The 492,500-nt window shown below is 46.8% G+C and overlaps 4 protein-coding genes and 1 long non-coding RNA gene across 22 annotated transcripts; 4 read left to right on the top strand and 1 right to left on the bottom strand.

Annotated features, from left to right (window-relative positions):
• Positions 1-47,842: 47,842 nt before the first annotated feature.
• Positions 47,843-49,871, bottom strand: LOC108348827 (uncharacterized). The gene is made up of 4 exons (XM_087593712.1): positions 49,800-49,871; positions 48,997-49,608; positions 48,614-48,745; positions 47,843-48,154 (listed from the first exon to the last, which is right to left on the bottom strand). The coding sequence occupies exons 1-3, from the start codon at positions 49,869-49,871 to the stop codon at positions 48,626-48,628; spliced, it is 804 nt and encodes a 267-aa protein (XP_087449838.1). The 3' UTR covers positions 47,843-48,154; positions 48,614-48,625.
• Positions 49,385-69,301, top strand: Sall3 (spalt-like transcription factor 3). 2 transcript variants are annotated; one of them, NM_001415703.1, is given in 4 exon segments: positions 49,385-49,951; positions 61,559-64,456; positions 64,673-65,013; positions 66,402-69,301. In NM_001415703.1, coding segments are annotated over 4 exon segments (3,753 nt in total). In that variant the 5' UTR covers positions 49,385-49,869; the 3' UTR covers positions 66,834-69,301.
• A 36,946-nt stretch (positions 69,302-106,247) lies between these two features.
• Positions 106,248-299,627, top strand: Atp9b (ATPase phospholipid transporting 9B). 11 transcript variants are annotated; one of them, NM_001106130.1, is given in 30 exon segments: positions 106,266-106,466; positions 120,987-121,160; positions 126,021-126,171; positions 128,780-128,893; positions 152,075-152,183; positions 157,370-157,428; positions 164,555-164,606; positions 175,536-175,630; positions 191,346-191,426; positions 194,089-194,164; positions 200,899-200,975; positions 228,244-228,404; positions 240,072-240,214; positions 257,946-258,058; positions 259,849-260,097; positions 269,706-269,867; positions 270,498-270,590; positions 272,535-272,618; positions 274,556-274,726; positions 278,640-278,738; positions 280,421-280,510; positions 282,752-282,896; positions 283,135-283,199; positions 283,950-284,105; positions 284,268-284,332; positions 286,810-286,918; positions 294,064-294,121; positions 295,012-295,215; positions 297,132-297,164; positions 297,915-299,627. In NM_001106130.1, coding segments are annotated over 30 exon segments (3,444 nt in total). In that variant the 5' UTR covers positions 106,266-106,347; the 3' UTR covers positions 298,052-299,627.
• A 20,848-nt stretch (positions 299,628-320,475) lies between these two features.
• Nfatc1 (nuclear factor of activated T-cells 1) lies at positions 320,476-430,247 on the top strand. 6 transcript variants are annotated; one of them, XM_087591993.1, is made up of 11 exons: positions 320,476-320,907; positions 334,677-335,778; positions 352,116-352,275; positions 368,235-368,437; positions 369,950-370,122; positions 371,991-372,131; positions 382,520-382,575; positions 386,126-386,258; positions 399,369-399,754; positions 399,866-400,043; positions 428,403-430,243. In XM_087591993.1, exons 1-11 carry the CDS (start codon positions 320,781-320,783, stop codon positions 428,450-428,452), a joined length of 2,709 nt encoding a protein of 902 aa, XP_087448119.1. In that variant the 5' UTR covers positions 320,476-320,780; the 3' UTR covers positions 428,453-430,243.
• Positions 430,248-448,003: 17,756 nt separating this feature from the next.
• Positions 448,004-457,560, top strand: LOC147999890 (uncharacterized). 2 transcript variants are annotated; one of them, XR_015643096.1, is made up of 6 exons: positions 448,004-448,437; positions 448,866-448,905; positions 451,956-453,044; positions 453,127-453,254; positions 453,397-453,530; positions 454,846-457,560. It is a non-coding gene; the product is annotated as an uncharacterized LOC147999890 (long non-coding RNA). The 2 variants fall into 2 exon arrangements; XR_015643097.1 differs by having other exon boundaries at positions 448,041-448,437; positions 451,956-452,126.
• Positions 457,561-492,500: the final 34,940 nt, after the last annotated feature.

Raw genomic sequence — 492,500 nt, 5'->3', positions numbered from 1 at the left:
CAATAATACAGAGCAGTAGATAATTATCTATTCATAGATAATTCACAAGGCAGACAGAGCACTCAGGTATCATTTTTGTCCTCTGCTAGGAGAACATCCCAGACAAGCTCTGATGCTTCCGCTCCCCTGGGAACTTTCCTAGCTGCGTCCCACCTGACCCTCCATCTACTCTGCCTCGACTTCTCCTGGTAACAATGTTTCCTTTCCTTACATTTTAAACCTTTTGTTTCTTTGTCTAAACTCCTAACCCCTTTATAGAAGAAACCATGGTCTAAACATGCAGTTTACTTTAAAAGCTCATTTATTTGTCTTGACTACAAACATAAAATCTACCGGATTGCTACATTTATTTTTTTTTTTTGGTTCTTTTTTTTTTTCCGGAGCTGGGGACCGAACCCAGGGCCTTGCGCTTCCTAGGCAAGCGCTCTACCACTGAGCTAAATCCCCAACCCGGGATTGCTACATTTATAAACTGGACATGCCAGATATTTCTTCCCACCTCTCAAAGTATACAAAACCTAATTAATCAATATTTAGTTAAAAGTCTATAAAATATAATATCATCCACTTCATTAATTGCTCAATGGGTTATTTGTCAAACTTCCATCATTCATGAAAACAACTTATCTATGGGTTAGACTCTCACTGGACCAAGAATTCCTGAATGTGCATGGGCATTGCCAAGAAAGCCAGTCAATTACAACAAGAGCTGTTGTTCCATTTTGTAAAGTGGTGGGTCCCTTACATATTCACAAATAAAAATATCCTCTTTTCCAGGAACAAGAGCCAACATGTAAAACAAACCACTTGTCAGTGAAACACAACACCCGCAAAATCAGCAAATCAGGCATAAAATATTTACAGGCTTCCAGTCACCCAGGGTGAGCTACCTGGAGAGTTGTGCCTCACTCCTGAATCCCACACTTCCTGCCACTGTGCAGTCCTCCTGGTACCAACCCAGGCCTCCTGGCACTGCCCCAGGGCCCCCACTGTTGCCCTGTTCTAATTTCATTTCTGTTGCAGTAGGAAAATAACCTGACAAAAAGAAATTTAGGGGGAGGAAAGTTTTTTTTTTCAGAATATAATTCCAAATTGCAGTCTATCAAGACAGAAACTTAAACTCACATCACAGCCATGGTTTAAAAGACAGAGAATTGCAAACATGATTACTTGCTTGCCCAGTCCTCAGCTTGATCTCCCCACTCTCCCCTATTAGAATCTCTGCCTAGGGAATAGTGTTGCCCACGTTGGGCTGACTCTTTCTATATCAATTAGCTTAATTATGAAAAACCCCAAAGACACACCCACAAGCCAACCCATTGAAACTCTCTTCCCAGGTGATCCTAGGTTTTATCTAATTAACACACATCCCCCAAGCCTCCTCTAGCTGCCAAGCATTCTTGGTATTACTCTAGGCTTCCCTATCCTACAGTCAAGCATCTTGCTACTCCCCCAAGTCTCTGTTCATCCCTCCCAGGCTTCTTCTTCTCTTCCAGGCCTCCCAGCCCCACCTGGATTTGGATCCAGTAGAGAAGCAGCTCCTCTTTAACAATGATTTAGCTGCTCAAAATTGTGCTCAAAAACATGTTAATTTTTTTAAAATTTCATAAAATTTTATTTCCAAAACAAATCCACGGTTTCAAAAGTTACATCAGATAGCAACACACCTGACAGAAAAATTCTTGATGAGCTCAAATATGCAGCATCCGGGTTTTCTTTTTGCTTTAAGGAGGCTCCGCCCATCCTCCTTTATGGTGGTTCTTGCCCTTCATTCGAAAGGAAGTGGCCAGGGATGTGGGGATGCTCTTCTGCATGAGTGATCATGTCTGAAGCTCTACACACACATCCTTCCAAGGTCTGGCCACCCCCATATGTACCTGGAGCAGCCATCAGGATGTGGAGATGGCCAGATGTGGAAGGGGCTCTCACAAAGGCTACTGTGACCTCCCAAATTCTTCCACAGATGATTCCAGGCACTAAGCACAACTCTTCACAGAGTGGCTGCTCTTCACACAGAATCAGGTCCTGGGGTCTTAGCAAAGATGGACAGAAGGACTTGGAAGAAAGAGGAGAAGGAGGGTGTAAGAGGAATAGTGTGGGCTGCCAGGGTGAGGCCACCTGACCCCACCAATGACACAGTTAACATCAAGTCTCTGGAAGTTTTGTTTTTTTGTTTTGTTTTGTTTTGTTTGTTTTTTGTTTTTGTTTTTGTTTTTTTTTGTTTTTTTTTTTTGTTTTTTTTTTGCCTATATGCTGTCTTCATCCCAGAGATACTGATATGCCTAAGCTGGATTAGAACCTGGACCTTAGGCCTATAGTTAGCTGGCTCAAGTTCCTTCATCATTAAGTGACAGGCGCTATCCCCACCAGCGCCCTGGCACAGTTTTTATGAGGCCTGCAGAATGCTGTGTCCCATTTCTCCTGTGTCAGAGAACTTAGTCTGGAATGCACAGGGTTAAGTAAGGCAGATCATGAATGTGGCCAGCATGTGTCAGGGAAACCACTTGCCGCTCTGCTGGGCAGAAGCAGGTAGAGGAAGTTTTCTGAGCATTTAGGGGTGATCACTTGGAACTCCCCAGGGTACACTGGCTCTGGGCTACCTCCAGCCTGTGGCAGAAATGAGCCACCTTGTCCAAACACTTGGTTCTGGAGTCTCTTATCTGGAACCCTCATCTCAGGCCCCTCCTCTGCCTTGTCTCCCCTCCCTCCCTACAGTCCATGCTCCCTCCCCTCTTCTCTTTTCACAGTTTCTTAGACACCCAATAAAGCTTTCCATGTCTTTTTCCCAGGTTAACTGAATGACATGAGCTGAGAAAAACCATCTTCATTTTAGGGAACCTCAAACTGAGATGGGGCGTGTGTGTGTGTGTGTGTGTGTGTGTGTGTGTACGTGTGCACACATGCATGTATCCGTGCCTATGTGATATATGTGACTATGCATGTGTGTGTGATGTATGTGACTATGCATGCGTGTGTGATGTATGTGGGTATGTGCATATATGCATGCTTGGGAGCACTCATGGAGGCCAGAGGAGGTCTGGTATCCTGCTCTATCAATTTTTACCTTATTCTTGGGAGACAGAGTCTCTCTCTAAACCAGAAGCTTGCCATTTCTGCTAGGCTGCCTGGCCAGAGGCCTTGGGATCCACCTGTCTCCACCCATCAGTCCTCCATGGCTACACACAGCCATGACTGGCTTTACATGGGTACCAGACATTCAAACATAGGCCCTTGTGCTTATAGAGTAAGCACTAAGTACTAGAGTAAGTACCCACTAAGCCATCTAGTCAGCCTTTCAAGTGCCCTTTAACCTGGACTATTGCCAGAGGTCCTATAGATGATGCTGAGACACCAGAAATAAGAACCACAACCCTCACCTGATACATGCTTCCTGTCGGCACGTACTGCAGAACCCCTGCCTTCAACAGCCAGAAACACACCACTGGAGCTTGTTGCATTACTGACTTGTTAACGCACACATAGGGTGTATTATCTTCTTTTAATGTTTGGTGATGGCAGTTCATTATAGTTGGAGTCCTTTGCAGCAGAGATCGGCAATTCTGCCATGAAAACAGGTTTCTATAGTACGGCCATGGCTGTTGTTCTTCAATTGCTGTCTACATTGTGTTTTGAGGTAGGGTCTTTATTTGACTTGGAACTCGCCAAGTAGTCTCAGTTGACTGGCCAATGAGTCCCAGGGACCCTCCACCTCCCCAGAACTGGGATCATATATGTGTGAGGGACACCACACCTGTGTGTTTTTATGTGGGTTCTAGGGAATTGAACTTGGGTCCTCATATTTGTAAGGCAAACACTTTACTGACTGAGTTTTCTCCCCAGCCCTGCTGTGCATGCAGGCTCTTGACCTTCCCAGAGCTGTGGCAATTTCACGGAAACCTGTCACATTCATTTGTACACAGAAAACTTCCAACTGCGTAAAAGGGACTGGATAGATTGCCTTCTGACCTAAACACACACAAACACACACACACACACACACACACACACACACACACACACACAGAGAGAGAGAGAGAGAGAGAGAGAGAGAGAGAGAGAGAGAGAAGAACCTCACTCCTACTAGCCATGGGTACTACACAAACTAGCCAAGACTCCGCAAAGGCCTTCAAGCTTTCTAAAATGGATTCTACAGGAGAACAAGGGCAAGAAATCAAGAGTTCTTCCTCTTATGTACTCTTTTGGAGCCCACACGCAAAGGTACAACAGAATTCTCTTGATGCCTGTCCTCTGCTCTGAAAGACATAGAAACCCCTTTCTCCTGGCACTCTGACATCCCTGGTGGTGCAGAATATTACATCCATGGCAGGGTTCCTGCTATGACTAGCAGCAGTGAGCATTGGGTCCAGGGTTTCCTGTCATGTTCACCTAAGGTCATCATTCTTCAACTCATAGGAAGCAGTTGTATTTTTTTCCTGCAGTTCACCAGAATTCTTTGGCAGGAGAAAGCCATGTTCCCATCAAATTGACCTCATGAAAAACACTGTTGGCTCCATTTCTGCTTGGCCTTTATCCCCAGGCATAGCTCACAGGCTCCAACACCAACCCCCATGACAGGACAGTGATGCTTAAGGCACTTCACTCCCTTACTAGTGCCACCTACAGCTGTTACATGTCACCAACAGAGAGCACAGACTGCAAGAGACGTTCTCAACTACCCAGCATTTTCCAGCTCCTGTGAATATATAAAGCACACACTGAGCCTGCCTCCTTCTGCCTGACATTGAAGAATAGTATTCCTTATCCAAGGTTGAGTGTAGACTGCACTGGTCCTAGAACCCCCTGGTGTGTCCTCTCTGTCCTGCATCGCAGGCAGGGTGGCTCCAGATGACCACCTATGGCACCTTGTTCTTCGTTCTGCTCCAACATGATGCTTTGGAGTTTCTCAACTCCAGTGGAATAGCATCACTCAGCCTAAGTGACTACTGTGACGTCAGGCAGCCATATGGCAGACAAACAATCCTTGGTCCTCATTCATCAGAAATTCCAAAGCTAATACATGGAGGAAGGACAGACATAGACTCCATGGTCTTGCTTCTGTCCCAGCCTAAAAGCACTATGTAAAGAATGATGAGTCCTGTGTTACACACATGCAATGACTGTGTACCTGAGAGAGCTCTGCCAGCATGGGGTAGGTTTGTACATAAGGTGTGAGGAAGCTGCCTCCCCATACCATATTCTGCGGTCTTCGAATTGCTATGCTTGTGGAGTTTGAGGAGCAAAGTGCTCCAGCCTTCAGGGAAGATGGAGAAGGTTCATGGAAGACTATGATGACCTCAGTCTCTGTCAGCACCTTACAGCTCCAAACTGTGCCCTTTGCAATCCGAAATCACAACTCAGGCCCAGCCTCAGGTCTCGCGGTCACACTGCCTTGGTGACCACTCCTCAGCAGCGGGAACCTGATATGGCGAGTTCCTTGGGATAATGATCCCTTCCTGAGATTAGAATCCATGCTGTAGCCATCAGACTTGTCAGCTAGGAAAGGACAGTAAGAGTGACAGACACCGTCCTTCACCAGTTATTTACTTGGGGCTGGCTTACAGGTTCAGAGGGTCAATCCATTATCATCAAGGAAGGAACATGGCAGCATCCAGGCAGGCATGGTGCAGGCAGACCTGAGAGTTCAACATCGTCATCTGAAGGCTGCTAGTGCAATGATGGCTTCCAGACAGCTGGGATGAGGGTATTAAAGCCCACACCAACAGTGACACACCTACTCCAACAGGGCACACCTTCTAATAGTACCACTTCCTGGGCCGAGCATATACAAACCATCACACGCTCTACCAGGTTAGAGCCAACCTAGAGTCTCTAGGTTAGACATTCACACTGCCCTGGCCTCAACATACCCTCACCCCTCTGCTTTACATAGCCAATTCCTTGCTCCTGACAGGATGATGGCTGTAGAAGAGGGCTGATGTCTTTCTTTAACATCAGGGTGCCACTGTGGTGGTAAAATCCTAGTATCAAAGATGTACCTGACTCCAATAATGATGCCTTTGCCTGCTTTGTTGAGCATCTGTGAGTTAGGTGCACCATAAAAGTTGTGGACATTGTTTAAAAGGAACTACAGGACAAGAGCTGCTGTTTCGTGGATGAGGAAATGGAGGTCTGAAGAGATGCAGGGGAAGCCCAAATAGATATATGAGGTTAGCAGCAGAGCCAACACTTGAACAAGATGTGCCCAGGCTCAGCGCTCTTCACCATCTTCAGCCCACACTCAGGTTCAGCTGGTGAGGACAAATGGAAGTGAAGAAGTTACCATGTAGCTGATGAGCTAGCAGAGCATGCAGCTCAAAGTGTAGAACTTCCTAGGAGATGATAGAAAGGCAGATAAGTAGATAAAATATAGCTAGGTAGGCAAATAGATGATACATAGTTGGAAAAACATGATAGATAGATAGATAGATAGATAGATAGATAGATAGATAGATAGATAGATAATAGATTGACAATAAGTAGCAGAGAATAGATTGTGAATAAATGAGTGCATGGATGGATGGATGGATAAATGAATAGATAGATAGATAGATAGATAGATAGATAGATAGATAGATAGATAGATAGATGATAGGAAAATAGTAGGGTAGACAAAATATTTGTATGATAGATGATAGAAGATATAAATGAATAAATAGATGAATGATAGATATAGATAGATGACAGATGAGCAGTAGAATAGATCAATGGATAGATAGATGATAAATAGATAGTAGGATGCATATATACATATACATACATACATACATACATACATACAGTTAGGAGCATTTTGAAGCTAATGTCAAAATCTGTCTCTCGTATTTGCTTCCAGACTGTTACACAACTCCTAAGTCCCAAAGAAATCATAGATGGATAGATAAGCATCAACATCATGCAATAAGCAATCGTCCAATGAGGTATATGTCTGAGTGTTGCTTAGAGCTGGCATTTCTCTAATAAAATATGCTTGATGCCTCGTAACAAGCCATGAAAGTGAGTGGACAATGGCCAAGCCATTTGCACTGCTTAATAATCCTGCCAAAGAGTAAAACCTCTTCCAAGCCACTCAGATGTCCCTCGAGGAGATCAATCCAGACTCCCGAGCTCTCTCCAGGAAGAGGTAAAGCCTCACCTCACCTGAGCAGAGAACCATCAAATAGGGAGGTACACTCAGTTCCACACCCACACCCATCTTGAAAATCAGACTGCACTGCCCATCAATGGTGAGAACTTCAATGTGCCCTCCTTCTAAGTGATGTGTAAACATCATGGCCTTTTAGTTCCAACGTCCAAAACTTCACACAGAACCTCATCTACCTTTTCTAAAGCTATGCTGAGGATGGTACACAGCCCAGACTACACTACTCAGGAAACCCCCACCAGTGAGTAGATGAATGTTCCTGAAACTAGACTAAAGATGTGTGTCCCTAGACTGCCACTGAATGACAGCTATCCCTGTCCACCAAAAGGAAGAGGTCCCCAGGAAGTTAGCCAATAGACAAAGGAATTCTGGTGTCAACTTGCTTAATTATGAAAGTAAAAAAAACTACTTGAGATGCTGCCCTTGAATGATCCTGGTTAATGAATAACCCTGCTTTATAAAAGGATCCTGGTTAATGAATGATTATGGCTTAATTTCAGCTCTTTCACCAATCACTATCTTTACTGTTAAGTTTTCAAAAAAAAATTACCTAAGTGAAGTAAATAGATTATGTGTGTATGAACTGAATTCATAGAAGTTTACATTCACCATGCACATACATATGCACACATATACTCCCTTGCACACACATGGGATTTACCTCACCATGCACATGTGTATGCACACATCTATGTACTTGCATACCCTTGTGACTTACGCACATAGCGCCCGCGCACCCGCACGCACACACACACACACATGCACGCACGCACACACGCACACACACACACATGGAAAAGCAGATAGTCACTAGGTAGGATGGGTAAGATTTTAATACTTAAACTTAACACCTACCCTTTCCAATCACATCCAAGTGGGAAGGTTGAGCCTGTCATCATACCACCTGGTCATTTGAGCCTTGGTTAGGGTTCATACTTATCCCCTTCCCTCAACTTTGAACTCTACAAAGACAACTGTGTATCTTGGTAGTTCTTGTGTATGGTCTCAAACCCACAGGAGCTGTGCGTGGGTCATTTGGAAAAGAAAATGGGGGAAGAAATAGAGGAGGATAAATTATGGGTATGTAAAGATGATTTGAAAAAAAACTGTTTTGGGGGAGGACTGAATTAAATTCTTTCCCTGACCTTGGGTTTCTCTTCCAGGGCTGAATCATGGGGATGGAAATGTACCTACTTCAAGAACACACAGCACAGTTAAAATGCTTGATTGACAACTTGGTTGGGTCTCGGTTTTGGTTCAATTAACAGGTAATTATGGTCTTGTTTTGACTAAAGACAAGCAGTTAGTTAAAGACCCCACTAAGGAGCTTCTCTGACAATGCTACACTGAGCATGTGATGCTACAGCCATAAGGTTCATAGGGTTCACCTGTGCTATCATTGCTCAGGAAGCAGACGGCCTAAGGCCTCTAGATGCCTCTTCTGTAAGACCAGCTCTCATCACGATATTGGCCAGTGTGGGCTTAATATCTAGAGCCTGTCCTAAAACAAACTTCTACTCTCACAAAAGACCATGCCTGTTTGTTCAAGATTCTTCCTTGCCCTGTGCTTGATGCCCTGGGTCTAAAAGCACCATGGCAATTAAGCAATTTGCTACCGAATTTACAAACAAGAGGCTCGAGGATAGATAAGGAATCTGAAAATTGATGATGTCCAACTTGGCACTTATCATTTTGAAGGAGGACTCATGACCAATTATGATGGTTCACCAGGTGGTTGCTGGCAGAAATATTGCCTGTCGTTGGCACAACCTATGTTCCCTCCGTGTCTGTTAGCTCACGTTAGCAAACATGTAGAAAAACAGAAGTAGGGTTGAGGATTTAGCTCAGTGGTAGAGCGCTTGCCTAGCAAGCGCAAGGCCCTGGGTTCGGTCCCCAGCTCCAAAAAAAAAAAAAAGAAAAGAAAAAAAAAGAAAAAGTAAAAGAAAAAGAAAAGGAAAAACAGAAGTAGATTTGAGATTGGAGGACTACTCCACCCTAGCAATGAGTGATCATTATACACAAATATTCAACCAAAGGGGGAACCGATCCACTTCCTCAATCAACAGGTTTCTAGTTACTGTCCTTTCCTCATGCAGGACTAAGTAAGATGATGCATCAAAAATGTGTGTGAGTGTGTGTGTGTGTGTGTGTGTGTGTGTGTGTGTGTGTGTGCGTGTGTGCGCGCGTGCGCACGCGCGCGCGCACATGCACATGCGTGCAAACACTAGGAGAATACATATTATTGTGTATATTAGGAGAAATTCCCACCAGGCAAAGAAACTGAAATTCAAACCTATGGAAAAAAAGAAATAATATTAAATTTTCAACACCACTGTTTGTTTTGCTTTGTTTTTCAAGAAAGGGTTTTTCTGTGTAGCCCTGGCTGTCCTAGAACTCAATCTGTAAACCAGGCTGGCCTCAAACTCAGAGATCAACCTCCCTCTGCCTCCCGAGTGCTGGGATTAAAGGCATGAACCATTACTGCCAGGTTAAACTTCCAACTTTTGAAGAGCCTGTTTATATGGTTTTTGTTTTCTCTTGTCTTTCACTATTTTTTTTTTTTACTGTGAAATCCCAGCTGGCCTGGAACTCACTATGTAGATGATGTTGGATTCAAACTCACCGAGATCCACCTGCCTTTGCCCCCTGAATGCTGATATTATATGCTGATACTTGCTCTGAAACAGTCTTGCTCTGTGGTATAAGCTGGTCTTGAACTTGTAGCACTCATGCCTTGATGTAGTGGGATTGCAGGAATATACTAGCACACCAGACTTAAGTATTTTTAAATAGAAATAGCACAAATTAAATTACTATTATATCTATACTCCATATAAAACACTCTAGGAGAATTGTAAAAGATTGACACATTGTATCAATATAAAGGAAAAAATTCTTTGCAGTTATTTAAACTTATGAGGAGAAAAACAGGTGTCAGCATAAAGCTGTGTCAAGTCCCATGATGTTAAAACTTGGGTGCATATGTGGTGTGACTTTTCCTACAGAAAGAAATCTCTATTCACTTCAGATAGAGAGAGTGTGGACTTCTAAAGCAAGGCTGCCATCCGAGTTCAGCTCAATGAACCGGTGAGTTTGTTGCAGTTACAGGACCAGGGGAGAGTCACAGTCAGTTTACACCACCAAGAAGTTTCACCGCAGTCCATTTCCTTGTTCTTACCCCTGGGCTTTCCATACCCTGTGTAGGATAAAGACTATCACTACGGTCTGGATGTTGCTTTGCCCCTCCCATTCACGGACTGTAATTGGATGCCAATATGAAGCTGTTCAGAGATAGGTGTTTGGAAAGCAGTTGAATCCTAAGGGCTATGCCTTTGAAGGTGATGGGAGTGTCCCTGTGGGAGGAGTTAGTGAGCTGCTCCTGCACTTTAAAGACACGGAGAAGGCTCATTCGTGAAGTACAGCTGACTGCCTCAACTTCCCCAAAAGGTTTCTCCCTGATGTCTGCAAACCACTGATTTGATATGTTCTACGTCTTTCTGCTGTTTCTATCGCTACCTACTATCTATATTTTTACTTTTGCTTGCTACACACTTACTAAGCTTACCCATCCAAGACCAGGAATGCAGCTCTGATAAATCCTTCTCTAGCCATACAGTGCACATGCTCATTGCTCTGACGTTTAGGGGTCACGTGGCTTTCACGCAGGAGCCCTGTGGAGTATGAAGCTTACATGCTACTCACTATCTGTGGTGGTCCATGCTTGTCGGCCATGGTGAGTCTTGGCTGAACTGTCCATGTAAACCTTTCCCCCACGTTCCTAAGACCTCTTTGTGTATCCTACTGCCTTTCCACTCATTAAACCAGACCTTGTTTCCAGAAAGCGGGATGCCATAGAAGAAACAGGGGAAAATGTAAACCAATACATTGAAAAGAAGCAAGCACATAACCTCGGCTGACTGTCAAAGTGACACAGGACACAAAAAAACCACAGCTCTTCTGTGAGGATGGAGGACAGACCAGGTCAAACTTTAAGACACAAACACAATGACTTCATCTTACTTTTGTCTGAATCACTTTTTTCCTTTAATAAAACAATGCAATTAACACCCAGATTTCTAACTTTGTTTATGTTGAAATGGGCTCAAGATGTGCATCCTAGACTGGCCAGTATCATCAGAACCTCCTGCCTCAGCCTTCCACATGCTTCATGTGCAGCATCACAAATGACTTTGGTTTATTTAAAACCTTGTCCAGTTTATTAAAACCACAACATGACTCTCTCAGGTGTTATTAATTTCATCTCTGGCTTTCTGTGTTTTGATTTGGTTGGATTGAATGGGGCTTTTGAGACACATTCTTACTATGTAGCCTAGGCTGGCCTTGAACTACCAATCATCCTACCTCAAAAGTGTTTGCCACCACCTGTGGCTATATTCCTGGTTTTTGTGGTTGGTTGGTTGGTTGGTTGTTGGTTGGTTAGTTGGTTAGTTAGTTGGTTGTTTGGTTGATTGTTGGTTAGTTAGTTGTTTGTTTGTTTGGTTGGTTGGTTAGTTGTTTGGTTGGTTGGTTGGTTGGTTGGCTGGTTAGTTAGTTGGTTGTTTGTTGGTTAGTTAGTTGTTTGGTTGGTTGGTTGGTTGGTTAGTTTGTTAGTTAGTTGGTTGTTTGTTGGTTAGTTAGTTGTTTGGTTGGTTGGTTGGTTGGTTGGTTGGTTAGTTGGTTGTTTGTTTGTTTGGTTGGTTGGTTAGTTGGTTGGTTGGTTGGTTAGTTGGTTGGTTGGTTGTCTATGTTTGGGCTCTTTTTGTTGTTCTGTTTTGTTTTGTTTGTTTCTTAATCATAGATAGAATAAACATTTATATTCTACCTGCAAAGACCAGACTGAGATAGCAAACTTACTGCTCAAACTGTGACAGACTTTCTCTGTGAGAATGGAAGGCCAAGAAAGCAACAACTGGAATCCCCACAAAAGTCATAAGATTGATGATACGTTACAGAGAAAGTTAAGTGAGACCCACGACTCTCAGCTGAGCTGGGCATTGTGAGGGTCAGGCTCCCAAAGATGATCTCAGTCTATGTAAGGTCTCCTAGTTCTACAGGGAGGGGTGGAAGCAGAGGTGGAGACGTGGGTGAGATGGGTTTTATTACATCCGATGTAGATTAGCTACGAATAGAGATGTGGGTGCTTAGCCGTCCTGCTAAACTTCACGCTCACTGCATCGTGTGCTATAAAAGACTTCTTTCCTCTTTATGTGATTCATGTGTGAATAGCAAACGCCCCTGTGCTCGCCAAAAGTCCCAAGAATTATCTAATGCGATTAAAAGGAAGAAGTCAAGAACCGCTGGAACACCCCACCTGCCGTCCTGTGAGTTATTGGCCTCTTAAACGTCCATAACCCAGCCCGTCAGTGAGAGCCTTTATTTACCCTTAAGGCACTTGGCAGCTGCTAAATGGCTGTCTATGGCAGTTTGGTGGAGACAATAATAATACATTATAAATCAATGAAAATGAAGTTTTTGCTGTGATAATCTCATAGAGATTTGCCGGCGTTTGTATGAAATTCAATTCTGTTTGATTGCATCAGCATATGCTTCATAGCTCTCCCTGCACTATTGATTTTGAAGGTTCTTATCCATATGTCTAAATTATTTCTATTACATCACTGCATTACCGTTTAGGAATAACCTAGGTAAGCGGAAGCCATTTATTCTATTTTCAGTTGCATTTTCTCCCAGTTCACTCTAGTTCAATGCTCAGGTTGGATTTGCGATGGAAAGAAACATCTTTCTTAAAAAGTCCCCCTTTCTATAACGGCCACAGCTAATATCACCCTTTAATTGCGACACGCCGATTTCCCGTTATAAGGCATTTGCCGTTGTCATGGTTGTTATTATTTTCATTGTTAGCCTTTCCCAAGTGCCTATGGCTGTTAGGAAGGGGTCATATTTCCAAATGCTGCTGTAAGTTATTTCAGATCTTACCCCTCCATACTCAGCTTCTTAAGAAACCATGACAACTGAGGACAATATGTACATGAAAATACGGATTTCCATCATGGTCAGGAGAGGGAAAGAAGGGAAGGGAAGTCATGCCTGGGGACCCTAGGCAACTCTAGCCACTTCTGCTCTGCTGAGGCGACCTCTCTGAGTAGAGAGTGCAAGCTCAGTGGTGCCCACCTTGGAGCACGGTGGCAGAGCCCTGTCTCATGAGGCTGGTGTTGGTCTCTCAGAAGCCCCAACTTCTCCATAAGGAGCGTCAAGTCCACGCAATCCTGTGAGGTGGTAACATGTGGAGAAAAGGAAAGTTAATAGAGACACTTAATGAGGCTTTCCTGCTTCTGAATGAAATTGATTTCTTTTTTAAAAAAATGTTCCAAGAGTTAGCCTGCCATCTGGCCTGTAATATCTCAGAACCTTCTCTGTAGCCAGAGGACATGATGATCACTTGCCCGCATGAGAACACGGTCCCCCAAAGTAGCTGGTCGTTCCTTAGAAAGCATGTTACCTGATACAAGGAAAGCAATGGCTATCTCTTTTTAAAAGAGAAGAAACTGTGATATTTTTTAAATGTGCCCAGGCCTGCTTTGACTCCCAGTCTGAGGCCACTGCCTGCCCCCAGAGCAGATCTCAGCTTCTCGGCCACACTTTACACTTGCAAAAAGAAAAAACTAGCATCGTGTAAATTGACCTGAAACAGACTTTATTATCTTCCCTGAGATAATTCTACCTAGAAATGAGACTAGGTAGAGCCCATCGTCATTTTTAAACATATCCAATATAAAAGTTAATTTGTTTTTATTCCTTATTGCATAACCTCTTTCTTTTTTTTCACCATGACCCTTCATCTTTAAATAAGTACTCGAACCGGAATAAACAACCATGAGCGTGACCATTAGGTGGACATGTGTCCTCCTGCCTCTGCGGGGTAGAAATGTGGTCAGAACCAGGTCTCTGTGAAGGGACGCCAGATAAAAGAAAGGCAGAGGTTGGCAAACAATGGACAGAGCCCCCAAGAGGCCTGCGTCTAGCAAGGCCTCTGAGCAATTCAACAGAGGCAACAGCGGCAGATGGTTCTCTTCTGTTTCTGCACATCCCGGGGGGACAGGCAAATAAGGTCCCTTAGGACTGTGTGGTGCGTTGAGGAAGCTTTCCCCCTGAGCACCTCTGAGCTCCGTGGCTAAGGGGGAAGCATCAGAAGGCACACAAATATCTAAGCACACACCACTGTGAGGCCAGTCCTTCCTCAGCAGCTAGGATATGAATTGAAATAGTTGGGCTGGGATGACGCCCTTTAGTGTCACTTGAGGATCAGCGTCAGTTTCTCAGTAAAGCAAGTAGATTTGGTGACCACGCCCTTAAAGCGAGGCATTAAACTTATCCGAGTGAAGTGTCATCTAAATCAAGCCCAGTAAAATCCATTAAGCATGCACCACTGTCCCGTCCTCACCAAGAGCAAACTACCCAGCAAACTACCCATGGTCCTTTCCGTTGACTAATTAAAGCAGGAGGTCTGGCTGTAAGACTACAGATATCTGTTTAAAAAAGCAAGAGCATCAAATTCCAGCAGAGGGGGTCATGTTTCCAGCGTGTATCCCGTGACAGACAATAGCTGCGTAGTGAAGTCTTACTATGCAGGTTTAACACAATCCGAGTTTTGAGTCCAACTCGTGCCACTTCTGCCTCAGCTTGATGCTTTACCAAAACCTTTTCAAGGAGTTTCACGCAGCGATTCTGCAAGTTACGCCCGCACTTAACTCTGCACTCAATTTGTTCCTGGGATATGTGTTTGCCAAAGAGCCACCCTGGGATGTTACAGGGATGCTAAAGATGACAGGAGGGGGGCAAATGAGGATCCGTGCACAAAGGCCAGTGTCCTGCATGCTACGTTTCATGCTCCTTTACGTTCCTACGTATAGAAAAGTCAGCGATCTGGCAGACATCAATGCTTTTTGTTCCCTGAACCCACCCAGACTTGGTCCTTTGTTGACAAATGATATACTTTTGTCCTCCAGAATTAACCGTAGCGTTTTGGTCATGTATGAACACATGCAGCATCTTTGGCAGTGACACTGGAGACAAAGATGTCATCTGGATGTTCTGAAGAAAGGACCATCTTATAGCTAGACCCTTCCTGAGTTTCCCTAATCTCCAAAGTTAGCTGAGCACTCTCCCAGGGAGCTAGGACCCTTGGAGCCAGCCTTGGGGTTTTAACTCGTGTTTGGGTCACTATCAAAATATTTAAAAGTGAGGGAGGGGTACGTCTTTGCATGTGTCTCTGTGTGTATGTCTGTCTGTGTGTGTGTGTGTGTGTGTGTGTGTGTGTGTGTGCATCTGTATATGTGGTGTGGGTGGGTATGCATCTGTGTGTTTATATGTATATATATGTATGTATATCTGTGTGTGCATGGTGTATGTTGTATGTGTCTGGTATACGTGTGTGATGTGTGTATGTGTGTCTAGGTGTGTGGTTTATGTGTATGTGTATGTATATGTTTGTGTGTTGTGTATGTATATATCTGTATACGGTGTGTGTCTGTGTATATATGTATGTGTGTAGTATATGTGAGTGTATGATGTATGTGTGTGTGAGTCTGTATGTATGTGTGTGTATGTGAGTCTGTGTGTGTGTGTGTGTGTGTGCGTGTGGTGTTTGTGTGTATGGCTTATGTATATGTGTGTGGTATGTGTGTGATGTATGTGTGTGAGTGTGTGATGTATGTGTGGAGTGTATGTGTATGTGAGTGTGAGTGATTGAGTATGTGTGTGTGTGAGTGATAGAACTATGGTTAGTGTTACCCACTCCCCGACCTTGTCTCACTCCTTTGTAGCAGCCAGAATATGGCAGGCTTGTGAAGATTGCACTGTTGACTTCTGTACCAGAATCTCTCCCAGAATGAGGCCCTACTATCTAAGGCCTTCGTTTGTTCAAGGAGCATTTAACATCATATAGGAAGTGCTCCTTAGGGAGCCCATGTCTAACAAACATCGAGTCCCCCTCATTCTGTTCTCAGTACTGGCCTGGCTGAAAGCCTGCCCCTTCCTGTCCACTGACTTCTGCCTTCCGTCTGCAGAAACAGACTTTGAGTTTTCTGTTGTCTGGTGTCCGGAGGCTGCTTTCTGGGAAGCCATTTGAATGTGGTCTATTTCCCATTTGTGGTTTCCTGGTGCTTTCCAGCGCACACTGGACCACTGAGCTGTGAGGGGAAACTGAGAACATGTGCCCAGAAGGTGGTGCCGACTTCCAGACATCTTCCTCAAAGCCACGGTACAGTGTGGTATGACAGAGCCCACGTCTGGGCTTCGCTTCTCTCTGAGCCCAGAGGACAGCCCTCGCCCGCAAACGTGTATGAGGACACGGAGACAAAAGTGTGCACCTCCCACTAAGGGACCCAAGAGGGCTTGCTGCAAAAAGCAGAGCGATAAAACCCCATTTCCGCCGAAAGGGAAATCATGAAAATGGCATTTCTGTACTTCAGTGTTTCATCCGGTCTTGCTGCACCTTTGAGAACATGCAACAGTGATTGGGGGAGGCTTGCGAGTAGCAGGTAATAGTCAGCCCTGCCCTTCAGCCTGCAGGTACTGAGGAGGATTCAGTCTCCATCTTTAGGGTCCTAGAGAAGTCCCTGAGACTGACTACATATGCATCCCCCGGAGCGTGAGCAGGGCTGGGGCCAGCTCCTGTATGCACATCCAGAAGTCTCTGGGGCAATAAGGCGGAGAGGCCTGGGGTCCACTGCTGAGTATGGGGGCTGTCACTGAACATAAGAACCGGTTTGCATTGAGGAAGGGGACGGCAGGACAAAGGTCTGGGTTCTCACTTTGTGGATTCCGCTCCCACCCTTGCAACAGTAAAAGGAGGTGCTGTGTTCTCCAGCCTCCCGCGCTTTCTCTTCAACCTGGGCTCTTTCCCGTTTTCCACGTGTGCTCCCTCTCTTGGAGCTGCCTCTTTCTCCTTTTTTCAATCTTTCTCCTCTCGACCTTCCATTGTTATTCACCCTGCCGATTGCTTCAAGCAAGCCTGACATAGTGGGCGTCATCTGAAACCACAAACGACAGGATGCAATAAGCTGGGAGAATAGCACAATCTGGGGAAAGTTCTTCATTCACTCTTGCGCCTAACTCTCTGTCTTCTTATCCTACATAGAAAATAAAAAAATCAATACCACCTCACAGGGCTTGATAAAAGCACTGGCCGAGGACAGCAGGCATGCTGGATATAGTAAATTAAAGTGATCAAAATTTTCCAGTCGACTCTGCCTGTAGCCTACATAAACTAACAGCCCTGTCTGCCCGGTGTCCATCAGCTGGAAGCTTTATTTTATCTGGGCCTCTGATTATCTGGGGAATGAATACATATACCTGCCTGGCTCTGGGAGTCTCAATCTCTGTGGGTGAGTACGTGTGGCCTGAGATGGATTGCCCGGGCGAGGGGAAGGGGGCCAGCACCCGTCTTCATAGACAAGCAAACGCACTCACAAGCCATATGTAGGTGGGAATCGTGTATGCTTAAGCTTAGAACGTGGGACACACTAGGGGAAAGGGCATGGGTTTGCCAGATAGCCCCCGGCTCTGACCCCTTAAGTAAGTGCCTGACTCAATCAGCCAAGAGTTCCCACCTTCAAAACAGTAATAACCGTTACTGTCAGCACAAAGAGAGATGCTGAAAACCTTAGCCTGAGGATTTCAGACCTGTCTATAAAGCCACCTTTGCAAACACAACTGACAACAACGGAGTTACTTTTCTTCAGACCTGTGAACAGTCAAACATAAAATGCTCTCCCACATATGCACGCCATAAGAAACTAAAATATTGCTGTTTTCGCCTCAGAGGGAGATCATTTTCCATCTAATTAAACAGGCATTAGGGGTGCACGTTCCTGATAGACTAAATTATGAAAAAGAAAGTTCCATTTTTAACAGCAGCCCTTTGCACACAACTTGCTAATACAGAAGTATTTCACTTACCTTAGAGCACGATTCATACCAGCTCGGCTAAAACCCACCAGACTGCTTGCAGGAAGAGATGGGGACAGCTCTCCCATCGTCCATGACAGCTGAGAAATCACGGACATCTCCAGCAGAAGCCCCAGTCCTCCTGTCAGACCCGGGACCCTTGCTAGGTAACTGACATTTGTCCAGCATCGGAAATGAACTACAGCTTCCCATCAACCATCACAGAAATGAAGAAGCAATTGAACCCAGAGCCAATCAGCTTACCTGGCTGGCCATGGAGCAGTCAGGGGTGCAAGTAGATAGCTGGGGGCCAGGCACTGACCCCGGCAAAGCCTGTTTGTGAACATACAAACATGCTCTTGGGTATAGAAACATCCCAAAGTGTCTCTGAGATAAAGAACGAAACCTGAGGGATGGAGAGGTGGCTCAGTCAGTAAAGGATTTGCCTTGCAAGCATGAGGACCTGAGTTCATGAGTTCTAGACCCATATGCAGAAAGGCCAGTCATAGTTGCTTATAGTCCCAGCTCTGGGAAAGAGAGCTAGGCAGGTTCCTGTGACTTTCTGGCCATCCAGCCTAGCCTACTTGGTGAGTCTTAGGCCGGTAAGAGACCCTGCCACAAAAGGCAAGACAAACCACTCTAGAGAAGTGACAACCAAGGCTGTCTTCTGACCTGCACCTGCATAGGCACACACTATATCTCCGCCCACTCACACATTCACACAAAAAGAACTAAATTCAATACCTTGTCAACCTCCTCACCTGAGTGGGGCTGTTAGTCCATTAGGAATTCCACGTAACAGAGCGTAGCTGTGTCCAGTGACCTTGAGTGTCTGCCCAGGTAGCACTCAGGGTTAGAAATATTCTGAGGAAGCTGGGGGCCAGACGGTATAGGCAAGAATAAGGCCAGAGTGAAGCTTTTGTCTAGCTCTTCAGCAATCCAGAAGAACAAACAGTCTTTAAACTTTGGCCTTCTCATGGGTAATCTCAGGATGATCAAAGTACCCAAGTGGTCAGACCACAGGCTGGAGAAAGATGGGAAGACACTCAGAAAATAGCAGAGGGAAGGGATGTTCAAGACTCTTCCTGAGGAACATTGTAGCTTCCAGGGTCAGGTAGACGTGCAGAGAAATGAGAAAAGTACCCCCCGGGCAAGGTCATGGCTGACACTGTGGGTGGCGGTGAGCTTTAAGCACATACATTTTATTCTGAATATCTTCAAGCCCTAATCGAGGTAGACAGATTAAGATGACACCGTAAACATGGGCATCACCTAACCTTGACATTTGTCAGCATACACGACAGGTGTGTGTCCTACACCTCACCGTATCTTCTTGGAGCAAATCTCAACTGAAAACCTCTCCTGAAAAATCGTATCATCATTGCCCACCTAGAGTTATTCCTATTACAAAGCCATTTTGATTGTCTGATAGGTATCTTGTTTAGTCTCAGCTATGAAAGCCATTGGGGCCTTTTAAAGGACAACGCCCAGAGAGTCGGCAAAGCTGAGCCTACTCACCGAGAAGAGAGGTGGCCATTCACTTCGTGACTTGCATTTTGCTACAAAGGCTTATCTGCCACTGAAATGTCTCTTCTTGAAATCTATGACCATGCCTGTGTCTCTGTCCTCTGGAGTGTCCCTTCTTATTGGACAACATTATCAGGGGTCCCTGCCCTTGCCGTGGTTCTGCTAAGGATTGGGTACTGGAAGTCATTGGTGGTTATGCAGAGGTTTCCAACAGTGTTTTATTTTTATTTACAGCTTCCCTCAAAACCCCAGACTACACAGCAGAATGTTGGCCTCCAGAGATGATGCCCTTGTCATCTTCAAGTGGCCTTGATACCACAAACAGCCATCTCTTCATTCTGAACAGAGACAGAAAACAAGCTATGTACTTCCCGCCTATTGGACAAGTCTGGCCAGCACAGCTCTGTCCTGTCCCTGGTCTGACCAACCTTGTCTACCTTTACAGCTCTTCTTAAGTAGGGAAACAAAACACAAAACACACACACACACACACACACACACACACACACAAAACAGATTCTGGATTAGAAAAGGCTGGAACATGTCTGCTGGCTGTACCCAGAAGTAAGGTACAATCAGCAGTTCATCTCTCTCTCTCTCTCACACACACACACACACACACACACACACACACACACATACACACACACACACATACATTCACACACACATATACACATACACACACTCACACACACATACACACACATACACACATACACACACATATAACATACACACACACTCACACACACTCACACACACACACACACACACACACACACACGCACGCGCACATACACACACCACTATAGTTGCCAGTTTTCGTGGAATATCTGCAAATCTGAAAGGGGTAACCCGTGCTTGTGTTTGTTGGTCTTTCCCTCCCAATCAGCTTACAGTTGGCTTTGTGACAGAGACCATAAACAGCTCAATCTACCAATACTTGCACAATCTACGTGTACAATACCATGAGGGGTATTGGGTGTCCCGCCTAGGTCTCAAGACCCCGTGATTTCAGAGCCTGTCTCCCCTATGACTGCTCAAACCTCTTGATTGTGATTCTGACTGCATCTGTCCCAAGTCAATGGAAATGAGGGGTCGCCTCCCAGTTGACATCATCACACACCTTCCTGGCTTAGACAATGGGCCCAGCAGTTCTGGAGAAGTGAGAGACAGCTGCTTCTCCGTGCACAAGGAGTATCTCTCCCTGCTTTACACAGACAGAATAAGTCTCATTGTAATTGTAATCTGAGTGTTGAAAACATAAAATAAAATAAAATCTCCCTTTAAATCAAGCAAAAGGTCACTCCTTCCACTCTGACACACAGATATCTGAAGACCTTGGTTTCCAATCACCCTCTCATTTAGCACTGTCTGGGGCACTTAAGAAAAAGAAAGCCCATTTGAGGTGGAGTGGTCCAGTCCACAGCTACTTAATGATGGGATGAAGACAATTCTCATCAGCCTTAATTCTCTGAATGAAATAAAATCCTTGGCTCGAGAAATTTCTGTCTACTGATTTATAGGACTAGAGGAGACCAATCCCTAAATATCTTAGGGAGAAGGCACTTTGTGGTGACAATTGACACCAACAAGAGAATGCTGCTAAATGCTCTGAGTCAGCACAAGAGAGTCAGGGGCATCTGGTATGAAAAGAGGAGATGGACCCCCAAGGAGCCCCATTTCATCTTCCCAGGCTGCGGCTACAAGTGTGCCCTGAAAAACCGTGTTAGACATGGTTATGTATTCCTGCAATGCCTTCGCAGGAAGCTTAAGCAGGAGGATCGCTTCTTGTTTGAGGCCAGTCTAAGATATAGAGTGAGTTTAAAAATATCCAGAGCTATATAGGCAGGCCTTGTCTCAAAGCTACTAAATAATAATAATAACAACAACAACAATAATAATAATAGACATGATAGATATAAATAGGTGAGGTAAAAGATGATAGATAGATAGATAGATAGATAGATAGAACATAGATACATAGATACATACATAGATACATACATAGATACATACATAGATACATACATAGATACATACATAGATACATACATTGATTGATTGATAGATAGATAGATAGATAGATAGATAGATAGATAGATAGATAGATAAATGGATAGATAGAGCTAGCCAGGAATACTAATGAAAGGCTCAAAGGCTCAGAGAACCTACTCTAACCACCTCCTGCAAAGCCTCCCCTTTTTAAATAAAAGATTATAGCACATCTAGGAAAAGCATGTAGCTAAAACCTTTCTTATTATTTCAGGTGGGTTTGGTTTTTTTGTTTTGTTTTGGTGTTTGGGTTTTTTGGGGGGTTGGGGGGGTTGGCCCCTCCTTTTTGCCTAGGGGCAGAGTCTCCTGTAACAAAGGCTAACCTTGAACTCACTAAGTAGCCAAGAAAATTCTTCACCATCCCCTCCTCTACCTCCAGTGTGCTGGGTTTGCAGCCATGAGCCAGCAGGCCCAGTGTTTCGTCCTCTCCCTTTGAACAACACTGAGGCCATTCCTATGTCACTTAGTACCCTGTGAACAGGTTCATCTTGGCAACAGCGTGTCATGGAGTTCCTTCCCCTCCTCAGCCTCAGTTGTGACAAGCTGACTGCTGGTTCTCTCATGGGACACCTTGACATGGACCCTCTGCTCACTTGATTATTTTCTTAGGATAAAATTTCAATAGAATTATTGCATCAAAATCCAAGACTCCATATCAGTTTCGGATTCCTTGTGGGATGGAAATTCTCAGTGTCATCTACTGCTTCGGTCAGATTTCCCAGCCGAGAACTTTCCACTTAGAACAGGCAAGCAAGCTGGAAGATCCAAAATCCACTGAATGGTGCCCAAGGACCCACATTCCACCATAAGTGACAGCCTGGAACTTAGCTTCTCCTCCCAGAGACTCGAATTTGTTCCTCCCTTCGCAGCTATTGACTCCCAGAAATTCCCAAGGAGACAATGAGCGTCAGAAGTGAACTGAAGCTCAAGCTAGTGTCCTGGATTCCCCAGAAGCTATAAGCCGTCCCTCCCGTTCCTTTGCCACATTTGATTATCCAAACCATGCCTTGAAGCAAGCTCCACTGGAAACAAGCCACTCTCTTGGCCTTTGAGCTTCTGCCTTGCAAAGATCTTCAGCTGACACCTTTACAAATATCACTGTCCATGGATGTCCCAGAAACCAAGATCCCTCAGTGCCTCCCTTCCTCTAGATACAAGTCCCCAAATACTTCACCCTCTGCCTTTTGACACCAAAGCCAGAAGCTGAGGTTTTTGATGTGTCCTCCTATTGACCCCAGCTGGCCCCATATTTAAAACCCATGAGATGTGAATTCTGAAAAAACAAAAAAAAGAGGATCCCTGACCCATATGGCCAGCAGGCTCCCCCCTGATGCCTGGAGACACAAACAGCTGACTCTGCTTACAAGACTCAACCTGGTGTTGCCCAAGTCTTGATTAGCTGGCTAGGGAGTGAAGCTTGCTGAATCAACACTTTCTCAGTGGTGGTGGCCCTACAGGGCTTGCATGCAAAGGGAGAAGGGACTTCAGCTGGAGAGTAAACAAAGAGGAGGTGGCCCAGGAAGGGGAGTGGCTGGAGCGCTCAGCTCTGCCTACTTTCTATTCAACCCAGAAGCAAGGCACTTTCTCTTAGTTTCCCCAAAGCCTCCAAACGTAAACAGCCCATCTTTCCTGCTTACTTCTGATTGGCTAGACTGAAGGGCTAGAAGAGGGAAACTTTCTTACTTAAATGCCTGGCAAGTGTCAGGATGGAGACACCAAGAGAGTAGTCGTTTTCTCTTGGGCCTGTTTGTAAACTTGTGGTTCACAGGACAACTGTAGGAGGCAAGACATCTAGGGGCAGTGTGGGGTGCTGGCCATCACCCAGTCATGAGGAGAAAGTCTGTGAGCAGAAGATGGGTGACAGATCTCTCCCATTCAGAGGTCTGGAGATGGGAATCCCCAACCATTTTATTTATAACTTTAGATTTAGTAGCCCACACCTATGTCAAAGGAATTGCTGGAAATTAAAATGATTCTGGAAGTCAACATAGACACCCTGCCCCCTCCAACATTACATTTTAAAACATGTTCTTCTCATCTCGGGAGGATTCCATCCCAAACTACAACTAGCAAGGCTGGAGAATGTGGCGGCAGTAACTAGAGATGCACGTTCACGGTCTCCTGGTTCCCACCCAGCAGCAAAGAGCCCAGTCTGTTTCCGCAAGCTACCAAGTCCCCCATGGGTCTGCCTGAGCCAGCATCTGGGCTGGAAGGCTGCAGCCTCCGTGCAACCTCCCTCCCTGCAAACAGCCCACAACGGGTCTCTTCTTGGCCCAATCTGTTTCTTCCTCTTGTCTGATATTTTCAAGGGTTTTAATCACAACTCGAGCAGATTGATCAATGACAGATCTGAGCAGCGACTTTTGCATGCTAACGGCACCGGATTTTTTTTTTTTTATCTGAGAAAATATTTCTCTCCTAAAAAGCCTCTGCAGGGCTGTGTATTAATTAAAATCTAAATACTAAATATTGATTGATGCGTTATCAGGCCATAGCAGTTGGGCCCTGCCACATTGATTTTTTGCTGTGATTTATTATCATATTTAAGAAAAATCATTTTGTGTGATTATACGAGGAAATAGACTTTAGTGAGGGTGTAATTCTTTTGTATCACTTTTGTTGTGTGGAGGACGGGCCAATTCCTCAATCGTGGCTGAGATCGCTGATATCCTTCACCGCCTCCTCACTATGGCTTGTGCGTTAAGCCTGCTTGGTCTTGTCATTAGGAATAATGGGTAGTAGTATTAGCCCCTTAATCACAGCTCAGATTAGCAGATGGATGAGCCTAAGTTCTTAAAATTATCTAGTTATTAACAAGTATTTCTTTTTATCACATTAATGACATTGTTGCAGGGGACTTTTCTTCTTTAGTACGAGAATTGAAGCAAAGCCAGGAACAATGTCCTGGCTGGTCCCATGTGTGACAATTAGTTAATCTTCTCTCTCAGGGCGAATGTCCCTATGGTGCTACAGTGCCAAGCATCTAGCTGTGAGGACAGACTGTCTATAGACACAGACTAGGATTGTATGCCGAGGAACCCACCTGACTTTATATAAATTATACAGCTCGTAGATGATCAACTTGGGCCGTTCCAGGAAGAAAGGGGGGACTGGTTACCTGAGATGTTAGCATTTCCCTCACACCCCCCGAACAGGGGAGAGGCTGGTTCTTGTTGGAGTAATAATGTACCAGATGTTTCGAGTCTAAATGGTCCTTACATTTTGTTTTCTTTCCCATTTGGTTCATATAATATTGAGACATTAAATTTATTTTATACTGAATATTCAAATATTCAGTATATTTAAATTATACTGAATTCCAGTGTATTTTCGGCTACCATATTTGTCACACACACATAAAAAAATTCAAACAAAGATGTTATCTGTTTTACTCCTTATCTGTGTGGGATTTGTATAGTAAGATGATGATGGTTATGATGATGATGCGTGTGTGTGTGTATGTTTGCCTGTGTGTGTATGTTCATATTTGTGTGTGTTATATGTATGCTCATGTTTATGTGTACAAGTATGTGTGTACACATGTATGAGAATACCCATGAAGGTCAGAAATAAATGTCAGATGTACCCTTGAAGGGATCTCCATGCTAGTTTTGAGACGGGGCCTGTCATTGAACCCAGAACTTACTGTGGGAAACACTGACTAGCTCTGAAGATCCACCCGTCTCTGCTCACTACAGTCCTAGTATTACAACTGTCTGCCTCCACTCCTGTCCTTTTACACGGGTGCTAGGGATCTGAATTCTGACCTCATGATCACATGACAGGCATCTTACCGACTGTGCGTTTCCGCAGCCCTCAGTGTGTGGTTCCTTGAGGAACTGTACTGAGTGTGCACAGTGGTCCTTCCACATCCACTGAAGTATGTGTTCATCCCTGACCTCCTCTGCACCCGAACGTGGGTGCGGAGTGCCCCTGCTCACGGCTGGCAGCACCTCACCGCCTCACGAACAGCCATCAACTCCATCACAGACACGCTGCTGTGCCCGACGCAGAAGCCTCAGACACTAGGGCTGTCCTGGATTTCAGGACCACTTCTTAAAGAATAAAAGTGGATCGCTCCATTAGCATTAAATTTAAATTAAATTTAAAAAGTGTATTTTGGGGAAGGACAAATTAAAAGACATATACACATACTCTGATCTTGGATATAATGCTTATTTTACTATTGATCAGTTCTCATAGTGGCTTCAAGGAAATAGGGGAAAAAAGGAAGGGGGAGGGAGGGAAGGAGGGAAGGAGAGGAGGGAGAGGAGGGAAGATGTGAGGGAGGGGAGGGAAGAAGGGAAGGAGATGAGGGAGGGAGGGACTGAGGAAGGGGGAGGGAGGGAAGGAGGGAAGGAGAGGAGGGAGGGGAGGGAAGAAGGGAAGGAGATGAGGGAGGGACTGAGGAAGGGAGAGGAGGGAGAGGAAAGACAGGGGTAAAGGAGAAAGAAGAGGACAGGAAAAGCAGGAGGGAGCAGGCAGATGGCTCTGGAAAGAGAGGTAGCTCTGTGACATGAACAACTGAGCTGGGGGTTGGTGGCCACAGGGTTGTGCATTTTATAGATTCTCAAAAAAATGGCCTCTAAGTCATGGCTCCTATATCAGACAGAGAAGGAGAGCCTGAAGCCAAATTTGTGGAAATTATTTTATAGGAAAAACACTAAACCCAACCCCACCTATAAAAGCCCTTTCCATTCCTTGCTGTATGAGGTCAGATCATGAAACCAAACAATCACCGATGATCCTGCACGGGTCCAGCAACCCCACATTCTCCAGGTGACGGTAAGGGACAGCGGGAAAGTGGGGGGACCTCTTCTGTGGGCCTCCAGCCAGCTCCTCTACTTTTGTGTGTTCCTAAATACAACCACCATGAGGAAAAAAATCTTGATCTCACTACTTCAAGATTCTTGACCCAAAAGGGCGTCTTCTAAAACACAGCACATTTAGCCACTGTTGGCTGTAAGGCTCAGTGCCATTCACCTTGTACCTTGTACCTTGCAGCTTATTGCCGAAATTTCTGAGCTCTCTTCTGGTGGTTGTCTCCTAAACTGCTCACTTGGCATAAAGACCAGAAGCATGAATTTGTTCCAATCTTTTGTCCATTATAGTCTGGGGCTGTGACAAGCAAATGTCAAAGTTAGTATCTTAGTTAGGGTTTTACTGCTGTGAACAGACACCATGACCAATGCAAGTCTTAAAAGGACAGCATTTAATTGGGACTGGCTTACAGGTTCAGAGGTTCAGTCCATTATCATCAAGGCAGGGACATGGCAGCATCCAGGCAAACATGGTGCAGGAGGAGTTGAGAGTTCTACATCTTCATCCAAAGGCTGCTAGTGGAAAACTCACTTCCAGGCAGCTAGGATGAGGGTCTTAAGGCCATGCCTACAATGACACACCTACTCTAACAAGGCCACATCTCCTAATAGTGCCACTCCCTGGGCTGAACTGTCATGGTGGGAGCCTCGGGGTTAAAGTGCATGAGCAGAAGGCAGCTGAGCACAGTGGGAGAGAAGGACCAAAGCAGAGCAGCCCTTTCTCCACAGCTCTCACACTGCATGTCCTGTAAGACGGGGCCAGGGGGAAACCGACTCAGCGGAGGACACCTCAAGTGCTGGGGCCAGGGGGAAACCGACTCAGCGGAGGACACCTCAAGTGCTGTGGCCAGATGTCACCTCTCATAAGCCACCCTGCACACACTCCCACCCCCTCTTGCCACCATGTTTGCTTCAGGCTTTGCCACAAAGAGTTACTACTCGGTTACAGCCTTGTCTATTCACCATCATGGGTGTGGGGGTCAACAGGCCATGTTTTATCACTAGCACGTGCTGCCTGTGTTCTGGCCCCGGGTGCAGAAGTTTCTGAAAGGAGGTCTGGGAGACTAGAGCTGAGTAAAATCGACTCTCTGTGGAAATGGCCTTCAATGAGGACTGTCCCTCAGGTGTCTGCTCTCTAAGGTGCTGGCCCACTCCAGAGGAAGTCCTATGACAGTGGCGATGCTGCTCAAAGGGGAGTTGGCACTCAGCCCTGCCCACAGCTAACTCATCAGGTCACAAAGCTGAGCAAGAGCTGCAAGGTATTGCCCCTTCTGAGAAAAGACCAAGGACAAGCTGGTATCAGCATACCGTGCACACAGGAGGGAAACTCAGGGTAGCCTATACACCGAGGTCCTGAAGAAGGAGAGACTGAACACGTGGACCCAGGGTCCTCTGATGGCAGTGTCCTTCCAAAAGAAAAAGTCCTGGTGAATAATGAACAAACTGGTAAACAAAAAGACGAGACCACTGTCAGCATGAGAGAATGCACACACACACACACACACACACACACACACTCGCACACACACATTCACACACATACACACACACTCGCACACACACATACACACACTCACACACACATACACATACACACACTCACACACACACACACACTCACACACACACTCACACACACACACACACACAAGCACACACCTCCCAACCACCCAAGACTGCCAAGCAAGGTCCCCTTACCCGAGAAGCAGCATCTCCGGGAATTTGCCGCAGGTGCCACCCTCTCTGTACCCCTCCCCCTGCCCACCTGCCTTCCTTGCAGACAGAGCCTGGCTCCCTGAGGAGGCCTCACCTCTCACCACCTTGGCTAGAACAAGTGGGACCAAGGGCTTTTCTTGTCACTCTAGCTCCTTATCAGACATGTTCTGGGGATCACAGCCCTTCATCTGATGCATGTCACCCCAACACCCCATGTTTATCCTGACTGTCTACGGCTGGAGGACAGTGTCCATGAAACGGGAATTCAGCTAAAGCAGAAAGGTGAAGCCAAACCTTCAGCCACTGGCAGCCACTGCTAGCACATGGAATGTTATTTTATAATGTTAAAATAAACATTCCCATTTGGAACCAAATGTGGACAAAACTTAGGTGGAAAGAGACATTTCTTTCCCTGTCAGTGATGGCCTTAGTACCATGCAAGTTGGTCTAACACATTCCCTTAAGTGTTAGGGACCATAAGGAGTTGCCGGTTTCTTGGGGTGTCCAGTTGCACCCCAATGGGGTGCAGAAACAGGTTCCATTGCCTCCCATGGATCCTCTCTACTCTGCATTGGAGTGCAAGGGCCAAGGCAGGAAGTCAAGTTGTCCAGAGGGAAACATATTTGCAGCACAGTCACACAGCCATTCAAAACACACAGCCATTCGAGATGCAAATTCAGTTTAGGTTTGACCCATCCTACAGTGGAATTTCCATGAAGTGACTTCCTGTTTGTAGGCGCCTGGCTCACCTTTCCCAGTATCCTCGGGATAAGTGTGGGGTCAAGTCAGTGGTCAAGGCTACCTCAGCAGGAGCTATGAGCGCCAACACTCCTCTTGTCACCAGTAGCACATCAAGACTACGGACTGTCTGAAGGACCACACACTCTGCTCAGTTTTTATGCTTAGGATGTCAAAATGGAGGATGGACCCCATGGTACCTTTGCACAATGAGGTGTGCCCAGTGTGTGTGTGGGGGGCGGGTATCATTTATGAGCAATGAAAACAGGCCTGTCACGTCATGAGTCCTGACTGTGGGGGATGCCTCAGAGGACAGTCTATCAAATACGGTGTTTTTCCAAGTGAAGACATACAGGCCAAAGGACTTGGAAGGACCTAGGAAAGATGCTGGGCTTCTTGCTTTCCTTGTTCCCTGCCTGGGTGAGGCCAAGCTCCCCAGAAAAACTCCAAAGAGATAACAGTGCTCAGAGAGGCTGTGAGAAAGATGGACAGCCCTCCCCAGTCACCCCAAGCGGTGAGAAGTTCTTCCAAGGACCCCTGCAGAATGGATTTTGGTTCATGGTGATTGAGTCAGCTGAGACGTCACGGGGCGGGGGATTTCTGATCTTTTTTTTTTTTTTTTTTTTTTTTTTGGTTCTTTTTTTCGGAGCTGGGGACCGAACCCAGGGCCTTGCGGGATTTCTGATCTTATAGTGGATTAAAGAGACAAACACTGGGCACTTGAGGTCCTTGAGGCTTTGTGGGGCCATGCGGAGAAAGAGTTCCTTCTAATTCAGTATATATTCCCAGGTCAAGACTGAACGACAGGGCTCCCTTGAAAATGCAGAACCTGAGAGTATCATCCTGAGTGAGGTAACCCAGTGCCAAAGGGACATGCATGGCCTGTACCCAGCCAGCCTTGCTGGGAGCATGCTCTCACCACCACAGAGGCGGGTATGAGAGAGACCACGCATGCTAAATGCCTTGGTGCAGCCTTTTCACGGTGTCAAGATGTCATGGCCGCCTCTGGCACATCTCACATATGCCTAAGTTTTACTGTCCAGTTTAAGAGTATGTTTTAAGTAAAATACACTTTTTTTCTTGCTGGGCCTCCTTGGGTCACATTTTGTCAAATGCAGTAATGTGCCTGTTAGCCTTCCCTGATAATCCCCAAAGAAATACATTGACTCTCTGACACCACCAAGAATAAATGCCCTGGAAGGCCTGAAACTAGAGGCTCCAGAATGTTAAGAGGGTTTGCCCAGTTATCCACATATAAATCACCGGTTTGTGTTCAAATCTCTACTGCCGCTTCTTCTTTACATAATGGAGGACATTGTTTCTTTCACCACCGAGCCGTTGTGGCCCTAAAATCTATGGGGGTTGCCCTCTCCCTCCACAGACATCCTGAGATGGCGGGCTGCTTCTCACAGCCAGGAAGACGGGGCCAATGCCGGTGCCAAACACCCGGATTATGTGTAAGCGGTACTGAGGAAGCCGCGTTTCCAGAAAGTAAAGTGCTCCCTCGCATAAGCAGTGTCTTTCTTTCAGGATTTAAACAGTTCCCCCCCTCCCTCCCCCCCCCCCAAGAAAGTATTTTGTGAGGTACACAAAGAAGGAAACCCAAGCCACGTCCCTTCAGCCAGGGTACTTTGGTGAGAAGTGACCACCACTCTTGGCTCCCTGGCACAGGCTGAGCTCACTGGGCTGCTTCTAGAATTACTCAATGGGAACCCCAGGTATTCAACCCCCAGGCCCTCTGCCAAGGTTTCCAGGGACACCCTAGACCGCAGCTCCCAGCACTCACTGAAAGGCAGGTGTGGCAGCAGGCCCAAACATGAGCTGAACTCCGGTTGACTCAGACCTCTGAGCAAGTCCAAAGGAAGAGCCAAGCTGAGCCTATGTGTGCTCTCTCGTAAACACTGCAAGGTGCACCAAGCCCACTGACATTTAACCTAATGTTACATACGGGGGTGGGGGGGGGGGTGCGGCAGGCGCTTGGCTGGCATCCTGACAACCATCCGTGGAACCTGAAACGAGGGGAGACGCGAGAGAAAACCGGAAATGTCTATGCGGAGAAGACAAGTAGAGGTACAAACCGAGGCTTAAGAAATTCCTGGCGGTTCTTACTAGAACTACATTTAAGATTCACTGGAATTTAAAAAAAAAAAATCACCATGTGATGTTATTTTAATTCCCTTTGAAATTGGTGCATTGTGACAAAATAATAGTAAATTATGTCTCCGCATCGATATAACTAAAATGCGTGTCCGGCATAGAATAAGAGCAAAATCCGAGCATCACGTGACCGGGGGAAAACAATCCCCGCTAATTCCAATATGAATTATAATGACAGCGCTCAGCAAGCAGCATGGATGCGGTGGGGCAAGGTACAGTGGGCACAATTAACAGGTAACAATGAAGAGGGGTCTACCTGGAGGGGCCCCAGCACAGGGCCCAGCAATTAGCGATCGCTCCAATTATTTTTAAAGTAATTACCCAAATACAAGTTTTTGTGACAGCTCAATTCCTACCAAGCGCAGACATGCAGAGAGCATCCAGAAAGCAGGTTTCTGCATTCAAGTGTCTATCATATGTATTGTATAGCATAGGTTCTGGACTATAGTCCGTGCTTTATTACATGTTTCTATGCAAAGCCAGATACTAGAAAGGGAAGTCACACATACATACCACATACAGACACACACACCACACATATACACCACACTCACATAACATACTACACAGACACCACATACACACACACACACATACCACATATATACCACATACACATAACATACCACACATACACCACACATACACACACACACCACATATATACCACATACACATAATAGACTACACAGACACCACACATACACACACACACACATACCACATATATACCACATACACATAACATACCACACAGGCACCACACATACACACACACCACCTATATACCACATACACATAACATACCACACAGACACCACACATACACACACACCACCTATATACCACACACACATAACATACCACACAGACACTACACATACACACCACACACACACTTATACCACAAATATACCACACACACAACACACATATATGCAACACACACATAACATACCACAGACACCACACACACACCACACATATGTACCACACTTACCTAACATACTACACAGACACGATACACACATATATGCCACACACACATGCACACACACAAAACACACCACATAGAAACCACACATACACACCACACACCACACACACCACATACATAACACACCATATAGACACCATACACATATATATACCACACACACATGCACACACACTACACACACCACATACACACACTACACACATATACACCATACACACCACACACACACACACTACACACATATACACCACATACACACCACACACACACACACTACACACATATACACCACATACACACCACACACATATATACCACACACACACATGCACACATACATAACATACCACACATACACCACACACATATATACCACATACATCACACACACACACACACACACACACACACACACACGCACACACCAGTCACAGAGTACATGTAGCAGGACAAGTAGGAAGAACTGGTTACATCATTGATGTAGAAACCGGAGCAAAACGGACCCTGCTTTGCTTGCTCTTGTCATTAATGTGGTGTGTGCACCCTGTCCTAAGCTGCTTCCTTACACCTCTGCCAGTACATGCACAGGTGATCTCTCCACTTTGAAGAAACGACAGCTTGCCGCTACACTGAGAGGCAAACGTTGGGATTGAGGTAGACCTGGGTATCCATCAGTTAGCAATCCTTCATCCATCTGCTTCAGCATCTTCCTTTGGGTAATGGCTAATTACATGCCTTTCAAAAGTTCAAAGGCTGAAGAAATTGACCAAAAAGTGAATTACAAGAGTCTATACCCTATGGAAAATACTGGTGTTGAAATTTGCTTCTCATAAAGACGCGCCAAATTGGCCTCCTTGTCAAATATTGTTATTCAAATATGTTATTTTAAAGGCAGTTGGATCAGCTAAAGAAGGTGTTGGTAAACTAGCCATGAGTTTTATTTTATTGGGTACCCCTCCATTTTCATCTGTTCTTATTGTGATGGTTTTAATAAAGCATTCTTCCTTTCCTACTCCCCTGTCCCTCTTAAACACAAATACCTTAAACAGTTTCAACCATCCTACTGGGAGGTTGGGAGATTAAGACAGGGCTGCCATGAATTTGATGGCAGTCTAAGCTATGTAGTGAGTTCCAAGGTAGCATATACTACAATGTGAGATGCTGTTCACAAAAGAAAACAAGCCAGGGATGGGAGAGAGAGAGAGAGAGAGAGAGAGAGAGAGAGAGAGAGAGAGAGAGAGAGAGAGAGAAAGGGCACATGTTTGAGTGGGTGGATTTCCTTGAACATGAGCCACAGAATGTAAGTCAGCTGCTGTCTGGGTCAGGCTGTGGCCTTTCTCATAGGCTTCATTTTCTGGGTGTTGCCCAATAACTAAAGGCCCTGAGGATGGCTGTCAATGCAGTGAGACCTGCTCCCATCGGCTAAAACACTGCAGCCTGCAGCAGCAAGTGCAAGTGGTGTATGTTTAACCAAGATCGGAGTAGGCTAGAAGAAGTTAAACAGAATGAATCTCATTTTTCAATCAGAAAAATGAAGCTGAGGGTTAAATATAAACACAGAACTTACACTGGCGATAAAACGTGGTTTTAAATTGCTGGACCTTGACCTCAACAACAACAGCAAAAAATCACACTACACTTTCCATAGGGTGGCTGAGAGAGCCCATTCAGTAAGGCCTTGTCCAAGACCAGGATTCACAAGGTAGAGAAAGAAAACCAACTCCTCTGCCTGTCCTCTGACCTCTACACACTCACAGATCATGCCATGGGCCTGCTACCCTCCTCCCCCTATAAATGGAACTGAAGAAACATGTGAGCTCGAACACACATACACACACACACACACACACACACACCACACCACACACACACACACCACACCACACATACTCACACTCACACACATGCACATACACTCACACCCATACACATGCACACCCACACATGCACACATACTCACACCTATACACATGCATACACACACCACATATACTCACACACACATGCACACACACTCACACCCACACACATATACACACACATGCACACATACTCACACCCACACACATGCATACACACACCACATACACTGACACACACATGCACACACACTCACACCCACACATATGTACACACACATGCACACACACACATGCACACACACACACACACACACACACACACACACGAAGACCAGTGTTTCTTGTAGGGTGATCCTGCAGGAGAATCCTCTGGTCTGTGGGTCTGTTCACTCAAAGTAATTTCTTTTTTAAATATCAGACATTGGTACAGGGAGCTTGAGAAAGGACCCGAGTTTTGTGCATTTTATTTCTTCTAAACTCCTGGAAAAGGCAGCCATGCTGCAGGGTGATTCGCCCATGCAGGCACTCCAAAGGAATTTCACCTGACAACCTGCTGAAGCCATACCAAAACCCCTTCAATGGCACTCACTTGCAGGGGAAACGATCGTTCTACTCTTCCCTCCTCCACACTGCTTGCTCTCAGGAAAACTGGCTGCAGAAACACCATGAACAAAAGACAATTATTTATACCAGCCTTATTTATACCAGCAGCATCAGGTTTATATAAAGCAAGATCCTGCCCACAGAGTTCACGTGTCCAGCTTTTCCCTGGCCAGAAAATGGTTAAAGGGATGAAAATGTGCAGACGCACCCTACTGACTCAGTACAGCCCCTGCACTGTAGTAAGTGACTGACTCTCATGGAAGAATGAAAATGAACGCTCCCAAGTTTACACAACTCACTCCAAAAGAAAAGCTGAGGGAAAGGCCCACAAGTGCCCACCCAGCAGCCTGACCCAGTGAGCAGCCACCACTCCACAAGCCCAGCTAATAAGCAAGCAGGCTTCCTCTCTGGGTGCCCCATGGTTAGTAAGGGAAAGGCCACCAGAGAAGACTTCTATTCAAAGTGTTTTCCGTGGAGCTGCTGAGCAGTGTGGTGACCTATCTCAATTCTAGTGGATGCCTGACCTCAGGTGGTAAGATCTCAGCTATCATACCATTGGTACCACACACACACACACACACACACACACACACACACACACATATGTGGGTGCACACACGTACTCAGTCACACACACACTCACATGTCTCATGCACATGTGTTCCCTCACATCTTCCTAGTCACACACTATACTCATGTTCAGTCACATATAAGTGCATGTACTCACACATGCACATTCACACCCTCACCCATGCTCATGTGCTCACATTCATACCACTACTCCTGCACACACATGCTCACACTCACACACTCACTCAGGCTGAGGCTAGTACACACACACACACACACACATTCACATGCTCTCACACATTTCCATACATACCTCTACACACACACACACACACACACTCACACATTCCCATTCATACCTACACACACACACTCACATACTCTCACACATTTCCATTCATACCTACACACACACACACATTCACATACTCTCACACATTCCCATTCATACCTACACACACACACACTCACATACTCTCACACATTCCCATACATACCTACACACACACACACACTCACATACTCTCACACATTCCCATTCATACCTACACACACACACACACACTCTCTCTCTCTCTCACATACTCTCACACATTCCCATACATACCTACATACACACACACACTTACATACTCTCACACATTCTCATTCATACCTACACACACACACACACTCACATACTCTCACACATTCCCATACATACCTACACACACACACACACACACACACACACTTACATACTCTCTCACATGCTCACACTTCCACACATGCTCCCGCGCACTCACAACTTTTCTACAGGCTCAGGCTCAGATCCATACACCCAAATGCTTTCACACTCAAATGCATGTGTTCAGACGCTCACAACAACCACACCCTCTGCCACATGTTCTCACACATACTCACACCCTTACACACACATTCACACACTCACACTTCTGCACAGTCACGGGTATTTCTATACATACACATGTGTACACACTCCTTTGTCTTGGTGAAGTCACGGTGTTTGCTGTCACTGGAGTTTACAGTTAATCAAAGAGCTTGTTACTAAAATGGAGTTACGGTGTGTTAATATCACCCTGCTGCTGCCCTAACTCCCATCACCCCACACCTCTCGCTAGATTCCCATGAGATGTCCATCCTCCAGGGAGCTCTGGCTGATCCATTCCAACAGGCAGATGACTAAGAAGGCCCTCGTCCCCATTCCCAGCTCCCTCTCTCTGCCTGCCTTCCTGAAGTCTACTGACTTCTCATCTCCCCAAAAATGCTCTGAGTAAACACCTCTTACCCAGAACCCGAATTCCTAGCAGATGATCCTGTTTCCTCCCAGCCCCAATCCCTGTGCTGCAAACATCCCAGAACTCAGTATTGCCCTCCCAGGCAGTGACCCACATACCTCAAGTGCCTCAGCCAGTAAGAGGAGGCTGCCATAGCTCCTGTGGAGATGCACTGCAGTGGCCTCCAGACATAGGAGGTCATGTTCTTCACAAAGCCCAACCTTTTCATTGCCACAGAGCAGTCCCAGCATATATTCCTACCAGCGCACACGTGGCAACACCCAGGTCGCCTGCCTGCAAGCCTTCTTCATAGACAAGGAGTTTGAGGCACACCAACCTGATTCTTTCATAGTAGGAAATGCCAGGGTGCTTGCATACTCAGGAAAGCATATGGACAGCCCAGGAGGGCAGGTACATCTCTAACCTGCCCTGGCCATAGGTACCCCTTCCCATAGTGGTCAGGGTGCACTGTTCTTCTCAGCTCTCAGGGAGAGCAACTTACCCAGAAATACAACACTAAGCACATCTCCAGCCCCTGCTAATGCATAGTTTCACTTTCTGCCATTTTTTTTCTCCATCTTTATTAACTTGGGTATTTCTAATTTACATTTCAATTGTCATTACCTTTCCCAGTTTCTGGGCCAACATCCCCCTAACCCCTCACCATTAAATTTGTGGTTGTCCAGGCTGGGGAGATGGCTCAGGGGTTAAGAGCAGAGGTCCTGAGTTCAAATCCCAGCAACTACCTGGTGGCTCACAACCATCTGTAATGGGCTCTGATGCCCTCTTCTGTGTGTCTGAAGACAGCTACATTGTACTTAATATATAATAAATGAATCTTTTAAAAAATTGTAGTTATCATATATTTATGTGACAACATAAAGTAATTCCTATTTTAAAAAATCCAAACAAACCATGGTCACTATACATTAGTTGCCCACTGTCTTAGTCAGGGTTTCTATTCCTACACAAAGCAGCATGACCAAGAAGCAAGTTGGGGAGGAAAGGGTTTATTCAGCTTACACTTCCACATTGCTGTTCATCACCAAAGGATGTCAGGACTGGAACTCAGGCAGACAAAAGGAAGGAGCTGATGCAGAGACCATGAAGGGATGTTTCTTACTGGATTGCTTCCCCTGGCTTGCTCAGCTTGCTTTCTTATAGAACCCAAGACCACCAGCCCAGAGACGGCACCACCCACAATGGGCCCTCCCCTCCTTGATCACTAATTGAGAAAATGCCTTACAGCTGAGTCTCATGGAGGCATTTCCTCAAGGGAGGCTTTCTCTGTGATAACTCCAGTTTGTGTCAAGTTGACACACAAAACCAGCCAGTACACCCTCATTTCCTGTAAATACCCATAATTTAATAACTATATCAGAACATAAGAAATATTTGTATCTGGATAAAGAATATTTAAATATATGGCTAAATGGTACATGGATAAAGGCACTAAGCAGAACTTCCCAGAAGTAGATAAGCCATGTATTTCATAAAACCCTGCGTATTTTCTACCCACACACAGTGGGCACAATGGGCAAAGAAGACATTACCGAGAGAAACCTCCACTTCCTTACTGCAAAGCAGCTGATATGTCTCTTTCCCCCGGTTGTAGCTTCTCTATAAACAGACACAAAATGCTTGGCTAATTCCCTGATTTTGATCAACACTGTGGCAAAGACACTGTTATAACAATAAATTCCACAACCTTGGGATATCTACAGATACTGACAATCAGAAAGTCAGACATGTCCAAGTGTCTAAGGAGAGGCAGTGTCTTCCCCTCCTGGCAGGAAGCAGAAGGTCGATATGAGCGCTGCCATCTTGTCTCACCCTGAGTGAAAGGCTGTCCAGAGGCATTAGAGAAAAACAGGAGTGCATGCCGAAGGTTTCCTCAGGCCCACCCCACAGCACCGCAGCATGGAGATTTCTCATCATGCACTGGGCATGGGGATTTCCCACAGTGCACTGCTGTTTTCCCTCTTGCTCCGGTCAAGTCTGACAACTCGGATATTCCTGAGATCTGTGGATGGCCGTTTTCATGTTTGCACAAACCCCAAAGCCCAAAAAGATCTATGTGGACCTCGAAGAAGGATATGGTCATATGTGAGGAATGTAATGTTACCCAGGTGTCCCTAACTTCCAGGCATGACTCCTCTGGGAGGTACTTGATCACCAAGGAGACTCAGCTGAGGAAATGGTCAACAGGATACATCCAGCCTCAGTTCTCTGGTGAGCACTTGTCCCTGACCAATCTCCCATCTTGTGAGAACTTCTGTAACTGATCACGGTGCCAACACAAGGCAAGACTAGGTTTGCACTAGTGCTCGCTGTGGCTCTGCCACATTTCAGAGCCCCAAATAAATCACTTTTATGCAATCTTTTCCTCTTCTCTGACTTGACATCAAGAAATCGAAGCCTGCAGGTGTGCCTTGCACAAGACCCTGGGTTGAACCCAGTACAAAGCAAGCAAGCAAGCAAAACACACACACACACACTCACATGCACACACTCACATGCACACACGCACACACAGGGGCTGGATTGGCATGTTCCTAATACTGAGGCAAGCATCCCAAACCTAGCTGAAGGCACAGATATAACATCTCCAGCAGCCAAACCACCCATCCATGTAAGTCAGAGGTTCGCTTTCCCCTTTCTTTTTTTTTTTTTTTTTTTTTTTTTTTTTCGGAGCTGGGGACCGAACCCAGGGCCTTGTGCTTCCTAGGTAAGCGCTCTACCACTGAGCTAAATCCCCAGCCCGCTTTCCCCTTTCTTAAAGGTCTGGCAATATCCTGTGAGCATCAAAGTGGAAACTCCCTCAAAACAGTGCTCTAGAGCAGAAATAGTAAAAACTAAGCTAAGGAAACGAAGGAGACTCGTAAAGATATTGTGATGGGCAGAAGTGGTATTGTGAGGCTTCACTTTCCATGACAGCGTCAGACACCCACGGCAGGGACACGGAGACAGAGAGAGCTGAGACAGCCATCAAGACGGCAAGTGCAGGTGCGTGCGTGCGAGCGTGTGTGCGTGTGAACGTGCATGTGTGTGATTGTGTGTGGGTGTGTGTGCATGTGCGTGTATGAGTGTGCATGTGTGTGTGAAGTGAGTGTGTGTGTTTGAGTGTGTGTGTGAAGTGTGTGTGTTTGAGTGTGTGTGTGCATGTGCATGTGTGTGAGTGTGTGCGGGTGTGCATGTGTGTGATTGTGTGTGTGTGTGCATGTGCATGTATGAGTGTGCATGTGTGTGAGTGAGTGTGAGTGTTTGAGTGTGTGTGAAGTGAGTGTGTGTGAGTGTATGTGTGTGAAGTGTGTGTGTGAGTGTTTGAGTGTGTGTGCGCATGTGCATGTGCGTGTATGAGTGTGCATGTTTGAGTGTGTGTGTGCATGTGTGTGTGGGTGTGTGTGAAATGAGTGTGTGTTTGTGTGTGTGAAGTGAGTGTGTGTGAGTGTTTGAGTGTGTGTGTGTGCGCATGTGCATGTGTGTGAGTGTGTGCGGGTGTGCATGTGTGTGTATGAGTGTGCGTGTGTGAGTGTGTGTGCATGTGTATGTGCATGCATGTGTGTATGAGAATTTACTTTAAAAACAATTTCATGACAGTTTTGAAGTGTGAAAGATTCTCTTTTATTTATTTATTTATTTATTTATTTATTTTGGTTCTTTTTTCCAGAGCTGGGGACCGAACCCAGGGCCTTGCGCTTCCTAGGCAAGTGCTCTACCACTGAGCTAAATCCCCAACCCCGAAAGATTCTCTTTTAAAATTCAGCTTTAAGTGCATTCATGATCCCCAACAATAACAACAAAGGGAAGAACAGAACCCCAAGAATGAAGTAGGAATAATCTTGGGGAGCTTCCTCAAAGAAAATATCAGAAGATCCATGCCAGTTTGACGGCACGTTGCCTGTCATCCCGCCTTTGGGAGGCAGAGGCAGGGAGATGTGGGTTTCTAGGGTATGTAGTAAGATACTGTCTCAAAAGAAAAACAAACAACCAAAAACAACAAAACAAACAAACAAACCAAGAGGCTGAAGAACTGGCTTATCAGTTAAACACGTGCACTGTTCATCCTCACAACCCAGGTTTGGTTCCTATGGCTTCCGTGGGCACTAGGCACGTGCGTAGTACACGTGCACACTTGTGAGCAAGACAGTCCCACCTCTGAAAACAATTCTTGAAAAATAACGACAAGAAGCAACAAGAACAAAGGAAGCACTAGGCAAGACGGAGGTCAGGGGTGAAAGCCCACGGTTTCAGGTAGGTTTGATGATCCACAGAGAAGACGTAAGTAGCCATCCAAGAGCGACGGGCTCAGAAGGTACAGCCAGGCCAGAGCGGCAAGGGTAAGAAATGAGATCGTGTGGGCGAGCCCTTCTACAGAAGAAAATGCCCTCCTCCGCCTCAGTCGCCACAAAGTAACAGCCATACTGGGATGCTCCTCTGGATCGCAGCTTTTGAAGAAGGCAGTGGCACCATTGTATGAGAAGCAAAAGGGAAAACCGTGTGCAGAAACTTCACACACAACCTCATCAAGAGTATTTCCAGGGACAGACAGATGGACTAAGGCGGACAATGGTCTCTTTCCCTGTTCCTTCCAGTGCAGGTTCCTTCACTAACAAGCTTTGACCATGTCACTAATACCTCGAGATCTACCCCAATGCGTTTGTCAGAGGGTGAGTACCCAAAGCAGAAAGACTGCAGAAGTTACAGAGTGCACCTGGAAGCCCTGGCATGGTGCCTAGGGATGCCATGGACTTAGAAGACAAACTAAGCTTCAGGAAAATCCACCCACACCAGCAGCAGCAGCAGGAGTCTCCAACACTGCCTCCAGATTAGCTGCAGGGGGCAGCATCGAGGAATTCAGCCAGGGCCTATATATTTAACATATGTTCCTGTACGTTCATGTACACTGGTATAGCCATTCTCTTGAATTGTCAGGCATCCATTCAGTCCTGCACATGGTGATGATGACCGAGGAAGTCTTTCTGGAACCTCCTCCTGGTTCTGAAGTCTTCTACAGGAGACTCAGCCTGTGCGCCTTTAGTATGGGTACATCAGAACTGCAAAGGAGAACCAACCAGGGAAGATGGCGGCTGCAGGAGCGGGTGGGGAGGTGGAGGGTAAGATGGGGGAGGGTAGAGGGTGGGGACTAGATCGCCAATCCTCCGACTGTGTGGGGAAAGAAGATTACTTTGTATCCTCGGACTGTGTGGGGAAAGAAGATTACTTTGTCTCAGCTTTGCCTGAAATGGTTTCCTCAGCAGTCTACTTTAGCAAAGGAACTCAGAGAAACCTGCTCCCTAGGTGGTCTCTCCATGCCAGGGAGGTGTTCACAGCCGGTACTAAGGGCTGCTGGCTGAACTTCAGCCTAGAATGTGCAGTCAGAGAGATGCCCTTGTTATCTGTGGGATGCACAGCTCCCAGCTCTGTGCTTCCCTAGAGGGGAACCCTTCTCACCTTCAGAGCCCCACCAGCCGTTCTGAGCCTCGGCTTCAGAGCCCTTCTCTCTTCTCTCTTACCTTCCACACTCGGCTGTTTCTCAGACTCCCATGACTACCGTCCTTCTCTGATGGGCTTTCTTTACTCTGTCATGAAGCTCTGACAGGAAAATAAAGGGCTGCTGCTTGACCACAGTGGCAGGTATACTCTCAAGACCCTTCCTTCCTCACATTCCGCCTACAGAGGCTGCCTCCCCTTAAGAGAAGGCCACATGCTAATAACTCACAGTCACCGAGCAGAAGAATAAACTAGTCCTTTCTTGGTAAGACATCTATAATAAAACAAAACCACAACCTTTCAGTGGCTCACTGATGGACACCGGAGACTTCCTTGCTCCTGAAAATGCACAATAAACTCCGGCAGTGTGGGAAGCCCAGCTTTCTGAGTTTATAGCGCTGGTGGATGTTCTAGTGTGTTGCTGAAATGGCCACTTAAATTGTCCTTTCTTGTGGCTGATATTCGCCCCTCATACATAATGGCTGTCCTACAATCCTCCCTTTTTCGGTGGAGGGAGCTGGGATGGATGCTGGGGAATCATACCCACTAACCAAGTGTTCTGTCACCAAGCTACCTCTCAGCTAAACATTTTATTTTACGCAGAAAAGTCCTGATGCATCCAGCATTCATGCTTCAGAGCACAGAATGCATTTAGCCAGGCTTCCCTGAAGTGGCCAGCATCCTGAAGGACATGAAGACACAGAAGGGTGCTGGTGGGCATCCTGTTAATCTCTGGCACTTTAGTTCTGAAAACAGCTTGGTTTTCCCTAAACCTGGTTCCTCTGCTCGGAGAGAAACTCCTCCATCCACTTTAATAAGCAGGTCCAACTCATTTTGCCCAGGTCTCAAAAGTGGCTCTACCTTGATGTCATCATGTCTTGTTCCTATAGACTGAGCAGATTCTGACAGGACAATCTTAACCTGGCTGCCTGGCTGCCCCACCACAGGGCTGTTTCCCTCACAATCTGGCATTAGGTCACCAGGAGCCCCACCCAGAACCGGCTGTCCTGTAAGGAGGTAGTCCTGGCCTTATGGTAAACACCTTCCTCTCCCTTCTGCAGAATTGCATCTCTGAACTTAGACAAATGACTTCTGAGACAATGAGAAGGCCAAGAACCAAGAAGGCAAAGAGTCAACTTCACAGCAAACTTACCTGAGCCTGTTGTTATGAAGAGTGCTGTTCTGTCTCCTGTGTGAATCCTAACATATCCCTTATTAACAGGGATATTTGGAGACTAGGGTCTCCATAGAGCCTTAGACCAGTCCTGTGCAATCGCCAAGCTCTTGGCTGTGTGTTTCACTCCACGATGTGTTCCAGCAGCAATGGGCTGATTGGTCCCCACGTGGTGGAATCCTTCAGGACCCAGTGACCTCTAAGGGACCGAGACCCAGAGCTGTAGGAGAGGTGGTTCTTGGCTAAAGAGGCATGCGATCCTGACAACTGGTCTGGGAACTAAAACCATCTACCGGCACCGCCCACATGGGAGTGTTAGAAATTATAGTCCGTGCTCCCAAGGACCGGCACAGGAACTCAAGACCTCTAAGGAGGCTGCCCAGTGAGAGACTTAGTCCTCCCAGCCTGGGGCAGAACTCCAGAGAGACGCCCTGTGCTGCCCCAGCCCCTACCGCTGTGCTAATTAGGAAACTGCAGGGGGTGGTCCCCTGGCCTTGGCCCCAGCAGCCCAACATTCTTGCATCCATTTCATCTGTCCCCAACCCCCACAGGGTTGGCTCTTGACATCTGAAGGTTACAGAAATGCGTGTGGGAAGGGATCAAAGTCAGTGGTGTGTTAAATGGAGGGGCCTCTTGAGAATCTTGCACTTGGGGTCCATAAAGAGCCACTGGCGGAGGCCAGAAGTAAAGCCTCTAAGGTTGGGCTGTGGGGCCTAGAATGCTCCAGGAGGCAGGAGTACTTTCTCTTCACCTTCACCCTGCCCTCCACTTAACACCTCCCCAAATGTGCCTGAAACTCGGCCACTATAGACCTTCGGTGGACCTCCTCCGGCGCCCACGCGCGTACACGCGTCCTCACGCACGTTCCTGGGGGAATCGACTACAAATCTCTGGTCCCCCCGGCGTGCCCTTAGACCAGGCTGGTGTGGAGGGTGGGGGTGGGGGTGGGCGGGGCGAGCGGAGAAGCAGAGAGGACAGGAAATGCCCTTAATTGAGGGAAATGCACACGAATTGCAGGGGCAGCCTTTGATGTCGCCTCTAGGCTGAAGGGCCCCTCGCTGCTGGCCAGCCCACCCGGCGAGCCCCATCTCCTCTCGGGAGCCAGGGCTTCAGGCTGGTCAGAGCACCCAGGAAGAGGATGTTTTCCGGCTGAGCAGAAGGCTCTGGGCCACTCCTATCTCCAGTGCAAGGCAGCTAGCCAGGAGCCTTTGAGCCCCTTTAGTCCCCCCCCCCCAGACCCAAGACTCCAGGGGACAGCTCCAAGGACAGGCCTAGCAGGCCTGAGCACATCAGCCTGCCATGAAGCACTCCCCGGAAGAAACAGGCCTGCTTTGACCTAGGATGTGTAAGAGTGTTCGTCCAAATGACATTACACACACACACACACACACACACACACACACACACACACACACACACATTTTCCCCCTTTTCATCATCAGCAAATAAAGATTAGCCAGGGAGATTACAGAAAGCGTTTTCAGGCTGCAGCTGATCTTTATTCCGAAGGCTTTGTGATGATATTGATGATGATGATGGTCAAGAGGACAGTTTGATTTTTGTGTTTGGAGCTAGTTATAAAGAATCAATATTATATCAAGGGGTAACTTTCGTGATAAAGGACTTTAGCCACTCCGGCTATTCATCATAAGTCTGTAGCAAGCAGATAGGTCAAAAGAAATTATATTGCACTAAAGAGTGAGTCTTCTTATCTCTCCCATACCAGGGGAATAAGGGGCCAGGCGATCGATACAGTAGCTGCCTTATACTTCTTGCAATTATCAATAGCTGATTTCGCCTTTTGAGGCCTGCATCTATTAGTGCAAGCTAATAATAATCACTTGAGCCTCCCCCACAGGCAGGGGAGTCAAAGTTTTCAGCCCTGACATCATTTATATAATCATATATATATATATATATATATATATATATATATATGCTTAAAGCACCTGATTCCCAGCCATATGCAGCCCAGATTCAAAGTTTGGTGGTCAGGGGAGGAGGACTTCCATAACATTTGTAGCCCACGGCATGCAGATGACTGTGGTGTGTGTGTGTGTGTGTGTGTTAAGTCCTGGACTGCTTCACCGTGATGCCTCTAGTGAAGCTGCATGGTACCCTGTAGGGACGATGCAGCAAGGCTCCAAGGCACAGGGAGCAAGGCGGATTTAAATATGAAGCACATGGCTCCCTCCTATTAAAAGAATCTGGGCGCATTTATTTCAATGACTTTGAATGCAAAAAGCAATCAGAGCTGAGGCTGAGCTGAATCTGGGGTGGGCAGGGCTATGCCCGGATTTAACTAGTTAACTTCAAGTGGAAGAGCTTCAAGCTCAAATAAAACACCCCCCCCCAATCCCCGACAAGGATAATTCTTGACTACATGCTTTCTGGTACACACACACACACACACACACACACACACACACACACACACACCCTGTAATAGGAAAACAACATCTCAATAATTGGCACTTGACATGCTGTTTGCGTTGGGCTGTGGTACACCAAGCACAGATTTCCTGTTGATGGAAACATTTATCATTGTGATTGCCCCAGAGTGGCAGGTGGTGTTATCAATTACCTCTTCTTACCAATAATAATATTAGTATGGTAATATCTTTGCTCTGGTGAGAACCAATTAGCGGTCACTTGTCACAGCATTGAAGACGGGCAAACACCATGCTGAATCTAACCCAAAGGACTTAAAACAAAAGTTGGGGGTGGGGGGTGGGGAAGGAACCCGAGGGGAAGGGAGTGACGGCGAGGGAGAAGGGAAGACAGAAAACAAAAGCCCTAATATTTGAATACCTATTCTGTGTGAAGGAACTGGAGAAATAACCACGCTGTAAAGAAAATGTCAAGTCCAGCTATGTAAAACTGTCTCGTGTGGATCCAGAGTCAGGTATCTTCAGGGACCAGTGAAGTCAGAAATCAACTAGTCACCTCTCCTTGTCAGGTCAATCTTGCAGACAGGCTTTCTGTTTCATGTGAAGAAATGATACAAATTAATTCAAACACCTAATTATATGTTCCATTAATGTAAAATATACAGTATTAATTTGTAAATAATATCATTAAGCAGACGAAATAATAACGTGTCACCTCTTAAGACGAAAACAGCATCGCAGGGGGAGAGACAATTAACAAATTAGATTTAATTACAGGGAAGAAAAGCAACTTTTGTTTTTGCAATGGTGCTTAGGTATTGCAATGTCTTAATAGACAGTGGTCATGCCGTAAGCGTGCATGCTCCGTGTGCACACTGTACTACTGTGTGCTCCTCTAACTACAGTGGAGCGTGCACTTCTTCTGGGCACAGCCCGAGAGCCTGCTTCCTGCCTCATTGGGGGAAATACCCCCACGACACCCTGTCACTTTGCAATAGACTGTTTTGATTAAGGCTTCAGATGCAAACTCTTTTCATTGAAATTTACCACACTGCATAAGAACAATGAAAGCTTTACCATAGAAGCATAAGAAAGGGAGGGAGGGAGAGGCTAGGTAAGCAGGAAGTTAGGTTTTCCAATTTTCCCTTAAAAGAAAAAAAAAAAAAAAACCCTCTTCTTTGGTCTCTGCCTTTGGGATCCACTTGAGTGTGGCCCTTCTGCAGTGGAGGGGATCTACATAGGCTTCTGTCACACACAGGGCTTCGTTCTTCCCTCAGCGCCCTTGACATCTTCTCAACGAAATTCCAGCGAAGTCGGCCTCAAGGGAGTGGGGTAGCCTGCAATCTCAACCACACAGCTCAGCCAGGTTTCACCTCGACCCTGCCATGGCAAACCACCCTGGCCAGGTCCCACATGGAGACCTCAGCATCCGGCATCCTTACACACTCGCTGAAGAGATGGGTTAGCAATGTCCACTTCTGCCTGAGCCCCACCCACCTTCTTCACCCTTCTATTCCCATCAGTCCAGCCACACCTCTGGAATCGGAGGGCTAGCTCCTTTTACAAGGGCCAGACCTGGATTCGCCTTCATTGGAGGGACTAGAATGGTCCTCCCAGAACCACACCTCATAGAAAATGCAAAGCAAGTCTTCCAATTAAACAGTTACACTGGGAAGAAAGACCTGGGGCGAGCATGCCGGCTTGCTACAGATCAGGAGGGGTGGGCTCGAGAAGAGGATGGAAGAGGGCCTCAAGCAACAAGGAAAGGGTTGAGAGTGGCTTAACATGACCTAAATGAAGAGTCCATAGGGACCAGGCGGTTATGGGATCCAGTGGGATCCATCTTCCTTGAAAGACTTCAGACTTTGTGGGAACCCGCTTTTGATTCTCCCTTGAAGTGTGCCAGAAAAAGGAAGAAAGGGAGAGGGGGAAGAGGGAGGGAGATAGAGAGGGAGGGAGAGAAAAGCAAACCATAAAAATCGGTGCACTTTTAGCCAGCTGCGGGACACAGATGACATGTGACAATCTCGCCAAGTCACTGCAACTTCTGTCAAACTCTTATTGGCCTTATACATTTTTGCAAAATCTTTCATTTCACACATTATACCTTCTCCCATCACAACACTTCCATCTCTCCCCCCCCCCCCGTATTGCATTGCTTTTCTCTGTTCATTTTTCTATAGTAAAAGTCCTGCCCCGGTCGCCCCAAAGTCCTTCCTAGACGGAAACTTTGTGTCGCCAAACGCCTCTGAACCAGGCACGTGTGACCCCCCCCCCCCATACTCTGCAACCATTCAGAACTTCACCGCGTGGTTACAGCGACAGTGAGCCATTTCATCCCTGTAACTTAACTGCGAACGTGCCATCCGTGTGCGTAAGTGTATACGTGTGTTAAAACAGAATTCACGGTTTCGAAAATCTTTTATTTGCTTTTAATTTTTTTCACTTAAGTAAGTACACCCTCCACCGAAAGGAAAAACAAACCAACCTTAAGGAATTTTTTTTTTTCGTAAGTGGCTCTTGGGGCTGTTTGGAGGCGACTCCAACCTGTGCGCGTTCTTCCTCAGCACAATTCTCTTGCGCTCTTCCCGGAGCCCAAAGCTGTTGCTTCGTGGAACTTAGGCTTAGATGCGGGGCGGGAGAATGCAGTGTGGGAAAACCCAAGCGTAGAGCCGAAAGACAGCTTTCCAAGAGCCTGAATAGTCAGATAAGTTGGGATACTGTGGAGGGGTAGGAGAGTCCATCAGTAGGCGGTTCGTTCCCTCAGCCCTGCGGGAAGCTCGCAAGTCGCTGCATTGGGGCTGAGGGTCAGCTTACTTTCCCACCCTCCACCCACAGAACGAACCAGGGTAAACTCCGGGAGGCCATCTGAGCCAAGCTCCGCAATTTAGCTACTTGCACAGGCAAAAATAAGAAATTTAAGAAGGGAAAAAAATAACATATGCTGGGGAGAAGGGCATTGGAGCGGCTGCGGCGAGGCCTGGGGCACATCCTGGTGGCAGCTCTGGGATGGAGGACGCACGCGGGCGCGTGCGCTCGGTGTAGGAGAGCGCGCGAGTGTGCGCGCCGGAGCGAGGCCGCGTTCGCGTGACCGCGGGAGTGGGGGGGCGGGGCGGGGAGCGCGCCTCGCCAGCTGTCCAAGGGTGCCCGTCTGGCATAGACATGCGTGACCCCCTCACCTGGCCCCCACGTTATCCCCGAAATCCCGACAACACGCGGCAGGCTCGCTGGACTTTCGTGGACTTGGAACTTTGAGTCGCATTCGTTGCCCACTCCGTAGGCCTGGATAGTAGGCACTGGGGCCACGGAGCCTGCGGGAACGGAAAGGGGGGAGCAATACCTAGGCCCCGCTGTCCCCTCCCTCCCCTGGACTTAAGAAGCCGTCCGCGGTGGGGAGGCCCTGGCAGGCGGGCGCGGAGCCGTGAAGCCCTGGTGGTGGCAGCGGGCGGGGCAGGCGCTCCGGAGTCGGTGGGGACCGGGGGTGGGGGGGGAGGCGGGGGACAGCAGAGGGGAGGAGAACGCAGGGAGGGGAGGAGCCGCGCGGCCGGCGCCGCTTCCGAACCGGAAAGTTGCTCTTGCCGAAGTCCCGCCACCCCACCGTGCGCACTCCGCTCCGGCCGCGAGCCTCCGAGCCTGGCAGGTCGCCGGAGGACCCCGCGAAGTGGACAGGAGCTGGGAAAGAAAGTCCAGAGACAGGGACACCTGAGCCGGAGCGGGCTGGGCAAGCGGAGCGGGGAGGCGAGTCGCTTCCCGAGGACCAGAAGCGGTCGGCCGACCCGGAGCGCAGGCAGTGCGGCGCCCGAGCGGCCCGGGCGAGACAAAGGCGCCGGGCCGGAGCCCTGCCCGCGGCCGCTCGCTCCGGGAGGGGCGGCCCGGCGGCGGCGGGGGGGTGTGCGCGGCGCGGGCGGCGGCGCAGACACTCTATAAAGGGGCGAGCCCGGCGCGCCGGCGGAGACGGCGCCGCGCGGACGCCACCAAAGTTTTCAGCTTGAGCGGCACGGAGGGGCCGCCGCCACGGCCCGCGCCACACCCCGGCCCGCCGGAGCCGCACCTGGGCGACGGAGGAGCGTAGCGCCTGAGCTCGGGCGAGCGGTGGAACCCGCGATGTGAGCGGCGTGGGGCGGCGCGCACCCCGGTCCGCAGGCGCCGCGGCCCCTCCTCGCCAGCGCGGCCGCTAATTGCGAGAGCGGCCTCATTTGCATAGGCCGCCGGAGTCCGCTGGAGGCCGGCCAATCGGCGCGGCCCTCCGCTAATGGCCATGCATTATTCACCAGCCTAATTGCTCAGCCCCATGCGCGGCCCGCGCAGCCGCCGCCACCGCCCCGCGCCCCGCTCCCCGCGCCCGCCCGGCCGCCCCGCGCCCACCCCGCGCTGTCCCCGCCGGCCACCCCGCTGATGCCGCTGCCCCGCACGGGGCCGGAGCGCCGCTAGCAGCATGTCTCGGCGCAAGCAGGCCAAGCCCCAGCACCTCAAGTCGGACGAGGAGCTACCGCCGCAGGACGGGGCTTCGGAGCACGGTGAGGGCCGCGGACCTCAGGGTGGCCCAGAGTTCTGGGGCGCCCACCCAGGTTGGGAAGCGCGGGCGGTGGGAGCGACTGCGGGCGTCTTGGAGTGGGAAAAAGTTCCCCTGTTCTCGTGAGCCAGAGCTAGCTCTGAGTCCGGCCCCTCGGCCAGGCTGGCCAACCCGGACTGGTACTCCCTCGAAGCGCGCGGGAGCGGAAAAGAGTTGCGGGCCAAGTAAACTTGGCTCCGCTACTCATACTTGGGGAGCTGCGCGCGAAGGGCGCTGAGGCCGGGCTGCTCCAGGACGGATCCGAGTCGGCTGGGCTGGAGGCAGAGGCCGACTGGAGGCGAGCGGGCGGGAGGGGGGTCTGCGCTGCGGCTTCCAAGCGGCTCTGGCTCTCTGAGCCCACACGCTGCTTTGGGGGGCCGGGAGCCTCCAGAACGCGCCAGGACCCCTGGTCTAGCTCAGAACTGACCCCAAAGAGGGTGCAGCAGCGGGGAACGCGTCCGGGGCTCACCTACCGCTGGACGCGGGCCCTGGAAGCTGCCTCCTGGCCAGCTTTGTTCGGCGCCGCGCGCCTTGGTGTTCAGCCGGTGCTCGCCTGGAGCCTACCCGGGGGCCCAACGCCACCTCGGTGATCCCAGTCTCTGTTGCTTGTCCCTGATACCGCCAGCAGGCCGCCTCGGGTGACCCTCAGGCCGCGAACCCCGCGGTGTCCCAGAGCGTTGACAAATCCAATCATCCCTTTCGGAAGCAAGTGGGGAAGTAAATGTCTCTTGGCCTTTCGTTAATGGCCGACTAGGGAATTGTGGGGCGCGAGCACAGCTGTTTCTTTTGGGGGCTAGTGCGTGTGTGCGGTAGGACCTCAGCACGTTTCTGGCGGATTCCAAGTTTTTCCCTTCGGCCTTTTCATACTCTTTTGGACGTACCGAAATCGGGCTCTCGAGGCACCTTCGCAGTTACTTCGATGGTAGGAACTTCCTCCTAGTACCATCCAAAAGTGCAGGATGGGCGATGTGGAAGTTAAACACTAGAGAGGATGCGAATTTAGTGTAGTTGAACTTTGGCACCCTTAAGTTTATGGCACCCTGAATGGTGAGCCCTGGGCGCCAGTTTTGGCCCGCCTTGCTAGGGTCCTCAGGGCACCAGCAAGGAGGCCGAGGAGGGGCGGCTGCGTATGACAGAGTCCCCCAACTAGTTCGAATAATTTATTCCTTAAAAGCCAACTTTTATGATGAACCTAGTCTATTGTAAATTGCCTAGAGGCAGATACTAAATAATCTTTTTAGCTATGAAAATAATAGCATCTCTTTAAAAAACAAACCTCAAAAACCCTAATAGACGGAATTTAAGTTTTTCACACACAGCGGTAAAGTTTGACAAAGCATGCACGTCGCAGTCGAAAGTGAGAAAATGCCCATAGCAGCCCTGGAATGAATTAAATCAAATGGGACTCGTTGGGTCTTTTTGTTGCCGTGAGGTGAGGGACCCGCATCTCTGCAGCCAAGTCAGCCAAGATTAGAACGGGCGATATGCTAAAAAGAAACGCTTGCATATGTTGGGTAGATTAGGGACAAAGAATCTTTTTGTCATGGAAATGGATTTTTTTGTTTTGTTTACTTCTTCACATAGAATTTCTCACACTTGGGTTGTTTTGTATTACCCTCAATGACTACATGATCAAATGAATGGATTTATTTCTGCCGAATGAGAAAGACAGTCTTTCCCTCAAAAGAACTACACTGCATCCCAGTGAGGAATTTTAAAGCTTCATTATTGCGGCTCCTGAATAGCTCAAAATCCGCTTTCACAGCCGCTCTAAAATGCAACAGTGTAAATACTTCTCCGCTTTGTAGGGTCGTTATCAAAATGTGCAATGTCGCCTTTTATTAAAGCATATTTTAATTAATAGAGTAAAACCTCGTGTATTTAACAATTAGCAAGCCGAGGCACTGTTGTTCATTTTTAATTTCGCTTCAGAAATGTGAGTGTGGTAAAGTTAATCGTGTAAACATGTCAGAGGATATATAACCCCGACCGTGTTGAAAACCCCAGATAGTCAATTATTTACGAGTTCTCTTTTGAATTCTGCTCGCTGCTCGAATTTATTTCGAGACTCTTCCATATACAGGCTTTCTCTCCCTTCAGTAGCAGTGTTTCTATCCAGGCTGTGTTTTCTACAGTCATTCGGACTTCTGAGCCTGAGGTTACCACAGTTCCTCATCATATTTTGCAACAGGCCAAAAATAGCCCGTCTGAGGCTGAGCCCTAGTAAAGCTGCATGTGCTGTTCGGGTTTGAAGGGTAGTTCAGGCAAACTATTAAAATAAGTTCTTTCTGATTTAATTGTTCTGAAGCAGATTGTTCCTGGAGCATAAAAAATAGTCTGTTTCCATGAAGTCAAGGAATGCTCATGCTCTCTTAACTCTAACATAGCCAAGAGAGGTAGTTTGTTTTTTTTTTTTAAGGTAAATGGTTGTGTAAACTAAATTACTCCATTGTCATTTCAAATTCTTAAATTGTTTTGCATGCAGAGGAGGCAAACGTGTGCTGCTGCGTGAAGTTACCAGCGAGCCAAGTCTACAGTGTTTTAGAAATGAAGTAAATGGTTCCTTTGTATCAGTTTGGGTGTGACAAGTTAATTAAAGCGCCAGGTCCACCTCTGCAGAGGAATTGAAGGCTTTTGTTAATACCATACAGAACAGATACCTTATGAGAGAGAGAGAGAGAGAGAGAGAGAGAGAGAGAGAGAGAGAGAGAGAGAGAGAGAGAGAATATGAATATAGAGGCCAAAGATGCCTAGTCATGTTGATTTCCAGTGGAAACCGAATATTTTAAGGTTTGGGTTTTTTTTTTTTTGTTGTTGTTGTTGTTGTTGTTGTTGTCGTCCCCCCCCCCCCAGGATTTGGTTTTTAGACAAGCAATAAGAAAAAGTCAGCAATAGCTTTGGTCCTCTCCACCTTTTAGACTGAAGGAATGAATGACAAATCTACATGAAAGCAAGCAACCCTACCTTATGGAGAGTTCTGGAGTTACCCTGGGATATTATTTTAAGTTACTGAGACTCAACTCCCTGCTAGAAACTGTCACTTAAAATTGTTTATTCGTGACTATTCCCCATCCTAGGAATAGATGTGATTCAGCTCTGGGATTCAGTTAGATCTCTGCCACCCAAGAGCCAGCTGAAGATTTTCGTTTCTAAGAAAAACTAATTAAAACTTGCACTGACAGTGCCACCCTCAAGTCCTACCAAGAACTTTAAAGACATTGCAACCGTGTGCGGCAAAAAGAAAAATAAAGACAGTTACTAAAGATGCATTTCTCAGTCCTGGGAAAGTCTGTGTTTAAGGAAGAACAAAAGAATGTTGTAATTTAAAACGGTTCTGAGGATGCATCTTTTTGTGGTCACTAATGACCTCGAGGTGTTCTTATTTTCTACCAGTTTACAGTATGTGGCTATCCTGAAATTTCTTTCAAATGTGGTAAGCTTCGACCTAAGAGCTAAGCAGTGGAATTCACAGACTGCTTAAGTTCAGGGATAGAAAGCCACCAGAGCTCAGTGAGGAGACCTTTTTTCTTTTATCTGTATATGCAGGGTCTGCCTCCCCCTCCCCCAGTACTCGCATTTACAATTCAGCATACCAAAAGGGACAATACAGAAGCCACTTTCTTACAACCACTGGCAGATTGTTTTCTCTGAAACACGAAAGGTAAAAAAGGGGGGGAAAAAGTAAGTGGAGGAGGGAAGGGGGAGAAAGAATTTGCAAACATTTCTTTTTAAAATCGAGTTCAAAAAAAAAAAAAAACTTAACCCGTTTAAAAATGCGCACTGTTAAAATGGGCGCCAATGAATTCCACCTTAAAGAGAGCTGATTATGAGACAAGAGTTAAGGCATTTAAGTAGAGTGTATTCTAAACTTTTCAAAGCTGTGCATAATCCAGGTTCTTCAGATGTGTCCAGACAGAGCAAGAGGGGAAGGTACAGAGGGGGAAACAGCAGGAATTACTTAGCAAGCCGATTATTTCTTTGTATCTAGAATGATGTCGAAAACAGACAAAAAGTAGGTCAGATTTCATTTTCAGCCCCACCGTCCACCTCCTGGTGGCCTTCAGAGCATTTTCTTTGGGGATGGGGAATGCAGTAAACAGAGCCAAGATTTCTGTTCTTGTGAACTGACCATCAGTTGGAATTTAGCATCCTCATGTGTAAGTCTTGGCACAAGGTCTTGTGTAAGTAAGTTAAACGTCTTAAAGCTGCTAATGCGATTTTCACCATCTTTTAATACAGCAACCTAGTTTTGAGTGTCATTTAAAAAAAATACGAAAAAGAAGGGTTTCCTTTTTCTCTCTTTCCCTTTACTGTCTCGCTCACTTTTGTTTTTGTCCACTATTTCTTGACTAGTTGCCAGTATAGGAGAGGCCAGTGGATCTTAGACATTCTCGTGAACATGTGGAACATGTGAGGAAATTCTGCTACTGCAGTGAGGTGCGTGTTGAGTTGCGCTTTTCACACGCAATCTATGTGAAAAATCGGATTTTAGTGTTTTAGGTAAACTGTTTTTTTTTTAATTATCTTGGATTTTTTTCTGTTGTAATTTCAACACGGTTATGATTTAAGGTATTGGGTTAACTGTGTGGCTGCCAGACAGACAAAGCTAGTAATGCCCCCAGAAAGTGAAAAATACAGTTTTTTAACAAAATAATGGAATGACCTTTATGCTCAAGACCAAGATTGATCTGTTTCTTAATTAAAGGCAAGGGGTTCTGGCCGCCAAAGGGGGCAGATGGTTCCTGAGTGTTCTCCCCTCGGAGGGGGGACCTTTCCCCTCACCTCTAACTGAGTGGGGTGTACTCTAGGAGGCGCAGCCCCCTGTGCGTTCTTCACAGTGAGGCATGGAACTGGTTTTTTTTTTTTTTTTTTTTTTTTAAGTGTGGTCCTAGGGAAGGTGGGTGGCAGAACGCTGGCCAACTCGTGTCTCCTCTCCCTAAAGGTGAGTCCTTAGGACTGTGGTGACAAGCCTTGCTGATTTAACCTTTGCCTGCTTTGCCCTGCCAGGGGTGACCGCTAGATGTCAAGCTCATAATACAATTAGTGCTTCTGTGCCGTTGACCTTGGCCACAGAACTCCACACACCGTTCTGTTAAGAGTGAACTCCCGAGTCCTGAGTGTTAACCAGAGATCCCACGAGTTTGTTCCGTGCGGTGCAAGCTTATCAAATGCCATCCAGCTCAGCACAAGTGTTTATAGCTCTTGGAAGAAGAGAAACTAGCTTGGCTTTTGTGTAGCCATTACGTCTTGAACGGTTTAATTAACCCTGCAGGTGCCAGGGCACTTTGTCCTCCCTCCTCAGCCTTGTGGGGTCCTCAGAGTGGCCTCAGGCTGAGCTGTTTGATAATAGTCTTGTGTCGTTTGTACACATGCAGAGTCACTGGCGTCGTGGGGGTGGGTGGTGGCTTTTTCGGGATGACTTTCTGCTTGTATGCAGATTTCTCCCGTAGAAAGGAGTAGAAAGGAAGCAGTACCTCGACGTGATGGTCAGCGGTGGAAATGATTTAATCGCCTGGCCCGGTTGCCTAAAGCCTTAGACTTACAGGTGATTTCAGTCTCTTTCCTAGTTGTGGTGCTAGTGTGAGAGCTAGTTCAATGTAGACGTCTCTGCCGGCAATCCATTTTGCTCGGTCACTCTATTTCCCAACCCCTCGTCAAGAGAGTTAGGGACTGGGAGGGTTTCTATGAGCTCTGATAGCGGATTTCAGTCAAATGGACACTTGGTAGAAGGGATGTCATGAAAAGATGTTCTTGCCTCAGATCGTGGAGATTTCTGTGTTTAAGCCACCCTCAGCCAATTACGACCAGAGTCACTGGGTTCTAACACGTCTCAGGTCTGTGAGGATCTTGTTGTTGATACTGGGTTTTCTTTGTTTTGTTTTGTTTTTTTTTATGAAGCTCGGGGAGTCAAGCCTGGAAAACGCCTTGAAGCGCTACAAACATCTTTCTATCAAAGTAACTGTGTTCGATGCTACCTCAACTTTGTGTCCCATAAAGGGACAGTGTCTCAGTCCCCGGTGAGGAGCCTCACCGCACAGATTAGAACTGAACCAGTTTAAACAGAAGACGCCTGGGGCCTGTGCCACAGGTGGTCGTGACTTAACAAATTTGTGATGTGGGCCACTGAGTAAGAGGGATCCTGTGGGTCAGTACCGCCCTGAGCATAGCAAGACTGCCCTCCACTGTTCAACTCTGTGAGCACAGGCTTCCGGGTCTGGGGGAAAGGACAGAAATTTTTCTTTTGCGCCTGGAATTTCTTCTACATTGTTAAACCCAGTGGGGGTCTCTATTTGTCTCCTCCTGTGACACAGCTTGGGCTCAGCATGGCGATAATTCATCTTTCTTTATGGGATTCAAGGCTATCATAAGGAGTTAAAAAAGAATTAATTTGCAAGAAAATAAGTGTCTCCAAAGACTTTGAGAAAACTTGAGAAATGCTTGCTACATTTTTTGAGAGACAGAAAGACAAAGGAAAAAGTAGGGTTTCCTGTCGGGAAGACCTACCTGGCGTTTTAAAGTTTAAGAGGGGAAGTTTAACACGCCTCTCTCTGTACTAAACAAGTTTGCCTTCTCCCTCTGTTAATTGCAGTGGATTGAAAATATGTAGCAAAGGAAAGGAAGCCATAAATCATCAATTTTACTGCTGCTTTATAATGAGTGAAATTCTTTACACTTCTGAAAAGAAAAACTAAAATTAAGCCTCGCTGAGAGCTGAGCATGAATCTTTGTATAGAGAAAGCGTGGAGTCTCATCTGTATACGTTGCCACGTTTTTTTCACTTGGGGCTTGAGACAGATCATCATGCTCTAGAAGACAGAGAGAGAGAGAGAGAGAGAGAGAGAGAGAGAGAGAGAGAGAGAGAGAGAGAGAATGAATGAGAATGGTGTCATTTTCCAAAACTAACCAGAAGTGAAAGCAAGAGACTCACTGGGAATCTCGGTAGGTGAGGAAGACTGAGAGGTTTTCATTAAACACGAGAATACAAAAATACTTTTAGAACCAGTGCTGTGCAGCTGCCTTGTGGCTTCCTCTGAGGGACTGCGGGCCTTCCCCTTCTCCAGTCACAAACGTGACTGTTGCAAGGTGGAGTTAGGAATCCCAAGTGCTGGGAGGGCTACAAACCAACCCCAGATTTATTTCTTTTGCCTCCCCCAGTGCAGATGACTGGTTTCCCAGAATAGTGAGGGCTGCGTGGGCTTTTTGATGGGTATCATGACCTGGTAGCCACTGTCACTAACCAACTGGTCTGCTAACTAGGAAGAAGGCCCTATCCAACACCCAGATGGATTAGTTGGTCAACTGGTTAGCATTTTCTCTCCCCTTAGCGTATAAGTGTATGTAACCTTTAGAGTGAAGTGCTATAAAATGCCTGCTTAATCCCTGCCTAGTGAGTTTCAAATCTTAGCTGTTGAACAACCACCAGGCAAAAAATATATATATATATAAATTGCTTTGACACAGATGAGACCAATTAGAATGCTTGATTTTAAGTCCTCTCTTCAAAGAGAAAGGAAAAGAAAGGAAGGGAGGAAGAAAGAAAGGAAGAAAGAAAGAGTAAAAACTTGAATTGCCAATACATTTCCTAAAGATTTCTTTTTGCTGTCCTTTTGAAGAGTGTCTCTCTGACTCCGGTTACCCATAAATAAAAACTTTAGCAATATTAACTAGTGAGTTAATAACTTTTACTTTTTTAGCACGGTGGCCAGTTCAGAATGTACGCTTAAATGAGACACGGTTCGTGGTTGGGTAATATAACCTGGGCTTACAAGATGGCAGTTAAAGGCCAGTGGCAGCGGTGACGTGATAAAATATAAAGCAGCCAGGGCACCCACCTGGGTTCTCTCTTGCAGAAACAAATAACACCGTCAATTTCGTACATCGACACTGTTATGCGTGCCTGGGCTCAAAAGCAGGTTCTCATGTAATTTCTCTCCCTCTCTGTAGGATTTCATCAGAAGTCAACACTCACGATCTGTGAGGCAGTAAAACCTCTCGATGTTCCAGAGAGTCTTGTCCTTAGGAAAGCACACCACATTCAGTTATTCCCGATCATCCGTCAGTCCAGCTAAAGAGTATCTTGTGACTTAAAAACATTTCAAATAGAGGGAGGCAAGTTCAGTTTCACAGAGGGAACATTAGTCTTTGATTTGTATCTGTGCCTATCATAATAAATTTCTGCCTGTCTCCAACTTTTTTATAAAGGAGGTCTGGTTGCATTCACATTTGGAGAGCCTAGCCCTAGCTTTGGGCATGGAAGACACTGAAGTGTCTGTGTTACTGGCATTTTTAAACAGACCCCAGCAGAAATGTTAAGTGGGTCATTCTAATTTATTTGCCCCAGATAAGAAATGCTAATCATACTGAAGAATTTTCCCCCTCACTGACTGTAGTTTTTAAGATCACTCTTTGGCCAAAAGTGAAATTCATGATGAAGCTTCGCTTCCTTGTTGGGCTCATTAACATAAAGAACTGTTAAGGATTCCAGAGGGTCAGAACGCCTTTTCCCTACAATTCCCTCCTTCAGTCTGTGAGGAATATAGGTGGAGGATCACTGTACTTTGAACAAAGTATCTTATGTCGGGATAATTGTCACTTAACATTGTGTTAAACAAAATGACATTATTTGGTAGAATGTGCTTAAATATTCCGGGCACACTCTGTAGAGCTAAGAAACACTTATAATTTAGCAGCCCTTGCAGTGGGGAAAAAAAAAAAAAGAAAGAGAAAAAGAAATTACCTGAGGGTTCCCTTCTCAGCTTCAGTCAGTGCATCTGGATGTGAACCCTAAAAGCACTTTAACACAATGAAAAAAAAATACTAATGGGAATGTAAAAATGCAAATCTTTAAGGTAAATAGAGAATTGTTTGGGCCTGAAAAGCACCCGTGTTCTGGGTCACAATGCTACACTATGTTATAAGGAAAATCTGGGAAATGCTCATATTTGAAGGTATAACTTACTTACAGTTATGCAGATTAATTCTGTCTACACTGAATGTACTTTAAATGATCTCAAAGTCAGCCCACCCTGAAGCATCTTCTGAATGAATTTTTTCTAAACACACACTAAATGTAAAGCATTCTTTTGATGGGATATTGTCTGATACTGTAAATTTAAATTTTAAACTTTCAATTTTTGTGCATTTTTTGTACTGTACATTTCTATCTCCTTAAAGGAAACTCGTGTAGACAGTATTTCAAGGCCTTAGCAATTTTTGACTAGTACCAAGATTATACCTTTTATATCATGGCTTTGCACATTGGAAAGGAACTTTTTAAAGTCAGTCTCCTGCTTTGCTACTTCTGTGCATTTATTTTACTGCTTAATGCAAATAAGCTTTTTAACGTCCGTATATAATATATAATATGATATATGATATATGGTATGTGATACATGATAAATGATATAATGTATGATATGTGCGGTTTTGAAGAACATTATACAATTAATTAAAGAGAAATCATAAGTTAAAGAACTGGCATGTTGTTAAAACTTTCGAAATTAAGTTACTGGAATTTTGAGGAGCTCAAAGTTTGTTTTTATTCAATGATTAAAAAAAAATTCTGCACCACCCCCCACCCCCAACCCCGTTCCATAACCTTAAGCAGGTTTACAATTAGTTTTGCATATATTGAGCAAAGTTGAGCACGGAGTATTTGTTTTGCTAATGTGCCTATCTGTGGTATAAATCGGCTGTGTCTTTGCTCCTAGCTACCCTCAACCTCATTACAGATACCTATTACGTTCCTTCCCCCACGCAGTAATGAGAGCGCTTGCTGCAGCCTGATCTTCGCACTGAGCCTAGTTTAAAAGTCTATGGGGTTTATGGGTTGCAGCTCTAAGTTCTTTCCCCTTCAAATGGCTTAGCCAGTTAAGAAAATGCTAATTGAATGCTGCTAATAATTTTTAAAGGCATGTATAAATTACCTGGAAATAATGGCCTCGTGGAAAGCGACAGACCAGCCTCAAAAATATTTTTATTTCATTTTCCAGGCAAGGAGCACTGGGAGTTTCTGGAACAAAATTTAAAAAACAACCAACCAACCAAACAAACAAACAGACAAAACCAACAAGTAGATTTCTCTCCTTAGTATGGTGCTGAATTAACCTCTCCCCTGGAAAAAAGAAAGAAAGAGACCTTAAAAGAAAACTGTTAGAGACTTTTTAGCAAGTCCATGTACTAGCATTGGAACACCAGTGCCTTTTCAGGAGGGACTGGGGCTGGTTTGCTCTCCACCTCAAGCTGACTGGCCTGTGACACTTGCTTCTGTTCAGACGATCTGTTGCTGTCCAACTCCATCTGCAAGCCGATAAAACAAAAACAAAAACCCTTCAAGTCAATGGCACCCAAGCCAAGCTGGCACACCAAACCAGGCAGAGGTGGGCACCACACCCCATGGTGACCCAAAAAGCAAGCACCGGAAGTGTCACCGAGGGTCGATCTCCCCGCCCCCGCCCCCCACGGCTATTTATTTGATCAGGTGTGAATTAGAGTTGTTCATTAAACACGGTTGTTATTCGGCACAAGAGGGTTAGGGGAGACAGAGGAAGTGGCTGCCTACAACAGTAATTAAACATGTGTAACCAATTAAGGGCTTTTCCACGATGGTGCAAGCATATAATTTGCTAAGTCTTTCTATGAGAATAGATGAAAATAGGTACAGAAAGTGTGTCTGACTACAACATTCTCATGTTAAACATGTCAACATCAATGAACTTTAAATATATAATTCCTAGTTTGTTAGCAAACCACCAAACTCCATTGGCTAGTCACGATAACATGTAATTTTAAGTTCATTTCGCCAAAGAATATTGCATCTGACAGAGCCGATTAATTGGTACTAAACATGATTCCTTTTAGACATGGTGTATATTGATAGTCACTTGGCGGGTTCTCTGAAAGAGGGAAGAGAAGGACAGAAGGACGGCACCACCATTAGGATCTGGAGAAGCGCTTACAGTTTCTTTGTTAGGCTCACAGATCGTGGTATTTGGCCTAAATTCCCTACGTGAAATAAAAGCCTATTGACTCAGAAGGTTCTGGTAGGATCATGTTAGATCAGCACCACCTCAGCTGGGTTTAGAGATACTAAATCCACGAGCCCAGACCGCACCACACTGGCTTCCTGTCAGGTGCTGGTGTGTGGGAAAGGTTACGGATTAGCTCGGCAATGTTAAGTGAACTGGCAGAGACGTCTCTAATTTTGTTGGAAATGAGGAAGCCCGATGGTAAAGGGGAATCCTAATGAGCCCGTCGAAGGCTGGCTTTGTACCCAACAGACAGGGTGGCTGAGGATTGTATGAAGATATTGGAAATCGATGCCTTCTATGGAATTTCATTAAGAAGCAGTATCCACAATTGATAGAGCCTCATAATTTGATGGATTGTGCTAAGAAAATGATTAGCTAGCTAGAAAGAGTCATAGAACACACACGCTGGGATGTCAGAAATGTTGAAGTGGGGTAATTTGTACAAAATAAAAAATATTGATTTTACTGATGTGCAAAATTTTGAAATGGAGGGTGGCTGTCTGGCGGAGCCTGGCTGATGTAATCTCTTCTTGGTTTCCTAGGCGTCCCGGGGGACGGTGCAGAGGACGCCGACAGCAGCAGTGAGAGCAGGAGCGGCAGCGAGGAAACCAGCGTGTGTGAGAAGTGCTGTGCGGAGTTCTTCAAGTGGGCGGACTTCCTGCAGCACAAGAAGACCTGCACCAAGAACCCACTGGTGCTGATCGTGCATGATGATGAGCCGGCGCCGCCCTCCGAGGACTTTCCAGAACCTTCTCCTGCCAGCTCGCCCAGTGACCGCACTGAGAGTGAGGTGGCTGAGGAGGTGGCGCCCCCAGAGGGCAGCGAGGTGAAGGCTGTTGCAAAGGAAGTGGAGCCCATGGATGTGGAGGCTTCTGCGGACCAGGGCCCTCCAGGCCCAAGTGTGCCCCCACCGCCACCTGCACTGCCACCACAGCCAGAGCCTGCGGCCTTCAGCATGCCTAGTACCAATGTGACCCTGGAGACGCTGCTGAGCACCAAGGTGGCCGTGGCACAGTTCTCACAGGGTGCGCGTGCAGGCGGCACCACAGGCGCTGGTGGCAGCGTGGGTGCTGTGGCCATCCCCATGATCCTAGAGCAGCTGGTGGCACTGCAGCAGCAGCAGATCCACCAGCTTCAGCTCATCGAGCAGATCCGCAGCCAGGTGGCCCTAATGAGCCGGCAGCCTGGGCCTCCGCTGAAGCCCTCAGCCAGTGCCCCTGGAGCAGCCTCAGTACAGCTTCCGGGCCTGACTCCGCATGCGTCCCTCCAGCTTTCCGCTGGACCAGCCACTGCCTCTGCTGGCTCAGGCTCCACCCTGTCGGCAGCCTTCGATGGCCCCCAGCACCTGTCGCAGCCGCAGCCCGCTTCCGGCACAAGCACCCCCTGTAGCACTAGTGCTGGCCCCACAGATTCTGGGGCACACCCAGCCTGTAGCACTGGCCCAGCTCCAGGAGCTGTGGCCGCAGCATCCAGCACTGTAGGTAACACGGTGCAGCCCCAAAATGCATCTACGCCCCCTGCCCTGGGTCCCGGACCCCTCCTCAGCTCAGCCTCCAGTCTGCCAAGCCCTCTGCTACCTCAGACTTCATCCAGCAGTGTCATCTTCCCCAACCCGCTGGTTAGCATTGCTGCCACAGCCAATGCCCTGGACCCCCTCTCGGCTCTTATGAAGCACCGCAAGGGCAAGCCCCCTAACGTTTCAGTGTTCGAACCCAAGGCCAGTGCTGAGGACCCTTTCTTTAAGCACAAGTGCAGGTTCTGTGCCAAGGTCTTCGGCAGTGACAGCGCGTTGCAGATCCACCTGCGATCCCACACAGGGGAACGGCCCTTCAAATGTAACATCTGCGGGAACCGCTTTTCCACCAAGGGCAACCTGAAGGTCCACTTCCAGAGGCACAAGGAGAAGTACCCCCACATTCAGATGAACCCCTACCCTGTCCCAGAATACCTCGACAATGTGCCCACCTGCTCTGGGATTCCCTACGGCATGTCCCTACCCCCAGAAAAGCCGGTGACCACCTGGCTGGACAGCAAGCCAGTGCTGCCCACTGTACCAACATCAGTAGGGCTTCAGCTGCCCCCTACTGTCCCTGGCACCCACAATTACACTGACTCCCCTAGCATCACTCCTATTAGCCGGTCCCCACAGAGGCCCTCTCCAGCATCCAGTGAATGCACCTCTCTGTCTCCAGGCCTCAACAATACAGAATCTGGTATCACAGTGAGGCCTGAGTCACCCCAGCCACTGCTGGGTGGGCCTCCGCTTACTAAAGCTGAGCCAGTCAGCCTGCCTTGCACGAGTACAAGGACAGGAGACGCTCCAGTGGTGGGTGGGCAGGTCAGCGGGTTGCCCACTCCGGCTGCCACCACTGTCACAGACAGCGCCTGCACAAGCCTCGGGAGCCCCGGTCTTCCAGCTGTCTCCGACCAGTTCAAGGCCCAGTTTCCTTTCGGAGGGCTGCTTGACTCTATGCAAACGTCAGAGACCTCGAAACTGCAGCAGCTGGTGGAGAACATCGACAAGAAGATGACTGACCCGAACCAGTGTGTCATCTGCCACCGCGTGCTGAGCTGCCAGAGCGCACTGAAGATGCACTACAGGACGCACACAGGGGAACGGCCCTTCAAGTGTAAGATCTGTGGCCGCGCCTTCACCACCAAAGGCAACCTGAAGACTCACTTCGGGGTGCACCGTGCCAAGCCCCCGCTCCGAGTGCAGCATTCCTGCCCCATCTGCCAGAAGAAGTTCACAAACGCTGTGGTGTTGCAACAGCACATCCGTATGCACATGGGGGGACAGATCCCGAACACGCCACTGCCTGAGGGCCTGCAGGAGGCCATGGATGCCGAACTGCCCTTTGATGAGAAGAATGCAGAGACCCTCAGCAGCTTTGACGACGATGTCGACGAGAACTCCATGGAGGAGGACTCAGAGCTGAAGGACACAGCCAGCGACTCCTCCAAACCGCTCTTGTCTTACTCGGGCTCCTGTCCACCCTCACCCCCGTCGGTCATCTCCAGCATCGCCGCCCTGGAGAATCAGATGAAAATGATCGACTCGGTCATGAACTGCCAGCAACTGGCCAGCCTGAAGTCGGTGGAAAATGGGTCTGGGGAAAGCGACCGCTTGAGCAACGACTCCTCCTCTGCAGTGGGAGACCTGGAGAGCCGCAGCGCAGGCAGCCCTGCCCTGTCTGAGTCCTCGTCCTCCCAGGCTCTGTCACCTGCTCACAGTAATGGTGAGAGCTTCCGTTCCAAGTCGCCAGGGCTTAGCCACCAGGAGGATCCGCAGGAGATCCCACTGAAGACTGAAAGACTGGACAGCCCACCCCCCGGCCCAGGAAATGGAGGTGCCCTGGACCTGACAGCGGGCCACCCTGGTCGGCCACTCATCAAGGAGGAGGCCCCTTTCAGCCTGCTGTTCCTGAGCAGAGAACGGGGTAAGTGTGCGAGCACTGTGTGTGGTGTCTGTGGCAAGCCCTTTGCTTGCAAAAGTGCGTTGGAAATCCACTACCGCAGCCATACCAAGGAGCGGCCGTTTGTCTGCACAGTCTGCAGGCGAGGCTGCTCCACTATGGGTAACTTAAAGCAGCACTTACTGACACACAAGTTGAAAGAGCTGCCTTCTCAGGTGTTTGACCCCAACTTTACTCTAGGTCCCAGCCACAGCACGCCTAGCCTGGCCTCCAGCCCTGCGCCCACCATGATCAAAATGGAAGTAAACGGTCACAGCAAGGCCATCGCACTGGGTGAGGGCCCAGCCCTACCAGCCGGGGTCCAGGTACCTACTGGGCCCCAGACAGTGATGAGCCCTGGCCTGGCGCCCATGCTGGCACCCCCGCCACGCCGGACACCCAAGCAGCACAACTGTCAGTCATGTGGGAAGACCTTCTCCTCAGCCAGTGCCCTGCAGATCCATGAGCGCACCCACACTGGGGAGAAGCCCTTCGGCTGCACCATCTGTGGCAGGGCCTTCACTACCAAGGGCAATCTCAAGGTGAGAGGACCACAGCCTGAGGCTATGCCCAAGCCACGGGGCACCCATGGGTGGTGCCATGCACCCTTACTCTAGGCTGCCTGGCAGAGAGGGTTCTGTCCTTGCCTTTGTGTGTATGTATGCACATGTGCAGAGTGGGTGGTTTGTACATAGACCGTATGAGTGTACATAGTGTGTGCATGTGTGTGTGCATGTGTATATGAGTAGCACATGTGTGCTCATACTCAAAAGATATGCAGCCTGTTGAACAGTAGGACGAGAATCGGGAGTCCATGTTCCACTTGAGGTGGGGGGTCGGGGGGTGTCTGCCTGCTTTCTCCGATGGTGTCGGTTCTGCTCCAGGCCTAGGATCATCATAGATACGTGGTGAGCGGGCCCAGGACACAAACCTCTAATCTGAAAACAAAATAAATATAACCCTCAAACCTTAGCATGTGATACAAAGACAGGACCTGCTCTGTGAGGTCTAGAATGTTCCATCATCTGCGCGGCTGCAGACAGGGCCCCTGGGAGGGACACTGGATGAGAAGTTCCCCAGCTCCTGGACCCTAGAGGAAATGTGTTGTGTCTGTCCCTGCTTAAGCCCAAGCTCAGCTGAGTGCTGTCTGGAGACTGACTTCTGACAGATGCTCTAGGTTGCAGGCTAGGCTGCTGGCCTCAGCTAAACAGACACCACCTGTCTAGGCCTCAGAAGCCTCTCCAGGGAGTGCCAGTGGTCAAGACCTGTGGCTTCTGTGCTGAGCCAGCACTGAACTGAACAGGAGCCTCCTAAAGACCCTGCGGCTCTGGGTGGCCAGGAGGGTCTTAGCACTCATTCTCCTGTCTGAGGGGAAGCAAGAGAGGAGGCCTTCAAGTTCAAGGCCTTGTAAAAGCTTGAACGTGAGCTGAGAAGATACCTGAGCCTAGTCTACTTGGCGAGTTCCAGGGACGGAAGAGACCCTATCTGGAAAGGGGGTGGGGGGATGTTTGAAGGATAACACCAGAGGTTGTCTTCTGACCACCACGTGCACACACTAAGCTGGAGAACGGAAGAGGCAACAGACAAGGGCCTTTATTCTCTACAGTCTTGTGGGATTGTTTTTGTCCTGTTGGGGTGTGTGTGTGTGTGTGTGTGTGTGTGTGTGTGTGTGTGTGTGTGTGTGTGTATGTTGATATCTAGCAGGTTTGTCCTCTTAACAAGCCAGTTTCACTTTTTATATCCACAGAATGAAATACTGTGTGTCTAATACAAGGTGCTCGGGGAAGCTCCCCTAACTGCATTCTGCCGACCCCCCCCCCGGGTGCTAATGCTTAGAATGTGGACCCCTGAAACATTGAGATCAAGCCATAGCCGCCTCTGAGTTCTCGACTTGCTTACTTGTGGCTTGTCTCTCTGTACCCCCTCACAGGTACACATGGGCACCCACATGTGGAACAACGCGCCTGCGAGGCGTGGCCGCCGTCTGTCTGTGGAAAACCCCATGGCCCTGCTGGGTGGCGACGCTCTCAAGTTCTCTGAAATGTTCCAGAAGGACCTGGCGGCTCGGGCGATGAATGTCGACCCCAGCTTTTGGAACCAGTATGCCGCTGCCATCACCAATGGGCTCGCCATGAAGAACAATGAGATCTCAGTCATTCAGAATGGAGGCATCCCTCAGCTCCCAGTAAGTCTAGGCGGAGGTGCCATCCCGCCTCTGGGTGCCATGGCTGGTGGGGTGGACAAGACGCGCACTGGCAGTAGTCCACCTATCGTCAGCTTGGACAAAGCAAGCCCGGAGACGGGAGCCAGCCGGCCGTTCACAAGGTTCATTGAGGATAACAAGGAGATTGGAATAAACTAGCAGGACACACATAAGACTCCACCCTCCTCTTCTGTCCCGAGTCCACTCTGCAGACTTGGAGCTTCAGGCTTTGGACCCCACATGCCTAGGCTCTCGTTCACACTTTACCCACGACAGAAAATCCCTGTACCATGTGGCTGCTGTAAGGCGGCCTGGAGAGTGAGGCACAGTACTGCAGTGGGTTTGACTGTTCTTAAGAACTCTGCAACCGTTTAAGTAAATTTCACACAAGAGCTTATGTGCTTGAAAAAAAAATGGCCTTAGGAACAGAAAGAGCTCAGACCATATCTACTTCATTTCTCCTAAAACCTAGTGACCCCCCTCTGTGTGGGGGAACGGGGTCCCCTGCGGTTACCCCATGAGCTGCATTCAATGGTTTCGTTCAAACTCTGTAGACACTTGAACTCTGTTTTAGGGACTCTTCGTCTTGAAGAAGCAGTTTAGTGCTCCAAACGCCGTGTATAATGACAGTCTCTTCGTCTATAGTATTTATGTTAAGATTATGCGGGTAACAGACAAGAAAATAGCCCAACCCTAAATGACGATTTTGTATCACAGAATACATCTGGCTATGTGATTTTTTTTTTTTAAAGAGCAAGATTTGCTTCATTATAAATAAGTGGATTAATTCAATGCAGGCAAAATCGTGACGTTCTATTGGGAAAGATAGCATGCTTTTTTGTGTGCAAGTACCTGTCAGTAACACCCCCTCCCCCTTTAATTTAAACGTTTGTAGCTGCTATGTGAACGATTGTTCTCTAGTGTGGTCTGTAGCCCCTCGGCCGATCGGGAGCAGGTTACAGACAAGCATCACCGTGAAATGATTCACAGCTTCATAGGCAGTCGTGTGAGTAAATATTTCACATTATCAAAGCTGTATGATAAAGAGGTAATGTTTGTATCACGTGGTTGCAAATCTTAATTTATACAATTGCACTTTTAGAATTTTGTATTAGGGAAGTTTGTCTATAATTTGAAAATTTAAAAAAAAAGATGTAAAGTATTTTATAAATAGTACTTCGGTTTAAAGAAAATGGAGGGGGGAAAAAAACCCATGTCACAGTTTATTGGTTTTTTTTTTTCTCTTAAAAGTCAAACATGAGAAGTCTATGCTGTTTAAGCAGAAAAAAAAAAAAAAAAAAAAAGAAGCCACCGGGATTTGTCAGCACCTCAATAAAATAAGGTCTGCCGTTTCTTAAATTAACATGATTTATTTAACTTCTCTACAGAACCTCTTGAGAAACTGTGAGCACCATAACAAAACTTTGACAAATCATGCTCAGTCCCCTGACCCCAGGAAGGCAGGGGGACAGCGAGGTGCGCATTGCGCAAGCGCGATCTTACTGTAGGCTCCCCCCTCTGTCTCTCTCATACACAATACGGGGCTGCCTCGTAGCATTGGTCAGGGCGCGGATGAGACTGGGATACCGAGTGTCTGGCAGTATAATCCGTCATAACCTTGACATTTCCTAAGTCCGTGATTCATTGTCTTCTCGAGTGCAAACACGGTGTGTCGTCCCGATTATTCGAACCCCGATCTCTTTTGCTGACGACCTGTATAAACTGCATCCATTGAGCAAAGAAGCCAGATGCTGGGAGGCGGGGCTGACTGGAAACTTGAACGTCAGTGTTGTGTGTACTACCTCATTTTTGTGCACTGCAAGCATGCTGGGAAGTGACGCGATGGACTCCCAACAAAAATCGCTCAAGACATACTGTAGGTAGCTGGGTACCTCAGCAGGGAGCTGTCTGCGCCTGAAGGCTAAACCAGACAGTGTGAAACAGAAGGATAGAGCAGTCACCTCAAACTGAACCGACCGGGGAAAGCGTCGCAGGCGAATGGCTACCACTGGCCTGTGTCCGAGCAGAGAGCTTCTGGGCTCGTTAGCTGTTCCTGTCTGTGGAAATGAACACTGACCTCTCTGGCTCTGTTTTCCATGTAGTGAGGTGGAGCATCTTCAGGCCGTCCCCTCTCTCGCTGGGGGATGGGAGCAGGCGCTTCGGCTCTGGGAAGAGGGGACAGGTGGCTTAACGTTGCTGTGCTTTCGCAGTTGAATGTCTTGTTATTTATCCGTGTCCTCTTGGTGTGTTTTCTTCCCCCTTGTCTTGGTTGGTATTTGGTACCACGTTAGTGTTCTTTCTTCTCTCAAAAGGATGTGTATATAACTTAAGAAAAGAGAAATGTAAAGTGTTATAAACGAGACAGCTGATGAAGGCGCAGAGACCACCCCCATTCTGCGTTCAGGGCTGGCTGTCCCTCTGCGTGGTGAAGAGAGACACTATTTTTATACCGCAAAAACCACGCGGGGGTGAGGGCCTCCCAGAACCAGCCAGGGTGTTTGGTAGACCTGGATATATTTTATGATCAAATCTTGTGGCTTGACACATCTACTGACTGAAATGGATGTTGTAGACTAGGTTACTATTTTTGTCATACAGAACTGAATAAAATGCAGGATGTCCTATTATCTCTGAATCGTGTTCCCTGATTCTTCTCGGTGGAGTTCGCAGTGCCGGTCGTTTGTGGTGGATGCATGTCTGTGCTGTCTTCCAAGGGGAACATCCAACAAGGATCGGCAGGTCATATTTAAGTATTAACTACAAGTACATTGATCTTGAATTATTTTTTCAGTGCTGGGCACAGAACCCAGGCTCCTGTAAGTGCATGCCAGACAAGAACCTTGCCACTGGTCCGGATCTCTCCGCTTTGGTTTTTTTTCTTAAGTTAAATAGACATTTATCTGCTATGGAAGGTACTAGGCATAGATGCTTGCCAGAGAATCTGCAGTGTCCAAAGGCGGCCATGCTCAGGATTCCCTTCTATCCTCTGCACTGGGTGAACACAGCAGCTTTCGGGTCACCACAACACACAGGTGTTCTCAGATCCGTGTAGGAGCAAGCCTGTGCTCACAGACTGTACGCTCGGCAGATGTCACGTGGGCTGTCTGACGTCAGCCTCTGTCCACTCCCACTGGAGACGTCATTTGTTTTTAAATTAGTCACAGATAACATTGCTACAGATCATAACTTTAAGAACTCTTGGATAGTATCCTTTTCTTCTTCGTTTTAGACACTAAGTAACTATTGATACCCAGAGGCTAACGTGACTTGTATCAGGAGCAATGTGGGGAGAAGAGTTCCTTTAGGAATGAGGAAGGCACCAACCACTAATCCAGCCGACCATGCCTCCCTTCCTTAGGAATTAAACCATGTTTTTGATCCTTCCGAATTAAACAGTACCAACGTGTTTGAACTATTCAGATAGTAAATTCAATCTCTTTTTTTTTTTTCAAAAAGAAAAATAGCAAAAAATTCCACCACTATTTAGAACCCTCAATAAAAATTTTAAATCCAAGAGAAAAAGAACATTATCTCTTCGGAAAATCACACTTGCAGGTAGCCAGCCAGAGATCTATGGGCTTAGCAACTATGGGTTCTACTTCCAACACGAGCTCTGGTTGCTCAAAGAGTCATCGTAAGTGACAACAGTCCCTAAAAATTATTTGACGACATTTCTATTCTAAGTTCATTTCAGGAGTCACTAACGTTTAAGTCCACATCGAAGCAGCACTACAGGGCCAACCTTGAAGCCGTGGATGAGGGTAGTCTGCACATCCCCCGAGCGTCTCCCTGACAGGCAGACAATACCAAATACCAAATGTCAGGGGCATTTCTTTATTCCCAAGCAGTGTCTGTGCTTCCACCCCACCGACTTCACACCACTGCCGTCCCTGAGCTGCATGGCTCTAGCTGCGGACACCTTAGCCCTTTATTTCATTCTCCCACCACGTGCTTGAGGCAAAGCAGTGATGCCATGTGACTGTGGCTCCTTGTCCAGCCTGTCCCCACCACGTACCCTGACCAGCCTAACTCGTTCACCGAACACCAGGGCTAAGGAAGGGTGGACACACTTGCTTGTCTACCACCAGAGCGTCTTGTGACTGAACAGTTCACTGGAGGATGACGGGACATCTTTGTGTCTCTTGGCTGATTTGGGCATGACCACGCTAGCCATTAAAATTTGACCTGAGAAAATACCTCTTACGGTAATAGGGAAAATTCTTTGCCTTTTTACTTGAAAGAGAAATGGCTGCTATTAGCTGAGCATTCTTCACAAAGAGGGAGCCATAAGAGCCAGTCACAATGCAGTCATCTCCCGTAGTGTGTGGTGCTGAGTGGGAGGGCATGTGACCGGTCTTCACTCACCCTTGTGATATGCTCCGTAGAAGGTTAAGGTAGGAGCTGAAGTGAACACTGTATCTGCCAGAGGTGGGGCCTCTCCCCTCCCATCACCCAGCCTCCTTATCTATAAAGAGCTCAGAAGTTGATGATGAATCTGAATCTACTTCTCGAACTCCTGTTTTTGTTTTTTTGTTTTTTGTTTTTTTGGTTCTTTTTTTCGGAGCTGGGGACCGAACCCAGGGCCTTGCACTTCCTAGGCAAGCGCTCTACCACTGAGCTAAATCCCCAACCCGAACTCCTGTTTTTTTTTAAAGCCACTAATACTTATTTCCCTGTCGTGATTCAGTACACGGAGTAATTGACAGCATTTATATAGAGATATGCGATGTATCTATATAGATGTAGACAGAATGTGGACAGTTGTCTAAGATATTGTGATATAGAAAGTTTATCTCAAATAATTGCTGAAAGGTCCCTATGGAATCATTTTTGGACCAGGAAAATGTGTTTCTATCTTTAAATATGAAAGCAGCAAGAAGACATTCAGCTCATTGGCCTTCTTTCCAGGGCTTCAGTACCGGTGGTAAGATAAAAACACATTCTAATGAAAATTATGTTGACTTTATTTTCAGTTAGAAAACAGATTTTTAAAGCAATCTGACTTTTTTGTGTACATTACACACAAGGATGCACATACACATACATACACATATGCACACACATGTACACTACACACACTCATCACACACACACATACACACACGCCACATAATACACACACATTCACATACACATACACACACATACACACACATACACACACACTCACCATATACATACACACAAATTCACATACACACACATTCACCACATACACACACTTACTCAACACATACACACACACTCACATATACATACACTCACCACATACATATACGCACGCACACACACACACACACACACACACGCCCCTGAGGAAGAAGTGAATGTTCAGATTAGCATGATGGTTTTTTCCCTGATCTTTAAAAATTAGAGGAGCCAGATCGTTAGTTTGCTCACTCTCTGGTTTACATCTCAGTCCGTCCGCATCTGCCCTTTTTCTTCGGGCATCTCAGGTTATAATTTAGACAAGGCAGACGTAAGCGCACCCACGTGAGGCAGGCAGCATGTGCAGCATAAGTAAGGCATTCACCAGGCTCAGGGGGGCCTGGCGGGCGAGTCAGGAGGGGCATCGGGACAGAAGAGAGACTGCCACTGGTGTCAGCATGTGTAAACGGAAAACAAGTGGCCCCTGGGTCCAGTCTATAGGCTGAAAGGGTGAACCTATGTACATCAGTGTGACCACGCCCTGTCCGGGATTCGACCATGGAAGCAACGGTTGGATTAGAACTTTCCAAATGGGTTTATTTATGAACAAGGAGATTCTATGGCTGCCCCAACACACACACACACACACCACACACACACACACACACACACACACACACACACGTTCTAAATTGGTATGATGTGTTTTTCAAAAGATCTGCAAGCTAGAACTTTTACAGAGGAACCTGAATCATTCTCTTTCAGCCATGTTGCATTTTGATTCCTCAATGGCTCTGTTTACTTCCAATCTTCCTGTGCTAACTTAAAAGACACAGATTTTAATGTGAGCAGAGGTGAATTTTGTTTCTTAGGGATTTCTTGTTTTGTTTTACTTTGTTTTGTTCATTTTTCTTTTTCTTGTTGTTGTTGAGGTAGTTTCTTTCTTGCACTGTCCTGGAACTCACTACGTGACCAGGCTGGCCTCAGTCTCATAAATATTCGTCCAAATGCTGCAAGACCGATTAAAGGCATGTGCCACTATACCCCTGAGATGAGAATTTTTAAGTGACAAAGGTCACCACATTTTTTTTTAGAACCAGCAGATCTTTTGATTAAGATCTAAAATGGTTCTGTTTTCTTTTTTTTTTCCCTATTTGTTATGTCAAGAACAGTTTAGAAACAACTGCCCTTGTGATCTTAATTTACCTACAAGAAGTGTGTGCCGACACCATTGAAAAAAGAAAATGGGGCTGGAAAACATTAATTTGCACTGCAAAGGACCAAACTTTTAGAAATATTAAAAACTGCTTAAGGCCTCCCTCCCTACAATTCCAAATAACTCTCAAATAAATTAGATTTTTGACAGAAATTCATCCCAGCTTTTTTTATTTCTGTGACTTTTAGTCCTGTACACACAGTTAGTTCCCCATGAAGGCATCTTGGGAGCTGTGCCCTTCACCGATCTCTGCCATGAAATCTGGAATCTTCCACGAGGCAAGTGTAATAGCCAGGTTGTTTGTTTGTTTTTTATCTAAAGCTTTAAAAAATATACTCAAATCCCAAGGACAGAGGCATCAAGACACAGTTCTATTATGTGTCACCAGTGTATAGATAACTTCTCCAGTAATGAGTTGAAACAGTTATAATTTCAGGCCAAAAGTGCCTGGGTCGTTATTACTAAGGAAAGGACGATATCGGGTGGATTCAGGCAGGATTCCTACAGTTGGTACAAGTGAGCCTCATTGGTAAATCCTTATGAACAGCTCTCCTAGGCTGAGCTCCAAGCATGCTCTAAATGATCTCGGGGTGTTCTGTAGAATCTGGAGCCCAGCCAGGCAGGTAAGTACAACTCTCTGTCACCCATGCATGCTGCCACCATCCCTTACTCAGGGTTTAGCTCCTGGCTTGTTGGCGTCTTTCCTTTCTGTTTGTCCCTGTTGCTGTGTTCTCCCCCATCTATTCTGGAAGAAGGTGGGGGGGGGATATCAGTTTAGTCATAATAATAATCTGGTTCTGTCAGGATGTCCTTTAAGCCAAGCTGTGACCCATGGCATCTTTTTCTCCTGGCCTGGATTAGATTCTCGGTTTTAGAAATGCAGGCTCAGGGGTCTTAGGGAAAATTAAGATCACAGATGGATCCTGCAGTCCGTGACTTATGTCGCAAGCCATGGGAAGTCCACTGCTGCTGAGTGCCTGGACACCATTCCTGGATCGTGGCTGTGTTCAGCCCAGTCCTTCCTGGTACCTGTGGGTCAAGGGATCTGTGGACGGGCCTAAGGCAAGCTATGCTCCATGGGTGTGTTGTCTGCCACCAGTGAGCAAACTGCCTGCCATGGGGTCACTCCGGGATTGGTCACGTAGTAAAGACAACCATAGGACCTGACTGGGACTCCTTTGCACATAGTATGCACGGGATAGAGCCATCTTGATACACATCAAGAGCATGAAGGCTCTAGGCCATGGGCTATGTAAACAAGCACATTGGAAGAGCATTATAGTCACAGACAAGGAAAAAGGGGGGTCACCACCCCCAAGTATTCTGTTGGGCAATGCAAGGTGAAACCTACATGGAGGAGCTTGGGGCGGGACCTTTTGATTTAAAACAGCCTTTTGAAAATTTCACTTTTAAAAATCTCGAACCCAGGTTTTTAATCTTAACAGCTTTTTTTTTTTTTTTCCAGTAAGAACAGACTCAGGTTGTTTGCGTCTGCGTTTTAGCATTTAGTAAAAGCGGCCTTTGCTGGCAGGCAATGAGTCTGACCAAGATGGACACATTCAAAGTGAGGCTCGGCTTTGCTGAAAGAGGCGGGCTGCTTCGGGTCAGCGCATCTGCCTTTGCAGGGTGACAAGTTCGGTGTTGGCTAGGAAACAGGTTAAGCTCAGGTACTTCAAGTCATTGTTCTAAAGGGACAGCAACAGTTCCTCCACTCTGTAGACACGGAGCAAACAGCCAGCCTGTGTTTGCAAAGCTGGCCTAGTAGGAATCTCCCCAGCCCGGCTCAGTATCACTTGTATCTTCTCGGGCTTCTTAATGGAGGAGACCGGGGCCTCTCCTCCTCTGGTAACAATGTTCCTATAACTTAGTGGAAGCACTTCATGGGCCCAGGAGCCCAGGCCCCTCAAAGAGTGTCGCATCTCACTTGCTAGTTTTTTCTAGAAGCTTCTGAGGGACCTCCCCGAAGTGTAAAACCCAACATAAAAGAGATGTGACTTTTCTGAACATTTTGAGTGCCTTTTGGAATTATAAGCAAAATGGGTTCATTTTGTCGCCAGGCTACGCGGACACCCGGAAATTCACATGAGGCTCCCCGTGCTCGGTGTGCCTTTGGTGGGGCCTGGCTTGAACTCCTCTGTAACCCATCAGATATTGAGGGCTGACTTCTGAACTGAAGGTCTACAGGTGATAAGAGCTTATTTCTGACAGCAGCGTCCTGGACAGCGACCCCAGTCACATGCCATGTTGTTCATTTAAGGGTTTATTCATGTCTGCACATGTCCATTTCCACATACCTGAGTCAGGCAAACACTCCCGAGGCCTGGCCCTGGACTTTGAGGGTAGGGCAGCAACTCTGTCAAGGGGAGAATGCCCCAGTCCCCACCCAGACCCCTGGAGCCTGCACCCAATAATGGGTGCAGTTAGACAGTGAGGGGAACCCACAGAACAACCTAAGGATTTGGGTATAGAGGACAGATGGATATGGGGACTGAAAGGCTTTAATGATCAGCTAGAACAGTGTGGGGGCTCTGCAGCCCTGGGTGTACAGTGCGCTTATCCAGGCCCCTTATAGCTCCTATCAACAAGACTCGGCCAAGCAGAATGAGCAGGGAACACTAGACACTCTGGAACTACAGCAGGCAGAATGGCTGCTCAGGACCCCGTGGTTCTCCTGGCTTCAGGAGATCCTGCAGCCTTGTGAGAGGGACCAAGGCTCAACCAGGCTGAGCTAGAGCAGCACAAGCAGGCACTCTGTCCACAGAGCTTGCTGTCCATGTCCTTCTAAAATGCAAGGTGAGCTGGAGGCAGATGGCGCACCAAGCGGGTACAGCACCGGGACGTCCTCTGTCACCTAGAGCGGTGTACACCTTAGCTCAGCCCTCACCAAGGACAAGTTACTCCAAACCATCAGAGTTTCTGCTGGTCTCCATAGGAGCCACTGGCTTCCTGAGGTATCACTCAGGACGAGAATAATGTCGTTTCCTTGTAAACCCCAAATGTTCCCTCTCACAGCTTTCTATCTTGTTTATGTTTTGAGATGGACTTATTTTGTAGTTCAGATTGTCCTAGAGCTTACTATATAACGGAGACTTGCCTTGAATTCACAGCAATCCCCCTGTCTTAAGTGCTGGGATTACAGCTGTGAGCTACTATCTCCATTCAACTATGTTATTTTAAATATTGGCTCTCCTACACCCCAACTACCCAGCATGGCTAGGCCCACAGGGCCAATGACCACTAAATCATCTCTTCTAGGATCAGAGGGTAGAGCCACTCCAGTTGGGAGGGCTGATTAGCCATGCAGGCTCCTGTGGGGAGAGCAGAAGGACAGGAGCAGTTGGTTCAACTGTAGAACTCACTGAAAAACCCAGGGATTGACATCACAGTCCTTTACAGTTAGAGGAAAGGGTTCTGTTGGCTCATGACGTCCTTCCGTTCCCTCCCTCACTGTTCACTGATGTGGGTGACAGGCGCGTGGCAGGGTGGGGGTGATAGGTTGATAATCACAGGCACTGCACTCCTGCTGGGTGGGGCCCTGATTAGTGGGAAGTGACACTGGAGGGAGAAGGTGAGAGCTCAGGAAGCCATTAGAACAGGGTCACAATCGATGTCTTTGGTGTGTGCACTCTCTGAAGTTCGCTCCCAGCTGTCTTTCTGGTAGTTGTTCCTGGTCTTTCCTGTACCACTCCCATACCTGATCAGACATGTAAATGTTGAGCTGGTTAAACCCAAGACTCCTGGCCCTTCCCAGGAGACCACTGCTGATGCCCAGAGCTGCTCTGGCCTCCTAGGGCCCATCAGTCTGAAGCTCAGCCTCAGGACCATGCCAGTCAGATAACTAGGAGTGCATCCAGGGCGTTGGTCAACTTAAGGCCAGGATTTAAAGCCTCCATCCTAGGGCTCTTTGAACCATAGGGTCTGAGTGGGCCCTGTGAAGAGCCTGATAAGCCAGGGCTCCATCTCTGGAATGGGGGACCTGGGAGAACCCCCTCTGTCCCTACAACCATTTTAGCAAGATCTTGATGATGCTGATCCAGATGCAGATGCTACTGCTGCCGCTGCTGGCCCTGAAACATACTGTGTGCAGATAGAAGAGGAAATAAGCTTCAACACAGACCTGCCCCTCAGCTGACATCTGACCGATGTGCCTTTCACACCTCCTGCGGGCACGCAATGTCCTGCTATCCTTCTCAAGGTTTGGGTCCTGCCAAGCACCCTTGCCTGAGCCTCCAGCCAGATCTTCCTAGTACCTGGCCAGTGGCATCTTCTAGGCTCTCACCATTCAACCTGATACACAGTGTGGTCTGCAAGCCACACAGTTGAGAGATTGTCTCAATGTTCCCTGATGTGCATGGGCTTTGGCCAGACCCCTGCAGATTCCAGCCCTCACAGTGGTCACTTTGTAACCACAAGGTACTGGCTGACTCTTAAATTCTGGATCTGTGAGGTGGGGCCCTAGAGACAGGGGCTTGGTTGGGATGAGTCTGTGACTTACCAGTGTGATACACCCCTTCACCATTGCTGGGCGTGTCCAAGACCCCAGATTGTTCCTGTCACCCGCGTCCTCAATAAGCAAGAGCATCAGTGGCACCAGGTGGTCTGGTGGTGTTGCTCCAGAAGCCCTGCAAAAGGCTGGTGGAGAAACAGACAGCGGGCTACGTCAGAAGACCAAACTTAGTCTCTCTATTGAGGTCTAGCGAGACAAGTTAAGAGTAGGTATGGCCAACATGAGAGGACAGGCAAGGTCAGACCTATGCAGAGGAGCGTTCAGGGGGAGACAGCCCTTCAATTGGACAGTGAACACAAGAGTGGTTGGTAGGGGTTAAGTCTAAGAATAGGCAGCTGAGAAGGGTTTTGCAACCAATACCAATACAACAACAATACCAACCAACCAAGAGCTCCCAGGGACTGAACCACCATCCAAAGACTACACATGGACAGACCCATGGCCCCAGCTGCATATGTAGCAGAGGATGGCCTTATTGGGCACCAATGGGAGGAGAAACCCTTGGTCCTGCCAAGGCTTGACCCCCCCCCCCAGTGTAGGGGAATATCTGGGCGGGGAGGTGGAAATGGGTGGGTGGGGGAACACCGTCATAGAAGAAGGGGAGGATGGGATAGGGGGTTTATGGACGGGAAACCGGGAAAGGGGATAACATTTGAAATGTAAATAAATAAATAAAAAGGTTTAAACATTTAAAACAAAAGAATAGGCAGCTGAACGTGTTGGCACGTGCCCTCAATCCCAGTACTCGGAAAGCAGAAGCAGGTGGATCTCTGTGAATTTGTGGCCAGCCTGGTCTACAGAGTGAGTTCCAGGACAGACAGACCTACATCCAGAGTAAGACCCTGTCTCAAAAAAAAAACCAACCAACCAAACAAACAAACAAAAAAAAAAAAAAAACAAAATCAAAACACAGAATCAGGCGGGCTGCGTTGGTAAGAGCAGAATGAGTGCGGCCCCCAGGTGCACACGTGACCATCCATTACCAGAAGGCAACTGGTACCTGTGTCTCAGACCACATCATGGTTTCCTGGGCCCCAGCCCGAGCCCCAGCCCTAGCTACGACGTTACCAGAGCTAGCAACCCTGTTTGCTGTTTTGGCACATTTCAGGGACCCCCCCATCAGAGAAATATTTGCCTGTCCACTGCTCATGATGCCCACTGACACTCGGATTGGGAGAGACCCCGGGGACCCAGGCCCTGCAGGCAGTTGCCTTACTGTGGGGTGGTTAATGTGACCTCCAGTGTGAACTTCGTTTGCCTGAAGGTGGCGCTGGTGGATGCTGACTCTTCAGGGAGCTGTGGCCCGAGCCTCCACACTTGGGTGTGCCCTGAGTACCTCGGACAGCTGAGGTAAGTGTCATGCAGGCACAAGTGTTCTCAGAACCTGAAGAAGTCTGATGACCAGAAAGAAGGCAGTCCTCCCAAGAAACTCGATCGTGTCCACCCTCACCTTTCCTTTGTTTTAATAGCAGCCGCTGGCTGGGAAGGCACAGTGGCTCTTTCCTCTTGCAGTCACATCGCTGTGTTTGTTTTAATGACACGGGCAACGGCAGATGGAGGTGAGGATAACTGGAGAAGAAAAGGGTATTATTGGTAAATGCGCTGGAAGCCCTTGCAAATTTGAGAGGATAAATTGAAATTTTACAGGGCTAATGAGTTTTTGAAAACTGTTAGCCAGCCTTGTCCAAATCGTTCTCTCCCTATTTAAGATCGTCTAAATTAGAAACTCAGAAATTTCAGGAGCCGTTTTGGTCCTGGAATGAATAAGCAGGCTGGGGTAGATGACGTGTTCCCATTTATTAAACTTACGTCGTGTCTTGCTTTCATTGTAATCATCGTGCAATATTCTTATTAGAATTGATGGTCTGTTCAGAGCTCTCGCTTTGTTGACCTAAGATCTCGAAACGTGGGGACCATCATTGGAATTCAGCCGGCAAAAGGAATGAAATTCTGGGCGCCTCCTCATATGTTTTATATGTAGTAAGGTGTGATGGCATAGTTTCATGCAAACCAGAAGGCGAACTTAGAGGGAAATTCACTCTATTTCTGCAGGCATGCTCTGTTCAGAGTTTATAACCCTGGATTATGGTTATGAAACCCTGGATTTCACGATTGGATTTAGCTATGTTAGGATCAAGTTTGAACTTGCGGCCATTATGGAAAACTGTGAAGTTTAGAGCCGCTCTTAAATTCTCTGGTCCCCAGTAGTGCAACCTTTCAACACAGAAGCTGCAGAAGGAATACTCATTCATTCATTTGTTCATTCATTCATTCACTTGTGTGTGCAGGTGTAGATATTGCATACATGCACATGTGGAGACCAGAAGTCAATGTTCAGTAGCTTTCTCAATCACTCCTGTCTTAGTTAATGATGCTCTTTTGATGTGGAGAGACGCCATAGCCACAACAATTCTTCTAAATGAAAAGCATCTTATCGGGGCTGGCTTACAGTTTAAGAGACTTAGTCCATGGTCATCATGGCGGGAAGCACGGCGGCAAGCAGGCAGACATGGTGCTGCAGAAGTAGCTGAGAGTTCTATATCCAGATATGCAGGATACTGGCTGGGAGAGCCACTGGGCCTAGCTTGAGCATTTGAAACTCAACAGCCCTTCCCCCATGACACAAGTTCACACCCACTCCAATAAGGCCACTTCGCCTAATAGTGCCACACCCTGGTGACCAAGTGTTCAATTATAGGAACCTATGGGGGCCATTCTTATTCAAGCTTATTTTCGCACATTATTTTGAGACATAGTCTCTCACAGACCCTGGAAGCAAGCACAAGCGACCTTCGGTTTCTATCCCAACCCTCTTGCCCAGTGCCGAGGTTACAGGTACAGTGCTGTGCTGGGATTCTGGACTTGGGTTAATGCCTGTGTCACACGTAGACACTTTACCAACTGAGCTGTTGCCTCACACTCTTGTATTTCTGTCACAGTTGGCAGCTGTGTCATTTGATGCCACTGAGGATTGGTCTAGTATTATTTTCCTTGCTTGCCCGGGGAATCATCATTACTAATCAGGATGGCATTGGCCATTGGCCACTGGGCTTCCATCATCCTGAAGTTGGATGGTCAGAATATGCTGTTCTGAGATGCTTCTCCTGAGCAGATCATGTGAAATTGTCATTTTTAAATAAACAAAGTGTGACTGAAGTACGTTACATCTGTTCCTTATAAACGTTTTTCTAAACTTCATTCATTTATTCATTCATTCACTCATTCATTTATTGAAACCAGGTCTCATTGTGTTCCGGTGCCGGTCTGGAACTCCTGAACTCAAGTGATCTTTGTGCTTCTGCCTCTTGAGTGTCTGGGATTTAGCAACAATTTGAGAAATAGTTACAAGTTGTAGCTTCCGGTTGTTAGTATGTTTCGTTGTTGCTCATATAACAGACCTTTTTTATGTAGGAATCTCTCAGATATCACTGAGTTCTGGCCCTCTGCTAATGAATCCTGTGGGTTTCCCTGCCATCCTTGGCTGGGTAACTGTACAAGTTGTCTCCCTTTTAGAAAACACAAAGTTCTGGGGGTTTTGTTTTCGTTGTTGTTGTTGTTGTTGTTGTTGTTGTTGTTGTTGTTTTTCATGAGACAACATTCTCTCCTAAGTTGTGTTCTCATGGTTGCATCGGGGTTAAGAGAGGGTTATGGCATTCCAAAGGAGCAGTACTTTTCAGACAGTCAGCAGTAGCCCTTGAGGATCACAAAATCGTTTGCCCTCTTAGGAAGCAAGAGTGGCGCTTCAGAAAACACGGGTGGATCTGCGAAGCTGAGGCACCGCCTCCATTTCCGAGGCTAATCAATACTGTAGGCACCTTGGGGTTGGGGATTTAGCTCAGTGGTAGAGCGCTTGCCTAGGAAGCGCAAGGCCCTGGGTTCGGTCCCCAGCTCTGAAAAAAAAGAACCAAAAAAAAAAAAAAAAAAAAAGACTGTAGGCACCTCACTTCCGACCCCCTGAGACATATCCACTCTGAGCGCTAAATCGTGCTCACCCAGTACCTCACCAGCTTCCTCTCCTCCCTTGGGGTTTGCAACTGTACCCCCACAGTGAGTAGAAACCACTTGGCCAGGTGACAGCACTGGTCTTCAGCAAAGCGGGCTGGATTGGAGAAGATCCTGGGAAATGGTTTCTGTGTGCCTACTGTCGCTGTGTCCTTCTCACAGAGCACTGAAGATAATGTCATATGTGTGATTTCCTGGGGATAAGGCCAAACGTATTGAAGGAAGGTAGGCAGGGCTTGGCTGGGACAGAGTCTCCAGTGACAGCCACTAAAAGGTCTATTTTCACAGCAACAGAGACCTTGAGCAAAGGTTGTGGCCCAAAGGCCACCCTGTACCCTGGGATCTATGCTGCAAGGCCTGGTCATCCCCCACACCCAGGAAGGATGCCCAGGGCAGCAGTGTCTCCCCGCTTCATTAGCACTTCAGACATGGCTGGTCCTATGCTCTTCCCTACACTCCATCACATAGATTCCTAATACTTTACACCTCGGATTCTGAATTGATCCAGCTTCCTGTAAACCCGACTGTCTTAGGGTTTTATTGCTGTGGACAGACACCATGACCGATACAAGTTTTATAAAGAACAACATTTCATTGAGGCTGGCTTACAGTTTCAGAGGTTCAGTCCATTATCATCAAGGCAGGAGCACGACAGCATCCAGGCAAGCATGGTGCAAGAGAAGCTGAGTTCTACATCTTCACCCGAAGAAAGCCAGGAACAGACTCAGCATCCTAGGAGGAGTTAGGAGGAGGTTCCCCAAGCTCACCCCATAGTGATACACTTCCTCCAACAAGGCCACACCTTCTAATAGTGCCACTCCCTGGGCCAAGCATATGCAAATCATGACACTGACCCAGAGTACATCTGTTCTCTCCAGTAGAAGAGAGGAAAATAATTCTTCTGGGATTCAGAAAAGACTGCTACAACGTGTGTGCTGGAAGTTTATACCACAGAAGGTTATAGCTCAGAGCCAGCATCAGAAAAAATGCAGCTCTGGGCAGGATAATTGGGCTTCAGTGTCCTTTCCCCAGCACAACTGCAAGGACTGAGGAGTTCTCTAGAAACCATCTGGATGACACCTGTCAATGGTGGCCACCTAGAAAGGTTCATTTGTCTGTAACATACAGGACTGGATCCCTTCCACGGGCGTGGAACACACACACACACAAGACTGACCCCAGTACCCCCAGGGTCAAGTTGAAGGCATCCACACCAGGCAGTCATTATAGCTGACATGATTTGTCACGTGGTCACGCCTTGGGCGAGACACTTCTACCAAGCATGCTGAAGCAAGGTCTGTGCCAGATGCACCACAGCTTCACCACAGCTAGCTCTGCAGATCCTTGAGCAAACAGTTTGAGCAGGTTAGCCCTGGCCGCTGGCACTTCCGGTGAAGCCTTTTAACTGGCTCTTTGCTTTGTTTCTTACCTATTTCTGTCTAAACTGTCTTCCTGCTTTCCCACTCATTTAATAGTCAAAGTCAGGTTAGGGGCTCTTGGACTCAGATTAAAACATCATTGTGTCCCCAGCTCCGAAAAAAAGAACCAAAAAAAAAAAAAAAAAAACCAAAAAAAAAAAAAATCATTGTGTCACCTAAGCCCCCGTTTTTCAGGAAATGGGCCTCAGGAGAGCCTGTTATTTTTTTGACTTAGTATTTGGGAGAAAAAGCTTGGTATTTTTAGATATACAGACTCACTTTGTAGCCCAAGCTGGCCTGGAACCTGCCATCTTCCACCTCAGCCTCGCGAGTGGCACGCACCATCACGCCACACCCACTTTGGCTGAAACAAGTTTTAGGAAGACCACTCTGGCCACTGACCCCCATATCTACCCAACTAGCCTACTGGAGAGAGAATAGGCAGCCAGATTAGCCTGGTTACCTTCATAGGTCTTCTTCCAGGTGGCTGCTATGGGGTACCTTAGAAGAGTGACCCCCAGCAAGGAAAAGAGATGCGCAGAAGCTGTGGTGGGTCTGGAAGCTGCAAAGTAAATGCTCCACTCTGCTTGGACCATCTGCTCCTTTGGGCCTGGAGAGTGTGGCTGATGACGTTTCCAGCTGTTAGTGTCACTCTCACCCTGAGCAAGACTCAAATGTCAACCTTCTCTTCTCCAAGGACCTGGTGAGGTGGGAACTACATTGGAACCCTCACTCTTCTGGAACCGCAACTCTAAGGTGTTTTATCGGGGCCAAGTAGTTGAGACTAAAATGACTCAGAAATCACCCTCTGCAGGTGAGGAAAGCTAGGCAGAGACATCAAGCTGTGCCAAGCCTGGCCACGTTAGGTTCCAGAGATGCTCGCTTCAGTGTCACCAGTTGCAAAGTGCACAGTGCTGTGCGGATCTTCCCACTGGTATGGTGTGTGGTTATTCTGATCCATGGTGGGGACACTTAAGCAGTTCTATAGTTCCTTAGTTTCCTCTAACAACCATACCCTGCGCTGAAGTCCACATAGATCTTCGTGTGCTTTGGGGTTTGTGCAAACATGAAAACGGTCATCCACAGATCTCAGGAATATCCGAGTTGTCAGACTTGACCGGAGCAAGAGGGAAAACAGCAGTGCACTGTGGGAAATCCCCATGCCCAGTGCATGATGGGAAATCTCCATGCTGCGGTGCTGTGGGGTGGGCCTGAGGAAACCTTCGGCATGCACTCTTGTTTTTCTCTAATGCCTCTGGACAGCCTTTCACTCAGGGTGAGACAAGATGGCAGCGCTCATATCGACCTTCTGCTTCCTGCCAGGAGGGGAAGACGCTGCCTCTCCTTAGACACTTGGACATGTCTGACTTTCTGATTGTCAGCATCTGCCTAGATATCCCAAGGTTGTGGAATTTACTGTTATAACAGTGTCTTTGCCACAGTGTTGATCAAAATCAGGGAATTAGCCAAGCATTTTGTGTCTGTTTATAGAGAAGCTACAACCGGGGGAAAGAAACATATCAGCCGCTTTGCAGAAAGGAAGTGGAGGTTTCTCTCTGTAATGTCTTCTTTGCCCATTGTGCCCACTGTGTGTGAGTAGAAAATACGCAGGGTTTTATGAAATACACGGCTTATCTACTTCTTGGAAATGCAATCTTCTTTTACTTCTTAAAAAGAATTTAAGATTAAATAGCAACGTTTTGGAATCAAGCTATATCCAACAACAGGCAGATGGACACGGAAAAGGAATTTTATACACAGGGCAAATTTTCTTCAGCCATAAAGAAGAACAAAATTACGTGCTTTACAGGAAAATGGATGTAATTTATGCAAATTAAGCCAGTCTCAAAAGGACAAATACCACAGGTCTTTTCCCTTTTGCAGTTTCTAGATTTTACATAAATAATAAAATCACATCTGTATATATTTATGAAATTCTAATTAGATTTTCTAGACTATGATTGGTGTTGACAGAAAGTAGAGGTGTCCTTTGATTTAAGGTCAGTGGTACAGAGTAGTAATCAGGGCAGAAGATGTGCTAGTAGGTTTAACTAGAGCATTTCATCAACTCGTTTGGATATTTTCAGTCCGAAATGACTCACTCATGTGACTCACACAGGGGCCCCTTTGGTGATCTCTAAAGTGACAGAACTTCATCCCAACCCAGCAGGTAAAGGGAGGAAAGGAATGTCCACAGGTTCATTCTCCTTGTGACCAATCACTTGATGCCACTGTACCCATCCATAGTCTCTTGGTTCCATTCACAGGAAGGACCTGTGGTTTGTGACCTGGGGTTGGCAACCTCTAAAATATATCCCTGTTTCCTTGTTGTGTGATGTTAGTGTTTCCAGAGAGGTCTACCAGTGTATCCCTGCACATAGTGTGTCCACTGTCATATCCCTGCATGTGGTGTGTCCACTGTCATATCCCTGCACATAGTGTGTCCACTGGCATATCCCTGCACATAGTGTGTCCATCATCATATCCTTGCATATGGTATAAGGTGCTGATCCCCTTGCTTTTTGTTCAGTTTAAAACGTAAATTTATGATTAAATAGAAAGTTGTATTAGGGAAGGTTTTGGCTGAGGACAGTTGCTGTGATGGTAGACCAGTTCCACACATTCCACAGCCATGTTCTCTCCTTCCTCCTTCCCATCCCTCTGGATGGTGTGCTGCATCTGCTGAAATGAGTCACTCTCAATACTGAATAAAGTCCATATCTTTCTCAGTTCCCCAATGGCCATTAAGCATCAGCAACTTAGGAACACTCCTGCATATTCCAGAAGTGGCCCTGGGAAGCGAGAATTGGTCCTGTGTACCCTACAGCTGTAACGGTACCTTCTCCGATCTCGGGTGTCAGCAGAGCCTTGTGGGAGGCCATCCATGCCACCTGCAGGTGTCGCTTCCTCCTCTGCTGCTGCTGCAGGGTGTCAGATGAGGTAGAAGCACCGCGCTCCATCTTGGAATTGCAGAATGCTTCCCCTGCAGGCGCACCAGGTGGGGCAGAAGAGGAAGGAGGCATTCTGGGCAGCGCTAGGCATCAACTGTCCATCACCCTCCTCCTACATGCTGTTCCTGAGATCAGAAGTGTCAGCAGCACACCTCAGCAAAGCCTAAGACCCTAAGGGAGGCCTTGGGTCAAGTGGGTGTATAGGTTCCTGCAGCTAAAGAGGTGGGCTCTATGGGAGGCCTCATTCTCTACTCTGACCCTGACCACCCCAAAGGAAGTACCCGTGGCTGCTTCGTCTTGTTTTATGAGACAGGGTCATTCGCTTAGGCCTGGAACTTGCTGATTAGGCCCAGCAGCCTAGCTAAGTGAGCCTTTGATCTACTGATTCCCATCCCCCCACCTCTGGGACTATAAGGGCACACACCACCACACCTGACTTTTTATGTGGGTTCTTGGAATCAAACTCAGTTCTTCATGCTGGTAGGCCAAGCACTTTACAGACTGACCTATCTCGCCAGCCCCCTTGCTGGTCTTTTTCAAATGTTCTTTTTAAACGGCTTATTTATTCCAGAATCTAGATTGGCCACGCGTTGATTGTACTCACCAAGGTTAAGAATAATAGTTTCCCTAGTTTGAAAAACTTATTGAGAACTATTTCATCTTTGCGGCTTGGCGTAAGATAACACGGCAATGGAACAGAAATCTCTTAGAATTGTGAATAAAATTGGTGAAGCGTAATGAGAGCGATCAATAAATGCAGAAAGTGCATGGCAAAAGGCTAATGCTAGAATTTCCAGGTCTGTCTTAGGAGTTGCTTATAAAGTCCAAGACACGTGCTTCATTTTCTTGGCACATTAATGAATGATGAGAAATTCAAAATTAACGAACGAGAGGGAAATCAAAAACAAAAACAAAAGCAAGATGGAAACTGACCCAGGTCCTCACCTCCAGGGAAAAGCCATGGACCCAGGTCCTCACCTCCAGGGAAAAGCCATGGACCCAGGTCCTCACCTCCAGGGAAAAGCCATGGACCCAGGTCCTCACCTCCAGGGAAAAGCCATGGACCCAGGTCCTCACCTCCAGGGGAAAGCCATGGACCCAGGTCCTCACCTCCAGGGAAAAGCCATGGACCCAGGTCCTCACCTCCAGGGGAAAGCCATGGACCCAGGTCCTCACCTCCAGGGGAAAGCCATGGACCCAGGTCCTCACCTCCAGGGGAAAGCCATGGACCTAGGTTCTCGCCTCCAGGGGAAAGCCATGGACCCAGGTCCTCACCTCCAGGGAAAAGCCATGGACCCAGGTCCTCACCTCCAGGGGAAAGCCATGGACCCAGGCCCTCACCTCCAGGGGAAAGCCATGGACCCAGGCCCTCACCTCCAGGGGAAAACCATGGACCCAGGTCCTCGCCTCCAGGGGAAAGCCATGGACCCAGGTCCTTACCTCCAGGGGAAAGCCATGGACCCAGGCCCTCACCTCCAGGGGAAAGCCATGGACCCAGGTCCTTACCTCCAGGGGAAAGCCATGCCACCAGGTTCCCGTCTGGACAACTTGCCATGCAGGAACCTCAGACCCATAAAATGATGGAAAGGTCGATCAACAGGGTCAAAACAAGGTAAGGTCTTCTTATCTGACAAAGATTTTAAAATATCCATGCCAAAAAGACTTCAAACAGCATTTATGAATATCTGAAATGGAAGGGGAGGGGGAGGCCTTCCAAGAAAGTAGAAAGGATGGAGGGAAATCCTAGAGATGAGAAAGGTTAAGTGTCGTAAAAAAGCTGACAGTAGGGTTGGGGATTTAGCTCAGTGGTAGAGCGCTTGCCAAGCAAGCGCAAGGCCCTGGGTTCGGTCCCCAGCTCCGAAAAAAAGAAAAAGAAAAAAAAAAAAGCTGACAGTATACACAGGAAGGAGGGGGCTGAGGGATCAGTGAGCTGGAAGACAGAATACCAGAAATCAGCCGGACTGAGCAAGGGACAAGAGAGACCACAAAACAAAACAACCTGGAGACCTGTGAGACTTCAGTAAAAGACTGTCAAGAGGATTCCAGAAGAACTAAGGTGGTGTCAAACTCTCCTCAAAATTTGTCTGTCTATACTCATAGCTTAGTGCACTTCCCCACCATCATCAGAGAAGGTTCTTTGGGCACTGGACAGAAGTTAATACAGAATGAGTGAATTAATACAGTGGGCAGCCACAAATGGAACATCTGTCATTCAGCTTCCTCCAAGGCTCATTGAACATCACTGAAGAGGGGGCAGGAGGAAGGTAAGAACTAGAGGTCCGGGGGTGGTGGTCTGCACTGAAGCAGTGTTTTCTGGACATGACCTCTGTATTGATAAGCTTGGCACATTCAAGGCAGTCAACAGCACAGCACAAAGCGGGTGGTTCCTGAGCCCCCACTCACAGGTGAGGAGCTATTGGCAGATTACGGTTGCTAGGAGATGACGGAGAGTCAGTTTTTCTTCAGGGTGTGATCCCTGGTAGGTTGACAATGTTTCAGGAGATGTCTGCACAGAAGGTATATGTGAACATCACAAATTGGACTGGATGATATATATATATATATATATATATGTATATATGTGTGTGTATGTATATATGTAAATATATGTATGTATATATATACACATTAGATAGATAGACAGACAGACAGATAGATTTTAAAAAGAGGAAACAGTGCTGATAGGAAGTAGGGTAAGGATGAATCTGAGAAGGGTCAGGGGTGCAGTGGCAGACAGAGGTGAATAAAATCAAAACACGCCGTATGAATGCACGAAATTCTCAGATAATTAAGAAGTCACATTAAGAAAGAGAGAGCTGGGGCTGGAGAGATGGCTCAGTGGTTGAGAGCACTGGCTGCCCTTCCAGAGGTCCTGAGTTCAAATCCCCAACGACATTGTGGCTCACAACCATCTGTAATGCCCTTTCTGGTGTGTCTGAAGACAACTACAGTACACTCATATATAATAGAGAGAGAGAGAGAGAGAGAGAGAGAGAGAGAGAGAGAGAGAGAGAGAGAGAGAGAGAGAGAGAGAGAAGAACTGAAAGAACATGGGGCTGGAATGCTATCGGATGCCAGAGGAGAAGCCTGGGACTCCCCTCCCTGGCTCCCACCTTATTTCCTTAAGGCAAGATGGCAGCTAGAGGGTCAAGGCAACAAAACCCAGCAGCCCTCCTCTTTCTATGCCCCTCCCATCACTCGCAGCATCAGCTGGCGTAGCCACACCGGGCTAATTAGTGGGTGCTGGGGATCAAACCCAGGTTCTCAGGGTTTCCGCGCAGCAAGTACTCTTACTGGACCTCCTCCCCAGCCTCAACAAAACGCCTCTTTAAGCTGCTGGGGGTAAGTTCTACTTACTTCTTACACCGACCCGAGTCACGGCAGATTTCTTACCCCCAACACCAAAAGAGCGGCACAGTGTTTTCAAGTACCGAGAAAAGAGCCTGCAACTCCAGATCCAACCCTCAGCAAGCGGTGTCATTCGGGAAACGTGGGGAAATCGATATTCTCAAGGTGGGCCGGCGAGGAGAGTGCTGCAAATGGACTTTCCTGGGAAGAAAGTGGGTTCATGAAGTTCTGGAAAAAAAAAATACAAACCCGAGCAAAGAAAGGACCAGAGCAGAAGAAATAAAAGAGCAAACAAAATATGAGCGAATGTAATGGCCTCTCCATCTCCTCTTGAATCGACTCGATTATATTTGATAATTGAAGTAAATTATAACATTGTCTTATGCGGCTGTAACTACGCAGAGAGGAATATTTAAGACAATTAGAAGTGGCAGATGTTAAAGGGACGTGGAACTGGGAGTTAAGATCGTGCTGCTGAAGTTGAACTGCTGAAATGGCGACAGGCTGCCGTAGTTATGCATATATAATGTAATAAGAGGAGTAATTGCCAAAAAGCTATGTGAAGAGATCTGCTCAAACACAGATAAATCAAGAGAACTCTGCAAAACCTCCAGCCCTAAGCAAGTGCTAATCTGCTTGCTTTGTGTGGCTTCCCCTGGTCTAGATAACCCACCCAGATCAAACCGCCCTGATGTGACCTTTGGTGACTGGTTCCTTCAAGAGGCACGCACTCATCTTTGTGGTGAAGGGCAGATTTTTTTTCTTTTTTATGGCTGAATACTATTTCTTTATGTGGAAAACCACATGAAAAGACACAAAGTACCTTCAGACTATCTAAAGACTTTGTGGTGCCCCTAGGATCTAGAACTGTAAAATTTTAGAGCTGTTTACACGAAGTGTGTTTCCTCACAGGGTATCTAAACTTAAATTATATTCTTTTTTAGATTTATTTTATTTATATAAGTACACTGTAGCTGTCCTCAGACACACCAGAAGAGGGCATCAGATCCCATTACAGATGGTTGTGAGCCACCATGTGGTTGCTGGGAATTGAACTCAGGACCTCTGGAAGAGCAGGCAGTGCTCTTAACCACTGAGCCATCTCTCTAGCCCTAAATTATATTTCTAATTTAGGAGATTAAAATGAAAATAAATGTCCTTGAAAACACTTTATTTACGATTTCTCCTTTGCTGACCGTGAAGTTATTTACATTCATTATAAGAAATGTGGCAAGTAATTCAACAGAAAATGGGAAAAAACACTCCCAATCTCAGGACTGCTGACAACCCCCCTCCCAGTTTCTACAGCACACATCCATATGAACAGACCCCCTCAGAGCAAGAACAGAGCTCTCACACTGCTCTCTTTCTTCATGATTTATTTTTAAAACTGTGGTTTCTGCTTCTGTGGCACTTTTGACTTTTTGAACTGCAGTAATTGCTTTTGTCATTGCTGTCACCAAATATCCAGTGAGAAGCAACTGAGGTAAAAGGCTCAATCTGATTCCCAGTTTAACAGGCAGTCCAACGGGATAGGGAGGGCAGCAAGGCAGAAGCCACTCTAGTCTGTGGCAACAGAAGCATGAGCTTCTGGGCAGATCATTCTGGACCAGTGACTCTCAACCTTCCTAACTCTGAGACCCTTTAGTGCACTTCTTCCTGTTCTGGTGATTCTGACCATAAAATTATTTTCATTGCTACTTCATAACTATAATTTTGCTACTGTTATGAATGGTAATATAAATAAATATCTGATATGCAGAATATCTTATATGTGACCCCTAAAGGGGTCACGACTCACAGGTTGAGAATGGCTGGTCCAGAAAATAAAGAGTGGGAGAAATATTGGTGTTGGGTTGGCTTCTTTACTTTTTCTGTTTCTATGTAGTCTAAATACCAGATCATTGGATGGTGTCAACCACATTCAGGGCAGGCCTTCCTGGCTTAGTTAATATTCCCTAGAAATGCCTTCACAGACAGCATCCAATGGCTCACTTTAATCCAACCAAGCTGACAACGGAAGTTAACTTTCACAGTAAGATGTTTCTCAGGTACCCCACCACACATGGGCCTGGTGACTATCTGTGGTCACAACTAGGAAAAATAAAAATAAAAAATAAAGGCAGGAAAGAGAGAGAGAGAGAGAGAGAGAGAGAGAGAGAGAGAGAGAGAGAGAGGGAGAGAGGAGAGAGAGGAGAGAGAGAGGGAGAGAGGAGAGAGAGGAGAGAGAGAGGAGAGAGAGGAGAGAGAGAGAGAGAGAGAGGAGAGAGAGAGAGAGGAGAGAGAGAGAGAGAGAGAGAGAGAGAGAGAGAGAGAGAGGAGAGAGAGAGAGAGGAGAGAGAGAGAGAGGAGAGAGAGAGAGAGGAGAGAGAGAGAGAGAGAGAGAGAGAGAGAGAGAGAGAGAGAGAGAGAGAGAGCAAACCAGCAGGTAGGAAGGAGGAAAGCAAAATGGTTTCCTTGTATTTCTTTAGTGGCAACTATGTCTAAAGGTGCCTGTGTCGGTATCAGCAGACACAGCACTCACATCTAACCTGTGTTGCTCATTTTATATCAAGTTGACACAGGCTAGCATCATTTGGGAAGAAGAAATCTCAATTGAGAGGTTGCCCTACCGGTCTTACTGTTGGCAAGTCTGTGGAGTATTTTCTTGACTAACGATGGATGTGGAAGGGCCCAGCGCTTTGTGGGGTGGAACCACCCCTAGGTAGGTGGTCCTTGGTGTAATAAGAGAGACAGCTCATGAGGCTTGCTCAGCCCTTATAAGAAAGCAGGCTAAGTCAGGAAGAGCATGTCAGCATATAGCTCTCCTCGGTTCCTGCCTCCAGATTCCCGCCCTGCATGAGTTCCTGCCTTGACTTCACTGGCTTTACAGTGAAATAAACCACTCCTCTGCAGTTGGCTTAGGTCAGTGTTTTATCACAACAATAGAAACCCAAGCTAAGGCAGAATTGCTGTGCATTTTCATTGTGTGATTCAGAGTCATTTGAAATCACAGTGCCTTGCCAGCTCTCCAGGTGTCTTCGATGACATCCTCCTTTCTCTTGGGGAGGGAGACTTGTTAGCATGCACTTTTGTGTTTCACTGGAAGATAACTTTGGTGCCACTCCCCACCACTCAGTTCTCTGGCTACAGGCTGAGGACAGATGAACACCTCACCTGAGGCTGGCCTGAAGTAACGAGCCAGGGGGAAAAAGGCCAGGCTGGGAGCCGGAACCCCATTCTGATCCACACCACCTCTGTTGAGTGCAGCTGTCATTTGTACGTTTCAGTGGACAGAATCAAAGGGTGATCTGAATTTATTCCAGACAATTTCTCCTTTTGTTTTTCTTAATCCATGAGTATTAATATTCTTTAATGAGGATTTTTTTTTTATTTTGAGGTTTTGTTGCCGTTGAGAGGAGGGAGCTCTCCTTCCCCCTTCCAGAAGTGTTGAGCATTAGTGAGAAGCTCGGAGCGATGAAATATTCAGAGTGTATTAGGAACTTTTGACAAAAGGAAGAGGAGGAGGGACTGGGTGCACACTCTAATCACAGTGGGTATTGCTATAATTCTAAGGTTCTGGGGGAACATCAATGCAGTCCACTGACTGTAATGTCAGTCTGACACCCTATCTTGCCGTCTATTGTTTCTCGAAAGGGAGGCTTGATGTGTGACATGATTCCTTGCATCTCAGCTCTCTCAGCTGAAGAAATCAGAGAGGAGGCACAGTCCTGCAGATGACTCAGTGCGTTCTGCTAACCAACACTGCTCATAATCCATGTGCTAGTGAGTCAGCACCAGGCTGAATGCTGCATACGTGCGTACCCTTATTTTAACTCTCACACAAATCTTCCGAGGTCTCTGCTACAATCAGCCCCACTTTCTGTGCAGGAAAATAATCATAGAGCTAGAGAGGTGGCTCAGTGGTTAAGACACTGGCTACTGGTCTTCCAGAGGACCTGGGTTTGAGTCTCAGTATCCACATGATAGACAGCTCACATGCATCTATTAACTTCAGTCTTAGGAGATCTGATACCTTCTTTTTGGTTCATCTGGCCCCAAGCTTACATGCATGCAGGCCAACACACAGGCACATACATTTTAAAAAGAAGGATAAAAAGGGAGGAAAGTGGATACACAGGCTGTCGAGGCAATTTGGTGGATAAGCCTAACTTCTGAGTTTGATTCCAGGGTTCTACATGGTGAACTCACTCCTAAGCATTGTTCTCTGGCTTCCACACACATGCCATGGCACATGCCCATCGTACACATACACATACCTGTGCACACATGCACACACACGCAGTAAATAAGCAAATATAATCTTAAAAGGAGAAAGGAGATTGTTACTCAGAGCTAAAACAGGCTTGAAATCCCACTGTGGGCAAGTGGGACCCAGAAGAACAAACTTTGGTGTCCTATTCCACAATGTTCTCACACATGCCAAACCATGCTAGCCCTCCTAACATGACACTGGTAGCAGCACTCCTTGAACGATGTCAGAAAATAACATTTCATACCTCCGGGGTCTCATGTTTCTATTGTTAGAAGTGTTTCTCAAACAGGGAGAAGACTCTCTAGGTAAAGTGTTGCCCATGGAAACCTAAGGACCTGAGCTTTGATCTCCAGCATTCATGTGTTGGAAGCGATGCCCTTGAAGCCCTCCATTGTTGATGTTATTATTATGGTTAGAATTAAGTATAACTGGGTTCATGGAAAATCCCCAGCCAGCTGCAGAAGACTAATACAAATCTGGTAGTCAAGATAAATAATAATATAATAAAGTTCTCCTGCTGACTAATAATATGACAAACCTGTGACCTTTCTAACATCCTGTCAACATCAGTCGATTCCCTGACCACACATTTACTGTGTCCTTGGCCTGTTTCACACTACCCCCCTCCCTCTGTTACCCATGTTATGGTATAAATTCAGCATTGGGAAAAAATAAAATTGTCGCCTTGATCAGACTCTTGTCTTGGCGTCCTTCTTTGTGTCCCTTGTCCCCCATTCTCTTCCAGGTACCCCCCAACACCCTTTGAGTACAAATGGCGCCCAACGTGGGGCTGTCTGGAGGTCTCCTGGAGGAGAATGTCGTCCCCTGTGAATAGGCAGGCCTGTCTTCCTTGTTTGTCGGAGCCTTTGCTCCCCCTCGGAGCCTTTGCTCTCCCGCTTCTGGCAACCATGGACTGCCCGACCTTGGTTCAGAGGCTTGGTGTGTGTTTCTCCCCGGACGATGCAGATCTCAGTGTTGAGTGATGGGACAAGCATTCTACAGTCACCTTTTGTGACAGGACTCAGGGAGTCACTCAGGAAGCGAAGAATAGGGTTAAAGAAAAAAAATTTAAATAAATTCTTAGATTTTGTAGGAAATATTTGTCCATAGTTCCCCCAGGAGGGAACAATTGATACAAAAGATAGTGCAGAGTTAGTGACTGTTTAATGGATCAGCTAACCCTGTTGCTGAAGTCTGCCCTCTGTAATGAATAAAAGTTGTGTGCTTTTTGGGTTCAAGGTTGCCTCTCCCTGTGTGGATGAGCAACCCCACATATGTGGATTAAAAACCTTACACCCTCATGCTATTGCAGTGGTCAATTTGTCAATCTGTGCTCTGTGGGTGGCGCTCCTGAGGTAAGGCCACTATGGGGTCTTACAACATTTTGGTGCATCAGCCAGGAACTGCACTCCCCCCAGAACACAACTGGTGAGGAGATCGGAGGTCGAGCAAATCTGAGTTTTGTGTTCTGTGTTACTTTCTGTCTTGTCTCTGTGTCATGTCTTATCTTTGTTTCATGTTGTCTTGTGTTGTCTGCGTCTGCTGTCTGAAGGGTTTGAGTCCCCCCAATCCCCAGAGAGGGGTTAGAGTCCCCTCGGTGGTTGCTGTGGGTCCCATGAAGTGCTGTGAAAGGCAGACGTGCTAGTTGTCACAGGCCACAGGCCCTAAAGGATGCTCTAGGAGGAGAAAGTAATCTAGAGGACATGCTAGAATCAGGTTGGGAAGTGGGATCACATGGTCCTCCTCATCCTAGAAGCAGCTAGGGTTAAACTGCAGTTTGGGCCAGGTACTAAAGGTATCAAGCATCTGTGGAAATTGGTTCTACACGGGTACTGTGCTCCTGTAGCCCTAGCTCTGGTAAGGCAGAGGCAGACAGACAAACTCCTGAAGCTCCAATGCTAACCAGCCCCACCTACTCGAAGACCTCCATGACTCTACTTCAGAAGCTCAGACTGGCATTGGAGGCAGGATACTTGAAATCGAGCTCTGGTCTCCAAAGGCATACATCTGAACCTGAGCATACGCAAACACACACGCTCAAAACGGTTTCGGTACAGAGAGTAGACGTTCGGAGGATTGCCCAGGCAGAGCATTGCCTAGTCTCGTGAGAGCCTGGCTTGCTAGCTTGCTAGGTGAGCTGCCCGTGTGTGCTTCCCAGGACTGTGGGATCCCAGAGATGAAGGGCAGAAGGGAGGTAGGTGCCAGGGTCTGTGACAGCTGGCGAGTTAAGATATGAATTTTGGAGAGAAGCCGCTGCTTAGAGAGAACATAGAAGCTGACGTTAAGATTCCATGCTGCACCTTTACAGGTTGTTATGAATGTTCTTAAGGGATGGATGTGTACAGGGCTTTGTATGTCTAGGTGGACAATTATGTCTTACCAATTGGATCAAACAAACAACAACAACAACAACAACAACAACAACAACAACAAAAACCCCGATATGAATTCTGGGCGGTTTCCCAAGCCCAGGGGATCATGAGATGGACCTGAAATTGGGAATTAAATGCTCAAATATTCTCTCTAGAAAGACCACGTGATCTACAGATGCCGCCAAAGGAAGACAAGGGATCATCCACTCTGACTTCTGGACCCCAGCACTTCCAGAGCTGCACACAAGCTCGTCTTAGCCACAGTTTGACTGTGCCGTACCCTCACTACCTCCAGCTGCCTTCGGTTTTATTTCAAACCTAAACATTTGAAACAAACATAAACAAGAAAAAATGGGTTCTGAAACTACAGGTTGAGAACATTTACAATTAGCCAGCTAAAGGTAGGAGCGAAGCAATCTACTGACTTGACAAATAGAATTCCAGAGTGTAGCCTGGCTTTGGGCTTTTCATACTGATATTGTAGGAGCAGACAATATCTGGTATAAGTAAGTATTACATCTCCTGTTCTAAACTCTCTGAAATCAACATACCAAGCCTTTTACTTAAAAAAAAAGTTGATAGAAAAATTTTAAATTCTGACATAAAGGAAACTGCTAATACCAGCATACTTTCTTTTGTAAAATTAACATGAATTTTTGAAATTTGCCCTATATAAACTTGCCCATTGTAAGTGAATAAGAGATAATAGGGCTCAGATCAAACACCAAACTAAAGATAAGTAAGATGGCTTGGGGGGAGAAGGCACTTGTTGCCCAGCCTGACAACATAAGCTCTGACCCCAGGACGCACATGGTAGGAGAGAGCTGACGTCCAAGAGTTGTCCTGTGAGACAGACAGACAGACAGACAGACACACCACACACACACACACAAACATACACACACACACACACCACACACACACACTCATACCACACAACATACACATACACCACACACATACACACCACACACACATACACATATACCACACACACATACACACCACACACATTTACATACATATACACACACATAAACACACACAGAGAGAAAGAGAGAGAGAGAGAGAGGGGCAGGCTCAGTTAGATGCCCTGGCTTTCCCTTTTAGTAACCATGTATCTGCTAAAGTGCTACATGGACTTTTGCACTGGTTTTATTTTGGAAATAGTGGGTAAAATTATGTCAATAACATGTTTTCTTAAGCTTCTGTGATTAAGTTACAAAGATTGCTCCAATTAACATTTTGATATCACTTCCTGCTTTCCAGTGGGAGTAGGAGAGAGATCAGCCAGCTGGAGCTTTGCCCAGTGTTTAGGAAGATGCGGGTATGAACAGGTATGTCCCTGTATGCAGGACTACACAGTCCTAGATCCAGACAAGGATTGGCGACTGGAGTTTGGAACCATGCAGCAAATTGAAAGGCACAGGAGGCTGATTTATTCTGGGACCATCCCTGGAAAGAGCCTGGCTTCTCTATTCACTTCTTTCAGTCTTCAACTTAAACTAAGATTTTCACAATATGAAATTTTCATGGAAATTGCCTCCAGCATAATAGGTCCAGGTAATTTATCTGATAAAAGAATGTCAACATCAAGTACAGTATAATTTGTGTAGTGACAAATTGTAGCCATCCTTCAAGGCAGAGAAAGGACACTGCTGTGCGTGGAATGAATCAGGGCAGGGTCAAGTATAAGCCCTTGGATTTAATATACAGCTCCCAGAAGCATCGCTCTGTCCTTTCAGAAGATAAATGCAAATTATAGCTAATAAAGTTATCATGGGTAATTGCCGCCCCTCCCCCCCCCCAAGCACGGCTGGTGGGTTTGAAGTGGGGAAGAAGCAGTTATGAATGAGACACCTATAAATTATGAATTAGGAGGCATCTGATGGGGTGCTCCTCATTTTAAAAGGTGAGCGGGACCAACTGTGAACGTGAGGTTGGACTGACCGAGAGAGGGACAAGATAGGCCATGTGCATCCCTGAGACCTCCGTCTCTGACTGTGAAGGTGTGAGGGTATCAGAGTGAAGAAGACAGACATGTTTGTTTTTCACAGGATAATGGCTGGACAAAGTAAGAGATGGGAGCTATTAATATGGAAAGCAGGCGTCCACCCAATATCAAGGACAGATAAAGTTATTTGTCCCTATGGCGTTTGCTAAAGTCAGACCCTGGCAGCTGTGGGCCAAGTAAGAGAGGTGTAATAGGCACCAGATACACAAACTCCAGCACTTTCTACCTACCATTATGGCAAACAGGCAACAGAAAGTAGTGGGGAATCTGAGGATCAGCCTCTAACCCCGCCCCCGATTTACCTCCGAAATCCCACCCCCGATTTCCTCCGGATGCTTAGGGAACTACAGGAGGGAAGAGAGGCTTGGAGTACCCATTTGCCCCAGTAACTAGAGTAGGACATGTGATAGTGGGACCACCTGTCTTAAAACCCGATGGCCAAATACTCAGCCTAGGGATGGTTGAGATCATGGAGTATTTCCCCAAACAGGGGAACACTTTTTTATCTGTAGTAATAAAAATTAATAATCCCAGCCCAGGGCTTCTTCTCCACCTTAGACCATTTATGCTCCCAGATGAAAGACACACACACACACACACACACACACACACACACACACACACACACACAGCCTTTATATTTTTACTAAGTCTTAGGCGGCACACTAGCTGGGCATCTGCCTACCCTCCATGCTGTTAGAATCTTTCGCATTGATAACCCCAAGTCATCACTTACTGGTTAATGTTGCATATGGGCAGCTCTTATCTCCCTAGGGGTCACGTTCTCTTAGCCCTTAGCCGTGCCGTCTTCTTCTCCCTCCTGCTCCTTTTCCCCTTATTCCATGGTGGCTTCCTTCCCCTTTCCCTCCTCAAGGTCCTGTGTCTCCAAGTTCATGAAACCACAAGCCCACCTATGTCTCTTCTGCCCAACTACTGGCTGTCGGCATTTTTACTCACCACTCAGAATTAACTTGTGGGGGGAGAGGGTCCCATGGGCAGATTCCAGGTCTCCTGGGCCAGCACACAGCATTACAATAGATAGTAAAAGGCAAGACCTCAACACTTATCAGCCTTCATCATTTCTGTGGGGACGCGCAGGCAGAGGCTTGGGTAAGTTAGTAGACACTGGTTCTCCTTCTCTGTCTCTGTCTCTGTCTACCCACCCCAGTGTCACTTACTATGGAGTGAGATGGCTCTTCTGCTACATGCTCTTTCCAAGTGTTTTGCCTCTACTTTCATGTTGTAAAAATATAAAAATAAAAAAGATATTGTTGGTTCTTTTACTCTGCTAGCTCTGGCACCGCAGTGCCCCAAGATATCTGCTAGATATCTTGGCAGAAACACATCCCAGCCACACACTTTCCTACACTCAAACCCTCACATAAAAGAACACACAATACAATAATCTTTGACCCAATTGATAAGATATAATTGCCCACTTAAACATACAAAGCCCGGTACCATCCATCCCTTAGGAACATTGATAACAACCTATAAGTACACAGAGCAGAACCTTAACATCACCTGCCATGGCTTCTCCCCTCTCTCTCTCCTGTCCTCCCTTTCTCTTCTAGTCTCCTCCTCTTCCTTCAAACTTCTCTCCCACCCATCCTTCCTTCTCCAATGACAGGCCTCCTTCTATCCTGTACCTGCCCCTCACCTGTACTTTACAAATTTAATGGAGAGATGGTTCTGGTGAAGTCACCTGAGTTCTGAGTCCTTGACTAGGCAGCTGTCCTTGGCAGTGGAATTAGCATCAAAATACAGATAACCTCAGGGCAAACCACAACACTTTCCCCCAAAGTGATGGAACCCGTTCACCACAGACTGGAAGTCTAAAAACTTCCACGAGCCAAAATGAATTCTTTCCTTCTCTGGGTTTTGCTTTGCTTTAATACCCGATTGAACACGGTGTTGGGTTGGGTCCTCTAGTCTCATCCATTCATTTACTCCTGAGATGAGTATAAAGAAGTGGTTTGATGAGAAGAAATCTACCAGAGGAAAGAGAATGGACCAGAGAGCTTGATTTGAAAAAGCAAAGGACAGGTCATGAGTGAGGTGACCCTGAGGAGGGGAGCTTCAAGCTAGTGGGGAGCAGAGCTGAGAAACAAGACAGTACACACCACAGCCCCCCTCGAAGTGTCATCAACTGGTGACAGACACGATCCTGTAGAGACATTTAACATTCAAAACAGAATTTATGGAAGCATTTTCTTAGTTAGGTTCCCTCCTCTCAAATAACTTTAGTTTGTGACAAGTTGACATAAAAGTGATGGAAATTGTTCCACTAAATATCAAACCAAAATTGGGAGCTTTCACAAAGGCTGTTTTAGAGAAATAGGGACAAAGGAAGACTCGAGCTGGACCAGTTCAGCAGGAGTGAACTGATGGGTGACAGCAAGCAGGACATCCCGAGACAGCCTGAGAGGAAGTTACGCTAAGAGTTTGTGAAGCAGTCCAACAGGCCTTGGGTACACTTGACGGTCCTTGATTAAAGAAGACAATGCAAAGTTTGGTGACATCCCCAAAGCCCTGTTCAGAGTTAGGGACAGAAGGTGGTTGTGTGGTTGACTGTTTCAGAACGAATGGTGTTTGTCATTTCTGTGGTTTGTTGTTTTTGTTCGGTTGGCTTGTTTTGCTTTTGACATGTGATCTGAGGACTGGATTTATGTGTACAACAAAGCCATGGGCACACCAGTGTGTAAGGGTTAAATTTGATTGTCAACTTGATTGGATTAAGGAGAGCCTGAGAGAGTAATAAATCACAGCCGGACGTGCACCTTTGAGGGCATTTCTAGAGATTAACTAGATGCTTTGAATGTGGATGCCAGCGTTCTCCAGGTAGGGGTCCCTGATGATATCAAAGGGGGGGATTTCATGTTAGTGAAAACATTTTCTCTCGGTACCTGTCTACCATGATGTGTTACTTCCTGCGCCTCCTCACTGTTTGGTGAACTGAATCTCTGCCGCTGTGAGTCAAAATAAATCCTTCTCCTAGGTTGTTTTGCTCAGATATTTTTAGTCTTTCCTCTGACTAATACGCATAGATATCTGGCAAACACTATTCCTCCTTTTCTGAAGTTGCCCCCCCCTGGAGAAGATGGGTATTTAACTCTGTGGATTGAGTCAAGCAGATGGCCTTCTCCAAGGTGGGCGGGCATCATCTGATACACCACTGAATACCTAAAAACAAAAGGCCAAGGAAGGTTGAATTCACTCTATATGAGCTGGATATCGGGTCTACTTCATCTGTGGAATTCCTGGTTTTCAAGGCTTCAGGTACAGCCTGGAACCTACTCCCCAAGCCTTGGGTGATCTTATTGGCCTTTTGGTGTTTCTAGCTGGTGGCCTCACAGATCCTGCTATTTGTCCACCTTAATAATCCTGTGAGTCAGCATTTTATCACACATAGCTCTTCATATACCTATCCACAGGATCACCTATGGTCCTATTTCTCTAGAGAACAGTGTAGCATGTAGTTCCTACAACCCCTGTTTAAGCTACAGGTGGACTGAGCTACCAGCCCCACCCAGGTTCTCTTGGATCTGAGGATGAAACACACACACACACACACACACACACACGCACGCACGCACGCACGCATACACACTACTAGCTTATTTCTGATATGCTTTAGCTCAATGGTCGGGCTCTTCTAAGCCTTCCTCAGCCATCACGCCCTTCATTTCCCTCCCAGCTCAGCACTGAGCTCAGTTGGCCTCTAATCTCCCACCTTCTATCCCAGGCCCAGTTGAGGAAGCGTCCAATGGCCACTCCACCCTAGATCTCACATAGCTGGTTACTCTCTCCCTCCAATGCATGGCAAATCTTTCTCTCGTCCCTTGCCTCTGCTAGCCTGCCTGCAGGTGGAAAGCTGGAAGTCCTGCCTATTCTACCCAGCTCAGTGGCTGCTAGCATCTTTATTGATCTATCAAGAGCCAACTGGGGAACAGGACCTTCAAGGTTCGCAGGCAGATTCCTGATCAGAGCAGCAGAACCACCCCCTGTAGCAGGGATTCCTAACTTTTTTTGCCAGTTCTGACCATTTTGCCCTGACTTTTTCTCATGACTCCCGCATACATAGATGTGATGGTTAATACTGATAGCTCATTTGCTTGGATCTGGAGTCAACTGAGACAGACCTCTGGGCATGTCTGTATTCCCAGTTCTAGAAAGGATTAACTGAGGCAGCAGATCCTTTTCCTGAGTAGGTGGCTCCGCCCAGAAATAAAAAGGTATGAGGAGGCCATGCTAGACCCATCTTTACCTTCATTTCTGGAATCTGTACCTCTGTTGCCACCTTGCTATCTTCACTGACAGGTGTCCAGCTTCTTTGAGTTACAATGCAGACTAAAGCCCAGTGACCTTTCAGGAATCTTCTAGGTCTTTGGTGCCATATTGGGACTGTGGATGCACAGAGTTTCAGGCACTGAGCAGCTGTAGGGTTCTAGGCTCTGTAGTGTGCAGATGACCAGATTACCCAGTCCCAACTGTGTAAGCAGAGCCAATAAATTCTCTTTATAATATAGAGCAGTGTGGTTCTCAACCTGTGGGCCACAGGCATCACCTAAGATCATTGGAAATCATAGATATATTTCCATTTTGATTCATAATGGTAGTAGAAAAATTATAGTCATGAAATAGCAACAAAAATAGTTTTATGGTTAGGGGTCACCACAACATGAGGAACTGTATTAAAGAGTTCAGTATTAAGACTACTAGGAAGGTTGGAGACCACTACAAGAAAATCCTAACATAACAGGTAAATAAGGTAGGTATCCTAGCGAGACAATTACTGCTGGCAAGTCATAATTCTTCAAAACAGTTCTTACTCATGAATAAAAATGAACAACTGTTCAATACGGAAGAAAATTTATACACTAGCAGGAGATTCTGCTCAGTTTCCTATGAAGAATTAAATACTGTTGGGAGATTTGATATTGCAGGACTCAAGGAGTCTTCAAAAATTTCCAGAGCTGATCAATAGTTTGATTTTATAATCATCAATACTGATAATGTTTCTAATTAAACCACTGTGCTCCCACAGGAACAGACAACTTTGTATGTAAAATAAAAAACGCTGCAGTTCCGACCTGAGGAGCTTTAGACGGTGCTCACCGGCACTGCTTGGTGTGACAGTCTGCACAGCACAAAGGGCACATGATGTGTGTTCAGACACTAGGTCACACTGAAGTCACACAGTACAACACAGTCGAGGACTGCCCAAAACGTCTCAGATTCACTGTTTGATTTTGAATTAATTTTTGTGTGTCAAACAGTCAGAAAGCTATTACTGGTATCCAAAATTCTATGACTTTAACCTTATGTTAAGCCATGTGGAGTCAGGGCCCATAATCTTAAGAAGCTAGACACTAGAGAGTCCTATCAGTGTCTTGTAAGAAGTGTGGGTCACTACATTCAATGTCTGAGAACATCTCAGGTTCTGCTGGTGTGCTCCCTGGACCACACTACTTACTGATATAAGACTATCCCAGCATTCTTCATCTTTGGATATAAAGCCCACCCAGTTAGTATGTAGAGCTTTGGAGACATGACAATATTTGCTCAGAAAGTAAATCGTATTTTCAGAAAGCAAAGAATAATCAACAAACCAGCAAACACAATTCAGAGTTCTCTGGAGATTTAATTGTTCAGCCACAGTATTGAAAACCCACATCTTTGAAATGAGAGTGAAATCTCAACATGTTTCAATGTGGAAAAGAAGATTGAGGAAGACATGAAACAGTGTTACCAGCTGCACTATGTCAGAAACCTAGATGTACGCCCTCAGGTCTTCCTCAGTGTCAAAATTTAGCAGACACTGGATTCACAAGGCAGGCCAGTCTCACTGGCTGCAGTTTACCATGTCACCTACATCTTACTCGCAGGATGGCCACTGGAAACCAGATTCTTTTATTCCCATTTGTATTAATTAACTTTTCTTGCTGTGACAAAAGTACCTGAAAAAATGTAACTTAAGGCTTGACTTTGTCTCATGGTGAGAGCAATTTGAGCTATGGTGGCCATAGCAAGAAGGAACACACACACTCGTGCACACACACACACACACACACACACACACACACAAATCATCACACACAATACACACAATAACAATCACACACACATACACACACATACATACATACACACACACACACACACACACACACAGAGAGAGAGAGAGAGATATTAACGCTAACCCTCTACTCATATTCTCCTTCCCTTCACCCTGGGCCCCCATATTCTGTGTGGGCTTTCTCAGCTCACTTAAACTTCTCTATGAAGACGCTCACAGAGAAAATGTGAATAGTCCAGAGGACTATCCTTCAGGTGGTTTTCAAGATCAATCAGACAATCAAAATGAAACACCATCTTAATTCATTAATATTAACTCTCAAAGCACAGATTACAGGTCACACTCATTCATATGCACTTTTCCTCTCTTCATGGCAATAGAAGGGTTAAAGGATGCAGAGTTCAGAAAAACTGTCTTAACTGGGAGACTGAGCCTCTGGAGGGACTACATAAGAAGGCACATGCGACAAAGAAGTGTTCAAAATGGCACAGTTCTTTGATGGAGGTCTGTGTAGCAGGGCATTTCTAGTGACACTATGGAATGCTCTGGGAGTTACAATCAGGAGAACTGTCTTGGAGCCTCTGGAGCTGGGGGCAGAGGGGCAGAAAGAGGCAGAGGAGCAGAGGGGCAGCAGGGCAGAGGGGCAGAGGGACAGAGGAGAAGAGGGACAGAGAGAGGCAGAGGGGCAGAGGGGCAGAGGGGCAGAGGGGCAGAGGCAGAGGCAGAGGCAGAGGCAGAGGCAGAGGCAGAGGCAGAGGCAGAGGCAGAGGCAGAGGCAGGGGCAGAGGGGCAGAGGGGCAGAAGGGCAGAGGCAGAGGCAGAGGCAGAGGCAGAGAGGGGTGTCCTTTGAAATGGAAGTTTCCTAGATGAGCTTCCTTAAGCTATGCCTGCCATACTTTGGTCTTGAGGTATTCCTTTTATAGTCCCAGGTGGAGGCTTAGGTGTGGCCGATAAGTGCATGAGCCTGGTGTTCCTGATTTGGTACTTTTAAAGGTGTCATTATTTATTGGCATAAGATAGTTGACCAGTTGTGCATCCTGCTGTGCTGGAAGATGGTGGGTGCTTACCTGTATAAACAAGATACAGAATCACTCATGTCAAGGGCCTTGATTTGTCACATGCAGTTGCTCAGGGCTAGACAGAACCTGAAAGTGACTATTCTATACAACACAGTGACTCAGAGCAGGCAAAGATAATCAACAACATAAAGGGGGAGTATGGGGGAGAAGACTGATCACAGGAGAGGAATTAACCCTGCTGCAGAGGCAGGTGGGAGACTGCTGTCAGTCCCACAACTCTTGAAGGTCTGCTTTAGGTCAGCGAGGGAAATGACTTTTATGATGTACCATCAAAAATAAAGCAAGACCTTAGGTACCTGGATGTGTTCAGATCTGCAGTGGGCCAAGGCAGGGGTTTCCTCATGTATGGATCTTGCCTGATCTGAAATTGTGGGCTGCATGCACCTTCACTCCTGTAGCCATGCTTTTGAGAAATGGAGTTGTGTCCCCTGAACAATGTAGAACAGCTGGGCTAGAGTGTTCAGGTGAGGAGGGCCCAGTTGCAATGTCTTTTTGTGAGTTGTGAGGAGGATGAAGAGAGGGAGAAAGAAGAGGAGTGTCTCTGTGTGTGTGTGTGTGTGGGGGGGATGGGGTTGGGGGGAGGGGAGGGGGAGAGAGGAGAGAAAGAACAACTAGTTTTTGAGATTTGTATTCTTTTCTTCTATGTATTAAGGGTTGTTTCTTCAATACCTCTACAACAAAATTAAAATTTGGTAACTACAACGTAAATATTTAAAACTTCCTTTTATAAAGCATAGTATTACCTTCTTTGGGTGAGAAACTTTATGAGTGTGGGACTTCCACTTAAAGTCAGGTCGGAACATTTTAATTGCATTGCTAAACTAAACAGTTTTATTTCTCTAAATCTTCATTCTACCCTACAAAACATATGTCAACACAATATTGTGTAAAGTTCTGACCACACTATCAAAAATTGGAAACAAGGGGTTGGGGATTTAGCTTACTGGTAGAGCGCTTGCCTAGGAAGCGCAAGGCCCTGGGTTCAGTCCCCAGCTCCGAAAAAAAGAACCAAAAAAAAAAAAAAAATTGGAAACAAGATAGGAGCGGGGATTAAGGGAACCAAAGCGCCTTGCTTTTCAAAATCATCATCAGGCAACGCCAATGGAGGTGGGGCCTATCCTAGCCACGCCTCCGGAACGCTCCTCTGCTGTTCTGTGACGCCATCAGAGGGCGCCGCGCGGGGCGGGGCGCCGCCCTGATATGCTTCGGCCCTGACTGGAAACTGAGTGGACTCGGCTCCGAGATTACGCCGAGTTGAGGATAGTGGGGAGGGCAGGCCGGAGCATGGCGGACCAGATTCCTCTGTACCCCGTGCGCAGCGCGGCGGCCGCGGCAGCCAGCCACAGACGTGCGGCCTACTACAGCGCCGTCGGGCCCGGGCCGGGTGCCGACCGGCGCGGCAGGTAACGGCGGGCCCGACGTTTCCCGGCGCTGAGGGTCTTCCCTGCCAGCCCGTAGTCCGCACGGAGCCATAGAGCCGGGCGCGGGCGTGCGGCGGATTCCTGAGCCCAGGGCCTCGGGCCGAGCCGCGCCCAGGAATTCGGAGACGCCGCCCGCCTCTCTTGTCGCTCCGGGAGCTCCAAAACTTACTGTGTGGGCGAGCAGGCCGGGGTGACAGGTGCAACTCAGAGTGTGACAAACACGCCTTGCAGAGTCTCACTGATTTTTTTCAGACGTGGAGAGCTCATTAGGCCCACTTTATACTTAGCCACGAGTGTACACAATACTTTCTGTTGACAGGAGATGTTTTGGAAGAGTACAGTGAAGATTTAGCGAGGTTAAATTGTTTAGTGGGGCCATAGTTTACCAATGCAATGAAATGACCAGACCTTGCTTTAAGTGGAAGTCTCATATAGTTTCTTACCCAAAGAAAATAATACCGTGCTTTATGAAAGAAACTTTAAAAAAGAAGAAAAAATTTACAGAGCTCACTGAATAGTTTGTTCCGAAGGAGAACTTTTAAATACTTTTGAGGTTAAACATTATTTAGAGACAAGGTCTCACTGTGTATCCTTGGCTGGCCTGGAACTTGCTCTGCAGACCAAAGTATGTATAGATCCTCAAAATAAGAAAACCAGCATTATAAAAATCTGTATTATATCTACTAAGAAACACTAATTTTTGCAGATAATGAGACAACACTCATCTGTTCTCAGAATGAGTTTCTTTTTAAACAACAAAATTTAGCTGTTATAATATGGCAAGTGGGGGTTGGGGATTTAGCTCAGTGGTAGAGCGCTTGCCTAGCAAGCTTCAAGGCCCCAGGTTTGGTCCCCAGCTCCAGGAAAAAAAAAAAAAGTCGTAGAGATCCGCCTGCCTTTGCCTCCCACAGTGCTAGGATTAAAGGCTTGGGTCACCTAGCCCAGCCATATATCTTTTTCTGAAAAGCGGGTACTGAGTATGCTTCAAGGATCATCAGGATGGGCGGTAAGAGAACTGTTGGAAGTCTGGCTTTTGGCTGTTTTGAGAGACTTATAGGGCAAGTGTTGGAATATGTTAGAGAACTGAATTGGATCTTGGCCCTTGTACTTAATAGTAGTTTGAGTTGGGCTTGTTTCTTTCTCTACACCCTCGTTTCCTCATCTTTAAACTGGCGATTCATATTTTTGTCTCATGGGAACATTGACTGAGGATTACAGAACCTCTCTGTAAGGTTCCCCTTTTTGGAGTGCTTGCCCAGAGGTGTATGCTGGAAGCCGCCATTTTCCTGTTCTTGATGGTACCTGAAGAGTAATTGCATAGGAGTTGTGTGATTAATCTTAGGGGTTTATTTGGATATGTGCTGCCGTGTAAAAATTTCATTTTTGTCATATTATTCTTGTTTTATATATTCAGAAGCTCTACTGCTTGATGGCTGCATATTCAGGATCCAGTGTCTTAAGTGGTGGGTCGCTGCCTTTATTGTTTTTCCCGTTTCTGATTATTCATGGTTTTTTTTTTTTTGTTGTTGTTTTGTTATTTTTGTTATTTTTCCCCGAGACAAGGTTTCACTGTGCAGAATTGGCTGTCCTGGACTTGCTCTGTAGTCCATAGGCTATTCTTGAATTTAAAGACATCCACCTGCCTCTGCCTCTGCCTCTGCCTCTGCCTCTGATTCCATGACCTAGGTGTTGGGATTGCAAGCATAAACCAGTTTTTGTTTTTTAATTGGTTTATTAAGATCATTTATATTCGAGCTGATTTTCCATAATCAGAACCTATGTGTTTCATTTTATTTTGTTTCTTCTGATTTTCATCCTAAAACTTCTTGAGTTATTTTGGGCTATTGAGTAAACTTTTCTTTTTTCTTTTGAGATAGTTTCACTTTGTAGACCAGGCTGACCAGGAACTCAGCACATAGCCAGACTAGTCTTTAACACCCATAGTCCTATTTTGACTCAATGTCTTTGTATAGCTATTACTTAGAGTAGCTCTAGGCATTACAGTGTATATACACAGTAAAAGTATGTAAATGTTTCATTTATGTATTATTGGAAGCTCACATCTGACAGTGTTATAGCTTCTAGTTTTTCTCTTAATTTAGAAGTCTCAAGAAGAGAAATTCTTGGATTATATCTTTTGCCTTTTCTCTTGCCTGCTTATTTTCTGCTATTCTAGAATTTCTTTTTTCTGTTCCATTTAAACATGCTGTAGCCATTCTTTTGGTTTTCCTTCATCTGAGGGTGTTTCTGTTTTCCCACCATTTCTGAAGAATGATTTCACAGTTGCTAAGCTGTCTCACTCACGGTTTTATTTTCTGTGCTTGCAGGTCTATGGTTATAGGCAGCAATGGTTTGAAAATATTAAATGGGAATTTACAGAAGCAAACAATTCAGATATTTGAAGTCATGTGCTGCTCTGAATATTTATGATGTCTAGTGGTCTTACTGCCTCCTGTCTGAGAAATGAGCCATCTCTCTGTGCTCTCTACATCGACCAATGATCTGCCACTTGAAGTTTTCCCAACTGTTGTGGTGTTGACTGTTCTGGAAGCTCAGTGTTTAAATGATTCCCATTTTACCTGGTAATATTCCCCAGTACACAAGGCATGACACCTGACGGAGACATTCCTGGAGGAAAAGAGAAAAGAACAGCATAGCGGTTGAGAATGACGGTCCAGCCAGCATTTGGAAAGGTTACCACGCTTTGAGCTTTCGTGACTTTTGATGAGACATCTGTTGTCAGCTGAATTGTTTGACCCATCACTACAGCCTTTAAAGAAAAACTCAGGAGTTTATGGGATCAGCTCTGCATGTGTTTCTTTTGGCATAGCCTTTTTTCCCCCTTTCTTTTCTTTTCTTTTCTTTTTTCTTTTCTTTTCTTCTCTTTTCTGTTCTGTTCTGTTCTGTTCTTTCTTTCTTTCTTTTCTCTGATCCTTTCCAGTAGGACTTCAGAAGTCTTTTCTTGAGGTTTTCCCCAGGTCCTGAGTGTGTCATTTGCTTGTAGTGCATTTTCTGTTCAAATTGTGCAGTTCCTGTTCTGTCTTCACGTTAACCAAATCTTCTTCTGTTTTGCTCTTGAGCCCGCCTTTTCCAGTTTCAGTTTTCAATTGGTTATCCTTCATGTTAGCACTCCTCTTTAGATGAGCTTTTCCATTCTTTACTCATGTGCTCAGGATTGCCCACTGAAGCATGAGCGTATGTGTAATGCCTTTCTCAGGGTCTCTAATATGGAACTCTCTATGTAGCCCTAGTTGCCTTAAACTCAGGGATGCACCTGGCTCTGCCTCTCTTCCCGAGTGCTGTGCTTAGTCTTTCCTTATTTTGTGAGGCAGGGTCTCGCTGAATCTGGGTGCACTAGTTGTCTGGATAATGATCTCCAATGTTGTGTGGTCTTCATATCCTCATCTTGGGTTATAGACAGTGCTCCTGGCTGTTATGTGGATGTGGGATTCAAACTCAAATCCTCACGCTTGAATGGCAGGCAGTTTCCCACTGAGCCATCTGCGGGGCACTTTTAAAAACGTGATAGCTTTCTAAAACACATGTCAGAATATTTTGTTATCTGTAATTTTGAGGCTAACATCTCTGGATTCTCTTTTTCTGATTCAAGTTGAGGTTTTCCTTTTATTCCATTTTCATTGCATAAACATTTTGAGTATTATGTGATAAGATGAGATTTATTTAATTCTATAGTTTTACCAGACTTCTGTGATACCATGTTAGTAGTAGGAGGGGAATGTGGAAGACACTGTCTTGAAAGGCTGGTTCCCTGCATAGCTTTGATAAGGTTGCCCTATTTGCTCCAGTGAGATGACCACTAGTCTTGGGTTGTTTGGGAGAGGAGTATCTGGTTACTGAAGCCTGAAGGCCCAGGGACCTGACCTGAAAAGTTCTTTATATCCTAAAAGCGCTGGGGATTCTTCATATCCTAGTCTTTTCCTTCCTCCTCTCACCCCTCCACTCTGTGTGTGTGTGTGTGTGTGTGTGAGAGAGAGAGAGAGAGAGAGAGAGTGTATGTGTGTGTGTGTGTGTGTGTGTGAGAGAGAGAGAGAGAGAGTGTGTGTGTGTGTGTGAGAGAGAGAGAGAGAGAGAGAGAGTGTGTGTGTGTGTGTGTGTGTGTGTGTGTGTGTGTGTGCTCCTGTTTGTCAGTGCTTTTTCTTTTGAGTTTTCTAAACTCAAAGTGGTGGAGTTACTGGCCTTGCATAGAGGCACTTGCCTTTTTTTTTTTTTTTTTTTTTTTTTTGAGCTGAGGACTGAACCAAGCGCTCTACCACTGAGCTAAATCCCCAACCCCCACTTGCCATATTATAACAGCTAAATTTTGTTGTTTAAAAAGAAACTCATTCTGAGAACAGATGAGTGTTGTCTCATTATCTGCAAAAATTAGTGTTTCTTAGTAGATATAACACAGATTTTTATAATGCTGGTTTTCTTATTTTGAGGATCTATACATAATTTCTTTTGACTCTTAAAAGTTTTATAACTATGATCTAATATTTTAGTAATTATTAAGATTTCTGTGATAATTACAGCTGAAAAGTCTGTCTTGTTTGTGGTGTTGGGGATTGAGTCTAGAACTCTGTGTTAGGAGTACTCAGCCTCACAGTGAGTGCTAAGACGATGCTATTCTACTTGTTCAGGCCCAGGATATTCTTTGGGCTTTCAGAAATTATAAAAGTCAATGCAGTGGGGTTGGGGATTTAGCTCAGTAAGGCCCTGGGTTTGGTCCCCAGCTCCTAAAAAAAAGAAAAGGAAAACAAAAACAAAACAAAACAAAAGTTAATGCAGAATTTCACTGCAAAGGAACTCTGGATCCCTATCCACAGTTCACCTTGAGAATAAGGACTTCTTTACACTTGTCAGAATAGGTGTGTCTCATTAGTTCTCTCTGTGGAGGTAGAATTGATAATAGGGTCCATAATAATTACAGGCTACTAGAACTTACGTCCTGAGCTTAGGCCTTAACATTTTTGTATTGTGTTTATTTAATATTGGGTATTATTAATTCTAGTTCAAAACTTTCTATGTATAGTATTGGTATAATTTCTTATTCCAATTTTTTTTTTTTTTTGGTTTCTTATAGAATGTTTTGAAATCACTAATTTGTTGGGGCTGGACAGATGACTCAGTGGTTAGGAACACTGGCTTCTCTTCCAGAGGATCTGGGTCCTATTCTCAGCATCCCATAGCAGTTTACAGTCATCTGTTACTACAGCCCCAGGGAATCCAGTGGCCACATCTGGCCTTTATGAGCACTAACCATACATGTGGTACAGAGGCGTACATGGCAGACAAAACACCCATACACATAAGAAATAAATAAAAAATTTAAAAGACAAGAAGGAGGTGGGAGGGAGGGGGAGGGAGGAAGAGGAGAGAGAAAGAACTAGTTCAAGATTATAGTCACTTCTCAGCTTAAGGAGCTGGCTAGCCTTCCTCATTGTTTCTTGCTTTTTCCACTATGACTGTGGCATGTTTTCTGATGCCCTTTCCTTCATTAGTTTGGTGATGATGGTGCTGGTCATTGCTGCCTTAGTTTTAGTTTTGGTCTGTTTTGTGCAACAAAACCAGACTGTTTGAGCATAGGTAATGTATGAAGGGCAGCAGTTGCTTTCTTACAGTTCTAGAGGCTGTGTGGTTTAGTATTAAGGCAGATCAATCCAAGCACATCTTCTTGCTGTTCTTTCTATGTGGCAGAAGACTCTAAGAGAGCTAGTCCTCTTTCTGGTGGCATTCACCCTTTTTGAAGGGGACCTTATGACAGAAATGTCTTTGGTTATGGTCCCATCGCCTGACACTGAGGCATATACATTAAGCTGCTGTCACACGTTTGGAGAGTATAGAGACAAAATAAAAACCAAGTATGCACATGTTAATAGTCACGCCTGATCTCTAGTGACCCATGGGATCTTACGAAGACATGTGGGCCCCCTTACCGAGAAGACCAGACTCAGAAACAACTTATATGAGATGCTTTCCACATCTATATGTACATCCCACTTAAATGGCCCATGATTCTGAGACCAAGCAACTTCTCTTTAACAGTAGCACCCTCAGTGTCTTGATAACCTCTGGAGACTCTCCTGTTGTTTGGTGTCATTGTGTTTCTATAAATTTGCTCTTTGTTTTCTCGTTTGGTGAGTTCTTTGTACCCATTGTGCCACTGCCTTCCATAAGCTGTCTTCATGGCAGGCCCAGGGGACAGAGCATTCCAGCTCCAGTACCTTTTTCACTTTCTGCGTTAGAGGCGGGGAAGCCGGGCTTCTCATCAGCCTTGGTAATGACTCATAGCTGACACCATTGAGCTCCATTCTTTGGAGGACATAGGCACAGTTCCCTACACAGCATCTATGGCTAAGGTGTCTCTCTTCTTTGTTAGTGTGCAGGCAGAAGAGATTATGTTATTTATTCTAAAAATTTGAACATTAGATGCATTTTAGATTAATGTACTTTAACAAATTCTCAATATTTTCATTCAGGTAGAAACAATAGAGCTGTCAGATACTTAAGGTATAAGATGCCCACTCCTTGACCTTCGTCTGCTTGCAGGCGTGGAAGCCCTGTGCCGTACAGTCCTTGAGCAGTCTATTGAAAGCCTGTGGCAGCGGCTGAGGTGGTGTGTCTTCCTCCTTGAATGAGCAATACACTTGGGTCCATGTCATTGCTTCTGTTTTCTTTGTTCACATTGTTTTTACTCATTTAAAAATGTTCCCAGAATTATACTTAATTGCTGGAAACGCTGATTTCTCTTGAGTGACAAACCAATTAAGTGTGTATGACACCAGGCAACAAAGACATTTAGGATTCTATGCTTATCCTGTGTCTGGGAAAAAATCCATTATTCATCATCTTATTGTTTTTAAATACTGAAGTAAAATTTTAAGTACAATAGGAAAATTGCTTTGGAGGGGGAATAAAGTGCTTGCCAGTTCAAAGGCTACATTTCTGAAGTCGCGGTCGGTAAACTTGGTGCTGCTCATATGCTCAGCCTCCGAGCTCCCCATGTTGCTTCTCCAGCATTCAAGCTGGTGAGACTGAGATTTTTCAACAGGATCATTGAGAGAGCCTCAGTGAGGAAAAAAGCCCAAACCCAAACCTTATTTATATATATTAACTGGTGTTCTGAAGTTTGACTACATTTTGGATAAATACTCTTTTTTTCTAGTTTATGTAAAAACTTCACTGAAATACATAATCTTATGCAGGAAAGAACAAGGACTTTTTCAGGGAAAATACTTTCTTCAGGCCCCTTATGGATTCCCCCCTAAATCACCTGAAGTGTCATTTGTAGAAGATTATATGGAGCCAGTGAAATAGCTGGCAGTTTGGTTGGCTGAGGGAGTGTTTAAAGAGGTGAGGATCAGTGCCAGGTCTCCCGGTGCATTTGTGCTTACATCAGCATTCTTGGTGGCAGTGAGAGCTGGGAGATGGATCCCCACAGTGTTGCCTGTAGCCTCAGCAGCCCCTCACAGAGACCACTCTGTAGAAGTCAGGATGCTCCACTTCTGCTGCAGAAGAGAACTTCAGGCCAAGTCAGTGTGAAGTAGAAATACAGATTGAAGCTAGGCATTTGGAAAGAAAGACAGGCCTGAACAAGCTTACTTAGTGTCAGGCACTCCCAGGACAAAGGAAGTGGAGGCCGACTGATCCCTGAGTTCCAGGTCAGCCTGGCCTACAGAATGAGACTGTCACACATAGACACATGCATGCATGCATGCATGCATGCACGCACAAGTAAGTAAGTAAATAAATGAAACCGTAGAACAGCATTGGGTTTCTCAGGTCAAGGCACTTGCTATGCAAGCCTGAGGAGATGGAAGGACAAAACCAGTTCCTCAAGGTTGCCCTCTGACCTCTAGATATATACAGACATGTCTATACATGTATAATAAAATAATTAAAGAAAAGGATAGTATTACATGCCCTTAAATGGTCTTGGGTTTCTCAAAACAGTCTCATTTAAATTTCTCAATAAAAGCTATCTACATGATTTTTGTGGCTTTTGAAATTATTGTGAGAAATTAAAAGGTTTAGTAAAAAGCAAGTTTTAGTAAATTTTGTTTAATGAATCTTCTTTAGGAAATGAGATCATGGGTTGGGATGTGTTTTAGTTGGTAGAGTGCTTACCTAGCTCTGTGAAACTGAAGCTGGGGTTTCTATCCCCAGCCCAGCTAAAAAAATGGTGGTGACACAGGTGGTGCACACTGGTAATCCTTGTAGTTAGGATATGGAGACAAGATCAGGAGTTTAAGAGTCAGAGGTCAGTTTGGGCTACATTAGACCCTGTCTTAAAACCACCACCCTTCCCCATTTAAAACCCCCAACAAATAAAAAAAATGAGATCATAAGGTGGTTTCTGAAGTGCATTGAGTTTATAGGCTCATAAGATAAATGCATGACTCACAAAGTTCAAAGGACTACCTTATTGTATAAGCAGATCACAAACCAAGACATGTTTTCACTGAAAACAAGGCTCATAGTCCTGTGAGCCCTTCTTGATTCCCGTCAGCAGAGTTAGGAGCCCCTTTCCTTCTCCAGGATTAGTTTTCCCTGTTTTCCTGCCCTGTACCAGCCCATTATATGTGTGTGAGTTATTTTGTGTATGAGTACTTTGTGTTGGGGTGCCTGTGGGAGCCAGAAGAGGGTGTCAGATTCCCTGGAACTGGAGTTATGGACAGTTGGGAGCCCCATTTGAGTGCTGGGAACTGAACCTGGGTCCTCTCTTCAAGAACAGCAAGTGCTCTTAACTATTGGCCATCACTTCAGCCCCCCAGTCCCCATACTTTGAATCATTCTTTGGTCATGGGTATTATAACCTTTTCCATTTCTTTGGTTCCTCTTTTAAACAGCTCAGTGTAGTTATGGTTGTCTTTTTAGGTAAAACTGTATACATGTTTAATTTCATGGGTAAGATCCTGCTCTTTAGTAGCTGTGTATTAATGTATAGGAACATAAAGACTTGTAATAAATCTTCATGAATAGTTCACTATTCCTGCCAGCAGTGAAGACTGCTGAGGGTGTTAAATGTAAGACTTACTTTTCACAATGATAGGTAGTGGTGCATGTCTGTCATTGCACCACTCGGGAGGCTGGGGCAGTAAGGTCTCAAGCTTCATTTAGGCCACCTGAGCTGTATAGTGAACCCCTATCTCACACAATAACAGAGGAATTACTTTATCCACTTGACAAACAAGGCAAAGCCTGTTTTTAGAAACAAATTATTCTCAAGCTTAGAGTGTGTCTAATGAACAGTAATCATTTGACGTGAGACTAAAACTCCTTCTGATGCTTCCCTGGTGCTGTGTGTCTTGTCCATGGCACCCCATCGTCCCTAGCATTTGCACATGGCTGCTCTATAGGGCCTCATCTCCTTCTAGAACCTTCATTAGTCGACTGCTTTCTAGTGTATAGGGAAGTACATCCTTACTGCTGTGATGATACCTGATAAAAACAAATTAAGGAAGGGGTTGTTTGGTTCTTGACAGCATGTCTGTCCTCACTGGGAGAGAGGGGCCTGTGAGACTCCTGGCCACATTGTATCCAGTCAGGAAGCACCCAGCTTGTCTTCTGGATATCACATGTAGGATCTCAGTCTATGGGATGGATCCACACACACTGAGAATGGGTTTTCCCTCTTCAGCCAAACCTCCCTTGGAGCGTTCTCATGGATATAGGCAGACAGTGAAGACTGCCATCACAGGAAGGCTCCTGGATTTGTTTTCTTTCTAGGTCTCCCTTTGTGAGTGAGCTGTTAGTTTACTTGTTTTGTCCTGTGTGTCTGAGAGCCTAATGTGAGTTGGGCATCTGCACTGCCTTAATGCGTTGTGCTCACTGCCTAGGACAGGCAGAGCATATGCGGGCACTGAAGTGTCTAGTGCTAAAGTATAGTGTGGTAAACACAGTTTTGTGAGTTTGCTGTATTTCTTTATGAATTGCCTTTGCTCATTTGTCATCTGAAGTATGCTTTTATATATTTCTATAAGAGCTATTTATAAAGATGACCCCACCCGCACCCCATTTTTTTTTTTTTTTTTTTTTTTTGGTTCTTTTTTTTCCGGAGCTGGGGACCGAACCCAGGGCCTTGCGCTTCCTAGGTAAGCGCTCTACCACTGAGCTAAATCCCCAGCCCCCACCCACACCCCATTCTTAAGTGCTACAGACACCTGCAGAGCCTTCCTGGTGCCTGGTGGAAGTCAGCCCTTAGTTTAGCCATTGTCATCAGGTCACGTAGTCTTTATGGAGTTACATTTTCCTCTTTGTCTTATTGGTGACTGGTTTGTGCCTCAACAAAGTGTATATAGATTTTAAGATATCTTTCTGTTACTGTTTAAAAAAAAAACCTGACGAGAATATATGTGGTATGATTTTATTTATTTTAAAGTTTACAAGTTGGTGCTGTGGCCCAGGATGTGGTCTGCGTGTGAACTAAGGAGACTGCTCTTTTGTTGTTGGGTAGTGGTTTTGGGTAAATAGTGTTTAGGTCACAATTGGTATTAAGTGTGTCTTTATCTCTTTTTTGATTCACCTTTTCTATAAACAGAGAAGAGTTGGGGCACAGAGTGACTTTGTTAATTTCACATTTGATTTCTATCTGTTTTGTTGCATGTACTTTGAAGATCCGGTGCTAGGTACATGTGTGTTTAAGATTATTAGATTTTTATTGGTGAATTAAGCCCTTTAAATTACAGTAGTCCTGGCTGATTAAAAAAATCCTTCTGGGGGCTGGAGAGAGATGACTCACCTGAATTCAGTTCATAGCACATGTTAGGCAGATACTAACCTTGTGTAACTCTAGCTCCCAGTGATCCGAGGCCTCTTATGGCCTCCCACACTAAGTGGCATATGCTCACATACATATACACTTAAATAAAAATACATCTTTAAAAATGTCTTAGTCATCTTAGTTAATAACAGCTATGTAGCTTTCTTTCGAGAAGTCTTCACACCATACCATTTCCATTCTTTTATTTTTAATTTTTCCACCCTTTGTATCCCTTTATTTAAGGCACCTCCTTGAGGTAGTGATTTTTGTACTCCAGTGGCTGTCTGATACTGTGCAAAGACACTGTTTTGAGTCTTTTCTTGTCCCACAAGGGTGATGCTGTTGGTCTTTAGTACCTAGAACTGAGGTCCTTTTGAACTTTCTGTGTGCACAGGACAGCACTCCACTGTAAGGATATGTGGTCAAGATGTAGATTGTGCTCTGTTGGGAAAGCCCGCTTTGAAGGTCACAGTATCCAAAGCTAATTTAGCAGTGCACTCTGAGCACTGTCCTCTTCCCACCTCAGGTAAAGCAGACAACCCGACACTGCCTACTGTAGTGTTGTTGTCTTTGCAGTTACTGACTGGAGCTTACCAACCCAGAGCTGTCATTTTACTCTGCGTAGCCCTACATATGTTAAAGAACTTTTGTCGCTGTTTTTGGCTCTTAAAATTCTTAATTTTCTCCGGATACTGTTTTTATCTTGAAACTTGCTTAGCATTCTTAAAGGCAGAGCTGCTGATAAAACTTTCTCCTGGTTTTCTTTCATATAGATATTGTGGGTCGTTGGACATGATGTTCTGTTTGGTATAAACTAAAGCTTCCAGAAAAAAAGTCACATCTGTGTAAAGATGCTACAGAACCAAATGACCAGCTAGAACTTAGTGGTTATGGAGGGTCGCAGTGCTGCGGCCAGTTATGGAGGTGTCATCACAGGAGGCCCAGAGCCATGGTGTCTACCTGCTTCAGTTCCTCCATAGCCATTTATTTCCCACTGAGGCTGACCCAACAGCCTCTAACATAATCTTCCCCCTTTGATGTCTCCTGTTGCCGCCTCCTCCTTGAACACCCTTCTCCTCTCGCGGTCTACTTTCTAGTATTGAAGCCTTCATAAATAAGATTTTCCGTGGGAGAGAGAACATAGGATGTCTATGAGTTAGCTCAGGTGATGGACTACATCCCCATTTGCTGCATTTTCCAGCAAAGCTCCTGGTCTTTTGCAGCTGTACTAATCCCATTGTGGTATATGCCCATAGTGCATTCTACCCCTCCCAGCCATGAATACAACTTCCATTTTCCTATATCCTTCAACATTTGTTGTATCTTTTCTTGGTGCCATTCTCACTGGGCATCTTGAAGTAATTTTGAATGGCTTACAAAGTTGAACACTTCTAAACACATTCATAGGCCATTTACGCTTCTGTTTTTGAGGACTATCTGTCGTGCAGACCCCGCCCCCCCCAGGTGTGTGTGTGTGGTGTGTGATTTTGCAGTTCTTTTGCATACACACACACACACACACACACACACACACACACACACACAAATATTTATTTTCTGGATAATCCTGTCTCTGTAGTACATGTGGCTCAAGTTTTGCTGGCAAAAATTAATTCTTTTAGGCTATGTGCTAACTCTGTTGACAGTTTCCCCTTTGTGAACAGAAGCTTTTAAAATGTCATGTTGTCTTATTTGTCATTCTTGGGGCCATTTCCTGTATCATTAAAGTCCTGTTCAGAGAGAACTTGTCTGCCTCCGTATTGAATTGTATTCACCATCACCTCACTTGCTTTGTGTCAGGGTAAACTTGTACAATGTATACTTTGCAGACCACTAGTTTCTACTGTTGTAAACACTAAGTAAGCATCGAATAGCATCTGATCCTACAGCAGATTCTTTCTCCTGCTTTGCTATAAACTGCCAACCTGTGGTATCCACAAATGTTTGGTAAGTGACGTAGATAATGACTTTCTTTGTTTCATAAGAATAAGATCTTAGTTATTGACCTGTGTGGTGGAATGTATCTTTATGGGCAGCTAAAATCCATGCTGATCACCTACTGGATTCAGAACAAAGCATCTCTTCTTACCTTTGGAGTGAGAGCTGTATTTGGGGTCAATACAATTCTTTTCCTTTTTTAAACTTAAACGTCCTCTCTCCCGGGGCTTCCATTTTCTTCTGGAGAAGCCTGTAAGTGCTCCTGTACATCCACCAGCCATGCTAGTTTGGAATACTTCTCTTTATGTGGAGAGTAAATTTAAGTGCTCTCTCTTTCTTGTGGATTCTAACTGGTTCTGTTTGCCTTTTGTATGAATCTGGGATGAAGGAGTTGGGGTTCAGGACGCTTGAACGATTTCCATTTGGCTGCAGAAACTCAGAGGTCTGGTTCATTATTTTTCAGTCTGAGATGATGCCTTCCATAGAAGCCCATTGTAAAATTCAATGAAATAGCAGTTGATAAATCATTATAGTTTCTGAAAAAACCGTTATCAAAAGGTGAATCTTTTTAGTGTCAGATTGTGATTGTGATTGAGGACAGTGTTGATGGTAGGCTGCTCTTTCATTGCTGTAAGAGTACTGTTTGGATGATAGTTCAGTGGTAGAGCACTTTCTAGTGTGTGAGGCCCTAGGTCAGCCTCCAGTAACACATGCACACATAGGTGTACATGCATGTACACCTGCATGCACTCAGGTACACACACATACATGCACCCCATGTATACATGTGTACACACAAACACATGCACACATACAAACGCACAGACTATTGAGCTTGAAAAAGTATGCCAATTGAGTTTTTTCCATTGAATATAAGTTAAGCATAGATAACAGAGCATAGATGGCAGAGATGCTAAATAAATGGGTCTACCATGATTGTTGTATCTGACTACAAAACCAGGACAGTGCTTAGAACATTCTTTATATAGACAACTATGCTTTCCCAAAAGTCACCTTCTAGAACTTTGGTGACTGTATAGTTGTGTGATATATCTTAGAGATGTAGCTTTTTGACTAAGAATGCAGTGAGTGGGTTTTAGATAGCCTTGGTCATTTAGTCACTCAACTGCATCTCTCAGAGGTCACTCTGAGATTATAGCATGAGGATTATTAGCTGTTTCAGCTAGCACAGGCTTCTTTGCACAACCTTTTCCTCGTCTGTTTACTATGGAGCGTTAATCCCCCACCCCAAAGGGAAGTAATATCATTATGTAGTAGGTTTCTGTTTTTAAACAATGGTTTGCCTCAGATGAAGGCAGCTTAGTTTAAGAGAAACAAAAGATGTCTTAGTTACATTTCTGTTGCTGTGAGACAGCATGACCAAGGCAACTTATAAAAGAAAGCATTTAATCGGAGGCTTGATTACAGTTTCAGAGTGTGATCCAATATCACTGTGACCGGGAGCTTGCTAGTAGGCATGCAGGCAGGCATGGGACTGTAGTAGAAGCTGAGAGATTGTATCTGATCTGTAAGTTGGAGGTTTAGAGAAAGGTTGGGCCTGGTATGGGCTTTTGAAACCTCAAAGCCCACTCCCAGTGACACACCACCTCCAAGGCCACACCTCCTAATCCTTCCCAAAACAGTTCAACCAACAAGGGACCAAGCATTCAAACATGAGGTTTTGGAGGCCATTCTCAATTCAAACCACTACAGGTGATTAGCAAAATTTGGCCTGATGTTTTCGTAGATGAAATACACTGTCACAGGACACTGCTTAGCTCTCTGTTCTTACCTTTAACTAGGTACCAGCTGGAGGATGAGTCTGCCCATTTGGATGAAATGCCACTGATGATGTCTGAAGAAGGCTTTGAGAATGACGAAAGTGATTACCACACATTACCTCGAGCTAGGATAACACGGAGAGAGAGAGGGCTGGAGTGGTTTGTCTGCGGAGGATGGAAGTTCCTCTGTACAAGGTTGGTGCACAGAGATCACATGTGTCATCTAGCCGTTAGCTCACCTGTGAGGTGGCGTCTATTACGTTGGTGTGAAAGCTAAAGAAGTTGCCTTCATCGTGGAGAGTGCTGACAACATTAATCCACATCAGAGGATGCTGTTCTGAAAGGGAACAGCAATTTATTATTTTATGAGACATTTTAATGATTAAAACCTGGGGAAAATTAGTAATTTTGTTCTGATGCATAGCAGAATTTTATTTGGTATATCAATTTAAATGACGTTTTTTCCATTATCAAAAGTGTTAATATGAACTTTAAAAATGTAATTTAATAACAATGTAATTATGTACATTATTCAGCAGTAATGATTTGATTTGGAATGACATTCTTCTGTTTAATCAAGTTATTAAAAGTTCTTCAGATTTTAAGGCATTTCCATGGTATTAAGCTAAACTGGTCTGATTGCCTTTGACTAGATCCTGGTAGGGTGCAACTGTTTGCCTCAGATGCCGTGCCCTGGAGTCACCCGTCCATTAGACCGACTCTTAAGTGATGAGCCGAGGCCATTTGCATCTAAGGTTCTTATAGAGCAGGGGTTTGGTATTGTCTGTATGTTTTTGGTGATGTTCTCTGTTGTTGGATATTGGGATCTCTTTTCCTTTTCCTGAATTAGCTTTGAGGGCTTATTGAGTTGCTGTTTTGGACATGGTTTATTTATCTGGAGTTCCATGATTCTTCCTCTTGCACACTGTAGAGTATTTCACTAAGAACTCCTGTGTGCGCCTTGGTTATGCCATGGACCACCTTTCTTCAAACCCCTTTATCACTCTATCAGTGTTGAAATGCAGCTGTGCAAGAGGTCAGTGTTGGGTCACAGTAGTTTACTTTCAGAGCATGGGATATTTCACTCTGAGCTCTTCTGGCTTTTCTGGTAGCTCTAAAGCGTCTGGTAATGATGATATTCTGCCTCTATGAAAATTGTGTTACTCAGACTGCTTTTAGGATTGTCTTTTTGCTTTGTATTTCTGACATCCTGACTATGTCACAGAGTCTCTTCGCTGTTACGTTTATTTGGTGTTCTGTTACCCTTTTTGTTAAGAAGCCTTCTTTCTGGAGATTTGGGAAGTTTTCTGCTATACTGTATTAAATACCCTGTCTATTCCATTCAACTTTACTTCTGCTCTTTCTTTAGCTCCATGAATTCTCAGGTGTGGCTTGTTGAATGCATCAGACTTCGTGGAAGTAGTGTTCCTGCTCCTTACTTTTCCTTATACCTTGTCTCAGTATTGCTTTTGTGACTTTGTCCTCACTCTCTGAAATGTGTTACTGCAGATGTCTGCTGTGGACTTTATTTGGCTGACCATTTCTTTTATGTCAGTTATTTCTGTTTGATTGTTTTTCAGTGTTTCAGTCTTGTTAATATTTTCCTCCATATTTTGAACATATTTATTGTTATGTTTATTTTGGAGATTTTCTTATTAATTCATGTATGTTTGATTTGATCATTAATTGGTCTGAACAATAAGACTAAATTCTTTCTTAGACATTTCAGCAGCTCTCTAATTTTGGACTCCCTTCTATGGGAGTTGGTTGGTTGGTGATAGGTCTGGGTGGTGGATATGCCATATTTTTTGTTTAACTTTGTCTTGTTTTGTGACTGTTGGAGTGAGTTTATTTTGATGTCTTCTTCCAAGCCTTTGGGATATTCTCTTTCCTATGAGTCTTCCTAGAGGAATATATGCATGAAGTTCATCTAAGGGGACTGATGACACTTGGTGTTGATTATAGGATGGGTTGCTGAAGTGATCTTCTCTTGGCTGTGTGCCAATAGGACCATGTGGACACCTAATACCATGGTGACCAGATAGGATGAAAACCTGGGTCACCCTACGCATTCTATGTGCAAAGATACATATGTGCTCAATACAAGCTATAGAGCTTCTGGTCCAAGTGACATCTGTCTTCTCTCTGAGCATGATGGTTAGAGGCAGAGTCATAAAGTAACCTCTGGGGCCATAGTAGTACAGATAGTAGTTCCTTCAGTGGCCACTGGCACCTCAGAGATGAGAATCTCATACCCATAGTGACCTCAGAGACTCCCTGGAGCCAATGCTCCAGACGCCCAGGGGACCCTGAGCACACTGGAGCCAAAGCCCTGATCCTACACTGATCTCTGAAACCACTGGACTGAATTCCTGGTTGCAGGATAGTGTTTGGCCTAGGCCTGAGCACTGGTTTTCTCTGATTCCACTAAGGCTACATACATTAGTAAACAAATTTTCTCATTTTTCCTCTTTGACAACTTTTGTTTTTAAGTGGAATATATAGCCGTTTTACATTTTATATTTATATGGCGCTTTCTCCTTGGAAAATACAAAGAATATATTTGAAAATGTATATGTCAACAGCAAAAGGACCCAGGTTTAAGAATATTGAAACAGCTCAATAAAATCTGTAGATGTACTTATAAAGTACTTTATGTGAATAGATTGTGATCCTACAGAAATAGCTACTAGAACCATCTGTGCTAGGTTGATAATCAGTGGATATGGCATTAATGCATGTTTCATTGCCTTATGGGATGTGTACATTCTTGTTTGCTGGGGGATCCTATAACAGTCATGTATTTAGCATCATCTTGGACCAAATTCTTTATTGCTTGTATATTTTCAGTTTTAAATGTTTGTTACTTAGTTTGCAAAAATCAGACATTCTTATATTTGGAATTATTGCAGCTACTTATGGTGGTTCTCACAGCAAGTGTATAAAATTTAATTGCAGGAAGAAGTTTTTAATGATTATTTCAATACAATTAGATTGTTAGAATTATTCCTGGTTCTCAAAGGCCTCTGCACATTGAGTAAAACCTTTGGGTGCTGTAGCATGGGGAATTTCTCATCTTGTATGATGACATGAATATTACGTTGTTTTGGTCATAGGTAATCAAAGATACTTGCTATTAGGTACAATAGTCTAACTTGTAGGAGATAATGTGATAGATGGTCTATATTTTGGTGACTAATTATAAATAAGAATTTAGAAGATAGATTCTTGACATGTAAATATAGTTTATTTAATGCTAGAACAGTGCTTTGATTGTAGACAAATTTGTGAAAAGCACTGTGTATGTCTAAAAGCGTTGTTAGGATACTAGAATTGTTATTAAAGAAATACCCAGTTTTTCTTCTAGAGACTTCTCTTTCATTGTTCCTTTTATTTTTAGTGTTTTCTGATCTTTTGGTTACATAACTTTGTCCTAAAAACCTCCCCATAGTTTTTGGATTTCTGCTTTTCTTCTAACCTCTGCAAGTCAGTAGGGTTCACGCACACAGGTTTTGTGGTGAGACTCAGGGTCTCACATTGTGGCACACATTGGCTGGAAGCTCACTGTGCTGCACAGTCTTCCTGTCTCAGCCTCCAAACTGCTAGGGTTACAAGTGTCACTCACCACACCCAGCTCCTAGAGTAGTTTTTTAAAATTTTATTTATTTTTAGTTTATGCGCATTGGTGTTTTGCCTGCGTGTATGTCTATGTGAGGTGTCAGATCCTCTGGAACTGAAATTACAGAGTTGTGAGCTGCAATGTGGGTGCTAGAAATTAAATCTGGGTCTTCTGGAAAACCATCCATTGCTCTTAACTGCTGGGCCATCTCCCCAGCCCTATTAGAGTATTTTTTTTTTTTTTTTGAGGTTTATTCTTTTTCCTCTGAGCATTGGACTCACCTAACTCTTCTGGTGGAATTTATGGTTGATATGAATAGGTGGGATTTGAGGAGGTTTCAGTCTTTGCACACCTCCAGCCTGCTAGGAGCGTGTTTGTTCAGTTCTATGCAGTAGTGTGGGACTTGACACTTGCTCTCTAACACCTACTTAATTTTGTCTGTGCACAATGACAAAACTAGCAATAACACATTTCCTAAATTTGCAATGTCTTTTTTAAATGCTCAGCTTTGTATATTTACTGTTTTAACTAAATCTGTCTTTGTTTATTTATATATCAGATTAATTATTTGTAGCACATCAAAATTTTGTAATACAATGCATTCCTGAGGAATTACTGTTGAATTATGAAAGTGGGAAAGAAGCATTTTGTATAAGTAGCTGTATTCACTTTGAGGTTCCTGACCCATAGTTAGTTTGTCCTGTTGGTGGTATTCTATAGGACTCACTATAATAATGGGAGCTTTTAGATCTTTTATGTCCCATGGAAGCTAGCTGAAGATCTGAGTTGTCAATTTTAATTATTTAAAATTAACATACCTGTCTGTGGCTACTGGATTGTGTATTGGATAGTGTCAGCGTGGGGTCTTATTGTATCAGAGTCAATGTTCAAGAATGGTGACTTTCCAAGGACACCATCAGAAGACCTACAGAGTCAGCTAACCTGGGCCACCAGCCAGGGAACATGCAGGTGCTGGGCCTAGGTCCTCAAATGTTTGTAGCAGATGTGCAGCTTGGTCTTTATGGGGTCCCCTAACAAGTGGACTGCAAGGTTGGGCCTCAGTGGCAGAGGATGTGCCTAGTCTTGTTGGGACTAGATGTCCCAGGATAGGGTGGTACCCAAGGGGGGCTCCCCCTTCTGTGAGGAAAAGAGGAGGGGGCTATGGGAGGAGGGATTTGTATGGGTGGGACTGGGAGGAGAGTACTGAGGGGTGCTGTGATTGACATGTAAAGTGAATAAAAAAATTGGGATTAAAAAAGGATGGTGACTTTGTAATAGAATGTTCAAAGGCATAGGGTAATGAATGATAGGTCAGCATTAGACAGATTAATGTTCAGGGAATATAGACAATATTAACAATCATATTCTAAATATGTAAACTTAGTTTAGACCTTTCAAAAAGCATAGAGTATATGTATATCTTTTGTTTTATGCAGTTGCTGTGATTGGCTGATAAATGTTTGTCAAAGGAAGAAAGAACTAAAAGCTCGAACAGTATGGCTTGGATGTCCAGAGAAGTGTGAAGAAAAACATCCTAGGAACTCTATCAAAAATCAGAAATACAATGTATTTACCTTTATACCTGGGGTAAGATGATTGCATCTTCAATATCAGTTGATGTCCCAGCCTTTTGCTTCTGAAAACACTATAGAAACTGCTTGTTGATATCACTGTTTGACGGTTTCACACCTTTCCATTTCAAATACTTTGTATTTTCTTGGTTTGGTCAATACTTAAGAAAATGCATAATGTTATTATTGCTTTCAGTTCTTGATAAACATTTACGTTTATAAAACATTTGCGAATATAAAAGTATAGAAATAGTAAAGAACAGGTAAACCAGTTTTAATCCTGAGGACACTTGAAATTTGTTTGGAGGGAAAATTAGAATAAATGTTGAAGTTTGCCAAGGAATTTCACAAAGGAAGTATACAATTTGTTCGTAGTAACTACACATGTCTCTGGATTTATTTATAGACACCTTTTTATATTAAACTGTTAACCTCATGCCTTATTACATTGCTAACTCATTAGTTACCTGTAGTTGATATATTGTTAAATACTGAGGGTTAAATATCTTGTTTTTATCTTGTTTCTAATACTTTTAATTAAATTATAAAATGGTTTATCATGAGTTTGGAATGATGGATTAATTTTTGCTTTCTATATATCATTTTCTATTTTAATAAGTTCATACTTTATGAGTATAAAGGTAGCCGATATGGATTATCAGTCTTTTTATTTTACAGGAATTTGTTTTCTTTCTAATCAATGATTCTTAGAAATTAACATGGCTGATCTGTACAAAAGAATTCAATCATGTATCTTACATTTCCATAACAAAAATGTTGGCATAGTTTAGCTGTTAGTTCTTACTCTATTTTGTAAGAAGAGCTCTTTATTATGTAGAATAAAAGTTTCTTTACCTTTTATGTTAATAAACTAATTACAGTGAATTTCTTTTGGATCATAATGATCCTCCCAACTCCTGGCCCCTAACCACTCACTAATAGGCTTGATCTCCATAATCAACAGAGCAGTCTTTTATTAGTACAACAAAATGTAAACTGTCTTTCAGTGAGATATTCCCATCTCTTTTTGAACAAAGTCACTGCCTCTCCTAAAGTGTAAATTATTGAATACAAGTGTCTAAGAATGCATTGTCCTAAAGGCCACTCAAGGTCAGTGAGTGTAAAGTATCCGTCATAGTTAAGGCCGGGAGCGGAACTCAGCTTTGCTGAGTGTGAGTTCCAGCCGTTGGCTGCATTCTGAGGACACCTGTTGATGGCTCTGCACAGTGCCTGGTCACTGTGTGCACGGCTTCCTTCCTCATCACGTCTCTGAAATTAGTCTTGTCATCTAAAACGGAGTATTTCAGAAACATTTAGTAATTACACAGTAGGAATTCTATGCCATTTTTAGCACAAATGGCAATTTCTGAATTGCTAATAGATATAATTTGTGCTGAGATTTTATAGAAATTGCTGAAGAAAAAGAGCTTTCTTTCCTGCTGAGATTAATTTATGAAATAATTCAAAACATTTTTAGACAGCAATTGAGCATGATTATGGATATAAACATATTGAGTGTAACTGTTTTGTTACACACAGAATTGTGTGATGATGCAGGTACTTCAGTCTCTGCAAACTGGTACTAGTCTTTAAGCCAACAGAAACCATTTAACCCATCGATCTCTTGTTGAAATTGCTGTTTGTCACCTCGCACAAGGAGTGACTCCAAGGAGCTTTTGATTTACAGCTTACAACTCTGTAAGCCTAACTGAAAGCAGACTGCTTTGAGTTACTTCTTCTTTTCTGTTTTCTTTTTTATGTTGGCTTGTTGTTGTTGTTGTTGTTGTTTCTTGTTTGTTTTTTGTTTTTGATAGTCTCTTTATGTAGTCCTGTCTGTCCTAGAACTTACTATGTAGGCCCGACTGGCCTTGAGATCCTCCTGCCTCTGCCTCCCCAGAACTCGGATTAAAGGCACATAATGTTATTGCTTGTTCTTAACTCCAATAGATTATTTTTAATTTTTTTTCTTTTTTGCAATGGTGTGATTAAACCTAGGGCCTCATGTATGCTGGCCTGGGCCAGTGTTCTATCACTGAGCTGTTATCTTTAGCTGTTACCTTCTGGAGAAGACTCTATGTGAGTAAACAAGCAAACAAACCTTTCTAGTTTTAACAATCTTAAAATTATTAAATGATGAAATTTATTTCCTATTTGGAAATATTGTGAAAAATCAAGCACTGAAAGACACTATAAAGAGTGCATGTATCCTTTTTCCCCCTGAAAACTGGTCTGTTTACATAGTTTCTTGGTAGTGGGTTCTATTTTGAGAGCTAAATCAGTCAAGTATCATGTAGTCATACTTGAATCCATTAACTCGTTTAATACATATTTGTAAAGCTTGGTGTAAGCTTGGTGTTTGTACTAAAAAAGCTCACTATTACATCCTAGGTGTATGTATGTTTGTATCTACACACACACACACACACACACACACACACACACACACACACACACACACACACACAAACGCGCGCGCGTATATATATGTCAGAATTAATTTACTTAATATGATTAATCATATTTTTACTGATGGAAATGTGTTTGCATGTTGTGCTGAGTTTAGTTGATTAAAGTGTTAATATATTTTTTGAAGGGGTTGTACTAATTTCTTTATTCCCTTTTAGGTTTTGTATGAACAATTCAAGTTTTTCTTGAATCTCTATTTTCTGGTAGTGTCCTGCTCACAGTTTGTACCAGCATTGAAAATTGGCTACCTCTACACCTACTGGGCTCCTCTGGTAAAGTACTTCTATAGCTCTGTTGCATTTTAATACTTAGTATATAACTTTAATATTGAGGTGTTTGGGGTTAGTTGGCTGGCTTTGACATTGGTTAAAGCACATGCTGAGTTTAGTGACTGAGCTCCCAAGTCCTGTGGGCGTTGTCCGTGCACTACCTGCAGAGCTGCAGCTGCGCATGGCCCTCCTGCCTGGCGCCTCTGCATCCTGACCGGGGTAGCAGTAGCCTGCTTGTGACTGCTGGGAATGGCGCTGGTTGGATCTGTCAAGTTACTCTCCTGCCATTTGCCTGATGGTGACTTCTGAGGTATTTGACTGCAGGATTTGCCAACCATATGATGTTTTTTTAAAGGCTGGTAATGGTACACCTCTGTTACATACATTCTGTCTTTGTAGTTTTATGGTTTGTTGGTTATTTTGGTTGCTCTTTTTTGCTGTTAGACCAGTGGTTCTTAACCTGTGGGTCATGACCCCTTTGGTGTCAAATGACCCTTTCACAGGGGTTGCCTAAGACCATTGGAAAACATATTTACATTTTGATTCATAACAGTAGCAAAATTGCAGTTATAAAGTAGCAACAAAAATGATTTTATGTCTGGGTCATCACAACATGAGGAATGTATTTAAGGGTTGCAGCACTAGGGAGGCTGAGAACTACTAGGTTAGGTAACTAGAGGCAGTACAGCAGGTAAGGTTCCCTCTGCGTGAGTGCTCACACCTCCCTAGCGTGACCTTCAGGATTGAAGGTCCAAGGGTTTGTTCTTGAGCTGGTCCATGCTGCCTCATGTATGTCCCTTTCTTAACCAGAGACTTCCTAGTAAGGCATAGACCTGAAACGACAGTGGGACCTTTGTTCCAGGTCAGGCTTAGCGCTCATCATTAGTAGAGTCATACTGAGGTGTTGTTAATGACTGCTAGCCCATAAAGCCATAAGCATAGGGTAGACTCAAGGAGTGCCGGTAACATTCCATAATTGTATGAAATATAAACACAAAGTTCCTGAATCAATGCATGCACATTTCCCTTGATGGAAGTTAGGCTCAAGGAGACATTGGCATAGATCTGGGAGCAGAAGTGACATACGACACACCTCCACTGTAACATGGCAGTCTGTCTGGGCCAGCATTTGCTGGGTTGTCAGTGTATATGGAAGACTTTTAAAATGAGTTTACTGTGTTGAAGGGATTTAGTCTTTAGAGGTGTGGTAATTGGTAAGACAAAAGAATGCTTAGTATTATTTTTGAGTAAGTTTTAAAATAGAACTACAGAGACTATGAAACTAGAAAGGAGCCCACAAGAGGGAGCAGAGAGGTGTTTAGGAATATGGGGAGAACAGTGGGACACACACATAAGGCATGAGAGCAGAAAGGAAGCATAGAGGTGTACAGGGCAGCATAGAAGATGATGAGAGCCCTGGAGGAAAAGAAGAAGACTGCTAATGAACAATTTGAAGTGTGTAGGATGAACATACAGCCCTTCTACCAGGTCCTCTGTATCCAGCACTACTGTAGGCAATGCGATGCAGCGGGGAGCAGCACTAGTGTAGGCAATGCGATGCAGCGGGGAGCAGTGCTAGACAAAGCCTGCCTAATAGACCTTTAGTTGTCAGGGAGAGGACGGCCAGGAGACAGATACACAGGGCTAGGTTTCCTAGTCATGGCTGAAAGGAAGAAACTAGAAAGCAGAGTCAAGGGTAGAGGAAGATAGGGTAGGTTTAGGTAAGATGGGTCAGGGAAGGTGTTTCGGAGGGAGTGGCAATTATATACAAGATAGTTGGCCTTATACAGAACAGAAAAAGCGTTTCAGGCAGGAGGAACAGCAGTTGTGTGAGTGACACACTCCAGGGCATGAGCATGCCATCCTGCAGGAGAGTGTGGGTGGGAGGACACAGTGGTTGGAAAGACTTTGGGGGTAGTCTAGTGCCTGACCATGTGACTTACTACAGGGGAACACTATGGATAAGGAGACAGTACTTGAGATGGGAGAGAACATCCGCGAGTAGAATGGGGGTGGGGTGGGGTGGATTTTACTGTGGATGAATGTGAACCAGTGTGCATGCTTACGCAGAAAGTAGAAGAGTAGCTTCAGGTAAGTGGCTGTGATGGTTGAATGTTGATTGGCAACTTGGTTGGATTGCTGTATGCCCGGGAGGTCAGGAAAACACATGCACTTGTGAATAATTAGACTTAGATCAAGGAGGCTCTGGTCTAGAGTTGCTCTGCTTTCTCTGCTGTGATGGACTGACACCATGAGCTAAAATACAGAAGCAAACAAGTCTTTCCCTGAGTTGTGCTGAGGGGATGTGCTCACAGAGGTGTGAAGAGAGGTACTGTTCTTCCACTCTCTAGAGGTGTCTTTAGAACTGAATGTAAGGTTGCAATTTTCTGCATTTCTTAGTAACTTTAAGGACTCAGGGACATATCATTAAAATAGTATGCACTATTTATTGTCTTGCATTTTTAAAAACCATTTGATAAAAGCTACCTTATTTTGCAACACGTTTTTCTGACCAACACAGGCCTATGGAATAGGGCATGTTTGCACGTGTGTGTGTGTGTCTGTCCCATCTTTCATTTCTCTAGTCTTTTAGAATAAGAGTACACCATATCCATGTCTTTTCTCTTGCTAACTTGTTTCTAAATTTTGTGAGGAGAGATTGTTGTAAGTAATAATGTGTTTATTCATAACTCCTTATGTGCATTTGGAAAACAGCATATATGCTACACACTTATAAGGAGTTTATTTTAGAAGTTTTATTGATTTATTTTTGAGACAGGTCTCCCTATGTAGGGCTATGTGTCCTGTCACTTATTATGTAGACTGGTCTCAAACTCACAGAGCTCTGCCTGCCTTGCTCTCCCAGTGCTAAGAGTAAAGGTACACTACCATGTCCCATGTCGGGGTTTGTTTGTTTTTTGTTTTTTGTTTTTTGTTTTTTTTTTTTTACTTTTTGAAGGCAGTATAACATTAAAGAAAATTTTACAACAGGAAAAGTATTTGCTAATACTAAAAACAACTATATTTATGATTTTAATGTGTTTATTTCTTGCTTCTTTTTCTATAGTTTTGCTTACCATTTAAATATTATTTGTAGTTTGAGTTAAATTTTCTTTTAATTTAAGCAATGGTAGTCTGAGAATACAAATTCTTAAAAATCTGAAGCAAGGTATATTCAGTTATATTTTGATTTTGCTCTTTGCTTTTTTTATTAACTCTGGTTTCACTATTTTTTTAAACATTAATTTATTTTTTGTTGACTAAGTTTCATTTTGTATCCTTGGCTCTTCTGGGACTCCCTACACACTACGTTGGCCTCAACTCATAGAGATCTGTCTGCATCTGTCTTACAGTGGTTTCCTCCAGGTTTTAAGCAAAAAGGAAATAACCTTTTATTTGGATACTTAATGAAGAATTCTATTTGATATTTTCTAAAGTTGGTTACTTTAGCCATGGTTGGAATGAATGTATGTGTGTGCGCGCGCGATACTTTTATTATTATTATACTGAATTCACAAATAAAGACCTTGCACAGCTAGACTAAGGAAGTTAATCACTCAAGCAGATGTCTAGTCCCAAACTCTACATCTCAGTGGAATATAGAGTGGACATTCTAAAACCATGGGACTTGGCTAGGGTTTTGCATTTTAATTAGAATTTTATGCACTTACTCATTGACCTAGACCAAACAGTCTATTCTTCAGTGACAACTAAGGGTCATAGCTAGGAGATCAGAAGATACAAAAGGTAGAAAAGCTAGGGTCAGAAGGTCTTACACAAGTCTTACACAAGCTATGTCTTAGGCAAAACAAGTTTATTAGGAGTCACACATACACAATTTGCAAGAGAAAAATGGAACACAGAAGAAAGCTGTCATACGATGAGATGAAGTTCGTAGGAAGCTAATCAGACAGTGTTGCACAAAGGTAGCACAGGTTATCTCAAGAACATTTACAGACTTAGCACAGCTCTCAAGACTGATAACCAGAGCGCCTTAGAGTTGTAAGAGTTAGAGTCTCAGGATTTAGAGTCTCGGTTAGCTTTGAACTCAGTGCAGTACTGGTTGTGCCAGGTATATTCCTGGTTTTAGAGAGCAATCTGTTCTTTTTCAGTACCCAGGGACTCAGGGAAAGCCCAATGCTCAACATCACCACAAAAACAAACACCCCCCCCCCAATCTATGGCAGTTGAAATAGAAAACCATAAACTTTGACTTCTTGTGAGATACTGCTGCTGCTGCTGCTGCTGCTGCTGCTGCTGCTGCTGCTGCTGCTGCTGCTTCCTCCTCCTCCTCTTCTTCTTCCCTCCTCTTCTTCCTCCTCCTCCCTCTTCCTCTTCCTCCTCCTTCTCTGCCCTCCTCCTCCTTCTCTTCCCTCCTCTCCTCCTTCTTTTCCCTCCTCTCCTCCATTGACTTCTTGTGCAGTTCCTGTGTCCTTTGACTCCATTTTGTCCTTTATCACCTGGTTTTACCTCCTTTTGGTCTTTCTAAGTGTTCTGCTCTACCCACACTCACATCTGTTCCTGTGTGTGTGTGTGTGTGTGTGTGTGTGTGTGTGTGTGTGTGTGTGTGTACACATACACATTACAGGTTTGGATCTACATATAAGAGAGAACATGATTTTTTTCTGAATGTGGGTTACCTTGCTTAATACTATACAAGTCTGTTCATTTTCTGTTAATTTTATGGTTTCTTTTTTTTTTTTTTTACAGCTGAGTAACTATTTTTTAAAATGTCCACCATCCCTATTTATTAGGGAAATGCTCTTAAAACTACTTTGAGATACCACCTCTCTTGAAAAAGGATGGTTATAATCAAGAAATATGTCAACAAATATTGGAGAGGCTATGGGGAAAGACACCCTTACTCACTGCTGTTCGAAGTGCAAATTAATGCATGTGACCATTATGGAAATCATTTTGGAGGTTCCTAGAAAATGATAAATAGAACTATAATGGGACCCAACTATTTCACTCCTGGACATATAGTCATAGAAGTCCATAGCCTATCATAGAGGTATTTGCACATCCATGTTTATTGCTGTTTTATTTATGATAGCAATGAAATGGAACCAGTCAAGGTGCTTGTCAACAGGTGAATTTATAGAAAATATGGAACATAGAAAATGGAGTAATAATCAACTGTAAAACTTAATTAAAAAGATTGAATCCACAGATATTTGTAGATCTTTTTATTAAAATAAAATTTAAAAATCTTAACCAGAAAACTGAAATATAGTCTACAATCTGTATATACATCTTTTAAAACTACAATGTCCAGGGCACATTCTCTTTATACACATATTTACATTTTGATATCTTTTCTCTGCTTGCTCTCATGATTGGTGATGTTGCTCAGAGAAAGATGTCAATTAGCATTTCTAGATTTCTCTTATCTGAAAGCCACTAAAACATAAAACCATCTTATAGCTGCTGCTCATAGAACTGAGTCTGTTGTCACTGCTTCATAGTAAGTGAATCACTGCGAGTGTAATATCCCTCTGCTCTGTGACTAACTTGGGAAGTTTTAGTTTTATTTATGAATACTGGTGTTTTGCCTGCATGTGTAGCTATAGATCAGAAGAGGGCATTGGATCCCCTTTTGCCATCTATGTGCTGTGCGTCAAACCCATGTCCTCTGAAAGAACAACTGGTGCTCTTAATTGCTTGGTCCATCTCTCTTGTACCCTGCAAACTGCAGTACTCTCAAAACTAGGATTATTCTCATTGATGCTGTTCATTAGCTTGATCTCTTGTGTTCCCATATGCTCAGAAACATGAAATGAAAATAAAGTGATTTTTTTTTAAACATTCTGGGTCAGAGTAAAAATTATTTTTAGTTAATGAGGGGGACCAGATCTATACTTACAGAAGAATTATGTATTTGTATACATAAGTTTATATGTATGTGTTGTATGTATTTGTGTGCATGTATGTGGAAACCAGAGGTCAGATTTGGGTGTTTTTCTCTTCTGATTCTGGTCCTCATGGAGTCTTTGGTGAGCAAAGTACATCTGTCATGGTTGACTAGGCTTCCTTGGAGTGGATACACAGCAATGCAATAGCTGAGCATGTGGTAGGTTACTTTACACCCCTTGGGCTGCTTTTGCAGTAGCTGGGCTAGTTAGGTTAGCAGTATATGAGGATCCCTTTTGTCCACATCTTTACCAGCATTTGTTTTTGTTTTTTGTTCTCCTCTTTGAGAGTAGATGTTTTTCCCCCTACATAATGTATCCTGATTATGATTTCCTTTCCTTCTACAACACCCAGCTCTTTCCCACCTGCCCTCCCATCAAGATTCACCCACTTTCTGCCTCTCATTTGAAAACTCACTGGGAGATGGCGGTTGCACACCTTTAATCCCAGCACTCAGGAGGCAGAGGCAGAGAGGTAATGGATCTCTGAGTTCAAGGCCAGCTTGGTCTACAGAGCAAGTTCTAGAACAGCTAGAGTTACAAAGAGAAATCCTATTTCAAAAAACAAAAAATGAGGGAGGGAGGGAATAAGACAAGGAAGGAAGGAAGGAAGGAAAGAAGGAAGGAAGGAAACAAACAAACAAACAGGTGTCTATGAAATGGTAATAAAATATAATAAGATAAAACAAAAACTAACATGCTAGTTTGGACCACACAGACAGAAGGGAAAGAACCTAGAAGGAGGCACAAGAAACTCAGATTTCTTCATATGCATTCTTCATCTCTTACAAACAGTAACACACACACACACACACACACACACACACACACACACACACACACACACACCCCACACTCCCCCACAGACACCCTGAAAATAAAAAATAACCTCCAGGGACACCCTTGAGTTTGTTTTTCCTTGGCCACCCACTGCTGGGCAGGCTGCTACCTGTAAGAGTACTTTGTTTCCCCATCGAGACTCAGTGGGAGGGAACTAAATTTTCATTTGTAAGTGGTTCTCAGTTGGGATGGGGGCATGTGTCCACAGCTCCTTTCAGCTCTAGAACTACAACTGGGTCAGGCTCAGTGGCTGATGCCTCAGCATATGAGTTCATATGTGCATTGTGCCTGTTCATGTAGAGGGTCTTACTTCCTTTGGTGTCCTCCTCCCCTCTGGTACTTACACTCTTTCTGCCTTTTCTTCTTGGTACTCCCTGAGCCCTTGGGGGAGGAAGGAGGTTGGGAATTTGGTGGAGACATCCTGTTTAGGGCTGAGTGTTCCAAGATTTCTCACTGCATAAACGTCTGCTTGTGGGTCTCTGATTTGTGCTTCTCTGATGATGACTTTCGGTAGGCGCTAATCTGTGAGTGCAGCAGCAGAATGTTTGTTTGTTCAGAACAGTAGTATTTGGTTTCATGCTAGGTCTGTGGGCTGTATAGACACTGGTTTTTGGTCATCCAAGCACTGTCGGATATGGGCTCCATCTTGTGGAGTGGTCCTTAAGACAAAGCAGAAATTGGTTGGCTACTCTCACAGACTTTGTGCCACCATTGTGCTAGCAAACCCCGCAGGCAGGGTGCTATCATTGATCAGAGGGTTTGTAGCTGGATTGATGTTCAGATTTCTCTTTTGATAGCCTGAGGAATACTTTCTTTACCAAGCACACTAGCACAGCGAGGAGAAGACTATGTAGGTAGGTACCAGCAATGGGGACTTGGTATCAGGTTGTGTAAAACAACCTATAATTTTGGCAGCAGCCTGGGTTGTTTGGGGATTCCCAGGAGATTCATTTGGCCAACAATTCAATTAGATGTAACCTAGTCCCAGTATTGAAAGGATGTCCAGTTGGGGTTTGGTCTCCCCCATTATTTGGTGATTTCATTTAGATTGCCTGTGTCTGTGTGCATATTGTAGGAAGTGTCTACTGTATTAGGCGTTCATACTCCTCCTCAAATGGCTCTTTAGTTTAGCTGTATTCCAGCCCTTGTTCTCGTCCTTCCTCCTCTCTGCTTGATTATCCTGTCCCTCCCCTTCCATTCATGTTTATCTATTTTATCTCCCTTGTCTAGGGGATCTGTGTCACCACACCCCAGTCCTTTATACCTAGCGTCTGTGGTTCTATGGATGACAGCTTGGTTGTCATTGACTTAACAGCTCATAACCACATGGAAGTGAATACATACCTGGGTTAGGGTATCTTGCCTTTTTTTCTTGTTTCATTCATTTACCTGCAAATTCTATTCTTTTAAACAGCTGAATAATACTCCATTTCATAAATATGTCACTTTTAAAAACTCCATTCTAATCTTAAGGGACGTCTAGGTGGTTTCCGGTTTCTGGCTGTTATGAATGAAGCTGATGTAAACATAGATGAGCAGGTGTCCTTGTGACACTCGACTGTCACATCCTTTGCTGAAGCATCTTTGAGTATCTGCCCAAGAGTGGTGTATCTGGGTCCATTCCCATCTTCCCGAGGAACTGCCACACTGATTTCCATGGTTTCCATACTGGCTGTACAAGTTTACACTCCGAGCATTAGTGAATGAGTGTCCCTCTTACTCCACCCTCACCAGCGTGAGCTGTCATGTTACTTTATAAGTTCAACTCTTCTGACAGGTGTGAGATGATCAAAGTAGTTTTGATTTGCATTTCCCTGATGGTTCCAGATGTTGAACATTTCTTTAAGTGTTTCTCAGCCTTTGTGTTTCACCTGTTGAAAACTCTGTTTAGACTGTACCCCATATTTTAATTGAGTTATTTGTTTTCTTGATACCTGGTTTCTTAAGTGTTTTATTTATTTTGGATTTCAGTCCTCTACTGGACTTGTCGTTGGTATTTTTTCTCTCATCTGTACACTGCTCTACTGAACCTTTTCAGTTTCATGAGGTCCGATTTACTACTTGTTGATCTTAGTGCCTGTGCTAACAGTGTCTGCTCAGAAAGCCCTTTCCTGTGAGTTCCTCACTTTCTCTTCTGTCAGGCTCAGTGTATCTGATTTTATGTGGAAGCCTTTGATCGATTTGGATCAAATATGGATCTATTTGCATTCTTCTGTATGCAGCGGCCAGTTTGAGCAGCACCATATGCTTGAAGATACTGTCTTTTTTTCAGTGTGTATTTCTGGCTTATCAAGTCAGGTGTCCATAGGTGTGTGGATTATGTCTACATCTTCAACTTGAATCTTTTTTTTGTGCCAATACCATGGTGTTTTTTATTACTATAGATCGATAGTACAACTTGAAATCTGGGATAGCAGTACCTCCCACAGCTGTTTATTATTTAAGATTGTTTCAGCTGTCCTGTTTTTTTTCCTGTAAAAGAGAGAGAGAGAGAGAGAGAGAGAGAGAGAGAGAGAGAGAGAGAGAGAGAGAGTGTGTGTGTGTGTTTCTGTGTTTCTATATGAAGCTGAAAATTGTCCTCTCAAGACCTGTGAAGAATTTTGTTGGATTTTTGGTGGGAATTGCATTGAATCTGCAGATTTGATAGGGTGGCTCATTTTACTATGTTAGTCTTACTGATCTATGAGCATGGGAGATCTTTTTGTCTTCTGTTATCTTCTCCATTTTCTTTCTTCAGCATCTTGAAGTTTTTATACAAGTCTGTCACTTGCTTGGTTAGAGTTACCCAGGATATCTATATTACTTGAGGCTATTGTGAAAGGTGGTGTTTCCCCCACTTCTTTCTCTGTTCATTTTTCATTTGTATGTAGGAAGGCTGCTGATTTTTGTGTGTTAATTTTGTATCCTGCTAAGTTTGCTAAAAGTGTTTTTCAGATATAGGAGTTTCCTAGTAGAATTTTTGAGTCACTTAGGTATCTTATCCTATCATCTGCCAATATGGATATTTTGACTTCTTCTCTTCTAATCTTTATCTCCTTGATCTCCTGAGTTCTCTTACTGCTCTATTTAAGACTTCAATTACTATATTGAGTAAATGTAGAGAGAGTGAACAACCTTGTGTTGTTTTTGACTTCAATGGAACTGCTTTGAGTTTCTCTCCATTTAACTTGCTGTTGGCTATGGGCTTGCTATAAACTGCCTTTATTTTGGTTAGGTGTGCCCTTCACATCCCAAATCTCTTCAGGACTCAGGCGTGTCAGAAAGGGGTGTTGGGTCTTGTCAGAGGTCCTTGTTTGCTGATGGGATGAGTGTGCACTGTTGCGTCCAGTTTGTTTGTGTGTGGGTTATATGTATCAGCTTACGCATGCCGAGCCATTTCCGCATCTCCCAGATGAAGCCTAGTGGTCATGATGGTGATCTTTGTGCTGGTTTGCAAGAATTTTACTGAGAAGTTTGTGCATCTATGTTCATAAGGGAAATTCATCTGTAGTTCTTTTCTTTGTTAGGTCTTTATGTGGTTTAGGTGTCAGGGCAAGTGTGGCCTGGTTAAAAGAATTGGGCAGTGTTTCTATTTTGCGGAATAATTTGAGGAGTATTGATGTTAACTCATGTGATAGAAATGAGTGCTAAGACCAGCTGCCTCTTGTTGTTGTTGTTGTTAGGAAACTATTCATGACTGCTTCTGTTTGACGAGGTGTGATAGGTCTGTTTAAGTGTTTATCTGAACTTGATCGAACTTTAGTAAGTGGTATCTATTGAGAAAATCATCCATTTCTTTTAGACTTTCCAGTCTGGTTGAGTACAGGTTTTATTATATATGATTCTCTGGATTTCCTGGGTTTCTGTTGCTATGTTCCTCATTTCTTTTCTCATTTTGTTAATTTGGATATTCATCCTCTGCTTCCTAGTTAATCTGGATAAGGGTCTGTCCAGTCATACTGGTTTCCACCAATTATTTGTCTCATTGATTCTTTGTTTTTCATCTTTTTATCTTTTTTTTTTAAATGGATTTTGTTCCTAAGCTTATTTCTTGCTGTTTTCTCTTTGTGGATGTGACTTCTTTTTGTTCTAAAGTGTTTATGTGTTGTTTAGTTACTAGTATGGATTGCTCCAAATTTCTTTTTGTAGGCATATAGTGCTATGAATTTGCCTGCTAGAACTTCCTTCTTTGGGTTCCATAAATTTGGGTATGATGTGTAGTTTCATTCAATTCCATAAGGTCTTTAATTTCTTTCTTGATCTTTTTTTTTTATTCAATAGTTCGTTTTATTTGAATTTATAAGCTTTCTATTCTGGTTTTTGTTGGTATTCATTTTTCCAGTAACTTATTTACTTTAAATCGCCCCCAGCCCCCTCCTCCTCCAGTCTCCCTTTTCCTGCATCAACTCACTGTAGGCCTCGGCTCATCCTCTGCCACTGAGACCAGACAAAGCAGCCCAGTTAGGGGAACAGGATTCACAGGTAGGCAACAGAGTCATGGACAGCCCTAGGTCCAGTTGTTGGGGGATCCAAGGGAAGGGGAAGACTAAGCTGCTCATCTGCTCTGTATGTACACGGAGACCTAGATCCAGCCCATGCATGGTCTTTGGTTGGTGGTTCAGTCTCTGAGAGTCCCCAAGGGTCCATGTTAGTTGACTCTGCTTGTCTTCTTGTGGTGTCCCTATCCCCTCTGGATCCCTTGATCCTCCCCCCAATTCTTTCTCCGGATTCCTTGAGCTCTGTCTAATGTTTGGCAGTGGGTCTGTCTCTGCATCTGTTTCCATTGGCTGCTAGGTAGAGCTCTCAGAGTTATGCAAGTATAACAGCGTTCATTAGTAATTGGTTCTTGCCAATGGGATGGGCTGGGACAGTCATGGCTGGCCATTCCCTCAGTCTCTGCTCCATCTTTAGCACTGCTCTTCTTGTAAGTAGGACAGAGTTTGGGTCAGTGGTTTTGTGCATGGGTTGGTTTCCTCATCCCTCTACTGAGAGTCCTGCCTGACTACAGGAGGTGGCCACTTCAGGCTCCATATTCCCCACTGCTAGGAGCCTCGGCTAGAGTCATCCCCATAGACTCCCTGGAGACTCCCCCATCTGTACTGGCTGGTTCTGTGTGTCAGCTTGACACAAGCTGAAGTTATCACAGAGAAAGGAGCCTCCCTTGAGGATATGCCTCCATGAGACTCAGCAATTAGTGATCAATGGGGGAGGAACCAGCCCAGTGTGGGTGATGCCGTCCCTGGGCTGTTAGTCTATAGGAGAGCAAGCTGAGCAAGGCAGGGGAAGCAAGCCAGTAAGAAACATCCCTCCATGGCCTCTGCATCAGCTCCTGCTTCCTGCCCTGTGTGAGTTCCAGTCTTAACTTCCTTTGGTGATGAACAGCAATGTGGAAGTGTGAGCTGAATAAACCCTTTCCTCCCTACCTTGCTTCTTGGTCATGATGTTTGTGCAGGAATAGAAACCCTGGCTAAGACACCCATCCCAGGTCTCTTGGCAAGTCCTAAAGATACCCGCCCCCCACCCCCACCAACACACACATGCACACACTAATTTCCATTCACTCTGCTGGCCCTCTCTCCCCAGCTCTCCCTATACCCGATCCCACCCCCTTCCCTTCCCCTCCCTATCTCCTCTCCCACCCCATTTCAGTTTTAATCCATGGTGGTGAAATAGGGTGCGTGATGTTTTTAGTTTTCTTTTATCTGTTGAGCCTTGTTGCTTTGTGAGTATGTGGTCAGTTTTAGGAAAGTTCCATGAGCTGCTGAGAAGGTATATTGATTTGTATTTGGGTACAGTGTTCTATAGACAAATGTTAGGGACATTTGTTTATAACGTCTGCAGGCTTGAGCACTTCTCTGTCTAGTTTTCATCTGGATGACCTGTATTGTAAGAGTAGGGCGTTGGTGTCTCCTACTATCGGTGTGGGTAGGTGAGTATGTGATTTATGCTGTAACCATGTTTCGCTTATGAACTCCGGGGCTCTTGTGTTTTGTGTATGCATTTTAGAATTGCAATCTTCTTGAATTTTTTTCCTTAGTGAGTATGTAGTATTCTTTATTAGTGTTGAAGTCTGTTTTTTCACATGACTATACCTGCTTAGAATGTCTTTTTCAGTCCTTTTACCCTGAGGTAATATCTGTCCTTGACGTTGTGTTTCTTGGATGAAGCAGAAGGGTGGATCCTGTTTTTGCATCCATTCTGTTTGTCAGTAACATTTTATTGAGGAATTGAGACCATAGATGTGGAGGAATATCAGTGAGCAGTCTTTGTTGGTTCCTGTTATTTTGTTGTGGTGTTGGTAGTGGTATATATGAGGGTTTCCCCCCTTGATTTGCTTCTCTGGGATCATTTATTCCTGTGTTTTGTTGGGTGTGATTAGCCTCTTTAAGTTGGAATTTTCTATCTGATGCCTTTAATAGGTTTGTGACACCTAATTTGGTTTTATCATGGAATGTCTGTTTTCTCCATCTAATGCAATTGAAGGTTTTGCTGGGTATAGTCTGGGCCAGCATCTGTGGTCTCTGAGTCTGTAGAACATTTCCAGGCCCTAAAGTCTTCATGGAGAAGTCAGTTGTGATTCTAATTAGTCTGTTTTGTATTTTACTTGTTTTTTCCTCTTTCAGTTTTTAATATTCTTTCTTGTTTCGTACATTTTATGTTTTGATAGTTATGTGCTGTGGGGATTTTCCCCCTCATCTAGTCTATTTGATGTTCTGTGTGTTTCTTATATATTTCCTTCTTTAGGTTAGGACAGATTTCTTATGTGATTTTCTCCTTCTTTAGGTTAGGACAAATTTCTTATGTGATTTTCTTAAAAATATTTTCTTGCCTTTAACCTGGGTTTCTTTTTCTTTTATTTCTATTATTATTAGATTTGTTTCTTTCATGGTGTGAGGATTTTTTTTTTTGTGTAAATTTAACATTTTTTTGACTGAAGTATACCTATTTTTTCTACTGTGTTTTCAGTACCCAAGATTATCTCTTCTATTTCTTGTATTCCAATGGTGAGGTTTACCTGCAAGGTTCCTATGTGAATTCCTAAAGTTTTCATTTCCAGATTTTCCTCAGTTTGTTTTTTTCTTCATTCTTTTTCCACTTCTAGGTCTTGATTTGTTTTATTTAATTGTCTTAGACTGTTTGTTTATTTTGCATAGATTTCTGTATTTAAATGAGACTAATGCTTTTTTCTTTAAGTTTTTAAGAAATACAATTTTAGTTTGCATAGATTTCTTAGAGACATTTATTCATTTCCTTTTAAGGAGTTCTATTGTATTTATAAGGGCTATTTTAGGCATTGCCTTGTGCTTTATTAGCGCTGCAGCAATGCCCAGGGCCTGCTGGCATAGGGTTGCTGGACTCTGGTGGAGGTGTGCTGTCCCCACCGTTAGTCAGCATGGTTTTTACACCGATGTTTAGGCATCTGGGTTTGGGAATGATCGTGCTTCTAGGTGCTGATAATTGGTTTTGTCTTTGTTGGGTAGGTGTTTGTTACTTGGGTTTCATTGCCCTCTCTGGTTCTTAGGTCAGTGTGGTGCCTGCGTGCTGCCTGGTAGATAATTCTTTTGGGATCCTGGGGCCACTGGGGGTTCTAGGTAAAATGTGTTCCTTAGTGTTGGGACCTGACAATTAGGAATAGGAATGTTCTGATTGCCGGGGTGCCAAGGGGGTACACAGGGCACAAGGGGGTAAGCAGGGTGTTCCACCAAGATCTGCTTAGGCCCATGTGACTGGGGACAGAGCTGTGAGGAGAGGTCACATATATAGTCTTCTACAGAACTGGAGATCTGATTGGGGACTTGGTTTAGATCCATGGAGTGAGATGTTCGCCATCTGCAGTTAGCCTTCCTGCTTCTTGGGCTGGAGTCTGTTAACAGTCTTCTTCATGACTGACATTCTCACTAGGATTAGGTGGGGCCTCACTGTAGGTTTAATATGCATTTCTCTGGTGGCTGGTGCGGGTGAGCATTTCTCCAGATGCTTCTTGCCCATTTGTGTTTTGTTTTTGAGACCTGTTTTTATTTTACTGGCCCATTTATCATTTGTGTTGTTTGACTTTTTTGTTTTGTTTCTTTTCTTTGTATATTTTGAATTTACTGTATTTCTTCCATATAGAATACCTTTTTTTTTTTTTTTTTTGTCAAGCAGGTAGTCAATGTGGATGAGAATCAGCTTAAGAAGTATCATTTTGTTTTCTTTTTTCAGTCTCTCTTTTTTTTTTATATTTTGTGTGTATGGACGTTTAGAACTGGAGTTACAGGGTGCTATAAGACACAACGTGAGAATAGAATCTTGGTCCTGGAATATTAATATGTGGTCTTAACTCCTGAGTCTTCTCTCCAGCCTCTGATTTTTTTTTGTAGATTATATTTTTTTTAATGAAATTTAAGTCCTTAAGCCTTCCATTCATTTTTCAACTTTTTGCATTAGAAAGTTTAAATATATACAATGAGAGCTAGCAAAAGATGAAAGGTATCAAGATCAAAATAAAAATGAGATTCACAGGAAATTGTTAAGTATGTAGAAATTTACAAAAACAGAATACCACAACATTTTCAGTAGAATTACTAATCAAGAGGAAATACACAAGGTAGGGAATTTAAGTTATTCCTAAGAACATAATTTAAAATATTTTCATATTTTGATCAGCTGCTAATAGAATCAATCACGACATTTTAGGTTTTAAATATAGCATAGATAACATTTACTGTGATTTAATTATAGGGTAATTTTCTGTTGAAAGTAATTTTCCCTCGTCACAGGCCCCCTTTCCAGCTTCCTGGCATTTACCCTCCTCACTCCCACGTAGTTTCGCTTATGTAAAGACTGAAAAGCTCAGCTACACATGAGATTGAGAGAGAGAGAGAGAGAGAGAGAGAGAGAGAGAGAGAGAGAGAACGAGAACGCACGCGTGTGCGCGCTCGAGCGCTCATGCTTTTTGTCCTTGTAAGCCTGGGTCACCTCACTTAATGTAATGTTTTCCAATTCTATGAGTTATCTAGCAGGTTGCATAATTTTATTTTTCTCTGACTGAACAGCATGCACTGTGCTCATGTGGCCACATTTCCCTTGTGCATTCATCTGTTGATGGACATCTAGACTGATTCCACTTCCGGTTATTTGAATAGAACAGTATTCAGCATGGATGTGGAGGTGTCTGCTGTAGGGTACAGGGCCTTTGGAAGATGCCTGGGAGTTGTGTTTCTAATTTACTGAGAACCTCCAAACTAATTTCTACATGGCCTTACTGGTCATATCACCAACAGTGGTGAGCGAGTGTTCTGTGCTCACACCCTCTCCAGCATCTGTTGCTGTATATGTTCTTGAGATAGCTGTTCTGACTGGGATGAGAGAGAATCTTGGAGTGGTTTTAATTAGTATTTTTCTGATGTATAAGGATGTTGAACATTTTAAAACTATTTATTGGCTATTTTAGTTTCTCCTCCTGAGAGCTCTCTGTTCAGCGCATCCTATTTTTTATTGGGTTGTTTTGTCGTTTAGTTCTCTGAGTTCCTCCTGTGTTCACCAATAAGAGCCCTCTACCCCTTCTTTGGAGAAGGAGGTACCGCTTCTTGTGATTAGCGGGTTATTCTGCTCTACAGAGACATTTTGATTTCACGAGGTCCCATTTGTTAATATTTGGCCTTATTTTCTACTACTGGAGCCCTATGAAGTCCTGTGCCCATATTTTGAAGTGTTTTCTCTATAGTTTCAGAGATTCAGATTGGATGGTAAAGTTTTTGATCCATTTGATCGGTGTTGATTTTTGGCAGAGTGAAAGATGCAGGTCTCCTTTCAGTCTTCTACACGTCTCTGTCCAGTTTTCCACTGAGAGTTTTTGGCGTCTTTGTTGATGATCAGGTAGCTGTAGCTGCGTGAATATATGTCTGGGATGTCTGTTCCCTTGACCTGTGTGTCTGCTTTTTGCCAGCACTATGATGTTTTTATCACTATGTCTCACAGTACAATTTAAATCAGGCATAGTAGTATCTACTGGTGTGTGTGTGTGTGTGTGTGTGTGTGTGTGTGTGTGTGTGTGTGTGTGTGTGGTTTTGTGTGGTTGTGTGTTGTATGCATTAGTCCATGTGCCATGTGTATGCATGGAGGCCAGAGGAGAATGGTGTCTGTGTTTAGTGCTGTTGCCTTGAGACAGGTTCTCTGAACCAGGAGCAGGTTTGTGGTGAGGGTGGTCAGCCAGCATGCTCACAGAATGTGCCTATTTCTGCTTCCCAGTGCTGGGGTTATAGGGGCCCTGTAGCCATGCCTGGCATTTTACATGGATGCCTGGGATTCAAACCCAGGTCCTCAGGCTTGCAGAAGCAGTGCCAGTGCCTCTGGAGCCACCTCTACCTACTGAGCAGCCTCTACCCACTGAGCCATCACTCAGCTGGATTTAGCTCTCTGATGTACTTCTGGTGCTTCCAAGTGAATTTTGAGATTATTTTCTCTTATCTGTGGAGAATAATGTTCATTGTACTGAGTCTATAGATTGCTTTTGGCAAGATGATCATTTTTACAAAATCGATTCTCCCAAATCAGATTTTAAAACTCATTTTTTTTTTTTTTTTTTGTGAGTGTCTACATTAGATTTGTTGGTGGAAAATGTGCTAGGAACCTTATCATCCAGACATACCAATACCACATACATTGTTAGTGAGGGGTGGGTTTATTCTTATTCTTTTTTGATTCTGAATATCTTTATCTGTACATTAAAGGTAAAGGGGACATAGATCAGGCTTATCTATGACATTTACTAGAGGCAACTCATTTAGAGAACTTGGAGGATGGGCTGACACATGATAAGGCCTTGAAGAAAAGCCAGTGCTGTTGAGACACATGATTGCCCTCTTTATGAGGAAGACTGCAACCCCTTCCTCTCACCCCCAAAGGAAGAAAGAAAGAGAAAGAAAAAGAAAGGCAACAGGCAGGCAGGCCATTGTGACCCAGCCAGTGTCCAGGTTTGTTGGCAGGCTCATGCTGCTGTTTCAGGGTGACCTTATTTCCTAATAGCTGTTGAGTGTGTGCTTTAGGCTTTCATAGGAAACGGTCCTGAAGCCAGCATCTCTGCCTGGTCTCAGTAGAGAATGGGAAAGAGGGAAGACCCAGCTACTCTTCTGTTGACTTGTTTCTCTAGATCTCTCATCCTTGGTTAGTCTGTCATGATCAACCCAGGACTCAGAACAGACACATGGAGAGGCACATTGATTGGAGACCCTTGGGAGCGAGGAAGGAGACAGTGGAACCTGCCCATGTTTTGTAGCATCATTTCTGCCCGTGGCAGGCATGAGGTATTTGTAAGGCTCCCTGGCTAACCTCACTGCTAGATATGAAATACCGATTGATGCTCTTGGCTTTTGCTGACCCATACGTTACTCAGTTCACCCTTCTTTTAGAACTGTGTTATGAAGCACAGTTCCAGCATTCCTTGCCTATGACAGGTTCACTCTCCTCTTTGATTCTTGTTTTCAGAAATTGGCCCTGCCCTCCTAATCCCACTCCTTTAACAATCCTCCATTAGAAGGCCACTGACTTCAGTTTTTAGAAGCACTGGGAAGTAGCACGTTTTGTTTTTCTTCTAGTTTATAATTATGATTCACTTGTTAAAATTAGAGTAAATTTTGTTGTCTTTAAGACAGAGATTTAGAAGTTTGAAAGAGTCACCTGGGAAATTCAGACCCATGCTGGGAACCTGCTGTGTGGAGATCAAAAGTAGCAGAATGCACTTTGGGTAGGACCTGAGCAAGGCTACCGTGTAGAACCTTTTCAGGTGACTTTAATATGTCCTCCTTTAAAGTACTGTCTACAGTGTGAGATATGTGCTTTTATCCTGCTGCCTTTCAAAGTGAGCCAGCTATGAGTAGAACTCCAAGAAATCACCCTATACCATGGCCTGTGTATTCACAGGTACATGATAGTGAATGTTGCCCTACCTGGGAATAGCTGCACAGAAGTGCATTCTCCGGATTCAGAGATGTGTAAAGTTCATGTTATACACATGTAACTGTGAATGAGCATAGATGTCCTTGCTGTGGTATTGTCCCACCATCCGTAATATGCTAAAATAATACTGGTATGTGCTAACCACTGATGTCATTGAATTAAAAAAATTCATTTTCATATATACTGGGATTCCTGATTCTTTCCCCTTTGGGATACTGTTCTAGATTAAGTGTGTGTTGGGGTGGGGTGGGGGGTGGGGGGGCTCTATTGGAGTAAATAAGAAAAATTTTTAGACAAAAATCTCATACCATTTCCCATACCAGAATCACATGATAAAACTCATTTTATAGTCCAGGCTGTCCCCAGGATCCTGGCAATTGTCCTGCTTCAACATTCTGAGTATTGAGAGTACAAGCATAAGCTGCCAATCCTTCAGCAATTTTCTTAAAGTTGTTTTTTTCTTCTTTGGTTGGGAGGAGCAGGTTATTCTGTTCCTTTGGTGGTTCATACTTTTTGTTGCTCTAGGCCTAATGAAGTTATGAACCCAGGCTTCTTGTCTCTCATAGGTTCATTAGTGTTTCCTTTTCTTTCTCTGCCATGGAGGTGTCATGGTAGCATGCAAGGTGACCTTGTTTCTAAAATTTTGTATTTCACATAATTCACATGAGTTGTTCCTGTTATTTTTCCTAGGCACTTCCTTTTTAAGTGTGAGATCGCACACTTAACAGTGTTGAAGTAAAATGAACAGGGTAGCAAGATAAGCAACCAAAGACATTTAGATTTAATTATTTTTCATATTACCCAGACGACATTCTGAACAAAACAGTTTAAGGAAGGCAGGGACTGACATGGCTCACGGTTTGAGGGTACAGACATCATGGCAGGGAGTTCATGTAGCAGGAACTCAAGGGGGTTGTTCTCTTCATTCCATATTCAGGAGTCAGAGAGGAACGCTCAGCCTCTAATACAGCCCTCAGAAGCACACTGCCTTCTTCAGATCCATACCCAGAGGACTTTTGATTCTAGAGCCTGTCATTTTACCTGCCATTGTTAACCATTGCAGCCGTCCGATTCTGTATACAGAAGGCATCCTTGTGTATGTAGGAAGAATCCAAGGAGCCCGTGCACAGAGGAATATGGGAATGAAAAGAGAGTTAGCAAGGATATGGAATACAAGATGTGAAAACCATTTGTATTTTTATATATTAGCTATAACCATCTGAAGTGAAATTAGGATAGCACCTTCACTTGGAATAATATCAAAAAGAAGAGTTATTTAGGACAAACTTAGTGAAGATGTGAAAGTACTGAAAACTACAAACATGGAGATTTGGCTGAATGCACAGTGAGTCCAGACTGTGGACCAGTGTTATGGTGGCAGCATCCTTCCAGTAGACTGTGGGTGTAATCCATGTTCTATCAAAAATCCCATGTGGCTTCCTTCCTCTTTTTTTTTTTGACCCAATTGGTAAGATATAATTGCCCACTTAAACATATAAAGCCCGGTACCATCCATCCCTTGAGAACATTAATAACAACCTGTAAATACATAGAGCAGAATCTTAACATCACCTGCCATGGCTTCTCTGGCTTCCTTCCTCTTGTCTCCTTCTCCTACTTCCCTCTAGAAAATTACTAGCTGATTGTAAGAATTGTTTTGAAAATGCCAGGGACTCAGAGTAGCCAGTGTATCCTAAAATGTAAATACAAATGGGAAACTGTCATAGTCTGATAGACAGGAGCTACTAATGTAAAGTAATCAATCGTATAGACGAGAGAATATGATTGGCAGTCCAGAAATAAGCCTTTGTATCTACGGCTAGTTGGTTTCCAGTATAAGAACTCACTGATGGTGGAAGAGTGGTCTTATCAGAATTAGTAGCAGAACAATGGGAAAGCCGCACAGACAGCAAAGATAAATTCTCTCATGACACAGGCTGACCAGGCTGGACAGGTGTGTTGAGGGCAGGCAGGCAGGCAGGCAGGCAGGCAGGCAGGCAGGCAGGCAGGCAGGCAGGCAGGCAGGCAGGTGCAGTTGGAGAAAGCAGCAGCACTGCTTTTGGGGATGGCAGTGGGGTTTGTGGGTGGCTGTGCCAGTGTGGCCCACAACGTGCAGATAAGAAAGCTTCAGCAGTACAGCAGACAGGGACCTAAGGTCAAGGGGATATTGAACAGTGGTCAGCACAGAAGTTTGTACTGTGTATTCAGCTGAATACCTTGCCCCAGACTGAATTGTAACCAGTGTGCTGTAAAGAATACTCCCCATTAATTCCTGATTGGTCAGTAAGTGGCTGGGGCTTATGACTGGGCAAAAAGGATAGGAAGGCCGGGCTTAGAACCAAGTGAGGGGTCTGGAGAGATCTCATAGGGAGGAGAGAGAAATGTGAGAGAGAGGAGGCTGCCATCAGACAGGGTAGACCCAGAGCACATAGCCAAAAGATCACCCTGAGCACAGCCTGATGGAGTGCCAGCAGCCCAGGAGACACCGGATTGGCAACTGACTAACATTTGTGTGGGTTTTAACAGGTTGATGGCTCAAAACCTGCCCAGTAGTGCCTGCAGCTTATTAATAAACTGTAGTGTTCCTGCTTCGTTATTCAGGATCTATACAACCAAGAGTGGGGTAGAAGCCCTTAGTCCACTAGGGATAAAGGGACTGTAGCAACTCTCCACGAGACGCTCATTTCATACCATCAGTCAGGTCAGTCCACACACTGCTGTATGGCAGTTTGAGTTCAACTGTGGGGAGTCAGGCAATAGCGGGGGTGTGAGACGGTTTCAGTGATAATACACTAAAGAGGTTACTCCTCACTGTTTTTATGGCTAGACAGCTGTTAAGCCTGGATGTCATAGGGCCATTGAAATGTAACAAGTTTACAATTAGGAAGAATACATGGGTTTGTAGCTACAGTGAGGTAACTGGGGATGAGGGACATAAGACTGTCAGATTAATTTAGACAGTCTCTGTCTGTCTGTCTGTCTGTCTGTCTGTCTCTGTCTGTCTCCCTGTCTCCCTCTCTCTCTCTCTCTCTCTCTCTCTCTCTCTCTCTCTCTCCCCCCCCCCTCTCTCTGTGTTCCAGAGGACAGTCTTGAATGTCATTCCTCAGGTGTTGCACACCTTCCATATGAGCCTTTCATTGGCCTGGAACTCTCCAAGTAGGTTAGATTAAATAGAAAGCAAGCCCTAGAGATCTCAGTGCTGGGATTACAAGCACTTGCCTTGTGTTAAAATGTGGGTTACAGAGGTCAAATTCACATTGTCAGGATTGTGTAGTAAGCACTTTACCTGCTGAGTCTATCTTCCTAGGCTGTCTTGGACGACTGTACTGTACGAGTCTTTTAGTTGCATATGTATTTGTTCACCACTAGCTTGGCTGTTGCCCATGGAGGCCAGAAGAGGGCATTGTATCTCTTGTAACTGGAGTTAAAAGTGGTTGTGAGCTGCCCTGTGGGGAAAAATCTAAGGAATCCGTACACAGAGGAACGTTGGAATGGAAGAGTGAGCTAGTAAGGCTGTAGGATACAAGATAACAAAACCATTTGTGTTCTCATATTGTAGTCCTAACCTCCTCTGGAGGAGTTGCCAGTGCTCCTAACTGCTGAGCCATCTCTCCACCCCATCCACTCCTTGCCCTGACATTTTAAGTTGTGTTTATACACAGTGCTTTGTAACAGGGTATTTAGAGAAATGCTTTGTCAATGGCTGTAGGGCCTATTCTTTCCAGTGACCTCTTTAATACAACCCTTTGGTTTTATGCAGGAAACACTGGAATAAACAATTACTACCCTCTGAGTGGAATTCATTCAGTGCTCTGTTTACAATGTGCTGAATCTAAGTCATCAGAACAAGACTATGGCTGTTGAAGAAGGATCTTTGCTTTATCATGGGCAAAGTGACCTGAATACCACTCTTTTTCCACTTATTTATTTACTTACTTACTTATTGATATGTTAGAATCTCACTTTATAGATTAGGCTGGTCTTGAACTCACTATGTAGCTAGTCCATGTTGGCCGCACATTCTTGATAGGACCCCAGCTTCACTAGCACTAGAGTTATAGGGGTAAGCCACTCTGCCCATCTTGGAAGAATTTCCCTGTAGCTTATCAGGAAATGCATATGTAGCCTTTAAAAATGACAGATACTATCTGCGTCAGGTTTCACAGTAGATTATAAGTGTGTTGAAGCTTCGTTTAGATAGCATGCAAGCTACCAGTTGACAGTTTACTTAAAAAGCAAAATGAAATCGTTCTCATCTCTACAGTCCAGTCGGTATAACAGTGTGTGAGCTGTCTCCTTCGTCTGAGGGTTGTCTAACTGGGTGTGAGCTGTCTCCTTAGTCTGAGGGTTGTCAGGTTTTACTACACATTGTATGCATTTTTATAGTTTTTATTTTCATGTATTTTGTGTTTCAGGGAGGAGTAATATAAATTGAAGGGGGAAGTAAGACTAAATAATAAAGCATTTTCCTCTGCTTTATTTGTTCTGCTTTCTAAAATACTTTTTTGTTTTATAGGGATTTGTCATGGCCGTTACTATTGCACGTGAAGCAATTGATGAATTTCGACGTTTTCAGCGAGACAAGGAAATGAATTCACAGTTATATAGCAAGCTTACAGTAAGAGGTTAGCAAGAGACTTGATTTTTCTAGCATTTGCTTAGCAGAAGCATGTTAGAGCTAACACAGAAAGGGAAGCATGTTCATCCTGTTCTTGAAAGCACACACAATTGTATATGGCTCCGATTTCTTACTGTACATAGTGCTAGAATCTCAGTTAGATTGATCTTTTGCCATGTATGTTTGTATGTATATGCATAAGTATAGTTTCATGTTATATACAAACACACATGTATGTATACATTGACATAAAGCTATGTGAAGTGCTGTTAGAATGCTGTAATAGATTTAAAGGAAACCCAGCTGCACGTGTCCTGTGATGCACAGTAACACTGTGAAGGGTGTCTTACTGTTCATCACACCCATAAAGGTCAGTTACCATGGCGTTAAGCCTCTGAAGTCAGTGCTGTCATTGGATGTGGCCAGAGGTGCATACCTAGCGCTCCTTGCCCCATTCGGGCATTAGCTCCCCTCCTAACAAATGCTTACAGAGCTCATTTTCCTCACTGTTTAGTGTGTAGTTGACAAAGGAGCAGTTTCTCAGGAAGAGAATGGGGCAGCCTGTTACAGGCTCTGTGACAGTAGAAGAACAGGATTGAACAGGATGGGGCACACTGAACTCTAAAATGTGACTTTCCTGGAAAGAAACAAAACAAAACCAAAGTTCATTGGGCTCCTTCTTCACTTTTGTCTCCTTTTCTTCCACCAAAGACCTGGGTGACATGCTTGATTTTGTAATCTAGCAGGTAGGCTTCTTATTTCATAGTTCTGTGACTGGTGCTGTGTTCTCTGTGATTTAGTCTCTCACTGTTTTCTCCACGACTTAACCTCACATATGTTCAGGCATTTATTCTCATATTCCCTCTCCCTCTCCCTCTCCCTCTCCCTCTCCCTCTCCCTCTCCCTCTCCCTCTCCCTCTCCCTCTCCCTCTCCCTCTCCCTCTCCCCCTCCCCTCCCTCTCCCTCTCCCTCTCCCTCTCCCCCTTCTGTCTCCATTCACTCATTCATTTATTTTCTCTTTTCCTGTCCCTCTCTCCTTTTCTCTTCCTTCTTTGTCTCTCTCTTCCTCCCTTCCCTGTCTTCCTGTCTCCCTTTCTCCTCTCCATCTCTCTCTCCTCTTCATCTCTCTCCCCATCTATCTTTCTTTCTCTTTTTCTGTTCCCTTTCCCTCCCTTCCTCTTCCCCTCCCCCTTCTTCAAATTACAATTTACCTATAGGTGATGAAGCATGGAAGGAGTGGCCTCTCAGAATTGAGTTAAGTGGTATTTATGAAATAGAAAAGGGTACTTAAAGTGTACTGTAAGTGGTAGTATGGTCTATGGGTGATATTTTGGGTCCTCTGACATTGAAAGGGCACTCAGCAGACATCTCTGTAGGACAAAGTAAAATGGTTTAACACATCAGCCTTGAAGCTCTAGAAAGCAGCCTGGGCAGCATTAGTGACCTAGCCTATCTGCCTTTCAGAAGTGTGGCCTCCAGCAAAGTTAGTGGGGAGAATTCTTGCCTTCCAGAACTATGATTTCTCATTTAGTTCAAATCAGGTAGCCAAGGAAGACTATATCATCCCACAGCCAGAGAAATAGAAGGCATCAACGGTTGGCTAGGGTGAATGAGACTGGCCAGCCTGTGTGCTGTTTGCTAATTATCAAGTTGGAATTCTGTCCTCCCATGGATAACTGAACACACAAATCTTCATTCGTTTGTTTGTTTGTTTGTTTGTTTGTTTGTTTGTTGTGAGACAGGGTTTTATTATGTAGACTAGATGATCTAGAACTTGCTGTATAGACAATACTGGCCTTGAACTCACAGTGATAAGCCTTCCTCTGCCTTCCAAGTTTTAGAAATAAAGACATAGACTACCACGAGGCCAGAAGTCTTCATTTTTTTGATAGTAACATTCTCAGTTGTAAGAAAGCTTCTGAGCTATAAAAGATGTATATTTAGAATTGAAAATAATTTTTCCAGACAGGGTAAATACCATGTAGCCCAGGGTCCCCTTCACCCCAGGCATGCACTATGCTGCTATAAGACCTTTTGTACATCATCTTTGGGTTTTAGGACATAGGTCCTATCCTTTGGTTTGGCTTAGGTGCCTGCTCTTTCCTGGTGTTTTCTTGCTACTGTTTTGGTAATATAGGGAATTGGACCCAGGCTCTGTGTACAGGCTCTACCACTGAGCTATACTATCAGTCTGATTTAAACTTTGAGGCAGGGTCTGCTCTAACTCTCTTCACATCCACTCTTCCACTAGCATCTCAGAGCCTTGTGTTCTGCTCATGTTATGGCTTTCTGTCATTCTAGCCACTTTCCAATATCACATCCGACCTTTTAGATTGTTGATGTTTGTCATATGTCTAAGATAGGTCCCTAGGCCAGGGCTGGAGCAGGGGAAGCGCTGCATTATGTCTTCATAGCCCACTTGGGCTTTGTCGCACTTCCCTCTTAACAACTGATAAAAGCCAACTGTGCTCTACCCAACCCTGTGGGCTGATGTCCCGTGACCAGCGTGTGCACAACCCTGTGGGCTGATGTCCCGTGACCAGCGTCTGCACAACCCTGTGGGCTGATGTCCCGTGACCAGCGTCTGCACAACCCTGTGGGCTGATGTCCCGTGACCAGCGTCTGCACAACCCTGTGGGCTGATGTCCCGTGACCAGCGTCTGCACAACCCTGTGGGGTTTCAGTATGCAGTTGTCACCTCTCATGAGTACCTGGCTCTTCCCAGATTTTGGCCATTCTGAGTAAAACTTCTATGGATGTTTTCATTTACGTTTCAGTTTCTGTAGGAGAAATTGTTTGTTTGTAGGTGAAGCAGGCCTGTCACAATACGCCATCATATTCTGAAGTTTAATGGCTACTCAGATACATATATAGCATTTTAAAGTTAGGCATTTAAGCATTAGAGATGTGTAAAAAAATAGGACTGGTGTTGATTGAGCTACTACTACAAGGTTACAGAGACCCTGTTGCTTTGTGCTTAAGAGTTCTGGGATAGAGGGCTTTACTAATGGGACAAGTGCCAGAAGTGTGTCAGAGTGAGCAAGGACTAGTATGCCGTTGTCAGATGTGAGTTGTAGGCGGATACAGAGAGTAGGAGAGTTCATTAAGGAAAGACAGAAAACTGAGTTGTCATTGTACAAATCTTAAATATCTTTACAGAATTGTTAAATATTGGAAGTTTTGGTATGGAGATAAACCTAATCTTTAGGTTTTTCATTGAGTTCCCTTGGAGTTCCAGTTGAACTAGAGAAATTACAGTGGAGGCTATTTTATGCTATGTTCTGCATACAAAATTTAAAAATAAGGACTGGCATTGAAAGACTGGGTCTGTTTGCAAGGAACATCAGAGGGAGGACAAAGTCTTGGTTCCTGGGGTTAAGCCACAGCGATACTTTTCTTCCGGCAGGGCCCACTTAGCCATTCTGCCTCTTCAGGACAGTGGCAGGTCCTGAAGATGCTATCCTCAGTAGACAGGTTGTGCAGAGTCCCAAGGTCTGCTCAGGGCCGAGGGTTCCCTGCAGAGACTAGAGTGAGGCTACTGAGGCTGTGCAGTGACAAGAGCAAGCGGCCTCTCGAGTGTGAGGTTAAACTGTTCAGGAAATCAGGTGCTGTTAAAACAGTGTACCAAGTCTTGAAAGTGTGAAAAGGGAACTTTAACTGCAGAGAGTTTGGGGCAGATGCTGTATGGACTGGTGTTTAGACCTCTCTAGTTTGGTTTTTAAAGGTTAGCCTTTCCCTTATCTCATACTTATCTCAAACCTCTGTGGTCAAGTGGACCTCCTGCCTCAGTGTTGTTCCCCGCAGCGTGATGACCACAGTAGATCTATACCACTGTGACCAGTTTAGCCTTCTGATTCATAGTGTAGGATTATTAATGTCTGAGAAGTCTTGACACCTTACTGTAGATTTTCCCTTGACCATGTAATTATGACTCCACAGAAGTGAAGAGCAGTCAGTGCAGCAGGCAGCAGTGACCGTGTGTGGCCTTTATCATGTCTGTTACCATGCAGTAAAGTAACCGACCTTTTGGGGGATTTTAGGGCTTTATAAAAGAATAAAAATGGGGTGTCTCCTGTATTTTAAAATGTTTTTGACATTTTAGTATATTACATAATTTAATTACAGTTTTTTTTTTAATGAGTGTATTAATCCAGATACAAAAAGGCAGAAGGCGGCAAAGTGAATTGGCTGGCTAGGAGAAAAAGTGGAATTGAAAGACAGCACAGGGATTCTGTAGAGAGGGGCCAAGAAGTCAATGGCAATCTTTACTCTCTCATACTATAAGGCTTTGTGAGAAATTGTGAGGAGTGAAGTTCAGTATAAAACCTGGTTGTTTTGGTAAAGCTCTGACTCTGGCTAGACAAGAGGGAAGTGAATGTAAAAGTTGCAGTCAAACCTGTTAGTCTGATACAGATTAAACTATGGAAACAGATTCACTTGGTGGTCCCTTGTCCTAAAATGCAGAGGGAGGCTAAGATGGGAGGAGGGAGTGATTTGATTAAGTTTTCATATTATCTGCTTGACATCATTTTGTAGATAATATTTATAGCTACGTAAGTATAATATATGCACCTTTATAAATAGCTATTTCATGTGTGTATATAGATATTAAGGATTTACTCACTATGTACATAGAAAAATTACTTGGAGCAGTAAAACTATCAGTTTTCAGTTCTGTCATACTCGTGACAACAGTGCTCATGGGTGATGACTTCATTCATGGATTCCTTTACCCGTTCTGTGTGTCCTTGTCAGTCAGTGTGACTCACAGTCCTAAGGACTTGTGCATCTCCATGGCACTCAGCTTCAGACACCAGATTATTTTATTTCTCAACGTTCCTGATCACTGCCTACTTTACTGAGAACTGAAACACTAAAAAACCACATGGCGAGCCTTCCATGTGTAATCCTTACTAAATTACCACAAGAAAACCCTTGCTCTGTTGTTATTATTATTAATCGGTAGTTATTTATGTGTGTTTGGTAGTTTACTAATAAGTTTAATTATGTATGACTATGTATATCCAAAATGTAACTTGAAAATATGAGGAGAGATTTCTGCTTTTAATTTTTTAATTTTTATTTATTTATTGTTTTTTCCTAAAAATGTTTTAAAATCATTACTTATTAATAGTTACTCTCTGGTACACTTTTGTTTGCCTGGGTTGATTGTACTTTTTTTTTTTTTTTAAGGTAAAGTTCAAGTTAAGAGTTCAGACATACAAGTTGGAGACCTCATCATAGTGGAAAAGGTTGATGTGATTTTTAATATATTTTAGATCTATATGTACAACAGTCATTAAAATTAGCCTAATTACAAGTAATGTTGACTTCAAATGAACTATTGAGTTAGTTATTTTAATTCTTAATGTGTTTGTGTAAGATTTGATGTATTTTAATTACAATTAGATATTTATATTATTCTATTTTGCTACCTTATATTTCAATGTCTGTAGGTAAAGCCATACTTTTAAAAGTCAGACCTATGTTAATTGTTTAGTGTATCTCATTTGACCTCAGAATTGTGTTCAAAATGTTAATAATTCTACATTAGTGTTCAGAATTTACTTGTCCAGATGGTTATATACAATTATTGACTCCAAATCTTATGGTTTAAATTTTAAAGAGAGAATGAGTGAAAGTTAAGGAGCACTAGAAAATAGTTTAGGCCATGATGAGAAGAAGCCCTGTTCTAAAAAGAGGTCATGAGGCATGGAGACAGTCAGGCTTGCTGTGGTCTGGACAGTGAATGGATGGGGAGTATACAGGCGAGGGTTTTCCTCTGGAATGCTGTCCTTGTCTCATCCTCTGACATGTAAGGGCCCATACATATATGTGTCTCTCTCTGTAAGAGATTCTTCCTGGTGTGCTGTCTCTGCCTCATTCTGTTCTGTGTAAGCACCATGCACACCACCCAGGTACATGATGTCAGTGCTGTGGACATATCTTCTCTGAGAATATTCTTACTTTATGATCTGAATTCTCATGAAATTCCTTGTTGACTTTTAAAAGTCTCCAAGATAGATTCCCACTTGGGCTGATAGAACTGTTCAGTTTGCTATTGGCTGGCAGCTTCTCTGCCTGGATTCATGGTATCTTCTTCACATAGAAATGATCTTCTTGTTACTTTATTCTGTATACAGGGGATGTGGTGTGATTTTCTAAAGTGGAGCAGTGCTTAGCATGCAGACTACTGAAACAGACATCTGTAGTGTTTCCGTGTATAAATGCCAGAAAGTCCTAGCCTTGTATCCATCATGGTTTTCAAAGTTTTCTCCTCTGTTTTTGTCTTTGCACATTTCTGAAGGGTAGATTCTGACCAAGTGCATGACTTAGTAGATCTTAATTTTGTTAAGGTGTTTCTTTCTGTCATAGGCTGTATTCTTTCTGTATTGATTAATATGCAATTTCATCTTTTGCCTTGTATGTTGATAATGGGTAGTGAACTATGGGCCTCCTTTCTGCCGAGAATGCGTTCTACCGCTGAGCTTTTGTTATACTGTATATGACATCTGAAGAGGGAAGGAAGTTGTGACAAGTAAGGGAACCAGCCGAAAGTGTGCTGACTGTACAGACGTAGGCCTGGTGGGGAAGTGTAAGCTATTTTATGTTTATGAGCAGAATAAGTACAATATTTCTATGTCATGCCTTTTGTTAAATATTGTGTCTTAGGACTAGGGATGTGGCATTTGTATACAACACTTTGCTTGGAACTTGTAGTACCACACTTCACCACCACCCACACCCACTGCTAACACCACCACCAAAAAATAGCTTAAGGCTTAGTCCATACACAAATTTAAGGTCATAGTATGAATTCCCTTTGCTGTTTAATTCTAATTACTTGATTTAAGTATTTTCTTATACTAATGGCCTAGCAGCACATTTTTCTTTGTAATTCAGAATGTCTGGTGCTGTTACTAACACGGAATCTGCTGCTTTATGTACTTGCAGAATGAATTAGCTTAGCACTGGGGACCTTCCCTGCACATGCTGGGTAGCCACTGCTCCACCTTAGACTTCGTCAGAGTATCGTGGCCTGTGTTGCTTTGGTGACAGTATTGAGCAGCACAGCCATCCCCACAATTCCCTTCAGTGAATTAACTCATAGCCTGACATATTGCAGTGTATGTGTTTTGGGTGGAAACTGGAAGTTCTAACTTTTCTTCTAAGTTATGCCCTAATATTAAAGGTGTAACTTTCTAGGGAAACCATTTACAAGAGTTTTCTGGTTTTGTTTTTTCTAACCTGCCCCAAAGGAAGCCATCTTTGTTAAAACAAATAAGCATGGTACGAATGCAACTTTGTAAACGTGCAGAACGCCGCAGTGTTTTGATTGTTTTAGACTTGATATAACTGAGATAAAGACACAAACTATTTGTGTAAGCAAAACAATCCCATGTACCCAGAGTCGAAAATACCTTTATTTAGATGAAGAAAAAAAGCCATAGTTTGCTGTCTTTACACATATCAAGTTAGTCACCTGTGTAGAGGCAAAGTCACTCAGAAGTTACATGCATGTATGTGACATATATTCAGTCCCTGAAGATCTGGGGTTTAGGAAAAAGGCTTAGAACACTCCCAGCAGGCAGGACTGAGAGTGGAGTTGATAATGTTCCTTTACTAGTCTTCAGAACTAGCTTAAGGAAGAAGAACAATTGTTTTTTCCAGAAGCAAGAAGAAAAACACATTTTTTCTTCATTTTCTATTATACTTCAATTTGATGAGTTAGTATATGGTGTATATCATAGTGCCCAGAACAGAACGGTGTATGATAGAAAGTCTATGAGTAGAAGAAGCATCCTGGGATACTTTAAGGCAGCAAAGATGGATTCCTGAAAAGGATCCAGATGACACACTCTGGAGGACAAGATGAGAGCCAGTGGGCACTAGTGAAATTAATGAAAGTGCTTCATTATTTTCATGTCAGTTCTCTAAACACAGCAATCAAGACATGAGCTTTCTGTCATTGACCAGCAAAGTACCTCAACTTCACTACTTGAGCTGGGTGAAGAAAATATGTAGAAAAATATACCGTATAAAATTAATTAAACAAAGGTATATGGAATAGGGGGTTGCTTTGTTGGTGTCAAGGAAAATGTCCAGTAGAATAATGAAAAGTAAAAGCAACCAAGAAGTTGCATTAGTAATGTAGAGCATTTGAAAAGGAAACATCCAGGTAGAGGTTTATTCCTGGGCCTTTAAAGAGGATCTGACGTTTGTTTTGTGTAGAAACATTTGTCAGAAAATAGGGTAGAGCACACACTTTTGTCTTATAAGTCCAAAATTTTTGGTGTTCTAACACCAAAGGGAGGATAGTCACAGCAAAAGACAACCTTGAAAAAGCATTTTCCAGTTGCAGCCAATCTTACAGGTCTTGTCAAAGCCACAGGAAGATTCTGTCCCTTCTTCCACCATCTTTCCCCCTCCTTTCTCTCTTCTTTCTCCTTCCTCCCCATTCTTTTCCTGTCCTCTTTTTCTCCCTTTTCTCCCTCCATCCTTCTCTTTTTTCAGTTAAAAAAAAAAAACCAATTTGGAAAGGTTCTGTAACAGCCAAGGCAGTCCTGACAAGCACAGACAGTGGGAAGACTCCTGCCATGCCAAGACCTGTGTTCCACCACTACATTAATCAGTGCAAGTAGGAGAGAGATGGAAACCACGCTCATGAAACCTTAGGAAGAACCCAGAAATAGGCCCACCCAGATAGGCACAAGTCACTTTTGAAAAAGGTGAAGGGTATAGAAGCAATAGAAATAAAAGGAGACGATGGAAGATTGAAGCAGTGCACCACAGGGAAAGAAGCCCCTGAGCTTACTGTTAGCTGTAACCCTGTGAGGAAAACACCACAGGGGAAATGGTCCGAGTCTAGGCATATAAATGCAGTTCTTAGATTATATACTAAGGAATAATGCGTGCTACAAAAATATAATTTCACCTTATTAAAATTCAAGTGCCTTTTGAAAGAATATAACGAAACTATATCAATAATAAATAAAGAAGAGGTCATGCATTTGAGAGGGATTGAAAGAGAAATTTGAGGCAGAAATTAAAGAGAGAGGGTTATACAAATTATGTAAATACAGTACTTATGTATGAAATGCTAAAAAAAATAATAGTTTAAATGAGATAGATGAGGCCAGCAGGATGGCTCAATAGTAAAGGTAATTATTGACAAGCCAGGGACACACACGGTGGAAGAAGAAAGCCTACTATCGCAAATAAAATAGTAACAGAAAAATACTGCAGTTGTCACTGGGTGCAAACATCTGAGTACTATAAATCTAATAAAGATTGTATAAAATTTCCTAAATCTGAGAAGTAAAAGATTTTCACCTGAGAGAATGGATGGAAGACTTAAGAAAACATTTTACCAAAGAGTTTCAGATGAAAATAAACACCAAAAACCCTTTTCAATAGTTATCAGGAAGATGTATGAACTGGAAGAGGTACTTTCTAAAAATGTTCATGTCACTAAATATTGACATCGCCAAGATGGTACAGTTATTCTGGAAAATCACTTGACAGTTTCTAAAACAAAGACCAAACCAGCCAACAGAAACTCAGTGTGAACAGGCAGTGACCCCACAGTTAACTCCTGGATCTGGGGCTAGAGAGAGGCTGCAGAGATAAAAGAGGCCTGGGGCCAAGCCTGATGACCCGAGTGTGATCCCTGGACCTACTTGCTTGCACTCTGGCCTCACATGAGTGCTATGGCTCATGCATGCATACGCATGTATGCACACATACACAATACATAAGTATTACTCCTGTGTCTTCAACACAAAGAAATATTAATTTATGTTGGTACAGAATCCTCCGCAAGAATATTTGCATTTGCATTCAAGATAGCTATACGTCAGAAGTAGTTGAGCAGTCCTGAGCGGACAACTGGTCTGGGATACTGTGTGTAAGCACATCATGGTACAGCATGGTAAGGAAATACCAAGACTGCATTTAGGAAGTGAATAATCTGAAAACCCCATTTACATTAGCATCCAAAGGATAAAAGACTTAAAACAAATCTAACAGAGGAGCTCCTAAACTCGTAACTTGCAAAGTTTTAAATGTGATTGGAACATGTTAAGGAAATAACCCCCATGGATACATATGTTCCTATTGTCAAGGTAGCAGTACTTCTGAAAATGTCCTATAGATCCATGCTAGGTCACCTTAAAAACCTCAGCTGACTTCTTGGTAGCAATGAGCACTGCTTTAGAGAATGCCGCATAGCAATCCGGGGACCCAGAACAGCTGAAACAATCTTGGGGAGAATTTTGCAAATGTTGCATACTCATGCTTCTCTCTTTCAGATTACAAAGCTACAGTAGTCTTTACACTGGAGACCTAATGGAAGTATAGTGACGAGACTATTAGAAAACCTGGCATTTATGGCTTCTTGGTCCCTGGTAGGTCCAGTGGACTAGCAACGTCTTTGGAGAGCCACCATTCATGCATTCTACCATTGGTGTCTATTTAGGTTGCTCCTTTTACTTCTGTGACATTTGCCATTGTCACTTGTGCACACATGCTGCTACATAAGTACCAGGGAGGAAAATGGATTTTAAGCATGAATATGTTTCCTGTAGACCAAGCAAATGACTGTGGGAAATGCAGTGTTTTTATGTTTGCCGACCTTGGCATTCTTAGCATTTTCAATGTGCCTTTCTGATATGTGTGCTTTAAGTGTGGTTTTAATATAAATACATTTCTCCACTATCTAATAACTCTGTAACTTCTGTTATGGCTTAAGTGTCTTGCTGTAGTGTTTGGGTAAGAGCTTGAGGAAATCTCTTGTGTTTTCTTCTGAGTGGCCCTTCTTTTGCTTGTGAGTTTTCAGGCCTTTCTGTCTTGTGCTCAGCACCCACTGATGTATATGTTGCAGGCTTCAGCTTCTTTCCAGACAGGCATACTTGAATAGAAGTTCGTTGTTTTCGGGAAGTCTAATGTAGTAATCTTTTCATTTAAAGTTAGAAGTTTTGGGTTTTTTTTTTTTCCAAAATAATTTAGTAGTGGTGATATTGGTGATGAAGCTTTTCCTCATAAAAGTCATAATGTCATTTGCTGATGTTTGATCTGCATCAACTTTTCGAATTCTGTTGTTTTGACTTTTAACACTTTAACTGTGATGTGATCCCATTCTTGTGTAGGCATCACCTCCACTCATGCCTGTATCTCCTTTTCTTAGGACTGTTTCTTGTAAGACTGTTTTTCTTATTGCCCACAGGGCTAGTTTTCTCATGAGTCTGGTGTCCTTATGTGAATGGGTCTACTTCTGTATTTTCTTGTTTGGCATTGGCACACTTGGCTGTCTTGGCGTGTCACTGTGCTCTGATGTTCTTTTCCTAGGTTATAGTTACTCCTTGTGCATGTCCTGTTCAATTCTTGGCCGTCACAGTTCCCCAAATGCCTGAGGAAGACATTGTTAATCCTAAAGCCCTTAAACGTTGTTCGTTTTAGCCCCTCACCCCCATGTTTCCATCTCTGGTGGAGTTACTGTGTTCCATGCGCTCATATAGTTTCCTCCTAACGTTTTCCCAGCTTTTCTTGTCAGATAATTATTACTTTCCTTTAAAAATTCTATTTAGTTTTCACTCAGATTTTTTCTTTGACCTGAGGATCTGTAGATCTTATGTAATTACCTTTATTCTTAGTGTTAGAAAGGAACAGCTGTATCTCATGTCTCCTTTTAGCCTAACATGCATTTGTTTCATTATTCATGGATTTGAGAGTAAGGCACTTGTCTATGGTATATATGCTAATTTGTAAAATTATATGAAGTATTATTTTATTTTCCTTTAGGTTGACTTTATTTCTTTAGTATTTTTAATTCATAGAATTATTAATAATAAATGCTTGAATAGTGACTTGTGAAAGTTTAAATATGTCATAGAATTTTTAGTTACATCCTATTCAGCTTCATTAGAGAATAAATAATTCCTCAAATTGTGGACATTTTCTATATTTGCTTATTGTCATTTATTTATTTATCCAAGGTAATGAGTGATCTTACTGCTGGTGTACTCCTTGCTGTTGGCCACGGGTCAGCCATGTCTATTTTCCCGGGCATTTTGGAATGAGTAGAATGCAGTTCCTGTGTGCATACTGTGGTGTGTGTATGGTTAAGATGCTATGGAAATAACAACATCTAACTTTTTCCAGACAAGAGCTGTGTAAATGCCCTGTATATGGCTTGCTTTTATTTTACAAACACCTAAATCGTAAATTAAAATGTTAGTTTTTTATATGAAAATTAGAAATAATAACTATTTCAGTACAATTTTACTTTAAACATTTTAATTGTCTTTGTTAATTATTTCTACTATTTAATGGGATTATGGCAATCTTTATCTTTAATTAGCATATTACTTCTTTTTGCAGAACCAAAGAATTCCATCAGATATGGTATTTCTTAGAACTTCAGAGAAAGCAGGTAATTTTAATTGATTCTTTAGTAGATTTTTTTAGTGTATTGTTTATTTGGTTGGTTGGCTTGTTTTTGTTTTGGACAGGGCATTTCTGTTTAACTGTGTCTGACTTGGAGACAAGCTGGCCTTGAACTCACAGAGGTATGCTTGCCTCTGCTTTCCATGTGCTAGGATAAAAGACAGAGACCACCCTGCTTAGCTTGTTTTTTGTTTTTTGTTTTTTGTTTTTTGTTTTTTCCGTTTTAGGTGAAAGCAAGTTCTCTGCCTACAATTTTTCTTAATATTTTAAAATTGTTTCTAAATGACATTTAACTACTGATATTTTAAAAGATGTCTTAGTATTTATAACTACTTGAAAAGTTATGAGTGAAATTTCATTCATAAAAATTTTGAGACCCTAATTATTTCAATAAGTGTTACTTAACATCTGATTGCTATTTTACATTTCCAGTTTTATTTATTTAGCAAAGTTATTTTCCACTGGTTTTATACACAGAAATATATCAAGGAGTGCATATAGCTCGTTTCTGAATTACTATTTTGATTTGTAAAACTAGCTGTTGTTATTTTCTTTTCTTTTTTTTTCTTTTTTCTATTTTTCGGAGCTGGGGACCGAACCCAGGGCCTCGCGTTTGCTAGGCAAGCGCTCTACCACTGAGCTAAATCCCCAACCCTTATTTTCTTTTCTATCCTTAGCATATATCTTACTTGTAAAGAATGGGGTTGGATTTGGAGTTGATTTGTTAATTTGTCTACGAGTGAGCAGCGTATTTTAAAAATAAGACTTTGATTATGTGTACACGTCTGTGTGTTTGTGCATGTGAGTACAGTGCCTGTGTGCGAGCACAGTGCCTGTGTGCGAGCACAGTGCCTGTGGAGGCTGCAGCTAAAGACAGCCGTGGGCCGTCCCGTGTGGATGCCAGGACTGGAACTCAGATCCTCTCTCCTAGAGCAGGGGCATACTCTTGGCTCTTGACCAGTCTTTCCATCCCGAGGCAGCACACTCTTATGCTAAAGAGCTACTTTCTCTCCAGCACTACAGAGTACTGTGGTTGCTTACCTTGCTGGGTCATTGCCCTCAGGAAAAAATTTATCCATGGTAACCAAAAGACTTGTAAGTTGTTATTTATTTTGTTTTGTTTAGTGTGAGTTTCTGTTTTACTTTATCATTTTCTTTATTACTATTCTTTTATCTTATTTTACAGTCCAGTCGTTATCCCTCTCCCAGTCAGCCCTCCAACAGTTACTCATCCCATCCCCACACCCATCTCCAAGGTGTTCCCACCCTCTACCCCCACCTCACCAGACCTCCCCACTCCTTGAGGCCTCAAGTCTCTTGCGGGTTAGGCCATCTTCTCCCTGTGAGGCCAGACTGGGCAGTCCTCTGCTGTGTATGTGTCAGGGGCTTTGCACCAGTAGGTGCGTGCTGCCTGGTCGATAGCTCAGTGCCTGAGAGATCTCAGGGGTCCTGGTCAGCTGAGACTGCTGGTCTTCCTATGGGGTCACTCTCCTCCTCTCCTTCTTACCTTTCCCTAATTCAACTACAGGGGTCCCCAACTTGACTCCATTGGTCGGGTGTAAGTATCTGTTCTGTTCTTTAGCTGTTGCAGAGATTGGTAGGTGTCAAGTGCTCAAATGACGTTTTCCCTTTACTGTGTCTGGAGACCCCAGCAGTTATCTACTCCCAGTTACTTAACACTAGACGGTGGAGTACTTAGGTTTATCAAGAGAACTTTCCTTTTTAAAACGTTTCTACTTCTGTTTTGCAAGTACCATTTGGCAATATTAGGATAGTTTCCCAAGCATTTCTATCAAACATGTGTCATGTGGCCTCCTGTGTAGCAGTCCAGTGTGCGCTTTGTTCCTGACGTGACACCTTTCCAGTGGCAGCGCTGTGCAGGGCGGGAGTCCTGGAGCGGCCGAGGTGCTGAGGTGAGGGCGTGTATGGAGCTTCCAGCTTCACGTTCTCTTCATTCTGCTTGGCTTCTTTTCCCGTGGTCTAACCTGATCTTTACCTCTCTAGTCATAAAAGCCGTTGGAATTCCATAATGCCTTTGGGTTTTCTGTGAGACCTTTATTTTGATATCAGAGTAGTACTGGCCTTAGCATCCACTAGGGATTATTCTGTCCCATCCTATTTTTTGGAAGAATCTTTGAAGAGTTTTTTCTTTAAATGTTTGGTTCAGTTCATCTGTGAAGTGATTTGGGTCTAGCCTTTGAAGGTCTTTGTTTTTTTTTTTAATTTCTAATCCCTTGCTAAAGTTCTACTCTGATTGTCGTTTTCTTGAATCCATTTTTATGGTGTGTGTGTGTTATGTTTTTTTAACAACTTGTCTGATTTGTGGTATGCTATACTTATTCCCTCAGGATCTTTTCTAAGAGTTTCGTAACAATAGTAGCCATGTCCCATCCTTCCTCCTTCTTTTTCCTTTGTTACTCTGTAAAAGGTTGTCAATGTCATTGATCTGTTGAAAGAACTAACTTTGAGTTTTGATGATTTTCTCAATTGTTTGCCTGTCTTTATTTCATTTATTGGCATCTATCATTGTTTTTGGTTAAGGTTCATTCTGTGCCTGTGGCTTCCTAAGGAAGAAAGTTAGATTGCTGGTTTGGATGTGTTTAATGTGTGTGTTTACAGTCATAAATTTTCATAAAATTTTCACACGGTCATAAATTGCTCTCTTGTGGGTTGTGCTCGTGAGGACACAGTGCTGAGGTTTATGTCTGTACCTCCTACAGTATTCTCTCCAGTCCTTTGTCATTTCACCATTGAAATTACATCTCTGTTTTGTGATTCCTATGTTGCTTCATTCCACATTTGTGAATTTCCCAGGTTTGCTTTTGTCATGATTTCTAGGTGATTGTGCTGTGGTCTCAGTCTGACTCCGCCAACTCTAGGTCACACCTTGGCATAGTGTCTGCGAGCGCTTCATGTGCTGTGCGCAGCTGCAGTCTTCCCTGCTCCTCTGCAGTTGGTCAGCTCTCGTCAGTTTGCAGCGTTGGCCCTCTAACTGTGCTGCTCAGATGAAGGCGAAGCTCGTAGCTGTTTGCAAGTGTACCCCTGTGTTGTGACTGTCACCCTCCTCACATGCTCTTTGTCCTGCTGTCATACTTGCATGGCCCTCGGGTCCTTCTGCATTTCCTTTGCCCGTTGGAGAGCTGTGCAGCAGAGACCCGTAGTTGCTGTTCTGCGACCTAATCGGCCTGTCAGAGCTTTGCTTGATGCTTTCATGGCTCCTGTCTCCACCTCCTGTCCATTCACTTCCCGTCAGAGACTCAATCCCCGTAATTACTGAGGAGGACACAGAAGCCCTCACTCAGCCAGTTTCATCCATGTTTTTCTTTTGTTGAGACCCAGTTTCTTCTTTACCTTGGACCCTGTCTTCCAAGAGGACCTCCCTCACAGGTTGATTGCTCTGCATTCTCCAGCTCCATTTCTTTTTTGCTCTATTCTTTTTTTTTTTTTTTTGCTCTATTCGTTTTTTGTGCCTCTAGGCCTACTCTGACCTTTACTTGTACCCCACTTCCACCGCAGCCCTCCTCTGGGAGCCACTATAGTCAGTTGCTCTCCCATTTGTCTTGAGGGGAAGCCTTGTACTTTTCTACTGCTGTGATAAAGCACCATGGCCAAGGCAGCTTTTAGCAGGAAGAGTTTATTTGGGTTCATACTTTTCCAGGGCAAGTAGTGTCCCATGGTAGGAGGCATGGCAGCAAACGGGTATGGTGGCCGGAGCAGAAGCTGAGGACTTATATCTTGAACAAATTGGGAAGCAAAGAGAGAAAAGGGGCTAAATGAGAAGAGCCTTTGAAACCTCAAAGCCTACCTCTAGTGACAAATGTCCACCAGTAAGGGCAGACTTCCAAAACATCACTATGAAGTGGGAACCAGTGTCTAAATGCATGAGCAGCCTACAGGGTTCCCTGAGGGCCTAAGGGATAACATGAAGGCTGCCTTCGTGGCCTCCTGCATGAGTTTTTCACAAGGCTCTGTTGCAGATGTGCCTACTATGTGCTCTGTATTTTTGTAGGGGGTGAGGGGAGATGATGTGCACATATGTCTTTAATAATCATTGTCTACTGGTAGGAATGCCACGGCTGATAACTTAAAGAATATAATGAAATAGAATTTGGTTAATCTCTGCATTTTGTTAGAGCCTTTAATCCATTTCTATATAGTATAATTATTGAAAAGGTAATATACATCTGTCACTTATAACTAGTATTTTTATTGTCAGTATAGAGAAACAGGGTTTCAAAGGTTTGTTTGTTCCACCATTCCTGTTTGAGAGGTCCAAAAACCTTGGGGATAAAATTTCAATTCCCCTGGAAGCATACTGGGGAATTATGGGGAAGCCCTGACAATGAGCCTTTAGTGCCCTGACTTAGGGGGGCTAAGTCTAGAGCTGAGTCAGCTCTTGGGGCACCTATTGGAGGAGATAAACAAAGCCGTATCAAACTAACATAGCAACCAATAAGAATTATGCTTATGTCATCGCTTTGCCCCTTACCACTCATATTAGGTTTTACCTAACCCGTCTGGAAAATTCCCTTAGCCCTCCATGAAACAGATACAGGCCCCTCAAGTCATTGCCATTTTGATGAATGGTTGACCCCTGCATGTCCTAATTTCTGCAGTTACCTTTGTCTTTGCATACTATTTGAGTCTGGGGTCTTCTTCAGCGACTCTTGGACCCTAACAGTATTGACTTTACCTGCTAGGCTCTATGGCTAGTAGCATATTCAGTGTAATTTGTCAGTGTGGTCGTCTGAATGAAAATTGCCCCACCCGGACCCCCACAGGCTTGTGTGTCTGGATGTTTGGATGCTTGTTCTGCAGTTGACAGAATGTTATGTTTGGAAGACATTGCCTTGTTGAAAGAGATATGTCATTGGGAGTGGGCGTTTGAACTTTGAAAGCCCATGCCTCCTGTCCCTGGTGACCCACACCTTTAATCCCAGTACTGTGGAGGCAGAGGCAGGCAGATCTTTGAGAGGTTGAGGGCTGTATCATCTACAGAACTAGTTACAAGACGGTCATGGCTACACAAAGAAACCCTGTCATTACAAAAACAAAAACAAAAATGAAAAACAACCCAAATAGACAAACAAAAAGCTTATGCCACTCCAGTTAACACCCCTCCCCCCAGCCTTACCCCACCCCACCCCACCCCCGACCCCGACCCCTGACCCCCAGGACATTTCCTGGCTAATATCTCAACATGTAAGTCCTCAGCTATTTCTCCAGCACCATGCTTCCCTGACTGCTGGCACATTTCCTGCCATGATGGTCATGGTCTCACCCTCTCAAACTGTAGGCCAGCTTCGAATTAGCACTTGGTTTATAAGATGCTTTGGCATGGTGTTTTGTCATGGCAGTAGAAAAGTATCTAAGACAGTAAACAAAATATTTGCATTTGAAAGGTACTTTTACACATTATACATTATATTATTAAAGGTTTTTTTGTTTGTTTTTTTTTTTTTGTTTTTTTTGAGGAGGAATCTAAGGGCTGGAGACTGAGAACACCATTTTTAAAAAATTATGCAGTTCCTAATTATTTCCTCATCTTTCACTGCACCTTTGCATGGCCTTGGGACTAAACAGAGGATGAGTGGAGCATTAGCAGATGAGATATTTTGTGTTTACCTCAGATAGGGAGCAGCCCAATTGATGATTCCTTCTCCAGTCTTGCCCTGTGTCCCATGATGCTGTGAAGGTTGCTGTCTGTGGACAAGTGATACTCAGTATTTGGATGGTCATGAATTCACTTGAGAAACTTAATTTCTTTGCTTTAGAAAAAATACACAGTATATATGGTTACTAAATTTGTATTATTTATATAAATAATTTTCTCTGTCTATATATATTTGTATATATAGCATGAGTACTAGTGAATTTGACTTTAGGATCTCTGTGTAGTTGTAGTCTGACTTAACCTATTATGGTCTTTTTACAGACTTCTGTTTGTGAAATTCAAATGAAGAAGTCAGATTGCTTTCTACTGTGCCTTTCTTTTACAAAATGACTAAATAACTTCCAAATTTGATAAAATTTGTGTCATAGTTCCTTCCTTGTGAATTCTCAGTTGCAGAAACTCTGGGGTGATTTACTGCTCTGTGAACTGTAAGTGACGCCAGAATTGAAAGAGAGCAGTTGCGCGCACTTCCAGCTCCTCTTGTTCTAAGCTTACGGCTGCACCTTACCTCCAGATGACCGGCTTCCGATTCAGAGTTACTCCTCTTTGCTTTCCACTATCCCAACTCTTGATTGCAGGTCTTCATTTTGAGATTGTCACTGGGTTTCTGTATACTCACAGGTTTTCTCCAATTATAGCATTCTTGACTATCACTTCTTCCTCTGGATTAGATCTTATTCATACAATTGTATGTCATACTGTCTTGTAGCTCATCTCCCTGGGGTACAGAGGGACATTTTACATGAAGGTCAGCAAAACTTTTTATGTCTTAGTAATTTATTCATGGTTCACTATTGTCTAGTTATTTTCAGAAAATAAGTATTCTGCTTTTTTTGTTTTATTTACTGAGTTTGTTGCGTTTCAATTTTAGTTAAGAAATCTCTGTGGCATATTTTTTTTTATCATAAAATTCTAAACTTTTGTCAGTGTAGGAGTCCTAAGTATAACACCTGGTCTAGACCTACACAACAGCATCTGGGTGCTTGTCAGTACAGCATGGAAGTCAGTGCATGGCGGCATATGGACTAAGTAGTAATGAGAGCATTCCAGTGAGCCACGGCTGGATTGCTTAGAATGTAAATGACGCTGCTGATGGATCTGGTGACGGATGACTTAAATTCCAATTAATCAATTGCTCCATCAGTTTCTTAATTCAGATCAAATATCTCCTGAGTGCACACAGCTCTTTTAGTGGTATTAGCAGAAATGAATGCTTTAGAACCAATTTTCATCAATCTCTTATAAATGCCAATATCCTTTTCACTTGTATCTAAGTGATAACATTATAGCCTGAGTGTTTGGAACATAGTACAGTACCTCACTGTTCTTTACAGTGGGGTGAGGAGAGATCAGCGACACTGTTCTCACCCACATTATCTCTGTAGAAAGATTTATCTCGCCATCAGTTTAAAATTTTCATGCAGTCATTAAGTCATATAAATGATTTAAAAATCAAGTTTAATGACCGAAGATCTGATATTATAACTTCACAGTCAATGGCCGTTTCTCTTTTCTAGGACAGACACTGTAGCTCATCTCTCTCAGAGCTATTGGATATGGGAGCTGTTGCAGGTTGCCTGCTGGTGCTACAGGGTGACTTGTTATGCTGTGACAGCCTCAGCTTCCTCAGAGTCCCCTCACTTTATCATCCCGTGATATGGCTCTCAATGTGTCACATACACTAGCTGATCTTAATTCGATGTCATTAAATCTGTCCTTTCCTGTCAACTCTTGTCAATTATACAAAATAAAATCAAGTATTCATAAGAAGTCTGTAATAGGATATAAGCAGACCAGTTTAATAATTCATTTTTACTGAGGTTTAACTAGTATCAGTTATAGCTAGTGCTTTCTGTTTTTTAAAAAAAAATTACCTTCTTGGTGTTGGTAAGACAAGCTGCCCTGGGTACACTTAAGCGTTTGCTGTAGCCCTTTTCTCTAGCACACGAGTGACTGGAAGCTAGTAATCCTCACCCACCTTAGTCTGCACTCATCTAACAGGACACATCCTTTCTCCTCAGAGGTCTTAGATTGCAGTGGGATTGTGCTTATAATGGTCAGTGTGCTGGTTTCACTTTCACGTTAGAAGTAGAAGACATTTTAGAGCATCTCACCTGCTCTCATTTGCAGAAACTAGAATCTAGTACATTGAGTTTCGCTTACTCTTTCATCAGAATATATACTCACATTGAAGACAGGAAAAATTCAACCTTGAGTAAACGTTTGACTTTAGAGTCACCTGATGCACATTTTTTCTTTTATTTTTCTTTAGTTTTTCTTATCAGCACGTGAAGAATGTCTTCCTTTACATAATCCTTTTGACAGTGGACAGCAGTTTGTTTACTCGATTATGCATGCATATAATTTTTCAAAGTGCATTTACTCTGGGGACGGTCCCTTAATTTAACATCCTAAACTGATAAAGCACTCGGTTATTAAAAAAACCCTTACAGCTGTTGATATACAGCTGTGCGTCAGAGTAGTTTGACAGCGATAATGCCCATGCTAAGATAATTAAAGGGATTAAAGAAAAGTAATGATGTGACTTTGGATAAGAGCAGGGCAAAGTTCATACCTAATAGGGGTATTGTGGGAAATCCTAGAGAGCCTGGAAGCATTTAAAGGTGGCAACAACCCAGCCAGAAACTCCTAAGAAAGTTCCTGGGTCAGGCGCACCCTGTGGTGAGAAGCTGTGTTTTTGCTAGGTTCTTAGGAGTCACAAGAAGGGATTGGGACACACTCCAAAGTATTTCCCAGAAACAAACAGCCCTTCCCAAGGCCCAAATCAAATGTAGACTACTTTGAGATCTTATACCAACAATGGTGACATTCTGCTGAAACCTATAGTGCTTAGCTCCTCCCCCTCTTCCCACACTCAAGCTTCTTGTCTTGAAACATTGTAAGTAATGTACAAACCACCCTTTCTTAGGGAGATACTCCAAGGTCAGTTGAGTGAGTCCTAAGCGCAGAAGTCTCTATTTGGATTTTACTGCAAGTGAGCAGGGAAGGTAGACCTCACTGTAACCTGCTGCCGCAGCACTGGGTGTTGGCTGAGTGAGTGGCTGCAGCCTTCATGCAGAGCAGAGGCTATCCTTGGTGCCTCTGGACTGAAGGCTGGCAGGCTGGCAGGGTAAGATGGGCCGGGATCTGGTGAGTGAGGTCAGCAGAGCAGAGACCCAGGCCTTCCGGCAGGTAGTTTACAAGAGAGGGGGTGGAAGGACCCTGGAAATAGTACTGACTTTGTGAGCATGCGGGCATCTGGGAGGGGCAGGTGTCAGTGGTACTCCTTAAGGAAAGAGGGAAGGGCAGCTGTGGGGATGAGGGGGATGGAGAGTTTCTATGGGACTTGGGAGTTGTTTGCAAGGTGTTTGTCATTCTATAATTAATTCATAGAGTATAACAAGGATTGTGGGTTTTGTAACTATTTTATAATTAAAGTCTAAAAGTAACTTAAAAGAATTCTCTGTGATTTAGCTGTAACTTTGATGATTATTTGTTTTCACTTTATTTTGCTTTCTGTGGTGTTGGGGATTGAATGAAAGGTGGGAAGGCCTTTGCATGTACTTGGCAACTGCAGTGCCATAGGCTACATCGCTGTCTTTGAATTTGTTATGCTTTTCATGATTAATGTACTTCTCCTTTTATTGTTTAAGAATTGCTTTACTACAGGCTGTTGTTGTTTGTATTTACATTATGGAAAGAATGCACAATTTCCAAATGAACAGTATAAGGTCTGAGCGGGAAGGTTCTAGTTCCTTTGTCTGTTCTCTTCTTCCTTGTATAGCTGCATCTTATGCATCTGTGCTTGTACATGTGCGTAACAGTGCATAAGCATGGATCTAGGTGTGCTTGTACACAGAGCACAGAAACTCATGTATGAACACATAGGTATTTATGGATGCACAGGACTGCATTGCATACATATAAAAAATACATGCACACAGAAACAGGTATAAAAGTTTGCAGATGTGCATATTTGTGGTTCTATAACCTCACAGACATGTGAACTCCTTTTTCCTCTCCCTTCTTTTCGTCCCTGCTCCTCATGTCAGTGTTTATCAACCCCCTTTGAAGCAAGCAGTTGCTGCTGCAAGAGCCCCGCACTCTGAAAACGCTGATTGCAAACGCATGGCCCCTCTTATTCTTAAACAGACTCTCTCCATCTGCCACCTCAGTATGGCCACCTGCAGCCCAGAGTGTCCTCACACGCTCTATGTAGTGGACGAAGTCCTGAATTCCAGATCTCTTGCCTCTGCCTCTCAACTGCTGACATTGCAAGTGCATGCCACCATGCCTCAGACATCAGTTTCTCTCTCTCTTTTCATCTCCCTCTCCTCCCTCCCTCAGTGTGTTTGTACCCCACTTTCTCCATTTGACAATATCTCCTAGGGATCTTTTCATAACGCTGAGGTCTTTGCTCTTTTGTCCTTTTAAAATTGCCACCTCTGCTATTTTATTTAGCTATCTCTCCAGTCCCCGCACAACCCTCTGTCATCACAAACTGCAGCGATGAGTAGTTCTGTGTGTGTCATTTGGTTCATGTGTTTGCTGTTATCTCTAGGATCAATTCTCAGAAGAGGGATGATGAGTATGGTTTGGGGTAATTAGATTGCTGTGATTCAGATTTTTCCCCTTCTGAAACTTGATGGGTTTGTTATTATGCAGTAGCACTTACCTGGATATTAGCATTTTAGCTGTGCTTGTATCACTGAACATTTTATGGTGGTCAATTAACATTTTATTAGCAAGGTAATGTCAGATTCAGAGATTTTTTGTATGTATCTTATTATCTTATCATCAAAACATAGATTAAAAGTAGAAATGACCTAGATAGCTTTGAGTAGTTGATATTAAACATTAATAGGCATGGGCTGGCGTTGTAGCTTAGTGATAGGGCACTGGTCTAGCATGCTCAAGGGCCTGGTTTTGAGCCATAGCATCATGTAACACACACAGAGATGCTGTCACCACCATTACAACTGCAACAAAAGCAAGGGCACCAAACAAGACATAAGCGATTAAAAAATAGATTAGTGACTATCTTTTTACAGATTTATTCTCTGAGCCAAATGACGTCATCTAAAACCAAGGCTTTTTAAAGCTGTTTGTTCTTGGCACTGTTTAGATGAATCATTTTCCAGGTCCCAATGTGCCTAAATCTGCTTTGAAAATACTTATGACTCAGGAGAAACTTCCTTCAGTGCAGTTACAGATGGTCACATTTTCTCCTCTACCTCCAAGGTTCATGTTTTATTCGAACGGACCAGCTAGATGGTGAGACCGACTGGAAGCTGAAGGTGGCGGTGAGCTGCACACAACGGCTGCCAGCCCTAGGGGTGAGCACCACTGGGACACTGTACTCCTTGTTTTTTAGCAGTAGTACCGGGGTGGTGAGGAAGTTTCCATTGATATTAGTGGACGAATTTGAACACATTAAGCCTGTGATCTGTCAGTTTCTTACTCCTCGAGGCCATTAAAATGAAGTGGTTTCTGGTGCACAGCCTATTTTAGGTAGTTTGAAATGTTCCTACTGATCTGACACTTAGGCTGTCTATATTTTTATCTGTCTTAAAATCTCTCAGTTGAGTAATCTGTAAAGTTGGGACAGACAAGAGAGTCTGTTGCTGGGAATTGTTGTTCACTTGGTAGCAGGTTAAAGTATTCTGGGAGAATAGAGCTCAGACCTTGACTGAGCCTAGTCCTTGAGCTAAGTCTTTTGCCCGCAGCTCTACCTTCTGAGGACAGGGACATCGAGTAAGAGGAAGTGGGTGCTGCTGTGTTTCTTATGCTGAGGGGAGGGGGAGAGAGTGAGACCACAGCTTCACAATTGTTGAGCGGGTCCCCTTGCACTGTCCAGGACGCTGCAAGGAGAAACTAGAGACCACAGGGGTGTAGGTGTTTGTGGATTGCGTAACTTCTAAAGCAGCTTCCATAGAGGTCAAGAATCTCTTTTGCTAGTACACCTGATTTTTCCCTTCCTCCCTTCTCTTCCCAACGTCCTTCTTACTTAAAAAATAAAGCCCTACAGTTATAATAGTTGTTGTCTATGTGTTGTTTATATTTTTGTTTTTATTTATGTATAGCACCAACCTGAACACAGGCAGCTTTGTCTCCTTCCATGGTTTGCTCTCCTTCTGTGGACAGAAGGATTGAAATTGTCGTGAGAAGAAAGGCTTCTTGGGGAAGAATAGCTGCTTACTACATAGCTTAGAATCTTCACAGTACACCATATCTTTGGTGGCAGGTGCTTTCTTCTCTGTGTGTTGGACTGTGGAAGTTAAATGGCTGAGACTTGGACAAATTTTGCTTTCTTGGGTATTTTGGTGTTGCCTGTATTTAAGGTAATTTCTAAACTGGGATTTGTTCCTTTTATATTTCCTTTATATCTTTGCCAGAACCAGTTGGACCTTAGCCAGGCTTTCTTATTCCTTCCTATATGATAGATTGTCCCATAGTCACTGGCATGCTCTCCTCCTCCATGATTTTTACCCCAGCATGTTAAAACTGGAAAACACATTTTTACCTCTGGTGCCAGAAAAATGAGCCTGGCCCATGTGAGGTGCACGCAACTCCCATGTGAGGCACACTTGGCTCCTGGCCTTGAGTTGGAGCCGCCCTTTGCAGTTAATTCGCCAGCCGCTTCTGCTGGTCTGGCGCAGTGGGGAGAAGGGAAACTTTACATTTTTAACTTAGTTGTAAAATGTAAACATTGAGAGAAGGCAGGTAAATAATGTCTTCCTCCCTTAAACAAAGCCTTAGATAGAATTATGGGGTAATATAATCTTAATGATTTTGTATTTACATCTTAAGCCATCAGAACGTTCTGGCCAGACATATAAAATTAGACATATAGAATCAGTGGGAATTTTCTTTTAGAAGATCTATCATGAGATGCAGAAGAAAAGATGTTGACTGGGTAGAGAATATGGATAGTTCATTGTTTGAATCTTGATTATATAACGACTAGACTTCCATCCTTTGTGTACTAGACGTCTATATTTCTTACTTAGTCATCTGGTCTTCCTCACCTTTGCCATTTCTTGTTGGTATGTGTGTCATTGAAAGCATGTGATGCTTGTGTGTACAGTGTCCTCTACTGAGAGGGCGGATGAACAGAACGTTCATCCTGAGAGATCATTTCTGTTCTGTTTTTATATAGCATATAGTCATCCACCATTCCCAAAAGTTTATGTTAAGTTTTTCCATACAATATCTTTTGATTTGTCCCTTTTCTTAATTCCTTGTAGATGCTCCCAACCTCTCTACCCTCCCAACTGCATGTTCCTCCTCTTTCTCTCTCAAAACAAAAACAAACCCAAAATTAAAATTAAGCAAAAAAACTAATAAGAAAAATAAAAACCAATCACCAAAACTAAAATCCTACAGATAACAAGCAACCACCCAAGGAGAAAAAAGCAAAACAACAACAACAGCAACAACAACAACAACAACAACAACAGTAACAACAGCAACAGTAACAACAGCAACAGCAACAACAGCACATGCAGTGTATTTTGTTTGCCAACTGCTTCCGGGCCCAGTGACACTGCATTGAAGAAAGCTGATTTTTCCCACTTTGCTACTGGGATGAAAACATCTGATTTAAGATTGAGTGCTCACAGATTTTTTATCCTCTGCACATTGTCCAGTTGTCGGTCTCCGTGTTCTGCAAGGAGTTCACATCAGATGTGAACTCAACCAGCCAATGTCTGTGGGTCTGTCTGTCAGTATGTCATTAAGAGTCTTCCTTTTTTTTTTTATTTATTTATTTATTTTTTCTTAACTTGAGTATTTCTTATATACATTTCAAGTGTTATTCCCTTTCCCGGTTTCCGGGCAAACACCCCCCTCCCCCCTCCCCTTCCTTATGGGTGTCCCCCTCCCAACCCTCCCCCCATTGCCGCCCTCCGCCCATAGTCTAGTTCACTGGGGGTTCAGTCTTAGCAGGACCCAGGGCTTCCCCTTCCACTGGTGCTCTTACTAGGATATTCATTGCTACCTATGGGGTCAGAGTCCAGGGTCAGTCCATGTATAGTCTTTAGGTAGTGGCTTAGTCCCTGGAAGCTCTGGTTGGTTGGCATTGTTGTACTTTTGGGGTCTCGAGCCCCTTCAAGCTCTTCCAGTTCTTTCTCTGATTCCTTCAACGGGGGACCTATTCTCAGTTCAGTGGTTTGCTGCTGGCATTCGCCTCTGTATTTGCTGTATTCTGGCTGTGTCTCTCAGGAGCGATCTACATCCGGCTCCTGTCGGTCTGCACTTCTTTGCTTCATCCATCTTGTCTAATTGGATGGCTGTATATGCATGGGCCACATGTGGGGCAGGCTCTGAATGGGTGTTCTTTCAGTCTCTGTTTTAATCTTTGCCTCTCCCTTCCCAGCCAAGGGTATTCTTTTTCCTCATTTAAAGAAGGAGTGAAGCATTCACATTTTGATCATCCGTCTTGAGTTTCATTTGTTCTAGGGATCTAGGGTAATTCAAGCATTTGGGCTAATAGCCACTTATCAATGAGTGCATACCATGTATGTCTTTCTGTGATTGGGTTAGCTCACTCAGGATGATATTTTCCATTTCCAACCATTTGCCTACGAATTTCATAAACTCGTTGTTTTTGATAGCTGAGTAATATTCCATTGTGTAGATGTACCACATTTTCTGTATCCATTCCTCTGTTGAAGGGCATCTGGGTTCTTTCCATTTTCTGGCTATTATAAATAAGGCTGCGATGAACATAGTGGAGCACGTGTCTCTTTTATATGTTGGGGCATCTTTTGGGTATATGCCCAAGAGAGGTATAGCTGGATCCTCAGGCAGTTCAATGTCCAATTTTCTGAGGAACCTCCAGACTGATTTCCAGAATGGTTTTACCAGTCTGCAATCCCACCAACAATGGAGGAGTGTTCCTCTTTCTCCACATCCTCGCCAGCATCTGCTGTCACCTGAGTTTTTGATCTTAGCCATTCTCACTGGTGTGAGGTGAAATCTCAGGGTTGTTTTGATTTGCATTTCCCTTATGACTAAAGATGTTGAACATTTCTTTAGGTGTTTCTCAGCCATTCGGCATTCCTCAGCTGTGAATTCTTTGTTTAGCTCTGAACCCCATTTTTTAATAGGGTTATTTGTTTCCCTGCGGTCTAACTTCTTGAGTTCTTTGTATATTTTGGATATAAGGCCTCTATCTGTTGTAGGATTGGTAAAGATCTTTTCCCAATCTGTTGGTTGCCGTTTTGTCCTAACCACAGTGTCCTTTGCCTTACAGAAGCTTTGCAGTTTTATGAGATCCCATTTGCCGATTCTTGATCTTAGAGCATAAGCCATTGGTGTTTCATTCAGGAAATTTTTTCCAGTGCCCATGTGTTCCAGATGCTTCCCTAGTTTTTCTTCTATTAGTTTGAGTGTGTCTGGTTTGATGTGGAGGTCCTTGATCCACTTGGACTTAAGCTTTGTACAGGGTGATAAGCATGGATCGATCTGCATTCTTCTACATGTTGACCTCCAGTTGAACCAGCACCATTTGCTGAAAATGCTATCTTTTTTCCATTGGATGGTTTTGGCTCCTTTGTCAAAAATCAAGTGACCATAGGTGTGTGGGTTCATTTCTGGGTCTTCAATTCTATTCCATTGGTCTATCTGTCTGTCTCTGTACCAATACCATGCAGTTTTTATCACTATTGCTCTGTAATACTGCTTGAGTTCAGGGATAGTGATTCCCCCTGAAGTCCTTTTATTGTTGAGGATAGTTTTAGCTATCCTGGGTTTTTTGTTATTCCAGATGAATTTGCAAATTGTTCTGTCTAACTCTTTGAAGAATTGGATTGGTATTTTGATGGGGATTGCATTGAATCTGTAGATTGCTTTTGGTAAAATGGCCATTTTTACTAAATTAATCCTGCCAATCCATGAGCATGGGAGATCTTTCCATCTTCTGAGGTCTTCTTCAATTTCTTTCCTCAGTGTCTTGAAGTTCTTATTGTACAGATCTTTTACTTGCTTGGTTAAAGTCACACCGAGGTACTTTATATTATTTGGGTCTATTATGAAGGGTGTCGTTTCCCTAATTTCTTTCTCGGCTTGTTTCTCTTTTGTATAGAGGAAGGCAACTGATTTATTTGAGTTAATTTTATACCCAGCCACTTTGCTGAAGTAGTTTATCAGCTTTAGTAGTTCTCTGGTGGAACTTTTGGGATCACTTAAATATACTATCGTGTCATCTGCAAATAGTGATATTTTGACCTCTTCTTTTCCGATCTGTATCCCCTTGATCTCCTTTTGTTGTCTGATTGCTCTGGCTAGAACTTCAAGAACTATATTGAATAAGTAGGGAGAGAGTGGGCAGCCTTGTCTAGTCCCTGATTTTAGTGGGATTGCTTCAAGTTTCTCTCCATTTAGTTTAATGTTAGCAACTGGTTTGCTGTATATGGCTTTTACTATGTTTAGGTATGGGCCTTGAATTCCTATTCTTTCCAGGACTTTTATCATGAAGGGGTGTTGAATTTTGTCAAATGCTTTCTCAGCATCTAATGAAATGATCATGTGGTTCTGTTCTTTCAGTTTGTTTATATAATGGATCACGTTGATGGTTTTCCGTATATTAAACCATCCCTGCATGCCTGGGATGAAGCCTACTTGATCATGGTGGATGATTGTTTTGATGTGCTCTTGAATTCGGTTTGCCAGAATTTTATTGAGTATTTTTGCGTCGATATTCATAAGGGAAATTGGTCTGAAGTTCTCTTTCTTTGTTGTGTCTTTGTGTGGTTTAGGTATAAGAGTAATTGTGGCTTCGTAGAAGGAATTCGGTAGGGCTCCATCTGTTTCAATTTTGTGGAATAGTTTGGATAATATTGGTATGAGGTCTTCTATGAAGGTTTGATAGAATTCTGCACTAAACCCGTCTGGACCTGGGCTCTTTTTGGTTGGGAGACCTTTAATGACTGCTTCTATTTCCTTAGGAGTTATGGGGTTGTTTAACTGGTTTATCTGTTCCTGATTTACCTTCGATACCTGGTATCTGTCTAGGAAATTGTCCATTTCCTGAAGATTTTCAAGTTTTGTTGAATATAGGTTTTTATAGTAAGATCTGATGATTTTTTGAATTTCCTCTGAATCTGTAGTTATGTCTCCCTTTTCATTTCTGATTTTGTTAATTTGGACGCACTCTCTGTGTCCTCTCGTTAGTCTGGCTAAGGGTTTATCTATCTTGTTGATTTTCTCAAAGAACCAACTTTTGGTTCTGTTGATTCTTTCTATGGTCCTTTTTGTTTCTACTTGGTTGATTTCAGCTCTGAGTTTGATTATTTCCTGCCTTCTACTCCTCCTGGGTGTATTTGCTTCTTTTTGTTCTTGAGCTTTTAGGTGTGCTGTCAAGCTGCTGACATATGCTCTTTCCTGTTTCTTTCTGCAGGCACTCAGCGCTATGAGTTTTCCTCTTAGCACAGCTTTCATTGTGTCCCATAAGTTTGGGTATGTTGTATCTTCATTTTCATTAAATTCTAAAAAGTTTTTAATTTCTTTCTTTATTTCTTCCTTGACCAGGTTATCATTGAGTAGAGCATTGTTCAATTTCCACGTATATGTGGGCATTCTTCCCTTATTGTTATTGAAGACCAGTTTTAGGCCGTGGTGGTCCGATAGCACGCATGGGATTATTTCTATCTTTCTGTACCTGTTGAGGCCCGTTTTTTGACCAATTATATGGTCAATTTTGGAGAAAGTACCATGAGGAGCTGAGAAGAAGGTATATCCTTTTGCTTTAGGATAGAATGTTCTATAAATATCCGTTAAGTCCATTTGGCTCATGACTTCTCTTAGTCTGTCGACATCACTGTTTAATTTCTGTTTCCATGATCTGTCCATTGATGAGAGTGGTGTGTTGAAATCTCCCACTATTATTGTGTGAGGTGCAATGTGTGCTTTGAGCTTTAGTAAGGTTTCTTTTACGTATGTAGGTGCCCTTGTATTTGGGGCATAGATATTTAGGATTGAGAGTCCATCTTGGTGGATTTTTCCTTTGATGAATATGAAGTGTCCTTCCTTATCTTTTTTGATGACTTTTAGTTGGAAATTGATTTTATTTGATATTAGAATGGCTACTCCAGCTTGCTTCTTCTGACCATTTGCTTGGAAAGTTGTTTCCCAGCCTTTCACTCTGAGGTAGTGTCTGTCTTTGTCTCTGAGGTGTGTTTCCTGTAGGCAGCAGAATGCAGGGTCCTCGTTGTGTATCCAGTTTGTTAATCTATGTCTTTTTATTGGGGAGTTGAGGCCATTGATATTGAGAGATATTAAGGAATAGTGATTATTGCTTCCCGTTATATTCATATTTGGATGTGAGGTTATGTTTGTGTGCTTTCATTCTCTTTGTTTTGTTGCCAAGACGATTAGTTTCTTACTTCTTCTAGGGTATAGCTTGCCTCCTTATGTTGGGCTTTACCATTTATTATCCTTTGTAGTGCTGGATTTGTGGAAAGATATTGTGTAAATTTGGTTTTGTCATGGAATATCTTGGTTTCTCCATCAATGTTAATTGAGAGTTTTGCTGGATACAGTAACCTGGGCTGGCATTTGTGTTCTCTTAGGGTCTGTATGACATCAGTCCAGGATCTTCTGGCCTTCATAGTTTCTGGCGAGAAGTCTGGTGTGATTCTGATAGGTCTCCCTTTATATGTTACTTGACCTTTTTCCCTTACTGCTTTTAATATTCTTTCTTTATTTTGTGCGTTTGGTGTTTTGACAATTATGTGACGGGAGGTGTTTCTTTTCTGGTCCAATCTATTTGGAGTTCTGTAGGCTTCTTGTATGTCTATGGGTATCTCTTTTTTTAGGTTAGGGAAGTTTTTTTCTATGATTTTGTTGAAGATATTTACTGGTCCTTTGAGCTGGGAGTCTTCACTCTCTTCTATACCTATTATCCTTAGGTTTGATCTTCTCATTGAGTCCTGGATTTCCTGTATGTTTTGGACCAGTAGCTTTTTCCGCTTTATATTATCTTTGACAGTTGAGTCAATGATTTCTATGGAATCTTCTGCTCCTGAGATTCTCTCTTCCATCTCTTGTATTCTGTTGGTGAAGCTTGTATCTACAGCTCCTTGTCTCTTCTTTTGGTTTTCTATATCCAGGGTTGTTTCCATGTGTTCTTTCTTGATTGCTTCTATTTCCATTTTTAATTCCTTCAACTGTTTGATTGTGTTTTCCTGGAATTCTTTCAGGGATTTTTGTGTCTCCTCTCTATGGGCTTCTACTTGTTTATTTATGTTTTCCTGGAATTCTTTCAGGGATTTTTGTGTCTCCTCTCTATGGGCTTCTACTTGTTTATTTATGTTTTCCTGGAATTCTTTCAGGGATTTTTGCGATTCTTTCAGGCATTTTTGCGATTCCTCTCTGTAGGCTTCTACTTGTTCTCTAAGGGAGTTCTTCACGTCTTTCTTGAAGTCCTCCAGCATCATGATCAAAAATGATTTTGGAACTAGATCTTGCTTTTCTGGTGTGTTTGGATATTCCATGTTTGTTTTGATGGGAGAATTGGGCTCCGATGGTGCCATGTAGTCTTGGTTTCTGTTGCTTGGGTTCCTGCGCTTGCCTCTCGCCATCAGATTATCTCTAGTGTTACTTTGTTCTGCTATTTCTGACAGTGGCTAGACTGTCCTATAAGCCTGTGTGTCAGGAGTGCTGTAGACCTGTTTTCCTCTCTTTCAGTCAGTTATGGGGACAGAGTGTTCTGCTTTCCGGCGTGTGGTTTTTCCTCTCTACAGGTCTTCAGCTGTTCCTGTGGGCCTGTGTCTTGAGTTCACCAGGCAGCTTTCTTGCAGCAGAACAGTTGGTCTTACCTGTGGTCCCGGGGCTCAAGTTCGCTCGTGGGGTGCTGCCCACGGGCTCTCTGCAGCGGCAGCAACCAGGAAGACCTGTGCCGCCGTTTCCGGGAGCTTCAGTGCACCAGGGTTCCAGATGGTCTTTGGCTTTTTCCTCTGGCGTCCGAGATGTGTTTGCAGAGAGCAGTCTCTTCTGGTTTCCCAGGCTTGTCTGCCTCTCTGAAGGTTCAGCTCTCCCTCCCACGGGATTTGGGTGCAGAGAACTGTTTATCCGGTCTGTTTCCTTCTGGTTCTGGTGGTGTCTCAGGCACAGGGGTCCTGCCGCTCCTGGGCCCTCCCCCACGGGAGCCCAGAGGCCTTATACAGTTTCCTCTTGGGCCAGAGATGTGGGCAGGGGTGAGCAGTGTTGGTGGCCTCTTCCGCTCTGCAGCCTCAGGAGTGCCCACCTGACCAGGCGGTTGGGTCTCTCTCTCACAGGGTCTGGGGGCAGGGAGCTGCTGCGGGCCGGGATCCGCGGGAGTGGAAGAGTCTTCCTTTAACATAGTAGCTGCTTTCCCTGTGACCTGTCTCATCTCAGTTCTTTGACCACTTTCACGGTGTCAGGTATGGGTTCATCTACGGAGTAGGCTCCAAATCCAATAGGAAAGTGGTTAGTTACTCCCAGAACATTTATGCCACTAGTGTACAAGTGTGTCTGGCTGTCGGGTTGCTATTCTGTTAAGGGTTAAGAGTCACTAAAGAATGATTCCCCAGACTCACATAGTGTGCAGAAGCCACGAGCCTCTATTCAGCTGAATTCCCTGCATGCGGGGTCTCCCCATTTGGGAATGGAGACCCCTAGTGTGTTCTCAGACGCAGCTTTTATTGTCAGTCAGGGGAATTCCAGGGAGGGCTGTGTGCCCTTTCAGTTTGGCTGGTTAGTTCTATCTCTAGGATTCTGATGGATTATACAATTGGTTAGACTCTGGAGACTTCCCGGGGTGGGGGGTGGGGTGTCACATACTCATTCTAGCTACCTATTCTTATCTCAGGTCAGATGACAAGGTGTCCTCAGATTGGCTGCCTGTGGCTATGGTTGATTGACCACAGGTTCCTGGATCTGGGTTCTCATTTCTGGAAAACAGAAACTTAGGCCTAGTCTCCCAAACTGCCCTTTGTAGCCTGTCATGGAGTCAGCCTGGCTCTGGCTAAGTCCTCTCAGTTTAGTCACAGGGTTTGTAGATGGGAGACACTGGTGATTAATTTTCACCTCCAGTAGCATGCAGGGTACCTTGCAGCCCCAGGGAATGTTAGTAGGAGTGAAGTTTCTCGTTGGACATTAGTTAAATTCCTCCATGTTTGATGACATAGATAAGTGGTGTGTTCAGTAGGTGGGTTTTACTATCAGGTTGTAGACAGGAACCAGTAACCAGTGTTTTTAAACCTGTTGATCTTTGACACCCGTGTAAAAAGACAGGCCTGCACTTATAGTCTATGTGCCAGGAAGACAGAGGCAGGCAGAGCCCTTGAGCTCAACTGAGACACTCTTTCCAAAAACGGGAAACTAAGCTACTAAGGAACAACATTAAATCTTGACCTCTAACCTCCAAATGTGTATCTTCTCCCCCCCTTATTCAGAACCAAACATGTGATGTAACACTTCATCCTCACCTGCAGTTGAGGACCAGAGATGCATTTTAGTTTCTGTCTGGTGTATCTTTCTTTTGTTTTCTTTCTTTTTTTTTTTTTTTTTTTCGGAGCTGGGGATTGAACCCAGGGCCTTGTGCTTGCTCGGCAAGCACTCTACCAGTGAGCTAAATCCCCAACTGGTGTATCTTTCATTCTCCTGATGTAACTGTCATCTCCCAGTTTCACTCCCTGTCTGCTAACCTAGGCCTAGTCCTGGAAGCTTCTAGCCTCTGTACAATCTAGTCTAGTCCTCGAATGTTTACAGCCTCTGAGACTTACTACTGAATAAGCCCACCCCTTCCTGGTTCTTTCTAATCTCTGCCTGGCTGGCTTAGCACAGCTGTTCTGGTTCAGACTGATTCAATCTGCCTTTTCTCTCTCAGCCTCACTTGAGTTGTCTGCTTGGCCTCATGGCTGACTTTGGCAATTTGTTCTAATCTTCTGGCTCCTTCTCATTCTCTCGTTTATTCTGTTTTCACTGGTGTCTAGCTTGTTCTCTCTTCATCCTATCTCTGGAAAACTCTTAGTAAAATTGCCTCCTCTGTCTTTCTGCATTGCTCCCTCATTGCTTTTCCTCCGTGTTCCCATGAGATTGGGTGTATCTTATTCTGTCAAATCTTTCTCTGATCCATCACTGTGTCTACTACTCAATCAGATATCTCATGGGAGCTTTCTTCTCCAAACTTTACCTTCATTGTTTGGGATTGTTTGTGTACTAAGGGTGTGTTTGTATCCCAGCCAAAGGGATCAAAGGTATGCGCTAAGGTTGGGCCACACCACAACTAGAAACTATTCTTTTCAGTAAATAACACAGTCTCAGGGTTGACAGTATGACCAAATATCCTGCAGCAGTCTGCTATAGTCTTTCATTATTCATGGATGCTGTTGATCAGGGTGAGAAAGTTTTTCCCAGTCTGTTTTGCTCAGAGACTTGAGAAACTGCTGACAAGACTGCACTGTATAATGGGTAAAACCAGAGGCCTCTAGCATAGTCAGGAGCAGAGAGAGAAAGTAATAGACCGGATATGGCCAGGGCCAGGGAAGCAGGAGAGAGGGGGAGAACAGTGGGGATGGCAGGATAGCAAGAGATGGAGATAGAGCATAGCAGGGGAGAATAGTACTTGCAAATGAGAGACCAGTAAGAACTGCCAGCTTCTAAGAAGGATGGTAGCTGCAAGAAGAGAAGCCCAGGATCTGGAGTGAGTTTAAGGTAGGGGACAAGGTGAGCCTCTGAATAGTTCCCGTGATAGACACTGAGGGAGTCTGGAGGCCAGCATGAGCTTTGATATGCAACAACAGGAGACCCTTTTGCCAAAGCTAAGGGAAGTGACTTGCTTTTGAAGCTGGGAACATGTTTCACGAGTTCCTGAAGAGTGCTGCTTTTATCGTCTGTCCATAAAGCCTCCTACAGTTCAGTTTTAGCTCCTTTCTAAATAGTTGGGCAGACTGAGGCCTACAGTAACAAATGGGCATTATATTCTTTTGAGGCTTTTCTGTATCTTTCCATGATCCTGTGTTTTTCCCTTATTAGCATATTAATACATAATGTTGCCTTTTTTTTTTTTTTTACTGGCTTTGTTATCATACCACCCATAAAATGGGATAAATCTCATTTTCTCCTTTTTCATACATTATAGCACTTGATATCTATTTATTTGCCTGGGAGTGGGGGGAGACTGTGTATATGCACACATATATCAAAGGACATTGGTTCATACTAGTTTTATTTAATGTCTTTTATTTCATAGTAAGGGATCAGCTGCCCATAAACTATTTTATAGAGTCTCTTTGCCTCATGTAATATTAAAATAGTTGGCATCAGATAAACACTACTGCTTTTTATGTGTTTGAACAGATTTACCTTTGAAACTATCTGGTCCTAGAGTTTAGCTCTCTGGAAAGTATTTAATTAAGAATTGAGTTTCTTTACTAGCTATAGAGCTGATTGGATCTTTCATCAGTGCCTGATAATTCTGAAACTAGTAATTTCATTATTTGTGTCATTTTTGGGTATGTCTCTATTTGAAAAATTTAGTCCTTGTCACAGGTCACACTTGACTGCTTTGCATGTCTAGTGGGATTTATTTATTTGTAATGCTGGATATTATAAAAGTTATAGTCAATGCTCAGAAATTTTTTCCTTCAGTGCCTCTTAACACTCTTGGTTCATTTAGTACATTCTTGGTTTAAAAACTTGTAGATCAACATAGTATTGTAAGGGCTTGTTCTGAAATGTCTTAGGATGGCTCCTTTGAGCTGCCATGATGGTTTAATCCCAGGCTAAGACAAGCTCACTCTGGGGTCTACTAATTTCCTTCTTTGCTTGAAGGTACCTCCCTCAAAACCTGACCTCTTGTGAGCTCTGCAGCTTCTAAAGAGGGTGATTTTGGGGGTTAACAAGTGCCTGGTCAGTTGCTTTCTACTGTGTGTACTTACTGTCACTGTGGGTGACAGACAGACTCCAGTGAGTCCTCTGCAGACTTGTACAGTTCTTTGTCTCCCCCTCCTCCCAGCTACTGCAGGCTTCCTTATCATAGTTTTCCTGAGCTCAGTCTTGCATCAGCTGTGCCCCTCCTGCTGGGCAGCCTCTCCTGGCTGTGAACTGCTGCTTCATGACAAAGGACTGGGCACATAGCTGTATGTCTGTCCTCCCCATTGTGTCCCTGTATGAATATGAATATGGCTGCTTCCTATTTTTAATCCATTTGTACAGTTGTTTTTCACTGAGAAAGCAGGTCTCATATTAGTCGACTCAACACAGCTTAGAAAAGTCCATTAATTTTTTACCAGAAGCAAGTGGACTACACAGGATACATACTACTGCTCATTATATCTAAGTTGAAAACAGGCCTTTGTTTCTTGAGGCTTGGCTTGTTGTAAGGGGTTCCTGGAAGAATACTGTACTTGCCCAGGCCAGGCAGTCTCTCTGTGTCAGAGGCGTCATCTCTAGTCTCTCCTCTGCCGTCTTTCTTAGGGACCATTCCTTCAGAAAATAGATCAGGGTCATTTTCCCTTGACTTTAATAGCAGTTTATCCATTGAACATGCTGTGCGTAATAACATAGGAGAAACTGCCTCCTGGTTCTGCTCGGCACCTCACAGTTAGGAGAGTGGCACAAATACCCTTTCCCATAGGGACAGTTAAGTACGTGTGTTTTGGGTCATTTTTTAATGTAAGATTTAATATAATGTAATGTAATGTAATGTAATGGTAGTTTGCTGTATGGTCTACCAGCCTCTTAACATTTTTCTAAAAAGTGAATACTGTTCTTTATTTCGTGCCTAGACTATACCTACTTCTATAGTCTACATTATTTTGAAGTAATTTCTATCTTCCATACTAAACATCTACTCTAACTAGTGTCTGTACAAAACACAACTCTCACCTCAGTGGTAATAAGAGATGGGTTATTTTCTGGAGCTGAAATTGTGTGGTTATGGCCTAGGAGCAGAGAATCAGACTGATAAATTTTATGGCCCATGCTGACGTACCAGCCATAGGACAGGTCTAGTATAAAATAAGTTTATTTTGGGGGCATGATAAAGGAGTAGAGGCAGAGAGAGAGGGGATAGGGGAGGGGGGAGGAAGGGCAGGAAACATATGGAGAGACAGAGGGGGAAAAGGGGGAGGAGAGAGAGAGAAAGGTGGGAGTGGGGGGGAAGGGGGACAGAGAGGGAGGGAGAGATGGGGGTGTCAGGGAGACCTAGCTAGAGGCCAGTTTGTTGAGTTTTTTGGTTTGTTTGTTTGTTTGTTTGTTTTAAATAACAAACCAGGCTCTGACCTGGCTGTTGCTAGGTAACTGTTAGGCAGAGCCTAGAAGAAATGCTCACACAGGCTATGTAAATTCTATGTTCTACTGTGGTGAGAGTTTCATGAATTAAAACAGCCATTTCTTTTGGTGTTATTGTTTTAATGTTGATGGTCTGGTCTAGAGACACACTGCTGCCGGTCCTGTGAGGTGGGAGTGGGTGAGGGGAGAATGGAGCTGGAAAGATGCAGAGGCCGAGGCGGGTAGGGTACGGGGAGGGGAGCAGAGCTGAAGGATGTTGAGCTGGAGGACGGAGGTAGAGGTGCAGGACGGACGTAGAGGAAAATGAGTTAGGGTGGAGGGAGACAACAGTGGGGTGCAGTGCTGTACTCTTGTGATGGGAAGCATAGGTGGATATATAAATCAAAACATGGAGCTTTATATGTTAATTATGTGTAGTGCATACATATGAAGATAGTTCAAAAAATCAGTATACCATTTCCTGTCTAGCTTTGACTTCTCTTTTCACCACCTTAGGAAGTCATGCTTTAATATATTCAGTGTTAGAAGGACGTTCTCTTCATGGACAATATGTTTATTAATGGAAAATATATGTGATAATTTATATTTAAAAGTCTTTAAAGGTACATATAGTGCCATATTTAAAGAGGTATACCTTTCATAGAATATTTTCAAATTTTATGTCTAATATGATTTGATAGGAAGTATGAATCATTATTTTGAGTGAAACAATTGTGTAATTCATGAACTGACTTTAATTTTTTATTTGGTTGTCCACTAACAATATTTCCTGGGAAAGAACTGACCTTCCTGTGTGGACCTTGATAAAACAGGACTCATTTTCTGTTCCATAGGAAAGAAGTTCTGCTCTTACTGTGGGTGGGCAGTTTAGGCTGTCATCGTTTCCTAGCTTACAGTGGCACAGCGGTCACGTGTTTCAACTCCTGTGTAGGAGTGATGAGGTTGGAGATCTTTGTGTGGGTAACACTGCCAGCAGTGCTCCTCCAGGCTCTCAGCAGTGTGGTGCAGTGAGCTGCTTGAGCTGCAGCTCTTTCCTTTGTTTTGTTTTCTTTCTTTTCTCTGAGCCACTGATGTGGCCAGAGCCTGGGGCTTGGAGTCCTGTGGCTGAGGCTGCACTGCTGCACTGCAGTCCTGTGGCTGAGGCTGCACTGCTGCACTGCAGTCCTATTGGCTGAGGCTGCACTGCTGCACTGCAGTCGCAGCTGTGGTTCTGCACAGCAGTTCCCAGACACTGCAGACATTTGGGAAATACGCTTCTGGCTTTTGTGATCAAGCAAATTTATTAACAACCATGAGGCCCAGCAATTTTCAATAAATCATGACTTGCTGATTTATTTCAAAAGATCTATATAGCAGTAAACAATACCATTTACATTTAATTAGTTTTATTGAACAAGAGGCAATTTTATTTGTAATGAAACACATGTTATGATTAAGGATGTATTTTAATGACCTTTAAGTAATGCGAACAAATGTTGCCCTTGACCTAATAGCAGAGGCTTTCCTACATTATTGAGAACTTTGGAATGATTTTTAAATTATCATGAAACGCTTCGAATGACACTCTCATTATTGTGTCATTATTCAGTCATTTGATGTCTGATATAGTAAATGAAGCACACTCTTGTAAATGCTCGTGTGCGTGTGGAAATGAAGATTGTTGCTAGCGTGCTTTTCATTTCCGTGTATCAGACGGTGGGGTGTGGTGTGGAGGCTTCATGTGTTGACAGTTATTGTGACGTGTTCGTTCAGTTGTCAGATCGATGTTCATTTTTCTTTTCTATATTCCAGGACCTTTTTTCTATCAGTGCCTATGTTTATGCTCAGAAGCCACAACTGGATATTCATAGTTTTGAAGGAACATTTACCAGGGTAAGGTAAATAGTTGGTTAATATAAGATTTTCATTATTTGTAGAAGTTAAGGGTGATGGCCCTTGGTTTAGAGACGACAATTCAGTCGAGTCCATTCACACAGAGGCTCTAACGGAGGAAGCAGGAGCTGCAGAGTGTGTCACAGTCTTCGCTCTCTCGTGCAGCACCTACCTGTGCTGGTGGGCTGGTCTGTGCAAGCTCCCATGCCTATGGCAGGTCAGCTAGAGCTGATAAGCCCCTGCTCCAGAAGGAATAACGCAGTGTGGCTAACTCAGCCTTGGCCTAGGAAAATTGTGACAACTGTGGGGTGCTGCCAGGCATTTCTAGCTCCTTCACCTAGAAGGGTAAATACTTATTCATATGCATATACATTCATTTACACATTTCTTTACTTCTGTATTTTGATCCATGTATTTGTTACTACAAAAACTTGGTAAAGTAAACCTTGAAGCTTCCCCCCACTGCCCCACTTGCTCATGCCTGTTGGGCGCAGAAGAACTGAATACTCGATGTAACAACTTGGAACCATTAGATTCTTAGTAAAGGTTTAGTTATACTGGAGCATGGCTGGCCACGTTCCTGTCCTTTGTCATCACTTCCAAACCTACCTGCAGGTAGAGAATTATTTGACAGTTAATCTACAGGTGTGGGCATGCAAGTGGAGAACTCCTGTGAGGCATTCAGCACCCACAGGGGACAGGGGTATCATGTTGCAGCTACATATTTACATGTGTGCTGCAGAGCTACATGCCAAGATGTACATGGCCAAGAAGCATGTGCACATGATGCTTTATGGTCTTTCTGTGCTCTTTCAAAATTATTATGAAAAACTCACATTCTTGTAAAAAACATTTTAGCATATAAGGAAAACTGCCACTTTAGGTGTCACTTAATATAAAAAATTAGTCAAACCTTCATTACAGATCTTGGATACTATTTGCATTCTTCTTTCTTTTTTTGCATCTCTCTCTGTCTTCTCTAGTCTGCATTGTCTGTTTGTGGCTTCCTAAATGTTGGGAGTGACTGCGAGACAGTTTTTACGCCCTTGGTGTAGCAGAGTAAAGTGGTTACAGCAGCATGCTTATAGCTCTGCCAGCCTAAAAAACAATAATAAACTCTTGACTTAATGTGAGCATTTATATGGGGTTGAACTAAGCCCCAGCTTTCCTACATACAGAGGCATTATAGGTTCTCTAGGTTTGTGGTGGGACAGTTGTCTCTCGTGTGTGAAGCCCTGTATTCTATTCCCATATTTATGAATACTGTATCTAGGCATATGTAAAACCACTCTGTGTTTTTGGACAAGTTCAAGCTTTACCCTCCCCCTCCCCTGACACACACATATTCATGAGGATACACATATTTTTAAAGCATACTTATGTTTTAAACACTTACTGATACGATAGCCTTTAGTCACAACCCCAGACTCAGGGCCAGTCTTTGGGTTAGGGATCACATGATCCTAAGACACAAGCCTAAACTCAGTTGCAGGAGGCAGGAGCCTTCAGATTGCTGTCTTGTTAGATGCATACAAGGCACCTCTAGGACAAACAAAACCTTTCCCTTTGTAAATGTGGACAGTACTGGAAATGTTTTGAAGTAATGACTTTGTGTTCTGTACCTTACATATAGATAAGAGAATTGTGAACCAAGTGTATTCAGTAGCTACCAAGAAAGATATCATTTGAAGATGGCTTGAAAAATTAATGGAGAATACAAACCTGTAGCTTAAAATTCTATTTTCTTTGCACATTTCATTTATTATTTTGAAAGTTATGTCGATTTCAAACTATTAAGTTATAATAAAGATCCTGTGGAAATTATTGTTTTAAGGACTAATTCCAACATTTGAGACACTGAGGTGTTTTTGCCCTGTGCGGACATCCAAGCCATCTGCCGCAGTGTGTGCTTTCTTCCCTGAGTCACTGCCAGGTGCAGGCTTCTGGTTTCTGTGACTCTGGACTCCAGCAAGGCACCCATAACCACAAGGTAGACAGTGGCATTACATTAAGATGAGATCCTCAGCTCATGTGTTTTGTCTCTGAGTATCAGCATGAAACTATGTACAACTACTATTGTGGTGTTATCATTTTGGTGGCCGTATATATAATTAGCAACAAATAGCTTGTTTTTGAATTCTGCTTAATGAAAACTATCTAGTATCATATTTTAAAGGTGGATTTAAGGGAAGTTATGTTTCTCCCATGTGCATTACTAATAGTCACAGCAGCCTTTTCCCTGCCCACGAGCATATTTGTGTTTTAAGGAACAGCCTTTTCCTTGACAAAGTACTGGAGAGGACACTTACCATGTTGTGACAGGCAGGCTGGTGTGTCCATGCCAGGTCCTGCTTTAACTTTCCCAGAAAGGGAGCCTGTGGAAAGATACTTCAGTCCATGCTCTAAAAATAACCAGCACACCATGAGTACATCTATGAAAAGTTAAATTATCTATTGCAGGTTTAAACATTCAAAGTAAGTGTTTATATTTGCATCAATCAAGTTATAATTTTTAGGTTTTTATGTTCACCCTTGAAATTTGCATTTCTAGTCAGTTGGGTACAGAAGAGGGACCTGTTTGTTTTCTAATGCTGTAGATACCCGAAATGTAAATAGAGTGTGACTCGTTTCCCAGTTTTGTTTGTCTTTTCTCCCTGAACAGGATGACAGTGATCCTCCCATTCATGAGAGTCTCAGCATAGAAAACACACTGTGGGCAAGCACCATTGTTGCCTCAGGTAAGGAGAAAGAAGTTCCTTTTAAGCATGAATCTCACATACAAAGGATGTTAGTGTTGTTTAGGTACTCTACAATAGCTTTCTGAAACTTCCCTGAGGTATGTAGCATCTGCTGATTGAGAAACCAGGAGACAGAGAGATTGTGAGGATGCCTGGGCTACTGTTCACCCATGGCAGAGCAAGACCAGAAGCATGAGGGTGTGGTACAGCCACTGTGCTGGAGCAAGGGCCATTTTTCTGTGTTTGACATTGTTGCTTGGTGCACAACAGAGTGCTTTGCTGAGGGGCGTCACAGGAGTGCTGGGGAGACTAGTAATAATTTTTTAATGGTTCTTACCTACTTTTTGTCCAGCTGACAAGACCTAGAAGAGACTGGCTGGGGTAGCTATAGGAGAGAAAAGGGTAAAATGGAGACAGACAAGCCAGGAGAAAGAACTGGCCAGGTCTTCAGAAGTATAGAAGATTCTGAGTGTTTTTTGAGATAAATTAGAAGATGGTGGAATATACCTTGTGGTTAAAGAGGAAGTTGCATAAGTTCACAGTTCTGCAAATAAATTTCTATGGAGTGTATTAGAAATGCAGTTTTCTTCCAGGTCAGAAGCCGGTTAATGATAACATTAGAAGGGAGTCTCAGAAGAAGCCAGTTGATCTCAAGGAAGTTACTGGACATGAAGCTCAGTGTCCAGATTGTCTCTTTCCTGGTAATGGCACAGTGGTTCTACCCCTTCTTTTCTAGAACCTGCCTATTCACTCAGCAGTTTTGAATAGGGTCTCAGTTTCCCCATACTGCTGAGACAGTCTGGAACGAGGCAATAATGAAACATCAGTTGGTGGCTAAGGTGGGTAGAAAAGGCACAGAGATGGTAGCATGGGCATCATACTGTCTGTCCTTTAGCACTGGTGTCGATTGGTACTTGATCCTCTCAGGGATGTTCTAGAGTAGTGGTTCCCAGCCCTCCAACATGGAAACCCTGTGATGCAGTTCTGCATGTGTAGTGGTCCCCAACCATAAAATTATTTTCATTGCTACTTCACAACTATAATTTTGCTACTGTTATAAATCGTAATGTAAATAGTTTTGGAGACAGGCTTGCCAAAGGGTTGTAAACCATGGGCTGAGAACTGCTGTTTTCGACAACCCATTTAGAAAAGAATATCAATATGCCTTTCATGTTCACATATGTCTGGACATTTAAAGATATAAGCTTTTTCTTTCATTTTAAATATTTTAAAGGATGTTTTATCTTTATTTAAGAACTTTATTTGAAACTTTAGGAGTATTGCAAGTCTAACATTGCCAGGAATAACCTGAGGGTTCTTACCTCTTCTGTAACTGATTACAAGCTTAGAACTCTTTTTAGCTAAAGTGAGGATGGTACCTTTAAAAAACAGATTATAATTACATAACTTCCGTCTTTCCTTTCTTCCCTTTAAGCCCTTCCATGCGTTTATCTCTCTTCACCTTTCAAATCCACGTCTTTCTTTCCTTTGTTGTTGTTGTACATATATGTATCTGTGTTAAACATGCATACATAATATATGTGTGTTCCTAAATATAAACACTCCCTGCTGATATTACCCATATAGCATTGCTCATGTGGATATAAGTACCCCCTGCTGATATTACCCATATAGCATTGCTCATGTGGATATAAGTACCCACTGCTGATATTACCCATATAGCATTGCTCATGTGGATATAAGTACCCACTGCTGATATTACCCATACAATATTGCTTGTATTGGGTATGTTTTCAGGGCTGACCTTTGGTGTTGGGTAAAACTTGGTGTACTCTCTCCTGAGTAGGACTCATTTCTGCTCTTAGCTTTCCTTAATTGCCTACTGTTCTTTGTCTAAGGTTTAGGCCTTGTGAACCTTCCTACTACTGTGTCTGTTGTTGGTGTCATCCTGTTTACTCTTGTTTAGGCAGCCATGTTAGTGTGACTTCATGGCATTTTTTTTTCTTTTTTTCGGAGCTGGGGACCGAACCCAGGGCCTTGTGCTTCCTAGGCAAGCGCTCTACCACTGAGCTAAATCCCCAACCCCCTTCATGGCATTTTTTTAAGCTGCACTGTCTTTATTGTCTCCCATGGCCTAGCACATAATAGGAGTTGTGCCACTGCGCTCCATTTCTAGGTATGGAGTAGCTCTTAGAATGAAAACAGTTCTGACCTTCTTTCCTGTCATCAAGTTTTACAAGTGTGTGATTCAGTTTAGTGTGCAGACTCCATTAAAAAGTAGGTCAGGCCCTCCAGCACATGGAGTTGCCCTAAACCTAAAAGCAAACCTTTTGAAGCAGTATGTGAGAATGTATGTGTACAGACTGGCTTGTCCATGGTCTCTGTCCTCTAGAGCATGGTGTAGCATGTATGCAGATGGGGCTTTCAGAAGTGGTCGAAGCATTATGGAAGATGCATTAACTGACAATATTTGGAGACATTTATAGGCATTTGGTACAGTTTACTAAGACTTTTTTTTAAAATGAGGGCATATTTTCTTTTGCTTGTCCTTTAGTTGTTTTTCTAGTACCACATTTTTATTGTATAAGTAGCAGTTATGTGATCAAATTTTCAAAATAAAGTCTGGCTATTTTCTGTGTATGGTTTGATATATTCCTACTCTAGCTATGCATAGGTCATTAAGAATTAGTATTTGAGTACAAAGAGTCCAGTGGGAAATCAATCAAATACCAACCACAGAAGGCTATTAGCTGCTTAGTAATGTTTACAGGTATGAGACGTAGCCAGGAAGAGGCTGCAACCCAAGATCCAGAACGTAGGTGAGCACTCCTGCTCCAGGTGAGCCTGTCTCCTGCAGTGTTCTGTGTAAGTAGCAGAGTGAGCATCAGAATCTCGTGCAGAGCTTGCTGTGGGCCTGATGATTGCTAATGGCCATGACTTGTGTGCCTCTGACAGTAGGTGTAGGTCTCCTTAGCCATGTGGGCGCTGTTCCTGGTATAGATCTCTTGTGTCTTTCTCCCTTTGTCTCTGGCCACATGGAATCTATACATAGATGTGTGTGTGTGTGTGTGTGTGTGTGTGTGTGTGTGTGTGTGTGTGTGTGTGTGTGTGTGTTGAGTTCTTCAGCTCTGCTGTTGACTTTTCCAGGCCAAGTCTGTTGTCTGCTCTAGTCAGTACCCTGTCCCTGGTACTTTCCTGTTTCGCCTGGTTGTCAAGCTCCTTATCAGGGAGCATCTGTAAAGATTGTATCAGAGAACTTCTGTCAACATAGTTGGGTTCTGGCTGGTTCTAATGACTTGTCTTTATACTATTTCCCAGGTTCTGGAAGCATTACCAATATTCGACATATACTTTGCTTGCCAGATCTTTTATACATACACAGAATGCACACTACATCTTTTGCTTTTTACTGTGTTTTTGTTTTATTTTATTTGAATAAGCACCCCACTGTCTGTTAGTTTAAAGCCAGTAATCAGTCTGTTTAAGGGTCTAGGCTTATTACTTTACATCTATACGTAATTTTCTCTAGATCATCTAAAGTAATTCTCAATTTATAAGCATTGGTTGTTGAGTAAATTCCACATGCTGTCACCTCTGGTTAAAAGGTGACAACTAGGGGCTGGGGATTTAGCTCAGTGGTAGAGCGCTTACGTAGGAAGCACAAGGCCCTGGGTTCGGTCCCCAGCTCCGAAAAAAAAAGAACCAAAAAAAAAAAAAAAGGTGACAACTAAAATTTTTGTAAGAGGCTGATTATTTAAAATAAAGACAATAGTCAACTCGATTTACTGGATTATATTTTGTGGTCATGCATGTTAAATATTTACTTGAAGAATACTTTTCCCCTAAAATTGATGCTGTTAGCATTTTTAGATTTCATAGAAAAGTTATTTGCTTTAAAATATAGCACAACTATTTATTAGAATTGGTAGGGTATTTTATGAAATCTAGATACATGGATAGCAGGGAGGCTGCAGTATAGCCAGAGTGTTAATAACTGACCCCCTCAAATGCAGGTGTAATGGATGTGAAATTTGAAGTTCTATAGATGGACTACAAAGTGACCTTTAGACTCACCCCAAGAGACCAGCCAGTGTAGGCTAGGTGTCATGCTTATGCTAACACTGCTTGGGAAAGTTGGCATCTGAATCTTTCTATATTTTTTTTAATGACTTTAGTCAAATCTAAGGTGTAGATTTCAACCAGATGAGTATAACATTGGCTTTTAGGATTGAGTGTTCCTGAGACTTTTAAAGTATTTTCTTTCTGAAGACTGAACTAAAATTCGGTTTACTTCTAGATAGTATGTGTCATTGCTCTTAGGGATTTTGTTTTGTAGTATATACCTGATAGGGATTTCTTTGTGGCTCTGGGTTTAACATGCAAATATATTTAAGAATTATAGAGGTTTCTCAGTTTGGAGACAAAATGAGAGCTTAATTTTAGACTAAAAAAATATGGACTAAAATTCTTGCTTATAAATGCCCTTACCCCAGAGAACTCTGAACACACGTTCTGCCTCTGTCCTAATGTATCTGCTGCAGTAGTATCCAGGAGTGTGCCACGCCTTGTCCTAGAGGCTCATTTTAAGTCTAGCATCTTTTCCCTTTCTCTGTGTCTTTCTACAGGGACCTACGTCTGTCTATAAATACAAACCCTTTGTCTGAGAGAGTGAGAAGTCCTGTATAGTACTCAACTAATTTAAGCAATTTAAAGTAATTAAAAAGCATGAGACTCTGAATGACAGTGCATTTAAACTAGCTTCACTGAGTTGTCATTTTTTAGCAACCGTCAAATGAGAGAAGAGAGCGAGAGCCTCTCCAGTGTTAATATGTTCCACAGCTGTAGCATCAGGGATTGTGTCAGCACGCCATATTTCTTGTTAGGCTTGCATTCCTCTCCTTCGGTACTGTAAATTATACCAGCCGAGAATCCACAGTCTTTACAGTCTGCCTTGGTTTTTAGGATAGAGCTTTTAAGTATGATAAATCATTCTGAAGGCTTCCCTGACACTTGTTTGTTCTGCTCACCTTAAGAGTAAATCTCGTTGGAAGTTGCATTTGTTCTGAGAATATGATTTCTTCAACATTAATGGCAATTCTATATTCCAAATAAATGAGATTGGCAAAATAGGAAGAAGATGTTGATGAGGTTATATTTAACATTTAACTTGTCCTTTAATAGTGAAACAGTTCTGTGATGTGAGCAGGTTACCTCACCAAGTGTTAAAGTTCTCTGCCCTAAAGGCAGTCATCGTGTGCAGGAGTTTGAATGGATCATAACATGGAGAGACAACACTTGGGTAGGCAGGTGAGCTTCGTGCCCCTCATTGGCCAATCACACCTTCCTAGAACTTGCTTCAGTTCCAGACAGTGGTGCTCAGGTAGAACTACAAGACGAGCCTCTGTAGCTGCACGCCACCGCCGAGGACTAGCTTGTGAAGCAGAAACTTGAGTTCCAGGATGTGGGACATGTGGCTCTCCCTGCTCAGATGGGTACATGACAGTTCATATTTATCTCATGGGTCCTAACTTACGCTTTGCTCAATGTCACATGTTAATGCCACATCTAGGGTCATGTGCATTTTGGGGTTTTGTTTTTGTTTTGGTTCTCACTGTGTATCCCAGGCTGACCTTAAGCAGAATAGTTTATATAATTTTTATGGTTAAATTTGTTAGAATTGTTAATTTCAGTAGTTTATATGCATATATATATATATTCTTTCTACTTTGTAATTTCAGTTTTTTGGTTTTAAGGACAAAACTAGGACTACAAATGATGCATGCAGGTGTTATGTATAGGTTCCATGGTTTTAGTTTTGGCAGTTTATAGATAAATGTTTGAACCTTTATAGCATTCAGGTTAGTTATAATTTCCTTAAGTTTAAAAAATACTACACATTCCTGATCCATCATTTTTTTTTAAAGATTTATTCATTTATTATATATAAGTACACGGTAGCTGTCTTCAGATACACCAGAAGAGGGCATTGGATCTCCTTACAGATGGTTATGAGCCACCATGTGGTTGCTGGGAATTGAACTCAGGACCTCTGGAAGAGTAGTCGGGTGCTCTTAACCGCTGAGCCATCTCTCCAGCCCGATCCATCATTTTAATAGACCAAACTTTAGAGATATCCATTAAGGAAGTGAGCAGCTTCTAAATGTAAAATCAAGTATTTTAAAATTATGTTTCTGGTGGGTTTTTGTTTGCTCAGTGACATGATTTTTGTGATGCTAAGGGTGGGTCCCAGGGCCTAGCACATGCTGGCCATGTGCTGCACTGAGTAATGTCCTGTCCTCTGATGCTGTTTCCTGATGAGCATGTGAAACAGCCACAAAGGGTCCCCTGGTCTCTTGTGCACAGCGCCACCATCAGGTAGAAGAACTGATTCCTATCTCGTCCTGATTTGGAGACTCTGCAGTGAGGTCCTCAGGAATATAGCCTTCGATGCCATCCTAACAGTGGACTGCACACCATTTCAGTAGATAGTTAGGAAAAACCCACGCCGCTCTCATTGTCAGGAAAAAGAAGATTACCACATTTTTTGCTGTTATGTAGAGGCAAATTTGTATTGTTTAAACAAATGGTATCACTTCTAACTCGCTTTTATAAGTTAAGGTTAAATTTTGTTGAACTAACCAAATCAATTAGACTGTTGGATGAATGTATATGTGCTCAAACAGTATAATATATTTTCCATCAAGACAATTAATTAGAAAGTGTTATCTATGCTTTCAAGTATTGCTATAAGGACCACTTTCATGTTTTTGCAGGTACTGTAATAGGTGTTGTCATTTATACTGGAAAAGAGACTCGAAGTGTAATGAACACATCCAATCCAAAAAATAAGGTAGGCTAGATTAAGGAGCAACTGCTTTAATGAACTCACTGTTTCCTCCAGTAGGAAAGTCTACGTAGAGCTGACTAGCCCATCTCTACAGCATGATATATAACATGAAAAACAGATTTGATTGCTGGCAGATTGTAGTACGTCCCTCTGTCTGCTGTATCTACTCTCTCAGTCATGGCCCTTCTCCTTACCTGTGTTTCCACTATGCCTTCTCCTTACCTGTGTTTCCACTATGCCTTCTCCTTACCTGTGTTTCCACTATGCCTTCTCCTTACCTGTGTTTCCACTATGCCTTCTCCTTACCTGTGTTTCCACTATGCCTTTTCCTTACCTGTGTTTCCACTATGCCTTCTCCTTACCTGTGTTTCCACTATGCCTTCTATCTGGCAGTCAGTGCTGGGTTTCTCATCTTAGTTTACTTTATAGTTTGTGTTCTTTATGTTGATTGTTTATTTTTAAAACGACCCATTAGTGCTTTGTATTATTTATCTTGATATTATTGTTATATATAGGTTATTTCTTTCATTTCAGAAACACAGGAAAAGCATAGAGACTCCTGGTAATACTCCTGAAATTATCACTTACGCAATCAAAATGTGTTTATACATTAAATCACAACAAAAAGTTAGTGTGAATTCTCAGTATTTCTGTGTGGCTGATTCATTATTCATAATGAACTCTGTGTCAGTGTTTGAAAGTACAATTTAATGAGAAACGTTCTTACTGTTCACCTCATGCTTGTTTGAAATTATATATATAATATATATAACTATGTATAAACAAAATTCTATATTAAATATTATAAATTATATATATAAAATAATTAAATAGAGCAAATAGTTTTCACAGATCCATGTCTTACTCTGTAGCTTACTAAAAGTAAAGGTTGTATTTTTGCTGGAAAATTTTCTACTAAGCAGTAGAAATGAAATATACCCCTATCAATACATGTATATGTCTGGTATGATATAATCCATTTCTTCAGCTAAGAATTAATTTTAAAATAGTCTTTCAAAAAGTATGCCAAATGTAGTGGCTTATAGCATAAGTTCAAGGCCATCCCTGAAGTGTCTGTATCAAAAAAAACAAAACAAAACAAAATAACAAACTAAACAGAAAAACATCATCAGCCCCATATATGGCCCAACTCCACTACAGTGGATTAACCCTCTTGCTTGCTGATGTGAGTGGGGCCTGCTAGCAAGTCTCCCACAAAGCAGCTGTCAGTTATGAGTGGATAGATGGATGGATGGATGGATGGGTGGGTGGATGGATGGGTGGGTGGATGGGTGGATGGGTGGGTGGATGGATGGGAGCAAGGAAGGAAGGGAGAAAGACAGACAGACAGCAGACAGTATCCAACAGAAAATGAATGGTGAAAGTTTGCGTATATGATGAAATTGTGCCAAATGTTTAGTATCCGTTTCACCAGATTAAATAGTTAAATTAAATTAAATTCAGATAGATCAGGTTTGTGCATATATATCCTACTGTAATTTCTATATGAACTTTAACTGTGATGATGAGAAATGTCCCTTTAGATTTATTTAGCAAACTCTATTCTGGCTATCAAATAGACCTTAGTCACTACTCTAACACTAGAACTAAAGTTATGTTAAAACAATTTTGTAGTTAATTATAGAGTGATGTTCATATTTATACATATTTTCAAACAAGTGTGACAATTGTTTCCTCCAGGGAACAGGTAGAGTATTCTAGTGCACATGCACCATCAAGACTTCTCTTACTGTTTTCACTCATGTGTTTATGGTGATATTGGGGATAATTTAATTTTAAGCAATAAGTTTAACATTTTAAAAGCTACTTTTTAATTATACTTTTGAATTCCTCCTTACTCTCCAGTTGCACTTACATCCTGCTGTTTTTCATTGTCTCACAACTTCACAGCTTTAGTCTCTGTTCACGTTTCATGTTGGCTCACTGTGCTTCAGATGCGTTTATCATCATAGTTGAGGATCCTCACATTTGCTTTGTCACTGGGGAACAATCTAGGCTTTGCCATTGACCAGGTTCTAGACTTTGAACAAATGTTTTAACTCTGCATCTTCATGTTCACATCTGTAAAATAGAGATGGTACCAACATGTGGTTGAGAATCAGCTGCTTCACGTGTTGCTTTAAAAAAAAAAAAACTTGATACCTAACAAGTGCTCAGTAGATGCTAATGTTGTAATTATTATTATAACTATTATTTTATTGTTGTTGTTTTGTACTTTGACTGGCCTGGAACTCATAGGTACCTTCCTGCCTCAACAGAATTTTGGAATGTGCATCACCACACTCAAGCTACATCACAGTTCCTAATACTGTTTTGTGACGTGAAATATTATCAGTCTCAGTTCTTATTTCCAATTTAAAATTAGAAACAAACTTGCTGATTCGTATGTAGTAATCCTAAGAAGCTGGGGCTGGGGCAGTGCACAGTGGGCACTCTTCTTTCCAGCACCCACAATCTGTAACTCTAGTCACAGGGCATCTGACCCCTTCTTCTGGCCTCTGTGGGCACAATGGCTCCCCTAGAACAGAGGATACAGAGGGTTGTAAGCTGCCATGTGGATGCTGGCCAATAAGCCCCAGTCCCTGCCAAACATCAAGTGTTTTTAGTCAGTGAAGGGAGCCTTCTCTCCAGCACCTCTTCTCTTGTGCTATTTGAAATATCCTCGTTTCCTTGGTGTTAGTGAGGATAGGATATTGTTGGAGTTTTACAGGCTTATAGTACAGCTTTGGCTCTGCCATTACTAGCCTTCACAGATAGATATAAAAGTCTCATCAGTTGGCCCCACGCTGGGCCTTACTTGGTACTTAGTCTCCTCCCTTTTTAGCCATACTCATATAAATGACAGCTGAGGTCTATAGACTTACTACACCATGGGTCATTCTTAGAATCTTTTCTGAAAACCATTAATCTTACATTTTTAAAGCTATCTAAAATCTAATCTTAAAGTAATTTTTATATTCGTTCCTCAAGTTTGTCATTTCTGTGTGCTCACGTCCGTCTCTTTTCCTCCTCTGGTTCTTCATTGGCCCATGTCCCTTCAACTGACGCCTCAGAGCTCAGGGGCACTCTGTCTGCAGCCGAGCCTGCCTAGAGTGGGGCTCCTTGGGAGGCGTTCCTACAGGCTTGATATTCAGACCCTTTTGTAACTTGAGACTTAACCCAAAGGATAAATGAATTATATGTGTTTACTGTGTAAGCAGTGGAGTCTCTCCAAGTGTTCAATGCTGGTTTTAGATTAGTAAAGTTCAAGGAAGGACTTCAGCCAGGCTGCTGTGGACCAGACAGCTAGGACTTTGCAGGCAATTACTGGTTTTGCTCTATTAAATGAAAAAGAATGTGATGTTGACTGTAACTCCAGAAGAGAAGAGACAGAAATGGATGTTTGCTGTTTGCATGGCATTTTTCTGAAAGTTATATCCTAGCGTGGTGTAGTGTTTAGACTTCAGAGGTGACTAGTGCAAGCAAAACTAAGCATTTCAGAGGGAAAGAGGATTAATTTTCCTTAGCTCTGCTGGGTTTCCACTAGCAAATATGTCTTGACCTCTTAATTCTGACAGTGATCCTAAGCAGGGGAGCTTGATTGACATGGTGCTTAATTGGAATTTAACTGTGGAGCTCACTGCTGGCAGAGTAGGTATTGCTTGAAATATCTATAATTCTGAATGAGTGGGTAGTGGCTACCAGTCAGGATGAGCTGATAATATACTATACAGACCACGGTGGCCTCTGCAGCATTCTCACACATATTTTGTGCCAGACTCTATGCGACTTGCTCATCATGAGGCCATGATGATCTACATTGGTAACCGAGTCCCATGACCACTAGGATAGGCCAGCATCTCACATGCTGGCTTTAATGGCTTTTACTAATGAGTGCACAGGGTCGGTATCATTGGCCAAAGCAATTAGATGACCTCATATAAGTTCAGGGTATCAGGAAAGTACAGCCCTCCCTGTGATCCAGCAGTGTGAGAGTTGGAAATATCTATGGAGCAGTATTGGCACACTTACAGTGTGCTTACAGAAGATATTCTCCTAGAGTCTTCTGGCTGATAAGGAAAAAAAAGTGGAATTCCAAAGAATGTTTGTTTCAAAAGTTGAACAGGGGAAACAGGAAAAGTAACCAGGACAAAAGACAGCTGAGTGAAGAGGTCATTGGATCTGCAGGAGGGAGGAATAGAGATGGATACAGATTGCAGGGGTCACTGATTTAGAAGTCTGAAAAATACTGGCATAATTTAGAAGTTGCCTTAGGTTTTCAAGACACAAATTCAGGTTAGTGTTCTTAGTGTCAGAGAAGCGTAAGGGGTACCTCAGGATGGGGGTGGGTATCATGTTGCAGGAACTGAGCTCAGGGTTAAGGGAAGGGAAGACTAACGTATTTTATGATCAGGATCCCAGACCAGGAAGAAGTAATATTAATTAAAGGAGCAAGGAGCTGAAGGAAGAGGAAAATGAGAGGAAGAGAGAGGAACGTGTAGAGGGAGGAAGCAAGAGAGAATTTAGGAAAGAAAGATTGTACTATAAGACAAAGGATTTTTTTTTTTGATATGATTGTGTTTTTCCTGGTGAGAAAATTCAGTATCACAGTAACAGTTCCAGGAAAGAATAAAGGGCATTGATCATCTTCCACAAGACATCTATTTGTCTTCCACAAGAGCAAGTTTAGTGTAGGCATCCAAGGGTCCCTAAAACACATTGTTAAGTACTTAGAAAAAAATCTCATGGTGTTACCTGGCCACTCTTCCCCGGTGGTTTACATCCTGCCTTCACTTTGATGTACACATGTGAGAACTGTGCAAACTTGCAGAACTCCTTTAGGCTCCTAAGATTAAAAATGGTTCAGGAAAACCTATTGACTTAATGATAAATAATGAATCCTGGTCCAGTAGCAGAGTTGACAGGGAACTTGGTCAGGGATTAACACAGTTCCCAAAAGGGCCAGGGATGAAAGCCTAGCCATTCAGCTTTGACACTGTTGAACAGCTCCAAAGATACAGCTCTTCTTGAAATTATATGTCAGTGATGTACTTAGTGACAAACCAAGGTCTTTTATTATCCATGTTGCAAGAGTCTCTACTCACACCAACAGATAGGTCCTGGGTTTATCTAGAGCTGTGACAGGTGTCAGAGAGCAGAACTACAACCTAGAGAAGGACCATCCTGGTCTGGGGCCAGGAAACTGTCCAGATGTGACCCAGAGGCCTCCCGTGCTGGAAAGTAGACAAACTCTAAAGAGGAGGGATCTGAAAATGATTATCCAGAGGCATGTCTGCCAAAGGAAGTAAGGCTGTCTGTCCTTGGTGACAAAGTGGAGTGAGTACAGCTGGGGAAAGCAATTGTAGAGTGGAGGTATGGCTGTGTCAGGCTGCAAACCTATGGCTGTTTTGAGGAGCCATCTTGCCTTTTTATCTCAAAATAAATGTGTTTTCCAGCTACATATTGACAGAGGCAAGGACTAGCATTGCATGAGTTTGTGATAGTACCGTTTTGTTATTCAAGGAGGCCTTTAAGTCTTGCCCTCCACGCTGGCTTGGAGACTGTTACAGCATATGGGTCTTGTTGACTAACAGAGAGATGCAGTTCCCTTTCATGAAACATTCAGTACCCAGGCTCCACATCTGTCACCTCTATGCTTCTACTTCTGTTCATGCTGTTCATGCACTTTATTGACCTGCAGTATCATTTCCCTGTATCTTCTGCTCTGGGTGTGGCTCTCCATCAGCTTTCTGTCTGTCACTTGCTGTGAGTGCACTGGAATCCATCTTAGTTAAGTTTCAGTTGCTGTGATAAAATACCCTAACAAAGGCAGCCTAAGGTAGAAAGGGTGTTGTCTCCCAGGTCAAGGTGGCAGAGAAGTGCTAGTGTCACAGCCTGAGGCTGCTGATTATGTCATATCCAAGTCAGAAGGCAGAGGGAACTGCTTCTCAGCACTCATTCGTTACCGAGACCTTGTGCTCGGGTCTTCCCATCCCAGTTAAGTCAGTCAAGGTATCCCCCACAAGCATTCTCGGAGGCCTATCTTTCAGGTGGCTCCAGATTCTGTGAAGCTCAAAACTCGTAGTCATTGCCACAAAACATGGTTTGTAGCAGAGACATAATGCACACCCACCAGGACCCAGCAAAGGTTATCCCTGCTGACCTTCCTTGGAGCTTTTCTACTCAGACCTCCCCTCTCACCATCAGTTCCCAAAGGCATGTTATTCTGCCAGGCTCTGGTCTTGGTGAGGCTGTTCCAGTAGACCCCTCTTCCACACCTAGGAAGGCACCAACTCCCACCAGCCCCATTTCTCTCTGGATTCCTGACAGAATGTCAACTTTCCCACTTATGCTGGAGAATCCATAAGGCCCTGTTTGTGCCTATTTTATCTTATTGGCTCTCTCGAGGCAGCATTTCTCTGTGTAGCCTTGACTGTCCTGGAACTCAATCTGTAGACCAGGCTGGCCTCAGACTTAGATCCACCTGCCTTTGTCTGCTTCCTGAGTGCTGGGATTAAAGGCATCTCCACCACAAGCAGGCAACTGTTTTGTGCCTTTTAAAACGTCTGCAGAGCTAAGCAGATGGACAAGTGAACATTGAATATTCACCCAATTTTATAGGTAGCTAGCTTCATAAATAGACTTTTAATCTTGCTGTTTTGCCTGCCTTAGCTAATATCTCTTGTCTTTGGCATATTTCCCTTATTTCTTTGCTTCGTTACCTTGTTTTTTGTTTGTTCTTTTCTAGTTGATTAAAAATAAAAAGCCAATCCTTCAACCTGGTATGACTTGTGAGAATTAGGGAGAATGGCCTGGCCTCTCTGATACCCAGGCTTGTGCCAGGTACTCTCCAGCTCCTTTCTCTTCTCTGTGGTTGTGGCTATCATGCACTTAGGCCCTAGATACAGATTTTTATTGGAGTTGAAATATACAGAAAGCATGTCTGGCTGCCAGCCTTGCTCCTCCTCCTGTGGCATGGCTATACTGCTTCTTCATGCCAGCAACTGTACTGCCTGCCCCAGTGCTATGCCCGTGAGACATGGAAATGCAAACCCCTGACTTCCAGATTCTAGCATAGTGCAGTCTAGAGATAGTCTCTGCTCTGATGTCTGCCCTAGACTGTCCTGGGTGAGTTAGGGGTCTGTAAGTGGAGCGACTGACTGATGCAACACTCTGACTGACTGTTTTGGATTCCTTGTTAATTTCGTTCCTGCTCTCTAACAGCAAGGAAGCATAGCTGTATGCTAAAAGTGCAGTGTTAGCATCCAGATGCAGGGATAGCTCTCTGACTTTTCTAGTTCTTATCCTGTGACTTACTGGAGAGAGAGATGGACTGTACTCCTATTTGGAAGTTTTAAAACTTTGAACAAATAAGAAGTTTTTATTACTAGGCAACTTACAATGAAATTTGGTGAAAGTTTAAATTACAAGGACTACCACTTCAGTAATGGACTGCTTTATAAAACCTAGCCTTAGATGTATTTAATAAGATGATACTTGATTACATTTAAGAGGGAAAATTCTTAGAGAAGGTTAAGGAAAATCAATCGTGACAGGTTGCCATTTTCATGCCGCTCATAATAATAAGTTGCTCAGAGCAGAAACATCAAGGATGAAATGATAATACAAATTGCTTCAAGCAGTTATTGTAATCCCTCGGGCATATTGATTTGTGTTTCTAATAAAAAGATGCTTTCAGATGTCTCATTGACAGAGACAGGTGACAGGTGCCATTATGGGAATTAGAGCTGCCTTGCGCTGTCTGGATTGTTGCAAGGCGTTTTCAGACAATAGAACCAAATAGAGTCAACCGTGGGGTACATTCCCAGTTGAAATCAAGGCAGTTTTGGAAAATGGCCTTTTTATTTTTAAAAGGACCATTTATTAATATTTTAAGAGTCCTCTTGATCTATAGTAAGATGTCACACTAGACCAGCTGGCTTTTGCCTTTTCTATGGCTCCATGCCATCAGAGGACCCCTTGTTTCTCTAGTAGCTGCCTTTTTGAGAATATGGTTTCAATAATGTGTGCATGTTCTCATGGGGAGAACATGGTGGTGTGCTCAGCCTCCTGGATAGAGACTCATGCCTTTCTCACAACTGTTATTAATATCAACAAATCATAGTGTTTTCAAGTCTCATCAGGAAAATATCAGCCACCATCAAGCCAACCATGAAGCTTTCTAATAGCACAGATGAGATGGAGCACATCTGCTTGAGCCACCATCACTGTGTCCAGCACTGGCCTCACAGCCACACACAGCTCTGCATGGTGAGCACACGTGGCCTTAGGACTTTAGGAGACAGGAAAGACGCTATCCTGATGATAACTGAGACCTGCTCTACAAACACGGAAACCTCTAAAGTACAAATGTCAGCTTTGTCCCTGAATTCCTTTAAATTTGACTATAAATCTAATGCCCTGAATAGGAAATGAGTTATTTAAATGCTTATTTCTTCATTACATTCTGCATAAGCAATGCTTATTGTATTTTTGTCTGTATTAGGTAAGAATACATTTGGTAGTGTCTCCTTATGTGTTAGTACAGTAATCTCAACTCAGCAGAGATTTTACTGTGAGTTGGCGATTTCATTATTATGTTCATTGTATTTATTAAACTCCTTGATTCCTTACCTTGAGGCCTTGAAAACTGTTAGGAACTTGTGATAATACTTAATTTTTCATATTTCTGGCATTAGTAAGATCCTCTTCTCCCATATCATTTGACACAGTTCTGATGATGTGTCCTGTGAGTAAGCTAGGACAGTCCCCAGACTTGTGTGTAGAGTGTAGCACGGTGGGCAGAGAGAGCGTGTTAGAGAAGAGTGGAGGTAACAGCTTCTGTCACTCAAGGTCTCAGACAGCTATATGATGTCAGAAGATTTCTAGCAACTTACCCCTACCTGTCCGTCTGTCCGTTCCTGTGCAGATGGAAGCCTCCGTGGCCGTCCTCTGTATCTGCAGGTCACACTGCTGCTGTAGAGTCAGAGGCAGACTTCACTGGGGACGAGTTTAAGCCAGCAGTCAGCTCAAAAGTAGAGCCCTTAGGCTGTCATGGTTCCCTGCCAAAGTCCACTGCAGTGGATGGGGATGGGCTCTGTGGAGCATGCTCACCTCTCTCCCTTCATTCGGCTGCCTCCCTCCTCCATCCCTCACTCCCTGTGCTGTACTCTTTCAGCAGGAAGTGGGGGTGATAAGGTTCACTCCTTATTGCACCAGCTTGTTCAAATGTTTGCCGTTGCTCTGATGATAAACAGTAGCCTCTCTGCTGTGTGCCACAAACCCTTCTTTATTCTTCCGTCCCTCCTCTCTCCATTCAGTGCTGCTGTCCTAGGAGGGCTTGCTTTGTCTGTCTCAAGCTTGTAGGGCCATCTGGCCACACACTGTGTAGACCAATGATTATTCTGCCTTATCAATCACAGTTTCTTGGCTTGGACTGTCCATTTATCTTGGTGTTTCTGGCACTCTGTACATGCTAGTTTCTCAGTAAATGCTCTGTGAAGATAGGAGTCAGCCGAGACAACTACTTAGTTACTTATCCCTGTCTTCCGTAAGTTTTAAATAGCATAGAGGCAGGACTTGGATTGTATACATTCTTTTTTTTTTTTTTTTTCCTTTTCTTTTTTTCGGAGCTGGGAACTGAACCCAGGGCCTTGCGCTTGCTAGGCAAGTGCTCTACTACTGAGCTAAATCCCCAACCCCGATTGTTTACATTCTTATATCCCATGTTCCTCACACAGCCAATAGCTGCAGGGAAACCAAACGAAGAGTTAAAAAAGAACTAAAAATGACTCTTTTGAACATGATTTCTAATAGTTGCGCCACCTTACCTCTAAGCAGGGGACTGCCTGTTGTATTTCTAGTAAGGACTGAAAACAGCACTGCTTTAGTGAGAGGTTAATTCAAAGAGTGGCTTTGCCTTCAGCCTCTTCTCCTGTACATTGCACTTGGTGAATAGACTGTACTAATGTGCTTGAGGTGTGACTTACTGTGATAGGGTCACATCCACACAACCAGATCACTGTCCCCACGCTTTGGTACTGCTGTGGAATAGATGTTGTGCATCACACTAATGTTGATGACCACCATCAAGTGTGCTACACAGCCATGCCATTGCTAAACTGCATCGTGGGCACTTTTGCTTAACTCCCAAATAAAGACTTAAAAATAGAAATGAAAGACAAACACGAACACAGCATAGCTACAGAGAGTTCATTAACCTGTGGAAATGAGCGAGTTGTATATGACACAATTGAGGGAGAGATTTGTTTTGTTTTGGTTGAATATTTAGTCATTCAAGCAACAATTTTCTTAACTTAAAGTCAATAATTTGTTTTGTTATTACAATTACAAAAATTGTTTCATAGCCTTAAGATATAGACATGGTCTGAATCACACAGTGTAGAGAATAGAATTTTCATAATGGATCAATTTAATACGTTTTTAATTCCAAACAATATAAAGAAAAATGACTACTCTGAGTTTAATCTTGGTCTCAGATGATACATTTGCCTCTTGTATGGGTGAAGGCAGATCATGAGGTACTCTGCCTCTTCCCAATGGACAGAGAACACAGCATCACCATCAGAGAGTGATGCTGAATGGCAGAAGGCTAGGCTCAAGTCTCTTTGCAGTCCTAGATCAGTGGTCCAACCTCTTCTGATGTACATCCCTGAATGGTGATCTTCTAGATAGTAAATCATAGCAATTTTAGTGGTGGTTTATATATCTAATTTACCCAAAAAAAAGAGGCCAGGCATGGTGGTGTACACCTTTGATTCCAGTTTTCTGCTGGCACATCTCTGTGTGTTTTAGACCAGCCATAGCTGCTGACGTGTGTATCTGTATATGTGTGTACTTAACGTGTCTTGAGGCAGGGTCTTATGTGACCCACGCTGACTTCCAACTTGCTTTCTTAGCCCAAGCTGGCCGTGGCCTCTCTTTATGCTTTCACCTCCTTAGTTGCTGGCATTTTAAGACAGAGAAGTTTGGTTTTGAGGAACTGGATACTGTTGAGATCCAAGAGACAGTTCTTAAGGGGAATTGCTGTGAAGTTTAGGGATTAAGTGACAGTGATGTAGAAGCAAGGCCCTCAGATGTACTCATGTGGCCTGCCATAAGTTGGGGAGCTGGTAGAGAGTCAGGTCCTGAGGGATATAGGCTCCTTTCCTCTTGCTGCACTCCTGGGGCTGAGGTGTGGAAACTATATAGTAGCAATTTTTGCCTGTGTCTCTGCATGATGGGCATCCCCGTGGGAGAGTTACAGTCCTTACCAGCCAACCTCAGTTGGCTGCCTAATCCCATGGAAAACCCCACAGGCTCTTAAGAATCATGCAAGCAAGAGTATCAAGCTTCTGTGCCCTGGGAAGGAGCTAATTGGAGAGGAAAGCTAGCAACTTTCCTCTATGGTACTGTGGCTGTGAAGAAGTGATAAGGCCTGTGGCAGGACTGTAGCACTGACAGTGGTGTCACATGCATTGGTACGAGCATCAAAGATGCCCTTCTCCTTAGATGCCACAGGAGTCTCCACACCATCTCCTAGAACTTAGATGTGGAGTAAAGAAGCAGTCGCAAAGACCTGAATGTGAGTTCATATAAATGAAGAAATTTAATGTGTTTGCCTAGACTATAAGCCCATCCTATAAGATAGTGTCCACTGCCCTAAAACTTCTCAAGCTTTGTCTCAAGATAGAGAATTCCACAGGCCATTAGAGAAGATCCTGGATCTCCTCTTTGAGATGTTTGTGTGTGTGTGTGGGGGGGGTACTAATGATGTTGAAGTCTTGGGATAGGTACTTTTTGTGTTGGGCCAAGGACAGTCATGTCAGGAAACCTTTAGAACTATCACATTGCAACAGAAAGCAGAAGCTGCCTTTAAGGAGCATGGATTTTCAAGTGTCACATCCTAGAGTCTGATTGGAGCTTGACTTTCATGGGCTAAATGGATGTGGGACTCACTGTTTGGAGGGCTCCAGTGACCTTAGATCAGTAGGATTACAAAACTAGAAGTTACATATTGGGATATAAAAAGATGATAGTTCTGAGGTCTGGGGCCAAGAGAGAACTGTTTAAACTTAGCCCAGAGATAGAGGTGTCCACACTGATAGGGAATGTTAGTATCAGGGAGGATGTATAGAAGAATCCATAAAGAAAAAAGATGGCTGATTAGCTAGACCCAAAGGAGGCAAGTTCATAGTCTTCAGAACATATGATAGCTGACTGCAGGGAAGGTGCAAGTGAGTATATTTGTATGGCCCTGACGTAGGAAGTATGTTTGCCTCAGTGAAGTAGGTGAGACCTGTGGCCTTAGGGAAATCTTAGGAATTTGGACGAGGAGACTGGGAGAAAAAGCCTGCAGAGGAGGTCTGAGAAGACTGAGCACAGTGCTAAGTGCAGGTGAAGGCTTGTCTTATACTGCAGTGAGATTTTTGTCAGCCAGACTTTGTTCAGGTGTAGAGGCAGTGATAAGGAGTTGACTTTGCTGTAAGGGGTGTCTGGGAAGCAACTTAGAATAAGCTGAAGTCCAGAAACAGAACCTGGAATGTTCTGCATCTGGGGTCAGGCACAGCACCTGTAGGTCTCTTCTGGAGAAGTGGCCCTGTAGTGACCCTAGGCACAGCACCTGTAGGTCTCTTCTGGAGAAGTGGCCCTGTAGTGACCCTAGGCACAGCACCTGTAGGTCTCTTCTGGAGAAGTGGCCCTGTAGTGACCCTAGGCACAGCACCTGTAGGTCTCTTCTGGAGAAGTGGCCCTGTAGTGACCCTAGGCACAGCACCTGTAGATCTCTTCTGGAGAAGTGGCCCTGTAGTGACCCTAGGCACAGCACCTGTAGATCTCTTCTGGAGAAGTGGCCCTGTAGTGACCCTAGGCACAGCACCTGTAGATCTCTTCTGGAGAAGTGGCCCTGTAGTGACCCTAGGCACAGCACCTGTAGATCTCTTCTGGAGAAGTGGCCCTGTAGTGACCCTAGGCACAGCACCTGTAGATCTCTTCTGGAGAAGTGGCCCTGTAGTGACCCTAGGCACAGCACCTGTAGATCTCTTCTGGAGAAGTGGCCCTGTAGTGACCCTAGGCACAGCACCTGTAGATCTCTTCTGGAGAAGTGGCCCTGTAGTGACCCTAGGCACAGCACCTGTAGATCTCTTCTGGAGAAGTGGCCCTGTAGTGACCCTAGGCACAGCACCTGTAGATCTCTTCTGGAGAAGTGGCCCTGTAGTGACCCTAGGACTAGAGGGACTGCTCTACAGCATGCCTCCTCTGCAGCTTAGGACCGCTTTGTACTGAGGTAACAGGGTTTTGAGAAAGAGAAAAGAAAATAGGCTGAAAATCAAGGTAAGCATCAGAGTCACAATGAGGTATGATACACTTTGTGTTATGAGCAGAGGAGGGGTTGAAAATCCCTTTTGCTGAAAGTAAGGGTTCTGTAGAAAAGTCACCCTTGTGCCCTGGTAGATGATTAGTCTATTTAGGAGATGGAAAATCAGAAAGGTCAGGGTGCTAAGAATGCTGTTGACAGACTTCTTAGTAGGTTAGTAGGCACTCATGCATGCTAGGAATGTGCTTAAGCACTGAGCTAAACCCACAATCTAGAACCCAAAAGTTAACATATGTGCTTGGAGATGGTGGGGGACTAGGAAGACAGCTCAGCTGGTAAAGTGCTTATCTCACAAACCTGGAGACCAGGGTTCTGTCCCAGCACTGGGGTAGTAGAGAAAGGCAAGATCCCCAGGAGCTCTCAGGCCAGCCAGCCTTGCCTACTAGGTGAGCCCCAGGACTGTCCCAGAGGAACCAGAGATAGCTCTGAAGAAAGGCCTGAGGCTGACTCTGGCTTTCGAAGGTACATGCGTGTAGAACACCAAGAGGCCTGTATTTCATTGTTTTATCTGCTTTCTCTGCATGTTCGCGCATACTGCCTTTGTGCCTGGTGCCCACAGAGGCCAGGAGGGTCAGAATTCCTAGAACTGGAGTTACAGATGGTTTTGAGCTGGTTGCTGAGAACCAAACCACGTCCTTTACAAGAGCAGCCAGTGCTTTTGACCACAAGCGATCTCTCTCTTTCCCCAAGGTTCTATATGATAAAAGCAAAAATTTTCATAATTATAAATGTACTCACATCTTATTACCAGAAGTTATGTTCTCTCCAACTGTGATTTCCCTGCTACTGGCATCCCTGACTTTCTTTCTTAGTTTCCTATTTTTAGTCATTTAACTTTTACTGTCATCTCCACCATTACATGGTAACCTGTCTTCTGAGCTTCTGCAGCTTGGGCATGGCAATAAAATGGACAATGTAAGGTTCGTTGTCATCTTTTGACCATATAGAGCTGTGTGTATAAAGTGTCCATTCAAATTCTGTAGAAGTAACTGATATAACCTTATATTTCATAAATTATAGAACAGGAACCTGGAGGCAGGAACTGATGCAGAGGCCATGGAGCGGTGCTGCTAACTAGCTTGCTCTTCATGGCTTGCTGGGTCTACCTTCTTATAGAAACCGGGATGATCAGCCCAGGGAGGGCACCACCCACCATGGACTGGGCCCTCCCACCCTTGATCACTAATTGAGAAGATGCCTTACAGCTGGCTCTCATGGAGTTATTTCCTTATGGGAGGTTCCTTCCTCTGTGATAACTCCAGCTTGCATCAAGTTGACACACAAAACCAGCCAGCATACTAGAAAACTTCTGACTGACATTTGAATTTTGCTAGCAAGAAAGATCAATATATCTTGGTTTAATTTTTTAATTTTTTTTATTGACAACACAGATAATGCAAAAATACTACTTCAATGCACTTAAAATAACCATCAGTTCAGTGACTCTTCACAGTAGGCCGTCTGAAGGTCCTGAAGACACTCCCTTCCCTTTCTTAAATGACACGCTCAGTTAGATCTCTGTCCACCTGGCATTGTTTTGAGTGTGTATGGACAAGGCCCAAGCTTCTACTTTTCAATGTGTTGATGTAGCAGAGACCAGATTACCCCTGTGCAGTGGCTGCTGTCTGCCTCAGTACATTTCCTGCCTCTTCAGCCCGGAAGAGCGGTGCCTGGTCTGGTCTGTCTTTATCCTGTCATCTCCACAGCATGACTATACATGCCACTCAGGGCCTCCTCGTGCTTTGGGCTATTATGTATTCAAAAACATTTTGAGACTGTAAACAAGTCAGTTATAACTGCATCTCATCACTGCAGAGTTTTTCAAGACAATTGATTTTATAATTTAGTCTTTAATTAGTATTTTGTAACCCTTTAAATATTTTTGTAATTTTCTAAAAGTTTCATACAATTTTATTGTTACTTGAAATTTTTATGCTGCTTTAGGCATTATCTTTAAATTTTTTATTATGTTTGCTGCAATATAAAAATAAAACCCTAGGCTGAGGGTGGAGCTCACTTGGTAGAGTGCTTGCCCAGCATGCACAAAGCCCAGGGTTTGATCTGCAGCGCCACAGAAAGCCAGACATGGTAGTGCACTGCTGTAACCTTAGTCCTCAGCTACACATGGGGGTTTGAGGCTAACTTGAGCTGTGTGTGTGTGTGTCCAGCTATTGTAATTAGAATGTGTATGAACACTTGGTACCCACTTGGTGGCACTGTTGGGGATACTGGAGACTTTTGGGACATGGGGCCTAACTGGTCAGCTTCAGCAAGTAGGGGCCAAGGAGGAAGAGACTGAAGGAGGAGAAGAAAAGGGTTACCAGGCACCCGTCTCTTTGTTTGATACGTGCCCCATTTAGGAGTCAGGCAGGAATGATAAAATGGGTTGAAGTCAGGCAGGCTAAATAACAGACTGTACAAAGGAGTGTTCTAAGCTAGAGATGGCCGCTAGCTTATAAGTTGTTGGAGATCATAGAGGATAAAGAAATTATTAGTTTTATTTGTAAAGCAATGTAAACCAAAAATGAAGCTTATGTGTGTTAGTTATTAGTTATCTACATGGAGTTATCCTTGTCAGAGGAAATCGTTTATCCATTTAAGCAATTTCATCTTCATTTTTCTCCGTGGAACATTAACAAATGAACACCAGTAGCGACCTAGTCCACCCACACTCCCTATAGGAAAGCCTTGGGCTCCCTACTTGCTGACTCTCCTCTCTTGTGTTCCCAACTACTTAACGTAGCAACACATTTTTCTTCTGAGCAGGAAGCCTCTGCCAACTGCCTCTAGGATTTGAAGGTCTTCCCTATCCTTCAGACCTTGAAATGCTGTGTCTGGTCTGTCTGTCCTTCATCCTGGTCAGCATTAGTGCTTGTTGCTGTCCTGACCTTTGTTCTCAGCAGAAATGCTGAGGGCTCAGGAGATTCTACTCAGAACTGGGCTGTTTCTGGTTCAGCCATGAACAGCATTCATCCAGAATTAGAACCTGTTGACTCTATTTTGCCATAAGACAATTCACTAATTACTAGAATTTTAGCTCTTTGAGTTTAGGGCAACCTTTTCGTCATTATGTGGCATGCTTGTTTTTAACAGCTAATATGTGTAATTACATTTAAAGTAAATGCGCTCCAAGTGCTTTAGCAGCGTTTTGATATTGGTGCTGTGACCTAGCAGTGTCTTCTGCTGGTTGAATAATTAATTTGTTTCTAAGAGCTTTTGAGTTTGATAGTTGCCTAACACAAGGGTTTCCTTGTGGACGGTTTGCTGGCTTCCAGTGACCCTTTGCTGCCATCTGGTACAGATTCAAAGTGCTTCTGTCATCTGCTGCTAATTGCTGTCACCTGCACATTGCAGTCCCTCATAACTGAGACTCTAGAAACAAGACACACTGCTTTTTGGAGGGCGGCTCCTGGTACACTTGCAGATGCACCCCTGAAAGGGGAGATGGACTCAAACTAGCAGACGCATTTTAGGACAATTTGTATTTTAATACCTAAGGTATGAGAAATGGTGACAATTTTCTGAAAGTGATTAATTCACTATGTCCAAGTGATTTTTCTCTGCTTTATGATTTGCTTTAAATGGCTCTGGTGCTTAGTAGCCTTTTTAGCCTGTGATGTTGTCTCTGCGCAGTTTTCAGCAGACTTCTTTAGCCCTCTTTGCACAGCCGATGAGCTTGCGTCCGTGCACTAGCCTGTAGCACCATATTATATTAATGTATTTTACGTGTAATTTAGAGAACAAGAAGAATATCCTGATTTGAAGTCTAAACTGTCCCCTGTGGCACTGGCACAGCTGATAATCGTGAACGAGAAAGATGTGTATATCAAATAGTTTACAAAATGAAGCCAGCTGTGTTTCCCTACATACTGTGGCTTCCTGACATGCATCATTAAACCTTATTAGCTACTTCCTTTTACAAAGATTCTTGTAGTCTTGAGCATTGCATATTAACATTTTCTGCCCCTCCAACTGGAAATTATTCGCTTTATTGTAGAGTGTCAACTTGCTCTAGTTTCTGATGCGTTCTAATTGGTACTTTAGAGTATAATCATCGTGAGATACCACGCCATGCATTTCTTTATTTGGAAATTAATACAGACCTTTTCACTTTATCTGTCAATCTGAGCAACTTTTCACACAATTCCCAACTCTTGAGATTGCTTACAAGCCATTAAGTATGAAATGGTTCATAAAATGTCTGTAAAGACAGAAAGTAACACAAAAATTTTAGATGGTTTAAAATAGTGTTAAATTTGCCAAGATACCAGCAATAAAGCTTTCTACAGTTTTAATAATAAAAGAGTGATTAAGGAAGATGAAAAGTTTATTTAACCATATTACCATTATCATTTAAATGCTTCAGCAAATCTTCTGAACTATATTTTCATTTCAAAACAAAAAAATGCAAAACATGAGGTCTATGGATTTTGGGAACTAAAGAACTGATTTGGAGTTGAATGTTAGATATAACTTCCCTTCATATTCATTCTCTCTCATTCTCTCTCTCTCTCTCTCTCTCTCTCTCTCTCTCTCTCTCACACACACACACACACACACACACACACACACACACACACATATTCTCTTTCTCTCTGGTGTTTTTGGTTTGTTTTTTTTTTTCTGTGACTGCCATTCTGCTGTGCTATCCTAAAAATTAAAATGTTTACCTCTTATTAACTTGTACTTAATAGCTACTTAAGCTGATGTGTGGGTGGAACAACAATGGCAGAACCTAGTTGTTCGAGATGATAGTAATTCTGAGGTGCTTCACACACTGGCCAGCATTTTATGTCCTCACATGTGTTTTTAGTGTTATTATAAATAGGTGATACGCATCTAATCTTTAGTAAATCTAATGAATAGACTGGAAGTGTGCTCCTAGGTTTGGTTCCAGTAATAATTTCAGCAATAGACCCTTTGAGTCAGTGAATGGCTCTTGAGTTAAAAGCACTCTTGCTTTTTGTTTTGTTTTGTTTGTAGTGATAGATGTCCTGGTGAATGGGGAGGGAACTTTCAGAGTAGGAGGGTTCCTTCTTCATTGGTCCACATATCACATGTATTCAGTCATCCAAGGAGCAGTAGAGGAGAGCCAGACCCGAGCTTTGGCAGTAGCAGCAGTAGAACCTGTCCTGTCCGTTACAGCCCAGCCATTCCTTTCTTCTTAGCTTCGTGCCACAGACTGGCTCCGGCAGGGCTGTGTGAAGGTTCCTCAGCTGTGACGCTTGCACAGTTAAACTCTCCCACCTGCCACTGTGGGGCTAGACACTCAGGAGCTTTCTGTCATCCTCTGGTTATTCCGAAGATGCTGTGTCTCAGAGTTAGCAAAGACCACCAGAGAGAACAGACATTCTGCAAACTCAGTGTGCAGGCATTCACTGGACTAGATATTTAGTGATTTCCTCAACAAGGCTTGAATGGAGTCCAGAATTTTAGTACTATTGTCAAAGTATTTAAAAATACAAGAATTTTTTTATAGAGTAATATATTTTACAAGCCATCATCTTCAAATGAATGTTTAGGAGCAACTTTGAAGGATGTTCTAACAGTTTCTCCCTCCACGGGTACTTAAAGTAAGGGACCACATAAGGAATTAGACACACACTTGCACATACACCTTCAGAATAAAAACGTGTCAAATAATATCTTCTCTTCAGCTAGAACTGTTAAAAATAGTGAGAGGAAGAACGAAGGAAGGTAGTGGTTTGCCTGATGAGCATCGGACCTCCCAGGTGTTCTCATTCCCGTGAGAGCTTTGCTGACCCCAGCTCAGCTCACTGCGCAGAGAGTAAAGGTCAGGCTTGCCTTCCACTTTAGTAAATTCAAAAGGTAGATATTGTCTATAAAAGCACATACAATATTGCCAAAATAAATTGAAGTGTCTGCTGCATGGATGCAGATAGTTAAGACTTCATAGTTTATATCTTGAAATAAAAAATAAACTTAAGATGGAAAAACCCTACCATATATTTTATCACACAGAGAGGGGGGGAGGGGAGAGGGAAAGAAAGAGGAGGAGAGGAGAGGGAGAGGAAGAGAAAGAGAGGAGAGGGAGAGGAAGAGAGGAGAGGAGAGGAGAGGAGAGGGAGAGAAAGAGAGGAGAGGAGAAGAGGATCGGATCAGATCATGGATGAGCCAAGCCAAAGAAGGCACTGGTTTCCAGGGATGACCTCATGTGACCATAGAACCCTGAACAGTGAACTGGGCTCCTAGAGAAAGTGTCCTAAGACAGGGCCATCTGAGTTGAGTAAAGCTGTGTATCTTCTCAAGGATATGCAGACACTCATTTGTATGTTATATATGACACATTGTAAAGTTAAAAATGAATGATGCTGTTCATCACAATTATTCAGCCCATTCAGTCTTTAAATGGAAGGCTACACTCTGTTCTTTGATTCCTGGAGTGTGTGAAGGGAATTTATAGCTCTGCCTCACTGGCTTGGTCAATGAAATGCTAGCATCGGATTTTTGGTTTGTATTTTGTTTTTGTTTTGCTACTCCACACATATTTTTAAAAGACTGCCAAAGCATTCACTCCAGAGTAAATAGTAATTTTTACCAAGTAGGTGCATATGTAACTACAAAATCTTTGAATAGTTCAAAAAGACTCTAGGTGTAGCTTGCAAGTTTCATTTAGTTAAACTAAATTGCTAACCAAACGACTGACCTCAGATAGCAGTTACATGAAGGGTTTGAGAACTGAGGTGAGTGGGTAACATAAGCTGTTGAAGTAATTGTAAATTGGTGGATGATTTGGTTAAACTGTTTAAAACTGAAAGTTTTTTTGTATTGTTACCACAAAAATCAGTGTATTCAGAGCACTCTGCAAGCTCTAGCTGCCATTCCGTACACTTGGCTTACACTTTGTCTAGATAGCATTTGAGTGTGAGCTGGGGCAGAGGCTTCAGATCTTTAATAGGATTTCTTCCTTATATGGGTAGATTTTCATGCAGGAACCTCTCGGCCCTATACTCCGGAGTGTTAGAGCCTACCAATTCTTCCCTGAATTCTGCACGATAAGACGAGATTTAGGTCAAAATAAGTTGTCAAAAATAAGGAATCCATGTGGTTAATAAACCGTGCTGTTGACTTGGAGATGAAGCCGTAGTTGCTAAGAACGGACTCCAGAAGACTCTGTGGCAGCCTGGAGCACCCTCTGCTGGTAAAGCCGTAGCATGCTGCACACTCGGTCTCTGTTTCCCTGGTGGAAAGAAGCAGTGAGTGATACCAACACAGGGCTATGGGCTAAGGACAGCGATGAGAGTGAGCCCTAGCACTAGGGTTAGTCTTCTCTAACCACCAACCTTAGAAAGAACGGCACTGTGGCATGGTACGGTCCTAAGTACCTAAGGAAGGTGGTAGGAGGTGACGGCTTCTCTTCAAACCATGCTACATTGCAATTGCCTGTGTATATGTGAAGTAAAAACAAAGACGCCAGATAGATCTTTTACATGCTTCCCTTATTTATTTTTGTTTTAAACACAATTTTGATGTTTCACTGTTGAAAATTTTGAAATCTATAGTTATTTAAAATAAAATTTTTGCACATCAACATGTTAAAACCATTCCATTATATTTGCTGGCTTCTATTGATTACATTTCAATAAAGGTTTTAATGTTAATAAGGGCTGCTCGCCAGCAATCAGGACAGGGTGATCCCTCTTGAACATGAAGAATCACACAAGCTTTTCAGAAGTAGACCTGAGATTTGATGCATGCGTGGACACATGTGCTGTGCTATTTTCTGGCATTACTGCAAATTATTGAGGAATGTCTCGGTGAATGAAATATGTCCCAGTAAAGGCCAGAGCCACTGTGTGAACGGCAGCATTTTGAGAAGATGAGTATCACAGTGTTCTTCAGGCCAGCAGTGAGGGTACCTGCAGATGCCAGCAGATTGTTGGTTCACTGTGACAAAGCCATGTCACAGTGTGCATGGTTCTCATTAAGAAGGAAATGAGGCCTACCTTGTATGAGAGCCACTTGAAGGCCTTTGTCTGCTGATTACCTCCTCAAGTGTTGAAAGGAGCTTCCCTCTTTTGTTTGGTACATGATAATTGTATGGGCACACATATGATGACTCTGTGTGTGTGTGTGTGTGTGTGCGTGTGCGCGCGCACGCGCGCGCACACGCATGCTTATACAGTGAGTAAACATGTTGAGGCCGAAGTTGATGTTGAGTCTTCTCAATCACTTCTGCACCTTTGTAGTTGAGGCAAGTTCTCTTCAACCCGGAACACACTGATTCTTCTGGTCTGCTGACCAACAAGCCCCAAAGATTCCCCTGCCTCTCCCTTTCATCAGGGAAATGACAGATATGGGCTGACACACCCAGCTTTTCCATGCTTCAGAGATTGAATTCAGGTACTCATGGCTATACTGTAAGCCCCTCACCAACTGGTCAGTCCCCTCAGGGCACCTGCCATTTTCGGTATAAATGTAAATAACCAAGGAAAAAACACATTGTTTAATAAATTTAGTAAGCCAAGCAGGAACCCTCAACTCTAACGGAAAATAGTCAAATTTATATGTAAATAAGAACGTGGGTTATGAATTATTGTTTCACTGTAGACCTGAAGGGCTTACACAGAGTTTATATTTTAAGGTAAATATACTATAATATTAGGCATTGTCACACTAATACATACTTAGAGAGCTTTTAAAGCACAGATTATTGAGCCAATAGACAATAATGGCCCAAAGAAGCAATTCTTATTTCGCAGATCACTGGGGCGGCAACAGTAATGGTCAGATATATCGTCAATGCGTGGCCAGCTGCATGGCTGCAAACAGTTAAGACTTAGTAGTTCATATCCCAAAATGAGTAAGTAAACAAACTTGAGGTGGCAAAAAGCTACCTCATTTTATCATTGTTTGAAGTGATAACTTTAAAAATTTTTGCTAATAATTTAAGCTCCATGACAGGAAGAGTTAGGGGTTAGATGTAATGTACAACTTTCATTTTATTTAAATAAATACAGATCTTAAAATTACTTTTTTTTAAATGTTGGATTAAATGTGGTAGTACAGACTGATTTCTTTCAAAGATACTGAAGTTAAGTAGTGCTTTCATAGGAACCCAGTTAGGTTCATGGCAGCTCTCCATCAGTGTTGTACTAAATCCAAATGAAGAGACAAGAGTTGATCCACAGTAGCTGGTAAGAACAGTTACTGTTTCCTTCTTATGCATCTTGTCTAAAGATATATGTTCATGGAGTCTCAGATTAATTAGACATTTTACCAGGGCTCTTTCAAATAACACTGTATGTACAAGGAAAATACAGGGCAGTTTAAAATGTAGTTTTCTTCAGGGCTGTACATTGACTCTGAAATTTTGTGATTCTGAAATACTTCTATGTAAGGAATGAGCACATGTAAACCAGAGGACTGGTAAAAGCGCTCTGTTAGTTCCATTTTTGAATCTACCAGCGATGTGGCCAGCGGGAACTTCAGAGCTGGACGTTTAAGGAATGCGTAGGATGTAAGGCTTTGTAACGTACTGTTGTTGCTGTACTTTGGTATGCACATTGATCTCTTAGGAACTTAGTCTATGCGGGTACTTTTAACTCTGAGATGGATGGGAGTGGTGCTGTTCTGTAGAGATAAGGTCCAATTCCCATTCGTCCATACGTTCATTAAAAAAAAGCAACTGACTGATCTTTTCTTGATTAAGCAGGAGAACACCGTATTTACCCTTTATTGTTGGTATAAACCATTATTTTACTGAGAACCATTAGCTATTTAAAACTTGGTACATAAATTAAAGAGGAGCTAAATGGATTTGTGATCGCTGCCATTAGTAGCATTTTAGATTATACAGGCAATTATTGTGTTCATTATCCTAGAACAACCCCTTTGCAGAGCCATTGTGGTTGTCTTAGGCATTATGCACAAATTTTCCCGTGGAGATTAAAATTTCCAGTAGCGTATTTAATTTTGTTATCACAGTTGTTTCAAATAAAACAAATATTATGACAAGTAGAAGAAAATTTGCTTTACTAATATAAGAACTTAGTAGTAAATGTTGGAGATTACTTCGTAGAGTATTTAATTTACCTTTTTTCATATAGTCATAATTACTTCAAGTGATTAATAATATACCTTAAAATTAAAAAGATTTTACAGTCGTAGCAGGAAGTTCTGGCCTGTTTAAATGTTTAAGAAACTCTTTAGTAATACCGAAGACACATCAAAGCTGAAGGTGACACTTTATAGAATCTGTGACTGTTTTTGTAGTACTTTTTAAGTTTTAATCTTAGCTTTTAGATGAAGTACTTTTAAAAGTTTTACAGAAAACTTGAATATAAAAAGTTTGTTGGATGAAATATTTCATTTTTTAAAACAATCTAGTATTAAAAACCTCTTTTCCTACTGCTGCCCTTTCTTGGAGTTAACACAGTCAGGCTTGCCGTTCAGTCAAGGAAGGTGAGGAAAGGCTTCCTGAAAGAGTGTGAGGGGTAACTCTGCCCAGTGCGGAGAGTGGGTCCGACCTGCTGAGCCACCAGTTGTCAGCTCCTCCTGTCCCTGGGATGGAGTGGGAGAAGGGAGCATTCGCTTGACTTCAGAATTGATATTCACTGGTTGGCAGTCAACTGCATCTGTCTTGGTCAATTAGAAAGGTATTAATGTCTTGAATTATCTGCATAACCTACATATGGGCAACTTTTAGTGTTTTCAGCCTCTATGTGGCATTTGTTTCTTGGAGGTTTTATGCAACCTTTTGGTCTTTCACTGCTCTTATGCAGGGGGAAGTGTGAGACAGTGGTTATGCATTTTGCAAGACAGTAATTCTTTATTTTATTACAAAAAAAAAAGGCCAACTCTGGAAGGCCAGATTAAATCATTCCTTTCACTTTTTAATGGGATTTGGATGAATAGAGTAAAATATGCACTTTGCATTCATTGATAGCATCTTTAGGTTGAGGTAATTGAGTCTTTTTTCCCTGACTGAATGAATAATGACTTCATCTGATCCTCAGTGAGGCCTGAAACTTAGACCGCCTTTGTCACAGCAGAAAGATCTGGGCTTTGAAACATGCTCTACTTCCCTGGCTTAATTTTTCTTCATTTTAATCCAAAACCCTATTTTTCTCAATAATTCAAGCATAAACTACGTAGTAGTGAGGTAGCGGAAATCGCATGGTATTTGTCCTCCTTGTGCTGCTTTTTAAATGGAGCTGATAAATCAGCCACTGAGGTCTGAGCTGCCTCATTCTCAGGAGGAAAGCAAGGCTGGGGAATTGTCAGGACTCTTGAATTCCGGCCCTTTCACAGAGCTCACGCTCCAGGGAAGTTGTCACTTTACTGTTCTGGTGCAAGACCTGAAGATGGGAAGGGCTAAGCCGGGTTGGGGGTAGCCTTCCATGATTTACTGGGCTCTGAGGCAGTCCATCTGCTGCTGAGAACTAGAGCACATGTTCTTAGGGGCGCTTAAACCTGAGAGTCTTCAGTCTCCACAGAGACCGTTGACACAAGCTGTTGTGTGCTGTGCAGCATGCCGTGCCCATTTGTCACCATCAAAGTGAGGTGATGCTCTGCGTGAGGCGGCCGCGTAGTATAGTTTGGAACTTCTTGTTTAGGCCTCTTACGTAGTCATGGCAGGGCCAGAGCCCTAGAGTGAGAACATGCTGCGGATGCGCTTGGCTCTGCTCCACACGCGTGCACAGAGGAGCCTAGAGGGCCTCTGCTCCCTGCCCTCTGCAGCCTGGTCACTGGGATGGATGCAGACGGCAGTTGTTCTTCCGGGGACTGGTCAGTGCTTCTGGCTTCTGTAGTGCTTTCAGTGGTCATGATGTATTTACCCACATAGTTCAGACATGAATCTGGACAGAGGAGAACACTGTGTTTGGATATTTCTCTTTCATAAGAAATGTAGTACTAGTGATCATTTTTGTTTTCTTAGTAGACTCTTGAAGGTAAAAAGGAGGTTCTCATAATTAACTCATTTTCATAACCTTAGAGTCTAGCACACAAGGTGTAGGAGGGATGTAATTACTTGTTTAATTAGTTTTCTTTACAATGAACTTAATGAACTTTCTGAGAAACTTGGCTTTTTTTTTTCTTTCTAGCAATAGCTTCTCATGGTCTCATAAGAGTTTGTGGCAAATATTAATCAAAACTAGATTTAAACTAAATTATGAACTATGGGAAAAGCTAATTTTCTGAGGCACTATGAAACAAACCAGAGTACTCCAGCCAATTCTCGGTTATTTACATTTAAGTGCTAGTGTTTTGTTTTATTTTTTTTAATTCGGATTTTGTCAGTTGTACTCTCTTTCCCTCTCCGTTTTTCTCTTCCTTTTTCTTTTCCTCTTCTTTCTTCTTTCCCTGTCACAACTCTATTGCCCTGCTTTCTTTTTTTAAAAACTGCCAGATCCAGGGTGGCAGGGAGATACTTAGCCTGAAAACTCGGTCTGCTCTTGGCAGCACCTGAGTCAGACGTCCCAGTGGCCATGGCCTCGTCCAGTCCTGTGTGTGCAACAGCCTAGCTCCTCCAGCCACCGCTCCTCAGAGGGGAAGGGAGGGTTTGGCGCTGGGCCAGATGTAATGGCTCATGCCTATTTTTAATATTTTGGAGGTAGAGGCAGGAGGATCAATGTAAGTTAGGGGCCAGCCTGTCTATATAGGGAGTTCCAGGTCAAGCAGGGCTACATAGCAAGATCCTGATTTTTCAAAAAACAATAAATTAAAATATTTTTGAGGCTAATCCCTAAAGCCACAGTTTTTCTGAAGAGTAAACAGTGAAGATAGTACGCCTGCCTGACTCACAGCTGTGACACTGTGTCACCTCCTTCCCTGCTAGACTCAGGGAGCTGTGCCATAGGATGCTGTGTACAGGCAGTGTCGCTTCCTCCCAGAGCCTTGTCAAGAAGCTGCTGATGGGTCCTTATTGTACAGTAAGGAGCTGAGGGCCCTGGGTTCCATGCGCCCTCGGGAGGTAGAGTACAAGTCCAAGTGAGCAGGTTTTGGCTCATAGCCTTGGCCACTGTGTGCCTTCTCTTCTCCCTCTCCTGCTGCAGCTCCTGCTGCAGCTTCTCTGTGTTAACTTAAGACACCGCCACTCCCTGCCCCCACACAGAACTGTGCTTTGCTCTTTATGGGTGTAGTGGGAAAAGCCATCACGAAGTTGCTGGAACTCAGAATGGAGCTGCACAGTTCAGAAGAGCCAGGTTGTGTTCTCTTTACTGTTGAGGGCGGGGCTATTCGGATATCAGTGCTCCCTGTTTCCAAAGTCAAGGAGAAACGATTGCGCTCTTTGGTATAATTTCCCTTATATTTCTGTGCTCAGCTAGCAATCAGTCCACAGGATGCATTTCAGTGTAGTATGTCATATTGGAGAAATCAGAAGTGTGGGACTTGCACAAAGTTCCAATTCTAAACTGACCCCAGTGCTTGATCTTTCTTTGCAAGCTTTTGAAGAAACTTGCAGAATGACTGACACAAACTGTCCTGCAATTGGGGGACTCTGGGTCTGAGTGGAGGGTGTCCAGAGGATACCTGAGAGTAACAACAGGGGTGACCTCAGCTGGCATGCCACAGAGCATGACGTTGTGCTCACAGAGTTGTGATGCAGCCCTGCTCTTGCGATTCTCGGTCTCGTCCTACTGGCATCTCCCTGTCAGCACACGGCGGGTTAAGCTGTGGTTGGTTGTTCACTCTGCTGTTGGCCAGCAGTTCTCCCTGAGAACTCTGTACAGCTTACAGTACATTTTCAGAAATCCTACCTAACCGTGAGAGGTGTGTGAAGAGAAAATGAATAGTTTTGTGTTGAATTATTATAAAGACTATTAAAATCTTACATTTTCTCAAGTCATTTTCATGTATTCTGATCAGGACACTAGGGATGGGTGCCAGCCTGAGCATGTATTAATGCTACACTTTTTTTTTTTTTTTTAGGTTGGTTTATTGGACCTCGAACTCAATCAGCTGACAAAGGCGCTATTTCTGGCTTTAGTTGTTCTTTCTGTTGTTATGGTAACCTTACAGGGATTTGCAGGCCCATGGTACCGTAATCTTTTTCGGTTCCTCCTCCTCTTTTCCTACATCATTCCCATAAGGTATGTTTAAAATCAGAAGAACACAGATGTCTCATTTTATAATGTATGATTTTGCTGAAATTGTCTTACCATACTGTGAAAGAGGTTACCCAGTCAAAACTGTAGAGGAAGGGCTTGGGAACCAGATGAATAGAGCAAGTTATCTGTAAGTGGAATTTAGAACATGATTTGCTTTGCTAGGGTAACTTAGAGAAAAGTGCCACTGTTCCTGGTTTTAACAGTGTTGTCTGAGCAGTTGGAAAATGCTTCGAGTTCAAACATAAATATGAACCTATGAAAAAATTTTGCAAATTGCTGGTTGCTGTCTTATTTCCAGTGCTCTAGGGCCTGTGTGCATTGTTGACATTTGAAATTACCTATTTTTAAAAGCCAAGCCTAGTAGTGTTCACTTATAATCCTTAGCCATGGCCAGGATGCCAAGGCCTGGGACATAGCAAGGGCCTATCTCAGGAAACAAACAAAAAGGAAGGTCACCACTGTTTAAGGAGGATCTGATCGATGGCTCATATTAGATGAGATGCTGACCAAGGCTTCTTCAGAAGGAACTAGTTTTCAAAATGATAAGCAGTGCAGCTAGAGATCGGCGTATAAAGCAGTTACTCTCCAGTCCCTATTTAAAGACTCAAACAACCTCAAAATGATATCTTCAGAGAAATATCCTTAAGTGTCTGCGTGTATTATGCGTACATAGATAAAAGACTGAGATTTTTCCTATGAGTAAACCTTGTGACTCATGAATGAAGCCTGAACCTAGACTCATTTGTAATGTCAGTTAAGGGGACAGAGATCCAGGCAACAAGGCTCTTGTATGTAGCTGCCATTGCTGTTCCCACCGCACCTCTCATGTGGATATTCCTCACCTTTTAACACAGCCTCAAAGCCAGCTAACTCCACAACCTTATCCTTGGGAAGCCTTGTCTCAGACATAGACTGGGCTTGCTTTCTCTCTCCCATCCTCACGTATAATGCAAGACTGCACACTAAGCTCTTCACACCTAGCTGTGGTGTCTACTGGTATCCACATTAGTTCTTTGTCAGTCAGACATCACCCAAGTACACCCCCAGGTGTGAGGAAGGTTGCACCCAGCCATCCCAATGCACTTGTTTTCTGTCAGTGGCTGCCATTCTGTGTGGCTCTGTCTTCTTTGTTGGCCACCACTCTTGACCACCAAACTCTGTAAGGGATGCAGACTGTTTGAAGAATCAGTTTGGTATCCAGTGTCAGAGACAGGTGACACAGTGGGCAGGAAGGGCTCCTGGCATACTGCTTTGGAAAGTTACATATGTACAAACCATCATAGATTCCAGGTATGCTTGTATTGAATACCATAAGTGAGTTCAAGGACAGACATATGTGTCCCCAAAGAGTATATAACTGTGAAGTCACATGTCTGTTTTGTTGAACAGTTACGATGGAGTTTACCCAGATTTGCAGATTCTTTGGGGAGCTATTTGTTGGTACGCTTTCAGCCTGCAGATGCATGGCTCGCTGTGATCCCAGCCTCCTGTGTCTTAGCATCATCCATGGCCTTCTGCCTTGTGTCCTTCTCCCCACTGTTTCCCTGCACTCCTGTGTATACACTGATCTTCCTGTACATTACCCACTCCCACTGGACATCAGCCCAGGAGGAGACTCACTTGTTTATTGTAAAAAGAAGAATGTGTCCCCTGCTTAGGGACTCTAGCTAGGCCAGTCCCACATACTAGCTCTTCCTGAACCAGGCAGCACACCTCCCAGGCAGAGGCTGAGACTTCTTAGTGCCTGGGCGGAGAATTGCAGTCTCTTTCCTGTGGGAACAATGATACCGACTTCTAGACTTGTCAGTAGACACTGTGAAATAGAATCTCTCGGGTTATATTAGGTTATACATTCGTTTTTAATCTGCGTTTAATGGCAAACTATTTTAGGGCTGCTTCTGGAACTTACCTCCAGATCCTCATTGCACTTTTATTTCTGCATGGTGTAGTCAATCATAAACCTTTCATGTGTGCTTAGAAATTTTTTTATTCTATGGAGTGAGTTTTTGTACAAATGTTACTAGATGGATCTTGTGGGTTTTTTAAATCATCTATATGCTTCCTTTTAAAGGAACTCTCCCTAACTTTATAAGCAAACTATCTCTCATCGTAATTATGGTTTTATTCATTTCCCATGGTGTATTTGTGTGTTTTAAAGCTATGTTATTAAAAACTTACAGGTTTAGAATTGCTATTTTGTGTGAATGAGAGGGTTTTAGAACTAGCGTGTGGCGGAGAGTGTTGGTTTTCAGTCCTTTATGATCTCCTCATTCACTACAGTTAATGACTTGTCTGCATTTATTTTTACTTTCTTTGTTCTACTTCTATATTTTTGTGCCCTTTGAATGTTTTAAAGCCCTTTCTATCCTTGTATTTCTTTGTATTCTATCCTATTATTCCCGTATAAGTGTACATATTAAACAAAACAAAACAAAACATTTCTTTAAAGTGACTCAAGGACCTGAAAATATTTGGACTCTAGCACCCGTATTTCATCATTAAGTGCCTCCCTGCGACAGACACACAGTGTATTTACTTGTATTTAGGCTTCTGTTCTTCATATCTCTCTGTCGTCCTTCCTCATACTCAAGACTGGCATGCAACCTCTATGGCCTGACCTGCACACTGGCCTGGTGGTGCACGGTCCTAACAGTGAGGCATCCTGCTTATCCAGGGCAGACAGAAGGATGGGCTCTGAGCAGTGCTGATGCCATTTACAGATACCCTTAGGGATGGTATTTGAAATAAGACTTGTATGTTTTTTATTACTTATATCCTTTTCTGTTTATAATTAAAACAACTGAAAAGCAACTCTAGGTGGTGATGTAGGCCACACTCAATGCATCAGGCTCATTTGGACACTCGGAATGCCCAAACAAGTCAGTATCCTGCCACCTTAATGTCCTTTCCCCATTATGTAGCCAACTTCTGGTCAGTTTAATGTGAGCTGACACAAGATTAGGGTCACCTGGGAAAGATGGACTCTAGTTGAGAAAAATGTCCTCATCAGATTGGCCTATAGGCAAGTCTATGGGACATTTTCTTGATTAATTAATATGTAAGGGTTCCAACAGTTATGGGTGGGGCCACCCTGAGCAGGTGACCCTGGGCTGAGTGATTAAACAAGCTAAGTGAGCCGGTGAGCAGGGTTTCTCCATGGATGAGGTTACAGTCTCTACCTCCAGGTTCCTGCTTGAGGTCCTGCCCCGACTTCCCTCATTGGTGGATTGTGGTGTAGACACGTAAGCCAAATACACAAAAATCAAGCTGCTTTTGGCTGTGGTGTTTATCAGAAAGCATTCCCGGACAGCATTGTTGACACTCTCCATCTGTGGCGAGGGTGATGACAGGCACCAAAGCAGACAGAGAGGGAGAAAAGATACTGCCTGCCTGCTCTGACTACCCACCACCTGTTCTCCATGTTTGCCTGTGCACGGAACCCGCTTTCACCTGCTGAAGGAGTAGCAGTTTCCCATCTTCTGACAAGATTCTCTTTCTTTTTTTTTTTTTTTTTTATTAACTTGAGTATTTCTTATATACATTTCGAGTGTTATTCCCTTTCCCGGTTTCCGGGCAAACATCCCCCTCCCCCCTCCCCTTCCTTATGGGTGTTCCCCTCCCAACCCTCCCCCCATTGCCGCCCTTCCCCCATAGACTAGTTCACTGGGGGTTCAGTCTTAGCAGGACCCAGGGCTTCCCCTTCCACTGGTGCTCTTACTAGGATATTCATTGCTACCTATGGGGTCAGAGTCCAGGGTCAGTCCATGTATAGTCTTTAGGTAGTGGCTTAGTCCCTGGAAGAAGATTCTCTTTCTTGTGTTCTTCCTTTGAGTTGATTTTTTTTTAAAGCCCAGCTAGAATCTTCTGTGGTGATACATTGACAACTGCTTCTGTTCACTAGTGGAAGAAGGCTAAAGGAGCCTTTTCCTTAGATCTGAGGCACTTCTGTGAGATCTGGACTCAAATTTATAGACTATCTGCCTTGTTTCGGTCTTTTGGGAAAAAAAAACATAAAAGTACTCGCCCCTCTTTTCTTTTATTTATTTAATAAAGTTATCATAACAAAATTATGCCTTAGGACTGTTGGAACTAAAAATGGTTTCTGTTATTTTTATATTTGAATAGTTGGAAAATGGAAAATATCTAATAAGAAAATAAATATAATTATCAATATATAACTATATAAAACCTTTCATGTGTTTAGAACTGGGAAAACGGCCTAGTGGGTTAAGGAAGTGACTTAGGCATGGCACTACACACCTATAACCCCAGTGATGGACAGTAGAGTAAGGAGACTCCTCACGCTTGCTGGTCACTCAGCCTTTCCAAACTCATGTGCTTGAAGTTCAATGAGAAATGTAAATAAAATTTTCAGAAATTTTATTTCCGAAAATAAAATGGAAAGTAATAAAGGGGGACATTAAGTGTTGACCCTTTCCCCCTACAAGCACATACACACTTGCATGCACACATACTCACACTCTTACCTTTTCATATGTTTAGATAAACATATAAATATCAATGTGCCTTTATGCTTATTATCTTTGTGAACATGTGTTTGCACATACATAAACACATGTATCTGCATACACCCCTATTTTTATCTCTATGGCCGTTTAAAATACTTGCTAAAAAATAGCGGTAATACCAGACTGCCTACAATCTCTTAGGCTCTGGCTTTTCAGAGAGTATTTTAGCATGTTCATCTAGGTGTGCGAGCCTGACTAGACAGTTTCTCGGCCTTCCTTTGCTTTAGCTTACCATGAGCATGCTCACTTTAACACAACACGCTACTGGTGTTTGCACACCTGGACCTGAGAGGCTTATTTAGAGAATTAAGGATTATCTTTAAAGAAAACAAATTTGTTTTCCTGTTGCCAAGTTTTCATAAAATAAGGACACCAATTCATTTTAGGGTTTAAATGTGCTTTTGGACTTTTAAATATATATTTTGCAAAATATGCAAATCTAGGAAGTAATTTTTTCTTTAGTGTTCTAAGAATCAGAAATCTTTTCAAGTTTACAAAAGTATTTTATTAAAATTATTCAGTATAATGAAATAAATTTTAAGGCATAATTTTTATACCTTTTAAAAATAATTTTTAAGGTACTTGATAAAATTTATGTTGTCTTTTTTGTTTGTTTTGTGGGGTTTTTTGAGATCACAATTTAATTACAATATTTTTGTCATCCAAAGAGAAATATTGCATGATGTAGCTTTTTTGTTTGTTTGTTTGTTTTTGTTTGTTTTTTTTTTTTTTTTGGTTCTTTTTTTCGGAGCTGGGGACCGAACCCAGGGCCTTGCGCTTCCTAGGTAAGCGCTCTACCACTGAGCTAAATCCCCAGCCCCATGATGTAGCTTTTATTGTAATTCTAAAATGAACATAAGTCCTTTTAGTCCTGTGCGTGTCTCCTAACAGGAAGATACCAGTGGAATTGTTAGCACATCAGCAGATCCAGGGTCACGTGTTTGCTGTCCCTCCTCTGATTTCTTGAGATGCTTTAGAATGCCTGTGTTTTAATTGATAACCTAAAAACCAAGGTCTCGGTGCTGGGTCAGAGAGACTTGCTTCTGCATAGGCATATATAAGCAAGAGAGGCAAAAATGCTGTTAGACAAAGAGATAATTATATCCCTTCTGAGGCACACTTAAGAACCTCTTTGTCAGGCAGTGTCTTTTGTGGAGCACTGAGCTGCAAGGGCTGTCTGTGTGTTGTGGAGACATAGTTTCCCTTTCCTTTTGCCTGTGTCACAGTCAGAGCAATTCCTAGGACCTGGGGACTGAAGATGAGATGGCAGCATCTGCACCCAGAAGGGCCACATCAAATGCCTGCCAGGGGATAGCGGTGCAGCGCCGCCCCAGGGTTAGCAATGGACTCTTCCTTCCAAAGGAAACGTCTTAACAGTGTCTGCGAGTATCGCTAGTTCTGGATCGTTTTACAGTTGTTTGATTTGTTTTCTTATCCAACTACTCTTCTACCTGAGAAGGGAGGAGTTCTTACATTGGAGCAGGTGACTGACCCTTAGACACTGAGTGGGTGAGTTCTCTCTCACACTGCAGCATACAGCTGACCCTTAGACACTCTGAGCAGCTCTGATAGAGTACTGCACTCAGATGCAGCCACTCACATCTGGGGGTGACGTGTCCTCATGTGCATCAGCATATGCTATTGCAGTTCTTATGGTCGTTTAAAGTACTTGCTCATGAAATGATTGTAATACCATCATTGTTATATACCGTCAGCGTGTTCCAGCAACCTGCTGAGCATTAACACTGGCTTCTACTGTCAATGGAGTATTTCAGTTTTCTTTTAGTTTATAGTAATCCTGTATGTTTATGGGGTACAGTAGAATGCTATATAGCATACGCTACATGGCTGAATGTTTTTCCTCAAGAACATTGCATGTCTGTTTGCTTATGAAAACGTGTGAAGGTTTTATTGCTTTATATAGTTGAAATCATTGAAGCGTATCCTTTTACATTACAGTGTTGCATCTTATGTTTAACATGGCTTTATAGAGTCATCCATTCCTTATACCTTGCCATCCTTATTTATGACTGCACCACTGAACATGGGACACACGTTGGGGTGTTGTAATGTCATTGTACACACTGATCAGTAAATACGTGTATAGCTGGTAGCAGAGTCTAGGAACGGGAGTGCCTGGCTCGGCGCTTGTCTGTGGCTGTGCTGTGCTGTGCTTGTCTGTGGCTCTGCTGTGCTGTGCTGTGCTGTGCTTGTCTGTGGCTCTGCTGTGCTGTGCTTGTCTGTGGCTCTGCTGTGCTGTGCTTGTCTGTGACTGTGCTGTGTGTGCTGTGCTTGTCTGTGGCTGTGCTGTGCTGTGCTTGTCTGTGGCTGTGCTGTGTGTGCTGTGCTTGTCTGTGGCTGTGCTGTGTGTGCTGAGCTTGTCTGTGGCTGTGCTGTGCTGTGCATGTCTGTGGCTGTGCTGTGCTGTGCTGTACTTGTCTGTGGCTGTGCTGTGTGTGCTGTGCTTGTCTGTGGCTGTGCTGTGCTGTGCTTGTCTGTGACTGTGCTGTGTGTGCTGTGCTTGTCTGTGGCTGTGCTGTGCTGTGCTGTGCTGTGCTGTGCTTGTCTGTGGCTGTGCTGTGCTGTGCTGTGCTTGTCTGTGGCTGTGCTGTGCTGTGCTGTGCTTGTCTGTGGCTGTGCTGTGCTGTGCTGTGCATGTCTGTGGCTGTGCTGTGCTGTGCTGTGCTGTGCTGTGCATGTCTGTGGCTGTGCTGTGCTGTGCTGTGCTGTGCTGTGCTGTGCTGGTCTGTGGCTGTGCTATGCTTGCTGACACTGCCAGTGTGTGTCTGAGTGGTGATTCCGAGTCAGCACCCTGTCTTCAACAGAGACCAGTGCCTCTCGGCCTCCCGATGCTGTAGACCTTTAACAGTTCCTCATGTGCTGACTCCCAACCATAGATCATTTTAGTTGCCGCTTCATAACTGATTTTGCTATGGTTATGCATGGTAATCTCCCATGGTCTTAGGCTACCCCTGTGAAAGGGGCATTGACCACCCCTCCCACAAGGGGTTATGACCCCACAAGTCGAGAACCAGTGATGTAGAGTTTCTCTTTTGCAAACTTTTAAAAGTCCTTTGTTGTGGTCTTTCTGGGCAGTTTGTTATGTTTTTATTCCTGTTTTTCTGACATCTTTCTCTATAGCTTGACATTTTTTTACTGAGAAAAATAGATTCTCATTTTACCTTGTTAAATATACATAAATCAGTTTCCCAACAACCAACTTAAAACTGGTAGGTTTTTGTAAATGCATACTTCTGAGTTTTCCTACTGTATGCTATTTTCTGTTTCATACTATTACTTTATTTCTACTTTGATTTAGTATTTTTCTAAATGATATGGAAGTTTAACTGGTTAATTTGGAGCTTCTCCTCCCCTTTTGAATACATGTATTTAAGTAATTCATTTCTCTGTTAATATTATGTTGGTTGCATCTCTAAAATTTTTATGCATAGTGTTTTTATTATTATCAAACAATGGGTTGTGGTTTATTTTTTGCTTTTTTAGACAGGATCTCATGATTTTTGTAACCCAAGCTTGCCATGAAGTTAACTATATAACCAAGAATGGCCTCAAATTACTAGTTCTCCCACCCCCATCCCACCTCACCTCCTGTCACTGCCCTCTTCCTCATCCAAGCTTTGGATTATAGAAAAAGACAAAGACAGAAGCCATTTAACACATAGCAAGTGCCATGTTGAGTTTAAAAGCTCAAACTATGTAAAACCAAAAGCTATATATACAGCCGTGATTAGTTCATATCATCTCAAAATTGAAATGATGTCAGGGGTTCTGAGTTCGGAGGGAGGCATAGAGGGTCTGACTACTGAGGCCCCGCAGGTGCTTCCAGGCCGGCAGCGTCTTGGCCTTACACATCTATTGGATCGGGATGTATAAAATGTAACTGTTTATAAAACTCGCAAAGCTCCGCTCAAGTCTGCGTACTTGATTTGCCAGTCAGTCCTCTGCTTTGAAGATGTTACAAAAAGAAGAAACAAAGCCACAGTGTAACAGCAGAATAAGAGGTGCAGGGAGATTTCAGGTCAAACCTCTGTGTCCTTCAACCATCTAAGGGTCTAATGGTTTTGATTACCTCTGGTAAAAGTTCTGATGAAAGTATCTTCTGGGTTCTTTGGTTTTTGTTTTTTTTTTTTTTTTCTCAGATTAGAATTGGCATGTGAATTATTTCAGGTAGATTCGTTCCCCAGTGAGAATTGTGCGTATTTCTCAGGCGGGCCAGGGCCTGGGCTCACCTGGCAGTGATAAGTGCTAAGGTTTAATTGTAACAAATTAGAGCTTAAATATAGCAAGCATCCTGGGGCCTAAATGGATTGCATTGTGTATTTTTGGGAAAAAGCACTTGAAATTTATTCAGACTCTGAGTTTCTTCTTCAAGTATTTGTAGCTGTGAGATTAGACTGGACAAAAATAAACTATCATGAAGGCAGTCTTACATCTTGAAATACATCTCATATTTATAGGTATTGCAAAAGTAAACATTTTCTTATGTATTCCTATTACAACATCCCTGAAAGACTACTTACTCAAGACAGTCAGTTTTTCATCGTGCATGGTAGTAAATGTCATAACTGTGTCCTGGCTCGGTGAACTGTCTGAAGTCAATGGCTTTCCACTGGAACAGGTCTGTGGGAAGGAGTGTCACGGGTGGTTACTCAGCAGTAGCCTGGACTTGCCGTGCATCTGGTATCCGCTACTGTCTAATCATGTGCTTCATGGATTACAGAGCATGTCAGAGTTGGCATGTTCCTGGATAAAGGTCTGTTTAGAAACTATAAAGGCAGGGCATTACTAAGAAGTCAATTCAGTGCAATTCTTACTTTGCTGCCATAGAGTTTGGACGTCTTACAGACTTGCAAGTAAAGCAAATTATCCTTTAGCATTTGACCAAATTCACAGCGTGAATCATGGCCCAGGCAGACCCGTGGTTCCTGGTGTAGGAGTGGTTCTTGGTTGACTTATTTTCAGTGCTGAGCTTCTGCTCCTGCTCCTCCCTCCTTTCTGTTCTCTCTCTGCCACTAGCAACCACTGACAAGTGTGTTCTCTGTGTCCCTTGGTATTCAACCTAGAATGGCCCCAGAGGTTTTATTTATAAGGCAGTATCCTCCGAACTAATACATTCTTGTAATTCTCTAACAACATAAGTTGCTCCTGGTTCGAAAAGAACTATGCAAAACAAGTTTGGTGCTGCTTCTTTGGTTCTTCCACCCCGAGCCTGGTAAGGGCCGTAAGCTGGAGCCCAGTGCAGGGTGACATTTTCAGAACACCTTGGCCAAAATCTGAAAGAACCCAACACATAGGCAAGTGTATGAGCCAAGTGATGGGAGGTGTGGAAAACCTAGATGAAAGTCAGATCTCATGGCGTGTGCTCACCTCACCTGCTCTATTCCCTCCCAACTTCTGTGTTTGTTTCAACAAGGGCTGTGGTCTTCATTACCTCTCTTGTTCATAAGGAATCTGTTTTTCAGCCCAAATCAAATCAGAACCCAAAGGGAATGTTTTGCATTTTCTCTTCAAATCCCCCCTTCATCCCAGGCATGCCTAGAAGGTACAGGATGTCACACCTGTTGACAAAGACATCCCTCACACTTAACACATGCAGACTTACCCACTTCTCACAGATTCTAGTAGAGGTAGAGCCATTGTGGCACAGAGACTTGGGGAAAATGTGTGTGAGGTGGTTCTGATTGGTAGACTGCACTGTGTGGCCACTGGTCCTTCCTAGAACGACATTTTCTATCCCTCCAGCTTAAGGGCTGATGTCATTTATTAGTTAGCTTCACTCTTAACAAAAGATAGGTACAGGATGGAGAGATGTGCACAGGTGACTGCAAGGTAACTGTTTCCTGCCAATTAGTGTAATTCCTATGATTTTTAAGGTGTGAATTTTATGTACAGATTAATAAAGTTATGCTTCTTAGACACTTGCCACTGACTGATTCCTCAAGATTGTTTATTCAAAGTTATATTTATTAAAAGGTTATGTAACAGAGGACTGCCTTATCTGGCCTCAGTGGGAGAGATGCACTTAATCCTGTAGAAACTTGATGCCCCAGAGAAGGGGGATGCGAATGGATGTGGAGGGCTTGGGGGTTAAGTACCCTCTAAGAAAAAAAGGGATGAGAGGGCAGGAAGCAGGGGACAACATCTAGAATGTAAATAAAGTATTTTAATAAAAAAGGTTGAACCTCCTGAATGACCATGTTGATAGGTAGTAAATGGTTGGTGAATAGCAGTGTCATTCTCCATGGTTTTCATGGGAAGTTCTCAACCTTCCCAATGCTGTCACTCAGTACACCACTCCTCATGAGTGGTGAGTCCACCGTAGCACTATCTTTGTTGCTACTGTTATAATCATACCATAAATATCTGATATGCAGAATATCTGATACGTGACTCTTGTTATAGAGTTGTTCAACTCCCCAAAGGGTTCTCAACCTGCAAGTTGAGAACTACTGGTTTATACAGTCTTGTCCACTGAGCTTCTGTAGATTAATTGGGTAAACTGACACAGATCGGTGTGCTGTGACTGTTTTCTCCAGTGGCCCGTTTTAGAGTACTTTCTCATATAGCCACCCTTTAATTAAAGCCTGGAAGGCCCTCCAGAGTCCATCTGTTGTAGTCCTGTACTTTATGATGTGATGGGAGTATCTACCTGGGACAGGTGGAATGACTCCATACATGTTTTAGCCTTACAGATAGAAACATGTGATAACTGAAGACTCAGTAAGGAGCGTGTGCCTGCCCCAGAGGCTTCTGGACCCACTTCACATATTTCCACACAGTAATCTTTTCATGATGGCCTAAGCATATGCATTTACCTCTATAAACCCACAGTCCTCTGGGTGTTAATTGGATATTGAGAACCAGTTGCCTGCTTCTCTTCTAGCTCATACTGTAAAGGAATTGTCTACCCAACAATCACCTGTAAACATCTACAGTATAAAAGCATTGTTGACTTAAATCTACACGGATCTGTTAAAGTCTGAAATCTAATATTCCTATAAAAGTTAAAGTTACATACAAGTACATTAGGTGAAATCATGGCCGTGGACCTGTTAGATAGCTGTGGAAACATTGACCGTTGTGATGTTTTACTTGGCAGTCTGCGAGTGAACTTGGACATGGGCAAAGCAGCATATGGATGGATGATTATGAAAGATGAGAATATTCCTGGTACAGTTGTTCGGACCAGCACTATACCAGAGGAACTTGGACGCCTGGTGTACTTACTGACAGACAAAACAGGTACTGTTCACGTCTGTTAACTCTCAACGGACCAGGTCACATCGCAAATATTGTTTGCACATAAGCATATGTATGTGTTGGATTTATAGATTTCTACACTCAACTTTTGAAAACTGTTTCTATGATTGAATCGCCATTCTTTCATATGTTCAATATATTCACAATCAGCAAAATGTAATTTTGCTATAGCTTTAAATCACTTATTTTTTGTATTTAGAATCTTTAGAATTTTATATAATTTTTTTTCTTGCTGCTACTTCATATTTCTCTAGTGGCTTAAGAGCAAAACTGTATTTCTTTATTGTAGAGTGATCCTTGGGTTGTTGGAAGGGTTGGCAATTCAGTCTTTTAACAACAGCACCTTCCTACATAGATCACCACACCTGTCTGTCTCACTCTATACTCCATTTTTATTTTGTCCTTATTTTGTGTTTTTTATTAAAGAATTCTTAATCTATAATGTACTAAATAAAAAAATAATGATTTAAATTTGTTAAATTAATCGTTACTGAACTAGAAATAACAGCTTATATAGGCTAGCATAATTACATGCATAGCATAATTAAATAAAACATGTTCCAAACACAATTTAGCATCACCTTTAATTAATGTTAGTAGTTAACTATAACATCACATTTAATTAATGTTAGTAGTTAAACTACAAAGAATACAGATGTACTTACAGCAGGACGACATTGTTATAAAACTCAATTTGCAAAAAAGTAAAAATAGAAGTAGGTATATAATCAGTAAAGAACACATATTTATAGGTGTGAGAACCAAGGCAGTCAACTAATGACTCTAAAATACATGAACCCAGCAAAATGGCAAGTTACAGGTTCAAATATTTCACTCACAGATATCCCACTTACAAGGGTGTAAGTGAAAGTACACTGGAAAATAAAGCTCCCATAACATGCAGTTATCCAACATGTGGTTGTGAACTTGAGGACCTGGGTGGGTGGGTGTGGAAAAAAAAAACAACAACTGGACATTGCTGATAAATGTAACTGAATTCAGTATTCTGCTGTGTCAGCTCCTTTGGGGAATTTGGAAGTTTAGTGTAACCGAGGGTCCAGTTTGGGGATTTTTATTCCGATGTCAGTACAGCCCCTGATGAAGACCATCAGAAACGGGATGCTCCTAAGTGCAAGTGGTTCCTTCATAAATCAGAGGTCTCTGCTTCAAGAGTAGACTGAGGGAGTGCACTGGAGTTTCCTGACAGGACGTTTGCAGAAGACAATGCAGTGCTAGCAAAGTATCCACCATTCCAAAACCGAAAAGAGCAGGAGGAAGGAGGAAGTCAATACAAAGTATCCTGAAGCTCAAGATGGCTGCTAGGATGAGTCACTCAGAGGGAAGAATTCTCCAGACCCGAGTCCTGGAGAGAGGGGCTACTGCATAGCCAGTATGCCTATGCAGGCAGGTGGCCATCAGAATCAGCCCCTGAACATGCGTGCACTTCTGTACCAGGTAAAAGTGCCCCATTGCTGTGAGCCTTTTCTCCAGAATCTCTAGAGTCAAATCAGAATAACAGTATGCGCCAAAGAGCACAGAGCTGGGGAGAATCTTCTGGAGAAATTTTACTCCTTAACAGAGTTTAATGTATCCTAGTATCCTGTGTCACAACAGCATTTAGTGGGGGGGAAAAAAACCAATCAGAATGCCACAGATAGTATAATGTAGTCAGGATTAAGTTCAAACAAAGTTTGCAAGATCCAAGTATATAATTTTGAAACCTGAAACCCTTAAAGAAGACCTAGTTCAGTTAATAGATAATGATGCCTGTGAAAGGGTTTCTCAGTTTAATAAGCACAAGATAAAGTGGAAGTCCCTAGCTGTTTGGGCTGGGACGGTGTGCACCACATTATGAATGGATTTTGGCTCTATGATCAAAAAGTCTGTGTTGCACTTCTCAGTAGTAGCTCTACTTTTACCCCCAGAAGAAAGGCCTGCAGGTCTGTAAGGGGTGGGGAGTATAAGAAAGGCTGATGATGTTGCGTCCCTTAACAGAAGCAACGCTATCTACTTAGAGTACACACAAACTAACCTTTGTCAAAGTAGAATCTAGGGCCACCTGGTGCTGCACTCCAGGAACCAATGAGGCAGCCAGAAGAGATGTGAGTTGAAGGCCAGCCTGGGCTACAAAGTGAAACACTGTTTCAAAAAAAACCTAATTTTTAATACTAGGTAAGTGTGGGGTGTTCTGCTGCCCAGAGCCACAGCCAGCAGTGAGAAGGATAGATGTGGGTGTGTGGGGAGATTTTAAATCACAGTGGTGAGAGACTAAGAGACACAGAGGAAAAACAAAGTCCGTGGTGTTTGTTGGTTCTGAGAGTGTTAAAGCAAACAAACCACTTAACACTTAAAGAAAAATAACCAATCATGCTTTAAAACAAAGACAAAACACGAAAGCAAAAATTATCATGGAAGTAACTAGGAATCGAAAGAAAAGTGGCTTCTACCTGAGTATCAAACAAGATAGACTCTAAGAAGCACGATTTGAGAGTGCGGGACATGTGACGAATAGAAGGTTGAAGTTTAGATACATTTACGCTTTAAAGGCCTCAGTCTACAAGAACAAAGTGATGAATGCAGGGGAAATTACAGCAGCTACTGTCACAGAAGAAAGCGTTTAGCATCACCTTAAGTAGTTGATCATCCAAGCAGTTATCCAAGTGGTCAGCCAAATGAAGGTCCGAATAGCCCTGATCTCATGGGATAGACTGGCTTCTGTGTCTGCCACCCAGAGAACACGTTTTCATGTGGTGTGTGGGGAACTGAACGTAATCTCAGTGAACTCCAGGCAGTGTGTGTTCCTACTCAGAGTAAAACAGCAGAAATGGTGGAAGTTAGGAACACAGAGTAATGAATTAGCAGATAGAATCATTGCTATCTTCGCCTTGTGGATGTTCAAAGAGCTTGGTGAGTTTTGTTTTGTTTTGTTTTGGTTTGGTTTGTTTTGGTTTGGTTTGGTTTGGTTTTTGTTTTCCCAGTAAAGGACCTGACTGGGCATTGTAATGCATGCCTTTAGTTCCAGCACTTTGAGGCAGAGCTAGGCCATGCTGATCTACACATCAATACCCAGACATCTAGGGCTACATAGAAAAACCCCAAAGAGGAGAGAGTAAAGATTAATCTTAAGAGCAGTGAAAATCAAAGACATAGAAGGAAACCCTAAAGATAAGAACAGAAGTCAGGCATGGTCTCCAGAGCCAATGGAGTGGTACATCTGTAGTCCCAGCTGCTTGGACAGCTAAGGAGGAGAGTCCCTTGAGTCTTGAGTTCAAAGCCAGCCTGGACAGCACAGCAAGACCCTGTCTGAAAACATAACTACAGTTGTAAAGATAAAACAGGGAGCATAGTACAACTGGACAGTCTTTTGAAAAGATTTTATGAAATAAGTGTAACTTGAAAATAAAACTGGAAAAAAGGCAAAAATAGAGAAGCATATTGAGCAAAGCTACAATCATGGTATTTAAAGTAAATCATAAGAGAACATTGATTATTGTCACCAGCTTAAAATGAAACCAAGAGAACAATTCTCAAGGAAATATAAGCCATTAAATTAGACCATAAAAATGGTTCTAGCACCTGAAAACGTTTACTTTTCCCATTTATTTATCTTGTGTGGGTAGATACTGCATGTACATGCCACCATACATCATGGGGTGCGAGCGATCATGGACAACTTGAAGGAGTCATTTTCTCCTTCTGCTCTTGTGGCTTCTGGGGATTGAACTCGGGCCCTGGGTTTGGCAGCAATTGCTTCTTCCTGCTGAGCCATCTCACCTACCCCATGCTAAAACTATGAAAACTTATTTCCAAAAGCTCTCCTAACACCAGCCCCAAATAGTTCTATGGGTGTTCTTAACATCCTTTCAAGGCATACTTTGTATAATTTAAACTCACTCATTTGGAGAAGAAAAAGTAAACGGGATAATTTATTGATTGAAATTTGAAGTCACGTCAAGGTAAGGAGGGAGCAAAACCAGAAAAGTTAAAGTGTTGGCATGCCAATCTAAAAATTCTAAATAAAGTGCCAAAGCTAGTTATGTTTAATATTTAAAACTCTATGCACAAGTTAGGGAGAAAACCACAGTGAAGTATAGGTGAGTTATAACAGGTGAAAGGCATGTGTTAGAAGTCGTTGCCCAGCTATGAGCTCATACTAAGGCTTGAGTGCATTGGGATGCCCTAACTGTGCTGTTTGAAGCCCTGTAATCAATGAAAATGTAATGTAACGCTCTAGATAGATGTGCTCCAGGACCTCAGGCTTGTTTAAATTTAGAAGCTCATTGCTAGAAATCACAGCATTGCCATGAGGAAAACCTCAGGCCTCAGTCCAGGGAAGCGTTTGGTGAGTTTCAGTTTAGGGCCTATTCATGTGGAGTTCATTAGCAAACTGGGGCGGGGGAAGGGAGTGATGAACTGTTTTCATTCTAGAAAAGAATATTCCCAATATACAATGTCACTTAGCAGTCACATGTTAAAGCTTTCCCCCAAGACTAGGAACAAGGAAAAGATAGCATAGTCAGTATCATATTTGAGTTACTAGCTAATGCCCGAAAGCAAGGACAGAGCAGATACAAAGCCAGCATTGAGCATCTTAGTAAGACTCTGCCTTAAGAGAAAATTCAAGTGTGGCTGGAGCCATAGCTCAGTGGCAGGGGCTTGTCTAGCATAGGCAAGGCCCTAGGTTTAGTCCCTAGTACTACCAAAGGTTGTGGGAAGGACAGTGAAGTACATACACAGAAAATCTAATAAGTTTATAGACTGATATTAGAATTGTAGGTCATTTTAGCAAAACCAATGTAGAAAAATCTATTGTGCTTACAAATAACAAAACCTGAAAACTTCACAGAGTGATGTTCACTGACATAAAGTTGAGGTAATAATAGACTGTACTCCTTGTGATCAGAGAGTGCGCTTTCTATAGCGTTTGACCTTTACCTTCCAGAGGCTTGTCCTTGGACAAAGTATGCCAGAGCTTAGTACAAGGCAGAGGGCACTTCTTTCTGCAGTGTTCCAGCTGCCAGCCACGGGTCGTCCCTGACTGCTCTTCTTTCCCGCCAGCTTTTCCTTGGACCCCATGGGTCCATGGGAAGCTTCTCACTTGATGGGTAGGGGAGTGCAGGTCTTCTGCTTCCTCAACACTTCCCTTCCTGATTGCTTTCCAAAAGTCACTTGACACCCCCAGTGATGGCAGACTCCATGGAAGCTAGCGGGAAGGTTGGAGAGATTGGCCAGGTCTCAGGTACTCCATAGGGTAGGATTTGGGAGGCTCTGTGCTGTATGGGTCCAGAGGCCCATACACCAGCCAGCCACCTTCCCAAGCAAGTTCTTCCAATGTATGTCTTTGGCCACAATGTGTAAATGTTTTGTGACAACAATCTTTAAAATGCTGGTTTCCTTTTTTAAAAATCAAGGATAAGATTCTTACTTATAGCTCCTCATTTCCATTATGAAATTTCAAGTCATCGGGGTGAAATGTCAGAAGGAGGATCCTGGGACTCTAAGCTCCTTCCACTTGGTGGTTTTGTTGTTGTTGTTGTTGTTGTTGTTGTTGTTTAGCTAAATCAGGGCTTTTCAGACACAAGCAGTCTAAAAGACTAGAGAATGGGCAGCAGTGTTGAATATATAATTTGACCTGGCAGTAGACAGTGGCTTCAAATGTACTACCACCACCCCTCGGCCCAGCTCACACAGGCTGAGGGCACAAATCCTCCTCTCTCAGTGAACAGTTTGGGGCCTGAGACTCCTGCTATCCCCTTTTCTCATCCGAGGGCAGCTCCCAGCTCACACACTGTCTTCACATTGAAAATGGTCCATGACAGTCCTATTTTTTACATTGGCATGAGATTAAGAATCCCAGCAGAACTGTGTAGAATGTACTGAGGAGCTTAGCATGGCTTCTCACTTTGCTTATTTGTTGAGAAAGATTCTTCCTCTGCTCCCTAAGCTGACCTGAAATTCACTGTGTATTGTAGGCTGACTTTGATTCCTCCTCTTCCTCTTCCTCCTCCTCTTCCGCTTCCTCCTCCTCCTCCTCTTCCTCCTCCTCTTTTTCCTCTTCTTCTTCCTCTTCCTCCTCCTCTTCCTCCTCCTCTTCCTCCTCCTCTTCTTCCTCTTCTTCCTCCTCCTCCTCCTCCTCCTCCTCCTCTTCCTCCTCCTCCTCCTCCTCCTCCTCCTCCTCCCAAGTTCGGGGACTATAGATGAGCTGCCATGCCTGCTCACCCCTGCTTCTCTAAAAAGTCTGTCAGTGTAAGAGCTACCAAAGAAAATGCTGTCTTTGGCTGAGTCTTTCAGTTGTCTGGCCATTTGTTTAGGAATGTAATGTTCCTACTGTACCTCGACCTGCAGTCTTCTCCCTGAAGTTGTCTCCCCGGAACTCTAGCACATCACCCATTCTCAGGATCTTGACCTGTCTTGCTGGGAGCTGAGGTGGCGGCGGTGGTCTCTGCATCCCTGCTTCCTGAGTGTTCCAGGGTTCTTGGAGGTGTAGATGTGCCTTGGCCTCTCAGGAAGGCCACACTGACTAAACCGTAGGCTGATAGATAACAGAGAGCCACTGTTTTCAGCAGCTAAGTGGCACTTCAGTACCCACCCCACCTCAGTCTTACAAACGCATGCGCGTTCCACACAGTCAGGTGAAGAGAGTGGAGACTGAGAGGTGGCCACCCCTCTAATTGTGATCTCAGACACATCTCACCTCTGCTGAGAGTTGTCAGCCAAGCAAGCTCAGAGGCTGCTCGTTGGACAGCTCTAAGACAGTACGAAAGTACAACTAGAAGTCTGTGTAAGTCTAGCAGGGCCCACCATCCCCCTTGCCCTGATTGTGCCTGTCGAGACAGTGCACACTCGACATTGACTAGCATTATGTTCAGGGTGTAACTTCTAGTTCTGTCTCATCTTCTCTGTTTCAGTCACAAAAGCAAAGGCCCTGTATTCTCCTGCGAGTGAGTATGTGTGTTCCCTGAAGCACGTGTGCCGGGAGCTGATCAGTGTGAGCTCCTGATACCGCACGTCCTCTGCAGTGCATGATTGTTGGCATGCACAGCTCTGGTTCTGGAGAACAGAGGCACAGCACAGGGCCAGGCACTTCTCGGACATCTTACAGGGGCTAATTCCTGCTGAGATGGTCCAGTATGAGCTGGCACCCGAGGAGCCTTACATTACTAACATAATTGTAAGGTGGTCCTTCCTATGATTGTAAATTGGGTTTGTGCTTCATCAATAAGCTTTTTGACAAGAAGCGTCCATCACAGTGGCTCTCTCATTTGCCACAGCAGAACAGAAAATGAAGTGTCCCAATAATTGCATTATAGTTTCCTTCTTGTGGACAAGAAAGCAATGTGGTATAATTAGGTTTGATTGGAGTGCACGTTTCCGGTAAGATCTGAAATTAATGATGTTGCTATAGTGACACATCTGCGGCCAGCAGCGCGTGAAACATAAAGTAATTCATTCGACAAGAGTCGACATCTGTTAGCTGCAAGGATGCAGAGCATATTGACACTGACCAGGAACACTAGACACTATGTGATAAATGAACAAATGATGCTGAAACAGGAGGACGGATAATTTGTACTTAATCTGCCGGGAGAACTTTAATCTTCTCACTGGTTGCATCTGACAATGCCATTGTTTAAAGAACAATGCTGCAGTGAACTCATAAATTTTAAAACTTAACTCACAGTGCAGCCTATTAAAGCAATACATTAATTCCTTTGGTAGGAAGTTTTTGTCTTCATGTAGAACAAAACCATTACTAGAAATACCCAGTAAAACAACAGGATTTCTTTTGGACCTATATTTAATTATAGCATCTATTACCCCAAATGTCGTGTTGTTCAGATTTGAATGTTGTTTCATAGGACAGCATCAGGAGGGGAATGCTGTTTTCATCGTTTTTAAAACCAGCAAAAAAATGGTGTGTGTGCTAGTTAGTGTTAGAGGGTAGGCAGATCTAAAGTAAGATTTAGAGTACATTTTTAATGTCCTCTCAACCAGAAGGCCATAAGGTCTTTCCATCACGATGACAGTAACTACAGTCTTCCTTTACAGCAAACATTTGCTGTCTTCTGAGGACAGTCACTCATTAAAGTCAGCACTTGGATATGAGCTGTATCATTAACATTCCGGGAGTTTGGACTGATTGAGACACTTAACACAAGTGCTAGGAATCAGAATCTTTGGAAAAGGCCTGATTTACAGGGGAAATGTCTGATTGTACATTGAATAGTGTGTGTGTGTGATTGATTTGTATATACATGTGTATATGTGTATGAATATGTGTGTGTATGTGTGATTGATTTGTATATGTGTGTGCATAGATGTGTGTGTGCGTGCGTGTGTGTGTATGTGTGTGCATAGATGTGTGTGTGTGAGATTGATGTGTATATGTGTGTGCATAGATGTGTGTGTGTGCGTGTATGTGATTGATTTGTATATGTGTGTGCATAGCTGTGTATATGTGTGTGATTGATTTGTATATGTGTGTGCATAGATGTGCGTGTGTGTGTGTGTGTGTGTGTGTGTGTGTGTGTGTGTGTGTTAGCCAGAGACAAGCATAGGTGTTGTTCTTCAGATGCTTTCTACTTTGTGTTTTGAGTCAGGGTCTCTCACTCACCAGGAATTTCAGATAAGCCGGCCTGGTTGGCCACCGAACCCCAGGATCTGCCTGTCTCCAGCTCTTCATCATGGGGTTACAAGTGCACGTGCATCACCATGCCCAATTTGGTTTGGTTTGGTTTGGTTTGGTTTGGTTTGGTTTGGTTTGGTTTGGTTTTGAGACAGTGGATCACTATGTCAACCTGACTAGAAATTCTCTATGCAGACCTAGCTGGCTTCAAACTCACAGACACCTGCCTGCCTCTGCTACTGAGTGTTGGGATTAAAGGCCTATACCACCGGGGTTGGGGATTTAGCTCAGTGGTAGAGCGCTTGCCTAGGAAGCGCAAGGCCCTGGGTTCGGTCCCCAGCTCCGAAAAAAAGAACCAAAAAAAAAAAAAAAAAAAAAAAGGCCTATACCACCATGCCTAGCCAAATATTTAAAGAAAGGGGGGCGGGGGGATGGCAGATTCTAGAGATCAGACTTCATGCTTGTAACGTACTTTACCAACTGAGCTTTCTCCAGTTCTGTTAGTTTTTGAGACAACTCTGTTTAACCGAGGCTAGCCTTGATCTCATACCCCTGCCCCAGCCTCCTGAGTGTTGGGATTGTGTGTGTGCCATCACACCCAGCCCTACAGTATTTTACTGACCAGTGCTGACGCTCAAGTTTAGTGACTCACTCATCATTTGAGAGCTTCGTTTTCATTTACTCATTTGTTTTGCTACAAACCAGTCATGGTCATGCCTTTGCCTTGCCCCGCTTTTCACAAGAAACCCTGCTGTCCTGGGATGAGCTTATCTCCGTGCCCTGCAGGTGGTTTCTTCTGTTTGTCTGTGTAAAGCACCTGTCTGTCCATGTATTACGGCTCAGCACAATCCTGATGTGCCGGCAACTTGCAGCCCAGTGGCTCTGATCAGGGGCTTCACATCTGCTTCCCAGCGTGGACTGCATCTGCTGCCACCGTGAAAATGATGCCCACAGGACATTTTTCCTAAAAATCAATTTCCTCCTTGCCTGCCTTGCTCACTGCAGTCCAGAAAGCCTGCTTTATAAAAGACTACTACATTCTTTTAGTCTTAGAAATCACAAGAAAGCCTGTTGTCACAGGACCTGAGTATCATAAATAACTCAACGTCACTCTCTTTGCTGCAGTGGCAGCCTTACCGTCTGGTTTCAAGCCAGCATCTCCTTGTTGACAGTTTCCAGTTTGGAGCCCATTGGTTTCCAACATATTAAGATGAGAAGGGCCTAGAAATCACCGTGTGACTGGATTGTGAGAAACTCTAGTGGTGAGACAGGAACTGCGCACCGCTGTGCTCACCTGAGACTGACAGTGTAAAGAGACGTGGATGGGTAGGAAGGAGACACAGTGCAACTCTGAAACCTTCAACAAACATTCTCCAGATCCTGCTTGCTGTGTGAAGACTGCATTCACTTGAAGGAATGAACCGCTGTCTACACACACATCCCAGATCCTGGGACCCAGCCAGAGACGATGTACTTATATAGGACACTGGAATATCAGAGACACTGCAGGTTTTGATCTGGTGGGCAATACGAGTCAGTGGTTTGGGTATATCATTGTTGAACTGATTCAAACATTGTTATAGCGTAGAAACTTTAGATATACCATTATTACATTATAGCTTGAGTTAAATGAAAAAAACTTAGGCTTGATCTATCTTGCACAGCATTTTGTGTAATTATTATATAGTGCATATCATAGTTCCGGTTTAGAAATTTCTCATTACTCACTCCCACCCCCCAAGGCAAGTGCTTACAAGCACTGACAGTCACTCCTCACTCGGTACCTTCTCCACTCCTAGTCCCAGGAAACCCTGACCCTGTGGATTTGCCTGGTGGACATCACATGGATGGGCTGTGTGTATTGAGCCTCATTTAGTAGAATTATTTTCAAAATTTATCTACAGTGTATGGTGAGTGCTTCACTTTTTTTCTGATAAATACTATTCCACTGTATGTACATGCTACATTTAATTTATCTACCTATTAATAAATGGGCATTTGGGTTGCTTCTCCCTTTTTGCTTATTATAGATAATTCTGCAAAAAAGTATTCAGACATTTAGCCAAGGCAAAGTAGACATGGAAAAGAAATGGCATTCGTCTGTCTGTAGCAGCAGTAAATGTATCTGCTTACGTATGACTCAGACTTACATAGAGGAATCCGCATGGATCCCTTAGAAACCCAACAGCCAAAGTACATAAAACCAAGTCATAAAAACCAATTGTACTTTTTATATACTAGCATTAAACTGTCCCAAAGTTGAATTACAAAGCAATTTCATTTAGAATGGTATAAAAAATGAATATACTTATTGTAAGTATGCCAACTAAATTCCTTAAATTAATTTATAAATTCTAACTATTTAAATCCCAGCTACTTATCTTTTCCAATACTTGATAGTTCATCTAAAAGTCCATGTGGATATATTGGGAGGGACCAGAAAACTAAAAGAAGGAAATTAGAAAGACTGGAACAGCCTCATTTCATAACTGACCACAGGACTGCCCTCAGTAGGGCTGAGTGGCAGAACAAAGAACTGAAACACGGTGTGCCAGGTTAAGCAGAAGGTGGAGTCAGCCTCCTGTCAACAAGGGTATCCAGATGGTGCTCTAGAAAAGAACCAGACTGCCCCAGAACTAGGATGGGAGAGGTGGATATCTATATGCACAGTGATGGTGAACCCTGCCTCATGATGAAGTTCACTCACAAGGGATGCTATTCCTAAATAGAATGTCATCTTAAACCACGGAATGAAAGTCTTTTAGTGATGTGAACACTGAGACAGGTGTAATGACACATATACACTCAAAAGGCACAGGCAGGAAGCTTACAAGTGAGGATAGCTGGGCTACGAGACAGGGAAAGACATCTGAACCCAGAGCTCGATCTAGGAGAGGAGATGACAGCTGTAACCCAGGCTTCAGTTACCTTTTACGTCATTTTGACTGAACATGCTGTGCAACGCTGTGCTTGATATTTTCATGTCTTCTGCATTCTCTTGTTCACAGGCTTTGCACATGTGTAGACTTACTCTTGAGATTTCTCCAAAATGCTCAGAAGCAAAATGCAGTTGATATTGTTGAACTTAGGAAACTTAGATTGGAAATGTGATATCATAGGCAATGGATGACTAAAGTGATGTATTAAAATAGGAACCACATTCAAACCCTAAATTTACTATCCAGAAATAGTCTGAATGGAATGATGGTAATGATATGTCTTTGTTTTGGAAAGCAGCTGATATCATTGTGCACCTGTTGGATTTGAAATGCTAGGTTTTTCTTTGCCAGAAATCTCTGGAAGGAAAAAAAGGTGACTGACACACGATTCAAGTGTATGGAGAGTTGTCTGCTTCTCCATGGCTTGTTAATCCTCCAGCTTTGCTGGGGAGCTTCGTTTTGTTTTCAGTTTTTTTTTGGGGGGGTTGGTTTTGGTTTTTGAGACAGGGTCTTACTAGGTATCACTGACTGCTTAGAACTCTGTAGACTAGCATAGCCTGGAATTCAGAGATCTGCCTGGCTCTACAGCTTGAATGCTGGAACTAAAGTTGTGGGCCGCAGCATACCTGTCAGTTTTCAGTTTTAATTGAACTTTTACGTTCCTTACTTCACTGCAGGGTAAGAGCTGGACTGTGGATGACATTGAGGTAGATGCAGAGACTCTGTGCTGCACGTAGAATTGGGGGATACAGTGCTCCTTACACGCTCAAGGCCCAGCCGAGGTCTGATCCCCAGCAACTTGGTGGACAGCATGAGCAAGGGACAGTGGTATATAGGTGTGTGTAATCCCAGCATTTCAAAGGCTGAGGCAAAAGGATCAAGAGTTGGAGACTAGCGTGTCAGACACCCGTGTGCATGTGTGCATGCGTGGGCATGTGCATGTAACCGGTGCCTGTGCCTATGCCTGCCTGCCTGAATGCATGCATGTGTGCTTATATAATTAGTAAGTGTAATTTTAAAAGTCTTATCACTTGAGGGTCTCTTGTTTTTTTTTTTTAACATTTATTAAATAGCTCATGCTGTCATGCAATATTTAAACTAATCCTGACATGTGATTTTGTGACTAGGAAGGAATTGTCGTTGACCTGGGCAGCATGGACACTGAGTTGAAAAGCAACAAGAGAAACACAAGTCAGAGGCTCTGCAGGGTGGAGTTACACAAGTAGTCTTGCGTTTCTGAACCCTAGGTGCACCACACCCTCTCCTCATGGGCACGGCTGCACTTTGCACATAGGTGGCATGTCAGCACCTGGTTCCTCATCTGATGCATGAGTTAGCCAGTGGGAGAGGGTACGTGAGGTATACCCTGTAAGAGACCATGAGAGGACATGTGTCACAAGAGGAGGGTACTCTGAGAAGGAGAATCTTGTCAGGGGAATCTGGTTCATCTGTGTCACCCTGATGGAAAGAGGTTTTCCTCTTTACAGTGTCCTCCACACCTGACCCAAAAACCCTAACGTGACACAGGCTCTCCTCTTCATAGTGTCCTTGTGACAGAACACAGACTTTCCTCCTCACCTCGTCCTCCTCTTTAGTGTCCTCTTGACATGACGTACTCGCCCATTACCCTCTTGGCCTCTCATAGGCCCCGTCCTTTCACTCTGCCTTCAAGGAGCATCAGTGTGCCTACAGTTCTCGACATGCCTCATGTTCACCCCTGAGGGCTCCTCTCCACATCACACTGGTGGTCTTTCTGCCTTGCCTTGCCTTCCCTGAACTTGGGACCTCTGGAAATAAGGTTGTTTCCTGCCTTTCTTTTTAGCTACAGAATTTTTAGGGACGAAATCCACACTACCGTGCTTTATGTTTTGGTGACTTTGTACATTATCCTACAGGACATTTTACACACACGCACGCGCATACGCACACACATGCACACACACACACACGTGCACACACGCATACACACACTGCTAAAGACAAAGATTTGGAGTGCTGAAAGCAGCTGGCGTACAGGGTACAGGCATTTGGACCTAAGCTGTCTACTACATTAACCCCTGGGTTTGCTGATGCCTTGTAATGAGTGTTTGCCAGATAAGCAGTTCCCAAGTCCTCTGACGTCTGTGGGATGTGGGCAGTGAGGGGCTGAGGAAGGTAACAGTTGGGACTGTGAAGCCGGGTGAAGAAAGTAGCTCTGGACTGCACAGGAGATCTCGGTTCCTGTCCCGAGCAGCATGTGTTGAAACGCATGAACCAGATTAAGTTACTGCTTACCTTAATCATGAGAGTGATGTGAAGAGATTTTCATTTCTGAAATACAGCACAGGTGGGAAATGTGTTAGAAAGTATTAGACCTTGAGTTTAAGAATACCTGCAAGAGGTTCTCAAATTAGCATGAGAGGTGAAGGGGGACGTGCCAAGGCTTTCCTAAGTAGAGATCAGAGAAGGAAGAGTTGTGCTGTATGTTGTTCTTGAGGTAGAACTGAGAGGTTTCAGGATTACTCAACACAAAGAGTAAAGAAGAAGAGTGTGTGTGTGTGTGTGTGTGTGTGTGTGTGTGTGTGTGTGTGTGTGTGCGTGTGTGCGCACGCACATGTGTATACGAGCACATGCTCATAGCGATGTGTAGAGGTTGTATTGGCACCTCTTTCTGCCTGTTTGGGACTTTGTACATCCATGTGCCACCTTTGGTGGCATTACACTGTGAAGAGGCAGTGGTGGGGACCTGCATATCAGCCAAGGCTCCTGAGAGTGACCACTGTGTCTCTATAATACAGTTAATAGAGATCTGAGGTAAGAGTTCATTATGATTACAGGGCAGTTTGTAAAGGAAACGTCGTCCCTCCCTGTATCAATCTTGCTGGCTCTTGACGGAAAGAAGGCTGACGGGGATGCCAAGCCGCACAGCAGCAGCACATCTGGGCTCCACTGTGGACCCAGGGAGGCTTGCAGGAGCAGGAGGTGCTGCCCACACCCACTGACGCTCTGAGCAAAGCACCTCAGCGCCACGTCGGGGCAGCAAGAGCTCCTCACAGATCTTTTAGTGCCTGCGTACAGTTGTGGAAAATTTACGGTCTAGGAGTTGGGCACGAAGTCCCACCCTCACTGGAGGTGTTATTGGCAGTTCTTGGCTTCTGGAATAAATCAACCACATTCCAGTGGAAGGCTACACATCTAAAAATGCTTGGTCCTCCAATTTGGCCTTCATGCTGCCCAGGGTGGGTGGAGTGAAGGAGGGGCAGGCAAAGGGACACGAGTCGGGTGAGAAGGGACGTGGATTGTGCTGGAAAGATTTGGGGAGGATGAATGAATATAATCAAATCTATAAATTTCTATTTTTAAACAAAGAACTCACTGTCTGTCTAATGTATATCAGTGTTTGCTGTAGTATTCTTTTAACTTTACATATAAAATTGCTCATAATCAAAAGTTGACCTCCTTGGCCCGCTGTAAGTTAACAAGGAGAGAAGTCTATAGAAATCTGTCATTTATGTCAAGCGATCTGAAACAGATAGCGTTCATATGGAATACATTTAGAATATTGCAGATTTCAGGAACACGTACTTTGTGGTGGTTTGTGAACATCGTGTTTACCAAGCCGTGTATTATTTCACTGCCTTCCTCTATACAGCACTAGAATTCTGATTGTCCAACTTTGTTAAATGCCGCTACAGAGCTCCTCACTTTTTTGGGAAGCTGGGTTGCTGCTGACTTTAATATTTAATGTAGCCATGTATTTTAAGTTAATTCCACTTTGAGACTGGCATAGATTGAGTCTCACATAACTGGTTTCATTTCCACTTCTCTGAAGTTGAAGCCATGTACTCAAGATGTATGGACTCATGGTCAGTGCACAGGGCTACAACCACTGTTGCTCCTGAGGAGTTTGTAAAGCTCTAATAAAGTATGTTCATTAACAGAATGCTTGGCAAAACAGCGTCTAAAAACAAAAAGACAAAAGCTGCTCTTCTGTAAAGAAGACCCTGTGCTCTTCAGGAACGCTCCAAGTCAATAACCTATTTTACTCTGAATGTAAATCCTGACTGTCAATGATGGGTATTGTCAATTTCATGTGTGCCAACGGAAATTAAAGGTGTAGAGATGTGGGGAAAGCCCAAGTTTCATTGGAAATGGTTATGCCATTGCTTGTCATGCCTCTCACTTCTTGTGTCTGTTGGTCAGGAACCCTGCGGCATGCTCTTTAAGTCCAGTGCTGAGGCCCCGGTGGCGACCAGACGCAAGCGCCTGAGGCAGCGGCACCTTTGTTCCTGTCTAAGAGAGCATCCCTTTGTTGTTGATGTCTGTGAAACCCGCACTGCTTGAGTATTACATTAAGTGAGACGTGTGTCTCCGCTTTATTGACAGTCCTGGGCATAGTCACTTTAAAGCTTCTGCTCTGGTTTGAGGAGACAGTATTAAGTAGCACATCCCAATGGCTCTCTCAGAAACTCACCTATGAAAATTGTCTCCCATTTCATAAACCTCCTTGTCATTTCAGGTGACATAAATGTATCAGGAATCATCAGGAAAGGCTAAGGCTAGCAGGTAGCCTTCCTGGAGGTGGCCCACCTGTTTGCATGGACTGATGGGAGGCAAGGCCCTGAGAGACTTCAATCTAAGGAAGGCTTCTAGCAGCCGATATGCCTTTCCTGACATTAAATTAATATAAGAACCCCTGGGCATTAGCCTACCCTTTGGATCCAGTTTCCTGCAGATCAATGTAAAGATGAACTTTCATGAATTAATACTGTTTAGATGAATTAATAAACCTATAGAATTCCTGATTTGATTCAGATAATTTTAGGAAGAAAGTTTTAAGAGATGGCCTTAGTTGCTTTGCTAAAAAGATATAATTAAGTTAGAATCAAGAACAGACTGTGCCCACTCCTCATAATAGTAAATAAAGGCTGCATAATAAGAAGCACAATGCACTTTCATAATTACATTAAAAGAGATACAAACTTGGGACAAATTTGTGTTCAAGGAAAAGAGTTTAAGTCAAAGATAAAGCTACATGATGATAAGGCCAGGCCATGTAAAACGTTGTTGCTTTGATCTTACAATGAGCATTTAGAGTGAAACACTGCTTTGAACGTACTTTTCTAAACAACTTTTTATATGAGAAGGTATGAAAAGGCCAGAGAAAAGAAACAAAATTGTTAGTAGGATGCTATCCATCCATCCATCCATCCATCCATCCATCCATCCATCCATCCATCCAAATGTATATTTTGTCTGGACTCACCTATGTAGGCATATGTGTATGTATATAAATATGCATGAGTACTTGTGGAATTGATTGAGACAGATAGTTGGCCCCAACCAGTGTGGGGATGTACGAATATATATGTGTCTGCATATTTGCCTGTATAAAGCACTTTAATTCTTTTTCTTTCCTTCCGAACTCTTCACAAAGAGTTAACCAGCCTAGCCAGAGAGGCTTCTGGCTGCCTGGACAGAGAAGGGAGCTATAGCAATACATTTTTTACTTAATTCCCCACTGCTAGGCAACAGGTCTTAATCATTTTAACAACAGAGTAAACAAGAACACTTTTAAGATACTTTTTAGAAGTTATCAGCAAACATTCAGTATGGTTAGAGTGCTAGAAGGCCAGAGGCCATCAATCTTTAAAGCTGCCTCTACCTCCAACGCTGTGTCCCACTTCAACCATTCCGGGCCAGGCTGGCTCCTGGCAGTATACGAAGGGTTAAACATCTGGAGTATTACCTTTCTCCAATAATGATTGCTTTTCAGAAGTAGGTCTTAAGGCTACTAAAGTGTGCTGATTTGGGGCTAGGTAGTGTCATTCTCCAGCCCGGTACTGTGGCTTAGCTTCCTAGTTTATCTCATATTTAGAAGAGCAGAAGTTGCTGTTATACCAATTAACAGATCTGACCCAGGCACAGAGACTTAGATTTTCTTTTTTCTAGAGCCCCTTCCCTTGTTAAAGACTATTAACATGATACATTTGGAGAGAAACTTTGAAGCCTCCCTGTCAGAGTGACCATTCTGCAGGCACTTTGTGGTGCCTACCTAACGGATGTCCCAGGGCACAGTGACGGATGTGACCAGCCCTCTTTATGGCACTGCACACAGAGCTGCTTCACTCTGCCTCTGCTCACTGTGCTCCTCTTCCCTCCCACACAGGAACGCTCACTCAGAACGAAATGGTGTTTAAGCGGCTCCATCTGGGTACTGTCTCCTATGGGACAGACACTATGGACGAAATCCAAAGCCACGTCCTGAATTCCTACTTGCAGGTATCGGAATGGACTTCTGAATGCTGTCTTCTCTCACTGTACCCACATTGGTGAACTAAATATGTTAATTCAATTATTTCACTTTTTATTATTACCTCTCTATCAATTCAATCAAGAAACCAAGACTAGCATATCTGTATCAGCAGATTCCTGGCAAATATAATGAGCTCAAATTATTCATTTGTTTTTTTAATGGATTATTTATATAAATAGTAAACAGTATTTTAAAGGGTAATAGAATACTGGCTTTGCTGTTTCCTAATAGCCCCTTTGTTTTTCTTTATACTTAATACTTTCTCACATTAAAACCAAGCAGGCCATTCTGTTCTCCATCTTTCCGGTGACTAAGGTAGGTACCTCAGCACTGTGCTCCCTGGGCAGCTCACAGAGTGCTTTCTGTCACTGGAGGCTGCGCTACAGGAAGGGAGCTTTCCCGTTAAATCCAACTCCAGTGCACTCTCAGGTCCTAAGTATGCAGTGTGTTCAGTAATAGGGGCCCGCCTGCAGCCTCAGGGAGGTGTCCGCGGGCGATGACCATACCCTGTACATTTTAAGGAGGCATTTGGACACCCTGTATCCATGGCATGATTATTGTTATAACATTTTATCAGGATCATATTATAAGCAGAAGAGTTGAAGAATCATTATCTAAATATAGCAGCTCTTTAATGTTTACTTATATCTGAGAGCATTTGGGGATTTTTTCACTAAGGATGTCTGTGGGCTTTTTTCTGGTAAGACTGTAGAACTCGCGTTAGCCCGTACTTAGGTGGTTGTTGTAATGATGGCTGTCTGTAGCCCACTTTAATGTAGCACAGATCTTTCCTAACTTGATTATCTTTGTCCACTGGAAGCACTGGCTGGGTGAGAGCTTATTCTTTAATGGAATTTGTGTGAAATTAAATTGTACAAGCATCAGTGAGCATTATATAATTCAGAAGGGGAAGGAAGGGCTGAGCTCCTCCATGGCTGAAGCAACTCGTCGTCATTTGGCACGGATGGGGGCTGCCATGCAGCTGTGGGTAGCACAGTTAGGCACCGAGCAGATCCCCTGCATGCAGCCCTTAGCGTAGTGGGAAGGGACTTGTAGTCAATGACTCTCAGTTGCTCTACCCTAGTCTCTTCTGAGTACTGTCCCGAATCCCTGAGGTTAACAGGAAAATGTGTCTCTTTCCTGTGGGGTTGGTAGGAGGTGAGCGATAGAAACCCATCCCTGCATGGTGACGGCTCACTCACTCATTCCTGACCTGCTGGGAGTTACACAGACACACAGTGCTGTGGGCAGGCACTTCCTGTGAGCAGGACTGAGCTCTGACGTTTGCTTTCCCTGACACCATTACTGTATTAATCTGTGTTAGCTACAAAGCAGACAGTCACAGTGGGTTTATTAATGTTATTCAGAGAAGGTCTTAAGGGCTCTGTCTGCTTTGTTTGGCGTTGTTTCATGTGTAGTGTACACACCATTCCGCCTGTTCTTCATCTTGCTGTCTCAAAGAGTGAAGTAAAAGTTAATTGAACTTAGGAAAAGGGAATGAACATGTCGGCTTTAAATATCATAGCAAATACATATATGGTGTGTTTGACAGTCTCAAAAGGACCAAGCATTTTGCATCACTGATAAAAAATAATTTATATTCCTCTGTACAGTGTATATTCCTCTGTACAGTGTAAGAGAAAGAATCCATCACTGTTCTTGTCTCAAACAGCTTGTTTTCTTTAGTTCATGAAACATGACAGTAATTCTATGTGGATCACTGTTTTCTGTCTGCCCGTGTCACTCTGTTTTAAAGGTACACTCCCAAACAAGTGGGCACAACCCAAGTTCTGCTCCACTTAGAAGAAGCCAGTCCTCAACGCCTAAAGTTAAGAAGAGTGTCAGCAGTAGAATCCATGAAGCAGTGAAAGCCATCGCCCTTTGTCATAATGTCACTCCTGTGTATGAGGCTCGGACTGGCATCACTGGAGAGACTGAGTTCGCTGAAGCAGACCAAGACTTTAGTGATGAGAACCGCACCTACCAGGCCTCCAGCCCCGATGAGGTCAGTTGCTTCTTTAGAGCATCTTGCTTGGGGAGGACAGTCTTCACAGTGCAAACCTGTATGATCTGTTTCCACCTGGAGTCTACAGGCTTGCTTGAAGGTTACTTCAAAGGCAAGGACACTCAACTGTGTCCTGGATTCTGACATTAACCTAAGTATGTGTGACCCTCTGGGCATATAGTCCAAACCTTTCAGGGCTCCCTTTTGACCTTTCCATGTTAATACCTAAGGGTTCATCTGCATGATCCTTGTTAGCCACAGACCAGGCCTCTGAAATTCATACTATTACAGGCTAGATTTACTTATGACATTAAGGGAAGAGTTGTAAAGACTTTGGTCTTGTAGTTTTACACCAGTACATTCCACAGTTTTTAACTGGAAATAACTTGAGACAAGTCAGCTGGCTTTATCCTGTTGTACTTCATTGTCTACTATGTCCTTATGTTGCAATGAGTCACTGGGCTTATATATTAGATTTCTAGTTGTTATGTAGAACATACAGACATGCATACATACATACAGTATAAATATTCTTTTAAAAGATTTGGAGTATAAATAATTGAGAAACCTACAGAAATGATTTAAAAAAAAACTTAGATGTGTTAACGTAGTCCTTTCCAGCTTTGCTCCATTGGGAGTTGGTAAAAGTCACTAAAATTTCCACTTCTTATGCAGCCATTCTGAGTGTTTACACAGCTTTGTCTAATCTGTCCCCGCAGAGTACTTTAGACAGTTTTGTAATATAATCAAACCAACGTTAGAGACAGTGTTAACAAGTTAGAGTTTTCAATACCCTGCAAAATGAGATCATATAAGTACATAATCACCATGGGTAGGGAGGCTATTAAATTCTGGTTCTGGAAGTAATAGAGAGGTAGGCCTAGACCCCCAGTGTTGCTGATGAGCAGTGGACAGACCTAAGAGGTAGTTGTGCTGTAAGATCAGAGATGGAAATACCAAATGGTGTGTGGCTCATGAGCCAGGTTCCAAGGACTCCTGTGAGAGCAGGGATCTTGCCGGAAACTAAAGACATTCACGTCACATTCTGGAGAAACAAACAAGCAAGCAAAACTGTGTCTTTTGGCTGTGTTCCGAGACTTTGAGTATGGATACATTTAAAAGTAATATTCTAATTAATGTATTAGAGAATTTCTAGACATTTTGGCATGTGTATTGATGGCTGTTCTTATGGAGGTTGTAGTAAGGATTAGAAACATAAAGCAGAGCAAAGGAGAGCGTGAACTGTTTGCAGGTTGGCCTAGAGCTCCTAGCAATCTTTAGACAAATATGGTATGGTTGTTTAAGAGCTAGCATTGTTAAAGGCAGCCAAGGACTACGCACTGGACAGTGGAAAGACGCTGTGAGGGAACCTCAGGAATTAGATCCCACCCCCCACAGGACCTAGGGCTTCACGCTGTAAACTCACCCCAAGAGTTTCCCTGGAGAACCATGGTGACTTGCTCTTACAGGCCGCCCACCACACTGCTCCCAGGGTTCAGCTATAGAGACTTAGAAGGTTCAATAGGCTGTGGTCTGAGGTTCTGTTTGAGTTGGCAAGTAGGCCTTGGTATTGTCTGCTTGGGACTGACTTTGCCTGCATGTAGAATGTGACAGTTACAGAGTCATGGAGATTGCCTCTGAGACTCCAAAGAAAACCTGTCAGGCCAGGCAATAGGTGGCAAAGTTAGGATTCCTGCGAAGGGCTACAGAGAAAGCAAGGCACAGCATTCAGGGACAAATTAAAGATTCAGTAGAAACCCCAGGTAAATTGTAGATGGCCAGAATGTAGAATTCTTGTGGAGGAAAGAAGCCAGGACAAACTTAAGGTAGGAGGAGGAAACAGAAGAACAAGTGGTTTAAACCCTTAGAGTTCACGTGGGGTCTAATTTCTATGGATTGGCAAGGCTACATTTCACGCTCTCAAGTGTTTGCCTATTTAGGCATAATAAAACAGTGACAAGGAACTTAAGATTCTAATCACAGCACAACTCTGTTTTAGAAACACTGAGTATCTGGGCTGGTGGTACACATTCTTAATCCAGCTCTCAAGAGGTAGTGGCTGGGAAATCTCTGAGTTTTGAGTCTAGCCTGATGTACATAGCAAGTTTAAGGCCAACCATAGCTACAAAGTGATAAATCCCATCTCACAAAAGGTAAACTCCCAGGGACTAGACCACGAACCAGAGAGTACACATGGAGGGACTCATGGCTCTAGTCATATATGTAGCAGAAGATGGTCTTGTCGGACATCAATGGGAGGAGAGGCCCTTGGTCCTCTGAAGGCTTCATGCCCCAGTGTAGGGGAGTGCCAGGGTGGTGAGGTGGGAGTGGTTGGGTGGGAGGGGGCACCCTCATAGAAGCAGGGGGAGGAGGGGTGGGATAAAGGGGTTCAGAAAGGGGAAACCAGGAAAGGGGATAACATTTGAAATGTAAATACATAAAATGTCCAATAAAAATATTGACATAATGGGAAAATCAGAATTAGCTGAACAATAGTTCATAAATGATATGTAAAAAGTATCAGAATAAAATCCTGTTTTGGTAGAATGGGACAAGCTGGGAAATGAGCTCCATCGTTGCCTACCTGGTCCTGTAGTACATCCATACTCTTCTGCTCAGTGCCCCTACACTATTGCCCTACTGTCTAGGGACTAGGCTGATCAGCTCTTAACTACATCTTTTGAAGCCATTACAGTGTGTCAAACTAGTGTGCATACATGCGTGTACGTGTATGTGCATGCTGATAGAGAGTCTGGATGTACAGTTCAACAGTCCTAACTAAACCATTTGGAAATTTTAGGTATGTAGGTCATATCTGTATGACATATAAATTTCTGACGTCTTAGCTTTCGAGACATATATAGGACAGCCAGACTGCTTAACGAAAGGAGAAAAGGGCTACTGTTCCCTTCCTCAGCTAGGCCTAAACACTGGTTCTTGCCACTGTAGCATTCCTGAACTCTTCAGCAACTCTATACAATTACATATTGAGAAGGAATTTCTTTATCCTTATTTTTTGAAAGCCTAAACCAGAGTTTTTCCAAAGAAATTGTTATTCAAAGTTCAAAAATATACTATCTTACATATTCACTTTATTCCCTGCCAAACGAAGTGTAAATTTTTTGAAATTCTTACAAAATCATAAATTGTTACATGTCTTAGTGATAAAATATTAGGAATTTGCCATAGAAAGACATTGCATTGATTTGAAGTCTTAAGAGCTTAGAGAAATTATAACAAAGAAACTGCTAACCTTACACTTAAGTTTTTTGACTTGCATGGAAAATTTACAGTGATTAAAGACAGAATGAGTAATATGTAAAAAGATCTGTAACTCCTATTTTAAATCTAAAAATGAAAAGTGAGCTTCATCGTGATTTTAAAGTGTGGTATTGATGTGGTTGGTGTGCGCAGACCCAGAGCCGCAGGAAAGGCATCCAAATAGCCTGTTGTTGGCATATTGAACTCACTGCCGTTAGCTTGACAGATGACAGCAATGTTTCCCAATCACCAAAGTACCATGGTAAAAGCATTTTTTATTGAATAAAGTGCTCAGAATATTGTACCCTGGAGCTTTATTTAGGGAAATGGTTCAATTGATGTTTTCTGTTTAACCTCAGTGTTGACCTATCACAATATCTATGGTTAATAAGCAGTGTTATCATTTAAGAGACTTAACTAGTTTTATAGTCGTATCAGCACTACATTCGTACCAGGCCATTTCGTCGTGGCTCTAGCAGTTATTCCTACAGAGAACTGTTGCCACGTTTTGTGTCTCACACTGCCCTATGCTAACCCCCATCAGCTCACAGCAGCGTCACCACACACTTAGGATGAGTGCTCCTGGTTTTGAGATTTTGAGCCAGTGCTGTTCTTTGTAGTATAAGCCACTTTGATATTTATTTTTCTGAACAAAAGAAGGATCTTTTCTATACCAGTACTTTTAATGTAGTTGAACAATTTTAACCTACAAATAGTAGAAGTCTTGGGGGAGTCATTTGTAATTCATGAAGGTCCTCTTAGGCACAGATCGTAAGTAGTGTGTCGTCTGCCGCATGCTTATGTCTACTCGGAGGTCTAACAGATAGTGATGTCAGAGCGTCAACCACTGACTTTGTGTGTGTGAGGCAGAACCTATTTACGCCCTGGTCATTGGTTCTTATGATAAGTGATCAATATTTCATTTTCTCTAAGACAGAAGGAAGTTCTGCTTGCCTGTAATTTGTGTCTACAGGCTTAGCATAGCAAACTCAAGCTGAACAATGTTAACTGCTCCACAGAAATCCTTCACAGAGTGAAAATCCCGCTGAGCTGCAGGAAGCCAGCACTGCACTCAAGTCAGGACTGACTCACAAGAGAGCGTAAGCTCAGGCTCAGTGCAGAGGTCATCAACACAAGTGATCAAGGCCTAGCATGACCTCTGCTGACTGCAGACCAGAGGATCGATTGCTGGGGCTCTGTGATGAGTGCTTATTCCTGTAACCTAGCTGTTTAGCAGTAGCATTCCTTCCCCATATGGCTACATTAATTCACATTAGTGAGTTCTCTGTTTAAATATTATTTCAAGATGCAGCTGTCTTTGCCTTGCTCAGCCATTTATATGCAAGAACCATCTAGAATTATTGACAAATCACAAGTAATATTTTATTATTCTAAATGAAGGAACAATATGTCCTTACTAGCGTTGCGTTTGGATTTACCGAAGAACTAATGTCTGTGGAGTGTTGTATTTTTTTAATTCATTTTATTGTGTGCGCCTATTGAAGCAAGACTAATTGTGGTGTTTTGTCAATATATTTGTGAGGAGCAAATCATTGTCAGTGACACAAAGCCTTCACTCTGTGACCTTCAAGACCAATAGAGAATAAATACTGCATAGCCTGTCTGTGAATATTGATTAGCACTTTTCCCAGATGATCAAATTGCATCTTAAGTTAATAATTCTATTAAATTATAACAATGATTGTAATAACCACAATCAAAAATGATGAGATGTCAATGATTAAATTATGATTTATAAAGTACATGGTAAAATATGTTCTCTGAGGGTTACGGCTGGCATCTGTGTGCATAATTGCTAATAGAATAAAAGAAATTTCTGCCAAGCGTTTCAGGAATAGTGGCACAGAAATTTCTAGATAATGGAGTTATAGAGAAGGAGGTTGATAAAATGCTGCCGTAGCCCTGGGACGCACTGGCCTACTCCGTTCCTTAGCTGGGGGATGGGCGTGTGCAGAGGAGGTGCCTGTGACAGCTGTTTAGTGACTGCTAAGTGGCCGGACAGGATCCCACGGGCGCACACTGATAGGTTTTTTTGTACATTCTCATTTTAATTATTCTTGCCTTTGAATTATTATCAATAGTCACATTATGAATTAGAAATTTCAGAAAGCTCAGTAGTCATAAAAATAGTCATTTGAAATATATGAAGCCTTTTACCTCTAGATTATCATTTTATATCTCAGAGAAAAATATCCCAGAGGTTATTTCTTGTTATAATGCCAGGCAGCAATTAATCCCATTTAATATAGATACACACAAGGAGTATTTGATACCCTACTCATAAGTTATTTCATTACCTACGAAATTGCCTTGTAAAATAGACCCAACCGACAGCCTTGGGTGCACAGAAGCAGACAGCAGTGCTGGTTGAGAAATGCATTCTTTTGCCTCTACATTCATGACAGCATCTAAGGGAAATAGGGAAAGGGGGTGCAGGGGCCACAATAGTAAAGCACTTGAACATGATCCCCAGGGCCCTCACCTAGTTTTACAACAAAGTGTTAAAGAAAACTCACATTTTGAGCTCTAGGTATTGGTGATGTTTGATGACCCTGGTGCCCTTTACATAAGAGAATTTAGAATCAAATACTAGGTGTCCAGCACTCCATTAGAGAAGCACGTAAGTCATGACTGTAGAGTGACTATGGAAAAGGACGACGTCCTTTGTAAACACTGAACTGTCACTTGGTAGTCTGCATCAGGGCAAGCACAGTGTGACTTTGGATTCCTTGGGGAAATGGGCAAACAGCACACCCCTGCTTTTACACGAGTCCTCTGTGCTTGCCTGAGGTCTTCTTTTTTTGTTTTGAATCTGGGGAGGCCGCCCTTGGTCACATGGCCTGTGTGTGTTTGTCAGGTGTCTCCACTGAAGGTTTCCATTTCATTTCTTCATTTAACAGGCTTTGATGGTGCACACCTTTAATCCCAGCACCTGGGGAGCAGAGGCGGGAGGATCTCTGTGAGTTTGAAGCCAGCTTGGTCCACATATTGAATTCCAGGAAATAAAGAGAGACCCTGCCTTTTAAAACAAACAAACAAACAAACAAAAAACCCATATTCTTGGTCTGGAAGCTCCATGGACACACCCTCCCACTCCACACACTCTCTGTGATTTATTTAATCAACCATTTACTTCTCACAGTGGATTTCTGGATACTTGTTTTATACCAGTTTAATTCCCATGCTGCTTTCCATGTCTAAGCATTGCCTTGTTTTCTGTGTGCACAGAGATGCTCCAGGCACATCTTTTGTCTAGTTTTGCTCTAGTCTTAGAATCAGTACTCTCTCTAAGGGTGCAAGGTGAAGAGGACCACAGCCCCTCAAGCTCGCACACACGTTTGATAGTGTTATCCATTTCTTAGGTGCCTGCTGGCATGCTCTCCTCAGGCATCCTTTTCTAAAGGATGCTTTATTTTATTGGTGTGGGACATATATTCTATAACCGAGGCTCATCCCCAGCCCCCAGAGTGTGTGCTTTCAATTGTTGGTGTCTGTGGAGGAAGGTAGAGCCTAGCTGCCAGTCTGTGGAGGAAGGTAGAGCCTAGCTGCCAGTGCTGCTGAAAGCTGCTTTGCTTTCGTCTCAGTATTTAATGTCGTCAGATACCAGTCCTAAAAGAACACCTCAGTTTATTTCACATATACAGAGGAAGGTCACTGGAACTCTCCTCTGCTACACGCTTCTCTAGTAACTGCACCAGGCTCCAAGCTCAGCCTGGAGCTGGAGATATACTGAGGATGGGCTTTCTGCCCTGGGAGTCGGCTGCCGGATTTGTCTGTTAAGGAGTAGATCAGCCTAGGTGACAGCAGGCACCAAGGCTCTGCTACGGCTGCTCCCTCTGCACTCACTTGCTCAACTTTACATTATCAAAAGAATTCTGCCCAGTCCCAAGTGCTTAACTGGACAGTAATTAAGGTTTCTGTGTTGTGGAAAATGTAAGCCCTTTGTTTGCTTGGCTGGATATGGCTATGTCATCCTGGGGGTGACTAAACCTTTTGAGTGTAGTAGTGCTGGGCTAGGTGTCAGGAGCTAAACTTAATTTTGTTATAAGCTCCTAACTCAAAGGAACTGTGAAGCCAGGCATAAACTAAATAATACACAGATGTGAGTCACCAAATATAGAAAGCCTGGTCCTGACTGCAGCGGGGCACTGTGAGATGATAGGGTATTCACGGAAAGATGCAATTTACGGGTCACAGTGTAATAGTAACCTTTCACTGTAAATTGAAAATTAACCTTGGCATATTAGATCATTTGCAACTTACGGAGTCATTGTCTTGGGTAGGAAGAGACACTGTGGTCAGGTGCCAGGCTCGCTGTAGCGGGATTGTTAACATCCACCTGCCGCCTCTGATGCTGTAGCTTGGAGCAGGTTTGCTGATGTTCTTGGTTACAGCGTCAGATCACCGTCAGGTGCAGGGCCGCAGAGTAGTCCTGACTCCAGCTTTACGGTAGCACACTGCTGAGCGTGGCGTGTGACCTCTTAGCCAGCAAACAGCACCAGTGCTGAGGGGACAGGTGCTGGTGCTGTTGCTGTGCAGCAAAACACCCGAGACCTGGGCCTAGAAAGCCATTTGACTTCCACAGACACATCCTCTTACAGTCTTGCAGGTCCACATACAGTCTTCTGATGCTTACACCCCTGCCCTCAGGAAAGGTGTCAGGCCACAAAGGTGCAGGGACTTGGCCGCCTTGTCAGAGGCATCCTTAGAAGATAGTCTTTAGCTGTTTCCTCACAAACAGGAAATGACAAAGCAAATAATTTCTAGATGGCAGTTTCTCATAGTACTTGACAGGCACTAAGCATTCTGTTACTGTTCGTGTGATTTGTCTTCTAGGACAAGGGCACAGAGCTCTAAGACTAGCAAATGTACAGAAGTTGTGATTCACTGATTCTATGCTTATTTACAAAAGAGAAAGGCTATCAATCGTGTGTAGAAAGGGGAAAGGAGGACTCAAATTAAGGAGGCAAATTTCTCTGTGTATACAAAAGAGAAATCCAGGGAATTTCTCAAAATCTCTCAAAATCCAGGGGATGGAGCACAATGCCTCTGATGAGGGATGGCCAGGTCAGAGCATAGAAGGTCAGGGCTTGAGCTTACTCTAGCTCCCTGATCTGTCTTCTTTTCTAGTCTAGCCTGCTGAGTCTATTTTGTAACTTGATCATGGTTTCACTTAATGTATCATAGGCTAATAACTCTACTATTCACATTTTAAAAGTATCAAAACATTGTAAAGAAGATAGTTATTTTTCCTAGTGCAATTAACTGCATTTAATTTGTATGACTGGTAACTGCCTAAATCTGTGTGTTTGTCATCTAAAGCAACCCCCATACTTGTGAAGTTCACACTGGTAGGAAGTGTACGGAAGAGCATGCAGACCCCAGGACCGTGTGCATGACGCCTGCAGTGCGGCTGTAGGCCTGTTGTCCATGCCGTACCCCAACAACCCACGGGAAGCATCCCATCTGCCTCAGTAGGGGGCGCCAGACACTGCGGCTGCACTGCTTTCCTCTGTCCCACGTCCCTTTGTGCAAAGATCTTCTGTCTTAAAGCGTGTGCCGCTGTGCGCCCTGGGAGCTCAGCACTGAGGGAAAGGAAACAGAATTTTTCCCAGGTTCTTGGGGGGAAAACTTTTTTGAAAGTATTTTCCAACTGGGTTTCTGGAAATTACCTAGAAACCCTGACTTTCAAATGATTTCTGAGCTTCCCACAAAATGAAAACAGCTTCTGAAGCAAAGGACCGAGGGTCAGCCGTTGTCTGGTAACCACACATGCATCCTGTTGGGGGACCCTCTGCTGCGAAAGTGTCATCCTCACCAGTTTTCCAGGAGGCCACCATTTGCATACACTTTTGATCTTTTACTGGAAGTGTTACTACTAAGTTGTTTCTTAGGGGTGGGCATAGCATCCTGTGACCTTCACAAGACACTAAGATTGAATTCGTGATACCTGGCATAACACAAAATTAAGTTTTCTTGATATTTCTTAAGTTCTCACAGCCTAAGATAAATATTGGCTATACAATGGTAGTAAACTGAAAACAGAGAGTCTCATGGTCTGCAAGAGCTATGCGTGTTCCTGACAGTTTGCGAAGCTGTACCTTCAAGACAGAAGCAAAGGGGACACCCAGAGAGCACCGCAGGAAGCTGTGGCCTTGCTGGGCTGTGCTCATGTTTCTTTGGTTGCTGATAAGGTTATGTACTGTTTGAACTGTCTTTAAATGAGATTGCTTTTAAAGATAACCCCTTTTCTTGAAAAACAGCCATAAAAAACTGCATGTAGTTGTCCCCGGGTGGTTGCTCCTCATACATTCTGGTCTCCTCAGGTGGCACTGGTGCGATGGACAGAGAGTGTGGGCCTCACTCTGGTCAGCAGGGACCTTGCTTCCATGCAGCTGAAGACCCCCAGTGGCCAGGTCTTGACCTACTGCATTCTACAGATGTTCCCCTTCACCTCGGAGAGCAAGCGGATGGGCATCATAGTCAGGGTACGTCATGGCTTACGGCAACTCCCACACATCAGTTACCCAGTCATCTCCAGGCTTTCTACGTAAATACAGAAACTACCCCCAGAAAATTTCAAAGTCAAATATTTACTCAAATACTTTGTGCTTTATTATTTTCTTAAAAACAAACAAAAAACACAGCTGAGAAGCTGATGTGACTCCAATTAATAAAGTCACTCTCCTGGAAATACTGAAGCAGAACAAGTAAAAGACAGTAGTAATTTTTTAATTAAAATTGTTTTGTCCTCAACATAAATTGCATAGCATGATTTATGTCCACAAAGTTACTAATACATACCTTTATTAAAGTTATCTACTCAGTACCAGAATTGTATTTTGGAATTGCACTTGTTAAGCAGTGTTCTGTCACACTGGAGAAACTGAAGAGAATCACTGCTTATGCCAGGCCAGACTGTTTCAAGGGTTACAGTGCTCACTCAGCTCAGGCATTTGCCGACTTTGGGTCTCTCTGCACTGCTGTCTTAGAGCAGTTTCTATAAAGAAAGCCCATGATACATTCTCTAAGACCTGCTTCCTCCAGAGCTGCGTCTTCAGTCCAGTGGCTTCACAAGAAGCAGTGCCGCCCAACTGTCTCTGTTTACTCTACTGCAGGATGAAGCCACAGCCGAGATCACATTCTATATGAAAGGTGCTAATGTCGCAATGTCCACCATTGTGCAGTACAATGATTGGCTAGAAGAGGAGGTAAGCAAGCTATTCTCAGCACCATACAGATGTCTTCGTGAAGTTTAGTAAGGCAGCGACAGAGAAGTAGTCCCTTTCCCACACCTGTAACACTGCCATCACCATTTCAAACCAGAATCCATAGCCAAGGAGCGTATTTCTTTCCCCTAAATTTATTCAAAATGCTTATAGTTCCTTGTAGGTACATATAAAGAAAGACTTAAGAACCCTGGTTAATTATAAAAACTCTGCTTCCTATAGAAATAATTGCTATTTGTATTTATGTATGAAGTGTACAAATATATAAAAGTAGGTCTAAAATAGTGTTGGCTGTATGTAACAAATTAGACTTAATATTGCTAATTTGTCCTCTTAAAAAAAAAAACAGAAGAAAAGATACAGACAAGCAGTCCTATACTATTATTGCTAAACAGATAGATGGTACTCAGCTTTGTGAGGATATAATCGTCACTGTTAAGGCTGGGTATTGATTAGTAATTGGGTTCCGAAGTGAGACTGAGGTAGCTAGGGCTGTGCCTGACTCCGCCCTCCTCTGCACTACTGCAGCTGCCTTAGTCCTTGTTCCTGTTCCACGTAGACCTCACAGACGGTCTGCCAGCACAGCAGCCACACCCGATATGCACGGTGGGCTTAGCAATATGAATCAATAACTCCTTCAGGCCACTTTGATTTCATCAGAGACATGAATAAATTAAACTCCCCGAAGACCTAGTAAAATGCCATAAAAATTACTTTTGGTCATAATGACATGCAATTAATTGTAAAATACTTGTTTAATTTATTTAGCTTTATGAGGTCAAATCAATAAATGTCTTGCCACAGACAGACAATGTCAGATTGCTGTTCAGAAAGATAACTTCATTAAAACCCTATGCACATTTATGTGCTCAACATTGTATTTTCTTTCCATAGATAAATCTTTTACCTCTTCTTCACCAGAATGTGTGTTGTAATTCTGTTGTAGCCCCAAAGCCTTTCACTTTATCAAGCACAAAACAAAATGAAATGATGGTTTAGCAAAATTCCTGGGGGTGTTTCCCGATACGCATATGGATTCAGGCTCCTTCAACCTGACCCCTACCTGTAGTGTGGCAGTGACCCCTTTGTTTGGAAGCCACAGCTTGTTTACAAGTATAGGTGGCATGTCTAGCAGTGGGATTGATGCTGCTGGAGCAGTTTAGATTTTGAAATGGGTCACCAGCTGCCTTCAAACAGGTGCACCTAGAATACAAGCAGCCCTGTACCCCAAGCCTCTTTCTTTACCTTCGCCCCAGCACTCCACTTGTAGTGGATACAGTGTCTTAATCATCATGGTATTATGACATGGTAAATAGGCTAGCATGTTTTATACACCTACCTATTGGATGTATTTCCATTGCCCACTAATTACATCCATAGAATAATGACTTATCTAAGGCCTCCTCCTTCCTTGTCCAGTTTAGACCTGAGCCCCAAACCTGGTGCGTGGGGTTGGTTATCCTGTGTGATCACCCCTGTGCATGTGTGTGGTGCTGTATTTCTGTCAGACACTGGCATGTGACTATACCAGTGGACTAATATCACAGAGTAGCCCTGTTGAAGCAATTTCTATGATGAAACGGAAGCAGTCCCTCTTTGCCCAGGAGCACAGATTGCTGTGGTTGTCCAGCCCACCCATCTTAGGCCTCTGTCTAGTCTGTCTGTCACCCCGTCAGTGGCTCAGTTATGGTAGAGACCTCCTGAGATTGGACAAAGTTGGATAACTTGAAGACACATCCCACATGTCTTCCTAGGCTTTGCTGCAGTCTGTGGCCCTTGATGGTGCCCTGCTTCCTTGTAGCTACCTACAGGGAAGTGAGGACCAGACTGCAGCGCTGCCTGTGAGTGCTCTTGAGGGGACCCCAAGACCTCAGTGCATCAGTTCAGATTCTCTGGGAGCCACAATTAAGAGCCCTTTCCTTACAGTGTGGAAACATGGCACGAGAGGGCCTGAGGACCCTTGTGGTGGCAAAGAGGACTCTGACAGAAGAGCAATACCAGGACTTTGAGGTGAGCTACATCTGTCCTTGCCGTGAAAGTCTCTTCCTCCTTTATGAAAACCGTTTTCTTGATGAAGGCCAACCTTCCTGTACAGGTACAAGGCCAGTGTTTCTGAAGTTTGGGGGCATGGACTATCTTAGTGATTGAGGGCCCTGCGATCATCCCTTCTCTTAATCTGAGTGAAGTTTAGAAACTTCACGAAAGACAGTAGTTCCATTTCCTCAGCAGAAGCTGAGTGTACCTCATCCCTCACTGCTGGTTTTGGAAACAAAGGTGCTGCAGGCCTGTAGCTATATGGATTATGGAATATTTGCACAAAGACAGGTTTAACTATCCAAGCTCCCCAAATCCAAAATGTCCCAGAATCTGAAACTCTTTTAACATGATGTCATTGCTCAAGATGTATCTGACTTGCGAATACTTCAGGTTTCCATATTAGGGAAAATGAAACCAGAGTTCATGTAGTAGTAATTATTAAATACTCGGAGCATGTATACAAAGCATGAACATAGCAGATCACCTGACCCCAAGACCTGATGCACTCCACACAGTGTCTACATGCATGTTTACCTGCCTCCTGTGCCCTCAGAGCTGATATGGTGCAACTCTGAGTCAAACCATGGAAGATGCACATACCATATCCCGTCCCCCTGTCCTCAGATGCGTATACTGTATCCCATCCCCTCTGTCCTCAGATGTGTATACCGTATCCCATCCCCTCTGTCCTCAGATGTGTATACTGTATCCCGTCCCCCGTCCTAAGATGTGTATACCATATCCCATCCCCTCTGTCCTCAGATGTGTATACCGTATCCCATCCCCTCTGTCCTCAGATGTGTATACCGTATCCCATCCCCTCTGTCCTCAGATGTGTATACCGTATCCCGTCCCCTCTGTCCTCAGATGTGTATACCGTATCCCATCCCCTCTGTCCTCAGATGTGTATATCGTATCCCGTCCCCCTGTCCTCAGATGTATATACCGTATCCCATCCCCTCTGTCCTCAGATGTGTATACTGTATCCCATCCCCTCTGTCCTCAGATGTGTATACCGTATCCCATCCCCTCTGTCCTCAGATGTGTATACCGTATCCCATCCCCTCTGTCCTCAGATGTGTATACCGTATCCCATCCCCTCTGTCCTCAGATGTGTATACCGTATCCCATCCCCTCTGTCCTCAGATGTGTATACCGTATCCCATCCCCTCTGTCCTCAGATGTGTATACCGTATCCCATCCCCTCTGTCCTCAGATGTGTATATCGTATCCCGTCCCCCTGTCCTCAGATGTATATACCGTATCCCATCCCCTCTGTCCTCAGATGTGTATACTGTATCCCATCCCCTCTGTCCTCAGATGCGTATACCGTATCCCATCCCCTCTGTCCTCAGATGTGTATACCGTATCCCATCCCCCTGTCCTCAGATGTGTATACTGTATCCCATCCCCTCTGTCCTCAGATGTGTATACCGTATCCCATCCCCCTGTCCTCAGATGTGTATACCGTATCCCATCCCCTCTGTCCTCAGATGTGTATACCGTATCCCGTCCCCCTGTCCTCAGATGTGTATACCGTATCCCATCCCCTCTGTCCTCAGATGTGTATACCGTATCCCGTCCCCCTGTCCTCAGATGTGTATACCGTATCCCATCCCCTCTGTCCTCAGATGTGTATACTGTATCCCATCCCCTCTGTCCTCAGATGTGTATACTGTATCCCATCCCCTCTGTCCTCAGATGTGTATACCGTATCCCATCCCCTCTGTCCTCAGATGTGTATACCGTATCCCATCCCCTCTGTCCTCAGATGTGTATACCGTATCCCATCCCCTCTGTCCTCAGATGTGTATACCGTATCCCATCCCCTCTGTCCTCAGATGTGTATACCGTATCCCGTCCCCCTGTCCTCAGATGTGTATACCGTATCCCATCCCCTCTGTCCTCAGAGCCGATACAGTCAAGCCAAATTGAGCATCCATGACCGGACTCTGAAAGTAGCTGCGGTTGTAGAAAGCCTGGAGAGAGAGATGGAGCTATTGTGCCTCACTGGGGTGGAGGACCAGCTGCAAGCGGATGTGAGGCCCACACTAGAGATGCTGCGGAATGCAGGGATCAAGGTACAGCATGCAGTCTCTGACTGCCAAAACGCTTTCTTACTGAATCAAACTAACACAATGCCCCTTCTCTCTGGCTCTCTTTCCATGTTCAAGACAGCATAGCCTTCCTGAAGCAGAGCTCTGATCTGTCCTCCCTGAAGCAGAGCTCTGATCTGTCCTTCCTGAAGCAGAGCTCTGATCTGTCCTCCCTGAAGCAGAGCTCTGATCTGTCCTTCCTGAAGCAGAGCTCTGATCTGTCCTCCCTGAAGCAGAGCTCTGATCTGTCCTCCCTGAAGCAGAGCTCTGATCTGTCCTTCCTGAAGCAGAGCTCTGATCTGTCCTTCCTGAAGCAGAGCTCTGATCTGTCCTCCCTGAAGCAGAGCTCTGATCTGTCCTTCCGCATAACACATGTACTTCCTGAGAGTCGTCTAGGGCCTGTCAGCTTCTGGCAGGTCTGCACAGCCTTCGGTTCAGCACTTGCCTTGGTGATTGTTTCCTCACCTTCTGTTCAATGTCAACATCCTGCACAGTCAGAACCTGTCCAGAAGCATCTTGTATACTCCCCATAAGAAATCCCCTAGTAAGCATCGGTGGGCCTTGAGTAGATTCAAGTGTCATACTGCATTGCAAGTGGCACTAGTTATGGAGGAGTTCTGTGCAGGAGACACCCAGTGCAGTCTTTGAGCTTCACTTGCTACTGACCACTCACACACTGAGTCTCTATCTGCTCTAGACCTGAGGTAGACAGTTGTTAGGCAGGGTCATTCAGAAGCTATTATCTGCCCAGCTCCCCTATGCTTCTGAAGTAATGTGTGTCCATTCCCAGAGTTAGAAGGAAGGGACTACAGTGAAAAGCTACCCTTGCCCTTCTGCCCAGCCACGAGTGAAGCACTGTCTTTGCTACAGGAATGCCCAAGAATGCCATTCAGGTGCAGAAGTGCTTCTCTCCCTGCACTCCTTGTCACTGCACATGAGTATGTGGCCACTACACAGCTCTCAGGTCCTCTCCTTCTGTCCGAGGTCCTCCCTTTCAGTGCCCAGCTTCCCAGATGCTCTGTGTGCAAACTGGCAGTTGGAATACAGTGTCTGCAAGAGTCCAGTTAACTGGCATGCGTGTCGTGAGTTGTGAGGGCCAGTCCTTTTCCCAGTGGAGTTGGTCTCCAGGGTAGCACTGTCCCTGGAGACATCCTCCCTACCTGCTGCACTGCAGTCCTCTTCCTCGGCAGCTCTTATGGCTAAGTCTAGCACTCAGAGAGTAAATTGTACTTTGTGGGAACTGTCGTCCTGGGTTTAGGGTTAGGACCAGGGTTAGGGATAGGGGTTAGGTGCTGTTAGCCGCTTTCTTAGTTGGTATGAGAAATGTACCACTTGGCTTTGAAAGAGAAACACTCCAGCTGGATGAGGAAGAGAGAGTAAAGGAAGGCCAGAGGCACCGTGGTACCCGGCTCTACTTGGATTGACTACCTGTTCTGAGCACTGAGCAGAGGCCTGGCAAGAGGGGTAGAGCGTCAGCCTTAGTGGTAGCAGAGGCACAGGAGGCTGCACTCAGGACAGCGCCACAAGCAGAGCTCATGCTGGAAAGCCACTCACACTCAGCATCAGCTCACACTCAGCACCTCAGGCGTCTGCGCTCAGCTTTCCTTGCAGCCAACACACTAGGGAAAGAAGTGGTTAGTTAGAAGAGATGACCTGACTGTTTTAAATACCTATAGTCTGCTTTATGACTGTACATGCTAGATTATCAGTTCTAAAGTAGTAAAGTTCCTTGGTATAGAAACGTCATGTATTTGCAGTAATTCTGGGCTCATGACCTGTCTCTACAGCCTTGCCCTCTTAACTCTTCTCTGTCACCACTGACTAGATCCCACTCTGAGGTGTAGTGATTATCAGCCACAGCTCACTGTCCTGAGTGACAGGGATCACTCAGCAGTGGCAGTGCAGACTGTGCTTCCCCGGCTTATGATAGTAATACTTTATCACTGGGGGTGCAGCAAAGCGAATGAGAGTCCGCTGATTAAGCAGAAGAGCACAGGATTACACCACTAGGGTGATCAGTGTGCCACCCCGTCATCTCTATTTCCTGTTTCCACAAGTACATCTTTCTGCATGATAAAGAATCCAAGAGACTCGGATGACGGCGAATTAGTGTGCATGGCTGTCTTGTCCTCTGTATAAATGCCCTGATCGTTCTACTGCTTTATAGTCCTGGCCTTTGAAAACTTTTTCCACTCACGATCCCTTTTTGCCTGAGAGAACTGTTTTTACATGACCCTAAGTCAGTGGTTCTCAACCTGCGGGTGGCAACCCCTTTGAAGATCATGTATCAGATAAGTACACTTCAAGTCATAACAGTATCAAAATTACAGTTACGAAGTAGCAATGAAAGAAATTTAAATTGGGGTTCACTACAACATAAATAACTGTATTAGGGGGTCTCAGCATTAGGGAAGTTGAGAACCATTACCCTAAGTAGAATTAAAAACCAAATATTTACTGATGATAAATGATAAATTTATTTTAAAATAATTCTTTAGTCATATGATTTTACCATTAAAGACAAGTAAATTTGCATACTGATGAGACCAATGTCCTTATTTTATACAGTTAAGCCTTGGCTGACTGTTTGGTAGAGCAGTGCGTACACAGTTACTCTGCAAATACCACTTTACGATAAGTACATTGTGAAGGAGCAGAGGTTTATTTAGGATGATTTCAAAAATTGGGAATTCTGTCCCAAATTTAAGCCAAAATTGAACAGTTTTTTTGTGTGTGTGTGAAACTCACACCAACAATTCAAACAATTTTTAAAATAAAACATTGTTAGCACAGTACAATCCAAACATATACCAAATACTTACATACTGAGGAATGACAGTCATATTGTATTGGCAGTCTTTATTTTCACAATTATTTCACATGTTTTTGAAATAAAAAGTTTGTACAGCAAGCCGCGTACTTCATAACGTTCAGTAGTCTAGAGCCCAGGCCACAGAAGTCGTGGACGTTGCATAGCATGGGGTGTGCACAGTGCAGAGTGTGTATTGTGTGGTCAGAACCGAGGCTGCAGGGCATCCCAGCCGGCACTGCCAGAAGCACTGCAGCTTCCTTATGCATTTGACTCTAAATTACTTTTTGGTCATTGCATGTTCAGAGACTTCTTTGTTAACCTTTTTTTTTTTTTTTTAAACAACCCTTACCAGTGGTCATGTGACTGCATACACAATGCTAACCCACAGTTCAGCAGCTGGAGTCCGAGTGTGTGCCTTCACAGTGTGTCTGCATGTGTGTGCAGTTTAATGTTGAAGGAGCACTTTGATGCCTTAGTTGATAAAAGTCCATTTCGTCTCGTGCATGGCCCACTGCCTGCTTGAACTTCACTTCCCAGCTGAAGAGCGATGTTGAAACAAAGGTCTGTGTGGTCTCTGGCTCTGTGCTGCTTCCTGACATCCTCAGGCTTCTGCCTTAGTCTCAGCTGTTTGTCTGAGCACCGCTTTCTGATGACTTCTCCCTACACAAGTCAGTACCAAACACAAGCACAGTGGCTTTCAGCCACTTTTAGGTGCACAGTTGAGTTCATTTTCCGTTCCGCAGCCATTGCTATCATCATCTGCGTAATTCTTCATTTTCCCAACCTGAAACTTCCCTGCTCACGCTCCCACTCCTTGTCCCTACGAATATGGTTTCTCTGGACACCTCATATATGTGGAATTACATAGTATTTGTCCTTTTGTGTCTAGTATAATATCCCCAAGGACCTGTCAGAATTTGTCTCCATTTTAAGGATCAGTAAAGTGACATTTCATTTCTCCATAGACTCATCTTATCCCTGTTGAGAAAATCCTGTAAATGTGGTGTGCAAACATCTGTGCACAGGGACACTTTAAAGAACTAGAAATGCAGTACTGAGGTTCACAAGCTTTGCTTTATTTCTCAGATTTGGATGCTAACTGGCGATAAACTGGAAACAGCTACTTGCATTGCCAAAAGCTCACACTTGGTGTCCAGAACACAAGACATTCATATTTTCAGACCAGTAAGTAGATTCCTAAATCACTTTGAATTACTAAATGATTTTTTTTTTTGGTTTGAAGGGTTGAAGTTTATTTTGTTTTATGATCCCCCCACCTCCGTACAAGGTTTCTCTGTGTAGCTCTGGCTGTCCTGGAACTCCCTGTGTAGACCAGGCTGGCCTTGTACTCAGAGATTCACCTGACTCTCCTCCTAAGTACTGAAATTAAGTAATGGTGGACACACCACATGGAGCTGAGTCATAGAGTGTTTTCTCTTACAGTTAAATGTACTTACAGTAGCTGCTGGACGTCTCTTAAGTCCATGTTGGAGATGCTTTCTTACTCTATAAATGCGTGTTGAATGACTGAGATTTTTTGGTGGTAAATAGGTTGCAAGTTAGGAAGCATTTTTCTACTGCATGAATCATTTTTGTTACTCCCTATTGTAGTAGTCATACTGAATAATTTTCTCCTCAACTTAAAGAATGTATGTTGCTTTTTAAGCATATGTTCCTTGCTAGCTTTACCACTAGTACAGAGGCAGCTCCCGTGCAGGGAGGCTGGACCCAGAGCAGAAGCCCCTCAAGCCCACTGCCATTTCAGATTAGAAGCTCTTCTGTGATTGAACAGGGAAAGTGATGGAAGGGAGCTGAATGCATGTGTTTACTGTACATACTAAGAATAATGAGTTTAATTCAAACAAGAAGTAGAAGTTCCTTGGGTCATGATTGATGGTGGGCAGGCAGACACCATGTGTCTCTAGCTGTCTGAATAAAGTGCTTGCACCTACAGAAATGGTTATTTCAGTATCATTTACATGTAAATGTATTTTATTTTGAAACATCAGAATCACAAATTATGCCCTGCAGACTACTATTTGCAATTAAATTATTAATGCTTCTGATAAAACTTCCGATCAATTTTTGTTGACTTTTCAGAGTTATGGCCCCACAAATTAAAATTTTCACAATAAAACCTACCTACTTAGGGATGAGTCGGAGATTAACTTGGATCATGTGAAACTTTTAATTTATTTCACTCCTATATCATTTCTTTTATGCCCCATAAAATCTTCACAGAATGCATGTGCAAAGCCAGCGCATTGATTCCTGGCATATCTTCACTCTAAAATTAGTATTTCCAAATAGCAGTTTAAGCAAAACATGGATGGGGTGAGTTGAAGCTCATGGCAGAGAACATAGAAGCAACTTCACGGATTATTTTGTATCACTCCACTTGTTATGAAGAAACGTGTTTAAATGGTACCCCAGTTTATATAATTTCTTGTCTTTTACTTGATGTATGAGAAAGGGAAGCTCAACTTCCATGGGCCCTGGTATTCCGATTTATAATTCTCTACAGCTATGTTTGTGATGTTATAAACCAATAATTTTCAGCACTGCTCCCAATACCCACTTATCCCAACACCAGTTTAATAAATCATCTTATAGAAAGTGTAGGAAATGCATGGTCATTACTTTCTTCTGAGAATGTTTTTTGACAGTAGTATCCTTCACGTGCTTTTGTGACCACGATTCCGAAACCAGTCCCTGTGAGAGGTGCGTGCATGTTACAGGACTTCTGTTCAGAGCTTTAGCCCCTGTAGGCTCTAAAGAGTTCCTAAAGGATCCTACTGCGATTCCTGGAAAATGTCTTGTTTATTACCTGCATTTTTAATTCATGATTTTTTTTTCCTCCAATGAAGGTAACCAATCGGGGAGAGGCCCATTTGGAGCTGAATGCATTTAGAAGGAAGCATGACTGTGCACTGGTTATATCTGGGGACTCTCTGGAGGTAAGCCTTAGTGTGTATATAGGTACTAACCCTGTACATGCATGTGCATGTACTAACTGTGTACATGCACCTCTGTCTCCAGAGGTCAGACTAGTCTATAATAGTGTGTATCTTAATTCTAAGATAGGACTGGTCAGAAGTACCATATTCTATTGGCCATCTGTCACTTAAGACTGATCTCTGATTAAGTGTGTGTCTGCCTGTCTTTCCAGGCCAGTGAACCAGGGGTCTTGGATGACCTACTCCTCAGCAGCCTAACCAGCCACTCCTGTCGTGGCAGTTGTGAGGGTTTTTTTCTTGTACCTATGTAGAATATGAGACTGCTGGACACTCAGTCCTAGTCCTAAGGACATGTGGCAGCCATCCCTGATGCATCTTCTGTCCCTTCCTGTTTAGAAGCTGCTTAAGTTAAGCAGTTCAAGGCCCTGTTCTGGTTCTGGGTCCACTGGTCATTGTTAATAGCATCAGCCTCCAGTGGTCACGACATTTACCCACATACATATTCTGTGTTTGTCCAAACCACTGTTTCTGTGCGTGTGGGACAGATGCTACCTAAGAAGAGGTAGTGGCCTCCAGTTAGTTTCCTGTGTTGTTAGTCCCTATTGTAAGTAGGCATGCTACATAATTTTCTACTCAACTTACTAAAACCGTATGTTGCTTTTTAAACATACATTTCTTATTAGCTGCACCCGTGGTACAGAGGTTGCCTGTGGCATTATTCAGATTCTCACAACACTTCAGAGTGTAGGGCCCTACGGGAGACTGCAGGAAAACCCATGTGGGAGAGGCCACTGGGCAGTTGTTATTTGTCCTTAACCATGGTTTTCAGCCCCATGGACACATGGCTGAGACACATGCCAGCTTCTCCTGTGCTACCTGCTGCCATCCTCCTCTTAACACACTTAGGACCCTGGGCCTCATACTGTAGCATATTGTACCAGTGTCCTCAGAGCTACCCTGCAGTTCTTTCAAGGTTTGGTAAGGGCTGACAGCTCCATCCCCTCCTTGCTGACACCTCCCAGCATAGCTAACTGTGACTCTGGTGCATCGGTGCCTCAGGATCGGAAGATGCCATTCACTTTGTGTTTTTTATATTTTAATATGTTTCAAATAGTCTTTTCTATTTATCAATTTCTTTAATTTGCTTTTCTTATATTCTATGTGTTCTGAAACACCGTTTAAGTAGCTAACAGAAAGCACACCTCTTACAGGAAAGGGAAAGCTGTAGAAGAAGTCACACCAAAGGCACAGGTTAAGACAGGTGTAAGTGTGTGAAAATGAGTGCTGGGAGGCTCCCAAGGCAATCCTTGAATGTGACCGCAGGCACCTTCATCCTCTGAGCAGAGAGAAACAGGAGAACAGAGTGGCTACAGGCTCCGCTCAGGCACACAGGGAGAAGCAGGGTGCATGAATCCTGGCTACAATTGGAGGAGTTTTCCACAGCTCCTGGCAGAGTGTACACCTTCTGCCCACCACGGATCTGGCAGTTAGGTCTCTGGGTCTCTCTTCTGTTGATAGCCTTCAGGGCCACAGGACCTGAAGACCCACTCTTCCAGTACCTGTCCCTTCATGACAAGAAGATGCTAGAGTTCCTGGAGAATGAATAAGACTTTGTCCCTGTAAGACAGGACTGTGGGATTTTGGATTTTCGGTTTCTCAAAGAACTTAGTTCTCAAAGACAGAGAACTAAGAACTAGAACTGTCACTTTGAAAGGCCTTGAGTATCTGATGTCATGGGTCAAACCAAGATCTTTATCAGCCGCATGCATGCCTGGGAAACACCGAAACCAAGTACAGGCAGAATTTGTTGTATACTGGTTCCAGGGGAGTACACACATTTTTTTTTTCCAGATCTGGGGACCGAACCCAGGGCCTTACACTTGTTAGGCAAGCACTCTACTACTGAGCTAAATCCCCAACCCCAAGTACACACATTTTTCAATCACATCTGCCTGGCGAATGTCCTGAAGCCACTGAGCCTGTCCTCTGAGCTGTCTCCACCCACAATGCAGTACCTTTAGGAGACTTTGCACTCTTTCCTACTAGCGGCCTGGCCACCCCTGCTCATCTTCCCGTCTTGCCCTCCTGAGCAACTGAACCCTCTGCCCCAGGACAGGTTATGCTGTAGGGTTAGGCGGCACAGTGTGTTCACTGGAGGGGCTGAGGCTTTCCTGCAATTCTGCTTACTTCCGCTTGAGCCCAGGGGTGTGCAGACAATAGAGTCACAGCACTGTCCCCTAGGTCTGCCTGAGGTACTACGAGCATGAACTTGTGGAGCTGGCCTGCCAGTGCCCTGCTGTGGTCTGCTGCCGCTGTTCACCCACGCAGAAGGCCCACATCGTGACCCTGTTACGCCAGCACACCAGAAAGCGCACCTGTGCCATCGGTGAGCTCACCCAGCTTCAGCCAGGCCGGGACCCGGGGCGGGTGGTGGGATGGGTTCCATCTTCCGGTCAGCAGTGGAATGTGAAAATAGCCAACTCTTTAGCATTTACAGGTCAATTGTTATGTCCCTAAAATTGATTTCATCTGTGTTACAGGAAATTGTTAATAGTCCCTAACAGTAGTACATAATACAAAACAGAAAGACATTTATTTACTCTCCACCCCTTGACACCTCTCAGGTGACGGAGGGAATGACGTGAGCATGATCCAGGCAGCTGACTGTGGGATTGGAATTGAAGGGAAGGTAGGTCTGTGCTCTGTCCTCACGTCCTGCCATGTGATGCTGGCAGACAGTAGGACACTAGCAGCCTTCCCAGCTGCCTGGGCGTCTCTTAGGAACTCTGTCAGGTCCTCTGCACCTAGACCCAGGTCCGTGTCACCACTGCCCTCTCTGCCTGTTTTGGCCTCCTCCCTCTTCCCTGCTCACATGCTTCACTCTCTGGAGGCGTCCCTCTCTCCTGCCAATTAAGCCACAGATGACGACATTTGTGTTTGTGTCAACTTTGGTTGTTCCTGAATAGTCACCCAAACACAAATACACACGGCAAGACCTAGAAAACTTGTACAACTTGACTTTGGCTTTTCCCTTGACTGGTCTGTTCTACTCTCCTTGATAGCTTTGAAAAATCAGAGGTAGATTTTTTTTTTTAGATTACGGTTTAGAGAATTGTCTTGATGTAGCCTGGGACCATGTGATAGGGTAAGGTGACCCCATAGCCAGTGCTAACCTCTCCCTTCCTATTTTCTATGTGGCTAATAGATCAAAGCCCCTTTCTTGTGAGCAGCCGATGTCTATGTGTGTGCACAGGCTGTAGTACAGCGTCCTCTACCTCACCCACACTGTCCGTACAGACAGACGGATGCCATCCTGGGTGATGCTCTGGGTGTCAAGCAGACACTGCCCCTAGCGTCTTAGTTCATATGAGCTCTAAAACTCAGCTTCATGTGGTTCTCAGTATGTGATGTTTCTCAGAGGCTCTTTGTGTTTCTTCAGGAAGGGAAACAGGCTTCACTGGCAGCGGACTTCTCCATCACACAGTTCAGACACATCGGCCGGCTGCTCATGGTGCATGGGCGGAACAGCTACAAGCGGTCTGCAGCACTCGGCCAGTTTGTCATGCACAGGGGCCTCATCATTTCCACCATGCAGGTATCAAGCCTGTGCGCCGTCCTGCAGCAGGCAGTGGCTTCTCTGAGGGCTGTGGCAATGTCGTGGGAGGTCCACTGGATGTCATCGTGCTGTAGTGAGATCCCTCTGTAAAGATGGTACGAGTGTAGCGCTGGTGTCACTTACCATGTTCTGTCTTTTAAGGCTGTGTTCTCCTCGGTCTTCTACTTTGCATCTGTCCCGCTGTACCAGGGATTCCTTATGGTAGGGTAAGTGAAACAGATGTTCTCAGTGCCTCTCAGCCTCGTGTATGTGAGAACTTTTATTTAAAAAAGATGTGGAGCGTATTGAGTAGTACTTTAGGTGTTCGGGGTAATTCTTTGCATATAGACATTTAAGGTGACTTAACTGCTATGAAATTTTATGTTAAGTTTGAAGAAACTTGAAAAACACCTGTACGCATATGCCTTTGAAGACTGTGCTAAGTTTCTCATTAGACTTTGTATTCTTGGGGAAGCCATAATTTGTGTCAAGGACCACGGCAGATCTGAGGTTTTATAAAAGGGCCCCGTAGCATAATGAGAGGGGCAGAACCAAGGGACGGGTACATGCCAACACTGCCATCAGCAGGGGTTGGAGCTGCAGGCCACAGCTGTAGGCCTCCTGAGCCTGCCCTGTCCTAGTGGGAATATGACTTTACCATGAGGGAATGGGACCAGCCACCATCCAGGAAACGAGATAGAAAGCAATGGGAGAGACATGACTAGTCTGTCCTAGCAGCGACAAAGCCCTGCATTCAAAGGCAGCCACTGAGAAGAAACCTTGGACAAGTTCTTCAAAAGCATAGTGGTGCACGTGCCAAGATGATACTGTCAACCAAGTGTGAAAAGGAAAACTCCCTCTAAGTAAAGAAATAGTAACTTCTCCCATCTTCTTCCTCAGCTGTTACACCTAGAAATCATAGAAGTATTAGTGTTTCTGTGTGACCACAGAATAAAGCTCTCCCTGCCACTTTCTGTGCCCATTAAGACTAATAATGCATCTCAAACCAGGGCTCCAGCTTATGGTCAGAAAGCACCTGAAAAGTAGCCCTGACCATAGTGTTGCCCCCACTTGCGGCCATCCTGCTGTCCCTGTGAGCCTTGTGAGATTTGGGCTCCTGCTGGGTCAGATGGAGGGCTGGCATGGGTGCTGTCCTCCACTGCAGTCACACCAGCCCCTTTTTCTACGGTATTCTGCTACTCTCCTGCCCAGTAAAGGGCAGACAAAGCCAGACCTCCCACCTGCCAGCTGGTCCAAGTACATCCTGAGTACATGTGACCCCCTCCCAGAATTCTCAGTAACTTTAGCCAAAACAGGCGAGTTATGTCTTTGTTAAGGGCCTGTGAGTCACCCATCCTCTGTCAGAATCTGCTCTCTGTGGTGAGTGCTCTGTCTCTCTGGGCTTCCTGCCGTCTTCCATCTCACCGCATCATCAAAGCAGAACTACTTCTGGGACTGTGTCTGCACAGCAGCATGTCTTTTCCCACAGCACAGACACCCTCTTTGAAGGATCTGTGTGGGCTTCTGGGAAACCAGTGTGTTTCTGACCACATTAAGTGACCTCACATCTCAGCGCAGATGTGTTGGTTTCCTCCCACCATTAGTAGCTATGGCCCTGTCAAGTGTTCATGCTCTCCTGAACCTGTCGGATCCAACAGGATTATAAGGAGCTTCAGGTAGGATTGTACAGATAGGCTGTTTGCAAGTGCTTGGCACAGAGTGCAACACATCACAGACATGCAAAAGAAGCTAAAATGAGCAAGCCTTTGCTGTGTGACCAGAACCTATTGTCGTGACACTGCATCCCAAAGGAGTGACAGATCATCTGCACAAAAATGGAGACAGACTGATGAGAGTGGTGCGTGTCTGTAAATAATCCCAGCACTTACTAGACTGAATCAGGACAAATGGAGGCCAGCCTGGGCTATGTAGTAAGTTTCAGTCTAACCTTGGCAACAGAGTATGACCCTGTATCAAAAAGGAAGGGGAAGGAGTGGATGTTTATACCAGTTTTATTTTAATAACCCAAGTTGGGAATGACCAATATATATTTACACAAATGAAGACGTGGTTCAGCAACTGTGGCTTGTCCACCATGAGACACCATTAAATTGTAAGAAAGGCCCTGTGTAGGCCCACAGCATAGATCTCCAAGGCATGGAATCTGGAAAGCCACCCATAAAACTTACTTTCTACCTAAGTCTCCACAGTAGACCTATAATCTAGAGAGGTGAGGGGGTCGGGGGGGGGAGGAGAGAGAGAAAGAGACACATTTGAGTGCTAGTGTGAAGAAGTTAAGATTTCTCTGTATTAGATGGTTGCCTGTGAGTCTGCGGGGATCATCCAAAATTTAACAAGAAAACTGGATATGATGGTACAGCACCATGTAATCCCAGCTGAAGGAGGCTGAAGCAGGAGGATCACAAGGCCTGCCTTCCTTCTAGGAAGTTACTCTGTGTCCTTGGCTGTAAGAACCCTGTTTAAAAAGCAAAGGTTAATGAGAAAACGTTGATCTTAAATGGATGCTTTTCTCTGTGTTTGTGGTTTATACAGCAGGCTGTGCTGCGTTTGGTACCTAAGCTCCAGAGTAAGATTTTGTTTTCTGTTTTTTTGAGAGTTTGACTTCCCTGTGACCCTAGAAACACGGTCAGAGTTGTGTCACAAGCATCTATTAGGTTAAACTCACTCGGTCTTGGTTTTCTAGGTATGCAACTATCTACACCATGTTCCCGGTGTTCTCCTTAGTGTTGGACCAAGATGTAAAGCCAGAAATGGCAATTCTCTACCCAGAGCTGTACAAGGACCTCACCAAGGTAGGACCCCAGTGCTAGTCTTGTCCAGTGAGAGCACACCAGAGCTGGTCTTTTGTGTGTTCCAGCAAAGCAGAGACAGAAGCCTCAGATAACATACACCCTGACATTTGGCAAGCTTAGGAAAACATATTTTAAAATATCCTTTTTTAAAAAAAAAGTTTTCTACTCTTGTAATAGTCATGTGATATTATACATAAGAATTTAACAGAGTTTTGAACCATTTATGGAACTTTTGTGAATTTAGCAAAGACATCCAGGCCTGTGTTTGGATTCTTTTAAAGGACCCTCCATAGCTATGGCTCTGCCTGCCTAGCCTAGTATCGCCTTTAACCCAGTGCATAATTAGCGCTCTCCAGAGTCCTAGAGTTCCTGGCTGGGGTGGCCTGGCATCCCTAGGTCTCTAGTTGTGGGTTTCAGAATTACACTTGAAAGTGCTTCTCACTCCTGACCCGGGAACATGCGCTCTTCTGTGGGGACAGTGCAAAGCATGCTCTGCCCAGCAAAGACTGCAGCTCCCGTCCCGTGAGAGGCCACGCTGACTTGGAACTGTTAAGCTGTTCCTAAGGGGGTTGAAGTTGGATGTGTGACATGAACGCATATTTTTAAAGCCAGAAACAATGAGGGCAAGGGTAGTAGAGTAGCTGAGCCCTGCACGTATAAATTATTGTAACTTCAGAATTTTCTGCATAGCTAGCTTTTCCTAAACTGGCACAGAAGGAAAAAAAACAGCAACTTTCAATTAAATTTAGGTTTTCAGTTGATAACCAGAAATTTTCAACTCTGATTTTAAAGCAGTAGCAATATGGTACCGTGAGAAGGAATTAGTTGCTTCCCAGCTGACCGTTAGCACATTAGATGTAACCTTGCTAACTGCTAACAAGCCAGACTGTAACCCAGCAGGCTGCTAGCCAGCAGGCCAGACTGTAGTCATCCGACCATCAGCTCACCGGATAGGTGTGGGGTAAATCACATTACTTTGGGGGTTTCATGATATTAGTATAAAGACCAAATTTGTAAAACTTAAAGCCTCTTAAAAGAGCTATAAAGTATCCAAATAATTCTATTTTCATATTAAATAAATCTTCACTGTGATCCCATAAGTAAGTTATAAATGTGAGCTATTGTCCTAGTGATAACATAGTTGTAGCTTCCATGATTTATACATATTACAGCGAGAAGGAACATTTGAGTCTAGAATCCTAAAAGAGACCATTGTCATAGGGATCATGGGGAGGTCATAGAAACAAAAACTGTAGGAGGTTACTGCAAATAATTAAGAGTTTTAGTAACTCATGCATTTCCTTATCTCCAGAAATACTGCAAATGCTTGGTTAACAAAAGGTTGGTAGAAGCCAGCTTTTGATACAAGTTTAAATACCCCAGTCTCCTGCCCTACCCTCTCTATATCCAGACAGTCTGCATCCCATTGGAGTTAGGACACCTTGATTCATGTTCTCAGAGTGATGGTGCAGGCTCCTGGGCATTAGCGTGCCTTCATCACTTGTGAAGACCTAGACCTTGTAAGGACCAGCCCACATCAGTACAGGCGTCTAACTCTTGTCACTAGTGACAAGAATAGGTAACTCAGTCTCAAGCTGTATACTCAAGCTCACACTGGGTAAGCACAAGGAGTTTCATGTGCAGTCTGAACTGTGTTACATCCCAGTCAAGTTTCCGGTTCTGTAAAGGTCAACAAAGTAGAATGTTTCAATATCCCAGACTGATCCCTGCCTTACTTTAGCAATTCAGCCCCCATTGTCTCTAAGTCCTCTTGTTCCATGATCCAGAAATCTGTCAGTTTTATCTTTGTACTATCTGTTTTGTTAAGATGTGATGATCTACTTCAAATTCTTGTCCTCATTGTTTCTGGCTTTAAAATTATGCTTTGACATCACACACATCCAACTTCCAACCTCCTTAGGAACAGCTTATTCTTTTTTTTTTCGGAGCTGGGGACCGAACCCAGGGCCTTGCGCTTCCTAGGTAAGTGCTCTACCACTGAGCTAAATCCCCAGCCCCATGGAACAGCTTATTCTTAAGAGCACAGTTCCCAGTCAGTGTGGCCTCTCACAAGGATGGCAGCTGCAGTTGCTGGGCAGAACACAAGACCGGGCCTGGTATGGGCTTTGTAAACCTTGAAACCCATGCATGTCCTCCAACAAGGCCATACTTTCTAACCTTTTACAAAGAGAAACTCCATACTAAGTGTTCAAATTTGAGCCTATGGGACATTTTGTTTGAAGCCACCACATCCTGTCTTCTATGTGTACTTGATGACTTAGTCATTTAGTCAAGAATGTAAACAGTACAAGCATTTTAGATCCATCTTACTGCTCTGGTCGGATTGAGCTCTACCTGCCCCTTCTTATGTGTCGCCACGCATGTTTTAGGCCTTGAAGATGTAACTGTATCTATCTGCTCACTAGATAGTTGATGAATGAATGAAGGAGTAAATATAAGTCAACTACATAAAAAAGCAACATTTCCTTCATTAAAAAAAAAAAATACCAGCTTGCTCTCCTTACAAAAAATAATGTATTTGTAACTGAAGTACTTCTTGTCTGTTTTTGAAGCCCAGTCACGCTCTGAGATATTAAGCTTTGGTTATTGTGAGTTCACTCAATCTTGGGATACCCGTCAAACAGAAAATCGACATGCCCATGCCTCTCCTAGCACTTCAAGCTTCTCCACGTGTCCTGGATGGACGGACAAACAGTGAGGGAGCTAGCGAGTCCGAGAACAGGGACAGTGGCATGGCTCACAGCTCACAGGGTGCCTCACTGCTAATGGCAGACTTAGTTTGGTTTTAACCATTTGCAAGGAGACCCAGTAAGTAATTGCGGCTGGCCCTTCTTATGAACCTTGCAGCTGTCACTTCTTCTCTTCTGTAAAATATTCCCAACGTGATTCTGTCTTTTAAAATGTGTGATTTTTAAAATAATGCTTTCTTTTTTAGACAGGGTTTCTCTGAATGACCCTGGTTCTCCTGGAACTCACTCTGTAGACCAGGTTAGCCTCAGACTCAGTCATGCCTGTGCCTCAGTGTGCACCACCCCCTGGCAAAGGCACAATTTTAATTTCCATAATTATTTTGAAATCTCAAAAGTAAAATCTATTATGTTATGTGATTTCTAATTCTTAAATTCTAGCAAGAGTTAGATATAAAAATAATACCAATATTAGCATTATTAAACAAGCAAATCACTCTAGTGTAATTCTGATAAGACATTGCAAAAAGCATACATGGGAACTGTGACACACTTTTGGAAGAACTTTGATTTAGAGACTGGACTTCATTGAAAATTGACAAACCGGCTCTAAGATTTTGATGAACAGCAAGGAAACTGGTTTTTGTCAGAACCACTCAGGAAAGAGCACGGTTGGTTGGCTCACTTTTCTATTCCGGCACTTGGTCTGTAATAACAGTAAAGACAACTGACAGGACAGACACAGGAGTGTGGGAAGAGAATGCAGAAGTAAAGCCACACACACTGCTGAGCTCTGACAGACACAGAGCTCAGGTGGAAGAGGGCTGTCAGGAGCATGACTTCACCAAGAAACATACACATCTCAGCCAACTCCTGATAAGCCCTAGAACCAGTGACCAGGAGTGCATCTGGGGCTACAGTGTTCTCCAGCCAGTGGGATTGAGCAATGATGGAGAAGTAAATTCCAGGTCAGGCACAGAAAATGAAGGCCAGCCTGGCGCACCATGTGACACCAGGAAGCAAGCATGGCCGCAGAGCCGTTGATGGTGATGTTGGCCTAGCGTGTGCCTCAACCAGAAGGAGCTCCCTTCCAGGAGAGACCAATACATAGTAGTCTTACCAGATTTACACCAGTGTGGAAAGGAGACTTCTCCTGATGTGAAGGAACACCAGGAACCGCTCTGAGTAGCCCCCAGGTGTGCCTGATAAAACAGGTGAAGACACTACGTGGGTATTTCTGTCTGAACGTGTGTTCCCAAGATGCTTGGTTGGTCACAGACAGCAGCGCTTTAGCAGTAAAGCCCCAGTAGATACAGCCTCAGTAAGCCCATCCTGTCCATATGACCAGTGACAGCCAGGGGATGCCACAGCCTCCTGATCCTAAACTCTTTTGAGTACAAATGTCCCCTGGTACTGTCCTCACCATTTCAAGTCACTGTTAGATGGACACAATGGCCAATGCCTGTGATCCTAACACGTGGGAGGCGGGATAGGAGGCTTGCCCTGCCTTTAAGGACAGACAGCCTGTGCTATACAGTAAGTACTGGCCCAGCCAGGCTCCTTAACAAGACCCTAAGAAAAGAGGGGAAGGAAGGAAGGAAGGGAAGGAAGGAAGGAAGGAAGGGAAGGAGGGAGGGAGGGAGAGAGGGAGGGAGGGAGGGAGAGAGGGAGGGAGGGAGGGAGGGAGGGAGGGAAGGAAGAAAAAAAGGAAGGAAAAAAGCCAGGTTTTAATGTTGCTTTGTTTTGTTTTTAAAGAATCTTTCTCTCACACCTGGCTAGTGCTTTTGAGGAGAATTAAGGTTCTTGAAGGCAAAGAAACCCTGGAATGCTGGCCAGATGGCAGTTGAGACTAGTATATGGAATGTCTGTGATAGCAAGGGGTCCTAATGATTTCCAATTCATTAATGGAAAACTAGTGATATCCAACTAGGATAGCCAAGGTGATACCCCTGTTCAATTTTTAGTACCAATTGTTGCTGAGTGTCTGTGGGTGTAGCAAGTGCTGCCCAGGCTGGTGAGTGTGGCAACTGTCCTCGGCTATCACAGCTCCCCTGGGAGCACTGAGTGATCTTTTGAACTGTGTGTGTCAGCCCTGACTCTGGCGCAGATGCAGATTGACTGAGGGCAGTAAGCCATCTATCAGATTGCACAGTCTAGAGCAGTGGCAAAGTGACCAGCTAGCTTAACAGGTTTCTGTGACATCACTTTGTACATCAACCAACCTGTGGTTTGCTCTTTGTGAGTTTCTATCCCATTCTCTTTCATTTCATAGTTGACTCTGCCATATATTTGTACTACAGTTGTGTTGTCCCTCCCACCCCCGCACCCCTCGTTCCCATTTCAACCTTGGGAATATGAGAGAAAAGGAATCCTTCGTTGTGCCTCTGTTAAGAAACAAAGTAAGTTGAGATGGGCTGGAAGAATACTGTAATGAAAGAGGGAGTCCTGAAACATCTGAGAAACCAAGAATGTCCCTCTGCTGGCACACAGAGGACAGATCTGCTCATGTGTGCACAGTAGTATACACACATATAGCTTGCACATAACCACAGCATGGTTCCAGTCCACTTCTGTGTGTCATAAACACATGTCACTTGTGAGCTGCACATGCATTCTATACCAGTGACACTTTGTGCTTTCATATTAATGATTTTTTATTCATCTTGAGGTTAATAAACCCTTTTGTAGAATTCATTTTTTTTTTTTGGTTCTTTTTTTCGGAGCTGGGGACCGAACCCAGGGCCTTGTGCTTCCTAGGCAAGCGCTCTACCACTTAGCTAAATCCCCAACCCCTGTATTTTTTATCTACAGTCAAATATTTAATTGGAGACACATCGGTGGTGACACCCATTGAATGTGCTGTCATTCTGAGTCTCTGTGTGTTCATTGTATGGCTTATGGAGGTGCATGCTATTCTCTGTCTTTCATAGAAGAGAAAAACTGAGGCCTGCAAGGACAAAACAGGAGGTGTATGTTGGACACAGATGTCTCTCCTGAGCTGTGTGCTCATACTGTGCCATGGGCAGAGACGTGTGTGAGTGACATTTTGTCACTGAACAGTGACATTGAACAGAGCAGTGTCATTGAATGGAGCAGACATTCTATATCAGGAAAAGCAGTTTCATAATCAGCTTGAAGTCCACAGTAAATGGATTGCTTCTGTGGCTGATATATTTTACCACAGAGATCTCTCAACAGATCCATTTGTAAGCAACCAAGGAAAATATTTAATAAAGGTGTAGCTGTTGTTTACAGTTAAAATACAACTTGAATTGTAGTCTGCACCTGTACATACATACATACATACATACATACATACATACGTGCCCAGCATGTGTGCAGGGGTCCAGAGGCCACAGAATGTCTTCATCCCCTGGAACTGGAGCTGTACGTGGCAAGTTGGAAGGGCATTAAGTTCCCTCAACTCCTGAGCTGTCTCTTCAGCCAGTAACAACATCCTCCCATTGCATATGTTCATCATTAAAGTTCCCAACAGTCACCAGTTCAGTGGGCTCTAGCTTTGGTGTGTGACTGTTGTCTTGCATACCTGATGTGTCTTCTGGGCCCCACAGCAGTCAGCCTTTCCTTGTAGGCACATATGCCCGAATTCGCTACAAGAAAGGCTCCCAGGAGAGTGAGGCTGAGGAAAGGGAAACATTAAATATAGAACTTTGGACTCTGATTCACTCACATCACAGTGTGCCGGGAGGGAGGCACACAAGTAGAAGCAGAAGCTGAGGGCTGACCAGGCTCCCCCATTCTGGACCATGTGTGCAAGAGCTCCATAGACGAGAGGCACACCTTCCCTCCTTCAGGCATGCATCCCGGCAGCTCTCTAGCACGGAGAGTGGGACTGAGCCTACGACTGTGTTTGCTTTATTGCACTGTCTTAAGCTGAAAGACTCGGTGGGGATGAGTGCATAGGCAGTGTGTCTTATCCCTGGCTCACCCTGGTAGCCTGTGCTCAGGTCAAATGGTGAAGCAGAGTCCATGAGAGTCCATTCCATCTCTCTATGCTGGGTTTACTACTGTGGCAGATTTTCCTGAAATGATTAACAAGTCAGAAAATTTTACTTCAGCTAGGATGTCATAACTGAAGTATCATCATCATTTTCATTTGGGGGAGTGGGGTCCAGAGGAAACTGAGAAATAAACATTATTTCCAAAAAGTAGCAAAGGAGAGAGAAAAACATTTTGTCAGTCTTTATCTCCTAGTTCAATGAAGCGTTTGTCTGTAGGCACCCATTTCTTGGTTACTAGGAATCCACAGATGAGATGAGAGGGCACATGAAAGCCCCGCCATCCACGGGCATTCAGTACACACCCACGGTGCCCAGCAAGGCAGCTAGACAGAGTGGAGGTAGGCCCAGGACCCTTGGGGACGTAGTCGGGCATACTGTCCTGCTGTCCTAACAGACTCTTCCACTGTTCCCCCAGGGAAGATCTCTTTCCTTCAAGACCTTCCTCATCTGGGTTTTGATCAGTATTTACCAAGGTAAGATGGACCCTGACTTTACCAGGCATGTCCTGTAACACGCATCTTCCCATTCATGTCCGTTCATCACTGAACGTCCCCAACAACGTGGGGATTTGTCTGTCTGTCTGTGTTGTCTTAGCAATATTGTCTTCACCTGCAAATTAAATAGCAACAGCTTAAAATACCTCTAATAGTTAAATACAGTCCTGTGTCTCTCTTGTAGACTGGCCTTCCAGCATATGGATGTATGGATTGATTGATAGTCTGGGGAGAGTTTTGTTGGGGGTTTTGAACTTTAGAGATGGGGTCTCATGTAGCCCAGGGTGGGTTTGGTCAAACTCATTATGTAACTGAGCTGTTGTTGACCTCCTGACCCTTTCATGCCCTCCTTCCAAGTGCTGGGCTCCAGGGGTGTCACTGCCCAGTTTGTGTGATGCCAGGATTCTGCCTACTCGGCTGCATTCTCCAGCCCAAACTGGTACTGTTAACTGTTGTGTGTCAGCTGGTCAGAACACCTTAATAAGCACAGTGGTCTTCATAGAGCGATGAGAGTGAGGCTTTGAGACATCTGTCATGAAATGGGAAACCGTTGCCCTCTGCTAGAGTTCCAGTGAGGGACAGATTATCCTAGCATGACTGACTGGCCGGCCGATGAGAGGGCTCATGTGAGACATACTGCGAAGTCAGCCAAAGGGGAAGTTGGCTTCCTCTAGATCTTTAAAGTCTGTGAGTCTCTGCAAATACCACAGTTCAGTTTCCATCCCCGTGAAGACTGTCTGTGTCCCTGGTCCCCATTTCTGTGTTTGAGCCAGCTGTTATTATGCTCCCCTTTCTAGCTAGGTCACATGACAGTGCAATTTCCAGGCCAGCAAGGACGCTGCCCTGAGAAAGGCCACTCTTTCCTCCAGGAGGCATCCTCATGTACGGGGCCCTGCTGCTCTTCGAGGCCGAGTTTGTCCATGTTGTGGCCATCTCCTTCACAGCACTGATCCTGACCGAGCTGCTCATGGTGGCCCTGACTATCAGGACTTGGCACTGGCTGATGGTGGTGGCGGAGTTCCTCAGCCTGGGCTGCTATGTTGCCTCCCTTGCTTTTCTCAATGAGTATTTTGGTAAGTGCTCGAGGCTTTGATTCATTATCTGTGAGTGATCCTAACCCTTGGCCGTCATCGCCTCCACCGTCTCTTATGGACAAATGCCATAGCAGAAAGCTTTACCACACAGGCTATTTTTATGGAAAGATAAAAATCTGGTAGTGATTTATAAAATGAAGATCTTCAGCACCGTACTGATGCCTGCTTCACTCATGTTCCCTATAGAGCTGCACTGTTTATGTTTTCATGGTGGAGACACTGACTGCTTCAAGGCTTGAGACACATGTGTCCCACTTCCTTCCGATGTCTGCAGAAGTTACAGCAGCCCGAGCAGCCCAGTCAGGCTCTCGATGGCAGCCTTAGGCTCCTCACCATGTAAAGAGGGTGTCTTCACCAGTGCCTCCTTAGCGTGGAGCCCAGAGCCTGACGCTTCCATCCCGTTCCTGACCTTTCCCCAGCCCAGCTCATTGAGATTTACTTGCCAGGAGGCCTGGGGACTATGGTGCTTCCCTAAGCTCAGGTTCCTAAGAAAAAAGATGCTACGTGATGTGTGCTGGGTTTCCTCAGGAGTCCCTATCTGAGAACCTACACTCCTCTGTCCTCCCATGCCCCTTAGCACTGGTCTGCCCGCTCCTGGCCCACTCTGTCACGAACAACTAGGTTTCATCACTCTTCTTCCCAGCCAGAGGCTCCAAATGGAAGAAGCCAGATCATGTCAACCTGGTCTGCGTGGCTGGGCAGAGAGGATGATGTACTCATCTGCATCTTGCTAAGCGTGGGGCCTCACTGGGCTCCTGGAGTGTGGGAAGTCCCAGCTTCCTGGAGTTGAAAGCAGAGTGGGGAAATGGTATGGATATGGTCAGTGCACCCATGATTCTAGCTGCCTGAAAGCCAGGCAGGATACTTCTTGATATAAAAGGAAAGGCCCCAGGCTTCCAAAAGGAGAAACCTTTACATGGTCCTCTTGTGATCTTCACACGCATGACAGCAGCAAGTTTTCATCTTGGCAGGTCCACACACGTTAGTCACATTCCTGCGGACCCTGCACATCAACATGGGGACACTGTGACTTTGGGTGATGAGTGTGAAGTTTGCACACTGATGAATACAAACCCGCTCCAGGTCCTAAATCACAGCCACAGTGACTGAGTCCAGTTGCTACAGGGCCATCTCTTTACAGCGGGCAAGGAATGATACGAATGGGAAGTGGAAAGTTAGCTGGACACTAAAGGAAGCATGGTGTATCTGGCATGTAAGAAAGGGCTGCAAATGAGAACATCACCATCACTCCTCTTTGGAGCGTGGTGTGAACCACACTCTCCTTTAGGGAAAGGTTTGCTTTTATAGCATTCATTTCAGCATGTCTATCACTGTGCACAGACAGTCAAAGCACTAGGGCGGAAGACAGATGGTCATTCTGTAGTTCACTGCTGTAACAGGCACACGCACAGTGGAGTCTGTACATGGAAGTGACACACATGACACAAAACAGCCTGTCACAGGACCCTAGGCGGGGCTGTTGCCTCTGTGCCCCATGCTCCTCCTGCAGATTGATGCTGTCTGCCCCCTGTCAGGCCAGACTGCACAGAACAGGTCTCATGCATGGGGCAGACATTAGAGGCCTGAAACCCGCTCAGGTGGGGCAGAGTTGTACAGTGGGCACTCCTAGACACTGACGCAGATCAGGGAGTGTGTGGGTGTTTCCTTCCAAGCTAGTGACATGATTGTTACATTGTCATCTGCTTAAAGGAGGATGTGGCAGCAGGCAATGGAAGGAAGGGTTAAAATCCCAACTAAGTGCATTCCATGCTAACATAACATTCTACTGCTTTTTAATGCATTTCTCTAATCAGCAGCTAACTAACCACGTAAAATGTCTGAGCCTCTTTTAATCTGTCCTTCACCTGCCTTGTTCATGTGTTCTCTCGGCACAGGTATAGGCAGAGTGTCTTTTGGCGCTTTCTTAGGTAGGTAAAGTTGTTATTCCCTTCCAGAGTATAGAAATCTAGCAAAAAATAACATTGATAAGCATGCTAAACTAATTCTTTAAATTTTTAAATAAAAACCAGTCTTCCACTAACTTGGCATTGTTATCTCAGGGAAGCCCCATGAATGTACCTGAGCCCCTGCTCTACACGTGTGCTCCTAGGAGCTGTCTAGCTAGATGAGGGAAGTCTGGGGTCTAGCCTGTGGTCCTTCCCTAAGACAGACTTGCTGGAGGCTCCCTCCAGCTGGACGTGAGCACAGCCTGGGCTCCAGTTCCTGATATGAGAGTGTGACTGGGAGCAGGGCCTCTCAGTGCGGCTGCTCACAGCAGTCTGAGGTCTCTGCAGCTTGTAGTTTCTGCAGCTTGCATGAGGCTTGCACATGAGGGCACCCATGGCCTGGTTAACAGAAAGGGAACCTGTGTCCTCAGAGCAGCAAGGCGCATGGCCTATAAGTCATACTGCAGGTACTGGCTGCCTGTTGGTCGTGTCCAAGCCCTTCCCAGTGCCAGCTGTGCTCACTGTTGAGAGAAGCACACACTGGACAGGTGTACGGATTAAACCACTGTGCAGTAAGACAGCTGAGGTCAAGGACAAACCTGTTCTGCACAGCCATGATGCAGCCAATGGCTCTGGGGATCCTGAGGGGGCTCAGTCTGGGCTGTGGCTACAATCTTAGGGACCGGGAGCTCCCGTAGTTGGCACTCATTCTCCTCTACCTCCTCCTGACAGATGTTGCCTTCATCACAACTGTGACCTTCTTGTGGAAAGTATCAGCTATCACTGTGGTCAGCTGCCTCCCACTCTACGTACTCAAGTACTTGAAGAGAAAGTTGTCCCCTCCCAGCTACTCCAAGCTGTCCTCCTGAGTATGACTCATGCGGTGGGCAGCATGAGGGACTGGCACTGCTGGTGGGCTGAGGGCTGAGCTCACCTGGCCCCACTCACTCGCTAGTGTCTCTACTGAAGCAGTGCACAGCTGCTGACAGCCTCAGCAGAGCTGGGCAGGCTTGCTCCTGAGCACCAGATGCATAATTCCTGCTAAGACTGGAGATGCCATGCCTGCACATGCCACTGCACCTCAGGAGACACCCTCTGCCACAGGCACTCCTCCTCAGATGCAGTCTTGCTTTTCAGTGGACACCACACACACACAAGCCCAGGCGGCCAAGCAGTGACACTTCTGCTGTCCTGATTCCGTTGCAGCTATGAATGTAAACCACCCCTCAAGGCATTGCTGTTAGCTGATGCGTTTTTATACCTGTAAACCATACTCAGACTGTTTACATAGAGCTCGGCTGTCCTGTGCTGCCACAGCACCAACCACAGTGCTTTGCTTCCCAAGTAGGAGAACCTAGTCCATGTGTTACACGCTCAGCACCCCTCTGAGCCTGCAACAGATGGCAGAGCCTCTGTCCAGGGCTGCACTGAGGGCTGATGGAGCTCTTTAGAGTTAGCCCCAGGCACTGTGAGTGCAGCTCTACACTGTACGGTGTGTGCCTGACACAGTGGACCTCTTGGCCTCGGCTCTTCGTGCTTGAAAGCAGGCTGTGGGAGTCTCCTCTGCACTAGTCTTTTGTGTATGCCTGTGCTCTTCAGCTCGACTTCCCCTCAAATGTGGGCCCCTAAGGTCCTGATCCCTGGGGAAGCACAAGCTGTGGGTGGAGCCCTGAGGAGATCACCCTAGCCTAGCAGGTTGTGAGTGTGTGCAGGACCTCCTGTGAGTACCGCTTTCCAGAGGAGAGACTGTGGCCACAAATAAAGCTGCTTCCATCCCATAGTGCCCTCTGACTGGAGTGTCTTTGTTGTTAGTTAGGAACCTTCTGGGTGTTCGAGCACATTCTCTTTCCAGACACAATTGCAACCAGAAAAGCTCTTTCTTATATTCTCCACAAGGTGTCACTGTTTGTCGTCAGTTCACAGGCAGGTTTTCTCCCTGCTGAAAGAGGGAGCCCAGAGGTCACTGACCAGCATGTATGACCTGACTTTGTGATATCCCCATCTCCTCATTGATACAGCGTCAGTTAAGAAAATGCTGGAAAGCCATGAACTGAGGCCACGATGCTTGGGTCAGGGCATAGACAGATCACTCACCCAACCAGCATGCTTGTCAAGAGTTGCAGAAAGCCTCAGAAAACTGCCAGGACCCTCCGAGGTTCAGCCGCTTTGATGCCCAGGCCTTCTTCCCACGGTGATGGATACAGAGCAGGAGTTGGGCTTTAAGACTTCAGAAGTCAAGATGCATGAAGTCCTAGTTAGAGGCTGTGGGAAGCCAGTATGGTTTCTCATCCATGACGTGAATATCACCTCCCCTTCAGGATGCCGCTGTTCAGGTCAAATGTGACAAGGACAAGAGGAAGCCCTGGGCAGACACCTGGCACACAGTGACTCGGACTGAAGAAAACAGCTGCTTAATGAAGGATCATTACCCAATCTACCTTAGTCCTATAAAGTAGCTTGTCAAGTGTCGGGGGAGAAGCCATGTTGAGGGGCAGCATTGCATTCCTGCTGGCTTCTGAGACAACCTTGTTGGGTGTAGTTTTCAACTCCGAAGCTATCTTGGCTCCAGAGATTCTCGTGGACAGGCCTGCCTGCTGGTGAGCACTGCTTCTGTGTCTTCTGCGGGCCTCCTCCCTCCTCTGCTGTAAAGAAGGGTCCTGACCTTGGTCCCAACCTTCCTCCCCTTTGGAAACTCCGAGGCAGGAAACTTTCCCAAGTTCCTCCAGTACATGTATGATATGACACATATGACCTTGTTCATTATACATAAAAATGTGTATGCAGGGAAACTGGCAGGACAGATAGCGAGTGGAGAAACTCCCCGGAGGTGGAGCTGAGCCAAGACCAGAAAAGATCCATTCATGCCAAGAAGTAAGCAGCACTGGGACAGAGGAGCTGATGAGCGGAGGCAGCGTGCGGAACAGTGGAGCAGAGCTGCAACAGTGCTACAGGAAGGCCAGGGAGGCAGGCATGGTGGTACAAGGAAGAATGAGGAAGCTGTAGCCAGGTGGCCAGATGCATGGGTAGGTAGCTAGACAGAGAGATGGACAGGCAGGCAGATAGATGAGTGGATAGATTAATGGGTGAAGAGGCAGATCAGTGGATGGGTGGATGGGTGGATGGATGGATGGATGGATGGGTGGATGGATGGGTGGATGGATGGATGGGTGGGTGGCCGGCCAGCCCAGTAGGTGAGTAAAAAGCAGATAGGCAGGTAAATAGATGTGTAGCTAAACAGATGGGTATAGATGCTGGGTGGTTGGGTGAGTGGATGAACTTTTCATGACCTCATAACATTTCAGCCTAGGACCCACTATGCTTTTTTTTTCTGACACTTTGTGAAGCCTGCGAGTCCCATAGAACCATAACAGATAGTTTAAGTACCCATTGGTTCCTTCCTGTGGTGCTCAGAGCCCTGCAGAGACACTAGTAGAAAGACCAGGTGCTCCTCCACCTCTGAGGGAGGCCTAGGGACCATCCTCCTGTGCAGCGTTCAAGCATATCTACATTTCCATCCTTGCAAAGAGGGGTGTGGGGTGCTCCATGTGAAGGTGACTTCCATGCGTGTACTAGAGGTCTTACTCAAAAGACAGGTGACCCAACTGCAAGCAAGCAGACTACATACTGGACAAAGGCACAGTGGACCGGAAGCAAACTGATGGAGCAATGACAGTGTGCCAACATGAAGCCAGGTGTCTACAACATTGCCATTCACAGCAGACTGCATAATACAAACTCACTCAGGACAAAGAGAACCCTTGATGGAAATTCTGTTAAGTAGATGAATAACAACACTCTAGGCTAGGTTTTGAAGATTTCCCTTTGTATTTATAAGGTGTGTGTGGTGTGTGCATGTGTATATGTAGGTGTTCTCACATATGCGTATGTGGAGACCAGATAGGGATATTAGATGGCCCACTCTGTCACTCCCTGACTTACCCCTTTAAGACGAAATCCCTCAATCTGGTAGCCAACATTTCCCCAGTGATCCTTCATCTGCCTCACCAGCTTGCAAACAACCACACCTAGATTTTTATGTGTTAGGGACTTGAATTAAGTTCACACTTGCATAGCAAGTGCTGGTACCCACTAAAGCAGCTCCCCACCTCTGTGACTGGCATCTTTACCACCATCAGTAGTGGCAAACCTGGAAGGATGGAGGAGTTAAAGTGACACTGTCAAGACTGCTGGCAGTACGAGGTTCTGTGCACCCAGCCTCTGCAGAAAACACCAGCAGAGCCCCAAGAGAGGCCCAAATAGCCAGGACAGAGAGGTCTACATAACAAGACCCTGTTTCACAAAACAAAAGAGCCAGATGGTTTACTTCTAAAGTAGGCAAAACAATTTTGAACTTAATGTCAAAATTTGACAGTCAATGCCAATCAAATGAGGGATTTGATTTATAGATTTAAATGCTTATACACTTATAGACTTCACTTTTGGGAAGGTAGGGAGAGAAATAGCAAAGCAAGCTAAAACTAGAAGCAAAAAATGTATCAGCAGAGAAAGGTTCACACTGTGGCCAATAATCCCAGAAGCCAGACGGTCATCAGACCCTGCTGCCAAGGCTGCTGAGGAAAAGAGACTAAATTCCCACCAGTGGTTGCATTGACCAAACACAGCAGCAGGTGGTCTCCAGGGTCAGTGCAGAGCAGACCCAGGGAAGTCAGAAAAGCATACAGGTTCATTTAGTTCCCAGTTTCTGGGGCATCAGGGAGTGCGTGCTAGGATCACAGCTGTACTCTTCAAGTAGACAGGAAGCAGAGAGGCAGAGGAAGGGGTTAGGGTTCCTGAAACCCCTTCAAGGCACAACCCCAGTGACCTAGAACCTCCCACTAGGCTCCACCTCTGACTAGGACCCACACTTGTCCACAACACTTGTCTGGAAATGCCTCCCACCCCCAGCCTTTGGTAACATTCTTGGGGCTTGCAGAACATCCTGTGACAGGCAGGCAACAGTAGCACTGCAGCCTACTCCTGGTCCTTAGCTCAGAGACAGGGGCAGGGGTCTTTCCCACAACTCATTGTTTTAACTTTTTTTGTAAAGTTCTAAAGATAATGCAGACCTACCGGGAACTGAGAGCTCAGGTGAGTGAACACCTACTGAGTGGCCAGGTCATACATGTCAGACCTGGGCAGCAGCGCTTAGGATTACTGATTTCTTTCTGAAAGGAAAGCCGGTTGGTAGACCCAGTCGACTGTGAGTATATTTGTCTGTGACTCCAAGTCATGACCTATGGACGGCCCCTGTGTGGGCCAGTACTTATGAACCAGCCCAGGTGGGAAGGACCTGCCTGAACCAGGGATCAAAAAGCTCAGGTCCCGTGCCCTAGGAAATGCTTGCCTGCCAAAGCTTGGAGCCTTGTGTTGCCAAAGGACAGGACACCTTGGGGTCAGAGAGGGTGCTGTAGATCCAGGAGGGAAGGCTGCAACCTGTCACTCTCACCACCCAGTGGCCACTTTGGCTAGGGTCAGTCCCACAGCTCTGTTGCATGCTATTCTTCCTCATGCATCTTCTTGCCCCACCGCATTTGGAGTCTTGCACCTGCACTGGCATTCTTGACTGGCCTAGCAAGACTTCATTCCTCCTGAGAACAGCATAGTACCACAGATGTGCTTAGAGAGTGCAGTAGCAATAAGTAAGGGCTGGAGAAACTGAGGCACAGAAGTTTAACAGGTTTCTCAGAGTGCAGAGAGCTGAACTGGCCTTGCATTCAGAGCAGTACGTGTGTGGACCTGGCTATGCGGCTTCTCAAACTATAGGGCCACACTCATGCAAGTCCCTAAATTGTCCTTGCTAGTACATCCCGGCTACCATACAAGACCTGAAGGGATTGAATGGGCTGAGGTCATAGAGCTGGACAATGACAAGCACCTTTGTCCACCCAGCTGGACCTGTACCTCTTCCTTATCCCCAAGTACCCCAACCAGGGACTCCACAGGGTACCAGTCTCAACCTTAGCCACACCTCCCTCCTCATCCAAGACTGGCTGACCTTCACATCCCTCTATCAAAGCTGCCCAGCTAGGACCATAACTTGCATGCCAAGCCACTCATCCTCCCCCTGCTCCTTGCAGGTGTCCTCAGGATTCGGCCGGGTATGTGTTCATCTCTCCATTCCCCTCTAGCCTGCCTTTGGGCATTGGTCAGAGACTTGACAGACCAGGATGTCCATCTGAAAAGGGCCCTAGGGGAAAAGTGTCTAGTTCTGGCTCCTACCCATGCACATGACACCAACCTGTGTCAGTTTATAAAAATGCCCTCCACTGGGAGAAATGCCCCTGTGCCCCTCACAGCCTGTGGCAGGTAGGTGAGCTAGTCCCGAGGTCACAAGAATGGGAGAGCTAGCTCCACCTTTCTCTGGCTGCAGCACTCAGAATCCCTGCACCTCACCTGGGCAGCAGCACGGCAGGGCTGGCCTTCGTGGCAAAGGCGTGGGTAAGCCAACCCTGAGGACCTGAGAACAGAATAGCTGACCCTGAACCTTACTCCTACAGGATTGGGTGAGTTAGCTGAGAGGCACTGCTGGAGAGCTCATCCTGGTGGTGTGAGAGCAGGAGAACTGGTGGACTGACCAACTCAGCTAGCTCCCAGTCTTAGCTCCAAAGCTCTGAGTTGGCCCACCCCAACATCTACCCTATCTACAATCTATTGGAGTGTGTGAAAGGGTTGATCTTGCAGGTCCAAAGCTATAGGATCTCCATGACACAGGGCTACAACAGGATACCCAAGACAAGTCCTCTTGAGAATCCAGTGTAGTGTAGCAGAAGCCAGAGGCCTCCAAACAGATCAAAGGACTCCTCGCAATGAGCATTTGTAGGTAAAGATGTGTGGACGAAAGGGTATGCTGTGTGACACCGTGACATGCTACAGCTTCCGCGGAAAGACTTTTCTAATATTCTTTTGGCAGGGAGGGTACAAGGGCGGAAGCTGTATACAAATGTATGAGTATATGTGTGGAATTGGGGTGCATGGTGTGAAATTCATCAAGAATCAATACAAAGTTCTAAAAAGAACTGCCCTGCATCCCTGTCCCTCCCTCCCTCAGTTTGCTTTGGTGCCTGAGTGTGGGTGCAATTCCAGATCATCCCAGGAGGGGGCAGTAGAAACCAAGAAACGGTGCTTCCAAGCTGCTCTGGATGCCTCTGGACAGAATGAGCAGTCCCTGAATGCCACATCTTCATGGAGTCCGATGAGAAATCTTGGCTTTATTCTAACAGAGGGACGTGCTGCTGCTCACAGGTGCTTGTGTACAGATGGTATCTGGTTTTGCCTAAGTGGGGAGCTCATTTCCCTCTGCAATGGAGCCCCAGTGTCCGACTTCCAAGTGAGACTGGCTCCAGGACTACAACCCAGGGCCAGGGACTGAGTTCACAAGCTGCCGCTCACAGGAGACATCCTGTATACCTGAGGAGCCAGGGGTCTCTGGGGGCTGAGACCTTCCCATCCATTCTGCTGATCCCGAACTCGCTAGCAACTGGTTTGCTCCCTCCAGGCCCTGGACAACCTCCTGTGAACTGTGGGCTCAGCCTAGATGCCTCTTCCTCCTGGGTGCACATCCAGACATAGGTGGGCAGCTTTGCAAGTGTAGGGTTCAGCGGCAAATGTTCTGCTGTCTTTGAAAGCCCATCCCCAAGGGGAATGTACTGGGACATTCCCAAAGGTGCCATGGGTCAAGTGCTACTTCTCTCTGGAGGAGGACGAGGCCTTAAAACTCGAACATCAGTGCAAGTTGGAAATCTGGGGTTTTATGTGAAAATGGGGTTGAAGCATTAAGAAGCCTCAGGACTGCTAACATCCCAGCCAGGGTGTCATCCATAAGCCATAGAGCCCTCCAGCATAGAGTCCCAAACAGCAGCCCTCTTCTTGACCTAAATGCTGAGTGGCCCTGACTCAGTTTCTCCCTGAGAAGAACAGCCTGTATTTGAAGACAAAAGGGCAGTATTAGAGCAACCCTGGGCTCTCCTGGAAAAGAGGCTGTGCTTCTCATTATATCCTTAACCTGGAAACAGAGGTACCCTGCCAGGACCTGCTGTCCCCAGCATTCTTCTTTTTTATTTTTCCTTTTGGCCATTTGTTGAATAAGGTGCTCACCACACTAGGAACTCTCCACCTCACTCCATAAGCCTGGAGATGCTTGTGCCCCACCCCACCCCCCAAGCTTGGAGTGGGCAGGTGAAGTGCAAAGAAGACAAAAGCATAGGTCCTACCTTACCTGGCCTGACCCCTCTCCACGCAGCAGCTCAGGTTCCTGCATGTAGGTCAAGTCCTACACAGGAGATTAACCTGGGCCTCAAGAAAGATGTGGACCATTTCCTTCAATTATGCATCTAACTCCCGTGTCCTCCGGGTGCTGTTAATTGTTGGTGTCTCTCTCTCTGTGTGTGTGTAAAGAATCCTTTGTACTTCCTCCTGGTTGTGAAGCTAACATTACCTGCTGTGGGTCCATGGGAGAATGCGCTGCTGGGTATCTTAGTTTTGTAACTAATGGTGTGTTCATGTCACTCGTGTCAGGGCTTCCCAGGTTAACCACCTTCACATGCATGCCCTACATGCAGAGTTTCCCAGGATGAGCCCCTTCATGTCCATGACATATCTATGGGGTTCCACAGATGGCCACCACCATGGAGCAGCCCTCAGCAGGAGCTCTCCAGCAGCAGCTTCAGGACAGCCACGTGCATCCCATTCCAGGGTGTCCTCCATGAGGGGAGAATGAGGAAACCCAGTGGCTGTTCTCACTGCAGGGGGTCATGGAATGGGGACATGGAATGGCTTCCAGGGATGGGTACAGAGCTTCTGGACTTTGATCCTATGGTCATTCCGCCACAAATGACCTTGACTCCAAGCTATATCAGCTCCAGATGCTATGTGAAGAATGTGTCTGACTGGGGACCATACATCCCTGCCTCAAGCTGGCTGGGGACCTCCAGGAAGGAAGGTGGGGCACGTCTTAGACTAGAAACTGAAAGTCCAGGGAGGGCAGGAAGAAGCCTAGAGGCTTCTGGAGCAAGGCTCTGGAAGCTCTGGGGATCCCCTGGCTGCCACCATCTTCTGGTGCCTCATGCATCCAGACTCCACCCCACCCCCCATCTGAGGTGAGGACCTCTCTTGGGACAGCCTGAGTGGCTGTCACCCTCCATTTGTGACAAAACAAAAAGGGAGGAAAATGGGAACAGTAGGTCAGCAAGCCAGCCTGGATGAGAGGCCTGGGTGTCTCCTATCAGAGTTCTCAGTTCTGGGTCAAGGAGCCAAAACACCAGCATGGAGATGGTTGGAGTGTTAGAGACAAGGGGTGTTCCAGAGATGGGTCATGATTTGATCTTTAGCTAGGAATTGGAAGGCTATGCTTAGGGAAAGTCACAACACTGTAAAATACCCAGGCATGATGGAGCGAGCCACCGGGGGCTGCCAAGGAGCCCGGGATCCAGAAATGGAGAGAGCCACATTCTGGGACCTGGAGGGCATGATGGGTCTCCTGGTAACAGCATACTTGAACCGTCAAGAACATGCCTGATATGGCATGGCATGTTAAGAACCGCTTTCCAGGGCTACCTGCTGATATCCTGCCCCTTGAGCCACTTGATCTCTTAATACATACTAGCGCTGTTGTACTCCCCATCTCCTGCTGCCCCTTTGGGTTCTCCCTGCTCCCCATTCCCCTTCACTGACCACCCATAGGCTGACTCTCACCCTTGCCATGCACCAGCCGGGGAATACCATCGGCTCTGGGAAGGAGGCTCCTATAGAGCCCATTTCCGGAGCCTGCACCTCAGATACCCACACGTGTTGTTTGAAAACTGATGGGCATCACCGTCATGAGAGAGGCAGTGTGCCCTTCGGGGCAGCCTGCCCACCCAATAGCCAAGACCTCTAGCGGGCTTCCACCCCCTACCAGTTAGCAAGCAAATCAGAGCCCTCACTGTGACCTGCTGCTGTCGCTGGCCCTGTCGTGGCTTCATACCCCAGAGTCCCAGAAAGAAACCTGTCTCAACCCTGTGTCCTCCTTCATGCTGAGCATTGATACTGAAACTGTAGAGTAACACACTGCCTGTTCCCAGGCCTCCTCTGGAGGCCAGTGTGAGCTTAATGACATAATGGTCAGGTGCTCAGTAGGTGCTTAAGAAGATAGGTACAGGGTGTTGACTGATGGGGTACAGGGCGCTGACTGATGGGGTACAGGGCGCTGACTGATGGGGTACAGGGCACTGACTGATGGGATACAGGGCACTGACTGATGGGGTACAGGGCGCTGACTGATGGGATACAGGGCGCTGACTTATGGGGTACAGGATGCTGACTGATGGGGTACAGGGTGCTGACTGATGGGGTACAGGGCACTGACTGATGGGGTACAGGGCGCTGACTGATGGGGTACAGGGCACTGACTGATGGGATACAGGGCGCTGACTGATGGGATACAGGGCGCTGACTGATGGGATACAGGGCGCTGACTGATGGGGTACAGGGCACTGACTGATGGGGTACAGGGCGCTGACTGATGGGGTACAGGGCACTGACTGATGGGATACAGGGCACTGACTGATGGGATACAGGGCACTGACTGATGGGATACAGGGCGCTGACTGATGGGATACAGGGCACTGACTGATGGGGTACCAGGGCGCTGACTGATGGGGTACAGGGTGCTGACTGATGGGAACAGGGTGCTGACTGATGGGGTACCAGGGCGCTGACTGATGGGGTACAGGGCACTGACTGATGGGATACAGGGCACTGACTGATGGGAACAGGGTGCTGACTGATGGGGTACAGGGTGCTGACTGATGGGATACAGGGCGCTGACTGATGGGGTACAGGGTACTGACTGATGGGGCACAGGGTACTGACTGATGGGGCACAGGGTGCTGACTGATGGGATACAGGGCGCTGACTGATGGGATACAGGGCGCTGACTTATGGGGTACAGGGCGCTGACTGATGGGGTACAGGGTACTGACTGATGGGGTACAGGGCGCTGACTGATGGGATACAGGGCACTAAGAGTCTGCATAGGAGAGGGAAGGGGGAGGACAAAGCATATGGCAGGGAGATGCACAGGAACTAAAAGGTTGGCTGGTCACCGTGGCATGTGTCAATTGTTACTGCTGCTCAAGAGGCTGAGGCAGGAGGATCATTTGAGTCCAAGAGTTCAAGGACAGCCTGGCCAATGAGATTAGAGATAGTCTCAGAATGGAAATGAAAGAAAAAGAGGAGGAAAAGAGAAAGGGCACAAGGAAAGAGAAGGGAGGTAGGGAAAGGTGGGATGGAGAGAGAGAAGGTAAAAGGAGGGAGGAAGTGGGTAGAGAGGGAAGGGCTGGGGGGGCAGGGAGGGAGGGAGGGAGGCAGGGAGGAGATGAAAGCATCAACCCCACATTCTATTCAGCCTTCAGAAAAGAGGGACTGCCCTGGTGCATGCCCGGTACAGTAAAACTCAAGGGCATTTGCTGTTAAGCCTGACAGGGTGTAGCAGTGCTCCATTAATAACTTTCATTTTATGTATATGAATGTTTGCCTGCGTTAATCCGTGTGTCCTGTGGGTGCCTGGTGCCCACAAAGGTCAGAAGAGGGCACTAGATCCCCTGAAACGGAAGTCAAGGATGTGTTAGCTACCATGTGTACTGAGAACAGAATCCGGATGAACTGAGTCCCCACACCGGTGTGGGGCCACCTGTCCAGCCCCCAGGGTTCCTATGGAGCCTGGGAGTGTCAGATCCAGTAGACAGTAGAGTGCTTGGAGTCCAGCAGAGACACAGTGGGAACAGGCTCCATTTAGAAAAGTTCCAGAATGGAAGTGGAACTGTCACACAGCATAGAATAGGCACCAGATGGGCAACACGAGGCTGCAGAGAAGACCCAGTGGGAAGGCTGTCGCCGTGTAAACCTGAGGACCTGAGTTCAGATTCCCACAACCCATAGTTGAGCACACCGGTACCTCTGTAACACAGCACTCCCTCACGAAGCAGATGAGTGGTGGACAGGAGAACCCCAAGAAAGTTGAGGGCCAGCCCCTGAGGTTGTTCTGTTACCTACACACACACACACACACACACACACACACACACACACACTCACATACACACACACTCACACACACATACACACACCCACATACCCACATACACACACACTCACACACTCACACTCACATACACACACACTCACACACACATTCACATACACACACACTCACACACACACTCACACACACTCACACACGCACACACTCACATACTCACGCACACACATACACATACACACACACCCCACATGGCATGGGGATACCCACATGTGTTCACACACAAAATATCCTTTAAATAGGTCAAGATGGTCAATTTCATGTGATGTTTACTTAACAGTTTTGGAAAAGTAAACTACCTTTAAAATAGACTCTCTGTCTGGATAGAGCCAGAGCCCTGGGGAAAGCCCCCAGGCTCGGTGGGGACAGCCTGGGCAAGCTACACTGGTAACTTGAAGCCTTGCTTTGCAGAGGCTCACGTTCATTTACACTTTGGCATGATGCCACTTCCTGTTTCTAAGAAGAAATAAGGGGCTGAGTAGACTTTTAAAAAGCCCCACCTCTTCTTGGACATCAAACGCCCCCATACAACCTCTTGATGGGTTGAGGGTAAGGGAAGTGGAGACACATGGATTAAATTCCCCTCGCGATTTACTCCAGTTTAAAAATTAATGGAAAAAGTGCCTGGCAAAACTTGTTTAGAGCTTTATTGAACCAAAACAGTTTAAAAATAGTTTGGGAAGCTGGGCCTGCTCTGGGTGGCTGAAGCTGTGTCTCGCCAGGGCTGAGGGGCTCCTGGGGCAGCCAGAGCTGCATGCTCTGCAGTGGAGAAAACTACCACCCATGAGAAATGACGGCAGTCATCTGATATCAGAGGAGGAAAAGAAGAAGCATTGCCTCGTTACCTAGGGCTGGGGGCAAAGTGGCTCACTGCGGGTTACAGCTTCATTAAAGTAGTCCAAGAAACGGAATGTTTGCAGAAGGTTACAATGTTGCCATCAAAAAACTGTTGAACTGTTGTTTCTCCTTACAAGCTTTTTGCCATAAAACAAACAAGCAAACGGAAATCTCTAAGTTAGAAAGGGACAGACCTGAAAGCAAAGGACAGTCATGTCTTGTGGCAACTTCTTGTCCTATAGAATGGAGCAAAGAAGCCCAGAAGACTGGGGTGACAAACTGCTTACCAACACAGCTCCCCTTGCTGACCTGGCCAGCAGGAATTCCAAGTGCAGTCACAATCTGTTCTCAGCCTACCAGGGGATTGAACCAACCTGCACCCACAGCCAGAAGCCCTACCGAGCACGCCCTTGCACACCAGTTTTCCAAAAGACTTCATTCATCGTGAGAGGTTCTCCTGCCCCGCATGGCATGTCATTGAGGTCTAGGGGCCATGGCTGGCTGAGACAGTATCTCTCTCCCTCACTACCTTCTTCCTGGTTGGAGGGTGTTTGCTTTCCGATACCTTCCAAAACCACTCTTTTCATCAAGGAGAAGGAAGACAAGATACTGGCCAGCCACATCTAGTGGCCATTGTCACCCAAGCAATAGCTTTGGGGCTTTGTAGATTCTTGCTAGATATGAGAAGGATGATCTCAAATCAGCCTGGTTTCAGCCCAAAAGGGGAGTGATTGTGCTTCACAGCTGAGAAGTTAGGGGCAGGTTCCCCGGGATAGTGGGCTTAGACTAGTCTCAGATTCTGACCCCGGACTGGGTCCCATATTGAGTGACTTCCTCAGGATGGAGTAGACAGCTCAGAGCTTGAGTCTCTGTAGCCTCTGTTAGGGAAGAGCACTGAGTGGCTAGTGTCTGTCAGGTGCCCATCTTGGGTCAGGGCAGGTAGTGAGCAGTGATCAGCCAATGGCCCGCACAGAATTGAGACTTTCCTCCAGCAAACATCATAGGATGGGTCAAGCTACACACTGGGCAGGAATGGCCTGGCTGTGCTATACCCGTTGGGGTACTGGCCCAGAGGGGATGTCATCCCATTCTCTCCATGGTAGCTCCTTTGGAAAAGACTAAAAGGGATAACACCTCACCCCCAAGAAAAGGAAACTAGCATTCCAGGACATGGCCATGTGGTGTGATAAGACACTGAGTTCAAATACTTGACCCTGATGGCAATTCTTGTTGTTAACTTGACTATGTCTGGGATTAATTTATACCCAGGGAGCTGGGAACGCCTGTGATTTTTTTCTTAATTAATTAAATCATTTGAAGTGGGAACCTGAGTAATATATATTTTGGTGGGGTCTCTAGAACTGAACTTGGGAAGAGGGGATTTATTAGAATGGCTGTGGTCCAGCTAGTCCAACAATAGCTGCCCACCTATACGAGGTCCAAGAATCTAGCAGCTGTTCAATCCATGAGGCTGACTGTCCCAGCTGGTCTCCCATATGTGCCAGAATCCTGAGGACGTAGGCTCTAATGCCCATGAAGGGTTGGATTTGCCAGCGAGAGCAAGCAGGCAGAGAGCAAGTTTCCTTCTTCTGTGCTCTTTTTGTAGGCTGCCAGCAGAAGGTGTGACCCAGATTAGAGGTGAATTTTCCTATTTCAGAAGATCTAGATTAAAAAATGGGTCTTCCCTAACAGGCATAATAGCTCATGCCTTTAATCCCAGCACTCAGGAGGCAAAGGCAGGAGGAGCTTTGAGTTTGAGAGCAAGCTGTTTTACATTGTGAGTTCCAGGACATCCAAAGTGACATAATGATACCCTCTCTCAAGTACAGGGACAGCGTGCGCAAGCGCACGCGCGCACACGCACACACACACACACACACACACACTCACCCACTCATGCACACACACACTCACGCACAAACTCACGAACATGTGTATCTTTCCACTTCAAATGATTTAATTAAGAAAAATAATCCCTCACAGGTGTGCCCAACCACTTGGGTTTTAGTTAATTCCAGGTGAAGTCACTTGACTACCAAGAATAGCCATTATGCTGGGGCAGGCCACATAAAAGAAAAGAAAGGGGGGGAGGAAGGGATGGAGGGAGAGAGGGAGGGAGGAAGGAGGGGAGGGAAAGAGGAAGGAAACAAGGAAAGAAGGTTGTTTCTGCTCACAGTTCTGGAAGTCCATGGTGCTGAGTGATAGCTTCTTACCAGTACAATTCCAAGGCAGCTAAGGGCAATGAGGAGAAACAGAAAAGAAGATGTGTCTGTTCTGGTGTCTCACACAGTCTCCAGAGTTCATGTGTGGGTGTGTGTTCAACCCAACAACCTTAGCTGATTACCCCTAGAGGTCTTATCTCTAAACACCATAGCCAAATGCACTTTTCCCACCCTAGTAATGCCACAGAAGGGGGCGATGTTTCAACACTAATCCCTTGGAAGCATTCAGACCATGATCAAGCCACAACACCTTACATTCTGGAGAGACAATACCAGGAACCACTAACTAGCTTTGAATGGATAGAAAGTTAAAGTTATTTGCATACGCCAGAAGTTCAAAATCAACATGTCAGCAAGCCCAAGCTCCCTGAGACCTGGGGAGGGCACAAGAGTCCTACCTCTTCCAGTCCAGGGTGGTCTGTCTTTGCCCTCTGCACCCTTTGGCTGGCAGAACATCCCTGCAGTTCTGCCACTGTCCTCACTTGGTATTCACCTTGTGCCTGTCTTGCTCTCCTCTGTGGGAAATTCTTCTGGGTTGAGAGCTCCAGTGGTTTCAGTTTAGCCAGTTCCGTGTGACTGACCCATATCTAAGCCAGCTCACATACACAGGTGCTAGGTGTCAACCCACAACTAAAACCGATTGATCCCTCAAAGGTGCCAGGCCATGCATCCTTCACAGCTGCCCTGCGAGGGCGGAGTCTGTCAGCATGGCACTACAGGTAGATGAGGAACTGAACCTCAAACGCAGTCTGTGGGAGACCAGCTCCCAGCAGGAAGGCTGATGAGTCGTGCTAACCCATCCCCAAGGGGGTTGGTGAAATTACTTTTAAACCCCCATTTAAAGTCTCTGGAAAGGAACTGACACCCCAAAGTCTGTAAAACGGGCCCAGGGGCAAACAGCAAGTGAAGAAGCATCTGTGGAGAAAACCCGTTGGGGATTTAATGAGAGACTGGGCATCTGTGGCATCCAAACAGCCCCTCCCCCTCACCTCTCTCTCTCTCTCTCTCTCTCTCTCTCTCTCTCTCTCTCTCTCTCTCTCAGCTTTTGGTTTGGAAGAGTGGTCCACTGTGCTTGAATGCCTGCTCTGCTCTGCCAAGATGGGGACCGTTTCTGCTCAAGCCAACAGCAGGCTGCACCACCCTGTGGAATACTAAGAAGATGGCTTGGTCATTTCAGCCCACGATGCAGTGGACCAAGGAGAGGGGCATCAAGGTGAGAGGATTGAGGAAAGGTCGCCATACATTCACCAAGTGCCTAGCTCCAAGAGAGGGATATGATCTAGACCAAGTGTATCCCCATCCCCATCCCTGGCTCTAGTCCCCTGGTTCATCTACGCCTTGGAAGAGACAGCTGCTGCCTTCTCCCGAAGGAACCAATGTCACCGGCAGAGAACATGGTGAAGCTCACACATAAGGGTGCTCTGGAGAGGGCCACGGAGTCATGGGGTAGAAATATACAGCCTACAGTGCAGAATGCCTGGTTGTCAGAAGAGGAGCTGGGAAAGCCACCGCTGAGCGAGCCTCCCTGAGGTCAGAGCAGCAGCAAGCATGACCCCAGGACAAAGGCACATCATTAAAGGTCATTTGTGGGACAACATTGCTGACAGTGACACACCAGTCCACCAAAAGGGGAGGATGGGTTCTCTAATCAGACTGGTCAGGTAGGTGACTATGAGAGTCCCAAGAAGCAATAGCCTATGCTGCTGGGAGAGGCCACAGACCTCACTAATGGTGGTCCCAAGGGCACTGACCACAAGCTAGTGGCAATAACAAGCTGGACATGAGGTCGCAGGCATGTGTGGAAACCAGGATCTAGAGATTCTGTAATATATTGTCTAAACTGGCTCGTTCCCAACTCAAACTCCTGAGATGTGCAAAGAAAGACAAGCCACGCATATCAAAACAATGAATTTAGAAATTGCCCGGCAGAATTAACAGGCGCCGGATCCAACCAAAGCAATAATGCTTGGCCTCTAGATTCTCCTCTGTAAAAGTGTCCCTGGATCTGAAGTGAGGCTTAGCTGACGAAGAGCTCACATGAAGAAAATCCCAGCAAACTCCAAGGAAGGTAAACTTCAAGAGACCAGCAACAAACTGACCCTCCCCAAAGGAGATATATCAAAAACAGAAGGGGGGGGGCGTTAGCTCTTGCAAAGGAACCCAGTAAGGTTAACTTCTGCCTCTAGAAGCAGCCACTTGAGACTTGAAGACAGCATGTCCGAAAGGCACTAAGAAAAACTTGCGACAGACCCCCTGTGCTCAACAAAAGCTTCTTTCTAACTTTTAGATGAATTAAATGCTTTGCCACAGAAACGGGAACCAAGAATATGCTGCTAGCACAAAGAACCTCCTTGCAAGAAATCCTAGGCAAAGGCGGGAATGCTGGGACAGTAACCTGCACCTACAGGAAGCAGCAGAGCCCGGGAGGCAGTCACGTGATTTTACAAGACAATATACACGCATGTTTTCTTTTCTTCTGACAACTCACTTAAAAAACAATCGTATGAAAACAATGTGTGCGTACTGTAGTGTTCTGCCCATAGCTTACAGAAACATAACCCAGGTATAATATGTTTGCCAATAACAACACATAGGGTCTTAAGGGACTGCAGATGGTAAAGGAACAATTCCCACAATGCACTGTGAGTCTTGTCTATATCGCTCTCTGTAGTGCTGTAGAACATCACAGCACTGGGCAATGGGAGAACCGTGTGGAAGTAAAGCTTCTGTGTGTCACTGAAATGGACTCAGGATAAACCTAAGGCCCATCGTGAAGTTACGTGTAGCTGACAAACACGAGAGACAGGCCTCTCAGGGATGCTGCAAACCAGGGAAGCACATCCTCACCAAACACATCCCATAACGCAAAGAAAGACATAAAGAGACCGAAGGAAAGGGACATGGAGAATGTAGGGGAAAAATGTAAAGTTCATCTTCACTGCCTGAAATGTGAACTGTGAAGAGATTGGGCATCCCAGTCATGGGGCAGCAACAGTCAGACTGGAGAGTGAAACGTTGCACAATGTCATTTTGTCTTCTGGAGACAGAGCTGTAGGAGGAAAAGCATACATTCACTACCCAGATGGAAAACATACATCGTGCAAAAGGGAACTTCACAAAAGCTGGAATGGCTGTGCCAGTGTTGTGGAAAAGAGACAAAAGAGAAACAACATGGTCAAAGGTTGCTGAATTGGATTCTGAATTCCCTTCAAGTCTTTTCAATTGAGACTTGGTCTCTAGAGAGGGATGGGAGCCATGAAGAAATGAGTGGGACCTTTGGGCAGTGAGGCTACTGGTAGGAGCCTCACATTTCTGGATGCAGGCCCTTCAAGACGTTGATGCCCCCCTCCCCCACCTTCCTTTTTCTTCTCTGCTGAGATGAGGTTGTCTTGGTCTAGCCCGTGATCCTGCTGTGATGAGTTGTACTGTCGTAGGTCCAAAAGTAATGAGGCCATTCAATAATGGACTGAACAGGCCCAAACTGTAAACTAAAAAACCCTTTTTCTTCATATGTTGTCTTTGGCATTTTGTTACAGTAATGGAAAGCTGACCCATACAGATTAAGAGCGCTGCTTCAAAGTAACAAAAGAACCAATCACTGTAAAAGAGGAACACAGTTCCCCAACAGACCAAGGAAAAAACACAAAACAACAAAGAGAAACAGAGAACTCATGCTCTCCCTAAGCAGCCATTATCTAGGATAAATTATACTAGGCAATAAAGCAAGTTCCAGCTCGTGCTAGAGGCCTCTCCTTTAGCCATTAGGCAGGCAGGCAGGCAGGCAGGCAGGCAGGCAGGCAGGCAGGCAGGCAGGCAGGGCAGGCAGGCAGGCAGGGCAGGCAGGCAGGGCAGACAGGCAGGCAGGCAGGGCAGGCAGGCAGGCAGGCAGGGCAGGGCAGGTCCCCCAGACAGAGGCAGGGAGACAGTGTGTACCTGCCTTCAAAGGTGGAGCAGGTTGACTCTAGTATCAGGGGGTGAGTGTGACTCAGAATGGCTTCAGTGAGGAATTCCCTTGTGGCTACTTTAGGCAAAAGATAAGGAAAGTGAACTCTGGGTGTCAAAGGAGGCATTTGGTCTTTATCCTGATTTCTTGGATATATGCCCTGGGGGAAAGTGACTGACTGAGTGATTGACGGATTGATTGTGGTATTTGTTTTGTTTTGATGTTTTTTGGGCTGTGTCAGTTTCTCATCATGAGACAAAATGCCAGAGAAAGTCAACCTAAAAGGATGAAAGCCTGCGTTCAACTGTTGCTTTCACAGGCTCTTGGCTCCACTGCCTTCGGACCTGTGGCAAAGCAAAACATTCTGGCAACAGAGCACATTGGGGCAGAGCTGGTGACCTCATGACCTTGGGTAACAGAGTGGGGTGCCTGGTCTCAGTATGCCAGTGCCTCCTCCCATGAGGTTCTGCCCCCTACAACCCCACCACGTGACAACGCCCCACCAAACTGGAAGACCGGTCTTTCACTATGGCCTTCAAGACATTTTTTGACCCAAACCATTAGGTGTCGTAGTGAAATTGGTGTTGCTCTGGTTAAAGCAGTTCATAGACGGTTTCGTCACTTGTCCGGGGAAGAGGGGGAGATTAAACAGATGCTTCACAAGTAAAACTGAAGGGTTGAGCTCTCTGAATCCCAAATCTGTGGTCCTCCAAAGTACACCAGCATCTGGGAGGGAGTGGCTGAAGTTGCTGTGACTAACTCAAGGGCAACCGTGAGGCTTACTTGACTAGCTTTTTTTTTTTTTAAGCACTTTAAAAGTAACCTGTTTGGGCACCAATCAGTGTGCAGCATGTCAGGAGAGGTCTTTGGCACCAATGACTAACCAACCAACTCAAACCATCCAGGTGTGGTGCACGCCTGTCACCCTAGGACTTGGAAGATGGATGCAAGAGGACCGGGAGGCCAGCCTGGGCTACATGAGACCATCTTTTTAAAAAGGATGTCGCTGGATCATTTCACCCTCCTATTCAGGCTCTGGAGGAAGACCCAGTTCCCCAGCCTTCCCACTGCCCCACAGTCTTGGGCCTCCTCCCTGAAGCCCCAGGTGCAGTAGTGGGAGTTTTAAAGTCCGCTGTTGTGGTTCAGACTGCAGATGCAGTGAGAAGATGGGTATTTAAGCTACAGGTGTTTTACATGGTTTATGCAAGCAAGATGTGCATGGGTTTGTGGCTCCACGGTACTAAGAAGCCCTCCCTAGCCTGGTGCTCCACACCTGCCCACAGTGCAGTGGGTACAGCTCTTGGGTAGGCCAAGAAAGGCTCCAAGTTGCAGGACTGAGAATCGGTGCCCCTGGCAGCACAGGTCCCCCTGCTCTTGCCTAAGAAGCCCGCCCCGTTCTTGTTGATATTGTGGGTGTTTTCACACCAAGTTAGAATCAACAGTTGTCTGGCTTTTGGAAACTTTGAGCGTTGGGTGGATACCCAAATGTGCCCCAGAAGGAAGGATTTAGCACCCAAAGACACCTTTTAGATTGCAAGCTTCTGGGGTGTACTTGCCCCAATGATCCACAGAAGCAACAGTAATCTAAAAATAGTCTTGTTTTCTGTCCTAAGCTCCTTTTAACTCTGTTAGTCATCGCCAACCCTTAAAATAAAACCCGTGTAACGTCTCTCCTAGTAGCAGCTGTAAACAAACCTCCTGTCGAGGAGGCCGAAGGAAGAGGAAAGAAGGCGGTAGGGACGCGCAGGGAGCGCGGCCGCGGGACCAGGCTTGAGCCCGAGGTGGCCGCAGGGCCTGGCGGACAGCTCGGAGCTGGCTGCACTCCTGCGCCGCTGCCTCCGGAACTCCCTGCGCCTGGCGTGCGGCCACCGTGGTCCCGGCAACGGCATTAAACAGAGGGAAACAGGCCCGGGATTCCGTCACCCGCGGGGGATAAGGAGGGCATTGAGACAGACAGGAAAGGGCTTTTCTGGATGGGGTGAAAAGTTATTTATTGGAGAGGGAGGGGGAGGAGCAGACAGGAGGAAGAGGAGGAGCGGGAGGAAGAGGAGGGAGGAGAGGAAATGAAGGGAGGGGAGACCAAGGGTCAGAGCAGAAAGGAAAAGAGATCAAGAGGAACCGGGGAAGGAAGAGGATATAAAGGAAAAGGAAGGAGAGGGGATAAAGGAAGAGCCTGGAAGAGTCCTCCAGCTTCCTCCAGCTTTGCACAGCTCGGCAAGTCCAAGAGTGCGGACAGGTCAGCGTCTCTGACGCGAGGTGTGGGAACTCCTCTGCCCTCCGGAGTCCCCAAGGTCTCGAGTGGGCCTTAGTCTTCTCACCACGCCTCGCCGCTGATGCCTCCGCCCAGCCCCGCCCCGCCCCGCCCGGTCCCGGACAGGGGAGGGCGGGGACGGAAACTCTTCAGGCAAAATCTTGGCATCCCGGTCTGGCGACACCGGGACTCACTGAAGAATAGATTTTTTGGGGAGGGAGGAGGGGGGTTCTTGGGCAATGGGGTCTTGGCACCCCCTAGCGGCAGCCTCTTTCAAGGAGTGCAGGGAGACTTCTGCGCATCCCTGAAGGGTTTGAACATCCCAACATCTTCTTTGAGCCTTCAGTTTAATAGATCATGCCCCACACCCCCAGCCTCGCTATCCTCTCGACCACCTATAGTAGTGGCTCTCTCCTCTCAACGCCAGAGGTAGAGAGGTGCGCGCCTCGCCCAGCTCTCTACGTGAGTAGCAGCGGGCCAGCAGGGTTTGAGACATGCTGGGCACTACCTGTGGCTATGCAGCCCCCACGGCCGCGCTTCTCTGCCGCGGTAGAAGAAAAAAAGGTGGCTTTTAGTTCTGTGGCGCTGAGGCCACTGGAAAGAGCCGCTGGATGCTGCCGGTGGAGTGGATGGGTTTTAGCCAAGTTTTCCTATTATTTAACGAGCCCAGTAGGCCAGTCCCACTTGCTGGTTCTTGCTGGTTAGATCAGATTTCCCTAAGTCTTGAGGTGTGAAGTACTTTGGAGCACCCACTGGCTCAGTACACGCCCCGCGCGCCCCACAGTCTCGCCGCCCCACAGCAGACACGCTTTTTTTTTTTGCTTTGGGGTTTATTTTAAAGCATATGAGGTGTAGGCCAATAGATTTATGATTTCTATACACCAGACGCTCTAACTGCCCAACCCTCCAATCCGTTCCATCCAAAGCCAACAAGAAAATATGGTCGGGTTTGGCAGCAGAGTTGCGCCCTAGGAGATGCGGGGAGATTTGAAAGAGAAAAAGTGTGAAGCGAGGCGGGACAGAATCCTCAGAAGTTCCCCTGCTCTAGCCTCCGGTGCCAGAAACCTCGTGGTCGCGCCTACAAAGCACCCTGTGGTCCCTGCATGAGTCTGCCCACACCGGGGCAAAGACCCAGAGGAGGAGCTGCGCAGGTGGGCGCGCTCTTAGGCGCGCTGTCCCTCCCCTTCTCGTACAGCAAGCAATCCAGTTCGCTCAGATATTTACAGAGTAAAAATGACAATATCTGGCTGTCCCGGGACGCCCATGCAATCTGTTAGTAATTTAGCGGGATGGGAATTTCCTTACTCCTGCCTGCCAGTGGAAGCGCTTTTCCAAATTTCCACAGCAGGGGAAGCCTGCGATTTTACATAATGACTTCAGCATGCAAGGCGTCTCGGCACCCTTCCCCCGCCTCTCGTACCCCCAGCCCCTCATTAAAAGGGAGAGTAGCCTTCTTAGGGCACCCTCCTGAAGCCGCCACCATCCTGGCTTGGCGCGTTCACTGATCGCTCCCTGACAAGCCCTTTCCTTCCCACTCGTCCCCGCCTGTTTCTAAGTCCCCCAACTCTTCCCCATGAGCCCTCTCCCTCCTAGTGTCCCTTCGCTCCCCATCCTCCCTCTTGTACACCTTTGCCGTCCTCCAGGTGCCTCTCCGCACCTCTGGGAGCTCCCTCCGGTCCCTTAAGTCCTCGTTACCCCCCGCTGCGTCCCTTCTCTCCCTTTGCGCCCGGCTGGTCCACCCCAGGGTACCCCTGTCCAAACCAGGGCGCCCCGCTTGCCCAGCGATCGGCAGCCGCTGCACACAGAGGGCGGCGCTCCGCGACTTGTCCCCCGGGCCCCGCGCCGGCTCGGGCGGGCAGGGGCGTGATGTCACTGCAGGGAGGGGGCGCGGGAGCGGCGGGGCGGGCGGGAGCCGGGGGAGGTGTTTTCCAGCTTTAAAAAGGCAGAAGGCAGAGCCCGGCCCTGCGTCAGAGTGAGACCGAGAGGCTCCGAACTGGGCGACAGAGTCGCCTCGCGGATCCGAGCGGCGGGGCACGAGCTCCCCGGCGCCGCACACACCTCCTCCCCTGGGGCGAGTCCCGGGCCGCAAGCAGGCCTGCCACGCGCGCACACACCCCGCATGTCACCTCCCTGCGGCGCGCGGCGCTGAACCCGGCCCGGCGCGTGTCGGCGAAGGAGAGGTCGGACTCGGGAGCCGGCCCGGAGCTGCTCCCGGCGCCAGCTCCCGCTCCTCCTCCTGCTGCTCGCCGCTGCCGCCACCGCCGCGTGGATGCCAAGTACCAGCTTTCCAGTCCCTTCCAAGTTTCCACTCGGCCCTCCGGCCGCAGTCTGCGGGAGCGGAGAAACTTTGCGGCCCGCGCCGCTCGCCGGCGGCACCATGAAGGCGGCCGAGGAAGGTAAGCCCCGCGCCCCTCCCTTCGTCCCGGAGTGCCCTGGCCCTTCGTGCCCGCTCCCCGCGCCCCACACCCATCTCGAGTCCTCCTCCTCGGCCAGGCTGCCGGGGCTGGTCTGCGCGTCCAGGGAGGGGCGCGGGCGTCCAGCCGGACAGCGTGGCACACACTGTGAAGGGTGTCCCCCTGGTGTTTCCCCGGCGCAGCCCAGATTTCTAGCGCGCTTTCTTGCCAATAGGTGTCTCCTCTTCTCTAGCGCGGAGTACTCAAACAGCTTCGGCTGGGGTCTCAGAGATCTCAGCTGGGGAAACTAGATTCACACGGGTGAGATTTGAGGATGGGGTGCGGTAGGGGCGGGGGTCGTCAGAACCAAAAACAAACAAACAAACAAACAAACAAACAAAAAACCCACCCTGGGATGAAGTGAGGCGGCTTTGGAGAGGAAAGTTGACCCTGCCTCTACCTCAGGAAGGCAAGCAAATCCATGACCAGAAGTATTAAGAGTCCTGCATCCTCCCAAGTGAGTCTTAGATGCCTCTCACTAAAAGTAAGGGTTTGGCCAAGTGGTCCCAAGTGGTCCAGGCTTCTAAATGTTTCTCAAGCTTGTGGCCAAATGTTGCATTCAGACAAGAGTTCTGCCTTGGAAAATGCCTTGGGAAAGCTTGAAGAAGGACTGCCGGGTTTGAAGTTGCATATTCTTCCAAGTAAAGAATATGCGCTGGAATCTGCCTTAACCTGGCAGGGCCACAAGAATGGCATGGCCCAGACCTTCTGTCAGGGGCCTTCAAGTCTTCTCAAAAGAGCTAGCAAAATAACTTCTAAAACATTTAGGCTCCTGCAGGTGTCTTTGAAACACCCTGTAAAAGGTGGCTGGCTTTTCAGCAGGGGATAACTTGACCTGTGTAGCATGGACCCAGGGAACCATGTCTCCTAATTCCTTTTTGGCACCAAAGAAGTTACCTAAAATTACTGAAGGCCAGCTGGACCCCTGCTGGGGCTGGGGCACTCTGATTTACAAGGGCGGCCATCCTTTAGCACTTGGAAGGAAACCTTAGCTTCCTGTGAGCGTCTGATGAGTGGGTCAGGCGGAGGAAGCAGTTCCCAGAGAGTCAGCCCTGGACACCTTTTTTATCATTAGACCCAAGAGCCATCAGCTCAACACAAACGGATCCAGATTCTCAGAGCCCAGGTGTCCTGGGAGGAAAGCATTGTGTGAACTTTGAATTAAAGGGGGAAGATATTGTCTCATGCTGCTAACCTCAATTTTTAAAGAGGTCTAAATATTACTAAGTGTTCTCAGGATGAGCTCTTGCTACAAGGAAGGCTACAGTGTTTTTGTTGTGGTCTGGGCTGCGAATTTCTTGACATTTATTTCCACACACATCTGTCAGTCACTTTTCTTCTTCTTCTTCTTCCTCCAGACCTTTAAAGCTTACATTCTTTACTTGCGGGGTTACTGTTCCATTAGTGAAAAAAAAATCTTCTAAGTTAGGCTTGATGGTGCACCCCTGTAACCCTAGGTGTGATCTCAGCACCTGAGCATGAGTTTGAAGCCAGCCTGGGTAGCAAAATAAGAACCAGGCCTGCCTTGGGCTACAGTGTAAGACCCAGTGTCACAAAACAAAACAAAACTTTTTTTTTTTTAACAAAGGGAAAAGCTATTGAGTGGAGGGTAGTGGTCATTTCTTGTGTGTAACCTACCTGGAAAAGGACGTTTGACATTGTCCCCGGCGAAGCAGTGGACTGGAGGCATTAATGCCCTTTGACCAAACAATAATGGTCATGTTTTGTAGAGAGTGTGTAGATGTAACTGAGCTAACTAGAAACTGTGGCCCAGCCTTGAGACAGCCAGACCCAGGCAGGGAAAAGAACTGTACGCTGCAGGTCGGTATCTGCCATTGCTGCGGGCCATGGGGGAAACACCCTGTCCTTCTTGAGCAGGCCTTGATGGGGACACCAGCTGCTCTCTGAGGCCTTCTTCCAGTTTGGTGGGCATTTGGATGGAAGCTTATGGGCCTGGCCATATTCGAAGGCCTTGTGCTGCTCTGCTCTGAAGAACTCCAAGAAACACAAGCCTGTAGGTAGCCACGGCAGGCGTCAGAGTTGCCTCACACAATGCCCCATGGGGCTCTGCGGGAGCTGAACAAAGCTTGCCCTGTTCTCCAGTTAGTTAGCTTCATGGCATTGTTTCCTAATCCAGATTAGAAAATGCTGCGGCCTGCTTCATCACACCCAGCTCTGGGGCTGGCCCATTAGCATCTTGCACAGTTGGGAGGATGTGGTCCAAGCTAAACACTTCTATCAAGACTGGAGAGTCTGCCGAAGAAGTGGCAGACCAAGCTTCACGCTGTAGAGAGGGCTGGCAAGGGGGCTGGCCGAGGCACAGGCTAGCATTTTAGAAGTAGTTGTGTTGACTGACTCCTGTGTTAGGGAGAAGACAAGGAGGGAGCCAGGCCAGCCTCTAAGAGAAAGGCCCTGTGACTTCCTTCCTGTTGTTCCAACAACTGGGGGCATATGACCAGGGGAAGCCAGGTGCTTTGTAACTTTAGAAAAAAGAAAAAAACAAGCTTTCCTCAAAAAGTAGACAAGAAGGTCTGTTTGTGTGTGTAAACTGTAGGAAAGGTGGATAAAGAGAGATGGAGGTTTTGCCACAGAAAACAGAACTTCCATTTCCCCAAAGGTCAGCAAAAAAAAGAAAACTAAAACAAAACAACCCTCCAACTTGCATCTCAAAGTGAGAACTATTATTAGAAACTAAATCAGGCCAGACCGAACTATAGTTTATCACGGGAGAAAAGCAGCCATTGAAACAGGGTCCTGGGAGAAGTGGTAGCCCACGTGACGCTCAAGTTAGCCTCCGGAAAAAAGCCACCCCCCCAGAGCCAGGGCTGCAGGGCAGGAGGACACAGGGGACACTTGCATCTGGTGGCAGACACTAATCTCCCTCCTCCTTTCCTTCCTGCCTCCTTCTAGGGCTGGGTTCTGATACTGGCCTCTCCTACCCTGGCCACCATTTTCCTGATATTCCAGATGTTGGTTTATGTGGTGCCAAGACACCAGGAAAGTTAGAACAAAAAGCTGGGAGAAACAGGAAAAGATGGACGGGGCTCTCCAGGCCCAGCCTCTTCCTTCTGGTTGCTGTGTGCCTGGTACCCTGTCTGAATGGGTAACACCCAGCGCCCACTCAGTCTTTGGGAATTTTGAAATTACCCCTACTAAAACAGGAGTGTCTGGTGTTTTAGGAGCTGAAAGATTAATGAGGTCGTTAGTGCATGAAAACAAGATTTACTTTGAGTTAGATGCCCACAGAGAGAGATGGCCACCATGGGTAAACTTGAATGGTTCCGAAGCAACTGTGTGCTCTGGAGAGGACAGCCCCCAGGAAACCCCACTCTCATGTTCCTGTCACTTTCAGATCATTTCTTTAGTAAAAGCAGGGCTAGAAATTGACAGCCCCAGAGTTTACTGCTTGAAGTTGCAAAGCTCTGAGGTGGGCTCTGGGATGCTTTCCTGAAGGTGGGTGTCCTCTAGTCATTCTGCTCGGGCAGCAACTTGGAAGAAGCCTTAGATGGAGCAAGAAAGGCCATGTTTTGTGGGGGGAAAGAATATATATATATATATATATATATATATATATATATATATATATATTCCTTTTCCTTTCTTTTCGAACTTTTGAACTAATTCAGTAGCTTTGGTCTTTTTCCTGGTGCAGGGGAACAGCAAGACCCAGGGCACCTCCTTCGGCTGTGGACCGCGCACCACGCTGAACAGGAACCGGGGGACCAGCTGCGACAGGCGGCGGCGGGTCCAGGACGCAGCTCCAGCCCCCGCGTCGGCCCTTCGCTGGGTCCGGAGCGACGGCGCGGCCCGGCCTAGGCTGTTGCGCTTGCCTGGCAGCGGCCAACTGCGCCTAGGTTGGGGCGCGACGCTCCGGCTGCTGGCAGGGGGCTGGGTTCCTGCGTGGCGGCGGTATCCTAAGGGAGACCAAGTCCCACGGGAGGCGGGGGCACGGGGGAGCTGCGCGGGGTCCTGCGGGAGAGCGAGCATGTTGCCGAAGGCCGGGGGTGGACCCCGGACCGCGCGGTCCTGCGGGCGCGAGTGGAGCCCAGGCTGCGCTCGGGCTCGCGCGCGGAGTTTATTTAAAACTAGGAAGCAGGCGGCCGCGAGCCGCTTGTTTATGTAAACCCGGAAACACCCGGGGGGACAGGGGCGGGACCGGGGCGGGAGGCCGGGGAGGGGACAGGGGAGGGGACAGGAGGCGGGGGCCGCGTCACGCCGGGGACGCGCGCGAGCGCCGGGCGCACCAGTGCCGCGCGACCCCGACATGACGGGGCTGGAGCAGGACCCGGAGTTCGACTTCGATTTCCTCTTCGAGTTCGATCAGAGCGGCGGGGGCGCCGCGGCCGCAGGTGGGTCCGGCGGGGGGCGGCGGGCGACTGCACCCCGCCGAGGGCCCGAGTTTGCTGAGGTCGCCGGTGCCCGCCCCAACCTGGCACCAGCCGGGACCCCGGGCCGCTGCCTAGCGCAGCCAGGAGCGACGCGGACCAAGTTGCTGCCGGCCGCAAGGAGGCGGGAGGCCACCTGTGGGGCGAGCCTGCCACGCTCACCCGCCCGGCACTTCCTGGCATCCAAGCACCGGGCCGCGGGAGAAGGCTCCCCCTCCTTCCAGGAGGCCCTCACCTAAGGGGAGGCTGTGTCCGGCGCAGGACTTGGACCTCGTAGTCCGGGGACAGATGGTCAGCGGTGCTGCCAGAGGGCGGTCGGAAGCCGCCCTTTCTGAGAGCCCGGCTGCTACCGCCTGGCCCGGGGGACCTGGAGCCAGGAGGCCCGGCCCGGTGCTGACCGCCACCGCCGCTCCCTCAGCAGGAAGGCTCTGCCACTTGGGTTTCCAGTCCACCCCTCAGCAACCAGAACCTGAGAGCTTTCGCTGTCTTTCATTTTCTCTTCTCTGTCAAAAGTAAAGCTTCCAGCTAGGTCAACAATCTTTGTGCTGTTTCCCCAAACTTGATTCTCCTGAACAGTGGCAGCCCATTCCTTGCACCAATCCCCCTCCAGGCAGTCTTGCTCTTTTCTCCACTTGACTTTCCGTTCCAAGTTGCACACAGTCCCGTCCGTCGGCGTTCTGTGCTTTCCTTGGGGTCTGCTTCCCAGCCGCAGGGCAACAGAATAGACAGGACACTTGTAGAGCAAAGAATATCTCTGAAACGAGCTTGTCTCGTATTCCATGACTCACCACCCTTTTTAAAAAGTTAAACATCTTGTCCTCTTTTGAAGGCGAGTGCTCCAACTTGGCTGTCACCACCCAACAACTGTCATACGTCCTCAATAAGACCCCTTTCTGAAAGCTTTCCCTTCTTCAGGGCCCAGGTTACAGGCTCTGGGGTCAATGGTAGCCAAGGCAGGCAAGACTGAAAGAGAGATAACCTTTGGGAAGAGATCTGGGGCTAGACGTGGAGACCCTTGACAGCTCTTGGCCCTGTTGCTTTGTGGGGTCAGGGTATGGATTTAGCTGCTGTGTCAGTGCGTGGGGCATTTTTTTGAGTTCTCTCCAGAACTCTCATGCTCCAGACAGAAGAGCTTACTCTTGACATCCCCTTAGGGTGTCCATGTTGGATTTGGTTGAGTGTTCACCACTGTACTTCTGGTTCCCTTATGATGCTTTTAGCTCCTGTCTGTCTAGGGATACGGCCACAGAGTCTTCCTGGACTCTCCAAGCTACCTGCTGTTTGGGTAGGGCCTCACAGCCTTCCTGTGTGGCCTTGTTTACTCTGAATGGACAACTGACTACAGGTCCAACACTAGGGACAGACACAAAGATCTAAAGGTGATATTTGATACCTCATGGTGGCCTGTGGACTGCTTGGGGAGAGGAGAGTTATCTGGGAAGTTGCAAACTTGGTAGTCATCTCCATAGACTTAGCACTGAGAGCCTTGAGGGGAGGGTGCTGCACTTCGTTCTGGGGAAAACGTCAGTAGATCTGAGTCCCCAGCCCCACCAGAGTCTCCAACTCATAGCTGACACAGCAGTTCTCACTGAGTCTTTCTGAGCTGTACTGGTGGGACACAGAACAGCAAAGTTGAGATTCGTCTAGGCCCATTCACGGAAGGCACAGAGGAAGTCAGCTTGAGTGGTTATTCATGAAGGAGATACGGGTAGGGACTCTGGCGAGCCCCAGGCTGTTCTTTTGGCCTGGGAAATAGGTGTCTCCTTGAACTTTGGGTGGCAAATGTGTTTAGGTGGCCTCCTCCCCTCACACATGTGAGGAACCATGCTCCTCAGACATGCTTGTGATGGTTTTGCTTTGAAGTTGATCAGGTAGAAAGGTGAAGCCTTGAGTTTCACTGATGCCCAGGCCAGCTGTGGCCATAACATAGTGCTCCCTAGCACTCCCTAGAGCTGCACACAGGTGAGTGCTCCCTAGAGCTGCAGAGAAGCTGCAGGGACATGCCTGTGGATGTCTCTGTGAGCTGTGAGTCACTGCTTCAGTGAAACCAAGATGCTACATCTAAGCCCAGCACCTGCAGGTTGTAGGGCACTGGAGAGAGCCCTGGGCAAGGGGGCCAGCTTGGGAAGAAGGTTTTCTCCCTTTTATAGTATTGAAAGAAGGGCTAGAGAGGGACATGTATAATACAGGTTACACTTGTCATTTTTGAGACAGAGGCAGACAGACAGACTGACTGACTCTGGCTTTTGTCTCTTATTACCAATACCATTGTTACATTTTATCAATTGTCCAGTTATATTATTTAAACTGCACAGTCATATGAAGTTACTAACTAACAGTAGAACAGGCTCCATGTTATCTGGAACCGGGTCCAAACATAAATTCGCGAAGGACTGAACAATTCTGAGATCAATTACAGAGTTATATTTGAGTCTGCGGCTGGTACTGAATACACAAACCCACGTCATGAAAGAGGACATGGCTACCTCATTGCACAGCCTACCTCCTCAATGCTCTATGAAGGGGACACGGCCCCTCCCCCAATTCACCCATAGAGGACAGGCTGGGCTGCAGTGGGCCTAGGCAGGGCCTTTGTTGTTCCTACCCCGTCTTGCTGGTCCTTACTAGGCTGCTAGGAGGAAAGGACTGTCTTCTGCTTTATTTCCAAAGTGCACACAGCAGGTGCCAGTGGTAGAAATACAATAGCCATTTGTGAGGGGAGCAGAAAGAGAATATTTTAAAGTAAGCCGTCTGGGGCAGAACAAGACCCGAGTAATATTCTCTTCTAGGATCAGGCATCCTTCTGTCTCCACCCTGCCAACCAGTGGGCTAGGGTCTGTCTTTTGGGGAGAAGGCAGGGCCAAAGTCTCCCCTCTGGGGCTCAGGAAATAGCTGCTTTGCTCGTCAGCTGGGAGGCGGGTGTGCCTGTTCCCGCCCCAGGGCTCCTGTTTTGTAAGTTATTTTGGCCTGACCGCTTAGTTCTGTCTCCGTGGTAACTCAAGAGGAAACTGGCCAAGGCCTGGGCCCAGACAGCTCTGCCCACCAGCTCCAGGCTTAAACAGTGTACCAGTGGAAAGGGGGCTTTTGCCTCATGGGATTCGGAAGAGTTTTTATTCTCTAGTGTTTTCTGCCAAGGGCCATACCTGTTTTCTTTTCAGCAGGATGTGGGGGAGCCTGTGTTGGTTGGTCATTCCCACCACAGGAGTCCATGGGAGGAGTGGGCCTTGCCCCAGGAGCCCCCCAAGAATCCTAAGGTTTGGCAGTTTTGGAAAAGGGCTTTTCTGTCTCTGCCCCACTGAGCTCAAGTTCTATAGATGTTTTAATCAAGGACAAACCTTGATGCCAGCAGGATATGTTAGCTCGGGATCAGGTTTTCAAAAGAAGCCCTCAACTAAGCAGAGGCACCTTGGAAACCCAAGGGAAAGTAGGGCTTTAGTTTGTGCCTGGGGGAACGTCAGGAGGTCTTCTAGGAAAGACGCGGACCCAGACTGGACACAGGACCCTTAGGCGTGCTGTAGCGGGCTTACTTGAGGATCACTGGGTGACATTTGCTGCTGCTCCAGCGAGTCCAGATCTCTGCACTGTAAATCTCCCTTCGGCACATCATTGAGTGACAGTATTGAGAACCTGTTGCTGTCTGTCACATGTCAGGACTGACCCAGTCTCCATGCTGTTCCCATTAGGGAGCACCGTCCAATGCACCGAGTAAGCACAAGAACTATGCTACCCCGGAACTGTTTTTGTATTCTTTTATTTCATCCCTAAGTGTGGAGACTTGCACCCTCACCCAAACCCCGAAGGCTCTATGGTTTGTAGAAAGACCAGGGTGGCGAGCATTGGAGGCCAGGACCTGGCTGGCAAGATTTTCCTGGTTCTATTTCTAGCTTCGAGTCCCACAGTGCAGCTCCAGGAAAGGCTTAAAACGGTGAAAGTTGGCTGTGATGCGTTGTGCTCTGCGAACAATGAGTTTGGGTGGGGGTTCCGAAGGCCGTGACAATGGCAGTGCCACACAGCATGTGGTGTGGCAGACACACAACATTTTCCTCACCCTAGCTAAAATACCAAGTGCCCTGAACTAGAGCACCTACAGAGGGATTTCCCAGCAGGAGCCACAAATCACCTGGTGGGCAGCAGGCATTCTCCACATGCCTTAAGAGGACAGACACCAGGTGCTGTCGTGACGTGCAATGCCCTGGTATAGCTGCAGGAAGACCAGCTTGTCCAGTGTGCTGAAGCTGGTGGGAGCTGGCCAGCACCTTAGCTGCACCACTGTGGAAGACTGAATGCCTCAAGGTGATGGCTGCACCTTCCTTTTAGTTACCCGACAGAGACATAACAGACCTGTGGGAGGTCTTGTGCTTTTCTACCGTGGTCTCCTACACTTCCGTTCACTGACCCATTCAGCAAAAGCCAAGCTGCCAGGCACCTCAGCGTCTGATGTTACATAATCAGCCCCAATGGCCCAGGATTGGTAAGGAATTTCCTGGGAAGCTGGGCATTCCTGAGTGACCCAATGAGTGAGCCCTTTGAGGTGGAAGTTGGTGCATGTGGAGGGCTAGTCTTGCCCCCTCCGGTCCAGGCTTTGTAGCAAGAGAGAGCTCACCATGGAGTCAAGTGGGCACTCTTGCTCCAGAGGACTCTGAGGAGAGGGCAGACGGCTCTCGAAGACTGGTTTTAGGCATTTAAGCTTTTGTTTTGGACTTTGACCAAGGGAATCCAAGTGTGAGCTAATTGGTTTTGCTTTTAATGTGTTATTTTTGAGAAAGGGTCTTGTGTTGCCCCAGGCTAGTCTCAGACTCACCGTGTAGTGGGATAGCTTCTAATTCTTCATCTCCTGCCTCCACTTCCTGAGCGCTGGGCTTATGGGTAAATATGTGTGCATATGTGATGCTAGGCATTGAACCCAAGACTCTTTGAAGGCTAGTCAAGTGCTTCCTGACCGAGCTGTATCCCAACCCCCATTTCTGTTTTTTTTTTTTTTTTCTTTTTTTCGGAGCCGGGGACCGAACCCAGGGCCTTGCGCTTGCTAGGCAGGCGCTCTACCGCTGAGCTAAATCCCTAACCCCCATTTCTGTTTTTTAATAAATGGTTTATGGATTTTTTTTTCTTTGCCCTGTTAAATCATATCTTATTCAAGCATTTTGGTTAAAGTAAAGGCCACTCTTGTAACGTCCCCGGGGCCACGTGTCTTTTCCACAACTTCCTCTTCTGCATCTGGCTGGACCCAGAGAGAGAGAAAGAGAGAGAGAAGCCTCCTCCTTCCTCATTCTCTGGGCCTCACACGCCCTGTTGCTAAGACAGACCGGAGGAGACAAGCAGAGATTTGCCGTATGTCTGCCTGCTGCCATTTTTCTGGAATCTTCCAGTACCCCAGGCCGCCGAAGCCTTCGCCTAAACACTGAAGCAGGGGTGTCAAGGCTGGACTTAAACTTGGCTTGTTGCTCGGACTTTCTAGAGAACTCTTCCAATTTTCCCTTCCCTTCAAAAGAAGGTGGTCAGCTGTGGGGCCAGCCCTGGTCTGGATTAAATAGGATTCTTTCACTTGGGAGAGAGAACACAGGAACCGGGCCCTGCCCGACTGCAGGTGTGCCTCCTTTGGAATCCGGCAGCTCAAGGCCACGTAGGACTGGTTTGGATCTTCAGCATCTGGAGATCTGGACAGGCACTGGGCTCAGCCTTCCCCGTGTGTGCACAGCTGCTATGCTGCCCATGTCTCCCATGATCCTCAGCCTCGAACTTCCTTTTCTTCTGGAGTTGGGTTCCCTTAAGATGAAAACGGATTTTTTTTTTAAAGATGCATTTAATGTGTGAGTGTTTTGCCTACATGTGTAGATATATACCACATACGTGCCTGCAAAGGTCAGAAAAGGGCATCGGAACCCCTGAAACTAGAGTTACAGATGGTTGTAAACCATCATGGGAGTGCTAAGAACTGAGCCCAGGTCTTCTGAAAGAGCGACAAGTGTTTCTAACTGCTAAGCCAACTCCAAACCCGGAAGCCCAGTGTTGTGTGTTGGCAGGCTTCATACAGCACACAGAGCTCTAGAAACATAAAGCAGCAGATGAGCTGCCTGCTCAGGGCTGGGGCCTCTGAGGCCATCTTACCTGGGTGCTGTCTGGGCAGCCCATGACACCCATATGGTGCGAGTGCCACCACTCTCCGGATGTGTTCCTGGAGCACCTTCGTTTAGAAGTGGTGCCTCTGGCAGAAGTTTGAATTGCTGTGCTGTGTGCCCAATATCTGCTTGAGACTGTGCCCTGGGCTTTGGTGTTGAACCCTTCTGAACCATGGTGGTACTGAGGCCCAGAAGGCTGGAGAACAGTGCACAGATGATGCAATCCTGAGGGGCCCCTTTAGGCGATGAGCGGGTGGGGTCATGAAGGACACGCCCATCTGTGGGTGGTGGTGGGTGTGTGAATTTCTGAAGACCTTGGGAGATGCCCAGAAGAGGCCTAGCTGGATGTGAATGCAGCAAGACAGAGACATGCTTCAGAGGGTGTAGTACCTCAGGCAGTACCAAGCCAGAAGTCCAAGTTCAGTGGTGAGGCGGAACAAAGACACAGGCGTTCTTCCAAGACTGTGAGACACCAGCATCAAAGAAAGGAATGCTGGGATCAGTCCTTCCTCCCTTTTATCAATACTGTAATTAGCAATAGCATGGTGACATGTTGGGGTCCTCACTCTACACTTCCTGCCTTTGATTGACTAGCTAAGACCTGACTTCTTACCCAAAGATGAGCAGATGCTGGCCACATCTTCTGGGCTATGGAACACTGACTGTACTTTTCCGTAGAAAGTTCTAGATTGGGAAGTGCTGGGCCACCTCAGGGAGATCTCTCCAGCAATGTCTTTCTTTGTGTCTGTCATCTGTATGGGACAGAAAGACGTAGGATGCACAGAGAACTCTCTTCTCTCTTATTTTCTCCTCCATGTCTCGCTCTCTCTTCCTCTTCCTCCTCTTCCTCTTCTTCTTCCTCCTCCTCCCTCCTTTTGCTGAAATGAATGTTTAGAAAGCCTTTGGTGAGAACAGCAGAGCAGACTGCTCTGGGCATAGGTATCTGGTACTGCTGCTCTTGAATAGGGTCCCTGGTAACCTGTTCCAGACTCTTCAATTGGTGACCTCACAGAGGATCCAGACCATCTTTTGGGCTCACCAACCAGCCTTCAGTCTTTAAGCTTTTGTACTTGAACCTGTCTCCTATCTTTACCAACTGGGATCGTTGGCACTAGTGTTCTTTCTCATTATGTACTGCGGACAGCCTGTACCACCGATCAGTCTTCCCTGGGGCTGCATTTTGGGGTAGTGGAGTGGCCTGTGTCTGCTGTCTGAGGCTGGGTTACTTAGCTGGACGTGAAGCGAGGTTACTGGCAGTGGACAGCTCTGCAGTCAGGTCCAGTGCTCATAGAATCAACCTGAGCTTAGGAACTCAGCAAAAACCTCTAGTAAGTTCCAGATGCCACCAGCCACTGATCCCGTCTCTCCAGAAGTGTTACTCTCTCTAGAAAGTGGCTTTTGTTTAGAACAGTGTCATTTCAGTGTTAGGCTCCAGCCTCTTGAGATTTGGAGTTCGGACTGGGACATGGTTCATTCGTATGACAAGGACCCTCCAACCACAGCCTTGGCTAATGAATCCACTGGGCACAGATGCAGGTCCCTGCCTTGGGTTGCTTCTGATGCCTCTAGCTGTCCCCATTCTCCTCTTTGTCTCGGCTCAGGCCTTGCCAGAGGGTCTCTGTGACCCAGGGATGGAGAACTACAGCATGTCCTCTCGCTGGACACTGGAGTGGGACTCTTGTCCACCTCATAAAGAGGCTGCTGTGTATCCAGAGGGTTTGTGGGCTGTCTGCACAGGCTCGGTAGAAGACTGGGAGTGAGCAATTGTGGAAACTTCCTAACCTAGCTGAGGCCTGGCCTGCTCCTCTACAAACCATCTTAGGGTTTGGCTGGTGCCTGGAGACCATGATATTTCTGGAGTTTTCCCTTGTTGGTTTCTGAGCCAGGGCTCAGCAGAGAGCAGCGTTGTCCTTGAACATAGCATCTCCCAGCCAGTCACTGAAGCCTGGCTCGGATCTAGGACTTCCTCCGGCTCATTTCCATTATTCAGAGACCTGGAACTGCTTGTCTGCAGACACATGTGAATGGGCTCTGCGATGTGGAGAGCCTCTCCCGATAAGAAATCCAGAAGCATGGCTTTCCTGTTGAGTACTAATTATAACAATGACTTTTTAAATGTGCTTATCAGGGTATAATTAGCACACAATGATTGCGAGATCTAGGGCGTGCCTTAGAAGCATCTGTTTTGTTTTAGAAGTTCTGGAAGGTAGATTTCCAGGGACCAGCCAGCCTCAGGTAGCCACGAGAGCTGCATTGGAATCCACATTGCCATCCTTCCTTTGCGTGTTTTCTTTGGAGTCAAACATTTGGCCTGCTTGGTGGTCATTTGCTTCTTTAAAAAAAATTTTTTTTTATTTTTTTTCGGAGCTGGGGACCGAACCCAGGGCCTTGCGCATGCTAGGCAAGCGCTCTACCACTGAGCTAAATCTCCAACCTGGTAATTTGCTTCTTAAAACCTATTTAAACACCTGGATCCCTACGTCTGAAGCGCCTCCCTCCACCGACATACCACCGTTCTTCCTCCTTCCCTCTGCAGTCTGTCTAGCTGCTGTCCATCCTTCCTTCTGCCGCTGTCCATCCATCACCTGCCTCTCAGGTGCTAGTCTGTCTACTCATGAGACAAAATGAACACTCGAGGTGGAATTTGAAATACCCCTGCCTGGCTCAGCCTTTGAGATACCAGAACTGCAGAAGTGTTGTGCTGGGCTGTGTTTGAGGCTCTGCAGACAGCCGTGAACCATGGGGCAGGAACGTTTCTTGCCGCTATGGAAGCTGGCTTCTGTTGGCCAGAGATGGATAGATAAAAATTTGTGCTAACTTGTGATATATGCCAGAGAGAGGGAGGGGGGGAGGAGGAGGACGATGAGGAGGAGGGGGAGGGGGAGGGGGAGAGGTGCAACTCAGCTATTGGGTAAGGATTTGAAATCACAACCGGCTAGGGAATGTGGAGTTTGAATAGAGAGTAGACAGTAAGTCAGCCATGTGACATTAGGCAGGGGACATCTGTCTGAAGAACGCTGCTGTGCCAGTATAGAGTAAGGTCTGTAGTCTAGCAGGAGGCCTTGCAGCAGTCTGACCTCAGGACATTCCCAAAGGCTATGCCTACGGCCTGGAGTCCTCAGGGCTGGCATCAGGTCTTGGGTCCACTGCCTTTGTGAGTATGTGCCTCCTGCTCACTGGCCTCACGTCTGTCTCTTCTTCTTTCTTCCAGAACACTACAGTTATGCGTCCCCTAGCGTCACCTCAACTCTGCCCCTTCCCACAGCACACTCCGCCTTGCCAGCGGCATGCCATGACCTCCAGACGTCCACCCCAGGCATCTCAGCTGTTCCTTCGGCCAATCACCCCTCCGGTTATGGGGGCGCTGTGGACAGTGGGCCTTCAGGATACTTCCTGTCCTCCGGCAACACGAGACCCAATGGGGCCCCGACTCTCGAGAGTCCTCGAATCGAGATCACCTCCTATCTGGGCCTTCACCACGGCAGCAACCAATTTTTCCACGATGTGGAGGTGGAAGACGTACTTCCTAGCTGCAAGCGGTCACCATCTACAGCAACCCTGCACCTGCCCAGTCTGGAAGCCTACAGAGACCCCTCCTGCCTGAGCCCAGCCAGCAGCCTGTCCTCCAGGAGCTGTAACTCTGAGGCGTCCTCCTATGAGTCCAACTATTCATACCCGTACGCATCCCCCCAGACCTCTCCATGGCAGTCACCCTGTGTGTCTCCCAAGACCACGGACCCAGAGGAGGGCTTTCCCCGAAGCCTGGGTGCCTGCCACTTGCTGGGATCGCCAAGGCACTCCCCATCCACCTCTCCTCGTGCAAGCGTCACCGAGGAGAGCTGGCTCGGTGCCCGTGGCTCCCGGCCCACGTCCCCCTGCAACAAGCGCAAATACAGTCTCAACGGCAGGCAGCCCTCCTGCTCACCCCACCACTCGCCCACACCATCCCCCCATGGCTCCCCTCGGGTCAGCGTGACGGAAGACACCTGGCTTGGTAACACCACCCAGTACACCAGCTCTGCTATTGTGGCAGCCATCAACGCCCTGACCACTGATAGCACTCTGGACCTGGGTGACGGTGTCCCTATCAAGTCTCGAAAGACAGCCCTGGAGCACGTGCCCTCTGTGGCCCTCAAGGTAGAGCCGGCTGGGGAAGACCTGGGCACCACACCACCCACTTCTGACTTCCCACCCGAGGAGTTCGCCTTCCAGCACCTTCGGAAGGGTGCCTTTTGTGAGCAGTATCTGTCGGTGCCACAGGCCTCGTATCAGTGGGCAAAGCCCAAGTCTCTATCCCCAACGTCATACATGAGGTAAGCAGCTTCCAAGTAGAGTTGGGCATATGGGTAGGGGTAGGGGGTGTGGCTAGGTTAGAGAAGAGCCTGCCCTGGCTTCTCTTTGGAGATAATGGAATTATGAGAGACCCCTCTGTCTCCTCTTGTGGTGACAGCTGTCTCCACCTGCCTATCCCTCTTCGGAGGACGTCTTGAACTAGATTAGGGGACCCTAACTTTTGGAGGCCGTGTTCAAAGGTGTCAGGGTCGCAGCACCGAGTGCCTTGCTGCCCCATAGCTTTGCTTACAGCGAGGCTCCTCATACAGGCACAGCTGTGCTGGGAGTAGGCAAGTGAGGCAGCCATCCCCCTGTGTGCGTTCTGCCTCCTGCTCCCTGCTCGCCCACTTCCTTTCTATGCCTTCATTGCTATCACCACACTGGGGCAGATGGGCCCCTCAGCTCCTCAGTCCCTCAGAGCAGCCAGCTCACCAGCACAGCCTCCCGGGAGAGCAGCACAGTCTTTCTGGCCGTCTGCTAACAGGGAGCGAGAATGTGTTACAAACCCCTGGTCTCGAGCTGTTGGCTTTTCTTTTTAACGGGATGCAGGGCTGATTGCCATTCACCGGCTCCATTGAACCAGCCCAGTGCCTTTATTTTGAACTAAATAGCTTTCCTGTCAGGTGTGCCACGTGTGACACCTGGCAGCCTTGCTTTCTGCTCCAGAGTTTTCCGTTGAGGCATTAAAACATCCATGAGGGCCGCTGGATGTGCACGTGAAGTCAGTAAGGATGCATCCGTGAGCTAAGGCACCTGCGGCTCCCAGAGGGCTGGCCATGTCATTAGAGCATGTCGGGAACCCAAAATCCATAAAGAACTCTTGTGCTCAACATGTCGTCATTATGACCTTTATTTAACTACAACCAAGAGTATTTCAACGCTGGCCCCCTCTCAGCTTGGCCATCAGCATCACGCTCTTAATTTGCGGTGCGTGGAGAGTGAGGGTCATTGTTGTGCATAGAGACTTAATGGAAGAACTCCTGAGATCTAGAGAAGAGAAATGTAACGAAAATACACCAGGAGCCAGAGCAGCAAAAGCTTTTTAAAGTTAAGATCAGGGCTGGAGAGATGGCTCAGAGGTTAAGAGCACTGACTGCTCTTGCAGAGGCCCTGAGTTCAATTCCCTGCAACCACACGGTGGCTCACAACCATCTGTCATGGAACCCGGTCTTCCGGTGTGTCTGAAGACAACGACAGTGTACCTTGTACTTACGTAAAGTTAAGATCAGAGACGCACAAGCGTGGTGTGCTGCAGACACACACATGCATGGTAAGCTGCAGGCGCACACGTGTGTCTCATGTGGGCCTGGAGTGACAGTCGCCTCAGACTGGTGGCTTTTACACCAGGCACATGTTCTCCCCCAGCTCAGGAGCTGGAAGCCCAAGCTGAAGGATGTGTGGTGGCTGGTTCCTCCTCCATGCTACCCTGGCTTATGCTAGCTATCAACCTCCCCACCCCACCCCGCCGTGGGCCACAGCCATTCAGTCCCTTAAGCACCTCAGACCTGGATCTAGGCTCATGCAAGTGATGCCAACTTGGTCACCTTTAAAGGTCCTTTCTCCCTCATGAGGTGCTGGGGCTAAGAGTACAAATTAGGACCTTGGGGACCATGGCTACCTGTTTTATTTTTTTCTGGGAAATGGCAAAAATGTCTTCAAACATAAAATCCACCTTTTCTTTTCTTTTCTTCTTTCTTTGTTTTTTTGGTTTGTTTCGTTTGCTTTTGTTTTGTTTTATTTTGGTTTGTGTGGGTTTTTTTTAATCTTCCCAGAGACTACGCTGAGCATTTCTGGTGGCCCACAGCTGGCTACCTGCCCATCCCAGCCTGCCAGTGGTACAGCCCCTGGAAAGCAGTTACTGTGTTTTTCCCTCTACTTAGGAGCATTGACCGTGGCCCAGTGGCCTGTGATCCCCTGGTCTTTATCTCATGGTCTCAGAGCCCCTGGGGTGGCTGTGGTGCCATTACATTCCTATGAGCTTACACAAGCAAACACCGCCCCATCCTGGGGGTTGAAGTTCACCTTTTCCCACTGTTTTGGTTCAAAATATGTTTCCTGGTCCCTTTTAATGGGTTTCCATAAACTCACCAATGTCTGCTCTAGGCAGCTGGAAGCTCTGGAGGGCATGTGATGATGTGGAGTGCTTGGGCTCTCACCCTGAAGAAGCTAGACTCCCTCCCCACAGATGCTCTTGGTGGACAAACACCAGGCAGTGGGGACTTGGAGGTACCCCTGAAAGGCTGTGTTCACACACGTTCTCTAGAGTAGGGCTGGAGAATTCCCACAGTGTGAATCCACCTCCACACCCAGCCGGGGCACTGTGTCCTCTCCAGGATTTCCACTCCATCCAGCCTCGAAAGAACACACCGCGGGCGTCCCGCGGAGCGGAACTCCTATTGTTCTGGGGCCATTTTACTTTAGGGATTTTGATGTTCTTTTCTGTGGTACCCACTCCCTCTCCTATTCAGGGTGCTCCAGTCAGTTCCACGGAACAGGGCAAGGAATGGCACTGAGGTCTCGCTAACACTGAATTGAGTTGTATTTGTGAAGCTAATAAGGACAGGGCGAAGGCTTTCACTGTTTCAGATGCAGGCTCTAACTGCCTGTTGCTGTGGGAAACTGGCACAGAGGTCGTGGGAACTTGCTCGAGCCTTGCCGACGGCAGATACCTTCTGCGCAGGTAGAGCCACCGAGTATGTCCCTGCTGAGCGTGGGTAGGAACGGTCCAGGAGGGACAGTGTGGGACAGCGTGCTGACATCCATAGGTGTGTGGGAAGGGTGCGTGTCAGAGCACGCGCATCTGGAGGTGACAGTTTACATGAGATGGTTCCTGGATATAGTTCTCAGAGGGTAGTTTTTAGGGAATTGTGTGTGGTTGTATATACGTACACATGTGTGTACATGTGTGCGTGTGTGCACGTGTGTGCACGCATGTGTGCATGTGTGTGTCTGTGTGAGCATATGTGTGTGTATGCACATGCAGGCATGTGTGTGTGTGCATGTGTGGTGTGCATGTGTGCATGTGTCTGTGTATGCTTGAGAGCACATGTGGAGGTCATAGGTTAACTTTGGGTGTTTTCTCTATTTCCCCCCCCCACCTTCTTATTTGAGACAGCATCCCTTATTAAATATGAAACACACCAACGTGCCTAGGTTGGTGGGCAGAGAAGCTCCAAGGATTCGCTTGCTTTCCTACCCAGAGTGCTGTGGTTACAAATGCCTTCCACAGCACCCCGCTTTTATGTGACATCTGGGGACCCAAGCTCAGGTCTTCGTGTTGACATAAACAACGGGCATTTCACCAATGCGCTCTATCCACAGCCTCTTTAGAGAACTTTCATATTAACCCAAGAGAACTGAAGTTTAGATGGCCATTCATTGAGCCATTCCACCCTGAACCAAGACTCACAGAACACAGAGCTCGGGTCAGCTCTGCACAGTAGCATTTTCTCTCCTTCTGAGACAGGCGCATGGGAAGTGTCTAAATGTCCCCAGCCAGCATGATCCCTGGACTTGGCCTATAGAAAGGCAAAGTTACATAAGGAATCCGGAGAAAGAGGAACTGGTTTGGGGCTAGCGGAAGCATTTCAACTAAGTGTGTCCGTGACACTGAGGCACATTCACCGAGTTAGGTTATGATACGTCGGCCATTGCTTTCTAAAGAATAGAGCTCCCAGGGGGTGGTGCAGACTTGGCAAACAACAGCTTTTACTCAGACAGCGGCTTGGTTCAGATGATAAGGGGCTGGCACTGCGTTCAAATCAGTTTAGGTCAGACCCTGTTTCTTTCGGGTTTTGGCTGTGATGTTGGACGCCTTGATGATACCAGTGGCTTTGATGACCCGCACAAGGGCTAGCTTCAAAAGGTCTGACAAGTCCTCTTGCATTTGAGGTTATCAGAAGAGCTCAGCGTTTATCCTAAGTGGGAATAAGATAAAATATGCCTGTGGATGGGTCACGATAAATCCGGTGCTTACCTTCCTCCACACTTGTTTACCACTCTCATCTGGGGATTTTCGGTTTGGACAGCTGTTCAGTGAATCCAGTGTCCCCACAGCCTGGGGAAGGCACGGTATCAGTGAAAGATAGTTTTGGCTCCTGGGTCCTCAGGTCCTTGGGTGTGATGGCCCACCTCAGAGCTCTGTTGGCCAAATTGTACCTCTGACATCTGCCAAGAATATACATGTCTCTGGCTCTCGTGGGCTCGTTGGGTCCGTAATGATTGTAGATTGGATGCAAGCAAGAGTCTAGGAAGGCCCCGACTCTCTCTAAAACACAGGAGGGCAAGCGAACCGGAGGCCATGGTACATAGAGTTCAAAGATAGGTCTTAAGTGGAACTTACTGACTGGGAAAAGTTCTCGCCTGGTGCCGAGGGCCCACATAGACTGCCAGCCCCACCCAGCAGGTGACAGGCACAGACAAGGCATCCAGGCAGAGGCTCTGGTGGGAAAGAAGGAGGTTGCGACAGGTGGGTCCACAATGATGTGCTTTGTGGTCTCAAGAGATATCTGCTGTTTCTTCTTGGCTTTGTGATTGGCCTCTGATGTCCCTGCCCCAGTTTGCAGAGCGTGCTGCCAGCCTCACTAGGTGGGGTACCATACCCATCTTCCTAGAGACCCTGGATATCCCTGGAGACTTGGAGAAGGAAGAGGAAGGGTTAGTTTGGGACTGGGAAGAAGTGTCTGTCATCCTAACCACATCTTAGGGAGGCTTTGCAGAGAAAGAAGCATCAGTCTGCGTCAGGTCTCCGTCCGGCCACCTCATCACTGACAAAACCAAGGTGGTCCCTTGTGAACACGCCCAGATGCTAACTGATAAAACCAGGGCAGACGCTATAGCTTACCCTAAAGCCTGAACCCCGTGTTAGCTCTGTGTGCTCCTCACTCTTAGTTGTTCTGTGGGGTCAGCCCTCCAAAGTGCTCTATGCTCTATGGGGGCAGCAGGAGCTCCAGAGCAGGATTGAGCCTATCCCTCCTTGGAAGGACATAGTTGGGGGAGGGGGAGCTTCAGAGCCAGAGCCTGAGAACTCACACACCCTAGAGAATAGGACTGTCTTCTAGGGCCTTTGGGGGTTATGGGTACCACATATAAGACCTGGGAGGTTTGTCTATGGAATTCTCTATTCACTCCCCTCGTGCCTCTGCCGAGGTACAGGGTGACTGAGAGGCTGGTTCCTCATGTCCGTTCACAGTTTGATACTTGGAGAATGGGCCTTGCCTCATTCTGCCTGGAAAGCTAGCCTGGTGTTTGTTAGGACTTTCAAGGAGGCTGTGAACTCGAAGCTCTGTCAGTATGGGGGCTGCTGGCCTTTGGTTTTCCTTTGAGCATTCTGTAAAGAAAGCGGAACTCATGCACTTCCTCCTTTTGGGGTAAGAGCAAGATGACATCAATCTTTGAGGCTTTGAGCTCAGGCTTTTCAAGTGTAACCATCTAGACTTCATTGTTGCCAGTCTCAGAATATTCAAAATGTAACTTTACGTCCCCAGGAGGGCGAGTAGGCTGTGTCTGTTCTAGGTTGTTCTGTCAGGTCTGGGACTATTCTGCCTCTGCTACCTTCCCCAGTCTGAATTTTAAGACTTCCCATATTGCTAAGAGACCTGACTGGGAGGAAGTGTCTAAGGCCACATGCCCCAGTGACCACAGATGAAGCAGTCATGTTTCTGCTCACATGCCTTATCTGAGGAAAGTTGTGGGAAGTCGTTGGTAGTTACAGTTGGGGGTTGCCTGTGGAGCAACATCTCTGCCTAGGGATGAAACCCAGCTGGAGACAATGGTGTGGTGTGGTGTGGTGTGGTGTGGTGTGGTGTGGTGGTGTGTGGGTGTGTGTGGGTGTGTGTGGGTGTGTGTGGGGGTGTGTGGGGGTGTGGGTGTGGGTGTGGGTGTGGGTGTGGGTGTGTGCATACATGTATGTGTGCCTGAGTGTGTGAGTGTGCATGTGCGTGGGTGTACAGACCAGAGGACATCATCAGCTGTCATTCCCTAGGATCCTTCCACCTTTTTGAGACAGATGGACGGACAGACAGAAAGAAAGACTCTTTATGGCCTGGAGCTTGCCAAGCAGACTAGGCTAGCTTGCCAGGGAACCGCAGAAAGGGATCTACCTGTTTTCTGCCTTCATGGTTCTGGCTTTATTTTTTCCCCTAGATTGTGGGTTCTGGAGACTAAACTCATCCCTGTGCTTGCAATGCACTTTGCTAACGGTGCCATCTCCATGGTCCCTTGTTTGTCTTTTTGCCATCTACTCTGAAACCCCTTCTGGCGGCAGGCATTGCTGTACTTGGAATAGTAGGCAGGAAAGCTGCATCTGGAGTAGGATTAGGAGAACACTTACCAGATCTCCTGAAGTCCCACGTCCAAGGGACTATTACAGGCCTTTGCCAGGTGAATCGCCCATAAGGCAGAGAGGACTCGCCTGCCATGATAGCTTAGACAAGACGTGTGTCACTGTCAACGATGGCCAGTGTTCCAGCCCCGTTGGAAGGTTTCCTTTGGGACATGGTGATCATGTGCGTGTATTCTTCCGATGCAAGCATCACCAAGAGGTTTGGTATAGGACTGGTCATGCGCCTTGTTCCTGCATAGACTGGCCACCCAGCTCTGCACCTCCTTTATAAACTGCTGCTTCCAGAACAAGAGCCACTTGGGTCGCCCAGATGAGCATGACATAGACGGAGACCTGTGCAAATGCCCAGCTTAACTCATGCAGCTGACTGTGGCTGTGTGTCCAAAGTCCCAGGCCAGCTACAGGCGGTAACTTTCTATGATGACCTTGCTTTTGCTGGAACCAGAACTTAGAATCAGGAAGCCCAGGGCAGCCTGTGACACTAATGGCCTAGAATTCCTAAGCTAGGAACGGAGCTGAGGCACGTTGCATAGGGGTCACATGGCAGTTGTTAATTCTGCAGGAGGCAGAACCTCGGCTGCGTGTGTAGGGTTCTCCACCCCTGGGCCAGGGTGTCCAGACTGTTCTGCGTCTCATTACCACTAAGGAACATCTGCCTCACGACAGCTCAGGGAGTCATGGCTGATGGGAAGGAGTGTGCTTCAAACAACCATAAATGGCAGTGGCTTCCCTGCAGGTGGCCACCTTATTGAACAGAACGAACCGACTTTCAGAACTTGAATGGCAACTATTTTCCGCCCCACTGGGACACCAAGAGATGTAGGACGAAGCAGAAGTCTTCTGTGACTTCGGTGTGCTCTGTCCGGTGTTCGCCTGCGCGGTGTTCCAGATAGTGTGTTAGTTTGTTTCAGTTTTCATTTTTCATAAATAACGCAGTGTGGCAGGTGTGGCCTAAAGCATTCTCATGATTAAAACATCAGCGATATGAGTCTGGGTCGGCTGCAGCTGCTAGGCCGTCGCTAGAGAAAGGCATGGTGTAGAAGAGGAAGCTGGGTGCACAGGAGAAATGCAGGGTATGCAGAAGTCGAGCCTGCCCCGGGGCAGGAGGAGCAGGAGAGGCTATGCAGTTCCTTTCTCACAAAAATCCTCTTGGGAAATATTCTCCATCTGTCCTTCCTGTTTTTTTTTTTTTATTCCTTCTCGTCCAATCTGAAACAGGTAGACAGGGCAGAGACCCTTCTAGAGTCTAGCTGGAAACCCAAGAGCCCAGGTCTCCTAGCACCTGAGATTCAGCCTGGCTCCTGCGCTCTGTCCTCCACTCGCCCAGGGCCCAGGTGGTAAGAGTAATCCTAATAATGATGGGATAGCAAGCCTCGGAGCTTCAGCTACACAGGGGACTCATGGGATATCCATGGGTCAGGGAGGTTTTTGGGTGAAGGGCAGAGTGCCCCCAAACCTGGAGGATGTACTTCCTAGGAGGTATTCTGCACTCTCATTGCTAAGATCTCGGAAAACAGCCAATGTAGGAGGTCTGCGAATCTGCAGTTTTAACACACACATGCAGCAGGTGCATATACTTGCGTGCACAAACTCACATGCCTGCTGTCTGGATCCTGCGAGTTCCACATCTGTGACATGGACGGGGTCTCCCGAGACAGGCGTGCACTCTGCTTCCTGTTACAGGGACTGCCTGCCTACGAGGCTTTGCCCTCCTCCTTGGCAAGAATTCCTCGTATCCCCTGCCCTGTGCCCCAACCCTAGGACCAGCACGGGGACTAGAGTGCAGAGTAAGTGCAGCATCGTTCCGACTCTTGCTCTTAGGCTGCATCAGGCCCCGGATAGCGGGGAAAGTTGTGTACTGCACAGCTGTTGTGGTACAGACTGGACCACAAAAGGAAGAGGCAGGCAGAGGGCAGCTCCTTTGTCCTGAGCCTAGCTCAGGTGGGTCAATTCCCTTCCCTATTCCTGCTTGTGCCTGTGGGTGGGGCCCGTACTGAGCACCTGTCTCCCTCTTGGGTGTAGAAAGGTGCCACTTTTTAGTAATATGCACTAGATGCTAGTCCAACAGACCAGGATGGCTGGTCGCTGTCAGGCAGGATGGTGATGTGCCAGAGCCCTTAAAATATTCCAAAGTGTCTTGTGGCTTTGCTCCTACCCCTGCCCTTTCCAACTAACAAGGAAACATTTTGTTAAGGGTCAGCCTATTGGTGCCTGTGGTCCCTAACATCCCCCCCCAGATTGCTTTGGGAAAGGTGGGAGCTCAGGGACCTGGACTAGACATCCAGGAATCCTTGAAGAGATGACACTCATGTTCAGAGCAGGGAAAATGCCCTGCGTACCCTGCCCCCGGTCAGGCCATCCCCTAGGCTGTCTGTCCGTCTTGGCTGAGGTAGCTGTCAGTCCTCCTCTGTCCAGGCATTGGCTGGATCTCTAGAAGGCCAGCCCCTCTTGGGTGAGGCAAACTTTCCCAGGCCAAGAGTCCTGTGGTCAGGGGGCCACGGCCCAGATGTTCGCTGCTGACAGTGTTGCTGGGTGGTCCTGGGCTTGGCCTTGGATAGATGGAAGATGGAGCCCTTGAGGCCCAAAGTTTGCAGAACCGGCCAAGAAGTACATTGATGGCCTTCAGCGACCCTTTTCCTCCTTCCCTCCCTCCCTCCCTTGCTCCCTTCCTCCATCCTTCTCATCCTCCGCCCGCGGCTTCCCTCTTTCCTTCCTATTTGACTTTCTCTCTTTTTCTTTCTTACTTAGAGGAAGGTCTTTGACTGCTGCCCCCGAGACCATGTGCGATATAGTCCACGGTCTTGTTTCCTTTTGACTCTCTTCCATTTTCTTCCACATAAGCAGACTTCAGGCTTGGTAGCTCCATGGACTTCAGGATGACCAAAGCATACGTGGTCTTCATATTTTCCCTGTAAGATCTTGGTGCCTAGGGGCTTTTAACTGTGGAAAGTTGGGAATCGAAAGGATTTTACCTAAACTATTTAAGCAAATATGGTCCCCTCTGGGTTCTGACACCCTGGAATTGCTCTTGTCCCGATAGCTGGTATGACTTCCCATGAAAGCTGACTCAGCCTGAGGACCGGAGCCTGGCTCTCCAGAACATACATAAAGCTGGATGTCGTGCTAACCTCAGTAACCCTGAAGAAAAAAGAGAGGGAGGCTTCTCTAAAGAAGAGAAGGCTTCTCTTTAGAAACTCATGGGCTAGCTCAGCCCCACATAAACACTAGGAACCACCAGGGAGACCCTGTAGGGTCTCTCGTAGACTTCCATAGGGTGGAAGTCGTCGGTGACCAACACCTGAAGTTTTTCTCGCATATGAGCACACACACACACACACACACACACACACACACACACACACGCACACAGAGTTACAAAAGACACACAAAACCATTCAGTATTTTCTTTGTTATACAAACAAGGTTCATTACTGTGTAATCTTTTTCCACCCCCGCCCCCCAATACCCAGTCAAGTTTCTCTGTGTAGCCCTTGCTGTCTTGGAATTCACTCTGTAGTCCAGGAGGGCCTCAAACTCAGAGGTCCACCTGCATCTGCTTCCTGAGTGCTGGGATTAAAGATGTGTGGCACCACTCCCCAGGTGCCATTACTGAGTAATTACATACACCACACACACACACACACACACACACCACACACACACACCACACACACACACACACCACACACCACACACACACACACCACACACCACACACACACACCACACACACACACACCACACACACACATACACACACACCACACACACACACCACACCACACACACACACCACACACACATACACACACACACCACACACACACCACACACACACCACACACACACCACACACACACACACCACACACACACACACACCCCACACATACACACACCCCACGCACACCACACACACACACCACACACCACACACACACATACACACACACCACCACACACACACACCACACACCACACACACACACACATACACACACACACCACACACACCCCCCCACACCACACACACACACACACACACACACACACCACACCACACACACACACACACACACACACACACACACACTAAAAAGAACAACTTAACATGTAACTTAATCTGCCACGGTGATCATTTTGACTCCAGCTCTCCAAATCTGCCCCTAACAAGTCGTAAGACAGTTTAAGGTCAGAGCACTAACACGGGAGTTCCCGAGGCTTGCCCTTTGCCTCTGTGTGCTCACCCTACCATCCTGAGCAGCTGCTGGCTTTTTGAAGCTTCATCTGTACATGGTCTAATGTGTACCAGGCAGGAATTCAACCTTCTACACGGATTCTGACACCACTGCCTCACCTAGGAACTCACACAAAGCAAGCCCTGATCTCAGGCCAGTGTTTGCAGCTCCCTAATTTGGAATTTTCTTAGCAGTTGTTGGGCAAGGGCTTTAGGTGGATCCTTTCTTCAGTCAACATTCCCTCCTTCGTGTTCCTGCTTTCTGCTTTCCTTCTGACTCTCACCCTGGCAGAAGTTGTGCGACACTCACTCCCCAGTATGGATATTGGCGAAGGTCGTTTGGCTCTTCTGTGTGTCAGATTGGTGTGAACCCTAGGGCACTCTGGATTCAGACTCTGTGGTAGCCCAGTGGCCTTTGTGTGTCTGTGATGGCAGATGCCTCTCTGTGGTAGCCCAGGGATTCAGTGGCTGCTTTAACCCTAGAGGTCAGTACACAGAGCAGACTTACCCTTTCCAACACCTCCCATACAAGGTGGCAATGAGGCTCCCAGGCTATAAATTGCCATGCCCTGGCCCCACCTCAGAGGTAGATTAGAGTCTAAAAGGCAGAGGAAACTATGTGGCCTTGATATTCTCAGTCCTTAGCTGTCATCTGCCCAGCCATGGCTCTGAGCTCTGGGGCAGGTAACACCCAGGCTTCCTGTAGTGAGCACACTTCTGAGTTGCCCGAGACCCTGTAGTAATGCAAAAGGCAGAACTAAGAACAAACGTGAAGCAAAGCTTTGTCTTGAAAGACTCTGACACCCACAGGTGTTTTCTGAGTAATCAGCTGAGACCCATGCTTGGTTCCAGTGAAGGGATGGGGTCCCTGTATAAAGGGGCTACGAGCTGGGCCTGGAGAGCCTCGTGTGCCCCTGAGCAGGCCGACTGAGCTGGCTGAGGTGCTATTGAGGCTATGCAGAGGGTCTGCTTGGAGGAGAGATGAAACTGACAACCAGTGACAGGAACCAGGGAATGTGAGGGCCACTGTGGCCTCAGGTTTGGGATCTGGTTTGGCGTTGGTCTCTGTGCTATGACCTGTACGCCAACAGCATTTTCACATTTCCTGTCAGTGGGAGGTGGAGCCCTTTCTCATGGGAAGAGTGATTCAGAACAGAAGAGCTGGTGGGTTCTCCCTGCACTGCACCCACATACCAAGCACTGTGGAAGGTCTGACTCGCCCATTGTCAGGGGAAGCTGCCCATCATTCCCACGCAGCCTGCCCTCCCATCCTTCCTCCCCTAGCACGGAGGCTACATTAGCCTGGTCCCTTCAGACCCTACAGCAGGAAGCCACACTGCTTTATGACCCAAGGGTCCCTAGGACCTCAGGATCTAGGAAAAGACACACACACACACACACACACGTGAGTGCACACACCCCACATCCGCATACATACACACTTGCTCACACACCACACACACACATGCACACACAATACACAAACACACACATGTGCATGCACAATACACAAACACACACGTGCACATACAGTACACACACATGCACATGTGAGTGCATACACACCACATCCACATCCATACACACTTGCTCACATACTACACACATGCACATGTATGAATATGTGCACACACAGAGACACACACACATGCACATGTATGAATATGTGCACACACAGAGACACACACAGACACATGCACATATACCATACACAGACACACACAGACACAGACACAGACACAGATACACACCATTTTCTTGAATAAATTCAGGAAAAAAAATTCTAAATTTGTTCAGAACCACCGAATGCATGTTTCGAACAGGCTGAGAGGAACCATGGGTGCTTGGTGTGAAACTTAATGATAGAAAAAGAGGGCTCTCTCCAGATCTCAACATTTAACAGACTTTAGCCAGCACACACGGCCCAACCACAGGAGGCTCACCTCCAGTCTGCACATATGTTTTATTCTATGATGTGTTTCTTTTAATTATTTACTTAGTGGTTGCCTCATAGTACACACGTGGAGGCCAGAGGACAACTTGCAGGAATGGATTCTCCTCTTCTAGCGTGTGGGTCTTGGGGATCCAAGTCAGGTCTACAGAGTGGGCAGCAAGTACATAGCTACAGGTTCATCTCTCTGCTGCTTAGCTAGGGTCCTTTCAAAGACTTATTCTATTATGTTTAAGAGTTGTGCGTGTGTGTGTGTGCGCGCGCCTGTGCGTGTGTGTTCTGGTGTGTGTGTATGTGTGTGTCTGTGTGTGTGTCTGTGTGTGTGTCTGTGTGTGTGTTCGGGTGTGTGTGTATGTGTGTGTGAGTGCGTGTGTGTTCTGGTGTGTGTGTGTATGTGTGTGTCTGTGTGTGTGTCTGTGTGTGTGTTCTGGTGTGTGTGTCTGTGTGTGTGTCTGTGTGTGTGTCTGTGTGTGTGTCTGTGTGTGTGTTCGGGTGTGTGTGTGTGTGAGTGCGTGTGTGTGTGTGTTCTGGTGTGTATGTATGTGTGTGTCTGTGTGTGTCTATGTGTGTGAGTGTGTGTGTCTGTGTGTGTGTCTGTGTGTGTGTTCGGGTGTGTGTGTGTGTGAGTGCGTGTGTGTGTGTGTTCTGGTGTGTATGTATGTGTGTGTCTGTGTGTGTATCTATGTGTGTGAGTGTGTGTGTCTGTGTGTGTGTCTGTGTGTGTTCTGGTGTGTGTGTCTGTGTGTGTCTGTGTGTGTCTGTGTGTGTGTTCGGGTGTGTGTGTGTGAGTGCGTGTGTGTGTGTGTGTCTGTGTGTGTGTCTATGTGTGTGTCTGTGTGTGTGTCTATGTGTGTGAGTGTGTGTGTGTTCAGGTGTGTGTATGTGTGTGTGAGTGTGTGTGTGTGTTCTGGTGTGTGTATGTGTGTGTCTCTGTGTGTGTCTGTGTGGGTGAGTGTGTGTGTGTTCGGGTGTGTATGTGTGTGTGAGTGTGTGTGTGAGTGAGTGTGTGTGTTCGGGGTGTGTGTGTATATGGGTGTGTGAGTGTGTATGTGTGTGTGCGTGTGTGTGTGAGCATGTGTGTGTATGTGTGTGTGTCTGTGTGTGTGAGTGAGTGTGTGTGTTCGGGGGTGTGTGTATGTGTGTGTGTGTATGTGTGCGTGTGTGTGTATTTGGGTGTGTGTGTGTTCGGGGGTGTGTGTATGTCTGTGTATGGGCATGCATATACGAGTATTAATACCTATAAAGACTGGTGGTGCTGGCTCCTCGTACATCTGGAGTTATTGACAGCTGGGAGCATTCTGCCATGGGTGCTGGGACTCAAACCCAGGTTCTCTGGAAGAGCAGTCAGTGCTCTTAATCCCTGAACCCTCTCTCAAGCCCCAGTAATGTGTCTTAGGCGGTTTGTCTGTCTTGTGTAGTTAACAAGCCCTGACACTCTGCGCTGACATGAGATCGTTCTTCATAGGTGGCGATTTCAAAACAGGTCAGGAGAAGGTGCCAGACACATAGTGTCTGACAGTGCTGACGGCAGTGGCCAGCTTCTGCTGGGGTGGAGGCTAAGCCGGGAAGAGTGTCCTGAGGCCTCGCGAGGTCTTTAGTAAGACACAGGACTAAAATCAAAGAGGATGATTAAGGGCCAGATCGTTCCGGAAGTTTTCTTCTGGGTCAGTAGTGTTATTTACACCCATGTTTATTTACATACCCTCCACTCCTCTCCCCTGGGCGTTGGATGGAGGGGTGAGCAGCAGCGTATGAAGACATTCTGAGGATGGTCTTGGAAATAAATAAATATAAGGCTGACGTCATGACAAGTTGGTGCTTCCTGATATCTCTGGGAAGCACGAGGCTAATGCCTCAGGAACCCTAAAATGCTGACCCTGTCCTCAGGACGGGGCAAAGATATAGTCACTGATTTAATTTTGTGGACATCAGGTCAATGGAGTTTATAACAGTGATAGACTGGCTAATAATCAAAGTCCAGCCATAAAGTAATGTTTATATAATGTTTGTGGTACTGTTATAAACAACGTTCTCACCAATAGACAAAGATGCTCAAAACTTGATCTTTCTTTTAAAAAGTCAGGACAGCAAGTTATACGTTCTGTGAAGGCATCCCCCTTTTGTATAAAATGCGTGCAAAGCCACGATGTCTCTAGATCGGTTGGTCATATGTGAGATAAGATTTTAAAGTGTGTAGGTAACTTCAGATTGCTTCATTTATACAAACCAAGGGGTCTCTGAGGCCTGCCTAGCCAGCTGTTTCCTGGGTTGCATTGAGTGTAACTCTTGACAAGACGGAACTGAATTGAAGGTCCATTTGAAGCACAAAATTGGGGTTTGACCCTGAGTGCTCAACCCAGGCAACTACAGCCCCTGGGTCTGATGTCAGAGACTCCGTGGGCAGCAGAATCATGCTGACACCCTGTAGTTCAGACTCCAGGGTGGCAGCAATGGGTAAATGTATTCAGCTGGGTTTCCTCCTCCAGCCTAGTCCCCGTCTCTGATCTAAGATGCAGCTCGGCGGGTTTGGAGAACTGTCTGGTTTACCATGGTGAAAGTTTTCAGTCAGGGTTGACAATCTTAAATCTGTAAACCATGCTTCTCCTTTCTGCCCTCATTCATCGTTCTCTGCCTGCCTGCCTGCCTGCCTGCCTGCCTGCCTGCCTGCCTGCCTGCCTGCCTGTCTGTCCGTCGGCTGTGTCACACACTTTCTAAGATTTTCCTAGGGGTTGCAACTAGTCCTTTTCATTGCGAAGTTGGCTTTTCTTTCTTTTTCTGTCCATAGCAAAGCAGTCTTTCTGTGCAGATGTAAGAACTTACACGCAGATGTAAGGGACACCGTGAAGGTGTGGGATGTTTTCCATGTGCCTCTTCCCGCAGTACCTAACCCATTGCTGCCTCTGGCTCTGGGGATTGTGGCCCCACCGTTCTGGAAACACATCCTCCCCTCAATGCAGGAGTCTGCTCGGCGCCCATGGGGTTGCCTCCCTGGCATGCCAGCCTCCCTTCTGGCCAACCCCTCTGCTCGGATGCTCTCCCTTCCACCCCGCAAGCTGATAGAATCAGGGTGTATGACATACACAGGTAACGGCCCTGACGGGTCTAGTGCGAGCCTCTAAGTGCATGGCAGCACTTTCACAAACCCTACCCCTTCTGTGATGTTGCTTTGGAGTCTCAGTGATCAGCCCGCCTCTGTGCCGGGCAGACACGGACACTCGGTCCGCTTAGTATTGTGTTTGTGAGTCAGAGTCCTAGAGAGATGACCCAGCTTGGACCCGAATGGGAACAAACACAGGTGCCCCTTGTTAGGACTGGGCTGGAATCAGGGGATGAGGCAGTCCGGAGGAGGGAGTGGGTCAAGCAGTTCCTTCTTTCTCTCGGGTCTGCTGTAACTTGGCATCGCAGAAGGAAGTTATTCCCAGAGCTCCATTTGGCCAGGGGTACCTCTCAGGGCTTTCTCTAGAGAAGGGTGACCCTTCCTGTCCCTAAGAAAGGCTATCCAGAGCCCTGCTGCTGACTCTCCTGGCTACAAGCCAGCCATGTTGGCACCACTTCCATGGCTCTGGGCAGTAGATTAGGTTAGCATCTTAAAGACTGGCTGACTTCCTTTCTTCATGAAACCCCAGCAAGCTATGAGCACACACGATTACACAGTGACGATGGCCTTATGGAGACTGTCCTCCCCTATCAAGATGCAGACCGGTGTCTGCTGCTGGGGCCTCAGGTACAGCACGGGCAACTCTGTCATGGTGGTACCTGCACTTAAAGCTCCTCTCTTCCTTTCGCAGCCCATCCCTGCCTGCCCTTGACTGGCAGCTGCCGTCGCACTCTGGTCCGTATGAACTCCGGATCGAGGTGCAACCCAAGTCTCACCACAGGGCTCACTATGAGACGGAAGGCAGCCGGGGAGCTGTGAAGGCTTCTGCTGGAGGACACCCTGTCGTGCAGGTATGGCTCTGCTCTGATTTGCCAGTAGCTCATGCCTTGGCCTTTCTCAGCCTAAAGCAGTTATGGAAACACAGCTAGGGACTTTCCTCAGACTTTAAGCACAGTCACCTCAGAGCCCGCTAGTCAAATGTTAGCCAAATAGCATGTCCCATTTCCTCCTGAGGAGACGTGTTCCTCATCTTCAGCAAGATTAGGTCCCAGTGAACTCTTTGATAAGCTGGAAATGTCAGAAGCCAAAATGTGTTCACCGTACCTCACTGACTACAAATCTTCTCACGGGCAAACAGAGGCAGAAAATCAGTCACTCCCTTCTCCTCACAAGAGGGGCTGTCTGAGCAAAATGCAGAAGTCAAAGGGTAGTTTTTCTGAATGGCTATCACTTTCATACTAACATCGAGTCAAAAGAAAGATGGTCAGCAGGGCCGCTGTGAGTCAAGGGCTGTCTGTGGACACCGCACAGTGCTTTTCATCACATCCATAATGGTTTGAAAGGTTTGCCCAGAACAGCCTTCCTTGCAGACCAGGCCCCATTGCATCGACTGTTCTGCAACTCCATCCTCTTTCAAAGTCTCTGCCCGTGGAGCAGATGTTTGCTCTCGGCCCACACCACACATGTGGAATTGGTGGATGTGCCAGGTCTCGGGTCTACGGGGCGACCTCTGCTTCTCAGCCTGCCTGAAGGTGATAGGCAGGTAGGGTCTGAGGGAGCAGGGTTATGAGATGGAGTTCTGAGGGAGAGGTAGGTGACTGAGATGAGCACAATCACGCCTGTGGCATTTCAGGGAAGAAAAAAGAATGCTCATCAATGGCGGCCAGGAGGCCCATCAACATCATAGATCCAGCTTGGTCTTTCTCCCCCTGGACATCAGGGCGACATCCCGATGGGCTGTATGGGTTTGTGTTTGCTTCTCTTCGTCGCACCCGCTATCTTGTGGGCTTTAGATCCCAGACATTCCTGTTTCAAGTGACCCAGAGAAATGCCTATTCTCTGGCTGACTCTGGTCACGTGGCGTTGTGGAGAGCTCTTTACCCCACCCCCCCACCCCCAGTGTCCCAACATCATAAACCCGGGTGCCCAACCCTGTTATTTCAGGACCGATGCAAACTGGAAGGGGTACTCAGCAGGGCACCCCATACTTTTATTTTATTCCATTTAGGTAAATAAAGAGCTGGCAAGGGCGGGAGGCCATGGAGACAAATGGCTGTTTGCCAACGCTCCAATCAGCCACAGGGAATGAGCGGGGCGAGGTGTGGAAAACGGAGCACTTTAGCTGCGCTTGTGGGTGATATTAAGGCGATATTTGTGGCCTGTGTGCTTGATGCCAATTAATACCTACTTTGTTAGCTGCTTGATGTGACAAAATGCTGGGGACATCAGTACACAGCAGCTGGCTTGACATTTTAAGCCTCTACCTTCGCAGGTGGAAGGGGTCAGGTAGAGCCTGCCTTCAGCTGTAACTACAGGTATTTACCTCCCCTCTCCCGCTGCGGTTTCCGCTGAATGAAAGTGCATTATTGGTGAATGGAACAGATTTTAATAGGAGAGGAAATAAGTCTGTTAAAGAGAGGCAGGAAAGTAAGTGGAGAAATAATACCCGGGTGCCTCCACTTACTCAGATCTTACGGGCAAGTGGCACTGGGGGAGAGCCGGGGGTGCAAATACCATCGGGAAGGTGAGGCTTCAGATGCGGCGGCGGGGGGCGGGGTCTGCGCTGTCTTGGGCGTGGTGGTTGTCTATTGTAAGAATCTCAGCTGCTTTGGGGAGATAAAGCCATAAGGAGTGTGGGGAGCTCTGTGTTGGGGAGGGGGGATTTGAGTCCTGTCAGCCACTGGTACTCGTCGCCTTGTGTGTCAAATGCCGAGTTGACACACTGCCCCTGGAGAACCAAGGCTCCGGGTGTCTTGAGCTCCGGGCAACATTTACCTCTCCGTGCGTGCGTGCGGGCGGGCGATATCCAGGAAATTGAGGCGTTTCTGAGAAGTGGCAAAATCTAAAACAGTGTTTAAGAAGCACCCTGTAAATTATTTAAGGTGGTGTTAAGGGAAGGTGGCAAAACCAGGCCAGGCCGCTGCAGCTTCCACAGAACAGCCACCCCCTTCTGCAACACAGGTTGAAAGCCAAAGCAACACATTCCCTAACACCCAGCTGTGTCTCCTGTCTTCGTGGGACATTAGCAACTCGAGGGCTTTCCTGGGATAGTCTCACAAAGTAAGCTCACACCTATGCCCCTGTGAGGTAAACAGCTAAAAAGAGGGCATTTTAAGGGGGTTTGTTTTGTTTTCTTTTTTGGCCGGTGGACCACAAATTAGATAAAAATAGGATTTGCACGTAATTATGAAACACACGAAAATAGAAAATTCTCTTGGTTGCCATGAAAGTGGCCTAACCACAAAGTTCTACCCCAGGCTTCTGGGTTATTTTGATACACCGGCTAGCGCCATCAGCTCTGGTGTCTAACCTTGCCTTGCTCTTAGAGGGACCGGTACCTTACATGGCAATCTGGGTGAGGCTGTGGGCCAGCACACATGCCCGGTGTGCGGCCACTCCACAAGCCATTTTGTGCCCAGTAGTCTCTTTTGCATTCCCAACTGTTGAGGGCTTCCATCTCAACCGAGATCTCCTAGAAGCTCTCTTGTTCAGCGCTGTCCCTGTAGCAGATCCACCATGATTATTTTCCTCTGTGTCTCATGAAGTTTGTCCACAAAGACAGTAGCAATCTTCAAAATGGAGGAACCCTAGGAGTGCCCAGGAGGACAATGGGGAAAGGAAGATATGCCCCTCCGACATGGTCCAGAAAGAGGCTTCTGGGCAATGATCCTCTTCCCCATATGTGTTGTCAGGGATACTGACCAGACTTGGACCTACTGGTAGTGCCAAGTGCCATGCATTTTAGATGAGGAAGGGGCAGCTGCATCTGAGGCAGCTTTGCTCTCAGCAGAGAGGCAGTGGCTGTGAAGGACTGGCCTGGTGGGAACTTCTCCTTTGGGTCTGTGTTCTCGGGGCTCATTTTTTTCCCCACCAGGATGGTGCTACTTCTTCTCCCATAGAAGTCTGTTTTGCATGCTAGGGACTTAACCATTCAAAATGGCCGCAGGCCCCCTCTAGCAATTCTGTGATCACCAAGCTACCCAAGGTTCAAGAGGTCTGGATTTATAGTCTGCCTTCGTCTGAAGAGTTGTATCAGAATGTGCAGCCATGGGTCATACTGGAATCAAGGAACGGCTGGTAAGGGCTCATCTACAACCTTTCCTGGTAGCTCCCAGGCCCAGTTTAAGGGCTACCTTGCAGCCTCTAGGTGAGCATGGTCTGCACAAAATCTGTGGGGATATCCTTGGTGACATGTGGCTCCCTTCAGTTAACCACTGTCTTGTATCAGTTTCCGAGCCAGGGGCTCCTACATCTGTCTGGAGTGCGCTGTGGTCTTGCTTCTGATGTTACATTGTAACGAGTGAGAAATGACCTAGATCTTCCTTGACTATGACACTTGCCCTGGTAGAACAGATGTCACACATACTCTGTCTACAGCAGGGGCATTTGCTCAGGGCCTTTCCAGCTCCCTACAGCAAGTCTCCGAGTGTCATCCCTGTCCAGCAAGGTTGATCTGGCCTCTGGCTATCAGGTCTCTGTGTCTGTTGGGTCTTAGCCACCACTGACTGAAGATCCAAATTCTCCAGAAGCAGGGGATGTCTACCTTGTCCTAGGCTATTGTGGCCTTGCGGGCTCCTGCCTATAAGGGCCCCTATTTCGAGGCTTTGTGGTCTGAGGATGACCTCCCACAGTGGGGAGAGGGGCGAGGGAGGTCACAGGTTCCAGCTCTGTTTACCAATCACCGAAACGACCTGCCTGATAGCATCTGCCCATCACACACAGGCCCGCTCTGCTTGAATAATTGATAGGCCACTGAAATAGGAACACTCAGAGGCTGGCCAGCCCCTAACATTTAGGTTTACAACACTTGCCATTTAAGACGGTGACCAGCACAGCTACTGCCTGGCCATGAAAGACTCAGTTCAAAGAGACACAGATAGTGTCCCAGACAGGTGACCCTGGACTCAGGGTGGGAACAAGCGATATGCTCTCAGGGCACAGACAGCAGATACTTGAGGATCTGCGGAGACAGGGGCAGAGTCACAGAGGAAGCAATGACGAACCTTGGCTTGTGCTCCGGCCTAGAGGCCAGAAGGGTCTTGTGAATTAGCTTGGCCTCCCGTGTAGACATACATGGCAGGGGCTTTTTCTATCATGCAAGACATTTGACAGCTGAGGACATCCACTGGGAGGTGACTTGAATTTCTCAGGTTGTTAAAATTGTCTCCGAGCCAAGCCCTTGTTATAATTACTTTTCTTTCTTGGTGGTGTCTTTCCCCACCAAGTCCCAGGGGAGATTTGGCATGTCAGAAATACTGTGAGAAATCAATCCCTGAGGGGTTTCTGACCTGTGGCCCGAAGGCACCTCGTCAATTGGTTTAGTGGCCTGGAATGCTCTGTCCTGTGTGAGCCTACACCCCACCCCGCCTCACCCCCAGGATTCCTGGTGTTATCTCTGGAGGCTAACACTGAGCCAGGGTCTCTCAGAGTGTTCCAGTCAGAGCGCCAGAGCCCAGGGGGAAGCTCTGAGATACAGCACTTTATTCTGCTGGGTCTGCAAGCTGGTGAAGCAGGCATATAGCAGAGGTTAACCTGCAGGCCTGACCCCCAAGGCAGAAACATGCTGCCCAGAGTTGGCCAACCTGCATGAGGCCTGGGCTAATCTTTTACAGATCAGCCTGGACACTGCATGGAGTCCTCTCTCCTTTCAGGACATCTCCAGTCAGACCTTCTCCCTTCCTCGCCTACCGTGTACAGGGTGAACTCTCCTGGCCCACCTGGATGCTGCCTTCCCCTCTGCCCACTTCCATACATGCACTCAGCACCTAGGTCCGGTGTTCAGAAAACATAAGGGTCTCATGGGAATTCCAGTGAGGGAGGCTGCAGTCTCCCCAACACACTGCAGCTTCGCTTACGGCCCAAGCTCCCGAGGGCGAAGCTGAGGGTTGACAGACACCTGGAAGTAAGAGATGAGCTGTCGTGCCAGGAAGACATCTGGGGTCAGCTCATACAGCGGTGGGAGAGTGGAGCAGAGAGGGCCCTTAGCTTACACCACCTACAGTGGTGTAATTGATGGCCTCTGCTAAGCCCCACTGATGTACTCAAGGCTGGGGGTCCCCGTGTCCATTTGTGAGCCTTGCCGTCCAGCGGAGTGGGAAGCAGCGAGGGAGCTGTGGGGAGGTGGGGGGCACTGACAAGGCAGGGCGGCAAGCAGAAACCTCCCATCCGCAGATGTGACCTGGAAGCCGAGGCTTCTTTGTTCTAGGCTAGGAAGAGTTTAAATGACGCTGCTGTCTGGGATACAGAGCCTACTAGCGGTTTTCTACTCGTGCCGGCAGAGCTTGGTCTTAGTTAGGGTCCAGGTGAGGTAGGTCCAGTCAGGCCCCTCCTTTATCCTCCACTCTTTTGAGTGGGCAGGTGAGATGAGGAGACAAAACAAGCCATGGCCGGAAGTAAGCTGCAGAGTGGTAACTCTGTAGCTTTCCTTGGTCCTGAGGACCCGTAAGCATCACAAGTATCACAGGCTGTTTGGACCTGAGAAAGATACAAGTTGCAAGTGTGAAGTTGCTACTGCAGAGCGTTCTCTTGAGAGTCTCAGAGGGACTGTTGCTCTCTCTCTGGGTCTGTTGCGGCAGCTATCCCTGACTTGATCACTGTGGGAGGCAGGGGTGGAGAGGGACTCCTCCTGTGTATCTTACCTGGCCTGATGGCCTTCTTCTCATCTCCTGTGTGGATGGAGGCAGTTGGCTCTGCATCAGCAGGGATGGCTGTAGGCCTTGTCTAGGTGTAGGCTCAGAGTCAGGACCTCACTGTCATGTTGGGAGACGCCCTTGGCACGGACCCCGGGACTGAGAGAAGGGGCAGTAAGGGCCAATGCCCCTCTGGTGTGACACACGGGATCTGGGGTGGCATCATGGAATCAGTGCAACAGGAAGTCTTTGTGAGCTCCGAGTGTCTTCAGGCCTTCATCTCAGATTCCCTAGCCCTGTATTCTCAGCATTTTGGGGCTCTAATAACCTAGCAAGGGTTAGATTCCCTTCCATATATTCCTTGGATGCTTGGAGCCCTACAATCCACACTGTAAACAGTAAAACCCATTAGATGTGAGTACACTGTCGCTGTCTTCAGACACACCAGGAGAGGGCTTTCCACCCCATTTCAGATGGTTGAGAGCCACAATGTGGTTGCTGGGATTTGAACTCAGGACCTCTGGAAGAGCAGTTGGCGCTCTAACCACTAAGCCATCTCTCCAGGGCCAGTAAAACCCATCAGAATGCTGGCAGCCACAGGCCGGACTCTGCAAAATGGAAAGGTTGGAGTTCAGGACAGCGGCCATATTGTTTGCAAAATGGAAAGGTTGGAGTTCAGGACAGCGGCCATATTGTTTCTGGACTTGGATGCACTGCACGGCATTGTATAGAAGGCTGCTCCTAAGTGGCCTCTGCCTAGAGTGTCACCGTGGAGTCTGGATGGTTCCCAGGAGAATGTCCAGGTGGCGGCTTCCTGAGTCTGTTGTGGCCTAGTCTATGAGGTGCTGAAGGAGGAGCCTGTGTTGGGAGTGTCTGTATCTGTTTTACAGAGGGAGTCTGCTGGCTCCGGTGCCTCTTTCCTTGGATTTGGGTGGGCAGAGAGTAGGTGAACGCTGCCATCTGCAGGGCCAGCCTCGGGGACGCTAAATGTCATGCTCAACCCAGAGATGATCCGGGCTGAAATGCACAAGGTTAATTATGCTGTGATCTCTGGTCATGCTGACAGTTCCTGAGAACGCTGAGGCCCTGGGGGCCCTTAAAAGTCTTCTTTGCAGTTGCCAAGATGAGGGCACTAAGGTCTGTCCCACCCACATGTTGCACGGGAGTTTGTGCCTCTCTTTCTCCCCTGGCCCCTTTTAATTTCTCAGGCTTGGTGGGAGTCAGTCCCAGACAACAGGGCCATTGATCTTGTGCAGAACAGATGGATCCTGGTTCAGCCATGTGCCCTTGGTTTAAAATTCCTCCAATATCATGCCCAGGAAGATCCCATTCCCTTCTAACCAAGAAGCCTTCAAGTAATGGGTAGGGGAGGTTCCAGCTCTCCCGAGTCAACATGCAAGGCAGGATGGTGACCCTCTGGGAGAAGAGCAGAGGTGCTGGGCTGGAGTCAGATAAAGCAGTTATGGACTGCAGCCTCCCCAAGGAGCGCCCCCTCCCCCCAGGAGCAGCCTCCCTGAGGAGCAGGCCTTTGATCCTCACCCAGGTGCACCCTGGTGGTTCCTGTGAGCAGTGTTCCTTAGATGTCCACTCCGACCTGGGGGGCCATTAGTCCTGTCCCTGTGGTATCCCAGGTCATAGAATTCACATCTGATGGAGGTCCGAGGCTCAGGGAAAAATGCCCGAAAACTGGTTTCTTCTTAGTCTGCCATGGCCCCCTTCCCCACCTTATATGTGCCTCAGTCTTCCTCAGCCTGGGAGGGGAAGCACAAAATTTGTGAGTGAGCTATTTTCTGGGATGGAACGGAAGCTCACTTTCCAGGACCCTATAAGAAAGTGAGTCTAGACTCTGACCTCAACGAATGGCACAGGATGGCACTTGATGCACCTGCACATGCGCAGAGCCTCGAGGGTGCATTTGATGCACCTACACATGCGCAGAGCCTTGAGGGTAGGTTTGATGCGCCTGCACATGCGCAGAGCCTCGAGGGTATGTTTGATGCGCCTGCACTTGCGCAGAGCCTCGAGGGTATGTTTGATGCGCCTGCACTTGCGCAGAGCCTCGAGGGTCTAGACCTTCCCAGGTGGAGGCAGGGAGTCGGGGTTCAATTGGCAGGAGAGCCACGGAGCTCACAGCCCCTTTCTGAAAGTCGCAGAGTGTGGCTTCCTCCTTGCAAACCTGCACTAGGATCTTTTGTGTGAGAAACTGCACCAGATGCCGGGGACGGGACCGGCTCTGAGAGGTGGATTCCAAGGCCTTTGAAAGGAAGGAAATGTATGTTTGAGCCCGATGCCAAGCACAAGCCTTTTCCCCGTGCTCCAGGGACATCAGACATTCTCCATAGAAGATTGTTCACTGGGTCGGAGATGAAGCTTGGGTTTTCTTTGAGTGTACCAGGCAGGCACTCAAGAGATATTTGGGGTAAATTAAACAAGAGGGTAAATTACAAGAGGCTTGGAACAGCTTCAGGCCCCCAGCAAGGTAGAATGACTTTGCGAGTGGAAATCAAGTCCCCGTGAAGGTGTAGCACTTGAGCTCTCAGTAAACGTCTGGCAGGCTTGGCCAGGGTGTGTGGTCTCTGGCACTTATGCCCTTGTAATATTTACACAGACACACCCATTTTGTTTTTATTCTATTTTTTATTTTTCTGCCTTCTTAGAAAAGTAGAGAAAGTTCGTACATGAAAAGACCCAAAGTTGCTACGTGCAGCCTCTCACAGCGTCTCTGTGCTGGCCTGAGCTTCAGACTTCTTCCGGAAGGCCGTATGTGTACTGGCCACTAGCCTTAGGATCTGAGGGATGTCAGTAGACCTAGTTTTGTCTGTGTCTACAAGCATGATTTTGGTCACTATTACAATCACTGTCTTCCTAGAGAGAGTCCTCATAATTGTGTGATATAAAATTAAGTCCTGCTGTGGGTTCATATGTGCACACAGAAAATCAAGTGCTCACACACTCATAAACCTGTGTTTGCTCATCCAGAGCACACATTCGTGAAGCAAATGCACAGGCTTCAAAATACATACGTGTTCATACAATATAGGCTCAAATTAACATACACGCGCACACACACAAACAGAGAGAGAGAAGAGAGGGAGGGAGGGAGGGAGGGAGAGAGAGAGGTTCATAACACATGTGTACACACAGGTCATATTTACACCCATTTGTAAGTGCAAACATGTATAAACACCTGCATAGGCATACACAAACGGTTGAACACATATCAGGACGTGCACACACATATGCGTCCCTGTGGCACCTTGAAAGCCAGGGATTTTTTTTTCCCAGACAGAACTAAACACAAATCCTGCAGGTAGCACATTCCACTGAAGAGCAGTGCCTGTAACTCCTGCCTTCTGTCCTAGTGAGCTGTGCCCAGCAGCTCAGCCTGAGCCTGTCTCATGGGGAAGCCCTGGGGCCTTGTATCCTGAAGCATTTACTCAGAGGACCCGGCTTTCCCTGAGTTTTGCATTTGCAGAGACACAGTCGATCACTCGGTGTGAGAACCTAGTGGTGCAGAGCGCCCCTCCAGTTAGGCAGAACAGGACAAGCCCCGTCTGCTTGCCGTCCGTCCTTCCGCGTGTTGCTGAGTATGTGAGAATGGTTTTGTTATTGGTTTGGTTTGGTTTTGCAGTATGTGCCACGCTCCTAATCTCATTCTTTCCTTTTTCATTTTGAAACGGCAGTCTCTTTGAGTTGTCCAAGCTGGCCTCCTCGAGCTCACTCTGGAACCCTTGAATGGAGCCTTTGAAAGTATGATCCTCCTGCCTCAGCCTGCTGCGGGCTGGGATTATAGGCCTGCACCACACAGCCTACAGCTTAAATTGTGCTTTAACTCTCCTACTGAGCGTCCCTGAGAGGTCCTGCCCTCAACGGTCATTTCTTTCCTCCTAGACAGGCACATGGGTGCCATCTGGAGTGACAAACAGTTCCACAGCTGGTGAGGTTTCCATGCTTGGTTGTTCTGAGGGGGTCACCCTTACCAAACAGGAGCAGGTCCCCAAGGTCTGTGCCTCTAGCTAAGGCTGGTGTGATAGCCCCAACTCATTAGAATGACATTTGGCTCTTACCCTCTCAGGTTGTGGGTTCAGATCTAGCTCCTGTGGGTGTAGCAAGAGGCCCACAGGGCACAGCGGTGAGTTCCCAGGATGCCCCTGTACCCTGCCAGGAGACCAGTCCTCTGCGATCTCCGGGAGAGGGAAATAGAACTTCCAATAACAGAAAACTTCCCGTGTCTGGGAAGAGATATCCCCAGGCAGTGGTGTTTGTAATGAAGAATTGGGGCTGAAAACAATCTGAGGTAATGAGAGTCCAACACGAACTCTTAATTAACCGAGTAGAGGGAATTTAGGTTTAAAAAATAGTGAAATCCACCCTGGGTGCGATCCCAGCCAGAAGGAGGGAAAGCGAGACCAATTTGTGAGCCGATGTCTCTTGTCTTCTGGGATATCAATGCTAATGTTACCCAGGGTCTTAAAAGCAAATTTCCCTTTAAGTTGATTGTTTCAAGTGCGCATTATGTCTTGGTGGAAGAATGTCACATGATGACGTCCTTTGTAACCAAGTCAGAACAACGGGCCGAAAGGCAAATGGTTTTCATCAGCTAATTGGCTCTGTTAATTCAGACCTCCCTTCCTCTGTGCATGAAGGTGTGCGTGTTGGCCCAACTCCAGCACTGAATACATTTGTCCTCCACCAGTCCGCCGGCCTGTCATCTCCCTGTGTAAGTGCTGAGGTGGCAAGGAGCTAAAAACAAACATTTTAATGTGCAGGAAACCGGGGGGGGGGGGGGGACGCTTACACCTTGCAAATGGAATAATGCGGTTTGTCTCGTTTAGAGGCAGCAGAGAGGGCTCGGGCCTGACAGGTAACTTTATAAATGTTGTTCTGACAGACACAGTACGGAGTCAGAGGCAGAAGGTCCATGCAGGGGGATGTGAGAAGCAGCTTAGATTTCTTTTCTTAAAGTGAACTCTGTGCCTTAAATAATAGATATTTACCTCCCAGGTTAAGCCTTAAATATTCCTATTTTCACAGAAATGGCATGTTTCTAAAGGATAAAATTATACCGTACACACAGCCTTCCATTCCTTAAGAAGCCTGTCGAAGCAGGGGTCCTGGGGGAATTTTGAGTTGTCATTTTAAAGTCATCTGACCCGAGCCAGGCTGGGGTAGAGCCTTGGGCTGCACTGCCTTGCCCACTGAGAAGGTTTTGGTCACATTTATTTATATATTCTTGTGTTAAATTTCACAAGATGGGAGACTAACTGGCGTAATTTGTCTCTGAATTTCTATCTTTCTTTCCTTTTTCTTTTTACATTGTAAAAGGATTTTGTAAAATTGTAAAAGGATTCTATTGTAAAAGGATTCTTATCTAACACAGATTAGCGGTCTCTTAGTAGATTCATCACACTGCAAGAGGCAAGTGCCTGGCTCCCTTGAGTTGAGGGGCTGGACCAACCGACCTTGGTTGCTAAGTCCTGTTTGCAGGGACTCCTGTGTTCACATAGCTTTGCAGTCCCTGCAGATTAAGACAGTGCTAGATGTGACTGCTGGCCCGAGGGTGGCAGAGGTTGCTTTCTGTGCTGATGGCTCCGGATGGGAGACTGTATGTGGTGTCTGCAACACGCCGTTTAGTCATCCAGGCCCGCAGCAAATGGGGAAGCTTGAGGGGGAAATGCCCTGTGCTTTCTGACTCCACCGGCCTTAATCAAGGCTGTTGTCTCAGGATAACCGGGGACCCGTGGTCAGCAGGTATCTTTCATGCTCACCTGTGTACCCTTGGCACACAGCCCACACGAAAGCATCCGCCCAGGGGAATCCGACGCGATCTAGCTCATGGACGCCGAGACCGTGTAACGAAATAGGAACATGTGCCTGGTCCAAAGCTCTCGATCCAAGCGAGCCTAGAGAGAAGCCCTTCCAAGCTGACTCAGCATACAAAACACACGAGGTACATGTCTGTGAATACATGTGCGTAGTCACACAAACAACAATGCTGCCACCCGCACCGGCCACGCAGACCGTCTCACACAGGGCTCCTCCTCGACACTCGTAAGCACTCCCAACCCACGATGGTCAGAGGTGCTGCTGGCTGTGCCACCAGCATCCAGGGCTTGTCACAGGACACAGCATTCGTTTTAAACAGTCATCAGCAGGACGTGTAATGTTGCCCAGAGGACTGGGGAGGCAGAGAGCCCCTCGGAAGCACCTAGTGGCATCAGGGAGTGGGTGGGCTGCTTATTGAGGACACTGCGAGAGTTACCACCCCATCTTTGCAACACAGATTCTCTTTTTCTTTTCCACGTGGAGAGGTTTAATGAGAGAAGAAGAGTAAAAGAGGGGAGGAGAAAAGGAGGCTGGCCATGGCCACGTGGAGGGAAGGTGGGGAATGGGGAGAGAAGGGACAGGGACCACTGGGCTGTTCTGATCATACAGTCTGCTATGAGGTCTTTATCCAGCCCTATCCTGTCTGTTCTTCTCAGCCCCCAGCTCTCCTTATATCTCCAGAAGTGAACTAGGGTAAGCCCTGTCTCTGACCCTCACCTTCCTACCCGTCAGTAATGGGCCATCTGATAGGATTACTTCCTGGGAAGTCAAATTCATAAATACAGTCCCTTTAAGGGCATCAGCTCAGGGTCCGCTCCTTTCGCTAACAGGGTGTGGAGAGATGCTTCCTGTGGGTTGAGCTGTGCTGTGGGTTCTCTGGGTGGACAGGAATTGCTGGGCCATTTCTTACTCTCAAGCCTAAACTCTGTGTCTGTACTAAGGAGTCTCTTGATCTGGAAGAGAGTCTGTGGGCTCACAGAAAGCTGCCCCACATTGCCTCACAGGCTTTGAGTTGGGAAAGGAGGTGCGTTTTGCTGAAGGAAAATGGTGGGCTGCAGGGGCAGTCTCGGACCAGCTCTCACTTTTGCCTTCGCCGGTGTCTGTCACCTTGTGCCAGTTTGGCAGGAAGAGGACCAAGTTCCTCCCAAGCCCATGTGGAGGTCTGCCAGCCTCCATGTGGAAGCAGTCTGTCCTCGTTCTAGCCGTCGGAGGTGAGCACTGCTCCACCTGGCCTCTTTAGATTATTACGACCACAAAGCCCTGGGCCTCTGCCCCATTAACCTCTGGCGAGTGGGGGGGGGACACATTTTCCTTGCCGCCGCTCGGTGAACGTGAGCATTCGGGCTGTACCTGTTTGAAGTACAGCCCTGGTCCCCAGCCCTTTCATCTTGAGGTAGGGCTGGCACCGGTCCTGTGCCACATGCTGGTGGATCACAGGGCCTAATGAAAGCCATGAAGTGCCCACGCCTCTCCTAATGAGCCGCTGGCACGGATCAGGCCAGCGGCGGTGGCTGAGACCTTCGCGAGAGGGACATGTGAGAGGCCCACTGCCTTGTAAAACCCCAATACCCACAGCCCACATCAAAATCCAGCAGCAGCTAATTGCGCTGTCTGACTTTTCTGGGCCCCACTTCTAGGTTTCATTGCTTTGTCCCCCAATGCTTTAAAATGAAAGTTGTAATCCCCTTCCATCCCGAGAGGCCGGAATGACATCGGAGAGACGAGCAGTAGTGGGTGGAGTCTGGGGTCCTCCGTTCTCCTCTCTTCCGGGATACCTCCTTTTCCCTTCCCAAGAACCAGTGGGTCTACTTCTTCTGGTTCCATCACAGACCTTCAGGATTCTTGACCACTGCTCGGTGCTTTCTGGAGGGCGCCGTTCACCGCCCTCCAGTTTTGCGTTGCTAAAATCAACCACTTAGCAATCCTACGACTCATCTCAGGTCTCTACTTCAGTGCCAGTCTCGGCTCTGAGTTCCGTGTTCAAGCCCTCATCCCTTCTGCCCACCCGGTGGCCAGGCCATTCCTTTGTGGTCTGCGTGAGGGGCTGTGGGTTTATCCGTTAGCAAAGTGGATGACTGTAACCAGAGGAGGCTATGGGTAGTCATCGACTGGGTCTTGGCAGCCCAAAGGCACAGGTGGCTCCTGACGCCCTACGATGTATATCATGCAACCCAGGCTTCCTTCCTGGCAAGCGGGGAACTATGGGGCATTGCAAGCATGGTGCATGAGGAGGGCAGATCTTGAGAGTCTGAATAGAATGATGGGTTGGGGATGGGGCTTCTAGGAATGAAGCAGAGGAGATAAGTCATGCTGGCAGGAAGTCTTTCCTTCTAACAGATCGTCCTAGGATCCTCTGTGGTTGCACCAGAGTCACCCTGCTATGCCTGCCTGAGGAGGTGGCTTGTCTGAATGCTCATCATGGGTTGATGTCGGATCTTGGCCCTTGACTTGATGGCCTTTCAGTGGCAACACTAGTGTTTGTATGGATTTTGTGGCTACACCTTTGCCTGAGGGGAGAACAGTTTGACTCTGTTGTTGTCACTGTGTCACTAGTTTCAAAGACTTTGAAATTGGTCCAGTAAGAAGAGAGGTCACAAGAACAGTAGGGATATGAGCCTCAGTCTACAGGACTAAGCAGTTCTCAGGCCCTGTGGCACTGGAGTTTGGTCACAGTTCTCCCTGTCCTCACAGAGCCTTGGAGACACCTCCCCACCTGCATGAAGGGGCCTCCCCCCACCCCTTTGTCCACAGTCTTCCTGAGGATGAAATGCCTTGGTCTCAACATGTGTTAGCTGATGACCAGTGCGGTGGTGGACATGGGGACACACAGGGCTAATGAGTGGTCATTGAAGGAAGGAAGACACTTTGGGGTTAAAGGGCAGCAAGGCTGGCACCTGGAATGATAGCTCTGGTGACCCCAGTTCTAAAGTCTGGTTGTTTATCTTGAAGGGTAGCTGGCCTAGCACAAGGGCCACATTGTAAATGTCTCCTGAAATGCATGCCACCCACATGTGGCCTGGAAGAAGCACAGAGTTGATAATGTCCTTCTTTGAGTTATGCAGATATGGTGGAAAGGATGATGGATACCAGCATAGTGGAGTTTCACCGTGTCTTATCCTGTGGGAAGATACTCTGCCCACAAGACACTCTCTGGTGGGGCAAGCCATGAAACTGGCATTGATAGGACATCTGTTCCCTCCTCTCTCTAAAGGAGAGGGACACAGGGCAGTGTGAAAGGGTGGCCTAGACAGTTGTGTGTGTGTGTGTGTGTGTGTGTGTGTGTGTGTGTGTGTGTGGTAAATGCATGCCTGTGACCAATCACAAGTGAGTGAGCCCTCTGTTAACTTGTGCCATGTCTGAAGGTAGGAAAATAAGTCTGTGTTTGGGGGACATGCAGGACAGATTTGGGGAAGCTGCAAAAGTCTTAGCTCTCCAGTTCTGGCGGTGATGGCAGCATAGACAGTCCAGCCACCACCTCCACCCCTCCTCTTCTCACCTGGCTTGGAAGGACGTTCCTTTCTTAGAAGTCAGGCAGAAAAGCCCCACAGGATAGATGTGGGCTGGGAATGCCAAGGACCATCAGGTTTGCTAGTCTTGTGGGTCCTCCCTTAGCAGCTTCACCAGGAGAGAAGTGAGCACACAAGTTCTTCGTTGTCACTGGTGCTCGTAGTGCGTGAGTGGTGTGTAAGCTGCCTTTGAGTGTGCGCGCACATGTGTAACATTGTACACGCGTGACTGTATAGCTTTTGTATGTGATGTGTGTACGATGTCTTGTGGGAGTGTGTGTGATGGCATGTGAGTGTACACGTTGGCACATTGCCTCTAGGTGTGCATGGTGAGCCCATGTGCACACTACCTGTCTGGTTATCCGTGTGCAAAGGCATGTGTGTGCATTTTCACACTGGTGCATGCATGTGTGTGAATGTGTGTTGTGTCTGTTGGAAAACAGGACTGAGTGTTCACATCATACTCTATGTTCCCCGGGCCTTTAGGATAACGGGGTGTGTTTGTTTGTTTGTTTTATTATTATTATTTTTTTTGAGATAGTGTCTCACTGAGTAGCGCTGGCTATCCTGACACTGTAGACCAGGTTGGCCTTGAGATAAGTGCTGTGCCTGCCTTTTCTTCCCCAGCGCTGGGATTACAGGTGTGCACTACTATTCCTAGCAGCACGTTTATGTTTATAGTTCCAAGAAGCACCAATATTACATCCCACGAAGCTGAGGGACTGGACACCGGGCACGGAGCACTGGGCACAGCCTTCCTTTTGAGCCCGAGTCTTCTGACAAACAGTTGGTCTCCGAGGTTTATGTGCACGGTGCTTACTGACTGGGAGTCTTTTGTTTTCTTGCCAGCTACATGGTTACTTGGAAAACGAGCCTCTCACGCTCCAGCTGTTCATTGGGACGGCTGACGACCGCCTGCTACGGCCCCATGCCTTCTACCAGGTCCACCGGATCACGGGGAAGACTGTCTCCACCACCAGCCACGAGGCTATCCTGTCCAACACCAAAGTCCTGGAGATCCCACTGCTTCCAGAAAATAACATGCGAGCCATGTAAGTGGGGTGAGGGCCGTGCCTGAGGGGTAGGCTCCTGCTGCTCTGCCCAGCACCCAGTGCTTAGCCCCCAGCTCCTGGGCCCCAGGCCCTGTGGCTCGGTGCCTGAAGAAACTTCACAGATATTTACAATGACAGAGCTGCCTCTTCCTGGGTTCTCAGGTGCTGTGTGCTTTGGCAACTACAAGTGTCTCGGTCACGCAGCTGTAAACGCTGCCCCCGGGACCTGCATTTAGTTCCTAAACACAGCACCTGTTTACTTCTGAATGCAGCCCCGTTCATTCAAGGAACAGTTAGGGCGGGCAATACCTCTGGACTGTTTTCGCTCAGAGCTGCCAATGTGGCTGATGTGGCCAGTTCTGGTGTGCAAAAGCCCCCCACGGCACGTGGTTAACTTAGAAAGGGATTTATTAAGCGTTCCCTGCACATTGCATAATACCGAGCGGGGCTTGATGAGGTTCATCCCATGCTGTGAGTACCCTGAACTGTGAATGGAGCTGAGAACACGTGTATTCTGATACTTCCTATGGACGACGCTCTGTACTGGACCCATGGGGAGGACAGACAGTAGCACACGCATAAGCAGGTACCCAGGCAGAGGGTGAGGCAGCGGTGATAAAGACATGAAAATGAGCAGTACTAAGAGCAGACGAGGGCCTGATGTTGCTCTTGGGGTACTGTGCCTCTGAGGTGACCTGAAGCTGACAGGCTGTTTGCAGAAGGAGCTGAATGAGAAGAGCTTGGGCTGTCCCTGCAATGACTGCAGGGCGTGAGTGAGTTTGGGGGTGTGAGTGAGTGAGTTTGGGGGTGTGAGTGAACGTACAGGAAGTGAGGTCAATGGGCAGGGCTGTGCCACGTAGCGCCTTGTGTGTCTTTTGATAAGTTCTTCATAGCTTTAAGCTACTTAAGTCAACGACAAAAGGGAAAGCACTCCGTGTGCGTCAGCTTCTCTCGAATCTGAGGGATTTATCCTCCAGGGCTTCATTGTTGGCCCTTGGGTTTCCTTCTTCAGCTATATAATCTAAATTTCCCAAGGACAGGACAGAGCCCAGAGAAAAGGTCTTCCTTTTATTATATCGAGATTTTTTTTTTTTTTGTAATGTATGGAACCTTTTACCAGACTGTAGATTTGAATGAGATTATGAAGTAAAATGAAGGAAGACAAGTTTCACAAATCATTAAAGGTATTAAAGGTATTAAAGTGAGCAGGTGACTAACGTCCCAGCCCTGAGTCACATTGGCTGGAGTGCTGCAGGCCACACAGGAGGCACAGCCGTGAAGGCCTTTCCTCTCCGAGCTGCTCTAACACAAACCCTGCAGGGTCTGAGATGTCGGTCCCAGGAGGAGACCACGGTCTGCACAGCTGCTCGGGTCCCACCCTGCCGTCACGTGTGGATGCCGTGATCTTCCCCATCGGTTTCTCCTCGGGAGGTGGGGCTGGGGCACCCAGCAGAAGACCCCTCTTACTCAGTGCTGGGCCATAAGTCAAGCCACGGCCTTTATTTCCTACAGCATCGACTGTGCTGGGATCCTGAAGCTCAGAAACTCTGATATCGAGCTGAGGAAAGGGGAGACAGACATCGGGAGAAAGAACACCAGGGTGCGGCTGGTCTTCCGAGTCCACATCCCCCAGCCCAGCGGCCGGACGCTGTCTCTCCAGGTGGCCTCAAACCCGATCGAGTGCTGTAAGTAGCAGAGCTTGCCGGAACGCGTAACTTTCGCCCTGCGGTCCGCTTCAGTGGGCTTCCTGGAAAAGATGATCCCTCTTAGGAGACCTGACTTCTGTGTCTGGCTGGGAAATGTATTCCCACGTGCATCTGGGTGCTGGCTAGAATCCGACCAACGCACACAGCGTTCCTGGTCCTGGCGACTACATTAGTAAAACACAGAGTTTCTCATAGAGCAGAGTTCTATTGACTGTATTTATTCCCTGTTTATTTTGAGGGAAATTGAGAAGAGGAAGTTTGGCCCTGAAGCCACCAGACTGGACATATGAGAGCAATTCCTCCCTTTATCCTTCTCTTCCTTCTATTTCCCCTCTTCTTCTCTTATCCTATCCAGTTCCTCTTCTCCTTTCCCCTCTGCTCTTATTCTCTTTCCTTTCTCTTCTCTATGCCTGCTCTTATTCTCTTTCCTTTCTCTTCTCTATGCCTCCTCCCCAGTTCATGTGCGTGCACGCATGTGTGCATATATGTACACGCATGTGTGTACACGTGTGTGCATGCCTGTGTGCACACGTGTCTGTGTGTACACGTGTGTGCATGCCTGTGCATGTGGGTGCACATGTGTGTGCATGTATGTATGTGTGTGTGTACATGTGTGTTGCACATGTGTACACTGCTGTGAATGGAACTCAGCCCTATGCATGTTAAACAAATGCTCTGCCAATGGTCCGTATGACCTGTATCCCAAATCTGAATTTTGTAACTCACCATGACTATTCATCGTCCCTGGTAGTGCCAAGTTTTGCCTTTAATGTGTGAGGCAGCCACCAGTTGTGGCTAAGAAAAGAACAGACATGGCTACCACCTTCTTCTGACCTGCTTGGGTGGTTCCATTTTTAGCAAGCCTTGTCACTAGAAACCTGCCAGGGTCCACAGAGTCCATCCACTTAGCCCCTGCACCCTGACATCCTCCCCCATCTGAGGACTGCACTCATGTGGGGTCAGTCAGACCTCTGAGGAGACACAGTCTTGGCCAACCCCTGCTGCTCACTCCCAGTGCTCTCAGATTGTCCCTTTTCCAAGTACTGTGGCTTTGTCTCCTAGACACTCACACCATGGGGCCTTCTGTTCCATGCCGAACTCCCGAGTTCTGCAGGCCACTGTCAGCGTCCCCTGGAGTGTGGAACAGGTCCACTTGTGTCCACTAACTCATCCTTGCTTCCCCTGGAACAAGCTGAGTCTTTCTTTGTGTCACACACACACTGAAGTCTGTGGCTCTGCCTTCTGTCCCCACATGTCTCAAGCCACTACAGACCTGACTTTCTGAGGCTGAATCCTCTCCCCTGCCCTGGCTTGTCTGACTCTAAGGAGTCTGTGGAAACCCATCTGACACAGGTGCCCACAATATCAGCCTTCCTCCCAGCCTCTGTAGTCTCCCTTGCAGGACCACACTCAGGAAGTTGCTGATGCCCCACTGGTCTCTCCCAGTTGTCTGTCAAACTTTCCACTTTGCCCCTGTCTCCAGGCTCAATCTAGCACTAGGACTCTTCTGTCCAGCTCTTCCAAGGGCCTTAACTGCCCTCCCAGTCCAGGAGCCAGCATTAGAAGTCAGAGTTCTCACTGTTTGCAGCTTCTGCATTCTTCCGATGGATCATGTCCTGATAGGTTTGCTGCACTCCCGACAATATTGGAACAGCACGCCTATGGTCTTCCACATAATACCGTTTGAGACGTGGTTTGAGACCCTCTGCAAACCTCAGAGCTTGGTCAGTCCCCAGAGAATCCAAACAGTTATGTCAAATGGCAGCGCCTGGGGCCCAGCATCCCAGCTAGGGTTCCTCCAGGCAGCAAACGCAAGGCTTTACTCACTGTTGCCTCCTCTGACACAGCCCAGCGGTCGGCCCAGGAACTGCCCCTCGTGGAGAAGCAGAGCACAGACAGCTACCCGGTCATTGGAGGGAAGAAGATGGTGTTGTCTGGCCATAACTTTCTGCAAGACTCCAAGGTCATCTTCGTGGAGAAGGCCCCAGGTATGTTCTTCAGGGAGGCCTGGATAAGGTCCTGTTCTCCATGCTGGCGGGAGCTGGATCCTGGTTGGAAAGATATGGACCCCCCCAACCCCCGCGCCCCTGGCACGATCCATCTGCATGAATGAGTTTAGTCAGAGCATGGGCAGTCAGCCGACAGAGGTAGCCATCAGCCCAAAGGAGCTCTAAAGAGCTCATGGTTTCATCCCCTTTGAGTTTTTGTGTTGCTGAAAGTGAGGTCAAAGTTCAGCTTCGGGGTCGCCAGGCTCATACTTTTGAGGCATGTGTTAGGAGAGCCTATAAGTTAGCATTGGAAAGCACCTACTTGCTAGGGTCATCTGGTCACCTGGAGTGTGTATCAGGCCTGGCATCTGTTTTGAGCTCTGCCCAGCCCTTCCTCCTGACTTGTCTCCCTCCCCTCCATGGGGGAGAGCACTACCTTGGCTTCTCTGAGAAGCCAGTCCCCTAAACAAGTGCCACTGAGTACCAGAGTGGATAGAAGTCTGGACCTGTTGACCTTCTGTGTCCATTTCATGCACATCACAGCTTGGGCTGCTACTCTCTTTGTCACTGGGACCTTCAGTGTCATAGCCCTATGTGTGAAAGTGTGTGTGAAAGACTGTGTGTGTAAGTGTTTGTATATGAGTGTGTATGGGTGTGTGTGTATTAGTGTATGTGTGAGTATGTGTGTCCGAGTATGTGTGTGTGTAAGTGTGTGTGAGTGTATATGAATGTGTATGAGTGTGTGTGTGTGAGGATATTGTGTGAGTGTGTGCATATGAGTGTGTATGAGTGTGTGTGACTGCGTGTGAATGTATGTGTATGAGTGTTTGTGAATTTGTGTATGAGTGTGTGTATGAGTGGGTCTAAGTGTGTATGAGTGTGTGACTGTATGTGTATGAGTGTGTATAAGTGTATGAATGTGTGAGTGTGAGTATATGTGTATGCATGTGTGTATGAGTGTGTGCGAGCATATATGTGTGTGCATGCATGTGTGCATGTGTGTATGTGATCTCCATCTCTACAGACCCCCATACCCCACAAGATCTCCATGAGAAAACAGAGCATAGTACTGCCACTCTCAACCGTAGCTTTCTGCTCACAGTAGCCCTCAATGGAACGGTCTCGTTGTTTGCAGATGCCAGGGGTGAGCTCAGCAGAGCTGGTGTCCTGAGGCACTGTGCTTTTTATTTACACCTAGGGCCACTGTGTCTGCATGCCCAAGGGAGGCAGGACTTAAGCAAGGTCACTTAAGCAAGACACTGATCCAGGTTGCTCTTCCTTTCTGGAACAGTGGGAACCTTTCTAGCCCCAACTTGGCAGAGCCTACTGACCAGAGAGGCTGTCGGGCTCAAAAGCACACCTCTGGGGCAGCTGTGGGCATGTGTGCACTGACCCAGAGGTGTCTGCCTTAGCAGCAGTTTCTCCTCTACAAGGGCTGTACAGAGTTTGGAATTTTAGATCCAGGTCTTCTTCCACGGGGCGGGGGGGGGGGGGGTTAGGGGAAGCCATATCCTACCCACAAGGGTATTGGGGCAGCATCTACTCAAGGCTAGTGATTTTCATTCTTACCAACTGGTGTTTTCTTGGAGGTGGTCAGTCCGTACTTACCCTAATCATTGGAAAGTGCTGAGGCCTTCAATAGCCTCCACAATGGGGTCTTGATTTTGTACCATTCATGAGAAACTCGAGCATTTCAATCAACACGGGCTTTCGCATTTAACTCGGCTCACCTCTGTGACCATGCACGGAATTGGGAAATATGCTGTGAATTATAAAGAAAGCCCAGCTAAGTGATAAAGAGAATTAGCAGAACCCACACCCTTCTCTGAGGAGGTTAATTCTGAAATCATTTGACCTTCGGAGCCTCAGGCACGCCTCCCTGTCAGACAAGAAGCACTAGACATAATGTTTCCCACTCCACACTGTAGGGTCTCTGTACTTAGATGTAGGGGAGCCCCAGAGTCACAAGGCTTTGTCCCAAGGCAAGACCCAGACAGCTTTCCTATCTGCTTATGGTTCTTCAAGATGGGGAGACAGGGAGGTGCCTTCCACCCAAGCCAATTGACCACAGCTGGAAATGTGGTAGATCGCACCTGCGGCCTACATAGGCAGCCACGTCCGAGCCCAGCTTGGTGTGGCAGTAACGTACGGCAGCAAAATACTCCTTCCTGATACTGAGGGAGCAACCCATTGCTGACCACAAGCCCCTGCCTCACCTTGATGGAAGCCCCATCTCGCCTTCCCTGGATTATTCCTACCATAAAGCTAAGTTCCTGGGGGGTGCAGGCTGGGTCCCTGACCTACTCTCACAGATTGCAGGCGGTGTCCGTACATAAGGCATGGGTAACGTCACAAATACAGACAGCACCGAGAACTTTGAGGTGTGAGAACACTGCGGTTCTGTGTCTAGACAACAATGCTTCTTGTTTTTATAATTAAATTATTTGCCTATGCACTCAGGTGTGTGCATGCAAATGGTGTTTTTCTGAGGGAAGGAAACCAATATCTGCATGATTCTCTTCCTTTGCCTTTGGTTTTTCTAAGCAAATGTCATCCCTAACCTACCACACCGTGCAAGGTGCAAGGTGCAGAGGGACGAGCTTTTCCTAGTTGTTTCTGACAAACCAGTAAGCTCAATTTGAATTGCAAGCACAACTGGGCGCTCATCTTCCGACAGTGTGTCTGGTCCAAGTTCTGTTTTTAAAGCTGCTGCTTTCAGAGGCTAACATTTGGACGTGAAGAGAAAAGCTGTGTGGAAGCTGTGAGCTGGGCAGGTGGGGCTGGCCTCTCTGGAAGGGGCCATCTTTGTGGCTCTGACTGTTAGGGACGTTGTTGAGTCAGGCAGTCAGGACCGTGGCCAGGCGTTTGGCTCTAATGCACCTTCCCCGTGTGATGCAGGATGCCTGAGTCACAGGTACCCTGTGGACCATCACCCGGGGCTCCGGGTCACAATGTTCACTGACTCAAAGGTTCTGCACATCTGTCAGTAGAGCTCCCCTGCCGGGAGGGCTGTGGGAGTGGGTGCTGCTCTGCTGGAGTGACGTGGGTAGGCATGGGTAGGGGAGCCCATTGCTAGCTCCTGCACACTGCACCCAGCACCCTGCCACTTCACACAGCAGCTGAGGAAAGTTACTGTCATGGCCTCCAGAGCTAGCTCCTTCCTTGGTCATCTCCAGGTGCGGGGTAGGGTGTGGTGCCACAGGGCATCTGGCCGCATGGCCTTGACTGAGCCATAAACGGAGAGGTTAGGACTTCTTGGGCCTCCTCCCCCTGTCAGGAGTATGGATTGATTACTGGCTGCCATGAGACTTTCTTTCAAGGGTGAAGGTCAAAAGTTCATCCCTGAGCTTGGGGTGGGGGGCACTGACTGATAACGGAAGTCCTTGGAGAATATTCTTCCAGGAAGCAGAGGTAGGAAGTGAGGCCTGAGGGCACTCGCCACACAGGGCCCACACGTCCCGTCAGATGCTCTGGGGGCATTTTGGCTCACCCACTCCAAATGCCGCAGGTGTCTGGCGTGGGAGAGGACGGGCCAGCTCTTCCCCCAAGTGTGGCTGCGTCTTCAGCTCTGCAGACCGGATGGCGTGTTTGTGTGAGTGAGAGCACGTCGTCGGTGCCTGAGCAGCGGAGTCAGAGCCATCCTCCCGAGCTCCACTCAGTCTCCTTTGGAGACTGATCAGGGTGAAAAGAGGGGGCCGGTTTCTACGGGAACACCCAGCTCTACAATCGGCACTGCATGCAGCTCTGTTTAAAAGCCTATTGAAGCCTCTGTGGGTGTCTGGTACTGCAGTGAAGCCAAAACCTAGGCGTCCCAAACCCCAGTAAGGACAGGTGACGCCTGACCCTCCTTACTGCATTTTCTAAGCTTGCTCTTCAGTCACAGTGCTCTCTGGTGTCCTGAGTGAAGTCTGTCCTCAACACAGACCTGGCATGCTCTGCCGCTCATAGTTCTGCTTTCTCAGACTGGCCCTCCCTTCCCTCCCCTTCCCTTCCCTCCCCTCCCCTCCCCTCCTCTTCCCTCCCCTTCCCTTCTCTCCCCTTCCCTCCCCTTTCCTCCCCTCCCCCCTCCTCTCTCCTCCCCTCCTCTCTCCTCCCCTTCTCCCTTCTCTTCCCTCCATTCCCCTTCTCCCTTCCCTCCCCTCCCTTCCCCTCCCCTCCCTCCCTCCCTCCCTCCCTCCCTCCCTCCTTCCTTCCTTCCTTCCTTCCTTCCTTCCTCCCTTCCATCCCTCTCCTTGAGAAGGTTTAGGCACAAGGGACACAGGTGGGTAGGCTGGTAGTGGAGTGTGCAAGCAGAAGGTAGCACAGCTTGTGAGGCAATACAAGGTAGCACTGGACATAGGAAGGCAAAAGCGGCCAGTGGGATGCGCACATCCACCCCCCTGACGTAAGGCAGGTGCTTAGATGGAGATCCCACCTCTTCACTAGCCGACTTCCCTTGTCCTTGCAGAGTAGGGCCGCCCGAACACCTGTGAAAATGGCATCGAGAGAGAAGGTCTCAGTGTCAAAGGGCAGCTGTGGAGCCCCCTGACTGTGAACGTGTGTAGCAGAAAGTGCCCTTTCAACCTAGCCACGGTGTCGGGGAGGCACCTGTCTGATCTGGAGGGATGTGTCTCTGGGGACACAGCTGGTCGCAGGGTTTGCCAGAGGAGAAGGTGCTAAGTTGGGGAGGAGAAACCTCTGGGTAGCTGAAGAGAGCAGGGCCCTGAGAGAGTTAGGGACCCAGACTCCATGAGCACCGCATTCTCTGAGTCTCCCTAGGCTTTCGGCCTCTTTGTTATGTTATGAGTTTCAACCCGTGTTGAACCTGTGTACCCCTGTGTGGTAGCACCTACTTCTGGCAAGAGCATAACACAGGGTCTCCAGCCCAGTGCAGCATGGCTCACAGGCCTCTGCTCCTTCTTTCTGTCTGTTGGCTTGTTTGTTTTGTATTTTAAGTGTGAGCCTTTTCATGACCAGGAAGCAGTCTACAGAGAGATCAATAGCTTCAAGCCAGCTTAGGGGGTGTGGGGGTACTATACAGAGTTGTGTCCCTGCATGGGGGCATGTGTGTGTGTCAGTGTGTCTGTGTCAGTGTGTGTAGGTATGTGTGTGAGTGTGTCAGTGTTTATGTGTGAGTGTGTGTCAGTATGTGTGTGTCAGTATGTGTGTCAGTGTGTGTGTGAGTGCGTGTGTCTGTGTGTGTGTCAGTGTTTATGTGTGAGTGTGAGTGTGAGTGTCAGTATGTGTGTGTCGGTGTGTGTGTGTGAGTGTGTGTGAGTGTGTGTGAGTGTGTGTGTCTGTGTGTGTCAGTGTTTATGTGTGAGTGTGAGTGTGTGTGTCAGTATGTGTGTGTCGGTGTGTGTGTGAGTGTGTGTGTGAGTGTGTACAACTGAGCGTAGGTGAATGTATATCTTTGTCGCTGTGTCATGAGGTATGTGTGGGTGCCTATGCCTGTGTGCAGGCGTTGGTGATATTAAAATGTGCTTATGTGATATAACACAAGTATTCCACTGGCCCCTCGAAGAGTGTCCTTGTCACCTGCATGGCTGAGTAGGGTGGGGAGAGGGGAACTCAAATTTCTTGAATCCCACCATGTGGCCACTACAGTTAGAGACAACCAGCCAAGCTTCACTTCCCACAGGGACGGAAGTGAAATCCCCAGGTCCCATTGGTGGTCAGTCCCCTACCACATACAATCTATGTGCCTTGGGACATGCACCCACGGTAGCATCTCCTCGGGTGTCTGGGGTCAGCTGTAGGAACACGCATGCCCTAAGTCATGACCAGCTGTAGGAAAATACCTTCTTTCAATTCCTTGGCCAATGAAACTGGGGTGGGCCAGGACCAGTGGTGTCTGCCCCCAGGCTCAGTACGTCATCAGCCCTGCACACACATGAGAGTTTTCATCACGGCATGAAAATACCGCCGTGCTGACCTGGTCGGGCAAGCTTCCATGTGGCTACCATGCACAGTCACTCAGCATGGGGAGAGAGAACCCCTGAAATTCCACCTTACAGACATGCCCAGCTCTACATGGTTCCTGCATAGTAGGAGAGGTCTGCCTCAGATCCTGGTGCTGGCAGGCTGGGTCTTACTGTGGGCTTTATGGGCAGCTGACCTCGACATCTCAAGATGGGACCACAGTGTCCCTATAGATGAGCAGCTGGTCCTTGACAATCTGGTTCCTCTTCTCCCTAGAGTGTTTCAGGATTACACAGGGCAGTCACAGTCACAACCCCATGGATGGCACCTTTCTGCCTAGTTGCTGCAGTGTAGACACATATGGATTTCTCACAGGGTACAGGGTACAGGGTGCAGGGTACACAGGCACCTTTCTGCCTAGTTCCTGCAGTGTAGACACATGCAGATTTCTCACAGGGTACACAGGGTACAGGGTACACAGACACCTTTCTGCCTAGTTCCTGCAGTGTAGACACATGTGGATTTCTCACAGGGTACAGGGTACACAGGGTACAGGGTACACAGGCACCTTTCTGCCTAGTTCCTGCAGTGTAGACGCATGCAGATTTCTCACAGGGTACAGCTCCAGTGGCTTTGCAACTGTTTGCTCTGTGTCCAGGATACTTTAATCTCCATGAAAGAAGTCTCCCCTTCGTGAGTGCTGGCTCAGTGAAGGTGTGGTTGGGTGTGGCTCTGGGGTTCCAGCACTGGAAGTACTCATCAGAGTGGCCATGTGGGAGATGCTTGGGCTTTCGGGGTGGAGCCTAGGGAAAAGGATGAGGGGTGTGTGTGTGTGTGTGTGTGTGTGTGTGTGTGTGTGTGTGAGAGAGAGAGAGAGAGAGAGAGAGAGAGAGAGAGGCGCGCAGGTCACTCTGCAAGAGACCAGAATGGTAGTTAGCTGAGTGACCTGTTGTGAAAGGCAAGCCTAGCCCTCAGCCCTCTGGCCTCCTGCCTAACTATGGAGGCTTTTCCACACACTCCTACCACATGTGGCCAATGCTACCAGCCCCCCTCCTCCCCCTCCCCAGGGACTGAGCGGTTGCTGAATCATGCCCAGCTTCGGGTATTCTATTTTAGCTGCAAAGAGAAGCAAGCCGCTGTGCTGTCGGCTCTTCCCTTCCTCATCCCGATGCCCGCCATCCCCTCCCCGCACCTTGTGGATTCCCCTCTGGGATACTTTCTGTCAGTAGAGGCAGGCAGTGTCTGCTTTGCTGTCTGGCCTCTTTCACCGAATGGCATTTTTATCCCCTCTAGTCCATCCCAATGCTGTCCATTTCTATGGCCGACCAGTACCCGGGTGTGGCCAGGCCAGGTGGGCATGGGTTGTTCCCCTCTCGGTGACTGTCATGAAGTTGTTGTGAACGTTTGTAAACAAGGTTCTGTGCTTGCCTGTGTCTTCTTCGTGACACATACCTGGGTGTGAATCTGTCCTGAGCTATCCAGTACCATCAGGCTGTTTCCCGAAATGCTGGGGGCGGAGGGGAGTGTCTTTTTTTACCTTGGGTTCTGCTGAGCAAAGCTGTTCTCCTAACCTGGGAGAAGCAGGCCTCTAGGGCACCAAGGGTTAGAGAACCCACAGGCTTCCCAGGCTGACGGCACTCAAAGCCCCTGTGCAGTCCGGCCCTGCAGAACCATTGCTGTGTTCGCCCAGTCCCATAACCGATCCATCCCAGTGTTTTACAATGATGGTGTCTGGACCTGCCCCTCCCTGGAGGCTGATGGGATACAGACACAGGGCTAGAAGGAGGAAGCCTCCTGCCCCACCCCAAGGAGGAGGCAAAACATCTCAGGAGACTTCTCCACTCCTGAATAAACTTGAGTCGCTTCCACATGTGGAAACAGTGGCTCAGCCCCTACCTACCCTGGCGTGCGACCGGCCCGCGGGCCTGAGGTGGCAGGCGAGTCCTGCAGCCAGTGGAGCGGCTTCAGACCTGCAGGCTGGCCGTGTGGAAACCTAGGGCGGGTGTGGTGGGGAAGCCTTTCTGATGACTCACACTGAAGGGAATTCCCTAATGGTTTGGAATATTTTTACTTCTGAACTGGAGCACAGTTTCCTACTGGGAGCGTAGGGAGCTCCTGATAAGATGGGACACAAAGGCCCTTTCAGGATGGCCGGCTGGCTCCCTGCCTGGTAGAGGTTGAATTCTGAACAGCCCTTGGTTAACTTGCCTCTGAGCAGGGAGGAGGGGTGTCATAGCTGAGGGATCTGTGGACTCATCCGATGGTCTAGGGCACCCCTCGTGGCTGATTCTCTCAAGGGGTATAAAGGACCATCTCCTGGACTCCTGCCAGAAGCAGCCTGCTATGCATATGCAGAAGTCCACTCAGCTACCGTCACAGCGTGAAGAGTGGAACATTCACTGTTTGGTCTGTGCAGCAATTGCAGATGGAGAACCCATGTCTGGATGGGACCGGTGCTTTGGGATAAGATGGTTGACTGCAGCACAGATCTCAGTGGCCCCAAGGGACCATATTTTAAGAGGAAACAGAATCCGATGGGTGATCTGTCTTGGTGCAACATAGAAGACAGGGATGGGGCCCTCCATCTTGTCTGTTGGTGCTTGGCTGGATGGGAGCTGGCCAGTGTCAGCACAGTAGCTCACAATGGCACCTTCTCAGCCACTCTGCTGTGACAGGGGAAGGAGAAACCCTTTTCATTTCTATGCCTGCCTCAGTGCCCAATCCACCCGTATGCCTACATTTCCCTAACTTTTGACCCATGATTTGAACATACAGATCCCCTCCTTGGGGATTTGAACTTCCCTTCCATTCTCAGAGTTGACAGGGCCGCTGAACAAACTCTTCCCTTCACAGAAAGCCTCGGTCTCCTTCTTCCCCCTCCAGCCATACCTGCTGCTGTCTCTCCTACCTAGATACAAAGGTTGCACCTTCTCCACGTGGTTTCATAGTCTTGGCAGGAGCTTTCAGGATGACAGGGGCCACACCACCGTCGGCCCACCTATGTACAGGACAAGAAACCATATATTCCCCGGGGGCGAGGGGCAGAGAGTAGCTCGTTCTGGGAGACTTTAAAGCTGTAGTAAAGGCAGCACAAATATACCACCTCACCCTTATGGAGGGCAAGTCTAGGAGAGCGCGCAGCTGGACTACACATCCAGAGCATGGTTAGAGAACCTATGTGGGTACTTCTGCTTTGGCCCTTGCGGCTATCGTTGGCACATGTGGCTGAGGTTGAGGGCATTTCTTGGCTGACATCCCTAAGCTGCCAAGGCTTAGGGGTTCACTGTTTCTGACATTGCAGTGCTCTAGGGGTGTCTTGTCTTCCCTGAGGGGCATGGGTAGGAAGGATGAGTTAGAACCTTCGTGGGCTCATCTGATGGCGTTTGCTCAAGGCCCCGGGTGTCTTGGAAGCTGGTGTGGCCTGGTGAGGCTGGGTGGCTCTTGGAGCCACTGGTGACTCACATTTCCACCCTGGGCCTCCACCCTCCACCCACCACCCTGTCCAGCACCGAGGGAAGGAGCTGGTGTTTGGTTTATCAGTAATGTAGGGTTAGTGACAGACAAATGGAGTGTAAGCAGAAACTAAGTGTGTGCCTGAAACGGCTCATCTCAGGAACTGACTTCATTCTGGAGGAGATAAACACGGGGATGGATAGCTGTCAACCCAGTGGCCACCCAGCTGTCCCCAGGTCATGAGCCTGTCAGCAGGACTGGGGACTCAGAGTCCGTGAGTGGCAGACACCCTTCCTCTAATCACTAGGTCCACACCTCATTGCCAGCTGAGAACAATAAGTTCTTTCACTGCACCTATGAGAGCCTTTTAATATATTTTTTTAACATGCAAACAGCCACTGGGCTAAGGTTAAAAATACCACGTGTTTTGCATTTCTAGGTCCTGATGTGGCATGAAACGGCCAAAGAAAGGCTTCTCTTATCTCCTCAGCCGTTTCCTCTGGGCAGAGGCTGGGGCATTGCTCTGACTTCTCCCAAAACACACGGGAGGCTGGTGGGATTTACCGAGTGGTAGAGCCAAGCTGCGCTCTAAGCACAGCACATGTTGTGTATTGCTGGGGGGTTTTGGGGGTGGGGGGGTGGGAGGTGTCTCCCTGCCTCTCTCTGCTTTTCTGTCCCTTAGAAGACACTGAGGTCTAGGAAGCCTTCCCTGATGTGTGTTGTAGCCAAGGAGATGAGTGTAAGCATGGGCACAGGGGTGGACCATTAGAGACACTCTCTACTGTGTGGCCCCTCCTAGTAAAAAAGGTACACTGGACGTAGTCTCTGGACTTCACTAAATCCACAGGTCCAGTACTCTAGAGCAGGTCCGCACATGCCATCCCCTGTGTGGGCGGAATATCTAGGGGACCCAGAGCACTGCTTCTTCCCACTCTCTCCTCCCTGACCCCCGGTTTCTGGGTCACCTGGAACGTTTTTGAAGACATACTACCCCCCAAACAAAGTGACGGATTTCTTCATGCCTTTTGTTCCAGATGGCCACCATGTCTGGGAGATGGAAGCGAAAACTGACCGAGACCTGTGCAAGCCAGTAAGTACTTAGAATCCTGCAGCAGGGATGACGGGGGAGGGGCAGTCTGGGGCTCCTGTTTGTCAAGACAAAACAACGCTTTAAAACAAAAAGGCAGAGGCAGTATGAGAACACAACTGCAAATCCCTTGCCCAGACAAGTGCTATTAGGATAGAATTAAGGCAATAACAATGACCACTAGGACAGAAGCCGGACAGAGCGTGAGGCCTCTGTATTCTGGGTGTGCTTTGCTCTTTAAAGGTACCAGGTTCTGTCTCCTCTCACTAATGATGTGGCCCCATTTGAGCGGCTACCCCTGGGAAATCTTAGCGTTCCGAGCTCCATTCACGGACACCCAGCACCTGTCTGGACATGCCACCCTGCCTGTGTGACTTGCCACCACCCTCTCCAGAGAACGCCTCAACTGCCTTGCACTCTTGTTTTGAGCTTGACGTGGACCAAAGGGCAGACCGAACCGGATAGCTTAGATCTGCTGGTTGGGTTTGCCGACGAGCGGTGGTGGATGCATGGCATCGCCTGTGGGTGACATAATTAGTCTGCCTCCCTCCTGCATGCACATGCACCTGCCCCTGCCCCTACTCCCTTCACCTTCACCTTCAGTCACTATTGTTTGTGGTTGGCCAATTTTGCCTCAAATACTTCTGCTTGCTATGTTTTCGGCCGTGGCAGGTTTCTGACCGTTGGTCTGGTCTCGTCATCTAAAGTGTCTATTGGAGACAATGTGGAGTCGGGTTCTCTTTGCTGACTCCAGTCTGCCCTCACCATCCCTACAGTTTGCTCACTTGTTTGCTAGGCTTTTACGGTGCTGGGAGTTGAACTGAGGACCACACAGGCTGGGCAAACGCTCTGCCACTGAACTATATCCCCTACCCCAACAGTGTGTTTTTTAGTTGGACACTAGGCAATGCACGGCTAAAGCAGTTGCACGTTCAAACAAATCAGATGACTATCACTGAGTCCTGCGTGAGATCTGTTGTCTAGTCTCAGACGAACTTAACAAAATCCAGTGAGCAGATTTTAGAAGATATCCAAAACCCTCCCTAACTCTGTAACTCATTCCACGGACCTCTTTCCAATAGTCTGGGGGCCTTTGGAGAGCTCCTAGTGTATGATGTGGGACCTAAATGATTCAGAGACCTCAGGCAAATATGAGTAAAGGGCTTTTCCTGTGAACACTGGGCAGCAAGAATCACATACCAGGGCATGATGGTAATGGGGTTCACAGAGTAGACAGGCCGTCATGGCTCCCATCAGCATAGCAGGCACCAGGGTGTCTGCCTTACTGGCAGCAGGCACAGGCTGCCTTGTTGTTCTCTAGGTGAGTCTGTTATGATGAAAACAATGTTCTCCTGCTTCAGTTCCTCTCAGGCATTGAGCCATTCTCAAGAAACCTTTACAAGTACTGGTCAGGGGAAAGGTCCCCCTGGCCAGAGTGACACCTGTTCATTGAGATGAAACATTAGGCCTAGCTCCCTCCCTCCCACTGAAGAGTCTGCCCCAGTCTTGTATCTTGACTTCAACCAAGTTGTCCTTAAGGAACTATTGAAGGCGGTGACATATACAGACTTGTACATGTGCATGCATGTTCACGCATGAGCATGCATGTGCACACACACAGCACATAGGGGCACACACAGAAACATGCCTGCACACACACTGCATTTATAGATATTTTAAAGATGGCTTCCTGCTGTGTACGTGGCTATGCGTTGCCCCCACCTAAGAATATGAACTTGAGGCAGTGGGTTTCCCAAGGCCTGTGCTGGCTGCAGCCTTCACTGTCTCTGACAACTGTAAGCAAGCTCCCAACATTTGATCTCGCTCACTCTCCCTCAGGCTCCCTTCCCTGTGCTTTAGAGCAGAGTTCCTGTGGAAGAGGTGTGCTCGTCATAGGATCTGTCCGTGCACGGCGCTGGAGTGCATTGACCCGTGTCCATATCAAGACATTGACCCCCTTTGGTCACATGGGATAAGCAAACAAGCCAGGGGCAGCCTATCCCTCTGGCCCTTTCTGTGTTCCCTCCACTGGCCTCAGAGGCTTTTTTCTCCCCTTTAGCCTAAACATCGACAAGATGTTGCTGTGTCTTTCCCTCTCTTCCTTCTGAAGAACCATTTCTTTTTTAGACTCGGTAATCTTAGCTGCTACCATTGGGTGCCGCGCTGTGCATAGGCAGCAGGGCCATCTGCAGTCCCCTTCAGTGTCCTAAAGACCACCACACCCTTCACCTGACTGAACTCAAGCGTTACAGGCAGACTACTCAAAGCTGGACACAGCCCAGGCCTGAGTTACTACAGTTTTTGGGCTGCTTCCTGCCAAGGTGGGCTGTAGGCTCTATCATCCACCCTTTCCCTGCCCCTCCTCCACCCTTGTCTCTTCCAACAGTGAAGGTAGGAGCGACAGCTGCAGCAGGCGTGTCCTGAGGGATGGAGCCCAGGGGACTGAGCCCAGGGGACAGAGCCCAGAGGGTACCTAAGCTAGTCTTGCCCTGGTGCTGGTGTCAGCGCCAGGCTCTCTGTAATAAAAGAGGCTGGAGTTGAGGTTCTTCTGGTTTCTGTTTCTGTTTCTAATGCTGGGGCCTTATTATTAACATAACTCAATAAAGTTTGTTACCATTGATTTACAACCACTATAACACGCTACGGTTAATTACTTTAACAAAAGAAATGGCACCATGGATTTTCTGACACATTCCTCCCCCCGGCCTGTTAAACTAAAATCACACGATGAAAGAAACAGGATGAAGAACCTTATGGATTTGAAATCCCCAGCAGAAATCAGACCTAGCGTTCAGAAGTTCTGACCTCCATCCTGGTGGCTACACCATGCTGGGGGCGGGCACAGTCCTCACTTGGGTGTTCCCACTCAGTTCCAAGTAATCGCAGCTTGCATTTTCGTTTGCCCTTGAAAGAGCATGTAAAAATAAATAAATAAACTTACATGTTTCTGTTTAAAAAAAAGAGGGGCGGGGACAGCGGTCACCTCAAACTGCCCTGTTCTATCTGTTCTCAACTGCTCCACTGCCCTGAGCTGAGATCTGTTTTGTCTTCATGATGAGGAAATTAGGAATTCTGGTGGGACACCATGACCATTGTCACAGTGCTGCACTGGACACTGTCCGCAAGGAATTCCACCGTGTGTAACTAAGAAGTGCCTACTATAAGTAGGTTGAATGCAGTTTTTTTGTCTAAAGGTCATGGGGCCTTAGATGTTGGGGCAGGAGTCGGCCTTGAAGTCTGCTTGGTCAGTAGCTGTGAGGCAGCTCCACTCTATGCCCGTTAAGGTTCTCTCCTTTTGCATTAGTTCCACCACGAGGGTCTCCCAGCCTCTAGCCACATGAGAATTCAGTGTGTCCCCTCCCTGAGGAGCGAGCGCACACTACCTACAGCCAATTCCTGATCAGACACGTGAGCAGGTCACACACAGAAGTCACCATCCGAGGCCCTCTCGGTTGGCCAGAGACAGCTGTTTGAGTGGACAGTGCTACCTCGGGACAAAGCATCCCTGGTCTGTGAGGTCCTGACTGCTTCTTCTTTGCTGTTTTCCCACCAGAATTCCCTGGTGCTGGAGATACCACCTTTCCGCAACCAGAGAATAACCAGCCCGGTCCAAGTCAGCTTCTATGTCTGCAACGGGAAGCGGAAGAGAAGCCAGTACCAGCATTTCACGTACCTTCCTGCCAATGGTAACTCTGTCTTTCTAACCTTAAGCTCTGAAAGTGAGCGGAGAGGAGGCTTTTACTGAGCCGGATGTTGTTATAAAACAAAACAAAACAAAACAAAACAAAAAAACGCAACAGTGTGGCTCCTTCACACCACGTGATAGCCCTATTCACAAGACCAAGTCGCCCACCCCCTCAAAGAGAAGGGAGCGAAGCTGGGTGTGTTTTCCTGTGACTGGTGCATGCTGGGGTAATCGCTTGCTAGCCTTTTGCAAAGACGCGGGCGGGCAGCGGAGCAGCTCTGCCCGCACTCAGGGGCTGATGTGGTCTGGGTCTATATCTAACCTCTGTGAGTCTTTGGGCTAGAACAAAAGTATTTGTTAGAGCAGTTTTATAAGTAGCTTCAAAAAGAAGCCTGCCGTGGTCATTGGGGAACATACATGGCTTTGTCCTCATGGTGATGGTTCCACACAGCATGCTGTGTGTCTCCACTGAATAATGCCATCCCCTGGTGACCTGAGACTCTCAGATGGGAAGTTCTTCTGCTCTAGTTTTACTCATTTGGGGAACGACTTCTTCATTCAGAAATGATCAGCTCACCTTTTCAACTTTCTAGGGTGTTTTATTTAAGAAAATACCTTTTGTAACTGCACAACCTCCCCCACCCGAAGCTTGTAGAAAGGTGTGTCTTGGGCATCCAGGGTTTCCTGTGTGGCACAGGCCATTCTCCTGTGGCAGGATGTGTGCACGGAGAGCAGAGTGGGTTGTTATCCTGAGTTCTATTGTATTTTCGGTAAGCTCGGCTATGTCAACAACCTTTTTAAATCGCTGCTTTTTTTTTCCCTTAAAAACTTAAGATACTCATATAACTTAAGAGGGAAATTGTACAATAAACACTCGTGAAAGCAGCCACATTGCTATCTTAGTGAAATCAAGTGGGTTTTTGTTGTTGTTACTCTTTTGGTTTGTTTTTGTTTTGTAAGGTTTGAGAGGTTTTTGGTTTTTTTTCCTTTTAAGTTTAAAGGCATTTGCAACAGGTTAGGCAGCAAAGAAAATTGGTATTAAAATTCTGAAACCAACTATCTTATCAGGAAGGCCCTAGAAATGCCCTTCAAAACTGGGACAATAATTTGGTTACATTCTCATACAAGGGCATCAGTATAAGCAACCGTCAGTGCTGTGGGTGACCCCAGAACAGCTGCCCATCCCCCTATCCTGCTTCTGTTCTGGAGTTTTATTTCACAAGTCGTGAAATAATATACAATCTTTCTTACAAATATTTGGGTTTTTTTTTTTTTTTTTTTTTTTTTTTTGCAAGTGCATTGATCGTATCCTCCCTGTACTTCAAGCATGGTTGATCTAAGATTTTTATAAGGTCTAAACTTCGTAAAGGAAAAAAAAAAAACATTTCCTAAAACAATGTGGAAATATTGTGAAGAGCAATTTCCGGTTGTTGTATGCACATTTGAGTCCTTGATGAAGGTTTCATAGGGCGCTCAGTTTTCGTAAAGAGCACTGTGTCGGAGGGGTTGTGGTGCAGGCGTCCTGTGAGGCCCCAGGGCCTGGTGGCTGCGTATGCCACTGCCTCCCACGCTGCCCTCCCTCGGCGATGCAGTGCAAGCATGCCAGCCGCTCCACAGTTGTTTGCACCAGTCTGCCTCCCACAGTCCACATAGCCTCTTGCTGGAACCTCCCATCATGCTTATGTGCGACGCAGGTCTCCCTCAGCCCTTCCGGGTTCACGCATTTGGGCCTGACCCCTCTTCAGCCCTTTCATCCTGGTGCCCTGACTCTTGCCTCCAACTCCAAGATGGCTGCCGGCCACCAGCGTGGTCCCGGGGAACCAACCGCGTTTCCCCACCATTAGACTGTGAGCTCCTTCGGAGGGACCTTGGCCACCGTAGGGTTGAATCCCAGCATTATTCACTGCCTGATGCCTGGCTGGCTACCAACATGTGTTGTTGTTGTTGTTTCTTAAAATAAATAAACATGCAGATGGAGAACGCCCGCTCCCGTGTCCCGTGTTCTGTCTGGTGCTCTCCCTCCGTGCTCCGTGGCTTCTGTTGCTCTGGCCTGTATCTCTGAGAACACTGATGCTTGACGAGTGGCTGTATTCCTAGCTCCCGTGTTCTCAGATCACTGTCTTTTAGTCCTGGAGGCTTTCCAGGGCACACGAGTGGCTCTCAATTTATCTAGCTCCATGATCCTTCAGTTTTTCTCCTTAGACACTGGCTGTAAAGTTACAAGACTCCCTCCTGAGTCTTTCTGTATTGTTAAGTGGGTTTTAGATATACTTGTATTTCACATATTATGACCACCATGGACCCAGGTTCTTAGGGTTATCAATTATGCTGTGTTTGAGAAAGTAGGAATAAATCCTTTTAAACCCTTCCTGTGAAGTTCATTTTTATCTATAGATATATACAATGGAGAGCTGCATCAGACTCCTCTTCTCCCTTACCCTTGTGAAAGGGCCCCGTTCTTGCACAAAACTGTCCCTTATCCAAGTTTCAGGGCATTGGAAGCCAAGTGTTCAAGTTATTCTGCTGTGTATAAGGCAGGAGAGATGCCGGTTTTATGTACTCCGTTGTCACCGTAGCTGTGTCCTGTCACCTGGTTGACCACCTTAGGCCATCCTTCTTTCTTACTCTCAGCTAACTGTGATGGTGGTCAGGTGGCAGGAGAATAGGGCAAGTGGTTGGGACCCCTGTGTTCCCCTGGGTACTGGTGTCTTTGACTCGTGGTCTGTGGTGACCCTGGAAGGGCAGCTTGGCCTCCTTCCCTCCTCCTGGTGTGTGTCTAACAGGGAAAGTTTCCACTTGAATGAAAGGCAACGTGAACAGACGGTACACATCTCACTGGAAACCCTGCAGCGGGCCCTGTGGGTCTCTGGGATAGTCATCAGGCACAGATGCTAAAAGCACCTGCAAACTGAGAAGAGACTTCAGAGTGCCCAGACCCAGCCAGGGAGGGCCTCCCTGGCTTCCCGAGACTCAAGACTGTAGTATCTTCCTCACTGAGCTGTGGGGGCTGGGACGGACATCATCATGAGATGAGAGTTATGCCAGGAATGTCTAGGTCAGAGCCCTGATTCCAACATGTCAATTATAATTCCAGAACAGTGAATGGGTACGGGGATGTCTCCTGTGTGGGTTCCTCAGACTAGCTCTTGCCCCCTGTCATTTGCAGCTGGAACTGGTACTGCTCACAGGTGCAGGGGTCCTTAAAAAGAGAAGAGACTCGATTTATTGTAAAAACACACCCTGAAGTCAGTGTTTCTGTACAATGAGAAAACAAATCACAATAAACTGTAGGATTCTGAGATTCTGTCAGTTTGTCTGAACCTGTTTTAGCTAGTTGGGAGTCCCCTGGCCTTCCTGAGTCCAGGAACACCTACCCCCACCCCTGGCCCCACCCCTAGCACTGGGTACCTATGTGACAACAGAGGCTTACCTGGTGACAGAGACCAGTACATGACTGCAGGACAGGAAGGTTCAGTGGGACCAATGTCAGTCAAGCAACCCCCTGAGTAGACAAGGCCCACAAGGACAGGTCAGCCCCAAGGCCAGGAGTCCATGAGCCTCTAACACACCCCCCCTCCCCAGACGCACTTCTTTCCGTGGACTATGGGATGGAGCCATGAATGAGGGATTTGGAGAATAAGGAAGGGTTCTTGAACCCTTCCTGATCCTTAGCAAGTGTATCTAAGATACATTTCCATCTCAGAGAAATGAGAGGTTGAACCACTAGAATCTGGAATCCCAGAGACTTGTGTAGACTTGAGCAGAAGACCTGGGCCCTGCATAGAAGCAAAGCCTCTATCTTATAATGGATCCCTGGGCATCATGGGCTCTGAAGCTCAGTCACTGCCCTGACCACAACTCTACTGAAAAGACCAGGCCTCTACTTGTAACTGCCTGCGTCCAGAGACCATGATGGTATTGCAATATTGTGCAGAGCCTATGGCTGTCTGCCTGAGCACCCTTACCTATTCTATGAGAAGCCTGGGGCGGGAGAGACAGGGCCTGAGGGCTGCCCCACCCAAGGGCATTGTATGGAGAGATCACGGAACATAGTGGTCTGTTGGGATTAAAGTCAGGGCAGTTTCTCCCACTTGCCGCCATTCAACCTGAGCCTTTCCTTCCTCAGAGAGCCCATAAAGGCTTCAAACAGCAGGATCTCGATGTGGCATGTCATGTGACATGAAAAGTGGTGTTAATTCTAGGGACCCTGCTTCTGGATTTTCTTCCCAAAAGCTAATGGAGTCCTCCTGGAGAGAGCAGAGGTCAGGTTGGGCCAAGGAGAGCTGTCTCTGGCTCCTGGAGCTGCAGACGGTATCCGCCTTCAGCTTCCAATGACCTCAACAACCAATGGCCATTGTAGCTGTGTGCCCCCATGTTCAAATGACGCCGGTCAGTAGACATTCCAGAGGATGGCCAAGGACTACCTAGACCTCTGGATCAAGGAGTCCTGGCCCCTTAAACTCTCAAATCCATCTCTAGGGAGGAGGGAGTCTGTAACGCTTGCCCTCTGCACCATGAGGAAGACTAGGCATCAGTAGAAACCATTTCTGGCGCTGAGAGACGCAAACCTGTGAAGCATATGATGTACCCATGTGTGTGCACACACTGTGTGTTTCACATAAGGAGGGAGATGAAGGGTAGAAGGTTGCCTGGGAGATGATTGACAAGAGAGAGAAAACCAACCATGTGGCACCTGGAGTGCCCGCAGAGGACAGCTGTGGCCGCAATGTTTGGGCCAGGCTGAGGAACCACAGGATAGAAAACCTGCCATTTACAAGGGCCTGAGAGGGAGGCCGAGGGCTGCCTTGTGGAGGGATCACAGAACACAATAGGCCATTAGGATGAAGGGCAGGAAGGTAGTTTTGTTTAGAAATCTAAGGGCCATGTGCCACCAAAAACAAACAGAAGTATGAGTCAGAGTGAGCAGAACACCCAAGGAGGCTGAGCTCTGAGGAGGCAAGCATGGGCAGGAGGGTGGGCAGGAGTAGATAGCTCTGCCTGTGATCTGCCAATAGGACACATGCCACACGCTGCCACCTGGAGAGTGCTTTCAGGTCCCTGACTGCCCCACCCAGCTCTGTCCCATGTACTATGGCAGCCCCAGAGTCCCAGCTGCTGGAGGGAGAGCTCCAGACAAACCACAAAGACCAGCTTCAGCAGCCAGTGGATAGGACGTCGCTGATGGTGTCGTCGGCGTGTACGGCCTTCGGTGCCACCCGATGCCGTCAAGAGTAAATGTTTATCGCTCTCCATCTGGATGTGTCCCAGCTGGTTTGTTTGGGCTGTGGGCTAACGTGCACAGGCAGCAAGGCCATTCCCTTCCTTCTCTGGGTCAGGGCCTGCTTCATCGTGGGTAGTTAGGACCTTGTGGCGTGACTGACCTCTGTGCTCGCTTTGATACTTCTGGAAAGGGGATATTCCCAAATCTCAGCTGCCCGCCGACCGATGAAAAGACCTAGCGAGGTCCTGTATAGAAGGCCTGAGCCCCCAGCAGGCTAAGCTTTTGCCCTTCAGGATTTTGTATTCTGCCAGAGCATACCTCCACAGAGTCCTCCCGCTGCACCAAACACATCGCTTTGTAGATGCTCCAGGTCTAAGCTACCCAGGAGACAGTCGTTCTGCTCCCAAGTACCGGGGAAGCTGAGAACCACACACCTGCACAGTCACCCTGCACACTGAATGGCGGGTGTGCCCTTCCACCCGCAGGCTCACACGTCCTGTAGGATCTGAGGACACTCGCGGGAAGATGTGGGAAGCCTTTGTGGCCTGGGTGTGTGGCTCTATGTGTTCTTAGCCCCTGGCTTCTCTTGCCTCTGACTTGTCATCGCTGGCTATCTGGGTTGACCGTGAAGCTTAGGCTTTCATGTCGCTCTGCCATGAAGACAATCCGACTTCTGTTTTATAGGAGCTTTAGGCTTTGGACAAAACCTCTTCTGTCCAGCCCTGGGAACAGCTGGTAAAATAATTCAAGCCACAACACTTGAGTTTACTTGAAAATGCAAGCGTAGAGCAATAGGACACAGACAGAAGACATTCTCACTTGTACTGAGCATACTTCCCGTGAAGACCGCGGGAAGGCTTGGGGTCACTCAGTGTCCACATCTGCCTGACAGCTTTCACTGTGGACAAGAAAGGGGACCAATAAGGGTGCTAACCACCTGCTCCATGACAATGACAAGATGCCATTGGCTGGCTAAACAGTCACCAGCAACCCTAACCGAGACCTAAAAGCCCCAACTCCAATTGTCCTCTTGGGGATTAGTACTTCAGCATGAGTCTTAGGGGTACCTCCCATCTTCTCCGTATACACAGCTTAGGAAGTAAGGTACAGGCTGCCGTTGATGGGTACCCAGATGTCTGGTAAAGCAGGCTGCATACCCACATCTCTGCCTCAAAATCCTTACACAGATCCTACTGTCTCAGAGCTGGTGAAGCCTAGGCTGTAGGAATGAATTAACCTGCTGGTCGCACGTTGGTCACACGGGCTCTATCATGTATCGTGTATGAGGACGATGTATTTGCATGCGTCTGTGAGTGAGGGCTGCCCACTTGGTAGGCAGGGGTCCTCTTCAGACTTAGGTCTGAGCTGGGCAAGGATGCTTACACAGAAACCCAACCAAAGCACCATCTACACAACTGTGTGGTTTCTCTTCGTGCACCCATGCTTCGTTCGTGTGTCAGATGCTGGGGGATTGGAGGCACAGGTGTCAGACGTCAGTGGAACTTGGCTGGCAAGGTTGCTCAGTTGTTTATTTTATTACTATTATTTTTTAGCGAGTTGTCATAATTTCCCCACCAAAAATAAAATGGTTGGGTGTCTGAGGTGCTGATAGCTGGTGGGTCCTTGAGCCGATACCCCTGAATGCTGCACTTAAAATGGGAACCGTTCTGTCTGTCTGCACGAAGTTCCACGGGATGTTTGACTGATCCCAGGCGAAGAAGACCAGGGCAGTCTGCATGGCTCTGGTCCACAGTAGACACATTCAGGCTCCTTCAAGCCATGGCGCATGGCCTGTGTATTATCAGGCATCACAAGAGGGAATAAAAGACATAGCCACATTACTCCAGGAGAGAGCCACCTTGTTCCACTTGCCACACTTAGAGGAGGGTCACTCTCCACCCTGCTCCCTGTTCTGGGAGTCAAACCTAGGCTGTCCTGTACCCTAAGCAAGCACTCTTAACTGCTGAGCCACATTCCAGCCCGGATGGGAGGTTATGGGAGCCAGCGTGAGTCTCTGTGGCTGAGGCTTATTAGATTCCTCTCAGGAAGATGGACACTTAATCCAGATGGGAACTGGCCTTGCCTATCTTTCTCACCTAGGTGGTCAGACTTAAGCTTCGGGGCCAAGCCGTGAACGGGTCCTCGTGAGGACCTTCTGGCTGTTCCTCTCTATTCCATCCAGTGGGTGCTTGTGAAACATACACCCAAATTCCTGGTTAGGATGTAGGTGGTAGGAGTCAGTTGTCTACCAGCCAGCTTGGATGCAGGGCAGCAGAGGGAGCTGGGACAGCTAGACAGAACTGGCTACTTCTAGACTCACACTGTAGATGGCTTCAGAAGTGCCTGTGGCAGACAGAAAAGGGTGGGATCTCCCAGGAGCCTTCTGTGTGTCTATACATATAGCCCCAGGCCCAGTAGGTGCTCAGTATAGACTTGATCCTTAGCACACTGGAGAGGGCCTCAAATCTGAGCCACAGAGACCCTGGCTCTCACCTGGACCTTGTACACACAGCAGGCAGCCTTTGAAGAGTGCCTGTAAGACGTTTTAGAAGTATAGCAGCCCAGAAAGAGCTTCCCAGCCTGACCTTGAAGGAGAAGTGCAGAGGTGAAACTCTGTGAGGCCTAGGAGTGGAGCATCAGACAAACACACCCCGCCCAGTGGCTCACAGATGAAAGCCTGCTGGCCGCATCGGGAGGCATCCTCAACCTGGTATTGCCATAGGAACAGAAAGCTATTTGCTAGTCTCAACTATTCGACTAGTCTCAAGCCTAGAGTAAAGGAGTGCTCTATAAGGCACCTTGGTCCATAGACCATCACTGCAGGGGCACAGGAATTGGGACTGAGAAGGAGCCTTCCCCATCACAACTGAGCATATGTTATTGACGGTGTCGTTCATAGTTGGCAGGAGAAATCCTGGAGGCCCAGTGAGTCCCAACCTGGGACACAAACTTTGAGGCGACTCCAGGTCAAACCCCTCAGCCGCCCTGAGACTCTGTCGGGAGTGGGCTCACCACACCAGCCCCCGCATGCGACAGTCCTTTCATGCCCCGCAAGGCGCCAGGGTGTACAGGTTGCTGGACTACAGTGGATGCTGTGGCTGTCAGGTGCACACAGTGTCGGGCATGCACGATGACACACATCTCCCACGGCCACACAGACCCAGCATTGTGCTGTGCTGGGTGTGAGGGACCAGTCACAGCAGGAACCAGCAGCCCACCTTCTTCATGAGGGCATCCTTTGTCTCTGACAGCTGGCCCGAAAGACCGTCATTAATCCCTTATGTGCTTGCTTTCCATAATAAACTCTATATTATAAACTCACGGCTCTGCTAATGCGATGTTTTCAGTGCGCCATTCCATAGCACGGTAGTGAGCTCTGCTACACTGGATCCCCTTCCCTGCCCCCCAGCCAGCCTAGCTCGGAGACATTGCGTCACACTCCTGCTACCCTCTGGCGCAGGAGACAGACCAGCGCCTGGGGCTTCTGTGGAGCACACGTCCCACTTCCTGACTAGTAGGAAACAAGAGGCCCCCATCCTACAAGGCTCTCAGCTCCACAGGAGAAACGCAGACACAGGCAGCCTTGAGATGTATAGCCCTAGGGTTTCTGCGGACACTGTGAGGGGCGGTACATAACCTCAATTGAGGAGGCACGTATGGGGAACCTCAGAGAAGGGCCATCAGAATCTGACTCTTGGATCGCTCCTCTGCCAGCGGGACAGGTCATTCTGTCTCCAAGAAGTCCTCAGCTGGGCTGAGTGACCATCCAATGACCAGGGGCCTCTGTCTTTGAGTGTGGTCCAGATGTGTCCATCGGGGATGGACACCTGTGTCAAGTGTGGTGCTGTGACAGGGTCCCCTGGACAGGAAGCAGAGGCTTGCCACCTCGGGGTCAGCTGATGGCAGGAGACATACACTGTGTCTTCATTCCCTTCGTGCTGACCTATGTGACACTGCCCCCCCAAACATTGAGCTCTGTAGGTGAGGACCTGAGCATAAAACAGTGTCATTGGGATGACAACGTTCAAGTCTCCATCCCCATCCACCCAATCAAACAGGCTGCATTGCCCAGAGTGGCAGTGAGGTGATTCTCGAGTGGAGTTGCTGTCCCTGTCTCAGAGAACCAGGCAGAAGGAGGCAGAGGACAGAGTGGAAAGTGGCAGCCAGTGCACAACCAGGACTGCACAGGGTCTACCCCAAACCCCAATCCTGGTTCACTTTGCACCTCCGGAGGTAGAAACATGGGAGTCCAACTTAGACTGTTGGGACTCATGTCCTCGTGAACGTGCAGGCCTTTCTTGCACTCATTTTGCCCAGGCGACCGTTCAAATGACAGGAAGAATGAGATGGTCAGCCAGATGCTGAGCCAATGCAGGGGGCCAGGGTGTTTTAAACAGGTCCTAGCAGCAGAGTCTACAGGGCTCCCCAAAGCAGCCACCACACCCACTCCCTGCCTGGCCTCTGGATTGCTGGCCCAGGTCCAGCCAGGGCTCCAAGTCCCTGCCCCTGTGTGGCAGGTAAATTACATTCTCTGGCATTTACTGGGCAGCTGTGTTTGGGACCGTGCCTTTCATGTCATGCTGGGTAGTTGGGGCTGGGTTTTACAGATCTTCTAGGCTGTGTTATGGGAGGCTTGCATTGGCCTTGGGACCTGGCTGAGAACCCAGTGCTGTGAACAGAGCAGCTCGGTCTGAGCATAATTCACCTTCCAGTCATACACCTTAAAAGCAAATCGCAAGCTCTGAAAATGACTAGTGTCGTTTAGAACGGAACCTCCACATACAGATACTCGCTTTGAATGGAGCAGCTCGTACCTGGGATCCTTCTGGCTGGCGTAGTTTTGTTCTTAGCGATGTCAGTGCCTAGTTCAGGCCAGACCTGTGATCCTCAGAAACTGGCTGGACAGGGTTCTGCCCCAGGTGCCTCTCAGGGTCTGACTTCTACAGAGTTCTTGCCAATTCTAGATTTACAACGCGGTTGAGCCAGCTGGACTGACACCGAGTGGGGGTCGTTTCCGAAGCGTGGCTTACCCCCACAGAGCTGTCTAGACGGGCTTGTGCCTGCAGCCGAGTTAATACCTGTAGAATACATTTCAGTGTAAGCTGCAGAACCCAGATGGCGGGGGTTGGGGGGGGGGTGGCTTCCCTCTCCTCAGCAGCTCCTGGGAGATACAGTCCTCAGGAAGGGTGGGGCCCACAGCTGATCTCACATAGTCAACTTTCTAATGTCAGAGGGATGGGTCTCCCTTCCTTCTGGCTTCGTTAAATGCCAATGTCGACCGTCCTTCTTGTTATTAGCAGGACCTCCCATCCCACAAAGCAGTCTGGGGACCTGGCCAGAAAGGAGCCTGATGCCTGTCTGTACCTATGACTCCCGTGGCTTAGGCAAGAGGACAGATAGGGTGGCTGGGTGGACTGAACTAGGTCTTCACTGGGAGGCTTTCCTGGGAAGCGCTGTGTGTGAGGAGGATTTGCCTTGGGGGCCCTATTCCTGGTCGTTTCCTTTGGCACCATGGCTCCAGAGGAGACAATGACTGTCGGGGCTGTGGACTCAGCTGCTACAGATGGGGAGCACCATGGGGAGGACTTGGGAGGAGCCATTCCAGATCCTGCACTGGTCAAGTCGCCAAGTGCCCGTCTATAGGCAACCGGGAGCTGGAAGCACGACAACCTCAATGTGTGTTTGGCCTTCTTATGTGACTAGGTCCACTCCCCTGTCCACAACTGCCTCCCTCCTTGACACCCAGGAGAGTCTTGGAGGTCAGCCCTAGGGTCCAGGCAGGTGGACCTTTCTAGACCTTGTTGGGAGGCAACCGTTAAAGCACACTGCCAGGGACCTACGTCCCACCTCTGTGGCATCTGACTCACGGGAAACACTGGTGGCCCATGGACGACAGCCTCCCATTCTCTCCCACGACCACCTGATGAGACGTGTGCAGCGTCTCTGGCGTGAATCCAGCACAAACAACCTGGTTTCCAGAGCCGTGATGGGCGCCCATGAGCAGGGGATCCACAGCCTCTCTTGGGGAGGGGTGGGGATGGGGTCCTGAAGCACCACACGAAGATCAGTTCTCCGTTAGCCCTTGTCCTTGGCTCACCTGCTTCAAGTCACTTGAACGAGCCACCGTGGGGTCATCCTGGAGCCTCATCTTGGGTCACCTGGACCTGCATGCAAGGTGGACAGTGAAGGAAATTACTACTTCAGCCAAGAGCGGCTTCTGGGCTGAGTACAAGGATCTCGAGCTGTCATCCTCTGTCGGGACGTCTGTCGGCTTCTTCTGAGACTCAGACGCCCCAGAGCCTGCCTCACCCACTCGAGCCAGGAGAAATCTTAGGATGAATGAAAAATGGGACAAGGGAAATGGCAGCAGTCAACAGCGCTGTTGTCTCCTGCGGCCCCAGAGGCCGAGCCACTGGTGGGGGGTGGTCATGTGACCTACCACCTCAGAGGTGAGGAGAGGGCCCACGGAGCAGCAAGCTGCAACTTTTCCCCATCCCAAGTCTGGGGCAGAAGGAACTCCAGGCCTACAGTGGGGGCCGCTCATTGCGAGCGACTGCCCTCCCCAGGAAGCTCCCGGTGGAGCCAGTCTTCAGAAGAGGTTCCACGTCCGTGGCTCACAGCCGCTGGTGGCGCGGGGGCCTGGTCCTGATGAGAAACAGACGCACATTCCTGCTGGCTCAGACCAGAGCTAAAGATTTTTCCTCAACATGCAGATATGCTTTCATTTATTCGTGGAGGAGCTGGGCCTCCCTCTGTGACATGTGTGTTTGTACGTGGAGTGTGTGTGTGTGTGTGTGTGTGTGTGTGTGTGTGTGTGTGTGTGCCTCCGAAAGAGGCCTTAATGGTTGGGCAGTCCCTCACGTGGCTGACCCGCTGCCAAACCCACCCGTGCGTAGCGTGTGAAGAGGAGAGAGACGTGTTAGAGAAATCTGAATGCTTTCATGCACGTGGTTCACGCAGTACTGTGCTGCTGAGGGTCACCAGCAAACTACCTCAGCCACCCGGATGGTCTCTGAGGAGAGAGAGACAGACTAGCATGAAAACAGAGGCCAGGAAGTCCATGGGGGAGAGTAGGGTCCCAGGGTCTACTGGGCACCTCTTCCTCTGCGTATGACACTCTTGTCATCCAAACTCTCTTGTTGTAACTGAGTCCCTAAGCAGAAGCTTGGAGTCTGCTCTGCCCACAGCCTGGGGCTAGTTCCAGGCCACAGAGGCTACATCTTCTCTGTGTCTCTTCCCTGCACTGGGGGCCTTCTTGTTAAAAATGGAGAGGGAGATCTGGGAGGCCCTGTTTGGGGCTGTGGGTCTCCTGGGGCTGCCTGGTCTCCTGGCGCAGGCTGCAGAGTCCTTACTTGGGTGTGTGAGACAGGAGGGATACGCAGTGACACGGTGCAGTGTGCTTGCCCACAGAAAGGTGTCTGTCCTTCTATGTCAGTGCGTCCTGCCTTCTCTGCCATCTCAGGTGGTCATTCACCTCTGGATCCTCACTGAAGCCGAGCCAAGACAACGCATGCTCAGTGTCCACATTAGCGGCGCTCACGAGAGCCGCCAGTAGCAGTGTTACAGCAATACCTCCGAGCTGAAGTTTTCACTTTGATTGCTACAAATCCACAGGCCCTCAGGCCCAAAGCTCCTACTGTCGTTTGCAAATAGGTTTTTATAGCACGCTAGTGCTGGGGGAGATTCCAAGGAAAATAGTCCTCTTCGTATTAGAACCAGCTGTGACTTTCTCAGCCAGTGACGCACCCTGTTTTTAATTGGGTGGGAGAACCGAGAGAGACAGAGGGGCTCAGTCAGAACGCTGTTTGTTTTGCATGGGGTATCCTAGCCACAGCCTAGCCTGCCCATCTGCAACTCATGTTTATTTAACTTTTTCTTTCCTCCTCACAGTTCCAATTATAAAGACAGAACCCACGGACGACTTTGAGCCAGCTCTGACCTGTGGACCAATGAGCCAGGGACTTAGCCCTCTGCCGAGGCCTTACTATAGCCAACAACTCACCGCGCCTCCTGACCCTGGCTCCTGCCTTGTGGCCGGCTTTGCCCCCTGCTCACAGAGGAACACGCTGATGCCCACGTCTCCCAATGCAAGCCCAAAGCTCCACGACCTTTCCTCTCCCGCCTACGCCAAGGGCCTCGCCAACCCAGGCCACAGTGGTCACCTTGGACTTCAGCCACCAGCTTCAGAGGCCCCCACCATGCAGGAATTGCCGAGACCCATGGCCGTCCAGCCCAACTCGCCTGAGCAGCCCACATCCGTCAGGCTACAGCCGCAGGTGAGTCCACATCTGAACAGTAGCTGTCCCCTTGGTCTCCAACAAGTGCTCTATCCCAACAGCCCCTCCTCTCCACTTCCACCTGCTGCCCACGAGCCAACCTGCTTACAGCCCTCAGCTCTCCCTCCTGATGTGGGCCACCGGCAGCAACAACCGCAGAAGGTTCACAGAAATGAATCTCCGTCCATACTGCCAGAGGTGTGTGAGGACAGTGACCATAACTTGGCCCCTGTTCCTGTAGTGATCAAGCAAGAGCCTGAGGAATTGGACCAGTTGTACCTGGATGATGGTAAGTGCCCACAGTTGAGCAAGTGTGCGCACAGCCATTGAGTTTGGGAAGGAAGGGAGACGTGGGTGGAAGACGGTTCCCAAGCTGTGCCATGCAGAACCGTCTCCAGCCAGCAGGCTGCACGGCAGCCAGCCGTTCTGCCCTGGTGATCTTCGTAAGCCTCACCGCCTGAGCCAGGTTGGCTCAAACTCGGTTCTCTGACACTTGGTGTCAAGAAGTAAAGCAAATGACGGCCCACGTCAACCTCCGGTAGTCACAACAGAAAAGGCCTCCCCGAGAGAGTGTGGCCTTTGTGGTTCGAGCACCTACAAGTGCTTCTCTAAGAGAGAGAAGTCTCTAAGTCGACACTTGGTTCAGGGGGCAGTGGTACTGTAAGGTGGCCATGTACAGATGTTCAAATGGGACGGCAGTGTCAGGAGCCGAGCAGACGGGAGTGATGCCAAGGGGCCTCTCTCCACTATGGCTTTTGTCCCTCCAGGAAAGTACAGCTTGCTCTGAGCAGCGGCAGACATGAATGTCGTGTGTCTAGCTATGCCGAGACTGCTTGTGGTTCAGAGCACAGACTCTCTGAACCCTAACATTCCTCCACAATGACCAGGTGTGCCTTTGCTGTGTGCCTCATGGGTTTGTTACTCCTGGACACCTTGCTGCCCCTACTGAGTAACAAGCGTCTCCCTGACCACATGACTGCCACAGTGGCCAGGCATGTGACTGAAGACCAAGAGTACTGCCCACCAGGAATAGGTTCTGTGGTGTTTTCCGGCTTGCTAGGGTCGGTTGGTTGGTTGGTCGGTTGATTGGTTGGTTAGTTGGTTGACTGGCTGTGGGAGTTGGGGCTCCCTCTGAGGCCAGCTGGTCTCCCCAGATGTGGGCAGATTCCCAGGCCAGATGCCAAGCAGCACAGCTGGAACAGGTCCAGCTCCTTGCTGCACCTGGACTCCAGCGAGGCCCAGGATGGCGCCAGGGCTTGCTCAGCTCCTTGCCTCTGAGGCTGAGGCTCTGAGGCCTCTCAGCCACCCTCCCCTGTGATTCTGCCTGTGAGCCCAATGACTCTTTCGTGGTCCCAAAGGAACCTTTGAGAAGAACATTTGAATGAAGGTGGTAGGTCCCGGCCTCTGGAACTTCTTCTTGATGGCCTAGGCGTGGGGTAGGCCAGCTTGGGGATGAGGGACTATTCCATGCTCCCTGTGCACAGGTCTGGTGAGGTTCCACCCCCACCTCAGGCACTTGGTTGACAAGTAGCTTATGTTCCAGGGCTGTAAAACTTCTTACTGAATATCCCCCTCCGCTCTCCTAAGTTAAAGCTTTGGGGAGATGATCTGTGACAGATTTTTGCTCAAAAATAGGTTCAGTTCTTGAACCTAGAGCCAGATACTCCTCTGTGGTACACTTGCCTCTGAATAAGCCCTCATAGACTTATGGGAGGCTCCAGGCGCCCCTGGGTCTCTTGTTTGGATCCCTGTTGGAGGACTGTCACTGCCCCGAGTAACCCTGATGAGTTTAACTTGTCTTTGACCTACTTACACAAAAGTGCAGGGCCGGGATCCCAGGGATGGTTCCCAGTGTCGCTTCCTTAGCACGAAAAGTCTATCTGGTACCTGCCTAAGTGGACACTGTGGCCAGGATGGACACTAGAGTCTGTGTCTAGAGTTCTGCCTTCCACTTTGCCTCAGGGAGTGCTAGGCCTATGGGAGCATTGTCATGTGGTCAGAGGCCATGTGACCAGCCAGCCCAGAACTCCCACATCTGGGCAGTGCCCTCTGGCCCAGAGACAGGAAGCCAGCCTTAGCCAGGTTTCCCACTGACCCAGAGGCCACTGTGGCCGACGTCAGACCAGCTTTGTTGTGGGCATTGAATGGGAGCAGGTGAGCCTTCTGGGAGGAGGGGACACTGTGTCCAGGAAGCAACACAGCAGAACTCGGGACTAGGGCTGCCCACCCGTGGCACGGGATGTATTTTGTTGCATTTTTAACTGTGTGCCCTGAGAGAACAATTCAGAGTCTCCCCTGTTGGGGAACAAGGAAAGGATGTTGACCCAGAAAACAGGAAATGGAGGTTAAGAAGAAGAGTCAAGTATTAGGCCTGGTGACCTGTCCTGGATGTTGTGTCTTTCTTTCCCAGTGGGTCTTAGTTAGAATTCCCCAGGGAAGGGTGGGAGGGAGCAGGAACGGGACAGCAGAAACCACCTCAAAATCTAATTCATAAAGTCAGTCTCGGCTTTCCCCAAACTCTTGCTTAAAAGGCAGTCAATCTCCTTCAATTTACCCAACGAGGAGACATACGCTGAGGGAGATACACAGTGTTTAGGTTGGAGGCAGGATAGAACAGGCCTCAGGCTCCGGCTTTCTTCTGGAATCTCCCTCCCTCATCAGATAGAAGGGGGTACTCACGCCATCTCCACATCCCCATGTTGTCTCCCAGTACAGAGCACTGGAAGGAACGCAGGGACAAAATGGTTCCTGGAGGTTCCCAAGCTGCACGACACAGAGTAAACAATCTCTCTAGGAGACTGATCCCCAGCCAGACCCTCAACATTTAGGGTCCTCCTCTAAATAGCCTGCCGGGTTCTGGGGTTCACCCGATGCTGGTGCCATGTTATGGCTGCCTTGCCTGAGAGGCGGGAGGAAGAGGAGTGGGTTTTAACAGAAGACTGTTTTTCATGTGGTTTTTGTTTGTTTGTTTGGTTGTTTGGTTTGGTTTTTGGCATTTTGATTTTGTTTTCTGAGAACATGGAGAGAAAAGGCACCTGGGTTTTGAGAACCTGTGGCCCTCCACACACATAAATCCTCAGTATTGGCACCATGAGACATCGGGAAGTCAGTGCCTGAGCGCACAGTGCGTGGTGTGCCCCACGCTGGGTTTGCAGAACCACACATTAGAGTTTGAGGGTGACACACTTTCCAAAATCTCTCCTCATCGCAAGAAGCAATTTAAATTATGGATAGAAAACAAATCCTTTTCCAGGAGCCTTTTCTGTTTCTACCCTTAAGTCTTGCTGAAAAAGTATTTGACCCACTCACAAACCTCAGTAACAATTTCTTTGTTCCAACAGTCTGCCTAAGACTTATGATTTTGATTTAAACTTTTCATGGTTAGAGTTTTGAATGTGTGGTGGCTCACACATTATTTTAAACGCAGTCTTTCTTTTTTTTTCTTTTTAAGTTTCCACCAAAGCAGAACATGAACTGTTTCTGTAACATTTGCTTAAATTGCCTGTCACGGGACTGGACTGCGTGACATGTTCTTCTGGGTCACACATATGAACGTGAGCATCTCCCTTGCACAAAGAGCTTCCGCTTCAAGCACATCTGGAAACTCCTAAAATACCACGAGGCATCTGTGCAGATGGGACCCTGCCACAGAACTGCACTGGTGCCATGCAGCCAGCCTGCGTCCAGCTTTGTGGCTGAAGCAGCCTAGGGGCAGTACCCTCTTGGTCTGTGACTGTGCACACACACACACACACACACACACACACACACACACTCACACGTACTCACACACACCACACACACACAGACACGCACATGTATGACTGCCCTGCGGCCCTTGCCACAATCAAGCCTTTCAGCTCCATCAGAGGCTGCTGGGTGTCCAGAAGTCTCGATGTCATTAAAACAACAAGCAGGTAGACAAGGCCTCCCAGCCGTGTCTGCCGGCCGCCTGGGTTTCTTTCGCTCTCCCTCCCCTTCTTTCCTGAGCTTAAGCCGCTATGGGGGAGAACAAAAAGCTTTCCTCATGGAAAGTTTGACTAAACTGGCAGGGTGCCCAGGTCCAAGCCTTCCCTGTTGCTAGCAATGATGGCAAGAGCCTGTATACAGCGATCAAACACACCAAGCCTTGAATACTGCGGACACAGGCCACCCCGTGACGGAGAGGAGAAAGAATTCAGCCATGCCTATATCTCACTGGGTCAATCCCTCATGGCCCGCGGTGCCTGCCTGTGAGTGGGGAGACACAAAGATTATACTTCACACCACTAGAGTCTGAGACTGCTGTAGGCACTGTAGACCAGGAGGCCGTACAAGTAGCTCTTTGGGGTCCCCAAGGGAGGGTTCTCCCAACACTCATGAGTTCACCAGGCCCGGGCCTGTAACTGCTTCTCAGTGAAGCTTCCAACTATACACTATAGGGTAAGCAAGCCTCAGAAGGCTGACTCCAAGCTCTTTACACAGCACAGGGCACCGGGCAAGCAGATGTTGGCTTTCATATTCCCGTTTATATCTAGATACAGTCCTGTAGAGCTGCACTTGATGTTAGGCAAACTCTACTAGGAAACTTGCTGGGAAGGGGTCCCAGAAGGGTTAGTGTGTGCTCCGAGACAGAATGAAGCAGGGCTCAGCCACAGGCCTTCTGCCATCTGAAGGCTCTCTCTGCCCCTTCCCCGAAGGTAGACATGGGCAGGTGGTGAGGGCTGTAAGCTATCTGCTGAGTCAGACCTTCTAAATAGGGCGTGTTTGGCCACCACGGCCCTGCACTGGTGTGGCAGCCTGTAACCTGCATGGCTGTGATGTGAGTCTCTGTGCTTTATACGCAGCAGGAAGGCAGGAGGAGGAGGGCTGTTTCACTGGACAGCTGCGTCTTCTGGGTTCTGCGCACTCTTTCTAGCTACACAGCTTGGATCGCGTGTGTTCTATGTCAGGTACTTGTGTCATCCCACCGTGCGTCTATTCTACTCACTGGGAGGGGGTTCGAAGGTACCGATTTCGGCCATTACCGACGGTCTGCCAGGCTTGTTTTCCTCCTCAGACGAGAAGTTGGTGCCATCGGTCACTTGAAGGAAGCTGGTAGTGCAGAACAGAAAAAGCCAAAGGCTTCTGTGAGCCTAAAGATTATGCCAGGTAGTGCCAAAGGCCTTGTGGAAGTCGGAGGCCCTGAGGATGCACAGACACATCTTGAGGTGGCTGCGTGGGCGTCCTCGGTGGCACTTCTGTTTCTCAAGGCAAACTCTGAACGACAGCAGCGTGCTCTCGGGTGGCTGTCCTTCTTGTGTGGAAACACCGCCGTCCTCCTCTGGACAGGTTAAAAACCCCACCAGAAAGTTCCTAAGGGTGTCTCTCCACATCGGTCGGTTCACAGAGCGTCTTTCCCACACATTCTGATGACTCTGCAGATCTTCGAGCCAGTGAACAATGGGCCACTATCTTGGCTCCAGAGCACAAAGCCATCAACCACGGGTGGCATTTAGAAGTATGTCCGTCACATTCCAGGAGTGCAGCGGCTGGTAGCCGTGTCAGGAGTATGGCTGACGCCCTCTTCGATCTCTGTCAGAATTGTTCCTGGAGACTTTGCAGGGCCCCTCACCCACCCGGTGCTAGGCGTTCCTGCTCCTGAGGCAACAGCACTTGTCTGAGGAACCTTCTAGATGTGGCAGTGTGCTCTTGCTTCTGGGAGCCAGAGGCTCCAGGGGAGATGGACGTTTACTCAGGCAGAGAAGAACTCTGGTGGCTGGAGTCACCGTGAGAGCCCTCCCTCCCACCAATGTCGAAAACATGGTCCTCAGCCCGATTTGACACATGACGCTGACACACAAGAAACCCAGTGGCAGCAATGGGTGAGCACATCAGCAAGCTCACACTGCCCCTTCCTGCGAGCAGGAGGAGATGCCATTTTTCACCTCCCTGGGCACAGAAGGCAACTGAAGCTTCAAGAGATGTCACTGGACAGTCGTGAGTGGCAGATCTGGGGACTCTAGCATACTGTCTCCTTAAAGCTCGGCCTTACCATGGAATATCCCCCTACCCTGAGACACGAAAGCAGACACTTAAATCTCTGGCATGAGCTGGTCTGGGGAGCTATGGAGGAGCCTGCTATACACTTCTTTCTTCACCACAGAATTCCTTCTGGTTCTTCGAGGTACTCTGGTAGCTGGCGAGAGCTGAAAGAAAGTGGAAGTTCTGACAAGGGAGGGGATGGGGAGTCTCAGTACGTCAACTGTCCCCAAAGCATCAACAGTGCTGTCAAATCTATCACGTCAGCACTTTTAGAATCCGGACATTAAAGAGGGAACGTGGCACATTGAAAAGCATATATATGCTCAAGAAAACTGTTTTGGCTTCGGATTGCTTACCCCTATCCTTGTCCCACGGAGTGACACCAGGAGGAACTGATGTCTTACCTCAGTGGGAGAGGCTGGACTTCCCCCAGACCCGTGGTGTGGTCTGAGCTCAGGTTGTTCCCTGCTCACTGGACAAGTTCCAGTCTCAGGTGTGTCTGAAGCAGCTGCCACTGGCTACGCTCACGGCGGTGCCAATGCAGAAGCTACTCAAGATTATGATGTCAGTGAGCAGGTAAGAAACTAACCAAAGGAGCCAGACCAAAGCCCTACCCTCCTCAGTCACCTGGATAAACGCACATGTGCCAGTGCATGCGTGTGCTCAGGAAAAGAGGCCAGGTCCTCACCTCTGCTGCCTCAAGACCACACACGAAGGAGAGAAGTCGTGCTGGCCCCCGTCCCACAGTTGAGGGTGTGGCTGAGCCTTTCCTGATAAAAGCTGGAAGATGTCATGGCTCATCACTTAGGATAACTTCATGAGAGGCTGGCCATCCACCAGGAGAGCAGCTCGTCGGGCCGATGTCTGAGCCCCAGGAAAGAGGCCTACCAAGCAAATAATTTTGAGGAAGGGAACAGGAAACTCAGCATCGCCACACTGCAAGGAGTAAAGAATCTAAGGAATTAGCCTGGGAAAAGTCAGCAGCCGAATAAACAGAAGGGAAATGTCCTCACAGCAACAATTCTTGAAAAACAAACAAACAAACAAACAAAAACAAAAGCTTCCTCCCAGAATTGCTGTTATACGTTACCTATAGTGCCCGATTTTAAATTAAAACAGGAAAAGAAGCTGTGCAAACGAACAGGAAAATATGTCACATACACAGGGGAAAACCACACCAATAGATGCTATCCCAGTGAGGCCTCGAGTCTTTAACTAAGTAGCAGAGGCTTTAAATCGGCTATTCACACACACTTCATCTTACCCAAAAGGCCGAGGAGAGGTTAACTTGGCTATTTAAATGTGTTCGAAGAACCGAAGGACCGAAGGAAACAATGTTTAAATGATTACACTGAGGCATGATAACAATGTCTCACCAAATGGAGAATATCAACAATAAGAGAGACTGCACTTTAAAAAGACCCAAGTAAGGCTGGAGAGATGGCTCAGCGGTTAAGAGCACCGACTGCTCTTCCCGAGGTCCTGAGTTCAATTCCCGGCAACCACATGGTGGCTCACGACCACCTGAAATGGGATCCGATGTCCTCTTCTGGTGTGTCTGAAGACAGCGACGTATAGTCACGCATATAAAATATAAATGTAGAAAAGTAGAAAGTCTTGGATTTTGAGAGGTCAGCGTTTGAGCGTTTAAGAGATCTCAGGTGGAAAAGAAGAGTCGACAAACGTAGAGGAAAGACCAAGCTGCTGTCGACTCTGAGGAACTGAAAGACAGAGTGAATAAGACTGAGCAGGCCCGTGGCTCAGTGAGTAGGGTACCTGGCGCCAAGCTTGACAACCCAGGTTCCAACCCTGGCGCCCACAAGAATAACTTGACTAAAGCAGTGAGGGCCACCTGGTCCCGGCCCCGCTGAGGGGGACTTCAGCTCTGAAAATGCAGATGGGCTACTTGCCCAGCAAGAGATAGTGACTACATGGCAGCCTTCTTCCAGCCAAGCTTAGAGTCAACACAGCCTCTACCAGACCGCAGGAGGTTTGCCCCTAGAAATTGACTATGTCTGAAAATTAGAATTTCCGAGAGTCGGAGCAGCCCAAGGAATCGAAACTGGAAAACAAAGTTAGAGACCTCGCACTTGGAGACTTCAAAACTTGCTGCAAGCTGTAGAGGCTGGAAAGACATCTCACCAAGTAACAAGCATGAGGGCCTGAGTTCAAATCCCCCCGCAATCCCAGACAAGGTCACACATGTGTTTGTAAGCCTGGTACTAGGAGTAAAGGGTGAAAAGAAGGATTGAAGAGGTTGCTGACCACCAGCCTAGCTCCAGGTTTGATAGGAGATTCTTTCTCAAGGGACTAAGGCACAGAAGTGACCAAGTAGACCACCTCCTGTGGCCTCCATACATATGCACAGACATAATCACGCATACACATACGCTAAACGTACACCCTCACACAAACATAAACCCCATTCACACACAAAAGACTATAAAGCTATAATCCTTAAGACAGTGTGGCTCTCGCATAAGATTTATACACCGGTGAATGGGATCCAAAACTATATCATTAGGTTTACAATAAAGTGGTTTTTGACAAGAATATCAAGCCATTTGATGAGAATGAAGACTAACCTTTTACCCAGTTGTTACTGGGTCAGTTGCATTCAAATACAAAGAAGTGAGCAAAGCCAAACCCATCAGTGTACGTGCATACACGCACACAAACTCAGGGTTGATTGTGTACCCAAAACGTTTTAGAAATTTCTGAAAAAAATCTTAAGACTTCCGTTGGATTAGTATTAGCTATGCCATTAAAAACACAGACCATAAAATAAAAAAATCAACAAATTGAGCTTCATCAAAATTCAACGTTGATGTGTTTCAAGACACCACTGAAAGAGAAAAGACAAAAGGGGGCCGGGATGACACAGCAAGCTGGTCAAACTGTCTGCAATGTATACGTGCTTACAGTTCAGCCCAAACTTCCAGAGATCCGGAAGCCATGTCCAGAGATAGGTGGTCATGGGCCATTAGATGGTATTGGGCCACATAGGAGACAATGGCCCGCAAGATTATGTCACTCAGGGACGTGATACTGTGGCCATATTGGTACACTCTATAATGTCCTCACCATGATGAAGCTACCTGAAGACACATTTTTCAAAATATCTCCTCGTGCGGCCAAGTAACACACGATTACATATCATTAGTCATTAGGGAAGGCAAGTTAAAAGTCACAGCAAGATTTCGTTAGCGTGGCCACTAGTAGCGAATTTTGTAGAAGACATTGGGAAAACGGACTCCTGCCATATTAGAGATAGACTCGGGTAGAGCAGACAATGACTGTGTCTTAAAGCTAAAGTAAGTCTACCATACAACCCAACCGTTTACTCCGAAATGGCACAAGTGTTGCGGAGTTCTTTAGAACAGTTAAACCCTTGAATCACCTCGGGCATCCAGCAACTGGGGAATAGTCAGAAGTGTGTTCCTCCCACAGTTCAGGCAATGGGCACTGGGTTATGCTGGGCTCAGATGGACTTGAAAGCTTGGGGCTGAGTGAAGGGTGATGGGTAAATGGGTTGGTGCTCTGTGGTCCGTTGTGTATCAACTATTTCTGAAGGGACGATGGACAGAGCCCCACCATGGTGAGAACGAGGGAGCCTCTTCCAGGGATCTCCCGAATCACACAACTTTAAGCTGGATGTGGTGACTCATGCCTGTAACCTAGAAGGCTAAGGAAAAAGGACTTCTGTGAGTTCAAGGCCAACCTTGCCTACACAGGAAGACCTTGTCTCAAAAAAGAAAAACAAACAAATATAAACTTGCCAATTTACTAAAATATTAATGGTACTTCTGAAGCGAGGTAATTACACAGTATGTATGCCTTTGAGAGAGTCCAATGGGACCAGGGTTGCAGATCAGAACCCTCTGGCTTGTTAAAATAAACTCTGTACCTGATGCATAGAGAGGTCCACGCTGGGCCTGTGTGTGCGGCACAGAACACCTTCCTGTGGTCCTGCTTGGAGTTTGTGTCATCACCTGGGTCTTTTTCCACCCCCTTCCCGGGCTGTTGCTCCCTGTGGGGTCTCAGGCAAACAGGTGGGAACTGTGTGGTGGGGAGGAGTGATGGATGGACAGCCTCTGAGTGCTCCTCTCTCTCCCTCCGTGGATGAGAGCTTAAACTCAAGCACTGCTGTGAGCTCTGTCAGCTTTTACAAATGCTCCAGGCCATGAAAGCATGACAAGTAAACAATTTCCATTGCAGTCTCTATGCACCGTACTTCAAAGAGAAACATCCTCAGAGGGTGTGAACCAACTTCGATGGCAGACGTTCTCGTAGGAAGTGAGCCTCGGGGTCACAGAGTGTCCAGCTGGCTTAAGGACCGCTGTGGGAAGCTGGACAGAGGCGTGGACTCCTCAGCCTAGGTCTCGTGGTGTGAGCTGATTGTGAGTTTTCGGATTCTAGCCCTGGCGTCTCTGTTATGTCACTTTGATCGGCTGCATGGAATTTGGAAAAGCCCTTTACTGTGTTTGGTTTTAGTTTTGAAACAGGGCCGTTCCTTCCTTACAGATTGTGGAGTGACCACCGACACTTGCCGGTGTCTGCCTCAGCAGCCTGGGGCCAACAAGGCTGATACACAGGACAATAGGCCAGGCATCCAGACCCCCCTAGAGGTTATCTATCACCAAAAGCCTTTGTTCCCAAGCCACAGGCACAACAGGGACCAACCCCAGTCACTCCCTGGGAAGAGGGAGTCTTATCAGTCCTGTTCCCACACTGTGAAGCCTTCTCAGATGTAGGCTGTACCCTATCAGGTCTTCCAGCTGCTGATTCAGATATGGTAGGAGGCTGGGGTCTGGAAAACATAGGAGACCTGGCTCAGGCTCCTCCCAGAGCAGGATGGGGGTAAGGAGGGAAAACTCACAGCTGTGTCTGATTCAGGGAAGTGGGAGTGGTTCCAGCCGATGGGTGCTGGGTCCTTTGATGATAGCACAGGTCATTGTGGCTGTGCTCTGAAGAGCCTAGGCTACATTCACACTCAAAGACAGCTCTGCTCTGGCCCCTCCCCCCAGCCCAGGGCTCCTGCTTTCAAAGCCACTGGGTCCTTCATGCCCCTTCTCTGTTTCTGCCGTAAAGTGGATGGGTCTACGGTTCCATCTCACTTGTCTCCACAAATGACTTTACCAGGCTGTAAGTTCACCCAGCAAGGGCTGGAAAACCCATGGCAGAGACTCAGGAGCAGAGTTCCTGCAACGGATCCTGGCAAGAGTGTTTGAGCTCTGGGAAGAGCCCTTCACCCAGAGACAGGGGCCTTCTTGCCAGATGACAGGCTGACTTGGTGCTGTATTCAACTGTGCTCTCAGCAGAGTGGAGGTTAGGGAAAGAGGGGTGTGTGTGTGTGTGTGTGTGTGTGTGTGTGTGTGTGTGTGTGTATGTGTGTGTATGAGTGTGTGTGCGTGCGTGCGTGTGTGTGAGTGTGTGTGAGTGTGTGTGTGTGTGAGTGTGTGTGTGTGTGTGTGTTGCATGCTGTTTTCTGCCTTTGGCTAGGCTCCCTCCTTCCACAGCATCAGACTCAGACTCTCCTACCTGCTCCCCTTCCCATTTTTGTTCCACGGTAGCTGTTGCCAGCAAGCTGCAAACTACTGTATATCACTCTGGTTTAAGAACCTAAACTTTAAAACAAATTAAACTCTTGTTGACATTGTAATAAAACTCAGAATGAAGCGGAATGGCTCGGTAAAAGTGAACTTCAATTATTTTTGTGGATTTCGGGCTGTTTCCTGGGTTTCCTAGACTCCAGCATAGAGAAGTTATTTCCTCTTGGCAGATGGCTGGAGAGACAGGAAAAAAAAAAGGTGAAGGAATGGCTGGGTGAGGTGGCAGGCGCTGGCGAGGTCTGGGGAGGAAGCCGGTCTTGGTCACCTGGGTATTTGCTCTGGCCCGATCCATATTGTCTAGAGTTGGGGGGGACGGGGTGGGGCAAGGAGGAAGGAGCGATGGAGGGTGAGGCTTTGGTGTGTTTTAACTGAATAAAGGGGATCGAAGTGTTTGTCAAATCCTATGTTAATTAAGTGGTCATGAGGAACTAAAAGAAGTTAAAGTCCACCTGCCCTTCTTGCCCAAACTCCAGCGAAGAGATACAATGGCTTCCTGCCTCTCCCCCTCTCTGTCTCTCTCTATGGCTCTCTCTGAGTATCTGTCTCTGAGTCTGTCTCTCTGTGTGTCTCTGTCTCTCTGTGTATCTCTGTGTCTCTGTCTTTCTCTATGTCTCTGTCTCTCTATGTCCCTGTCTTTCTCTCAGTCTCTGTCTCTCTCTGAGTCACTGTCTCTCTGTGTCTCTGTATCTCTCTGTGTCTCTGTGTCTCTGTCTCACTCCCTTTGCTTCTTTCCCTCTGTCTTGTCTCTGACTCTATACCCCTTTCTCTCCTTGAATCTCTTACTGTCTCTTAATTGCTGTCTCTCTTTTCTCTCTCTGTTCCTAATCTCTCTGAGTCTTGTCCTTCCTCTCTGTCTTTTCCTATTTCTGTCTATCCATCCATCCGTCTATCTATCTATCTATCTATCTATCTATCTATCTATCTATCTACCTATCTATCTTCACACCATTTCTTTCAGCATCATATTAACTGTAACGTTTGATTGATGGATGGATGGATGGGTGGGTGGATGGATGAGTGGGTGGATGGATGGATGGGTGGGTGGGTGGATGGATGGGTGGGTGGGTGGATGGATGGATGGATGGAAAAGTATCTTTCTCCTGCTGCATGGAAACAGTTCTTTCCCCAGGATTGAGGGCCAGCTATCCATCCTTCATGCTGTTTCCCATTGTGGTCATGCAGAACTAAAGTGCTGCACAGCTCATGTGGATGGAGGTCGGGAGATTCATTCATTTAAAGAAAATCTCTTGGGAGGTGTGGCTGGGAAGTGGTTCTTACCTGAGTTCCAAGCCAGAGGTGCTGGCCTCCACAGGAGACCCTTGTGGTCCCATCCCCAGCAAGCCACTTCCTGTCCCCTCCTTCTGCTTCCTGTTTCTCTGCTTTCAAGGCCAAGCTGGAAATGGGGTTCATGACATTTGGTTCATAATGTGCAAACGTTCCCGAGGCACCAGCCATGGGCTCAGTTCCATTCACAGCTGGTTCTGGGCCCAGGCTGCCACCTCTCCCAAATCTAGGAGTTGGGCAGACAGGTAGCTGGCCATGGATCAAAGATGGGCTTGCAGCTCAGTGAATGCTCTGTGTACCCATCTGTAAGCTAGGAGAAGGCTCCTGGCCTTACCTCATGCTTTGCTCCCCACAGGATCTGTGCAGACATGTGTTCTCTTTGTGCAGCCTGATGACCAGGACTAGATTCGCTCAGAGATCTCTGACAGATCATCTAACCGTGCTTCTGTATGTGAACAGACCTTGACTTGGTGTCTCCTATTGTAAAAGAAGGGAAATGGAGACTGAGCTCCACAGGCCCTGACTCCTCTCCTGGAGTCTGTCTCCTTACATGGTGGGGTAGTGGGTGCAGGGAGGAGATGGCCTCACTTTCCCTGACTCCTTTACTTTGGGATCCATCTCTGTCTCCCATGCCTCCTCACCCAGGAGTCCCTCTACCCATATTCAAAGTTTGTTTCCTCACTTGGGGGGCTCCTATCTCCCCAGTCTCCTCAGAGATCCGTCTTCTCAATGAATCTCAGCCAGGGCAACTAGACACTCACGGGGTGGCCTGTAGAAGCATCTACCCTACCTAGGGCAAGGCAACCTACTCAGAAAGCCTCTCAGAAAACCTCTGGACCTCTGAGCAAGTCCAGGTAGCCTGAGAACTAATCATTTGCTATCTGTATGTTGGTCTTTATTCTGAAGATGTGTTTAAGGTTCTTCAGATATCAAATTCAAGGGAGTGGGGAATGCTAAAAATCCAGAATACTGCCCTTCAGGAGAAGTTCCAGAAATGCAGACAGTACATACCTGATGGAGTGGCGATTGACCAGCGTAAGCAGATAGACGGATTCCGATCCCAAGCCTCAGGGAAGAAAGCAAGTGAGATGATGTGCTGTGGCCCTGACCTCACCCCTGCAGTCTCGGTACGCTTCACCCCTGCACTGTTGCCTGAATTGTGCCCACAGAGTGGCCCGCAAACAGGTGTGGTTATTACCTATCAGTTACCAAACCAAAACCCAATCTTGAGAGCTAGCTCAGTCAGTTGAGCGCCTGTGGAGAGGATCCGAGTTCAATTCCCAGTGTCTGTGTAACACGGAGGCTCACAGAAATCCCTGGAATTCCAGCACCAGGGAGGCAGACAGACAGATGGATGCCTGGAGCTCACTAGCTAGCTGGCCAAGTTTCCAGCCAGTAAGGGACCCTGTCTCAAAATAAGTTGATGGCATTCAGGAATGACAGCCGAGATTGTCCCCTGGTCTCCACATATATGTGTGCATACAGGTTTATGTGCACACACACACACACACGCACACACACACACACACACACACACACACACACACACACACACACTTCTCAAGCCCCTTTGACATGACCATTGTAAGTCTATGAAGCTGTCAGATCACTGACCCTTCTGGAAGCTGGGTGGAAATAGTGACACTAGTTTAAAAGTTCCACACCCAAAATCTGAACAATGGGTGACAGGGAGGGCCATACTCACTGTCCCCGTGAGTCAGGATTAGGGTCAAGCTCTGGCTGTTGGACATGAAAGACCTGAGATCGCAACAAAACAGGCATAGATGAGTGGGTGGGTTTCCCAGAAGGCCACTGTTTCCCGCTGGCCCCAGACCCCTGTTGGCACAGGGGTGGAGAATGTAATGGGGCGAGTTGCTCTATATAGGGACAGTGGATGAGGGGTTTCCTCAGAGAAGGTGTGGGAAATTCTCAGGGCAAGTATGTCCTGCCGTATCTAATCCTAGGGCCCCTCCATCTGTTTTCACACTGGTCCCTGAGAACGGTGCTCAGACAAGGCTTGCCCTATAGGTGGGGCTGAAAGTGATCCTTGAGACCGGTGGTCTTTGGGAACCAGGGTCCTACAGGAGCCCTGGTGTTGGGCAGTTGCTAGTGGCCTGCATTAGCACGCAGGGTCAATGAGAGCGAGTGCACACCAGTCCTGTTGATTTGATTTAGGTCTGAGGAAGGCTCCAGTAATGTGCAATTACAAAGAACTTAATGGCCCTTTATACTGAATGCAACTTCCATGGCACCTAATATACTTTGATGAATTGCTCATTATGTGCTGTGTGGGAGTAACCTCTGTAAAGATTAATAATTGGATAATCAATACAAAAAAAATCAATCTTGGGATTTTTTTCCCCCACTCCAGGGTCAATATGTGCCCAAGACCACAAGGTCTCTTTTGCCTGCTTGTTTCTGACTCTTTTTCCCTTCCCTGGGTTTCCAAGTTAGGAATCTCTGCTTTCTGTATGGGTCTCAGAATAATGAAGGAGGGGCTGTGACAGATCACGCTTGCCATCAGTCGGTGGCTGGGCAGGTTTGCCCTCCGAGCGGCTTCAGTGGGTGTGGAGGGGCACATAAGATCCTGAGGTGTCCTGTCATAGGGACTATGAGAACATGGGGGACAGGCACAGGGGGTGCGGAGTCCCTCTGCAGATGGTCAGAAAGGTACAGTGTGACATGGGTGTCCTCAGTACAAGGACAGAAGCTGTCCAGGGAGAGAAGTGCCCTGCGTCCGGGGGCTAGAGAGCAGCCTGCAGTGCTGGTGGCCTGCGGGAACACACAGCTGTATCCTGGGGGGGGGTGCCTGGCGTGGCCCAGGAGGGAGCAGCTTTGGTAGGAGTTGATATAGGAGGATCCCCTGGCAGAGGATTGTAACCTATCCCAGCTCAGACAGAAGAGCTGACTTGACCTGCTCCTGGAGCCCGCAAGGACATCAGTGGAGATCAACAGACCCACTAGTCAGGGTGAAGGAAAGACAAAGTCAGGCAGGAGAGGCAGGCTGTGCGAGTCACAGCCAGAGAGGAGGAGCCCTCTTCCCCTGTACCTGGTGGGGAGAAAGAAAGATGGGGCATCTAGGGCTGCCAGGCCTCAGGGCTGGGGGCAGGTTCTCTCAGGCAGGAAGTTCTGCACCCCGAGGTATCACCACAGCCATCTGGACTTTAGCTGAGACTGAACCTGGGATGGGGTAAAGTGTAAGATAAGACGATGGGCTCATGGGCTGGAGATGGTGATGCACAACTTGAATCCCAACACTGGAGAGGCAAAGCCAGACAAAGCCTGTTGGTTCAAGGTCAGCCTGGTCCACACAGTGAGTTCTAGCAGTCTATCCAGTGCTGTGTAATAAGAATGAAACTTGTCTCCAGTTACTTGATGAGAACAGAGAGCTGTGACGGTGCACACCTATAGTCCTAGCACTGAGGAAGCTCACACTCTCCAACCCCAGAGAAGTGGAATAAAATGGCCACCTAGTCTCACTAAATAACAGCTCGCTATGAACACCCAGTCCTTACTGTGGACTCGGGATGAGCCCACCCGTCCTGTGCCTCTTAGCTGCATGGATCCACAGGGCTTTTGCCTAAGAGGCAGGAGCTATGGTAGTCATGGTCAAAGAAAGAGTCCCGTAAAAGCCACGCTGCTCACCCAAGACAAGACTAGGGAGCGAGATCTGCATGAGCGTCATTTGAATTCCTGTTCCGGTGTCTGAGGGAGGCCCAGGCAAGCTATGCCAACCCCCACAGACTCAAAGCAACCAGGCCCAGCTGCCCTGCGTGACCCAGGTTCAGCAGATGAGCTCCAGTGGCTGCTTCAGGTGTGTGCGCCCAGCTCTGAAGCTGTATAGCCGGAGGGTGGCCAAGTCCTGCTCAGCTTAGCCTCTGCAAAGGGATTGAGACCCCTGGGGACGCCAGCGGTCTCTTCTGCCTTTGCACTCCACTCTCCCTCCCTTAACCGTCTGTTGCCACATCCTGAGAACCATCCCACATTCCAAAACCTCAGCCAAGGCATCACCTTCCACATTGCGGTTTCGGCTTTTAAGAAACAAAATTCATGGGGCCAGAAGTATGGCCCAGTGGTTCCGAGCACTGGCTGCTCTTCTGGATCCCCAACACCTACACAGCTGCGCACGACTACGTGTGACACCAGTCCCAGGGATCTGATGCCTTCTTCTGGCTTCTGTAGGGAGTATCTGCACGCGGTACAGAGACCCATGCAGGCAAAACACTCATACAAAAACAAAAAGAAAAATGAAACAAACTCATAATCGCTTCCTGGGATCTGAGGAATAATTGGGAATATTTTGGAAGTGAGGAAAATGGAAAATGTGTTTTTTCTGGAGGGTGTACGCTTGGTCTCCCATGCGGGCAGCAGAGGAGAAATGTGTTTGGGACATCTTGCTGAGCCGTAAGAACAGACACAGCTTCAGGCTCTCCTGGTGTCCTCCATGGACAATGCCATGACTGTGGATTAGCCAGAACCCATGAGTGTTCTGACTCTCCTCACGAGTGCAGAAGGTGTGGATGGAACAGAGTCCCTCACCCCAGGCTGCGTTCACTGTGACCAGCTGGGCTGTATGAGGGGGGCGGGCGGTTGGCTCCAAGGGGTCGAGGATGTCAGGTCCTAGAAGTTGCAGACATGGTACCCACACTGCCTTCACCTCTTATGGGAAATGGGTCAGTTACATCAAGAGGTAGATTGAGGTGCGTGTGTGTGTGTGTGTGTGTGTGTGTGTGTGTGTGTGTGTGCATGTGCGTGCGCCAGAAGTCAACTTTAGGTGTCATTCCTCAGGAGCCACCAATCTTGTTTTTGTTTTTTTGTTTTTTCTCACTGGCCTAGGATGTTCTGATTGGTCAGTGTACCCCAGGCATCCTCCTGTCTCTGAATGTTCACCTCTTCATCTGGTGCACACCCCAGCACATGGCTATTTATGGGGTCCTGGGGTTTGAACTCAAGTCCTCATGCTTGCATAACAAGCACTTTACTGTCCTCTCTCCAGCACTGCGGCACCTTCTTGGTGAGGTGCTAATCTTCAAATGGGAGTGGTCCCATCAGACACGGGACAAGTAAGGCAGGTTCCCCCCTCCCCCTCAACAATTCACACCAAGGACAGACACATGCCCGCTTCATCTGCCCTGCCAAAGGCCGAGGTTGCTGGATTGTTCAACGTCAAACCCCAACGTCTTTCTCTGAGCTTTTTCCTAAGTCACTGTTGGCCTACACAAAAGAAAGTGATCACACCTGACAGAATTACTGATAACCTCTTAGGTGATCTGAGGCTCTAGTTCAAGGTCAAATGAAGCAAGTTCTATCCCTGTTAAGAGACAGCCTAGAGTTGTCTGCTTTGCTGAGCCAGCAGAACTTCTAAAATCTGGCTGACGCCTCACACCCACCGCTTCTGAGGACCCTCAGCTGGGGTCTCCCCAAGCTCCAAGTGGGGACCAAGCTACTGGAGCGTGGCTTCTGCATTTTGATGCTGCTAGCTTGACTTTCATCACCCTGTAGTTCAAAGCAGCACCGTGTGAATCCCCCTGCTTCTTCCAACGTGCCGAGAAGGAAGGAGAGCCGGCCGTTGTCTTTGCACTAAGACCCTGGCCCGTGCTGGACAAGCCAGAGCAATTTGAAGAAGCCAAAGTGGAAAAACGCTGGTTGTTCTTCAGGGCTTTCGTTTTACTTAAACTTTTTTTGTTTCCCATTTTAATCCCGTTAATTCTGCTGAATGGCAATTTCATAATTTGGGGAGATAGAGTTTGTGTTTTCTAATAACACAAGGAAAGCCCTGGAAGGAAAAAAAAAAAAAAAGAAGGGCTCGTTGGTGGTTTAATGATGCCGTTGAGTAATTGCTGAATGGAGTTTGGCACGGATAAAATAGCAGCGCAGATGACACGGAAACATTCTCCAGCCTGCATCAGCTGGATGGCCAGGCCTGTGGAATCTCCCGCCACGTGGCCAGCCCCGCTGGAGTTTCCACACTGCTGTCTGCGTGCTCCGGAGTTTTCAGGCTAAATAGGGAAGCAGGCTACCTACGGTAGGAAAATCATTCCGTCTTAACGGCTGACAGTCCCGTGTAGCAGCAGCACCCGCCCATCAGCGCGAGCTGGGCTCCAGGTGGAGGGTCATGTTTTATTAAAACCGTGACTTGTTGTCACTCGTCCTTCCGCTGTCCCTCTCTCCCCTTCCAAAAATAGCAAGCCCCGTGGCGGTGGCTTATTATGATTAAAAGATAAAAATAAGTGGAGGCCGAGATAGGTGCAGGACACCGAGGGAAGACGAGCGCCCGCTTTTTAATGAAAGTCGAGAAGCTGTGCTACTTTGACTGCTTCCCGAAGCAACTTTGAGAAAAACAGAAGCTCGGGCCACATTCGGACACGCCGGAAGCATGCATTCTCCAAGCTGAGGTGGTTGTGACACCTGTACTGATAACATGTCCCCAGCCTGGTTCACAGGCACAGCACAGGCTCGGCCGCTGGGCAGTCATGGGCATGCAGGCTGCTGGACACAGGACGATGGCTGATCTGAGTGTGTACTTGTGAAGGAGTCAGTAGACTGACTCAACCTTTCCAGTGCTGTGACCCTTTAATACGGTTCTTCCCATTGCGGTGGCCCCAAACCATACATTTACTTGGTTGCTACCTCTTAACTGTAATTTTGCTAATGTTGCTAACTCGCAAGGTGAAGGTCTGACGCGCAGGAGAGCTGATACAACAACCCCCAAAGGGGTCTTGGCCCACAGGTTGAGAACCACTATTCTGGGAGGCTGTGCCTTCTTGAGAAATCTAAAAATTCTAGGAGCATAGGCCCAAGCCACCCCCTGGATGGCACTCATATGCGGACAGTGGGAAAAACACTGCTTCCTGTCCTCTGACCTCTAGTTCACAAGGCATCCCCTTCCTTAGCTCCTATGCAATGCAGTTCCTCATGTAAGACCAGAGTCTGTACATATAGTATCTGGAAACACCAAGAGCTCTTCACCCAGCGGCTCACTGAGAACACAGAGAGGCAAATGCACGCATCGTGCCCCTGGAAGTGGAAGTTAAGGCAACGGAAACATGTGTTCACTAAGGGTTTCAACCGCCATCGCCACCTCTCATTCCATGAACCATCGCATTGTAAGCGTCCAAGGTGGCCAATACAAGGCGGTTCTTAGAGGTTAGTTTTTTAAGAACTGAACTCAGCCTTAGGTATTTCTGGTTCTGCTCACCTAAACCGCTCTCCTCTTAGGCTCCGAGTCTAAGTTTAGCTACAGGTTTTAGCTCAAGGTGCATTTTCTGGGAAGGTTAACGAATACTTTTCGTAATTATCTTTTAGTCATAGGAACGGGAGAGAATGCCCTTCCTGTTTGGTTTCACTCTTTACAAAAAGTTATTTTGGCTTCCCTTAAAAATAAAAATATTCTCAATGGCTTGAAGTCTGGGGGAAACATGCATTTTTCTGTCCCTCAGAGGAGAACGGAGTCTGCAAGTAGCCGTTGCTTTTGTGCAAGTAGCCGTTGCTTTTGTGGTGTGTGTTTATTTAGGCAGTGGCTCAACCCACGGGGGATGGTCCACGGGATCCCCCAGTGGCCTAATGTGGGGGTCCATGGATGAAGGCAAAGCTCTGAGGGAAGCCCTCTCTTGAGAGAAGAAGGAGCCTGCAGGCAGCCCTTGCTGAGGGTCCTGGGTGTGTGCGGTGGGTTCCTGAGACTATGGTCACAGGTCCTTATCATGTTGGAGCCAACTTGACTGCTGAAGGGGCCGGTTTCGTGTCACTAAGCGAGCAGTGTCTGCGTTAGCTGAGAAAGGTTTTTAGGTAACCGTGGTGTTTTGTTTTGTTTTTAAAAGTGGGGCCCTTATCTGTGTTTATTAAACGTTCTAAGTATGAAAGTAACGCCATTACCTGAGCTGAAGTCGTTGAACCAGAAGTCTAATTCTTCCAGTTTGAATCTAGTGTCTAAGAATGAGAACCAGGCATCTGAATATCACCAAAGATATTTTTACCTGTCTTTCCCGGTTCCTCATTCCCCAGGCTGAGGGCGGCCCCCTCCCCAGTGCGGTGGTATTCAACTGGCCTCTTAACGTGCTTGGGTCACTGCTCTGCCTCAGACAGTCCCACCGAGAAAGAGGGACGAGTGGAACATGTGGGCATGTGGGTGGCCAGGTAGAGCTCTGCCAAACCACCATTTTCCCAGGTTGCTCAGATCTCATGGCTGCATCTGATGAGAAAGAGCCTTACAATGCTAACCTTAGCACTGACCTGAAAAACCAACCATGGATGTTTGCTCTGATAACCAACACACACACACACACACACACACACACACACACACACACACACACACACACTGCTAGGAACCTGGAGGATAGCATACCCAAGCCCAAGGGGAGGTCGCATGACCTTTGGGCGGCCATTTTGAGCCCTGTGCACAGACTTGGCTGTGGAGTGCGGTTCCGTTCTGCTTTGCATTCGATTCAGACCTTGTGACTTCCAATCCGCCGCCGGGGCTTTTCCGCCTTCCCCCTGACACTCAGTGAATAGAAAATTCGTCAGAAAACACTAGCACCCTTTGACTGTCACAGCCGAGGGCTTGGATGAGTGCAGTGGGCACACACCATCATTTTCTCCTATAGAAACCTGGAAAATACTTATATTCCCTAAGGGAGTCACAACCACTCATCCTAAGACAGACTGGGAGCTCCCACACCCATGGGCTGCTTCCCACCTGTCCTTGCTTTCCAGCCAGCCCAACCACTTGGCTTTATCTTCAAAGTAAGAATCATAGTGACATAGAACTCCCGGGAGCCACACAAGATGAGCCTCATGAGTTGGTCATCCCATACATGGTGGGCACTTGGGGACATTAGTTGAGTTAGTAGGGAGGCGAGGCAAGGTGCTCTTAGTGGAAGCAGGCAGCCATCACCCCTGATTGGAGACGTTTACTTAGGGCCCATTTCTCCATTAGATGACTGAAGGACACTTAAAAAATAATTGGGAGAGCCTAGTGCCAGCTGTCGTCTTTACTGCCACACCTCCCATCGCCATTTTCCCAGGCCAAGGGTGGGTTTCCTGAAGAAAGGTCTTGGATTCTCCCACAAGTTGCTCACATTTGAGTGAGGGCCCCAACTAGCCTGTAGGTGCTCCCAGGAAATATGTGGAAGGGTTGTGCTTTCTGCGAACCATGCTGGGGTATTTTCTCACAGGCATAAGGTGGGCTTAAGGCATCACCCTCCTCCTAGGACCTTTTGTACCCCTATTCTGGTCACCTGCCTCTTGGTGATGAGCTAGGCTTCAGGTCCCAGGTTTCTCTCTGGGACAATTACTTTCTGGGGCAGCCCCCAGCTACCTCTCGGAGGAGTCCCACCGCAGACAGACACATACGTGTCGTTGTCAGTTTGCAGGGCTGTTGTTGAGGTGTGAGAGGTGGAGGAGGTTGAGCCCTCAAAGGGCAGGATTGGAAGATGTCAATGTTTAAAAGGAAGCAGGAGTCAGAGGTGTTCCCACTGAGAAGGGGGAGAAACGTTGGGAATCCTGTGCAGTGGGGACCTTCTTTTAAAGCTTCCCTCAACTCATCCTGACCGACCGTTCATGCCCAAGAGTTACCCGCCAAGACCTAACCCCTCCACACTACTGCAGTGCGAATGAAGTTTATGAGAGAGGATGCCGGCAACATATTTTCTCCCCAGCACCGATTTAAACTACCTGCATCTCTGGGGAGAATTTGTTTGCTGGCTGCCTGCCCAATAGAAGAGAGATACTGACTCCAGGGCTGTTTGACAGCTCAGGCTTATGCGGGGTCCTTTGATTACTTACCCCAATCTGCCCACCTTGGACCTAAGTACCAGAGAGCTGACTAAAACAAACCAACGGACCCAGCTTTTTAGCCCATCAGAGGCCAGTGCTCACCGTGAGCTGGCAGTGGGGCACGGTGGAGGAAGTACATTGCTTTGTTCCAGTTTGAGAGATGCAGTTAGCAGGGAAAGGAGGTAAATAGAAGCCTGGCCTCAGAGGCCGGAACTCTGTGCCCTGGGGAGCTCTGCAAGTTAAAGATGGGGGATGGTGAGAGAGAGAGAGAGAGAGAGAGAGAGAGAGAGAGAGAGAGAGAGAGGGAGAGTTGGGAGCCACAGGATCACAGAGCTCTTTGCTCTTTATCCCTTTCTCAGCAGGCTTCTCCTGAGTTTCCTAGTGCAGTGTAATTTTAACATTCTCATCTAACCCTGTGGACTTTGCAGCAGGAACAGGGGCAGCAGGAGGGGAGAGCTGGTGGGACTCTGTGGGCTGTGGGAGGCACCAGGCTCCGTAGGCCATAGCGTCTTCACTGGCTGCCAGAGAACAAAGGCCAACGACTCCCAGTTGAACTTCTTTAGAGTCTCTCCATAACAGAACTGGTTACTTCAATATCAGCCCTTTTCCCTCCTATGATTACTGCAAGGACCCCTGCCCCCACCCCATACAGAGGGAGCCTAGACTCCACAAAAGGTAAATAAGTGATGGCCAAAATCATTGTTCATTCCTTAAAGGTTCGCCTAAGATCCTCAGTTGATTCTGGAAACCAAGAATTCATGAAGTGCCAAGAGACTTTACCTAAAACCTTTCTCCTTCAGAGGCCCAGCTAGAGGCCACCATGTGTCTGCACTTGGGAAGACTGGTTGGTTTACAGGCTTCTCTGAAGTTACACAAAAACCACAAGGGACCAAAGATCTGCCCCTCTTGGGTACCCGAGAGTGCTCTATAGTAAAAAAGGAGGCACTAGCTGCACCCAAGCACAGGAGTCTCGCTTGGGGAGGATTCTGCCTCACTTGGGGAGGACTTTCTGCCTTGCTGGTGACTGGCACAGCTTGCGAGTGGCTAGCGGAGAAGCCTCTGTGCAAGGCTCAGGACGCCATTAAGTTTTACAGGTGCTACCAGCGCAGCAGAGCGCTATGCTTGTACTTTCAACTCTTTTAAGTTTTCATACTTGAAAAAAAAAATTGCTGACTTTCTGTTTTAACTCAATTCCAGGCATGCACGCCGGGGGAGGGTGCGAGTGTGGGCGTGTAGATGTGATTCGTAGGGACACACACCCTGTGGGCACATCCTGGGTTATTGTACCAATTTAAAGTGCCACACGCATACTTTAGAGGGAGAGAGAGAGAGAAAAAAAAGCAATAGTTTCCATCTTAGGAGAATTTTAGAGAAAAATCAAAAATAAGGGAAAAAACCTTCTTGCTTATTAAATTGAATTGTGGTCTAACAGTTCGCCACATCCTGTAAGGGACATCTGACTAAGTGAGCAGAGGTTCCTCTTTCAGGCAAGTCGTAAGGGTCACATGTCACCTGCAGTTCACAACACCTCTATAAAGAGAAGCCTTCGTGTCAGTGGAAACGCTGAACAGGAAGATGGAAATTATCAGTGGAGAGGACACGGTGGGAACCCGTGGGTGTCATCATCACAGCTGTATCAGAGAGAAAGCCACCCCAGAGGAACCAGCAGAGCCAGGGGATACGTGGGCCGACAGGGACCCAGGTGGTGACCTCATGGAAAAGAAAGTGGGGACAGGAAAAGAATATGGGGGTCAGTCGCCGGCCAGGGGAAGAGTGGGGAGGGGGATCAGTCACTGGTCAGCCATCTGTTAACTACGCCACCTCAGTGTGTCCCTTACCCACTTATGAAGTGGAAGTTCAGGTGACTTCGCAGGCATGTTTTATAAATAGTTGTGTGGCATTTCACGGTTGCAGGAATATCTCTCCCAGCAGTGTGGAATGCCTCTAGAAAGCAGGTATTCCTACTCAGTCCCGTAGGCAGCTTTGGGGGGAAATCTTACACTGAGGGATGTTTTTGCTTGTGGAGCTTCATCATCCTAACTGGACATGACACGTCTGGGAAACAGTGGGATGTATTTCTAGTCACAAGCGTCGAGGCAGGGAAGGTGGTCAGTGACCTGAATGCATACAACAGGTGCACAGGCGACAGGCCTTGAGCTCTCCTCAGAACTCAGGGTTTAGCCCCAAACAAGACTAAGACAGCCCAGTAGACATTTGGCAGCCTACTGCTGCCTCCAGCTGGGGACCCGTGTGGCTGTCGACCACTGAGTAATTTCCCGTCTCTCAGTAGGGCTCTCCCTCTGAGGCTCAGGTGCCCCAGTGGGCAGCAGGGGGAAGCCCACACCTCATGTTTCTTCCTCTTTTACCTTTAAAGCAATTTCTTGTGGTCTTGTCAGGCCCATGAGTAACTGCAAGATTCTTGGTTGCTTTGCTCAATGTCTGACCATCCACATATAGGGATCCCTCAGAACTCCCATCCATTGTGACTGCTTTTTGGACCTTCTTTTTGCCTAATTGTTACTACTCAAATATCTCTCATAGGTCACCCATCATTTACCTCAGGCCACACAGTTACTCCTCAGGGTTCCCTCCTCCCATTGTTAGATCCCCCAGGCTTCTCTCTTAATTTGTCTTTGTTCCTCAGAGCTCCTTATGTCTTATATATTTGTGTTTCTCAGACTCCTTTCTCTCGTCAGCAACATTCCTCCTCCGTCATCCTTGAGTGTGTGTGTGTGTGTGTGTGTGTGTGTGAGAGAGAGAGAGAGAGAGAGAGAGAGAGAGACAGAGACAGAGACAGAGACAGAGAGAGACATAGAGAAACAAAGATGTGTGTGTATGTGAGAGAGAGACAGAAAGACACAGAGACAAACATATATATATGTGTGTGTATATGTGTGTGTGTGTGAGAGAGAGAGAGAGAGAGAGTGAGAGAGAGAGAGAGAGAGACAGAGGCAGACAGAGAGAGACAAAGATATATATATGTGTATGTGTGGAAGGGAGAGAGAGACAGAGAAAGGGAGGGAGGGAGGGAAGGAGGGAGGAAGACAGAGAGAGAGAGAAAGATGGATATGTGTGTACAAGAGAGACAGAGAGAGGAGGACAGAGAGACAGACAGAGACAGAGAGACAGAGAGAAAAACAGAGAGACAGAGAAAGACAAGGGTGTGTGTGTGTGTGTGTGTGTGTGTGTGTGTGTGAAAGAGTGACAGAAAGACAGGCATACAGAGAGAGAGACAGACAGAGACAAAGATGTACGTGTGGGTGCATGCCTCTGGCATGTGTAAAGGCCAGAGGAAGATTTGGGTATCCCTCTTCATCTCCACCTTACCCCTTGAAACAGGGTCCCATTGAACCTGACCTAGACTGGCAATCAACCAGCCCCTGTGATCTTCCTGACTCCGTACCCCACACTGTGTGCTGGGGTTACACAGTGTGCAGCCAGCCACACCTGGCTCTTTAACATGAGTGTGCTATGCTGGGGATTTGAACTCCAGTCTTCATGCTTGAGCAGGAAATACACCTCCTCTCTGAGCCCTGCCCCAGCCCTGGCTCTCCAATCTTGCTGCTCCTCATGCCTTGCTGGCTCTCCTCCTCACCACCATCACTCCTCAGATCCCTCCTTTCTCATCACTACACCTCAGGCTTTCCTTGTTTGTCTCAACATTCCTCTTCACACCTCCCTCCCTCGTTACTACCCTCCAGTCTCCTCCTCATCATGAAGCACTGCTAACAGGAGAATCCGTCTGTTGTCCCATCTATCCTACAACTTAAATACAATGCCGGTTCTCTCTGTGTGATGTGTTTGAATGATGTCTGGCTTCTCTCACTGAGTCCAGTTAGAACATATCTGGAGCCCATAAAATCGCTTCTGCCTTGGAATGGTGGCTCTTCTCCTAGTCTTGCCATTTCACACTCGGCAGACATCTTTCCCAGCCCCACATGTCCACCTGCCGCCCAGAGACAGTCACCAGTCCAGAGCCCCAGGTGACAGAGAGTGCTTGTCCTAACTCTGCCCCTACCTGGGAACCCAGTCTGGGCGATGACCACACAGAGCCCTAATGCACTCAAGGCTTGGGGACCGTGTGAGACACATGGGACTCCCTAGCAGTCAGACCAAGCTGTCTGTCACCGGAACAAAGATGGGTGTGGCACAGTGGAGTTTGCTGTGGCTTGTCTCCGCCTTCACACAGAGAGCCTCTGCGCAGAGCTCCGTGCTTCATCAAGTAGGCCCTTATAACTAGGCCCCGAGAAATCCTAATTTCAGGCAAGCCCCTTTTCACCTTGAAGCAAAAAACAAACAAACAAACAAACAAACAAACAAACAAAAACCTAGAGAAATGAAATTCGTGGTCTTTCTTGGTCAACTTTTCTTTGATTTGACTCTGAAGAAGTAGAGTATAAACTAGACAGGCGCCTCCTCCAGGAGGACTGCGCTCGTGGAAGGGCTAGCTAAATGCCTCTTAATGCTGGGGATCCCCGACTTACGCTGGTGATCCAAACATGAAGCTCAGCCTGAAGAGGTTGGCAAGAGACGGACAAGAAAGCGAGAAAGCGTGGACTCAGGAGGGACTCCGGAGAGACCTGTGACTGCGGCTTGTACTGCACTGAGCAGACAGTGCTTAGTCCTCCTGGGGTCCCTGCAGCCTAGCTGCTTCTCAGGGCTATGCAGCCGCCCAGCACCCACACTCCAGTATCATGGAAAATGCTGGTAGCTAAGGAGCTCCCAGGGCGCACTCCAGGGACAAGTTGAGTCCTGATTGCTGGTCCCAGACCAGCCTGTGAGCACCTGGGCCTTGTTATTCCTCATTAGTGGCTGAGAAGCCACAGGGCCAGAGGGAGTGTGCCTACCTTCTGGTATTTTCCACACCAAAGGGTGGGCCCTCTCCACAGGGTTCTCGGTGCTGTGGTCAAGGATCAATCCTGGAGCTCCACAGAGGGGCCCAGGGATACCCGCCGCCTCCCTACCCCTGCAAGAAGCTGACCAGGAAGCAGCCATGGTTCTTATTTGTAAGTGTGACTTTTGGAGGGAACAGTCCCAGGAATAGCAAACCCACCGGGGCATCCTGGAGTGGCAGTGGCCCTGCTGTAGGGAGCCTCGTAGTTGCCAGGCAGCCCCTTCGAGAGAGCTGAGCTCCGTGTGCCCGCCAGGCCTCCTCCTGCTATCAGTTCTCATGACACAGTTCCTGGTTCCCCCAACTGAGTTTTATTATTGTTATTCTTAAAACTATTGCTGAGGAAGGGGTGTTGAAAGGCAGCTTAGGGAAGGGAGTGGCGATGAAACGCACGCCCCCTGATGGCTCCAGGAAGCGTCCTCAGACAGGCTGGGGCCTCCGAGGGTGAGCTCCAGGGGCTTATCTAGGTACAGGCGGGGGCTCCAGCCCATGGGGAAGGGAAGCCCAGGCGGTTCCGTGACGTCAGCGTGGGTGCCCTGCCTTCAAACTCTGTTAGAAAAATGGAACGTGGTGACAGCCGCCCAGCCCAGTGACATTTCCTATCTCCCTGTGGATCAGGTGGCTGGGCAGAGAGGCAGGGTGGAGAGGGAGGGATGTTGTGCTGTTTGCTGGCGATGGCCTTCCCTAACTTCTCTCATTTCCTGTCCGTCTGCCAAAAATCACACACTGACAGTGGCCACCACTGGCTTGTGGGGGCCAGCGTGACTTGACCCTCTTCAGAAAAACAGATGAAATGCCCCAAACAAAGGGAGGCCCTCGGCCATAGTAGGTCCCTCTACCTCCCCCCCCCCCCCCGGCCGCTGAGCACAGTCCAGATGTTACGGTGTGTCAACGTTTTGTTTTACAAACTTAGGGAACATCCTGGAGTTGACTCCTGTCCCGGAGATGGCGTTCTGCGGCATCTAAGCGTCACAGACGGAATATAACCCATTAGAAATGTGGTTGTTGGCACCCCTGCTACTGACTTGGAGGTTGGCAGTAAGGCACCATTTCCCTAATACTCTCTTCTCTCGTTTTCTTGCAGTAAATGAGATCATTCGTAACGACCTCTCCAGCACAATCCCCCACTCCTAATTCAGCACATTGGAGCTGGCAGAAGCCGTGAGGAGCTGGCTCAGTGCAGACAACCACGCTTCAGCAAGCGAGACTTTGATGAGATAAACTGGACCCACATCTGGTACCACTCAGAAAATCCCAACTTACCGAACGAATGCGGGGAGCTTGTGTCTGAAGAAACAGCTCTCCAAAACGACGGAGGAGCAGGAGAGGGGCCCACTGCACCTCTAGAAAGAAACACCATTTCAAGGAAAGAGAAGGGCTGGCCAGTGAGGCCAGGGGCAGACACTGGCCCACTGTGTGGCAGAATGACCCCAAACCTGACCCTCCTGCCCACTGGATTAAAACACTGGAAGTGCCTTATTTAGTCCAACCACCACACCAGGGCATATGGAAGTGTGCACTGAATTTCCTACCACGAGAGTATTCGTAGGAGCCAAAGCTATTAAAGAACACTTCCTTGGGAGGCTCTCTCCTTTGTACTAATCGATTGGATTCTGACGAGCTGTGGCCTCCCGCTTATCTCTAACTTTTCTGGCTGTCCCACACAATTCGCCTGCGTTATCCAGTGCGCTCTAGAGGCCATCCAGCCTGCCACCTTGGCACCTCTTTCATAGTCAGCCCCCTCCTCTGTGTGACTGAAACCACAGGTTTGTCTGTAATAGCATGCTGGGGTTCTTGTTCTTGATCCAGCTGCACTATAGTGAAGGAAGTTGAACAGCCCAAGACAGGGTCCCGGACAGAACAAAGCCTGCCTGCCTGCGCTACAGGACAGAGCCTGTGTTTGCATGCATGTACATATAGGCATATATTTATGTATAGATGTCCAAGGACGGGGATGGTGATGGCCAGTCTGTGCCCAGCGGGGACTTCCGTGTTAGCAATAACCAGTATCCACCTTGAGAGTGCACCTCGGAGTCCAGACCCTGCCTTCCATCACCTTCCACCAGGGTCCGTCACCTCTGGCAGGCAGGTGGCCTTTTCTTGTCTCGTGCAGTTACGGAGCACTCTAGAGCTGTGCCCAGATGCCCATCGGCTCCCAAAGGGCAGCATCCGAAAGTGGTTATGAGTAACCACGACAAAAGGAGTGTAATATATCTGTCCGATTATGAGATGATTACTTCACAGCAGCCTTATAGCTCTCTGCTTCATCTAAGGAAACAATTACCAAAAACGGTGTTTCTATACGCAGTCTGTGGATTGTGCGTTTTCAGATTAGCTACTGGTAACGGACAGGCTGGTGTCGGCTTCGTGTAATCAGCTGCTTATTACAGTTAACTAGCAGTGACCTATTATTTCTTATAACCAAAATAAAAAAAAAAAAAAAAGCATGGTTTAATTAAAACATGTTTAATGATGGTGCCTTAGGAGTTAATGCCCCCTTATGGAACAAGCCTGAATTGCACCTGTGGGTGGAAGCCTCCAGTTACTCACAGACAGACGGGGGGACTCAACGACAGGAAAAGCTCTCCCCGCAGGAAGACGCATCTTCAAAATGTCCGTCTGTACGATGGTGGCTTACCTTTTCCAACTCACCAAAACAGACAAATGTCCGAAAGCCATATCGAACGTTTTCACACGATTGTGAAGAGCTGAGGCGTGCCTGCCTCGCGCGCACACACAGAACCTGGCCGCCTGCAGGCTGCCTCCCGCCTGCCTGCTTCTTGTATGTACCCCGTGTTTATAAGCATCATGGAGTTGCATGAACCATCCTTAGTAGACTGTCATGTGAAAGCAAGCGTTTGACATTTGTGTCAGCTATCTTCATAGTTAGGGAATGGAGCTAATAAAACAGTATTTTTTTCTTTCTTTCTTTCTTTCTTTCTTTTATTTATTTATTTATTTTTTGCTGGACAGTCATGTGACAGTGATTGCGGGGTCACTCTGCTTCTGTCTTTGTCGCACACGAATGTAGGGCTCTGTATCAAGTGCTTTGCAACATGGATCTGGGTGTTTCTGTGTCATCTAAACACAGGAAGAAGTGCGTCGTCTTGCCCTTCCTGAGAGAGAGTGGATGTTTGGTGGTGTTCTCGGGGCATTGTAAACAAAGCACTTCAAAAAATGCTCATCCAGGCTAGGTGGGGAAGGAACTTCAGCTTACGCCAAAATACTTTCACTCAGAGAGGGATTCTGGGTGAGGCTCTGACCACCCACATGCTCTCATGTTGCTTTAGCAGGAGTGTGTGTGGGCTTCAGACGACAGAGCCAGGGCCTTCCCTCTCCACTTGCTCCTCCACTGCTCTTCTCTTCCTCACACAGACCCTTCTTTAAGCTCTGGTCAGAAACTGTCTCTACCGAGAGTCTTACCCAATCAAGGAGACGTGGAACTGCCGTTGGGATTACCGACCTCCAAAACATTCTTTTCCAGGACTCCAATGCCAACCCGCCCCCCCTGTGTCCTTTGCTAAGAGGTTTACAGGTTGACATACAGTACTAGAGAAACCGCCCGTAAGACAACTAAAGTAACACTCGTGTGTTCACCTGCCAGGTGCTACCTTATTTGAAATAGGCTTTGCCACAGCTCACGGAGCCTGCCCAACAGAGGAGACCGCAGCTTAGTATAGTAAGAGCCTTTGATCTGTGGGTGAATGAATGGTGAGGCTCAGGTCTGGGATTCTGGGTCGAAGGAACAACAGACTCGTGTGTGTGCAGAACAACTCTGAGGCTACCCGTTCTCCCGCTGTTCTGGAGACTGGCGCGGCTAGGCTTCGGGGATAGTGGCTTTGTGCAAGGCAGATGTTGCTGGGAGTGTCCCGGAGCAGCATGTGCTGTACATTCCCGTTTTCCCCGATCCTGACAGTAAAATTTTTATCTCTCCAAACGCACACAAATTCACAAAATTATGGACAAGTTCTGGCCAGGGATCTGTATTTCTGTAAATAACATTAACAGTTTTTGAACCTTTTAGGTTGATTTTGGCCAATGGGAAAATGTTCTAGCGTCCCTAGATTCCCTTGTAGCAAGCAGGCTGAGCAGGTCAGCAGGAACACCACCAGGGTGGCTGTGTGCCTACCTCCCAGAACACAGCTTTTCACTCTCAGGGGGAGGGAGAAGTCAGGAGAGGCCTCTGCTCACCCGGGATTACTTGGTCCTCTAGAGCATGCTCTGCTGGACACTGGCTTCCCACAGTGTCTGTCCCAGGGACCAAAATCACACAGAAGCCTTAAGGACAGGTAGATTTCCTTAGATTTCTAGAATACGAGAAAGAGATACAGCAGCACAGAGCAACCCCATATCTGCTTCGTTTCTGACGTGAGGCTTCGGGATAAAGACTCTGTTAAGCATACAATTTGTCCTCACGATCAAGTGCAAAAGTCCAGATATTTGGGTTCCGGCTGCCTGCCCTGGAGTCTCCCGGCCTGGGAGTCAAGGTTGATCCACAGTTCATCACTCCCTGTTGATGGACAAGGCCACCCTGAGGTTTCCGATCTCACCCGGGAGTACAGCCCTGAAACCTTCGGCTTGCCTCTGTAACTGTGAGTAGGCTCTTTTTGGTGCTAATAAAGCATTTGCAAGTTTGTTCCCCATAGAGGGCATAAATTGTATTTGGAAGTGTCTATATAATAGATCTTCAGGGAGGAAGCTGAGGCAGAGGTTAAAAAGAACTCTTTTAGTCCCCCTCCATGTGTGCATGTGTGTGCATGTGTGTGTCTCTGTGTGTATGTATGTATGTATGTATGTATGTATGTATGTGTATATATGTGTGTATGTGTGTATACGTATGTATTATGTGTGTATGTATGTGTATGTGTGTACTATGTATGTGTGTATGTATGTGTGTATGTGTGTATGTATGTATTATGTGTGTATGTATGTGTGTATGTGTGTATGTATGTATTATGTGTGTATGTATGTGTGTATGTATGTACTATGTGTGTGTATGTATGTGTGTATGTGTGTGTGTCTGTGTGTGTCTGTGTGTGTGTCTCTGTGTGTGTGCATGTATGTGTGTGTGTGTGTGTGTGTGTTTATGAGGGGCATGGACATGCATGAGTGTAGAGATATTGTAAATGCTCACACACCTGAGTCCTGCTGTTGTGAATGCTCACACACCTGAGTACTGCTGTTGTGAATGCTCACACACCTGAGTCCTGCTGTTGTGAATGCTCACACACCTGAGTACTGCTGTTGTGAATGCTCACACACATGAACACTGCTATTGTGAATGTTCACACGTCTCTGGGGCAGACGCTGAGGAGCAGAGCCCCTGGTCACACGGCAACTGAGTGCAAGTTTACAGGACTCCTTAAATCATTCATCCCTGAGACAGGCCTAGCTCACTAACCTAATTGGGAATTACACATATGAAGCACATCATATTTATAATACTTTATGCCAAAAAAATTAAGTTAGGTCAAGGATGACTGAATGTTTGCCGAGACGGAAGCTGAGAGCAGGCCCTCAGCCTGCCTGCGAGGACTCTCAGAAGCTGGCCCATCCAGAGCTTCTGCCGGGAAGCTGGGACCACAGGAGCTATGTGAGTCATTCCTACGGTGCCAGCTGAGCCCCTGGTGACACTCCTACTTCATACATAAACTAACACAGTGGGGGGAAGGGCCGTGGTAAAGACTTCCAGAGCTGGGGGAGGGGGGAGCAAGCCCGGAGTGAAAATGTCCTCAGATGACAGCCACTTCGGAGATGGCAAAGGGGGGAAACCCAGTCCTTACACTTGCCACATGCGGTTCAGAGCAACTCCGCCTGAGAGCAGTCTGACCTCCTTTCAGCCCTGTGACCAGCGAGCGGGCTTTCAGACTGGCTGCTTGTACTCTGTGTCTGACAGCTCGAAGTGCAGAAGTAAGCGATGCTGCTTTCTAGCCCCAGCACTGCCGTGGCCGGTAGCCATCCTTTTATCTAAAGACAAGAAATCACAAACGGGACTCTCTGAGGCTGACGTGAGTCACAGGACTGTGGTTGTCTGCCTCACTATCAGGCCATCTCATCCCCCACCCCTGATGCTGTCAACTGGTCTAGCCTAATCAGAAGCTGAGCCCCACCTGCTCCCACCCCCTTCTTTCCAGACACCTCTCTCAGCCACGAGTCTTCCACTATCACAGACTTCTTCAGGACCAGGACGTTACCCACACCACGTGACCCTTGAGACCTGGATGTCAGTTTGCAGACTGTCTAGATTCTCTGGCCCCTGCAAATTCCCAGAAATGCCCTACACCCACACTGCCTATCACAGATAGAGGCCACCATACCGTGCTTAATGAGACTCATCCCAGCTTTGGGACCACTGGCTGGAAGAAAGGAGAATTGTGACCCCATGACCGTTGGCTGTGGGGACACTCAGCTGCCAAGATTTTCTCTATCTTGCTAGACATTTGCCTTCAGAGGCAACAGTGGAGCTCTGAACTCCCAGGGACCAAGTCTAGCTGTGGCTCCAGCCCCTGTTGCTGCCTTGGGTATGGTCCAAGTAAAAGTATAAACCACTGTCCTCGTGTAGACAATGGGGGTTGGATGTGGGTAGCTGCACCCACAAACCCGCATTTGGACATTGAGCCCAGGGTGTGGGGTGCTGAGACCACAGACCATCTGTGGACACTGGAGCCTTAGTGTGGACTGGTGTGCCCGCAGCCCCTCTATGCACACTGAAGCCTGGGCATTAACCCCTCTGTGGGTTCTGGGGTCTGGCTTTCTTTGCCCCATGCTTGGATGCTGTTTGCAATGCTGTGGGCAGAGATCTAACTAGTGGCCTTTGAGATTCTTCCAGTTCCGTTTCTTCATGCACAGAAACTGAGGAGTGGTGAGTCAGGAGACTGCATGGACGCCCACAGGGGCAGAGTGCTTAGTGGGGAAGGAGAAGCCAAAAGAAACCCCACTGTGGCGAATCTTATCTCCTGAAGGCCCTTACCACTCCCTGGGAATGGGTCAGCTCTTGAAGATCCAGATACACCCAAGAGATACCAGACTCAGGGAGGGTGGGACAGCTTCCTCCCATGGTTATGGAGGGTGCTCATGGAGGACTCAGCCACTGTGCTCTGAACAAGTGGGGTCCTAAACAAGGCCATTTGAAGGTGAACACTCCTGAGGGTCTGATAATGGCCAAGAAGTGAGCAAGAGGAAGGAGGTGGAGTGTGGTCTAGTGAGTAAGCGTGAGGTTTCCTGCCCACGGTTGGACCTCCCTAGTGGACACAAGACATCAGGGATCACCTGGCCCCACCAAGCCCCACCCTCTACCCAGTAAGGGTTGTCTTATGGAGTCATTAACTTTTGAGGTGAATGCTTCATGTAGGCAGAGAGGCGACAGACTTGCAGGGCGTTGTGTGCTGTGACAAAGGGTAGGCTTTGTCCTCTGGGACTGGGGACCTGTTAGAGGAGCAGCAATGGTGTTTGCCAGATGGGTTTCTGAGAACAGGCTGTCAAGGAGCGGAGAGGCACGACAAGAAGCAGATCGACCTCATGGAAGTCACGATGAGCAACGATTCCACACAGCGGTGTAGATGAACTTAGTGACCCAGGATGTGTCTTGAGCCAGGGTCCCCAGCACAGCCACCACAAGGAGAGTGGAGTGACATGTCACAACCCCAATGTGGCACTTGCCCCGAGACACATCCGGGACCACCCAGTCATGTTCATCTCTGCATAGGACAGAAGTGACGACCTGCTCCCAGGACTCTAATGTGACCATGAATGACCGCTGAGGAACTGACCAAGACCACCCGGGGCCTCTGTGCTCACCAAGCCCGAGCTTCCTCCTCTCCTCTCAGTCCCAGCTAAAGACATCACCTGCCTGAGGCCTCTTGTGGCCCTCCTGTTCCTGGGGCTCCCCTCACCTCACTGTAGCTCACATGCCCTGACTCTTCAAGTGACTAACTCCACTTCCCTTTATACCCAAGGCTTCTTGACAAGCCTTTAGCGTCCCTGCCTATAGGGAAAGGACAGAATTCCCTTGCAAAAAAAAACCTCCCTCTCTGTGATTTGTGATTTTTCAAGTGACAAAGGAAACACTTGTAAACCTTGACCAAGATCCAGGCTGTTTAGCTTGATGTCCAGCAGCCGGGGTAGAGCATCCAGCTGGGTGTCTGAGGGATCCCAGCACTGTGTTCTTCCCAGGCGTCCAGCACCCATAATTCTAACGGCACACCCCAAACCTGCATTGCCTAGTCTCTGAAGTGGAGGATCCCATCTACAAAGCTTATTGCCAGGTCCTCCCATGCACTCAGCAAGCGTCACACCCCAGCAAACGAAGGCTGGTGTGCTCCTTTTCACTTTTCAGGTCAAGTCCAATTCAAAAGAAAGCTGAACTGAGATGCTGTATGCTTCGTGAGAGGTGGCTGTTCGCCACCTCCATTCACGTAAAGTTTCACTGTGGTATCTTTTAGGTTAGGCTCCCCCTGAGAACAAGGGCAGTCCTCCTTGGGAACTGTGTGCACCCCAGCGTCTCTGAGTGTCCAGTCATGCTGGAGCCTTCTTCCCACGCCCATCTCCTTTCTTCACTCCTCTCTACTCTCCACGGCCTCTCATCCGCTCTCCCTTTAAGATCTAAACTGGCAGAGGGTACAGGGAAACAACACACCCCAGGTAAAGACTGGAGAGCGGAGAATCCTTGCACCTCGGCTTTTCAGTGGTTGGACACAATCTGAGCCTGCACCGTGGCCTTTCGCTTCTGGCAGAAGCCACTTGCTTCTCTTCTAAGGCCTTTGTCTGGTTGTAGCATCACTACTGAAACTGATCACACACTCACACATGCACACACGCACGCATGCACACACGCACGCACCCACAGGCCCACAGGCCCTGAAAGTTAAATGGAGTTCAGTGGAATGCCTCAGCAAAACCAACCATGTCTGAGGTTCCCTTTGTGGGAGGATTTGCAATACAAACTCAGTTATCTTAGTGGTTACAGTGTCGTGTTGCTATTTGTGGGGTTTGTTGTTGTTTGGTTGGGGTACGTGTGTGCGGTGTGTGCCTAGAATGTGCAGACATGCACACACCCATGTACACACGGAGCAGAGGAGGGCCCTAGGCGTCCTACTCAAGCCCTCTCCACTTTGTTCCCTCGAGACAGGCTCTCTCACTGAACCTGGAATCCTACTGGCAGCCAGCAAGCTCCAGCAACACCACACACACACACACACACACACACACACACACACACACACACACATACACACACACACACAGAGCACTGGGCCTACAGGCCTGCCTGACTGTGCTCGACTGTGCCTGACTTTTTACCTAGCTTCTGTGGATTCGAGTTCATGCCCTCATGCTTGTTTAGCAAGCTCTTGGACCCAGTGCGATGTCTGCCCAGCCCTTAGTTTTTGAAAGTTTTTACATTGGTAGTTTCTGACCTTTGGGGCATCTGTTCATGTCATGTAAGTTGTAGACCTTATTGTCATAAAGTGTGCTACGAGAACCCACAGCCGGGACCTCTCTTAAACCATGGATCTTGACCATTTGTTTTGTTTATTTTCCCTGACCAACAGGACTACAGGTTAAATTTTGTGGATGTCGTGAAGAAAGCTGTCAGGAGCTAAGTGAGCGATGCTCTTAGGGGAAATGTCCTTTATCATTAGTGTACCTTTAGAATGTCCTTTAGGGGAAAAGGAGCCTAGCATGCTCCCACGTATCTCTGCCCACCCTCCTTCTCCTGGAACTATTGCCTTAAACCGAATGTGCTGCTCTCCCTCATGAGCAAGCACAGACCCTCAAACCAAGGCTTCCTTTGTTAGAGGAAGGCATTGTTCAGGAAGTGGATGCTATGCTTTCGTTACCTGCTGCCGGTCATGACTCTGTTTCCACTCTTCTCCTTGGCTATGCCTGTTCTGACTTTGCCCTCACTCAGCTCACCAAGATGCAGGACATTGTATCCTTACAACTTCCAGTTTCATTCATTCTCTTTCATTTTATTCCCATTTCCTACAATCAGTAGGGATTTGTCTCCATTGTCAACTGCTACAGGGACCAGCCCACTGTGGGCGGCGCCATTACCTAGGCGGTAGTCCCAGTGTGTAAAAGAAAAGCCCGGGTCTGCCAGTGAGCCAATGAGCTACATTTCAGAGTTTCTGCCTTGAGTTCCTGCCCCACAGTTCCCCTCAATGAACTGTATCCTGTACACTGAAATAAACCCTTTCTGCCCCTAAGCTGCTTTAGGTCAGTGTTTTATCCCAGTAACAAAGAAGAAATTAGAACATGGACTTTCTAAAGATAGGAGCTGGGGTCACAGGTCTGAGACCTTTGCCGGTGTAGGATTATGGTATTGTGGTTTTCCCTCAAGCCTTCCTTCCCCATGACTCACTAAATGTACTTCCACCTCATGAAATCCAAAGTCATCTCTAATTTCACCTTGACTCCTTTAACCTACGGAACGTGTACCTACTTCTTCAAATGTTTAAAGTTTCTCCAGATTGCCGAACGTCGTTTATGCAATGTTTAGTTTTGATAGTCCCTGAGGCTTATTTTACAGTGCAGAGCATAGGTTATCTTGGTAAGATTCTCAACACTTGGTAAGATAATCAAAAAGTGCTTACCTTCGTAATACGGGCTTACTTATTTCTCCTGAAACTTATATATCATGTGTTTGAAACTCCATTGGTTTGCTGTTTAGTTTGTTTAGAGTTGATATGAGCTCCACGCTAATCGATGCCTTCATTCCTGCGAGGTCACCGTCCCTTGTCCCTGGAACCACTGTGAATTCTCCTTCTGTGGTCTCATTAACCTTTTGATTAGCGTAGCAAGGTATACATTTATGTATTCACGGTTGAACTTTTAACCCTTTGACATCTTATTAAGCAAAATATGTTTACAGGCGTGGGACTTGGTCTTCGTGCTTTTTTTTTTTATGTAATTTCACTTTCTCTTCCTCTGAAACAGGGTAGTTAAGCTACTGTACTTAATACAGTTATCCGCGTGACTAGACTTAATTATATAGTCTTGATTCTTTTCGCCCATTACCCTTCCCTCTTTCCCACCTTCTTTTGAGTCTCTCTATTAGTCACTCTTCTTTGGCTGTGATCAAGCAACTGAAAAGAGGCAGGTTTTTGAAAAAGAAGGTTCTGTCTTCCCTTACAGCACAAGAAGGATGTCCTACAATGGATGTCCTGGCAGGAGGTGTGGTGGCTGGAGCGCACAGCTGTGACTCCTTCTTACGTCACAGATCAGTAGATCGGGAAGCAGAGAGTGGGCAGGAAGCGGGGCCAGATTATCAAACCCCAAAGCCCACCCACGTCAAGCTGTTTCCTCCAGCAAGACTCCACCTCCCGAGGGCTCTACAACCTTCATCAACAGCGCCCCCAGCTGGAGTGCTAGTGTTTGAGCCTGTCAGGGGCATTTCCCATTCAAACGACAACAGTGTCTTCGTGACTCTGAAGTTTCTCCTCCGCTAGCTCATCATTTAGTGCTCCTGCTGTCATGTGTGCTATGCGCCGTGGCTGGGCTGTGCCCCGTGTGAAGATATAGGGACCCTCATTTCTGCGTGTCCACTTCTCCACACCTGGCTTTTGTGGTTTTTGTCCCACGCCATGCTGTGATTATTTGCTCTAAGAGTAGACTACATGCTACAGAGAGCCCCGTGAGAAAGTAGAAGTACTTAGCATTTTCCTGCACGATGCCATTGCCACAGCTGACCCATTCCATGCAGGTCTGATCCCCGTTGACCTTTTCCAGAAGAGTCTAGAACCGTCTGCGCTGTGCCTAGGTCTGGTAGGATGTGTGATTTCATGCTGTGTGTGTGTGTGTGTGTGTGTGTGTGTGTGTGGTGTGTGGGGTGTGTGTGTGTGTGGTGTGTGGGGTGTGTGTGTGTGTGGTGTGTGGGGTGTGTGTGTGTATGTGGTGTGTGTGGGGTGTGTGTGTGTGGTGTGTGTGTGTGTGTGTGTGTGGTGTGTGGTGTGTGTGGGGTGTGTGTGTGTGTGTCTGTGTGTGTGTGTGTGTGTGTGCAAAACAAGATTTTATGTTGTCTCTTCCCTTTCTATTTTAAAGTAAGCTTGGATTCACAAGAAGTTGTAAAAAAGAAAAATGTTTTAGCACCTTGGGAGATGACATATTGCCTAAGAGCATTTGCTGTGGGGACTTAAAGACCCGAATTCTAATCCTCCTATTAACTCCCCCACACCCACATAAAAAGCTAGGTGTGGCCCTGAGTGCCTTTAATGCACGCCTGTGAGGGGCAGCCATGAGAGGGTCACTGGTATTATCGGATGCAAGACCCCATCTCCAAGGAATGAGACAGAGAGTGATAGAACAGGGCACACGTATCCCCTTCTGCCTCGGGGTGCACATATGCCACAGAAAACCACACACCCAAAAACACTTTAAATAAATTTCAATGTGTCCTACTGACACTTTTACCACATCCCCTTCAACACAGGAAATAGGCGTGAGTGCAGCTTTCTTTCAGAGTTCCCCGACCTCATGCGGAGTTCTCTGCAATTTTCTTATATGTAGATTTTCATGTAGCCACGAGCTGGATCAGGACTCAGGGCTGTGCCTGGGTGTCCTTATGCCCCATGCCTGCTAAGTTTTCCTGCACACTTGCAGTTTGCTGGTTTCTGTAAGTGGATCTGACTTCCTATACCCCAAAACTGGTTCCTGCCTGCAGTCCTCCGGCCCAGCCAGGTTACCTCTGTATCACAATATACTCTATTCCGTCCAGCGGTGTTCATGGCACAGACAGGTCAGGTTGCTCAACTCCCCCACTGCAGGGGGTGTTCCAGCTTGGGGAGGGTGTCTTTATCATGTTTAATTTTTTTAAACTGTTCTGTAGATCAAACCCCAGGTCTTTGCATGCCGGGCAAGTGATTTAACACTGAGCTGTACCTTTAGGCCTGCTGGCTTTTATAGTTTTGGGATACTATGAGTCAAGCTGCTGTGATTGGTGGTGTAGAGGGTTTCTTCGAATGTGAATTTCCATCTCTCCAGGATGAAAGCCCAAGAACCCAGTGCTCTCCTTAGTGGATCTTTAGCATCTGAAAACCTACCCAAGTCCTTTCCGGAGCTGCTGTTCTGTTGCAACTCCCACCAGGGGCACGAGTCCTTATTTTTATGAAAACTGTTCTGATACATATATAGTGACATTTTATTGTGGCTAGAATCTGTGTCTCCTTGACAACTAATGGTGTTGAACATATTTCCGTACGTCTAGACACATGGATATCTATGAAATGTCTCCAGAGTCATTTCCTCGTGGGTTGTCTCCCAGCAGGTCCAGAAAGCCCTTGCGTAACCCAAATGAAGCCCCTTTGTTAGGGCTATAGTTTGTGAGTATAGGAATTCCCTCTTCCTGGTTGTAAATGATATTGTATATTCAATCTATGTAGATGGAGGGATTGTTAGAACCCAGAAATGTGGTTGGCTCTCCTGCAAGTCTGTAGTTTCTCTCTGCTGTCCTTAGTAAGCTCTTGAGAAAGAGTTTTTCATTCCTGTGAGATCCAATTGACTAACTTGTCTTCTTCTACATCAGCTTCTGGCGTCAAATCTAAGAATCCTGCACTCATTCCTAGACCCTCGCCTCCCTTGTGTATTATCTTACGCCTTACATCTGAGGTCATGATCCACTTGAGTTAATGTTTTAAGGAAGGTAAAAACTTGTCTTTTTATCTTGAGCCTCTAACTGGTCTAACACCGTTTGTAGGAAAGGTCCTTTTGTACTTTGGAATGTGGATATGTAAACCTCTTTCTGGATTATCTATTCGGCCTCCTTGATCTGGGTGTCTCTCCTCACTGACACCCTCTGTCAGCACTGCCACACCAGCAGTATTACCCTGTTGCCGGTGACACTATATGGCTGGGACCACCATGTTGTCACCGCCACCACAAAGCCAGCATCACTTTTTGGTTGGGCTTTGTAAAATCTTTTACTTGCATAAAAAAAAAAAAAAAAGGATGTTCGATGTTCGTTTGATCATTTGTTTGAAACAAGTTCTCAATATGTGGCCCTGGCTGTCCTGGATCTCACTGTGTAGAGCAGGCTTGCCTAGAACTAACAGAGATCTCATTGAATGGCTTCCCATGTGCAGGGGTTAAAGGCATATGCTACCACACCCTGCCTATATTTTAGATTTTGATACATGTGCGCAATCATGTTTTTACCTTTAATTTCCTCTTCCTGGTTGCAAATGATATTGTATATTCAATCTATGTAGATGGCAGGATTGTTAGAACCCAGAAATGTGGTTGGCCCATGCATGCTGACCTTGCTGTGTTCACCGTTAGCTCTAGGAATTCGCTGTGGAAGCCTCAGCATTTTCTATATAACCACGCTATGCAAAACAAGCGCACTGTGATCCCTTCCATATGTCTTCCTTGTCTTTTTCTTTCTTCCAAAGACTGAAGTGGGTTTGGTTTTGTTTTGGGGCGTGTGTGTGTGTGTGTGTGTGTGTGTGTGTGTGTGCGCGCACGCGCGTGCACGTGTGCGCGTGTGTATTTTCTATTCATTGCTTTTCTCAGGGTTTTTTTAAAGATACTGATCCTCTGTCTACAAGTTTGCATACTGACAAGAATTGCCGGTTGCAGAAAGCCACACCTAGTCAAAATGCAGAGGAGACCTGATTGTGGGGTGTTCCACTCCAATTGATTGCATACAACACGATCCAGACCCTGAGGCCTTTGTGAACACCGAGTGCAGAGGGCTGGAAAGATGGGAAGAAGCCGAGGACCAGGAAGTCTGCAGCAAGGTTGTGTCTTCCAGATGTGACAGGGGAAGTCAAGCCCATAGAAATCTCAACAATATGGCAGTGTGAAGAAGACCTGAACCACCATGGCACCAATTGACATCTCAATGTACGTGGGTGAAACATCCGAGGGCCCCACCCCTAGATGAAGAACTAGAAGCAATTATCAACTGCCAAGAAAGAGAGTGTCCTCCCCAGAGCTGAACCCCCTAAATAGTTATCTAATCCCAAGTGGTTAACCTTAAAAATGCTAAACAGACTCAGCAGGCTGCACGGATATATTTGATTGTATATATATATATATATATATATATATATGTGTGTGTGTGTGTGTGTGTGTGTGTGTGTGTGTTTAATTATATATCATACATCATATACCATATATCATATACAATATACCATATGCTATATATCGTATATTAATTATATATTATATATAGTTAAATTAATAAGAGGCCATGAATTTAAAAGGGAGGGAAAGGGACGTGGGAGGTGTTGAATGGAAAAGGGGAAAGAAATAATAGAATTATGTTTCAGTTAATTAAAAATTCTCCAATCCCGTGCTGGACAAACCCTTACTTTATGCCTCATCTTGGGGAAAGTGTCAGTCTCTCCCCTTTAAATATGACGTTCACTGAGGGCTATGCAGCTGCCTTGTATCAGGTTAAGAAACATCCCACTCTGTCTACTGGGGGCTTTTATCATACATGTGTGTTCAGTGTTAACATTTTTTCCTATTAGTTGATGTAAGTATTTTTTTTTTTGTATTATACTGACTGTCTGGATCATATGCAAATGCATTTTTTAAAAAAATTTTAATTACAATTTTTGCAATAAATAAATTTACTTGCGTGTGGATGTGTGAGAGCCACAGTGTGCCTGTAGGGGTCAGAGGTCAACTTCCAGGAGCTGATTCTCCTCTCCTATCTCAGGGATCCTGGGAATAGAATGGGAATCGTCAGGTGTGTGCACTTATCCACCGAGGCAGCTTGACATCCTACCCTTTATGCCTGAGAGACAATGTTTTAAACTCTGGGTGCATTTTCCCCCCTTCGGGTCCTTTAAAGATGCTGATCTTCAAAGGGAGGAGGAAGAACATGGGGAGGGAGATGCTCACCGAGGGTTTTCACTGCTTGGTGGGCGAAGTTCAATGTCATCTTTGTACTTCTATGTGTGCCGTTTGCTCTGTCCGCTGCTAAATTCTTTCTCCTTGTCGCCGGTTTTCAGCAAACTGAGTAGGTAATTTGGTCTACTGCTCCTCTTTTCTCTAGTATTTAAGGTTCTCATGGATCCACGGCCTTACCCTTTTCATACAATGTAAACATTCTCTCAGGTGTCATCCGTTCAAGGTGTCTCTGCACCACAGTGAGATGTCCCCAGTTCTAGGTTGACAGTTTCCACTGTCCCGTCTTCAACCTCAGTCATTTTTAGTTTGTGGCGCCGAATCTGCTATTAATCCTTCTTGCCGTTCTTTCCAATGCCGTTCTTTCCTACTTCTCAGAGGTACGAGTTAGATTTGGAGTTTTAACGCTGACCCCTTGAACTTGAACAGAAGCAATCTGCTGCCTTTGCCGGCCGGGCTCGCCTTCCTCCTGTATCCTCCTGTTTTGCTTGCCTGGTTAATCTGGGCATCATGATCTGAGTTCAACCTACACTTCTGAATGCCTGTTGGCGTCAGACTGTTGTCAGGCATGTGGATCCTAGGTGCAGGGTCTATTTTGTGTGCTCATAAACGAGCCTAAGCTTTGTTGGACCCAGTTAGGTCCCTGGAAAGTAACTAATTCGCTGGGGTCTTCCTTCTTTTAAAACTTTATTAAGTTGACTCAAATCCTCCCTCAGGACATTGTTGGGCATCCTCTGTATCCTTCTACTCTGGGTGAATTGAGGTATTGCACTGAGGTCCCAGGTATTTTGGAGGTGGTTCCAGATCTTAAGGCCTTCTCCTGGGAACAATCTGGTCAGCTCTCTCCCCTGCAGTGTCTGCCCTATTTCTCACTGTAGATTAGTAGGCTTTGGGCCTTCTACCCTCACCAGGGTTTGGGGCCTTCTCTGAGCCAAAAACTGAGGGTTCACCTTGCTTGTCTGCCATCCCTCAGGGACGCCTGTCCTTCACTGCCTGATGTCTAATGTCTACCACATGTTTCATATATTTTGTCCACTTGCGAGTTGTTTTGGTGAGAGAGTAAATCTGGTCCTTGTTAGTTCGTCTTGGCTGGAAGCAGAAATTCTGATGTTTGATATTCCAAAGCTTCTTTAGTAGGCCAAATTTCAGTCAGCGCAGTAGTCAGTCTTCCTTCCCCTGCGTTTTATGTCATGTAACAATAATGCTATTCAAGTAAAACGGTGTGTCTAGCCAAGAGAGCGGCTCGTGATCACTGGATATGCCTTGGGGCCTCGTATAGTTTTAATCGGAAGGGAAAGCATCAAACAGGCTGAAAACAGCTCTCGCTGCCAAATATGCTTTTTACCTGGAGGAAAAAACAAAGGGATCCTGGGCGAGAGCCAAGAGGTTTTCACAGTTTTCACAAAGCAGAAGTGAAGCAAAAGTGTCTCTGTTCAGGTGGTGTGGGAGTGTCTTCCTACGCAGCTCAGGTGACCACAGTCACGTGCCCGCAGTGCACCCGAGGCTCTTCAGCCTCTCCTCAGTTGTTCAGACTGCCCCCAGGTTGCAGAAGACCCGCACACCCCAGCCACTGTCGATCCACAGTCCAGCTGATTCAGAGGCTAGTGCTTGGGACCCAGCAGGACTGGGACCCAGCACAGCCAGGGCTGCAGGTCTGAGACCACCCAGAAAGTCATCTCTCTGCTTGGTTTTATAACCCCAATTGAAGATGACGGAATTTCGTGGACATTTCTCCGTTGTACATTTCCACGTACTGTAACAGGAAGCCTTAATAATGGAGACTCCCTCCACTCAGAATCCCTGGGCAGTAATGATGGTTTGGCTAGGTTCAGCTTACCTTTTGGCTTCCTCTTGAGAAAGGGGTTTGCCAAGCAATTTAATCACTTAAAACAAGAATGCCAGAGCTACTCTTATGGGAACAAGGTTAAAGACTTTAGGAACACTCATTGTCTGCATGCAAATAAGGCTGCTAATTATGAGATTCCCTCCCCCACCCCCAACTCATTGGAGTAGACCCAGCAGGACCTTGACTTGAAAATATGCTATTAGCAATTAGTTCCCATAATGACACGGACTTGAAAGGAATAAACAAAAATTTTAAATACTACCCAATCCAGACGTTTCACTAATTAAGACTCCACTTAATCTGGATTATAACAGCTTCTTCGTATAGTTCTAATTCTGTTTTCAAAGACCCATTCAAAGGAACTCTTCCCAACCCCACTGTCAAATCTCCCTATGAGGGAAACACAGAGGGTATGAGCAAGTCAATCTCTAATTAGCAGGTGACGTTCATTACATCCGGTGCGCAGGGTACTAGGATTTGCCTGTGCATACTGTAGATCTATCTAGTTGTACTAATATTAGTATAGAAAGAAAACAGGTCCTCATATCCGATTATCTACCCATCACCACCAATCCCTTCATTCATTTTCGACACATCCATCCATCTACTCATCCATCCACCCATCCATCCACTCATCTACCCATCCATCCATTCATCCATCCATCTACTCATCCATCCACCCATCCACTCATCCACCCATCCATCCATTCATCCATCCATCTACTCATCCATCCATCCATCCACTCATCCACCCATCCATCCATTCATCCATCCATCTACTCATCCATCCACCCATCCATCCATCCCATCCACCCATCCATCCACTCATCCATTCATCCACCCATCCACCCATCCATCCACTCATTCACCCATCCATCCATCCACCCATCCATCCACTCATCCATTCATCCACCCATCCATCCATCCACCCATCCATCCACTCATCCACCCATCCACCCATCCATCCATCCACTCATCCATTCATCCACCCATCCACCCATCCATCCACTCATTCACCCATCCATCCATCCACCCACCCACCCATCCATCCATCCACCCATCCATCCATCCACTCATCCATTCATCCACCCATCCATCCATCCACCCACCCACCCATCCATCCATCCACCCATCCATCCATCCCATCCATCCATCCATCCACCCCATCCACTACTTTCTGTTCACCAATTTACCAATCTATTTACCTACCTGACTCCTCCCGCCCCCACCGCTCTTTGTTTCAGCCATTCACCCACACATCCACATATCCTCCACTCATAATCTATCACGTGCTTATTATCTACCCCTAATTCCGCCTGCCCACACCAAGTCACCCCTCCATCCTTCGTCTGCCCATTCATTATCCATTCCTCTGCCCATCCACCCACTCATCCCTCCATCCGCTCACCCACATTTCTATCCACCTATCCATTTCCTTCTCTTATCCCGCCCATCCGTTCTTCTCTCAATCAGCCGCCAACCCCACTCATCCTTCCCTCTTTCCTTCCATTCTTCCATTCCCTTGTGTTATCCAGGTTTCTATGTCCTAACCACCAACCCTCAAAGCTCATCATGATAGTTAATGTTGAGATTCAGTCAACCCTTGACACAAGAGTCTGAGATGCCCTACTAAAAAACAGGAGACACCTGGAGCAGCTACGCTGGTCCAAGCACTTCCCTTCTCTAGCTGAATATAGATTAGTGTGTTCTATGAGCCGATTATAGTTTCTTGTCAGATCGGAGTCCCACTAGGTGTGGTTAGGCACAGCTATTAGGACCGTCTTTCATTCTTGGGCTGTAGATCCAGTTCACGCTAGTCCCTTGTTTCCTTCAGCTCTATTCCTTTCATCAATCAGAGGGACACACCCCTACCATCTAGGCCTTTAGTAATGAATGGCTTGGGATTACCTTTGGAGACAGATTCCCTAGTTACACGGTAGAACCAAGGTAGAGCAGAGTCTGGGATCCCCCCCAATTTGGCTGCCTCTGCCTGCAGCTTCTTTGGGGTCAGACCAGGATAGCAGAGCCCTGTCATTCTGGGAAAATTGACTGATGTAGACATGGGATACCAGGGGCAGCACAGGATATGGGTCTCAGAAAGAAAGGGGCAAAATGAATCAGCACCCTTATTCTGTGGCATCCCAAGTGTTCTGGCGTGTGCTGCCAGGTAGGAAACCTTGAGTACTGTCCTATCAGAGGTGTGTTACCATATTTTGATACCTATAATAACTGAGATGATACTGTTTTGTAAGGGTTAGATGTTCCAGCTCTACACAACCAGGACAGAGTGAAGAGAGTCTGGAGACAGACATGGCGGCCTGTGCCTACAATCCCAGCACTTGGGAGGCATAGGCAGGAGGAATACTGAAGGTTTAGCACCGACCTGGTTTACATAGTGAGTTCTAGGCCAACTGGTACTATATGCTGAGATCCTTTCTCAAGAGACAAAAAAGAAAGGAAAGAAAAGAAGCTAAACAAATCTGGAGTTAATGAGCCTCCTGACGGGGAGCAGCATGAAGTATTAGGGTCTTTGGGCTTTGTGTTTTGGCTATGTCTGTGTCTCCTTACCACACCAAGGACACGGCACTTCTTGAGGGCTGTGTATAAGGTATAGGGCGAGCTTGTCACCCCACTCTGAGCCCCTGAGAAGGCAGCGTGTGTAACCTGGGGTATCCGTACCTGCCTTACACTGGATCTAGACCAAAGCTGGAGTAGCTCAGCCCTGCGTCAAGAGCCAAACGCACCATCTGCTTTCTGGTCTGTCGGAACAGTGCCAGCTCTGAGCATTCGCCGTGCCCACTCCCCTGCAGCTGGCTGGGTTTCGCCATGGGTAGCTCAGCCAGGCATGGGGAGTGTTCTCCCAAGGGACTTCCATGTGCAGAAGTTGGCTGAGCTCTGCCATCCCTGACCAGGGAAGAGGTCAGCAAGAACTGAATTGGGGCAGAGGAGGGTTCCCCAGGGCCTGGGAGGGTAGGAGGATTGACCCTAGATCCTTAGTTGACTCTGCCTATCCTGTGTGCTCCCAGTGATCCCTCCCAGACAGATGTGGGGACAAGACGACAGTCCTCCTCCTGTCCCCCCACCTCCCATCCCCCTCTCTGACTATTCTCTGGTTCTAGCTCAAGCCCAGCTATGGCATGTTATAGGTCATTCCCTGCCTCGTTCTTTTTCTCTTAACTGCGGCCCAAATTGTACCCCTCTCTGCCTTTAAGAAGAGAATGGGTTTCTATCGCTCCAAGGTTCAGTCTCAATACCAACAGGAAACTCTGCCTCGACCAACAGCATGGGCCAAGGAGTCTCCAACAGGAAGAACCTCAAGATCACCCTTGGAAGACAAAGAGGAGCCTCTAGACTTCTATGGATCAGAAGTGCAAAGTGTGAGACTGTGGAACAAGCCCTGAGGGCGGGCTCCATGTCCGTGGTAAGCTTCCCTGAGGGACACCAGTGGCTTCCATACATAAGAAAGGTGACAGAATATCTGCAGTTAAACCAAGGGGAGTGAATGGGGCTCCACCCCAGCCCTGGACCACCCTGGCTTCTCTGGGCCATCCTCCTCCCACTCCCCTCACTGGGACGTGCAGTCAGTCCTTGGTATAAGTCACAGATGTGGAAAAAATGTTGCTGAGATTGCAAAGTCCAAATACAAAGGATTCCTCCTCCTTCTTTGGGGTTGTATTCATTCGGGGACACCAAGATGTCATCGCAGAAACCGAGCCAGAGGTCAAAGTTGACTAACACATTTGAGGAAAAAACTCCCAGCACACATTTGTAAGACTCCGTTAGCTCCGTTAGCCAGATGCTCTATTTCCTGGTCACGTGTTAACCAAAACTTTCCGTATTATCTTTCAGTGGGATTGAGATGACCTGCAGGGCGAGCCCCTCCCCATCGGTAAGAGAAGAGTGAAAAAAGGCTTGAACACAAAGCTAATTAGACAGCAATCCAGTCAGAGTCTCTGGCTTCGGAGTGGAGTGGGCGTGGATGAGACAGGACTTGTTGACTTGAGGAGACACTTACAGGCTGTGACCAGGGGGCCTCAGGGGACCACAGTAGGAGTCTGAGCCTGAGGCGGTCCTTCCAGGTGACTGGAAGGATGACCTGTCCATTATAGGTGACAGTTCTTACCTTTGTGTTTAAGCAAAGAATGGCTGTGAGTGGCCTTTGATTCCAAAAGAATCAATGAGTCTGTAAGGTCCTCCCTTCTCTGCTTGTGTGTATGTGGGGTGTGTGTGTGTGTGTGTGTGTGTGTGTGTGTGTGTGTGTGTGTGTGTATGTGGTGTGTGTGTGTGTGGTGTGTATGTGTGTGTGTGTGGTGTGTGTGGGGAGTGTGTATGTGTGTGGTGTGTGTGTGTATGTAGGGTGTGTATGTGTGTTGTGGGGGGGAGTGTGTGTGTGTGTATGTGTGTGTGTGTAGTGTGTGTGTATGTGGGGTGTGTGTGTGTGGTGTGTGTGGTGTGTGTGTGGTGTGTGTGTGGGGGTGTGGTGTGTGTGGGGTGTGTGTGGTGTGTGGTGTGTGTGGGGGGGTGTGGTGTGTGTGGGGGGGTGTGGTGTGTGGTGTGAGTATGTTTATGTGTGTGTATATGTGTGTGTGTATGTGGTGTGTGTGTGTGTGTGTGTGTTTTGGGGAGATGAATCCACGGCTACATGTTTGCTGGGTAAGAACGAGGGCCTGAGAGGAACGTCAGTACTCACTTAAAGAGCTGGGTGCAGCTAATGTATGCCTGTAACTCCTGTGGAGACTGACAGACCCAAGGCTCGATGGCCAGCCCTTTTTTTTTTTTTTTTTTTTTGGTTCTTTTTTTCGGAGCTGGGGACCGAACCCAGGGCCTTGCACTTGCTAGGCAAGCGCTCTACCAGATGGCCAGCCCTTAGAGCTGAAACAGCGGGCAGCAAGATCCAAGTTTTAGTAAAAGACTCTGTTTGGCACACCCACCGGAGTCCATACGCCTGCAAGTAAATTAGTGCTTTTCAGAGGGTGCTCACCATTGAGGATGATGACTGTTGGCTGGTGTCCCTGGGGAGCTGCTCACTGTCCACTGATCAGCCTGTATGACAGGGACCCTCTAGCATGGACCTAAGGGCATCCAGGTCCAACAGGGGCAGCTGCTGCTATGAGGACAGCAAACAGGAACTGCTCTTTCCTCACTACAGCAGGAGACAGGGGGACTTTACAGATACCTTAGAGAGTGGCAGCTGGGGCCGTACTGCTCCAGTGAGACCAGACAGCCAGATCCCTGGCTACCCTCAGAGCACAGAACACGAAAACCAGGATTTTATGGCCTCTCTTCAAACCCCTGGGAATACAGAAGGAAGCAAACCTCCTTACCATCTTCTCTGGATTCACAAGAGGTCACCGCCTTCAAGGGCTCTATCCCCGAGGTCATTCTTCCTCTTAAGGTGGTTGCTACTCCAAGGTGTGTGTCCTTTCTGTACCATGTCACGTGTCAGGTCCCACGTGGTCAACATTGCCTGCCTGTCCGCGGGCCTGTGAGGCCACCGTATCTCACCTGTTATCTCCAGCATTCCTCACTCTGTTGTCATTTCCTTGTATCCCTCATGTGTGGATGTAACTGCTGCCTCTGGCTGCAGGGAGCCTGGTGGTTGGCGGTTGTGTGCCCTTCACTTGACGGAGGGGTGGGAATTGATCTCCCACACTGAGGAGTACAGTTTCCTCATGTCCTTAGCAACGTTTGGTTTTCCAAAACTTTGATATGTATAAAATACCTCACTGCTTTAACATCAAACTTTTTTTTGGGGGGGGGTATCACCCTAAAAGAAAAACCCAATTCGGAATACAATAATGAAAGATTCATTTTCACTGAGGACTCTATGGTGAAAATTAAGGCAGAGGCTCATAGGCCCAAACCCTTGTTCAACTTGGTTTGGACTTCTCTCCTTACTCTGGGCAAACAACTGTGTCACTGGCTCCCTCCAACACCTCACTCTAGGCCCCAAGCGCCCTTTCTCCTTATGCTCACCCAAACATTTCTCTGAAGAGCGTCAGAATCTCTGCAGGTAAGCGGGAGCACCTCCAGTCAGAAACAAGACAGATAAGGTCTTGTCCACACCCTTATCTGGGCAAACTCCGCTATGAAGGAAACACTAGTGTCTGCGCCGCTGCTCTGGATCTGACAGGTTTGAGGAGCTTCTGCTTTGTGGTGTTTTAGTGAACATCGCAGAACCGGCAGCTAAGCGATGCCTGCCCTATTCCACTACTCCATCATCGATCCTGTGTCCCCCTGCTTCACTCCCACTCTGGACACTTGCCTGTCCTCAGAGAGGATGGACACTCACTCCTGTTGCAGTCACTGAGGACCGCCTGAGCCCGGCCTTCAGCAGTGAAGCACCTTCCCCAGGGCTGAGCTCCATGCAATGCAAACACCCAAATACTGCACTTTTTTTCTAGGCATTGAGGGGCTTTAATGAAAGCATGTTCGATGACAGGTGGGGGTGGGGGAGTAGGGAGGTGGGGGTGGGGAGTAGGGAGGTGGGGTGGGGAAGTACGGAGGTGGGGTGGGGGACTCTAGGGTGGGTGGGGGAGTAGGGGGGGAGAGTAGGGAGGGGTGGGGAGTAGGGAGGCGGTGCTGGCTGCCACATGCTGCTAAGGCCCACAGGGCAGTGACTGGGCTGCAGCAGCCTCTTCAGTGGCACTCTTTAACCAGGCGCTGGCTCACCTCAGGACATGCTTTGTTCAAGAAACAAGGGTGTGTTGTTTCCAGTCTTTTATTCTTGGTGGGTGAGCAATATATTTTTTTCTAAGTACTAAACTTGTGGTTTGCAAAGCAAACATTACCCTCGCTGGCTGCCAAGGCTTGTGCTGAGATGTGTTCTGCGCTGTCGACCTCCTGGGGCCAAATCCCACTTTAGTCTCGAGTAGGAGCCTAGAAAATTGGCGTCCTGAGAAGCCAGTGTTTACACTGAAAACATTGTTCCGTTTCCAGGACTTCCCTGAACCCAAGCGTGGTGACAACACTTTAAGAATTGAAAAGAAAACGGGGCTCTCTCCTCTTGAACAAGGTCCACACTACCCCTTGTCTCTTCTGTGGAGACAGAAGCAGCCGCTGCCCACCGTCCCCAGCCCTCAGAAATGGACAGGCCTAAGTTTCCTCCAGGTACTGAAGTGGTCTTTTTCCAAGTCCACTGTTACTTCTTTGCTTCTCTGACATGACGAACATGTCCAGAGAGGACGCACGCAAGGCAGGGCCATGATGACGGAGTTGTAACATACCAATGTCGTGTTTCTCGACTCCTCCCGAGGCCATGCCTGGAGCTAGCCCATCCCAGCGCTGTCCATTAAAGCTAGGGAAATTGAGTCCCAATGAGGGAGCTCTTCCAGACGTTGCCTTTGGGGATGGAGAGGCTGTGACAACACCTGCTTCGATGCAAACAGAGCAGTGCCTGTCCCGGATCTGGTCCCCGTCAGCCTCCATGACAGATGCTGATTTAATTGTACCTGGTCGGTATCTCCCAGGAGTTGAGAGCTCGGCAGAAACTCACCATCCACTTCCTACCCCCATAAAGCAGGGCTGTGTCCTTAGGAGTCTCTTGTCTCTCTGCTGGTGAAGCTTCAAGGGATATTAGTAAGCTCTAAAATCATCCTTTCGGGGCCCTTCCTGGTAGCTTGACCATCCCATCTCGCCCCAATCGTCACCCTAACCCTAACTTGGAACCCAGCGACTGACTATGGTAGCTAGCTGGCTCCAGCCTTATTCTCAAAAGGAAACGTATCAAGGGACCCGCATCAGTTCGTACCACATAAATATATACGAAGATTTGTACTCCTTTAAGACGGTTCAATGCTAAATTATTATTCTGGGTGTGTCTGTGAGGATGTCTGGAAGACACCAACATCTGAGCAGCAGACTAAGCACAGGCAGAGTGGTGGCCCCAGCCAGTCTACTGAAATTCTGAACAGAAGATGCAAACCCTCCTTGGGAGAAGAGAGCATTTCCTCCTTCAGACCCCAACTATTTGCAGACTAGCTGTGGTGTCCTGGCTCTCCTGGGTCTCCATGGCAACTGCAGGCCTCTGTGAGCATGATCCTGGGGTGTGCGGGGGATCGGGGGGGGGGGGGCTGGCAGCCACATGTGTACAGAATTGTCTTCTCCCAAGGTCTCTGGGTAAGAAGTGAATATGACTCCTCCAGCAGTGTCTCTGGTGGCACACCGAGAGGTCTACATTTGGGACCCATTGGCAGTCCACAGTGAACCAGAGACCCCCCAACTGCGCAGGCTCACCAGGTATCTCCAAAGTACACCTAGTCACCCAGCCACAGCCAGCTTCTTGTCCCGTTCCGTAGTGAAAGAACTTGGGCTGCATAGGAAAGCGGTCATGCCCCTGCCTCAGAAGGCCTCCCTCTCTTGTCCTCTTTCTTTTAAGCAGAACAGTTGGTTGCTTCAGAATTAAAAATGGCCGGAGACAAAAGTACCAAGAGCGATCCCCGGAGAGCTCCCGTCGTCGTGCACACTCAGCATTCCTCAGCTGTGCTCTTGACTGACGTTTACCGCTGCAGAAGGGTAAGCTTCCCCCAAGGTGGCCTTCCATGATGTTCCTGGTGATCTGAGCTCTGTGGCTTACCGAGATCTGCACCTATCTCACCAAATGGTGGCCCTGCCTGTTGGACTAGGAAGAGGTTGAGAAGGACGAAGCCAGTCTTAGTCTTGCTCTTACTGGCTATGACGTCCGCCACTTTCTTAATGGATTAGAGAATGGCTCCTCCCTCCTATCCCCCACTCATCTTCAAACACCTAGGCAGTACGGGTCAGGAGCTGTGGCTTGGTGGCTGGATCTCTCTTGAGGATCCTTCAGGAGCCACGTGAGCGGCTACTGAGCAAACTTCACATTGTGTCTAAGGGGCTCCATGGAGTCTTAACTTCTTGTGTTGATTTGCCTGGGGACGTGGGGGTGGGGGGCAGTGGTGCACAAGCAGTGGCATCAGAGTAAAGGGGACAAGCAGACAGAAGCTCCAGGGGATGTGGGGACAAGGCATGGGCACTGGAGAGCTTTGCTCAAGTCACCTGTCTGGATGCTATGATGGGCATTCAGCAGGATCCGGGAAAAGGATGCCTGTGGTGACCCTAGACAGCTGTGCACAGGCCGGACGGAAGGAATGGTGCACAGGGCAGGGAGCAGAGGACATCGTGGAATACAGGAAGGAGTGCATCCCCAGGGATGTGACCCTCAGCAGTAGCCTAGCCACCTCTGGCGCTCACTGCCCCCCGGGGAGTCTGAGCCCTGGGCATCAAGGCTGGGCTGGGCCTCAGATCATGCCTTCGTATGTATTTGGGGGCCTTAATAGCACCAGAGCACGTGGCCCAGGCTCTGATTATCTAGAACGGGGCTTCAATACTATTTTGGTTGGGGTTGCAAAGTGGGCAAGTCAACCCCGGCCCATCCTCACAGCCTGCCCAGCTCTGGATTGCTGTGCTGTCGGGAGTCTCAGGCGAAGTGGGTCCTCTCCACCTCTTACTGATACAGTGACCAGTGGTCAGAAGTCCTGAGCTGCTCTGCTCCCACCTTCCAGCTCCTATGCTCCTTCCCCAACATTGAAAGCATGCATGCAATGCCTCTGTCACTGACGGTCTGCAGCCTCCGGGCCTCAGTTTCCCCTTCCTGCCCACCTACTTCCCCTCTCACCTTCTTGACCTCAAGACAGAGAGCATCTGCATTTGTTTTAATGATGCAGCAATGCAGAGGCAAATAGGGGTGGGTGGGTATGTGTGAGCAGGGGTGCGTGTGCATGTGTCATGGTGCGGGAAAATCTCAGGCATTGGTGCTCCTCTTCCTCTCTGCCTAAAGCCAGTGCCTCTTGTTTGTCCCCGTGCCACCCAGGCAAACCGGTCCTCAAGCCTTCTGGGATTCTCCCGTTTCTGCAGAAGCACCTCACCACAGAAGCACTAAGTGTACAGCGATTCACCGTGTGCAACTTTACATGTGGTGGTGCTCTCCGAATTCTGCCTCTCACGTTCGTGTGATGAGTGCTTTGCCCACTGAGCCATCTCCAGAGTCCAGTTTATGTAGAAAATAATCAAACATAGGCTTATCCACAGATCGACCTCTCTCTCTTAAAAACAATCCTCACGGGGCACTCAGTTCCATGCTTGCCCCGTGGACATGGGGACCTGAGTTCCATCCTCGGAATCGACTAAAGAAAGTAGCCAGATGTGGCGGTGTGTGCTGTAATCTCGGTGCTGGGGAGGCAGTGACAGGCAGAGCTCCGACTTACTAGTAAGCCAGCCCGGCCAAATCAGCAAGCTTTGGGACAAGTAGGGAACCTTGTCTCATAAAGCAACCGTGGCTACCATCTGTCTACCACACAGGCACATACATGCACACTAAATAGTCCCTATTTAATCTAAGAAGCATCCATTGTCCTCACTTCTCTACAGAATGGTGGGGAAGGAAACTGGCTAAGCTTCCTCCCACCCTCTCATTCACAAATCCCCTCTGTGGAGAACCCATAGAGTTTTACCCTCACCTGGATCAGAACTGACACAGAGATCTGAGGTTTGTTGGGACGGTGGCCCCGTGGTGTCACCTGCTCCTGCAGTGTCAGGGACAGAAGGGGTCCTGAATCCATTGTCAGAGATGAACAGCTCTCATGAGATCCAGCCCATATTTAAAGGGCCACCGTCATGTCACTAACTCAGCAGGGCTATCGAGGTTATGCTCCTCTTCCAATTGCTTGCCCTGCGAGGTGTGGCTTAGCGTACATGGATCCTGACCACCTGGCTCTCCCGTGTGGGAAGCACAGCTGTTCGATGGGCAGGTGGCCTTAGCAGCCATCTCTGCTCAGGTGTCGAGGGAAGCCCCTGGCTCCCTGGGTTCTAGATCTGGAGTAGATATCTGGGAGCCTTGCTCCCTATACTAACAAGGGTTTGGTTCTTCAGGGTGGACGGCACAGGGTCAGAGGTGTCCAGGAGACTCTGTGAAATCAGTCAGAGCACTCCAGGCACCAGCTGCCCTTGAGACTTTCTCAAGCCTACCAGTGGGAGCCACTGTGCCCGAATCCCAGCCACACCCTGGGAATGGAGAGATGCAGGAAACTGTAAATATTGCCAAAGGCCATTGAGTCTTTTGTCTTAGGAACTGAAAATTAGGCAAACTGGTGCCAAACCTCACGTCTATGCTTGGTGGGGCCGAGTTTCAACGGATCACACCTAGGGAAGACACCTTCAGCTACAGAGACCAGCGCCATCCCTGGGCGTGGCCCAGGTGATTCACACAAGACCACTTCTGACTCACCTGTGTGTTACCCCACCCAGTCATGAGAAAGCCAAGCCTCCCAGGGCCAGCCTGGCCTGACCCAGACTTCCAGGAGGCCCAAAATCCAAGTGGATCAAACCGATTCTGGCCATCTGGGTCAAAGGTAGCGTGTCTAACGAAACAGCCAGCCCACAACTGTTAAGCATTGGATGGATAAGTAGAGGGTTAAAGTGGGTGTGTGGATGTGTATCAGTAACAGCTTTGGGGAAAAAAAAGATGGCAGGCGATGGCCCATTCACAGAGGAACACCTACTGCGGCACGGGAGCCCAGCCAATTCTGGTGAGCTAGCGTCTTGTCCTGATGGCACTGCTTTTTTCCACTACTGTTTACCGTACGGGTCGATGTGCCTGAGCTCTGTCCTTAACAAGGAGTCCACACTTCAAGCCGTCTCACACTATTCTCTGTCCCTTCGGTGTTGTACTCCACTCAAAACCAGAAGCGTCTGGCCACGCCAGTGAGCTCGCTCGCTAGGGGACAGACAGATTCTAGAATCATGGAGCCAAGTTCCTCCGACCACAGCAGGCAGGCCTTCGAGACGACTCCTCTGTCGTGAGAACACCTCTGATAGGCTGTGGCGATGCTCCCCACCGACCCTGGTTGCTCTGAGCACCTTGGGAGCTAGCTACCACTGGTCCTTTGGATGGTAACACGTAAGACGATAGGGTAAGATGCCACTCTGCCCGATGCTCGTGGACTAAGGAGTCTGGTAATGGACTTCATCAACAGAAGCGAGGGCTCAGGGGCACGTCGCCGGCCTAAAATCCCGTCTCCTCACCTAGACTTAGTTGGTGCTGCTCCTGGTGGATAGGCTTCTAGAGGCCATCGTTTCCTGACTCAGATTGACAAGTTTCCAAATTCCGTCAATGTCCCTACTCTAACTTAGAGTATTGGCCGCCTGCTGATCAATGATATGACCTGGGTCTTGTAGGCAAGAGCATCTCCACTGGAGTGGAAAGCTAGTCATTGAAAGCAAATCAAAGCTCCTTCTTCCTCAACGGTGGCTGACTGGGCTCAAGTGGCTACTGCTTGGCTTAAGGAACTTGGGGAGTTGCTGGCCTAAGCCCAGAAGGGACGTGTAGCCACATAGAACTTCATCCAGGCACTTTTTAAAAACAAGATGATTGGACTAACCTCGGCAGCTCCCCATAAGAAGGCTAAATGTCTGAGAAAGCTCTACTCATGCCACCTGCCAGAAACCCTTCTCCCAGTGACAGCTAACTCAATCCTCTGTGGAATTCCTTCAGACTACCTGGGGGTATTAAAATGCAATTTAAGCCACACCTCGCCTTGTTTATTTTACTAAATGCTAAGGAGTGGGTGGAGAACACTTTTCAGAAGCTGACTTGGGTCCACAAAAGCGGGCCCTGAATTTAACCCCTACTGTCCCTGCTGGGGTTCTATGGGACACTTGTACATTCAGGACAGCTTCACACTGGGACCTCATTCAGCCATCATGGTTTCTGGCCTCACCATTGTAGGGCTGTTGATCTCTTTCTCCTCCTCTTCCTCATCCTCCTTTTCTCCTCCATCTTTTTTTGGGGAGGCTTTGCTGCCAAAAGAAAAATAAATAAAGCCAACTTACGGTCCTGCTTAGCCCACAAGCTTGGGAGTGGCCTTGTAGCTGATGGGAGAGGCTCAAGTGGAGCCAAAGGCTAGAGGTATGGTGGGACCCTCAAAGATTATGGGACCTCAATAGCTGCCTGTCAGGAAAGTGTCTCCCAGTGAAGCTCACCTCCTGTTTAAGGATTTGTTTAGGCATCTCACGGAGAAGAGGTCTGCAGGCAAGAGGAAGTTCAGATTAGAAGTTCCTACTGTCTCCTGCCATTCTAGGGAGTTTCAGCTCCTGGGAGGAGATGTGGTCACTGAATAGGTTTCACACCATGAGTTTCTCCTGGACCAACCTGCAGAAGGGCTGTCCCTTTCTATCCAGGGCCATGATGCCTAACCAGAAGAGAGGGCTGGAGAGAGGTGGCTAAGGAGCCTGCCACTCTGTTGAGAGGTGGGTGACTAGGAACACAGTGGGTGACAGCCAGTGGCTAATCACAAAGGGGCATTTGCTGGTCCAGGAGTCGGATTAGTTAAAAATGACACACTAGAAGTTGAAATTATAGGAGGTGGCTGAGGTTTCCTGGTGTGCCCCCTGCAGGCCTGTTTTAGCATGAGCCAGTGGTGTGGCCCCAGGCAAGAAGGGTAGGGACTTTAACTGTTAAAGTTTCCTGCTAGGACTGTGTGTGCTTCCCGGGCTAAACTTGCCCTTGGTGGCCACTGAGTGGCCACTGTCTTACTGGGCATAGGCACTGCCTTCTCTTTGCTCTTGGCCATGGAAAAGTCCAGGACTGACCACGTCCAGTGTCTTTCTAAACCCAGCAAGATCCCAGGCCTTCACCCCACAAGGTAAATAAGAAGCTTTACAGAGAGTAGAGACTGTCTCGTTTGTGGAATAAAGAAGCTTCCATGCTTCAGCTCTCCCTAAAATGTTGACTGAAAGTATTTGAGCATTGAAAAGCACACTAAGAAATGAACCATGACCCTGATTCAAACGGCATTCCAAAAGCATGCCGTTCAGTTTTATCATATTTTCTGATCAACTCACAGTTGCGTGAAAACCGTTTTTTTTTTCTTCTTTTACATTTTGCTGAAAAAGACCTTTCTTTTTATAACGTTTATATCTCTTGTCACCGGCGAGTAGACAAAAGCAATCACACAAAAGCTTGCTTCTCAGTTACTCAGTGTCTTCACATGTGGTCAAGGCTGAGCAAGGCAGCCATGCAGGGTGTCTGGGTGTGACTCTGGAAGCAGACAGGGGGAATGGAGAAAACCCTCCCTCCCACACATGCGAGCTGTCATCACTGCTTTACCCCAAACTGAGCACCAGACATGGCCAGCAGCCTCGTCTCCTCAGTCTGTGGGCAAGGAATCCAGCATGGCTTGGTGGGCAGCTCAAACTCGGTGCTCTGAAGTCAGCACCCAGCTTGCTCCCAGCCTCCCTTGCCTGGTGTTAGCAACCATCATGCTGTTGGCTGCAGACCTTGGTGTCTTGTGTTGGGGCTTCTGCAGCTGTGACTAAAGGAACAGTGCTTCTGAGGTGGCATACCAGAATTTCCACAAGCGCCACTTCCTAGAGGGAGACATGGTACTATCGACTCACAGGAGCCATCTTCCAGGACCTACCCTCCTTTTGTTCATAGGTAATTCTGAGAGCAGCTCAGAGAAGAAGAGCTTTGCTCTTGGCTCCATGTCCCCCGCTGGGCCAGATTTTCTTGTAGCACTTCTGGCCTCTGGGCTCTGGGACTGTCCTCTACCCTTTCTGATGTGAGTAAAGTAGGGGGAGGTAGGGTGGGAATTCCCGGTTCTGACACCTATCACTCAGACATCGACGGTAAGAGGAGAGCTGAGACTGGAAGCTGCAGTGGACAAGGACGAGACCCATCCCCAGATACTGCAGGGCCCTCACTCAACACCAGAGCCACCGCCACAGACAGGCCTGGTCCTATTCAGAACCATCCTGTGTAGCCACAGAGGCTACCTCTGAGTCCCTGACCTTCTACAAAGGCCCTTCTAGTATTTCTCCTGCAAGCAAAGTCATCCTCATAGGATCCTTTCCTTAATCAGGAGTCTCTCAAGGGTGAAGGACACTCCACCCATTTCTTTAGTAGACTCACACACACTCTTGCTATTAACCTGTTGTGGTAGCCTTTGAACTTTTCCTCATGTGTTGGGCAGCGAGGGCACTATGCTCTCCCCCCTCCACTGTCTTCACAGCTTCAGTTCACCCTGGCATCACCTCGATTCCCGTGTTCTTTACCGTTTTTCCTCTATGACTGCCTCTCGTGCTCAGTTTCCTCCCACTTGAACCTCAGCTTCTCTGGGCAGCAACTGCTGAGTACAGAGCAGGCAGCTTCCTGGGCACTTGTCACTAGGTTCCCGTTGGCTCCCTGTTGGCTCCCCGTTGGCTCCCCATTGGTTCCCGTTGGCCAGGGAGGTGAATCTTGCTGCTGTCTTCAAAGACCAGTCTGTGAGCCCCATGGGGTTTGTTGCCCACAGCTGACCCATGGGGATCCTTAGGTCCATTCCCACAGAGTTTGCCATTGGGAGGGGTTACTTCTCTGTCAGACTTTACACCTTAAATGTGTCTCTCAAGAGTTCATAGTGTTCCACCCAACTTTCTACTCTTTCACCACAGTCTTTTTATCAGGTTCCATCATTTTTTTTCTTCATGGGGGAACTGAGGCGATGAGCTATTTGGTCCATAAACACATAGGTTACCCAAGGTGCCAGGCCTGGAGGGAGATGCTGACCGTATGTGGGCACTCCTGGTATCAAAAGAGTAGGTGGTGTGTCTTATGTGGACACAGGTATCTGTGATCTGGAACATGAGCTGGATCTGACAGGAGCCCCCCTCCCAGGCCGTCTAGGGGGTCTTGCCTAGCTTTTCACAGAGAACTGGGAAGAAAAGATTTAAACTGGACTTATCAGGACGCAGTGATGATCTGAATGGGAAGAGGTGTGAGCTGTGCTCTGAGACCACCTTCCCTCAAAGGCCACCTTCCCTCAAAGATGGTACCACAGAGCTGTACTGGGACTAGTGTGCTCTGCGCTCCCCTGACTCCCAGCCAAGGAGACTGCCGGGACAATCCCACACGGGAAGTAAGAACAGACAGCAAGCTGGATAAAATAAGTCTTGACCCCAAATCAACAGACGTGCCTTTTAGCTGTCTAAACGCCATGGCATTTCTTGGACAAACACGTGTAGCCCAGGTCTAGTCCCATTGTCCTTGTCTTCTGGCCCCAGTGCTCTCCCAGGCCACTGTCCAGATCTGTCACATCACATTCTATGGTTTTGTGGGCACCGACACAGGGGAGTAGCTATGACCAGGCTTGGAGCTTCAAGCATGAGTCCTGGACACAAGTCCACAGAGAAGGCTGGTTTAAGCTGTGAAGTGGGTGGAGCCTCACAAGAACCTTTTGATGTGAGTCCAGCCCCTACCTGTTCCCTGGACACCCTTCTTGCCGTGTGATATCTCTTCCTCTCATATGCCCTCCTGCCATAGCATCACCACAAAGTCTTCCCAGGAACCCAACTTCCTCCATACTCAAACCTCCGGAACAATATCTAAACATGCCTGTCATTTGCATGGCGTGTTTCTTTGTGTGTTTTATTATAGCAACACAAAACGAGCGAGAACCTCGAGAGAGACAGAGGTTTGTGCAGCCTGAAAGGAGCAGGATTCTGCACAAGTTCAGAGGGCATCTAATTAACAGGAGCAGCTCTGTAGGTTGGTCTCTCTCTACCACGGCCATGGCCACCATTCAAGTTCATCCTGTGACATCTGACAAGAGAGTAGTGTGACCCATGTCCTCCACCAGTGTTGTCCCCTCCACAGACACCTATTGGTCTGCCTGGCCATTGCAGCTATATCGAAATGATCCTGCCTTCCTTGAGAGCATGTGTGATCCCACCCAACTCTGACCCCACCCATTACTGACGTCATCATGCCCTGACCACACTCTCCCATGTCCATACATCCCACAGCCTGCTGAGCTATACTCTATTTCTTAGACTCTTCCCACCCCGGACATACCCTCATATATGTAGGCAACTTACAAACATGGATAGAAAGGCACACAAAACAGCGGCCATTGTTAGGGAATGGGTGGTCAGAGCCATTGTTAGGGGATGCTCAGAGAATATGGTCAGTTGTACACCAGCCTGAAGCTTCACAGTAAGCACTGGGCTGCAGGAGGAGGCTGCGCTGGGAGCAAGGCCACTCCCCCTTTGCTGTACCACAGTACTTGGCTCAACAGGGCCCAGGAGCTCAGTGCTCCTGCCCATGGGAGAAATCCGGCTGTGCCTGTGACACTGGGTGGAGATTACCCAGAAAGCCTCCTACTCCTGGGTGTAAGGCGCTGGCAAGGGCTGCTGGAGTTCCACAGAAGTTCCTAATTATCTGTGAAATTAAGGATCTATTTTAAGATGAGACTTGAGGAGTGATTCCACCGAAAGGGTTGCAAACACCTCTCTCTCTCTCTCTCTCTCTCTCTCTCTCTCTCTCTCTCTCTCTCTCTCTCTCTCTCTACCACAGCGAGGCCGGGAGAGGGAAGAGCCCACCCCATCGCAGTTGACTGTCTGCCTTCGAGGCCAGTGAGAGGCAGGCAGCCTCCCAGTCTCCCAAGCAGAGCAGCAGAAGTAGAACACAGCCTGTGTTGGGAGCTCATCTTGGCCTCTCACCTTGTCCAAACCTGCAGACACAGACACAGCTCACCCTTGTTCCCAGTTCATTGTGGGGAGTGGAAGTTGTGCCCTAAGCTGGGTAGCTCACATCTCTGTTTCTGGTAGTGTTTTGGGGCCTGAGCGTGGTGAGATCCTGAGAGCTGTGTGCACCATGGGAGCACTGTTCTTTTCCGGTGACCCTGCAGATACAGCCATCATTGTCACCCCATACAAGGTGTGTGGAGGTGACAGTGAGGGGACTGGTGCCTTGCCTGTGTGGGATGACTGAATACTGCAACAAGACATCATAGCTTGGGAATTAGTTTGTAGAGCAAAAAAATTCTCACATCAGGGTTCCCGGATGCTCCATGTTTATGCGTCCAGAAGAGCAGGAAATACCATCCTTTGCTAAGATGTGGAGATTAATAGTGATGCCCCAACGCTTAGTGTTTGGCCCGCTTGGCTCTGGAATGTGGCCGTGCAGGGATAGCAGTGTTCCTTGGACAGATTCACAGAAACATGACAACCAGGACTTACTGGAGACCGTTACCCACCCAGAAGCTGTGCCACAGTGAGGAGGTGACTAGAAAGCGTGTCCCACTGGGAATGATGGCAAGCCAAGCTTCTCTGACCTGTGGAGGAAGCATTTGGAAGAGGCAGGCAAATGGAAGGAAGATGGGGCTTTGAGACCTAGACCTGCTGAGAAGGCACCAGGCAATGGCGGCCCAGGTCACACAACAGCTGTTCTACCCAGCTGTTCTATCCCGAAGGTGTGCTGACGGCCTGCACTTGAAATTTCAAGAACAACGTGTCTTGACTCACCACATAGCCTCTTTATGCTTAGAACAGTTTTGACTGACAGCAAGTGTCTTAGTTAAGGTTGTCATTGCTGTGATAAAACACCATGACCGACACAACTTGGAGAGGAAAGGGATTGTATTAGTCGGGGTTCTCTAGAGTCACAGAACATATGGAATGTTCTTCTAGATTGAGGGAGTTTGTTATGATGACGTACAGTCTGTGGTGCGACTCCCCAACAATGGTCAGCTGTGAATGGGAAGTCCAAGGACCTAGTAGTTGCTCAGTCCCATGAGGCTGGCTGTTTCAGCTGGTCTTCTATAGAACTAGATTCCAACAGACGTGCTGGCAGGTAAGTGCAAGCAGGAGAAGAGGAGCGAATCTTCCTTCTTCCAATGTCCTCATGTAGGTCTCCACCAGAAGGTGTGGCCCAGATTAAAGATGTGTACCAACACACCTGGATCTGGGACTTGTTTTGTCCCAGGCTGACCTTGAACTAGTCTCCCTGGATTAAAGGCGAGTACTTTCTTGCCTGAGCCTAAGCTTTTCATGACCACTGTGCCTCAAGATCTCCATGCCAAGATCCAGGTCAGAAACGTGTGTCTCCCAGCCTCAAGATCTGGATCACAGGTAAGCCCTCCAATTCTGGACTGGAGTTCATTCCAGACGGAGTCAGGCTGACGACCAGGAGTACCCACCGCAGGGCTATTTGATTTCACTTCCACAACACTGTTCGTCACTGAAGGAAGTTGAGACAGGAACCTGGAGACAGGAGCTGATATAAAGACCACGCTACAAGGCTGCTTGCTGGTTTGGTCTTCTTGGCTTGCTCAGCCTTCTTTCTTATAGAACCCAGGACCACCAGCCCAGTGGTGGGCCTACGTACAATGACCTGGACCCTCCCCCATGATTATGAATTAAGAAAATCCTTTACAACAGAGGCCTTCAGCCTGTGGTTCACAACCCCTTTGAGAGTCAAATGACCCTTTCACAGGGGTCACCTAAGACCATCAGAAAACACAGATGTTTACATCATGATTTATAACAAGATTACAGTTATGATGTAGCGTTGAAATCAATTGTATGGCTAGGGGTGGCCACAACATGAGGAACTGTGTCAAAGGGTTAGAACATTAGGAAGGATGGGATCCAATATTCTATGAGCTTACCTAGAGCCCAGTCTTAAAGAGACATTTTCTTAATCGAGGCTCCATCCTCCCAATCATAATCACTTGTGTCATGCTGATGTCAGCACAGGTTCCTCAGTAGCATTCAAGTCACTGCCCTGGCTCTCCCTGTTCACCCCAAAGCCATCTGAACCACCACTCTATCTCCCTGAGTGTCCCAAAGCTATCCTCGGGGCCAGGTAGCTCACAGTGTCTACCTCTCTCACTCATGTCCCCTGAGGTCTCTTTTGCTCCCACAGTGTCTCAGGGCTTACACCTGAGTTCTGTTCCCCTGCTATTGTGGTAGCCTGCTCAGGCTAGAGAGTGAGAGATGAGATTTCAGGTCAAGAAATCATTGTTAGGGCTGGGGACATGGCTCAATCAATAAAGTGCTTACCAAAACATGGGATCCGAAGTTCAGGTCCCATCGGCCACATAAAAAGCCAAGATGTGGCAGTGTGTACACTGCAGTCCCAGAACTGAGAGGGAGTGGGTTACAATAGGATCCCTGGGCCTCACAGCCCAGGGCCTCAAGCTCAACCAGAAACCTCCAGGATCAGTGAGACCCTATCTCAAAAAATAAGGCGGAAGGAAGGCGGTTGCAGGGACACGGGAGCCACCAGCTCCAGCCTTGGACTGGGCCTTTTGCAGCTCAGCTGTACCCTGCATGCCAGTCACCTGTGGAGCTGTGGTACAGGCTGAACTTGACTGTGGACATGCCTGTTACCATCTCAACCACGACTACCCTAACACCACCACGGAACGTGAGTCCACATCTTCCCGGAACAGCCAGCTGCTGAGTGACTGTGGTCACCATCTTAGACTGAACCCGGGGAGGTGGAAGCAGCTGAATGTCTCAGAACAGATGCTCACATCTGCTGGCCACCATTGGGGGGAACGATTGGCCCCACCTCTGAAGGGAGCAGCACCGTGAAGAAACTAAGCTGACGTATCCTCACTACCCCAGGCCTGGTTCAGGAGCACTTGCCTGAAGCTGGACACAAAGCCTGACCCTAACTTCCTGGTTAGCACTAAAGGCCCCATCTTTCTACCACATGGGAAGTCACATCTGTTGGGGTGATTTTTTTTTCTAATCAAAATGGTGACAGCTTCTTTATTTCTGCCATAGTTCCCTAAGCTCTGAACCTACAATTTCAAAGATTTGGAAAACATTTTGCAGTTAACTAAGATGCATCATTTAAGTGTCTGGGAGAGACTTGGGTCTTTTCTTTCCTTTTCAAGCACTGGCTTAAAAGATGCATATGACATAGCTGTTGTCTATCCAGCGTCTCCCTCTCGCCTTCCTTTGGGTACGTCTGACATTTGCATCACCCGAGTTGACCGGTTCCTTCCCACAGACTCGTCTGACTCCAAGGACTCGAGTCCATACAGACGGCCATGCTCTGCTCTGCTTAGTAGCTGGCCCTCCTGCTGTGCAGTGTAGGTCAAATGGGGCCTCATTGCTAGGTTTTGCAGGATTCTGGGTATTTCGAAGTCGGTCTTTTTTTTTTTTTTCTTTTTCTTTTTTTCGGAGCTGGGGACCGAACCCAGGGCCTTGTGCTTGCTAGGCAAGCGCTCTACCACTGAGCTAAATCCCCAACCCCTTCGAAGTCGGTCTTTAAAACACACGAATTATAAATACAAAAGAGCAACGCAGCGCTTTTCAGTGCTCAGTAGAGCGCTGAGTGTATCCGTCTGGAGACTGTGTAGATTTGGCTCTGTGCTTACTGTAAATGATCAAAACATCCGGAGGAAAATGATTAAAGTTGCCTGAGTCTTTGCATATAACATTACGTAATGTAATAAGGTTTATTTCATCTAAAAACTGAGGTGAAGAACGGTTGAGAAAGATACCTGATGTCATCCTCTGACCACACATACACACGGACACCCAGACACACATAGACACACGCAGGCACACATACATAGACACATACAAACATGCATAGGCACGCACAGACACATACATACAGGTACATGCACAGACACACATGCTCACATACATGTATACATACATGAAAACATACGTAGACACACAGATAAATATAGACAGACACACATGCTCACATACATGTGTACATACATGAACACATACACAGACACACACATACACAAACATACACACTCACCTACGTGTACACATGCATGAACACATACACACGAGAAATCATTATTAGAGTTGTACACGGAGATAGAATTTTCATGTCTACTTCAAATATGCTCATTTTTTTCATAGACAAATGCCAACATGTTTGTAACATTTGTGAATAAAATACGTGTAGGATTTACTTCCAAGTAACATGAAGGGGACAGTGTAAGAGAAATGAAACTGGATGGGCCCGAGAAGAACAATCTGGAGGGTAGGTGAGGGGCCCTCCCATAAAGCCAAATAATCAGGCCTGGAAAACCCACTCCTCTTCCTCTCTGTCACCACTCTGGGAGCTGGAGATCAGCAAGGCAAGAGATCAGAGACTCACACCAAGACTTGGAGAAAGTTTGCTCAATCTCAAACATCCTGGCCAGCTTCCCTCACTGCATCCTGATATCCGTTGTAACCCCACTGCCTCGCCTCCACTCATACCATCTGCTCTACCCCCAACAGTGAGCCCCACCGTGCTGTGCCATCTCTTAGGATGGTCCCTGATGCCACACAATCCCCTCTTAGGCCACCTCTCAGGAACTGTCGTCTGTCAGAGATGTTTTACATCATAGAGGGGGAAAAAAAACCTTCAGAGCAAGCCCCATGGGTTCTATTTTAATCTACCTGAGAATGTTTGTGAAAATTCAGCCCTTTCATTAAAAATAGATGATTACGTCAGAAAAAAAGTTTATATCCAACCAGCTTCATTTACAAAACCCTTGCACATACAAAGACACGGCTTTTACTCATCTCCAGGAAACTCAGGCCTGCAGTAATGTCCCTGCCCCGAGCCTCTGTTCTCACCCTGAGAATATTCAGGAAGCAAATTTCCAAGACTCCCATTTACTTGTCTCTTCTCTCCGAAAAGACTGTCCCACTGTGTGTGGTGGGAGAGCGCCTCATGCTGGAGTTACACAAGACTCGGCGTGAGGTGTGAACGCTGAACAGAGGCTGCTAGGCTGAGGGCAGATGCGGAAGCATTCGGCCTGTTTCTGAGTTTGCAGTGGTTTATCCGCTGGAGACAGAAGGAAGGGAAACCTCAGATCTCATCGAGGCCATTTACTGGCTTCGCCTGCACTGTTAGCACAGCACCTCATGGGCACACCGGCTAAGCAGACATGGGGAGGAAGTTAAGGGCCACCTTGGATGGGCTCATCTTTGTGCCTCTCTAACCTGCCTGAGACTCACTGTGTCGTTGTTTTTGACACTGTCATCTGGACTCAAAGGACGGCTTCGTCAAGAGCTATGGAAGGACAGCAGTGACATTTGAGCATCCCCCATGATGACTACAATCTCCACCCCCAGGGTTGGCAAGACCGTGGGGGCCGCCAGAGCTCAGCCATACTGCCCCTCCACCTCTCATCTTTTCACCCAGGTAATGCCAGCTTCTGCCACACACACCTTTGAGTCCCTCCTTTTCCTACACTGTGGCTTCCCAGCCTTTTTTTTTAACCAGGTCCAGCCCGACCAGCACATACACGCAGGAGTGAAATAAACTTCGTAAACAACACCCTCTGATGAGCGATTCCTGATGGAAATCGTCGGTCCTGTTATGACAGAAAGAGATGGTTCTGTTCCATTCCACCCCGTGACTTTAAACTTCTAGTTACGACTCATTAATTTGATTTCACAACCCGCTAATGGGTTGCGACCTGCAGCTTGCGAAATTCTCTGTCGTCTGCAACCTGAAAGCGGTGGGCAGTGCCGACACCAGCCTCTGGCTTGTCTCTGCTTCTCCTGCTTTCTTTCTCACAGGAGTCTCCATCTTCCCGTTCTAATGACCCCACTGGGCGGGGGAGAGGGGTCGCTCTGCCATCATTTTCCACTGGGCTTGGTGTCAGCCCCACCTCTCCATGCCCAGCCATCAGCACGCAGGTGGCACCTCCCTGACCTTATCCCTCCCCACTCTCTGGCCTGGGACGCAGAACCCATATTTTCCTTCTACAAAGCCATAACTGTCCCCCAGAATCCTCCTTCACTGTGGTTGTGCACTGGAAGGTGAGGTAATGCTGCCACGGAGGGGACAGCAAACTTTACAGCCAAGCTATGGCGGGTCCAGAATTCTCTTCAAATCTGTAGCGTAATTCCGGGTTGTTTTCAGTGGGCCGTGACGTAGTACGTGGAACTACGAAGAAAGTCAAAGTTAAGATGAGAGTGAAATAAAATACAGTTCCTGCAGCCCGTCCCTCCGTCTGTCCCCTTCGTACATGTGGCCTTTCAGGAGGGAATTGTTGTGGAGTACGTATGTGCATGCTGTCTAATGCCCACCGCACCAACGGGGCCTAAATGTGCTGATCGCACGCTCAGGCTTTTTACCGGGGCTCCGTGTGGTAAGGTCACTGCTACCAACAAAGTGCATGTGTGGGAACGCCCAGCCCGCATGGCTGTATCTGACGGCTTTATACTCACGGTGTATGAGGATCAGCAAATCGCATCCCTGCCCTTAAACACAGCTCTGTGCATCCTTTCACTCTGTGAATTTCTTCAGCATCTTCCGCACCGGAGAGGCTGGCAGTAGTCTGGCCTGCCTTAATCTCCCATACAATGGGAGTGCTTGGGGTCAGGTGACCCCAATTGAAAGGGGGCAGTGGGGCAGATCTCCCCTTCTCACAAGGGAGTGGGCTGGGCAGAGTCTTAGGTAGGAGCTGCTTGTCCACAGCAGCAGGCCTTCTTTCGTTATCTAGAGTTAAGATTCTGTGGCTCCGGTTAGCGGGTGCTGAAGAACCAGGTGTGATGAACAAGATACCAGAACTCCTCACAGGAGACCTTTGCTTTGCCCAGACACTTTACGATGCCCAGCTGGAGCTGAGGGACTGGCAGTGATTAGGAAGAGACCAGCACGGCCGAGGTGAAATCTTCTGGGAAGGGTTTCCTCAGAGTCAGCACACAGAGGCTGGACCTCCAGAGATGGCCACTGTTGTCTCTTGTGCTGGCAGCCAAACTTGGTAGTGTAAGAGCCACCCAGGTGCTACTGGTTTTGAAGGCACGAAGGGGTCACAGAGAACAGTTGAGGCTTGGCACAATGAAGAAAGCCTGTGAGAGGCTGTTGGTGGAAGTGCAGCCCAGTTACAGCGGGAGACACCAGAATCTTGGAGATGCTGGTAGCACGAGAGGACCATGAGGAGAGCAGCAGAAGCAGTGGAGTGGAGACAGCCAAAGCCTAGAAGACCCGCTGTGTATGCTGCAGAACATGGAGCGGGAGACGTGAGCCAAGCCCCTTGGAGGAGCCCAGAAGACTGTGAGTGAATCCAGACATTAAACATTGAGTTCTTGACACTTTCGGGAGTTTGGTTTTGCTTCGATTTGATTGCCATGCGGCCTGGTTCTTCCCTCTTGAAGTTAGAAAGTAATTTATTTCTGATTTTACTGGAGCCCACAGTTTAGAGACTGAATTTTAAAAAGAGACTGGCTATCTTAAAGAAACTGAAATTTTAATGTGTTTGACTGCGGGACCTTTAAAGTTATTTGTGTTTTTAATGTGAAGTCTTGGGGACAAATAAGAAAGGAAGGGATATGGCTTAATAGTGTGTTCGTGTGTCAGGTTGACAAGGGGTTGTGCTGACTATTCTTATGCCAACTTAACACAAGATAGAGCAATCCGAAAGAAAGGAAGCTCAACTGGAAAGTGCCTCCATGAGGTCATGCCATAAAGCATTGTCTTAAAGATCAATGGGAAAGGGCCCAGCCCATTGCGCGTGGTATCATCCCTGGGCTGGTGTTTCTTGGTTCTAAAAGAAGGCAGACTGAGCAAGCCACGGGGAGCAGCACCCTTCTATGGTCTCTGCTTCCGCTCCTGCAACAGGTTCCTGCCCTGTGTGGATTCTGTCCTGTCTTACTTCGATGATGAACAGGGATGTGGAAGCGTAAGCCTTTCCTCCCCAGCTTGCTTTTTGACCGTGGTGTTTCCTCAGAGCAATAGAAACCCTGACTAAGACACGAGTCAGTTGTTAAATGTTTATTAGCTCCTTGCCATCTCTAAAACAATAGAAAGAAAAATAGAAGGAGGAAAATAAGACGCAGGTGATGAACGAAGCAAGAAAACTATTGCTTACATTTATTAAGATGGTTCCAAAACGCACGGTCACGCAGACAGAAGGAGAGCCCAGGTGTTTTGTTTTATTTTATTTTTTAAAGTAAGCACAAAGGAAAATATCAAAGGAGAATGTGGAGATAAAACTGAGATCTATAGAAAAGGAGAAGAAGACAGAAGGACACAGTGGAGGGAGTGAGGGATGATGGTATAAACTATCCATCCAAGACTCCAACTTCTAACCAAAAGATAACTCAGAGATAGAAAGAGCAAAGGACGGGAGGCTACAGACAGCACACAGGACTGCCATCTTATCCAGACAGGATGCTCAGAGCCAGAGACCAAAGAGAGCCCAGCACCTTCCAGGGAAGGAGCAACAGCCAAGGCTGGGAATGAAGACAACACAGGGACCAGGAGAGCGACTCATGTTTCTTTGGAAAACGTGGGGGTCCGAGGTGTCACATGCAAGCCCTTGGGAGGCTGAGACAGGAAAATCACAAAGTCAAGACCAGCCTGGGCTTTAGAGTGAAGTCTTGTTTAAAAACAAAAGTCCCTACCTCAAATCCCAGTGCAGCCAGGAAAGGAAAGACATGACGGACAGGCAGAAGGTCCTGGGAGACGTACCCAACTGCCGGAGTGAGAATGGTCCGTGATGAATAGGTGGACACCAGGCAAGAGGGGCGAAGGTGGTCACAGCCACAGGAAGGATGCTGCTGGTGTCTCCCCAGGAGCAGAGGGAGACAGTCTCACTGTATCTGGCTGTCTGGCTCTCAGGGAAGGTGGAGGTGCTAAGGAGAGACCATGTGCTAAGCACTGAGGCGGGTATAACTGCACAGAAAGAACCATCCATGGTATGACAGCGGCAACGGCTGGGTTTTAGGTGTTGTTGCATTGGCTTAAGATATGCAGAAGCCCGTTTCTCTGGCGAGACCATTCGCACTCCGGCTGCACAGCTCCTCGACCCTCCTAGGCATGTGGATGTAGCAGCTGTGTGGCAGCCTGAAGTAATACTCTAATCCTGAAGGGGAGGGACTTCTCTCTAAACGTGTCACTTAGGTGAGCCCCGTCTGTCAAGGCCTCACCCTGTGGCTCTCTATATGAAGAAAGCTTAGCGCTCACCTTTGTTCAGAATCTACATGTGGGCATCTGGAAGGGACAAGGTGATATGAGTGGGTGACCACTAGCTTAGCCGGGCAGGAGAAGGACCCTCACACAGGCATGCAAACGAACAAGAGCTCGCCTGTCAGAAGCACAAACCGACATTTTTATGGGAGAAATGACATGATGCCTAAGGTTCTACTTAGACTATCACATACATGAGGCATTACTCGCAGGGCTAAGCAGTTAAGGCTTTTAGCTGGTCACGGGATTTATCCCCTCCCGTCTAGAAGATGCTAGATCTGTTTTCTCTCTGTTGGAGCCCCCTAAGCCAGGCAGGAATAGCATCTGTGTAGACAAGACCTCCAGACTCCCTGCCTAGATTCAGCCAGACATCTGACTGGTGTGGAGGTGAGGCAGGCGTCTGAGAAGCCAGACGCATACATCTGAGCATTGGGCCTTCCTACATCCAGGTGGGATAACAGTAGGCTGTGTGTGAGTCTCAGAATCACCGAAGGGCAGCAAAGGACAGCTTGTAAACTTGGGAGAGGGGAAAAAAAAAAGCCCTAAAGAATTTCAAGTAAGTACTGAGACCTGCAGGTGTCAACCCAGGCTGCTTTGAGGCTCTGGTTGTTATAACTATAAAAGTTATTATCTGAATCTTTGAGAACTATTAATTTGATAAAAATAAAAATGAAAGAAAGTCATAAGTGACAGAGAGCGTGCCGAACAGGAAAAAAAAAAATAAAACAGAATTTCAAAACAGAAACAACAGCCAAGGAGTGACAGTCACTGCTCTCCCAGGGTCCTGCCACCACCACATCCAATCCAGCCAGGATTGGTCAAGGACACAAGAGGCTTCACACCCAGACACCCAACCCAGTCGCCGAGTGCTTGAGACCCAAGACTCCGCAAAGCTGAAGGTCAGTGCCTGAAGAGTGGGGTGCCCTTAAGTAGGGCACCCTGTGCCCCTGCAGCTCACAGCACAATTAGGGCGCCAGCATATGGCATCACTTATCCAGCGCAGGCCCTGGAAGGACCTGTTGGGAGCCCCGTGCTTTTCCCAGACTGCCTGGCTGGCAGCTGGGTTCCGGGATCCCATCTGCACCACCCTTTCTGGCTCCTGCAGCGCACGCTCGCTCGCTTGGAGTGGAATTGCAGGTTAAGAGTTTAACTCTTACATGGTTGGAGTTTAAAAATGAAATCTGGCAAGTGATTAAACTAAATTGCAGACCTAATTGCTTTCACTTAAAACAATATTAAGGCAAATGTGATATTGTGTTTAACTTGGAGGAACGGCGCCGTTGGCAGCGTAGCCCAACACTGGTTCCTCGCAAGGGAGGCCTAGCCCTGCAGACGGCTCACACAGAAGACTTAAGAACTGAAATCCAAAGCAATATTTTCAGTTGGAGTTAATGGCAAGCACACAGCTGTCCAGGGGTGGGGAAGGGCTGACCACGATGGCGGTAGGATATACTCAGGAAATGTCCCTGCACGCAGCCATGTGGTTCACAAAAGCTGTGGATGATCCTGAAGGACACTTAGGGCCAGGCAGGCTCTGGAAGGAGCTGGGGGAAATGATACAGAATTGCAAAATGACTGGAGGTTCTAGGCTCAACCATCTTCCAGCACATTTTGCAATTTTTATGTTCACTCCCAAGTCAAATTTTATTCACAGTTGCCAAAACAGCTGTTCACACAGTGCAGATGAGGCCCTAGGGCCTAACCCCTCCTAGCCCGCCTACAGTGAGGCAGCAAGCTCCTGCACAGGGTCTTGGCCATGCCCAGGTGTGCTGCAGGAGGGGTGGCCCCAGGGAGCAGGCAGGAGCCCCACCCCTGGAAAACCTCCTACAGCCCCAGGGCTCCAACCTGTGGTACAGCCAAGAGCTCCCCCTTCAGTGGTCCCATGCTGGCTGGAAGAAAGAAAAATATGAGAAGGCTCGTGAATCTGGGAGCTGTTTTATTAGTCTTTCTATTTCACATTTCCAGTTGGGAAAAAATATGTGTTTTATGTGTTCTGGGCACCTCAGCAATGGAGGAGATGGGATGATAAATGAAGGGAGGGAAAAGGTCCTTTTTTATTCAAGAAAACAAATACTGGTCAATTGTAACTCATCCAAGACTCTTCGCTGGGTCTAAATTAAATGCTTTAACTCCTACAGTCTTAACTCCAGATGTGGACCTCTTACTCTGCTGTCAAAGGTGGGAAGTTGGATGCTGGGTGCTGAATGTTGGGTACTGGGTGTTGGGTGCTGGGTGCTGGGTACTGAGTGCTGAATGTTGGGTGCTGGGTGCTGAGTGCTGGGTACTAAGTACTGGTTGTTGGGTGCTGGGTGCTTAGTACTGAACATTGGGTGCTGGGTGCTGGGTGCTGGGTACTGAGTACCAGATGTTGGGTGCTAGATGCCGGGTGCTGGGTGCTGCATGCCCTCTGATGCTGCAGAGTCAAGCTTGTGTTCCTCAGAGCACTTTCGTTCCTGAGTGTGGAAGGAAAATAGGTGTGTGGGCATGGCAGGAGGCTCCCTGCTACCATTTTCTGTACAGGAACACACTGGGGGAAGGTTTCAAATGATCTCTGTGGGAAAGCATGAGTGACAAAGACTAGAGAGGATCTTTCCCAGACAAGAGGAGATGGGACCAAGTGCATGACCTTGGTTTCCCAGGGTGGATGGCGATGGTCACCAGTCTGTTTCGGCTTGGGGCCATGGTCTGAACACAGGTTCTGGTTTGGCCATGGTCTCTTTCTGCTATGGCCCAAGAAAAGCTATTTTCATTAAACTGTGAATCCATGTTTACTGTGGGTGTGCCTTGAACAGCAAGAAGCTAGGCTCGAGTGCATGCGGCTTTCGTGTGCCTGGCTGTGCTGGCTTCTCCCCTCCCCACTATGATCTGTTAATATGGTAACAGACACATCCTTCTGAAGCAACTGGAAGCCATTCAGTCTTAGGAATCGAAGTGAGAAGACAGAAGAATCCAAACCTGCCCGTCTGCCCCATTTCAGAGCTGTACTCACAGCTCAGGGAGGCGGCTGCCCAAACAAAGCCACCTCCCTGGCGTTGGCTGGCTGACAAGAGGAAAGAAAGGAGATTGCTTTAAGCCCTCGGTATTTTGGTGAGCTGGAAGCTGGCTGGAGTGGACTTGGGTGCCAGTAACGCCTCCTGCTGGCCAGTGTGCTCGGCAGCAGTCTTAAGAAGGGTACCTGGAGAACACGGGGTTTCCATGGGCCAATGACTTGCTGGCTGTCCAGTAGGAGCAGCGTAAGAACCCAGCCCCCCACATGGGCCACCATGGAATTTCCTCTGTGGGCCCTCTGCTCTCCTAAAACAATCGCTGAGAGAGCATCAGAGAGCCTGGGCATACCTACAGGTCCAGATCAGATGAGTGCCAAGAGGCTAAAGACATAGAGAAGCTGTCTCTCAGACTGCGCCAGTTAGGCTTAGACAACCTCCACCCACACCCAGGTCTTCCACCCTACCCTCATCCCTCCTCACCACTGATGCAGAATATCCAGCTTTCCTACCTCAGAGGCCAGTGTCACTATTCGAACTGGACCACCAGGAGACAACGGTGTGCCAGGATGAGGCCTGGATGAAAAGTGATACTGATGGTGATGATGGTGATGATGATGGTAGTGATGATGATGGTAGTGATGATGTTGGTGATGATGGTGATGATGGTGGTGGTGGTGGTGGTGGTGGTGGTGATGGAAATGGGAAAGGCTGCCAATGGTTGTGAGGATGGCAACGGTGGGGTCGATAGTAGTGATGGTAATGGCAGTGGCCGTGGTGGAAATGGTTACTTTAACAGTATAAGCGGTGATGGAGTTAGTGGTGAGGGTGGTAGTTACAGTAATGGCGGTGCCGATGGTGGTGATGGTGAGAGAGGCCTCATGGCAGTGCTGATGATGCTGTTAGTGGCGATGGTGGTGACAGTGGCAATGGCAGTTGTGATGGGTGTGCTTCCAATGATGGTGATACAGAGATGGTTTGTAATGATTATAATGGTGATAGTGTCTGAGTTATGGTGACTGGTGGGGGTAGCATGGAGCCCTGACAAAGGTGTTGATGATGTTGGCTGTGGCCATTGGCTCCCTCTGTCGGCTTGATGTGGACAAGTGCCACCTGCCCTCACGGGGCCCTCCCACATTTACAGAGTTTCTATAACCAGCATCCCAGTAGTCTCTACCCTCCATTCTGGCGCAGAGCTAAAGTCATTGTCCACGCGAGCACCTAGAATGTAACGCATGCATCTGCCCAGGGCTAGCCATGACGACAAACTCCACGTCAGAGACTTGGAGTCACATAAAAAGTAATGCGAGATGTCTAGTTATTTTCACTTTGGTTACAGATTGAAGCGATGACGTCTTCTCCGGTTGAATTAAAGTAAAATGAAAATTTAAAGAACGTTGTCTCATTTATTTTCACTTTTGTAATGTGGCAGCTTGCAGGCTTACCATGAGCTGTGGGCTTCCCATTGGATTTCCGAAGGCTCTGTGTGTCTGGAAATTGCTGTAAAGCGTTCTCACTCCTACCGATTTTATTAGAGCTCTGTCTAATCCCCGCAAACGTGAACGGTGTCACAGTGTGGCACTGAATGATTGTGGTGATGGACTTGACTTCGGTGTTCCTGTTTCTTAAAATGTCAGTAATGTTTAATTCCTCAAAAGGCAACATGGGGTCAGGAAATAACTCTGTGTGAAGATTCAGGACTAAGTGCCCTGTTCTTGCTTCTGGGTCTCCTAGGTCATTTTGCGTGTACGTATGCATGTGTCCAGTGTGAACAGGCGAGGTGGTTCTGGCAGTGTCCTGCGATAGCTACTGCTCGTAAGTGTTAGGAAATTACAGTAGCCTCCTGAACCCAGGGCAGGAGTCAGAGAGGCTGATGGCTCTGCTCCCTCACCCTTTAAAAGCCTGGAATGCGAGCACGTTACATCTCAATTGATGATTCTTTGCATTTGGTACACGTGCTGTGGTGGAGGAAATGGTTTTGAAAACCGGGGAGGCCAGAAGAGGCAGAATGGCCAAGTGGCAGAGGTGGAGAGAGCCCTGAGGTGGTCAGGAGTTCCATCCCTTACTGAGGAGGACCAGCATCCACCAAGTGCAGTCAGAGCTACCGTGGAGTCAGCCATGGTTCTGGTCCAGGGCTGCATTACCAGGAGCTGCCCCCAGGCTCACACCAACACCCGCATCTCCCTGCTTCTTCTGTGACCTTTGTAGGTTCGTCATTGTAGGAGAGCATTCTCATGATGGCCTCGGAAGGGTGCATGATTGTAGGTGCTGCATTCCATCGCCAAATCTCAAACTGGAGGCCCCCACATTCTATGGCAAAGCCTTGGGCGGAGAACACTCTGTTCCTATAGCTTCTCTCTTTCACCAAATCTGCATACTGATGGTTTCTTCGTGACCGTAATAGAGAAGGTATATGACCTAAACACAGAATGCCCGGTCCTAAACGCATCCCAGATTCAATCTTTACTTAGTATCCGGGACCTTGGGACTCTGGCCATGAATAGATGCATCTCCCTTGATCCTTCGGGGTCTTATTGGAAGTCACATCAGCCTATCTCACAGATGGTGACCCAATTTCTGATTTAAAATGTCCCATCAGGCTGGGTAGCCACCTTTAGCTCCGCCCTTAGTAGGAGGGACATGGACTGTACCTGGGGCTGCACCGCCCATTCCCCCACATGACCTTCCAGAGAGGGTGGGGTCACGGAGGCACAGAGTCTCTTTCACAACCTCATACAATGCCAGCCCTGACAATACTTGGGTTCCAGTGTCTGGACCCAGTACTGTAGGAGACTTTGGTCTGTTGTTGGAGACATCCAATACATAGGAAGCGTTCTCACGAACAGGAAGGGCAGCACTGTAAGAGGAGTCCCAGGGAGCTGCGTGGCCATCCCTGTGTGAGGACGCCACGAGAAGGCTCCTCAGTGAAAGGAAGTTGCCTTCCCGAGACATCAGAGCCACTGTATGGTGATTCTGAACTTGCAGCCTCCAGAGTCCGGAGAAACCATGTCTATTGCTTATAAATCACCCACCCCATGGTACTTCATGACCACGCTACAAAGGGGACTGAAGAGACACAATCAGCTAAGGTTGTGTCCTGAATACTCACATGGCTGTGTCTGAAGGTGTCTGTGGTCTCACAGTTTGAGCATACTTCCTCAACCAGGTTGTTGGCTTCTGTGACAACCAACATAATGTCGGGTTCCCCCAGATAGTTAACAAGTGACTTTTCAGGCAAGCATGGCTTCTGTGTGGCCAGAGGGACCGCCTATGCCATTGGCCACGCTGGAAGAAGCAGGGTGACTGGAGTCCCCAGCTCTAGCCAGCTGTGAACAGTGAGGCTTCAGCAAAGGCGTCTTGGGAATGACGTGGGAACAAGCACAGGTGTGTGAACACCGACAGGCCACAAAGAGAGGGGACGGGATCGGAGCCGTGCATCAATCCGTCATCGGATTCTGCATCAAACAGAAATAAATCCTCACAAACCAGGAAGCGCACAGGTGAACCAAACCAACTTAAATATCCAGAGGCAAAGTGGATTTTTTTTTCAGTGTGTGGTGAACACCAGGTCTGCACTTCCACTCCCTCAGTGTCACCGAGCAGAGTGTATAGGATACACAGGCCTCATCTGATGAGAAGTTAAGGTGCAGAGAAAGGCTCACCCTAGGCCACATAAAGAGAACAACAGTCCCTTTCCAGCAGGCCCTGTGGACGGAGACAACGATCCTAGCCTGGAAACACCGTTTGGAGGAATTCCCAGCAGGAAGGTTCTGGAGAATCTTCTCCCTCCCTCAGCTCTGAGTTTCCCACCACAGGTTGAGAGCTTTGGTGTCAGCTCCATTGTACAGAGTTCTCAGGGGGCGTGGCAGGGAAATGGGGCATCTCTTGGGAGCAGTAGGAGCTCCCCAGGGAGACAAAGCCAATTCTACCCCTTGCCCAGCTCTGACCCCCGAGTTCCTCCTTCATTTTTTGAGGCCCCCGAGATGCTACCAATTAGAGATCTACTTGGATTAGAGAGGATCCTGATCTAACACCATAGATGTGTCTTGGCATTAAGACACTCTCAGCCCCAGACACATTAGCAGGAATAATTTTGGTTATTGGCTTCTTCCCAGCTCCTCAAAGCCAGCTACACTGCTGGTCTGAACTTTCAGTGAACCAAGACCAGAATGGAGGCTGTGCCTATCCCATCAGAATCACAGTGGTACGGGGAAAGGAAACCTGGCCCTAAGATACTCTGTTTAGAGGGATAGACCCGAGTTCTGGGTTGCAGGGGAAGGTTTGGAAACACGCAGCTCGCGGTGGTGTAAGAGTCTCTACAGCGGTTGCTTCAGAACGCAGACCTGTCTGGAAATAGCATCTACTGTGTGGCTCTCATGGGGGCCAAAGGATGAATTAGCCTAAGTTTCTCTCCAGAGTTAGTGACTTGAGACTTGGCCTGGTGGCACTTGCCTGTAGTCCAAGAAGAAGGATCAATAATTTAAGACCAGCCTGAACTATAGTAAGTCCAAGGCTAGCCTAGGCTGCATAAACCTTCATCTTTGAAAGTCGGGGGGCAGGAGAGAGAGAGAGAGAGAGAGAGAGAGAGAGAGAGAGAGAGAGAGAGAGAGAGGATGATTAGGGCAGTAGGTACACTTACACTATGCATACAACACATCTGAACACACACACACACACACACACACACACACACACACACACACACACGTAGGCATTCCAGGTCCCCCTCTTCCAGCTTCCTCCTCCTTCATCATGGTGGACCTACTTACATGAATCTGAAGGGATGGCAATGACCAGATCTTTGTTTAGCCTCTAGGCTGTTTCCCTTCCCTTAGCAAACATAACTCAGTGATAGAGGACTCGCCAGGCACGCGTGAGAGACCCTGAATCCCATCCTTGGTACCGAGAGAGTGGTGGGGGAGAAAGAGCTGCTGCTACAGCAGGACGGTATGCAGTCTGAGTAGGCCATGTACAGCACAATGGCCCTGGCTGCATCCCTGAGCTCTGCTGTGCTCACAAACCCCACCCCACTCCTCCACCCCACTCTTCATTAGCCATCTTCCTGTTGACACAAAAAAAAAACACAACTCCTACCAACACTTCAAGTCACCATAGCCCAGGAACATGGGTTCTGATTACCCTGAATACTGAAGTCCAATGTGGTAACAGGATTTAAAAGTCTTTATAGGTACAAAACAAAGGAAGGTCACCAATCAGGACACACTTCAAAGGCATCAGTGGGAACATCGGGAAGGCAGGGAAATCTCTGGAGTAGGCCAAGAGGATATCTGGTGATATTCTTCCTTTGGGCTGGTGGAAACTGGTGGTTAGTACACTCCAAAAGGATTTGCCCAATGACCTTGTTAGGGCAAACCCAGAGATGAGCGATGAATGGCTGAGAGAGCTGAAAGTATACAACGTGATTTGGTTCCAACCCTGCAACAATCCAGTTCCCCATAACCACAGACGTCTCTAATCAGTCCATCAGCTTCTTGGACTCTGCACCGGTATGGTTCTTTTTTATTCCCCTCTGAGAACTTCAGTGTACACTTGGAATCCTCGGGCCAGATCCCCCACTGTGCTGTGTACCCCCAAGAGTCTTCGGTCTCTTCCAGAGAGCCAAGACTGACAGCAGGAAGGAGCCAAGAGAAGAGGCCTAAGAAGCATCCAGGTCTATCCTGGAGTGTTCCGGAAGTAAAGGAGCCGAGAGGGTCCTGCATGCATTGGACCCCACAGGGGGTGTTGTTTAGGGATACTGCACAAGGCTGACTCTGCATAAGGGATGCTGTTTGGGGCCCTGCAGGCAGGCCTGGCCCCAGGGGAGATGCCAACATGGCTGCCTGGCTCAGTCCAGGACTCAGAAATTCTTAGTTCATGCCATGCAGGGTTGGGGTTCTGCCTGTCTTGACGACAGCCTCTGATCCTTGCTGCCCTGCCCAAGGACAAGCTTGGGTGTTCCTGAGAACCGTAGAAACTCCAAATTGCCACAAACTTAAAACAGCAAACTAATAGGATTTTTTTGTGGTTTCTTTGTCCTCCCCCCACCCCTCCTCCTCCTCTTCCTCCTCCTCCTCCTCCTCCTCCTCCTCCTCTTCCTCTTCCTCTTCCTCTTCTTCTTCTTCTTCTTCTTCATCTTCTTCTTCATTATTATTTTAGATCTCACTACATTGCTCAATCCTCCTGCCTCGGTTTTACACTTGCCTCCTGGAACCACAGGCTCACTTCACCAGACCTCAGGTCAACGTTCACCGTCTGAAGCAGAAGTCTAAATTAAGACCTGGGCAAGGCTGCACTCCTTGGATGCCCTAGGGAAGTCTTCCCTTCCTGCCTCAGTGGGTGGCTACTGGGACCTCTGAGCCGTGGTCACGACATCTGAGTGTCATCCCTCACTTGGTAGCCCCTTGAACCTGTGTCCTTCTTCCTCGATAGACACTTGTCGCTGGATTAGGGTCTTCCACAGTGAGCTGAGTCTGAGACATCTGGAAAGACTATTGCCAGTAGTCTGTCTGGACTGGGCGTTCCCAGGTTCTTGGCATCGTGTTCAAAGGGTTGAAAAAGCATGCTTTCACAAATAAGCCAGGAAGCAAGGGATTTTACTCAGAAGCAAAGTGAAAATACAGAATAGAGAAGATGCAAGGGAGCGAGGGCTTGCTGTCCCCTCTCAGGACTTTCCTTTCTGGGGGAGGAGAGTTTGTTGCGAGGGGCAGTGCTTGGGTGATTTTTGTGCTCTGTTGGGCAAACTTGTGTTATATAAGCCTTCAGTCGCTCGCCCCACATGTCCTTTCCCGTAGTGCCATGAGATGCCACTTGATATGGGAAGTCCCTAAAAGTTTACTCAGAGGACAAGGGTCATCGTGTGGGCCATGCACTTAAGACTAGTCCAGACTGGATCAGCTTGCTGAATTCAGTTCCAGGTTATATTCTAGGATAGGTTTAGCTACAAAGGAGATGTTATTAGGGGTTACTAAGGTGTTACTAGGAGTCACTGGGACCAAGTGACCAATTGTTTTGTGTGTGTAGTTTGATGTAGGAGGGAGGGTCCCAGGTTGATGAGTATCCCCTCAAATTGCCTGCCTCAAGTCCTCAAGTAAGGAAGCAGGTATATGCATTGTGATATCTATGTGCATTTGGGGAGGCACAAAGACATGATCAACCCCCAATGGCCTCCTTGTATTTTTCCTCGTTCAGGGAAGAAAGGACTACGTTTCTCTGATGTTTAATCAATCTCCTCTGACTTAAACCCTGTCTCAGACCTTGTCCTCCAAGGGCTCAACTATACACAGACAGTTTCATTCTGGCTACCCAGAGATCTCCTACCCCTCAGTTAAACCGTGATTGGAATCCTAAGTGAACCGAGTGCCACAGATCCTACCTCTGCTTATAAACCATGACTACCGCGTTCAGATGGTGTCGCTGGCCCCTCTTAGCATTGCTCATAGCTTCCTACTTCTTCAGTTCACAAGCTTTTGCCCTAGTGCTGGAGGTTGCCCTAGGCATCCAGGAAAAGGGCTCATGAAAAACATCTGCTTACCTTTGCTAAGTCTGACTACCTGAGTTCAACCCCAAAACCTAGATTCGAGCTGTCCTGTGATCTCCCCATGTATGGTGTGGCATGAGTGGTTCCCTTCCCCCACTGAGACACACACACACACACACACACACACACACACACACACAGAGAGAGAGAGAGAGAGAGGGGGGGTAATCTTTTAAAGGGGAGGTGTCCCCTTGGGCTAGAATTCATGTCTAGAGATGGAGACATTCATTTTGGGAATGGAATCACCGTGGCAAAGAGGTAGGGCAACGACTTCTGTGGTATAGGAGCGCCGTGTCTGGAGAATGGAGGATGAAGGGACCACATCTGGAGGATGGGAGATCCACACCTGGGGTATAGAGGACTCACTTCTGAGGGATAAAGGAATCACAGCCAAGGGTGCAGGAATCATTTTGGGGCTAGGGGAGACACACCTGGGGGGGATGGAGGAACCACTTGTGGGGACAATTATTAACTAAACTTCAAAAGGCATAAAGCTGGCAGGGCCTGCTTGTCTCACACATATTCGCTAAGCCCCTCAACACCATTGTTTCAAGTGAGTTTGGGTTTTCAGACGTTTTGATTGGTTCTCTGGCTTTCCTAAGTCTGCTCCCTGCCCCCCCCCCCCGCCCCGCTCCCTGCCCCTGCTCCCTGCCAGGGAAATGATGCAATGAGGTACCACATATATGATGCCACCAAGATTCTTTGCCACATCTCCTGCCTCAGTGGCTGAGATGGGGGCCTTGTGACAATTTGATCTGGGGTCTACTAAGTGGACCCCATAGTTCATAGTATCAGCTTCATTAAGAGCTCATTAGGATAGGAGAAAAAGAAGCTAATAACACAGATGAAATCTCTCTTCAGTGGCTCCTGTGGCTAAGACTCTACCCAAACCATCCTCCAAGGGTCAGGAAAGCTGCTCATGAGGTACTTCTGTGTCCCCACACTCTGTGTAGCCCCTCAGACAGGCTTGGATATGGTGAGACACTAGAAGTGAGAGAACAGAACGGATGGGTAAGACCTTCTTAGGGGTAGCAGATATCAGGTCCTAGGGCAGGCAAACTTCAGACACTTCTGCCCTCGGGTAAGAGAGCATCATGGAAACGAGAAACCACAGGACCATCTCTCCTTCCTGAAGAAATATACCACATCCCTTAGGAGCCTTCAAGTTCAGAACAACTTTGTGGGGGTTCTGAGCCACGAACTGCTTCAGAGCATCCCACCCTACCCTGCACGGGTTCAGAACATTCTAGAAGTGGTCAGAAATACGGCTGGCAATGTTTGGGGGGAGTTTTCTTCTTATTCTGATGGCACAGGTTCCTCTGTGAGGATCTAAAAGACAGAGCTGCCGGGGTGATCCATCTGAAAGGTTCTAGAGCAGGCTGAGCTGGTTCTGACAGTGTTGTTGGGGACCATGGATTCTGAAGGACTGATGTGTGTGGCACGTGGGTGGCAAGGGAGTTAGAGCTTACGTGACCTTGGTGTGAAGGACGGAGGTACAACGTAGCCCAGATCCCAAGGGACTGGCATGTGTGGAAGATGGGGGCCCATCCAGAGTTTCACAGTCTCGCCAAGAACAGTTGATGAGAAACTCAGTGTCATCCTCCAGACTTTCTGTTACTCGGTGGCATGACACTTGCTAAAGAACTCTTGAGATTGGTCCCCGCAGCTCCCCTCCTATCGACAAAACGAAGAAAATTTTCATTTCTGTTATTTACAAAATTCTCTATGCTAGGAAGAGGGTCCTCTGAGAAACCTGAAACAGTGTGACATACTGGCTTGGGGACACTGGATGCCAGGTCCCTCTACAGCAGATCTGTAGTGTGGCTTTCACTCCCCCATTTGTTGCAAGAGCTATGTATGCTATTGGTGATGGGCTCTCTCCCTTGTGGATAGATGGCTAAGAAGGTCCATGCCTCACAGCACCCTTTAGCAAAGCTGTGTCCTTGCCAGTAGGTGGCTGGCCTCATCTTTGGCTTCCACTGCAAAGCCAGAGTTTGCCCCGTGAAACCTGACCATAGGGAGTCATATGAATGAGGCTCCGTTGGTCACTGTTTTGCTTTCCAATCATGCCAGAAGTCTCTGGCCTCCCGTGGATCCTTTTCCCTCCAAATTGTCACCTCCACGGCCCTTCTGCGTAATACGACCTCCCGATACCATGATCCCCACTGCCTGCATTTGATGTGGTCACAGGGTACCTGATGAACCACCCAGTTCAGCCTCTCCAGCAAGGAGGAAGCCCAGCCCCCAAGTTCCCAAAACCCAAAGCGTACGGTCCAGAAAGAACACAGTAAACCTGTCTCCAGTTCTATGAAGTCAATGTTTATCGAGCTTATTTGGAGCCAAGCCGGTCTCCTGCCGCTGAGCCCCACTGCATATAGGCTGCCGCTGAGCCACTCAGACAGCCTTCCAAAGAGGTGCGAGAGGAAGTGCAGCCAGGGTTTTACTTGCTGAGCAAACCTGCGCAGGCGCCCTTGGCCTCTTCTCCAGAGTGAGGCTCAGCCTGGAAATGAGCATCGCTGACTTTTGTTTTCGCCAGAGCCGGTCTCTAGCCTTCCTCGCCTCGGTTTTATGTAAACTCTGGGGCCCTGCTGGCTGAGAATGAGTACCCCCCCCCGCCCCCTCGGCCCCCGGCAGCCCTGTGGCTTTTGGACTCAACAGACTTGAAATTAGTTCATTGCGACCCAGACACACATCACAGCTCAGAAACCACACGGGAGCTGTGCTGCGAAGGCCGCCGCGCCTCGAAGCAGCCAGAATGAAATTTATAACAGTGACCTGGGCCTCGTCAGCCTCATGACAGCGTGTAAAGTGAGTCGCTTCTTACTCACCAATTTGCTGGCGAGGTTGGTGGATTAGGAAATACATCAAAGGTCAGACAGTGGGAGTGAGTCTAGACGGGCTATTTCAGATTCGACGCTCCTTGTGTTTCTTTAGCAACCTTTGCAAACACTGATTTTTTAGCAGTGTCATAAAGAGCTTTGTTCACTTCTACGGTCAGAGAGACCACTCCAAGGGACAGACACCACTTCCAGTTTATGGGTTTGTACAGTGTCCCCAAGTTCCTCTATTTAGAGACAACAGGACCCAAAGGTTAGTCCTGCTGGGCCCTGCCAGGGTCAGGCTCCTGGAGAGGCAAGGGCTTTTCAGGGTAAGCCAGTCATGCAGGAAGTGCTGGATCTGTGGGCAGAATGCCAAAAAGTAGAAGTGACTGTGTTCCCTCGAGACCTGAGGGTAAGCCTGGTTTGTCATAGTCCTTGTCATCCCTCACGAGTGCCACAGAAGGTTTTCTGAGGGCCAAGGAGAAGCATCCTTGAGAACCACCCATGTGACTTTGAAGTCCAAGTTCTTCCTACACTGAAAGGACCCAGGGACGGTGGAGAGAGGTGTGAGCAGGGATGAGTGGCCTCCTGCTTGAGAACACCAGGGTCACATGTCGATGTGGAGGACAGAGGTGATTCAGGGCTGGGTACTGCTAGGTGCTGTGTGTGGAATTCGAGAAGCTGCTCCTTGCCCCACAGCACCCCAGTTGGCCCCACAGAGGGTTTCTTGATGGTGGGTGTGTGGAGGGTGAGGAGAGCCAACCCTGAGAAACAACCAGGTAAATAAAGGGGGAAAGGTGGCCAGCACAAACCCTGAAGCACGGATTCACTTCTGTGGTAGCTCTGGTTCCCTTCTGTCCTCACCTACTCGGGTTGAGTTCGTGCCGCATCAGCTCTGGACCACCCATGAGGGAGTTATAGTCCAAGCTCCAGTGAGCCTCCTCCTCCTGCCAACCCCAAGCCAGGCAGCCCTGCCATATGGGCACAGGGCACAGGTTGTAATGGGCAGGAGGAGCCAGAAAGGTTAACGGAAATGACACATACCAACTGTGGAACCTGGAAGAACGCGGCAGAATAGAGGCTCCATTCAAGAAGGTGCCCCAGGCCCAGAGAGATGGTGGCTGCTCTTCCAGAGGTCCAGGGTTTGGTCCTCAGTGCCCACCTGGCAGATCACAACTCTCTGTGACACCAGTGACAGATCCATGGGATCTGATACCCTTGTGTGACCGCCACGGTACCCAGAACCAGGCGCACAGGTGGGGCACAGGTGTACATGCAGCTCAAACACTCACACATTTTGAAAAATATCTTTAAAAGGAGGAGGGGGAGGCTATGGAGCGCAGTGAACAACGCAGGTTCTAGCTGAACGCAGGGGCCCATACTTGGGATCCCAGGCTGAACCGGCAGCAAGATCACTGCAAGCTTCAGACCGTTCAGGGCTACACAGCAAAGCCCCGACTTAAGTGAGAGGGGAGGCCTGGGGAGGGGGGTCCTGTATATCAAAAGAGAATGCTGTGACAGGTATATGAATTTGTGTATTGTCCAGAGAAAAGAAGGAAGGAAAGTAGGAAGGAGGGAGGGAGGGAGGAGGGAGGGAGGAGGGAGGGAAGGAGGAAGAAGGAAGGAAGGAAGGAAGGAAGGAAGGAAGGAGGAAGCAAACGATGGATAACTGAAAGAAGCAAAGGAAGAAAGCTAGTTCGGAATGATCTGTGTGTGTACACTTCTATGTGTGTGTGCATGCGTGCACATGTACTTCCACAAAGCCATGGCATTCTGCTGCACCCCTCCAGGGACTAAAGCTAACTTGCGACTGGGTGGTAGCCTGCCTAAGGCCAGAACCTCAAGCCTGGGTGTCTTTTTCTAGTAATGCTGACACTGAACCAGGAAGGTGGCATAATCACCTGCTGAGGTATCACCTGGGTGTCCCTATGCCAGCCCAGACTGATTCCATAGAACCACTAATAAAATCTATAGGAAAACACACACTCTCTCTCTCTCACTCCCTCCCTCCCTCCCTCCCTCCCTCCTTCCCTCCCTTCCCCTCTCTCTCTCTCTCTCTCTCTCTCTCTCTCCTTCTCTCTCTCCCTCTTCCTCTCCCTCTCTCCCTCTCTGTCTCTCCCTCCCTCTCTCTCTCTCCCTCCCTCTCTCTCTCTCTCTCTCTCTCTCTCTCTCTCTCTCTCTCTCTCGGCATCCCTGAGACAAAGCAACGTCTTCCCCATGATGATCATTAACTTATGACATTGCAGGTGTCTCCAAGGAGCCCTGAACTCAACTCGCCATAGGCCCGAAACGCACAGTACAAAAGAACCAACAGCCACCAACAGCTGCAGATATGAACCCTCTGCATTCGAGGTCCAGTCAGCCGGTGGTAACTTCCTGACAGCAAACTTGGCAGCTACCCTGTCTAAACTGTACTCCTCTGATAAAGCGTTCCCCTCCAAGCGCGTCTGAAATGGCATGTCCGGCTACGCCTTCAGAAGTGTCCTTTCCTCTTTCCGTAGAGGCTGCCTGTTTTCACCATTTAAGCTCCCCTTCAGTGTAACACAGGACACCAGGGATCAAACCCCAGCAAAACATAAATGTAGCCCTTTGGGCTGAGAGCGGGATTCCTCATAGCCAAGTCTAGAGGACATCTGTTCAGTTGAAGAGTGCAAGCCAAGTGGACCACCTTCCCTAACCTCATTAGACCTACTCCAACAGGAAAGTCAGGACAAATCAAGTCTGGTCCAGCACCCTAGCCCCCTACGCTGGCCATCACCTGGGTTTATGTCTAGGCCGAGGTTCTGAGCCTCCCTTCGCAGACTTCTGAAGGCAGAGCAGTGAGACACAGCCTTCATTTTGGACACCTAAAGATGTGTAAGGAAAATACTTGCACAAGCAAACAAGCTGTGAACGGAGGCTAAAGTTCCTGAACCAGTCAAGGAGCCAGAGGCAATGAATGAGGGTCCCAGTGTAGCCCCAGAGTCGGGCCAGACCCTGCTCACCACAGCTCACTACATGATCCCCCACCCACCCAAAGACAGGGTTTCTCTGTGTGGCCCTGGCTGTCCTGAAACTCAACCTGTAGACCCGGCTGTCCTCGAACTCACAGAGGTCAGCCTGCCTCTGCCTCCCAGGTGCTGGGATTAAAGATGTGAGCCACCACTGCCAGGCTACCTAAGCCACTCCAGCTCTTAAGGCCCGGAAGTGTGAACAGGGTGACGCAGGGGACAGAGGAGATGGGAAGAAGCTGGTATCTGGCCTGTGCAATGACACAGGCAGAAGAACGCAGTGTGTTCAGGGGAAATGCACCTGCTGTAGTACACACAGGCAGTTGGTCACAAGCCTGGAGCAGAAGAAGAGAGAGAGCAACTGTAGGTGGAAAACTGGGGACGGGACACTGGAAGGAGGTGGCTGGGAACGTGGTCTAGAAACAAAAAGCCAGGAACAGGGGGCTAAGGGCAGGGGGCTTTGGCATTGTGTTGATGGGGAAGACTAATGGTGTCAGGAGGGAGGGAGAGACAGATGGCATGGGCTTTTACAAACATTCCCCTCCCCCCAACCCAGAACAGTGGGAGTTTGAGACCATTCTTTCTCTTGGATGTAGGAGGTGACCCAGTAGACGATGCAGCTGATGATCTCTAGGCTTTCCTGGAAGATTGAAGCTGTGTGACTGTGTAAAAGGACAAAGGACCTTTAGGGTTTGGGTTTGCTTTTTGTTTTTTGGTTTTTTTTTAATACTTCTGCCAGCTTAGGTCCTGCTTCTCAGCTGGCTAAGCAGCCTGTGGGTTCAGTCTGGAAGGGCAATTTTAGCCGAGGAGTTCCTGGCATTCCGGGAGGGGGGGGTGTATCTGTTAGTGTCCCTTGGGCATGTGTGGATCAGTTCTTCTGTGTGACTCATACCTGGCCAGCAACTCGAGGACACACCCTGCTCGGTGGATGGAAGGAAACATCTGCTGGTTAAAGCTGTCCTTGTGCCCCTAGGTGGGAGAAGAGGGATGCGGGTGCCATATCGCCCTGGGGGATGCCACCGTTCAGCTTCCTCAAGAAGTGGGTATCTTCTTGTATCAGCTGCTGGTGTCTGCTAGCACAGAGCATCAACGCAGACTGAAAGAGAAGGTCAGAGGCCACAGGGCAGGCTCTGGCCTGAGGTGATGATAAGGGTGCTCTGAGGAGACCCTTGAGCCGGTGTGCAACCTCAGTATTGCTCTCCCTCTTGGCCATTCAGAGCTGGCAGATCCAAGTTCTCCAGGCGGTTCCCAGCTTCCCCTTCTCATCATTGCAGGGCCAACACCCTTTTACATATGTGTAGACTACCCTGAGAACCTGCTAGGGAAGCCCGGAGCCCCAGGAAACAAGGACGTCTGGTTGACACTCTTGTCTCCCACTGCTGCCTGATCCTAATGAGCCTTGTCTTCCTCTGACTCCTGCCTCCCTTCTCTTGCCACACAGCAGGAGCCATCGTTGTGACACAGTGACTGGCAGGCAAGGTAGCAGTCATTGTATGCTGATGGACCCCGAGTTCGTGCCAAGCTCAGCTGGCACCATTTTGGCCTCTCGAGTGACTCACCCCCGGAGCCCTGCCTTTCTCCTTCCTGTAAGCACGTCCGTAGGCCAGTTGGCCTTTTTCTGCCACATGCCAGTTGACATCCTTTCTTCCCTAGGAGCTCTTAGTCTGGCCTGCTGCTCAGACAAGTAACCAAATCTGTGACCTCAAGGCCTCGGGCTTTCACAGTCTCCGGAACCACAGAGACTGGGATACGATGCCCGGGGATCTTCCTGCTCTTGGGTCTATTCGGTGGCTACGGACCTGAACAGGAGGGCACATCTCGGCCTGTGTCGCACGGCCAGCCCACATACAGCGTGCCAGAAGGAACTGCTTCCTCTCGGCTCTCCATGGTGACCTGTTCCAGGGGCCTCGAGGAGGGCACTCCCACCTGACTGAAATTCTAGGGAGGTGATGCTCCATCCGGATGCCGGCTTGTTTCATTTGACAGAGGCTGTGATGAGACCTGTGCCTCACTCCCCCCCTCCCCACCCCTTATTTTCCTGCCTGCTTCCAGAATGCCTGGCGACCTGCTGATTGGTGAATCAAGTTGAGCCTTTGCTTCTAAAACACCTATCTGCCTCAAACAATGGCTCACACCTGTAACCCCTGCAGGTGTGAGGCAGGAGGATCACAGAGAACTGGAGGGTTAGCCCGGGATAAGGCATGGGTGTGCTGTCTCTAAAACCAACCAAAAGCAAGAAAGAGGGCACTGGGAGCTTATTTCAGTCCTGTTGGGAGAAAGTAGAATAAATTCACCCAGGCTATGATCCATGAGAGGGAGAGGGAGATCCCAGGCCCAGGGCTCCAGCAGACCCCGTAGTCCGTCTGTTTTTGAACAGAGCAGGCGACTGGGGTCTGAATGAATCCTTCAGGACACGGTTGTCTCCCCGGTCCTCTCAGTGGGATTTGGCGTGGTCTTGTGCCCGACCTTGTCGGTCTCACAAGGGTTTCCCTGATAAATCTACATGTTTAATCCTTCTCTGGGAAGGATCAGCCAGACAGGGACGATTACGTTTACTGACAAGTGGACAACGAGAAAGGGGTCTGTTTGTCTAGCGTACTCCCCTTAAGTCCTAGGCAACACAGGCACAGCCGCCAGCTTTATCCACAATAGCGAATCCATGCAGATCCAGGCACTGGAGGTGTGGAGGGTGACACGGGTGCTCCCTGGGGAGCAGGGGAGCTCCTGGTTTGGGTTTTGGTCAGCGGGAGGACCGGCTGGCATTCCTTCTACGCAGCTTTCGCCTTTGCTCTCAGCACCTGGCCCCCACACACCTTCATCCATTCACTCGTAGGGAATCTAGGATGTCCAGAGCATTTCCGCCCAGCACCACGAAGGCTATGCCTAGCTGAGCAGGGGGACAATAAAGGCTTACATTTCACAGCATGGCATGAAGGAATGGGGCGGGTGCTTCGGGGGCATATAGCACCAGTATGAGGAAACACACTCGGGCTCACCGTGAGCCGGGCTCCTCTCTCCCTCTCAACAGCCACAGGCCCTTCCTTCATCAGAACCTGGTGGTTTGGATTTCCCATGCCTTGGCAAGCTGCCAGAGGCTCCCATCTACAAGCCCAGGGCTGGCTCAGGGCACAAAGGAGCTCTGTTGGTAGAGCCTAGGGCGGAGGCCCCAGCTGGCTCCAGAGGGGTCTGGCCCAGACCAGCATTGGCAGGAAATCCCTGGCAGCCTCAGGTACCAGAGGGAGCAGTGAGGGCGCGAGCAGCCTCAGTCAGGAACTGAGATTCTCTGAAAACCCTGTGGCCTAGCAGCCAAGGAGGGAGTGAGTGCCCATGATTTGCTGACAGGCCTAGGCCTGAAATGCACACACACACACACACACACACACACACACACACACACACACACACACACACCACTACCACCACCACCAGCAGCAGCAGCACTAGCAGACGCAGTGGTTCAGAAGCCGAGGAGGGGCAGAGCTGGGCCCCTATAAAGTAAATAAGGGAGCCTGAGCCTTGCTGGGGAGGGAGAAGCTGGTGGGTGAGTTTGTAAACATCTGAGAGCTATTTGATCTGTCCCGGCAGCAGGCACAGGCCCCTGGCATGTGCATCCCAATTACGGCCACGGTTCTGTGCTCGCTTCTCTCGCTGTGTGGGCGCAGTGTCGTAATGGAACTTGCCCCGTGTCTCTGCCACTAATTAGCAGGCGACCTTAGGCAACTCTCCTGAACCTTGATTTCCTTGTCCGTAGAGAGAGGGAATGATTAATAGAGACGCCAAGGAGATGGGTGGGAGATCTGACTTTATCAAATGACCGAAGAACGAAGTGAAGAGGTGGGGGTGGGGTGGTTGCAGGGCTGCACATTGCAAAGGTCGCTCCCACCTGTGGGGAGCACAGGCTCTTTTGATACAGGTTCTTGGGATCAAGGTGGTCTGAGAGGCCTAGAGCTCCATGTCAGCTATCATCTTGAGAGAGAGAGAGTACTACTCTGAGTGGCTGGCTGCGTCCAAAACAGAGTCAGTTCCTCCAAGGGCTAGGAAGGGGCAGAATGCAAACCTTACTAAGGCAGGAAGGTGAGAGGTGGAGGGCACCCATCCCCAGTCACCGTCTGACAGCTCTTAGCACCCATGTGGTCACTGAAATTCACCTTTTGTTCATAACCATAACAAAGCCATAAATATGGTGTGTAATGAGGAAATGTCCTTAAAAGCTCAGGGCTCACCTTCAATGACCACCCCTTAGCTCAGGGCTCATCTTCAATGACCAGCCCTTAGCTCAAGGCTCACCTTCAATGACCACCCCTTAGCTCAAGGCTCATCTTCAATGACCACCCCTTAGCTCAAGGCTCCCCTTCAATGACCACCCCTTAGCTCAAGGCTCATCTTCAATGACCACCCCTTAGCTCAAGGCTCCCCTTCAATG

The sequence above is a fragment of the Rattus norvegicus genome, chromosome 18 (genome assembly GCF_021556685.1).
Source record: "Rattus norvegicus strain SHRSP/BbbUtx chromosome 18, alternate assembly SHRSP_T2T, whole genome shotgun sequence".
NCBI classification, from domain to species: Eukaryota; Metazoa; Chordata; class Mammalia; order Rodentia; family Muridae; genus Rattus; species Rattus norvegicus.
The sequence above is the reverse complement of the archived record's forward strand: the minus strand, read 5'-3'. Positions and strand labels throughout refer to the sequence as shown.

Excerpts from the sequence above, each read along its gene's own strand:
- Nfatc1 (XM_087591991.1), top strand. The coding sequence starts at position 325,229 with ATGACGGGGCTGGAGCAGGACCCGGAGTTCGACTTCGATTTCCTCTTC. Across the intron at positions 325,314-334,676 it reads CGGGGGCGCCGCGGCCGCAG|AACACTACAGTTATGCGTCC; the intron begins GTGGGTCCGGCG and ends TCTTTCTTCCAG. Across the intron at positions 400,044-428,402 it reads CCAGTTGTACCTGGATGATG|TAAATGAGATCATTCGTAAC; the intron begins GTAAGTGCCCAC and ends GTTTTCTTGCAG.
- Atp9b (XM_087592277.1), top strand. The coding sequence starts at position 106,348 with ATGGCGGACCAGATTCCTCTGTACCCCGTGCGCAGCGCGGCGGCCGCG. Across the intron at positions 106,467-120,986 it reads GGTGCCGACCGGCGCGGCAG|GTACCAGCTGGAGGATGAGT; the intron begins GTAACGGCGGGC and ends ACCTTTAACTAG. Across the intron at positions 157,429-164,554 it reads ACCTCATCATAGTGGAAAAG|AACCAAAGAATTCCATCAGA; the intron begins GTTGATGTGATT and ends TTCTTTTTGCAG.
- LOC108348827 (XM_087593712.1), bottom strand. The coding sequence starts at position 49,871 with ATGCTGCTAGCGGCGCTCCGGCCCCGTGCGGGGCAGCGGCATCAGCGG. Across the intron at positions 49,609-49,799 it reads GCCGGCGGGGACAGCGCGGG|CGGCCGCGCTGGCGAGGAGG; the intron begins GTGGGCGCGGGG and ends TCTCGCAATTAG. Across the intron at positions 48,746-48,996 it reads TCGGCAAGAGCAACTTTCCG|GCTCCGTGGCCCCAGTGCCT; the intron begins GTTCGGAAGCGG and ends CCGTTCCCGCAG.